A 531,904-nucleotide genomic window follows, 5' to 3' on the forward strand; every position below is an offset into this window, starting at 1 on the left:
TAATTAGCGTAGGGAACGAGTCCAGACACACTGATCAAACAGTGTGGAAACATCCTTCTGTCAAAGGAAGGAACATTGAATTTATAGACTGAACTCATGCAAGATATTGAAACTCATAATGTTTAATCTGTGGAGAAGTCCAGCAATTCTCCCTTACCTTCCAGGCTTTGTGATGATCATTTCTGTACCCAGTTCATGGAAAGATTTCCAGAGGTCTGAATTTTCCAGGGCCATCCTGATATTGCCCTGGTGATAAGAATCAGCTGGTCCTGCCATAGTGGACGTGATTCCTTCTGTCTGAAATGAAACCAACAATAGCGATTGATCCACTACCCAGAATGAGTGTAACAACACACTTGTAGCATATCTACTGATGCTCATGTAAAACACTGACCAGTAATATGCTTCCCCCCTCTCAGGCTAGGCTGTCCGGTAACTCCACTCTGGACTCTTGATGTTGATCAGGAAATTTCAATCCATTGAACAACCACAGCTGTTGGAGGTATTGTGGTTGGATAGAGAAGACCCACCACCAGTACTAGAGACAGTGAGAGTAAAAAAGTACTGGACCGAAGCTGCTACCTAGAGTTTTAAGCAACTTTTACATGGGTGGAGTCAACACAAAGGCGGTGCCTATTAAACTAAAAGTGAGAGCAGCTGAGGGCCCAATTAGCAGCCTTTGAAGTGGCCCATTGATATGATGGGACTCACTGTCTGCTGTTGAGAAGGATGGGGGGTTGGGGAGGGACAAAGGACCTCAGCTCCATCTCTAACAGGAAGGCAGGAAGAAAAACACAATTGTGCATCAGAACGCATGCAAAAACATGAAGAGATAAACCAGAGGATACTGGTTAGTCCCCCATCTCCAAAATCCCAAGATACCTCAATCTGGCACTATATACACTATATGGCACTTCATGGAACTAAATAATAAAAACAAAACTTCATCATTGCAGAGAAATTGATCATTTTTACATTTCGGACACACTTGGACATTTAAGAATATTCACATGAATGTGATATGGGCCTCATTTTACTGATCACTGTTATGTGTAAAAGTGTAATCATTTTTAAAAACCTTTCCAAATAGACATAGTTTGTGAGCCATTTTTCACTCACTTCATTCTTTCCCATTTTTATTTGTTTGACCATTCCTATCATTCTTTAGAATCTCTAAAATGGTCCTCAAATCATAATTCTTTAATAATTCAGTTACATTCACTGATTTATTGTGTGTGTGGAAGCCTGACGTCCTCTATTGTGTGCAAAGTGTGCAGACAGTCTGATGCTGCTGTTATGCTGTATGCAGGCTTGTATGTGTTTTGTTGACAGGCACTGTATGCATCCTGGTTGCCACACAGGCTTTCACTGTGGACAGGTGAGTATTGCTGCTGTGACGAAAAACGATAAAAACCATGGCAACTAAAGCTGAGAATAAGAAGGTGTCTGATACCGCTGTGGGTTTCAGTGCATTTGAATTTTCCAATCAAACAAGACTTTTTCCACAACCAAATCCTCGCCATTCTTTGCATATTTTATTTTGCACTAAACAGAAAGGTATGATCTCTTTGTTTCTGTAATTGTGTGTTTTGCCTGAGGTTAGGGTCATGGGTTGTTGTGTATTGGGGACTGTCTGCAGGCGTCTGCCCTTGACAATGGGGGGAGATGGGCCACTTTAATCCCATCAGGCCTGACTCCCCTTGTTGGAGAAAGCCTCTTCTCTGGGGCCGCCACTTAGCAGCCAGTTAGGCCAGGTGGCTTGCAAGGGGGGTGGCCTGTGATCTGTGATATGCCCTCCACAGGTGATCCGTTTGGGGCTGCTCTGATCCCCAAAACGGGGCAGTCTGGGTCTGGAGCACCCTGTCTGGATGGCTATAGAGATGCTAAACATGTAGATAGAGGAGCAGTGAAGACACGTTCACGCAGATCTAGCATATCCTCTCCCCTGCCTATTGCCGGGCCCACTGCAATTGCTTATGCTTTATGCTTTCCAAGATGCCTCAATGCATAATTAGTCTGAAACATCCCTGTATTATTTATTTTTATTTATTTTTATTTTTTGTATCTTACAGTTAGAGTAAGGAAGTTTTAAATAAAAATTAAACTGTTCAGAATTATCGTTCCCAAACTGACATTCTATTTCAAACTAATTGGCAGGTTGAGCTCCTCTTCTTCATTTTGGTGCCAAATTGAGTGAAATGGCCTCCTCCCATCCCCGTGCTTGTAAGAATTTCTATATGTTGTTACTATATGAAGTGAAGTGATTGTCGTTGTGATACACAGCAGCACAGCACACGGTGCACACAGTGAAACTTGTCCTCTGCATTTAACCATCACCCTTGGTGACCAGTGGGCAGCCATGACAGGCGCCCGGGGAGCAGTGCGTGTGGGGACGGTGCTTTGCACCGCTGTGGCACCTTGGTGGATTGGGATTTGAACCAGCAACCTTGATTACAGGGCTGCTTCCTTAACCGCTAGGCTGCCCACTGCCCCAATATTGCTACTCTCACATTTTACCTCAGAGAAAGAAATTCCCCATGAATTCCCGCATTCAGTTTAATCCATAAGCAAACAACCTCAGACCCGATGCCTTGGTTGCCTTCATTTCAGTGTTAACATGTATCATTGGTATTTATTTTGAATTGCAACAGTCGTAAATGGAATTCACGTCCGCTATGCAGCAAGAGCTGAGGGCAAAGAGAGGGGTGATACAACAACAGAAGAGCTTAGCATGAGGGAGTTGAAAACAGCGGATGCCAGAGACGTGCATATAGTACTTCAAGAGCATGGCTTGGGGGAAGTGTGAAAAAAAGCTTTGTTTGAAGCTGCAATGACAGAAAAAATACAAACTACATATAGAAAATTTGATTAAACTAAAAGTACAAAAGACAAGGATGACAGCACACCAGTTTTTACACTTTAAACTTTATTTAAGCAAACAATCTTTCAAAATAATTTTGAAAACAAGCACGAGAGTGCAGTTTCCGTGTCTAGCTTCTTCATCAATTGTCAGATTTAACTCATTTTTTAGACTAAAAAAGACTCTTCCCTTGAGGCTCAGTGGGCCGTGGAGCTCCTTGTCAGCAAAGCCCAAGCCCGGCAAGTGGAGACGCACCCTGCTGCTGTCCAAACACACCCCAGCTTGAATACAGGAATCTGGTTAGTGCCTCAGGCACAAATTCTCACTCCATCCCCAGCATGCAGCCCATCCTGTGGATTTCCAGTCAGTTACACACACCCAGCACACGTCTGAAGCTTTCACTGGAGCTTCTGTGGAAATCTAGATGACCTTATCTCACAATGATTACGTCTTACTTACATTTATGGCCTTTGGCAGACGCCCTTATCCAGAGCGACTTGCAACCTGCTTTCAGGTTAAATTCAGTGAAATAATCTGTTCTGGTTCACTAGAACCACAACTATGAATACAATCATTTTGTGCACTCCGTTTTATTTTTTCTTGCACACGTCAGACTATAAAGAAGTCACAAGTTAGTTTAAGTACATGTACTTAAATGTTAGCATTTTTTTCTTTTTGGAAAGCTCTGAATTTGCTTCTGTCCTCCATGCAATGCTGGGAATAAAATACTGTTATTTTACATACAAATTTTAACTTAAAGATATTAAGATGATTTTATGTTGGCATATATTATCAATATTATTAATTTAACAGCCACTGATAATGCACGTCACTGTGTACTTCTTGGTGCCGGTCCTAAGCCCATGTAAAAGGGAGGCTTGCATCAGGAAGGGCATAAAACTTTTGCCAGGTCATTTGTGCAGACAACAGGAGCAGCCGAAGAAAGGAGGAGATCAATATATCTTGAAGGACGGTTGGCACACATAGCACATTTTACTGCTGACATCTTTTGCAAAACAAATGATGGGTTAATACTAAATTAAAGGAATATGGACAGAATTGTGAATTCCACTGAGCAAAGCACCGTCCCCAGACACTGCTCCCCGGGCGCCTGTCATGGCTGCACACTGCTCACCAGGGTGATGGGTTAAATGCAGAGGACAAATTTCACTGTGTGCCCCGTGTGCTGTGCTGCTGTGTATCACATGTGACAATCAATTCACCTTAACTTTATATTTTAATGTTAAAGGAGCCACCTGTGCTTTGTGAAATTGCATGAATGTTTGCTTTGTATTTTAGGAATGTAAAATACAATTTATGGAGTGGTAGTAACCTAGTGGTATTAACCCACCTAAGAACTAGATGAAAGTCACGGGTTGAAACCCCACTTACTTCCATTGGGTGCCTGAGCAGGACACTTAACCCCGAGTGTCTCCAGAGTGACTGTCTGAACTCTATTTAAGATATTCCATGAATCGTAGAGATTCCATGATCGTAACGTAAACTGGTGCAGGGTTCAAACTTTTACGTGTCACGACAAAGCTTTTGTGCCATGTCATGTGCGAACAAGTGACAACTTTGAGACAATATAATATAATGAGTTACTTAGTCTCGTGTACGTGAATATTTGGGGACTGTGGGCTATGTCAACCGAATGGGCCATTTATGAAGAAACAGCGCCCCCTTGTGTATTTGCGGAAACATGACGCTGTGCGGGGAAGTGGAATGGAGACTGATGGAAGAGTTTAATGCAGGAACGTGCAGGAATTTACAAACTATTCTAAAATTGAAAAGTGCTTGTGTTTAACAAATGATTTTCAAACTTCAGATTTTCTTTAATTCTGGCTGGTCAGCTTCCTGTTGACTCCCGCATGATGATTATAGAATACTGACAAATCAGCACGCAGCAAGAACTCTGTCCTGAAATTAAATAGTTCATAGTTTAAATTCATAGTTTAAGAATAAAAAAAAAGATATATTTGGACAGTAATTATAGGGGGTTGTGATTTGCGTGTAGCCCTTAAAACGCCTTTCCTGCATATGTACATATTTTAATTGTTTCTTCATCTAGACGACAGGTGGCACTGTTGATTCACAAGTAGCCTGAAATGGACCCAAACCTTTGGTATTCGTAGATAACCAAACCGCAAATGGATTTCTACTGCAGAACCCAAATTTCTTGCACCGGAGAGTGATTAAATGAAGGATTATTCAGATGTAATGAACCATATTTGGACCACTCCTGACATGGCACAAACACACAAATGTGACTATGGGAAAGGTGCTAACTTGACCAAAAGCTAAAAAGACTGTTTGCTAATGCCCAGAAAGTGATGTTGTGAAAGAACATTTTGAGACCAACATTAACACTCATCAGTTTGCCAGCGTGGTGAGTTAATGCGGTGCAGAAAGTGTGTGTGAATGGGCCCTGTGGTGAGAGTGGTCGATGAAACTCCAATTTGTCTTGTAATGCAGCCATTTTTAGAGTGTCATTGATCCAGAGGTGGAGTGTACCTGACAGCCCTCTATTTATGCATCCGCTTCTGACTTTTTGTGTCTCTCTCTGCCCTTGTCCCTCAACACACACACACACACAGCCACACACACACACACACCTGTCCTTTACTCGCCAGTGAAACATAGCTTCTTCTAAATGGGGCTCTGGCTGACTGCCACCACCCACTCTGTCCTGCCGGAAAAAAAGTGGCCTCATGGGCGTGCGAGAGAGGGAATAAGAGAGAAAAGAGAGAGAGAAACAGAAAGCTGGGGGACGTGGGAGGGAGGGGGAGACTCCCTGCTGCAGAGGACATCAGCCAAGGCAAACTTGCTGACCCCCCACCCCCCCCCCCCCTGCTGCTGTGCCCTCTGACTGCGCTTACACAGCGCTCACGTATCCTGCTGAAGCCACCGAATTAATGCAGCGCGGGCGGGGAGGAGGTGGAGAGGAAGGAACAGGTGAGAGAAGCTGAGACAACGAAAGAATAAAAGAAAAAGGGCCAACAAAAGAATTAGGATCGGATAGAGTTGTACACACAAAGAAAAAAAAAACGATGGTCACTTTTATTTGTATTGACAGTATTGTGCCCCAAAATCAGGAGTGGGCTGTGCTTAGCTGTGCTAAGGCCACTGTCGCCTGCAGATGTTTTCATTTCCAGGCCATGAGTAATTTTTTATTTTCCATCCAACTTTGATGACTGTGATGCTAATCAAGGTTTATGCCTTACTGGTCGTCCAAGGCTTGGAGGGGTATTGAAACAAAATGGTGTCTGTCCATGGCAATAGAGTGTCTCTTCATCTTAAGTCGGTTTTCTTCTTCTGCTCACTTCTTCACCTTACCCTGGGCGGCCACGGCCTCCATGGCCTTGCGGACCGTCTCCTCATCACCCAGGAACTGCATGGGCTTGATGGGCTTCAGGTCCTTGTCCAGCTCATATACAATGGGGATGCCAGTGGGCAGGTTCAGCTCCATGATGGCAGCGTCAGACATGCCTGAGTAGAGAGAAGGAATGATTAGAGTTCCATATTGGTCCAATCAAATGAAAATAAATCCTGCAGATCAATGACTATAGTGTGAGCAGATAATCAGCCATTCTCAGGGACCCCCTTGCAACCATTGCCGACATGTACAAGCCAATATCATGAATTGCTGCATTGCTCCACAAAATGAAGCTTTAATGATGGTGTTCATTGGCCCCGTTTTAGAACCAATACACACTATTCTGAACAGTTTTAGGTCTTCACTCCCACAACACGCATATCATCATCGAGTCATTCATTCGCTGGATCTGGTTTGTTGGGTTAAACCTTAAACCGGATTTGGAGCAAGAGCCTTTCTCATAGTATGTAGCCTGTACCAGACAGGCCACCTCTCGAGAATGCAGAACCTTTCAGCGGAAAGGTCAAGGCAGTAAGAGGAAGCCACCCCTGGCCTTTTCTTCACTGGGGGACCAGAGTGTGAACCCTGTGTCTATATTTGTCCCGGCTTGTAATCTGCGAATGCCGGTATCGTGTACACGTTCACGTCCAGTGGAGCAGATGTACAGTGCGCCGCCTCTATTCTGTGCTCTACTGTCCCTCGCAGCCAGAAGATACTTTGATGCCTTTGGTGGTGATACTTACTCTCCAAGTGCTTCACAATGCCACGGAGACTGTTGCCGTGAGCAGCGATGATGACATTCTTGCCAGCCTTGATCTCGGGGACAATGACCTCGTTCCAGAAGGGCAGGGCTCGAGCGATAGTGTCCTTCAGACTCTCACATGTGGGCAGCTCACCCTCCTTCAGGCCTTTGTAGCGCCTTGACTGTTGGGGTGGAGGAAGGACATGCATCATCAGTGACAGGAATAGTATGACAGGCCTTTGAGGAAACCAAGGATCAAACATTTTCCCTTTTTTTCCCCGTTCTCACCTCACTGATGATCTTGTGGTAGGGATGGTCCTTGTCCATGGGAGGAGGAGGGATGTCAAAGGAACGCCTCCAGATCTTCACCTGCTCCTCTCCGTGCTTGGCGGCTGTCTCTGCCTTGTTGAGGCCGGTGAGGCCACCGTAGTGCCGCTCGTTCAGGCGCCAGGAGCGCACCACGGGCAGCCACATCTGGTCAGTGCCCTCCATGATGGTCCAGAGGGTCTTGATGGCACGCTTGAGCACCGAGGTGTAACACACATCAAACTTCATTCCAGCATCTTTGATAGCCTGGGCTCCACGTTTGGCTTCCTCTAATCCCTTCTCACTCAGGTCGGCGTCGAACCAGCCACAGAAGCGGTTCTCCTGGTTCCAGGAACTTTCCCCATGGCGCACGATGACCAAACGATGAGCAGCAGCCATTATGATGATATTTTATGTGGTTATGCCTGTTCCAGATGCACACAAAGCACAGTCCCCCTTCCAAAATTGTGTTCACACACACACACACATACACACTCTGACAAGCGGTGAGCCCCATGGAGCATAAGCCACTCTCTTTTTATAGCACCATGGAATGTGAGCGTGCATAGGTGATCACTACGGCTTGTCCTCCACCAGGCTGATTGGCTCTGTCCTTGATAGACAGCAGCTCCCGTCCAATGAGGGACAACGTGTGGACAGCCAGCTGAACTCGTCCCGGTTCGGAAGAGCAGAGGTCAAGAATACCGTTAAAATAGCAACTTGACTTTTAGGCTGAGGCCAACAGAAATAAAGTGTAAAGATCAAAATCTATGGAGGTTGCAAGAGGGAATTATTACTGCCATACTGCATGCAGATTCATTCATTTATGAGAACAAACTGCTCTGTGAGAGATACATGATATTCAGCAATTTTTGGCCCCTTTTCATTATAAAATCTTTCAGTTCTGTGTGTCGATGAATCAGCAATTCCACAAAAGTTCACATAGTGTCACATTCCTCATTTTCACAGAAAGAGCTTGCACTGCACATAGTGACCATGAAGTCGCTCCCATACTTGATTCAAGCAATGATGATCCAAAATGTTTACTTTACTTAAATATATATACACACACATATATATATAAATTATAATTATAAAAAGAACTAGAAACTTGTTTTAAAAAGTGCACACTGGACATGTCAGTTCCCTATTTAATTCTGGCAATGCTAATTCTAGGGCTGAGCAGACAATGGTATCATGTTTAGTGAAAATTGTAGAAATATTATATGTCATATTAAACCAATCTTATTCACTGTTAAGACACATGTCCTTCTCAGCCCCAGCTCTTACATTTAATGTCCTGAATACATTGTGTTTTGGGGTGGAGGAAGGGGGGGGTGATTGCGCAAAAAGAGGGAGAGATAAAAAAAATCTTAAGAGAACATTGGGATGCATTTTAATGCCGGGCAAGTGATGAAATACTGCAGCAGTGCAGCCATTCATGTATGCTTACAAAACATTTAGCTGAAGAAATTGGCTTTGGTTTTCCGCCCGCTGGTTTTGGAATTGCAAATATGCAGAGTCATTGTGCCTCCTGCCTTGTACTGGGCTTTCAGAGGCAGCATCAGCACTGAACCCGCCCCTGCACACACACACACACACACACACACACACACACCTTCTGCAAATGAGAAAGCATTGGTCAGCAGCAGGATACAGCGGATCAGCCAGCGCTCTAGTAAAAACGAGAAAAAGATCATAGGGTAGCATTTTCTGAACAAAAATAGCCACGCCTGCTATTACACACATTTTACCTCTGGGACATGCGCTGCACACATTAAGGAAAACAGACAAGGTCTCTGAAAGATCTAATTTTACAAAAAATATATCTGACATTCAATGTTACACATAGAATAGACACCAGTACAGAGGTGTCCCAAGAATGTAGGTTGGTTGGTCCTAGATGTATTATTTAACAAAATTATCCAGTTCAATCCTGTGACAGCAAAGTTTTTGTAGTGCACAAGTTAGCCCTCAGACCTGTGACAAATTTAGGAATCAAACATAATGTTCACTGCACCATATTTGCTTTAAAGTGTGTCAGTGTAAAGGTGGGTGGATGGAGCGGATGCAGATAAAGTCTCCTTTCAACCAGCAGAGGGAGGGCTTCACCACTCTTCGAAATCTGCAGGGAAACAAAAACTTCCTCTTTTCCTCTAGACCAATAAGGATTCTTTTTTTATACGTTTTAAAGGATGATGCTTGCTCCAAATAAGCTGCGTTTCATTTTTATGGACAACCTTGGAGCTTTGTCTTGTATATTTCTATTAGTAATTGTAAGGAGTCAGAAACATTTCTCTGTAGATGCTCTTTGGGTCTCTCCAGTCTCACTTACTCCTCCCACTATTGATCCTGCATAATCGGAGGAGGCAGGCACTTGCGTCAGAGCTCCTCTCGCACTATAAGAGCCAGGTGATGAGCAGCAGCAGCTCAGAGCTGAGCAGGACCGCAGCAGAGGGAGAGAGGGACTCAGTTTCTGAGCAGCTCATCCAATCCTGCAGCCATGAGCATCGGGTTCGACCCCTATTACTCGTCCTCCTACAAGCGCTGGCATGTGGAGAGCACGCCTAGGGCGATGCCGCGGCCCCGCACCTCCCGCACGGTCTACTCCAGCCATGCTGCTCCTCTCTCCTCCTTCCGCCTCCACTACTCGCCTCCGGCCCACGTCTCCTCCTCCTCTAGCACCTCCTACTTGCTGTCCAACCCTGGGCCCTCGGAAGGAATGATCCGAGAATGTAAGCAGTCTGGAACTAAAACTTAAACCGGGCCGTGCCGTAGTGGTTAATTAGGAATATCATGTGGCACATGAATGACTGAGCCAGAAGAAGCAGTTCTCTATCAACCAACGTTCTCATTTTAGGACTTTTCATCATTTGTCTTGAGCTCACTTTCTACCTCACTAATGTTCTTGAGGTTGTAAGTTGAAGTGATTTCCTTTTAGTTTTAGATCTTAGTAGGTGGCCCCATAATTTGTGCATAAGATGCTGAAGCTCATTACAGATGTAGCATCATTATTGTCACTTAAATCACCCTCGGTCTGTGGTGTGGTGTTAATGCAACATGCCTGGTTTCAAAAGTGAATGAAGACGAGGCATGTTTGTACCATGGAAAAGTGACGTCAACTTGCAATTAGAAAACTAATGACCTAAAATGATCTGGGATGTCCCCTAACATCTTGCCTCTTATCTATGGCCCTTTCCCTGGTGCACCAGAAGCTGGTGCGTGATTTACTGCATCAGAAGAAATCTTCGAGAGCAAGCTCAGATGTTCAAAAGCTGCTGGACCGGGTTAGTCCAGCAAACAGACTAAAGTTGATATAGAAGAAGCACCTAGTCAAAAATAGGCACAAAAGAACAGAAGGTAAGCCCATTACATAAAACCAAATCTATTCTGAGTGAGTGAGTCGTGCTTCTTCTCATTTGTTAGGAGCAGTGTTCTTTCGTTCTTTGAGGATTGTCATCATGGGATGGGTCTGCAGAGGGAGAAGTTGAAAAAAAAAAAAAACGACAAATCTGAGCTTCTTGAGGCTTTGTCCAAATGCCACCCTCCAGGTAATTCATGTAGACATGTCCATTCTCTAAAGGAACAGAGAAGGGTTGTTGATCACATGGAACTTCTGAGAGAAAGCGTGTGGAGACACACCATGGTGCTGTTCCATAGAGGATCACACTGAAAGCGAAGGGGAGGCCTTGCAGGGAATCACAGAGAACTGTGGGAACAGATTTCAAAGGTAACTTTATTGTCATCTCACCATATACAAACACACTGAGAGATGAGGGTGGGAAGCTTCAGGGGTTCACAGTGCAAAAAGATATATTGTAATATATCACATCCATAACCCATAATATAGTGCAGGTCCAGACAAACCAGGTGGACATTTATGATAATATATCACTTTAGGGGTGTATTAGTGTATATAGTGGTGAGAGATGTGTGGGTGCAGGGTGCTCACCGTGAGTTATGTGGATGATCTTGGGGGAAGTGGGGTGTTGAGACTCTGGCTCAGAGGCTGCAGTATCTTTTTCTGGGGGGCAGGAGTGTGAAAAGTCTGATATGGCCTTGCATCCATACGGAAGCAGCGTTTTGGGGGACCTGGAACAATTATTTTCTAAAACCAGTTCCAGAGTGAATTTCTCTTTTCCGCTTATTCATGTGGATGGAAAAGCGTCTTTTCTTTGGTGAAAACGCTGACATATCAGCCCAACCTCCATCCGGCCTATAACCCCAAGTGTTCATGGTTGTGCTGCAGCAGCTACAAAAAAACCTCTCTACGATGCACATTTCTAAAGAAAAGACAAGACTGGAGGAGAACTAGAGGAGAGGAACCTCTCTGTGTCTCCCTGTGGACATCATATCCAATAACGCTCGTCCCGTGTGGACGCAGGTTTTCAGAAACTGCAAATCCCAATTTAAATACAAGTGTTCTCATGTGGATGCGGCAAGAACTCACCCCAAGGGGTCAAATATGTTCAGATATTAATACAGCAGACTGAGGCCATGGTCAGATATCTGGACAAAAATGGAAGTGTCAGAGGGCGAAGGTGATCGTCGTGGCAGAAAGTTTGGACACACCTCATTCAATATGTTTTCTTTATTTTCATGACCATGTACATGGGTAGGTTCTCACTGAAGGCATCAAAACTATGAATGAACACATGTGGAGTTATGTACTTAACAAAAAGTGGAGACCTGACCTCCACAGTCACCGGACCTGAACCCGATCGAGATGGTTTGGGGTGAGCTGGACCAACAAGTGCTAAACACCTCTGGGAACTCCTTCAATACTGTTGGAAAAGCATTTCAGGTGACAACCTCTTGAAGCTCATCGAGAGAATGCCAAGAGTGTGCAAAGCAGTAATCAGAGCAAAGGGCGGCTATTTTGAAGAAACTAGAATATAAAACATGTTTTCAGTTATTTCACCTTTTTTTGTTAAGTACATAACTCCACATGTGTTCATTCATAGTTTTGATGCCTTCAGTGAGAATCTACCAGCGTAAATGGTCATGAAAATGAAGAAAACACATTGAATGAGAAGATGTGTCCAAACTTTTGGCCTATACTGTACATCAATACTGTCAGACAAACATACACAGACCCGGCGAGGAGTAGACACGATAGGATTACTGAAATACAATCAACAACACACGTTTTTGGGGTAAGGACAGACAACCTTGACACCAAAAAACTCCGGACCAGCACAGGGATCTGGAGGACCCCAAAGCCACAAGTGTGACAGGAAGAAAAAGGACATGGAGGAAGCTGCTAACAGAGCATTGACATTGACTCACTTCCTAGGTCTACATTTTCAATCGGTGCAGTTGATGTATTGACTTCAGGATTTTGTTGACGTCTTCTGCTTCTGATCTAATTATAGACTTTAATAAAACTATACCATGTGATGCATAGGTATATTGTATTTTATAGTTAATTCTTGTCATTCATTCATTCATGTATCCATTAATAGCTAAAAGCTAAGTTACAAGGGATTCTCACTTTTTCTTTCCTTCGACATAAAATGATCCTTACCAACAAGTATGGTTTTTCATGTTTAGTGCTCAAATTATTTCACAGTGATATGGTGCCACCTGGTGGGCCACCAGGTTTGCAGGAGTGCAATACTTTGTGATGATCTGAGAAGTTACCCTTCAGATGTTCAAAGCTTTGGCTAACCTTTTATAACCCAACCCTTCTTTAATCTTCTCCACAACTGCCTGGTGTGTTTCTTCATGATGCTGTTTGTTCACTGATGTTCTCTTCACAGAACAGATGTATTTAAACTGACATCAAATTATACAGCGGTTGACTGTTTAGTGGTTTAATTTTTTTGTATTTAGGGGGATCAGGGTAAAGGGACCACTTTTTTGTTTAACTTTTTCAACAGAACTTACAGTTTCCTTCACAGTTTTCAATACACATAAGATAAAACTTTAATAGAATACATTTGTAAGATGACAAAATGTGAAAAAATCAAGGGGTATGAATGGCACTGTACAATACACCATAAACATTAATGTTCGAAGTATGCCGTTTTGACTTTCAGCAGATCATAGATTAATTAATGTATTAAATCCTCAGGATGTAGCAGTTATTCCAAATCCAGTATTTGTACCATGTGCAGAAACCATTGAGGCCTACTAATAAACAAAAAAATGCAAATATAACATTATAAAATATATTTACTAGTTATTTACATATCTCTGAATAATTGATGATTTAATGTTTTACTCTTGTTAACAATACAGACATAAGGAAAAAGTCACTACATCACTCATTTCGCTTATAACAAGCAGATTTGGCAACACTGCTCTATGGGCTGAACTGCACGTTTGGGTTTCGTTCAGAAGCAGCCCGATCCAGCAAGCTAGTGGAGACTTTGTAAGTCGTTTTTAAATCATTCTGTGACGCGTCAGTGGCACCTCAGTGAAATATGATAAATATGATCCTTTATTAGTCCAACAAGTGGGAAATGTACTTTTTTTTAAGATAAGAAGCACCTCGGTGGCACCTTGGCAGTTCTGGATTCAAACCAGCAACCTTCTGATTCCACCACTGCATGTGTGCTGTGAGCATTAAATGGTTTGCATTCACCTGTGTTACCTGCATGACTTGTATATGCTGAGAATGTGTTTTAATCACAATAAATTTTACGCACAATTTAACTGCACTTTATATAAAGTGGTAGTAGCCTAGTGGGTAACACACTCGCCTATAAACCATAAGACCCAGGTTCAAACCCCACTTACTACCATTGTGTCCCTGAGCAAGACACTTAACCCTGAGTGTCTCCAGGGGGGGACTGTCCCTGTAACTACTGATTGTAAGTCGCTCTGGATAAGGCCATCTGATAAACGCCATAAATGTAAAACATCGTGCTTGTGCAGTAGTCAGACCGTTGTATTGTTGGTAATCTGTTATTGGTGTTTGTTACGTTACACTTGTGTTAGAATAAAAAAAAAAGTCATTATAACGGAAATTAAATTTGATGAAAAGCCACCATGAAAGTGACACGGATCGGGACTCAAACCAGCAACCTTCTGATGCCAGGGCCGCTTCCTTAAGCGCTGAAATTATATATTTATATAAATTATATGAATGATATAAAGCTGAAATTAAATGTAACTGGTGGCTGCAATCGGTTTAGTATTGTTGCTGGTTGTTCAAGAGCAAGTATTCTACCATTGTTGACACCTGAAGCATTTTATAATAATAATAAATAAATATTAACACATTTATATCGGACAGTCTCCTGAACTCGTGTCCGGATCTTCATGTGGTGGTGTTGGGATGGAATGGGGAAGACCACATTTATAAACGCTGTTCTGAGGACAGGATGTTCAGTCGAGACAGGGCACTGCAAGTGGCACGAAGGTAACGTTAGTTGACACGTGTGGATGGTGGAAGGATTTCTTTAAACGGGAGCTGGTGCCGAGTCTGCTGCGGTGCCCGTCGGGGCCGCAGTCCTCCCTCCTGGTTTTACCGACGGATAATCTGCTCTCAGAGTGTTACAAAGAGGCAGTGAAGTGTCACTTGGAGCCCTTTGGCGAAGATATCTGGAGACACACCCTGGTGGTTGTCACCATTGGGGAATGTCCGCAGTCTGTTGCTATCGAGGAAGGTGTTGAGGAGCAAGGGGAGGCTGGTGGAAAGGTGTACGAAGAAGGGGATGCGTCATCACTGTTAGGATGGTAGGAGAAAACTTTTGCTGGCAGTAACAAATGCAAAAATGTTTCCATGTTTTTTTGCCATGCAATAAATAAGCGGTAGCCAGTTGGTGGTTGTGGATACCCCAAGTTTTTGGAAGTGTATATCTGCCCCACATGCTCGCTCCTTGGATCCAAAAGACAGAGGTGGAAAGAGTACTGTAAAAATTTAATAAAGTAAAAGTATATTCCACTCAAGTAAAAGTACCCATCTAAAAATCTACTAAAAAATCTAAATTAATTTACAATTTACTTTGAGTAAAAGTTATTAGTTACTTTCAATTACTTGATGTAAAAAAAAGGAGTAGTCATAAATCCAATACAGCACTAGTCGTTTTTATTCAACTTTTAGGCGGTATAATGTACAAACTATGTTCAAACCACCCCATAAAATGTTATAAAGCACAGTTGGCCACAAAAGTACCAAATTCTGAATTGTTTGGTCCAACTCAAACATTACAATACAGAAGAGAAAAAAAAGACTAAGTATCCAAAACTGTGAAAATGTTCAACAATTCCTCATTAGCAAACTGTGCGTTTTGTTCTTTCTATAGCAAACGTAAATATATCAGTTGTCTTTACTGACAGATGAGCCCACTGACTGCGCCCTGCCCCACAGAATACTACAGCATTACGCTGTAAAGCTCTTGTTCAGTTTGAGCATTTTAATGTATGGAATGCACAGGGAAAAAGCATATACAGTGCATCCGGAAAGTGTTCACAGCACATCACTTCCCAAATTCTCCCACACCACCCCTCTGCTATGCTCCCTCCACTGGCTCCCAGCAGCAGCTCGCATCAGATTCTAAATACTAATTCTGGCCGACAAAGCCAAACATGGAGTCGCCCCATCCTACCTCACAGCCCTTATTACACCTCGCACTGCACCTCGTATACTCCGAGCCTCCAGTACTGCTCGCCTGGTCCCTCCATATCTGAAGGTAAAAGGAAAACACTCATCTAGACTCTTCTCCGTCTTGGCCCCTCGGTGGTGGAATGAACTTCAAACGGCAGCTCAAGACCTTCCTCTTTAGAGAATATTTAGAGGAACTTTAACCTTCTTATTGTCTGACTTATGTATAGAAACTACAACATAGTGAATAAAAAGATTGTATTCATGGTTGGGGGGTCCTAGTGAACCAGAATTGATCTCTTCATCGATGGTAACTTGAAAGCATGTTGTAAGTCGCTCTGGATAAGTGCGTCTGCAAAATACCTTAAATATAAATGAGTTTTTCCACATTTTGTTATGTTACAGCCTTATTCCAAAATGAATTATTTTTTTCCTCAGATTTCTATACACACAACACCCCATAATTACAAAGTGAAAAAAGTTTAATTGAGGTTTTGACAAATTTATTAAAAATAAAAAACTGAGAAAGCATAGGTAACTAATGTAACTAATCTCTTTCATTTTGAATGGCATTTGGTATGATATGGTAACATTTTTGTATAATTACACCCTCTAAGTGAGCAACTGTCCTTCCATGCAAAAACAGATGTCTCTACCCTACATATGTGTGGAGCTGGAAATTTGCATAAACAATCTGATCGATCAAACTTATCAGTACTTAAACAATCTGATCGATCAAACTTATCATGAATATGAGAAAAACAGCCATTTTCTTTTGTAATCAGTGGTATGATAAGAATGTAAATCTGGAGTCCAGTTCCAAGGTTCTCAGTTCTGTGTAGACAGAGATGTGAGATGAAAACAGACACAGGAATAAGACAAGAGAAAGGCAACTTTATTCAAATAATGAACAGGATATCCTTTGTAAGAGTAGTGAGTGGTCATAAGACTAAAATTAGTCATGCTGAAATATAATGCGTGTGATGGCATGCATTAAAGTGATACATCTTTGTAAACAGCTCTTACTATGGTGACTAAATACATTTGGCTAAGTGATATGAACAATGTTCTCATAGCCCTTCAGGTAAAACTGGGCAGAAACCAACAAAAAAAAAATCCTGTGTCAAAATGACAGATACTATACAGCATTGTATTTGTTGTGTTAATCAAACCATGCAATTTCAGAACTAAACCAACTGTCTGTTCACTAAATTTGACTAATAACCCTCTGGGAGGTTAAGATTCCTTTATTTCTCTAACAGGATGTAGTCAGAGATTCATCTTTTTTTTTTTTGTAAACTCAGTAGTACTCCTAAATGATCTGAGGTAGTTTTTAAGATGGAAATGTTATCTTAAAGTTACTGTTAAGAAACTGGTGAAATTTGATTTAATTGATCTTCAAATTGTAATATTATCATTGCTGAAGCAGATTTAAATGAATATAATCATAGTTAGCCATAATACATAGTTTTAGTCCCATCACATTACTGTCATGTGAAAAAAGGTCCACCAAGTAAAACTAATTATGCATAGTAAAAGTAAAAAAAAAAAATCACAATATGATTCATATAAATGTTCCCAACACAGCAGAGTGGCATGCAACAAATGTTTGAGGGTTTGACTTTGGGGCTGAACAATTCCCACTGGATTCTGCCTGTAAACTCTAGAGATCTCAAAACTATTCTTGCTTAGATTCTGCTTAAAACATGTGGAAGCATGAAATGAGATATATTACATTTCCTTAAAAAAAAAGTAAAAGATTGAACCTATTTATACATTAATAAAATGTAATTTACATCATTTACACCACAAAAATGCGGTGCATTACACTAGGTAAGGAGTTTTGGGCAGATCAGAATATTCAACACTAACAGGCGATACCTACTTTTCTTAAACCATGGGACTAGTCTTCTACACCTCACAGGAGCTATAATAGTGAAAATATTCAAACATAAGGCATATTTTTTTTTCTGTCTTAAATTGTGACACCATGCATAGATTCCAAATATTATTGTAGTCTTCAAGACGTGTAAACTAACGACACTGAAATGTTGTCCTGTTTTTGGAACTTCTATATGATCTACGTTCTATCTACTCACTGCTAGATTTCACCGTGACATCTGAAATGTACAAAAGTAGTCGGATTAACACACCGGCCTTTAAGCATGTAGGTGACAATGTGTAAGAATTTTTTTTTGGTATACCGCAAAAAAACAAACAAAAACAAAAAAACAAAAGGGCCGCGCTAATCTAAAGAATGTGCATTTGGTTTATTCGTTTTTTTTTTTAGTTGGTCATGCCAAATACATCTGCGAAATGGACGGTGTGAGTGGCTTTTAGTGGTGGAGATAATGTTACTGGCAGCTTCAGATCAGTTTGGCCGAAGTTCCACACTACATTTCTATTGTGTAAAGGGTGTGAACTTCCTGGGCATGAAAGGAAATCGTTTTCTAAGTCTACGTGTCAAGTATGTACAAGGTGCTCTCTGTTCGGAGCAGAGGTTTCCCTTTTTTTTTTTTTTTTTTTGCTTTTTCATTTTTTGCGCATGGCAGAGATGGGGAAGACCACCACGGGCGTGAGCGCTTTGCCTTTTTTTTTTTTTTTTTTTAGATCCTCCACAACATCCCAGGCTTGAGAGGAGGGGAGAAAAAAAAGTCCTGCTTTCGTGAGGGCTGTACACACGCATGCCATGCAAGGCTGTGATGTCATGAACCAAGAATGAACATGCGTGAGGGTGCGGCCTGTCCCGTAGCATCCAAGTTCCCTGCGCGCAGCCCACGCCATCCACGCGAGCCTGCCAATCAGGACAGCACTTCATCCTCGCCCACGAAGGGCAGATCCATGCTTTTCATGCCTTCCCCACTGTCCTGTTTCCTAGGAAACAAGACAAGAACGGCATTTCAAATGAAAAGCACACTGCCCATCCGCCTTTGCCAGGTCAGAAGTGGTTACACAGTAACACATCGGGTACAAGTAACGGGTTGGGGTGAAGGTGGGAGTTACAGAGCCAGGTCTGCAGGGAAGAGTGTGTGTGCATGCAGACGTGTTAGTGCGCCACAAAAACTTCCTCCTCTACTTGACTGCCATTCTGTGAGATACGCAGGAGTTGTGCACGTAACGGATATTAGCATTCCAGCATCATGCACTAGAGAACTTCAGAAGGTACATGGGAGCTTGACCGAGTTTATGGACATTTCATGGCCAATTGAATATAGTGATGTTTTTAGTCAAACATGATGTGTCCTCAAGGTTAAAACAGCTTCTTCAAGCAGGGAATTACACCCCGAGGGAGCAATTTCAATTGGTAAGCGCTTCATGACACAAGAGGAGTTCTGTGGCCAATTTTTCTGCATGGTTCTTCCACGCAAATTGACAGAACCACCTAGCAGGCAGGAGGAAAACGGAGCTCTGCCTGGCCTCAAGCACAGCATCCTTGAGGCGTCCGTTTTCTGAAGCGCTATTCAGAATTATTACCCTGGTTTCGTTGGAGTTACCTGGATTTATCATGAATGTAGCAGTATTTCAGACCGCTAACTCTGCCTTTTCTAGACAGCATGAAAAAGGAGAGGACAAACACACACAGTCTGATCCCGAGCCTCCACACAGGAACACATTCTCATCCATTTATCCACCACTAATGGTAGAATGTAAAGAAGTTGTATGTTTCCGGCAATATATAAGTCTAAGACAGGGTGTGGTCACTAATGCCACATAGGTCTTCTGGACTTAAAGTAATCTCGTCTTGAAGAGGAGGAACACTATTCCAACTTATCCCTTTCTCCTCTTTTTCCCTCTCATCTCTGATACAGGCATCTCAGGACCTCGTGCACCAACCATCCAAAAATCAGTATTATTGGTTCTTTTATAACCAACAAAAGTGGTCACGCCCCAAATGATAAGGCTTATTAAAGTACAATTTTAATATTTCCAATATACTCTACATATACTCATTTATCTTCATGTATGGTGTGTGACTGGTTTGAGCAGTGAGACTCACGTCAGCATTGCGCCAGGAGTAGACAGGCCCCGGTCCTCCCTCCGACCCCAGTCAAAGGGGTTCCCAAAGGAGCGCTTGCGCAGCATAGTACGGACCAGGATCTACACGTACAAAAGGTTCGATAAGAAGAAGAGAAACAGAAATCATAATAATCTCTCAAGTGTAGTTGTGAATTTGTGTGTGTGTGTGTGTGTGTGTGTGTGTGTGTGTGTGAGAATGAGAACCCCAGTGTCCCGTGATGGGCTCCAGCAACCACGACCCTGAGCAACAGGACCAAGCGGTCATGGAGAGTGAACGAGAGAGACTTGGACGTAAACCCCTCACTCACCACCGTGGCTAAGCTGGGGATGTGCTTAACCGAGTTCTCCACCTCTTCCTCCGTCACCTCAATGAGGGTGCAGCAGTTGTCGTCCTCGGGGGGCAGGGGCTCTGCTCCGTGTCTTGTGACCCACGGGTGAACCTGACGGACAAGGGCAAATTTCACAAGTCACAATCAGCAGGGAACAAACAACCGACAGAGAATTTCTACATTTCTTAAAGCTCTCAATGATCTGAATAAAAAAAGCATTTAAAATAAAGGCCAACATGTCCACACACCCAACCAGAAACAACTCTCACCTTGATTTGGGGCACGGTAATCCTTGTTTCGGGGTTCTTGTCCAGCATTTTCAGGAGCAGGTCCTTCAGGTCGTCAGACACGTCTGCACTGAAAACCGCCACACATTCTGTAAGGCTCATCTCTATAGCAACAATCTGTGAGAGCCATGCGACTTCCCCAAATGCACCCACGAGCACGTTTCACAAACAAATCGTCAAAAGCAACTCACTGCTCAGGCAGCTCCACTGGCTGGGTTCTGATCTTCTGATGGAGACTCAGAATTCGCTCGTCCATAAACGGACACTGTGAGAGAGAGAGAGAGAGAGAGAGAGAGAGGCAGAGGGAAAAACACAATCATTTTCTTACATTCCACAGATCACCAGACATATATTGCATATAGACGGTTTCTTACCACTCCAAAGTCGAAGCAGTATAACGTGACTCCCATGGCCCACACATCTAGAGCCTGAATAAGGACAGAAAAAAAGGTTACAAATTTAATACATGTACACATTTAGTTTCTCTTTATCTATACACGGAACAGTAATGCTGCCTGGAGACATGTGAGATACCCTTTTTATCATTTTTTTCTAGGGTCTGTGTGCATGTGGGTCATTCTGACAGCTGGGACAACAAATGGTCCACGCTCAGAATTGTCCCATTTTGTTTGCCGCGTGTCCAGCTGCACTGGCTTAGAGTTCAATTTGAATTTTCTGCCATTAGCAAAAACCACTTGATTTCGAGATCTTTCATGTGCATGAATTTAGTTGCCAGAATAGCACATTGTCAAACACAAACGGAGTTACCGAGTGATTCGATCCCCCCCCCGGACTTTCAAATGAAGAAGACGATATTTGTGCTTTTTTCAGATTGACCGAGAGGCAAATAAAATTCCACAAATGGTTCAGACGATATAGCGTGGGCGATACCAGAATAACTCATCCTGGGAAACCGCCTGCCAACCTTTTCATTCCAACCATTATCATTAACAAACGTGATTAAAACCACCAAAATTTGAAATGAAAACGTTCTGTCTGGAACATTCCTTCCTTCAGAGGAACAGGACCAGGAACCCCTGGTCAATGCTGCATGTTCAGATGCCCCGTGAAGCCTGGCTGTCTTCAGACAGATAAATCCCTGACCTTCCCAGAGAAGTTCTTGCGGGTCTCAGAAAGAGTCTCGGGAGCAAGGAAAGCTGGGGTTCCCACGGTGCTGGTCAGCAGGGCGTCCGCCCCTTCAAACTGGTTACTGACCCCAAAGTCAGCAATCTTGATGTGACCGTCCTCGCCGACCAGCAGATTGGAAGGCTTAATGTCGCGATGGATGATCTTTTGATAATGCACTGGAAAGCCAAGGAGGAAAGGTATGGATGGATTAGATCCTGAGCCCTACAGAAGGATGCATTTCACATGCACTAAACCCTCGTGTTAACATGCCAGATTACAAGACATGTATTACATTTCCAGCAATAATAACAAGGACCCATATGTAGGTCAAGGGTGGGGACAAGGACAACAGCGGTAATTAATTATGTTACAAAAGTCACTGCAAGTAATTCTGAACATTGATGGGATGGACCCAAGGCTAAAGAAGTCAGTGTTACTCACAGTACTCTATTCCTCTAAGAAGGTCCTGGAAGTAAAAACGAGCCTGCTCCTCACTAAAGGGTTTATCAGTAGGCACCTCCATCACCGCACTACACACACAAACACACAACAACGTGCAAAAAAAGGTCACCTATGCAATCCAGCAACACTCAGGTGTGGCACGAATAAGAAGTAAAACACATTCTACTCACCCCTGTTTGACCAGCTCAAATACTGTAAAAGATATAAATATATCTTCTTATGCACTAGTCACATAAATCATACACAGCAACATGCAACATTGTGGACCTGCTTAAATTGTCTATTTCTCTTTAATAAGCCTCTAACTGATCAGGCACTTTAAAATGCTGTCTGAAGCAGTAGAAAATTTGGCTGCTATTACCCATATACAGATGGTCTTCACCGGGGTCGTCCAGCACCTGCAAGAGAACTCACACATTCACATTCAAATTTGCCTTCCACAGTGCTAAATTATGTATGTGTATGGTTGAGTGAGTGAGTGAGATGGTGAGAGAGAAAGAGAGAGACATCCACCTCTACCAGTTTGACTACGTTAGGGTGGTCCAGTTTCTTTAGGATGGCAATCTCCTGATAGACCCTCTCCAGAGGCCCTTTGTGTTGGTGTGGACCCTCAGGAGCGCCTTTGGCACCTCGAGGAGGAGGACGTCCTAGAGATGAGGAAGAACACTGGGTAAGCGTAGACGCCAGGAGAAAATATTCACAGATACACCGAAAGAAAAAGGTAAACCGCGTATTTCAAGCATGGAGCACACATACACACACACACACACACACAAAACCCCTCTCCTGCTGGGCCCTCCATCTGCTTTCAGAGACACTTACGTGGGAAACCAGCCTGTCTCATCAGTCGCTTTTTGGAGAGGACTTTCATCGCCTGCAGGAAACAGAGGGAGAGAGGGAGGGGCGAGAGGAAGACAAGAGGAGACCCAAAGTCACTGCGAGCGAAACGCCATGTGCACTGTCGCCATCTCACCAATCCTGTGGAGTTAAGTCAATGTTTAGCAAACACTGCCTGTTCTGCGAGTCGCATCCGGACACTCTCCACGTTCTGCTGCATCAGGAACCCAGCGGAGAGCAAAGACCTCTTTTCATCATGGAAAGTGAAAAATTGCAACGCAGACGTCGAGCAGAAACGCTGCTCAAGAATGGCTCATTATACTGATTTATGGCCGTATGAAAAGATAAATGCTTGGCAGGAGAACAGAAGTGCTGTGCTTTGCAGGACTCACGTAGTAGGTGTTGTCGTCTTCATTATACGCCAGCTTGACAACTCCGTAGGAGCCCTTGCTCAGAGAGAGAGAGTAAAATGTGAAACCATGGCGCAGATGTTTTTCTTTTTGCAATGCACATCACATCATCAACACATCTGGATATGAGACGAGTGCCAAAGAGCCAAAAGAGGGGAGATTTAAAGCATGGAAATGTCACTTTGTGAGATGATTTAACATTAATATGAGTTCCCCTAGCCTGTCTATGGTCCTGCAGTGGCTAGAAATGGCGATGGGTGTGAAGAGTGCTTTGGCCATTCTGCTTCGCCGTTCAGAGAGCGGCAGCTCAGGCGGTCGGTTCTGGAATTTGTCACCTTATGGGAAAATCTCAGGCCAGGGGACCTTGGGGCAGTGGTGGCCTAGCGGTTAAGGAAGCGGCCCCGTAGTCAGAAGGTTGTCGGTTCGAATCCCGATCTGCCAAGGTGCCACTGCGCCTGTCATGGCTGCCCACTGCTCACTCAGGGTGATGGTTAAATGCAGAGGACAAATTTGACTGTGTGCACCATGTGCTGTGCTGCTGTGTATCACAAGTGACAATCACTTCACTTTTTTTTTTTTTTTTTTTTAAAGCTGCAGAATCAATGTCAGTGCTCAGGTTACGCCTGTTACACTCGAATTCAGACAGATTCAGTACAGATTAGCAATACACATCCCAACAGGGAGAACAGATTGGCAGCCAGGCAGGGACTCCCGCGGGCCCCTCTCCGAGCTGTTCTCCGCCAACCCCACCACACCCTCCCGCGTGCATGCTACAGCTCACCAGCCCTTATTCTGCCTGCTGAGGGAAATGGACCTGGGGGACACTGGCAAGCGGCAAGAAAAACATTACTGTCGTTCACCGTTTCAGATGGTGTGCCAAGTGAGGGGGGACAGTACCTTGCCGATCTCATCCTTCAGCTTGTACTGGTTCAGCTGGACACAATCCTGTCCAGAAGCACAGAAAAATATTGGGGGGGGGAAAAGGCAAAAGATTATTTAAAAAAAAGAATTGAGTGTTTAAAAAAATGATCAATACATTAACATAAAAAGAGAGGTCCTCTACACTTTACCTCCATGTGCAAGACTCTTGCATCACTAGCTGATCTACAGGGTGCAGGGACTCTACTGGTCTAATGAGACCTACAGTCTTACCTTCAGCTCAAACACTGTCAGATATTGCAGCATTGGTGAGGAGTGGGGGGACAAGGCAAAAACACTCGGCACTTAATTAGATTCAAAGCCATCCGCAGACACATTTCAACATCTTTTTACTCTTTAATTTACCGTTTTCTTTCCCCCCATAGTCAACAGCTGTTATTCCAGAATATGGAATACATTTTAAAGATTTTTTTTAAGTGTTTTTTAAGAATGTATTTGAATTTGAAAGCATGCATAGCAGCAAGACTCCGTGGGTTTCAGTCCCACGCAAATCACTGTTGGGTGAGGGGCGCTTCTATTATACTAGCAAATTAATGATGCAGTTTGGGACCCAAGTGCCTCCTGGGTGATCACCTGAAACATTCAGTCTATACAGGTTCTCCAGTGATTGTCAGTCTATGGTAAAATGCTGCATATGCTTCTAATAACGTTTATTAGTATGGATGAAATATTGGACATAATATTTGTAAATATTTTTATTGATTATCATCTGCATTTGAGTAACAATCTATTTTTATTAAGTATTCTATTTCTGTTTTATTACCTGGTTTCGGGGACTGAATACGCATCACCATTACGTGACGTTTGTCACTCACCTGCAGGTCGGTGATGGAGACGCGGTGGGACTCCACGGTGGGCCGCCGTGGCAGGCGGGGGGACGAGTGAGGGGAGGTGATGGGCGAGTAGGGCAGCGAGGGGTAAATGTAGCGGCCGTTGAGCCCCGGTGAGCCGCAGGGCGAGGTCAGCGTCTGTGAGCGCTCCTGCAGGGACAGTTTCCTGTCCGACAGGCTGAGGCGGCCGCGGCCCTCGTGTGGCCCGGGGAACAGCGCCTCGGGGCGGCCCACCGTGTGCGAGAGGAGGTCGCAGGACGCCATCCTGAATGGGGGTCCTGCCATTCCTGCTGTTGACTGCTCCGGGGTCTCAGAACTGTCCATGTCCTCTACCTCATCTTCATGGATGCCGTCCCCCTGTCCTGGGGGTGCACTGGGCTCGTACTCTGTCACTACAATGAGGGACTCCATGTTTTGCTGGGACTGGGGGACTGAGGGGGCTACAGTGCAGCTGCACAGCAGGTCAGGGAGCGGCTGCACAGACGCAGGCAGAGGCGAGGAGGGGGAGGCAGCTGGGGAAGGCGGGGCATGGTTGCCAGGCGTTGGCGAATCAGAAGGCCAGGAGGAAACGCAGGGAAACATGGCGACCATCCCAGAAGCCCACTGGCTGCCCCTCCATCAGACTCTTCCAATAAAACTGAGAGGAAGAAAGAAAAAATAATCAGTTGGATTTCATTAAATATTCATATAAATTTGTGTCGATGCATTAATCATTTTACAGTAATAACCTGACATGTTGTTTGTAAGTTCTCAACCAAGCAGGTGAATATGATTTCGGTGATGTGATAAACGTGGGCGGAATTCCGGAATCCAACAAATAAAATTTCGATTCTGGCCGCTGCAGGACACTACACGTGTTTTCTGTTGAGGCGGGACGTTCGTGCACAATGTAAACGCATGGTCAGCTATGGCGATCGCCAAGTTTTGTTGCCAGTTTATTTGAAAAATTTGATATTATGTTGATTTCAAAGTTGAAGCACTTTTTTTTTTTACTAATGGAAGAATGTGTAATAGTAGTTTTTAGAAATAGTTCTTCACATGAAATGCACCTATTGTTTACATGAAAATGGTTTACAAAAGCAATTGGTAAATGCCCAAGTGCTTTGCTGAACAGTGATTAAATGAGATATGTCACACTGCAGTTGTTCTTTTTTCAACTCCATAATCACAGTTTTTAGGTAAATAAATATGTTTATAACAGAATTAAAATTGGAAAATACAAAATTTTGGAAAAAATAAAGCTGGTTTCATAGGACTTTACTTATACCACAGTGAATAGCCATAATCCTAAGAACTAGGAGTTTGTCTTAAAGGGTTGAAAATGATCAATCATTATGACATTTTAATTATCCTTCCACAATCCAAAAAAAGCAGAAACCAGAAAAATATATATATTTTAGTTATTCCTTGTATTGGGATACACAATTCATTGTATAGAGTTACAATATTTCATTTATTAATTAAAATCCACATTTGGGTGCCAGAGGTAATTCTGGCTCATCAAACACAAAATAGTAGGGGTTCAGCAGGGGGGCCTGGCGGAGCATTCACGTCAATTAGGGCTGCAACTAATGACTGTTCTGATAGAAGACTAGTCACATTGTAGAACAGCAGAATTATAAATGGCTCTTATTTAGCTGCCAGCTTTAACATTTAATGCAAGGTTTCAATTTCATGGCAAATAATTAAGACTTGAAAACATATTTTATTACTTTTTTTCTGAGGACAGGTACATTAGCAGCATAAAACTGGGCAAAAAAGCATTTCAATTTAATCTCGGGTCAGGACAGCACTCTTCTGAGAGCAGCTATCTCCCCCTACAGAGAATATTTGCTCTGATGGGGTAGATGTTGCAGGAATGCACAGAAAAGATCTTTCCAGGCCCTTTATTTTCCACCATCTGAGAGGATTTTCCTTTTTGGATATTGCTGGTTTGGCGAAGAACATCTTAACTTTTTCTCGCCATTTTGATGTTGCATATGAGCTTCTCTTTGCCTTATCTAAGGTGAAATGGTCCCAGATTTTACAGCATACGCTCATTACTCGAGAGAGTAGTGTGTGCATCGTACACAACAGAATGCGAGAGCGAGAAACAGAGAGTGAGAGAGAAAGCCTGTGTACCACTGCGTGTTGTGCCTGGTCATGTAGTCTAGATAAAGAGCAATCCGATTGGTTTACTCAGCAAAATAAGCCAATCAGATTTCAGTTCTCGACGACCGAATTTATGATAACTGCACAGGTAGAATGGATGGAAAATGTTGTCTCTGCAGACACCTCGACCAAAGCTGAATGTTGATGATTTTGACCTCTGCGCAATGTGATGTGCGACCATCGAGGCGGGCTCTCAAACCAAGATGGAGATGGTTGGTTATAGCAATTTAATTCAACCGCATCATCTTAAGACACGGTGAGGAATAATACAAAAAAACGCATGAGAACATGAGGGTGGTGCATAGTAACAACATTAACATGAGAACCTACGCCATGCATTTAACCCATCACCCTGAGTGAGCAGTGGGCAGCCATGACAGGGAGCAGTGTGTGGGGACGGTGCTTTGCTCAGTGGCACCTTGGTGGATTGGGATTCGAACCGGCAACCTTCTGATGACGGGGCCGCTTCCTTAACCGCTAGACCACCACTCCCCCTCCACCTCCAGGAACTCAGCTGTAAAACTCCTGAAGTTTGCAGATGACACCACCATCATTGGACTCATTCAGGATGGTGACGAGTCTGCATACCAACAGGAAGTTGAGAATCTGGTAATCTGGTGCAGTCAACACAACCTGGAGCTGAACACGCTCAAGACTGTGGAGATGACAGTGGACTTCAGGAGACATCCCTCAACATTGCTCCCCTCACCATATCAGACATCCCGGTGTCTATCGTGGAGACCTTCAAGTTCCTGGGCACCACCATTTCCCAGGACCTGAAGTGGGAGACCAAAGTGAGGATGAAGTGAGACTCCATCCTCAAAAAGACCCAGCAGAGGATGTAATTCCTGAGGCAACTGGGGAAGTCCAGACTTCACTGCGGTCACTGATCACCGGTGCCCCCCTGCCTTCCATCCAGGACCTGTACCTCTCCAGATCCAGGAACAGGGCATGGAAAATCATCTCAGATCCATTCACACCCTGGTCACAGACTTTTTGACCTGCTGCCCTCTGGCAGACGTTATAGAAGCCTGCAGACCAGGACCAGCTTCTTCCCCCTCGCCATCTCCCTCCTAAACATCTGAAACTGTCTCACTGCAAATCACCTTCAACATTGCACACTGCACTTTATGTACACTCTGTATATAGGATTTAGTTTTTTGCCTATTTATTCATAGACCTATGTACATTCTTCCATATATTTATTTATACTCGGTAGATTTAGTATTTATAAACAGTATAAGCAAATTCCACAACTTGTACAATAACACTTACACACATCCTTGCACATTGTTGTTGTTGTTTGTTGTTGTTGTTGTTGTTGTTTTCTACACTTTATTTGAGAGACACCATCTACCGGAATCAAATTCCTTGCACTTACTTGGCCAATAAACACGATTCTGATTCTGACTCTGAAACAACGAAAGAAGTCTAAAGCTGACTGCACAATGTCTAGCGGCAATTATAAACAATCAAGTTCACAATTTTTATTATCGATTTTGTTTCACCCCGCACGTCTATATGGCAATAGCATGCAAATTCTTCACAGATGCAGCGATTTGATACATGAATTAGAGATCAGTCAAATAACTGTGTGACAATGGATCTGGTTAAATTGTACGTTTCACTATGTTTTTATACATGTAAGGACAACCTCTCCATTATGCATAGGCAATGCGCAGGTGTAATTACATGATTTCAAATAATTGTAATAACTGCTATTACATGAAGTAATAGCTAACATAACACTAACATAACACAGCAATAAATATAATGTCATCAGTATGGCTCTTTTTTATACTTTTTTTTAGGTGACAGTAGCATTACAAGGTATAAGACGACCAACTTAATAAAAAACCACACACATCAAAAATGTATACATTATCTTACAAGTCTGACATTTCCTTGAGACTATTATAACATCAGTACTCTAAACCGGCCAATATCCCAACACTGGACAACGGTATGAAAACTGAAAAGGCTGGACGCATCCCTAGTACACTGGAGCCAGCGTGCTGCCTCACTGAAAATTATTAGAAGGCACAATCCAAAATGCAACGATTTCTTCTCCAAATCTTTTTTCCATGCTGCTTTGTACATCGCTTTTGATACAGATACCATGATTATGCCACATCACGCAATCCACTGAGCATCGTGATGCCTCAGTGCGACAGTGAGGCGTGAGAGTGACCAAGATGAGTATTCTAGCCAACATCGGGCTTGATGTCTTTGTGCGGGGAACAGCGTCACTCATCTGCCAAATCTGGATCGGTTGTTACTGCTGTAAACTGGGTCTAAATTAACTCGTCTATATCACCGTCAAATCCCGTGTCCCCGCCTTTAATCCTGGAGCCAGCAGCTCGGCCGGTTCTGCAGACAGTCTGTGTGTGGGAGCTGTGTGGGTCTGACAGACAGAGGAATAAAGATTCTGCCGGAATCTGCGGCGCATTAATCACTCCACCGGCGCACAGGAAGCGGGACTCGAGTGGGCAACAACAAAGCGTCCTCGTTCCAGCGCTCCCTCGCTGGCCTTCTCGCTCTTCTTTTCATCCTTCATCTCTCAATCCCCGTCCCTTCTCCGTGGGCTTCTCCTTTCACAACCTCCCACCTTCTCACCTCGCCCTGTTCTTCCGGGCGCGGCAGGGCGAAGGTGCCTGAGCTCAGAGCATCTATATCCTCACAGCTTGCGTCCCTGACCCGTTTGAGCTCTGACTCTGTAGTCTCGTAACCTTTCCGAGGTTACAAACACACACACAACCATTATACGCCCCCCCCGGACTCATCTGACTGTGAAAAATATCCTAATATGTCACGGTGATCGCTGCTCGGCTTGCCAGAGCCAGTAATGAGATGAAGGGGCAAGGCTTTCAGTTCCTCTAATATTGACCCACAGCTCAGTTGACTCCATGGGGTGGATTGTGGGGTGTTCATCTTGGAAAATATCACAGACGAGGGAAGAAAAAACAGACATCGATCTCGACCATCGCGGCCAGATATCAAATAAACCATGTGAGCCGCGCTGCAAGGGCTTGCAAACGGCCCAGGATCTCCAGGAGACCCGCAAGACGCGCAGATCTGGTGTCCCCGTCCCCCCCAGGACTTCTGAGGCGGGGTGAAGTGAAACGCCGAAGCCCTGCAGGAGATACAACAAACATCTCCAGCAGCAGGAGCAGAGGGCCTGCAACGAACGCTCTCCACCCCATTCTCACATTCCCCCCGATTCCCCCCGTCCCTCTCGAACCGCGACCGGCAAGCTGCGAGCGGACAGGAAGCAGAGGGAGGCAAAGACGAGGCAGAGACGCAAAGCGGGAGACGTGGCTGCTCCGTCAAGCTATTTTAATCTGACGGCAGTCGCTTGCTTTTCCCGGGGTGACCTAGTTTGATCTTTGATGGATGCTCCGGCACAGACTGAGACCATTCTGGCTCGGGTTCACAAAACGCCACGCTCAAGATCAGCCTCGCCGAGGACCTGGTCCCAGAACCGGGAACCAGAGGTCACGGCGCAGGGCCGCTGGACACACGCTGGACACACGCTGGTGACAGTAAGGCACAAAGGTTGGAATCTTGCGAGCCAGAGGACAGATGTTGCTGAGCTCCAGATGCCAGCAGTTCGGCATATACTCGCCTGGCCACGTGACCCGCCTTCTCCCGCTACTGCCAGGCCATGGAGGGGAGGAGGAGGAGGAGGGCGGAGACCTGCGTGGACCATCTGGAGCGGAGGAATCTCCGGGCTGGGGAATCAGTATTAATATATATATATATATATATACACACACGGCCGCTAATCTGATCGTGGTGGATCGTGGGTGCTTGTTGGGTTTTCCCGGCAGTCTCGCGTAACGCGACGATGGGTGACCCGCTTCTGTCAGCACCACAAGAGAAACACTCGGGAGTCTAGGACCCCACGGACACGAGCAGGCGGTCACGCTACAGGACATCAAAACAGTCCGTGGGTGCGAAGCGTTTCAACACTTTACACATATATTATATACATACTGATATTTTATATTTATACATATATCTTATACGACTTTTATTTGGAGCCCAACGCAAAAAAAAATACATCCACGCAGAGCGGGAATAAACACGCGAAGGCACGGAGCCTTGCGCAGCCGCGAAATATCCCCTCGCCACAGAGACATTCCATTCCCTGAACGCGCGGTTCCCGCCTGCGACCCGACGCCCTCCCTCGGCCCCGGGAAACGGGGTGAAACGCGGGTTAATTCGCGGGCGACGCCGTTACCTTGTCGCCGTGTTCTCGGCTCCGCGTCCACCTCCACGACCAGGCGCGCTCGTGCGGAGGCAGCAGCGTCGCGCTGATAGGCGGGGAGCGTCTTCCCGCGGACCAATCAGAGCGCGTCTTCTGACGGAGGGCGGGGGGGATGTGCATGTTGTGATAATAATATATTCGATATATCGATCACTAAATAACAACCTCACATGTATCTGTGTATTTATATATGTACAATATAGTGCGCACGTGAACTTTAATTGTGTCCCATTCTTCATCCATGGGCTTTAATCAAATTCAAATTTTATTTGTCACACAGTGAAATGCTTTAGCGACTGCTACAGACCACAGTATTGCAACTATTGCAAGTATACGATGAACCAACACGCAAATATTGCAAACATAACCAAATATTACACTTTTATGTCTTTAACATAAAACATAAAATATGAGTAACAGGTAGGGTGGAGGTGTGCAAAAGAGTGAAGTCGAAGTATAAAGTGAAGAACTAAAAAAAATTGTGCAAGATAAAAAACCAGAAGACCCAGGTTCAAATCCCACTTACTACCATTCTCTCCCTGAGCAAGACACTTAACCCTAAATTGCTCCGAGGGGGACTGTCCCAACAAGCATCCCGGACGAGCCCTGTTAAAAGTTCTAACAGTGTTGAATACCTTTGGGGCAGTGGTGGCCTAGCGGTTAAGGAAGCGGCCCTGTAATCAGAAGGTTGCCGGTTCGAATCCCGATCCACCAAGGTGCCACTGAGGTGCCACTGAGCAAAGCACCGTCCCCAAACACTGCTCCCCGGGCACCGGTCATGGCTGCCCACTGCTCACTCAGGGTGATGGGTTAAATGCAGAGGACAAATTTCACTGTGTGCACTGTGTGCTGTGCTGCTGTGTATCACATGTGACAATCACTTCACTTTTTTTTTAACTTTTTTTTTTTGTAACTACTGATTGTAAGCTCTGGATAAGGGAGTCTGATAAATGCTGTAAATAACACCAAGTGAGGAGAGGCTCCAGGCGTCTCAGAACCTGTGCCAGCATCTTATTACAGGAAGTGATATGGTCAGGGTTACAGTCACTACCCTGCCACCGGCAGAATTTTACCACCAGGAGTCCCCCAGTGCCAGAATCATTTCTGACAAGAGATGATGTAGAAAGGATGGTAAAGCAAATTGTGGAGAAGCAGCAGGCACTACAACTGCAACGACAAAAAATGACCACAAGGAATTTTCTTGCATGTTGCAGGCAAAATCCCGCTTCCTTGGTGATGGATCCAACATTCCTTTTTTTTTTTTCATCAGTCATCGGAAGTTAAATACATGCAAGGATCTCACTGATCCCAGGATGAGCTTACAGGACTTTGATGCTACTCCTTTCTTCCAAAAGCAACTAGAATGGTCAAAAGTATCCCCCGTTAGGACTCTGAAGCAGAGTCTTAACGGCCAGTATATACATTCTGGTTTTGCTGGTGTTGCAGGAAAAGTGCATTAACTGTCCTGCAAAAGTCTACTCTTTATACCATGTAGAGGATTTGCAGGCAGAGATGACCTGGGAGCAGTTTCAAAAGTCTCCTTTTTATGAGACAGAAGAGAGAAAAAAAGTAGCACATTACCTGCTACTTTTTTCAGCTAGAGTGTTATTCGTGTAATTCCATGTAAATTCAGCATACTTTCAGACCTCATCATGACATATTTTAAAAAAACCTTTCATGCTGATTTTGTCATTTGAGTAACCCATGGAAATTAATATATGTATACATATACACTTGAATTGGTGTCTATTGTTTTAAATGTTTATATGTTAGACTTCTAGACTTCTGTAGTCCAGTCCATTTACAGCATTTATCAGATCCAGAGCGACTTACAATCAGTAGTTACAGGGGACAGTCTCCCTGGAGCAACTTAGGGTTAAGTGTCTTGCTCAGGGACACAATGGTAGTAAGTGGGATTCGAACCTGGGTCTTCTGGTTCACAGGCGAGTGTGTTACCCACTAGGCTACTACCACCCTACTTAAAGCAATAATTTACAGTTTGTTTAAAGTGTCCTCCACTTTCCTTACTACCATTGTGTCCCTGAGCAAGACACTTAACCCTGAGTGTCTCCAGGGGGGACTGTCCCTGTAACTACTACGTTGCTCTGCATAAGGGTGCCTGATTGAGTTTAAACAGCTGTGTCATAAGACTGTAATATGCCGGTTCTGTGAATTTGGAAATGTAACAATTGTTCTGGGAAATAAGAATTAAACACACTTTGACAAACAATTGATAATATAAAAACTAATATAAAAACGAATTATAGTAACCAAATAATTAATTGATTATTAAGTTGGAGTAGGTTTTTACATTAGATTTGTATCAGTTGTATTTAATGTTAAATTTACAAAATTTGCAAATAAAACTCTATAAGTTATTACTGTTATAGGACACATTTGATAAAGTCTCATTGGGAATGAGATCCTTGCCCTCTGAGAAACTACTAAAGTAAAAAGCACAAATCCTATTGGCTGGTTGTGTTATGACTACGGCTGTCAACATGCCAAGCAAAAGTTCTAGTTGAAGTATTTTAGAGTTGCTTGACCACATTTTACCAGCAACAGTTGCTGTCGTTCTCAATTGCTTTGTTATAACACCACTAACAGTTGATGTGGAATATTTAGTTTAGAAATTTCACAAAAGGACTTGTTTCCCTAGTGGCATCCCTTCACCGTACCATGTTGGAACTCACTGAGCCCCTGAGCGATTGTGAAAACAGTCTGCATGATTTTATACTCTTACGGCAATGGTACTGATTGGAAAACCTCAATTTTGGTCATCTAGAAGGGCATCTCAGGAATTCAGGTGATCTAGAATACATAGCGGAAAAGAAAACCCGTAAGATTGATGTGTGAAAAGCGCTGGGATGTTCTACACACAGCCTGGTCAAACTTGATGTTCTGCAGGATGGTCAGCAGTGGAAAATCTTCAGTGTGAGCAGTGTCCAAGTCTCGTGTGATCATTCATTTACTGACATGGTTAAAGTTCAACACAGCCAGAACAAGACACAAGAGAACCGCCACAAGAAGGAAGTGTTACGACACCTGTCACTTCTCACATGTAGCTGTTGTGCGTTTGACCTTGCGTGCCGTTTGGATGCTCGGGTTTCCTCATGTCACTCAAAGGCACATGCGAAGTGACATGGAGACACAATTGCCCACGTGTGTAGAGTTACAGCAAAGCATTGGGCACAGGTCAGAATTAAGCAACACAGTTTCTGTACATTTGGTCGATAACTAATGTTTAATGCAAACAACTTCAATAAAGAGTTACGTTTGCTTGTTTGTATATTTATGGCATTTGTGAGCCAAAACTATAAGTGATCGCTTCTCAATTCTGTTAACTTTCCAATCAGTGTCGATTTTCTGATACAAATTCAGGTGTGCATACACAGAAGCACTTCAAACTAAATGCTTACATACAGTAAATGACATATTACAACAGTGATTACAGTTAGGGTCCATTTGAACCTGTTGACTGTCTAAACGACAAGTGATTGTAAAAACAGACCAGGACAAAATGTTGAGCTGTATAAAAAAAATTTAAGTAACTGGTAAAGGGCTTGTGTTACTTTTATTTAAACGTTCCATACCAGAAACTACAGAGAGCTTGGAGAAAAAATAAAAAACTTGTAGGAATAGCACTGGGATGTCCTCTCCAATGTTGAATAAACAGTCAATTTCACACTACTAAACATTAGAAAATATACATACTTGCTCGGGGGAAAAAACATAGCAAACGAATAATACAAATGAAACTGGAAAATCTGTACAATTCCTTTGCTGACACTATCGCCTCTTCTGGAAAATGTTTCCTCTGCCCACACCTCCTCGGCCACGGCCTCGTGCAGCCACTGCAAGGGAACAAGAAGGGAAACATCCAGGAATATGAAACATACTGGAGATGCCGGAAATACACAACAAAGATGCAGCTTAACCATCTTGTCTATGCGATTTAGCACGAAACCGAACGTGCCACTAAATTTTAGTTTAACTTAACTTCAACTAAAGGATATATATGGTGGTATTTGCAGCCTAGTGGGTAACACACTCGCCTATGAACCAGAAGACCCAGGTTCAAATCCCACTTACTACCATTGTGTCCTTGAGCAAGACACTTAAACCTGAGTGCCTCCAGGGGGACTGTCCCTGTAACTACTGATCGTAAGTCACTCTGGATAAGGGTGTCTGGTGAATACCAATCCATAACATGATCATGTACAACTTCTTTCAACAGGCATCACTGGGACACCCAATGGAGTCAGGCTCCAGTTACACCGGAGGACGAGGCCTGGTATCGATGGAGACGGGCGTACTACTTTCCACCCACCTTGCGCCTTGAGAATGGCAGCTTTTCCCCGGCCTGCTCCCGCGGCCTGGTTCTTGTTCTTCATGCTCTTCAGCATAGGCGCGTTCTTTAACATGTCCGGCAGTATGAGGAAGCGGATCTTGCTGCCTCGGATGTAGACCTGCTCCAGCTGCGACACCCTACCATCTCGGTGAGTGACTGTGATATTTGACATCTGACAAAAAAAAAAAAAAAACATCAGACAAGAGACTGATATTTCAAATTTTGCACAACAGTCGAGCTTCAGCTCACCTGGCAGTTCATGTTGTCCTCGGCCTCGATCAGCTTTCCCCTGTAAACCTCGCCAGTGTTGGTCTCGCAGGTCACGATGTGCCCTTCAGCCTCATGGAGGACTTTGATGGGGACACCGATGGACATTTTAACAGGACGAATAGGAAATCTGTACAGGAGAGAGGGGAACGGGCAACATCATCCGATTAATGCCTGTTGAGACGCGGCGTATCCATTAGAGGAAACCACAAGGTACATTTTATCGATAACGTCCTGTTATTCGGTAATCTCAACTGCACAAACTTTCCCAAAACGTTTAAAGTACCGCCGTCGGGCAGCAAACACGGCTGGAGAACCGTGAATAAGGTTCTAATGCCAACAGAACGAGGCTAGGCGAGGCTGAGGCTAACGGCGTGGCTTTTATTCGCCGAAGACGGGAACAAAAACGCGTCTCTGCTCCGACCTAAAACGAGAAGAAGAACGAGCCCCGCTCACCGGCAGCCAAACCGAAGATTTCTTTCTTTCCTCTTTCTTTCTTTCTTTGTTTCGCGTCAGTATCTACGGCCAACGCGTGTGTTCCCTTTCCTCTTCCCGCGGCCCACAATGCACCGCGCTTCGCCGCTCCTATTGGCTCGTCTCAGGTGTAGTGGGTGACGGCGCGAGGTGGAGCGCCCCCTTCTGTCCGGGAGTAAGACAGCACCACTGACGTCACACACAATACGCTGAATGTGAAATATAAGCATGTACATTTCTGATTCTAGTGTTGAATTAGATTCATACACTCACCGGCCACTTTATTAGGCACACCTTGCTACTACCGGGTTGGAACCCCGTTTTGCCTTCAGAGCTGCCTTAATCCTTCACGGCATAGATTCAACAAGGTCCTGGAAACATTCCTCAGAGATATTGGTCCATATTGACATGATGGCATCACGCAGTTGCTGCAGATTTGTCTTCCATTCCACCACATCCCAAAGGTGCTCTGTTGGATTGCGATCTGGCAACTGTGGAGGCCATTTGAGTACAGTGAACTCATTGTCATGTTCAAGAAACCAGTCTGGGATGAGTCGAGCTTTATGACACTGTGGGTGCATGGGGTCATAAAGGGATGGACATGGTCAGCAGCAATACTCAGGTAGGCTGTGGCGTTGCAACGGGGACCTAAAGTGTGCCAAGAAAATGTCCCACGCACCATTACACCACCACCACCAGCCTGAACCGTTGATACAAGGCAGGATGGAACCATGCTTTCCACGCCAAATTCTGCCCCTATCAGCTGAATGTCACAGCAGAAATCGAGAACCATTTTCCAAATCTTCTGTTGTCCAGTTTCGATGAGCCTGCACGACCTGTAGCCTCGGCTTCCTGTTCTTAGCTGACGGGAGTGGCGCCCGGTGTGGTCTTCTGCTGCTGTAGCCCATCTGCCTCCAGGTTCGAGGTGTTGTGCGTTCAGAGATGCTCTTCTGCATACCTTGGATGTAACAAGTGGTTATTTGAGTTACTGTTGCCTTTCTATCAGCTCAAACCACTCTGGCCATTCTCCTCTGACCTCTGGCATCAACAAGGCATTTTTGCCCACAGAACTGCCGCTCACTGGATGTTTTCCCTTTTTCGTACCATTCTCTGTAAACCCTAGAGATGGTCGTGCGTGACAATCTCAGAAGATCAGCAGTTTCTGAAATACTGAGACCAGCCTGTCTGGCACCAACAATCACGCCACAGTCAAAGTCACTTAAATCACCTTAAGGGGGCAGTGGTGGCCTAGCGGTGCCACTGAGGTGCCACTGAGCAAAGCACCGTCCCCACACACTGCTCCCCGGGCGCCTGTCATGGCTGCCCACTGCTCACTCAGGGTGATGGGTTAAATGCAGAGGACAAATTTCACTGTGTGCACCATGTGCTGTGCTGCTGTGTATCACATGTGACAATCACTTCACTTCACTAAGCTTGGTTTGAACTGCAGCGGTTCGTCTTGACCATGTCACCATGCCTTAATGCATTGAGTTGCCACCATGTGATTTCATTTATTTGCATCAACGAGCAGTTGGACAAGTGTGCCTAATTAAGTCTATATAGGGGTAATAAAATACAATACATGCAAAAGTTCAAGTAAATCTTTATTTTCAATATTCAAGATTCTTTATTTGTCACTTAAACTGTTACAAAGTAAACTGATCACACTATTAGTATAAATTAAAGGGAAAAAGATAAAGATTAAATATCGTATAAAACTATGATAATACTTTTTAAATAGTTCTGAGATAAATACATTGTTGTACCTTTTTTGTGTGGAGTGTCATATTACTGATCGTGAGGACACAGCAGCAGATGGATCTGAACTGCTGTGGCATTCTGACCCCTTTTCATGTACCTGTACACTTATATGCAAAAGCACGTTCAAGTAACTGCAGATCATCACAGCCGATCTGCAAAATTTGTATGCCGGATGCCATTCCAGATATAACCCTCCCCATTCACCCCAGCTTGGGACTGGCACTGCCACGTGCATCCCCCAAGTAACCTCCTATGTTCATACTCTCACGGCTGCCCACTGCTCACCAAGGGTGATGGTTAAAAGCAGAGGACACATTTTGTTGTGTCACTTTCACATTCACATTCATTTGCTTGAACTACGTTCATTAATGTTCCCCCAGTCTTTTTAATGTCATACTAAAAACTTCTAGATTTCTAGATGAATTAAAATTAATAATTTAATAAGTATTGAAAGGAGACATTGGTTCCAATTAATTAACCGTAATGTTTGGAGACTGCACAGCGCGGTATTACGTTGGAACATAATATTGTGTGATGTGTGCTGAAACTGAAAAGATACTAATTTTCCTACAAAAGGGGGAAACTTTCCTCAAGGAAAGCAAAACAACAGACGGGCCAAGAATACATTCTGATTTGCCAGAAAAAAGCCTCAAAAGTGCACAGTGTTGTATTTCTGTCCCTGTACAGGAAGTGGGCTGTTATGCTTGTTTTTGTGTGTGGAAGCGTATGTGACAGTAATATATTGTGTACGTGTGGAAATGCTCATTGTTCCCAGATTCAATGTGATTTTCTGCCATGGTGCCTTTGACCGCTGTTCATCTCCAGGTCCATCTTTGAATGCGGTTCACTGCGGTTCTTGGGTAGTCTGCCTGCCATTTATACTAGTTACTGGTTGCCAGTTCAGATTTTACAACTTTGTACGTGACCTGGTTTTTAAATACATTTTTAATAGACTCTCTTTCATCCATTGAATGCTGTAATGCTTTGTTATTACAACTGAAAGTGATTTTTTTGGTCATTGTGATACAGAACAAGCACAGCACATGGTGCACAAAGCAAAATGTGTCCTCTGCATCTTTGTAAGCAACGGGCCGCCATGAAAGGTGCCTGGGGAGCAGTGTGTAAGGACCTCAGTGGCACCATGGCAGTTTGGGAGTTGAACCTGCACCCCTTCGGTTACGAGTCTGCTTTCTTACCTGCTACGCCACCATTAACAAGTATACTGCACATTAAACCCAAGACATATTATAAAGTTTTAATTCTTTGCATGTATTCCTATACGAATTAGACAAGGAATAGCCACACCGGTCTTCTTCCCAGGCAAGGGTGAGGTCAGAGGATCGCACCCCTGGAGCAGTGCGGTGTTAAAGTTGAGCTTTAAGTCATTTCAGCTATGTAGATGTTAGACAGTACATAGTGAAACGAAATAACATTTCTCTGGAACCTGGTGCTACATGTAACATTTTGAACAATTAGACAAAGTTACATACTTACATAAAGTGCACATGTGTGTCACAGACAAACTGCATAAGGTTCAAACAGGGGACACAGGCAGTGCAAGAGTAACATTTAACAAAGTAACATGAGACAGACAGCGCTAAACAGGTGAAATGAACGATAAATGTGCAAATATTGCCTTGCAAAATGGAACAGTGCATTAATTAAGTGCTGATAATATTAAAGATAGATAATCATACAATATAACAGAGGCCGTGCGAGTGTGTATGTGTGACTGTGTCAGTCCAGAGGGATGAGTTCTGAGTGTTCAGGTGTCTGATGGTCGGTGAAAAGAAGCTACAAGAAGCTGTTGGCGATTATTATTATGAACTATTGGGTTGAAAACGGTTCATGTGTAAAGGCACAAAAGGAGTGTGACTAGGATCGGTTTGAGAAAGGGATAGTGAGACACGAAGGATAACAAACTGTACAAAAGTACATATAAATATGTTTATATATAAATATTTATGTACATATAAATATATTACCATTGTGTCCCTGAACAAGACACTTAACCCTGAGTGTCTCCAGGGGGACTGTCCCTGTAACTACTGATTGTAATAGTGTACAATATCAATAGTGTGTTATGCAACATGAAAAACCTCTTAAAATGAGCAAGCAAAACCAAAAAAGGTTTTTATTCAAACTCAACACTTTCATTAGATCAAATATTAAAACCTGTGGCTTATTGGCTTCTGAACTAAGCCCATTTAATCAACCGTTCAGTAAAACATTTATGATGTACATGAAAAAACTATGAAATATATAACCTACTTGTCCTTAGTTTTATTTGAATAAAAAAGAAAAAGAGGAATAGCCCCTTATATAGCCCCATCTGAGTAAAAAGATAGAGAAAAGTAAAAAGAACATGTAAATAAACATTTCAAGCATTACTAATAATCCAACTTAAACTGTTCAGTTTCCAAATGTATCCAGATTCCATCATATTTAAAAATTTGATCAGGCTTTGATTTTCAGAAACAACATTTCTGAAAAAAATTCAGTGTATAATTTACAATGCCAAGAAGCAGCAAATTCAAAAATATGAATTTGACGCTCAGTTCCTGTGTACACGGCCGATTAACAGGGCCTAATCGTTCCCATCTGAAGCTCGCTGAGTGGGAACGATTAGGCCCTGTTAAATACAAAGGGCGGCCGCGAAAAGATGCGGCTACATTGACGATCTGTCCCTACCGTATGTGTAGTTTTCAGTTTCCTGCCAATCACCATATGCCATATGTTATTTTCACGTTTCCTTTCTTGTTTTAAGTTGAATAAATCCCTCTTTTTGCACTACAATGTCCTTTGCCTGTGCTTTCTTCCCTGTTCAGCCCATGATTTCTAAATGTGTGCTCAAGTACTGTACATAAGCACCATGCACACATCTTTTTGGTATTTCTCCCTTACTATGTATTATTTTTCCCGGCTTTAAGTGCGGTGATACTGTGCAGTTTGTGACTGAAGAAGACTTCAGATGAGCTTGGTGAGGACTGCGGTGCTCCACACAAACTTCATTACCACGCATCTTCGATTCAGGTATTTTCTCTGTTGGTTTACCTGGTTTATATCTTGGTTACAGAGTGTTTATTACCGCGCCTGAGAAATAATAATAAAGGAGTGCGGCGGTATCAGCGCTCTGGTTGCGCTCAGGTATGTTTCCCTTTTGTTTTTTCACAAGCTCCCACCAACATAAAAAAAAAACATAAAACCGTCAAAAACTTAGAACAGAAATAAGAGCGGCTTTCTCCTATTGTGGAGCGTCTTTTAGTCTTCCTTCTTAAATCTAACCCCATGGTGGAGGCACTGACAAATTCGGGGGACCCACCATTAGCACAAGTCCTCAATTTCACCCGAACGACCTGCTCAGGAGTTGAAAGTGAAGTGATTGTCATTGTGAAACACTGCAGCACAACACACGGAGACACAACAAAATCTGTCCTCTGCTTTTAATCATCACCCTTGGTGAGCAGTCGGCAGCCATGACAGGCACCCGGGGAGCAGTGTGTACCTCAGTGGCATTTGGGATTTGAACCGGCAACCTTCTGATTACGGGGCCGCTTCCTTAACCGATACGCCACCACTGCATCATCCAATGATGGAGTTGGAGGTGTTGTTAGTGGTTGCGTCTGACAGCTTCTTTGTTGGTGAATCATCTCTTGCTCCTGTGCTGAGCGAAGCTCAGTCTGATGCTGTGTGAAGTGATGTGCTTTCGGCTCTGTCCACCAGGTTCAGTGGTGGGGTCTGTGACGAACACGATGCTTGCATGTTTGCAGCTGGATGCACCAGCACCAATGTCATCAGGCAATGTGTTCCTCTATCGTTCACGGCACACTTCTGTCTTAATTCCACAATGCCATGATTTCACCTCTGTGGGGTCCGGTGCGGCAAAGGCAGTCTCTCCGGACCAAATGTTCAGGGCACTGGCAACAATGCAAGAGACAGGGACAGTTGGCCATGCCATTTGTCAGATTCCTTTGCAGAGTCTCCAATTCCCTACCATTGGCACCAGGGAGAATCTTTGGACCATCTGCACAGGATGCTTTGATCGTGCCGTGTCAGCTACAGAATCTCGCTCTCGTCATGTGGGCGCTGCATCTTCTTTCAGGTCACCCAACATCCCTGCTCCCCATTGTAGTCATGCCCCCTATAGGCCAACTTCTGGGGCTTCCAATGTAGCTCACTGTCAGTGTCCTCAACCCCAGCCAGACACATACCAAGTGTGTCCTTTCCTTCCATGTGTGTCCTTTGTTTATGGGGATGGTCTACCAGATCAAAGTTCTTCACATTTTTTCCAGAGGAAAGGAGCAGCATTCTTCCATATCTGGACGACTGGCCTGTCAGTGCGGTGTAGCCCGAAGAACCTGTGACTGACACCCACCAGTTACTACACCACATAACTGCATTAGGGTTCCAGGTTAAGTGGAACAGATGCAAGTTAGTCCTGAAACAGACAACACATTTCACAGGTCTGGCACTGGACTCACACACAATGTTGGCCTCACCAACTCCAGGCAGAATATCCTCCATTGTTGCAGGGCTTGGCCCCCTCCGTGTGTACTGACAGCAGCATCAGCAGTCATCCCGCTGGGCTTCCTGTTGCTAAGAACATTCCAGAGGTAGATTCTGCAGCTCCAGCTGTGTCTGGTATGCAACAGACACACAATAGTGAAAATCAGACAACGTTGTGTACGCACCCTGGCAAGGTGGTCTCAGGAACAGTTTCTCACTCGCGGTGTCCCTCTCGGCCATCACCAGGACAGTGGGAAGTTGTGTGGTGTGGACCGATGCCTTTCTTTTCGTTAGGGGGCCTGTGGATGGTTGCATTACGGACTGCCCACATAAACACCTTGGAGCTGGTCCGTACATGACGAGTACCATGGTGGTACGAGGTCAAGTGCAGCACTATAGGTGGCTCAGAACCTGCTGGAATGGGCGCAGGACAATCTTCTTTCCATTTGTGTGTTGTACCTTCTGTGATGCTCTGTCACAGGGAAAACTGCAGGGGGATTGGAGGCTGAACCCAGAGATGGTGGACCTGGTGTGGAGGACATATGGTTGGGCAATGGTGGATCTATTTGCCAACAAACAAACAACCCATTGCTCCAAATGGTTTTCCTTGACAGACGAGTCAGGGGTCACTTGGTCAGGATGCTCAGGGCCACGACTGGCCATGGACAATTTTATATGCTTTTCCTCCCCTTCCTCTTTTGTGGAGGACACTGTGAAGGGCGCGGCACTGCGGCCACTGCCTGTTGCTGATAGCTCCCCTCTGGCCAGCAAGGCCCTGGGTCCCAAGTTGATCCCGAATATCAGAATCTTTGGGTGTGCAGTGCCCTGTGTTCATTGTCACATCTTGGACAGCCCTAAAGGGTGTTCCCCTTTCTGATATCTGTGATGCAGCTACATGGATTTCGCCTTGTACTTTTGCTGAATGTTCATCGCTTCCACGGGTAAGGTCAATGTAAGGTCTTTGTCGGGTACACATGTAACCAGTATTATCATAGCCTCCCAAAGAAATTAAATAAAACCCCACCCACAATCTGATTAGCTTATTTTCTGACCAATCAGGATGCTGTTTGTCCAAAGGACAGCATACACATACTCTCTCTCATTCTGTCGTGTGAAGCGTAATGCAAACGTTAATGTCTTGCTTGCTTGCACTTGTTTGCTTGCTGTAGTTATCGGGATATTTTATGGAATTTGCAGGCATCAATATGTAGTAGATTCTGGAAACTTTTGTGAGACTTTGGATATCTGGCAGTCGCATATCTCTGTTTAAAAGAAACGCAAAGACACACACAAAAGATGCTGAATTCTGCAACTTTATGGATTGTGAAAAATGCCCAAGAATCTTTCACGATCATCAATCAAGATCGTATAAATGCCCAGCCCCATAACACAGGCTACAAATCAGTTAGAAATCATAAATATGATACCTTGTAGAAGCTCCTTGTAGAAGCTCCGACTACGCTTGTTATCGTAATTTATATCGTAATTTTCCGCCATTGCCATAGCGCATAAAATATATCACATCGCCATAAAACGTTCTTCAGTTAAAACAGTCCATCTGAAACAATGATACCAGTGCTGTGCAGTAGTCTACAAAGCGGGACTGATACGATAATAGATGCGACTACTTTTAAACGAAGCCTCGAGGCAAAGTATTTACCTCAAATATTTTTTGTAATCGAGTCTTTCAAGTTATTCTAATACCCGTTTCAGCCCTAAATGGGTCGTAATATCCCTCATACATGTTTGAATTAGCCAGCCTCTCTCTTTTCCCTGGTACTGACCGGAATCTGATGTTCGCTCTGTGGGAGCAATAAAACAAGTCTGACAAGGAAGATGGTCTCAATATAATTAGATTATTGATCAAGAACGAAGACTGTCCTGATCTTCTCTTGCACAGAGCTTACAAGAGATTTTATCTGGAGCGTTGGATGACTTAAAAGGATTGATCTGCTGCACCTTTCCAGATCAATTACTGGTGTTCTTCACAGCATGATGGTGATCATCACATTACTAATTGAAGCGTCGGTATACTCCAGTCAGACAGGACATTAAACCCACATGTGGGCAAAGCGAGTGGCGTTGATTATGCTGTTATACACACACACACACACACACACACACACATAGATAGACAAATGGACGGAAAGACAGATAGGTAAAGCGTTCAAGGGTGGCCTGGCATCCCACTCTGGTCCATACACCCAGTGTTCCAGGGTGGGTTTTTAGTCCCAAAATCTGGATCTGTATTAAGCGGCTATGGCTACTGAACAAGTGATAGACTGATATATAAAGCATTTGGATAAAAGCATAGGGGTGGCCATAAGACCAACAGAGATTTTAATGACCTGACTAGACTTTAATATGAAGTTGGCCTTCTCCCTTTACAGCTCCCAGTCTTCTTTGAAGGCTTGTTGACAATGACATTACAGATAATCCTCCCATGTAGTCATAGGTTTTAGATGTGGGAGCTGTAAAACCACAAGATGTTGGAGTATTTCTGATGGATCGAGATGTTGGATGAGAAGGTCTGGCCTGCAATCTCTGATGGAATTGACAAAGTTCTGTGGATGTAGAATGAAACGTCTTAAAGAAAGAAAGTCCAGTTGCCATGACTCAACTTTCAGACAAATTCACCTGGATGACTGAGAATATTTACAGACGATCTCTGGTGTAGTTTATCCCAAAGGTGTTCATTGGGGTTGAGGTCAGTGTGGGTACAGTGTGATCCAGTCAAGTTCTATCACACCAAACGCACCCAACCTCAGTGGTGGATAGTAATGAAGTTAATGTAATTTTTTGTGTATCACTATTTTACTGAAGTATTTACATTTTTTTTACTTTTTTTACTTTTTACTTTAACTCCGGTACACACAAATAACTACTTTTTTTTCCTTTTGTACTTTTACATGTTAGAGCAAAACTAAGATGTGTGTGGCATTGGAAAAGACAAGGCTGGAGGTGTGTTCTGGCAGTTTAACACACAGTAGAAGACAACTTGACTTGAGTAAAAGTACAAACCTTGTTTTGAGTACCTTGTTTTTTACACTGGGGCACCATCATTTGGTGGGGCGGTGGTGGCCGGACTGGTAACCAAAGGGTTGCAGGTTCAAATTGCCAAGCTGCCAAGGTGCCATGAAGGTCCCCACATCACCACACAGTGCTCCCCGGGAGCCTTTCATGGGTTCCCACTGCTCACTAAGGGTGACGGGTTAAATAGAGATTTAACAAACACATTTTGGTTGTGTTTGTCATGTGTGTTGTTCATGCTGAACCAGAAAAGGGTTCAGGTGGGAGCATGAAATTGTGCAAAATGCCTTGGTATGCTGAAGCATTACGATTGACCTTTATGCAGTCAGGCAGGTAATGTTCCAAACCCAGACCCGCCCAGCTTCATCACTATGCAGACCACGTTTCCACTGCTCTACAGTCCAGAGGTGGCGTGCCTCTCCATCCAGAAGAGCTCCATGGATATCAGCAGTCACTGACCACATTTTGTGACCTTGTGGCTTAGGGCCATACCAGCCGAAGAACGCCCGATCTCCTCTGATCTCGGAAGCTAAGAAGGCTTGGGCCTGGTTAGTACTTGGATGGGAGACTGCCTGGGAATACCAGGTGCTGTAAGCTTTAACTATTGGGGCAGTGGTGGCCTAGCGGTTAAGGAAGTGGCCCCGTAATCAGAAGGTTGCCGGTTAGAATCCCGATCCGCCAAGGTGCCACTGAGCAAAGCACCGTCCCCACACACTGCTCCCCGGGCCTTTCATGGCTGCCCACTGCTCACTCAGGGTGATGGGTTAAATGAAGAGGACATATTTCACTGTGTGCACTGTGTGCTGTGTATCACACGTGACAATCACTTCACTTCTTCTTACTTCTCTTCTTACATGACCCATGATGGGTGCGTTGCTCTTGTTCCTAAATGCTTGCGCTTGACAATGAAACCCCTAACAGAGGTGGATTCCTATCACAGTACCACTCTAGAAGTCTGGAGTGCTTCAGAACGTCTCATTTTGTTTCACCAATGTCTGTAAATGGAATTCAATAATTCAGAGTGACCAATATAGTGAAGACAAGTAATTTTTTTCTCAACATGAAACAATAACATTGAAAGAGATTGAAAACAAATACAATCAACACGCAACTTCATTCATGAAATGTATTCAGATTTGCTCCTTTGTTGGAAGTTTACCAGAAAATTCCTGAATTGAGGTCAGCGCTGCATCTGTAAGGCACTTTCTGAGCACAGGCACTGAAGTCAGGCCAAAGCGAAATGACCTCAGTCTGTGTGTGGAGGGAAAAAGCGAGACAGATAATCAGATGCTCCCCGCGGTGTCATTGTTTTTCTCCTCGCTCGCTCTGTCTCCTTGTAAAAGATTCATTTGTGCACAGAACGCAGCTCATTAGAACATTTCTCAAAGACGTGATTTCCACAGGGACGCGAACCATGCATCTCTGCCCCTGATGGATGTGACGGAACGTACAAGAAACGTTTCACTGAGCATGGGAAACATAAAAAAAGTCTAAATATGGCACTTATTTAACTAGAACAATAAACAAGGCCTTAATTAAGTAGTCTAGCATATTATGTACAGTGCTTTGCAAAGGTTTTAGGCAGTAGTGAAACTAATCACAGTAAACAGCTCAATAAGGGATGATCTAAAATTGTAAAACACACAAATAATATTTTTTAAAGAGTGAAAATGACTATAATGTTCATGTTGATTATCTAGCGATGTGCTAGAAGAACTAATGAACGATCTCCTACAAGCAGAAGTCTTCAGATGGAGAACATAATTGCACTGAGAGACTGTTTCTCAAACACATTATCTCACTGTTCAATGAAAAGAAATTCAGAAAATTAGGTAAATCAATATTTCATCAATGTTCGACTGGGTTCTTTTGTTACATAAAAAAAGTTGCTTGCTGCTTAGATGAACTGCATTGTACTGGTGCCTGGGACGTTCATGTTGGTGAGCATGGTGAGCATGGGTCCTACACAACAAAACTACTCAAATTAAACGAAACAGAATGAAATTTGTCATTTAAAAAACAGAATCGAGGTTTTCCAGTGACCTCTGTGTGACCCCCTGTGTGACGCTCCAAACCTCTCCATGGATCTTCACGCGTTCCCCGGGGGTCAGGAGGGCACACGAGGCCAAAGCGCCGACAGACCCTGCAGACAGATCTGGATACAGATTGAACAGTCAGCCGACTTGCCACCGGCTCCACAAATTGACTCCGAACCTAATTTCGGCAGCAGAATGAACCTGCCAGAGCGGCCAGATCTATGTCACGCTCCGGCCTTCTGTTAGGCCGACAGGCGTACGAGTGACGGGAAGACGTGAAGGCCTCAACTCCCTGTTCTTATTTTGGAGGAACCATTTGTTTTGTGAGAAAATAAGAGTGGCGAGGAGTCCCACATTTCACTGGCCCTGGATTTGTTGGCTTTATGGCCAAGGATAACACAGCCAGGGCTCGCACAATGACTGGCCAGTGGGAAATGGCTGACATGTCAGAAGACGTACAACATATACAAGTCGCCGCTTCGGTGGATAGAATTCCTGAGGAAAAAACAAACAGCACATTGCTGGGAAGCGCCGCTACGTGTGAGAGGGACCGTGCAGAAACACGACACCGATCCGAACAAGGTCTGTTTGTCTTCACGATTAATCGATAGTTCAATTATCAAGCGAATCGCTTCCTCTGTGAACTTTTCCTCCCTCACATTCATTCATGAACATCTCACACACTCACTCACTCACTTCAACATACCCAAACAGTCACTTCTCAGCACCGTGGAGTCTCAGCTGCCAGTTCAAACAAAGATAAAACCCTGTCGAGCTGATGAGATGAGTGGTGTGAGGCGCACTGCCTGCTGGGAGAGACACGCACACACGTCGCGCATTTTCTTTTTTTTTGTAGACCACAATAATTTAAACAATGCACAATATCTCAGAGCATGTGCATAATCGAGAAGAAAAAAAAATGAGGAAAGTGTTGGTGGGCCGTCCTGCCACGTCCAGTTATAACTGTAACTGGCAACCTGCCGTGTTTACATCATTTCAATACGGCACATTTAACAGGAACCAAACCCACGATGAACAAAAATGTCTTTGTTGGACTAACTGATGGATTTGGCCAAAAAGAAGGGTGAGTGGGTAGCCGGGTTAATTAAACTATTTTATAATGTCTTGAAATATCATGCACATTGGCTGCTATTTTCTACCTGGATGGGTGAGTTTATTAGCCTCTAATCTACTGCCATTATTAAAGAAAAAACATTGAATTGTGTTATTTATAAGTATTTAGCAACTTTTTACTGCTGAAATTTCTGCAGTAAAACTGTGCTATGAAATTTCATGAGAATAAATAGATTTGATCCATATACAACAGTAACCCAACGGAAAAAATATTTTTCATTGGATTTATTGAGGACATTATTTTCTGCGTACAATTACACATTGTAATTAAACCTTTTTTGGCAAATTTCATGAACAAACCACAAGAATGAACAATAAAGCAGCAATATCAGTCGTCGACCAATTGGCAGAATCACTTTCTTCACAATATATTGATAGATATGCTTTTTTTTTTTGTGAAACACTGCAGCATAGCACATGGTGACACAACCCGTAGAGAGCTAGGCCACCACTGCCCCTTGGATTTATTGGCTCAGAACTTCATGTTTTAGTTTCTTTAGATTGTGCCCTTTTAAGATTCTCACTGGTTGGTTAGAGATGTGCACCACATAATTAGCTGAGAGCATCAGTAGGGCATTACATGACCAGGTGACCTCCTCTCGCCCACAATTTCTCTTCATTTCACATCATTTTCTGGCCTGCTCCTGTGATTGATTTGCAGATCTTCTCCTCTGTGCATCTGTGATTGAGCAGTGACCACGATATCAGTGTAATTTCAAAGTGTTTACAGTTCATGAATGACAGTTTCTACTCAAATAGCGGTTCTCTTTATCAAATCTTTTCAAATTCATGAATGTGTTGAGTGTACTGGGCCAGCGGGGCTGATTTCTGAGTGAGAACCCAAGAACCTTCAAAGTCTTCCAAGATGAAGCGGATGTTTTATTCTACAGGATGTGGTGGGTACCGGTCCCTCCTGCACGAATCACACGTCCTGTCGGTCGGGCGAAGATGAGAAGATAAACGCGCGGAGCGCAGGTACGACTCGACGGTGGTTTCCCTGCAGCGTCTTCCTGGTAACTGTACCCAGGCCTGAAAGCACAACACCTTCTGCCGCCTCTGCCCACTGCTTCCTCCTTCCTCGGGCGGCGGAGAGGGCGCTAATGATGAGCATGGGCGTGTAATGGCCCAATAAAAGACACCATCGCACGGACCTTCATTTGATGTCCATTGCATTAAGCTCGTTCGCTGGCGTCAGTAGCTTCTCTGTAAATACAATAATAGTGTGGAGCGATGTGTGTGTCTGCGTGTGTGATTTTGGCAGCAATTTACTTCCTTTCTTTCTTCACCACTAATACAATATGATGGTTTTCATGGGGACCGTTTCAGACATCCATTTACTTTAGGTTTTGAGGGAATCTTATCGTTTTATGGGCTTGTTTTAGAGGATTGTAACAACAGCCTGTTTTATGTCTCATTTTAAGCCTGTTAAACATTTCTGACAGCTGACCTGTCTCTGCTGAGTTTGACAGTAGAAATTCTGGAAACTAAAAGTGGAAATACAGCAGAAATAGTAAGCACTGTTTATTTATATATAAATGTTTCTATATAAATATATATATAAATAGGTATATATATATAAATATTTATGTTTATCTAAATATACTACCATTGTGTCCCTGAGCAGGACACTTAACCCTAAGTTGCTCCAGGGGGGGACTGTCCCTGTAACTGATTGTAAGGTGCTCTGGATAAGGGCGTCTGATAAATGCTGTTAAACGTAAATGTATATTTAACGTAAAATACACGGCAAATGTGGCTGGATGCATCATTCTCTACAGTAGCAGGTGCCCTTATAATAGGACCTTTTATAATGAGACCTTTTAAGGGGATAAGCGTTACCAGGACATGAGCCAGACCAGTCGGAAGAAGTGTTATTAAGAAGTGTTATTCTGAACTGTTTGGGCAACGTCTGGTGACGTGTCTGGTAAAACAAAGTGGAGGACAGCAGTGCAGTATCCCAACAACGCAATATAACAGGAAGTGTTTACGCCCCACACCAAGAGGAATAACGTTCTAGTCGGAGAACCTGCAGGAGCGTGTTGAGCGTGGTGTTCTGGTACATATTGTGACAATTAAAATTTATTTAAAATAAATTTTAAATGAATACATTAAAAGAGCATTGTCATTTTACTGCCCTGACATGAATGATAATTTGGTGCTGATAAGATTATTGCCGTTTCTTTTTTTTGTGAAACCAAAACTAAATCAAGAAAGTCTGTCAGGCTGATGTGTGAATATATCAAGATGACTGGATTTGTCCCTAATAAGACCTTTTAAATAATGTTGGATGTGCCCATAATTTATATTGCAATATTAAGCATAAGCATCATTGTAAGTGTAGATTAGCACGAAGAAAGTAAAGAAAGGGAAACAAGAGCAGAGGCGGGGTGGACATGTGGAGGAATCATTTATGAAGTCAAACGTTGTACGAGCATCCCTGAATTATAAATATGCACAACTTTGTCAGTTTATTTCATTGGTCACTGTCCTTGGGACTCAAAAGGCAACACTAATTGGTCGATCTTTTTCTGTTTTTTAGATGGGATTACACTCTCATTTGTTCATGAAACTTGTGTGAGTTCAGACTGGTTCGTCTTTGCTGCGGAGCAAAAGGAACTCAAGGCGAGGTTGCTCATTGGCCCGCAGTCCCTGACCTCCATGACCGTTCGTGAGCTCACCTCGTGTCCACTCTGTTGTGCCAGTGACGAGGTCAAGCTCTCCGTGGTCTGGCGTCCGCAGGACATGTATTCCACGCGAGGAACGTTCATCATGGTGTCCAGCAAAGCTTCGGAGTTCAAGCTCCTAGTGCTGTCCCCACTGACGGCATGACCGTTGACAACAGTTCCTGCGATACACGAGGACTCCGTCATGCTGATTCGGGGAGACATGCTCGTCACCGACCTGCCATTGCCATAGCAACCGGCAGCTAATCCGTCCCGCCGACCAAACAGGTGCTGCCTGATGATGCGTCTGAAGGTTTGGCGGAACTCCCGGATGCGGTAGGCGTAGATGAACGGGTTGACTACAGAGTTTCCGTGGGACAGGATGATTGCCAGGTACATGATCCAGTCTGGGCCGTGCTGGTAGAAGAGCGTGAAGCAGTTGAGAATGTGGACGGGCAGCCAGCAGACGGCGAAAAGCCCTACGATAATGGCCAGGCTCTTGGCGGCGTGGATCTCCTTCTGGAGGACGGAGCGAGAGGAGGTGGACCCCTCGGCGTGGTGCCCGTTCCCGAGTCCTGGCACCTGCGTCAGCTTGAGCTCCATCAGCCGCAGCTGGTGCCGGGCGGCCATGAAGATGCTGGCGTAGATGGCCAGCATGACCAGCAGCGGCAGGAGGACGCAGCCAAAGAAGTTGAAGTAGACCATGTAGTCCATGGTGACCACCAGCTCGAACAGGCACCTGGTCATCCCCTCCGGGCAGTCGCTGCTGGTGACGTTGGTCCCTCGCTGGTTCCAGCCCATCATGGGCGTCAGGCCGATGATCGCCGACAGCACCCAGCACACCGCGATGATGGCTTTGGCCCGACTGCCCGTCACCAGACTGTTGTACCTGAGACAAGAAGGAAGACGTTCAGAGATTAGATTCGTAAAGGAGTTGACCTCGACCTGCTGCGCTACGTTCTTTCCGGACCGTTTAAAATACGGAATTGAGTTGCACTCCCCTCTCTCTCTCCGCGGCACAGGGGATACGTGCATTTTGTCACAGCGCACGAAGAATGCATTGTGGGGACGAACGAGGTCAGGACGCATTTTTTGAGAATACGTACCCCTGTCCCTCCTTTAGCGCCTGAGAAATGGCCCCATTGTTTTAAAAGGTCTGCCCTGGAGGTGTATCGGAAGGAGGAAACGGCACGGGGGGACATCCGTATGCGGTAAGAACTGGGAAAAGAAGAGCGCTGTGCTGTAGTCAATGCTTCCCGGGGCGCCGCTTTCGCGCCCACGCGGCCCCGGCAAATCAACGCCTGTTACCCCCCACTTCCTGGGACGCCGCGGATCCAAATCGAGGTCACATCGACAGCTTCCCAGCCCGGGCATGCAACGTATCACGTACGCTCGTCAGCACGGACTACCTTTTGTGGGCCTTGATAGGCCCTGGCGCCGCTCTGAGATACTGAGGGTCCCCACGGCGGCGAAAGTAAATAGTCTACGTGAGTGGTTACCGAGGTTCTCTGTTTATTGGGAGGGCCTCGTCTTGGGGAGCGTTCCAGAGCAACGCCAGAAGAGAACGATAGACCCTGGCGGAGCCACAGAGTGGCACCGCGCTTATCTATGCAAACCTTTTATTGTTTCCGTTGTGTTGATTCGACAGAGAGGCATGAATGTTACATCCTGTGAGCATACGGAGGAGGAAGATGTTCTAGAAACGCCCGCCAGATAGGATTTGAATGTCCTCATCCGGTGTGGGCCGCCTGCTATCAAGACAGATTATTTTGCATATTTTGTTGCTGGCTAAAGCAACCGAGGGTCAAACATAACCGAGCCATTCATGGAGGGTTGGGCCGTGTAGTTTCACGCAGTTTTCTGGATAAACAAGTACTTAAACGGCGAGAACCTACTGACTGTGGTAATAAACCATCGGAACCAGCTCTTTACATCATTTTTGACGCTATGTTTAGAATCGGCAGTTTTTGACTCCATTGTCCCCAACAAGGTTATATATATAACAAGGTTATATTTTATTATGAAAAATTGAGAAACACATAAGCGTACTATATATGAACTATTTCTCTATTTTCTGTCTGCTGTGCCGAATCGATATTGTGCCAGTATGAAATGTCCAACTGGACCATAAGCCAAGTTCAACTGGTTGTAACTTCAGAACGAACTGTCTAGATCATCACAGGACGGCATCCGGGTGCTCAGCGTCCGTACTACAGAGGCCAAGCGCGTTATTTACGGGACTAGACACTTTTATGGCGTGCCGTTTTCGGGTTGGTCACCCATCCGTCCTGTTCTGGTGAACGATATACGACTCGAGAACAGCTTGAGGGAAATTCTCCATTGACTTGGACTGGCAAGGTCGTTCGAAGGTCAAGGCCACAGGATGGGATGACGTTCACTCAAGCTGATTGGTTTGGCTGATTTTGGCTTGTGACAGTGCACCTAATTGCGCACATTCCCCAAAAACACCCCCCATAAATTTTTCTAAAATTCCTTAACGCTCCATGATGCACGTCCGTCTGATCCTGGGAGACGCAGGAAACCTGCTTCTCTCCGTCTCATGGGTCCGTCCGCTTAGAAGAGGAAATGTGGGGAAGTCCAGATTTATAACTAGCAGCACATTCAGCCTGATCGTGGCGCTGACTCACAACCCGCAACTTTATTTTAAGACTCCTCACTCCGCGCCGTTTGTGGACACATCAAACACCGATGAATCCTTCAGCGGGTCACGGCGACACGGGGACGAGTGGCTCTATTTTGCCCGTGGCTGGCATGGGACGCCAGTATAACATTGCCTTGGGCGCGCGCCACTGCCCGCTGCCTGACAATGTTACCAAAACACAATAAGTCTCTGTGTGCGGCGCTCAGCACCAGATAAGCAGGTGAGATGAACACCGTACACGAAACCCCACCACCCGTACTACGCTGCCACATACGCAGAGAAAACATCGCATTGCGATGTAAACAAGCCATAACCTATATGACTCATAGCTGTGTACGTTTTATGAAATCTGATGCACGGGGCAGTGGTTTGCCTAGCGGTTAAGGAAGCGGCCCCGTAATCAGAAGGTTGCTGGTTCGAATCCCGATCCCCACTGAGGTGCCACTGAGCAAAGCACCGTCCCCACACACTGCTCCCCGGGCGCCTGTCATGGCTGCCCACTGCTCACTCAGGGTGAAGGGTTAAATGCAAAGGACAAATTTCACTGTGTGCACCGTGTGCTGTGACAATCACTTCACTTAAAATGCCTGAAATAACAGAATCAGAAGGGCCACACAGTGTAATGCAGAATATGGACCGTATCTGGATTATTGTTGTTTTTATGATTACTTGTCTGGTGTTAAGGTTTAAGATCTAGTCCATTAGATAAAGCGATGCCCACGTGAGACCAGGTTGATGGGACGGTAACGGGGGATCTGCTCACCTGAGTGGGATCTTGATGGCGATGTAGCGGTCCACGGCGATGGCCAGCAGGCTGAAGATGGAACTCTGCGTGAGCACCAGCACGAAGCAGGCGATGAAGAGGCACCCGTGGAAGTTGGCGCAGAAGCCCGTGCTGATGGCGATGGCGAAGGGGATGGCCAGCAGGCCCACGGCAATGTCCGCCACGGCCAGGGACACCACGAAGAAGTTGGTGATGCTCTGCAGGTTGCTGTTGACGCACACGGCCCAGCACACCAGCACGTTGCCCCCCACCGCGAGGGCGGCGATGACCAGCTCCAGGGCGATGTAGACATTGTTCAGCACGGCGCCGTACGGCTTGGACGCGTCACTAGAAGGCTCCATAGGTGCGAAGCGGAGAGGAAGCCGACATCAGAGCACATCACTGCTCCTCCAAACTCCAGAGAGAGGGGAGAGGCGAAATCGATCACGGGAGACGACTATCTATTGTCTCCTCCTCCTCCTCCACTGAGCCCCCCGACGGACGTGATCAGAGGTGTCGGCGGCGCCGGTGATTGCGCTTTCGCCTCCTGCGCTCTGCCCTCCCTGCCCCCTGCGGCTCGTGCAGCTCTTCAGAAGCTCACAGGGCAGGAACCTGGGCGGGACGTAGGGACGTTGGCCCTGCGGGGACAGGAGAGAACAACCACATCAACGCAATTATCCGGCGCTAATTATCCGCGCTCACGCTGGACCGCAATTTATCTCGCGAAGCAGGAGGTTCACTTCCCGAGCGGGCAGATAGCGCAACAATGGCCCTTTTCTTTTCGAAAGTCCTTCCCTTCTGCAATTTATTACCGGCCTCTTGCGCCACTTCCTATTCCGTGATAACTGTCCAGCGCTGCCCTGTCCCCCTAGAGAAAAAACGTCCAGGGAATAGACAAACTTCCATTATAACACTGGGAATTATACAAAAACCCATTGTAATGGAATACAGTCATTATAGACGGAATATTAGATTTTTAATTTTTTTTTTTGTCTCTGGCATTGATGATCATTTGCAGTCACGGCGAATAAGACAGAACTAGTGGAATAGGTGATCCAACGTTAAAAAATGCACCATCCATCCATCAGCCGCGGCTGCTGCGTGTCTGGACACTTCTGAAATTTGACCCCAACGCTTCAGGCTGGAGGAATGTCGGAATGTGGTGGGTAACAAGTTCACCTCTGACCCTGACGTTCCGCGTAAAACCATGAGTGAGAAGTGACGTAGCCTCGGATAAACGTGGGTCGCCATCGCGACCCCGATTAGAGCCAAACGAGCTCTAGAGCTGTGATTAAAGACCCGAGACGGTGTGCTGAAACCCCCCGGGGGGGCTGGGCCCGTTCATCACCGCTGTCCTCTCACAGTGCTCCTCACCAGGCTGGCACTCAGGCCGGATGATTTCATTAGCAGAGGATGATGATGATGATGATGATGATGACGCAAATCACACTTAACTACAGACATCTCACATATTTAACTTCACCAGGGTTTTTTGCTGCAGTGTGGGACTGGCCCTTCATACAAGGATAATAATATTGCAATATTAAATAATAATAAAGCTGTATAAAAATATGTTGGGTTTTTCTCATCTCTATAATCAGTAACAAACATTTTTACCAAAATAAATACAATAATCTGAGTATAGAAATCCTCAGAATTGATGGACTGGGGGAAAAATCCTGATCGTTCATATGCTGACTTCTCCAAGTTAAATAAGTTGTTATGTGTGTAGTTTTTTTTTAAACGTTTCTGCCTGTGAAGGAAGTCAGATATGAAGACGCTGGGCTGGTGGTGATGATGGTGGCCTGGTTGTCCGCGATATTGAACGGAGCTGTTATCAGAGAACCGGGACTTCTGGAACCCTCGCGGAACACGATAAGGGAACTGGAGAACGTGGGGAGAACCGTATCGCATAAAAATATATATGTGTGTGTGTGTGTGTGTGTGTATATATATATATACACACACACACACACACACACACACACATATATCGCAATCAACACGTGGCTTTCAGAGGATGTCCAAATGAAGTGATGTCTGCAATTTCTTATATTTTCCAAAGTAAACGAAATACACATAAAACATTAATTTGATTCAAAGTAAAAATAATAATAATATATATATATATATATATATATATATATATACACACATACACACACACACACTTTTTTAAAAGAAAGAAGTTAAAAAGGACACGGAAAAAATGCAAACTATTTCCTGGTTTCTACCGCAGTATTTGATGAATAAGATCGGTGCTCCTTTCAGCTGCGGGTTCATAAGATTTAAAAAGAAAAAAACTCGCAAACTCACCGTTTCCAGCCGTCCTGCGTTCAGGTGGACACCCAGGTGGCCTTCATCCTCCGGACACCTCGGTTCGGGCCCCACGGAGCACTAACAGCAGCGGCGACCGCGGCAGCAGCATCCTCTTGTGCCGAGTGACGTGGTGGGGACCGGGGCTGTCGCTCCAACTTCACCGTACGTGCGGTTTTACACCACCGACGCGAGGTGCGAGGTGCGCGCCCCCGGACGCGCGCTCACGTGCAGCCACAACCGTCCCGTGACGTCACGTCGCGTCGCTCGCGCCGCGCGTCTCGTGTACCGTTTTCATGCAATTCCTCTGCTTCATGGCGCTCTTCCTCCTCGGGCTGAAATCACACTTTTTTAGAGGACGTTCGCACTGTTTCACACCATTCTCACACCATTCATTCTCCACGTCCTGTCACCCAATTTTATCACACCGATTAATACGACACCGACAAATATCACACCGATTAATACTACACCGAGAAACATCACACCGATTAATACTACACCGACAAATATCACACCGATTAATACTACACCGACAAACATCACACCGATTAATACTACACCGACAAACATCACACCGATTAATACTAGACCGACAAACATCACACGGGGAAATATCACACCGATTAATACTACACCAACAAACATCACACCGACAAACATCACACCGATTAATACTACACCGACAAACATCACACCGACAAACATCACACCGATTAATACTACACCGACAAACATCACACCGATTAATACTACACCGACAAACATCAGACCGATTAATACTACACCGACAAACATCACACCGATTAATACTACACCGAGAAATATCACACCGATTAATACTACACCGACAAACATCACACCGATTAATACTAGACCGACAAACATCACACGGGGAAATATCACACCGATTAATACTACACCAACAAACATCAGACCGATTAATACTACACCGACAAACATCACACCGATTAATACTAGACCGACAAACATCACACGGGGAAATATCACACCGATTAATACTACACCGAGAAATATCACACGGGGAAATATCCCACCGATTAATACTACACCGACAAACATCACACCGACAAACATCACACCGATTAATACTACACCGACAAACATCACACCGATTAATACTACACCGACAAACATCAGACCGATTAATACTACACCGACAAACATCACACCGATTAATACTACACCGACAAACATCACACCGATTAATACTACACCGACAAACATCACACCGATTAATACTACACCGAGAAATATCACACCGATTAATACTACACCGACAAACATCAGACCGATTAATACTACACCGACAAACATCACACCGATTAATACTAAACCGACAAACATCACACCGATTAATACTACACCAACAAACATCAGACCGATTAATACTACACCGACAAATATCACACCGATTAATACTACACCGAGAAATATCACACGGGGAAATATCACACCGATTAATACTACACCGACAAACATCACACCGACAAACATCACACCGATTAATACTACACCGACAAACATCAGACCGATTAATACTACACCGACAAACATCACACCGATTAATACTACACCGATTAATACTACACCGACAAACATCACATCACAGATTAATACTACACCGAGAAACATCACACCGATTAATACTACACCGACAAACATCAGACCGATTAATACGACACCGACAAACATCACACCGATTAATACTACACCGACAAATATCACACAGATTAATACTACACCGAGAAACATCACACCGATTAATACTACACCGACAAATATCACACCGATTAATATTACACCGACAAACATCAGACCGATTAATACTACACCGACAAACATCACACCGATTAATACTACACCGAGAAATATCACACAGGGAAATATCACACCGATTAATACTACACCGAGAAATATCACACGGGGAAATATCACACCGATTAATACTACACCGACAAACATCACACCGATTAATACTACACCGACAAACATCACACCGATTAATACTCCACCGAGAAATATCACACCGATTAATACGACACCGACAAAATCACACCGATTAATACTACACCGACATCACACCGATTAATACTACACCGAGAAACATCACACCGATTAATACTACACCGACAAATATCACACCGATTAATACTACACCGATTAATACTACACCGACAAACATCACATCACAGATTAATACTACACCGAGAAACATCACACCGATTAATACTACACCGACAAACATCAGACCGATTAATATGACACCGACAAACATCACACCGATTAATACTACACCGACAAACATCACACCGATTAATACTACACCGAGAAACATCACACCGATTAATACTACACCGAGAAACATCACACCGATTAATACTACACCGACAAATATCACACCGATTAATATTACACCGACAAACATCAGACCGATTAATACTACACCGACAAACATCACACCGATTAATACTACACCGACAAACATCACACCGATTAATACTACACCGAGAAATATCACACGGGGAAATATCACACCGATTAATACTACACCGAGAAATATCACACGGGGAAATATCACACCGATTAATACTACACCGAGAAACATCACACCGATTAATACGACACCGACAAATATACACCGACAAACATCACATCACAGATTAATACTACACCGAGAAACATCACACCGATTAATACTACACCGACAAACATCAGACCGATTAATACGACACCGACAAACATCACACCGATTAATACTACACCGACAAATATCACACAGATTAATACTACACCGAGAAACATCACACCGATTAGTACTACACCAACAAACATCAGACCGATTAATACTACACCGACAAATATCACACCGATTAATACTACACCGAGAAATATCACACGGGGAAATATCACACCGATTAATACTACACCGACAAACATCACACCGACAAACATCAGACCGATTAATACTACACCGACAAACATCACACCGATTAATACTACACCGACAAACATCACACCGATTAATACTACACCGACAAACATCAGACCGATTAATACTACACCGACAAACATCAGACCGATTAATACGACACCGACAAATATCACACCGATTAATACTACACCGAGAAACATCACACCGATTAATACTACACCGAGAAATATCACACGGGGAAATATCACACCGATTAATACTACACCGACAAACATCACACCGATTAATACTACACCGACAAACATCAGACCGATTAATACTACACCGACAAACATCACACCGATTAATACTACACCGATTAATACTACACCGACAAACATCACATCACAGATTAATACTACACCGAGAAACATCACACCGATTAATACTACACCGACAAACATCAGACCGATTAATACGACACCGACAAACATCACACCGATTAATACTACACCGACAAATATCACACAGATTAATACTACACCGAGAAACATCACACCGATTAATACTACACCGACAAATATCACACCGATTAATATTACACCGACAAACATCAGACCGATTAATACTACACCGACAAACATCACACCGATTAATACTACACCGAGAAATATCACACAGGGAAATATCACACCGATTAATACTACACCGAGAAATATCACACGGGGAAATATCACACCGATTAATACTACACCAACAAACATCACACCGATTAATACTACACCGACAAACATAAGACCGATTAATACTACACCGACAAACATCACACCGATTAATACTCCACCGAGAAATATCACACCGATTAATACGACACCGATAAAAATCACACCGATTAATACTACACCAACACACATCACACGATTAATACTACACAGACCAAAATCACACCGACTAATACTACATATACAAACATTACACAGATACACATGACACTGACTAATACTACACAAACATCACACTGGCAAACATCACACCAATTAATTCTCCGCAGACATTACACTGATTAATATTACACCAACAAACATCACACCGATTAATACTACTCAGACAAACATCACACAAATACACATCACACTGACTAACACCACAATGAAAATCACACCAATTAACATCACACTGACAAACATCACACTAACTAATACTACGCAGACAAACATCACACTGATTAATAGTACACCGACAAACATCACACCGATTAATATTACACCGACAAACATTACACCCACTAATATTACACAAACATCACACCGATTAATACTACACCAACAAACATTACACCCACTAATATTACACAAACATCACGCCAATTAATACTACACTGATAAACATCACACGGATACACAACACACCAATACTACAATGACACACATCACATCGACTAATACTATGCCAACTAATACTACACTGACTAATACTACATGGCAAACATCACACTGAACACAACAGTTTTATTTCAGGTTTATAACAGAATCTTGGATAACAGTACCTTTATGTAGGCTTGTATTGCATTGTGTAACACTGCACTGTACTGCACTATTGCATTATATTAATATATATTGTGATGTGGGTGGTAGTAGCCTAGTGGGTAACACACCTGACCAAAGTCACAGGTTGAAACCCCACTTACTACCATTGTCACTGAGCAAGAGTGTCTCCAGTGGGACTGTAACTACTGATTGTAAGTCACTCTGGATATTCTTGTGTGTTACATCATGTCATGGTAAAACATGTACCTGGATTATTTACTCTGATTTTGTTTCTTCATTGAAGCACCTACAGAAAAGCAGTGTTTGTCTGAGATTAAACTTTCACCACTTTGCATTCCGTTGACAACCCAGTAAATTCAGAACAGGTCAATAGGGTAATGCCTAATTAAACAAGTAGTCGACCTTTACCCCTCCCTTCCTCCCTCTCTCCCTCCATCCTGAGGCCAAGCTTTCAGGGCGCCTTTAATCCTCGTCCCTCTGTGGCTGGCCTTCGATCCGTCGGTGACTTTGAATGTGCATGGCAGCAAGGTGGCCGGTGCTCCGGGGGTCTCTGTAATTCATGCATAAACGGCAGCTGCTGTGACGGAGGTAAGGCAACAGCCAGCCCAGGGACAGCCACTCTGCAGAGGACACTAATTAACCACGAGCTCTTACCGATTCCACTCAGCCGAGAAAAAAAAAATTAAACAAAATAAAAGGGCTTCAGAAGCCTTTTGCTCTAAATGTGGCTTTAAAGCCATTATTGACCTTCGGAGCAGCCAGCATCATCTCCCCTTCATCGTAAGCCACCCGAAGCCCCGTGGACAAATGAGCATGTCTACAGTGAGGGCTTTAGTACCATTCATAAACATTTTACATTTACGCCATTTATCCAGAGCAAATTATAATCAGTAGTTACAAGGACAGTTCCCCTTGGAGACACTCAGGGTTCAGTTCATAAGCGAGTGTCTCACCCACTAGGCTACTACAACCCCATTCCTAGAACACAGGAATAGATTCAGGTATTTCCTGTAGACAGGCCCTCATAACAAAAGCATTGCACAAAGTTTATTTCCCCCCTCAAACACCAGACACCTGCACTAACAGCGTGCAGAGAACCCGCGACCTCACGCTGCACAGAGAGCGTCCGGCAGGCCTGCAGGAAAGGGGCGTGGCCTGTGGGTACGTGTGGCCAGGCAGGAACGAGTGGGGTGTGCCCCCCCACGGCGGGGCTTCTTCTTGGTGTGAAAATCTCATTAAGAACTGGATGGGTGGGTGTGTTCCACATTCCAGGAAGTGCGTGAGTACATAAAAGCATGGAGAGATACAGGATGGATTTCAAAATATTTTATTTCGAAAAAATAAAAAATAAAAATAAAAAGAATGGCACAACAGTGTAAACCCTTTTCTTCACAAAAGGCAAGACAATTTCGCAATCTTCACATGAACACACACACAAACTCACTTTAAGTGTCCTTGATGCCCTTATGTAAACCACACACAGTACATTTACACCAGACCATCTCCTGTAGTGTAATATAAAAAATAAATAAATTCTTTACTCCTGACACAGCAGGCCTTGTTTTTGCCTAAAGGGTTGTATGGTTGTATGATCAGTGGAAGGATACCAGGCTGCTGGTTCATGGCACAGTTCTGTGATTGTTTCGCTTGTTCTTGATATTAGAACACATGAACTCTAGCAAAAAATCAGTACAATTAAAAGCATTCTAGCTTTGTGCCCCATTTGGCCATTCCATGATGCACTCTGTGTTATTATTACCCCACAAAGGATCATTTATTGCAGCAGATATTATTTGACCAGTCTGAGAAACTCTACACCCTAAACCAAATCCTCCGAAATAAAATTTGGCATGACAACATTTGTGCTTTAGAACGTTCTGAATGAAAGATTGGCACAATATCACAAATACAGGAAATAATAAAATAGGCACTCACTTCAACCAGGCACTCCGGCAGGATGACATCACTGCCCGACAAATAAGGAAATGAGTCTCAGTCCCCCCCCACTGATACAATAGCTCTGTCACGTGTTCGTTTTCGGTGGAGGAAAAAGACGAGCCTCGCAGCAGGGCTGAAGTTCCAATTCAATATCTTTTATCATTTGAAGCTGCAAAATGACGTGTGCGCGTGCCGCCAGCTTCGGCGAGAAGAACTGCAGGAGTGAGGGAGACCTACAGCTGAAGGTTCAAAAAGGCTTTCAGGAGCCTCAGAGGTTTTATGATGAGGACGAATGTTCTGAAAGCCCAAGTGGTGACGCTTACAACTAATTAATCATTTAGAAGGCGAGTCATGCTGCTCCACATGGAGAATTGGAGGACGTCCCTGTAGGGACGTTTTCTTTCACTTTTCCTCTGAGACACACACACACACACACACACACACACACACACACACACACACTCCCCTAAAACTTTAACAGAATGCCTGCTTCAGTGAAGGGAAACACCTCCAAGCTCTGCAGAACACATGGTCCATGGACGAAGGCGCGTTGGCCCAGAAGCAGCAAAGTCCAGTGCTGTGTGTCTATTCACGGCCCCAGTGGGCAAGGCGTGCGACTGGGTCGCAAAGGCACCACGGAACGCTTGTGCCATGGAGGTCAGGTCTCAAAGTACTTATAGATGGCCGTGACGTAGGTCATCACGCTCTGCCAGTCTGGCCGCTCGGTGTGCACCATCTCACTGATGTCCTGAAATCAAATACACCACCATTAAATCCCACAGACCACTTCACACCAGCGTGTCTGCTTTATAAAAGACAACCGTGGGGACCAACCAGGGTGGACTTGATCCCAACACTTTCCGCAGCCTGGAAGGCTAGGGTAAAGTTTCTCCTCTGCAGAAGACACAAAAACCCACACGGATATATAGGATTAAAAGTTGGCCTTAAAATGGAGCTCCACTGGAGGAGTGTGAAGCGAAGTGACGGGACATAGTGTGTGAACCTTGTCTTGGCTGCTGAGCTCTTGGTAGGGGATGTGAGCCGGCAGGTAGGTGTGGAGGACCGCGCAGAAGGCCAGGCCATCGTTCCAGCTGCTGCTGAAGTTGGTGATGTCGATGTTCTGGTGCCAAGAGAAGGTGTGTGAGTAAGAGAGAGAGAAAGAGCAGTAAAAGTAATTATTATCTGATCATTTTATTTAAATAATCCACTTGATTCCCCCAATTATCTGATTTGCAGTAAGTGATTGCACGCTTAAAAGCAATAAAAGCTGTTGTGCGTCTCTGAGGTGAGAGGATTTAGTCTCCCAGCAGTGCGGCCATAAAATCAAACAGCTCCCTCACAGCTCCTCGCCGGCTCTGTACACAGCAGCAGGTGAAACACACACACACCCCACATGTCTCTCGGACCATGGGCAAATATGTGCAGAGGGCTGCAGCGTACGGCTGCGTGTAGCAATATGTAGACGTCCTGCTTCACCGGGGATTGTTTGCACGATGCTTATCTCCGTCAGCTCAGAGCTGTAGGCTTGTAGCCTCACAAAGAGATGCAAATATTAACAATAAAAATAAACTTTACACATGTTTACTGGAATACACGCAACATTTATTTATTTATTTATTTTGCATTTTCCACACCCAGACCATCCAACGTAAAGGCTTCAGAAAAAGAAAAAAAAAAGCTGAATCAAAAGGTCACAGAGCCCATGCATTTATATGTGTAAATAAGAGGCTGACTTGTATTAATAGCCACTACATATTCAACTCCGCTGCAGCAATTCTGCCTGTGAATCAATAACATATAGATAGAATGTACAATTTGTGCCAGACGTCGGCCCTTCTTCTCAGAACGGGAGTGCTGAGTGCCGACAGGAAATGTAAACCACTTGTGTGGACTGACGGGTAAATTACAGTAATGAAAAGATCTGGTGTGAGTGTGTGTGTGTGTGTAGAGAGAGAGAAGAGAAAAGGTTGAATGATGTGTGTACAGAGTCCGCCCCCGGCCCGATGGGCCTTCTAACGACCACATTACAGCTCTGGATGAAAAACAATCCCTCCCTCACCGGCCATTAACATTCATGTTGGAGAGAGAGAGTGAGAGCTGACATCATTCACAGAACGATCAAATGTACTTAAAACGGATCAAACTATGATTTGACAAATGACAGAAATGAACAAATGGAACAATAACAGTGGAAGTGCACTAAACTACAGGCCAGCATTCACAGCAAATTCATTCAGTAGTCATTTCCTCTCATGTTCACCGCCTATCGATTTTGTGCCTCCGTGACAAAACACAGGAAGTCACCTAAAAAAAAAAAACTGATACAGGACGTTCAGGGCAAAACTAAAAAAAATAAATCCCACACTGTGACTGCATCTGACAGACAGACATCTGCTCAAGAATCTATGACTGGAAGAACAGAGTAATGGATGGTGTGTCTTTTTCTGGGGAAGGTTGCTGTGAAACTGCAGAAAAAAAAAAAAAAAAAAAAAGTGTGACTCCATCAGGGTGATTTGCCTCGGCTGGTCGCTCATGTCTGAAACTCTCCGTGAGTGCTTTGTGGTAGAGAAATGTTTTTTTTTTTTTCCAATTGACAATGTGCTACGGAATAGTGTAGCAGGAAGTGAGAGAGTGATGTTGCCGTCATTCAACGGTCTCGCGCATTTTATCTTAACGTGCCTGGTGACCTGCTTCAGTATGTTAAAATGCAAAGATAAAAGCGATTGGCTGAATTTGCGTTAATAGTTGTGAATTTAACATTGTGAATTCCTGGAGGCACTGGTTATTATTCTTTGGTATTTCAGGCTCTTCAATCTTTCAGCTCACTTACAAATTACTGTGAAAATGAGCAGATGCCCGACAATAAACAGCCTGCACATACTTGAGCAAAATGTCATCAAAGTACAGACAATATATTTCTGCATCCCTAACAGGTACGCCCAATGTCACGGTCATCAAGAAGGGCAATACTGGTGTAATACCACACCTTACCTGCGCAGTCCAAGCTGATAAACCAATACCAAAATAGATTATTTATAACCCCCACTGATTATATGTAAATGTGTGTCATAAGGCACATTAGAAAACATCAGGGCACATTCTAACCCCTCAAAATAAAATTAAATAAGAGAAAAAGATTGAAATTGTGTGAATTGTGTTGCATGCTCTAAGCAGTCCTTCAAATTCACAACAAAACCAACAACAAGGACCATGTATTATGTGTATGTATGTATTATAAGCAAAACTGGGTGACCCAAAAAGCCCCTCCGAGTATTTCAGGCATCCGGAAATATATTCACAATCATCCCTCTGGGATACTGACAGCCTCAATGTCTGGAAAAGGAGTGGAACATGACATACTTCCTAGCGGGCGCCAGCCTCAAAAGGAAACCATGGAAACGGTACAGATCTGCCCTAAAGGCTGCCTGACTGGTAAACAAATGAAGACACAATCTGCACATCTGGCGGGCGACTCTCACCTGATAGCCTTCGGTCTTCTTCTGACACCACTTCAGGAGGGCGTTCCTCTTTGAGCCCCCATACTCCCGTGCCAGGGCAGAGAGAGGGTCCATCCGTTCCTCCCTGAATGCAAAAAACATGAAAAAAAAGGTGAACTGGTGCTTTAAACATCACCAGCACACATGCTGCCAAGTGATTTTGTTAACATGGTTAACTAAATAGTTAACCCAGTTGATTAAGCCAGACACAGACACACACACACACACACACACACACACTCACACACGCACAGCCCACACTCGGAGCAGAGACCAGGAGATGATAACCATAGACTGGCCTGGGGCTCTATGTGGTGTGTTGGGCCACCTGGCAGGCAGTGAGGGCGGTGAAATGAAAAGAGAAGGATGCTTAAGAGCTTTAAAAATGCACAGGGGTGGGAGGAGTTCCTGGTTCTTATTCACACACCGTGGTGGTTGGACAAATGTACGCAAGTCACACATTTCCTTAAAGTCACACACTGCATTGCATCAGTTGTGTGTTAGTGTGTGTGTAACTCTGCTCAACTAACTGAATCTTACTCGATGCCCACAGAGCTGTGGGCCAGAAGCCACCCAGAAGTTCATGACAGATAAACAGGAAGTTAGGTGTGCATGCAAATGAAGTCAGGAAGACAGTAGCAGATGAAAGACCATGTTGATTCAGAAAAGCACCGGGAAGAAAGGGTACCGTAGACGTCCACGGGCAGTGGGAGTGACCGATGCTGTGGGGGAGGAGCTAGAAGACAGGGACAGTGGAGAGGAGGAGGAACCCAGCGTTATCAGAGGAGTGGGACCACTAGGCTCTGAAACAGCGAGGTCTCTCTTCAACTCCTCACTGCTCCGCCGCGATACTGAGAAACACACATAAAACATAATTTTCCACCAATCACACACAAGCACAAAAAGAGAAAGGAATGAGATACACACAGACACACACCTGAGAGGGACTTGGAAGAGTCGATATTGGGGACCCTCTGGAGGGACTGGCAGGTGCGACTGGCTGGTGAGGTAAGGAGAAGATACTCTGCTGCTGTATAAAGAACACACACACACACACACACTGAAAACTACATGGAGGATGCAGTGGACAGAATCACAGGGAACTGATTTCTGGAGAAGGTGGCACACCTGGCATGCTGAGGTTTGTATAACTGGAGCACTTGTCAGCCAAGGAGCACAGAGGTTTGGGCGTGTTCAAGGAGTGCCTCTAAAAACACACACACACACACACACACACACACCATAAATGCAGAGCATCATGATGCAACCTTTAAAGCAGTGGAAGCAACACATCAAGCACAAAATGCTCTTTAGAAATGAATGGAATGAGAGTTTATATATATATATATATATAAAAAAAACTGTTTAAAGGCAGCACGGCCACATTCATTATCAACACTGAACTTCAGACACGTCTTGTGATTAAACCTCAGTGGCTGATTAGCCCTTTTATTCATAAACTAAATGATTAAGCAAAATTTCCACACCCTCTCGAATAGACACAGTATCTCCATTATCCTTGGTTTATATAAAATATAAAGAAAAATATTCCAGACTACATGTGGAATATTTTATCTGACCTCTTCATTCAACATTTTCAAGTCTCTCAGAGAGGGCTGAGGTATTAATGAATATTTGATCTTTAATCTAGTGTGACTGACCTAGCCAGGGAAGACCATCTTTTTTTTTTTTTTATTCATATTTTAAAATGAGCCAGCCAGGAATAGATGCTCATGGTTACATCATTCGTACTGACTCAATAAGCCCTGAAGAAAAGAAAAATTATTCTTTTTTAAATGAAATATTCCTTTCTTTGCTGAAGATTTAGCAATCAGTTTGCTGCCACAGGCTTATGAGAAGTAGGCTTTGTACTCGTTTTGTGCGCATGTTGTGGAAATTTCCAGTCATTGTTCATTGATTTATAAAGAGGGGAAAATTATTGGTTTGCCTCATAATATTTCACTGTGTATACAGATGCAAAACATCCTGTTTTGCCACATTGAGGAGGACCTTAATCACCTGCTCAAACAGGACATCAAAAAGAACAACTGCCCCCCTGGCAACGCTCAGGAAGAACAGGGAGCCCAACACCTCAAGTCAAAGAACAGATTTCAGAATTCTTCCACCCCACAGAAATGGCTGTTAATGAATGGAATACCTGCATAAATGTACAGAGGCTCATTATCAGCGACAATTAGTCTCGAGTCAGATTAACAGACTGATCAAAGACTCTTTTGAAACGGTTAAACAGATTAGAGCAGCAATAAAACTGGCTAGACATAAACTAGTTGAGAATCTGGTGCATCGGGAAATACGGGATTGACTACTTGGTCATTTTGGAATGACCTAAAGTTTTTAAACGGCAGTATATTTTGTTACTTTTCGTGCCATTCAGAAAACAAGCACGCTGTCTGTGATTCTAATCTCACTTCCCACCGGCAGCAGCAGAGGTTGGGGACCTGGATGTGCACGCATGAATAAATGTGCAAATGATTGTGTGTGGAAACAACTACAGCGCTTGTGTGTGTGTGTGTGTGTGTGTGTGTGTGTATGCTCGTCTGTTAAACTCATATTTCACAGATGGGTTATTCATTTCAGTGCAACACACGTCACTATAAAAAAAAAAAAACAAAAAAAAAAACATCCAACCCTAATGCACACATCAGGTGGGCAGAGCTGGCAACCCAGACCCTGAAGGCCATCGTTTGTCGTATTCCGTGACACAACACTTCTGCCAACGAAGCTTCTAACTAACAAATCAGGTAATGGCTTTGTTTTTCCATGCACAATAAATGCACATTTAAACCTAAAAGAGAGCAGCCACAAGGACAAAAAGAGAAGTTATCAGAGTGAACAGAAAATCAGCCAGTTGTCAATTACGTCCATAATAAAGGAATGTAACCAAGGCAACCTACTATTCGTTATTCTTGTTCATTAACCACGCTGACTATATAGAAATGGTGTGGTATGGTTAAGGGATGATCAAAAACTTATTTTTCTTTAACCTTTATTGTATTATGGGTCAATTTGACCAATTTTGAAATCCTTGGAACTGAACCTATATATAAAGTTGCACACACTGATTACTGACAAATCTGTACACAAAGTTGACAATTCACTCAGAAACAGTTGTAAGTATGTTAGTAAAATATTGTGTGTCTGTTGTAATGTTTTTATTGTCCAGTTTGGGCTGTATTTACAACGTGCAGGTCCATGTAACCACAGCACATGTGCAGCCATATTTTAAAACATACTACTACTTTATTGCTATATATAAACTTATATAAATAGATATTTGTGACATGCTCTGGTACCGCAATACTATCAGTGTGTTAACAATGGAGGGGGGAAGGATAGGTATGAACAGTATGCTCAGCTGAGGCACGTAGTTCCATCATGACAATGCATTCAGTGGGAAGGATGCTGGCCGTGGAATTCTGCCGTGGCCTTCTGCCAGTTTTTACGCGAGACCCGCCCCCCCCCCAAAGCTGGCAGAATAAAACCCCCCATACTACCTGTATTGGGGATACGGCAGCGGCAGGAGGGGTCTTCAGAGGGCTGGGGCTCAGCGGGGTCCGGGAAATGACCGCGGTGGTGACAGCAGGGACAGCAGACGCCGGGCTGCCCGGGACTGGACAACATATACGAAACGAAGCGATAACAATCTATAACGATTCCATATGATTGTGGAGTGCACTCATTGCACTACTGTGTGTATTTCTTGATATCATAAGAATGAGTAAACTGTTTAGAATACACTTTGGTTTATAAATGCATTGCATGGATATTAAGACCCATTGAACTTTTGATTGGTTGTGTCTGGCTGTATTTTATATACAATAATAGAAAAAAAAAAAAACGAGAGTAAATAATGACCCCCTTCGTATGTGTTCGTATGTGTGGCTACCTTGTGAGGCATTGTCGAAGCTCTTGATGAGCGTTTTGACCGTGGGGGAGGGCTCGGAGGAGGTGGACGAGCGGCGACTCAGACCCATGCCTTGCCTCAAGGCCGCCAGGTCTCGCTCCACGGCGTTCATGTAGTTGTACACACGCCCGCGCTCCTCTTCCTGCCTGATACACACACATTGCCAGAGCGGTCACAACTTTCAGACATGAGCTCATCCTGACTGAGAGGGAAATGTCGGTCAACTATGCAGTGACATTCGTTTTCCATCCCAAAAACCTACTCATAGTGCCCGCCTCATTCTTACTTGCGATTCTTGACCTCGTCCAGCTCTTTGCTCATCTTCTCGTTCTTCTCCTGAGCTTCCAGCAGGCGGTGGCGCAGCTCGCCAATCTCCTCCTGAGCCTCTGACTTGATGTCGTTAGCGATGACCACCGCAGTTTGGAGATCTGCTTGGAACTGCCGCCATTCTGCCGACTCCTCCTGTAGGTACGCAGAACGTGCACACACACGCATCAGAAGAGGAGTCATTGCTACTTCACTGATTTCGCCAGAGTAAAGAACCGTGTTTTACCCGCAGTTTACGGTGCAGAATTTTTATCTCCTTTTCCATGTCGTATTTTTGGTCTGTAAGTTTTTTGACAGAATCTGTGAGGGACAAAGCGGAATAAAACTGAGAACAGCAGACTGATAAACACTCACCACAGCGCAACACTTCCCCCTTGCGGAGAGATTGAGAACTGGTAGTCAAAAGGAAAACTCACTCTCCAGGTCCGATATGATGAGGTTGTCATGGAGCTTGACGGCTCGATGCTGCTCCACCTCGTCCTCCAGCTCAAAGATGGTCTCCTTCATGTCCGCTATCTCAGTGTCCTTCTCTTCCAGCTCCGAACACTGCTGTTCCAGCAGACGCTTCTGCTCTGCCAGCTGTTTCTGCACCTCATCTCGGAATCCACGGAAGTCAGTCTCCAGCTGTGTGCGCGCACACACACACACACACACACACACACACACACACGAGCAAAATAACTTTATATGCAATTAATCCCTTGAAATACGGCTAATCTAAGCTTGTTGAGGCCTGGTCCAAAAAAGGTAGAGTCTTTGCCAACTGTGGACGTTTTGAGTCTCCCCGGTGACAATAGAGATTTTATTTACTCTGGTTCTGATATTACTTTCAAGTTTTGGAACATTAGTGTTACAGAAGGCTGCCCATATCTGATGCACCATCTCAACTTCACCACCCCAGTATGTTTGACTTGATGAAATCAAACAAACGCTTCAGGAGCATCATAGAGAATCAAGAGAGCATCAAGAGAGATATCCTTAGGCCAGGACATGCCACCCTCAAGCCGTGGCCCCAACTGTGCACCAAATGCCCATATCATGAGAGGACAGCCTGTTGTCTAAACGCTTTTAGGATTAGGATCGGGAATCAGAGTGACCCTGCAATGGTGTCCATTCCAGGACATGCAGGACGGAGGGTGGGACTCACCCAGAGCACCATGCCAGCACCTCACAGGGTGCGCGCGCGCACACACACACACACACACACCTTCAGTCGCCTACTGTGATGACTAGAGGAAACCGGAGAGCCAAGAACAAACCCGCACCAACACAGGAAGAGCACATAAACTCTGCATGCACAGAGCCAGAGCTCACAACCTTGGAGGCGAGAGACCACAACGCTAAAACAATCAAGTACACATTTCAACCTTAAAAATCTTCACATTTTACGGACCAAAATGACCCATTTTGTATTCCCTCTCCCCAAGGGTCTATATAGGCCTATTAAGGCACGAAATGAGGGCGAGAATGACAAACGATTGTGTTGCAGTTGCAGTGTTTGGTTAACGTCAGGGTTTCTGCAGGAAGACGCGTGGGCAGACATGCTGGGCTGGATGGAGACCCCTTGCATTGGGAAGGCAGGCAGAAGAGAAGCAGCTACAGAGACAGCACGTTGGGGAGACAACACCAACCAACCAGAAGACCCATGGTCAAACCCACTGAGCAAGACACTTAATCCTAAATTTCTCCAGGGGGACCGTCCCTGTAACTACTGAAGGTAAGGGGGGGGGGGTGAACAAAGTTCTCTCCTTTTGTGCCTCCTCTCAAAAAAAAAAAAAAAAAAACTGAAGACAATAACTACATAATGTAGTAGTCTCTGGACACTCAGAGACTGATAAGATCAGCTTCCTTCATTCCCACTCTGAAGGGGAAAACCAAACACTAGCCCGATTCCATATTTAAATGCTATTGGTCGCGCGAAAACATCTCACGGCGCACAGTGGTCAGAAAGATTGTCACTTGTGATACACTGCAGCACACGGTGCACACAGTGAAATTTGTCCTCTGCTTTTAAACGTTACCCTTGGTGAGCAGTGGGCAGCCATGACAGGCGCCCGGGGAGCAGTGTGTGGGGACGGTGCTTTGCTCAGTGGCACCTTGGCAGATCGGGATTCGAACCGGCAACCTTCTGATTACGGGGCCGCTTCCTTAACCGCTAGGCCACCACTGCCCCATATGCAGCCGTATGAATGTGAACCGTTCAAGATTTCCTCACCTTGCTGATGGCGTCCTGTAGCTGTGCCGCCTCGTTGCGCGTGTGCGCCAGCTCCTCCTGCAGCGCGGCCGCCTGGCTCTCCGCCCTCTCCTTATCCATCCTCTCGCTGTCCAGCAGGTGGCGTATGTCGCTCTTCTCGCCGGCGCTGTGCAGCAGCACCAGCTGCGCCACCCTCTGCTTCTCCTGCTCCAGCTGCGCCCTGCACCTGCCCAACTCGGCGAGGTCCTCCCCGGCCTCCGCCCGCAGGGAGTCCAGCTCCGCCGCGGCCACGGCACGCTCGCGCCGTTCCGCGTCCACGGCCCGCTCCGCACGCTGCACCCGCTCCTTCAGGGCGCTCATCAGCTCCTGGGCCTCCACGTTCTCCTGCTCAGCCATCTTCAGCGCGCTGCTGAGATGCTGCTGCACGCCCAGGAGCTGCTCGCGCTCGAAGCGCGCCCCTTCCGTAAGTTCTGCGTAGCGCCGCTCCAGCTCCAAGTAGCGGCTGCTCTTGTTAGCGTCCTGGTTGCTGTCGGTGGAGTACGGCACGCGGTGCTCATCCAGCAGGCCGCGGAAGTAGTCCAGCTGCCGACCATAGAGCTCCAGCCGCTCCCCCTGCTGGCAGAGGGAGTCCACCAGCAGGGCCCGCTCCTCGCCCAGCCGCTCGTTCTCGGTGCTGAGCTCCTGCGTGATCTGCTGGAGGTCCGCCAGCTCCTGCAAGGTGGCCTGGAGCTCCTCGGCAGTGCTGTGCTGGTTCTCCTCCATCTGGTGGATGCGCTCCGTCAGGCACGCCACCGACACCTCGCTGGTGTTGGCGCTGCTTCCTCGCCGTGGACGAGGAGGAGCCCCGCCTTCGGACTCGGACGAAGAGCCGCAGCCAGATGGGGCGTCCAGGGCATCGTCGCTGGAGGTGACTGGCTGGTAGGCCTCGCTGCACTCGCTGTCCACCGCGTCCGGGGAGCCGGCGCGGTGCGCCTCAGAAAGGAGGTCTTCGGTGGACCCTCGAGTGGAGCCTTCGGCTGAAGACCCTCGATTGAACCCACCTCGCCCCCCGCTGCTGCTGCTGCTGAAGACCGGCTCTGGGCTGAGGGAGGCGCCGCGGAGGCTTTTGTCTGGACTGTCGAGTCTCTGCTCTAGGGAGTAGCCCAAAGCATTGAGCCGATCCTTCAGCATGCGGTTCTCGCTCTTCAGGTGGTTGAGCTCACCTCGGATGCCCTGGTTCTGGTCAGCAAGCAGGAGGAGAGTAGACTCCACATCCACGGCACTAATCGAGGATGAAGGCGGAGGAGCTGGCTGGGCTGGGCCTTCATCACCAGTATTTGTATCTTCATCTAGGCTGTTGGCTTCACCAACACCAGGCTCCTGGAGTCCCAACTGGGCACGCATGCCTTGGAGCTCGGCCTTCAGGTGCAGGATTTCCATGTCTTTGCTCTTGGCCAGGCCCAGCAGGTCCTTCACGCGAGACTCCAGCAACGCCTTCTGGCTGATCTGGCCATCGGAATGAGACTTGCTCATGCGGGATTCCGACTCGGCCAGGGCTCGGCAGCGGGTACGCTTGTTGAGCGCTGAAGAGTCAGTTGGACCAGAGAGCTTCTTGGAGGCATTGGTTCTTGAACGTTCTCTCAAACTTGTTGAGCCAGGTTCTTTGGACTGAGAGAACGCCGTTCGTCTGCTGGTCGAGCCTTAAGTGACAGACATAAAAAAAAAAAATGTTATGCATACCTCAGGGTATCTAGACACTGGAATAATAATACAATAATAAAACAAATATACCTGAGCTGGTCTTAGTCTTGGCCTCAGTGTTGCCCAGAACGGTTGGGCCACTTTTCTTGGTTTTGGTGCTTCCAGCAGTGCATCCTGTGGTCAGGGCTGGCAAATCATCACTGCTCTTTGCCTGTGCATGGAAAGATCAACGTTCTCAAATAGCAGAGATCTTTTTAAGATCTTAAAGTCATGGACACAGAACATTTTAACACGTCTTCAGGAAGAAAAAGGTTCCAACCTTGGACAGAGACCCAGAAGATGAACCCTTAGTTGTGGTCTTGCCACCGATGCCCATGCTGTAGGAAGAGCCCTCGTGTCTCCCTCTGTCAGTCAGTTGTGCTTTATTGGCCCCTGGTGCCCTGGCAGTGGCCGACGTGGGTCTGCTCACCTTTTTCATGCTGGGCTCCAGGTTCCTGATGCATTTACAACGTAATCTGAGGGCAGAATTATTTTAAAGATTAAAGGTGTACAGAACTTAAACCATAAAGTATAGCAATACACACAAACCACTAGATGGTACCACAGATGCCAGAGTCTTACGAAATCATAAGAAACATCACATCTGGTGAACATTTTTCACCCCCAGCCCCACCCCACCTGTACAATTTCCCACTTCAGCATTCTCATGCAATTAAATAGGTTCAGTGAATTAGCATAATGAAAATATATATAAAAAGAGAGGTAATGTGAGGGTAAAAAAAATAGTTATCACAGGACTGAAACAAAAACAATACACCTGTAAACCATGCATTACTAGTAGATCAAGCCATACCTCATCCCAGAATGCCCTGTTTTCCTGGGAGAACACATAGTGTGCAGAGTAGCTCGGCTGTACTGTGGTATAACGGTGTGGTATGGGCAGTATTTATACTCGCCACACGTTCAAACGGTCACCAGAGGCCAATTTGAAAACAGACACAAGGTCCGATTGGAGGAGCTGGTGAGCAAAAGCTGCTGGTTTTATCACATTATCATGGGTGGAGCAGGCAAGAGGAAGGGGGGGGGGGGGGGGGGGGGGGGGTGGAGAAGTCCGTTTGGGCTCATGCCTTAAAAGGCTTTCTGTGGCCGGACTAACCGCCCCTCCGTCTGAGGCACAGATAACCAAAACAGAAAGGCAGGATCAGAACACAAATATGTTCTCCGGGTCTAATTTTAGACATGGGCAAACAAGAGCACTGCTTTTGGTACCATGCAGCCCCTCTCAGAAGACCCCCCCCTCGGAAGCAGCTCAGTTTTGCTCCTCGCCTCCCTTTGAAGTCAACCCGCCAAAGACGAAACAAGAGACAAGCGGAGACATCTGACGGGAGACGCGGCTGCCGAAAACCCCTGCCGCGTGACCTCACGCAGCGCCCCCGCCCGCCCTGACGCAGCAGGCCAAGCTGTGCACACTGTCAACAAGCATCCAGATGCGGGTTTGTGTTTGAACAGAAAGACGAGAACGCGCTCGGAGGCCAATCAGGGCAGGGAAGGGGGGATTTTGGACTCCGCCCACCCGCAGGGGCCCATTGAGACCAGGCCAGTCAGGATAATTATGACAAGGCTGAGCTCCTGAGAGGGAAGCACAGAGGACTGTGGGTAAACTCTCACCGCCAGCCGAGCGGACGCCACCACGCGCATTCTGAAACTTTCCCTCAGACACACGGTCCAGACCGCAAAGTTACCACACACACACACACACATAAAAAAAAAAAAAAACACAATAAAGATAGATTTACTGTAACACAAACATCCGGTCTCCAAAAAAAAAATGCCACACTACAAACTGCAACTTATCGGCCAGAAACGTCCAACTTGGTCAAAGACACAGAGAGAATCCCCACACACAGTAAGCTGGCCTTGAGTCAACACCCGTCCATTAAAAGAAGAGCAAGGCTGGATGAATTAGTTAGGAACACACTGGGGGGAAAAGCGTTTTAGCATCCATCGTCTGAACTGGGGAAACGAGCCGTGCCCGTGTAGAGTAATGGATCTGCTCCAACCCCAATAGCACGGAGAGAAGCTGGCGACCCCCCGAATGCCGACCCTCATCGTGACCAGCTGAGGTATAAGGGTGGGCCACGTCTGCAAAAGCAGTCACTGGTGATGAAGTTATCTATAAATGGTTTATTTATTAACAATTTTATCACTGAATAATGTTACATAACATTACAAAACTTTGGTTAATCATGTGATTGTGTATTTAGGCTTATAATGTCTGTGTACTGAATCTTAAGTTCATGTGCATATTTGACGATGATAAGCACAATATGTTTGTGCTATAATTAAACCAGGGTTAACAAAACTTAATTGAATATCACAAATCTAGAAGAAATTTTAACACATCTATGCCCCAAACACAAAAAACATGTTGAGGGAACTGGTGAAAACTGTTGATGGGAAACATACAGTACACAATTAATTATAGACAATTAATCCTAAAAGAATCAAGATCTTACAGACGATTTATTCCTTCAGAACCTGCTGAGAGTTTTAAACGCAGCAGTGTTGATGCTCTAAAGTGACGTTCGGACGCACTTTCTTTACAATGAAGTGGAAAAGAACACAGAATGTGTGGTTAAACATGGGGAGAAACGTGGTTCCTGAAATGGATGTAGAGAATTCTTGAGTCTATAAATAATATAGAATAATTCAATAGTGAAATGGGTTTGACTAAAAGAAAATGTTGTCTTCGTCTAGTCTTCTAAGTACTTAAATAGAATTGCAACTAAAATACAAATTTCATTGACTAAAATAATCATGGATAATTCTGACTAAAAGGCTCAGCGTTTTAGTCGACTGAAAATTGACTAGACTAAAATGTGTCTGGACGTGACAAAGACTGATAAAAAAATGTCAATGTCAACCTTTGGCCACCAAAAACTACTATTCTCCACCTGTGAACAGCTGGTCTGGATGAGGAAAAATCCTCCTCACCAACCAGCCATTTATGCAGCGAGGGAGAAGAGCGCAGGCTGGTAACGTGGGTTCCTGGCCATGTTCAGGGGTACAGCAGGGGGGGGGTGCCTGGGTCGCCGAGGTGGATGGGAGTTTGTTTGCCGTATCCAGCGTACTTCGTGGCTTGTTTTTACATGTTTACATGTCGAACGGGCTGCCGTAATGACAATCGCTGGTCGGCGACGTTTTGCGATTTCGCACGGCATGAAATGCCACATGTTAATTCAAGTACCAGGCCGTACAGTGCCACCTACAGGAGTGGAGGTTGTAGTCGCACGCCGACTCTCACCAAATAGAACTGAACAGCACCGCCCGGTGGGCTGAAGCTGCATACAAAAATATCGGCATTCGGCGTCCCTGTAGCGATACGTGACATATTTACATTTACAGCATTTATCAGACGCCCTTATCCAGAGCGACTTACAATCAGTAGTTACAGGGGACAGTCCCCCTGGAGCAACTTAGGGTTAAGTGTCTTGCTCAGAGACACAATGGTAGTAAGTGGGATCTGGTTCTGGTTCACAGGCGAGTATGTTACCCACTAGGCTACTACCATATTGCGATATATTGCTGTAACGATTCCCCCCACCTATAAACGTGTTGCCATTTGTGTGCTCTATGCTATAAGCTGTGCTGCGTCTGAGCCTTAATGTGTGCTTTTACAGTGCAAAATATAATTTCATTTTCCAATGTATACATACAATTTTTTTTATTGTTATTGACACACATCGTTCCAGCAATAAAAATAAAATCCCAGTTTATCTTGCTCAGCCTACATATAATCTCTCCAGATCCTTCCGATAGCGTTGAGAATTCCAGCCAAGCATCCTCGTGTACGTATGAAGAGCAGGGCCAAGCCACGGACTGGACAAACCCTGTCATTACGTGCTTCCTCAGACTCCCGCCTGAATGATGCATGTCTCGTCATGGGAAAGAGGAACCGAGGAAGGATTAGTAAATCCCCGCTCAAGAAAAAGAAAAAAAAGAAAAAAAATGAAGTGATTGTCATTGTGATACACAGCAGCTAAGCACACGGTGCACACAGTGAAATTTGTCCTCTGCATTTAACAATCACCCTTGGTGAGTAGTGGGAAGCCATGACAGGTGCCCGGGGACCAGTGTGTGGGGACAGTGCTTTGCTCAGTGGCACCTCATTGGCACCTTGGCGGATCGTGATTCTTATGATTACGGGGCCGCTTCCTTAACCGCTAGGCCACCACTGCCCCAATTTTTTCTTAGAAATCCACTGTGCTGCCACCAACGTGCCAGGCAGAGCAGGATGTGACATCATAGCATGGTCCGCACCACTGGAAAATGTTACAGCATGCTGCAGAAAAATTGGACCAGCCAACACGCCGGTGCCACGTAAAACAGGCGTGATTGCCTGTTGCACGCGTATGCACTAACACATGAGCTCACAGAAGGCCGGACACACACGGCCCACCTTCTGCCCGCAAACACAACCTCACTCGCCCCTGTCCGGGACGTCTGGAGGAGAATCCCGGCCGGAGCGAATCCAGGATGAGCCACGGGCCGGGGACGCCTGATCTGCCTCCTCAACACCCCGACGGCAAGAACGTGCTAAACGGGACCCCAACCAGGAGAGAGGATAAAACAACAGAACCATCTTCCCAGTTTAAAACTAAAGCCCATAAAGCTGCACGAGGTGTTCGATACAGTACAGCTCATCAGAAGCAGCTGTAAACACGCCACGCCTCCGAATGATCAGAGCGGAGGTCAAAGGTCGCACCCAACCGAGGGTTAAACAGGCTGCATGTGACAGTATGGCGAACATGGCGACAGCGACGCGGATCCCGGACGGACGAATGAGAGCGAGAACAAAAGGCGGCCACGGTGCTCGGAGCGGCGGGATGGGGGCTCGGGAGCGAACACCCACAGAATGTGGCCGTGGAAGCGGAACGGGCCGGCGTCTCTTACCCGGACGGCGCTCCGCGGTCCTCGGGGCGGCGGGGCTACGAGCTCCGGGAGCCGCACCGCCGGGACGCGTTCCGCTGACAGGAGACCGGGCGCGGAGCCGCCGGCGCAGGGAATTGTGGGATAGAGCGGCGCTGACGAGCCCTTTTTTTCCCTCTGAGCTGATTCACCAAACCACCTCAAAAAAAAAAAAAAAAAAAACTCCACTATTTCTACATGTCAGGAAAACGATTAAAAGCGGTAGTTTTTTTTTTTTTTTTTTTTTTTACAACCAAAGGGACATAAATATTTTAAGAGATCGTCAACGAACTGAATCAGGACCTGTACACTAGAGATTATTAGTTACACCGGATTATGGAATATTAATATGATCATAACTTCGTCAGTTTGTTGTACATCAGTGGCCTTTTTTGTAATTATGACTGCTTTTTTATTCAAATGATCGTTACACACTAAATTGGAAATATGTGAAGCATACCAAGGGGAGATATTTGTTAAAAATGACAGAATCGAGGTCAGCTCTTGCTATTTGCTAAAGGATACGAATAAAATCATACTAAATGTATTAAACAGAAGTCAAATGAAGCAGTTTTAATCTGAATTCTTAGTTAGACAAGTGCATTGTGTTTCCTATTCACATTGCGACTCTTGTTTTGCACAGAACACAGTGAGCAGAAGACGTTCGAGATGCGTTGGAATTATCTGGTGGTGATATGACACAAGATGGAGTAAATGGTACGTACATTTAGGAGATTTTTATTTGACTTTCTTTTTGTGTGTGTGTGTGTGTGTGTGTGTGTGTGTACAAACAAGAGGCTTCCAGACGCCTTCCAGACACTAATTCCTGGGAATATAGTGTCCCTTTTTTACACAGGTCCAGAATCTCGGGGGAATGTAGGAAAAGGAAACTGGCCACAGATCCTCTTAATTTTGCCTCTAGGTAGGTAGACCTCTGAACACGTATAAAAGCAACGTCCAGTTACAGAAACACATTGTAACGATATTTCAACTGCGCTGATTAGAACAATCCTTTATTACCCTAAATGAAAAGTTGCCTTATAGTACAGTGAATGCAAAATTCAGAATAACACACATTTAAATTAGAATTTTACGTAAAAACTTTCACTTCAAATCAACATCCGTTCCGATACACATAATAGTAAACATTATGAATCCCATCTCTGTATATTGGCATGACACATAACTCTATTGGCCAAAAAGTTTTTTCTTTTCATTTAGTCTTTATTTTACAGTCATTTCAAACACTATGAAAGATGTTTCATGTATTCATTCAGCAGTCTTAATTTACCATATATAAATACACTTTTGTCCGGATTTTTTAAATACACAAGACATGAGAGAGTGAAGGGCAGGACCATACACCTTAATTTTGGAACAAATACATAAAGAGCAATCAAATTACAGTAACCTATGCAGTTTACTATATCTTTTTAGTTTTGACTCTTAAACACTTCCGTGGCCATCATATTGAGTGAAGTGTCAACCCATTTTCCACACAGCGTGCAAGATGAGACCCAAAACTACCCAAAAGGCAAAAGGAAGGGACGACGCACACCCAACTTTCTTTCTTTTTTCCCCAGGGTGTTAACTGCAGGAGCCCATTTGAGGGCGGCAGTTCGTTCTGAACAAAGGCAATGAGCTGAGGCACGGGGACGTAGCTTTATGCTCAGTGAACTCCAATTACGGAGAGCAATTATGAAGATCAAAGGGCCTGAAATGGACATCATTCGTTCTTGCTGACCCTCTGTGACTCTGGGAGTATATGTACAGCTTGTTGGTTCATATCTACAGCGCACCGGCGGGGCTGCGCAAGGTGGCGTGAACAGCCATGTTTATGACCGAGACATGCAGACAGAAGGAAAAAATGTCCACCTTGCTTCTAATGGGTCCAGGCATGAAGACAGACTACAGGCAGTGAAATGTGACATGATTAACATGGACCAATATTTTAAACAACGGAACTCACAGATAAATGAGAGAATTGTCCTGATGGAATGCACAGTATACAGTATAGACCTACTGCTTAATAGAAAAGTTTTATGATATGAAACTTGTAGGTTTTCAAGTGTTTCCTTATAGAAATAGTTAAAAGTACCATATATGTTTCCTACTTGTTTTTTTTTGTTTTTTTTTTCCAGATATCACTCAACGTTTGAAAAATCCTATCCCATAGTAGCCAAAATTACAAGAGTAACCAGAACATCAGACAAAAGGACAACATTTTTAAGAAAACACAGATCAGGAAAAAAAAATATTTTAATAAAACATGCCTGCATGTTAAACCAAACCGCTGACACTTTTCTTGTTTCTCTGTTTTTTTTTTTGTTGTTTTTTTTTAAAAGAACATTTCCTTCATATGTAACCGGTCACAGCAGTCCTCTGCACGTCTGTCCAAAGCACAGTGACAGTATGTTCAGACATCTGTTCAATCAAAAGTCCTGACACAGCCAGTAATGACAGATTTCTTATTCTACTGACACCAAAGGAACAGAACGCAGCCTGGTGCTGGGCTTGATGCAACTGCTTGAAATTTTGGGACTTTGGATCAAGTGAGAAGCAACTCTACTTTTCTTCTCCTCCCCCCGCTCTCTCTCATTAGAAAGGAGGTTTCCTTTTAAAAAAAAGGAAAATTATATACAGCATAACTGGTACACTTAAAACGTCTTCCATTATGACAGAGGCACTGTTGTATGGTTGGTGTTTGCTCCACCTGCGGCCTGAAAACCAGAGGGGTGCTGCAAAGCAGCGCGGCTTATTCCACCGACGCCTCAGCACACCAGACTTCCTCCTTAAACTGTTTACACGCTGCAGGGGAATGCTGCCAAATAAATATTCATTATAGCTATGCAGTCTACACCAATTATTAAACAAAAGACGTATGTATAAATGTACACAAAGGATGACTATCTTACTTAAATTAAATTCCAAAATCAACAAAAAAAGAATGGCCAGATCATTGGAGGAATAAACCGCAATCTGCTGATAAAGACAGTTCCGTACGAGTGACGGGACACAAACTCCTATGATCAAATATTGCTCTCTGATAATGACACAGGAAAAAAAAAACTGATCAAAGGACAACAGCGGGGAACCTAAAGAACAACTTCACTGAAGAAATGTAACAGCCCCTCCAGCGAAAGGGGTTCAGAACGCTTCCGTCATACCTCTTTGGGCCTGATGTATGCCCCCTCTCCCCGTTTTTTGCTCGTTGGTGTGTAATTCCAGATGCCTACTCCACCAAACAAACGGCAATTACGATCAAAGCAGAGCAGCCTCAGAGCTCCGCACCGCTCCCGCACCCACCGAATCGTATCACGTTGATGACATATTGGCAGTGCTGAGTGCTAGGCTATAAACAGACACCACATTAGGCGGAACTTTGGAGCCATGCCTGCCGTTTCCCCTATAAACTTAGGTGGACACGATAAAAACGACACACAATCAAACTGTAATTTCTCCTGCGTGTGTAACAACCCTCAAAAAAATCTCGAATGCTCCACTTTGGCAAAATACTTAGTACTTGTGACATTTCACGGCACAACATGCTTGTTTTTGCCATTTTACAGCGATGTCTCAAATATCACACGGGTGGACAGAAAAGCCAGAGGGACACAGGACGATTAAAAAAAAAAAAAACATCAAACTAGCCACCCTTGAGGGAGTGCTGGTTGTACTGGGAGAAGAGCCACTCCTGATTGGAGCTTGCAGGGGCAGAACGGAGACCAGAGTTGAGTTTGAGAAGGGTCACGGAGAGATGAAAGCACATTAGTTGAGTGCCACTCAATCAGGAGATAAAGTGTGCCATTTATTTTTCTGTCTCTTTTCTCTCGCACACACAATATCTAAGAGAAGCTCTGGCGCCATCTAGTGGCCAAGGCCAGGGACAAGCTAGAGCGCTTCATGTTGTCCTCTCCTCCAGGAGAAGATTGTGCCTTGGCAGCCACCCCAATGGCCACACATGTCACAGTCAGTCTGCCTTCCTCTTGTCCTGTTTGGAAACGGCAGCTGGGATACTTTACACCTCCGTCGAGAAAAGGATGCTCTGCCGCTTGCTGTCAGGAGTAGGTATGGTTTCCAGCTGGAGGAAGTACAGAAGAACCTGGACCTGGGGAGATAGGTCGAAAAACAAGCAACAGAATGTCCTGAATTAACTAAAATGAATAAGATTCCAAATAAAATGTTCTGTTGCTGCTATATGAAGTCCACAAAACAATAATGAAACATTCACAAAAGTGTCTCCTACCCACCATGCTGTGATGGACAAGAGTGTCTGCTAAATGCCATAAATGGAAATGGTACCTGTGACATGACCTCCAGAGACCAGCTGTCCCCCATGGTGATGGGCTGTGTGGGGTTGGTGGGAATCTTGCTGTCCTTCTCTGCTGGCCTGAGCAGCGTTGGGCCAAAGACGGTGGCGAGGTTATGCAGGGACATCTTATTAACACTCTCTTTCTCTGCAATCCTGGCGGAGGGAGGAAAGGAGCAAGTTCACCCCCATGTGATAATACGACCACATATTTGGAAGTTGAATTACATTTCAAACAGATGGTCTGAAATTATCTAAAACTGTAGTTCCAACATTTTTACATCCTCACTGAATCATCGGATAAAAGGGGCGTGTCATGAGGGGCGTCACTGCCCTTCCCCCAAAGAAAAAATGTAGGGCATTATTTGAATTATAAATTATGTAGGGCATTACTTAAATTATTAATTGAACTTTCTACTTGATTTCCACCCCAAATCCATTTAGGTCTATAATCATTTATCACATTTGTGTAATGTTTTCTAGTGGAAGAAGTTACAATAATAATTGTATTGAGAAAATATGCATAAATAATCGTGACAACATCATTATGAATACATGAATGATATGTACAAATGGATAAAGGCTGCAACCCTTTACTGAGTGTGTTGTGGCGTACCTCTTCAGGTGATCCAGCAGGAAAAGGAACGTGACGAGGTTGGGCTCTGGCAGGGACAGCAGCAGGTTCAACATGCAGCTCTCCTTCGCAACACTGTCGGACAGAGCTGTGGGGACAGGAGGGAAGCGTCTTTTGTTGGGCTCTTTCTTTCTTTTAGCACTTTAAGGGGATAATGGGGATATCTGCTTCCTATCTGAAGGCACCACTGACCGATGCCTCCTGTGAAGTTGGGGTACAGTTCGTCGGTGAAGAGCGGCTCTGGAAGCTCCCGGAAATACAACTTCAGCGTCCCAGCAATGGCGTTCACGTCCATCTCACTCATCATCACGGACACGTCTTTATTATCTGGAGAAGGGACACACACGGGTGAGCGAGTAAGACGGTGCAGAACACCAGAGGACTCCGGAATGGGAGGGACATTCATCTGAAACACCCGCTGTCATGTTGTGCTTGTGTGCGAGTTAGTGAGTGTTTCTACACATTAACATTCACTTTTAGCATGATGTTTAAACTAGAGTTAACAGTACAATAAATGTCCACATACTGCTCCCAGGGCTCTGCTCATCAAAGGTGACACGAGGTGCACTGTGTGCTGTGCATCACAATGACAATCATTTCACTTCAAATGGACTCAAAGCCTTCAAAAGCACCATTTCTATATTTAATACAGTGACCAAACATCTATTTATCTATCTAGACGTACATACGAGTTTGTTTCGTTCAGAGGATGTTACTCACTTGTGTCGAAGGCTGTTTTCAGAGCTTGGATGTCGGTTGCCACTCCTGACACCCGATAGATGCCCACCTCCTCCATGCCACGCCTCTCGATCTCCTCCAGGCACTGCCTGACGATGTAGGGCACCTTCGAACGCTCACGCCTGCAGACGCAATGTGGTTTCAAATAATACATACAAACTGATGTTTGGAGCTAAACGAATATGAAGCACTCACACTTCTTCTTTTAGAGCCCCCTTGTACTAAACCAACTGCTGCACAAAACCAACCCTGAGCAACCCATATTTTTTTGTGATGACATTTCTCTTACTGGTCCAATTTGGTAAAGTAAAGACAGACTCTTATACTGGCAAATAAAATGTATTATTGATTTAAAAAATAAATGCTCCATTTGAAGATGGATAAGACCAGTAGTCTGAATGGAACTCTATGCTGGTTGGGATATGTTTTGTCTGGAGACATTATCTACTTATTTCAGTTTACCCTGCACAAAACCTCCGGTGTTCTGCTGTTACCCGACTTAATAACTAACACTCCTCAATGGCTCTGCTCTTAAACCTATTACGCAGTTCATTACCAATAATCCTCGTCAGCAATTTCCTTGGGGATTAATAAAGTTTTCTGATCCTGATTCGGATTAGCATGGCCGCAGCACTCATAATTATTTCAGCGTTTGTACATTTGGAGACTGGCTGAACACCTATCATGAAAGATCAGCTTCAGATGCCACGCCCACGGCATAACCCACAGCCATGCTTGGTGTTTTTGGTTTTATCTTTGTAATAATCATCTACAGATGATGTACGGCTGCAGCAGATCCCTGCTGTGTCCGCTCAGACTTTCCCGAACCCGGCTCCCACCGGCCACTGGGTCAGGAGGAGCTGCTGACCGAGAAGACCCGGCTGCGCGCAGGTGGGGTGAAGCTGGAGAGGGATTATCTGCACTGAGAGGCTCAGGGTGCTGCGGGGGGTTAGGGGCTGTAAAGTGGGGGCAGGCTGAGGTCTCTGGGCTTTGCTAACGCTCAGATTAGTGATGTCACTGTGCACTGTGTCACCAGCTGGCCACCCGAATGCCATGTTACTTCCATTACTCACCCACACTGACGCAATTATTCTACAGGTTGCAGGTTGTACTTATAAATTGTTTTTGCATTCGTGAGCAGTACCAGGAATACACTCACTTGGTCACGGTGGAGATGTTGATCCCAAACACGCCCATTGGTTTGCGTGAAGGCATCCTCTTCAGACTGAACTCGCGGCTGGTGAACTTCATGGACAACTTCACCTCAATCTGCAATGCATTGAGTAACGATGAAGTCTAATTCACACAGAGAACCCCGTAAAAAAATCAGGTATTTTATTCGAATCAGAGGTGTATAATGTGTCTGTAGGGACACTCCATGTTTGAGGGTCAGCACTGAAGATAGTGCTGGTTTATAAAGTGATCTTATGCCAAATTGACACATAACTACCCTAAACAGATCATTTAAAACCACCCATGAAGTGACAAAAAGTTGACCTCAGATTACTGTCTCTTTAATAGGGATTTGTTATCACTTTATCCTTAAAACTGTAGTTCCGTGTGACATTTTATTGTGTATGTGTGTTTGGGGGGGTACTCACCCCGTTCATAGGGATTACAGTTCTCTGCCAGTCTTTCCCCTGAAGAGTCTGAGGGTCCAACTGAGAAAGGCAGGAAAAGCAAGAGCTGGTGTCACCTCAGTTGTCCATCACACACTCCTTAATGTCTCCACCCGGTCCGTGAATTTAAATACTTTTCTCGATTGGAGTTCAAATGTAGCGCCACTGGTCAAACTCAGCGGGAGTCTTTAATCTGGGCAGTGAGCTAATAGTCCAGCGCTCCATCCAAGCACGAGCAGGGGTGCAGCCAGATGGACAGAGTTTACCATGTCCCTCTCCCTCATCCGGCCCTAAGTGCCATATGCTCTTGTGCTGCATTGGAACATGTGATCTCAGTCACTCAGACCAAATCTCACACACACACACACACACACACACACACACACGCACACACACACACAGCTGAGGTTTACAGAAGCTTCCCAACTGCAAACTTCCCAACTTATCACTGCAGCTCATCTATTCCAGGCAACGGCATGGAAAAGAAACAGCAAGATCCACAACAATCAGTCAGAAGAGAACGTTCAGATCACCCTAATCAATAAAACATCTCCACGTCTCAGCATGTGTGACCACTACGGCGGGTTGGATGTGAAACCGGGTTTGAACCGTAAAGCTGTAGGATGGTTACCTTCCGTCTCTGCAGGGCATTCAGAACACGACCCCACAGCCTTGAACCTTTGCCCCCCTCGGGCATACTGGGGCCAACGCCCCTGTCGTCATCGTCCACTTCGATGGCAACGTCCTCCAACGGGGGACAGCTGTCACCAACGACGCCCCCGCCCCACGAAACGCCTTCCGTCATCGTCATCATCATCATCGTTCTAACTAAGCAAATTAGTCTCCCGCTGGGCATCAAGATCGCAGTTGTGACCTGCTGCTTTCCTTGAACGTGGAATACGGAACAAGTGAATTCCTAGCAAGCTACAACATTCCTCGTCTTCTGCCCAGAGCAGTCAGCTTCAGACAATCTTCACATACGAATTCTTTAACATAATAAAATCTCCATTAACCCAATCCCATCTCGGAGCTCCTGAATCCCACTGATTGCCGATCCCGAAGCGCGAGTCTTCGGCCGCGGCGAATGGCAAAGGTCAGAAGAAGGCTGCTCGTGTATCCCGATCTTTATCCTCTCCTCTCCAGAAGCTGTCTGGACGTTCGGAGGCGACAGCTGAATTATCCACCACTCTCGGCCTCCGCCTTTCTCCTCCCTCTCGCCTCTGATCCTGCCTCTTACCGCCGGCACCACCTGTGTAAGCCGACACGTGTCCCGTCTCCCAAGCGGATATGTGACTCAGGACCATGTAGCATTTTTAAAGGCCTGTAATGCAGTATCCAGCAGCAGTGAGGTGTACTCAGATGTTTACTGGTGTAAACTGTACAGCGTTGGGTAGATTATGGAGCTTTTGGAAAAATGAAATTGTGGCATTTCCTTGGCATATCCTTGTCCAAGGCATAAATTGTAAGATCATGTTTAATCCTGATTAACTCATAGTATAATTTTTTTCTTCTCGAATATTTACTGTCAAAATTCTCCTGTGAAAAGTTCATTTAGAAAGTGGAGGAAGGAAGTTCTCTTGTCATACCATAAACATCTGTACTTTGGTTTAATTATATGCATCAAATGTAAAATAATTATGATCCCATAGTAGAGGTGTGAACCTTCACTGCTCTTACAATTCGATTCGATTACAATTATCAATGCACTCAATTAAAAGCTTTTGTACATTACTTATAAATCAGTGAGATGAGAGTTAAGGCCTTGTTTCCCACGAACGTCTGAAGCAGATGTCAGGTGATAACGAACTGAATGCGACCGTTTTTCTGCTCATTGGAGCAAATCAAAGCGTCCACATGGCCATTCAGCACCATGCATACAACATGTTCTTTACGTCGATTTCTGCCGAAATCCCAATGAATGATAGACAACGACGAGCAAATGTTAGTGGAATGCCAATCAGATGCAGCTAGAAAGCGCATTCGTTTCCCACAGCGGAGCTGTACTGTCACCACCGGCACTACGTTTTAACTGGAATTTTTATGCCACTGCCAGAAAAGGAAGCAACGTCATTATGATATAATCGATTATGCTCCACTCTGCATCGATGCTGAATCGTCCACGTTTCCACCACGATTATGAGATTAATTTCAACACCCCTATCCCACAGATTCCCATAATCATATAATGACTATCCATTGGACAGAAGAGTCACGATACGCTCCTCATTTACCAGATGCCACTTTTAGACGGCATCTCCAGCAATGTCACCAAAACCCCACATGCAGGGGGTGCATCCCTCCGGTAGAAGAATGGAGAACATGAGCACTGCAGCTGCATTACGGGTTAATACTTTACACCATGTAACAAGATAGGAAGCCTCTTCATCACAAAGGCTTCACTTCCCTCAGCGGTAGGTGACAATGGCGGGTCTGTTACAAAGATGCTATCACTGCCACAAAGTCCCACACCATACCATCGAATCACATTACACCCACAGCGTAATTAAAAACCCCGGCCTTCCTGCCATAATAAGCCTGGTGGGCCACCGGCGAGGCCTGCGGGGGGACAGGCGGCCATTGTGCGCGAGAAGCTCAAACAGCCGCAGTCTAGACGGTCATGGGGAGGGGGAGGATGTGGTCAGCTGCGCTGCCTGGAAACAGGGGTCTCCGGGGGCAATGGAGACAACCTGGACAATGGTTGTTTATCAAGGTTACCATGGCGATTAAACACCTTTATCATTTATTCACCAAAATACCGTACCTCCAGGTCAGGGATGGTGACAGGGCACCTGAATACTGGCGGCGCCCCTATTGTATCAGCTGGTCAGAATGAGGTGCTCATGGGATACCAAATCCCCATAAACCAGCCGCACCGTGGGGCTTAGCGTCCAGCCCCGTCTGGATGCCGCAGGAACCGGAATTTTTTTCCGGTGTTGCCTGGATGTTGGTGCTGCTGAGGTCAGGTCTATCGCACTGACATTTTCAGGCAGGGGAGATGAATTATGGATTCTCTGATTGAATAACCCCTTTGGACACTCTGACCTTTGAGAATGAAGCGAAGAAGAGCACGGAGGTGACAGGACAGCTCTGGTAATATGAATGAAGAGCATGAGCTTGAGCTTTCTTCAGGGTCTCTATGGGAACCAGCCCATCGCTGAGGCCAGAGCATCAGAAATGTAGAGCGAAAAGAAAGTAAGCAGGTGGACTGATGTTCCTTCTTCAAGGATCAGTGTGCATGGGCCATAAGATGAAGCACACCTCGTCTTATTGAAATGTATTTTATTCCCATTACCTGTTTTAATTGCACTCCCTACAGCACTTTGGTCAGTGTCAACTGTGTATAGACATGCTTCACACAGAATTTTTTTTTGATAAACATGTTCAAAACCACGTCACCAAACAGAAATTTGGCAAAAAATACATCCATGACATTATCGGGTGACCTTTACGTAATGCATCATACAAACTCTATACCACAATATCATTAGTACTTTTAATGCCTTTTTTGTATTAACTTGTGCTATTAATATACTCATAGCTTTGCATACAATAAGCCATTTTTTAGAAATAAAGATAATAAGCAATACGCTAGAAATAAATGTAGCAATACATTTGAAGTTGTGTTGCCATAAACTATAAATGGATGGGCAATATCCAGACCATACTACTGAAAGTGCTCCAAATGAGCATGGCCTAAACGGGATGATATTTATAAGACCAGAACTAAAATTAGAATACAAATGGACAGTAATTGTAACAAGTCTCAATGTATTTATCATGACATCTTGAATCTTGAATATGATAAATAATAAGACCTCTTGCATAATTTTCTTTGAAATGAGGCCTGCTACATCCTATGTTGCCTAATTGTTTCACATTATTGCCTTGAAGGGGAAAGTGTTCTGGCCTCACAGCAAGCTATGATGTCACATGCTCAACCCAGTATGCTGTAATGTGATGATATCACAGTCATTTTGTGGTATTGTGCTTACATTTGAAGTGGAACTGGAGCGTTGCAGCAGATTTTCGGTGGTTTACCTACCGGAATCTGGCCTTTGCCAATGATGCGGTCAGTGCTCTCGCAATCTTCTTTATTCAGTTTGGTTTTGTTGTAGCTCTTCTCGTAGCACAGCAGTCTTAGGGTCTGCGAGCCCTCAAGCTCAATCTCAAACTCCTGTATACAAACATCAAATGTCCAAAAAAAAAAAAAACATTAGCTACTAATCCCCAGCACTTTTACTCTTTTAAAACATCGCCTCACTGTCATTTCATGGCCAGTTTCGTCCTCATTACCAGCCCTATTTTCATGTAAGGTTACAGGCTATAACCTGAAAAGAACAGTCCGTCCAGGCAAAACAACTGTCATCGCTGCAGAACGGCAGGCTTAAGGTGCCTCACTATGGCACAACGCCACAACAGCAGATGGCAAAGTGTCCCCGCACACCCGGGAACGCTGTTAGAGACACCGGGCTCGGTTGTAGGCTGGTTCACCCCGGGCTGCTGTCTCTGTGACCCACCTCATTCCATTTGGGCTCCGTGGTGTATCTATACACGCGCGTCTTGGCTTTATTCATGAAGTAGCCGAAAGAGTCAACCTCTAGAGTGCAGTAGAGATCTGCGGGCAGGAATAAAAAGTGGGAGCATTCAGAGTGCCGTTCAAATAGCTGAGCTGCGGCTTCAAACCACTGCGAAGGATGTATTTTCCCAGCGCTATGTAAGATGTAGTGCAAGGGGCATGTTCCATACCAACCGTGTGTAATTACTGGTGTGTAATTACTTTTTACATCTAGAAGACAAACTTCAATGATAAAAGTGTAAAAAAGGGAGTCCATATCTTTTATCAAAATAATTTAAACCTCCTCCTGTCAATACGTCACACACCCAGGGTTCCAGGAATTCTGATTGGTGAACCAGTGAATGTGACATGCCCCATGTGCGTCATCTTACAAAATCCCAGGGAAATACAGCCCACAAAGTTTTTAGCATGTGCCGCAAACATATTCTAAGAGTCTGCTGGAGATGTGATGTAGCATAAGGAGTATAAAGTGAGGAACTCACTCAAACTCTGCTTGAGTCCAGAAGCGGAGTGTACAATTATATTCAGGAAGCCGTACAGGCCGGGCAACTCGTCTTCTGTTGGACAGAAACACAGGAAGAGAGCATGAGGGGCCACAGCAGTCGTGCATCACCTCTCTGAAAAAGCAGGAGCTGGAAGCAACTGGAACCATTACGAGAGGCCTGTTAAAAGCTGAGGGCGGTTAGCGACATGGCCTCGAATCCCGACCTGGACCTTGTGTGTACGGAGCTTGCATGCTCTTCCTCCAGGTTTTCTGGTTTCCTCCTGCCATCCAAGGGTATGTAGTCCAGGTGAATTGGCGGCTCTGAACTGACCGTAGGTGTGAATGTGTAAGTGAAACATGTGTTTTTGGGGCCTGTAGTTTGCTGATGCTACGCCCTGGATTAGTGCTCACCCTGTGCCCGGCTCTGGCAGGCACAACCTGAGTAACAGGACAGCGTGGTCATTGGTGGCCTAGTGGGTAAGGAAGCGGACACATAACCTAAAAGTTGTGGGTTCAAAGCCTCCCCACACACTGCTCCCCAGGTGCCTTTCATGGCAGCCCACTGCTCACTACATTTACATTTACATTTACAGCATTTATCAGACGCCCTTAACCAGAGCGACTTACAATCAGTAGTTACAGGGACAGTCCCCCCCTGGAGCAATTTAGGGTTAAGTGTCTTGCTCAGGGACACAATGGTAGTAAGTGGGATTTGAACCCGGGTCTTCTGGTTCATAGGCGAGTGTTTTACCCACTAGGCTACTACCACCCCCTGACTAAGGGTTATGGGTTAAATGCAGAGGACACATTTCGTTTGTGTCACCGTGTACTGTACTGTGCTGTGCTGTGCTGTGCTGTGCTGTGCTGTGTGGTGCGGTGCATCACAAAGACAATCACAGGGTAGTAAGTGTTAAAATTCACCACTGATCCTGATTCTCAGTATAGAGGTTTCACGCCTGGAGGATTCCTGGCTCCTCTTTTAAACATCTCACCTCTTGTTATTTTGTGGAAATACGTGTTCTGCAAACTGTGATTCGTGCCAAATCCATGCCAAGTAGCTTTGCCTAACTAGAACCTTACGTAGCTTTGAGAAAAAGTTCCTCTTTTGTTCCACACCAGAGTTATTTACTCCAAGTGTTATTTACAGAATGAAAGAAAGGCTGACCCTCTTTGTTGATGGTGAGGGGGATGTGGTGAACGGTCTGCAGCTTCAAGCAGGAGTTGGTCAGCATCTGCAGCTCCATGGACGTCAGGGAGAAGCTCTTAAAGCCTGCCAACAAAGACCACGAGGTCACAAGGTCAAATTCAAATAGGACTATGTGCCCAGATTACTGTGTGGCCATCTACTGGGAGTTAGATCCAGTTAGGGAGGGTGTGCACCACTGCTGCCATCCCTACCCTGTGGACCACTACTGTCCTCTTAACAACGAACACTGCAACTAGAACTGAATGCTCAAAGCATCTAACAACATTTCATTTTAGTAAATACAAGTATTAAGACACCATTAGTGGTAAACTAATATATATGTAACGTGATAAGTAACAGGGCATGGTTGGAAATGTATTTTTATTGACTGAAAAAAAATCAGTATACGAGTATGTCTTATGTGGCAACTGGAGTATTCGGGAGAACCTACATTTTTTCTGTTGTTCTCGGATCACCTCCTTCCACTCGGCGCGCTCGTAGTCTGAGGAGATCAGGAACACGTAGCTCTGCAAGGCGCAGGAAGAATATTTTTAGTGATATTTCTTGGGATGAGTGAAAAACCACTAAGACTACAGGGATAAGAAAGGCACCAGGAGGGAGGAAGGAAACGGAACGCTACCTTGCCGTTCCTGCTGTGCACTCTGAGAGCCATGTTGGGAGAGTTTAGCAGCAGCATGGACTCCTGCTCGGACAGCTTCTTCCTCAGTCTCTCCATCACCTTAGAGCCTTTATTGGCCCTCTGTGGGCATCCGGAGACAGAACGTTTAGAGAACATTCCAGAAAAAAATAGACTGGTGCTTGATATAATATTTCTGTCTTATGGCTGGAGAAAATATAATAGCAAAATGTGCTATTTTGTGTGCTTCTTTTGAGCATGTTTTTCCGGTTAATGAATAGTCTGCTTTGTTCGTGCGAACATATGGGGTACCTTCTCTCTCTGGACCTCGCTCTTCAGCTGGGAGATCTTTATCTTCATGGCCTCCAGCTCCTCGTCCGGCACCTGTGGGATGGCCAGTGGTTCCGCCTCCTCCGCCGTCTGGAAGGTGAGGTCAGACAGAGGGATGTACCACTTCGAGTCGTACTGCTGATTCTTCCTGTGGGAAGAGACAGAAGGGTTTTTAAAGAAACTAGAAGAAGAGAAAAGGCCCCCGTGGCAATAAGATAAAGACACTTAGATAAAAAAAAAAAAAAGCCAGACAAACAGACACAAGAAAGCCTTGTTAAGTCTGAGAGCTCCACTCCGCGATCAATACAACCGTTCAGAGCCTCGTCTCATATCACCAAAATAGAGTTCACGTTCGAGTCGAACACTTGACACCAAAAGAATTCAGGTGTCTAAATGAAAATCCATACCGCCGAGCTTTCACAAACAAATAGTGCAGTGCGGCGGTGTGAAGGGGGGGTGGGGAGAGGTGAGGAAGGTGAGCAGAAGGGGTGGAGGAGAGCCCATACCCTCCGATCTGTTTCTTCAGCTTGGCGCAGAGCAGCAGGTCGGTGAAGAGGAAGACGTGGCGCAGTTTGCGCGCCCCTTCCACCAGCTCCACCATGAAGCTGTCCTTCAGCAGCTGTCGGTTCTGGAAAAAAAGAAACCTTATTACGACTACACTGCAAACGCAAGGGCAACGTCAAATAAAACCCCATCTCTGGAAGGACTAGGGCTGTCTTGAAAATGGCCTGAAAATAATAGCACAAGAATTTCAGGAAATTTTCTGGAAATCATTAATAGCGAACAGAAACAAAATGTCAGCATATCTGTTAATTATTTAGGATAACCAATCATGCTCGAGATGACAACGACATAGAGTAGACCCAGAAATGACAGGACCCTGTACCGCTGGCAGTGTTGGAACTGGTCTCCAGGTGGCAGCATTGCTGCAAACATTCCTACTAAAACAAGCAGAATGGTTTTTTTTCCTCCTTTAAATAGACCATAAAGACCACTTGGACGTGCAATGTGTGTGTGTGTGTGTACACGCGCGTGTTGAATAAAGCCCAGAGGAGACCATTTTAAAACAGATAAAACATGTCCTGGTTAGTCACCACTGCAAGAGACATCGGCGTGAAAAAAAAAAAAAAATTGCGCTGAAAATCCCTTCGGCAAAACACACACATCAGCGTACCACCAGCACCTGCAGCTCCATCACTCCCCCTAGCTTATGTCACCACAGCGCCAAGGCAACAAAAGATGACATCACCCAGCCACCACAGATACCTCGTCCGGCCCCTTCTTCCCTGCGCTGGCTGCCGGCGGACGGAGCCCGGCCATAAGAACCAATCCGAGCACCATGTTGGTAAGACTGACTCACAGTCTGAGAGAGAGACAGTCACTCACATATACATCTGAGAGAGAGACAGTCACTCACATATACATCTGAGAGAGAGACAGTCACTCACATATACATCTGAGAGAGAGACAGTCACTCGCATATACATCTGAGAGAGAGACAGTCACTCGCATATACATCTGAGAGAGAGACAGTCACTCGCATATATATCTGACAGAGAGACAGTCACTCGCATATACATGTGAGAGAGAGACAGTCACTCGCATATACATCTGAGAGAGAGACAGTCACTCACATATACATCTGAGAGAGAGACAGTCACTCGCATATACATCTGAGAGAGAGACAGTCACTCACATATACATCTGAGAGAGAGACAGTCACTCGCATATACATCTGAGAGAGAGACAGTCACTCGCATATACATCTGAGAGAGAGACAGTCACTCGCATATACATCTGAGAGAGAGACAGTCACTCGCATATATATCTGACAGAGAGACAGTCACTCGCATATACATGTGAGAGAGAGACAGTCACTCGCATATACATCTGAGAGAGAGACAGTCACTCGCATATACATCTGAGAGAGAGACAGTCACTCGCATATACATCTGAGAGAGAGAGAGACAGTCACTCGCATATACATCTGAGAGAGAGACAGTCACTCGCATATACATCTGAGAGAGAGACAGTCACTCGCATATACATCTGAGAGAGAGAGAGACAGTCACTCGCATATACATCTGAGAGAGAGACAGTCACTCGCATATACATCTGAGAGAGAGACAGTCACTCGCATATACATCTGAGAGAGAGAGACAGTCACTCGCATATACATCAGAGAGAAAGAGAGAGAGAGAGAGAGAGAGAGAGAGAGAGACCTTCTCTGGTCATGGACCAGAGGCCCCCGGCAGGCGGGCTGCTCTCTCCAAATAGTGAAGGGGAAAAGCTAAAAGGCATCCCCCGGCATCCCTAACGCCGTCTCATTTAGACAGGCCACAAACAACAGCGGGCGGCACCGTGCAGCGTGCTCCAGTCGAGCCTTGCAGGCGGAGCGCTCGTGTGACAGTAATTGGGCCGGAGCGGTTCATTTAAAGCGACCCTGCAGCGGCGACGGCAGGACGGCGAGGATCGGCAGACACTTGCTCAGTTTTTCCCGCTCTGCCCGGACGTAACGAGGACGTCCGCGTCCTTTTTCACGCGGGCACACCTCGCCGAGCCTCTCGAAGGACGAAGGAAAGAATGGCTGCGACCTCCGGCGCCACCCACTGACGACTCTTTATTACAAAAGAGCCTCCCACTGACATACTAACAAGTTGCTCTTGGAGAACTGTTCTGGTGAACTACTTTACATGCCTTTGGAAGGAGAGCGGAGAACCTGGAGGAAGGTTCGAGCTGCGATTCCAACTCTGATACTGTGGGATTCTCAGTAAAATGGTTCGATAAAAACTTTTCGCTGCCATGATGTCTCTACTGAGTCCCATTATGTTCTGTCACATTCCAACGCCTCAAAAAAAACAGATGTCGGGGCCGACAATTCACCATGACAATGTTTCTGAAATCGATCGTTCAGAAACGTTGTCATGTTGAATTGTCGTGAATAGTCGTTTAAGATACTTCCGCGATACATGTAAGTATCTTAAAGGGCTGTTTCTGAAAAGGCCGCCCTGGACTGGAGCTTTGCGGTATTAATTAGCGTAGCACACAGCTAATCAGATATGATCAGCCGCTCGATCCTGCTGGCCCCGTCTCAGTGATCTTATCAGCCGGGGTGATCCGCCGTGACTGACAGGTGATCCAGGATTAGCCCGGATTGCTGCTTCACCCACCAACCCTGTCCTGACCCCACAAAAAAATAGAAAGGAAAGGAAGGTAAAAATGTGTCGAAGGTAAACCGCGTTTAATCAGAAAATTCAGGACAAACAAGTGGTGTGGAGGACCTTCAGCAGGAGTCTTCAGAGGGATTCTCTGTCTGATAATCCTTGACCACAAACACACAGCCCCGCTGAAACCCCAACCACCGAAGCGCGAGGAACACAGGCTACATGCAACACAAAGCAGCAAACCGGGAAGATCAAACTAAACTCCGGAGGGATGTCAGCCGGGTTTGCAGAAGGTCGCTCTTCGCAGAAATAATTTAATGTCTCAGATGTAAAAAAAAAAAAAAAAATTAAAGATTTACGGCTTCTGCTTCAAGTTTTCAAAGCATAAATTCTGCTCATCTTAATCCCTAATATTTCAGCAATAAAATCTTGACCAATTTATGGAAGCCCAGGGCCAGACTGCGGAACACACGCACATGTGGCTACATCTCACTTATAGTGCATCCAGCTGTTGTGTGTATTTCTGTGTGTGTCCGGCATATGTCCTCATAATGCCTCTAATGACACACGGTCCGATTACTATTCAATTACATTTCAGCAAAGGAGTAGAAACGAACGCTCTTCTCACCACTGGGACTGGAAGCAAACGAGAAGATGAGGATTGTAGGTATGTTAGTATAGCATGTAGTTAATCAAATATAAAGTTTACTAAAAAACAATTAGTGCATGAGGAGCCTACAGATTTCCATAAGAGGCTTTCATCTGGTTCCATCAAATTTTCATGGTTGGTTCAGGACGTCCAGACAGGACTCCAGGGGGTATAGGGGGGTAAGGTGGTGCATCTTTGGGATAACACCGCTCATGAATTATTAATGAGGGCATCACAGGCAGAGTGAAGGGCCTCATTAGGGCAACATCGCACGCTAGCAACACACACCGTCAATCAAACTACCAACAATGAACCGAGCACCCCACCCCGGCTCGACTCCCATGGGACTGTAGGAACGAGAAACACACACACACACACACACACCAGAAGGCCAGATATTGCAATGCTGTTTATTTAATTTGCTTTTATCAGTCTGTGACCCCCCCCCCATGACACCCCCTGATGTCACCATGATTTTCTGTGAGGTCGTTGCCTACCTGGCTGACATTGCCAAGGTCACATCATAATGACCAATGTGGGTGGCAACTGCTTCCAACATTTAACATTTCAACTCCCCCCCTGAAATCTTCTCACTGAAATCAATGCAGTGTCCTCTCACCTCTCCCTTCTTGACAGTCATAGACTGCCGGCGCAGGGGCGTCTCCTCATTGATGCTGGACAGGAAGTTCTGGGAGATGCGCAGCGCGTCCTGCAGCAGGGGGTAGTCAGGGTGGCTGGACGGCGTGTGTTTCAACAAATCCTGAAATGGCAGGTGAGACAACGAGTGTCCTTCCGTGTCCTTCAATAAAACCAAAACTTAACCTGCCATTGAAACTTACGTGTAACACAAGGGTGCTTCTGGTCACCCGGTCCACCGGTTTGTAGAGGAGAGCTGAGGGCAGACAGACGCATTTACATTTATAGCATTAAGCAGATGCCCTTATCCAGAAAGACTTACAATCAGTAGTTACAGGGACAGTCCCCCCCGGAGACACTCTGGGTTAAGTGTCTTGCTATGGTAGTGAGTGGGGTTTGAACCTGCGACTTTGTGTCTCACTTACTAGGCTACTACCACCCTACCACACTGTTTAGATGAAGAGTACTGTGCATGGACGAGACGGTAGACGACTTACTTTCCAGAGAGTACTTTGTGGTTTGGTCCTTACAGTCCTTGGTGCTCCTGACTTTCAGGTTCTAAGCAGAGATGAGAGAAAGATGGAGAAAGATGAGAAATAAAACATGAAATGCACCATACTGAAGTGCTACCGTAACAGTAAACAGTAAACAAGGGCTTGACAAACTGTTGATAATGTAAATTATTTAACACATTAAAATAAATTCTTTCTGTTTTGTTCACTGTGTCAACACTCGAGTGTGCACGGAGCACAGGAGCGGGAAAAATCATTGATTCTCGCTTGTAATTAAAAAGCCACTAAACAAGCAATAAACCTGACTGGCCAACATGTATGTATGACTAGTTAAATTAGTTTTGAAACTGACTGACAGCCCTAATTTAGACAAATCTACAGATTCTTTTTTTGATTTTATATTTTATTTCTTTTATGCTGCCGACAGAAGGTTTTTACTCATCTTCATCATATTTATTTGTTGATGGCAGTGGTGGTCTAGCAGTTATGGAAGCGGACCCGTAATTGGAAGGTTGCCGGTTCGTAACCAGAGCTGACAAGGTGCCACTGAGCAAAGCACCGTCCCCACACACTGCTCCCCGGGCGCCTGTCATGGCTGCCCACTGCTCACCAAGGGTGATGGTTAAAAGCAGTCATTTCATGGTGTCATTGTGTGCTGTGTTTCACAATGACAACCATTTCACTTTCAGATTCGGTAGTAATTTGGTTCCCTAATGTCGGCAAACATATTCAGAACTTCCTCACTTCATCTGCATTGATCTAGTCTATAATGTACCTGCCTCAGGCTGATGTGTGTCTGAAGGCCTCCTACCATCAGGCAACCTGAGTCTCGCTCCTCTGTCAGCCCCACAGCTCGCGGCGGCTTTCACAGGCCATTAATGCGATCGATGGCAGCGGCCGATGCCTCAGTGCCAATCAGACTCATTGATCGCGGCCTGCCATTATATTATGAGCGTAGTCGGAATATGACCACGCCTAACTTAGCCTTAACACAAGGCCCCACGTGTGATCGAAAATCCGATACGCACAGAGGCCTATTCATTTGCTGATAAGAGTCTTGCGTGTCTGTTTAAGTTCTGTCTATTGAGGTGAGTCCTCAGAGGCCTTTATTCCCCCAGACATTCAACGCACACACTGCCTCGGTGGCCCCGCATCTCCCTTTCACCGATCTAGTCCAAATTAATCCAGCACTGCTGGTTACACGGCCTGTGGACATTGAGACCAAGGCGCTCTGACAAGAACATTCTCTTGCATCACACATCCTCCACGACACCAAGCAGCCACAAGGAAGTGCCAGCATGGCCAGGCAAAATGTCGCATCCTCCACATGGGAATCAGACACTGGTGATCAGGCTGTAGCGGCCACCAAATCGATGGAGGTAAAACATGTACAATAACCACAACTCTCTTCATGCTCTGCCAAAGGGGGAATTTATTTTGTGTTTCCTGCCCAGGGCATTTTTTATAGCTTCTAATTGAGTCGTTTGTGATGTTCTCCAGAGCTACGTTGGCAGCAGCGTTTCCAACACTACCAGCCATGGGACGCCTCACTCTGAAGGCTTCCTGGACCCCGCAGGTGGTAAATCACACCTCAGTCTCTCATCCCCCACCCTGCTGACATGGCAAAATGACCAGAGGCTACGCCATATCGCTGTCCAGGGGAATCCGGAAACCCCAAATGCCCCGGGCTTAATAATCCTGCAAAGAAGCGGTATTTTAAGAAACCCTCCAACCTCGAGCACCCCCTCCCCCGGCAACCGTTACCTCAGAGATCTCGGCAAACTGCGCGTTGGCCTGACAACACTTCTCGGCGGTCTCCACAGCAACCTCGTAGTTATCTACAAAGGCCCTGTACACACCAAGCTGGCTGGCCTGTATTAGAGAATAGAATAGAGTAGAGTAGATTAAACCACGGCATTAAAACAATGTACAACAGAAATAAGAAAGGCACAATTACAGATCTTTACAGAATAGAGTACTGTGCAAAACTATAAAAAACACAGTTTATGAGACAAAAAAAGTCAAATTCTGTTCTCCTATTGTTCTCTGCGCAGCAATACAATATTGTTCTCCATCTGTAGACTTCTTCTTGTAGGAGATTGTTCATTAGTATACAGAGTTGGGAGAGCCAAACGGCCAGTTCTTCCAGCATATCTCTACATATCAACACAAACATTATTACCACTTTCACTTTGTAATCGCTATTATTTCCAGGTTTTACACTTTTAGATTGTCCCTTCCTGAACTAGATCGGTTGGAAACATGAAAAACCTTTAATTAACCTTAAATTCACTTCTGCCTAAAACCTTTGCACACTACTGTTTATGATACTGTAAAATATAATTAAAATGCCTTTGAACAAAGAGGGGTGAGAACAATATGGGTGTAAGTGACATTACATGTCAAATTAAAGTTCTTCATAATTCAAGAAGCCAAATGAGCCAAATTAATACTGAACACACAGAAAACATATTTTTGTAAAATAAAATTTTAAATATAAAATGTTGTTCACATTGTATACTGTCCTCCATGTGTTTTTTATTGCTGTTGTTGCTCTCATTTAAAGCTGGCAAGCTGTCACTCATGACCCCTAAATATGTACGTGGGCACAGGAAATTCACACATGAACCACTGGAGGATGGATGGTCTGATCCTTATACATGACAGCATCAGAATGACTCACACAACTGAACCAATTCGGCAGCAGCATCGTCTCATCTCTCGTTTAGAGCTTGAATGAACCCACCACACCGCAGAGAAAGGGTTACAGGGTCAGAAACACACAAAACGAGGCGAAGTTGCGTTCCCCACCTGCCCACCCGCATGCTGCAGCATCTGCTACACACTCAAAAAGCATGAAATACTTAAGATTATTAGTTGGTCATTGAGAGCTGCCTTGCTAATGCACATTCTATTGATGTATGCATCAATATGATGCTCAATATGATACTATTGATTATATCATACTAATTATGCCATGCATTTCAACATATGATCTGCTCACGTGATGTATTTTCTGTCAACAGGAAATGATTGACTTCCAGATATGAACACACCGTGACACCTTGTAGTTAAAAAAAAAGAAAAAATAATAAAAAGATTAAGATTAAACTAGTTTGACCAATTTATACCTGAAAGGTGTTTATCTGATAATCCCAGCAAGCAGCATTACCATCTTAAACTGCTTAAGACGGCTGACCAGATGCTTAAACCAGCTCTGAGTAGAAGGTTTTAAATTATATTTCAGACACCCCAAAAAAATGCTACTGTCCATATTTTTTCATGGCACTAATGTTGATTTGGAGTGAAATGTGTAGTTGCTAGTTTCCTAAAAAAAAGTATGTACTTTGTACAGATTGCTGTTTTTCTCTTTTAACTTGACTCATTGGTCATTATTGGTCATAGCTTGAATCCTGGCTATTTAGCTGTGGAATGTCTGTTTATCCAAACTACACGTGAAATTACGTAATGCCCTTAAGCATTAGTATTCAGTATAGAATTCTAAAGTGTCCTGTTTTGTGTAGTGCTGAATTAAAAAACAATGTGCTACTGTAATGACATTTGGGATTAATAAAGCGGCCATCTATCGATTGGGCTTCCAGTGCACACAATACGAGAGGAGGCGCCACAAGGATCATTCATCACCAGCGTTCTGTGATCTAGACAGCGTATCGGAACCTCTGATGTGATTTTAGAGCTCGTCACAAAACCTGTCAATCTGTTCTGCATGCTTTGATTCATGCTTCCTGTCAGACATTTATACAGGAGAATATACAGAATTAATCTTTCACTATTCATTAAGAACATTTGGCGAGAACTGGGGTCGATTTGAACAAGAAAATCATTTCTGAGCATCTCCTTCTCCCAGTTTTCTCTCTCTCCCTCTCTCTCCCTCGCCCCATAGTTCAGCTGTAAACAGCTGTCATGTAAGGAGTTACGGTGCCGACTCTCGCTCGCTCGCTCTCTCCATCTCATCTCCTTCCACTGACTCATTAATGCCTGTCTGCTGCTGGGGCGGGGGGATGGGGAGGCAGAGGAAAGAGCAAAAAGTGCCGGGTGAAGAGAAGTGAACTGGGCTGAGAAAGAGAGAGAAGGAAAAGAGAGAAAGAGGGAACGAGGGAGAGCCTGCGGTCACGCAGGCCGCTTGACTGACTGGAAAAACAATGCGTATTCCGGGGCGAGCGCGGCTCCGTTTTATTCTTTCTTGTTTTTTTTTTTTTTTCCTGATGCCACGGTTTATTACAGAGGAGACAAAGGAAAGGAAATGACGAGGGGGGGGGGGGGGGGGGGGGGGGGGGGGGCATGTGAACACCGCATGTGAACACCGCAGACACAAGGTCCGAGCTGGGATTCAAACTCACAACCTCGGAGGTGTTGAGGCATTGAAGTAGGCTGTAAGCCCAAAAAGTCGAGAAGAAACAGCCAGTGTTGTCCAGAACCCACCTGCTTCTGGAAGAGGTCCCCCACACGCTGGTGGTGGCTCCACTGCTGCACTCGGGGCAACAGGCCGTCATAGAACTCTTTGTGGATCTCGTAGAGCTCAGGCACTTTGAAGAAGATGGTTTCGATCTGGGGGACTGTGAGGACGGGCTGAGAGGTGGTGGCTGCGGCCTTCAGAGGCTTCATGGGCTGGGAGAGGCAGACAAGAATACCACATGTACCACTGTGTTCATGAAAAGGACATATGAAGATGTCAGCAGATGACATTCTGTATAAGAAGTGTCTTTAAGCCCCTGGTTGAAATGCAAGCCTTAAGGAAGCCCGAGGAGAAAAAAAAAAAACAGCGCTGCTTTTTATCCCCTGCGTATTGTGTGTAACAGAACACATATAACAGTGATGTGTATCTGTATTAATACAGAAAAAAGAACACAGTTACCTTTTAAAGGAAAAAAATAAATCTCCTTTGCAGAAAGTAAATATGAATGACAGTAAAACGTGCTGATGCTGTATTATCCAGGAAAGTTCCGTGCTGGACCTTTGACTATTTTCTTGAATTAGTCATAAACCACAAATTTGTGAATATTTTATTCATGTTAATGATGAATTATTTTATACCAAGAATATTGCAAAAGAAAAATAAAGAAATAATGACGCACATGCATGTAAAAACAAAAAACTTAACAAAAAAAAAATAAAAAAAAACAATAGATGGGGGGGGGGTACATTTTGTAAACACAGGACGTGGAATGGACACTCTGGCATGGACCTACGGAAGAGCTGAGCATCCAAATCTCAAAATAAATCATTTCATCCAATTAATAATTTACATAAATTTACATACATATAGTAACTCCCCTATAAAAACTCTTGTAAAGGGTTGTGGTCACATTTCCCTTAGCTGCCAATACATTTCCCAGGTGACAATAGACACACAGGGCTGAACACATTTCTCATACAGAAACCCACCAGCAACAGCGCCTCCAGGTGGCTGAGGTACGTCTCCTCACTGGCCAGGATTCCAGACAGCACCCACTTCCGCATCTCCAGCCCCTTTTCCAGGTCCATCTCGGCCTGTGGGAGAAAGCAGGGGTTAAGGAGGTCACACGGCCACATTAACCATCAGGCCAGATCTAAGTTCTCCAGCTGTCTTTTTGCTGCTCGTACTGCAGATGCGAGGCCATCCTCTGAAGTAAAACCTGAGCTGGGATCCATCAGACTCCAGAGCCTGACATGCTGACCCAGTACACCGCTGCAGATGCCCACTGATGCCAAAACACCCTCATATTTTCCAGTTGGGGCGAAACAGTGCAATAACACGTGTGTGTGTGTGTGTGTGTGTGTGTGTGTGTGTGTATTCGCTACACATTTGAAGAGAGAAACAGACAGACAGGCAGTGAGAGAGACAGAGCCGATGGGGGTAAATGATGGGGATAAGTTCCCGTTTCCATGGCCACAGTAAAGATAGTGAGAACAACAGATGTGTGTAAAACTCTCTGGAGATTGGTCAGGCCAGAAAACAGACTCTCTCTCTCTCTTTCTCTCTCTCTCTCTCTCTCTCTCTCTCTCTCTCACACACACACACACACACACACACACACACACAAATTTAAATACATCAGTATGTTTAGCACACACTCTAGCTCAGTAGAAGACTAGCAAGTAAACTACATTGTCATCACTGAGGGCCTACTTCTTATTTTATTTATGAGGGTAAATGAAGCATTTATTTCTCAGGCGGATTTGGTCTCTTCTGTTATCTATGGCCCTATTGAGTGCGGAAGTGTAAACAAGTGTTCGCGATCACAGTGTCCTGACCAATTTGTAAAACTCTGACAGACTGTTGGCTGTTTTTTTTATACGTGCAATGTGTATACAACAGAATCATAATGAAAATTGTGTGCATGGTCCTGCCATTATGTGCTCATTTGTGTTAATATGTGTCGTGTGTGTACATATTCAGGTAACTGCTCACACGAACATGTTTATATGTGTGTGATTTTTACGTGCATGTACGTAAGAGCATGCAATTATGCTTGTGTGTTTGTGTCTGTGTTTGCACATGCACGTGTTCCTGTGCAAGTGTTTGCAGACAAGCCTGTGTGTGTGTGTGTGTGTGTGTGCGCATGCGTGCATGTGCGGATTTTTCTGGATGGAAGCACATCTCTTCTGTACGCAATCATCTTTTATTCAGCGCTGTTTTATTAATGAAAGAACCTCAGGCTAAACAAACCATCCACACACACACACACACACACATATAAGCATACGTACAAGCATACACTGTCATCAGCAAAAACCATAACGACCCAATATTATTAATAAAACCCTGAAGACGCTGAAAGTTTGTGCCCCTCTGACCCCACGCTTTATACACAGTAACACGTCAATTTATGTTTCAATACAAACACACCGTGTGGGAGGTGTTCCATCTGGCTATATGGTCTCTAAATCTCATTCATTTTATATATGACCAAGTTGAAGCCGAAAAAGAATGTTCAAATCAGCCCTGGGCAGTGAAGGGATGGGGCGGCTTTTTCCTTTTTCATGCACACTATTATTTAGTACTTTTTTTAGTAAAATCCCATCCCTGGGAACATCTCTGTGGGAGTTTGCGTCCTCTTTCCAACACACACATATACACACATGATACATGTCACAGAGAGAGAGGTAGTGGGAACAAGATTAAATTCACACCGACAGGCGTTATCCTAAAGGGATCCAGAAGCTTCCAACCAGTTTAATGTGTTCAGAAAACAAATCATGCACAGCATTTATTCCCATCAAGGATGAAAGGAAAAAGGGAAAGTCAAAGACAGTGAAGGCGATCTTTTTAATATGTAACCTTTAGGACACATTGTCTAGTCTCATTAATTGCTGTTGAAAGATTAATTTGAAAATGCCCTCTTTTTCCGGCACGCTGAGCCCGTTTGATTGAGTGAGAGGCGCAGGGAGGCAAATTACAGGCCTGGGGGAGATTTATGCCTCTGCTATGACATCACAAGGCTGTGTCTGCTAAACCAATCAAATGCGCTGAACAGTGAGTCATCAGACCCTCATCAGAGGAGCGCTGTGGAGCTCTGCTCCCACTCTGGAAGGACAAAGCAAGGAGAGTCAAGAGGCGAAATAAAAAAAAAACATTTAAAAAAGACAAAGGCCAAGTGGACTGCTGATCAGCCAACAATTAGAGCGATTTTATCATGGCCTCCCTGCGGTTTCCACCTTTAATGCTCCCCACCAGCTAACCGAGGAGAAAGAAACGTCTATCTGGCAAATACTACATGTGGCGAAATCTGCATGTGTGTTTATGTGTGTGTTTTAATGTAATTTATTAAAACAGACTGTGTATTCATAATACAAGTGATACAAACTGCAACAGCTGCCAGACCCATTAAAAATGAAACATGCAGGCTTTGACATAAAATCAAAATGGAAACAAATGTGGAAAAAGATTTTGCGTCCGTGTCATAGGTCACACCCACACAGATGCAGCTATTTTAAATAAAATAAAACCCGTACATAAAAGCCCTGATATCCCCGAGCGGGATCAATTCTTAAGGTCAAAGGTGACGCGTAAACTGCCCCCGAGCCTGGCGACTTGGCAGAAAAAAAAACATCAGTCAGCTCTACAGGCACTGTCTGCGTCAATAAAGGAGGAGGGGGAGGAGCCAGGCCTCCATCTCCTAATTAAAAACACTTCCTGCTGCACCACATGGTAATGCACCCAAATGGCCTCACCATCTCGCAGCCTGCACCACCCCACCCCCCCACTGAAAGCACAGTTTCATTAAAACTCATTTGAGTATCAAATTAGTGACGTGAGAAAACAATTAGCCACCGACCGGCTCTCGGAGCCTGTCCCCGGCGGAGCGTCTAGCTGGCGGGTCGGGGGGAATTGAACATCCAGTGTAAGAATTCTACATCTGGAGGGGTCTTTCACCATGGCAACCTGCGAGGGTCCCCAGTGGAAAGGAAAACTGGACGAGGGAAGGGTTAAAATGTCCAGGGGCTCGGTGGAGGACATTAAAGACCTGTTGAGGGTGGGTGTGGGTTTGAACCGCTTTGACGTTTAGAATAATCAGGACGGCGTAACTCACAGACTTGGCGGACTCCAGCGAGCCAGAGGACAGTGTGTCTCGGCTGCTGCGGCTCTTGGAGCTGAGGTGGGGCGAGGACGACGGCGAGTCGTCGATATACGGCATCATGTCGTGGTGCCGCCGCTGCTCCTCTGCGCGGTCGGCGTCGTAGCCGTAGGTGGGTGGGGTGCCTGTGAACGGGCCATCTGAAATCGAGAGAGGTTCTAATAAATATCAGCCACACAAACACACAAACTCAGTTTATATTTCCAGAATCGTTATATTATATATTATTGTTTTTATTTCATTGATGGATTTAGCAATAGCGGTAGCTCTAGTTCAAAATAATCTGCTTCAGAAAAAAGCAGAAATTGGAAACACCTGTTGTGGAAAGAAACAGCAGCAACACACACACACACACACACACACAAACACACCCCTACAACAAGAGCTATATCACTAGTTTCTGTGCCAGCTGAAACGTTCAGCGTGAGATTGTCCCAGGAGGGCTCCCAGTGGATCTTAGATGCTAACTGGGTCAGAACACTTAGTCTCTCTATTACACACACACACACACACACACACACACACACACACACTTAGAGTCACATATACATGTTTCCTTTCCTGCACTGAAATACACTCATCGCGCAGCGTCACTGAAGGCTCACTCTCACCTGTCCGTCCGAATCCCATCGACCCATCACCGTTCCCACGGCTACCAAAGCCAATCCGGGCCGCGTTCCAGCACAACGTCCTCGTGTCTGTCTGTCTGTCTGTCTGTCTCCGCTGTGCCTGAGGCAAAACCCCGGCACACGCACCGACCCGTCAATCACGCCGCACCGTTCCAGCCGTGCAGGTTGTTCATTACACACAGCAGGCCAGGCCGATCGGTTTATTCTACATCTGGAGCACAGATCTTGCGGTATTCCCGGCACGTGTTATTACCTTAATAATACAGAATGTTCATAATGCAATTCAATAGGAATGTGCTTCTATTGCATCTTAATTGCTGTGTATTTCACTGTGCTTGTGTGTGAACCTGAGGGGTTGCTGCCCCTCGTTAGCCTTTATTTTTAATTTCCTGTCAAGTGACCCACTTTTCCCCGGGTTTTGCATTGTGTGGATGTGAAGTGTTGCGTCTCCTCCCCCAGCCTTGCATTTCTCACAGGGAGCTGGGCGGTGCTGGGCGTGTCTTAAGGACGTGCTTTGAAAGGCAGGTGTCAGGATTTCTGCTCCCGTCCCCAGGGGTCGACCCCCCTCCTCATTTCTTACTCTCACTCTTTGACCCCCTCCACCTCTTTCCACTCATTTTATCCTCCCCCACATGAGGAAGGGTGTTTGATTGGAGGGCAGGGTGTGATTCAGTTCAGCATTAAACAGTTAAAGATGTTGGCATGGAAACACTGCTTTGGTTCAGAAAAAAAATACTTTCTAAGCAGTTAGATTAACCACAAGTGCGTGCACACACACACACACACACACACACACACACAATCAACATAACTGCAAGCCGAGATCTTTTCCAACACAGCGGCTGATGATGGAGAGGTCAGGTGACACCATTATACCTGATGACCCGCTCGGATCCAGCGAGGCGCCAACAGATGCAAACACCCCGACAGGTGAAACTGGCTCCCACCCTGCAACGTGTGCATCTGAAGTCTGTGACCAGGTCTGAATGCTTGTTTGTGTTCATGTGAACTACGTTGGGGTTGTGCGTTTACCACATATTTCCACTGCTTCGAGCCGCGCTCAGAGCCTCTCAGCATTTTTTTCCCACTGCAGACTGTACGTCTTACGGGATTAAAAATAAATAAATAAAAGGTGTGTGTGTATATATAAAAAACTGTGAACATGGCGCTATGCACATGATGGCCTGTTCACGCTTTCCTCACTCACAAGCACAGCAATGACGGGTGGACAAGATCTAATTCAAACACTGACGCTAGGAAGGTCATGATGTCATTTTATTTACAGTTCGGGAAAAGAACTACAACACTCTAGACCTATTATCAGGTACTAAAGGTACGACACTGTAATATACCGCACCACACTGGATCTGGCTGTGTGTGCGTGTATCTATGACACAGCATTTGCTTACTGCCTCACTGACTAACTGAAGTCTTGTCATCCACACAACAAGACTACATTAAAATTCCTCTCTCTCTCTCTCTCTCTCCAGGAGGCTGCCGTTTCCTCAGCTCACATCCAGGAATATCACCATCACTTTAATTCTTTCTGAGAAATGAGCACTGTGCACCATTCTACGACAAACGCACAGACGCTTCTTTTCCAGATTTAATGCATGCATGTACATAACTGTAGGACCAAAACCACAAGATTGATATCATAAAGACACACACTTGTATTCCTTGTGAGAAGTAATAACTATGTATTAACTATGTACTACATACTTTGTAAATTTGCTCTTCAGATGCTCAGTACAACAACAGAAACAGTCACTGTAAACTGTGAATTAAAACAGATTTTGTGCTTTTGAATATAAAGTAAGTGTGGTTCATCCCTCCTTTCTGGGTCAGTTGGTAGGCCAGACTGTCATGTGACTGAAGTCCCCTGCAGGGTGGTAGACGGAACTAGGTTCCAAGGTGGACGTTCGGCCTGAATGTTCTGTATGCTGATTACACAACAACAACAACATTTATTTCTTATATAGCCCAAAATTACATACAGTATGTCTCAATGGGCTTTGACAGGCCCTACAGTTGACACCCCCCACACTTGACCCTTCTGCACACAAGGAAAAACTCCACACAAAAAAAACTCTAGGAGAGAGAAAAAAAGAAAGGAAGAAACCTTGGGAAGGAGTGATACAGAGAGGGACCCCCTTCCAGGGTAGAGTGAGCCTGCAAATGGTTTCAGTGCAGGGTTGGGGATAATAATTAGTCCTACAGTTGTAGGGTTGGAGAAGTCCAGGATGTAGTCAGTGTCATGGTCTAGATTACATGTCCATAATGATGTTACTGTTCCATTTGAAGATCCCTGAAGCTGTAGTTGTAACGGTGGTGGTGGCTGTGGTGACCCTCTGGTTTGTTTCATGGTATGTCCTTGCACATGCACTTACAGACATAAAGAGAAGAATTCTCTACTTTTTAGTTTGGACATAGCTTGAGGACAGGACAGTGTGTGTGTGAGTGTGTGCGTGTGTGTGCTTAACCACGTACAACCTGATAAAACTGGCCCCCACTGGCACCTTTATGCCCACAGCCAGGGGTCTCCATGACAACAACTCACTTTGCCCCTGTACCCCACTGACCCCAACAGGAACACAGGAACCCTGCCTCCTCCCCCACAGCACTCACTGTGGCGATGTTCTTCATAAACAGCGGTGACCACCTCCATACTTCTGCTCTTATACATATTTTATTAAAAAAACTATATAGAGTTTAAATTATAGTTTACTGACTTAATTTTTGGTACTGAGCTTGTCGACCTAAAGCAAACTTTTTTGCCTTAATCTGTATACACATGACGTTTGTATGCTCTTAGATGTAAAAATGCAATACATCACCTTACATACAGTATTGCAATAAATCATACTGTACTGAATGGTCACCCGTTTCATGCTGTTGCTGTCACCTTTCGGATTCCCCCATTAGGGGTCGTCACAGCGGAACAACCGGTCTGGCTGTCTGCAGGATGTTTTATGCCAGAGGCCCACACAGACACACACATCCTCTGTGGCTGGGTTTAATGGTGACCCATATCATGTTAAACACGAAAATATATCAGCCTGAATAAAATATAACGTAGGAGAATCCATCTGGAGGGAATCTAGGTGGAGTGGCGATACGGGTGATCATATAATGCAAATGTGAGGGGTGTGAATGAAGTCTGCATGAAGCAAGCATTTAGGACACAATCTGCAGATGCAGAAGGTGTTTGAAGGACAGTGTGACCACACAGGACAGTGGCACTCCCTAAATATCAAATTCAGAGGAAATGTGATCCCACCCAGGCCAGGCGAGCTGCGCCCCCTGTAAAAACAGGATCAAATAAAGGGCGTTCAGCGGAGACTCATTCTGTAAGTAGTGCCACTGTCCGGGGAAGGGCTGTAAAATCGGATATGGATCGAGTTGCGTGGAACGTGCTGTCTGACAGTAATTCAATCCAGGTGTAATAAAATAAATGTAAAAAAAAAAAAAATCCTACCAGCCCGCATATCTTCATTCCACTAAGAGAGTATTTGATACACCAAAACGAATGAATAATAATGATATTATAAAATCTGAGTACACTAATTTCCTTCTGTGCATTAATCCCCCGTCAGGGGCAGTTTGATTAGCTGAAAAAAAAAAAAACATAATCCACATTGAACACAAATGCAGTTTGCTTCAGTCCGGGACATCAGCCAAACCGGCGGGCTGGGCTGGGCACGGAAAAGCCCCCCACGGTGCGTAAATCACCCCTTTGTCTCCGACATGGAGGGAGTGAGTCACAACACACAGAGAAATCCTTATCGGCGCGTCTCTCTGCGAGTTTCATTTCGAGTTTCATCGTCCCTCCTGTCCTTCCTCCTGTCCTTCCTCCTGCACACTGAAAAAAATGAACACTGGCTAAACTTTTAAAAATTGAAAATTGAAGTAATCTTTCACACCTAATATTTTACCGTTGCCGTAATGTGAATAAACCAAACCAACCTACTGTCAGTAGAACATTGTTTGGTTGTAAGTAAAAAATATATATTTACTCATGAACATAAATTAGATAGCCTCGTCCTCGTTTAAAATAGCTAACTAATATTTTTTGATTGCTGTATTGAGAGAAAAAAAAATTATTTACATTACGTCAATGATAAAATATTAGGTGTGACAGATTACTTAGTGTTCACTTTTTTCCAGTGCATTGAAGGACCGAGTAGAAATGGCAGACAGTGGGATGCTTGCCACCCGTACAACTCACATCTGGGACCACACGGGGCAGTGGTGGCCTAGCGGGTAAGGAAACGGACCCGTAATCAGGTAGCTGGTTCGAATCCTGTTCCGGTCAGGTTCCACTGGGGTGCCACTGAGCAAAGCACCATCCCCACACACTGCCCCCCGGGCGCCTGTCATGGTTGCCCACTGCTCACCAAGGGTGATGGTTAAAAGCAGAGGACACATTTCGTTGTGTCACAATGAGAATCACTTCACTTCCACTTCAAATACGCAGGGGTATAATCAAAAATTTCCAATCATCACTATATCATAATATAGAGGAAACGGTTCCTCTATATTATTCAGTAAAACATGTTATCAACCCCGGACTACAGAGTGGTGAATAGGGGTGTTCGAAAATATCGATGCAGCAATATATCGCGATATTTTAGGTGGTATTACTGTATCGATGCAGGGACTCCAAATATCGATATTCTTGTATACAAATTAAGTCCACCAGGTGGTGGTGTCAAGCATTTACTTTAGTGAGAAGCGAGTCAGCATGCGACCATGACCTCCACTCCTGTAGATGGCGCTGTACCGCTGGGGGCAGAGTGAAATCGCAAAATATGACAGACCGCCTGTCATCAAACGCAATTTGCAGATGAAGATGTCACGCTTCTGTGAAATATTCAGGTATTTTATGAGTTCATTTAAGAAGGAACCCTCCAGATACGGTACAACAAGCTTATCGACACAAAACATCACAGTACACTGGATACTGCAAACAAACTCCTTTATTAAAATCATAGTGACGTTTTTGTGTTAAAAGTGAAAATTCAGTTTAAAGATATGTTGTTTTGTCTGAAGTATTATTTTAATGTGATTCACCCAAATCATACACAGCATCTTGCATTTCAGCTCTGTTTTATGAGTCGTGACCCATGTACACGTATCATATCATAAGATCCTTGCCAATTCACACCCCTAATTTACAGTTTTGTGACCCATTTATCATGATACATATCATATTGTGATATGCTTGTTAATACACACCCCTAATTTACAGTATCGTGACCCATTTATCATGATACATATCGGGTTTTTTTTTTTCTCCTTGCACATCTACGCCTAAACCGCACCTTTGTTGTTGAGGCATTGTTTCTCTGCAGATCATGACATTAAATCATCACTGAAATTAAGTGAAAGGAAATAAATGTACAAATGTGTGTTGTACCCTAATATAAAATAAAATGAACAAAAGGGTGCTGAAGGCAGGGACAAACACATAGAGACAATTTAGAGTCACCAATTCTTGCCAATGGCGATTGAGATTAAAGTAAGTGTACATAACAGAAAAGGTATCAGCCAATCTTCGTATAAAATTAGACACACTTTTGCCTTTGTGTCATTACTTACTCTGGACAGTTTAGTAGATGAGGGGGGGAAAGGTGGAATTCACTAATTTATTTTATTTTCTCACTCTTTCCTCTTCAAACTCTTACTGACTGGGATGTTTGTCATGAAATAAATGTACGCCGAGGCACAATCTGTTCCTTTGTTATTGTATAAAAAAATTGAAATGTAAATGCAGCCTATATTAACTATAGCTGGAAGTATAGTTAAACAACGAATATATATATTTGAGAGCATCAGATCTAAATCTAAAAATCAGTTACACATATTCTGCAATACTGGAAATAAACAGCCCATCAAAGCCTGTCTGTACAAATCTCTCTTGACAGCGAATTCTGTTCATGCCTAAATCATCGATCTGGGACTGAAACAGTCACGCCATAAATGGCTTGTGCCGTAAGAGTACTGGTTAGCCTCAAACCAAACCCACATCAGGCCCGGCATGCAGGCCTCCAGTCCAAGCCTGACATGACTGAGGCGTTCAGAAATATTTTGCAGTGATTAAATCATGAGTAATGAGGTTAAGGCTGAGGAAATTCCCAGACGAGGCACCAGAATAATGGGGACTTTTCTTGGGTGCCCGTCCTGCCGGACAGACGCATCTCCTCTGAACTTCTGCCTGAGTGGGCTGGAGAATCACTTTCACACATTGGAACAGCAGATGGATTTTCATGTGATTTTTAAAAACGTATTATTTATGATATTTCCTTCCTTTTGGCTAAAATACACATTTCTCAGAACATTCCTTCCCTTGGCCACTTTAGTCCAAATCCCAACCAGGGAAACTTGGATCCACATGGCTCGCATGTGTGTTTGGATGTTCTGAGAGAGTACAGTGGCTCTGTGATGCTGCCAGGTCCACAGCCAGAAAAACTCCTTTGTTGCGGCAGGAAAGAAATTTCATATAAATGCTGGTATTTCAACAAAAACATGGTTTATATATACCGCTTATATTATACAATTTACACTGCTGCTAATTTATTATTCAGTGTCACCTTACAATCCTATATTTTCCCAAAAATATTGTATATTGTAAGTCTTTTTTCCCCAAGATTTATTCTAGTTTTTTTTCTCTCGCTTTTGCATGTCACGTGTGTCACTGGATGTTATAAATGTGTGTGTGTATATGTATGAATCTAACCCCACTTTAGCAGCACAAACTCACCTAACCTGCAGTTTCTGGACTGCAGTGGGACTAAATAAGGAAAGGTCAGGGACCCACAATGCATTGCTGTAGCCCAGCTACAAAACAGCCCAATGCTATTTTGACACTGTGGTTTTCCTTACGCAGATGATGCCAATGAAACAAAATGAGCTGCACTGCACTTAAAAAAGTAATCTTTTACACCTAATATTTTAGCGTAGTTGTTCCCTCTCATCCTCTCTGTGATGCTGCTGGTGGGAGAGATCGGAACTCGTGTAAGAACATGACGCCTGGCCCGGGGGCACGTGTTGGCCATCGTGGAACTGCCGCTGATGTGAGAAGCGAGATGTGTCATGTCAGACAGCCAAACTCAGACAGCAAGCCCTAGACATTTTGGTGGCGTTGAGGAGAGGGAACGCAGAGCGTCTCCGTTCAGGCTTAATCCTGACGAGGGGCCTAATAAACATAGAGCATCATCTGCATAACTTTGATAACCAGGAATACACCGGCGGCTCCACCAGCCATTAAAATGATTAGGGCAAGCAGTTATTATGCAATCAGTGCAGAAAATCAGAGCACATCACAGAACATTTAGTCCCCTACCTGCTCTAATGGGACCTGCTCTAATGGGAACCTCATGCAATATTTAGGATAAAAGCATTTTTTACGGCTGGATTTGGCTAACAAGACAAATGCCGCACCTGATCCTCTCTCCACTCGGGTTTGGGTCATTCAGGGAAATGGATGTGATGCGGACCTTATCTCTCTCTCTCTCTGCTCTCTTCTGCAATCAGGACCTCAGGAGTACAATAGAGGAGTCGCTATATCAGATGGCGGCTCGGTCTGCAGCCCCCGCTGGGGCTTTGTGGAGGAGCCAAGCAGAAAGAGCAGCGGCGATGTAAATCTTCATTCCCATTGCTTACACACACACACACACACACACACACACACACACACACACACACCACAAGTCCTCTTGCAATATCTATGCATTAGGTGCACCCATTCATTTTCATGGGTGAGAATTTTCTGTCTTTCTCATCACCAAACACAAAGATAGAGAAAAAGAGACCAGGGAACAGGGAAATAAAAGAAATAAATGGTTTGTGTAAAAAATAAATACTACCAAACATACAGCGTATTCTGAAATACAGCGATGCTAGCGGCCAACACTACGGTCAATTACCCGGTACTCACATGTACACCAGCTAATGCTCAACGGAACCTCAACAATATTAAACCAAACAAAGGGTTGCGTGATTAGCTGGCATCAGAATGAAGCAGTTTGATTGGCTGATTCTCATGTTTGCACTTGAAAAGTTGAACTCTCCGCCACAAGCAATACAGACTTGATTCAGCTGACTCACAATTCAATTTGTTGATGCAATTGTCCCCTTGTCAGGTCGGTTGGCCTAGTGGGTAAGGAAACGGACCTGAAACCGGGAGGCCGTGGGTTCAAATCCTGAACCGTCAAGGTGCCACTGAGGTCCCCTTGAGCAAGGGCTTCTTTCGTGACATGATGGGTTAAATGCAGAGGACATATTTTGTTGTGTCACCGTGTGCTGTACTTGCTTTGTGTCACGAAGACAGCAATATTTAATTCTTCATGTAGTATGTCTCAATGGACTTTATGACAAAAACAATCACTTTCACTTTTGCTCATGAGACCGTATGTAAATGGTGGTAAGATGTAAGAAGAATAAGATGAAATCACTTGAACATAAAAGGAGCAGATGATCTAACTGCTGGAATGAAGGCGCTGAGCTCCTACTCGGGTTGATCTGGGTCTTCCCTGCAGAGCTGGACTACCCCTTATTTCCACTCAGCATCTGGGGTCGGATTGTTTTCCACACAAACCTTGCGCACAGGTTGCTATGGCGACCAGGCACCTTTGTTTACATTTCTATACTGTACGGTGGCAGGTAACAAAGCTGATGGCTGGAATGGAGCTCCGTCATTGCAGCGGCTCCATATCTATAACCTGACTCAGTTTCCAGATCATCTGATAGGCTGGGGTGCAGGCGACCCCTCCCCCCATCCAATTAAATCTCAATGTGAACCGAATGGACTGCCTGGGTCACTGGTTTCCAACAGACGCTGGTACTGCAGCGCACTGGTCGGGGTGGATTCTGATGACAAACCAGTGCCATTTGAAACCCACCGACACACACACAAACAAACACACACACCATCACACTGCAGAGGACGGCGGTTCCCTGGCCATCTAAAATGCATGCTACATTACCTCCATTACACATGCAGTCGACTGAAGCCGGTCAGGGAGTCACAGAGGGAGGCGGAGCCCGAATCCGTCTCCCTTATCATCTGCAAGCAGGAGAGCCTGACAAAGCGGGGAAATCTCTCTTAATCTGCTGCTAAACAGACGTCTAGTGTTACGCGCTCAGCGCCGTCGTCAGGCCTTTTCAAGCCCTCGTCCCGTGGCACCGTTTCCTCCAGCCTCAAACACAGAGATTATGGCTTCGTTACCACCCCAATGCCGTGGTAACCTCAGGGAAAATCATGGCTGATCACCTGTCACCTGTAAGATTTTTATCATTGGGACATGTTAAGGGACCAATCAAAATCTGCGGAAATAGGACCACTATTTACCAAGGTTTCCGAGGTGATGATCACCATCTCAATTCAAGCGGGTAAAGTGAGTACACAGATGTGATACACAGCAGCACAGCACACGGTGCACACAGTGAAATTTGTCCTCTGCATTTAACCCATCACCCTGAGTGAGAAGTGGGCAGCCATGACAGGTGCCCGGGGAGCAGTGTGTGGGGACGGTGCTTTGCTCAGTGGCACCTCAGTGGCACCTTGGCGGATCGGGATTCGAACTGGCAACCTTCTGATTACAGGCCACCACTGCCCCGCAACTGGGTCCAAAACCCACCGATGGTGTTGAACAAATGTTCATTTCGTGTCTGCTTCCTAGGAGAGACTCATACATGACTGTATGGAAGGAAACAGACCCATAATCGGAAGGTTGCCGGTTCAAATCCCGAAGGTGCAACGTCCCCACACACTGCTCCCCAGGCGCCTGTCATGGCTTCCCACTTCTCACCAAGGGGGATGGTTAAAAGCAGAGGACACATTTCGTGTGCTGTGCTGCAGTGTTTCACTCAAATGAGCCAAGTCTTAATGTGCCAGAGATTATACACGTTATCACAACTCAAACACTGCAACCTGCGGACTGGAGGGGTTACTGATGGTGACAAGCAAGCTGCAGTCATGTATGAGTCTCTCCTAGGAAGCAGACAAAAAATGAACATTTGTTCAACACCACATCGGAGGGTTTTGGACCCAGTTGCTGTCAGAATGTCATCCTCTGTAACTTGTTATTTAAATGGCTCCCAGGCGCCTCGCAATATTAAATTTGATATGTAAAACACCACTCTCCTGGAATCAGGTGTGAGTGACGTGAATAAACCTTATCGGGATAGGAAAGGACATGAAGTGACGAGGCAGTCGGACTGAATAAATGTATTTGCACCATGCTTGAGACGGAATGCTTTACTGCTGGCGTAAGGGAATATGAGCCGGGCCGCAGCACGTTCCGTGGAAGCCCTGGTCTCCTTGACAACAGGACCCTGCTCTTTATCAGCCTCCCACCGGAAAACGGCGACTCCCGCGCTCATTGCCAAGGTCACCTTGTCAGAGTCTTACAGGAATCATTATGCAACGTTTGAATTATGTTCCTGAACACTATGGTTTGGTTTGTTGGGCCCTTCTGCCTTTTTGTCATGCAGGTTGTAAGCGAAGAACTGTGAAGTCACACACCATGTCACACACATGCGGACTAAACGAATCCCGCTGTCTGCTGTCACAGTGAACCGCAGAAATGTTGGAAACATCAGGGACCGAAATGCAAATCGTTACGTCTGCCAGCGGCCGCTGGGAAAGGAACAGCAGTGGCAGTTTGACTTTTTTTTTAAACGGCAGAACAGCTAATATATTCAATTTGGGCTAAAGGAGCGCTTTTAAAGCGCAACGTCTCCGGCGGCAGCGTGGACAAGGCAGGGATTTAAGGATTAGCACGGCCGCTGTGTTTCCCACCCGGCTGTAATTGAGAGCTCCAGGAGAGGAGCTTTCGCTGAGGCGGCGACTGGCTTCAAACCGCCGATAATTAAAACACACACACACACACACACACACACACAAAATAGGCCAATTCAAAACAGGCCTGGTGCTGTGGCGCAACAAGGCGAGACCCTCGATTAACCTTCGCTGCTGCTTCGCATGCCGTTCCAGTTTATTATTATTCCTCTTGATATAAAGGTCGGAAGAGGACGGCTGTTGGGAGTTTTTAAGATGCGGATGTCATTTTTCACGGAGAAATAAATATGTAGAGATCTCAGTATTCAGGATCACAGGAGCACTACATTCAAACAAGTTCATTAAAGCCTATCGATCTGATTGTGCCCTCTTGTAATCTCCAAAAAGCTATTATTTGCCATTATATTAAATATCAAGCCAGCTGGACAAATATGAATGTGTGTACGTCTGATTTCTAACCTTTCAATGATTCAGAGAAAAATCAATAATTTGTCAATATCCAATGGAAACTGCACAGTTTACAGCTCCGCCTGGAACATGGGCGCTTGTCTAGTGTAAAACCAGAGCACAAATTACAGCAGGTTTCAAGGATGTTTAAGGTGATTTGACAGCAAATTGGAAAAAAAAAAAGTCCACCCTGCTGACTTTCATGCGTTAGACGTTAAATCACGATCACAGACACGCGCTGCGGTCAAAATGGCTCCTTCATTTGATGTGCTCAGAACGAGGGGAATGCAGCAGTCAGCAGAGATGTGTGTTGTGTCGCACAAGAGAGATTTCCCCGAGGAACAGACCCCCCTAAACGAGGTGGAAAGGCCTCGGCATGGGGAGGGGACATCGGTGGAGAGCTGGTGCAGCACCATCTGTGGAAATGCACCTCCTCTTAAAACAGCAAACAGATGTGAGGTTCATGGATGCAATATAAACAGCACACACACGCTCTCTGTCTCTCGCAGGATAGGGTGCCTAGAACACAATGCAGTTCACCTGCTCTGTGTGTGTGTGGCCCCGCCCACTCCGGTTGATGATGCGCCTGCGAGCTGAGAGGAAACGGCGATGCAGGGCTACAGGACAGATGTCCATCCATCATTTATATCTAGAGTTTAGGCTCTAGACAGAAGCCTGAATATCAGGGTCCATGCTCAACCCTCCCAGATCAAACACCTCTGCAATTTCATCCAAGACTCATGGACCGGTGTGCACAGTCTCAAGTCGTAGTCCCCACCACAACTATTATATTTACCAGGCGCCCTTTTCCAGAGCGACTTACAATCAGTAGATACAGTGACAGTCCCACCCTGGAGCAACTTAGGGTTAAGTGTCTTGCTCAGGGACACAATGGTAGTAAGTGGGATTTGAACCTGGGTCTTCTCGTTCATAGGCGAATGTGTTACCCACTAGGCTACTACCATCCAACTATTAATAAGACATTCACAATACTGAAGTTTGTCCCAATGTTCTATCATTTATAAAATTCTAAAATGTAGAAAGCTCTTACGATGATAACGGAACGTGACCAGTTTAACAACAAATGAACTGGAAAATTATTGCATTATAACTGAACAAGTGTCAGGTTACATTAACTGAGTATGGAAACTGAGGTATGGTAGCATTGAAGAGTATGTTAACTGAATAACTGATGCATTTTGTCTTCGTCTGTGCACTGGCTATTGTGCAAAACACTTACACACAGTTCCAGCCAATCAAAGAGAGAGATTTAGTGGTTGGAACTGCATGTAAGTTTTATATAAAAATATGCATTTGGCTTTAAAACTCAAAGAAGCTGTTTGGTAAGTTGGCTCGACTTGGATTTTTTGCCAGGGTTATCATGTAAGTGATGAGACACAGATATATTTAGCTATATCTATTGCAGAAGCATATTAAGCCTCCCTGTTTGTCCACAGCAAATGACGGAGAGGAAAAGCGGGCTGGAGGCATAAAGCTGGAAATGTGGAATGAGGAAGAGCGAGGGGGAAAGACGTCCAATCATGCCACTTTCTTTCCTCAGCTCAGCTCATCTCAGCCTCCGATTGGACGTAAGGATCCGTGTGTTTACAGTCGCTGGTTGTGCATTATGAAACCCAATTACCCACAATGCCACTGAGCGGCAGGCAGGATGAGACGGCGCTAATGTAATTACCGTTAGAGCATAATCTCTGCTCCGTGCCTCCATCTCTGTCAGCGCCATCCTCCCTTCTTCCGTTTTTGCTCTTCCAGCGTCTGGCAGCTGCCTCCTCTCTGCAGCTACAGTACATCAGTGCTGATTACAAGAATCATAATTACTGATGTTTGACCTTTTTTATTTTTATTGTTAGCTACGTATACCATCTGTAGCATTTGTTCTATTGCATTTCACTGTCTAATCCAGGACACCAAGGGCCTTCTACACACGAAAATCTGGAGATCTGGACTTTCATGATCAGAACGTCACTTCTTCTGCAAAAGTACACCGGCACTACTTCATCCACCCCCTCGGACACGTTGAAGACTTATAGTAGGGGGGCGGGGCGCTCCTTACACCTACTGAACGCAGATTGGCATGCTGGGGTATTTTTTTTAGCCTACTGCAGCACGCACACAAACAGTCCCCCGAGGCGCAGACAGTGGCCGTGCTACGCTCCAGCTATCCCTCCACAGATCTGTGTGTGTGTGTGTGTGTGTGTGTGTGCGTGCACGTGATTGGGGGAAGGGGTGTGTAGCCGTGAGAGCAGGGGAGCGAGAGGAGAGCCACACCACGTACGTCCAACATGGAACAGGTATGAGATTAAGTAGGATTACGTAAAATATTTCATCTGTCTGTAAAAAGGGTCCAATTAATCCTAATCAATAGTTTTTATTAGACAATTACTAAAAAAAATGATGACCACATCTAGATTAAAGTCCATATATACAGTGTGTGTGTGTAATGGCGTTTGTATTGTTTTCTCAATCTCATTGATGCTTTGTCATGCTGATGTTTCTGTAAGTCATGGTTAATTTGTGGAAATGACATGTCCCATAATCCAAAAATAGAGAAAAACAGAAAAAATATGTATCTGAGGAGGAGTGAGGAGGTATGTGAGGAGGTGTGAGTGTGCTTGCATCTTGGAATAACAGCACACGGAGAGAGAAAAAAACATTTCTAAAAATTTTCCTAAACAAAGCATTTGAAGTCCTGGTTCTTTGGCCACTTTGATGCTTTTTTACTCTGGCTACTCCATCCAAATGGCTGAATCCTGCCAGGATCTACTTTACCTTGGGACGTAACCTGTCATCCAGTCCTGTGACGTCCTGCCCAACCAGCAGAATCTCTCTGGATCAGGTCACCGAGGAGATTTAGTCAGATCCCCCCCAAATTCCTCTCCACACTCACACTCCACATCACCGGCTTTAACAGCCAATGGACCATCGCCACACAGCTCCAAGAGAAGCACAGTAAAGGACAGCGGCTGAGGGAAGAGTGGGGCGGGGGTCTCCAAAAATAACAAGGTCCTCCAGAAGTCTGTCGACTGAATCAGGTCAGGCACACACACACAATACATTTCCAGCCACACAAAAAGAGTCCACAGATAAACAACTATTGCAACTTTGGAGAGGTGACAAGCTTCTTTTTTAAAGGTTGTGACTCCAGCATAAATCCTCTTTTATCCCAACCTGACTTTTTTCTAAAGCCAGGTGTGATGAGCACAGCACTGAGTGGACTTGCCTGCCCTTCTGGCTGTATTTATATGCCTATATTTATACTGTATGTGTACCAATAATGACATATTCCTATATGTTTTTCATTAAACCCTCGCTTTCCTGTGCATTCAACTGGTCTTCCATTTAATGAAATGATTGTCACATGTGATACACAGCACAGCACATGGTGCACACAGTGAAATTTGTCCTCTGCATTTAACCCATCACCCTGAGTGAACAGTGGGCAGCAGTGTGTGGGGACGGTGCTTTTGCTCAGTGGCACCTTGGCGGATCGGGATTCGAACCAGCAACCTTCTGATTATGGGGCCGCTTCCTTAACCGCTAGGCCACACCTGAAGAAAAACCTACAGGACTTTCAGTGAAGCGCAAAGTATGTTAAAACAGCCCCATTGCCTTGTGGGCAAAATATTAATTAACCAAATATTAGGATATTGTTTTTCAGTAAAATCTACCACCAAAATGACATAGAATGCAGGCGTGGCTCTCGAGTAATAATGCGGCGCATATTGTGACACATCAAACACTCGACTCCCATAATTAGGTCTGGAATTGCTGAATCCGCATTACTTTTTCATGACTGGTTTTACTCCTCTCCTCTCTCTGGCTGTCTGGATCTGGGGTCCTGGAGCAGCTGCAGTTGTGCGGTAACTTGCCCCCTGTATGCATATGTGTGTGTGTTACGGAGGGGGGTCTTCTGATGTGGGGAGAGGCAGACAGCCTGATCTCATCATCATTAATGATTAATAAACAGGCACTTCAGCAGACACCCAAACCCAGCCCTGATACGCTCGCCCCGAGCCACACAGTCATGCTGCAGCAACCACAATGTTTATACTATCTATACCTCATTCACTCAGACAATGACTACTCTCACACACACACACACACACACACACACACACACACACACACACACACACACACAGATTACTTCAGATTGTTGCCTAAGCTTTACCATGCTGAGACGAAGCAGTCTGCTGCATCAGTCAGCTGAGAGGGAATCTAATTTAAGGAGAAATGTCATACAACCCCTCACTATGTTAAGTGGCAGATAATGTGTGTGTGTGTGTGTGTGTGTGTGTGTGTGTTATTTCCTAAGGCTGAAACTGAAGCCACCAGAAACCTGCCGGAGGCATTTTTTATCATACGTATGTCTGTGTCTGTGTGTGTGTGTGTGTGTGTGTGTGTGTGTGTGTGTGTGTGCATGACATCAGCATCTGGCCATCAGGTCACAGCAACAGTGCTGACGACGTTTCCATGGAGACAGAACGGAAGGAAGCGTGTGAATAATGGAGCACTGTGCGTGACCGTAGTGCAGTTTCTGTACACATTAACCGCTGGTCTTTAGGAGATGGAACAGGTGTGTGTGTGTGTGTGTGTGTGTGTGTGAAAGAGAGGGGGGCACTGGTCCCTAAGGTACCAAAAACAAACAAAAAACAGGCGTAGCATGAACCAATCACAGGACAGTGGGTGGGTCCACAATCATACATCTGTTTTATTTTTGGTCACAGCACTTTGGAGTTGGAACCCAGAATGAAGATTTCTGGGTAATTTAACTGTAATTTAACTGTGGTTTTCTATGTTAATCTCAGAAAAAAATTGGGGATAGAGGTGGTAGTAGTCTAGATGGTAACACGCCCATCTATGGACCAAAGATCACAAAGTCAAAGGTTCAAACCCCACTTTACTACCATTGTCTCCCTGAGCAAGACCCTTAACCCTGAGTGTCTCCCGGGGGACTGTCCCTGTAACTACTGATTGTAAGCTGCACTAGATAAATGCTGTAAAAAATTTGTTTTTGCGGCCTGATTTAGTGTAGCTGAAAGTCGGTTTCCCAGACGTGGATTACTCCACTGGAGCTGACTGCAGCGCCTGAAGATCCTCCAACTGAAAAGAAAACACCAGTCCAGGATTAACATTAATCCGAGTCTGAGAAATCTGCACAGAAGACAGTGATTTATGGCCAAAACCACCAATTACATGTCAGACTCTCTGCAGAGGTCAACCGGGGTCACACAAATGCCTAATGACAACAATCAATGCATTATTTAACACTACATGTAATAATATTGCATTGTTGGTGGTAATCCTTTATTGACCTTACAGACAGAGAGAACATGCCACAAAAAAAAAAAAAAGCTCAGAGGACCATGTGTCGCCATTTGACCCAATTTTTTGGTAGACCAATCAGGTGAGACCTGATGCAGACAAGACACCTTGCCAATGCAGCCAGCCAACCAGTCATGTTTGCAGTCTGTGTGTGTGTGTGTGTGTCACATGATTTAGAGAGTGGGTGAGTGGGTGAGAAGGAAAAGAGGAGGAGGAGGAGGAATGCAGAAAGTTGTGTGGGAAACCAGCATGTGGTGACGATCATCCCTCGCCTCTTCTCTCCTTTCATGCTGTTATTTCCTCGTTCTTTTCTTTCCGTGTTTCACGTTCCATGTCGGGTTCCCCCTACACACACACACACACACCAACCCACCCACACATTAAGTCTCATTAGTCTCTCTTTAGACAGAGAACACACACACACACACACACACACCAGAGCGCAGCTGTGTGTTATCCTCCAGACACTGAGATGCTCCATGACAGCAGATAACCTGCTGACCCAGCTACACCACACCAGACAACCACACACACTCACACACACAGATTTGGTGAGAATCATAGAGACGGAAGCTCCACAGGTTGCAGCGGACACCTCCGGGTGATACACACACAGACACACATTTTCAAATGCTGCACAGTGTCAGCAACAGCTGGCTGACCCAGGGCCTCAGACAGAAACTCTGACAGTCGCTGAGGTCTGAGAGAGAGAGAGCGTGTGTGTGTGTGTGTGTGTGTGTCCGCACAGTTATTCCCTTAAGCAATGAGTACTCTTGCCATTTATTAGTTGGCTGTTTGAAAGGCCTTTGATGTCTTTTTCTCACACACACACACACACACACACACACACACACACCAAGGCCAGTTTAATGTTATAGTCACACAAACTTTTGGGGACTTTTGTAGGATTAAGATTGACAGAGCGCACCACCAAACCGTCCGTCCCTGTGTTCTGACTCATTCCGTTATTTTCCGGAACGCTGTGCTAATGACGTCATGTTCCAAAACAGAGAGACCTTTCCATCTCCTCTCTCCACTCAAACATGTCTTTAAAACGGTAAAAAGACTTCAGGACCTTTGGGGAACAAGCTTCTGTGACTGGACCGGTATGAGGGAAGAAATTTAGGGTGCAGCGAGGGAGAGGCAAATAGAAAAAAAAAAATCAGCTAATGGATTTTTACCAGAACGCCGGTTTCCAGGCTGAAAGTGGCCACGGTCAATACAACTCAGTCTGATGTGCCGCAAACAAGCGCTTAGCTCCGACATCAGTCCGCTTCTCGCGTCCTTTCAATGGCTCAACGCCACTTACCCGTCAGAGGACCTGAAAAAAGGCTAAATTCTACTGTCCAGTTTCTGGACCAAGCAATTAAGCAGAGACCCCGCAGTGCCACGTCCCCTCGGCTGCTCACACTGCCGCTAATCGCTCGAATGGCACAATTAGCAGATGAAAAAAGGGGCAACCAGGCAACCCCACTCGGCGTACCCCACCGAGCCTGAAGCCCTTTCAACTGGAATCGCAGTTTCATAATCGGACCTCACTCACATCAACTCTGCTATAATGTGCAGATAATAATATAAAAGTTATAATAATATAAAAGTAATATAAAAACTAACAACGGTAGACTATTTATTTGTATACTGAACTAATATATATATATATATATATATATATATATATATATTTTTTTTATTACTATTATTAAATTAGACGTTGTGCACAGTGTGAGTGAAACCAAATTTGTGGATTAACTACTGACCAACAGACAGACAAAACACAGATGAGGTACTGATATGTGTGACGTAGAGATGACTGTACAATCTTCACAGAAAAATATACTAACATTATCAACATTTAATCTGTTGCACAATATTAAGATCACACACAAAAAAAAGCACATTAATACAGTTTCATTCCTTTCATCTGGTAAAGTCCACAGCGAGAGTGAGTGAGCGAGAGAAAAGACAACGTTAGATGGGTGGTGGAGTGCCACCCTTGTGTCATTTGATGCCTTCCACAGTGCACACTTCACAGCCATCAGTGATTTTCCCCACAATATAACACAGCAATCAGATCCACCAACCAGCAGCAAGGGGAGTGTTCGGTAAAATAATGAATCCCTCACTTGAAGTGAAAGTGAAGTGATTGTCATTGTGAAACACTGCAGCACAGCACATGGTGACACAACGAAATGTGTCCTCTGCTTTTAACCATCACCCTTGGTGAGCAGTGGGCAGACATGACAGGCGCCTGGGGAGCAGTGTGTGTGGACGGTGCTTTGCTCAGTGGGACCTCAATCGGGATTCGAACCGGCAACCTTCTGATTACGGGTCCGTTTTGTTACTGTGACGGGTGTGAAGGAGAGGATGGCTGAGGGCGACGCAACAACAAGCGGCGCACTGTGCTTAGCACCAATGCATTAGTCTAATTACAACTCCCTTCTGATGTAACGATCCCGCAACAATCCTGATACGAGAACCTCTCTGTGACTCGAGTCAATAATGAAATACGAAACAATGTGAAATATGAAACTATTCTCGTCTGCTAAAGAGAAAATGCTGAGAACAGTTTGCCTATTTTCTACATCACTATTAAGAATCATTGGTGTCTCACACTGAGCTATGAAAAAGTTAATCATTAGAAAACATTGGATTTATAGTAATTTCTTGCTGTTTGAGTTGAGAAATTTGCAACCTCACTCATTTGTGTCTGCAAAGACTGATGTATGTAAATATCGCTCTTGTAAGTATGTGGCCCTAGTCACCCTGGACAAGCAGTCGGATGCCACTTTAATGTGCATGTGACCAAAGGCCATGTAGACAGTGTCATTTGTGCCGGCAAAATACGCTGAAGAGGGAAGTGTAAACACACGGCCGCACGCGTGTGCTTTGAGCTTCCATTCTCACCTCCAAATGGTGCCTGATGACCCAAAATTAGCAGCCATAATTAGTGCCTGCCCAGGTCAGTAATCTGCTTGAGTAATTAGACGGTTTAAATAGCTCGGAGTGGCCGCAGTGGCGCAGAGTTCGGAAGGAGGGGTGGGGGTCAGGGCTCGGTAATTGCTCCAATATGGAGCCTGTGTGCACAGACACTCTCACACTCAGAAACACGCACAGAATGGAAGTGGTGAATGAAAAGCACACACCGCACACAGCTGCGCAGCCAGGCGGCCTGTGCTCGCGACTGGGCCGTGTTCCGTCAGCTCTTTATTCACACAGCTGCAGCCAAACACGCTAACAGGGGCAGCATAGCATTTTACATTACACAGTACAGGCCAAAGGTTCGGACACACCATCTCATTCAATGTGTTTTCTTTGTTTTCGCGGCATCAAAGCTATGAATGAACACATGTGGAGTTATGTACTTAACAAAAAGTGGAGACCTGGCCTCCACAGTCACCGGACCTGAACCCAGTTGAGATGGTTTGGGGTGAGCTGGACCAACAAGTGCTAAACACCTCTGGGAACTCCTTCAAGACTGTTGGAAAACCATTTCAGGTGACGACCTCTTGAAGCTCATCGAGAGAATGCCGAGAGTGTGCAAAGCAGTAATCAGAGCAAAGAAACTAGAATATAAAACATGTTTTCAGTTATTTCAACTTTTTGTTAAGTACATAACTCCACATGTGTTCATTCATAGTTTTGATGCCTTCAGTGAGAATCTACCAACGTAAATGGTCATGAAAATGAAGAAAACACATTGAATGAGAAGGTGTGTCCAAACATTTGGCCTGTACTGTAGGGGATGCAGGAACAAAAATCATTCAAAAAAAAAAAAAAAAAAAAAAACAGCTTTTGATCCTTTGCCACAGTGTGGCAAGACATAACTCACAAAAAAACAGGGGTGCTAGCATCATTCCATAAGCAAACTCGAGGCATAAGGCCACCGGATTGGAAGTAGCTGGGAAGGGGAAATGCTAATGAGAGTCAACAGGGAGGAAAACCCGCAGACAGGCAGCCGACAGCTGGCCATATTCACAGAGGCCCAGCTGACCAATCCGGCCCACCATGCAGAACAAATCCATTTTAATCTCAGCTCTGCCGCTGTCCTACGGTGACGGATCTGTTTCCGATAAACCTGGAGCAACTAAGGACAAAAAAACGCCCCGCGCAAAGGACAAAAGGCAGAAGACGACCGCTGCTGAAGGTCATCTTATTTAAATGGGATCGTTGCGGTAAATAAAAAAAACGAACCTGCCATGACCTTGGACGATCGGTCGGAGCAGACAGGCACATTTATTTCCTGGGTTTCCTGAGCCGACCGGCAGGCAAGGTGGCTCATCTGTATCAGGCCCATGGAGAATCGCATTCGAGTCGCCCTGTTGTGCTCCTGTCTGATGCTATTTTCCTTTGAAGTGAGTAATTCGATTAATCATGTGAAATTTGGTAATTCTAATCACCGGAACGCTCACCTGACTTTTTTGCTTTTCTTGTTCATTTATGGCCAGCACATGCTGTATTGACAGGGGACACATTTTCCAACAATTCATCACTAATAAAAACTGGGATGGGTGGAGCTAAGGTCCAAGGGGGCGGAGCAAAAAGTTCTGCTGCAGCCAGCCGGCAGAGAGAGAGAGAGAGAGAGAGAGAGAGATCGGGGAAAGTATCCCACCTTGCCTTTCGCTGGCCACCAGTGGTTTGCCAAATTTCTGGAGGCATGAAACTCTGCGTCTTCAAAAGTAGCAAATGATTTTGCCATAGATGTGGTGTAGGTGAAGGTAAAAAAAAAAATCACACTGTTGTTTTTGCCCAAAAAGAATTACGTCTTAAGTTGGTGGTGCTTTGCTAAATGATATTTAAAAGAGGTGATGAAGTCCGTTTGCCTGGGCCAACGAACCTCGTCATGTAGACACCATCTGCCATGGATCTTACACCCCTACATTTTAAATGTGAGTTGACGCAAGATTCTGATTCTGAAGCATTTCCAAACGCACCGTCCCCACACACTGCTCCCTGGGCACCTGTCATGGCTGCCCACTGCTCACCAAGGGTGATGGTTACAAGCAGAGGACACATTTCGTTGTGTGACCGTGTGCTGTGCTGCAGTGTTTCACAATGACAATCACCTTCTCCACTTCACCTTCACTCCACAAATGCCTTGCCTGGCCACCCCCACCATAGCTCTTTGTATAATTAGAGCGTCATTTTAAAATCTGATGCCTCTTGGGTAAATAAGCCGTTGGGTAACAATAATTAGTGTTTAATGATTTGCACATGTTGAATTTTAGTTCGTAAGTAAGTTGTTTAGCATTAGCATAGCGCCACTAAGCTAGGGTGACCGGATCTCCTCTTTTCCCCCATACATGTCCTGCCGGGTTATTAGACTTTTCTTCGCGTCAGCGGCTTCTACATGCATACTCGTGCAAAACGTGACTCCCTCCCCACACTGTTGTCATTGCATGAATCAAATTGCACAAGCAACACACTAGCCTACTTTTATTATACATAGCATAAAAGTAAAAATAATATTAGGAGTCCAAATGGCTCTTTGAGTGTTAAAGGCTGCCGACTCCTGCCGGACTCAACCCATGGCCAGAAATGATTCTCTTCATTCATTTATTCATTTACTTTGTCGCCTGATTGTATATTCCTGGTTTTATTGGGAAAGAATCCACCATCAGCTCAGTTCTGAAGCAGCTGCTTTAGGTCACTGCGGGCAGCTGGGACATCAAATCTTTTTTTTTCATTTTCTGTGTGCTTTAAGTGCGCAATGTCACCTTGAATAGCGTGTGGGCGCGTGGGCATGACAGCGAGAGCATTTTTCACAGCACCATGGGAAATCCGAGCCATCAGATAACTGCGCATTTGAGGTCACAGAGAAAAATGCAGCGGTTCCCCTAGCTGAGCGCGCACATGCATTTATAAGGTAAGAAAGGCCTGTTCAGCTGACCTTGGCCATCGGCTGTGACTGCGGCGATGAAACAGAGGGACACATAAACAGAAGCAAAACAGACCGTTTGACGTGCCGGTTACACCCCAGAGACCTAATTATCACCAGCTCAAAGTGTCAGGTACACAGCGTGGTCTGTGGATGGATATTTACAGAGATCTGACATCCGTTTGTGTGTGGGTGTGTGTGTGTGTATATATATATATATATATATATATATATACACACACACACACACACACATACTTGTGTAGCCGCAATTTGGGGACTACATGCACGATGCCACATCGTGGGGACGTGCATTTCTAAAGGCTTTATGAAAAATCTAAAGATAGATTTATGTTTCATTTGAGGCTTTAAAAATGACTGTCACTTTAAAATATAGAAAATACATTAATAAAGCAATGTGACATTTTCCTACAAACTGGGGACCTTGTCTGGTAGACATCACTTGTGAGGACCAGCAGACACACATAGTGAACTGTCTGGTTAACTGTAAGATGTAGGTACTTGTGAACAACATGGGGACGAAACAGCTGGGATGCAGCTATAATGAATGAAAAGATCAAAATTTAATAACATGAATAAAATATTTATTTTTTTTTGCTATTTTTATGTAGCATTCTGAACAGTATTCTGTACATATTTACATTCGATTCAAAGACACTTTACTGAATTGCACCCATTTCCAAAAAAAAAAAAGAGATTCTAAGATCCTTTTAAAACAAATGTAATAACCAGAAATCTAAAATACCAGAAAATAAGATACCAAACAAAATAAAATAACTGACTTTACATTCTTCTTTTAAGGGTAGTGATTTTGTTCTTCACAAAGAACTTTACAGACAACCAATCCCTGTCTTTCAAGGCAACAGGTTCAGCATTTATACAGGCCTCACATTGTTGTTTTCCTGGCACTGTACAAGTTTTGATGAACCTGTTTAGATGCTTTTCAACTGCATTCATTTCATCACTGTCCCATTTCTTTTTCTTTACCACCTTTCGACCTGAATGAACAAAGCACATCAGAAAAAACAGAGATTTTTAAGTTCATAAAGGCTTTCTATGAAGTTTAACAAACAGTACCTTTCATGGTAGTTGTGGTACTTGTTATTTCTGTTGCTTGTTCAATTGAAGATTTCTGGACTTCTTTTGCAGAAGGATCTATGGGTGGTTCTACATCAAGAGCCACTTAAACACAAAACAAATGCATTCAAAATTGTTAAGGATTTGATTCTTTCTTGGAGAAAATACACTGCTCACAAATTAAGGGAACACAGAAATAAGACATCCTACATCTGAATGAATGAAATATTCTTATTAAATACTTCTTTACATAGTTGAATGTGCTAACTACAAAATCACACAAAAATTATCGATGAAAATCAAATTTATCAACCCATGAAGCTCTGGATTTGGAGTCACACTCAAAATTAAAGTGGCAAAACAAACTATGGGCTGATGTAATGTCCTTAAAATAAGTAAAAATGAGGCCCAGTAATGAGGCCTTCACGTGCCTCTATGACCTCCCTACAATGACTGGACATGCTCCTGTTTAGGTGACGGATGGTCTCCTGAGGGATCTCCTCCCAGACCTGGTCTAAAGAATCCGCCAACTCCTGAACAGTCTGTGATGCAACGTGGTGTTGGTAGATGAAGCGAGATATGATGTCCCAGATGTGCACATGGGGTCTGAAGATCTCATCTCGGTAGTTAATGGCAGTCAAGCTACATCTGGCGAGCACATGGAGGGTTGTGCGCCCCCCTAAAGAAATGCCACCCCACACCACTACTGACCCACTGCCACACTGGTCATGCTGGAGGATGTTGCAGGCATCAGAATGTTCTCCATGGCGTCTCCAGACTGTCACATGTCACATATGCTCTGTGTGAACCTGGTTTCATCTGTGAAGAGCACAGGGCGCCAGTGGCGAATTTGCCAATCTTGTTGTTCTTTGGCAAATGCCAAACATGCTGCACAGTGTTGGGCTGTAAGCAAAACCCCAATCTATGGACATCGGGCCCTCATACCACCCTTGTGGAGTCTGTTTCTGACCATTTGAGCAGAGCAGAGAGGCCTGCTGGAGGTCATTTTGCAGGGCTCTGGCAGAGGTCCTCCTGTTCCTCCTTGCACAAAGGTGGAGGTAGCGGTCCTGCTGCTGGGTTGCCCTTCTACTGCCTCCTCCATGTCTTCTGATGTACTGGCCTGTTTCCTGGTAGTGCCTTCATGTTCTGGACTCTACACAAACCTTCTTGCCATAGCTTGCATTGATATACCTAACACTTGAACACTTCCTAACATATCCTAACACTTAAACACTTTTGTTAAAACTGCATATCATATCATGTATGACTGTGTATGTGACAAATAAAATTTGAATTTGATCCTGAACAAGCTGCACTACCTGAGCCACTTATGTCAGTTGTAGACTCCATTTCATGCTACCATGGAGTCTCTTAGCTATTTCACTAAAGCCTTCATTTTAGAAGACAACGTGGGTACCTGCTGAGGCACGTACACAAAACTTGTTGAGTCTTATTAACCTTTCAACAATAGTGGTGAAGCACATTCTACTTTGTAGGGATGTCACATATATTTACATTGAAGGGACTTAATGTTTATTAAGTAAAAGAGAAGTGATTGTCATTGTGATACACTGCAACACAGCACATGTGCACACAACTAAATGTGTCCTTTGCTTTTAACCCATCACCCTTGGTGAGCAGTAGGCAGCCATGAAAGGCGCCTGGGGAGAAGTGTGTGGGGACAGTGCTTTGCTCAGTTGCACCTTGGCGGATCGGAATTCGAGATTTGATATTATGATAAAAATACATTGAAAAGAACAGTTTCATACCTGAATGTGGAAGATACTCTCAACCTGTGAACTGGCAGTGCAATTCTGACTGTCTGATTGCAATTTGACCAAATGTAAAAGTAATGTTTGCATTCTGCAAGCACACTACATAATTTCAAAATTTAAATGTACTAACAGTTATACATGTCATTATCAAAATAGGTGTAGTGTGTGGACTTAGTGTAGAGATTTTTTTAGAAGACAATGTGGGGACATAGTGGGGGAGGTGCAGCACTCTCATCCTGAGTCTTGTGAATCTTTCATAAACATTTGTGATACACAATACTTTATGGGGACTTCACATATATCATGCACATTGCACATTGTGGGGACTTAACGTATATTGTAATTAAAATACATAAAAAAGAGCAGTTTCATACCTGAATGTGGAAGATACTGTCATGCTGTGGACGGTCTGTGCAATGCTGATTGTCTTCAGAGGCACCATCTGATTTGGGGCAGTTACTGGCTTGGTTCATACCCTTTATTGTCTCCTATAATGAACAAAACAGTCAGCCATTAGACCAAACATAAAAGATATGTTGCCATTCTACAACCACACTACATATTTTCAATGTTTAAATGTACTAACAGTTATACATGTCATTAAAATAATTAATTTTGTTACAAAATCCTAATAGATCAAAATAGGTGTAGTGTGTGGACTTAGTGTAGAAATGTTTTTTTAGAAGACAATGTGGGGACATAGTGGGGGAGGTGCAGCACTTCTCATCCTGAGTCTTGTGAATCTTTCATAAACATTTGTGATACACAATACGTCATGGGGACTTCACATATATCATGCACAGTGCACATTGTGGGGACTTAACGTATATGGTAATTAAAATACATAAAAAAAGAGCAGTTTCATACCTGAATGTGGAAGATACTGTCATGCTGTGAACTGTCTGTGCAATGCTGATTGTCTTCAGAGGCACCATCTGATTTGGGGCAGTTACTGGCTTGGTTCGTACCCTTTATTGTCTCCTATAATGAACAAAACAGTCAGCCATTAGACCAAACATAAAAGATATGTTGCCATTCTACAACCACACTACATATTTTCAATGTTTTAAATGTACTAACAGTTATACATGTCATTAAAATAATTTATTTTGTTACAAAATCCTAATAGATCAAAATAGGTGTAGTGTGTGGACTTAGTGTAGAGATTTTTTTTTAGAAGACAATGTGGGGACATTGTGGGGGAGGTGCAGCACTTCTCATCCTGAGTCTTGTGAATCTTTCATAAACATTTGTGATACACAATACTTTATGGGGACTTCACATATATCTTGCACATTGCACATTGTGGGGACTTAACGTATATTGTAATTAAAATACATAAAAAAAGAGCAGTTTCATACCTGAATGTGGAAGATACTGTCATGCTGTGAACTGTCTGTGCAATGCTGATTGTCTTCAGAGGCACCATCTGATTTAGGGCAGTTACTGGCTTGGTTCGTACCACTTATTGTCTCCTAAAATGAACAAAACAGTCAGCCATTAAACCAAACATAAAAGATACGTTGCCATTCTACAATCACACTACATATTTTCAATGTTTAAATGTACTAAGAGTTGTACATGTGTTACAAAATCCTAATAGATCAAAATAGGTGTAGTGTGTGGACTTAGTATAGAGATTTAATTTTAGAAGACAATGTGGGGACATAGTGGGGGAGGTGCAGCACTTCTCATCCTGAGTCTTGTGAATCTTTCAAAAAGATTTGTGATACACAATAGTTCATGGGGACTTCACATATATCATGCACATTGCACAGTGTGGGGACTTAACGTATATTATATTAAAATTACATTTTAAAAAGAAGTATCATACCTGAATGTGGAAAGTCTCAACCTGTGAACAGTCTGTGGAATGCTGAATGTCTTCAGAGGTACCATCTGATTTGGGGAAGATATTAGCTCTGTCTACACCACTTATTGTCTCCTGGAATGAACAAAACAGCCAACAATTAGACCAAATATGAAAGTTATGTTTGCATAACTTTAAAATGCACACTCTCATTCTAAAAGTATGGATAATATCGGGTAATTAAACAGCAGTTTTATACCTGATTGTTGAGGGTGCAGTTATCCAATGAACTTTGGGTGTAATGTAGATCCTTTTCAGAGGCGTTTTCTGACCTGGGACAGTTACTGGCTCCTTCCATTCCACTTCTTTCTTCCTGAAATTATCAAAGGAATCCCCAATAAGTCCCCAAATACTGGTAAAAGATAAAAAAGCTGAACAGTGTCAGGTTGCAAAAGCATTTTTAAATAAATACAGATGCAGAGAATATGCTTAAGTAGGTATAGTGATGATGCATCTTCAGTGAAATAAACAAAACAACCACAATTCTCTAGATTCAATATTTGTTACAGAATTCGAATGCAGGACCAGGGCTGCAAACATATGAAAAGCCCAGTAAACCAATAACAGTAAAATGGATGCGAGCATGTGTGAATTATTCTGATTGTTAAAACTTTATGAACAAACATAATATTACAATTAATTAATACTAAAATCTTAATTTATATAAATATCAGATTTCAAAATATCTTTTACAATTCTTACCTGATTCCTCCAAGGACAATCAGCATCGCCATAATTATATCTAATCTCGTCTCCAGGTGTTATGTCTTTTAAGGCAAAAAGGCACAAATGAGGCTTTCCTTCCACCATGATTCTTTTCATTTTGCAGTTGGGGTTAATGTGATCATCATTAACCAGTCTTCCAAGGGTGCCATCATCCCTTGCAGCATCAATACTGAATTTGAATAAAGAGAATAGTTATTAAATGCAAAATTATACTATTGTTAGTTTGTATTACTTAATTTTATATTAACAATATAATATATAAATTGTTAAACAATTTTTTGTGATCTTGTGATGACACAACTGATATATGCAGACATTATAAATCTACTTCAAATAGCTGAACAAATAAACATTTTTTTTTTGTATTTCTGGAAAATATTCAGACCTGAGCAGGAACCATGCATGAGCTGCTATCTTAACTATTAGAAGCCAACTGTAAATAAGTCAATATAGTATGGCATGTTTACAATAAGTACCTTAAATGCTGACAGACAAATGATGAAATCATTCTGTTCCATCAGAAGAAAACAACCATATTACCCACAATCCCTGTGTGTCTGAGCGACGTTATGTAACCCATTTTGACTCCACATCTGACTTGAAAAAATTAATAATACACATTTAAAGCTGTTATGGGCGGTTTAGCGATGATAAATGATCTAAATGCTCCCCATGCTGTGCAACTCCACACAAGACACGAGTTCCCACATGTGGCAACAAAACTAGAATACTAATAAAAAACTAATACTAGTTTTAGCAGCGAGTTTTCAAATATATTTTTTAAATATTTAATACAGTTATACATCAAAACAAAGGAAAATATATAAATCCATTTGTACTCACGTCCAGAATTTTCCATGCCAGATGAAATCGAACATAAATCCTTTTAGGGAGTTGTGGTAAATTCGCCGTCTTCGTTTACTTTCTTCTGGATCGATAAGGTCTCCTCTGTACTCCAGTATGAAATCTCCTTTGAAAATATCTGACTCGGCAAACACTCCCCTGCCTAATTTGTGAATCACAACCCACATTCATACCTACTTTCCCTCATAGTAATTAGTTTAAGATAATATATCTGCTTTGCTCACCTTTATAGGAATTGATGTATTTAACATCAAGCCCTGCTTTATCACGGCAGGTGGTGATGTGAAAAATGGCATTGTTTATTGGGCTTTGTCGCCTCCGAGCCATTTTTCTTAGCACATTATTTCTCTTACTGCTTAGTGAAAACGTCTATGGAAGATATAGTAATAATTGTAATTTTAAATATCCATAAATAACAGAAACTAGCATGTGCTAACTAAGCTAGTACCATTTAACTAGCTAGCATTGTCATAGCTTTTCTTACTAAAACACTTTACTATTGAAAGAAATATTATTTACCCCTAACACAATGTGTATCATAAAAGTATGAATCTTTAAATGATTTTTTTCTTGCAGTTAAAGTTAGCTTACATAGATCTGGATGGTGCTATAGCTCAGCAAACTCAGTCTTGCTAACTGAGGCACTTATTAACAATTAGCTCTCTCATTGGTTTCTGATGGTCCGTGACGTCATCAAGACGAGCCAATAAGAGTTCAGCATTGCTGTACCACGTGTTACTGTGTGTATCTGCAATTGCAATTACCCTCTTCAACCCTAGTTGGCGTGTACACACTGTGAGCAATTCCAGGCACACACATACACAATGTTTTTCAAGAAAATGTCCATCTTGGGGACTTTGGAGATATTAAAGGGGTAGGCTTATTTTGATGAAATATACATGCTAGCGTAGTTAACTTTGTGGGGACTTGGTTTTTGGTCCCCACGATGACACACGTCCCCACCTTATTGGTGTGCAGTCAGGTCAATGTCCACATATTGGTAGGTTTACAAACACACACACACACACACACACACACACACACACACACATTTTTTATATAATAAAACAAAAGTACACATGACTATGAAATAACACTCGTGAGGTCATGTAATAAACAAAAAACTAAATCGCAAACAAGGCAAAAAGTTGAACATGCGAGTCTGTCCGAAGCAGGCAGCTTTTGCCGTGATGGCAGCATTTCACACTCTTGGCTTCTTTCCACCACCTTAAACAACAGGGACGGTTTCCAACAGTCCTGAAGGTTTACTACAGTGAACACTTTCTTATCAAATTCAAATTTTATTCGTCGCATGCACAGTCACACACGGCATGCAGCGAAATGCTTTACTCATCATTTACTCATGTTAATGAGCATCTCATCTAACGGCTTTTGATGATGACAATAGTGAACAAAATAGCCACGAAGGTAAAAAGAGGCGACTCCATCTCCATAACCGCCGCGGTGTGTTCAAATTTATACTGCCAGTGTGTGTATATCTGTGTATATATATTTACATTTACAGCATTTATCAGACACCCTTATCCAGAGCAACTTACAACCAGTAGTTACGGGGACAGTCCCCCCTGGAGACACTCAGGGTTAAGTGTCTTGCTCAGGGACACAATGGTAGTAAGTGGGATTTGAGTGGGATTTTGTGGTCTTCTGCTTCATAGGTGAGTGTGTTACCATCTACATTACTACCGCTCTATAAAAGAGAAAGATGATCAGACCGTAACGGCTTTGAACATGAATTCCCATTCTGAAAGTTTACAATTTTTTTTTTTAAAAGAGCAAGTGTCACAGCTAACTTTGCATTTCTGTTGGGTGTGGGAGGAGCTTATTTTACTGCAGGGATAATGGTAGTGACCACACTTTGTCCACAACCAGCTCCCAGCACCGTTAAAAATGCACCAGAGTCTGCAGAACGCATTCAGGCTGATGTGACGTTAAAGACAAGCCATCCACATGGACCGCGGTGCCAGGATAGCGAGACACTGAAAGAGGATCCCATGGATCCCAACATGAATGGAGAGGGGCTCCGGATCCACCTCGACCCCCTTCCACTGGAACAATGGCTTTCAAACCTCACCTGAAGTAACTTGGCTGCCAGTCCGGAGAGGGCGGTAGGAAACGTAGGGCCTGAACAGAACAGGCCGGGTGCAGAAATACGAGAAGAATAACTCCCACGCGTCAAAAAGGGCTCTCACGCCCAACACCAGAGCGGCACGGTACATCGCAGACTCATCGAAATAGAGCCTTTCCCTCGCCTGCAGTGGCACAAGTCTTAAAACATTCACAAGCTTTTATAAAAGCGCAAGATTGATAGATCTTCAATCAGTCCATAATAAAATATCAATACCAGTGCTAATAAAATCACTTATCATATCACTTATTTAAGTTAAATGTCATTTTTTAAAATTGTTTATTTATCGTGTTTTCTTCTGTTTTTAACAATGTGCTGACGTGTGGAGAATGGAGTCCCGGAGTGTGAGAAACTGGGTCGTACGTGGGCTGGAAGCGAACAGTGAGCCAGGAGAGATGCGCAAACCATATGGCCACAGCTTCACCCTAACCCCCCCATATATCATGCAGAAGGAGCACGTGCCAGATGCATTACTGCATTATTTCACTCATTCCTACTGTAAGAAAGATAAATAAATAAATAATTTCCTCGTTCTCTAAACTTCATGCCCATGCAGTTGTGTTGAAGTTTCCCCAGATTTTTATTTATACAGTGCACCTTCACCAGTGCAGCCACGGACTCTTCTGTGAGGCTCAGGGATGCTTCTGTGGGGCTCACTCTGGCCTCCTAGACGTGTGAATAATCCATCGTAAAGATCAGCAGAACAACGCTTGAATAAGATGACAAAATGTTGAATTTGTTCATTAATGACGCACTACAGATACAGGCTCCACATGAAGCTCCGCAAATCCTGACAAATGAACAGAAATCTCCAGAAGTCGGCCATCTGGGCGCCAACGGATAAAACGCAACACAGACCCCCCCAATCGCTGAGCCCAGATCGGAGCTGGGCCAGGCCTGAAGAGGGGTTCAGATGCGGGTAAGAAGAGAAGAAGACACCCCGTCAAACGCAAACATGTTGGCCACCACAGTGTGAAGAAAGGGGGTCACCCCCTTTTTCGTTCAATCTCTTCTTTAACCCATAATTATTCACATTTATCTAGAGCGACTTACAATCAGTAGTTACAGGGACAGTCCCCCTGGAGACAGGTTTGATCCTGTGACTATGTGGCCTGGTTCATAGGCGAATGTCACTAAGCTACTAACACCCAATCAGCTGCCTTTTTGGGCAGTGGTGGCCTAGCAGGTAAGGAAACAGACCCGTAATCGACCCCCAGGTTGCTGGTTCGAAACCCCGAACCCCGGCCACTGAGGTGAGCAAAGCACCGTCCCCACACACTGCTCCCCGGGCACCCACCATGGCTGCCCACTGCTCACCAAGGGTGACGGTTAAAAGCAGAGACCATATTTCATTGTGTCACCGCGTGCTGTGCTGCAGTGTTTCACAATCACTTCACTTTCACTTAATTCAGTTGTATGAAAATGAGGAATTTCATCTAGAGATCACACACACAAACAGATGTCAAACAACAACGTCATGCAGATGGACAGACACAGAAGAGAGAAAAGACGGCGACAGGACAGGAACGTTTACTTGGAATAATTACGCGGTTACTTGGACTGTACATGTCGAAAACGACGAACATGACAGTAGTGTTCCGCTCCCATGTCTCCATGTCTCGACTTATCCCCGCGCCTTGATGTCTGTAGGAAGTAACATTACGTTTCATTACATTCCCTCGCATGGCTGATGGTCTAATCCTGAGAGACTCCCATTCACTGAAAACCGGGTCAGTACGTAGAACCGAATAACCCACTAACTTCTGCTCGGTTAAATACATCAACGCCTGCCATCTTAACCGAGATAAGACTTCTTGGGAGGCTCGTCTGTTGGCCTCAGTTCATTCTAGACACATGAGCATAAAATGAATGACATTTTAAAAGTGAGACAATTCAACACATAAAACAAGGCCTACGTTTGCCAAACATGTCCACGTTTAATCTGCCTTGGTCCTTGATGTTGAAGGGAGTTGTGTAGCCATTACATAGTTACAACACTCCCCACTATAATATTCTAAACACAGGAGACCAGCGCTGCATGAGGGTCGATGCAAACCAGTGAGAACAAGGGAAGTGATTGTTGTTGTGAAACACTGCAGCACAGCACACGGTGACACAACAAAATGTGTCCTCTGCTTTTAACCATCACCCTTGGTGAGCAGTGGGCAGCCAGGATAGGCACCCAGGGAGCAGTGTGTGTGTGAGGATGGTACGGTTCAGCAGCACCTTGGTGGTTCGGGATTCGGGATAGTCATGTCATCAATACAAATGTTTACTGAATAAATAGATAAAAAATCTCTTAAATAGTACTTAGGCATTATTACAAAGCTACATATCTAGTTAATTAGATGATTATGTAGGCTAAAGTAAGGTATCAGTAATCAGTGTGTGTGTGAGTGTGTGTGTGTGTGTTTTGACTCAGCTGTTGGGAATATTGCATTGTCTGTTTGTCTGTGTGTAACTAAGGGGGTGGTGGTAGTAGCCTAGTGGGTAACACACTCGCCTGTGAACCAGAAGACCCAGGTTCTGGGGGGGGGGGGGTTATTCTGACAGAGGAACTAGGCAACTCTCTTTCCCACACAACCACACTCTGGCATCCCATATCCACGGCAGTCACAATGCATTTGTTCAGACACACACACACACACACACACACACTGTCATAACAGTGAATAGTAACGTTGGAAAGATAATCAATGTTACTATCAATCTGATCATATCAAGTGGCTTTTTGGTAGTCAAAAGGTTAAGATTCCAGCTTTCCCCTGCTATAAACCCAGCAATAACCTTTGACCTTTAAAACCCCCAATCCCAACTCCATTAATGAACCAAATTTAACCCATTTGTTAAAGCAACCATAAACCCTAATCCCAGCCCCAAGTGTGACACAGAACATGCTTCCATCTAAAGTGCAGGCAGTATGAGATCTAAGCTTCATGTCCTGATCTCTCTCGGAGTTTGTGTGTGTGTGTCCATTGAAATCATCGTCACTCCTCTGACTGACAGATGAATCGACAGCAGTGTGTGAAAATCCCACAACAGAGAGACAGTCAGCACACACATCTTGACTCAGTCTAAACCAATCACAGAACCAGCATCAAAAAGATGGGCAGAGTCAGGTGGTGTGGAGTGTGTGACTCCTCTGTTCCTGCTCATGTTGTGCGTGTGTGTGTGTGTGTGTGTGTGTGTGTGTGAGAGAGAGAGAGAGTGAGGCAAAAGAATGTCACATCAAACATGACAAGCGCCACTGTGAAAATTCAGCTTTGGAAATACCCCCAGACCCGTTCTGGCCTTGAACGGAGGACTTTGATGTCCCCTTGTTCTTGTTCAGTGGAAAATGTACAAACACACACTCTAAATGGCATACAGGTGCCAGCACAGGGATTTTCTACAGGTGACTGCGGAGCAGTTTAGGGACTGGGACAGAATTAGTGGGTGACTTTTTGTCATGTAAAGGAAAATTACATTTTATTTACCTGGCACCACTAGAAAAGTGAGAACAAATGACAGCTGGGCAAAGTGTCCAGTTGTGACAATTCCTGAGACGCTGATGACCATGTGGGAGTCCCGTGCTAAAGCATGTGGGAGGACACTGGGCGTCCTGTGTGCGTGATCTTATGGGGACAGCGAGACATTAAGGCCAGGCAACAAGATGCCACAATGATAATCTGGTTGTTCGCATCGGGGCTCCGCTGGGATTTAGGATTATGGATGATGGCTATGCGTCCAGACAGTTCAGAACATTAAGTGTAATCCAGAAAGTGGCACTCTGAAGGGAGCTGCTGTCCCTCAGCCCCCCCTCTGAACCCTGTAGACCATGATGACCACCACAGTCACAGACTAAACCACAGACTAATTACGAGACAATTAATACATTTATAGATAATTGGTTCCATACAGTAATGACAAAAATACATCACAAATGAATTTTACCTTTCAGAATTTCAATTAATTAAATTAAATTAAATATTAAACGCATTATTATAAAATCAGGTCCATGAAGGTTTCTTGCAATAAAATGGGCCTTACATTAGAAAGTAGTAAGTTATTTATTTACACAGAATTGAAAGAGAGAGGGGAAAATATATAAATATATTAATTAAATCAGTTCATAAAATAAGTAGTGGTGGGCCGTTATCGGCGTTAATGTGCTGCGTTAACGTGAGACTTATCGGGCGATAAACAAAATATCGCCGTTAATCTATTCACAAAGTTGGTTTGGGAGCTGGGTCTATACTACACAAGCTATTGTGCTGGAGTTAAATAGTTATACTAGATTTATAAGTATATTTCTTCTTTCTTGTCTTTTATTTTCTTATTTTCTAAAGACTTTTATTTTGTTTTTGAGACCCGGTTCAGGTCTCTTGGACACATGGCGTGAGTTGTGAGAGGTGCATGGGGTTTCTGTGCAAAAAGTTATTTCTTTCATTTGAATTTATGTACATATTAGGAATATTTTGCATGTGTGTTATATTGTGAATATTTTTTTATGTTCTTTTAATACTGTATATTGTAGAGAGAGGTGCAGAAAGACGCGATGTGTGACGCGATGTTCTGACGCGATGTTCTGACGCGATGTTCTAATGCGACCTTGCTTTTAGTACAGAATACACTTTGCACAGAAAATCTCTTGGGTGTCAGCTCATCATTTGTGGTTCAAGAAACTAAATCAAAAAGTTACACAACGCAGAAGAAGAACCGCTACACTATGATGACTTTCACCTTGATATTTTAGCGCGGATGTATACCTAGCCGAATTGCACTGTAGGGGGCGAGAACGAGTCTTTGAACTGTGAAATGACCACATCAAACGTGACGTGGTAACATGGATGCAGCTATTTAACTGAGTAAACAGTTGGTAAACACAAGTACATCTTATTGAACATAATTTATTTTCATCACCAATTATCGTAGTAGACCAGCTTTCTCAGGCAGTTTGTGATGCATTTTGGAAACAGGAGATGAGCCCCTGGTCTAATTCGCCACCTGGCTTGAGAAACCAGTTCTCAAAGATTTACTTTTAGTCATTATTTGGGTAGCACACATATTCTGAATGCCTTCGGCAGAATTCAAATAAGACATTTTAATCTAGATTAATCTAGATTAATGTAGATTAATCTAAAATATAGATCGAAAAAAATAATCTATAAAAATAATCTATACATACATATATATATGTGTGTGTGTGTGTGTGTGTGTGTGTGTGTATATATATATATTAAGTCACACTTGCACAGATGCAATGGACTATTTATGCAACGTCCATTTGCTATTCCTCTTCCATAAAAAAGGAAGGAAAAATGGTTACTGATGGAGAAGTATTTCTGATCAGTTCTGAGGGTGGACTGTGCAGCCCAGCTAATATTTTCCCTGTTCTGTGTGTCACTCCAGCTGCAACTGGGGAGTCACAATACACTCAGTGTGTTTGTGTGTGTGTGTCTGTGTGTGTGTGTCTGTGTGTGTGCTTGGCCTCTGCACACACACCCTCTGGACACACGTGTGAGGTCTGGCCTGGGTAAAGTGCTCCATTGTGCCCGTGTGGCTGCCAGGGCCCATATGTCTAGGGTGGGTCTCTGTCCGACAGGGTCACACCCTGCACCCTGATCCCAGCCACATGCTGCCGATCCCGCAGAACGTCACTGCCAGACACACCTCTTTACATCGCAGTTCCTCAAAAAGCCGATCTTAAACCAGGCATGTGGTTCCCAAATAAAGAAAGAAATCTGGAGCCTATCCCAGAAATCTGTGGGGGATATACATTATCGAAGCGAGAAGATGAAGCTTGTGTAGCGGGGCAGTGGTGGCCTAGCGGTTAAGGAAGCGGCCCTGTAATCAGAAGGTTGCTGGTTCGAATCCCGATCCGCCAAGGTGCCACTGAGGTGCCACTGAGCAAAGCACCGTCCCCACACACTGCTCCCCGGGCACCTGTCATGGCTGCCCACTGCTCACTCAGGGTGATGGGTTAAATGCAGAGGGCAAATTTCACTGTGTGCATCGTGTGCTGTGCTGCTTTGTATCACATGTGACATTCACTTCACTTCATGTCAGAGGCTGACACATACTCTATACAAACTAAAAAAAATAAAAAAATCTGACTCCTATTCGTTTTAAACACATATATTCAGCCTGGAAAATCATCAATATTCCACAATACTATTCAATAAAAGCCATTAACGTATCCACTCCAACCTCCTCTATTTGCCTTTTACATCCCTCCATCCTCCAACTTTACTCCCATTCATTTTGTATCTATAATTAGTCTTGAAAACCCCACCCCAAAAGTAAATATCTGATCTCTTTTAGCTCAGTTGGATATTTGCATATTTTTATTATAAAAGTATATGCTCCAAGAAAAAGAACTGGTAAATTCACTCCAAAAAAATAAATAAAAACAGGCACCTCTGGGCTCATTTTGTCACTTTTGTTCATGTTCTCCTCCTCTTTCATCCTTCCACTCTTTAATTACTTTTCCATTCCGTGTACTCCCTCCGTTTCCGGGACTCGGGACACTGGCACCTTCCTCACTAACAAAGCCAAGAGAGCGGAGCCGGGTGCTGGAGAGGTGCTGGAGAGGTGCTGGGAACAGAGCGCTTTTTATCCCCAGTCTCCTCCTCCCTGTCCAGGAGACCGGGGCCCACTCACATTTTGGGCATAAGAGACCTAGTGTTTGGGTTTTGGCCATCCCCGTGGTACGGCTGGTATGGGTCTTCGGCTACAACAAAACCAAAAATCCCCAGAGGGAGCGCGCATCTAACGGCTCAAACCATACACGACACACACATCTTGCGCCAAGTTCGAATTTAGGCCGAGTTGTGTCGCTGTGTGTACATTCCAGCCAGCAAAAATGCTGCAAGCAAACCTCAAAAAGGCCACAGAGCAGACAAACAAGCAGCTTACGGGAACAAAAATGGAGGCACGAAGGTGCTGCTCAGCGCAATGTTCATGGCTTTTAAAAGAAGAGTGTAAATAGCAGGTCCAACGCATAAAATAAGAAGGTAAGAGTCGGGGTTAGGACACAAAGATGAGTCTTCAAGAGGGACGGTGCTGCTTTGATCGTGGTCTGTAGCTCATTCCACCATCTGGGACATTAAGGCTAGACTGGAGTCACCTTCTTGTGACCTTTAATAAAGGAATGCAGTGGTTTGGATAGAGTAAAGTCTCGTGATGGAGTAGGCGACCGGAGACCCAGAAGTATGTATGTATTAGTTGACATTAATCCGATTCAGGTTGCGATTAATGTGTGAATAAATTGCAGATAAATCGATTGACAGCCCTATTGCTTTAACATGTTCAGCCACGTCTGAGGAAACGAATATGCCCTGGGAGGCTTTATTGAAAAAGAATGGAAAAGATTTTTTTAAAGAACAGCAGCAGTGTAGCACTATTACCTGGACTTACTTTACTTTTAAAATAAATGGCTTTTTTTTTTTTATATAAAATAAACGTACTGAAACAGATTTACTGCAATGTGGACCCAGGGCTGGCATGGGCAGCGCGGCTCCTAAAATATTAGGGTGAGAGGAAAGCCACAGACATGGAGGTGTGCGATTCCCTCGCTCAGACCTAAAAATAAAGGCCTCCATGCCGCACCTCGGTGTGGCGGCCACGGACAATGAGGGCATTCAGCGCTGTCATGTCGCCTCCCTCCATCCATCTCCCTTTCCACCTCTCCACCCATCCCTCTCTCTTCTCTCTAGCTAGGCTCGTCCTGTCCTCGACCCTTCCAGAGGACCCGCATCTGTCCCCTGTCCCACCTACATCAGCGGCCACACAAGTCCAGAGAGAGCAGCGCCTGGCCGGTGCCGCCCGGGTTATTTCTGCAAGTCGAGTGGGAGTGTGAATGGGCTGTGACCTGCCAAGCATCTCTCGTAGGCCTGCAGCGCGAACGCAGTAACGCAGATCCCGGTCCCCGCCGCCGCCCACCCACACTGCACCGACACCGGTGGTACGCCACAGGCAGGCAACGTACTCACGCAGATTTCAATCTCAGAAATGAGTAGAGAAGCTTGTTGGTGGGACAGTTTGCTCCATTTGTCACGGCAGGTCAATCCAAAGTGATTGTTGTTTAATCGTGGGACGAAGACGTGACTGTCACAGACTGATGAATGGTGCGTACATATGATGCAAATGACATGATCACATGAGCTGAATTCTAACTTGGGGTAGTCTGACCACAGATCATCAGTAGGGTTAACGGTAACGTCATCTGGTGAGTCCCTGACGCGGACATCAGTGCAGGACGAGGGCCAGTGGTAGCCCTATGGGGTGAGGAAGCGGATCGATAATCGGAAGGTCGCCACCATCCCCACACACTGCTCCACGGGCGCCTTTCATGGCAGTACAACACACTGCAACCGTCCTATAGCCTCCGTCCAGACGCTCGTTACTGCCATTATCTTGCGCTGCTCACATGGGGTGGGACGATACAGGTCACTCACGATTAATTCTGTGGACCACGGTAATGACAATATCACGCGATATCTGCGATATTCAATATATTGGAAGACATTTCATCAACGATATATCACGATATGTGTGACTGAAAACGAAAAATAAGGAATAATAAGGAAATCTTATGCATTTATTAAATGCCAATATTTCCAACATTGTGCAAGGAAATATGCATTTGCATAATAACTCACTGCCTCCTGGTCTTAAATGTAAACACTGTACAGCTAGACCGATAAAAGTGCACAAACGTTAAAAACCAACATGAACATTAATTAACATGCGTAAACCATGATACTGAAACGTCAGTAGTAAGTTGCTGTAACGTACTCGGTTTGCCCTCATTATCACCTGAGAGTTGTTCACCGTGATGGTGAACGAGGTGCACTTGCACGTTCGTTGTGTTGCTGTTATATTTTATCTTTGCAATGCAGTTCGTGCAGATTGCGTAGTCTTTATCCAGTGCCTTTCCGTCGACTGTCTCGTAAAACCCGAAGAGTGTCCACACTTTCGAGTGGAAACTGGCGGGTGGGTCTTTGATTTTTTTTTTTCCGCCATTCTCTGCGCTTCTTCGCTGTTGTTGTTAGTTAACTTGTGTTCTTCGCCGGCCGCCGTTTGCGCCACTTTACCCCGATTTACTCAAACAGCGCCCCCCGTAAACAGAATGGTAGATATTGGGTAGTGACAGTGACAATTGGTTCGATTATGTGTATCTATTATTTACTGCGACAGAGAGCACAACAATATATTGCAATATCGAGTTCTTTTCCCACCCTTACTGCTCACCAGGGTCATGGGTCAAATGGGGTGGGGGGTGGGGGACATTAGCAGTGTTTTACAATCACTTTCACATGGCGGTCATTTCGGTAAAAAGCAACACAGAATACGCCGTACATGTCTGTTATGAGACATTTTTCGAATTCTGGCCCAAAAATTAACAAAAACGAGGGCTCGTGTGAAAAGAGAGGTTTCGGGCTGGAATTATTGTTTACAGCCTGGTATTGTTTTCATGGTGAAATAACTACTAACTCACATCCGATGGAAAAAACCAACCCCGGTGACGCGCCAGGCTGAAGAACGGAAGACCATCAAGATGTTCTGACGCGGCAACACTCGGCATTGAAGGATCTCATCAGATCTACTTACACGCCAGCGTAACGTACACACAGCGAGAGGCGGGGCCTGAGGTGTTCTTCTTCTCCCTTTAAAACGCGGGCCCCAGATCACACTCTATTACACCCGGAGCGCAGTTATTACGCTTCTGCTACTCCGCTCTCCGCTATTTCTGCTCCCGTTCGGGTACCACGGTGCTAATTTGGTGCTCCAACAATGGAGCGGAAAGCGTGCGAATTTCCACAGCGGCGCACGAGGCAGCTTCAGACTCACTCAGCATGGAAAATACCGCCTGTAATAGATGATGATCATTTCTTGGAGGGTTCTTGCAGGGACGTCTCTTGCTGAAACCCCCGCCATTTCGGAGCATTGCGAGGCGATCGCGAAACGTCTTTACGCTTTACGCAACAGGACATCCACCATGGGAACCAAAGTGGGGGGTCACACACACACACACAAAGAGCAGGCCCTGTAGTGCACCACCCAGACAGGGAGAGGGGAGGGATGGAGATGGAATTTTCATCCTTCAAGAGCTGCTTTGACGATTTAAAAAGAAAAGACAATAAAACGTCAAGCATGAAGGTCCAACAACAGCTGCTGTTCACCCAAACACACACACACACACACACACACACACACACACCGTGCAGCCGGGAGCTGAGAGCGTTCGCACTGTTACGCAACGGGCGCGTTCCGCCCATCTGCGCCCGGCTCGCCCCCGCGTCCACGTACACTCCTCCGCCCGTTGGCTCGCGTCTCTCCGCATTACACCGGTCCGGTCGGGACAACACCGGCAAATCAACGCCTTCGCACGTTGGCGTGAAAAACGCTCGTGATTGCCGCCATCTCCCCTGCGGAAGTACGACTGGTAACAACCGCCAGCGACCCGCACACGACCCTCTACAAAAGTGACGAGGGCTTCCCAAGAGCTCTTCAAAGCCGGAATTCCAGTTATTTATTCCTCCACTCCGGCTAACACAACGCGCGCGCAGCGAGATAAACTGCGGCCTGCCGCAGCCGGCTCAGTTGACCATGAGAAGCGGGATTATCCGCGTTTATTAGGCAGGCTGGTCAGGAGACCCAACTTGTCTGGTTTTCCTATTTCCTGTCATGCAGACGCCCTTAACCAGAGCGACTCAATCAGCAGTTACAGGGACAGTCCCCCCCAGGAGACACTCAGGGTTAGGTGTCTCGAAAAGGGACACAGTGGAAAGTAAGGGGGGTGTGAACCTCTGACTTTGCGAGTGTTTTTTTTTTTTTTAAAAGTGAAACACTGCATCACAGCGCACGGTGACACAACGAAACGTGTCCTCTGCTTTTAACCCGTCACCCTTGGTGAGCAGTGGGCAGCCGTGACAGGCGCCCGAGGAGCAGCGCGTGGGGACGGTGCTTTGCTCAGCGGCACCTCGGGATTCGAACCGGCAACCTAGAGGACTACTACCACTTTTAAGTGAGGGGACCCACACACACATTAAACATGCCCCGTTACACTGGCTTCTTGGCGGCCCCACAGGAACAGATATCTGCTATCTCCCTCCCTGCACAAAAGAGGACTTGGACTTGGCAGGAGAACAGGGCGCGGTGTGCCAGCATCCCGCGGACACTGTCTGCTCCACACCACTCGCCCCGCGCCGGGCGGCCAGCGCCACACATCTCCGCCACCTGCTGTCACCGCGCCCGGTCTACGGACCGGCGAGAGACGCGAGGACCAGTCCAGGACAATTGTTCAAAATGTCTGGAGGAGAGCTGAAATCCCGCTGCTGCTTTCCGTTAAGCGAATGGAGGCGTGGCCAAAGTGCCAGCTCCCTCCCGCTTTCCCTTTTACGCGGCAGATGCCGATCCCAGATTCCTGGGAGCGGCTGGAGGCGGCAGATTCGGATTTACTGTTGCGGGAGCCGACGTTCCAGGAAAGGCTCCCACACAGGAAACACACACACTCCCTGTTGCGCTGTTATACACGTGTGTGTAACTCACTGTCACCAATTGTGGTGTCCCTGGGTTTAACAAGATTCACCCGTTTCAAACTATACATACACTTCATCACACACACACACACACACACACACACACACACACACTCTCATGCTTCCTTCACTACAGTTCATCTGGGGACCTCATCTGGGCGCCTGGTAGCAGAACTGGGCTAGAACCCTGACTCATAAATGGTGACAGAAGCCAACCTGGGGAGGGGGGGGTTAACTGCTGCGGGCCGAACTGATGGGCCGATAATGGCCGCCCGCAGCCACCGCTTACCCCAGACAAAGAGGCCGGTCCCTGGCAGAACACCGTCCATCACCTACAGGGGTACGTTCGCTAATCGGCTGCCTATTCAAACACACTCGCCCGGAATGGCGGGTCACGACGGGCCTGCCGGTGACCGGCTGAAATATCCAGAACCAACAGACAAGGTCCCGCTTGGTGACAACGTCAGAGCCGCATGCCTACTACAGGGTGGTCGTAGCCTAGTCGGTAAAACACTCGCCCATGAACCAGAAGACCCAGGTTCAAACCCCACTTACTACCATCGTGTCCCTGAGCAACACGCTTAACCCTGAGTGTCTCCAGGGGGGGACTGTCCCTGTCACTACTGATTGTAAGTCGCTCTGGATAAGGGCGTCTGGTAGATGCCGTAAATGTAAATGTAGCATGAGACCAGACCTCGGCCCCAGCTGCCCGTGTCGTGCGCTCATAAAGAGAGAAAGAAAGAGGAGGGGCCAGCAGCAGTCACTTACCCAGGTCTCCATGGAAACTGTTGTCATGGGAGGCCCTGCTGGACTGAGTGGAGTCTCCGTCGTGGGGCGGCCAAATCTGACCGGTTTTCCGGACGCCAACGATGGTGGCCTCAGACACGACCACGTGGCCCTGCTGGCGGTGGCGCTTCTGCGACTGCGGGGTGGGCGGACTGCTGCTGTCGAAGGACTGCTGGGAATTCTGGGAGTTCTGGGATGGCGAGCGACTCTTCTCACGGAAGGGCCGGCAGTACGCGGCAGTGGGGCTGGGCGACACGTGGCTGGACTGGCCCGAGGAGAAGTCATCCTCGCTGGACGTCAGGTTCTCGTTGGAGCTACAGTCGGGCGTGTAGCCGCCGCCGCCACCGCCTACATCTTCGAAACTCCCTGGCGAGTAGGACCGGCGAGGCCAGGTGAGGTGATGCTCATCCCCACCGACGTTCCCGCCGTGGTCCCGCATTACCACGCCTTCACCAGACGTAACCCCGCCCACGTAGACGCTGCTGTATGGCTGGAAGTCCGAGGGCTGCCACGGAGGTGGGGGTGGAGCTTGCTGCTTGGCGCCATTGGCTCGGTAACGGGGGCTTGGCTCCCCATCCTCATATTCGGCGTCATAACCACACGTGCTCTCAGTAGAGCGCCCTCTGTAGACGGGGCGGGCGCGCAGCTCCCCCGCCACGGTGGCGAGGTTCCCTGGGAGCGAGTGCAGGGACCGCTTGCGCTCCATCTGCATGGCCTGACTGCCCAGGGTGGCGATCTTGTCCGGAACGTCGACCCTCACCGGGCCCCTGTCGTGGTGGAACTCCACGTTGCCGTAGAACGGCTTTTCGTGGCCCTGCCCGACCTTCCCGTCCGCAGACGAGTGCGAGTTGGCTCGCTTTATGCGCTCGAAATTGGACCGCAGGGCCGCCACCCCCAAACCCATCCCGGGCTTGTCTTTGAGCGACGGGTCACTCGGCAGGTCCTTGTCCGGTGCAGGACAAGGGTGGGGTCTTCTGGGGGAAACGCCCCCGCGCTGTTTGGAGGGGGAAAGGCCATCCGCCTCGCCCGCCGCCCCGGGCTGGTGGACCTCGAAAGCCGGCTGCAGCTCGAGGCCGTCGCCGTGGGAGGCCGACTTCCTGGCCGGCGGGGGCCTGGGCTTGGCCCTGGCCTCGCCGGCCGGCTGGTAGCGGCCGCGGTCGCCCTGTTCCTGCGCGTGGAGCTGCGGGGGGTCGCCGGAGCCCTCGCCCGCCTGGCCGGCCTTGCGGAAGCCCCACCTCTGCCGGTCGTAGCTCTTGCGCTCCTTGGCCAGCAGCGTCTGCAGGTAGATCATCCGGAAGCGCTCCTTGTTCACCTCCAGCTCCAGGCGCCGGATGGAGGCCTTGCACTTCTCCAGCTCCTGCTCGATGCCCCCCACGGACCGCAGCTCCATCTTCGGGGGGTCCGACTCGGGGAACTGCGCCTTCCACGCTTCTATGAAACCCACCGGCTCCACCATGGCGGACATCGAACGCGACACGCACGCGAACACGCACACGCAGTGGCCCCGCTGTCCTCTCGCCCTATTGTCACGACTAGCGGAGGGCGCTGAAAGTGCCCATCGGCGTCCCTCGACGTCCGAGAACGGTTTTCGGTCGAACGGTTTCTGCAATCGCTGCGCCGTCGGTCCGTGCACATCCGCGGGAGACCAGTGTTCGCATCGTCCCCGCAGGACCGCTGGCAGCCTTCACGGAGGACACAATGACAGCATCTGTCCGCCGCTTCCACGTCGGCGCGACTCAGTCTGGAAACGCGACAGCAACAACAGAAAGAAGGAAGAAAGGATGGAAGGAAGGAAGGAAAAGTGCCTGTTTATTCGCCTCACGGAGGGTCCCGGCTCACACTCCGCCGTTGTCCCGCGTCCCCTCGCCGCGCGTCATCCTCTCCCGACCCCGCCAGTCATGGCTCATCCACGCGGAGTGGAGGTGGGCGACGATCCGGGAGAAAGAGGACCGGAGGTGGGCGACGAACCGGGAGAAAGAGGACCGGAGGTGGGCGACGAACCGGGAGAAAGAGGTCCGGAGGTGGGCGACGATCCGGGAGAAAGAGGACCGGCTCGGCGCTCCGGCGCGTCTCTCGCCGCGAACTGGCTGCGGCGGGGAGGGGCGGGGCTACGCGGGCGTGATTGACAGGCGTGAGTCGCCTTTATGTGTAAAAAAAAAAAAAAAAAAAAAAAAAAAAAGAACAGCCCGTGTTGCGTTGTGAACGTGGTTGTAAGGCAGGCTAATGATGCGCGTTTTCCCCGCTGTTGGCGTCCGCCGCTGCGACCCGTGCGTGGACGCGACCTTTAACCTGCCCCGCAGGTGATGTACTTGTGGGCGGCGGGAACGGGACGCAGCAGCGTCTCCTGTCGGCCTGCGGTCTCCTCCGGAGAACAAAGGAAGGGTCGCCGTGGAAAAAAAAGACCACCCCCGCCGTCCCCCGCCGTATAATTAACGCCAGTTCACGGTCATCGTTGTTGTCGTTGTAGCCGGACGGTGACGCGCCCGTCGCTGTCGCCGGGCCTCGGACCCGCGCTCCGGGAGGATGAGGTAATGCTTTTTAACACCTCTAGGAAGGTAAAGAGTCAAGTGAAGTTCACGGCGCGAATGTTGTCTGTGGCGCCCCCCTCCGGTGACCGTGTGGCATCACTCCACGCCGGCGTTCGTCACACAACTAGAATTTACTGCGCGAATGCGACACGTCTGTCGTTTCTGGCCGCTAGATTGCGTAACAGTGGCACTTTTTGGTCTGTGATAAAAAGAAAATGATACAAATTAATTGACGTGGCTTATTTCTGCGTTCTAGCCAGAAACCCGGATTAACTGTAAATGACAGCGGTCTCATGATATGCTTGTAGCAGTTTTGAAGCATAAAATGCTGACAAAATATACTGTAGAAGAAAAATCAATCGTTCCAGTCGTCCTTACAAAATACGATTTATCACCGTGAAATGACACCCAATAAACCCACTTTCAAATTTAGTATTTACCTTTTCGTTCTTTCACATTATATATCTATATATTACATATATTACATTATATGATTATGAAATAACACATGTGAGGTTATGTAATTAACAAAAAAAACCCAATCATTCTCCATTTGTGTCTCTCCAATCAGAAGGTTGCCAGTTCGAGTCCCGATCCATCAAGGTGCCACTGAGCAAAGGTGCACCGTCCCCACACTCATGGCTGCCCATCAGGGGCAGATCAGGGAGCTTTTGCTCTGATGTTAACAGGTTTCCTTCATCGAGCATCTCATAAGGCGCCTTTTGATGACAGCCATGAGGGTAAAAAGAGGGGACATACTTCACTTTCTCTCACCTTGCATTTGACTCTTCACAATGTCCTTCATCTTTTGGGGCAGTGGTGGCCCTAGCGGATAAGGAAGTGGCCCCGTAATCAGAAGGTTGCCACTTCGAATCCCGATGTGCCACTGAGCAAAGCACCGTCCCCACACACTGCTCCCCGGGCGCCTGTCATGTCTGCCCACTGCTCACCAAGGGTGATGGGTTAAATGCAGAGGACAAATTTCACAGTGTGCACCATGTGCTGTGCTGCTGTGTATCACATGTGACAATCACTTCACTTCACCTTAGTCTGCATAGCTGTATACGTTCACCGTACGCACATTATTCTTCGTCGCTGGTAGCATCATTAGACAGAAGGTGAAGGACAATCGCACACAGTTGTGTAACTGGTTTATTAACCTGAAACCACAGTCCTAGTGATGCACGGTACAGTGAGGGGCGCAGTGAATGAGCTTGGTCATATGTACACCACACACACCCGCCGAGGTAACAGGAGGGAAAAACTGGAGGAGGCCTGTACTAAAATTTCCGTAGGAAAAATATTTGATTAAATAAATTCTGACTCTGACCTGTATACTATGTACCAGTTTACATAAGCTTCTTACTGTATAAATATAGACAAAATATGCCTACTGAGAACTCAACACATGCATTATTGACTGTTTCATGTATTTATATCAAACATAAAAAAAAAAAAAAAAAACACTCTTTGCCTATGATAAACAAGTACAATGTAAAGGAATAATTACAGTAATGTCCCAGCCTTCTTCAAATATCCTCTTCCATAAGCAGGTAAGCGTTGAATGCAGCTGAAGTGTTGCTCAATTTTGACAACCTCCTTCTTCACCGTGGGCCGGTCAACATCATTCTTGCACATTTTTGGTCTTTTATTTGTCCTTATTTATTTTTAAATATTTACATTTGTGGTATGCGTGCTATGAATGCATTAACCCTAAACCCTACCACACAGCTCGCATGCAGCTCTTCTGGACATAACATGCACTAAACTAAACCTTTAGGCTTCTTCCTGCAATGAAGTTCAAGGAGGTTTTAAGAGATATATATATATTTTTCCCCCTTACAGGGTCCAAGCTGTGGGGAGAAACAGGGAGGAAGAAGAGTGTTAAACTCACAGTTACTGAATTTAAAAAAAAAAAAAAAAAACGAACTGGAAAGACTAAAATGGAAGCAGGAGACATTTCATTTTAACCTCCACCTTGTGGTCTTTTAATAAAAAGTAGGTGATTTGCACATGAACGTGCTCTCTGGATATGATCAGTAGTTGAAAGTAAACTCCATTTCTGCACTTCCACATATAATCAGGTTACACGATATTACACACGCTCATCCGGCTGTGGGTGCGGTGGTCTGGTGTTTGATGGGAAGGATCCAGTGGAGGAGGTGGTGATGGTATGTAGCTGGCATGGGCCAAGCGGGTGGTGGAAGACTGTTGATACTTACTTTGAGGGCAGGCCAGTGGAAGGCATTGAAGAGAAAAAGCACAAAAAAGGTAAGAGAAGAACACTTCAAATGGTGATGTAAGGAGGTTACCAGCAAAGCCATGCTATGTGCTCGCTCACACACACACTTAGTTCCCAAATATCTATAACACAGTGGTTTCATGTACAGGATAAAGCTCCGGAGTTGGTAGGATCACGGGTAACTACACCCAATTAGCAACTGATTGGGTTAATTCACTGGAACCCTACACCAGGTTTTCAGTCCTTTTCTGTACTACTATGTTGTATCTAAAAAGGTAAATGCAAAATTTTGGGGGAAAACAGGGCTGGGTATGATTGCCCTTGTTTGGGGTTTAAACAACCCTGGACCCGTGGGTGCAACTCAAGTTTCTTGTTACCTGATGTCAAAAAAAAAAAAAACGAAAATATTCACTTCCTGCACATGGACAGCCTACGTTCAAGTATATTGGCAAATACAACAAATGACCTTGAGTTTGATTTCATAGGTCTTCAAGTAAAAACCTTTAAATGAACTTTCAAATGAAGACAAAGAAGGCCGCATGCACATGGTTCATGTGAGTGTACTGTTCCTTTATGTGTAAAAAAAAAAAAAAAAAAAAAAAAAAAAGTGACATAAAAAAAAAAAAAAATCCACTGTAAATTCATTTTAATAACCACAAAAGCTTCTGTACTCTTCAGATTAACCCCATTTTAACCCCTTAGTACACGGTAACATTTACATCTCGATCCAAAACCCACCCCAGCAAAAAAAGGACAATTCTAAATTAAGTTAATGTAAATTCAATTATAAAAACACAAATAATGACAAATGTCTTTTAAAAACAAAAGTGTGGGAGGACAGAGGTCGATTTGGTCTCTGGTGGAATGACTGGGTGACTTCAGCTTGGCCGCTGGGTAAGACTGACGAAACTGGGTTAAAAAAAGAAAAAAAAAAAAAAGCAGAGCGCGGGCAGTATTGAGGTAGCTGCGCTGTGCTGTGCTAGTACAGATTATAAAAAAAAAAAAAATTATTGTATTTTAATGCACGTCAACAATGGCCGCGCAGACAGAAATGAATTCATAGGAGAAAAACAGCATGCAAGATCCAGAGGAAAAAAAATTAATGTTTTAGTTGACATTCAATCCACCCTCAGAATGTTCTGATGCACAGACTGTGCTAAAAGTTCTAAGTGTGTTTTAGACAAAAGGACACAAATGGTAAACTTTAGTAAACAATCGCAATGACCAATCGACACCCTGCACACTCTCCATGCAAAAGAAAAAAACCTGCATAAAATAGTGTTAAATCTCTGTACACATCTCTAAACCACTTTTCTCATTCATTTTTAAAGGAAAAGGATGGGGTACCAGAAAACAAATTAAGATCTGTATGTTTCAGAAATAAGATGGTAGACTAATGCAAATTATGCAAAATAATACAAAAAAGGGCAAAAGAAAGGAAACCAAAATGTAGGAATCATGTCATGTAATACTCAAAACAGCGTGGTCCCAGTCCTCCCCATACCACATAAAAAAAAACATTGTTACATTTGTTTTATATTATTGTTATGGTGATGTTACACTTATTGTCCTTCTCGTGCACACTCACAGGTGCACAGGCACACATCACACACATGCACAGAGCTACACACACACACACACACACACACGCTCTTATCTCAGAGGGACTTGTGCTTGTGTCAGTCACGAGGACCAGAACATCTCAGCCAGGTTAGTGTCGGTGCTGTAGATCCAGAGAACCAGGGGCACACAGACCAGGACGAAGGGCCAGGAGATTCCCTCCAGGCAGGCAGACACCGCGCAGCCCTTGCCCTTCGGCTTCTCCAGCTCTTTACCGTAATCCAGGTAGTTTCTGGCCGCAAACTTCAGCACCTCGTCCAGTAGGATAACGGGCAGGGAGATCTTCAGCACCATCAGCCACTGAGTCACGTTCAGAGGAGTGATCTGGAAAATCATCTGTGGAGAGAGTGAGAATTAGAGAGCTGGTCCTTTATTTCAATATCTAATTGTGCACCAGTGTTTGCAAGAGTAGCTTGGCCATTTTGTTGGCATTGGGTCAGCTTCCAATTCATGTCTTAATTCTAGTCCGAGACCAAAAGAGAACTTCAATGAAGAACTTCAAAAGCAAAAGCATACCTGAATCAAATGTCTGAAGTAGACACTATGACACTTGCATGTAAAAACGAGTAAATGGAATGTTTATTAGAGGAAGATTGGTGCAGGACTGAATTGATATGAGATTGATCCAAAGAGATTGTGATGGTGGTAGCCTCTCCCTATTTTTAAACCCCCTCTCTTTCCCCTGTTGTCTGTATGTTACATTTACATGAATGGAATTCAGTTTTAATAATGTGCCCCTGAAGCCCCTTTCTCTGTACCGGTAGTGGCTCCACATAGAGGATGAGGAAATGAAGGGACATTGACAGACAGATGGCCCCCAGCAGCCAGACATTCTCCCAGGGGGGCATCCTCAGCAGGGACTGGTTCTCCGAAACACTGAAGAGTAAAAAAGGGGGCATATCAGCCAAACAAACAAATAAAGAAATAAATAGCTGCCACAAACACAAAATGTTAAGATTAGCGAGGGTTTACTGGGCCCAACCTGTTGAGGGCGTTGCACATCTCAATGGTGACCAGCACAGACAGGGCCATGGTCATTGGGTATGGCGACTCGAATATCTCACAGGACACGCCCTTAAACTCAGGGTTGTCAGCAGAACACTGCAGAAAGTGACTCTAGAAGAAACAACAGAAATGGTTACCTGACAGGCTCATTTTCATTTATTGGACTTAAGTCCAATTCAATCTTTGTTTTAAATGGCTTGAATGTCACCAGTATGTTCTGGAAACTGTTCTCACCAGCTGGTAGAGGGTGATCCTGGGGCCATCGTCAGCAGCAATGAACCACCAAGCTGCAGCGCCGACAGTAGCAGCACCAACATAGCCTAGAGAGACGAGAGAGGAATATTAATAAATAGTTAAAAAAAATGTATTATAATTACTCTTTGAAATACAAGATGAAGATGCACTGAAATAAAAATGGCAACTCACAGCCAATGGCGAGGTATCTGAAGAACAGCCAGCCAGAGATGAGTGGCTCCCTCGCGTTACGGGGAGGCTTGTTCATGATGTCTAGGTCTGGGGGGTTGAAACCCAGGGCGGTGGCGGGCAGGCCATCGGTCACCAGGTTCACCCACAGCAGCTGGACCGGAATCAGAGCTTCTGGGAAGCCCAGCGCCGCAGTCAGGAAGATGCTGTTGCCATGAAGAACGTGCAATGGTTAGAAAAGCGTGAACCAACAAACAAAAGTGAAACCAATACATTGCTGCAAAACACCAATCGCAAATAGCGTATTGCAGCATGACACTAAGCAATAAATCAGAAGCGTTTGTCAATTTCTGAGATTGCTGGAACCCACATGAACGGCTTTGTGTGTCAGGTGGGCAACAATAAGCTGATGTGTTGAGAGGAAGGAAGAAAGAAATATTGCAGAAGAGCAAAATTGAGCCACAGGTTACTGTCCAACATCCATCCCAAGAATTTGGCCGCTCTGCAGTAAACAACTGTGTGTCCTACACATCTTAGAACAGGTGGTGGAGATGGTATTTTGTAGACGTTACTATGGCAAAAAAGCATGTATGACCTCAACATTTGCAAAAGGTTATTTTTGATAAAAGTCTGCCTTGACAATTAAGTAACTGGCCTATTGCAGTACGGTGCATATTGTGATATCATTGTATAACCATCAGCATACTGCAATAACCCTGCAGTAGTAACTTTTTAATAGCATCTTTTCATATTTTAAAACTGACCGATCGAACAAGCTGACTGGTCATTTGACTTTAAAACATTTATTCTAGTTCGATATAACTATTTTAGTTGCAGCCCTAGTAAATAGTGAATGAAGCAACACCGACCAGACGACCTCGCCCACGTTGGAGGAGATGAGGTAGCGGATGAACTGCTTCATGTTGTTGTAGATGGCCCTGCCTTCCTCCACAGCTGCCACGATGGTGGAGAAGTTGTCGTCAGCCAGCACCATTTCAGAGGCGGTTTTGGCCACGGCAGTGCCAGAGCCCATGGCGATGCCGATCTCTGCCTTCTTCAGAGCAGGGGCATCGTTCACGCCATCACCGGTCTGAAACGGGGCCAGGTATAAATAAACTGGCACAGTGCATTTAGCAGGTGCGCCACGATCTCACCGAACTCACCATGGCGGTGATCTCGTCGTAGGACTGCAGGTACTCCACGATCTTGGACTTGTGTGACGGCTCGACGCGGGCGAAGCAGCGCGCGGTCTGCACCGCCTCGCGCTGGGCGGCCGCGGACAGGTCGTCAAACTCTCGGCCGGTGAAGGCCATGCCGGACACGTCTTCGTCCTCGCCGAAGATGCCGATGCGCCGGCAGATGGCCACGGCTGTGCCCTTGTTGTCGCCCGTGATCATGATGACGCGGATGCCAGCCAGGCGGCACAGCTTGATGGAGGCGGCCACCTCCGCCCGTGGGGGGTCCAGCATGCCAACGCAGCCCACAAACGTCAGGTCCGTCTAGGGTGGAAGAAAATGTTCGACATGAAAAGAAGGCCATCCGTGTCACCTAGTGAAGGCGTGAACCTTCACTGGTCAAACAATTCGATCACAATTGTTAACGCCTCGATATCAATAGATTGTAATGCATCCCATACAGACCGGACCTGAAGCCACAAACGGCAGAAAAATGCCTGGTTCTGACTCCATGGAGGTGAGGGTGGACTGAACACACAGAAAATCTAAAGTCGCTTTCAGGTCGAGCACGTTTGTCGGGGGGCTCAGCGCTAAAAACAAATTGCGTGGTTTTCTAAACTCCCGGTAAGCCGATAATGTCGTGTTGTGGATCTCGGGACACCTACAGACTGTTAAGATCAGCTTTTCCTCCATTTCCGTTCCGCAGAGCCTGAAACTCCTACCCAGTGCTGCGTTGTTCTCAGATCAGGCCACCACAGTCACTACTAGCACGAATTTTTAATCACCAAGCAACGTCATTATGATATAATTGAATATGTTCTGCTCTGCTCAATGTTCGATGCAGAATCATCCACGTCTGCATCACGATGCATTGATTGTTTTACACCGATATGCATGTCCTTGGTTCCGTCTTCACAGTCATATGACACCGCTCACCTCGTACTCCACAAATCGTGAGGAGTCCTCCAGCACCATGTCCTCTCGGTTCATGGCTTTGTCCCGCGTGGCCAGTGCCAGGCAGCGCAGCGTGTCCTTGCCAGTCCCGTACTCGCGGATCACAGACAGGAGCTTCTCTTTAATGCCGGGTGTCAGCGGCACCTTGCTCTGTCCCACGCGGATGTGGGTGCACCTGTCAATCACACCCTCTGGGGCTCCCTAGAGGCACAAATGGGAAAAGATTACATTTCTACATTTATGGCATTTATCAGCCGCCCGTATCCAGAGCAACTTACAATCAGTAATTACAGGGACAGTCCTCCTGGAGACAGTAAGTGGGGTTTGAACCTGGGACTTTATAGTCTTCTGGTTCATAGGTAAGTTTTTTTTTACAACACTGCACAAATTAGTGTCATATGAGGAATACAGGGGGTTTTAAGTGCGCGTTTCTACCTTGACAAACATCTTGCCGGTTGAGGGCCGGGCTTTGTTGGGGGTGCAGTACACAGACATGGACTTCCTGTCTCTTGAGAACTCCAGAGTGAACTCCTTCTTCATCAGCTGCTTCACCACCTGAGATACACCAACATTAATCCATTATAGGACGCCTTTGGTCAAAGAGCTGTGATTTTAGCCAACATCTTTACAATAGCCATGCACACGAAAAGGAGCGGCGCCACCAGTAGCCAGTTCACTTTGTTTTCTAGGGTACTTGCCCTTAAGCCTCTAAAAAGACTTTCATCTTCATAAGCGGACAGCTATTACTCGTACAATTATAACACTCATTTATATTTCATGCGGTGATTCTGACTGAACAGCTATGGAACAGATTGCTTTTGGGTTTCATGCATTTTTAAACATTTCAGACAAATGCCAATTAAAAGCCTTTTAATTGCAAATGTTACATCAATTACTGAATAACTGCAAACGAGTGCAGTCTGGACACTCACGGAGTTGCAGACGTTGGCCCTCTCGATCTTGGAGAGGTGTTTGAGGTCATTGTCGAACACGTTCATCTTCTCCACCAGGCAGGTGAGGGCCGTCTCGGTAGCCTCCCCCACCTTCTCGTACACACCTTTAGCCTGCAGGAGACAAATTCCCTGAACTTCAACAAGAAAAACCGAGGGCCATTTAACATGCATCGCATTTCCAGTCACGTGTGGGTGTGGCCTGTAGGTTTGTTCAGAAGTACACACCTCGTTGTAATCCAGTGAAGAGTCATTGCACAGGGCGCAGATGGTGGCCACCTCCACCAGAGCATCAAACTGAGAGCACTTCACTGGCTTGCCTTCATGGAAACTGGAACGTGGAGACAAGGAGCAGGACATTTAGGGACAAAATTACATTTTTGCCCTTTGAATAAGGCAGTAAAGGCATATGTAAGTAAATAAATAAAATAACTTACACTTGACCTTCTGGGGAGTATGTGGATCCTGTGATTGAGAATTCCTTCAGAGAACAGCTGTCACCATGAACTTTATCAATGATGAACATCTGAAACACACAAGAGTTAAAATCTGAAATCTGCACTACAGAGCTGCCCAGCAGGGGGCAGCAGAGTTACAGCGGTACTGGAGGATCATGGATCTGCAACTACAGCAGGAATGCGTTTGTGTCAGTGTGTGTGTGTGTGAGAGAGAGAGAGAGAGAGTTCAACTACAGGGCAGAAGCTCCAGGCCGCTGCTTTAACAGGGATCATTAGTGGTTCTGAACCCAGAGGAGATGGACTAGCGCATGAGTTGAAATGAAGAGGAGGAAGTACCATCGAATTAGCCAGAAAGACACCAGGTACCATCTCTTACCCACAAGCACAGACATATATTTCTGTCTGTGTCATATTAATCTTGTTTTCATCCTCTGCAGTGCTGCACAACGGCCAGATTACACACAATCTCGCCTCCTCACACTCAACACCCATCCCACCCCACCCCAGAGGTGAGTCCGCCTTCAAAGAGCAGTGACGTCAGTCGCGCTTCAATCCTGCTTGACACAAAGCAGCTAATTTTAGCTTCAACCTTTTCATATATCCAGAAGTGGAGCTGGACCAGCCTGAGTGGGCAGTTTAATGGCAAAGGACAGCAGTAAAGGGACTCAGGGTCTACATACAGACCTTAATTAAAACAATACCAAAAGCAGCACGTGACTACACACAGGAGGCTGAAGCGAGGGAATCACGCATCCCGGCACATCAAAAAGTACCAAGCGAAGACTGATTCTACAGACCGTATGTCACATTAACCAGACAATGCAACATTGAACAAGGGATGATGTAAATTTTACAAGGTCTGGTCTCAGTTCCTAAATTCTATTGCAACTGACTAATGGCCTGTATCATAGAGGGTAATTCAGTACCGCCCAACCACCACATTAGAGGGATTGTAAGAAAGTATACAATATGGTACTGGAATCCCACGGTACAAGCTTTACCTCCGTTTATCGGCCACCATTTCTGGCTGTATTTTCGATGGACAGTTGTCATTTTGCTGCGGTTCGTAACAGATGTACCTTTAATACAAGCGGTGTTGTGCGGTGGGCGGAGCTACCAGCCTGCATGATTTATTTTAGTTGAGGCTCCGCTTGTATTTTACTTTTGAAACTGTTTGGTTCTGTTGCACCCCGGCATAATATAAACATGGGAAAGAAATTTTACACATGCGGATGGACGTGGGCGGAGCCTTACCCTGCACACAGACATCTGATTGGTGGTAAGGGTGCCAGTCTTGTCAGAGCAAATGACAGAGGTGCAGCCAAGAGTCTCTACAGAGGGCAGCGAGCGCACTATGGCGTTCTTCTTGGCCATGCGGCGTGTGCCCAGCGCCAGGCAGGTGGTGATGACAGCGGGCAGACCTGAGAGATGAGCAGACCACCAATCACCACTGAGCTCATCAAATCGGTCTTCTAATATAAAAATGCCTCTGTACGGCGCTCACCCTCAGGGATGGCGGCCACAGCCAACGCCACGGCGATCTTGAAGTAGTACACGGCGCCGCGGATCCAGGAGCCGCCGTGGACGGGGTCGTTGAAGTGACCAATATTGATGATCCACACGGCGATGCAGATGAGCGAGATGACCTTGGAGAGCTGCTGGCCGAACTCGTCCAGCTTCTGCTGCAGCGGAGTGCGTTCCTGCTCCGTCGATGCCATCTCGTCACGGATCTTCCCGATCTCCGTGTTCACGCCAGTTGCCACCACCACGCCAACGGCTTTGCCCGCGGCAATGTTGGTGCCCTGAGAAATAATTAATAAAATAGCTCTTTGCAATGTAAAAATAAAATAATAATTTTCCCCCCACAGTCCTGGGCATTTTTACACCTTAACCACCGATTCAATCTACTGTGGGAGCTCTGAGAGGGTCTGACATTCATTAGATTTTGTACAGGTCACCAGAGCACATAAAAAAACCCAAAATTTAAAAACACCATACATTGAGAAAGAAAAACTCACAGAGAAGAGCATGTTCTTCTTGTCCTGGTTGACGGCACGTGGGTCAGGTACCGGGTCAGTGTGCTTTATAACGGACACAGACTCTCCTGAAGGAAAAAATAAAAGGTGAGAAACACAGAGCCAGGAAATTTCTATAGGGGGGAGAAAAAAAATAAATAAAAGGTGCGAGTCTTTTCTGGAGGAGACATCTCACCACATCACTTGAGAAAACTGATCCAGAATGATTCGCGGAAAACCCTGACTTGGCTTTGAAAAGGTTCTCAGGATAATACAAACTTTACAATGAAGATTGGTGGTCACTGTTCACTTCTCAGGAAAGGCTACCGGTTCAAGGCCCAACCACTTCATTTCAAACAAACCTTAATCAGATTCTGGGAATCAAAGAATCACCCTTAAATCCACAAATGTTATAATTCAGTAAACATTCAATTCACAGCATTTTTAGTGGATAATGTGTAATTAGGCAAGAGCTCATGTCATTGTGATCCAAATCATTGTCTGAAATGTACTACATTAAATCTTAATTCACATGGTCCCTGCACATGTCAGCGTAAGGAAGTGGTAGATTTTGCTAGGCATTGTGCAACTTCTGAAAACAGGGTGGTTCTGAGGACGACTCTGGTTCAGACATGCATGCAGCACATGGAAAAGTCCAACAGCGCAGGCGTGTGACAACTTGTTCCCACGGCCTGATAATCAAGCAGCCAACAAGAGGGCCGCAAAGTGAACACACAATGATGTCATTTACAGCAGAGGAGAAGATCTCTCACCAGTCAGAATGGACTGGTCAACCCGGAGCGTTGTGGACTTGATGGAAGTCAGGCGGATGTCAGCAGGAACTTTGTCACCAACTGCAGGAAGAAATAAAGAAGCTTAGAGCTAAGAAAAGGTTCCATATTTCATATCAGCTTCCCTATTTGATGTATATAACTGAGAAATAAGACATTTAACCATTTAAGACATTTATACGTAACCGTAACAATCATCACCTGTACAAAACATTCACTGATTTTTTAAGTAATCCTGAAAAGGGGAGGATATCTTGTGTATTTAGGCCAATATTGTAATTGTCATTTGAGCCCGTTCATGACCTTGCATCTGGACACTGAAAGCAGAAGGATCCTTCGAACAGGATGTGATTGTTGATCATATTCACTGTATTTTTGGTCCCAGTGAACCAAACACCGCACAAAAAAAGCATGAACAAACAGATGAACATTAAGTCCTCAGAAATCAGTCCATGTGTCTCGGTGTGTCAAGGAAGGAGCCTTACAAGGACAAAAATCCAGGATCTCATCAGATGCATCTGTAAAAAAGCCCTCAATCCTATGAACACATTCATACCTGCACACTCCTCTCCACAGTCAGTTATTCTGGTTGCTAGGGTCCAACATGAGATCTAGACCGGCTGGACCACTGAAAGCAAGGAAGGAGACTTAACCAAAGTTTGAAAGACCCGACTGACAACTACCCCTTGGTGGGAACTAATAACGGTGACCAGGGTAACTTTTACAAGCTGTGTTGATCGTACACGGTCCCCTCGTGGCCTCGGGAAGATGTAATTCCTGCATGAAACCGAAGGACAGCACCAGTGACCACACACACTTCCTGTCAAAAGGTTGATGGGATTTGTGAAAATGCCCCCCACAAGACCGGAAGGCAATGAGTGTTCCTACGAACGTTCCAGTTCAACCGAACCAGGGTACAAAAATAGAGCGCAGTTCATACTTTCCACAAACAGAGCGGCCAGTAAAAGGAACTGGAGTGTAAACACGTCCTCCTCGAGCCTCTAAACAGAACCGCAGAATCAGCGAACGAGACATCCACACACAGACTTTTTTTTTTTTTTTTTTTTTTTTTTTTAAAGCGACCTTTACCGACCTGGCCTTATACACACACATCTAAAAAATGTGCAGAAACGAATAAAAATTCAATATTTGCACATATTGGCATAAACGCAGGAGAATGATACGGACACCCAGTGCCAACGGACGGCTGAGACCTCACTTCCCGTCTCTATCCAACGACGTGACGTGAATTCTTTTAAAAATCAGGCTAGAAGCGCCCCCTGGCACAGAGGGCAACGGAAGGCAAAGGACCACAAACACGACTCCAAAAAAGGGAAAAGTATTTTCACGTCTACCTTGTAGGGATACAAGTGTTTAAAACTGCAGAAAACGTCGGCCTTGCCGGCACCTTACTGACTGATAACAGATGGACGAATGTGCCAGAGCAATTTCTGACATGGAAGTGTAGTCAAAAATAGCATGTACAATATCTACAAAGGTATTTTGTCTAAGCCATGGCATCCAAAAGTTCTACCACTGTAAGAATCATTGATTTATTGTTAATTATGTGCACATTATGTGCTTTTGTGTCTCATAAGATCAAACTGTATTGGCTTGAATTTCACCATTAATCATCTCAAAACTTTTTTTTTTTTCCTCCTCGCTTCGATGAGGCCAAGTTCTTCACCACTGGTCTATTCTGTAGACCCCCATTTCACATCCAGGACGCCTTCAGCGTAGAACATGTAAATGAATAGAATAATATGATTTTTTTGGTACTTAGTGAACCAATTAATACAAATGTGACGTCCAAAGCCCCTAAACCATAACGGGGGAATGTGGAGCAGACATTTAATATAAAGCGCAACTTACACCAAGGTCAGATATAGACGTGTAGCCTACTTTCCTTGGCCAAGGACAGCGGAGCTGCTGCAAGGTGACAAGAAAGCGACGGAAGACTAAGAACCAACTCCAGACATTTATTTCAACGTCTCCGTGAGGATCAAAGTGGCCTAGTGGGTGACCCAGGTTCAAACCCCACTTACTACCATTGTGTCCCTGAGCAATACACTTAACACTGAGTGTCTCCGGGTGGGGGGACCCTGTCACTACTGATATCGCTCTGGATATGGGCGGCTGATAAATGCCGTAGATGTAATTCAAAATAAAGAAACAGCTGACACTTCCTGTTTAGTTTTTTCTTTTTACTGTAATGTGCAAAGTGGTGCCCCCATGGCCATAGTTCCCAGAAGCGTCCAGCGCTTCCCGCTGTCTCTGGCCTCGACTCGCTAGGGGGGGGACGTTCAAAGCACCAAGCAGAGCAAAAACACAGAGAGCTTTACTCAACAAATACACAGATCCGTTATTAGATGAGGGGAAATAAATGGAAGATAAAACCTTTTCCATCCGCATGTCCAAATCAGCAAATATCCCACAATGCCCCAGACAGGACGTCCGGACTACGGCAAAACGATCACGAGAGACATCAGACGGAGGTCAGCGGGGATACAAACACAATGCAAGTGTGACAAGCATCGGTCCCGACTGGAGTTTAAAAGCTGCGTCCTGCGGGTTTCGCTTATACCACAGATTCTCTTGTTCGCACAAAATAAACGAAGTGCTTCTGGTTCGGGCCAAACTGCAGCCGTAGGCGACGTGACAAATCACCACTCCTGACTGCAAATCGGTGGAGGGGTGTCGGTCTTTTTGTGTGTGTGTGATGCACTGCCCCACCTCCCTCTGGGGTTTGACAGGAAATACGCCAGAGCGAGAGGGAGCGTGATGGGCAAAGACAGACAGAAAGAAGCCAAAGTTTGGCCAGGAGGTCCTCATTTTTCATCCTGCTGAGTATAATGTCGTCCTCCCCCGCCGCCGGATCACGTCTCAGGTTACAGGAGCCCTGAAGGGAGGTGAGGGGAGCTGCTCCCATGGGTTCAACCTCCCAACAACAAACAGGGACGGTGCTTTGCTCAGTGGCACCTCGGCGGTTCAGGATTCGAACCGGCAACCTTCTGATTATGGGTCCATTTCCAAACCTACTAGGCCACCACTTGCCAAGCTGTGTTTTTCTTTCCAATTTCAGTAGACTGCGTTGGGCTGATCAGCAGGGTTTTTTGTTTATATTCTCTTCAAAAGATCAGATTTTTCATTTTTCACACTACAAAAAAAAAAAAAAAAAAAAATCACACAAACTTTCACACACAAATGAAATAAATGACCAACATTTTTGCATAAGTGAAAGACGGCGGCGTCGTGAGCGCATCCCCTGCTATGAGTCATCATCCTACATTCATACAGCGGGAGCGAGACAGAACAAGAGGCAGCTTCCCATCAAGGACATGGACGCCGCAGCTCTGATGACGTCGCCAGCGGCAACCAAGCATTTGCAGCAGGTCAGAGGGCAGAACAGGCTGTTCCCCAGTGATGGTGGGAGGAAGAAAGCAAAAGAGAATCTGCTGAAGAAGAGAAGAGATCTTATCCTCCCTCTGGTGAGCCTTGCTGCGCCCGCCCCGGCCCCCACCACTACCGCCCCCGTCTCCGTCTCCCCGCATCACACAGACCGGGGTCTAGGGGGTTAATCAGCATCATTCTGCTGCAGCAGCTGCCCTCTTCGTCCTTCACAAGAGAAAGAAGCGACATCCTCCTCCTCCTCCCACTTTCTCTGATGAATAATGCCCGAAGCAGCAACTACGTCACACAAGGGAGGGGGGAGGAATTACGTCAAAGGCCAGCAGCCAATCAGCAGACAGTCTGAGGGGCAGAGCAGGCGGACTACTCAGAAAGGGCCAAGAAACGGCAGCCCGAGGGGACAAATGAGATTCTTCTTCTGCAGTTGAAGATCCGGCGTTTATTCCTTTCATCGTTCTGCAATCTTGACACACACACACACACACACACACACACACACACACACACACACACACACACACACACAGGCTCATCCGGAGGGCCAGCTCTGTTGTAGGATGCACTCGGGACCCAGTGGTGGCAGTGAGTGAGAGGAGAGTGGTGGCTAAGCAATCACCCCGTTGGATGACGTGGGCCACCCCATGCAGGAGACTGAACAGCACTGACCAGCTCCGTTCGTGTCCATGATGTGGGAATAAGAAAATCAGAAAGCCCTTCCTTCCAACTGCTGGAAGCTGACCACACGTACTGCCAATACAACAAATTATAAATCTAAATATCCACTCTATACACATACATATAGTCTATGTATACATGCAGGCCGATTTACACATACAATCTTACAAGGGGTGTGTATTGGCAAGAATATTGCGATATTTTACAGTTCACTGAAAATGTAAAAAAAATAAATAAATAAAAAGATATACAGGCTGCAGTGTACAATCAGTGTGGATCACATTACATTAATAATTTCACCATAACGCTGAACTGAATTTTGAACTAAATTTATCGATACAATTTCACCACACAAAATATCACAATATATTGCTATATCTGTATTTTCTAACACCCCTAATTCTTAAATTTATATTTTCCGATTTAAAGAAGCCGTAAGAATGCAAATTTACCATTTGTGGGACTAATAAAGGATTATAACATATATGTACACAAACGTGCACACAGCCCACCCACCTTCACGCTAAAAAACACTCAGTGACCCCCAAACTGCGTGATGCATAAGACTCAACACTCGCCCAACACAGATAAAATGCTGGGATTTGTTCTGATGAAAAGCCACGCTGTACCACGCTACCAGTGTGACTAAACCCTCTATCTGGTGCTTCTCACCCTGAGAGGTCCAGTCACCTCACTAACAACTCACACGTGTGGGAGGGATGAATATTAAAACTGACAGAGCGCTGGGCAGGGGAACTGGAGTCTCCTCGCACCAAATGTGATTTACTAAGAATAGCTCCTAGTAAAACAAGGCAAAACGTCCCACCCATAACGCGGTTATTACAGATAAAAGTCATTACACAAGTCAGACCTCCAAACACAAACTGAACAAGCAGTGTTGAAAAAGCTTGTCTTTATATGAGCTTGACATACTGTGTAATTAAATGTAATTACTCAACTTTTTAAAGACTATCTAAAATTATATTTTATCAATAATAATCACCCTAAAGATTGGCGTATCAAAAGAAATGCAACATTTCCCACATTGAAATGCATTGATCAGCGGCTACTCTGTTTTCATGTTCACGTCATCTGCGACTTCTGCACAACAACATTTTACCTGCCACCTCCACAATGTCCCCAGGCACGATGTCTTTGGCCTTGATCCGCTGGACGCTCTTGCGGTCCTGCCGGTACACCTTGCCCATCTCCGGCTCGTACTCTTTAAGTGCCTCGATGGCGTTCTCCGCATTCCGTTCCTGCAGGACACGGAAAACGAGCAGAGACAGACGTATCAAGCATGGAGTTGGAATAGAGCTGTGAATCTTGGCCCAATCTTGGATCATTTTGGTCCGTGGGGTAAATGATCGGTCTACTTTATGAAACCCGATCCTTCCTGTATGATTCGCTGCTTGTTCATTTGTTTTGGTGATTGCTAGATGGGTCTCGCATTTTATTAAATGTTCATTTTGCTGTGTGCACAAAGAAAGACGGCTTTTCTAACTTGGAGAGGAAGGCTAAGGGCGAAGCAGTGATGAAAACTCCCACAACTGAGTTGTCATGGAAACCCCAGTCAATGGATCACCGACATCCACCCTGACTGGGGTTCAAAGAGACCCGAGGCTTGAAGGTGACCTTCACGTGACCTCTGTCAGATACGGCGGCCAGACAGGGCCCATTGCGGGGCAACCGGCTCCGGCATGGTGGCACTTTTCGAGAAACAAAGGCACCCGCCGCCGTAAGCTGTTCTCTCTCTTTCCACTTCCTTCTCTTTCTTCTTTCAGGCCGTAAGTCCGTCCGGCCCTCCTTTGCTATTCACTCTTTAAGGCAGCACTCTCCCAAACCCGAGGGGACAAGAACATGACTATTTGGGATGCTTCTAGCTTTCTGAGATTAGGGTGATTAAAAGTGATTGTTTTTGTCATTGTGATACACTGACATGGTGACACATTAAATGTGCCCCCTGAATCAATCACCCTTAGTGAGCAGCGGGCAGCCACGAAAGGCGCCCGGGGAGCAGTGTGTGGGGACGGTACCTTAATCAAGGGGACCTCAGTGGCACCTTGGCAGCTCAAGATTTAAACCTGCAACCTTTTACGGGACCGCTTCCTTACTAATCTGGTCAGGGTCTTTATTTTCTTTTATAGTACGAGGAGTCACGGTCCACAGCAACAGCAACCCCCCCAACCCACCCTAAAAGCACCTCAACCAGACCAGTTGCCGCGAGACGGGCACGCCGCTTTATTTACTTCTGGTGGATTTTATGAGGCTGTAAAGCTGCCACTCCAGACTGCGGCCCAACCTGGACCCCGAAGGAGGTGACAAGCACAGGGAACCGGAACGTTTCCAATCTCGGATATTTTTGAAGGTTTTGATACCTGCCACGGATGCCGCTGAGAGGAACGGGCCGAGGTTCCTCAGGGCAGCCTGCTTAATGAATGGAGACCAAAATAAGACGGCGGAAGACAGAAAGTGGGCCACTAGTCCGAGGGTCCACAGAGACCTGCGGAGGCCCTGGTTTCCAGTTATAGGGGACATTAAGAGGAGGAGTGGTCCGCTCACTGGAGTATGTGTGCTATTTTTATATAACGAAGGCACACTTACGCTTGCTGCGAGGGTCATAACAAAAGCTGAAATGGAGGCAGACGGGTTTTAGTTGGAGATGGGAGGTGTGAGTTTAAGCTCCATGCTTGTTTTTTGGTTCTGTAAACAGTAAATCTCTTATTGATATGAAACCAGCGTGCCCATGACAAGATGCCATATCTTGATTCGCCACCTTATATCCTCTGAGCATGGCCACGTCGTACGAACATAGCTCAGTGGCGCTTTAATTCGATCATTTGGATCATAAACAAAAAGCTTCAAGTCAATATTGTGAATATTTCGTCTTGCTGATTTTGTATTCGGCATGTATGAAAAGCACATACGGCTGTGATTATGCTGGCTAATACTACATAATCATTTTCAAAATAAACTATATTTAAAAAAAAAAAAAAAAAAAAAAAAAAACCCTGACCCTAATTGGCTAGAGGAGCACATGGTTATATTTAGCTCGTCAGGGGCATTGTAGCAGAGAACTGGTTCATCCAGAGATCACTGCTTCTCACGCCTTTCATCGGTTCATCGTGTTTACATAGCCCTTCCTTTTTTTTTTTGTACCACAAATCCCAGCGGGACCATCTCAGCTGAGTCAGAGTATATGTGGGCACCGAGACCTCATGCCATCTTTCCACATGCGAACAGAAGCGCCCAGCTGCACCCAGACGCGCTACGCTGCGGTTTGTTCCTGCTTAGGGAGTGTGATGGCCAAGTTGATGTTACACAACACAGGCACAAAGTGCCAGCGCAGCCGCCACCCCAATCACATTACACACCCACCTGCTTCTGCTTCACGGGTGTGTCACTGTTGCGGTCACATATATAAAATAAAAAGAACAAAATAAAATTCCTAATACACGCAGACCTTCAGTGCATCTGCACGTGAGAACAACAGGAACTTGGAAGACATTTCACTAGAGAAACAACCCTGCATCCTTGCATCGCAAGACCCCCCAAAGTGGCTTCAAACATGGAGGTACGTACAGTTCACAAAAGGAAAGAAAGGAGAGGGGGAGAAGGAGGGGAAAAAAAAAAAAAAAAAAAAAAAACTCACCTGCCACACCCCCACAATGGCATTAGCGATGAGGATCAGCAAAATGACGAAGGGCTCCACAAAGGCTGTGATGGTTTCCTCGCCCTCTTCAAACCACGCCAGCACCTACAGTTAAAACAGTGGAAAAGAGCTCAGTTTGGGGCAACATCGCGTAACTTACAATTAGTTATTATATTCCAAGCGGCAATTAATGCTGGTAATAACATTTTCTAAATTGACCCCGTCCATTAGGCTGCATTTGGCGTAACCAAATAACCAAAGGCTTTATAAATTGATTAGTGGGCCGCACCATGCCACAGTGTTAAAAGACATGGCCTCACACCTCCAAGGCTGCTCAGTGTTCGCCAGTTCCCTCCTGCCACCCAGTCATGCACACTAGGTGGTCTGTGTGACTGAATGGTGTGGGCGCGGCCCGTGTTAATCTGGTTCGCACATTAAGAGGACATTAACTTGCAGGGATTGGTTACAGCATGAAGTCCGCTACACCAGGACTGTTAAACTGAACATCAATAGGGAAAGCTGAAAGACATCCTGAAAGATCTCTGACCTTCTAGTGAGAATAAGCTGCACTTTATCAGGTGGATTTTAATATATAAACATACCTGTTGAGAGTATGGGGGCAGGTTCATTTCTTTATATTAATTGAAACACGGGAACCACATCTATCATCTCGATGTTTATTCAAGTGATCCATAAGCTTGATGAATCAGATGGACAAGCTGCTCCTCCTCTCAGGCCGGCGTCGTTATGTAATAAGCATGCTCACCTCGCTCTGATGCAACGGAGCACTCGAGTTTCGCGTTACCGGAGCGACGGCGGAGGGGCAGATTGTTCTCCCGGGGTTTTAGGAGCGGCGTGGGGATTACAGGTGGGACCAGCTCCATCGAGGAGCTTATTCTGCTCTCTCACGAGGTCTAAACGACAGAAGTTGATGCAACTCGACCCTAATTAGTAATCATTAGTAGACCCCTACCTGGTAACCACATGCCCTTTGCCTGCTTTACTAGGTACACCTCGGCATATAAAAGGTGGTTTAAGAGGTGGACCGCTGCATGGTGTGGAGACCAGATTTTATCAGACGCCTTTTTCCAACGAGGGTATTGAATCTCGATTTCTACCGGGCAGAAAATACGATACAAAATTTCAAAAGAGGGTTTTTGGAAAAGGCTGCTTTGTTGTTTAGTCTTTATTGTTCCTCGTCTTTCATGTGCTGCACCGCTGAGAACATACATAACTGATCCCACGAGGAAACTGTAATTACATCCTCACTAACTAACCTGTACGTTTAATTGGTCAAGGTTGATTTTGTATATGAATATAAAACCACTCAAAAACACAAAAGTGGCAGCCAAAGGTCAGATGCCATTTTCAAAACCAATCGTACCCTTCACTGTACGAGCATACTCATAAGTGGAATTGCACTAATATGGGTTTGTTACAATTTGTACACAAGTGTGTGAAAAGAGAAATTACAGGAGCAGTTTCCACGTCGATGGCTTTAATTGGCTATGAATTTTGATATCCCCACTCCTACTGGCCACAGACAAAGGGCAACAGTAACCCTACACGAAGTGGCCACAGCTTGTGACAGCGCAGAGAGCACAGGGCTTGGAGAATTTTGCACATTAACCACCCAACAACATGCTAAAAGGAGCTGTTCCAGGCTTTTTAAAGGAGAGCGCGAGGAGTACGATGACTACACCAGCCTTGCACTATGAACTGTCAGGACGAGCAAGTTCTCTGATCGCAGATAAGCAGGGCGGAGCCACGCGACACTAACTGATGCACAGCAATGAGCTGTCGCAACAGACCAATAAGTTCAGACATGAAGCCGCTGATAACACACAAACTACAGATCCCATAATGCAGTGCTTCAGTTGCCTCGCCAAACATGATCGTTACCCTGCAGCTCAATCAGCTCCACCTGACGGCAAAAAATGTTTTCCTGCTTCAACGTCTCCAAAGCGCCATGCAAACTGTCAAAGTGTGCACTGCATTCGGCAAGGCAACTGAAATGATCTCGCAAGACATGGCCCGAGAGTTTGACACCTGTGGTGTAGGGAACAAAGCACTGGTGTTCAGACGTTTTAGGAAAAGTGTGCTGTAAAGAGTAAGAACACAAACACATTGAGGACAGGCACAGTAGCTATAGATGGTGTGTGTGTGTGTGTGTATATAAAGTCCAACAGCAGCCCGGATTCCAAGATTCCAGGCATTAGTCACCATGCCGCTGACAGCAGTGACGTTTGCTGGTGTGTGGCCAACTTGGGTGAGAATCCAAGGGGATCGGTACAAGCAGCCAATTGTCAACATTCAAGGGAAAAAAGTTAAAGAGATTCCGGTTTATTCACACAGATACAGAGACTTGCATAATATGACTTCCAAGGAATTAAATTGGCTTCGTAGACAGGAATGATTAACAATCAATTTGGCAATATGATTTAATGGTAGTAGTCTAGTCTAAACCCCACTTACTACCATTGTGTCCCTGAGCAAGACACTTAACCCAAAATTGCTCCAGGGGGGGACTGTCCCTGTAACTACTGATTGTAAGTCACTCTGGAGAAGGGCGCCTGATAAATGCCAAAAATGTAAATGTGATTAACCAATTAAAAAAATAATAATAAATCCATAACCAAACATTTAGCACCACTCTGTACAAGCTACATTTCAAAGAACAAGTCTTACTGCTTCAAGCAGCTCACAACTCTTCACTACATAAACATACACGTAACCGAGTCACCGCATGATGCAACACCAAACATTGCGGGACGTCGTGTTTACCATGGGGACGTCAGGTGGACAGCAGAGGGACCCAACACACCACAGCTGTCATGCTGAAACCTGACCTTCATCAAAAGCAGAGAACGCTCAACACGTTGCCATGCTTCCCATACGGTGCGAGTAACTCTACACCCTTTAATTCTAATGCCGGACCTGACATAACATCACGTCTGCACCTTCAGCTCTGCCAGGGCTCTTCTGCCGGGACTGTCGCTCTGCCAAATTCTGTGAATCTAATGTTCGACACCATAGCCAATTTACAGCTGTAAACCAAATTGGCATGTAAACGCAGCGACAACCTTCATTTACGGTTTTTGCCATGTACAAATTAAGGATCAGTTGTGCTGTCTGCCCAAACCCCAATTTTCATAGGAGGACCACGGGGCAAGCACAGAGATACTCACAAAAGAAATGCAGGCTGCTAAAAGCAAGATCCTCACTAGGAGGTCCTCAAACTGCTCGACCACCAGTTCCCAGAGTGATTTTCCTGTGGAAGCACAATTACAGATTATAATTTAAACCACGATGAGACATGAATTTCATTAAAAAAAAAGCACTCATTTAAGATCTTACCTTCTTCTGCTGGCAACTCTGTAAAACAGCAGAAAGGGAAAAAAACGCTGATTAATAATAATTATCACATTAAAAAGAACACCAAATGAAATGTTTTATGATCACACAGAGGAATAAAATAATGCACTGAAATTGAGTGTTTAGTTTAACAGGAGGGAGACGTTGCGACAGAGCCGGGCCGGCTCCCGGGTAGGGATTTTTCACGGCGCCCTAATCGGACGGAGCACGGGGCCCGGCCTCAGGCGACGAGCGCGGGTCGCGCTAAATCCCGCCCCACGAGGTCGTGCGCGGTGACGTCGGCAGATTTTCACTTCGCTCTTTTTTTTTTTTCTCCGCCGCCCGGCTTAAACCCCGCGGCGCCGGTCACGCTAGTTCCGACAACGCGTGTGTAATAAACGCTCACCGTTGGGGCCGTAGCGCTCCCGCTGCCTCTTCACCTGGTCCAGGCCCAGGCCGGTGCTCTCGTTCACGCTGAAGAAGCTGTAAACTTCCTCCACCGTCTTCGTGTGCGCGTTCTCCATGTTGGCCGCCCTTCCCTCGCTGTTCTCCCCCTCCTGCCTCAAGCGTGGCTGCTCCTTATTCTCGCCGGCAAACAAAAAAACGAAAAAAAGCTCCTCGGCTCAAAGGTGTTAGAAGAAGAGCCGGTTAAAAAAGCAAAAAGTTAAAGATGACCCCCCTCCCGGGAAAAAATAACCCACGCGGACTTCCGATCACGCCGGTTCACACAAAGAAGACCGCGGGACGCGGAGCCGCTTTGATTAACCCGAGAAACGCCCCGCGGAAGGGGAGGAAAGCCGGCCAGGTGAGCAGGTGCGCGCCCCTCCGAGGTTCTTCTGTCGGCTCGTTGGACCGCTGTGACCCCGCCACCGCCTCTGCGCGCCTCGCTCGCCGCCTCAGCTCTTCATTCCCCGAGTCGCGGGCAGCCGGGACGCACGACCTCCATCGGCACCAATCGCGTCTCTCCGCTGGCCCTCTCCGGCGGGCCGCATGTGGAATCTGCTGATTGGCTGGAGCGCCTCCGGAAGTCCCGGCCGCTCCGCCGCTCTCGGCGAATCAGCTGACGCCGAAAATCACGAGCTCGTCGCGCTGCGTCACTCGTATGGCAAGCCATTAGGTCCAAAAATCCTCCCAATAAAACCCTCATTACGACGCGGTTTTAAAGATAACGACGTCCTGAACACGGTCGTAAACGAGATGGCGTGTATTACGCCATTTTTATAAATCATTTTGTGTATTTCACATTAAAAAGGAATGAAAAACGCATACAGCTTTACTTGGCAGACGCTTTTATCCAAAGCGACTTAAAAGGAGTAATTCTCATTCGGTTTCCATAGATTGTGAGTTACAGCTTCTTTCCATCAGATATTAATTGTGTGCCACCTTATGGTTTAAACAGCTAAAATGAACTGGAAGGAAATTGCTTCTCTGCTTTAACAACCACCCTTGGTGAGCAGTGGAGGGGCCCCGGGGAGCAGTGTGTGGGGACGGTGGTGGCACCTCAGTGGCACCTTGGCGGATCGGGATTCGGACCTGCAACCTTCTGATTATGGGGGGCGATTCCTTACCCGCTAGGCCGCCCATATCCAGAGCGAGATCAGTAGAGACAGCCCGGCCCCCGAGACACTTAAGTGTCTTGCTCAATGGACACAATGGTAGTAAGTGGGGTTTGAACCTGGGTCTTGTGCTTCATAGGCGGGTGTCTCACCCACTAGGCCACTTTGATCTTCATGAAAACATAAGCCATCATTCAAGATTCTAGATTGGTTTATAGTCAGTACAACAGTGTACACAGTATACTGTGTATTGAAATAATCTTTCATGCAGACCCCCCCCCCCCCCCCCCCCCCCCCATAGCACAATCGTAAAAGAAAGAAAAATATATGTATATATACACACTAAACAAAACTATACTAACGAAAACTTAAATACTGTACAATATCTTTATATAGTAAAACTTTTCTGTACAATGAACAGGTCGAACAGGACATAACCTGACAACATTGTGTAGGATGATTGTAAGTGGATATGTTGGACACACAACACAAACATGTGCAAAAAGAGCAGATATGTGCAAAATGGTTAGTGTGTTATCGGGTGCATAAGTCTGGAGGTGGTGTTTTTTGTTGAGTTTATCAGCTTTTTGGTGGTGGCAGTGCATTGAGAGCTCTGGCAAGCAGTGTCTGGCAGTTACATTTACATTTATGGCATTTACCAGACGCTCTTATCCAGAGCGACTTACGACCAGTAGCTACAGGGACAGTCCCCCCTGGAGACACTTAGGGTTAAGTGTCTTGCTCAGGGACACAACGGTAGTATGTGGGGTTTGAACCTGGGTCTTCTGGTTCATAGGCGAGTGTTTTACCGACTAGGCTACTACCACCCTGTACATGAAACAAAAAAGTTTTTTTACAGCGTTAAACCATTCAGCGACGTTAAAAAAACGCCGTTTTCTCGCTACGTACGTTTAACTTTAACTTTGGTGATTATTGGCCCTGATGGCTTGCCGTACGCTCATTACACGTGCCGCAGCAATAAAATCGTCGAGTTTGAAGCCGCGGCCGAGTTCGACCGGGGTGGGAGTCTGCTCACGGAGTCGCCGGTTCGAATCCCCGAGTTGGCCAACGCAACAAGCGCTGGTTCCCGAATTTACTAACTCCTCCCAGTTCTGCGCGGTCGACGCATACATGCCTTTATTTTTTACCCCGCGCCATAAAATTACTTCTTATTAACAGAGGAGGCAGTTATTTAGTTACGTATTGCTGGTAATTTTACTGTCTAAAGCAATAAGGAACCAAGTGAGACACCGGTACAGAAAATACATTTTTACCTGTTGATTGTCACTGATCTGTCTTACCAAATGTAAAATTGTGCATTGACCCTTGGGGCATTAATAGGGTTCATTGTTGGATGTGGAATTATTAACCTTTGAAAATGTAGTCCTTGCGTCTAATGAACGTACACCGGACGTTCAGTCAGTCGTTTACAGCAGGTTTATTTTGGACATGGGAAACCAATCAGTCCACCAAACGGATATTCCCTACACTTATTATTGAGCAATCTTGATGTCTGCACCATATTCCTTGTCATATGGCATTTTCTGTATTAATAATGTATGTACAGGTTGGCACTGGCATGTACTTTAAAAAATGGTGGTAAGAGCTTCAGATCAGAGCACGAAAAACCATGGAATGCTGTCATACATCTAGAGCGACAACACTGACACACTCCTCCACTCAAGGACATTCAAGTTGCTTCCCAAAATAGGTCTCATCAGCAGCATCCCCAGGGCGGGATTTATTATGACAGAGATGCGTAAGAGCCTCTTATAGGCCCCGTGTTCCCTGATGGTGATCACATGATCACTTCTCCTCTGCTGAGAGGCCGCACCACAATATACCACAAAATAAAAAATATAGGCTTTTCAAAATATAGGCTTTCCAACGTACATAAAATAAATCATATTTTTGAAAAAGTGAGGCTTTGGTCTAAAAATGTTTAAAAACTAAATGTTTGCAGAAAAATGTGCAATATCCTGAACTGCACTATTCCACTCCTCATCTATCCATATACATATCTGGCTATGAAATAGTTCTCATTAATGCACATATGTTCCCCTGACACGCCAGAACGAGTATTTCCAGTGGGAAAATACTCACTTCCCCTTCTTTGACCCTACCTGATGAAGTCATGTGGAGGTCTAGTTCAGGCCCGTCCATCTCAGGCTGCATTCTACGCATGAAAATACCACCTTAACCCTGCCAGTGTATCCCTGTGAAACACATCCGATACATAAAAGTTTGTATTTCACCGTGTGTCTATAGCACAATAGGCTTAGCATGAGCGCAGAGGTTCAGAAGCGCACAAACACAAAAATATATTGTCACCCAAAGGAAAAGACTGCAGGTAGACTGCTATATATCTAAAATTTGTTCAACAGATGCTCTGACAAAAATACAAGCAAAAAACAAAAAGGGGTGAAAAAGAATTGTCTTTAAATAACAATGGCAGGGTAACACTGAATGAAGAATATATATGAACATTCGTTCTCACTCTGGAACCTTATCTAACAGACACCATTTCTTAAAACATGACAAAAGAAACATGTCGCCTCTTGTCGTGGGGCAGTGGAACCATAGCGGTTAAGGAAGTGGCCACTGAGGTGCCACAAAGTAAAGCACCGTCCACACACTGCTCCCCGGTAACCTGTCATGGCTGCCCACTGCTCACCAATGGTTTAAAATGCAGAGGACACATTTCATTCTGTCACCGTGTGCTGTGCTGCTGTGCATCACGATAATCACTTCATTTTCTTCTTTCTAATATGTAAATAATATCATTTGCTGATTTTCAATAACATAGTTTCACTTTTTTCACTTTTCACTTTTTTTTTACTTTGAACTGTGCAATCAAACCTCTGCCTCCCGAATTTCAGGTTTCTCTTACTGAACCACTGGTTTGCTGGCATTGAAATTTTAGATTTTAAATTTACTAAAGTACACTACATAGGACAGAACACTAATACACTTCAGCACTTTCAACAACTTCTGGACTCTATCCCCATAGTCATTGGGGATAGAGTCCCCAATGCAAATAACATAACTATGTTATTTGCACAGCTTCACTTTTCACTTTACACACTTTACACATTTGCACACCTTTGCCCTACTCTTTACATATAATTTATGTTTAAAAACATAAATTTGTAATATTTGTTTATATTTGCATATTTGTAACACTTTTGTAATTACTTGCATTATTGAGGTCAATAGCAGTTGCACAAGCATTTCACTGCATATCATACCGTGTATGACTGTGTATGTGACAAATAAAAATTGAATTTGAATTTATGATATTTACCAGATGCCCTTATCCAGAGCAACTTTCAATCAGTAGTTAGAGGGACAGTCCCCGTGGGGATACTCAGGGTTAAGTGTCTTGCTCAGGGACATAGTGGCAGTAAGGCGAGTGTAACCAACTAGGCTACCACCACCCCAGCATGCAAGCAGCATTGGCAACTGAGCAGACGATTGTTAATGGTGCTGTCTGACAAATATACCAAGTTGGGACCACAAAGGCCAGAGCTCACGTTTTTGGAGGTTACATGCTTGTGCAATGCAGGTTGGAAATTCATTGCACGTTTTTAAAATACCTCAGTAGTTACGGGGACAATTTGCAGTTAACTTGCCCAGTCAGACCGCTTCACATAATTTGAAGTTTATGGCAGAAATAACATTAACACCTCTCTGTCTCATTATCAGAAAAAGCAACAAGCCCTTTGCCATATCTGGCCCACATTTGGGATTTGCTATATATGGTGAGGTACAAATTAAGAATCTGTCTTTTCAGTGAGATAATAAAGCTCTTGGCGTTAATGGGAACGGAGACCCCTGTCTGTTCATTAATCTCCTCTGTCCTTCGCTTGTTTACACTGCACATGCCTCACAGGTCTGATTCTGGAACATGACGAACCACACGTCATGTAAACTACAGTCCATTAGACTTCAAAGGAGGTGGGGAGGGGAAGAGGGGTGTTCCCATGAAACAAGATTTCTCAGATAGCTGGGCTATTCAGGGTTATTATTTATTCATGACTGTCCAATGAGAATTTAAATAAGGAGCCTTTCTATTGGATGATCACGATTTAACTTAATCCAGCTAATTGAGAAAGCCTGTTAGATATAACGTGCCATGTGTGATCACAATGTTCAATTTTCATCCTGGGGAGAGGCAAGCCTTTGAAAATCCATTACTGCGCCCTGCGCGCCATCTAGTGGACGTTGGCTGAACACAGATCAGCAATAACAGTCTGGGGGTGACATAAGGGTGACAACAGAACAATATTATATTTTCAATTATGTTGAATTTAACCAAGATAAAAGTGATGTCACTTTATATTGTAGGCGATTCAAAACTAAAATTTTTACAAGAGTGGTATGCAATATATGTCATTAGGAAAGGTAGTTAAAGTACATGATCTTCAGAAATAAAAAAGTATACTATAATAATGCATAACACTTGGGGTCCTATTTAAAACCAGCCTGAAATTCAAAGCTTTACATGTTCTGCTGATATCTATTGCCTACATTTGACACCTGCTTGCTGAAGTTGTATAAGAAATATTCGCGCTTCGTGCAATGCGATTTTATAGAATAGCGTGTCGACTCCAATCAGGCGCTGCAAAGGACAGCCTACCGGTCCTGAAGCTTGCGCGCATGCGCCGTGACGCCCTCGCTAGCTTGTAGCAGGGCGGCCAGCAGGCTAAAAGGCTGAAGGCGCTGGAGTGGCGGCTGCTTTTCTTTACCCGCTGGCAGCGGCGACTTGGCGGACAGTTGGTGTTAAAACGCCACCGAGATGACGGAGCAGTCGGCGTTGCTGCTTCGGAAACAGCTGGCAGGTGAGGCGCTCGGCTAACTTTAGTCAAGTTCGCCCGCTGGTAATCCCGCTCGGTCAGTGTCGGGAGTGACGGTGAAATATGGCCCGATGCTGATAAAAACGTCAAGCATGTCGGCTGTTTTATATCTCGTTTTATTTTCTCCCTCCACTAGCCCCCACCCGCTGAACCGAGCCCACCTGCCTGCGTACTTAACTAACAGTATTATTGCCGTAATCGCGTCTCGGCTGCTTGTTCCGACGTGGGGAACACCCGAGTCGGTTCCGTACCCCAGGCTGACGTGGGTCTCCGTAATTTTGTCTGACGTGAAGCTATTCTTAGGAGGCGGCAGCGACCACGACACGCATTGCTCAACTTGGATCGTGGGTGTCGCAAGCCGCCACGCAGTTCTCGTGTTTAGCGTCTCACGGAACTGTATGGAATAGGACTGCACTAAAAAAAATCAATTAGAACAGAACGTCAGAGTCTGTATGTATATGAAAGCTTATGTCAACAGTTTTTCTTAATAAAATGAAATAGCCACTTTACCTTTTTAATAATTCTAGTTTTAGACAACTATGACATTAACGTACATGGCGATATTTACCACGTGGATCTTAATCCAGATGTCACACCGTCAAGACCGCGAGCTAAAGACGTCATGACGTGTTTCAGATGTTACGTTTTGAACATCTGTTCTGTCCAATGGAGAGATTACTAATCTAATAAAGGAATAAATGGACGTGGTTCTTGGTGTGGTTTTTAAGATGTGTGTTTTGTAATGATTGTAGACCGGTTGGGAATTAAATCTGTCGTTTTTCTGTGTTCACTCAGAGCTGAACAAGAACCCCGTGGAAGGCTTTTCTGCGGGTCTGATTGATGACGATGACATCTACAAGTGGGAAGTAGTCGTAATTGGCCCTCAAGACACATTGTTGTAAGTTGCTTTCAGGTTAAAATCATTTTATTACTATTAATATTTATTTGACCACTTAATTTATATTTTAATTTTTTTACAGTGAAGGAGGGTTTTTTAAAGCCTACCTGGATTTCCCACACGATTATCCCCTCCGTCCGCCCAAAATGAAGTTTATTACAGAAATCTGGCACCCCAATGGTAAGCTTTTAAGCATTTACCAGGAAACCTTAAGAACAATCTCTTTTTATCTGAACAAAGATGAATCTTTTCTTCTCCCTCCCCTTAGTCGCAAAGAATGGTGATGTGTGCATTTCAATCTTGCATGAGCCTGGGGAGGACAAGTTTGGCTATGAGAAACCTGAAGAACGCTGGCTTCCCATCCATACTGTGGAGACCATCATGATTAGTGTCATCTCAATGCTCGCAGATCCCAACGGTGACTCTCCTGCCAACGTAGATGCTGCTGTGAGTCACAGATGCTTGTGAACAATTGGTCAGAAATATCGGACGGAACATAGTAGACCTGAGGGTGGTTGTGTGTGTGTGTGTGTGTGTGTGTGTGTGTGTGTGTGTGTGTGTGTGTCCATCCACAGAAAGAATGGAGGGAGGACCCAAACGGTGAGTTCAAGAAGAAGGTAGCACGCTGCGTACGAAAAAGCCAGGAGATGGCATTCGACTAGACCTCCCACTACTGCTGTAGTACTTATGTGTGAGTACAAGTTTCAATGCTGGCATTCCTGCGAGTTACCCAACATAACAATTACGGCAAAATGCTTTTAGGCTTTTCAAACTCGACTAGAGGTGTGAACCTTTACTGGTCTCGTGATTAGATTCAATTACGATAATCAATGCCTTGATATTGATGCATTACATAAATATTCTATTGATGCATAAGGTATTGCACCCATATACATTCTGTAAATTTTTCAGTACGTGCACAAAAACTGACTCAAAGGACACAAGATACAGACCGTGGCTGTTTATACGTATGAAGTTAAAAGCAGAGGAGCCGAGAAGATTGATATGGCTCATCTTTTGTATTGAATATGTACAAAAAAAATCACAAGTTATAAGCCTGACTGAAATATTTTGAGAACAATAGTAATATCCACTAAATGTTATTTGAGTTTTCTTTACTGTTAGCATTACCCTGACTCCCAATTACTCCTAGTTTGACTCTGTTTCTTACACCGATCTCTGTAATACTTGTAAATGAGCATTATTCCAAGCGTGTTCCCATTGGCTGGCTTTGAATTCATTTTGATTAAAAATTATTGACTGCTTAATGTTTTTAGTACATCAAAGTAGAACTTTGTCTACTTTGGAAGTCCTGAATCCTGCATTAATAGTTCTGGTGTTGCCATTTCCTGTCCACGTTCAACAAGTACATCATGGCTGCAATTCATGAGCTCTGAACACCAGAACAGATCTTCAAGGTTGTTATTTCAGCTACATACATGTTAGGCAGCACATAATGAAATGAAACAACGTTTCTCTGGAATCAGGAGCCAAGTGTAACGTTTAAACAAAATCTGCATGTCCATCAGTGACTAACCGTGCTACATAAAGTGCAAACAGGCAGTGCACGAATATTAAAGGCAAACAAAATATGTAGGCAAAAGGGAAGACAGATAGTGCTAAACCAGGGAGATTAGTATGCTTGGTACTAAATCAATTTTTTGTCTTTCAGCTTAGAAACTCTGAGCATTTGCTGAACAGTTGGTGACGGATGCCCAGTCACCCATTAACAGACTTTTGCATTTAATTGGAAGATGGAATTAAAGCCAACAATATTTTGACAAGGTAATCAATTTCCTCTGTATGACATGGGTGACCTGTCAGTATTGTTTCTTTCTTTTTCTTTTTCTTTTTTTTTTTTTTTTTTTCTTTTTTAATAATTTTTTTGCGCACCTGATTTTATTTATTGTCAAGGTAAATGAAATGTATCGCATGTTTCTTGTGTGTAGACTTGCTTTTATTTTATGTAGTGTTAACCTGCCACTGAGCCATCTTTGAACAATATGCAACCTGTGGCATTTGGAGTTGTTATGCCAGCAGTAATGAACCCTTATGGCCCTTCTAAACATTATGCACTAAACGTGCCCCACTCCTCAACAAAATTACGCAGCAAAAGTCTACCATCGTAAGGGTTTCACTCGCTCAACTGCCTTAATTTCTTTTCCTGCAAGCAAGGAAATCTTCAGTGATGTCAAGTCTGTGTCAGGATGTTTCTTTTTACTTTACATTTTCTTTCTTTTTTTTTTTTCTTTTTTTTTTTTTTTTTTTTTTTTTTTTTTTTTTTTGACAAAACCAAAAAAAAACAATAGTATGAGGAATATTTTTTGTATGAGGACCTCTTTAGCGCAAGAGTGAGTGTGTTTGTGTGTAAATAATTTTTTTTTTTCCTCTTCCAATACAACTAAGCAAAATTTAATCATGCACATCTTTACATTTACATCCATTTTGAAGCTGATCCAGATTATTGATCACAGGCTCCAATAATTGCACTTGTTTGTCATTTGTCACTTTCTTTTTTTTGTGAACTTTTTTTTTTTTTTGGTGTAACCTTTTCAAAGGGCATTGTCTTGCCCAATCATGTGAACACAAGCTCTTATTTGTCGACAGAGTAAACGCTTCTGTTTACTTGGGTGTGGTCAACCAACTAGTGGTGGTGCCACCTACCCCCAACCCCACCCTACAGGGTGGAAGTATTGGTCAGTATCTGTGCTCCCTTTAAACCTTTTCTCATGGTCTGAAATTCTCACACAGCACTGTTAGATGGTTTGTTTTTTTATAAAAAGGGTCTAAAGAAACTCGAATCCATAAAAGGACTAAATCAACCAACGAAGCAATAAGTAAAACTGACTGACTTGGTAAATCTGTAGAAATGGTTGAATTTTAGAGTTTATTGTATTTTAGGATTAAGTACTTTGTTCCCCTTTCGATAGCATTGTTTTAAGTTATCTTCAGAGAATTAAGAGCGTTCTAATGATCATAGTGTGTTATGTTGCCTATTTGGCACTCCTTATGTTGTAGTCCAATAAACAAATATCTGAATGTGCGTTTGTGTTTTTATTTATTTAATTATTTTTTTATGTTCTTTGTTGCTAAGATTTGCTAACAGCAAATCTGCAAGAAATCTGCATGATCCCCTGTATGGTATTGCGGTTCAATTGAAGAAATATTAGCAGTTTCTCATCTCAGAATTTAAATATTTATTAAATATATATTTTACTCTGACCTAGCTCCAACAGTAAGACACTGGCTTGAAACATCAAGAAGCACGTACCAGAATTAAAATGGGAAAACACATCTCAACACAATTGTCTTAATTTTCCTATTTATCATGCTGTGTGCGAGACATGTCACATCCATCACAACATTCATTACTTGTGGTCCCAGAATCTCAATGCACCATTTTAAAGTCTAATAAACATATTGGCAGAGGGGTTTCAAATCATGTTTTTAGTGCATATACAGGTCCTTATCCAAAAATTAGCATATTGTGATAAAGTTCATTATTTCCTGTAATGTACTGATATACATTAGACTTTAATATATGTTAGATTCATTAAACACAACTGAAGGTAGATCAAGCCTCTTATTGTTTTAATCTTGATGATTTTGGCATACAGCTCATGAAAACCCAAAGTTCCTATCTCAAAAAATTAGCCTAATAAGACTGCCGACCTGACGGCCATCATTGACACCCTCAAGCAAGAAAGACTTTACTTTACTTTATTTAGCAGACGCTTTTATCCAAAGCGACTTACAAGAGGAAGACACCAGCAATTCTCGTTCGATTGCTATAGAATATTGAGTTTACAAACTAAGAGCCCTGATGAGGCTCAGACTTGTCAGTGAAGAGCATGCTCAGAGATTGTTAGGTGCTAGACGAAGAAAAATTATAATGTATTTATACATTTTTGTATTGTTTGTGCAATGTGTACGCATGTGTGTGTGTGTTAGATTTGTCTGTAATATTTTTTGAACAAGAGGGTTTTCACCTGCTTCTTAAAAGTGGTGATAGTCTCGGCTAATCGTGTGGAGGAGGGCAGGTTGTTCCACCAGCCAGGGACAACAACGGAGAACAGAGATGATTGGAATCGGAGACCCCGTGAAGAAGGAATTTTTAGTCTCCTTTCGTTTGCCGATCTGAGAGAGCATGCAGGAGTGTATCTAGGTAGTATCGTGTTGATGTAGGAGGGCGCAGTTCCATTTACAGCCCTGTAGGCAGCATCAAGGATTTGAACTCAATGCGAGCAGCTACCGGGAGCCAGTGGAGGGAGGTAAGAAGAGGTGTAACATGGGTGTATTTTGGCTGATTGAAAATGAGACGGGCTGCCATATTTTGGATCATCTGGAGTGGCATTTCTGAACGAACAGGCTGTTCCCAGAGTGCTGTATCAAGGCACCTCAGTGGGAAGTCTGTGGGAAGGAAAAAGTGTGGCAGAAAACGCTGCACAATGACTGGACCCTGAGGAAGATTCCAGACCTTGGGGGACCTGCGGAAGCAGTGGACTGAGTCAGGAGTAGAAGCATCCAGAGCCACCGTGCACAGGAAATGGGCTACAGGTGCCGCATTCCCCAGGTCAAGCCACTTTTGAACCAGAAACAGCGGCAGAAGCGCCTAACCTGGGCTACAGAGAAATGAAAGCAAATTTTGCATGTCATTTAGAAATCAAGGTGCCAGAGTCTGGAGGAAGACTGGGCAGAGGGAAATGCCCAAATGCCTGAAGTCCAGTGTCAAGTACCCACAGTCAGTGATGGTCTGGGGTGCCATTGTCAGCTGCTGGTGTTGGTCCATTGTGTTTTATTGGCAGGGCCAATGCAGCTAGCTGTCAGGAGATTTTGGAGCACTTCCATCTGCTGAAAAGCTTTATGGAGATGAAGATTTCATTTTTCAGCACGACCTGGCACCTGCTCACGGTGCCAAATGGTTTACTGACCATGGTATTACTGTGCTCAATTGGCCTGCCAACTCTCCTGACCTGAACCCCATAGAGAATGTGTGGGATATTGTGAAGAGAAAGTTGAGATGCAAGACCCAACACTCTGGATGAGCATCCTGGGCCTCCATAACACCTCAGCAGTGCCACAGGCTGATTGCTTCCATGCCACGCCGCATTTCTGCAAAAGGATTCCCGACCAAGTATTGAGTGCATAACTGAACATGATTATTTGAAGGTTGACTTTTTTTTTTTTTGTATTAAAAACTTTTTTTTATGGGTCAGTTGAAATATGATAATTTTATGAGATAGGAATGTTGGGTTTTCATGAGCTGTATGCCAAAATCATCAATATTAAAACTATAAAAGGCTTGAACTACCTTACGTTGTGTGTAATGAATCTAAAATATATGAGTCTAATGTTTATCAGTACATTACAGGAAATAATGAACTTCATCACAATATGCACATTTTTTTAGAAGGACCTGTATACCCAAAACAAATGAATGTGCGTTGATCATTTATTCCTTGGAACAAAAACGATAGCCTCTATGCTTCTGTATCCAAAGTGAGCAAGAAGTTACCAGGCCATGTTACATGCCTGATGGGTTTTTCAATCTGCGTTTAGACTTCCATTTAGAATGAAACGAGACTGCTCATTTCAAAGATCATTTATTGGATTAAGCATAAGCTTAAAATGACATGATGAAATGAACAAATGTTCTTAAGTAAAAAACTGGACATGGGTGCATAGGCGCACAAAAAAAAAAAAAAAAAAATTCATCCAAATTGCACAAAAATGTACCAACAGCCATTTCAGGTTGAGCCTTACTGTCCAGGGGCAGACAGGCTTTTGTTCATGAACTGTTTCTTCACAAAGCACACCCACCACTGCAGGACAAAAAGGTTTGTGTTAGGCAGGATCTGACAACAATGCAATCTAACATCATGGGTTTTGACTTCCTCTGACCTTGCTTGGTTTGTCTGTCTGGGGGTCGAATACTCGGTCGCACAGTCTGAGGCCAGTCTCCTGACGAATCTGCTGCAGGTAGGCCCTCATGGTCTCTAAACATGAACAAACATAAAGAGGCATCTAAAATCCAATGAATAAGAGGCAAAAAGGTGATGTGTTTTTGGAATTTTATTAAAAATCTTTAAGCCTTGAACCCTACAGACTACATAAATTAAATAGACTGACAGTGTCTGGACATTTCTGTATCCTTTTAATGATTGTAGGAAATAATGTTATACAATTTTTTTGATGTTGAGGAGCTAAAGCTATAAAAAAAACAAAATTTCATTTTACATGTGACAACTGCATAATTTATTAAGGGCTTCTTTTTCAAATAAATCATGACAATAAATTTATTTAAATGCATAATATTCAGGCATAAGGGGCATATAGGACTGCACAGAGTGCAAATGTCCATAAACTACAAGATTTAAAAAAATATTGCAGGACCCTGTACAATAAAGGGGTCCAAGTACCATATAGTGTGCGAACAGCTAAATAGAGAAAATACAAAAATAGAAACAGCATGTAAAAAGATGAGGAAGTGCGAAACCTTTACAAATTGGACAGAAACATAACCAAGGATTTCGTACCGTCTTCCTGTTTGTTGCCAGGCTTAGCGTACATGGCGTTCAGGGGGAATCCAGGCTCGCCTGGGATGGGGAAATTGGTGATGCCCAGGGTGTACATCTCTTTCTCTCCCTGACCTCGTGAGCTGCACTACACCACAGAGATCAAAAACCCGCAGACGAGTGTTCAAACAACATTCACTTGCGCTGAACAAATTGAAGTACATGTTTTCCCTATACGACAATACGAAATAAGTCTTGGTGCATGCGTCTGCTAACATCTTCTGGATTTGCGAGAATTCATGCAAAACATGGCAGGCCTACTGCCTGGTTCTCTGTATCTAGTAAGGGAGGAACTAACAACCCACACAGCCATTTCTATTTGTGTGTAGTTACCACTAAACCCCAGAAGAACACTGTACTTCAATGTAAATGTCACTTTGTGAGATTATTTAACATTAATACGAGTTCCCCTAGCCTGTCTACGGTCCTGCAGTGGCTAGAAATGGCGATGGGTGTAAAGAACGCAGCAGCTCAGACGGTCGAATCTGGAATTTGTTTAAGGTTACCACCCTTTTTTTGTCATACTTTATTTCATGCTGAAATTCGGAAAGAGACTCCAGATACAAGATTACATACTGTAAAATTTCTGATGTACTGTTGCCATGTTTTATTTATCTGAGGAAATATTGTGCTGAATGTTTCAAATGACCTTTTGCAGCTTCTTGAGGCATTCAGAGATGTACAGGGTGATGTAGATGAGCGTCCGATCAGCTTCATTCTGTCGAGAGTCATATGAAAAATTATGAGAGGTTTATTCTAGAACGCTTCACATAGTGAATTAATATATGTGCTGCTAAGTAGGGCTGCACTGGAGAGATTTTGATTATCCTGGCCTACCACAGAAATGTGACAAAGTCGCATCACCTGCATGAAACCATGCCTACTTGCAGCACAAACCATTCATTTCGGGCAACAGCACAGAGCACAAAAAAAGTCTTAAAATTCAAGTTTCCAAAAAAATATATAAAAAAAGGCCTTACATATAACTAGAAATGACTAGTAATCCTTAAATCCAAATACTGCAATCCTTAAATTTAAATACTGCAGACCCAATAAATAAGAAAAGAATCATTCAGAAATCCACCAGTCACTGCGACTGGGTACTGAGAGTGCACATGGAAATAACCAGGGTGCTCCTAGCCTTTTTGGTGCCCTGTGCAAGTCATTATGATTTAAAAAAATCCCAATCCTGGAGGGACTGCATAATAAAATGTGAACAAGCATAGTGTTTTAATGTAAACTCTGCAGCTGAATACAGACAATGCAAAAAATTATTATAATCACTTTCATCATACGAATACCTGGTATTTTACTGGCCTTATGGGTGTGACAGAAAGTCTGATTTCAGATACTGTTTTATCTGGTATACACTTCTGCTATATGGTGTAGTATGTGTAAAAAGTTTAGTGTACAACTCCCTGCTGCAGCGCCTTTGCTATGGACACTCGGTACCCTTTAAAAAAAAATTCATTTAAAATGACTAATTATCAAATTAGAAACCGCAATATACACCATCTACAGTTCGGTTTATATCGCAATATGAATTTTATGGCATTTCGCACAGCCCTACAGCTGATCATTTTAATCAAACCTTCCGTTCCTATAACAGTATGTCCTGCGGTGAGAATGAAGGGAGAGGAGCAGGAGAAGCAGACTTCAGAGCGAAGTCTGGGCAGGTTGAGACATGTGGAGGGCCAGGTTATGCACCAGGATCAAATCACCTTGATTTCGTAATTCTTGAAGAAAACGTTGGCTTTGAAGTAGTATATGGCCTCGTCAATGATGTCGGACTCTTTGGCTGGAAAGGTGAACAGAGGCAGGACGATAGTGAACACGGTGCAGGAATTTCGCCAAATAAGGAAGCAAGTCGATCACACTTATCACATGATCTACCAGAAGCAACCCACTTTCTCTGGGAGCAGGTCCTTTAAACTGGGTTTTGAGAGGGAGCATGGCCATATTCCCTATCAATTTGGTGTCAGAATCCATCAGGCTGGAATGATAAGCCTGAGGAAAGGAAAAAAAATAAAAAATCAGGAAGTGTGAAAAAAACGCGTCAAACATTGAACGGGAAAAATGAACTTAACTCCCACTGCATCTTATAACATCGTGATTGGAGGCATCTTGATTACATAATAACACCAAACACTATTTTTTTTATTATAGGTGGCACTGTCTATAGCAAAACTAGCTGGCTAAGCTAACTAACTAAAGCTGAAGGTTTAACACCACGATAACAAAAACATAATCGCCGAATACTTGCAGTCGTTTAAACTTGTATTAAATTCTTCACAACAATTGACATGATATCTCGTTTTAGTTTCTACATCCGCATGTAGCTCGGTTTTACGGGCTATCTACCTCGGTATGCTAGCAAACTACAGCCCAACAAGAACCTTTTAATATGCATCTTAATTAGCGTTCACTGGTAAAGACCGGCACCGTTCATAAAGCCACCTCCAAACGCAGCCAACTTACGGGCATTTTGGCGAATTAATCCTAAATCTTCGGCGGTGCAGAAATAAACTGTAAACGCAGCCAGACGCCGCTTCCGCTGTCGCACCCAACGCAGCGGGCCGGAAGCGGCGGAGGGAAAATACTGCGGCAGTTCCGGCGGCGGCCGGTGGGGGGCGACAGAGCTACGCCGAAAAGAGGTAAGAATAAAAGAGGACTTCAGATTCTGCCACACCATCAGAGAAGGTCCTGCATGGTTTAGATGAATTTCCAATTTGTTATTACGGTGAAATCCAGACTAACACAGCATTACATGACATTTAGCTGTAGCTATTGTCCAGTGTCTGAGGAACAATGATCAAGAATGGCTGACAATCATCCATACATCATCCAGCAATTTTCTTAAGGATTTAAGTTTTATGATTCTGATATATTACTCTGGGAAAGCACCCTAAACTATTAGTGTTATTCTGTGACATTTAGTTGTATACTTTTTATATTATACTAATGGCAATAGTCTTTATGGTATTTTTTATGCTCTTATCGTAGTGCCATGAAAGTAAATTTACCACTTGTGGGACTAAAAAAAGAATCTTATATTATCTTTTATCAAATTACTTGTCCAAAATCCTCATGTATTCAATTTGAAGCACAAACGGATATATACAGTATTTTTAGAAAGGAATTACATGGGATAAAATATGGTCTTTTACTTTGGTCCAAACCAATTTCTTCTACTAGATGTTGCTGGGACAGACTTCCTATTTATTGCCTTTAGAGAAATTAACATAACGGACTGATTTTGTGAAAAACATGATTCAATAAAATGATTTTTTTAGAAAAGAAACAAAGATTTTCCAAATTTTTAATGAAAAATAGTCAAAGCAGTAAGGTCTTGAATATAAAACTTGTTATAACACAAAAACAGGGTTGGTGACTAGAGCATGCATCCCTTTTAATGTACAACATGCATTTGCTCTTATTCTGAAAACAAGATCAAAATCCCAAGATTCAAACATAAAAGCAAACAGGCCAGTGCTAGCAGAGTCTTTTCTTTGCCATTATTTCAGCTGACTAATGTTTTACTGAATTCCCTCAGGAATCTGCTTGAGTCTCGAAGAACTCCTCATAGCTGCAGGGATCTTCATCGTTCTCCTATCAAAACAAGCAGGGGAAAATCAGACCACTTAGAGCACTGACATTAGCTTTATTATAATTTAGTAATCCTTAGGTGTAAAAAGGGAAAAAGCATGAAGTCAGCTTTGACTCACCCTGGGCTCCTTGACCTCAAGATCTTCACCGTACTGTATGGAGAAGTCGATGTGCTGAAGGACAATGCTGATGCCCTCTTCATCAGTTCGGTCAAAGGGGAGGAAACGTACCATGCTGTAGTCATCAATCTGCCAGTTTAATCAGATATGAACGGTATGAGAATGTGTTGTAGTTAGAATAGTCATTGCCATACATACAGTGGGTATGGACAGTATTCAGACCCCCTTAAATTTTTCACTCTTTATTATCATTGAAATTAGATTTTTGTTTTCCCTCATTAATGTACACACAGCACACCTTATTGACAGAAAAACACAGAATTGTTGACATTTTTGCAGATTTATTAACAAAGAAAATGTGAGTATTCAGACCCTTTGCTGTGAGACTCATATATTTAACTCAGGTTCTGTCTATTTCTTCTGATCATCCTTGAGATGGTTCTAAAACTACATTTGAGCCCAGCAGTGTTTGATTATACTGATTGGACTTGATTAGGAAAGCCACACCCCTGTCTATATAAGACCTTACAGCTTTACTTTATTTAGCAGATACAGCTCAGATCTGTACAGATACAGATACAGCTCACAATGCATCTCAGAGCAAATGAGTCATGAGGTCAATGGAACTGCCTGAAGAGCTCAGAGACAGAATTGTAGTGTTTGGTTTTTAAAAACACCTGAAGGACTCCAGGATTGTGAGAAATAAGATTCTCTGGTCTGATCAGAGCAAGATAGATCTTTTTGGCCTTAATTCTAAAAGGTATCTGCTGATCACCTGTCCAACACAGTCTCAACAGTGAAGCATGGTGGTGGCAGCATCATGCTGTGGGGTGTTTTGCAGCTGCAAGGAGAGAACTACTGGTTGCAATCAAGGGAAAGATGAATGTGGCGAAGAGTGCTCAGGACCTAAGACTGGACAAAGGTTTACCTTCCAACCAGACAATGACCCGAAGCACACAGCTAAAATGCCGTATGAACGGCCCAATACTTATTGGAGAAGTACAGCCCGTTTCAAATATATGATTAAGCATTACTTCCCGCTTACCACACCACAGATGGCTTTCGTGAGCTTCTTGAACCTCTTGCTTCGTATGGTTACAGAATTATCCTCCATCATTGAGTACATGTCTGGGTCCAGGTACCTACAGGAAAACATGATCAGTGATCTGGTCCACAGGCAGTGGGACAGCATTGTGTTTCTGAGACTTACTTTTCAATTTCCTTCTTAGCTTTTGGACTCAGCAGGTCCATTTTAGTCATGATGTTCACCTGCGGAATCTCAAGGGACACCATGGCACTCAATGCAGCCATGACCCCGGAAATGAACTGGAAGTGAAGGAGATGTGCATTTACACCTTAGATGGAACAATTAATACACTGTTTATAGGTCTTCATAATGCCATAGACAACATATTTTGAATTTGGCCTCCTGTATGCCACCAGCTTTCTAGTGTTATCTTCGACCGGTGGCATGTACAGCAAAAAAAAAAAAAAAAAAAAAAAAAAAAAAAGATCTCTGTACCTTAAAGGTTTCCACCATGAACTGAGAGTCCACAAGAAAGACTGCACATACACGAAACTCCCACTGCTGGAGCTGCTCTACTAGCTGCCTCATGACGGGGAGATGAGTGTACAGCTCAATCTGGCCTGCACAGAAGAGACACAGAAACCTTGTTTATTCGCCAGCAGGGAAATGGAAAATTCCAGCCATGAAGAAACATCTAAAACACGACTGTCTCACCCGGGCAGTCAAATAGTATGTAGTCATCCTCTACATGGCCTAGGTTCTCCTCCAGCCAGTCAAAGTTGTTTGCAAAGTACTCCATGCAGAAGACGAGACCGCCGTTGGGCCCAAACCGCAGCGAGTCGTCTTCCATCACGTCGTCTACCTGGATCAGCTCCCTGATATCTGAGAACGTTCCTCATGTCACTTTTGGCAAAAAGCATGAATTCCTAAACCGCTGGCTAAGACACACAGTAGGGCTAGACGGTACGTTAAACCATATCCTATTGCCCCTCGGAACACTCCATATTCTCTCTATTACACTCCCATGAGTTATTAACAGTTATTATTTCAATATGTGAATACTGTTAAGAGATAAGACATTCAATTTGAGCATAATTATCACAACACAAACATGTATGAAGTTTCCAGAAAGATGCAAAAAAGTAGAAATTAAGAAGAGGAGGTGAATGTGAAGATGGGCAGGTGGTAGCTCATTAAGCAGACGAATTGTACTTATAATTCCATTGTACAGTGGACATTGTGATAAATATTAAGTTATGATTTCTACACCACAAAGTACAGTGCAAAAAGTGAAAAGCACACAATAATAACAAATAATTATTTATTTGTTTATTTATTTATTATGAAATAATAATAAAACTGGCTAAAATGCTCATGTTGATTATCTAGAGATGCGCTAGAAGAACTGGGGGTCGGTCTCTCCCAACTCTAAACTAATGAATGATCTTTGACAAGCAAAAGTCTAAAGATGGAGAACAACAGACACAGACACTCTTTCTCAGGACACATCATGTAATAGTTTAATGAAATTATAGAATTCTATAAAAAATGCTTTAGGCAAATCATGTAATATAATATATTTCATAAAATTTAGAACCTGGTTTTGGTTTGTTATTTTGTATGTAGTGTCCAGGTGACCAGGTGTTCTGTCGGATTGTCCTACTTTGTCAGAATTATTTTTATAGCGACTGTTCCTGCTAGCTGTACAAATGCGATGTGCAACTATTATACGGTCCATAAACCACAAGAAGTATGTTGTGATAGCTCAGAAACACCCATCAGATTGTCCTACCACCAGTGTTTTACCTGAATATTAATTAGTTGGACACTTTATTGTCCAAAAACCACAGATATGTTCTGATTGCTCAGAAACACAAGTATTTGGTGCTGCACTTACCGTGTTTTCCTTTAACTACTCCAACTAAACTTTGAAAACTGTGCGACGGCAGCGTGCATATTTGGGCGTGCGCAGGCGCATTTGCCTTTGGTAGGACCTTTCGATAAGTAGGATGAAATGATGGAACACCGGCCACCCGGCGACCTTACCTGCCATAACAGAATAGTCGAAGTGCTCCGCCGCGGGGTCCAGGTTGACCACCTGCACAGACCGGTTCATGGCCTCGGCGTGCTTCACCATGGTGGCGCAGTAGGTGCTCTGGCGGGACAAACGTGATTACGCGACGCCGAGTCACGAAGCGTTTCTGGGTTACCTTCACGGACGGCGCCGCTCACCTTCCCGCTGCCGGCGGGCCCGATGACAAGCTGCGCGAACCGCGGCATTCTGCGGACTTCAGCTGGAAGCGTCAGATGAGATGTTTATCGTCGCCATGTTTCAAGAACAGCAGCAGGTCCGCCTCGACTACGGAAGCCGGTCGGGGTCATATCCTTCCGCAGCCGGAGACGAAAAAGGCGAATTGGGAAATTCTACAATTTCAACGAACATGAGATCCACCGACGAGTGACATTGGTAATCTGGTTACTGTGGCTTATGTCAAGTGGCGTATAGTAAGCTCTGTCTTTTTTTGGTTTTTGAATGTCGAAAAGCAGGAACGGGTGGAAGCCTAAGGTTTCGACTTTTGCCAAACTCTGAAATGACAAGTGAAGCTGGGTTTTTTATGGGCAATGGTGGCCTGTAGAAGAGGTGGGCAATGACAAAGTTAGATGTTAATTGACCGCTACAATTCTCCAGATCTTAATGCCATCTGTGGCAAGAGGAGGCCACATCTTTAAAGTGAAAGTGATTGTCATTGTGATGCACAGCACACGGTGACACAACGAAATGTGTCCTCTGCTTTTAACCTATCACCCTTAGTGATCAGTGGGCAGCCATGACAGGCGCTCGGGGAGCAGTGTGTGGGTACTGAGCTGGTTGCTCAGTGGAACCTCAGTGGCACCTTGGCACACCCGATTATGGGTGTTCTTCCTTACCCGCTAGGCCACCACTGCCACTTACAGGACTTACAGACAGAGGTGACTGTTTTTTATCATTGTGTCACACAGCAAGCACAGCACATGGTGCACACAACAAAAGGCGCCCGGGGAGCAGTGTGTGGGGACGGTGGCATCTCTGACCCTTTCAGTTATGAGTCCGCTTCCTCACACGCTAGGCCACCACTGCCCAGAGAGGTGTATGGAGTAGCGTCCAGGCCTCGGTAGGTCAGACCCTAGCTGTTAAGGGAGCGGCCCACATAACCAGAAGGTTGCTGGTTCGAATCCTGGTCCGCCAAGGTGGCACTGAGCACCATCCCCACACACTGCTCCCCGGGCGCCTGTCATGGCTGCCCACTGCTCACCAAGGGTGATGGTTAAAAGCAGGGGACACATTTCACTGTGTGCACTGTGTGCTGTGCTGCAGTGTTTCACAATGACAATCACTGTCATTTCACTTCTTTCTAAGACAAGATTCTGAAATATCTAATTTAATATACCAGTTTGGGACAATTAATTTAACAAAATGTAAAAAAACACGTATTCCACTATGGTTCCATAACATTCCTTTTACTCATATTCGGTCTCGCGCCTTTTTTAAGGGAAATCCCTGGATGCACAAGGGAGGGGTAAAAACAACGTGAAACGCGTCACCAGTGTCACCAGTGTCGCCAGTGTCGCCGCGGCGGGGTCACGCTCAGTCCAGGGCTGGAGCGCAGACATGAAGCACGTGTTCTCCATTCCCGAGATTCCCGGAGTCGTCTCGTTTTTACCAGGGTACGAGTTCTGTTTCCTGCGCTGATTAAAACAACACGATTCTTTTTTTTTTTATTTATGTACTACGTTTTTTTTTTTTTGCAGGGTTTCCTCTGGCAGAGACGCACAGTGTGGTGAGTGTTGACTGTCCATTTTTGGTTCCGTACTGGACCATGTTTTGCGAGCTTTTGGTGGTTTTGTGGCGTGTACTCGTCCGCAACCCGATCGGCCGCGTCCCCGGGCTCGACCTCGCGGAAACTCGGGGAAACTTTATAGCTTTTCCTACGCGGACCGATCACGACGTACTAACACACGACCCTCCATTCGCCGTCTCGCAGGGTCCTTCGGGAGGCCACAGCCACCACCTCCCGCCTGGCAGCACATCCACATTCCCAAATGCATCCCGGCTCCCCCCTTCCTGCAGGTAGGAACAACGTTCCTGAGCATCTGTCGAGGTTCTCGGCCATCAAGGTCGTGGTTATTCCAATGGCAACTGGACATGTTTTGGTTCGCCCTTCCATTCCCGAGGGCCTTCTCAAAGAGAAGCAGGTTAATGGACCCTGTGGATTCCTGAAGGTGGTGACTGGTGGTCCACCTGTGGGTTGTCCTTCTCCCTGGCTTTCATGTATGTTCATGAGCGTGAACGACAGTTGGAAGAACTGCTTTGTAAGTGGCCGATCGATTAAGAAAAGAAAGTGAAGTGATCGTCATTGTTACACTGCAGCACAGCGGGCAGCCATGACAGGTGCCCGGGGAGCAGCGTGTGGGGACGGTGCTTTGCTCAGTGGCAACTTGGCAGCTCGGGATTCGAACCTGCAACCTTCTGATTATGCTGCCACTTCCTTAACCACTAGGCCACCACTGCCCCATCTAGGCCACGACTAGATTACATCTAAGGCCGCCTCCTCTGTTTAACCAGGGTGGTTCGATCTCGAAGTAACCACACCAGAGGACGTGTCTGACCACTCCCGTCTCTTCCAGCACCCCAGCCTGACTCCAGGACAGAAGCGTTACCTGCGCGGCGTGGCGGCCGCGCACAGCGAGGGGCACGTGGCGAGGCTGATCCAGCAGCACTACTTCAACATAGTGCACAGATGCATCAGGACGGGTCCGGCCCCTCACCTGTCCGGAGACCCGCTCCGGCTGCTCGCTGCTCGACACACCTCTGAACCCTTCGCGGACTGGAAGCCCGGTACCGTGCAGTCGGAATCCTTCATTTCCGAGAAGGAATCCCAGTCCAGAACTCGGAGAAAGGGAAGACTGGGACCTGAGAGGAGGACCGTTCTTCCCAGCATCGATGGCTCCAAGAGGAGGTGAAGTAAAACTCATGGAGGGCTTTGTGTGCCTTCGTCACCACGTCTTACCGTGTTTGTCCCACAGAGCCGCAGCCACCATGCCAAGGGCACATAAAAAGAGGGCCAACAAGGCTGGGAAAAAGGCGCCTGTCAGGGGTGCGTTGCATTTAAATTGATTAATATTTCAGATGGGTGTAGTTTAATTTGTCTTATTATATATTTTTTTGTGTCTATTTGACATTCCTGCTGTTTTCAGGAACATCTAAACATTATAAAGACGACAGCGCTGAAGATTCTCTGGATGAACTGCTTAAAGACCGCTTTACTGACGATGAAGACGTTTTGTAGGAAACGTGTTTATGTCTGATGTGCAGATTTCTCATAAATATTTAAATGATCTTGTTCCTGGTCAATGTTTTATTGATAACCTCTGGACAGATAGTATAGATAGATATCTGTTTTGGAAAACACACACACAAATGTATGTTTAACAGAAAATGTATTTCTTTTATTAAGTTTAATTTTGTTTCCTTCGGTACAGGGCACGGAAACAAAGTCTACTTACTGACAGGACGTGTTAATAACTAGAAATAATAAAAAAAACAAGTTATTGGTGACAATATGCAAATAACAGTATTGCGTTATTCTCTACAGCCGCCAGGTGGTCCGTCAAAACAGAAGAAAATGCTGCTCTCTCTCTCTCTCTCACACACACACACACACACACACACACACACACACGTTCGTATCAACAGTAATTCACTCTTCTACTCTGTTTAAAATGGACAACATTTTTTAGTTCAGCACTGACGGTGTTGGAGCTGCGGCTGCACCATGAATGACAACGCAGGTCCTCTCGCGTGTTAGGACTTCTTGTACTCGATCCTCTCCACTTTGACGTCATCGCCGATGAGCTGGTAAACGTATGTGACAACCGTGGATGCCTGTATGTCCATCAGCACAAACGATGGTATAATGTTGCTGTAAGGAGACGAGAGACAAACTAAAATGAATGTCCTGTCAAGAGAGGAAACACTGAGACTTGTAATCTAAAGAGGGCCGCTGATCATTAGTGTACTTTTCCATCCTATTACGCCTGTTCAGACCTCCGTGGTAATATACAGCATGGGAGGAAATTCAATCAGACCATTTGCTATAGTACACCTACACAACACCTGCCAGACATAATTCCACATAATAACACCTACCGAGACCTCGGTTGCTGGTAGCGGTCATGTGAACAAGAACAAATGGCCATTTTACCCAAGCATCTACTTTGCTTTTAAAAGTGGGCATTCTGCACCCTGGCTGCACATTTTGCAGGTTTGCATTTGTTTGCGATAATTATGGCATTTGCCAGACGCCCTTATCCAGAGCGACTTAAATTCTTAATACCTTTTTGTATGTGAATAAACAATAATAAGCATTTATACCTTTCCAGTGCAGTGTAGGCCCCAGTCGCAGAACCCGGGTTGATGTAGAATTTGTTCTCATTCTCAAAGGCCTCAAACTTGTGCGTGTGTCCTGAGATGAGGATGTCCACGTCCAGCTGCCGCTGCAGCAGAGCCAGGCTGGCCATGTCCCCCCAAGGGATCACCTGGTGTCCGTGAATGAGGCCGATTTTAAACTGACCCACTGTTACAACCTTCTGTTCTGGGTAATTCAGGTTCTGCAAAAAAAAAAAAAAACGCAGGGGGACGGGAGCAGCAGGTCAGAGGGCATCAGAGGCAAGGGAAACCACCACCAATTAAGTAGGTGAGATGTTGGCTTTGTGGCTGAAAACTAGGGGTAAAATGTGTTGTAATATATACAGCGCATCACTTCCCACATTTTGTTATGTTACAGCCGTATTCCAAAATACTACACACAATGTCCCTTAATTACAAAGCTTCATTGAGGTTTTGGCAAATGTATTAAAAATAAAAAACTGAGAAAGCACATGTACAAAAGTCTTCACAGCCTTTGCCATGAAGCTCAACATTGAGTTCAGGTGCATCTTGTGCATCCTGATCATCCTTCTGCAGCTTGTTAGAGTCCACACACCTTTCTATATAAAGTCCCACAGGTGATAGTTCATCTCAGAGCACAAACCAAGCATGAAGTCAAAGGAACTGTCTGTAGACCCCCAAGACAGGATTGTCCTCAGGCACAAATCTGGGAAGGTTACAGAAAAACCTCTGCTGCTATGAAGGCCCTAATGAGCACAGTGGCCTCCATCATCTGTATGTGGATTCTCCCTAGAGCTGGCCGACCACCTAAACTGAACACTCAGGGAGAACAGTCTAGAAGGACAACCATCTCTGCAGCAATCCACCAATCAGGCATGTATGGTAGAGTGGCCAGACGGAATAAGGTGGCCACTTATTGAAAGGCACCTGAAGGACTCTCAGACCACGAGAAACAAAATTTTCTATTCTAATGAGACAATTAGGTCAGGTGTCACGTTTGGAGGAAACCAGGCACCGCTCATCACCAGGCCAATACCATCCCTACAGTGAAGCATGCTGGTGGATGTTTCCCAGCTGCAGGAACAGGGAGACTAGTCAGGATAGAGGGAAAGATGATGTACAGAGACATCCTGGATGAAAACGTGCTCCAGAGCACTCCTGGAAAGACTGGGGCGTCAGTTATTAAAGTTATTAAGTCAAGATATTAAAGTAGTGGGACTTCAGGACTTGATGGAGCTTGAGAGGTGCTGCAAAGAGCAATGGGTGAAACTCATTCATTATCGGGTGTTGTGTGTAATACTGAGTAGAAAAGGCATTTAATGCATCTTGGAATAAGGCTGTAACATAACAAAATGTGGAAAAAGTGATGTGCTGTGAATACTTTCTGGATGCACTGTACTAAGCCACAAATTCCTCAAATAAAACCAAACCGCTTCATTCATTAGTATTAGCTGCTTCATTTTAGTTGGCAGATAAATGAGCCTGAATGCACTGCAGCGGTTTAATTATTTCTTCTGTTCAGTTCACCTCATCGAAGTCCCCTCGGACGATGTGCACGTCCCCGGCCAGGGTCTTCAGGTAGTCATAGCTCTCTTTGGTGCAGAGGTTCCCGGTGCAGAGGATGTGCTGGATCTTGCCCGGCACCAGCAGCTTTTTGAACTTGGCCGGCAAGCTGTTGCATCGGTGGGGAATGTGCAGGTCACCTAGTACCAGGACCAACTGGCGCCAGGGCGAGTGGTGGATGGGTAGGTAGGTAGGGGGAAAGGAGTTAGAAGTGGTGAGTCCGTGGCCACGTTCCTGTTCACCTGAACCGGCTGCAGAACCGTTAACTCAAATTAAAGCCCTCAGCGCAGCGAATCTGAGCCAGGAGTCTCTTGCAGGATGCCTTGCAAACATCTACATTTTCATCACCTAGGCATCCTGCAATTATTATTTAGACAATCTGATTTTAAAAAAAATAATAAATAAATGTGCAAAAGCATATCAAGGAGATACCAAGGTACATTATGGACTGAGTTCAACCGCCCTGACTGCAGCCCCTTAATCAGAAGAAGCTTGGTTCCCAGAAAGCAAAGCGCCCGGCCGGAGGAGGACACTTACTCTGTGTCCAGACTGAGCACGGCGGACAGGGTGATCGGAGGCGGCAGGAGGTAGAGCGGGGGTGAAGTGGAGGGTGTGTGAAGAGACGAGGACGAAGCATGATCAAAATGGAGAATAAGGAACCAACAAAAAGAGAAAATTAAAAACAAAAACAAAAAAATTGGAATTTTGGAAAGCAAGCAAATGTAGAGGAAAAAAAAAATCTGCATAACTCAGCAGAAAATGTTAGGTGACCATTTCAGTGGTTAGCAGTAGGTGGTTAAAAGTTCATTACAAGCGTGAGTGAGGATTAATTCTCATTATAAAGAAGACCATATTTAAAATAAATTTCAGTTTGGAATAGATCTGCTATAATATATACTTTTTATTTACCTGGGTTTTTTTTCTGTTCTAAACCAAATGGTTCACAAACTGTGGTACTCAAGTTCCCTATAGCGGTATGACAGGATGACCTAGTCATGAAACTAGAAATCAAATCTTCAACGACAGGATCACTGAAACTGAATTCAGAATCCCGTAGTCCTCTCATTACCAAAACATCAACAGCAGCTATTCAACTCAAGTGTTCACCTATTTAACGTGCATTCTATAAGGAAGTATTCTGAATACATTCATTTATGGTCATGTATTCGTGTATTTAATGTGTATTCTATAAGGAAGTATTCTGAATACATTCATTTATGGTCATGTATTCGTGTATTTAATGTGTATTCTATATGGAGGTATTCTGAACACATTCATTTATGATCATTCAGTCATGACTGCAGATGTCAGAGCTGGAGCAGAGCTCTCACTTTGTGCGTATTCTGATTCCTCCTGGTTCTGCGGACGTGAACAGGACCCCTGCTACCGTGTTTTTAACTCTGTTGCAGCTAACGGTGCTCGCAGGCTAAAATCCGCGTGGAAACTCCAGTGCGGCGTTAAAATCACCACGACCTACATCCGGGAGGAGGATAAAACGCCAGCGCAGTAAAACCTCACAGCAAAACCGCTTGAATCAGCGTCAAACTCAGCCAAACAACATCTTTCCCTACTTTTCCCCTCCGCTGTCAGTGTCATGTGACCCTCCACCCATCTCCAGCGCACGGAACACGACCGACAGGCGAAGTCACAGTCCGAAACCCGCCCAGACGCCTCGATCGCGGGCAGCGAGCGCCAGCGACGGCGCGACGCGTTTTAACGACGAATAAAATTGAATGCTCGGGTCTCACCATCTTTCCTCCAGCTGCTGTTTCTGTATCCGCAAGACCTCAGGAAAGAGCTACGTCTGTCGGCTGCGCAGACGTTACGTAAACTGCGCAACGGCTACGCGAACATCGTCAGCCAATCAGAGACCAAGTCGTTCTACGGAAGCCGGTTAAGGACAAATTGATCTCGTTCACAGTCATATATATCAACACTAGATGTCGCGTCGATTACGGGCGTCTACGGGAGCGAATGCGTCAACAGAGCCGCCATCGTGGGAGGGTCTAGCGCTCATTTGAAATGAATGAGCGTCTATCGGGCCAAGCTGGAATACAGAATTAAAATACCATTAACCGGCAATTGTGAGAAGCGATTTTTATTGTCTTGGCTCGTTTCAAATGTCAGATATATTTACAACCATAAAAGTGATACACACCACGAAATGTGTCCTCTGCATTTAACCAATCCCCCTGTTATGAGCAGTGTGCAGCCAGGAATGGCGGCCGGGGAGCAGTGTGTGTGGACGGAGCTTTGCATCAAGGGGTCCTCAGTCAAACCTGGACCTTCTTTCAGAATTTGAACCCACAACCTTTCAGTTACGAGTCCAATTCCTTAACCACTAGGCCGTCACTACCTCAGTCTAACAGACTTTGGTTGGTTGTGCAATCATTACAAACAAAAAACCAATACATTTACACTTTAACAAAAAGAACTTTATTTCAGTACACAACAGAAAATTGAAATTGAAAACAAAACAATAAAACAAAACAGAAATTGCCAGTGAAGCAAAAATATTTAATCCAGGGAGAAGTGTGCACCCAGCACTTCCCTGGCGCTTCTCAGAAGATGTGTGGCTGAATCAAATTCCAGAGGCACAGTGTCACTGGGGGTCTCCTTCAGTTCCCGCTCCATCAGCTATGCAGACCAAAACATAATATAATCACATTCCAACTATTTCCATCAGAAGGTTTTGCATCACGCACCCCACTGATCTTCCAATCAAAGTGTCTAAAAATAGTAATATTCGTTTAGCAGACACCCTTATCCATGTGAAGAGTATTCATGTGTAAACACATTTTTGAAAGTTACTGCAGTCACCTCAAACGGGGAAAGTTCCAGAAGCTCACTGACGTCCACTTCAGTGCTTGAAAGGGGCTGGTTTATGGCCATGGCTGCTTTAGCTACATCTGGGTAATAATGTTTCTGGAGAGTCTGAGGTCATAAAAATTCATTAATAGAAAAAAAAAAACAATAAAGTGTTTCTTTATGCAAGCAGTCAGATGCACAGTCTGGAAGCCCACCTTCAGCTCCCACAGGCTGCTATCCAAAGCATGGCACTGGGCAGGGTCCTCCTCCTCCATTATGTATGGATCATCACAGGGATCTAGGGACACACACACACACACACACACACACACACATACATCTTCATCTTCATCTAATTCATACTTGTTGATAACACAAATGTCAGGAGCAGAGCGGCGACAACACCCACCCCCTGCAGTGGTAGGCCGGTGAATGAGGACTCTGCAGGAAGGGTGGCGGCAGATCAGGTTACAGATGAAGGGCAGTAGCATGAGAAGGACTGCGGGGGGTGCCGTCAGGGCAAGTCGAGAGAGGCGCTTGGCAAACGCAGCTACCAGATATGCAGGAAGGTGGCTGGAGAGAACATAAGACAATTACTAACCCATCAGTGACAGGAGTAGAATCTTCCGCTGCATGTAAAAACACTGACGTTGAGGAGAGGAAGAGGTTTGCCAGGTGAAAGAAGCGAGCTCTGTATTTTGCATGGAAAACTGAAGGCTCCATGAGGCTGTACAGCTTCTTATAGAAGTCTGGGTATTCCCTAAAGACACAGAGGAAAAACAAGTCAAAAGTGTTTTTGGCATTGTGTTACACAGCAAGCACAGCACCCATTAGCCTTGGTGAGCAGTGGGCAGCCATGAAAGGCACCCGGCGAGGAGTGTGTGGTGGTAGTAGCCTAGTGGGTAACACACTCCCCTATGAACCAGAAGACCCAGGTTCAAATCCCACTTATTGTGTCCCTGAGCGGGGGGGGGGGGGGGGGGGGGGGGGGGGGGTCTGTCCCTGTAACTACTGATTGTAAGTCACTCTGGATAAGGGCATCTGATAAATGCTGTAGATGTAAATTTTGTGTGTGGGGATGGTTGCTCACCACTGGCCCAAATCAGTTGAATCTGCTGGGCATTAAAAGGTCAACAGATAATGCTTTATTAGCTCAATAAGTGGAAAATTAGTTTTTTTTTGTAGACAAGATGTACTTACAAGTTATGTTTGTGTATGAGGACAAACAGGCCATTAAGAGCGAGCAGACTAATGGCTCCACCTTAAAGTGAAAATGAAAGAGAATGTTCAGTCTACAAGAGCAATGTTTCGTCAATATTAAATGTTAATGTTTCCAGTATTTATGCATTCTGATTGTCTCATGAGGAATATTGCACCCAAATGAGCTTTCAGACTCCCTTTTTGAAATATTTTGCTTACAACAGATGATTTTTGAATTTTAAACGTTGTGATAACACCCGATACTTAATACAGATACAGATGCGTGCACCTCACTCCACCCTGCTACTCAAGAATGGAAACATTAGCCTTTAACACATTAAATATGATAATAGATTCAAATTTCTTTAATGCTCTAAACGTGCATGAAACACACACACACACATATATATTTTTTTAATTGTTATCCCAGACTCACCAACATCATAAGCCGCCGTGAGGAAGTCGATCATCAGCGTGGGTTCGCTCATGTAGGGCAGGATGGACTCGTGGAAAATCACTAGAACCTTTTTGTACATGTTTCCTGGCAACTGGACGTAAATCACAACCAGTTCATAACTCAGCTCAGTCACACGCCCTGACATCACAAATCATTTTGAGCGTTTCGTGGTTTACCTTACTCTTCAGAAACATCAGCCACATTCGATCAAATACACGCTTGTGTTCCTACACAGATTAATTGTGTGTTATTCCATTTGCTCACTGTGAATCTCCAAAGCAGAGATGTCAGAGATGACAATAAAGTGGACTTAAAAAAAAAAAAAAAGACAAGGAAGAAACATTTACATGTATATGAAAAATATTAAATATGGGCCCACCTTTAATTTAGCTGCTTTCCAATCATCATGTTTAGCTGTGAAGGGAAGTGGGAAGAAGTGTTCTGGTCTGTACTGGGTTACACATTGTTATACCCCCAATATATATTTCACTTATATAGTATCTTTTGTTTTTTGGTTTAAAGTAGATCAAGTCATTTTATTATTAAAACAACCATTAGTTAACCAAAGAGCTTCATGCATTAAAAGTATAGATAAAAAGAAAAGATAAAACAGATAGCAATCCTTTCTTAGTTTAGCAAAGACTCCTAAAAGGAGGTTTCTGGCTGTGTTGATTTGGCTAAGATTTGACTCCTTCACAGCTCTTGATTAACATAAGAAATATCTGAAGGGTAAATAAATTCGCACCTTCTGGTTTGACCATGAAGCTGGACATCTCAGACTGCTGGCTGGGCATGTTGATGTTGGAGAGCAGAGCAAATACGTTGTTCTGGAAAACTGGCATCACAGACTGGCACAAGCACAATAAATGGCAGAAATTACAATCCAACCCTGCCATGTATTAAACTGACAGGCCCCTGCCTCCTACAGAATAAATCCTTACCCCTTTGTGTTTGTCCACGAGTCTGGCCACGTAGTCCCGAACGGAGTTAATGACATAGAATCGGACATCATCCATCTCCAAGAACTCCTGGAACCTGGAGATCAGCATGGCCATGTCTTCGGAATCAGAGAGCAGCCGCTGCACCACACGCTACAGCCAGAGAGATATTAAAGACCACAGTTAACATTAATTCAGAGCTGAATTCAAATAAATGCAAAAAAGAGAGACTACAGTTATAGCCAATTGACACAAATACTGGTTTTCAGAAAGTTTGCTGCATCTGTGTTTTTAGAGCTTTTTGACTGTTGTTTCTGTGGTGTATTGAAGTATAATTAGATGCATTTTATACATTTCAGGCTTTTATTGGCAATCACGTTTATACAAAAATTTTATATTTCAGGTGTCAATGATGTATATTTGAGGTGACATGATGTCAATCAACTTCTGGCCAAATCCTGACTGATGGGGACCAATTCCTTCATAATCAGTGCTTGGAGTTTGTCAGAATTTGGGTTTTTTTTGTTTGTCCACCCACCTCTTGAAGATTGACCACAAGTTCTCAGTTGGATTAAGATCTGGAGAGTATCCCATGGACCCCAAATTTCAATGTTTTTTTCTCCAAGCCACTTAGTTCTCACTTTGGTCTTATGGCACAGTGCTCCATCATGCTGGAAAAGGCATCGTTCTTCACCAAACTGGTCTTGGATGGTTGGGAGAAGTGACTGTCGGAGGATGTTTTGGTACCATTTTATTCATGGCTGTGTTCTGAAGCTAAATTGTGAGTGATCCCACTCGCTTGGATGAGAAGCAGCACCACACATGAATGGTCTCAGGTTGCGTTACTGTTGGTACGAGACAGGACTGATGGTAGCTTTTCTTCTCAGGACAATCATGTTTCCAGATGCGCCAAACAATGGGAAAGGAGCTTCATCAGAGAAAATGACATTACCCCAGTCCTCAGCAGGTCACCCCAGTCTTCAGCGGTGCAATCCCTGTGTTTTGCAGAATATCAGTCTGTCCTTGATGTTTTTCTTGGAGAGAAGTGGCTTCTTTGCTGCCTTTCTTGATACCAGGCAGTCCTCCAAAAGTCTTCTCCTCAATGTGTGTACAGATGGCTTCACACCTGCCTGCTGCCATTCCTGAGCAAGCTCTGCACTGGTGGAACCCCGATGCCATAGCGGAATCATCTTTAGGAGACGTTCCTGGAGCTTGCTGGACTTTCTTGTGCACCCTTTCTTGTGCACTTCATCACTACACAAACTTCTCTCCTTGAAGTTTTTGATGACCCGATAGATGGTTAATTTAGGTGCAATTGTAGTAGCAGCAATATCCTTGCCTGTGAAGCCCTTTTTATTCAGCACAATGAGGACCGCACGTGTTTCCTTGCAGGTAACCATGGCAACAGAGGAAGAACAACGATTTCAAGCATCACCCAGGGCAGTGGTGGCCCAGCGGTTAAGGGAGTGGCCCCGTAATCAGAAGGCTGCCGGTTCAAATCCTGGTCCACCAAGGTGCCACTGAGCACCATCCCCACACACTGCTCCCCCGGCGCCTGTCATGTCTGCCCACTGCTCACCAAGGGTGATGGTTACAAGCAGAAAACACATTTTGTTGTGTCACTGTGATGCAGTGTATCACAATGACAATCACTTCAATTTCACTTTTTCTCCCTCCAGTCTGCTATTCTTACTCAATCAGCATGACAGAATGATCTCCAGCCTTGTGCTCTTCAACCCTCTCACTTGTGTTAACAACGGGATCACTGAAATGATCTCAGGTCCTTTTGTGGCAGGGCTGAAATGCATTGGAAGTGTTTTTTTTCAGGGGATTAAGTTCGTTTTCATGGTAAAGAGGGACTACGCAATTCATCTGATCGCTCTTCATGACATTCTGCAGTATATGCAAATTTCCATAAAAACTGAAGCAGCAAACTTGAAAACAGGATTTTTGTCATTCCCAAACTTTTGGCCATATATGTAGAGGACAAGAGAGTGCGGTCAGCTGGTGAATACTGACCTGTACGAGCTCTCGGGGGAAGTTGTAATGCTCGCTCCAGCTCTGGTCCTGCAGAGGATGCTTGGCCTCAGCTGCAGCCAGTTTCATCAGAACACAGAGACACGTCTCCTGCAACAGAGCAGACGACCGGGACATCAGAACAGGCCTGGACCAAGGAATTCACTGGTTGTGATAATAACTACGAAGTTAATCGTACGGAGAGAAACATGCAGCCCGCACCTTTACTTGGTAAACGCTGTGTCCCATGTTCTCCAGCAGCAGCTCTATACAGCTGTTGTAGCGGTGCCTGACGAACATTCGGTACTTATCATCCGGATTGTGGGACCCTGGAACATGGAATCTTTTAAGGAAACTGTATATTGGCAAGGATCTTGCAGCATGACTATTTCATGATATATTGTGATACTGTACAATATTGCGATATTCTACATCACGACAAGATCCAGCTGTACAGCGCCATCTACAGGAGTGGAGGTTGATTCTCATCTCTGCTGACCTCACTAAAGAAAACGCTTGACGGCACCACCCGGTAGAGTGAATTTGAATACGAAAATATGGCGAAGTATTGCTGTCGAACCACACATATAATCCTAGATGTTTTTGAAAAGCCAAGTGCTCTGGCGGCAACAGGTTCTAGGCGCGTTATATATAAACGGACGTACCTTCCAGCAGCCGCTCCTCCCCGGGAAGCTGCCCCACGAACAGGTCTCCTCTCTCCAGCAGCGCAGCGAACAGCCTACAGCAGGCGTGCGCCGCGCACACGACCCGCTTCTCTTCATCCGACTGGAACAAAACCACAAACAGTCACCGTGGCGCCGGACAGGAGCTTTTACAAAGACGCCGCGGGACCCACGCACCTGCAAATACGCCAGGACATCGAAGATGTCGTTCGCGTGTTTCCTGCTCCCGATCACGAGCTCTACTTTGGCGCTGATGTCGCGTTTGTAGTTCGTCTTGTTCCCGGCGCTCACGTTGGCGTCCCTGGACGGCGCCATGACGCCCGTGTGGATCGGCGCGACGCCGCGCTGTTAGGTTGGACGTGCTGCCACCGTGCGGCCGGCGGCGGAACAACAGACGGCGTCGCGCCTCGTTTTACTACTAAACTACAGCGACATTTTACAAAATACCAAATGTTCTGACAATACAGTGCCAAATTACACATGGAAAAGAACGTTGGTGTGTAACAAACCCATCTACGATAAAGTTTCACTGCTCTGCTCATTGCAAGATAATTAATGGAACAATAATAATCAAGCAAGTGACAGACTCGCAGGAACTAGAGACTAATTGTTCCCCTCTAAATGTATTCAGATATTCCATAAATTAAATCGCTGCCATGTCAAGACACACATTTATTGTATACGAGTGAAATTGTTGTGCAAATTTATTGCACAACAAATGTATTGCATACGAGTGAAATTGTGTGCAAAGCTTCTAACGCAGTAGACGTGTGACAAAAAGACAATAATAATATATGCAAAGAAACAAATCTGCATTGTAGAAATAATGAACAGAATAGCAATATGCATAATTATACATACAAATTTTAACTAACTGTATTTAAAATGAAGTGATTGTCATTGTGATGCATAGCACACGGTGTCCTCTGCTTTTAACCGTCACCTTTGGTGAGCAGTGGGACACCATGACAGGCGCCCGGGGAGCAGTGTGTGGGGACGGCACCTTGGTGGTTTGGTACTTGAACCCGCGACTTTTTGATTACGGGGCCGCTTCCTTAACCACTAGGCCACCACTGCCCACATCAGGCGTAGACTGACTTCTGGACTGGAGTTCTGATCAAGTTATGGTAATAGATGGGATAGCGTAAGTTTTACGGCCCAGTCACAGGTTTCCACAGAAAAAGATTCACAAAACAGACACTTTCTAAAAAGAAAATATTTATTTCAAAATGTGTGACGAGTAAAACTAAAGGTAACTACAATATATAAAAAAAAACAAAAAAAAAAAACAACATTTCCAGCAGTTCCACTGTTCTTCAGTCCGATTCATTCCCACGGTCATCATCACCATCTCCAGCCTGATGGAAAAAAACAGACGTGAGACTGGCGTCTTAATTGCGCGAACATGTTCTGCACGTTCCTCCCACCTCACGTTACCTGCTCTCCGTCTCCGGATCGCCGCAGCTCGGTTGACGTGGTGTCGAAGCTGTGATTGGACAACGTGGCCAGCCAGCTAATCATGGACTTCTCCTGCCGCTCAGTTTCTATTATACTGGTGTAGATGTGCTCCTCCTTGAAGGCGGCGATCGCCTCCTCCTCAGCCGTCCACTCCAGGGCCTCGTGGACTCCATCCCCACCAAAGCGCTTGTTGTACCGGTCAAAGTGAACCTGTGGCACAAAATCATCATACCTGATGTTTAATCAAAATTCGACTTTTATTCGCCACGTACAATCATACAGGGTACGGTATGAAGTGTAATGCTTGCGCGATTGCTGTTGACATCACTATTACAAATATAAACAACTATTATAAATTGAGTTTTTTAAACAAATTATATGTAACGGGTAGGAAAATATTTATTGTATAGTGAAGATGTGCAAATGACTTCAATTTGTTCCATATGTGAGTCCAGAAGTTGTTTGAAAGTGCTGGAGTGTATTGGAGTTCTATGTACTGTTGTTGAGAGCTTTTACTCACCCTCTCCAGTACGAGGCCCAGTCCCGGGGCCTTGGGGACGTCCACTTTCTCCTCCCCCCAGCTGCGCTCCAGAACCTCCTCCCCGGCGTAGCCCTTCACCACCGCGATCACCAGGCCAATCATCTTCCGGATCTGGTGCATCATGAAGCTCTGTCCTCGCACAGTGATGACCGCGAACTCCGCCCCCTGCCGCAGGAAGGGCTCGCTGCACGACATCTGCGTGATGTAGCGCTTGGCGCTGGGGTCTCGGGGACCCTTCTGTGAGGTGAAGTTGTGGAAGTTGTGGGTGCCCTTGTAGCAGGCGAACAGTCGATTCACCTTCTGGAGCGTCGCCGGGTCCAGGGAGAACGAGGCGTCGTCCTGGGCATGGTCTTTTGGTTTGAAGGCCACGGTGGGAAGCAGGTAGGAGTACGTTCTGGCATCACAGTTGTTTTTGGAGTTGAAGCCACCCGTTACTCGCTTGAAACCTACAGATTATTGCAAAATTGTCTGTGACATGACAAATCAATATCTATATCACGAAAACAGATATTTGATTATTGGCAGCTTATTATGGCTAGTAGCACAGACCACCTTTAACACAACCAGGTAAATTGGAATGTCATTGACGAATTCCAAAATGTCTTATTCCCATGATCCCATGTGCCTGTCCCTGGCTGAGATTGCAATGACTGGCGAACAGTCCGGTGGGTGTTTATGGCTTCGTACGGTTCATAACGGCAGAGCCTCACCCAACACTCGTATCTGTGGGGGAAGTTCAGAGTTGATTTTAGCCAGGATGTCGTCGATCAGCCACACCTTGAGGGACACGACCTGACCCGCCGCAGAAACGCCCTGTGAAGACCGACATCAGCAGAGCACGTCATCAGTCTGAGACACGGTCAAAATACGCGCCTACGTTAAATATCAACATTTTTGTATACAGATTTAGACCACCGGGTGGTGCTGTCTTTACTGACGTCAGCAGACATAAGAATCGGCGCGTAACTACAACCTCCTCTCCTGTAGATGGCGCTGTACAGCTGGCTACTTCGAGTAACTGCGTGATGTTTCGCGTGAAATCGCAAAACATGACCAACCAATCACAGCATCTTGTATTTCAGCTCAGTGAACGGTAGAATATCGCAATACGTACAGTATCACGATATATCGCGATATAATCGCGACACCGTTGCCGATACAGACCCCCCTTTTTACTAGAGCATTTTGGAGCCTCGTGGTGCCGCCTCACCTTGTCAGTCCTGGCGCACCTCTGGAAGGACATCTTCTTCATGTCGTCGCCGTGGTTCTCCGGGATGCAGGCGGCCCTGACCAGCGCGGCCACCAAATCGTCTTCTATGGTTTTGAAGTGGGAGCAGCCCGGATTTCTCTGCGGCGGCGGGAAAGAAAAGCGGGCCGTCAGAACCGCCTTGGACAACGCAACAGGTGTTCCATCATTTCATCCTACTTATCGAAAGGTCCTACCAAAGGCAACTGCGCTTGCGCACGCCCATAAACGCATGCTGCCATCGGACGGTTTTCAAAGTTTAGTTGGAGTAGTTACAGGAAAACACGGTACGTGCAGCGCCAAATACTTGTGTTTCTGAGCTATCAGAACATATCTGTTGCTTTTGGACAATAAAGTGTCAACATTCAGGTAAAACACTGGTGGTAGGACAAAAACATTACTTGTGATTTATAGACTATATAATAATTATGCTATTATACTAACAAGTTGCACATCGCATTTATAAAGCTAAGAACAGTCGCTAAAAATATGCTGCGGTAGGCAATTCTGACAAGGTAGGACAATCCGACAGAACACCTGTTAAAGAGCGCTCACCTGCATGCCGTAGTAGCCTTTCCCCGAATACGCCATCAGCAGCACCACCTTCCTCTTGGGAAACCTCCTCCCGTCTTCGCCTCCGTCCTCGGCCCCGGTCTTCAGCCTCTTCTCCGCGCTCTGGGCGCCGCCGGGCTCCGCGCTTCTCTTCCCAGCCTCCCCGTCTCCAGCCATCTCACCCGGCGACCCAACCAGACCTAACGCGGCAGGGAGGACCTTGCGAATGAACAAGAAAAAAAAAAGTCCTGGCGCATGTCCGGATAACGGTACTCACCTCGACACACAACCCTCGGATTCGGCACAGCGCAGAACAGCTGCCGAAGCTTCAGCATCCCCGCCTCAACAGACGCATCGTTTTTTTTATAATCGCCCCAAAAGCACACATCAGATTAAACTTCTACCCTATAATTGTAGAGGGGAAACTAAACGACGGGACAGAGCCCGTTCGCATCCCACACAAACCTAAACATACTTCACTTCAACACGCTGTCGTGGAAGCGCTGAACTCTGAACTCTCACCCTCCGCCCAGTCTCGCGAGAAGTAGTTAGCAGCGAGCGTAGCCACACATGCTATTTTTAATATATAAAATTAACCACACGTAATCACAAATCACACGTTTTGCTCCTAATGTTCACAGGTGTCACATTTAATTCAGTGACCGTCCTCTGCTAGCATAAAGCAAATTTCTCTGACGTCAGCGCATAGCTCAATTGTTTCACATAGTTAGCAAAACTTTTGTCATTTGAGACGCCTTTGTCATCTTTAATGATTAACCAATGGGGCTTGTTCTTTGTGACCACGTGATGCAACGCGGAAGCAAGTCGAAATCGTTGCGCTCATGGTGCAAGAAATGATTTGAGAAGAAGGCAGACTTCTACTTTGTTGTAGAGTAAAAATATTTCTGCAGATTAAACTGGCAGACGACGAAGCCAAATATTAATAACTAAAGATATTAAATCATTTCTGGGAAAAAAACAAAGATTCAGTTGACAAAAAAAAAAAGACACAAATTCATTCACTCCATGTTCAATTTTATTGGCATTGAAACTTTACAGCCAAAGCCAAAACATTACATTACACAGACACCAAAGAGAGTGTGTAGTTCATTTTGCCTTTCAAGAGAACAAACAATTATAAATGATGGGGTAGGTCTGCATTTGAATATCTGTCTTTGGCAGGGGAAAGGGGAGTTGGGACGATTCTCTCCATGCATTTGTTTTATTTTAATATACATTTATAGTAATAACTTAATTTACTATCCTTATTTACAAATCGATACTGAGAGATCAAGGTAAAATATATGCTCATCAGCACTGCGGAAAAAAAGAGACTAGTTAACTAATCATTATCATATATGCTCAGCATCTTTCTCAGAACGTATGAAAAAATACATCTGTTGGGTGAGATGACTGCAGTACGTGTGGTAGTGTTTTTAAAGTTGCATCTCAGGGTGTGAAAGGTAAGTAACCACTGTGAGGAATCTCGATTGACGTGTAATGAGAGCGGCTTACACTTGGCGAATGAGAGTGGGTGGAATGTATCTGAGCTGCACACTTTCCTTGGGGCAACGAGTGAACACTCGCGGCTGCTCAAGAGGAAGAGCGACACATGGCTTGGCCCTGCACCTCGTCAGGCCAGTCCACTGTACGTTTCGGGGGGGACAACAGAAGGTCCTATACTGTAACTGGCCTTTCAGAACCACTGGATCACCAGGTAGGATTTCACAGCTTTCTACTAGTCTCTAACAAAAGACTTTCCCCACTGCTACTCTAACCTCACACAGGCAAAAAAAAAAAAAAAAAAAAACACGTAATAATGTGATGCATCTCAGCAAGCAGGTTTCACATACACACACAAACCACACGTAGTCTTCAGCAAGGACAAAACCTGAATCGCAGCTCAACAGCATTTTCATCAAACAACTCAACATTCAGAAATCCAGTACAGGTTATCGGCCCTGTTTTGGCTACGACAATATAAGAATGCGAACATACACAACATTAACACAAATATATATATTTTTTCTTCAGTGTACAAAATTTTGCATTTTTTTTTTTACTCTTTTTAAATATTTGAAGGCACCTTTACCCATCCTCCTCAATAGCTTAATTTCCCTGTCCCATGCACACAACCATCACTTCACAACAGCATAACTTAAAACAGGCGAAGATCTACACAAAATAATAAAGATATATATAAAAATCACTCTTTATATGGCTACACTACTTAAAACAAAACAAAACAAAACGCAACGACCCTCAGCACATCACACTTCTTGCACTAAATTCTGTCTGGGAACCAAGCCCCACTCCACTGCCATGGGCTCATGGCATACAGTACAGATCGACAGCGACGCAGTGCAATAAAATCAGTATTGGGGGGGGGTGTGGCGTCAGCGCCGCGTCCGTAATGAACAGTGCGCACGAAGGCGGGGTGGGCGTGGCAATACAATCAAGGGCCTGTGAAGCAAGCCAGAGCTACTACAGCGAGGAATACACAAAGAGGAGAGCGAGAGAGAGCAAAAAAACAAAACAAAAAGAAAAGCAAGATGCTCCCCGTTTTCAGCAGGGCATCAAGATACTATTGCAACCGGTCATGTTCTATATATGATTATGTTCTGAGCATGCCATGTGAATAGTGACAACACAAGTTGATTAAAAAATATCATATATATAATCCACTTACACCGCAGAAGTTATTTATATGTCTACTTAAAAAGTCCAATATCATTGGTTTTTCTTCATCTCTGCAAACGCGTGCAGCTTTGTTCCATCGGCTGCACTTTTTCGTACATTCAGCGCGATGATTCAGATGTCGACAGTCTCGATAACGGAGCCTGATAAAAGACGAGTTTGAATGTGCACATACGTCCTTGTCTGATTGGTCACGAGTCACTAAAGTGCTACAGGTGGCTTCTCGGCTGCTTTTTCAATTTGGGGGAAAAAACTGGGATGGAGTAGAAAGGGTGCTGCTTTAGTTAACTTTGGCTTTGGGAACACACCCGAGCCTCACTCATCCCAGGCTGGTATCCTGATCGCAAACATTCATCAGGTTTTTTCTTTTTATCTCAAATTAAGAGTCACTAATTTGGATTTGTAAAGCCGTAACAAAATTTCCATCATCAATAAAATCCTCATATTGGGATCTACAGTTGGGATGCTTGGTAGAAGATACTTTATATATATTCCATGGGCATGACCAGGTCTTGAACTCAGCATCTAGCCACAGACTCCTTCAAAACACAAACAAGATGGACCATGAAGATGGTCAAACTAAAAGTGGGTTTTGTGTGGCAGTGGTGAATTAAAAAGCTCAGTGACAGAGGTGGCGCATGTTCTGATCGTTCAGATTCAGAGTCCAGCCTCTCCCCTCTCGGGATGCTGCAGTGAACCCACGGAGCCTCTGCTGACCTCGGATCAGCTGGAAGCAATGTAGCTGCAGCAGGGCCTGTGAAGGAGTGCAGGGGAACAAGATGGAAGGCCATGTGTCCTGGAGGGAAGCGTCAAGGCTGCTTGGTGCTGGTTGTGGGACAGAGAGGAACCGCACGCAACGTTTACACGCACACACCGGACTTCAGGGCGGTGAGGCGGCGCTCTATACACTGCTTACCTGCACAAACACACAAACAAGGTTACAAGTAAGTTACTCTGTTTACTTAACTGATGTATAATTTGCAAAAAGTATTAAGACACCCCTCCACATCATAGTGGCCAGTGTAAAGTTTGGTTGAGGAGGCTATTATGGTGGAGATGTTTTTCCAGGAGTTGGGAATTCTTTAGCATGCCAAGACAATTTAGTCAATGTCATGCTCCCAAGTTTGTGGGAACAGTTTGAAGACGTTTCCTTTCCTATTCAAACACGACTCAAGGTCCATAAATACTGAGCAAATGTGTGTTGTGGAGGAACTTGACTGGCCTGCATAGAGCCTGGAGACTAATTCATCCGAAAGGTTCTCTAACTGAGAGTGGAGACTGTGAGCCAGGCCTTCAACATCAGTATCTGACCTCTCAAATCTCCTCTACCTTGTGGACAGCCTTCCCGGAAGAGTTATACCGGCAAAGGGTGGGACCACCTCCATACTAAAACCTATGGATTAAGAATGGCACTTGGTTAAAGTTAATGTAATGTATGGCGTCCCAATTCTTTTGGCAATCCTTCCTACTGTATATTTTTAAAGTCTCCAGAAATGATCAAGACAGACTGTAAAAACACATTACTGCATCTGATGAATTTCCGTTCCGCAGCAATCAATCAATTTCGTGACATAATTGCCCAGAGCCACAGAACACCAGTGACATGAGAGAGGAAATGAGAAAAGCAACAGACAGACATGAGGAGAGAGGGGGGGAAAAAAAAAAAAAACACCATCTGGCTGGTGCAGCTCAAGATGAGAGGGAGGAGGAAGACAACGCGAAAGCGTGTTTGTGTGCACGTACACTTGCTAACACTGAGTATGTCCGCCTGCTCAGTGAGCAGAAGAGACAGCCCCTCCATCAGCAGCAGGGCCTTGTGGTAGCGCTGCACTGATGCTGCCCCCTGGTGGAACATCTCATCCAACGCAGCAGTCTGCACCTGTACAGCCAGAGGACGGGAACGCTTCATCAGACAACGTTCGTTATTACGAGAGACAACTGATACGGCGACAGACTGGAGGCGCACAGCGGAAGAAGAGAAGCGAGAGGAGACAGACAGGGCGCAGACGCACCATCTGGACCGCGTGGCTGAAGATGAGTCTCTCTGCGGTGATGGTGCTGATGTGATCCATGAGTCGGTGCTTCCGCGAGAAGAAGCGCTCCAGGCGAGCGCTCAGCGAACGACAGGACACCACGCTGGACTTGTACAGCTCATTCAGCCTCCTCACCACTACACACACAGACACGATGGAGATAAACACACATCAGTACTAATGTAGTCACAGTCTCCCAACTAAAATATGAAAAGAAAAGAAAAAAGGTTGAATTACGGTTGGGTGATCAATGGGATGTTCGCAATAAAATTCTGCTCGATCTTGTGATCAGCCTTGAACATTTTACTCAGTCACGGAAAAACAGCATAAATTTTACAGTATTTACAGTACTTTTATGGAGACACACAGCTGATACACATCCAGAGTCTCCCGCATATTGATAAGCTATCCTGGAAACTATTTTATTTTTACCTAATATTTAAAAAAAATGTTCAAATTTGGCTCAATAGACAGAGCATGCTGGTTGGCTTATTTTGCCAAGTAAACCAATCAGATTTCAGTGTGGACGGACATTTATTTACAGCATTTACATTTATAGCATTTACCAGACGGCCTTATCCAAAGTGACTTACAAATCAGTAGTTACAGGGACAGTCCCCCCCTGGAGCAACTTAAGGTTAAGGGTCTTGCTCAGGGACACAATGGTAGTAAGTGGGATTTGAACCTGGGCCTTCTGGTTCATAGCGAGTGAGTTACCCACTAGGCTACTACCACCCAAATTTAAATGTCTTGAAGACTGAAATTATGCTAACTGTTATCAGTTTAGTGGTGCATCATGGCAGTATAAAGGAAGCTTACCCTGTTTAACTGTGGTGGAGGGGTAGAGTTTGCCTTGTTTTACTCCCTCCATGGCTGTGTGAAGTGCTGAGGACAGAAGCTCAGTGGTCTTCATGTACAGCACCAGCTGCTCTGCATAACTATCAGACAGAAACACACAGGATTAGGGGGTGCTAGACAACTGTGAGCCGAGCAGACAGTCAAGTTTCTATACGGCAGCACTCCTCACCTCCACTCTCGGCTGAGGGAGCTGATCTGATCAGCCACCAGGCTTTGCTGCTGGAGAAGGGCGGAGCCGAAAGGGTCTGAAGGCTCCACCCCACCTCCTCTGCTTGCTGCTACCTCCACCATGCAGTGTGCAAAGTCCAGTGTGAAGCGTAGCCTGTGGAGAGTGTCCGTGTGTTCCTGCTGCTCAGACAAACAGACAAACAGACAGACAGACGTTATCGCTAATGACTAACAAAAGATCTCATCCCAACTGGCACTTCATGCTCCGCCTGTCCGCGTGCGTCTCAACCAAATGATGGACATTATTACCTCCATCAGGGTCTCCTCCGGCAGCTCAGGTGCCTCAAACATCACCACTCCATCCATTTTGGCAGAGATGGGGTCTGTGAAGGCATATCGGGGGCTGGAAGGGACTTCAAGGCCATCCAGGCAGATGCCTGTCTGCGCGTAGCGGCTGTTAAAAGAGCCCACTGGACTGATGGAACTGGAGGACCCTGCTGCAGACGGGAGCGAAAATAAGCGAAAATGCTTACAACACAGCAAATTAACACTTGCCGGCCCCTTTATTAGGCCCAACTTTAAAACTTCAACTTAAAGCTGTAGGCCACCATTGGCCTTTTTGGAAAGATCTAACAATCATAAACTACATTTGGTACCAGCTGACCTATAGTCTCTAAACTGCTAATAACTGCTAATATGAATAACTGAGAGTTTTTTGGATTTACTTGAGAACTTCCTGGCGCGGCAGGTCTGTGGGGGCGTGTTTCCACTGGGCGGGGAACCCACAGTGAAGACCACGCGTGCCGGACTGCCTGAACCCACTACAGCATGCCCACCACCAGGGGGAGCTGTAGAAAGACAGTAAACACAATGACTCAGTTATTTGCAACTAAATATAACTGTATTTATTTTTTATTTTAGATTTCATTAGGGCTGTAAATCAAACAATAAAACATCACTAGAGAAAGGACTGTATAAATATACTGGTATTCAGTGTCCATGTATTGAAGTGTGTGTGAAACTAAAGTTAAACAAAGGGGGCAACCAAACTCAACAGTAATGTTAAAATGTTTGTAGATGACACTTAACTTTACACTTAAATGTTTTACAATGCAGTGGATTTGATAAATGATCTTTGAAAGTCACAAATCTTCAGTTACACAGATATCAAGTGCTTCCATTAGACAGCTGTCTTGCAGTATATTGGGTATCTCTGAACTGACTGTATCGTGATATCCTCATTATCATGGGTAACATATGGGCAGCTGATTGCGTTTCATCATGAGTATCTCGGTACAAAAGGAAACCTGTTCATGAAAAATCTGGTTTAATTCGGAGCTGCACTGTACTGTACTGTTAGAGAGTAGTATTATTATTACATGCACCATCCAGGCTCCCACTCCCTCGCCTCCTGTCCCACTTTCTGAAGGAACCAGCAGGACATCCTGCCCAAACACAACCCACCTGTAAGACTCTGCACGCTGACCCATTTAGATATCCAACCTGCTTCCTCAATCATAAACCAGCAACTGTTCCAAGGCAAACACGCTGCATTGGACTCAAACAGGCCAGGGGAGCTGATTGCGGGATCGTACGACCTCTGTGAACCCTTTACACAAACCTCCAACTCCTGCTGACCTCAGCCACAGCCCATCATAAAATGTTTAGCAGGAAAACAGCACCCTTTTGGACTAAAACCTCAGGCTGCTCCCCGGCCCTCTTTACAGCTCGGTGGTTAAAGTAACTTTCACATATTTTTTTCACTACATTAACAAACATGCTTTACGTCACCTGAAGGCGCAGAGTAAAAGTAAACTTCACTAGGACGTTCTTACACATCAGCTGATGTTCGCCCTGTTGACTGCCACTGGCTTATTGGGAAATAAAATGACTGAAACTAATGGCAAAAATAGGGTCGACTTTTACACGCTCATGGGAAGCGGTCTTATCTGCCGCACTCCACAAGTGAGCTGCACCGTGCACAGACAGACACATGCCTTCATGTCATGCAATGTTGGCTACACTGCCATACTTTGAGTGGGTCCACAGTAACTATTCATAGCCGTTTTATGTTGCCTGTGGTGGAGAATGAGGGCTCCCACCCGTAATGTCCATGGCTCTGTTCTCGGCACTCAGGTTTTCTGAGCTTCCTCTTTCCCCCAGCGGCCCCCCGAACGCCGCCATCAACAGCATGTCCGACAGGCGACCAGCGCTCTGGGACCTGTCAGACAGAGACACATGTGGTCCAGAAAGAAAAGAGCAGGCGAGAAACACCACATACTCTCATTGTTGATGTGGTGGGTTCTTACCTCCCAAACCCTTTTCCCTCTTCTGCTCCTCTTTCTGGCTGAAGAGCCAGGCCCGTGTCCCCCAGGCCCTGCTGCCTGCTGGGAGACGTGAGAACCAGGCCTTGCTGGGCCAGGAAGGTGACCATGTTGGGAGAGCTGGGGGGCTTGGGGAACTCGAACGGGGGCATGGCCTGGAGATGAGAAACCGCCGGCATGAGCAAGCGAGCATAATGCAGGTTCGACACGACGGGGCCGATAAACATGGAATTTCGAATTAAACACGGCTGTCAGGACTACAGAGCGAGCAATGTAAGAAAAAAAAAAAAACCCCAAAAAAACACGGGATACAGCAGGAGCCGGCGTAAAAAGGGCCGTTCAAACAGAGGTTGGTGCACCCTATCTCAACTACACAGACACGTTCTCACATAACTTCACATGCAAACATACCTTGCAATGTTTTCATTATCTCTGTAAAATCACGTCTGGCAAACAACAAAAGAGCAATTTTAAACTAGCACTATGTGTGAAGCAAGGGCCTTGATTGGTGGTATCTGCTATTCACAAGGAGTGAAAAGGAGATTCAAAAGGAGATTTAGAAACCAGTAAACAGATATGGTAGAACGGAGCGGGAAACACACACATGGGAAATGGGGTGTGGACTTACCCTGGATGGGGAACCAAGAATGGTGGGCAGGGGGCTTCTCTGCATGAGCTCACTCAGTCGAGGGGAGGAGTGCAGTGGCCGCAGGGTCATCGGAGGTCCCTGGGGCACCACGACCGGGTCCGAGTGCTGCTTCTGGATCTTCTGCCTGCTGCCGCTACCCACTTCGAGCAGACAGGGGGCGCTGTGGAGCCGGGTGCCCAGCCCCTGCTGCTGGGACCGGGGCCTCCCATCACCAGAGAACAGTACTATGGAAAAGAAAAATGTTTCAGGACACACACACACACACACACAGGACACAGATATCCTTTTCTTTTCTTTCTGACACTTTTCTTTCCTGAACATCCCAGTCTGTTGCCTACAATACAAACTCAAATGCAAAAGAAAGGATATTTTTCCACCTACAGAATAAATCATCTTTGAGTGTTGAACAGTAAGCACATCGTAGGATGACTAAACAAAGTACTCAGCTGTTCCACACACTCAGGGCATATGGCCGGGGGTCCCAGCGGCGTTCGGGTATGTCAGCAAACAGCCTGACTTGCACCCCACCCCAACTGGCAGCTGTACACGCTATACAGACATTTACAGGCATTATAATCTCGCATCAAACCGGACGCACGCCAAAGAGAGACATGGACGCCACGAACCTGCAGCTCCTCATGAGAACGAAAAGAATTACAAATCCAGAGCGGTTCGCATTAAACTGACTGTTGAACAGCAGCGTGGTACAATCCAGCTGAGTTAACTTTTCTGTTTGTGACAAAGAAAGAAAAAAAAAACTGAACACAATGAGGACGATTTGCTGACTGCATTGTTGGCAGTAAAAAAAAAAAAAAAAAAAAAAAAAACTAAAACAAAACAAAAACCCACCGCCACCCCAGGACAAAAGGAGATTGAATACACACAGGAAGCAGAGAAGCTTTTTTAAGATTAAGAAAGAACCTTATAGATCTCACTATAAACTTGTCTGCATTGTTCATCCTCACCTCCACCCTGTGCCGACCCCCGGTCCAATCCCGTGCTCTGTGGACCAGCCTGGACTGGCATTTCAGGGATGGTTCCCACTTCAGACACGAAAGGGAGAGAATGAACACAGACACCATTAATCCTGCCACCGCTGCAGAGCAGAATACTAAATTAAAGTTCACAACAAGGAACACTTAAAAGTACCAAGCTGATTCAATTGTTTGGAAGATCAGTAGATTCAAACGGGCTCCACTTACACAAAAAACAACTCCCCAGAAGGAGAACTTCTAAATACACAAGACGACAGATCTTTAAATACATAAGGAATTTTTTACACATTGCAACAGGGCAAATTCTACATCTGCATTTATCAGATGCCCTTTTAAAAAGCGCCTTACGATCGGTAGTTACAGGGACAGTCCCCCCTGGAGACACTCAGGGTTAAGGGATATGATGGTATTAAGTGGTGTTTGAACTTGGGACATTGTGGACTTCTGGTTCATAGTTGGAAGTCTTACCCACTAGGCTACTACCACCCTACAGATGGAATTCTGAATTCCAAACAGACAGAACACAGATGAAGCCATGCTGAACGCAGCAGAAAGCAGTACAGAATCCTACCCTGTGGGGAGAGCTGGAAGGCTTTGGACGTCCCCACAGAGAGCCGTCGGGAGCTCGGGCCGGAACCGTGCGCCCCTGAGTGGGGAGGAGAAGGGCCGGCCCTTCCAAAAGCCAGAGAACTACCACTACTGCACCGTCGCACAGGCGGCACCACCCTGAGAAGAACGCGAGAATGTTACACAACAGAGCTAAAGGCGGGTATATGCACAAGAGAGTGGATTTCAGACTGTGTGTGTGTGTGTGTGTGTGTGTGTGTGTACCTGGGAGAGCTGTTCTGGCCAGGGCTCGGGAAGTTCTGCTCCATGCGCTGGTAGTTGTGAATCTGCGTGGGGACTGGGATGGGGACAGACTGCCCATAGTTACTGCAGTTACTCGCCAAACATTCAGTGAGCCTGCTGAGAGACAGAACAAGAGAGAGAGAGACAGAGACCGCTTTCAGCGCCGATCGACCGGTGAGGATACGGATATCTTCATTGTCTCACACTCTTTAATCCACTTATCAAGTTTTTACAAACACCATGTCCAGTGGGCAAATTTAAAGAAGGGATTCTGGATAAGGCTGTCATCCTCAAAACACTAGGTAATGCTAGAAGATGATTTGCATTAGATCTTGAACTGAACCATCATAAACTCTTCAGAAAAGAAATAAGCCTAGTCTACAGCTTTTCCTATACAGTACGGTACTCCATGCATGTTGGGTAATCAGCGTCCAGGTGTAATTTATCTCATAATCAATGCACTCCGATACAGACATGGATGATTCTGCAGCGATGCAGTGCAGAACATAATCGATTATATCATAATGACGTTGCTTGGTGTTCCTTGGTTTTTTTTTTATTCAAAAAGATGTACTTGTAGTGACTTTTTGCTGCTGGTTGTAACTGCATTCGATTGGACGTTCTCTGGTGTTCGCTCATCACGGTTTAACACTTGTCTGGAATTGACACAAAGAAACATTTTGATTTGCTCCAATTAACAGAAAAACAGTCGGTGTTCAGTCCACACTCCCCTGACGCCACAAACGGCAGAAAAACACCTGGTTCAGAAGCCCGTGTGAAAGAGGCCTTAACTCTCATCTCACTTTTGCATTTGAAAACATAATGCGAAAGTAATGTAGAAAAATTGATGGGATGCATCGTGATACTTGATGCGCTTAATCATGACCATGAAACCGATGAAGGTTGAGTCCTCTACTAATCACCATGATAGATCATGTTAAACCCTCACAGGTCACAAAGAGGTTGCACCTACCCAGGTTGTCCAGGTGAGGTGCTGTAGGTTGGAGAGCGGGGCGGGGTCTTTCCCTGACTTCCCAGTCCTCCCGAGGCCAGCAGAGAGCTCCTGACGGACAGTTACCCAGGGTTACCATAGAACAACCGCAACCAGGGCTAAAATATTACTGGTAATATAATGCCAGGAGGACAGGGGAGGTCTGTATCGGGTCCTGAAATTGTCCTGTTCTACTCACCCACTGCACATGAGGCTGTCCTGAAGCACCTTACCAGCCAGCATCTCACAGGTCAGCTCACCTGGGGACAGACAGACAGAGTGAGGGACAGAGGGAAGTGCATTACTGCTTTGTGTTTTTTTTTTTTTTTAATACTGTGCCCTTTCTGTGTGTTTTGACAAAACAAATGTAATTTTTATGAACAGGAACAGGCTATTGGACAGATAGGGGAAGACAAAAAAGGCATGAAAGGGAAACAAGACCCCCTCCCACCTTTTGGTTTAATCCGAGCCATGTGTGTGTGTGTGTGTGTGTGTTCAGGTGTGTGTTTGTGTGCTTGGAAGACTCACTGGGAAAATGTGCCGGCACCATGACAAAGTCGTCCGTGTCACATGAGGAGTTCTTACTGCTTCCCCCGCCTCCCCCGGAGTCCTTCAGCTGAAATCCAGGGGAGTCCTGGGTAGGAGAGGCTATGGCCTTAGCACGCAGGTGCTGGATCTCGGCCAGAGATTGCTGTAAAATGCCAGATCATCACCGTATTTTAGTACACACACACACACACACACACACACACACACACACACACAAAGTAGATGACCACATAATTCAAATATAATTTTGCTGCTTACAAAAATGGCTTAAATTACACTAAACATAAAGCAATTAGGCTCAACTTTACAGAATGTACAAGTCTAAAATCATGCCCTTTAATGGTAAAATACAGCAGTATTGCTAATGTGCAATAATAATCCATAGCAATCCTCAACAGAACCCCCTTCGCCTCCCTTACCGGTGGCGAGGCGAGGTGTGAGGTGGAGGAGCTGCTACAGGAGCTGGCCGAGGCTGAACTTGGGAAGCACGTCAGGGTCACTGAAGCTGCTGTTATATACACACACACACACACACACACACACACACACACACACATATATATATATGTGTTTATCTACATCCAGAACCTCAATGCCGTGGTATTTCCATGTCTTTTGTGGTTTGAGTGTGATCTTCATATGGACTACACAACGTGTTATACTCACACTTCTTCACTGAAGAGCTCGCTTCAAGGAAAGGGTGTCGAAAGAAGTCGTCTAAAGAGAAAGAGAAGGAAAAACAAGCAAAATCGTAAAAAGTGAGCTAAAGGGAAACCGCAGCGGTGAACCTGAGCACTACGTGCACTAGGCTGCGTGTGTACGGAACGTGTCGGAATTCAGTGTCTGTAAAAGGCGTGTGAGCAGCATGAAATGTTTGTTGCGGTCAGTGTGGTTGGTGCTGACCGAAGTCCATGCGGTCTTTATGGCTGCGCTGTAGGAGGCCGAGCAGCAGGTGCCGGAGGTGGCTGGACGTCTCTCTGGGGATGCTGGAGAGAGAGAAAGAAAGAAAGAAAGAAAGGAGCCGTAAGACCAAAGTAAAGTAAAGTAAAGTGTAGTGATTGTCACATGTGATACACAGCACAGCACACGGTGCACACAGTGAAATTTGTCCTCTGCATTTAACCCATCACCCTGAGTGAGCAGTGGGCAGCCATGACAGGCGCCCGGGGAGCAGTGTGTGGGGACGGTGCTTTGCTCAGTGGCACCTCAGTGGCACCTTGGCAGATCGTGATTCAAACCGGCAACCTTCTGATTACGGGGCCACTTCCTTAACTGCTAGCTGACCAGCTAAGGGCACACATCTGAGAACCGGGTCTAACAGAGAACCAACTAAGCTGGACTAATCACTGCAGTCTCCCCCATGTGCTTCTGAAAAGTGAAAACTGTCTGAAAAACATGACTTACTTGGGGATGAGATTCTTATTCTTCTCATAAAATAATCTGAGATCCTGGGGGCTGCTTGCCTGGTAGAAACACACACACAAACACACACACACAGACACACACGAAGCAGAATGAAATGGATACATTAGTCACAATGATTAGGTCGGAACTCCTGAGCAAATCCCAGTGCAGTGTTTAGCTCTGACAGCGAAACTGCATCATGATCACAGTCTGCTGTGACACAGAGGAAGCCAAACGCACACAAGAACGTAGCAATGCCCTAGGAATGAGGAAAACTAACTGTTCTACAATATTATCAATTTAAATGCCAAAAAAATATATATACTGCGTTCACTAAACTGAGTGTAAATTATATATACATTTTAATCTACGTCCTAAATAGATTAGACACAAACATGCAAAGGATCGGACACTCACCTGAAACGGGGCCTTCCCAGTCAGGCACTGGAAAACTATGGTTCCTATGCTCCACAGGTCCGCCTTGGCATCGTAGTTCTGGGACATGATGACCTCGGGCGCCTGTCAAAATGGGACAAACACTGAGCGAGAGAGACCCACCATGCATTGGGGCAGAAGATACCACTTTGTCACAACTCACCATGTACATAGGAGAGCCACAGAGTGTGGCGGCCATCATGTTGTTCTGGAGGTACCGGGCAAACCCAAAATCAGCTGGGGGAAGGAGCAGATAAAGGGCCTGTTGAATGAATCTTTACATTTATTCATTAGTTACTTTTGTTAACCACAATTTGCTTTTCCATTGAAGAACTAGAACTGCACTGATGACGTGTCATTTGGCAATTCTGGAGCTGATGACACAGGCGTACCGTGAAGCTGGTCATGTCTAACAAAGATCCCATTAATAAAAGTGATGATAGGTGGCACTTCTCTGGAAGGTTTCCCCTGAAATCTGTGATCACATCTATAACTGAATTAGATGTGACCAGTGGTGGCCTGGCGGCCCCGAAACCAGAAGGTTGCTGTGCTGCAGTGTTTCACAGTGACAATCACTTCACTTTCACTGATTTTTCCTTTCAAACACTGTTGTGGACAGTAGCTGGGGCAGGGGGCAGTGGGGGCCTAGCGGTTAAGTAAGCGGCCCCGTAATCAGAAGGTTGCCGGTTCAAATCCCGAACAGTCAAGGTGCCACTGAGCAGAGCACCGTCCCAACACACTGCTCCCCGGGCGCCTGTCATGGCTGCCCACTGCTCACAAAGGGTGATGGGTTAAAAGCACAGGACACATTTCGTTGTGTGCTGTGCTGCTGTGCTTCACAATCATTTCACTTTTTTCATGACCAACTGAGCTCACAGTTAAAATCCAGACACACCTATCTTGATACAGGTGTTGTTAGAGTGGGACTTGCGCCCCGCTGGGTGGGACAGAAGGATGTTCTGGGGTTTCAGGTCTCGATGGATGATGCCTTTGGCCTGCAGAACCCTCATGGCGCCAGCGATCTGCTGCAGAAACACTCGAATGGTGTCCTCACTCAGCGTGCCTTTGGCTGCGAGGGGGAGAGCAGAGAACACGGAGCGCCTCTTACGATGCTGACGATAGATCGCATTGCAAATCAGGGCAACACCCCTCAACAGTCAACTATATATCCGAACAGCATAGTGAAATGTTCACAGCTCATTGGTCACTTTATTAGAAATGATCTATAGTCCTTTGTGGTCAAAAAGGTCAAAGGTCAAAAAGCCCTCTGACGTGTGTGAAACACCATAAAAGACACCATAAAGGTCCTTTGATCAGAATTCAGTATGTACAGCTTTCAAGAAAGGTCTGTGACACAGGTCTACCTAATAAAGTGGCCAAGTACTGTAGGAACAAGGTAGATGTTTTTCATTAACGTTTATCTAACTCATGAGCTCCCAATCTTCTCGAGCTTAACTTCCTGTGTGTGTGCTGCGATGGTCAAAACCCAGCGGGAGGTGAGGGTTCCATCCTCATAAACACCCGAACTCTGCTGTTTCTGAACATAACTAACTCCACTCGTCTGTGTTATTTATGGACCATTTCATAAATAAAAGAACATCTTGGACTTTTTCCAACTAAAAACAAATATGAAGCCGCGTCCCACTTACAGTGCAGGTAGTCAGCAAGATCTCCACCGTTACAATACTGCAGAACGGAACAAGGAAGAAAATTATTATTTTTCTTTTTACACAAGAGGTCTCCACATGCATCAAAGGACACGATCATTTCATAACACGTATAAGAGAAGCCTACAAAGGCCCCCTCAACCCTGCCCACTGAACAAAGCATGACAATGGGCCATCATGCCGAGGGGAGTCCGGAGAGCAGGAGAGGCATTCGAATGCTTATTCCTCAGATAATTGGAATAGGAGTCCCAACAAAAGGAGCTTTAACTCCTTTTGTGGAGTCGCTGGAAAGAGTCCCCTTTGTCACATCCCCCCTGCCCTAACGATGACATTGCTTAACAATCGCCCCGCCGCCTGGCAGCATGCTTGCACCTGTATGGTAAAGGCTTCCTGAAGAAGCGCTGGGTAAGATAACACACCTCTGCAACCAGACACCCGCGACTTCAGTGAAGGGACAGGCACTTTCTCAAAAATCCATCAGCAAAAAGGGGCTTGTAGACCAGACCTTCACCGTTTCCTTTTTCACTTTGGCTGTCTATGTAAGATGAAACCACAACAGCTGGCAACACCTGAAGTGTTAAGTGATATGAAAGCAGAGTGTCTTGAAGCGCTGGAAAAGCTAGGACAGGCCCGAAACGGATCTGAACTGTAGATCCACCCTTCTCTCATGTTCCTTTACAACATGCATGAGGTCCCCAAGATGCGTGACGCAAGCTCGTCAACAAGCGCGTTTCTGACCAGACGAGCAAAATCATGGCAAGAGAATAAAATGGGGCTTCATGTTCCAAATTCCCCTCTGAGAGACATATGGATGGGGGGGAGATGGTTCATCTGCTCTACCCTGGTCTTTTTTATTTATATTAAACTCTTAACTCGGCATTTGTATATGGACAAAAATATCCTCTGTACATACATCACAATAAACATTTTGAATCCTTGGTGGCGAGTTAGGAGACGGACAAACTTCATAAAAGAACACACATAGTAACTTACACTTTACACTTCACTTTCTTTCACTTTAATTAGAGTAAACTAAATTTAAGGTTTAAATTAAAACATTAAAAAGTTGGTCTGACAGACCTGAACACCATTCAAGGGTTAAAGCAAACAGCGTAGCATACAGAATATTTATTTTCACTCCGGTTGGGACTGTAAAGTCTCCCTTCACCCTATCAAAAAAATAATAATAAAATAAATAAATAAATAATAAAAAAGATTTGTTCAGTTCTCTTTTGCAAAGCTGCAGCTCGGCTTCGACACAAACACGGCAACCCTGAATAGCACCGCTGAGCTCTCTCTGCATATGGATGAGACTCCCCTGCGGCTCGAGGGCTTCGGTTTTAGTGGCAGTAAAGAAGAAAGGCGACGGGGTCGAGACCCAGACACCAACATGACACCCAACACTTACCTCCATCACCAGGTACACCGAGCTGGCCGTTTCCTAGAAACAAACACAGACGAATGTTAGCTCTGCACAGACATGAACCCGGGCCGGGTCTGCCCCCCAGACATTACAAAAAGAAAAGGGCCAGACTAGAACAACATAACACAACACAAATATTAATTAATTTATACACTGAGATTGGTTCTTACTCATAATTTAACCATGAAAAAATATATCTTTATTTAATTAGTGATTTGTAAATCACCTTTGTCACTGAAACGGCATGCTGTAATAAAATTACACGCTGGAAGAGAATTTCATGAACACTTCCATTCCTGGCTTCGATTAGGTCACATATGATTCAGTTCTTCATGTCACATGGTTTATTTAGTCACTGTCCCCGGTGTGACGGAGGTGACCGGCCACGAAGAATAAGGGGCTCTGCTTGTTTTTAAGAGCAGACGTTCTGAGCATTCTTTCACGCGCCTGTAGTTGTACAGTCGTCTACAGTGTGAGTGCGAGTATAACAGGGCAGGGGTGTTTACCTCTTTAAACACCGTGTCACACACACGTGACCCACATACAGCCCGAGTAAATACAGAGGCACTTAACCGTGCCACCAAGGAGTAGGGACGAGCGCTTTATGTTTTCACCGCCACGGTCACTTATTTATAATATCTGCTCAGTCAAGAACAGTATAAAAATAGACCTGCTTTTAGTTCATTTCATCACATGCCACCTGACAAGTGATTCCGCTGCATTTAAGACCATAAAGCCACAAGGTTAATAAATGATGACGACATCTCACTGCTTTAAAACAGTATACAATGAACAGAGGGGTAAAATAAAGCAGTAAAATTGGCACGGTGCCAACAGCCTGTAAAATTTGATGTAACTTCCAGACAGCAAACATTTTACACAAAGCAGACTGGGACGTGGAGTACAGGGGCCATAAAGTTTAAAGCGAAAAAAAAAACGTGGGACGGCTGCCCACATCCAGCAGCGGATTCACACGGCTGAGCTCCCAAAACCAACAACGGCGGAGACGCGCTGTTCTCCCAGGGCCGGCTCAGACCTTCTGTCAAGTTTTGTTTTCTTTCCAAGTAAACCCCCACGCGCCCCCATCCCCCGAACGTCACACTTCCGCTTATCACGTAGCAACAGCTGACCTTCCACAGCCTCTCGCCATCCCAGCAGCCAATGGCTGCGGCCGAGTTAGCAGTTGGTGGATTGAGGAAACGTGGCGACTCAGCAGAAAGCGACGAGGTATTTTTCGCTCGTCGTTTCATTCGTTCAAAAGGCTGGCTAGATTTTTGCATATTGGTTCATTTTATACTTGCAACATTTGCAATACTGTGGTCTGTAGTAGACGCAAAAAGCATTTCACTGCATATCATACCGTGTATGACTATGTATGTGACAAATAAAATTAGAATTTTAATTGAATTTGAGCCAGCAAAATCGCCGGGCCGTCCGGTTTCACCAGCAGAACCCAGAACGGCAGCACAACTGGGGGCAACGTCTCGCTAATAACAATGTGAAGAGGCATCAGGCCTGTAAAACCTGAGAGTGGCTCAGAGCTGCGGTCAGCGTGGTGATAAGGCCATCGTCACAGAGGGGCGGTGCAATTCAAAATAGCGAATGGTTCGCTCTAGTTCAGGTCTCTCTGCTCTCAAAAAAAAAAAAAAAAAAAAAATGCAAATAAATTCTTAATAGAAACCAAATGAACACATAGAAACTGTCTGTGCCAAAAAGGTGTGACTATTTTTGAAAAATGTTGTTCGTTGTGTTGCATGGTTCTCATCCATCAAAATCGAATATTAAATCTATAAAAGTTAAAAAAAAATGAGAGGCCCCAAACTTCTGCACAGAAAGGTAGATTTCATACTTTTAAAATGAGAATCCCCCAATGATTTATGGTCAGGAATCAAAGATACACGAGTCACAGCTGCTGTTCTTTTGGTAAGAACCGCCATCTCATCAGGGGATGAGATCCAGAGCTGGACGTGTAAAAGTTCATCCCAGAGCAGCACACATCTCTCCAGCATGTGAACGTCTGGCTTAGCCACTCTTGGCCCTGTTGACATACAGCTGCTGCATGGCCAGGCGTGTAATGGGTCTAATTGTCCGGATTCATCCGTCCCTAAACGAGCCCTGACAGATTAATGTGCCTGTGCGAAAAGGCCACTAATCTGGAGTACACTGGGCCAATATTTGCACAATTTAAAGAACGCTTTCTGACATTTGCGTGGGCAGGGAAACGGACCCCATGTCCAGAGTGGATGTGCAAGTTTTCCTTGAGACAGTCAAAGTAAATCCCTCAACGTGGAGCGAAGGCTTTCAATTCTTTGAACACATCAAAACACTAACAGTAGCTTGTCTAATTATGAGAATTTTAAATATGCTAAACATAATTCGGGAATCCACCCAACAGTCTTTAATGTGAAACTAATCCTTGCACCACTGATGCTGCGGGCGTAGTGTTCTCATCAAGTTCCTTCCTGCAGCCATGGCCTTGAATGAGCATTAGTTATCATCAACGGACAACCAACTGTGCTCTGCAAGGCAGACAGACGATATTCTGCACCTCGTTGATAATTCATGAAAAGGTAAAACTACCCAGGGCAAAGATTATTCTCTTGCCATCAACCCCCGTATTTCATTCTCAGCCAGGTACTAAAGAAAATGGAACAAATGTCTTTTAATAAGAGTCACCAAACATGCGCTGTGGGCCCTGGAATGAGTAGGTGCTCCCCCGCCATGCCTGTTCTGGATACTGGTTTTACTGGTGGCAGGTTTTTAATGAACTTGCCTGACAAACTTGGTCTAACTTGAAAAGCATAGTTATTCTGACGAGATCATGAGCAATAAAAGGGTAGTATTTTATGTTGATGTATGGTTATGTGACCAGCAAAACCCGCATTGCTGGTCTCATGTTTGTTTTTGTTCTGCAAGGCTAATGTTTTGAATTATATGACAAGCACCGACATAAGAGATCTTTATGAAACACCCATGAGGTGTTGAGAGTGCAGCAGAACTTGTTTCCCTGCAAACTCTGCAGCTACTATGCATGGAGGAAAACATGCTCAATCCACACTTAACCACCATCTGCAGCTCTGCTTAATACTGGACTAGCTGGCAAATGACTAAACACACACGGAATCGTACCCTCTCACAACTGCTGCAGGAAACAATTCCACCTACACCCTGACCTAGCCTGTTCATGACCCCCACCCCCTCGACAAACAGCCGCACCACCTGGGGATGGTTTACTGAACGTGTCTGGGTCGGGAGGGACTTATCGAGACACACACACACACACACACACACACACACACACACACACACACACACACACACACACACACACACACACACACACACACACACACACACACACACACACACACACACGGTATCCCGGGACGCAGCAGCGTTAGCTGCTAGCTCCGATAGAACTACAACTCCCGTCAGGCCTCGCGGCTCGTCTACACAGTCCAATCAGAAAAGGCGCACATGGTACAACAACAACAACACAGAAAGCCGTGACTGCGACCACCGGCGACCAAGCAGTTTTCGCAGTCATCTTACAATAATTCATATTTAATGTTCACCGCGCGCGGAAATAATTGTTGTTATTTCCCCGGGCTTTTAAATAACGCCGTTCCAAGTGTTGGTGTCCGTGTGCGACATACCTGGAAGTCGTGCAATGCCACGATGTTTTCATGCTTCAACTCCTTGGAAAGAAAACAGTTTTAGGTCACTTTTTTTAGATAAAAAAAATCAAATCGCTAGAAAACAAGGCTTTCCCAGGAGGTTTACTAGTTACCTTTAGTATTTTTATTTCTTTTCCCAGAAGCGTCTGGGATTTGGCAAGGTTTTTTTTATTAATGCATTTCACGGCCACTTCCCAGTCGTGTTTCTGTAAAACGCCAAAAAGCAGACAGGAACGTTTATTCAGCGCAGGGAAAACAATATTTTAACTATTTGGAAACGTTAGCCTTTATGAACAATAAATACAGGCCTACTGTGCATGACATGTCACGACATGTCGCCGGATATTAGGGATCAGTGCTAGAGTGGCTTATGCCAGAGCCACAAACTGTTACATCACCATTTCTAGCATCAAGTGAGCTTCTGTTAACCTCCTACCCCCCGCAAAAAACACACTGGCATGATTATTAAAGGTAGCAAACAGGCTTTGTGTGGATTGTTTAAGTGGGCCAGCAGGAAATTACAACCAGTGTGTTTTTTGCTGATGGATAGTGATCTATAATTATATATATATATATATATATTAGATAAGTATTGTCCACTGCTTAATTTATGCTCCGCGATGGTTACCAGTCCCAGGCCTGGTCTCTTAAGGTGGTATGCATTAATTATGACAGGCCCCGTAGAACACATCAACAAAACGGGATAGAAACGCGTTCATAAAGCTCATAATTACATAACGTCTCGAAATTATAGGTGCAAAGAAAAAAAAATGAACATATGGGGAAATAAAGAAAAGGTCTGCACCTCTCGATGCCTCCCCCGAAACACCACAGCGAAGGCTCCGTGTCCGATCAGGTCCTTCCTGCTGAACTCGAATTTCCCCACCGTCTCCATGCTCATTTGCACACTATTTGCTGGGAACGGCGACGGAGGCAGAGCCGAGCCGCAGGATTCCCCCCTCCGGTACCCCGAGATCCACCGCAGCGTCGCGGCGGAAGGAAAGTTGTCCCCCTCTCTCGCGTGCCACGGGCTGCCTTTCCCAGAAGACGAGTCCTTCTCCTTTCATGGTAGCTGCTGGGGCTGCGAGATTCCCGTCGCCCTAAAGCCGAAACTCCCCCATGGCTCCAAGCTGCGGAGCTGGCGCAGTAATTACGAAAACGGGGCCACCGTTACGGTTCCCAAAATATCTCCCCGGCGCCACCTTAAGAGCGAGCGACGCGTTTTTTTGTTGTTGTTTGTATACAGACGGTCCTGTCAGCTGGACAACAGCGCCGTCGCGGCGGCGTAAACGACGTCTGCCGCGGGCTCCCCGGCTCGGTGGCTGTCGCTGGGGCTCTCGGTGGGTCGCCGCACCCGACCCTGCGACATTAATCAGGCCGGACGAGAGCCGTCTGCGCCGCGGAGCTCAACAAAGGGCTGGTGACGGGCTGCGCGCATCTGCGCATGCGTGGCGAGAGACGTGCGACGTCCGGCGGAATGGTTTCGTCACGACGCCACAAGGGACGACAGTTTCTTTTATGTCTCACGTAATTCAGCCCGGGTGCAAATCCCACTGAACATTGGTGCGTGTGCTGATAAAAACAACACGTTTCTGCAGATAAGGCATTACAGTATGACAATGACAATAAACCACAGCTAAAAGTATGCAAAGATCCAAATAAAACCATAAACATCACATGCCATGCATGTAACCGCCAAATATGTATGCTATTAAGTCATTATTCGTTATTCCTCATGAGCAGGAACTTTGACTGGTTTTGCTGGCCTACATGTCTTTGTGGATCAATAGACGCTTGTGTGTGGACAGGACAAGAAAAGTTTCAAATGCAAAACAGTAAAAAGTTATTTGCACAAAAGGACAAAATGCATGTCCACAGATATTGGCCTACAAAGCTTCCCTCTGGTGTGGAGGCCACAATGTGAACCTCTGAATGTGGCCTGTGGGGTCTGAAATCCTGATGTTAGCAGTAGATCTTGTAAGATGATTTTAATTGAACTTGCTTTTTTTCAGATTTAGAGGAAGTGGAGACCAAGTCAATTCATTAGTTGCTCTTCATATGTTAAAGTGAGTTGGCACTGGGTCCATGAATTTCATTGCAGCTAATAATGTTGCATCTGACCTGTCTTCCTGGCTCATGTGCACACAGTCTACATGTTTTAAGCAAAAGTGATCCCTTCTTCCATTGTTCTGATGCAGTAGTTTTCTCCTCCCAGGGATCAGGTTGTGACTAGCCACCACACGTGCACTGCTGACCCTTGGCCATCAATGACCTGTTGTCCTTATAGGTTCTAATCACTTTGTGCTGAGAAGACTCCACAGGACCTGCCATTGTCAAGATGTTATGTGACAAGTCCAGTATGACAATCATCAAGTACTCACTGTTCCCTGTCGGCCTAATACATCTGCTGCTGGACTGGCATCAGTGTAATAATCAGCACCGGTCAGCACTTTTAACGTTGAGACTGATAGGTGTAGAGATACTCCTCTCCTGTACTCCTGTGGTAATTTTTACTGTCCACACTCTGAACTCATCTGTAATTGTTTCAAAAAAATTATTGCTTTTCAGCACAATTAGTTTTAATGGTACATCTCACTTTTTGCAAACAGAATTACAGTCATGCGATTAGCTCCAGACACAGCAATGGGAATTAGGGAGATATAATAATTACTATTATTAATAATCTATTTATTAATTTCACTGCCAGATGTCATGGCGAAGGTTTATTCTGCTGTGCAGACACTATTTTCTGCAGTAATAAACACGTTCGCAGCTTCCTGAAAAATGAGCGGAGCAGCTTAAATCCGTAAATTACAGATTGACATAAATGCTTCAGGGTTCCAAAACTGTTTCTTGGGAACCACATAATCAAAAGCACTTGGTCACATTGTGGGAACAAGTCACTTATTTGTCTTGTTCATTCATACCTGGAAGAACAGAAGCCTTTCTCATTACGGCAGCCGTAACGATTGGCCTATGGTCTTTGTTATCTTTGTTAAGCTCCACAGTGGCATCCAATGAGAATTTCAGTAAAACTGCACAGTAGCTGCAACAGCAACATTAATTCAGAACAAAAAACATGGTGAGAGGAGCCCCGTGGTCTGGTGTATAGAAATTGCAATCTGTGGAGATTTACGATTTATGCATTAATGACGCAAAACTGAACCTTACCTCTGCAGGTAACAGTGAAACTGAAAGTGACTGTCATTGTGAAACACAGCACAGCTCTGGATTACTCTCAGCCACTCTCATTACACCCCACAATGTGGAGCGATATCTGTGATCTCGACCTTTGACTTCAAGATTTTTTATTGTCATTGTACAGTTTCCTGGACGAAACGAAATTTGCCAGCAAGGCCTCAAAGATACGAGAGAAGTGACAAGTGTCAGTAAAACACATATATACACATATATTGAATACACTTTTACACTATGTTGGTATAAGAGACATTTGGGGAGGGTATATACAAGGGCGTTCTATACAAGGGCACATACAAGGGCATCGTGAATATAATAGGTAAGGTGGGAATGACCTCTGAATACCTGAAGCTGCAGTCCAGTGGTTCTCAACCTGCCAGCCAGACCTTAATTAGCCTCGAGTGTTTCTAAAGGACCTAATCATGAAGGTGGTGGGTTGTAAGCATTGTGAGTTGGACTGAAAACCTCCTGGCAGGTGGTGCTACAGGAGACGCTGGTCTAATCAGTTCATCCTTAAAGAAAGTGAATGTTTCAGCAAACTTTCCATTAAATTCCATTTTTGAAAAAAAGGCTCCAGGCATATAAATATCTTGTTTGTCGCCATCAGCCGAAATGTCAGTTAAAAAGACAGGGACCGGGACTGACTGGCCTTTGCTGTCACCAGGGGCCGCTGTTGCGCTTTGAGAGAGACGCCACGAGAAAAGCGTGTCTGCAGCGTCCCTTGTGCACGCTGAGGGTTGGCAGGTGGCTGGAGAAGTGGGGACTGGCCACGGTAGAGGATCCAGCTGAGAGCAGTTAGCCTCCCGCATGTGTGACCCAGTTACCGCGTCGTCAGGCCTGCTTAAAATTCGCCAGCCACCACTGAGCGAGGGACATGGGAGGACGTGCGGCGCTCTGAGAAATTTGCTTGGTGTGTTAACAGAAAAGCCTTGGTAATTACACAAATAAGTCTGAAGCGAGGGAGGAAAGTGCCAAATGATGGGAATCCATTCAACGCCCCGCCCTCTGACATGCGTGGACATACTGTATCTGCCGTGACTGGTAACTTCCACTCTATCGGAACAGAGAGTCAAATGAGTGGCGATGGGCAGTAAGTGGAAGTCCGTAAGTCCCTTATTGTGATGGACGTTGAGGGTCCAGGGGTTCAGATTCCTTTATTGTCCCTGGTAGGGATACGTCCGTGTGTGTAGGTGGGAGGATGCGTTGGACCGGTGATCGTGGGAAATTGAGATCAAAGTCTTCGAGGGCATCAGCCGCGCAGAAGGAGCACAGTCCTCAGGGGCAGGTCCCCCGTGCCGGGGCCAGCAACGACTCGCCTCCTGTCATACTCACGCGCCGCGGCCCCCCCAGCCAGGGCAGATCCCATCTACTGCTGTCCACGCTGATGTTCATCAGCAGCGTTCCACGATAAAGGGCCAGATGTTATCAACAGTGCAGTCAGAGAATGATGCAGCGGCGTGGTAATCGCAGAATCGCAGAAACTCAGAAACTCAGAGCTTCAACCCTGGACTTCACTTCCTCGCCAGTGTTGGTCTGGCCCTCATGTAAACCTTGAACAAGTGCAGTAGACACAAAAGTCTTCTTCTTTTCTTCTTGTTCACCAGAATAACGCAACGTGGTGTACCTGTATGGATTGCTACCCCACCTATTGTCTTTTATCTGCTGAATTCAGCAGTTTCACAGCCTTCATTTAATTTTACACAGTTGAACAAATATGCAACACCTTTAATCGAAGAACAGACTGTCTAACCTTAAATTTCTATTTAATGCTTCATTTTATGCTCAGACGCTGTCTAAAAAGCAGCATTGCGTTCTGGTCAGGACTCTTTTAAAGCGTTTGAGCTTTTTTTGCTATACTGTTTATGGTACCTGTGGTAGGCTGGTGCCACACTCTGGGCCCAATGGGATCCAGGGGCTCCGGCAGCCATGACCCTGATTAGCAAGAAGTGGTGATGGAACGTGTGTGTGTGTGTGTATATATATATATATATATATAGTACAATAACATCACACTAAATTTAGATAAGATTTTCCTTTATGAGTCTAATAAGTTGGAAATTTGCAAAAAAAATGGTTGGTTTGGCAAAACATGAAGAGATGATGCCAGCCCGATGAAATGGAAATGAAGCTTTGTTCTGCCTTTTGGACCAGGGTAAAGTTCCAAAGAAAGTTTTTTTCAGTCCCTATAAAAGGAAAATTCAGTCTCAGATTAAGTTTAATGGTTTTGATCTGCTTTTGTGAAGTTTGTGAAGAAAAAACAACAACTGTAGAGCAATAAAGCGTTCTGAAGGACGTACTTTTAAATGATGGCCTGGCTCAGCTCTAGGCACACATCTCTCATGGTGGGTGTGTAAAGCCTTTCCCACAGTAGTGGGGTGTCAAACGTGAGCCAACATCCCTGGTTCAGGTTCCAGCTGTGCTCCTGTAGCACCATCTGGCGCAGCCGACTAAGCACTGCAGAATAATGATAGAATTATCTTTTATGAAACCCGTAGATTTTTATGATTTCCCCTTTTCCTCTCCTGGAAAGACGAAATTGTTTCCAGCCACCATGTGCCACAGATCCAATATGCTCCGACTGTGAAAGCTGTGAATAAGATCCAGTAAAATGTAATCTGCTACATGAGTTTTGACCAGGTTCCAGAACAGTGAGGCTGAGAGTGGATGGATTCTCTCTGAACTGTCTGGCAGAGGCTCTCTGAGCCCTACAGAAATGCTTGCACACCTGCCTTACCCACAATTCCCTGGGCTAAAACATCTGGCTGTAAGTTCACACGGCAGACAACGTTATTTGGAGCAGTTCTTTTGAAGGCGGGTCCCTCTTTTATGACATATGCTACACGATACAGCCGTCCATCCATTTTCTTGTCCTGCTCCAGGTTCATGGGGAGGCTAAGAGGCACCTGGACAAGCAGGCAGGGTACGAGCGTATGCACCAGAACTTCTTTGTGATGAAAAAAAAAGAATTCAGCAATACACTGACATTTGAGCCATTCACCTTCAAGACATAGGAGTCTTCATACATTTATAAATAAATTCAGACTCAAATCTCTTCTTCAAACTGATGGTATACTAGAAGTCCTGTTCCTTTCGGTTGTCTGTCGGACGGCTGCCCACACATCGTCCACATGGCTGCCGAGTGAGGCGAACCGTCCTCTGGCTCGTTTCCACGGTGACCATGTGCATGTGTAAATTGCTTTTTTTATCAACTGTGAAAAACAAAATGTTTTCTCTATTCCTGGAATGTCGTGCGAGACAGAAAATTGACTGCGTTCCTCTCGTCCTCCTCTCCACCCCACTTGGCTGAACACGAGAAACAAGGGGCTAACAGCAGGATGAACACGATTCCTGACCTTGTCATGCCAGAAAATGGCCCAGCACCATTGGGAAGCAAGAGGGGTCTCAGTCCTCTCAGCCGGATCTTCAGCCCCTTCACTTAACACCTTATAGATAAGATAGTGCTCTAGATACCGAATCCCCCCCCCAACACACAAAAATGGCGCCGTTATGTGAGAATCAAGGCCACCATTCAGGTATACACTGCTGCAAAAGTCTGCGTTTACACCGTCAGGCCAATTCAGAGTTTTCACCTTTAAGGCAGCACAATTCCAAGCTGCCTCATGACGGTATAACCAGGAAGAACAGACCACGATTCACAATTTTCAAGTCAAATTCATATGTGGGAATAAATCTGTGCACCATACCATGGCATTAAAGTGCCACAAATTGATGACATAGGCCTCAAACATGTTTATGCAGGGACCTCACCTGATCCCAAATGTCTCTTTCACAAGATTGACATGTGTTAACCTGGCATTTATCCACAGACGCCCTTATCCACAGCATCTTACAATCAGTAGTGACCAGGACAGTCCCCCTGGAGACACTCAGGGTTAAGTGTCTTGCTCAGGGACGCGATGGTAGTAAGCGAGGTTTAAACCTGTGACTTTAGCCACTAGGCTGCTGCCACCCTACACACCACAACTGCTGTGTAAATGCAGTTCGGCATTTGAAAAATATAGCAGGTTCTGATGATAATAACAGAAATAATTACTAATAATAGACACTCATCAAGCATAACCACCGACAGGTGACGTGAATAACACTGATTATCCCGTAACAATGGCACCAGGCTGTATTACTCAGAACATTCTGTCCTTGCTCTTGAGTTAGAAATGGAGAATAACAGGCAAGTGTAAGAATTTGAGCAACAGGGTGATGGCTTGTGATGGACATCTGCAAACCTGGTTGAAGGAAGTCTGGAATGATGAATGACACGTGCCACTTATCTGGCCACTAGGAGGCAATGTGGGAAGAAGTCAAGTCAAGTGATGGAGGCAGTGTATTGCTTCTCAGTTTTGCTGAGAAACCTCGGACCCTGCATCCATTCCACTTCAACATTGTAGCTGACCAAGTACAACCCTTAATGGAAACAGTGATCCATGTAGGCACTGGAGGACTAAAAAAAGGTTAATGCGTGATTTGAGGAACACAGCTATTAAATATATTTGAATTGTAATTGCACAAAATGAATTTGAATGGTTCAAACTGAAATTATTCATTTGAATTCCAATGAAATTGAAGCTGCATTTTTTACATCCCTAAAAATTCACTTCTCCCAATTCAGTTTCGGTTCTCAATATTCAATTTCAGTTTATTGGGCCTCACAGACCGGATCCTTGAGATTCCCAACAAAGCCCATTTCCATGTTTTATGACAGCTCTGTAGGTTCAGTTTGTGCAAATCAGATTAAAATAAATTTCACTTATATTCAGTTTCTACTTGCAGAAACCTCAGCTCATCCACAACAGCGAGCTTGAAATGTTAACTTGGATCTCAGTGGGATAAGCTGTAATAAACAAGTAGGACCATGTTACTCCATATAGGGTGGTAGTAGCCTAGTGGGTAACACACTCGCCTATGAACCAGAAGACCCGGGTTCGAATCCCACTTACTGCCATTGTGTCCCTGAGCAAGACACTTAACCCTAAGTTGCTCCAGGGGGGGACTGTCCCTGTAACTACTGATTGTAAGTCGCTCTGGATAAGGGCGTCTGATAAATGCTGTAAATCTAAATGTTACTTACAGGACGTAAAGGATCTGCTGCTGATGGCTTGGTACCACGGTATACCTACATTTACATTTACATTTACAGCATTTATCAGACGCCCTTATCCAGAGCGACTTACAATCAGTAGTTACAGGGACAGTCCCCCCGGAGCAATTTAGGGTTAAGTGTCTTGCTCAGGGACACAATGGTAGTAAGTGGGATTCGAACCCGGGTCTTCTGGTTCATAGGCGAGTGTGTTACCCACTAGGCTACTACCTTCAGAGGATACCTTCACATACCTTCTAGTCAGGCCCGGTCAGTACAACTTCCACAACTCACGGTCCAGGTAAAAAAAACTCCAGACATGGTTTATTTTTTATTGACTTTTTTTTAAACAAAAATATCTCACCATAGAAAAGACAGTTCTGAATTTACAATTTGCAACTGCCATAAAACCTATAAGCTTAAATATATCTGTGTGTGTATATATATATATTTCTGTATATATGTAAATATTTCTTAGCAGTTATAACAAATGTGTAGTGATGTACGTGAACAAATTCCGTACCAAACTCAGAAGATATGTACTTTGCCCTTGATAAGAGCACTGTGAGCGAGGGAAAAGGCTTAAAAAGGCAGGAGAAGATGCCAATAAAATGGTGACCGAGGCTTTTAAAAACCCCAGACCATGCATATTCTCAGGAACATGGCATAGCAAAAAGTGTGCCATTACATGGGGGGGGGGGAGAGGAGAAATGTAAATGTTACACACAGCTGCGGCAGAAAGGAATGGAGGAACGGAAAGGTGTGTTGAAGGATTCTTAAAGCACTTAAAGTGATCAGAACGACAAGAGGTCACTTGACCCAGGAAGCAACATCATGCCTCTCGTCTCCGTACTGCAAAAATACATAGAGCCCCTACAATTTTTTTGCTGCCATCATTATTATTATTATTATTATTATCGACATTTTCAAGATAAAACAATATTGTACAGTTATGATGAACTTATGAACATACAACTTTTGAATAATAATAATAATAATAATAATAATATAATGTTAAACAGAAATTCCAGTTTAGCCTCACAAAAACAAAGAAAGGAAAAAAAACGAGCAGAGCAGATCCACTGCGTGTGTCGGGGGTCTCCACAGAGGGAATCGCGTTAGTCCTGTCCTCACAACTCCCCCCACATTGGTAAACAGGGCCACTTCCAGGCCCAAGCCCAGACCCACCCAGCCGGCCCACATACGGGCCCAGCCTCAGGTCCAAAAGCCCCCAGCCGGGCCCTGGCCAGAGAGAATCGCCTCACCAGCGCCCCTCCATCAGAGCGGGCCAGGGGTCCTCTCGAGCGTCGCCCACAGCGTCCAGAGGGGGGCCAGGGGCCAGAGCGGGGACAGCGAGAGTCTGGAGCCGCCCGGGGGGGCGGAGTCGGACGTGCAGGAGCAGACCTCGAAGCCGTTCTCGGCGTGGTCGGTGTGGTGCTGCCCGTGCAGCGTGTTCTCGGTGCGGTTGGGCTCGGTGGCCGGGGAGTCCGACTGCATCTCGGTGCACACCAGCCAGTCCTTGCTGATGGGCCGCGGGTAACCGGCCTCCACCTCCATGTCGCTGCCCGCCACCCGCCAGTACTCCTTCCCCTTGAAGAAGTAGGAGGCGCCTGGCAGAGTGAGAGAAGGAGGCGGTTAGTGTGAAACACGGTAAAACGCGGTGGCCCTGCTCTCTGTAGTGAATCCTCGCTGTCTCTGCATTAAGCACGTTCGTATCGACCTCTCGATCCGCGGCGCCTTCTCTCCCTGTTCCCGCTCAGACCTGATTGGTTTCATCCTGCCCATCCCCACCCCCAGCAGAGATGGATGCTGGTATCTGTGTGTTTTACGCTCCTCATCTCTCGCTGCCGTTTCCCTCCACGCGTCTGCGTGCCTGTCTGCACCCCGTGGGGCTCGGTCTGTGGGTACTATCACTCCAGCACCTGTCCTGCTCACACACACACACACACACACCAGACTTCAAACAGCTGCGAGCAGGACCTCGGATCTGGATGGGCCTCAAAGGACCACACCTGACAGAGGGCTAAACCGCTTACACACACACACACACACACTAGAGTAATGGAATCTGTGACAAGCAGGAATGAGACTCTGCAAACAGTTGAGTGTGTGTGTGTGTGTGTGTGTGTGTGTCAAAAAGGAAAGATGGAGTGAGTGACAGAAGAAAATTTGGACAGACATTTGCAATGCCTGGGGAGGTGCTGTCAGCATGAAAAAAACAGTATCGTTTAGAAACAGGAACATGACTGTGTGTTTGTGTGTGTGTGTAGGAAGAAGAGAACAGGATAAGCGAGTGTATACTGCAACAAAATAGGAACACTTACAAGGTCCCAGGAAGATGCGTGTGTGTAAAAGTGTGTGTGGCAGAGTGTGCTTCGTCTCGCCGGTGGTGCTTCTTAAGAGCCCAACACTCACACTCCACATGCCGCTAAGACAGCTCCCGCTTAACGGCTGCCTCCAAACACGCCGCCCCTCCCCGACGGAACACTCTGCACGTGTGTGTGTCCTCGTGGTGTGTTATCTCTGTCAGTGTGCGCTGTGAATTCTGTCTGTCCCTTGTGGGTTCGAAGGAGCTCATCCAACGCGGTCGACTTATAAAGCATAAGTCTCACACCCTACATCCAGTCTGACGCCTCGCAAGCCACCTATACGGGGATCCTTCGACGCAAGCGCCTCAGCGTGTGCCAAGCCGACACTACAACCTGTCATTCATTCATGACAAAGCGCCGCGACCAATCAGGAATCTTATTAGCAGATTTGTGGCGGTCCCGGTGAGCCTGCTGCAAAGCTCCACACACACAGGCAGTGTCTGCAGTGTGCGCGTATCGCTTCTCTTCTGTAAAAACCGCTTTTATCGCCAGCCGGGAGTCAAAATGTAATACGACTGTGTTCCAAAGTAAAGTAAACCAGTAATGAAATAAGAACAGTAATATGGTAAGTAGCTGTAATGCCACGGGGTGAGGAAGACACGCAAACACATTTTAAATGGTGGTGATATTCTAATAAACAAAGAGGGACAACGGAGGCCAGAAAACGGTGGCCGGAAAATAGCATAGGAGGAGTACTATGGAGTACAACCACAAACACACCCTATGCTGCACACATTCTGACATATGAAGGGTTCTAATCACCCATACCAAACGAGTGGCAGCCGTGGGCGATTAGAACCCATGCGCACCGAGGGGAACCTGGGCGTCACGCTGGCTCTGTTAGCCTTGGGTTTATATGTTGTTCTGTCATATGTTAACATCTGTTTTTCTGCAGTAAATACACATATTCCTCACGGATCTAACACCCATGTATGCATACCCACATTTGCAGATAATTAAAAATGAATGCAATGGGATAAAGTGTATGTCAAGGGCCTAATGGTCACATGCTGACATCAAAAGAAAATCCACAGACGTGTAGCTCAGACAGACAGTCCAAGGTTATTCCTGCATGGTACCTACATGAGTTGAAGGCAGGTGTTTTAAATCTTAATATCATGTTTGAATAATACTTGCTGGACTTATTTTCATTTGTGATGTTCATATTGTGGTGATAATATGTATTGAATATATCGTATGGTACAGGAAAATACAGGGTACATAAATTTTGTATTAATAACTGTGTGTGTGTGTGTGTAGATGGGCTTCCATCTTGTCTTAGATGGCAGCCCATCACCTCCAACTCAATCCCACCAAAACTGAACTAATATTCATTCCAGCAGATTCTTCACCACATCAGGATCTTGCTATTTACCTGGACAATTCACAACTCTCTCCTTCTACAACAGTCCGCAACCTTGGAGTAACAATAGACAACCAACTCTCCTTCTCGACTCACATCAGCAATCTTTCCCACTCATGTAGATTCCTTCTCTACAATATCAGATGAATCCGTCCTTATCTGTCAACACAGGCCACCCAGATACTGGATCAGTCCTTAGTAATCTCACGACTGGACTACTGTAACTCTCTTCTAGCTGGTCTACGTCTATGAACCATCCGACCTTCACAACTCATACAAAACGCAGCAGCACGACTGATCTTCAACCTTCCCAAATTCTCCCACACCACCCCTCTGCTACGCTCCCTCCACTGGCTCCCAGTAGCTGCACGCATCAGATTCAAAATACTGATGCTGGCCTACAAAGCCAAACATGGAGCAGCACCATCCTACCTCACAGCCCTTATTACACCTCACACTGCACCTCATATACTCCGAGCCTCCAGTACTGCTCGCCTGGTCCCTCAATCTCCATTCATCTAGACTCTTCTCCATCTTGGCCCCTCGGTGGTGGAATGAACTTCCCCTCGAGGTCAGAACAGCTCACTCACTTAGTATTTTCAAACGGCAGCTCAAGACCTTCCTCTTTAAAGAATATTTAGATAAACTTGTAACTTTCTTATTGTCAAACTTGTGTACAGAATCTACAACAGAGTGAATAAAAAGATTGTATTCATAGTTGGGGTCCTAGTGAACCGAAATTGATCACTTCATCGATGGTAACTTGAAAGCATGTTGTAAGTTGCTCTGGATAATGGCGTCTGCCAAATGCCATAAATGTAAATGTAAATGTAGAGAATATAGAAGCACTCACTGTCGGACCACCGCATGGCATCGTCCAGGTGCACCGGAACCCCCTTCCACAGTGTGCTGTCCTTGGGGTAGCCCAGGTCCATGCGCCGCAGGTGGTCGTCGTAGCGCCAGTAGCGGCTGTCTTTAAAGAAGTAGGTCTTCTCGTTGTGTAGCCACACGAACACGGCGTCCACACCCTCCAAGGGCAGGCCGAAATCGCTGATGGGCCGCGGGTAGCCCTCCTCCACATTGTTGTCCTTAAAAACCCAGTACTTTACTCCTGCAGAACGTGCAACGTACAAAAAAAATGGGCCGAGCTGATAAATGAAGTGATACGTGGAACTTCAGTGCTTTAGAAATGAGAGTTGATATCGGTCGAGAAAAAAACAGGTTTCTAGGGCAAGAGAAGTGAATATTTAAACCAGAATCTGCATTCATGTCCTTGCAGTGATACCTAACATATTTAAATGGATTTTTTGAGTTATACAGAGTTCGACTTGAAGGACTCTCAACTGCTTTTAATGCATGGCCTCAATCTACTCTCAAAAAAGAAAAAAAAAGCTTTAAAAATTCAAAAATTGCACCTCACAAAAATACTTCCTAAATAACTTCATTTCAATTTAACTGTCAATCATGCCAAAATAGTTTATTACTAGTTCTGACATAAAATAAAATCATATACAGATACATTTATATTTTGTTTTACATTTTACACATGTCCAGAAATTCCTATTATTTACAGCATATTTTATCACTGTGAACAGGATGTTTTTAGTCATCAGGGGCGGTACCTTTGAAGAAGACGATCTTGTGGTCGCTGGGTCTCTCGTAGACAGCGTCCACACTGTCCAGGTTGGCAGGCAGCCCTCGCCAGAAGCGATGGATCTGCGCTGGACGCAGCGACACCAGGTGCTTCTCACGGGTCAAACGCCAGAAGTACTTCCCTAAGAGAGGGCGGGTGGTGACTGTGTGCACACTCCATTCCCCTTAACACTTCAGGAAAATGCATGCAAAGTACAAGGTGGCTTTTCACAACCATTACTACCACTGCGAAATACAGAATAAAATATTGATAAAAGTCATTTAAATCTCACACGCACTCATTAATGAGCAGTTCCGTTAATGAGCAGACGTTTCAAGTGCAGAGCAAGACCGAAAACCCCAACATGGAATAGTAGCAGACAGTTGTGGGTGCTGGTGCCAGTACCTCCCATCTAATAACGAGTTTTACTAGCTTTTCCACAAACCTTTAAGCTGTTGATAATCTTCATTGGCATTCGGCTCAATAGAGTTTGACACATGGCTTCATGGAGTCATTATACTACTGCATGCATCTGCAATAATGGTGTCAATCATTCTTGCTTGAAATGGAAGCATTTGCTTGTATTCCAGGGGAAATAAAAAAAATACAGATGCCAGGTCATGTCAGGCCTATTTTAATGAAAATTCTCTCATGTTCCTTGTGAATTTTTTGATAAGATCCTTGTCTGTTCATCAAAACCCCTGTTTGTGTTTCTGTGCTTGTTCTTTATTTCTGGTTCTTAACAGTATGCTAAATTTGCATTTTTACCAGTTTTCCAAGTCAACATACACAATTAACACAATTATCGGGTAAGCTAGATTTAAGAATTTATTAGCTGATTTATTGTTCAGTTTGTTATCCATAATGCTTCCATTAATACTACTGAGCCTCATTTTGACTTGTTTTAAGAACATTAGTTGGATCAGCCTCCTGGCCAGTCTGATTGAGGTCTACCAATGATCCAGAATCTAGATGTTTTTTCAACATTGCCAATTACTTTGCACACCAGCTCATTCCTGCAGGTGCTCAAATTCTTTTCAAAATAATAATTCATGCCTACTAAAAGCACTTTTCACACTTCCAGAACCAGGAAGACATGCACCTAGACTTTTATTGACTGTCTTCACATGATGACTCAAAATCTGCACCTTTCTGATGGGCTATGTCATGCTTATATTAAACTTTGCAGAATGACTAATGGTATATATAACTGTCGCGAACCAGCATTCCAACATATTGCAGTGCAAACTGACCCACTCACTTTCAGGAACCTTTCAGGTCTTTGGGTGCAAGGCACACACCATTCATGCACATCTACAGACAATTTCGAGTTGCCAGTTCACCTAGCGTGAATGCGTCTGGATGATATGAGGAAACTGGAGAACCTGGCAGAAGCCCGCAACAAAAAAAACGGGGAGAATAAATTTTGAAATGATCTGAAATCAAGCCAAAATCCTCAAAAAAGTGATTCAAAGGTCCTTTACACAATTATGCCTCCCTCCTTGTAAAACCCTACCCAACATCCTGTGGTGGACGCATTAATATTCACTTCCAGTTGAATTAATTGCCCAAATAAATCATATAATGTGATCACATCTCCAATATCAGTCTTGTTTTAAGTGCAATAAAGACCAGAGCAAAATGTATTTGTTTTGGTATAGCTGTATCTCCTTTGTGATATAATTCTTTACACATTTATTTTATTCAAATGCAATGAATAGACGAGTCAACCCAGCCACTGGGGACGCATGAGACAGTGTGTTTCTTGGTAACAGTCCCAAGCCAGGATAAATGTTGAAGTTTGCGTCAGGAAGGGCATTCAGAATTAAACTTTGTGCGAACATCAGCCTAGCTGATCCACTGTAGCAACGCCTAATAGGAGCAGCCGAAGGAAGAAAAATAATAATCCATGAATTCAATCCCTCTGAGGTGGTCTGGCAGGAGGCTGGAAAGTCTGGACAGAAGGGAGAAGCACTGCCTGTCATGATTGTTAACACCTTCATCCAAGGGGACAAGGTGGGTACAGCAGGGAAAACTTTCAGCCCATCAACACCCACAGCCGAAGCTCCAGCACACAATCGGCTCTCCGAGCAAGTCTTTCAGTAACAGTGTGACTTCCCGTGGATTTCTGGCCAGAGGCGTTGTAGATCATGAGCTTCATGCCATGTCAGTTACCAAAGTGAAATAATAGCACTGTAAATGCTGTTCACTGGCCTATGCATAAAACAAATGCAATTTGCAAATGTGTACACAGTGAATGTATATGAATTTATATTGCATGGATATGTTTCAATTGAGGTGTAAATACATATTTTAAATGTGTGTGTGTGTGGGAATGGTAGTATATGAGTGTGTAGTCTAAATGTGTTTGATCCTCTCGTCCTTTCCACATTTCCACCCTGCCCCTGCTCCCATATGAATATGTAAAACCACACTTCATCTCCCGTGAATAAATGACACTTCGCTCATCAAGACTCATTTGCTTCACGAAAGAAGGAGAACTCAGGGTCCTGCAGCACCTAAAACTCAAGGCTGACTGTCCTCGGGCCGTCAGACCTTCAGCTGTCTGCTGGGAACAGTTGGTGGGGGACAGAAAGACTAATTCAACACCCCCCAGGCACCCCTTACCACCCCCTCCCTTCCGACTCGCTCTCCTCTCCCCTATCGTTCTAGTCGGGTACCTTTGAAAAAGAAGGCCTCTCCACGGATCTGGGCCACAGCATCAAAGTGACTGGTGCATCTGTCAGGGGCATCACGGGCAGGCCTGAGAGGGAAAGAGATCATGGTGAGGAAGGGCGACAATGGGAACGAAAGAGAAAAACAGAGATGGGAGGGATAGTGAGGGGAATAATAAACAGATGAATAAGGGGAAGGAGAAAAGAATGAAAGAAAGAGGAGAGAACGAGGCGGACATCAGAAGAGCAAGGGGTGGTTAATTCTTCCTTGTTTATTGTGTTAATGAAGTTCTGGATCCCGAGTGTGAAGGTGATAATCTGTTTCCAAGAACTGTGCTATAATTGTCATTTCACATGGCCGTCGAGAAAGGATACAGCCCAATATCACATCTTCTCACATATATAACACATGTGAGCATTAGGCATGTCATGTTCATATAATGATCATCAGCACACTGTGTTTATATGGCTTTCTGGCAGGATATTAAAATTGGGCACCATTTTAAATTTGATGGCTAATAAATTCAGTCAATTGGTCTCATATAGTCACATGACTCTGCTCACATGACCGGGAGCAACGCGGACTACTATGAAATGGCAAGAGGGCCGCCAGTGTTTGCTCAGTCGTTGTTTGTGGCTCGGCTCTTCCCGACTGAGTAAGACTGTTCCTTTTGCCTCATATCCTCTACCCTGCTTACCTGCTTTCCTGTCCCTTGTCTTGTTTTTCTCGGGAACGGCAACATCTGTGGACGTTGCGGCTGACGCTGTCTCACGTTCGCAGATTAAGTCAATGGAGATTCACCTGCCTCCTGTGCTGCTGCACAACTGGGTTTTCTTTTCTGCCTACATAAGCTCTCTCCTGTCTCGCCTCATTCCCGTGACACATATAAAGGGGTGACAACCAACATTAACATTTGGTTTTTGTATATTTCATCCAAAATGTCACAAATGCCAATATGGTTCCCACACCTCAATATTTATTTTAGTCTGTTTAAAGGTCCCATGAAATGAAAATGTCACTTTGTGAGATTATTTAACATTAATATGAGTTCCCCTAGCCTGTCTATGGTCCTGCAGTAGCTAGAAATGGCGATAGGTGACATCAAATATGGAATTTTAATGTCATCATAAGGAGAAAGGTTACCTCCCCTTTCTCATGCTTTGCCCACCCCTCCCCTAAAAAAACTCCACTGACTGTCATGATTTCGGTGTTTGGATGTAAAAATTTGCACAAATGTATTTTTTTAGTTGTGTCCAGATAGGGGACCACAAAGACCTAAATAAAAGCAAAAATAAATTGATGTCATGGGACCTTTAAAATGTTTTTGGAGACCAAAGACATTCCAGAATTTGGCCCGAGCCCAACCTGAGCCCGACAGAATCCGCCTCAACCCAACAAGTTCAGCTTTTTAAAAGTTCGGCTTTCTTTGCACGTGCTACGAGCGCTAGACTAACAGCAGGGGCATCAAAACTGAGATCATCACATACAGATCCAAGTGCCTTGCCGAATGTGATCTTTAAACCCCAGCTGAATCTGTAAAGTAGCAGTTCTTACGTCAATGGCAAATTATTGGGAAAAAATGTATATTTTTGTGCATCAAAGTCACCAAAGCGCCATGCGAACTCAGTGCATAGGGCACTCAGTTTGTCAGCAAAGTGCTCGCTGCATTATGGGATCCACAGCCGGTGTGTCACCAGCGTGTCACATCACTGGGCCCGAACAACAGACCTATTTACATTTAAACTTCATCACATAAATATATTAAAACATCAATTACTACCATAGAACTTGCATAACTTACAGTTTCGTTGCACCACCACATTTAAAAATGAGTGGTAATATTAAAAACTTCTTGTGCAGTGAAATTCTCCTAGAGTCAGTAAGAGCCAAAAATAGCCCCGTAGGCGAATCTGAATCGCTCAGAGAGCGCGTTACCGCTCCTAACCAGAGTCAGTGAATCCGCCAGGTTAGCCACATCTGAAAAGTAGTTCATTCTCATCACAAGGCATTTTACTTTCTTTTAAAAGAGGATCCAAACACTTCAGTTGACTCACAGCTGTCGGTTTGGCGATACTGACTCAAGTGACTCACACACCCGGATCAGTTTATTGAGTGAGTCTTAAAAAAGATCCGAGTATTAAAACTCTACTTCTCAGTAATCATACTGTCCAGCCAGTTCCTGGGGAGTTTCATTACTTGACATAAAGAACTCACTATCAACCATTCCTGACAACAGAGGAGTATGGGCTCCCTTCTGAAGACTTGTCCTTGCCACTGTCACCTTCAGTTTCCTTGCTTGGGGCTTTAAGGACTGTATTGCATACATATTGGGTGCTTTGTGCCAATGGGCATCGTAGAAAGTGTTTCCAAATAAAGACCGATGGTTTGGATACGTACTCTGTACGTATCAGCCTGGAGGACACCACACCCATCAGGACAGTCCGCGTGTCTCAGAAGAAGAGCCGGTGCTGAACTATGTAGACGAACTGTATTTCATGTGCTGTTTAGATGTATTTGTCTAAATTAAAACTGGCCAAACGTCAGGGGAGACGTTATCATCTGCTTGCAGGGGCGAGCTCTCTCTCTCTCTGCATGCATCGCCCGCCCCTGGCTGCTTTAGCAGCCTGACGCCACCGGCCTGCTAATGGCTGAGCAAATTACTGCCACAGAACTGCTTCTGTGTGCCGGAGGATGGGCCTCACGCCTTATTAACAAAGCTCTTCATTCACTGCTTATTACGTCCACTCTCTCTGCGGACAGTATTACTGACCCTTGGTCGCTCCACTGTTGCTGCATGTGTATGAGAATGAGTGTGTGTGTGTCGGTGCGGCGCGATGAGACGCAAAGGCTGTACACTGCATACGAGATAAAATGTACTAATGAGCTGAAATCCACTCTTGCCACGTGCCAGACCCTCACCGGCCACTTTATTAGAGACAACGGATCTGTATAAATGTGGACTGTGGTCCACCTGAATCCATGTAAATTAGGTGTCTGGCACATGAGTGGTCATTCTTGGAACATTCAACGGGTGGTGGACAATCGATCACATTGTGTGCAAAAATCTTATCCCGCTACCCTGTCAGTTTCCTTGTCACTTCTGTGTTGAGAGAGGAGCCAAACCTATAATCTGATCTGATCAGGAGAGGTCAGATCTGGCCAGAAAATGACTGATGACAAAGTCGGGCTGATCTCTTACGTGTTTGGAAACTGTATTAGAGTGTGTGTTTGTGTGCGTGTGTGCACTGATACTCACGGAACGGTGGATCGGTTCTCTGGAAGGTCGAGGAGGACAGGTGGATCGGCGGTGCGGTCCGGGCCATCGGGGCGGGCGGTGTGCGACACAGAATCTCTAACCCCTGTAAAACAAAGATGTTCTGCTGCATGAGCTAAGTGCCACACAGACACATCACACAAAACAATTACACTGAGCATCAAAAGTTAGTGCGCATGTCAGGCCATAATGGAAAATACTGAAAATACACAGGCCTGGAGAGGAGCGTCCTCAGAATAACTACGTACAAACAGACACACACATATACGCACACAACACACACAGATTTAAAGCATTTATCAGACACCCTTATCCAGAGCCACTTACAATCAGTAGTTACAGGGACAGTCCCCCTGGAAACAATCAGGGTCCCTGTCTTGCTCAGGGACACAGTTGTAGTAAGTGGGGTTTGAACCTGTGTCTTCTGGTTCATAGGCGAGTGTATTACGTACTACCTCTTGAAGCTCATCGAGAGAATGCCAAGAGTGTGCAAAGTAGTAATCAGAGCAAAGGGCGGCTATTTTGAAGAAACTAGAATATAAAACATGGTTTCAGATATTTCACCTTCTTTTGTTAAGTACATAACTCCACATGTTGATGCCTTCAGTGAGAATTTACCAATGTAAATGGTCATGAAAATAAAGAAAACACATTGAATGAGAAGGTGTGTCCAAACTTTTGGCCTGTACTGTAGGCTACTACCACCCCCACACACACTGAGTTACGAACCCCAGAAAAACAGTATTTAATAAGCACAGATCCAACAATGCGCACATCTGTGCATATTTTACACAGTGCAGTCCAGATCAGAACGGTAACACAATGAAATGTGTCCTCTGCTTTCAACACTTAGTGAGCAGTGGGCAGCCATGACAGGCGCCCGGGGAGCGGTGTGTGGGGACGGTGCTTTACTCAGTGGCACCTTGGTAGTTCGGGGTTCGGGAACCTTCCGAGTTATGGGTCTCCTTCTCTACCTGCTAGGCAACCACTGCATTTTTTTCTTCCTATATGCTCAACATCCCAGAACAACATCCCAAACTGCACAACATTCCAGAACTTTAGTATATCTGTGCCACTGTATGCACTAAGAACCAGTGACCTTAAATTAACGAGGGAAAATCCCCTGTGTGTGTTTGAGTGTGAACAGGTCTGGTGTGGTTTTTCTGTCACCCTGATCATTCACTGCCTTCACCTCCATTCTCCTCTATCTCCTGTCCTTCGCCCTTTATGAGTGTGTGTGTGTGTGGCATGATCCTGCATGATAACAAATGCCGAGCTCATTGGCACAGACAAATTAACCCCCCCATCCCGGTCCCTGCAGCAGAATTAAATCAATAATCCCCCCAACATAAACAAGTCAATTCCACTGCTGCGCTGCGACCTGAAGAGCCGTGGCTCCGCCTGCGCCGCCTGTCCTGTCTGGACTCATGGGTAATTATAGGAAACACACTCTGCTGAGAGAGAGAGAACGATGGAGAGTTTCTCCTGTGTGCCAGGTTTATTATTCTCTCTTTTATTCTATCTGTTCCTCTCTGTTCGATCGCTCGCTTGCCTAAACTCTCCATGGAACGTGGTGACCCCATCTGACCTCCTGTCAATCACCCCATCCACGCAGGGACGAAATAAGATGGAGGGGGGTGGGCCAGAAAAAAAATAAATATAATGACAGGAGAGAGAAATGGAGAAAATGAATGGATGTATAAAAAGAACATTCGCCGCACGGCCAACGCAAAAGAAAACAGACGACGCCTGGAAACACTTTTCTCCTCTCATTTAATTTACCGCGGACCAGTGGCGGTGAAGCAGGCGAAGATTTCGCTGCAGCAGTTGCTGCTGGAAATAATTCTTTGACATCGAAAACGTTCGGCTCTTGACCCCCGTGGCCAGCTGCGGCTGCAGAAAAAATGATTCCAGGTGACATGAAGTGTTACGGAGTGTTGCTGTAACCCGCGCCCTGGCGATGGCGCGAAGATAGAGGGGTCAACAGTGCACTCACCGTACAGCTGCCAGACGCGGACCTTATCCTCGTAGGGCAAGTCGTATTTGAGTGGGTCGCCCACCGGGCCGTGGTAGTACGGCCGCATCACCGACTCCATGGCTGAGGTGTGGGCCAGGCCGATGGCGTGGCCAAACTCGTGCACCGCCACTGCAAACAGGTCCATCCCGTGAGAGTCTGAGGGGGACAGGTGACAGGGACACAGAGTGAAATTAAAGAATTCAGGAAGAAGCTCACTCATTAAAACCAAAAACAAAAGTAAAAAAATACAAAATATTTGTTTTTGGTCATTGGCTAGTTTGTTGTACAGCGGTAATTACATATTTATAACATAATTATTGAATAGTTATAACACAATATCTATGTACACACATCTGTATGCACATCTGGTTGAGTGAATGCTTTGCTGGCATTTTTGAACACTATAATTTATTGCCATTGGAGACCAGCTTACTAGTCCCGGCCAGAGCGACCAGGCCCCGCCCTCTTTAACCGCACAGTGAACACATGGCGGCAGCGGGGTTCGCTGAAGAGTGCTGGCTCCATGTTTTCTTCCAGCCTGAGATGATTTCACACCTGATGGCATCTTGGGGCTGGATAAGGCAGGCTTAGACGCAGCTGTCAGTCAGGGAGCACGACTGGAGCACGAGGGTAAGAGACCAGAACAACAACGACAGCAGACAGGCAGGTGGCGGGGATTTTGAGACTCAGCACGTGACGGAGAGAGTGTGACAAATATTACACAACTCACGCATATTCACAAAATACGGTACACACACACTCACAATAAAGTATTAACAACACACATACACACACACACACACACACACAATCTGTGACTGGCACTGAACATAAATATATTTGCTTGTGTTTTAGCTTGCTTACTTTTTACTTTTAATAGCCTTATTCTTTTTATTTTATTTTTACACTTTATCCTATTATTTCTATAACTATTACTTTAACTTTGCACAGTCAAAACAGAGCGGTTCAGGAAGCATTTCACTTTGTGTTGAACTGGTATAACTATGTATGTAAAAAAAATAAATACAGTACACCACACGACACTTACAAAAACAGCATGCACAAAAACACACAGACAGTACAGTATGCAGAACACACACCCACCCTCAATCTGTTTTCAAACACTTGCACCCACAAACATCAGACTATTTTGTACAGCTCTGCAGGGTTCAACAACGCTTGTTAATGGTGTGCTATTGTGTGTCTGTGCATGTGTGATACGGCAGTAAGATGGAACTCCCAGATTTATCAGCCTCCAACCTGCCAGAAACGACTCAGACGGATGTAGCTTAAGGTCACAGATCTTACGGGAGACACTGCCATCCTCACCACCGTCAGACAGGCAGTCTGCTGCATTATCTGTCTGGAGTCACCAGCAGACACGTGTTGAGGAAGGTGTTGAGATTTCATTCTCGGCCAATCAAATGACCCCACACATTCATTTCCCAGTAATCTGTGACCCATCTCTGTATTGAGCCATCACTGGGCCGCATATAGACAGATTTCTCACAGAAGGTGCTAATGTGTTTCTAGATGTGTCTCACACGTCTATTAAAAGTGTGTGTTTGTGTTGAGAAACAAACTATGTAGGCATACGGATTATAAGCATTTATTTTGATCCCAGTCCTTTTTCACTACACAAACACACACACACACACAAACTCACAATCCTTCTTACTGCCAGGCCCTTATGTGTGGACACACTTATTCTAAAGTAGATGTCTATTTGTGTCTGACCGTACATATTCACTCAGACACAAACGTGCGTGCACACACACTCCCATTTGCCAAATTGCCAAAGTCATCAAAAGCACACCTGCCTAATGAGCCTTTTGTTTTGGCCACAATAATCGGTCTGCATTAGCCGCCCAGCGCCCCAGAGATAATTAATAAAAACAATTACCCCACTGTCAAAACAACACGGCAAACCCGCCCACCCCGGCATGCACGAGTGCTCCCATTGGACGCCACAGCCGCCTGTTAAGCAGCCCTGGGCAGCTCTGCAGCTCTAGGAAATCTGTTACCCTCACCGTCCCAGGGTTGCGTTTAGATGTAATTATGAACATTAGCAGATGGTCCTCAAAGGAGGTGAAAGTTTTCGGGTTTGGCAAAAAAAGGGAGGTAAATGGAGGAAGAGGGGAAATGCAATTACTCAGGCTCCCCTCGGTCCGATAACGGTCGCCCTTCTCATGGAGATTAGGCCCCAGAGTCGCCTCTTCCTCTGGGTGACCTTACAAACAATTCAGTTCGAGAAACAATTCAGGTGCTGAGAAGTCATATAGAACTGAATTTAATACGGGAAGAGACGCCTTTATCTACCAGAGCCGGGGCCCGCAATGCTTTCTTACTTCTGAAGCACAATTTCAAATCCAGCCTGGGAAGAGCCAGCGTGTTCCTTTCCCATTAACATTCCGGCGGAAGCTGAGACGCATCAGTCCACTCTGATTATTAAGCATTCTACAAACAACATCCTAGCACAGAACAAAATGAAAATAACTACAGAAACCCTGTGATATTTTTATTGGCACTCACTGCACGACCTGAATAGCAAAGCGGGAGCGGTGATGACTTCATCCAGGAAAAAGAGTTAATTGGCTTGGCTGCAGAATGGCTGGACGGAGGAGAGCGGGCGAGTCGGGAGAAGGAGAAGGAGTCCCGACTCGCCACACACTCCTGGAAACGAGTGGATAGAATAAACTCAGTGATTTATGCCGTGGCAGGAGATTGTGGTGGGCAGCTGTCTGTGGATGAAGGTTGGCTGAGGTCAGCTGAGAGACCTCATGCTCCGACCACATCAGCACCATGGCTCCCGAACAGTGGAACAGGGGGGAACACTACAATTTATATAGGGTCACTTCCTCAGACCATGATTGGTCTGGTTTTAGACTAAATATTTATATATTTTTGCTTTTATATAGATCTTAGTGTTCCGCTAATACTGTATCTGAAGTCTATTTCTGAAATTCAGGATGTGTCATTTCGGGGTCTGTAGCTAACTAGGAGGAGAGGGGCAGGATGGGGGCAGGATGAGGAGGAGAGCAGCCTATAGAAATGAGTGGGTATTTGTGGAAATGACATCATCAACACTTCCTGTTTGGCGCAAACTGTGCAAAAAAGTCGTGTCGGCATTTTTCCAGAAAAAAAATTAATGGTGACGGAACTAAAAAGTGACAGAAGTAAAAAAACTAATTTGTTACATCCAATCATTGAGCAACTGCAATGCTTCACATGTTTTAAAGCCATGAGGATCGGTAAGCATGAGAAAGAGGAGGTAACCTTTCCCCCTAAGACGTCATTAGGGGACAAATTCCAGATCCGACCGTCTGAGCTGCCGCTCTCTGAACGGTGAAGTCGAATGACGAAAGCACTCTTTACACCTATCACCATTTCTAGCCACAGCAGGACCATAGACAGGCTTGGGCAACTTGTATTAATGTTAAATAATCTCACAAAGTGAACATTCCACATTACCAGGAAAACTGTGATTTTCACCCCTATTGAAAGAAAAGGGGGAAATGCACAGATCCCACCTAGTATACATCTTACTCTGGTTAAAAAAAGGTTTATCAACATAATAAAGAGACAACATGCTATACTGCCTTTGAGTGCTTGCTCTGAGAATTGTAATAATGTTGGCTAGCTGGTTAGCATGCTAGCTTCAGTAAAAAACAGGACAGTACAGGTGGCGGTTTTTGGTTTGTGTCCTTGTCGAAGAGTCGCTCTTGATTGGGCAGCTCTTGATATTCCGCACGCACACTTGGCCTAAAATGTGGGGTACCTGATGACAGGCACACTGGCAGATACCGAGAGCGTGAACGACCCGGGCACATTCATAAACAAGCCCGCGGCCTCCATCAGGAGGACAGCATCTCCTGACTTTCAAAGAGAGCTCATTCCATCACACACACACACACACACACACACACACACACACACACACACACCTGCCAAAGCACAGTGTAAACATCTGGTAACCCGCCAGGCCTGAAGGGAGCTTTAATTGGAGCTCAGTGAGCTGCTGTCCAGAAGCATATGGCCCAGAGGTTTAAAGGAGGGAAGAAGAGGGAAGTAAAAGAACGAAAGATTGGAAGGTAGTGGGATAGCACTTCAAACCTGTTTCGCCCAAAAATAATGTAATGATGACCCCACCAAGACCTTTGTCTCACTCACTCTATACTTTAGACCCAGACCATCATGTCAAGGTCACCGACCTCCACTGAACAAAGCAATTCATTCTCTGGTCAAACGGGCAAGACCCCACTAATAATGGGCTCTAGACAGAGTGTGTGTGTGTGGTTGTGAGAGACCTTTGTTGTTCACAGTTGGGTCGAGTGTGAGTCACGCAGACCCCACGTCTAGCATCTGCCAGAGATGGGTTACAGGCCCACTCACAGCTAAATCCAGCATCTGCTCATCTGATTCTGAGTGTCTCACAGGACAAACACATAACTAGCAACTCTGTCTCCCACACACACAAGCAAAGACAACACATTACAAACACTCAAAGCCAAGCCACAGCACCATCAATTTCACAAACACACCACTAATCAGCCAGTAACAGTGGCTAATACACAAACACACCGCAAAAACTCACATACAAACCATCGACTACCACTACAAAAAGATACTCACACTCTGTACACACTAAACATACAACTTACAGGTACTGACTAAACACACCATTGTGATCAACACACACACACACAAAACACACCAACTGCCAGCCCCAAATGCAATAAACACACCAACAAGTCTCCAAGAGCCACTCACACACCCACTAAGTAAACCAAAGTCACTCACACACTTGTAAACAAACTCGTGTTCTCCGAGGAGCACGGAAAACAACTCTGCTACGGAAGTATTCTAAAAATGTAGCTACTGCGAAACAACACGACTTTCCTGAGCACGGAACCTGCTTCACCTGCTTTAAATACATGCTGACACAGTTAAAGGCCCAACTGAGGTGATAACACACGCGCACTCATAAAGCATGGCAGCTGGGTAGTGGGGCTCCAGCGCGCCTCGCTGCAGGTCTGTGGAAAAACGAGGAGGAGGACGATAACGCCGATTCCGCAACAGGGACATTACGGCGGCACATCCGAGGCGGGAGTTTAAATGAACATCTCCTACGTCCTCGCGGTGCTTTTACACTCATCCAGAGTCTCTTTGGGCAATACCCGGGCATTCATATCAAGCTGTATACTGGCACCTCTGTAATACATCCCACAGGCTTTTTTTTTAATGTTGCTGCTTTATCATTAATGACAATTAAAAGTAGATATGCATTAATAGATAATGCATATCAATTGTTAGTATTATGTTGCATTACCTATTCTATCTGTGCATTTCTGTATATATGATAGGGCCGGGCGAACAGTTTGATTTGTTGATTGATTTTTAGCACTATTTTTTCTGATATTTCCAGACTGAAACCGAAGACATCAGAGATAACAAACAGTTTAACCACGGCTTTTCAGCCATTTCTTTAGCTTTCGCTTACGTGCTTTACACAGCAAACATCGATGCGTGGTGCTGCATGTGCGCTTCCATATCCCAGTGCCTCAAAAACAGACAAATTTGTGCTGTTTCTTTTGTGATCATGAAAAATGCTGATTTCCGAGACTGAGGCGAGTTTTATCGCGATGATCAATCAAGATCGTGTAATAGCTCAGCCCTAATATATGAGTACTGCTCCTATTCAATTAATACATTACAACATGTGCTTGCTATGGCTCACAATGAGAATCACTTCACTTTCTCTTATAAGCAGTTGCCAATTCAAATGTTTGCCTACTGCTCAGAGCATGTAAGTGGAGTGGAGTGGAGTGAATTTCTCCTTCTCGCTCATGAGGCTGTTGGCTCCACCCAGTCCTCCAATCAAATCTATACTAGGCTGTTCGTCTCAGTCCTGCTCCCCACTCTGCTTAAATATCACCGCAATCCTGTCAAATCACTTCACGTTTGCTTCACAATTCATCTGTATGTCACCTTAAAGCAAATCCTCATATCCTTAAGAAAAGCACCTTTTTATTATTACTAAGTGAATCTTTATTTGCTGAAACCGTTTCCCCACATTGTTGCTCTTGGTATCCACTTGCAGCTACTCATATCAGTCAGTTTACATTGGCAAATTGTGCACATCTGGCCATACCCCCATGTGAAAACCCTGATAAGTAAATCATTTTAAAAAATGCTCCACGTTACGACCAAATCCTGCCCGCTCTGCTGCAGTCAACGTCTCTGGTACTGTGGATATTCTTTTGTCACACTTTTTCCGTCCAGCCTGTTCACATGGCTCAAATGGTATACTTTTTATGGAGAATAGTCATGTATCAGCATGTATGTAGTTGTGAGTTGTTACTCGTTACACCATGGTTGTGGAGGAACATTGTCTCCTTTCACTGTGCTCAGTTTAGATGGTGTAAATTATTAGCAATTTCCATGCATCTGTTAAGCAGGTAAAATTGAAACAACGCTGCCTTCTTTTTTTGACTCTTTTGCGTTGCAGCATGTTTATGTGCCACGGTCAGGTTTCTGAATCATGATCAAAAGACCTGCAATGTTGAAACGAGGAAATAAGAACAAGGGCGTAGCCTCATCCGCTTATGACCCTCCCACACTCTCACCTGGCGACCGGAATGTCCATGCCTCGTCATCGTCAAAATGTGTGTCCCCGGCGGTGAACCGCTCCCCAGGGAAGAAGGCGTGAGCAACCGTGCCGCCCGGCCCGTCGAATGGGTAGCCGTCGTTGTGGTCGGCCTTGGTGAAGTCGATCTGGATGTCGGCCTCGCTGCCCGCCACCTCGTGGAAGTTGAGCGGCGCGATGTCGCTCCAGACCTTCAGGGCGTAGTACATGAGCGCTCGCACCGTGTCCCTCCCAAGCAGCGCCGAGTCTTTGGGGAACGTCCGCACCCTGAGCGGTAAAAGACCAACACAGAGTTCATTACAGCTCATTCATTTCATAGTGGACTGTGGACAAAGTGGACATAGTGGACTGCTTGCATATTTACAACATAACACAACATGCCACAACGCATAAAGTGATTGTCACTTGTGATACACAGCAGGACAGCACATGGTGCGCACAGTGAAATGTGTCCTCTGCATTTAACCCATCACCCTGAGTGAGCAGTGGGCAGCCATGACAGGCGCCCGGGGAGCAGTGTGTGGGGACGGTGCTTTGCTCAGTGGCACCTCAGTGGCACCTTGGCAGATTTGGATTCGAACCGGCAACCTTCTGATTACGGCGCCGCTTCCTTAACTGCTAGGCCACCACAAGGCCACCACTGCCCCACTTGCATGAAGCAAGGTATGTGTAACATCTCAGGTGTGTACAGTAACAGTCAATACGGCAACAGTTTCAGGCCACTACATGTGACGTCAATACGTCCATAATGGAGTTAAAGCGCTTCAATGCTAAGATGCCATCGATATCAACGTGCCCCAGCTCCGCGTCTGAAGAAGGGGCTAAATCTGTTGCGCACAGACAGACAGGTCAACCACGGCCATGAAAAGTGAGATTGGACCCTGGTTTATTCTCAGCCTTCATTTTCAGTGGATTCTCCTGCTCATGGAGAAGCAGATTAAGCATCCTTGGAAAAAAAATAATTAAGGCCTTAAGAGAAGTGTTAACAGCTTTTCCCTCCACTCGTCCCCTTCCTCTTTACCTTGAAATTGCCAGTCGCGGTAATGGGATTTGAATAAGCATGGGGCTCGCCGCGTCCTCCCCCTCTACATATTTTTTCCAAGTACGAGTCACCTTTACCGGTTTCCCGCGATGGAGTCCCTCGCCAGCGGCGTAATCCGCGGAGAGGCCGACGTGCAATTCCTTTCAGGCGCCACGTGTGCCCTCTTGCCTGTCAGGGAGCTCTGCAGCTCAGTGATGCCACACTTCATCATCTGGCCCGAGGAACCCAGCAAATAGATCCCACCACCGCCACGATGGCAGACTTATTGCCACCACCCGTGGGCCGTAACTTAGCAACCGGACACATAACGGCCATTAGACAGGGTCGTCTATGGAAATGTGTGCCTCATTGCTCAAACGGCATCATGCCATCGCCGGGATGTTGGAAGGTGGGCGACGCGCGGGGCTCAGGCGGCATCATGCATAATAACAATGGCAGCAAGGTCAAGACCGCCTTTCCCCGCGTTAAAAACAATCTCATTACCGACACCTTTCACCGCATTGCTTCAGCGCTTACGACTAGAAAGCTTCAAATGCAACGTACATAATCTTCTTCTGCGCCGCTGGTTAAGATAAATGCAGGGATCCAAAGCGCTGCATTCCTAATTCGGAGGACTGGCATGAGCTCAAGGTCGGAGCCTTGCCGGTGCGGATAGAGCAGCGGCAGGGACATAATCTGGCGGGAGAGAGACGCGTCTGTGGGAAGGCTTTTTATATTGGACCACCAGCGAAACTCGAGGTGTGAAACTCCAGGCTGACACGTTCTCGAGAACCGTGACTCTGCCGGCATCAAGACTAGACATCAGCATTTGCTTTGCTTGGTTTGATTCACAACTTACGTAACCTGAGAATGTAAACACCTTATGCAGGCGGAATAAATAAAAAAAAAGAGCGATTTCACCAAGAGACAACACTCATTTGATGATGCAAGGGCAGAATGGAAACCGTACGCAGTCCAGAGTTGCCGGGAGAAGTGACAGCTGAAAAAAAATCGGTTGATTTCTGTTCATTGTCTGACATTTCGTGTTTCATGCCATTCACCTATGGCTAAATTTCCCAGAAATGTCTGATAAAACTGTGCTGCACTCATTTGTTCAACCTGGAACCAGCAAACCCCCCCCCAAAAAATGTCTGCCTGAACTTTCCCCTCTTAAAAGAGACCATTCCTGCTAAATCTATGTGATATCCTCTATAAATACTGCACCGATCTACACAATTTTTTGATGGCATCAATAGCTGTCCATATAGGTAATATTGACTTGTAAATGATTAGATACATTTTTAACTTGAATTTCTTTATTTGAAGCACAATTCTAAAAGAAAGGTAACTTACTGATGTTGTGTTGGTGTTTAAAGTTTTTCACTGAGCTCATAAATGAAATAAAAAGAAAATCGAAATTAAACATGCAAGCGTTTTAAGGTCTTGAACTTGATTATTATCTTGCATTTTAGTCGCATCCATGAGAAATTAGGTCGCATGTGCAACCAAATTGGTCACATTCTAGAGCCCTGGATTAAGATTATTTTCTTAATTAGTGTCCGTTTTGTCGATGACAAAGTCTGTTACATAATTTTCTTATTCTATTCGTCAGTGGGTCTATAACCAGAAGTCTACACTTCAGTTTTTACTGAGCACGTTACATAAAACAGCACATTGCTCCAGGACAGAGATTAAGAGCAGGACTCCAGGTCGCAGTAGGACATTCTCCTTTTTTGTTCTAGAGCACTTTGAGCACACTCTTGTGTCTGGGATCTCTCAGGCTTCCATTGTTCAACTGAATAAAACAGGCCCTTTCCTCCGTGTTCCGAATGTCAATCCAAGGTGTTGACATTGAGGTGTCATTAAACTGAATAAGTCTTTAAAAAATAGCATAAGTTATTGCACACAAATGTACCTCATCCTTGTCTTTCAGAATTTTAATTGAACTATTTGTCTTAATTTCTGGTTTGTGCTTTGTGTTTAAAATAATAGAGTCTCTTCTGAGGTCCACTTCTAAACCAGAAAGGACCAGTTGGGACTGATCAGGTCACCCATCATCTTTGCTGGCTGCAGGCTAGTATAGATGTTCTTTCCTGTGCGTCCTACACTGATCCTCTGAGCGCAGCATGACCCACTGCTGGGACTCTAATATCTGTCAAATCAGAGTGGGTTTGAAGTCAGAGGGGGTGATCTGTGGAAAAAACAGAGAGAAGGACGGGGTGTGTGTTTAAGAGTTATGTTAGGTCGGTTAAGGGCATATATTTCAAGCTCAATTTTCACTGCCATTTCCCTTATAATGGGCCCACCGCAGGCCTTGCGTTGATGGGCACCTTAATTTGACGGATGACTAAGTGCTGCATTTTAGGGTGGGGAGACGGGGTGGAGATTGGGTGTGTGTGTGTAAGTGTGTGTGTGGAGTGTGACACATTCTTCCAGTGACTTCTTTCATCTGGTTGTCCAGTGGCGGCTTTTAATTTGTTTTGGGCTCTACCTCTTAGATAAAAAGTCCGATTAAGCAGAAAAATGAGGATCGACTCTAGGTCGCAGGAACTCATTTACTTCCCTTTTCATCTGATTCTCGCAGCAGGGACAACCTCCCACAATTCACTAGACCAGATAGCAAATTAACAGAGACCACAGTACACACACACAATCACACACATTTGTGGGAAAAGGATGTGTGCCCCGTTGAGCTAAACATACTGGGCCCAAAGATATGGCCCATCCTATTTAACATTAAACTTTTTTTAAACACTAAACCCTTTGCACTTTTCAATCACACAAATTGAGCCTGTGACCGTGGTTATCTATTGGTAAACACACTTGGACTGGGACGACTGGGACTTAGTCCTTCTTTCTTAGCCTGTGAGCATCAGGATGTTCCAGAGAGGAAGAGGCCAAACCCCAGCCAGACGGATCAAAGAACAGCTTTCTGATGACAAGCAATCCGTATTTTAATGACTGACCCCCTGAGGAGGGCTAAGTGTCCAGCTGTCAGGTGACTCCATTAAGGGCTACTAGAGAGAGAGAAATGAATTATATTAAAAACATGAATGAAATTGTATTGCATGTGCCTGGTTCTATTTAAACCAAAGAAAATGCTGGACTGAGCACTTGGGTCTGAACCAGTAGCAGGACTGTATGCTTTACTTGGTTCACTTCCCCCGTAATGATGGGCATTTTGTCCTGCAGACTACTGTTTGCCTCCGTTTACTGTGACAAAATGATTTGAGTGATACAGCAACATCACAGCTTGAATCATGGGGATTCAAGTGGAGAATAAAAGGACAGGAGAGCTGTTGAAAACTCTTGTGTGCCTGAAATAAAAGTATTTCAGTGTTGTTTGGTGACCTGCATGGTTTTGTTTGTTACATCTTCTGTGCATCAGATATTTGCATGTGAACAGAAGACAAAATGTTGTTACTTCATTCTGATGAAATCATGAAAAGTTCCTGGTTTCGTTAGAGTGACATTAGATCTGTCACAATTATGTTGCAATTTCTACAGTCTTTGCCAGCTTAATTTGTTAAAATGAGATGATATCAAATACATCACTAATCTGAAGAGAACTACTATTTCAAGAATTATATGTCAGAGCAAAGTTGAGAAACATAATTATGAGTCACAATTATGAAATTATGTAACAATATTGTCAAAGAAAATACAAAAGAACGGGTTAAATTGAGTCAATGTTGTTCTTTTTAGGGCAGTGGTGGCCTAGTAGGTAAGCGGACTCGTAATCAGAAGGTTGCCGGTTTGAATCCCGAACCGCCAGGCGTCCACTGAGGTGCCACTAAGCGAAGCACCGCCCACACACACTGCCCCCGGGTGCCTGTCACGGCTGCCCACTGCTCACTAAGGGTGATGGTTAAAAGCAGAGGACACATTTTGTTGTGTCACCGTGTGCTGTGCCGTGTTTCGCAATCACTTTCACTATTTCACTTTTGGGATTGTAGATCTGTCAGTTTAGGAGAAAAAAGTTCTATATTTCTGTCCAGGCACCTCTCATTAGAGTCAAAAGCATAGATTAAGCATTCCAGGTGGCGCCATGTAAAAGTGACATTTTTCTTTTTGTCATTGTGATTCACAGCAAGCACAGCACAGTGGGCAGCCCGGGGAGCAGTGTGTGGGGACGGTACCTTGCTCAAGGAGACCTCAGTGGCATTTGATTTTGGTGACGAGTGCACTTCCTTACCTGCTATGCCATCTCTGTCCCCAAATGTGCTTGTCTTGTCTGCCTAATGACCTTCCTTGAGTATGTATCTATTTGGATATACTTCCCTATTTAAGCTCCCATGCTTTCTCATGTCCCATTCACTAATCTTAAGTCAATGTCCTTACACGTTAATTTACTTAACAGTTTTCAGACACGCCTGAAGCTTTTCCCGAAGTTTGTTTTTGGACCCTGTGCTGTTCTATGGTTCCTTTGTATTTTTTATTTCTTTACTAAACTCTTCATGAACAGGCACAAGAGCAACTCTTCAGTCATGACAGAACCTGGCTGATTGGTCAAGGCTTTCAGGAGAACTGCATTAAAGGTGTTCAGGAAAGTTGCATAAATTTGAGCACTCTTGTTAAATTCATCGCTAAACGTGTGATCTGTAAAAGATTGACAGGCCTAGTCTTTAATTACAGTGTTTCACACCTTGAGATTGAAGGTGTGTCAAAAAAAAAAAAAAAATCCCAAAACACAGTGCTATATTTACTCATTATTTACTAAATGAGCGTCTATAACATTTCATGGTGCGCAGCAGAAAATTACAGCTACACAACGAAGAAGGTCTGGCCCGATTTACACCTGTGCAATCACTTAATGACTCGATCTTAATCACTCAATTAATGGCAGTGTTACTGAGCTCAACCCCAATCCCTGCTCTCTGCTGGCCCAATGATCGATCATTGCCTCTGTCGCATGCAATATTACTGCCACCAGTCAGTGCCACGCACATTATTAAGGCGAGCTCTGACCCATTACGCCGAGTCAATACTCTGAGTGCGCTGATACGTTATCTGAAACGACCCGAGCAGAACTGCTTCCGCTGCACATTAAGCAAAATAAACACAGTTATGAAACTTATTAAGGCATGTGAACTAATCAACTAAATGTTTAACGTATTTGTACTCAAAAGCATGCATGCAGTGTAACCCACTATCCCCCCAAAAATGCAGCGCAGTCTGCTGCGCAAGCTATTTCTCGAGGAAATCCGCCTTTTAATTAGCTCTATTAAGCCTAATTAGCAAGATTAATAGTTTATTGCGTGCACACACACACAAACTGCCTTTTAATACATTTATTTTTACAGCATTTATCTAGAGCGACTAGATATAATAGTTACAGGGGACAGTCCCCCTGGAGACACTCAGGGTCAAGTGTCCTGCTCAGGGACACAATGGTAGTAAGTGGGATTTGAGCTGGGGTCTTCTGGTTCACAGGTGTGTTACCCACTAGGCTACCACCAACCCTAATACCAGGGCAAATTTGGCCACCATTACAGGCCTTGTTTTAAAGTTCGGCTTCTCCGGAACCCACGGAGATTCTCCTTTCTCTCCCCTGCTACTCCTCGCGACCTGGCTTGAGTGATCCAAGCCTCGCTGAGGGGTCCGCTGGGACGTCTGCGTCATGGACCCTTGAGGTGAAATGGAGTCGTTACTGAAGGACGACTCGGCGGGGTTTCCATCAAATGAGTCCCGAAGCCACAGATCCTGCTGGTGAAGCAGTGCGGGCGGCGCGGCCGGCGGATCGGTTTAAAATTTCCGAACTAAGCAGCCCGAGGGGGGGACAGTCATGCTCGGCCTGCCCACAGAAATGATTTCACAGAACTGTTTATAAGTGGCGTAACGCTCCTGCCAGCGCTTCCTTGTGGTTGCCGCCATGTTTTGCTAATGCTATCATCTGAACCACAGGCCACCTCGGCAGGAGATGGATTGTTTTCCAACCGGCAAGAAAAAGGCACACGGCAGAGCTGGCAGAAACCAAATCAGTTCCGGCAGGCGCCGCTCCTGTCCCGACCGCCGCTGGACAAAAGGTGAGGGGAGCGGTGAAAATGATGTGACGGAGGGAGAGCGGCGAAAGGAAGGAAGACAACAGCACTTTCAAAATGTAAGTCGGAGGAACGTGAAAGGAACGCGTCAAACACGCTGACAAATGCGCATCTGGAACAAGTGTGTATACGAAATCTGAAAACACAGGCAACACAGCCAGCGCGCGTTTCTTTCGGAAGGAGGCCTTCGCGCTTGATGGTGCGGCTCCACTAGATGGACGCAAGACGCCATATGCTACGTGTTTTCATCTAACTGGGACGCAGGTGAACAGCTGTACAGCTACGTCTCCCCCTATAGAACCAGCACACGTACACAAACACACAAACACACACATGCACGCGTGTGTAGCTAAGCATGCGCATAAAATAGATAAATATCGCACAGAAAAAAACGTGCATGACTAACAACACGCACAAAATAAGTATGTAAATAAATACATAATGATCGCATCACATTGTACATATACAAACACACACATAAATTAAATGATGTGCACACACACACACACACACACACACACACAGAAGGAGACAGTTAAATGGACAGTTTATATATTCAGTACAGCTGTCAATCTTAAAAGACAAAGTTATTACAGTTGTAGGTTTTAGGAGTAGGTAAGATGCATATTATACCTCCAGGACAGGTGTCTCTTGTTCCACTTGTTCTGGGGGGCCAGGGCCCGCCTCGTCCGGCCCACGGCAACGTCCGATTCAGACATGTCAGGCAGAGAACATCGCGGGGTCTTCATAAGCCCCAATGTGGCCTGGTCTACGAATAGAAAAATAGACACAGATATGAGACTTAAATTAAATTTAAAATACCTTCTGCAGGGGAGAACTTCCAGTCAGGAGGTGGACCTCGCTCAGCGTTGGTTCCACATAAATACCGTGTGTTTTTGTGCTGTGTGTGTTGTGCTACAGCATGCCCTGGTGATGATCCCTCCTGTTCCTCTAATTAAGGACATGCCAGTTTTGGTGCCGGGCCTTGCTGCCAGTCATTTAAAAAAAACGTTTTTGTTAATACGATATTTGTTAAATTGCTTTGCGTTAACGGGTTCATTCTTCCTTTTCCTTTGTCAATGTTCTGTACCCCTAGACTGTGGTTTTATGTTCCTTTTGGGCAGTATGTCCCGTTGCAAGAATTAAGTTACACAATCTGTTTTGGTCATGTTTGCTAACACAGTGTGACCTGAAGTTCTTTGCATGGATTTTATGTGCATGACATTATGGCTCAAAACATTTGTCGGTACCACTTTGTATCAATTTCGCTCCGTCCAAACCTAAAGGGATGCTTTTTCTGGTCAATGTGAATATAAAGGACAATTCCATTTCACTTACCTAATACCCCTGTCTCCTCCAGGCCACCAAATCGCTGCATGGCTTTGATGGCTTTGGTCAGAGCCTCCTTGGTCTGCAGCTGGCCTGTCACAGGGTCAGGGGGTGGGAGGTACCCAAACTTACTCAGCCAATCCTGTTAGGGCAAGGAAAGTGGGAATAATTAAACCTGAAACTATCACTCACCCAGTCAGTTTCCATAACCCCCTAGTCCTACTCAGGGTCGCGGCTACTGGAGCCCAACCCAGGTGGGGAGCCATGCAAACTGCGCCCACACAAGGTCTGAGCCGGCAATAAACACACATTGCACACATTAATAAAATGTGTTGGAAATTTGACCAGTATTAAAGGATGGCAATTGCTATTCATCAAGGACAAAATGTACAACTATTGTCCCAAGATTGAGGTGCTCTAGGTCAATGAAACCCTTTCCACAGGGCTTAATAATTTCCACTTTCACTCCTGTGCTGAACTCGGGATCATCTGAGTTAGGAAAATGAAGCCTATCCTTCAAGTTCTGGGAGAGAAACACACACACAAAGCATCAGCTTGCTAGTTAGCCTTTAGCTGAACATGTTTACTGAGAACCTACAGGAAAAAAATAATAATTAGACGTACATATTGACTTTTTGCATCCGCATATTGACACAATTTCATCTGGGAAAACAATGCGTGCATAAAAATGGGGAGTGTATTGATCCCCCCCCCCAGACTGTTACAAATAAGCCTTCAAAGTGAACAGCGGGCCCATGCGTTCATGCTTTATCTGCCGCTGCCTGTTGTTTATCCACGCCTGTCAGGGATGCCGGTAATCTGAGCTAATGGGGATAAATGCTTTCAGGCAGTTCATTTCGGTGATAATTTCCCAGGATGGTATTGCAGACTCAAACATATTTCCCTGGCATTGATGTCAGGGCCCTTTAATTTCAAACGCCCGCCTGCCTGACGCAGCTTTTGTATATCCATCCCTCTACGTGTGGGCCACCATGAATAAACTGGCGCCGACGTCACAGCCCATTTCCGTCCACGGCTGCAAAACACACTCCATTAGTGATGAATGCGTTTCCCTCGAGCTGACAGCTACACACAACAAGCGTGCATGAAAAAAAGTGACCTCGTACGTACAAAAACGTGGTTTCAGGTTTTATTCAAATTCACGAATTCCTTAAATCATTCCCTGCTCAGGCTTGAGCCGAGGTCCCGGGCCCATAAGAACAGGATCCCGCTCCGTCCTGTAATAAGAGGAGCCCGGACCCACCTGACTACTCGTATCTGCCGGTTGCTCCACCTCTCGGCATCTACAGCTGGCAGGTTTTTTTTTTTTTTATATATATCCTGGAACAATTCCCTGTGGAAGCGCGTTCGGACGAATAAATGAACAATTGCGACATGGAACCTTTCTCCAGTGCCCTGTTTGATTTGTATCACCAGATTTAACCAGCAAAATTAGATTTGTTTGAAAATTGGACTGTTTCTGTGACAGCTGCGCCTGGCCCATGAGGAACAGGCAGGTGTCTATTATTGGACGGCCTAATTCGGTAAAAAACTATGGGCACCGCTCCCATCTGCCTTATCTGTGCTCACGCTAGTGCAAACAGGGCTTGGCAAATACAGCACGTTTGCTAACTTCACATTAAGTACGTTTTCAGCCATAAAAAAAGGGCTGCATGCCAGCACTCGGGCGATCACACCGTTCAATTTCACGGGGGAAGGCGGAAAGGGAATACGTGCTCCATGCACGCTTTCAAAATACCACATTTCAGCAAGCCGTCACGCTCACACGAGAAACCCTACGTCAGCTCATGCCGCTTATAATTTTTGTCTCTGTTATCATATGTTATAATCTTGTGTTTTGTCATGTGGAGATTCTGAACAGTGTTGCCAGATTGGGCTGGTTTGAGGAACAAGTCGTTGGTATGTAGGCCTGCACCTGTATATAGGCCACATGTACTATTTTTTTTAATTAATTGTACATAAATGAGCTTGTAGGATTGGTGTACCCTACACTGGTAAAGACATGGATGTGAAGGTGGTACAACCGGCCTTCTCCGGCCTTGCCTTCTTTATTCTCTTCGCATTCTGACTGGGAACACAGCCTGTCCAGTGTTCGAGGTAAATGGGGAGTGCCTTAAAGTCACATACATGTGACGACCTCTACAGCGAGTTTGCCAAAATTGTTTCATTGGTCCACTGTGACCTTCGGAGATTTCATTGTTCTGATTTGACAAGGTTAAATGTGTTGCTGGCAGGAAATAAAATGGATAATAATCCATAAGTCCATAAATTGGCATGTGAAAAAATATACAGCGAATTATATGATTTTGTAAGTTTGCACTCTTTAATTTCAATGGTTAGTATATTTTATTCATATAGATAGTAAACTGATCAATTGTTAGCATATCACTGATATAGCGCATCCAAACCATTTACTATTTAGTTTATATAAAATAGTTACTTTATGTCTTTACAACTTTTTCTACATTTCTGAGTATGTAAAAACTGATGCTGAATGCTAGCTGCTGCTTGCTGTTGGCTGTTGAGACGCAAGTCCTAATGAATTCTTAATGATGGCAGTTTATTGAGTAAAGACGCACAGTTGGGTTTCAGCCCCCACTGGCCAGCAGTTCACCAACCAATTGCTTGGCACTACATGTGTGTGTGTGTGTCTCCTCTAAACGTTTGCTGCCCAAATAAATGGTCCGTTAACCAGAGGCAGGGTCAGCGGCCAAGGCTCCTGACTCCAATCTACCACTGCTGATTGTTTCAAAAGGTCACAGCAGGGGGAAAAGCGGAGAGTGAGAGTAAGGAGTCAAATGGGGAAAAAAAAAAAAAAAAAAAGAAATTAAATAAAATCCACCCGCCAGCAGCAGCCGCCAGAGTTAAAAGCGACATCATCAGCTTTTCAATCCCCACAGCGGCTTCAGGACCCCACTGGGAAGAGCGAGAGCGAGGTGAGGTCTCTGGCTGAGGGGCGGGAGGTGGTCCGTTCTGCTGAGCTGGCAGCCCCGGCGTGCCCAGATCCGGAATGCAAGTCTTTAGCCCGTTCGCACCCGTTATCCATCACCGAGACGGCCAGTGAGTGGCCAGAGTCCCTGATTAACCTGCGGACGAACTCCTCAGAGCTCCACAGTGGACAAAAACGACAGAACCTTGTACATCTCTGCATTACGAGGCACTCTTCACTTCAGACATTACCCAAAAGCATATGCTGGGTCCAACTTCGACCGTACGACCTCCTGGAGGTCAGGGTTCCCGACCAACCACCTATCAGAACCTGCAGCACTGTTATAATGCAAAAAGTTACATACACACATACACACAGTACAAAAAAAACAAACACTTAACATTTTATGTTATTTAAAGAGAGCTTTTAAACTAAAAAAAGACAAAAAGCAAAGCTTAGAGCCAGTGTGAAAGAGTTTAATGTCTTTATAAATGACGCCAATAAATCCGACGCCATCTGCTTTCAGCATTCGCCTGCATTAATTAAGCAAAACCCCGGTCTGCAAAGAGTGTCTCGGTCGACTTTGAAGACTCTGTAACGTCTTCATCTCGTTCCCACGTCGACTCGGCGCGCAGCTCGGTGCACTTTGCGTGACAGGACCTGGGCACACAGAGCACAGCGAGCTGCAGACATCCACCCAGCCGCCAGGGTGCCTGTATGTCACCAGAACAAGGGAAGAGACAATGTCTCTCCTCTCCTCCCGTCCCTCTGTCTCTGTCTTCCCGTGCTTGGAGACTCCTGTAATGACCAGGCTCAACAGCAAAGCTGTTAAATAGCGGGTAAGGAAGCAGACTCGTAAGCGAAGGGTCTGAGCCTCCAAAGTGCCACTGAGGTCCCCTTACATTGCCCCCCCCCCCCCGTCTTTCATGGCTGCCCACTGCTCACCAAGTGGACACATTTAATTCTGTCACGAATCAAACCTGTTAACACCTGAAGCCACAAACGTCAAAAAAAACAAAAAACGGCTGGTTCAGATGTCCGTGGCGTCAGGTGAGTGCGGACTGAACACAGACTGTAATATGCATGCTTTTCTAAACGCCCGGTGACACGGTAATGTCGTGATGTAGATCCCTGGATACCCAGAGACAGTTAGGATCGGCTTTTCCTCCATTCCCACACTCTCCCGCTTTGATTCTATTGGTCGCACAAAAACACGCAAAGTTCAACACATTTCAACACCCTTTGCTGCTGTTGCCATGGACGATCCCGTTCCCCATTCGCCTCCTGGCCGGCAGAATTTGAAAAGAGTCACAGGTAGGTAGGGATGGTGTACTCTTCCTCCATGAACCTCTTCTCTGCCTGGCATGGAAAAGAGGGAGGTAGTATCCTTGTGGGTAAGACACTCGCCTGTGAACCAGAAGACCCTGAAGACCCAGGTTCAAATCCCACTTACTACCATTGTGTCCCTGAGTGAGACACTTAACCTTAAGTTGCTCCAGGGAGACTGTCCCTGTAACTACTGATTGTAAGTCGCTCTGGACAAGGGCGTCTGATAAATGCCGTAAATGTAAATGTAATGGAAATTGTTGCATGACAAGGACTCAACCCAATGTCCGCCAATCTCGACCACAGACCCCTTCACTGAAAACAGAATCTCCAGCACCAACGTTCCACAAAGTCCATGGGGTTGTAAAACAGATTTAGCTAAAAAAAAAAAAAAAAAAAAAACAGACCAGGGCACCATCACACGTGTTAGGCAGAGAAAACACCGGAAGGACGTGGAGTGTTACAGCCAGCTATAAAACAGCTGTCCATTTCCTCTCTTCCCACCTACATTTAACTGGCAAGCGGTGTGTTTTTGACAAACATGACCTCCTAAGATGTTTTGTATTTGTGCATACATTTAAGTAATGATTTCATTACATTCTCTTTCATTATTCACTCTTCTGAACACAGCACATGCCTACACAGGGTCAGAGATGAACTCGGTGGGCTGTTGTTTTAGTGTGCAGTCTGTGGGCTCAGTGATTGCGGGAGATAGTTGAGCAGAAAACTAACACAAGAGTAACTTAATGTCAATTCTTCAGACAATTTTATTGGTTAAAAAGTGTCTTGATGATTTAGTGATCTTCTGGCTATACAGTGCTGGCCTTCAACAGTTCAGAGGATCAAACTCTCAGAGTTTGATATAACTTATAATGCCAAGAAGAGCAATCTTTTAATTGTAAGACGTAAGGGGATTTGTCATTAAAAACTATCTGATGATCTGAATGATGATGTGGACATAGCACAAACAGTGCTGTTTATTGTATGCACAATCTAACATACTGATAAGTCCATTTATTTTTGCTATGAACCTATTTTTGTGTCTTTAATAAAGGAACTACTACCAATACAGTGTCAATGCTGACCTATCCCTGATCATTGGTTACATTCTTATGCCAAAATGTCTTTCAAATGAGAGAAGGATAGTGGTGTATCCTTAACTAAAGACTCAAAATAGTGGCACAAGTGGCAGGGCGTCACACTTAGTCTCCAAACCTTGTCCCGTTTGTATCTTATTTGGTTTTTAAGAGACTTCACTTTGAATTAATCACAGACAGCCCTTTATGACATTACCTTGTCTTTAAGCACTCAAATGTACTACATAATTCGACCTGATGGAAAGAAATTGAGAGAGGCCTTTCAGATTGGATTTGCAACTTGCTGAGAACCTAATGATTAAAAAATATATATATCTCATGGTGCCTGTCTGGCCTTAAGCAAAAGTGCACATGACTGGAACTGGGTTGTGAATATTTGACATTTATGCATGAACTATGGGATTTGTGACTAGAATAAAAGCTAAAGGCGGTCGCATGGCTACCTAACGAACAAGTCCTTCATGCTTAACAGATGGAAAATATGGGAGCGTTAAGGGGTTGTGTCAGGTTGTTCTTCTAGCTCTTCACACACACACACACACACACACACACACACTACAGAATACACACACAAAATTAATTAGAGTAGTCTGACGTTTGCTGCCTTACTTTTGATGGGAACAGAATGACATCCCTGAAACCCTCTCTCCTGTCTGTGTGTGTGAGCGACACAGAGCAGATGATGTGTCAATAGCATTTGACAGCCTCAGAAGCACTCACCCGCCGCCACCTTCCGCCTCTCCCCATCACGGAGTTCAGCCTCTCACAGGTACAGTACTTTATACAATGTGTGTCACGTAGTTCACACTTAAATATGAATAGTCTGGCGAGCAAAGAAGCTGCCACTTTTCATCTAGAAACGAAGGTGAGTAATGAGCGAGGAACAAAGATCTTCCCAGTGTGGATGCAGTCGAGTTCTTGCGTGAGCTCTGAGCTGACGTGATGGGTGCTGAGATGTACAGGGGTGGGCTTCGTAAGCGTGAGTCATGTGTAACCGCAGCATCATTACAGCGTCCTGCTGGCCGCGTGTGCCTGCCTAAAGGCTACAGACGTGTTTCCAGTTCATTTCGTTGCTCTACTTATTCCAGTTATAGAAGAGCTCTTCAACAATCTTACAGTTCATTCTAGGGTTGCAGATGTCTATCTAATTGGCAAACAGAGGATGGAACCTCACAGTGAATCATGATTCAGACTTTACATTTACATTTACAGCATTTATCAGACGCCCTTATCCAGAGCGACTTACAATCAGTAGTTACAGGGGACAGTCCCCCTGGAGCAACTTAGGGTTAAATGTCTTGCTCGGGGACACAATGGTAGTAAGTGGGATTTGAACCTGGATCTTCTGGTTCATAGGGAAGTGTGTTACCCACTAGGCTACTACCATCCCTTATGACAATACAGTAAATGCTGCAACCCGAGTGAAACTTGATATACTGCAGTAAAGATGTCTGCAATAGTCAAATTTTTAAATACATATATCTGCAAAATCAAAAGAAACCTCAATATAGGATGTTACATCCCAGTCCCTGCCACTAGAGGTCGCAACCTACACAGGACTCTCAGACTTATCGTCTCTGATGACGGTTTGTGTGTTGCGTGTTATGAGTTCCACCTATGAAACATTTCTGTGTGCACAACATATGTTGAATTCCATTTCATTGATCCTAAATTACACAATTTGTTGTTCAGTGCCCACTGCCTGGCATTCTGCCTTTTTTGTGCAAACAGACTCTTCCAGTTTAGTTTATTGACTAAATCTCGACTAGAATCCATCCAATTATTTTCCCACTTATATTGACTGGATCAACATTGTGAAATCTGTCAGACATACAATCTGTGTATAGAAGAACTTGCTGACTTGCTGCTGTAGTCAGAGTCAGTGAACACCTCTGTTGAGTGGGAGCCTAGACAGGGACCCTAAACACCCCAGTAACCATCTGGTTTGCTATGTACCATCTGGTAGGAGATACAAGACCAAATTCCTGTAATGCTGCTTATTCTAAATATCGTCCATGCTGTTTATGGGTTGAGGACAGGGTTTTTTTCCAAGATGTTTATTAACATGGGGATATCAAAAACTTGCAGTGAAGGGTTAATCTCATTGACAAAGAAAAATATGGATCTTGCATTGTGATTAAAATCTAAAAAGGTCTAGCACCTCAGTATAAAGTTAAGCCCCAGCCTTACCCATATGTTCCTTATGAATTTCCAGATTTTTGGGGTTATTTGTGTGATTAAAAAAAATTGCATATTTTCTGTGTGGATCCTTCATAAACCCCACCCAAGGTCTACATATGTCTAGTAAGACACTGTGCAATTTTCCGCAAATATGTGATAAATGGCACCTGTTTGGGGATTGAACCGGCAACCTTCCAATAACGGTCCTCTTCCCCACTAGGCCACCACTGCCCCAGAGACGGGAGTGTTGGTGACCCCCAGAACAGAGTCAGCGGCAGCGATGGCACAGTGGGGAGAATGGGACTGGGCAAATGTAGCTGAATTGGCAGAGCATGGGCGCTCTGTCCATCCGAACTTCTATCAGTTCTGTCCTCTAAGTTGTTTTCAGATTGAACGCGGAATGTGGCACAATCATGGTTGGGCCTTGTGGGGTACTCCGGAACCGCATTATTGTAATCTATCCCTCTTTTTGAAAAGTCGTGCGAATGTATCCTTCACATCTTCGCCAGCGCCGGAACTGTGACAGAATAACCTGACCACTACATGGATGCAGCCGAATCCCTAGCACCGTCCCCTCACACTGTTCCCCGGGCGCATGTCATGGCTGCCCACTGCTCACTAAGGGTGATGGTTACAAGCAGAGGACACATTTTATTGTGTCACCATGTGCTGTGCTGTGTATCACAATGACAATCACTTCACTCACTTTACATCGCACAGGTCCTCGTCCTCATTGGGACATTATAAAGCGGCAGACCCGTGACCGCTGCCTCAAGGTTTGAGTTTCCTCTCAAAGAACAGTGAACGCAACACACTTGCCTCAGGACACAGCGCAAAAAATACATGCGGTTTTCCAAACTGCTGGTAAGATGATAATGTTGTGTTGTATATCTCAGGACACTCAGAGACTGATAAGATTATATTTTCCTCCATTCCCACTTTGTGCACGTGTCTTGATGGGACAGACTAAACCAATGGGAAAGCTTCATCGCTTGAGAATGCATGAAAATGCGTCACGGTGCACGGCAGTCAAAACTAAACAAATACCAACTTTCACCACGGTGTGCACACTAGGCTACCAAGTGGTGTGCAAAACCCTAAACCTAACTGTTGTGCATGCATGGAACCACCAGTCACGCTCGTTCTCAACTCATGGTGTGCTAGCTACAGTGCACTCATATTTCATTGTACGGTTATGCTACAGTTTTATCACACTTAGTATAGTGAAAATTTTCTAATGAAATCACAATTGCAATATTTGTAAAATAAATTTGTCATAAAATAATTATAGGCAACACACAAGTTGTTTAGTATTGTCATGGCCAACGCGCCTTGAACCTACCTGACCCCTCGGTTAAGACGGGATTCCATGCTCCCCTACCTTCCTGCCGCCCAAGACCTACTCCCGTCCTCCCAAAGATCCCGAACCATCCTGAAACCCGCCGTCTTCCGGTTCTCCTCTGCCCCGGTTCTTCCCAAAGATCCCGAACTGACTCCCCGCTGCGTTGCAGCGCGTCCATTGCTTCCTCATTCCTCGCCGGCCAGGCGCCCCCGGTCCTCCTGCCCCGCTCGCCCAGCGTCCTCTACCGGTACGACGGCTTATCCCCACGCCGAAAGTATGTCTGCAAGTACGTCATCGAATTCCCCCTGTGACAGTAAGAGCGGGCCATTTCCTGACGTAGCGGACATAGGGTCCATGCAGGAGACACTGGACCAGCTGATCACGTCCCTGCAGCTGCAGCAAGCCACGATCCAGGACCAACGCGACATGCAACTGCAGCAGCAGCGCGCGCTTATTCAGGTTAGCTCCACACTCGCTGATCTGTCGGCGCAGATCCAAGCGCTGCAGTCTCAACCTGGTGGACCCGGTCATTCAGTATCCGCGGCCGCGGCTCCCCCGCCACTCCCACTTACGTCTGCACTGGCGGGCCTCGCACCGCCACCACTTTACGACGGTAACCCCAAGAAATGTCGCGGTTTTATAACCCAGTGCCGTCTGATACTTCGGCTCCAAGCCGCACACCTTCCCGATGACGAGACGGCGGTCGCGTATATAATTACCCGGTTGACGGGACGCGCGCTGGAATGGGTAACGCCGCTGGTAGAACGACGTGACCCGGTCTGCCTCTCTGTCCCCGCCTTCCTGGACCGCCTCCAGACTGTGTTCCAGGGCGAAACCGGGCGGCGCGCTGCGTCGCTGCGGCTCATGTCGCTGCGCCAGGGAAATCGGAGCGTAAGTGACTACGCGATTGAATTCCGAACCCTGGCGAGCGACAGTGAGTGGACGGACGCCGCGCTCCCCGTCGCGTTCTACCAAGGCCTCCGCGAGGCGGTGAAAGACGAGATGGTGAATCGCGATTGGGGAACCACGCTTGACAGCATAATCACGCTGGCCACGTCCATCGATCGACGTCTCGCCGAGCGCGGCCGAGAACGGCGTAACCACGCCCCTTTCCCTAGTGCCCCCAGAGCACGCTGGCCGGACGCTCCGACGACTCCGCCCCCCCTGGACGTCGACGAACCCATGCAGCTTGGCCGAGCTCGTCTCCCCTGCTCACCCGAGGCGCAGAGCCCCCTGGCGAGCACCAAAGCCTCCCCCTGCTCTACCCCCCGCTGCTTGTTTCCCATCACCATCTGCTGGAGGACACCAAAACCGGGCCGTTATGAGGGACAAGCTCTGGTGGATTCTGGGGCAGCCATGAATCTAATTGATATCGACCTGGCCACCCAACTCCAGCTCCCGGTCACCCGGTGTAACCCACCACGTGCAGTCAGGGGGCTGGATGGAAGCCCGTTGGGCTCGGGTCGTGTCCTGTTCCAAACCAAACCCCTACTAATCTGCCTTGAACCCAACCATATCGAAACCCTGACCTTTTATCTGACCACGACTCCCCATGACCCCATCGTGCTGGGTTACCCCTGGCTGACCGCCCACGAACCCCACATTGACTGGACCACAGGCACCATTAAACAGTGGGGACGCCAATGCGTCCGCCACAACCCTCGACATGCCACAGCAGCGAATCATTCTTGTCCCCAGAATGTCGCTATGGGATGACTCGGCCACACCCCTCAACCCAAGCCATGTCCCCAAAAACGTGGACCCTTCCGAGTGCCTCGCCGCATCGGCCCAGTCCTCCGTGTCTCCCACCTCCGCCAGGCTCACCCATCCCCTCTGCAACCTCCCCAGTCTCCGCCTCCATCTCCGCAGCGTCGCAACGGCTCTCCGACCCACACCCTGATCTACCGGGCCCGTCAGGCGCCGGGCCTAAGAGGGGGGGCTCTGTCATGGCCAACGCGCCTCCAGCCCGCTAGAGGGCACCTCACCAGCCTGGGAGATGGCAACCCGGAAGAGGAAATGGAAGCGGGCGGTGGCAAGTATAAAAGGGAGGTAACACCAAGGAGACACACCCGCTCTTTGTATGAGTTAAATGAGTTGTATGAGTTAAATGAGTTGTATGAGTTTACTCGCCAGAGACGCTAGCTCTCTCACCCACGACCTACGATAATTGAGATTCCCGTAATACGACCTTCGCCTGCCCACGACTTCGAGAATTGCCTGATCCCCTGGAAACCACGAAAGGAACCCCGACCGGAACTTCCTGACTACAACCTCTTCCTGCCCCTGACCTTGAACCTACCTGACCCCTCGGTTAAGACGGGATTCCATGCTCCCCTACCTTCCCGCCGCCCAAGACCTACTCCCGTCCTCCCAAAGATCCCGAACCATCCTGAAACCCGCCGTCTTCCGGTTCTCCTCTGCCCCGGTCCTTCCCAAAGATCCCGAACTGACTCCCCGCTGCGTTGCAGCGTGTCCATTACTTCCTCATTCCTCGCCGGCCAGGCGCCCCCGGTCCTCCTGCCCCGCTCGCCCAGCGTCCTCTACCGGTACGACGGCTTATCCCTACGCCGAAAGTATGTCTGCAAGTACGTCATCGAATTCCCCCTGTGACAAGTATGTATGTTAGTAAGTATGTTTATGGGAGAGTATGAAAGGAGTTTGTCACCGCTTGCCACTCCACTCGTCCCATATCCACTGGAAGTGCAGATCCTCGAAAAATGGCCACCGCCACCCTCACAAATCCGCTCAACATCCCCCCAACATGGAATTCAGGTCACAGGTCATTGGGGGAGTCGCAAGCCGGATTACTAGCCGCTTAGCTCCCAAAAAACTTTGTTTTGTTTAGTCGAGCTCTTTGGCCCAGAGCCCTGTGAAAGTGCTTGGGCTGGTGAGACCGTGTGACTGAGAGCCGGGAGCATGGGCTGACAGAAATACCCATAATCCCCTGTTTATTCCCGCGTTCTGTCTTTCTTTCTTACTTTCCATATATCTCTATCACATACGGTCGCTTTGTTTACAGCCTCGTACCGTTCCATGGGGGTTACTACCTCTGCTTTTACACAATCGGTTATTGATTGTGTGCACATAATAAAGAAATGTGATAAGTGCTTTGCCACTGCGGAGCGAGATAAAGTGACTGATCACAGGATGTGCGCATGGCTGAAAAATAATGGCAAATAATACGATTGGACCTTCAGCCAGAACTCAACTCAACCAAACATCTTCTGGGTGGATGAAGGAATATAATGCAACGCCTGCGCGCTGCAGTTTACAGTTAAAAATGCGTAACACTGTTTTGGCTCAACAGAAAGATAAATCCGAACTTTCTTTCCCACTTAATCCCAATCCCAGCATGTGTAATCCCAGCCATAACAAAAACGATGCGTCCTGCTTTCATCCAAGCCTCCCCCTTTCTTGCCCTCTCAGCAGCTAGAGACTTCCAGAGGACACGGCCCAGCAGGAGCAGAAGAAGCATGCTCTGATAATTATGTGTTACATCACTTAGTGCAGCCGCTCCCGCGCTTCCGAAAGAAAGATGATGGAAAAAGGCTGATATTTCCTGCTAACTGTGTAATGTAAAGTGTTTATTATGTTCAAGTATAGATGCTTTATAATTATGGAACAATGGAGTACAGCAACATGTTACATTATGGGACTGTGTGCCATGGGACATTACTACGGCTGCAACACAGTTTACTTTAGATTTAGCAATTTTTTATTCCCAGGAAGCCAATTAATGTAACAGTGCAAGCATAAACAACCTAACATGGTGCGGTGATATTTATAGAGATGTGTCCCAGGATCCCTCTGGGCCAATCAGAATGTCAGGAAATTAATAACTGAGTATAGTCGTTTTTGGAAGCCTGTTTTAGTCTATGAAAATTTGATCTCTTTCTTTAAGAAATGCAATTCAGTTTAACCCAGTCAGTATAGTACAAGCACCTATTAGAACAGACAAAAACGACATTTTCTTTTAGTAATTAAAACAAGGTCATCTTATTATTATATTATTTTTACCTTATAGACTCAGGAATACTCAACATCCATTCCAGACAAGGAAGACGCTCTGATTTGTTCCACATTTTCAACCACACATTCGGTTTTCTTTTCCACTTCATTGTAAAGTCCAAATATCCAATTAACGCCACATTTGCATATTGTGGAAGTTACATCATGTGCGTGACCGGATGGGAGATAGATACAGGAAACAGAAACCGTGATATAATAATAGCATTAAATAACAGGAGGAAATAACATTTTATCTAGTATAGTTCTAGTATAGTGTTTATCTTGTAAACCATATTTAGTAATGTATTTATTCATCAAGAAATTTATATGATATATTTCTTTATAGTTACCATCACTTTACATCTCATCTTGTCTTCATCACGTCAAAAAGGTTTGTTGCTGAAGATATTTCGGAATAATATTGTTGACGAAGACAACACTACAACTGAGGACTCATAATAATTAGAAGCACAATTAATAAAAAATAAATGTAAGACATCCCAGCGGCCTTCCTGAGATGCAGAGTCAGACGTCTTCTCCCTCACAGAATAAAATTTTGCGACAATTTGGCCTATAATAACGCCATGAGGCCTCAGGGAGCTCAGCAACAAGGTGAAAATTAGGACAAATCACCAGCTAGTATTTTTGTCTCGTTTGGCTGTAAATTGGGATTTAGTGATTTTGAAAATCATCGCTGTCTCTCTAAAGACATTGGAAATCTGAGTAAAACCCGTCTGCTGACCACAGGTTCACCTTTCAGGCAGCAGAGGAGCTGGAGGGAAGTCCTGTAATCTCTCTTCCTCGCACGTCTTTAATGATGAAGTCTGGCTGGAGCGCTCCTGGGCTCCATTTTGTTGTTTTTTTTCTGTTGGCTGAGGTTCACAGTTTGAAGATCTTATTTGGATTAAAATATTAAACGTATTGAAACCTGCATTTGCCCCTCCCAGAGTTCATTGGATTTTTTTAATGTACGGTGCTCCGTTGAACAGGTCTGTAGGGTCGATGGCTCTGTTAAAGCCCACTAAGAAGAAGCTGGGGACAGAGACGGACTTTCACCAGGTCTAAGAGGTCAGACCTCTGGAATCGGGGGGGGGGGTCAGTCCGCAGCAGGCCTGTTCTTCGCCTCCTCTCCCATGGAGGGCCTGCCTGCCTGCATCTCCTCAGCTGCCATGAACAGTGGGATTGTTCCTGAACCGCGGCAGTCGGGATTCTGAGAGGTAGTGACTCATCTGGTCATTTGGGCAGCAGGTCTCCGGGTCAATCTTCAGAATGGAGTCTCTGTCCGTGGGGCCCTTGCAGCCCCATGGCTGCAGCGAATTAAAATTGTGTTTACGCGTCTAAATGTCACCCCGTAGAGAGATCATAGAACTTGATGAGAATGCAACACACTCCAGAGTTCCTCACACACACAACTGTTAACATCTTTGTTTGGACCTATGCTAATAAACATATTATAAATGTGTAACTACTTCGAACTATGTTTAATTAGTCAGCTTTCTTTATAGGAGTTCGAAACATTTTAGAGAACTGAAGCTAGAATTGCAGCTCTAGTAAAATAACCTTAACGTACCCCAAAAGTTCACCACTTTATTTATGAGTCAGAATTGTTTTATTCATCTATTTTTTTCCCCATGTCCCCCATGTCATAGGGAAATAGTTTAACCCCACTATGGTTAAAGTTTGTTCAGAGACATAAAAATTACATTAAAGCTAATTCAACCAAAATGAAAATGTGAAGAAATCTAACAAATATGCTACCTTGGTAGCCTACAGTAAATGTTACGCAATTACTCACCGAGAACAACAGATCTCTGTCTCTCTGAGGACAGAACGACAGGATGTGCATAATTTCCGAGCGGATTCTATATTTAAAGAACAGAGGGACGGAGTTGGAGAACAGGGTAACAGATCGCAGAGAACGCAGGGTGACGTCTCCTCTCTGCCCGGGGGCAGCGGCATCGTCATTAACAACACAGCAGCGCCACAAAACCCTGTCACCGCTGCGTCCGCCCGCTCCGCTCTCGTGACGAATGTCCGGACTTCAGTCTCACAACGCCACATTGCCGCCTTTCTGAAAGCCAGACGTTCGATTTTTCCGCGTCAGTCATTCCAGACGCGTTATTTTACAAAAGTGCTCGCAGAGACATATTTCAGCGAGGAGAAATGAGAGAAAATAATAATCCTGCGCACACTCGGCTGTTTCCATTGCCCAAGACATTTTATCCCACATAAGATTTGCCAGGGGATTATTCATGGGGAAAGTGCGACTTAATCCCTGACTTGATGGTATCCGCGTCCTTGAGACGCACTTCCGTATGAAAAAGGCCATGAGTAAGTAAAGAGAAAAGGTATTTCTTTATTCTCGCAACCTCCGCTGCACCCCGTGACTTCTCCCGCCATTAATCAGGAGTTTCCATGTCAAGCGCTGCGAAACATCGCGGTGGCACCGCCTGATAATGTGACGTGGGGACAGCAGCGCCTACCGACCTGGAGGAGGATCTGAGTGGGCAGAATCTTCACAGGCAACTTCAGCTTCGGCTTCACTCCGAGGTTTAACGGCCCACCAAAGGTGCGTCCCGCCTAAAATTCAGTTGATGGTGCAAAAGAGCTAATAAACGTTAAAGAAAATAAAAATAAAAACGAGAACTCTGTCCCGACCGCAGCGTAGACGTTCCTCCCCAGCAGCTGTCATGCGGAAATACTGAGAAGGTGGTGACAGGGGACAAGTGCTGAGGGCTCGGAATGGTAAATGGTGACGTTTGTTTCGCCAGTTATTAGTAGAAGGCGAGTAAACAGGCTTTCAGTTCCAGCACGATGAAAATAAAGGTCTCATGAAAATTTCATTTTAAGTCTTTCATAAAAAGGCAAGTTTTACCACAGTTGGCGTTACAAGTAGACGTGGAGAAAAATAATTAATGCTCTAATCGGCATTTTCAGACGCAGCTCGCTCATTTTGAAGCGATGCCAGAAATCGCTATTTGGCATCGCACTTCACTGACAAAGACTCCATAATTAAACAATAATACACAAGTGCTACGCCACGAGCCGTTTGTCGTAGGCACAAGGCCAAACGCACACACAAACGCTGACGTCTCACAGTACAGCGGCACTCTGGACAAGGGCGCCTGACAAATTCCGTAATTGTGAATGTAAATGTGGCCGTTCCTAAGCAACACCGTTCAGCAGAACGTCAGCGATGAAATGTGTATCTATAAGCACCATAAAATGGGGTAATTGTGACAATTAATGAAACGAGTTGTGTCTCATAATAATAATTCACCACAGATCATTTTCACTGCAAGGCTGAAGCTGGTCACTGTGTGCTCATCACCTTGAGTGGCACTGAGCTGCTGTGTTTTGCTGTCAATCTGCCCCAGTCTTCCAATCTGAGAGACCCTCTGATCACTGAGCTGGTGCGCCGGGGAGATAAAGAGAGCCAAAAAATGGGGGGAACGATGAGTGAAGAAAAGAAGTTGACATCTTCATGACATTCATATTCAAAACACCAGAGGCAGGGCAAACGCAAACAAGGCCGAGCCGATCGATTTACGTCTTCAACACATGAGTTCTTAAAACCCAACACGAGAGCAGAGATCAATCATCGTCCCTATACGAGAGCACTGCGAATGCACCCACTCACCCACACAGGAGTGTTCATCACTGTTACACACACACACACACACACACACACACACACACACACACACACACACACACACACAAATGCTGCACTTCTGAAACCATTAAATGAACATTAAATACATTTACAGATATGGACAGGACCTTCTGTTCTCCATTTTTGCACACAAGGATGCTGAAGTCAGTACCACCGGGGGGCGGTGAAGCCAACTCAAGCCAGATATGAAGAAGAGGCTTTAAAGATGGCAGAATGGTTAGAGGAGAAGCTGAGTAAAGGGAGGCTGACTGTCACCACACAGCCATTTATTTATTATATGTCTATTCATTTAACCCAAAGTCTCAGGCATGAAGGGGGATCACACATCTCCATTGGAAGGTGTAGCCTGCACTGAACAATAAACAATAATTTTGGTTACCTTTTTGGTTTTTAAAAAATGTAATCTGTTTAGCATTGAAGTAATGTAAAAAAACAGGATACAGCAGATCAATGCTAAAATGTTAGCATATTACATTTTTAAAAAGTTTTTACAGTGTGGGCAAGCATGGCAAACGACCAGCAATGCTGGATGCAGAACAACTGGATGTAACCAAAAAAAATTTTTTTGTATGTATTTAAGAAGTATGTGTGGAATTCAAAGGAGGTTGTTTAGCATTAATTTCATATTGTCCAGCTTGTTAACGTCATTGTGGATTATTTCTATAACCAAATCGGAGCATTACACAGCTCCTTATACCACAGTGGAATAATTTTCCTTTTTTAGCATTTTGGACAATGACATTGGTCAGGAAGTATTGTGTCTGTCAGTGTTTACGGAGCTGTGGGTAACCAGGCCTTTTCCCGTCAGTGCTACCAGATCTGCTCTCGTCTCCATGAACGGCCCTGTTTTGCTGCGTGGTTCTGAGTCAGGCAAGCGGGCATGACATGGAATTCTCTTTATACCACAGGTTAAAGAGCAATGAGGGTCAAGGGTCAGACACCACAGTGCTTTTGGTAGCTGGGGCTCTTGAGCTTTGCTGAATGGATCCAATCCCACTACTACCCAGACCACGGCAAAGCAGGAGAAGATGCGGAACCCATATGGGTGACAGGAAAAGTCACATATGTCATATCCCCAGAGCGATTTAAAAAAAGAGGATTTTAATAAGACCCGCTGTGAAACATGCAAATTTATTATGTTCCTCCACATGGCATCTTCAACAACACAATAAATTAATTCAAATGTTTAAAAAAAGAGATAATTTGTCACAACGTCTCATGAGAACAGTAAAACGACATAACACATCCCATGTTGTGCCTAATTAGACATTAATGTGCTTAATTTAAGGTCCTTCATGCAAAATGAGATTACGATAAAGCAGCCACAGGAAACAAAAGCTGACGGCTGCACTCTTCAACATCCTTGGAATATCGTTATAATCAATTATGCAAATGAGAATGGAGAGCTCCCATCAGCCTGCTTGGGCACTGTCGAGCCTTGAGCCAATATGCTGCTGCAGGATACACATGCAGAAATCACACAGTTACCACATGCATTTAATTCAGGGGATAGTCAGGCGAGTGTAAAAACGTGCGTACAGTGGCAGGGAGTTAACCAAATGAGTAAAATGTGGTAATCACGATTCAGCCGGACTTTTTTGTGTGGCCCAAAATGATGTCACGCCATTGCAAAGCAGTTTCGGCTGTAAAGATGGTAACACCAGCAATATGTTAAAGTATTTAAGGTATAAACACCTTAAAGGCATTACCTTTAAAGATTTCCATGTGCTTGCCACTCCTCCAAGCTCTGTTTTCTCCAAACTATGTTTTCTGTTTTCTGAGACATAAATATCTGTATTATAATAAATACAGCTAATAAAACATGTGTATTATAATAAATACAGCTAATAAAACATGTGTATTATAATAAATGCAGCTAATAAAACATCTGATTCCCATCCCTTGTTAGGCACATTACTCTCAAAAAGTAATTAGTTACAGTTACGACCTACTTCTAATTAGTAACTAATTACCACGGAAGTATGTAATAAATAATTTTATTTTAATTTATGACTCAAATCACATTACAGCTAATAAAACATCTGTATTAAAATAAATACAGCTAATAAAACATCTGTATTCAAATAAAGCTAATAAAACATCTGTATTACAATAAATACAGCTAATAAAACATCTGTATTAAAATAAATACAGCTAATAAAACATCTGTATTAAAATAAATACAGCTAATAAAACATCTTATTCCAATCCCTTGTTGGGCACATTACTCTCAAATAGTAATTAGTTATAGTAATAACCTACTTCTAATTAGTAACTAATTACCATGGAAGTATGTTCAAATACATGAACTATGTGGAGGGTGTGGCTCCGTCTCCTCCTTCGTTGGCTGCACGTGGGTTTGTGTGGCTGTCGACGTGGATAAAGACTTAGTTCCGGGCATAATGTACATTTAACGTTCAACAAGGGCAAAGTCGTGTCTGAAGTCGCCATTGCAGTGTCTCTCCTGTACGCGTGTGTTTGTGTAAAGACCCGCCCACCACTGCCTCCGGTTGACCTTAACCGCGAAGTTTAACTCAGCCTTCAATCATCATCACTTATGCGGTTGTCTCGCAAGTCCGCTTGCAGCAGACCACAGTAAAGAAAACAGCTTAATTACAGTAAGGCACCACATGTTAATGTCAGTAATGTCGGGCATTGTAACGATGGAAACTAATTGGTTAGACTAGCCGTTTTCCCATCAATGTTCATGAGGCCAAAATATAGCATACTCTATATTTGATTGGTTGTATTTGTCCATTGTAAAACGTGCGTGAACTACATTTTATTAAAACCTTAAAGGTCTCCTGGCATGAAAATGTCCCTATGTGTGATTATTTAACATGAATACTGTCTATGGTTCTGCAGTGGATAGAAATGGCGATGTGTATAAAGAGTGTTTTGGCCGTTCTGCTTCGCTGTGCAGACAGCGGCATCTCAGACGGCCGGATCTGTAATTTGTCATAAGGATATACATTTTTTTTCTGGAAAAACGCAGACACGACTTCCGAGCTGTGTCAAACATTGTGGTTGGTGAATGGTGTTGATGACGTCATTTCTGCGAATGCTTCGAATGCCTCATCTTCTATAGGCCATCCTCCTCCTCGTCCCGCCTCTCTCCTCCTCAATAGCAATTAAAGTTACAGACACCGAAACGGCGCGTCCTGGGAAATCTCATTGTGTGACTGGCTAAACTCTGCACCAAGGCTTCAGATACAGTATTAGGGGACCACTAAGGCCGATATAAAAGCAAAAAAGAAGTTTTCATGTCAGGGGACCTTTAATTAACTACAGGGACCAAATATGTGTAAAGGGTGTCTGGACAGGGGTGCTCAGAACGACCCTGTTTAATTTGAATGAAACAAAGTGAAACAAGCACAGCAATAATCCTCTCTGGTGCAGTACTGCGTGGTAGCACCTCATCACCTAGTGAACGGGTGGGTGAGTCACAAAGCACCTCCACTTTGCTGTTACACCTTCAGCTGGAGACATTTTTCGTGTCTTCTCCAAGTTTACACGGGGACAATGGTCTTGTCAGACCAATGCAAATTAAAAGAAGAAAGCGTTTCACGGACTGACAACTCAGCCTGGATATCCTTCCATACGTTACTCTAATTAAAACGAGCATCTGATGAAGCAGCAATAGCAGTCATGAAGTTAAAAAAAAAAACTTCACCTTCTCCTGCTCCAAAAGTACTAAACATGTTTCTTGCATGGGATTCTTCAAAATGAAATGTGAGCGTACCACTATGGCCTGAGGCTCTTGTCTCTGTTACAGTTTTAAATAGTATAACAAGCTTTAGAATTAATCACGATTAATCCCCACGAAAAACCCCACGCATTGTGCGAATAATATGTTGCATTAGTTATGGTTTAATGATGATAAAATCTAAAACACTCAGAAAAATGATTTAACATCACTTCTTGCAACATACAACTTGATCCATCAATGCTGGGAGCGATTTGCTTGAAAGTCATGCGATACGCTTCCAATTTTATACATGGCTGAAAAAGTTAAAAAACACACATGATGGTGCAACGTGACAGCCGCATAAACACACACTCCCTCACAGGCTCAGTTGAAACCAGCCGAAAAGCAGCGGCAGGGTGAAGAGTAGGGGGGGAGAGACGGCAGGTTTCAGACACACAGGCCCTTCCTGACGAGCTCGTCAGGACACCAGAGACGAGCACTTCCGACGTCGGTGGGGTCCGGTGGATCGATGCCACGCCATCCAGCAGGTGTGTGATCGGTGGGGCGTGGGCGTTTGTGTGGCTGCCATGCACATTAAAGCACACATAAACGTATCCCTGGGATATGATCTGCTGAAGCTGAAGAGGTGTGTGCATTGATGTTTATGAACTGGGTCAATGACGCGCCGCTTTTTACTGGTTGCCCGCGTTTGCTTTGCCGGCATTGCACATGGTTAAAAAAATGTGCCAAATCGGCCCACAAACCCTCTGGATGATGTGACGGCATAGTCTCCAACGGCGAGATTCGGAGAGGGACTACTTTCTCCGAATCCGTGTCGCCAGGTACACCAGCGCGTAGAGGTTAATGGGAGTCTTACTCCATTAAGTGCCTGTGGTCGCCCCTCGCTGACGACGGACAGTTGATTCATTAAAAACACTGAGAGGAATCAATATGGCCGATCCTTCAAATGGGCCTTTCTTCTGCGCCGCCACTAACTGGCTTGGTTAAGTTCTGCACCGATTGATTGATGTGGGTCGATGTGCGGTTTTGCGCCGCAAGCTGCAGCCTCTCAGGGAGGCGCACAGAAGAACGGCCTGAGCTGTCAGCGCAGAGGAAGAGCCTAAAAAGCTTTGATTTAGACTCAGGAACCTAAAGGATCATTGATCCAGGTCAGGGTCATTTGGCAACCTCTGTTTCAACAACCTCTGGGGACATTTCCGGTACAAGTCACTGTTTTTTTCTTGATAGAAACTGAACCCAGATCATCCATGTGGTGGTGCCACCATACAAACCTTCTTCCCATCAATCCCTCATCATTTCTTCACACCTTTCTGACGGGCTTTTATTTATTGCAGTGGGAACAAAAGAAACTGCCACTGAATGTCTACATGCCATCCAGCACAGATCTAAAACACACAACACAACTCAGCTGAGGTTAAACCACAAAACAGCCCCTGTAGACAACCGAAACCGACCTTGACCCTTTAGCACCAAATCGTAACCAGAACCTATTCTGAGTCCCAGTGACTGTTCATACCAAATTGTTTGTGTCCTATGACATTCCCTGAACTTTTACCTTTGACCACAAAAATGTAATGTTCGAGTCCAAGCAATAATCAGTGCCAAATTTTACTTCATTCCCTCAAATAATTCATCGAGGCACATTCCCTCAATGAATTCGACTGAATTGATGGCCAACTAAAAGCTTCCAACCATCCACACATGGTACTGTGATAATGGTCCAAAAATGTTTCATGTAGACAAGAAAACATGCAGATTTTAATTTTAATGGCCAAATTATGGCCAAATATTTAAACCAAACTGTAGAGCATCCACGTGTTTTCATGTATGGAAAACACATTGAGGGAAAGTTGCTTCTCTGTTGTCTTTACTTCTAATTTACATTGTTCATGATGCTGATTTAATTCAAAAGTTTTGATTGGCAAACTAGTGTATCTGACATTTCTGAACTGAAAAGAGTAACCGTATCCCCACCAACCGATATATTTCTTGGGGAGCATCCAAGGTTCTATAATCGTCTCTCTTTCTTCAAACTTTTTGACACGAATTTTTCTTAAACCCAGCAAAAAAACGCAGACTGTTCTTTAGGACACAGAACCAAAAATGGACTTGGTTTTCTCACAATGCCGCCCGATCAAATATTTACCCAGACAGACCTCTCAGATCCCACATCAGAGCTCCTCTGAGTGTTTCATTTTGTGCGTGCATGTGCATGTTTACGTCCTGCGCCCGCCAGGCGAGCGCTCGCGGTAAACAGAGTCGGCTCACGTTAGAGAACATACGAGAGCGGATGTCAGAACCAATTACGAGACGCTGGTTTTTAATCCAACTACCAACGTTGCGTCAGAAACCCCACAAAGCGTTTGATGTTTGGTCGCCTTTTGGGCACCAATCTGGTATGGCAACGGTCCAAGCCACATGAACGGTGAGCGAGAATAAAGCCGGGCGGAGCAGCCCACTGAGCTATTTATTACAGATGCCACTGAGGGTGGGAGGAGCTAAATAGCCTCGCAGACCCTTCACTGTCGGTCAGAGGGAACGATAGAACATTCCAGGCAGGAAGAGAAAAAGTAACCAAGTTCTCCGCTCGAATGCATGTGCATAGGACAGTTCTGGTAAACCAATGTGTGTGTGAGAATGTGGTTTAATCTGTGATCTGAAACAAGAACCGCAACAATTCTTTTGACATTAATGCTGAATCTATTTGTGTTATGTTACATTCAATTTATAAACCAAAAGACCAGAAAGTCACATGTTCAAACCCCTAGTGCTGTCTGATTCATGACCCGGATCCATTCAATAACTGAGGAGTGGTGAATCTTCATTGAGTCCTAACTACACCATGTGTAAATTGCAAACTTTAAATTGCAAAATTGTGTAACGTACATTTTCTTTGCACTGAATCAAATGAGCCAGGTAAGTGCTCCTAACACAAGTCAGTGCATCCAGAGGTTCCTTTAGATGGGGACATAACCGAATCGGAATCGCTCAGAGAGCCGGGTTAGCGCACCTAACCCGAGTCAGTGGATATAGAGGTTAACTTCCTCCACAGCCGAAAACTTGCAGCTAAATCTGAATCACTCGAACAAGCAGGTTTCATTTGAAAGTGCTGTATTCTCATCACAAGGCAAAGCATCGTCCCCACACACTGCTCCCCGGGAGCCTGTCATGGTTGCCCGCTGCTCACCGAGGGTGATGGGATAAATGCAGAGGACACATTTCACTGTGTGTGCCACCGTGTGCTTTCACTACACTTTCACTACAACCAAATAATCATGATTTACAAAAATTGCAGTTCATGAGAATACTAATGCAAGGGTGCAGCAGGAGTGTGGAAGACTGTTTCTGCAGTCTTTCATGTGTAAAATACGTGTGTGTGTGAGGGTGTATATAACATAAATTTCTGTGCAGTGTTGCATGCCCTTGAGAGTGTGCGTGAGTGTGGATGAATGTGACTGTATGCATTTGTCTCTTCTATTTGTTTCATGTGACTTTGAGTGTGTTCATGCCTATATATATATATATATATATATATATATATATGTGTGTGTGTTCGTTCTCTATACACCATAAATCTCTCTGCAGCCCCTCGGCCCGAGCGAGTCCGGGTCGCCTCATGCCCTTGTGCCCGAGTTATTCCTGTACAGTGTTATTACGAATTCCATCTCCGCTTTCCCGGTCTGTGGCCTTATTGTCATGGCGACAGCTGTACCCCCCCCGGCTGCTGAGTTGAGCTGCCGTGACCAGGAGTGGCAACAGCTGGCTCAAAGAAGCTCTACTCTCGACATTTCTCGACTCTCAAGATTGAACTCTCATCACTACTTTTCCTACTTTTTTCCCGCGGCCGACATATTTTAGCGGTTGCTTGTGCAATCAGCCTTCTTCAGATATAATATTCTCCACGAACAGACTGCTTTTCATAATAAGTCCCCCTGTGGCACCTGAACCGAAGCAGTGGCGGACCGTAGGAATCTCTGTTCCCAGGATGAGTTCATTCCTGCATCACAGGAACATGCCCTCGGTCTGAAATTGCATTCAGAGGTGCGAGATTTAGGGTGGTAGTAGCCTAGTGGGTAACACACTCGCCTATGAACCAGAAGACCCGGGTTCGAATCCCACTTACTACCATTGTGTCCCTGAGCAAGACACTTAACCCTAAATTGCTCCAGGGAGACTGTCCCTGTAATACTGATTGTAAGTCGCTCTGGATAAGGGCGTCTGATAAATGCTGTAAATGTAAATGTAAATGAGACGTCAGCATGCCCAAGGAAGCTGAGACAGACATCCAAGTACAATAACGTGGCCATTGTACGTTAATGGCAAACTTTAGGAAAGAGTGAAGATTAAAGACTGGATTCAAACAGTTTCACAGCTGGAGCTGGAGCACGAAAGTGGCTAAAAGGCAACAGTTCAACACAACACAGCAATCTATAAAGGATGTTGTGTGCTGGCTCAAGCCTGACCTGATACGGATTCACGACTGGGTTGTTATTTGGTACTAAATCAAAGTTTCAAATAAATGTCGACAGAGAGAGATAGAGAGAGCGAAACAATGTCCTACTGCTCCTGCGAGGGGAAAACGAATCAATTCGCCCTGCTGTCTGACCACGTCTCCTCACCCAATCACACCTCGGTTCTCCCTGTCGGGGGCAATCCGTTGATGGGGACGCGCCCGTGTCGCGGCATCACGGAAATATCCTGACACGGGGCACAGGGGTCGCGAACTTCTGTCCAGCTCCATTTTCCCAGCCATCGCAAGGCTGGGCTGCTAATCGCTGCCAATTAGCCAAGTTCTCATGTGTCCGGAGCCCTGCTGCTGAGACCCTGACGCCACGGGCCGCCACGGCAAAGCTGTACACCGCGAGGCTGTCGAGTCGGCATCTACGGTGTATCGTCTGTCATTTCAGCCGTCCCTCATCCGGAGCATCACAGACCAGGTTGTTTTGAATGTTTTTTTTTTTTACCCGCTTGGTATGACCTCGGTTTCATGTCGGTACTATGTAATTAGGACTCCTACGTACATGGGTGCAGGTCTAGCAGAAACAATTGTCCAATTTATTTCCTGTGTCCAAAAGATTGGCACAGGTTGAATCAGAACTTATTTAATGTTCATACAAAGCTGCTAATCATTGTTGAGGAGAAAAAAATACTTATGCACCCCCCGATGAATTCTATTTCAAAATATTATTTTTCTCTAAAAAGAGACATCTTTACAGTACAAATTAAGCCATGAACAGCAAATAAAGTGGAATTTGAGTATGTTTGAGTGTGTTTATAAGAATTTTTGACCAGACTTGAAGTGTACGCTCAATTTCCTCACAAAGGTGCTTTATTGGGTGAGGCCATATGTATTTACCAGGGACAGTGGTAGCCTAGCGGTTAGAAGGTTGCTGGTTCGAATCCCGATCCTCCAAGGTGCCACTGAGGTGCCACTGAGTAAAGCACCGTCCCCACACACTGCTCATGGCTGCCCACTGCTCACTAAGGGTGATGGTTACAAGCAGAGGACACATTTCATGTGTGCACTGTGTGCTGTGCTGTGTATCACAATCACTTTCACTTTTCACTTTCATTAACTTCACTTTCATTACAACACAACTTTATTTTTCTCTTTGAACTGAGCCAACAGGAAGGGCCAGTCCCCAAACTGTTCCCACAAAGTTGGGAGCATGAAATTGTCCAAAATGTCTTCCTATGCTGAAGCAGGCAGAATTCTTTTCACTGGAACTAATGGCCAAGCCCAAACCCTGAAAAACAACCCAATGCCATAATTTTGTCCCCAAAAAAAGAGACAACTTCCCTTCTCTGGATGAATGGCACTGAGCATCACTTATTGGTCATCAGGAATTAGTAAGGCACAGATACACAGAAACAAAACCCAGGGCCACCATCTTCCAAAGAATGTATTTCCAGAGGACAGCACCATTGCAAATGTGCAGCAGACATGATCCAGCGTGAACCTGGAAGGAAAATATTGGGGTTTGAACATGGAAGGGCTGCACTACAACTTTTAAAAGGCTTTTAAAGATGTTTTTTTAATGCTTCCAGTTCCAGTCTTCTTATAAGACAAGTGAAAAAAACAATGTCAGCAGAAGCACTGATGACATTTAGACTAATGGTAGATTAACTCATTTTAAAAAGCATCTTTTCAACTTTGCTGCACTCATAGCATGCAAAATACGAGATGCCAGATACACGGTTGAGAACATCTCCCCATTTGCATAAACCAATTTTCTCTGACCCATGCAGGTACCTGGGCAGCTAAAGGCTGCTCTGTTGCCAGAGCCTGGCAGCACTGATAGATTTCCTGACGGCCCAGGGCACTAATAATCAACCGTGACATCAAGAGGGAGTGGCATATGGGAAATGTCAACAGAAGAGGAACTCCAGGCGGCAGGATCTGCACAAACCAATAAAATTATCCAGCAAATGGTACACTTATTTAACATTAAACAGTCACTGTGTGTTGGTAAAATTATATATATATATATATATATATATATATATATATATATATATATATAGCATTCCTTTGATGATGCCACGACCGGTGTCTCTCCGCGTAATTTATTCATAGTGTTGTGCATTGGTACTTGGTGATACAGAAGCGTTTAATTCCGGGGAGAATTGGGGGAAGGTTTATTAATAACCACGGCAAGGGTAAATGAGGAGGGAGGTGAAGATAGCAGGACGTGAAATCCCACGTAATGGCGCAGTGCCCCGCTTCCCATTACTGAGGCAATGTTCAGAAGATTGAGGCAAAGCCCCAAATGGCGTTTTACTCTCAACAATCATGGGGGTGCAAAACATATATATGAGGAAGTTAAAGCAGAAGGTGTGTTGCATGGTGAGTGTGTATCCACACCATTTTTTTTTTTATAAGGACATTGAGCTCTTCAGAGGTGCCTTGTGAAAGTCCACTGAGGCTTCATTGTCACTCAGGCAAGGAATTGAAAATAAGTGTCATGATATATTCTAGATGGAATTATGCAGAACCCCTTTAAAAGCCTTTCTCTTGGCATTCAAAGGCAAAAACCCATAGTTCTCCTGGGTTCAATTTGAACACTTCGCCGATAGCAGGGGCCTAAAGGGTTCTGAAGTCCTGTTCAAGGGTTTCCATCATCCTTTACTGCATGGAGCCAGTTTCACAGACCAGTTGGGTGGGGTTCACGTTTGTGGGTTTTTTCCATTGAGAATAGAGCCTCATTCAAAGTCAATCGGTCACAAAAAAAAAAAAAGCACTTGTTGCCCGAGTCTCCTGTTTTGCGAACCTCGGTAACCACCAAATTCAATTCTGCAAAAGCTGTCAGCCCCGACTCGTCCCCATTTATGCCCCCCTCTGCTGTGCTCCTGCACTGCGAGGAAACAATAATGGATGGCCTGGCAGATGTAAATTCAGCCGTGGCTGATGTCTGCATTGCTACCAGCGCCGGTGTTGTTTTGAAGTACAATGGCGGTAGACTCTGTTTATCAAGGGGCTAGATCCATTACAAGCAAGGCCAGTTCTCCCCTGGGGGCTTGCCAAAAGCGAGACCCCGTCGAACAACGCTATAAACAAAAATCTATTCATCATAACAGCCTTGTGCTGACCATTCACAAGTGACCCACATTTAATGATGTTGCGCTGGGTTCATCGTCTGGCTGGGATTGTGTATTTTATACGGCTGTGAACACTACAGCTATGAAAAATAGATTGATCAGCTTCTGCATTACAGCCACCTACCAAATATTGTGTTGGTCACCCTATGCATGGGGTTTGTTCGCTAGTAACATAATTCGCTATTAACTAATACTGTAAGTACTCTAAATTGTGAAAAAGAATGAAACAATTCATCGGACCAGGCCTCCCATCTACCATTGCTGAACGGCCCAGCTCTGGATCTGGACTGACCATTATAGGCACAATGTCATTCACTTCATCCACTAGTGGGTTTCAATATTGTGGCTGATTGTGCGTAGCACGTAATGGCTGTTCGGGGTCCTCGTTGCAATATCCTGAACATGCACAGATGCTATTTTTATTCTTTCATTTGTTCTCCGAATGACCAGGAGAAGAAAGATAAGAGGCGTATAAAGACTTGGTAAAGTAATTGCAGTTGTCCCCACCTTTGACAAACAGCCTTTTCCACGGGACATAAAATACAGTATATATTATGCAGCAATCTGCAATCGTGCACAAACAAAAACGGCAAGAGTAATGCAGGACGCTTTCCACTTATTTTACAACCTTCATTTTAGCAATTCAAGGGTACGATAAGGTGACTTCTAGTTCTCAAACACACACTAATCCAATACTTTCTTAAAAAATACCATTTTGGCATCGCAAGGTCATGCAAAATTTAGTGATCGAGGACATTAAAGGATGGATAGCATTACAGTTATTAGACGGACCCATAAGCTTTGTGTCTGTGTTTCTTGTGTTCTTCTACACAGAAAAAATTAGAATCCTAAAAAAGCTTTGGCTTCATGTCTTAACTTAACGAATTTTTATTTCGAATCTTGCTGGTATGCACCCGATTAATAATAATTCTGTCAAAGACATGATTGCACGGTGAGCCTGAGGAAACTGATGGCAGTGGCGAATCCAGCACACACATCTTACCTGCCGGGTAACCCTGATAACGTCGGCGTCGGCTCAGATGTCAGGTCTCCCCAAACTCCCCAGACAAAGTCTAATTGTAAGATGGACCTGAGATTTTTTTTTTTTTTTTTGCTGCACGCCAGTGTCTGTTCCGTAAACCAAGTAAATGAACAAATCGCTTTAAACATATTAGTAACCCATTAGGTATCACATAGTAACATGTTCCTTATCACAACAGCTGTATGTGAGGAACATGAAAGAGCGCGATTCTCCTCCCCTGTACATGCGGCGTCTTCACAACGCGCTGCTCAAGTGCCAGAAGTGAACGAGATGCTTTTGCAGCATTAAAGATTTAATTAAAGCTTGTGTGAATGCAATCCGTTTCCTACTGGCATTCCACCCACTCTGGCCCGAAGAGGAGAGTTGTAAGGAAAAGTTCCTCTTCCACCCCAGAGAACATGTTCAAGATCTCATGCCAGTCCCATCTTAATAATCTGTGCTTCAGATCATGCTTATTGTACGTTTCCAGACGTTATTAACCGTATCCATGGTAAATAACATCAGCGATCTGCAACCACGGGTTCATTATTCATTACGTGCGCACGAACAGAAGAGCGCGTGCTGGTGGAGACGAAAAACCCAAACGCGGAGCAGGGTGGAGTGGGCGAGTCAGCCAAAAAAAAAACGTGACACTCACAGATGTCATCGTTCGCAAGAGAACAGTCAGGACACAGGGCAGAGTTGGACAGACGAGGGGACAGAGAGGTAAGGATAAGACGTGCCGAAGTCAGGCGAACGGCGATTTAAATTCCGTGTCACATGAGAATTTTTTTTTTTCATTTAAGTGAAGGTGACTGTCACTGTTAGACACAGCACACGGTAACACAATGGAATGTGTCCTCTGCATTTAGTCATCACCTTCGGTGATTCCAAAAAAATAATTTTCTTCTGAAAAATGATAACAAGTTGCATTCAATTAAGATAAAGTGTTAACGAGACACCAGAGATTAGATTCCTATTGGAGATGCATAACATGGAGGCAATATGGCGGGTCAGACCCCAATATTTAATGAACTAAGCTGAAAAACAATCAGACGACTCCACCTTCGTCCTTCGGAGCGGCAGCAGCCACGTCACTGGAGTCTTTCCTCCACATCAAACAGCCTCCATTCCCAAAAATCATTCCTCCAAGTCGTTGCATCTGTGCAAACCTTTACCCCCCCCCTCTTTCCCTCGATCGTCCTCTCACTCACTCTCTCCGCTTTGCTTCATCTCGTTAGGAGCAGACAAAATGCAAATGAGCGGCAAGCAATGCGAGCACCTGCTGCGCGGGACTGCGAACGACCTGGAACGCCAATAAACTTATTAAAAAAAGGGGGGGGGGGGGCTGTCGCCACCATCAGCAACAGGGTGCCATTTTAAAATAATTTGGCCTGCACCCCACGTTCTCAGAACAAAAGGTGGCGGAGGCCGGGGGTGGGAGATTTTTCTTCTCATTTCCCTCCCAGACATTTGTTTCTGCCAGAGTTGAAACAAACTCTGCCAGCAATTTACGAGGAGCCCCGTTGTTGCTCCAGGGCCGTTCTGCGTGGCGCTTCGCGCTCGTCTATCTGTAGACGTACACGCCCCGCTCCGAGAAAACCGCGGTAATTACAGGCGCCGCTTGGCCTTTCTGACAGCGACAGCACGGACGTCCTTGATCTGTGTCCATGTGGAAAGGAAGGGGGGGGGTGGGGGGGTGGGGTGGGAACCCCGCGGCTAAAATAAGCCCGGGAGCCACATGGAGCTGATTTGGGGTTTCACTTCTTGGGGACGCGGAGTCAGAAGCAGCCAATGGGGTGGGAGAGCATATTCTGCTGCTTTTCGCTCTCCCGACCGCACAGTTTGGTCTTCCGCTTCTACGTTCTGCATTCCGTGACATTTGAAACCTCGCGGCAAGCAGCGCGGTGGTCTCTCGTTTTTTCCCCTTTTTCCGAATTATGAGCCAGTTCCTTCAGATAAATGTTCTCCTAAAACCAGAAATAAATGACACAACTCCTGCCTGAGACACTCAATCATCCGAAGTGTTTTAAAGAGACGCGAGGAACCGGCGGAGACCACCACGTCATTACTGCTACAAATTGCCTCTCGGCTCTGGGGCGTGACACCTTAATCGCGGCTTTAGTCAGTCGGCGTTGTCAGGTGGTGGTGGTGGGGGGGGTCTGCATCCAAAACCGAGAGATGCGGCTGTCAGTCAGCGGCGTGATGGGGTCAACCGGCGCCCACAGGTGGCCTACAGGTGACAGGACTGCCAATGAGTCTCCTGAAGCCAAATGGCTCCTCCTCACCGAGCACATTTTTACATTTACAGCATTTACCAGACGCCCTTTTCCAGAGTGACTTCCAATCAGTAGTTACAGGGACAGTCCCCCCTGGAGACACTCAGAGTCAGGGACACAATTGTAGTAAGTGGGATTTGAACCTGGGTCTTCTGGTTCATAGGCGAGTGTGTTACCCACTAGGCTACTACCACCGTTGGGACAGTGGTGGCCTAGCGGATAAGGAAGCGGCCCCGTAATCAGAAGGTTGCCGGTTCGAATCCCGACCCGCCAAGGCACCACTGAGGTGCCACTGAGCAAAGCACCGTCCCCACACACTGCTGCCCGGGCGCCGGTCATGGCTGCCCACTGATCACTCATGGTGATGGGATAAATGCAGAGGACAAATTTCACTGTGTGCACCGTGTGCTGTGCTGCTGTGTACCACATGTGACAATCACTTCACTTTCTTCACTTTCTTCACCCTACTAATCACACGATCTCTTCTGTAGTGGCTACTGGATTATGGACAGACGTAGATATTCGGTCCCCGTCTCTCCGGCTGTCATATCGATCTCCGCGTTCCTGTTCCCTCTCTCCCTCTGTAATTTATTTGCCGGTTTTACACGGCACCCTCCCGCAGACGTGGCTCCCGAAATAATCCTCACGCCCTCAATATGAAGCCCCAAGTGACAGGCACGAGGTCACAGCGGTCCAAAAAGCACACGAGCGAAACTGGGACAGGCATCAGACAAACGGCGGCGCGTGGCATCCGGGAGCGAAGATGCTGAGGGAGACGAAGGACGGGGGGGAGGTGAAGGGAAGAGACGCGTACCCCGCAATCACAAGACGGTGGCGAACTCGATTAGGCGCGAAGCTCCCCGTCCCCCCGATCCGTCTCCCGAGCATTAGCGTGGTTAGACAGGCCGACGCGATTGATTTTTCGGGCTCGCCGCGGTCCTCCTCACTTCCCTCCCCCCTTTCCTTCTCGTTTCGTTTCACCTTTCCCTGGAGCCCCACGTCAGCCAGTCACTCTGGCCCCTCCCACCCCGTGTTATTAGCAGTAACGCGGTGGAGTGGGCCTTATCAGCAGCGTGACAAAGGAAGGAGGGGGACCGTTTTTGAGACTTCAGCCGTCGGTGGGTCCAGATGGTGCTCTCATTAGACGAAATGGCCGTAAAACCCGGAGAGAGACCGGCTGGTGACGTGTGATTGCAATGGCCCGTCAAGCCGGGCCAGAAGACGTCCCGCAGAGATCGCATGTCCCTTTCCCCCTGAAACGACGCCTTCGTAATAACAACCGTCCGTAGATGACAGGCTTAGGTTGTCAGTTAACATCCTGCGCACGTCACTCCATAAAGTGGCGCCACAATATAAAGAAATGAAAGACGCCGCGCTGGACAGCCACGACTGCCATGAAAGGCCTCACATTCTTTTCCTATAACACCTTCTTCTGTAACCGCGTCTATAAGACCGGTGCCTACAACACGGCCCCTATAAGCCCCTTCCCTTTATGGCCTCTCCTGTAACTTCCTTTTTTAAGGGGGTCCTTGAAACGTGTCCTTGTGGGAAAGGTCTATTTACGTGGTTCCATATAAAGAATCCATAAATAGGTTTGAAATTCCGGCGTAGACCCTTGTTGGTTTCATTGTTTTGAGACTTGAACGATACCAGGGTTTCAGTTATGAATCAGAGCAATACACATTTTTACATTAATAACCCGTATCAAACCTATTCCTTCATTTCGAAAAGGTTGAATGTTTCTTTTGCGCATCAAACACAGCAAATTCATTGGAATTCTCACCACGTCCTCCATCGTGTGGGGTCACATGGTGCGATGTCCGACATCTCAGGGCACTCGTTCTTGTGCAGCGATTGGAGGACGTGAATCGGGACGTTATTTTTTTTTTTTTTTACTACCACGTGCGCAAGACGAGCTCGTAACGTTCTCTTTTTTTTTTTATTAGCCCGTCAAGGCTCCTCGTCTGCTCTCAGATCTCGACTCCTCCTCATTAACTCCGCCCGCACTCCAGAGCCTGATGGTCTCTAGGGCCACTCTGAGCAGCTGGGAGCTCGGAGTTGTGGACGAGTGAAGGTGGACCAACGCTGCAGAGTGTCGCAGGTGCGGACAGACCAGGCGCAGGGAGGGGAGCAGCCTAACCTAACCCCCCCCCCCCCCCCCCCCAAAAAAAAAAAAAACCACACCTCCACGCAGTCCATTGCTCTTTCTCCTCCTGCCACCACAGCCTGCCAAGATCAGAGTTTGTAAAGCTCAAGCCCATCAATTCTATCCAAGTAACACACACACACACACCACCCCTCCAATCATGCATATGCGACCCACTCTGCTGAGCACCCCCAGTTCTTTGGTCAGATAGCCATGATGAGACCAGACTGGGGTGCCGACACCAACAGAACTCTCCGGGGAACCCATGGGACCGGATGGGCCAGTCACGGTTACTCCAGCAGGACTTGGTTATTGGAGAGCTACGTATCGTAAGTGGCAGGCATCGGGACTGACTAAATCAAATTAGCCCGATAAAACTCGTTAGACCGATGAAGCACGTATATAAAGAACGTATTCGTTTTCAGAGATGTGTGAAGTCCATGTGTTCTGATCCTGCATGATTCTATCTGCTCACATTAATGCAAAGTTATTAAGTTCACCTCGTTTATCTCAGACTCATCTTCATACCCAGAGACCTCGAATCATTTCAAGACATAAACAAATGTCCCGCTCTCGAAAAGAAAAAGAGACGTAACTCCAAGATGCCATTGTTCCACGTGAGAGCGATTTTCTCTCCCGCTTCACACATCGCACCCCCCCAGGGCAGCTTAGATGCAGCCATGCCAAGGCACCCCGCATTTAATTCAAGTTCAGCGGGGGGATTTAACCCTCCACGCCGTTCCACGTCTCCATGCACGTGGTTGGTGCCGGATCAGGGCTCGGTGAGGCGGGGAAAGGGTGCAAAGGGTGACGGAGCGCATCCAGACGGTGATCATATATTTCATATTTATACAGGTCTCCATCAGGAGGACGCATCAACTGATCAGTTAAATGCAAAGTGCTGCAATTTAGGGTAAATCCCATGATGTTTGGGTCTTCCCGGTATACAGAAGTACCCGAATTCGCTGACTTGGACACGATTACGCACAAACGTACAAACGTTTGATGCTCCAGCATTGTACACCTTCGTTTGTGGGACAGAGACCCCAGTGCATGTATGTATGTATAAATATAGGTATGTATGTATGTATGAATGAATGTACATATGTATGAATGTATATATGTATGCATGAATTTATGAATGTATGTATATATATGTATGTATGTATGAATATACGTATGTAAATATGTATATATGTTCCTCCGCCGCCACTGCAGCAGCTGCACCAGCACTTCAGAAGACAGGAGCGATGGAGGAAAAGAGCTTAGAAGCACTCACCACCCCCATGTCCATCTGTTCGGCCGTGAGAGAGGGCGCCGCGCGGGCGTGGGATAAAAACCAGAGCACCGGGAGCAGAAGCATCTCTCTGTGCAAATAATCCACTTTAAAATAATAATAAGAAAAAAACGAATAAAAAAAAGGACGTGGCGCCGAGCCTTCCCGCTCCCCAGCTGGAGCCGGGCGCGGGAACTACCTCACTGTTGCGCGCAGGCAAGTGAAGCACATATCACGGGCGTAAAGTTCCGCAAGCCGCGAGGAAGGGTCCCGGAGGTCCGGAGGCGCGTCCACGCACCGCGACTGGAGGGGGACTTGGCAGGAGGGGCGATTCGCGTCCGCCTTCCCAGAGAGAGAGAGAGAGAGAGAGAGAGAGGGAGAGGGAGAGAGGGGGAGCCACTCAGCCACCCCCAAATAATGTCTCGGTCTACGAGGGAATTATTATTAATGAACAGGGCGCGCGCGCGGTTAATTATAAGCAGGCGTGCTATCTCGCATCTTATATATAACTGCTCATTACCAGCCGACGGAGCGGTAACGGGTACGAGGCGCCGAGTTGAAGTTCGACACGTCGGCAGCGCTCGCACGACATCGCCGAAATGTATTCCGCGTTATCGAAGGCTCCGGTCGCGCGCGCGCGCGAGCGCACGCACGCACGCGCGCGCGCGGAACGCGACTCCTCCCGGGCGCAGGGGGACTCGGACCCCCAGGTGACGAAGGACGGCGGCGGGGTGACGGGGAGCGAGTGGCAAAATTATATATAAATATAAGTACTTATAAGAAAAAAAAATAATAAGAACGCGCATGCGCAGAGAGCCTCTGTTGCTCGGTCGGTCGATCGCTTTAATCGTCTTTTTTTTTTTTTTTAACTGCCTACATCATCTGACCTCCGGTTTTTATTGACCGAGAACTTAATTCATGACACAAGCTCATACGAAGTGTGACCCACTTATCACTTTTACGGCCAGTTTAAGACTCAGCAAAGCGCCGCGCTGAACCAGCCTGCAAATATTGGTTAGATAAGCAGACCTCGCGAAGCCCAGCATTAAAGATGCTGCAAGTCAATCGCCATTTGATCTTCTTTTTGCCCCAGGTTGCATCTTGATATCCAGGGCCACTGAGAAAAAAAAACCGCATAAAATATGAATGTCTATGCTATAATTTTTTTTTTCAATTTCAGGAGCCTTTATGCATGGGAAATTTTCGGCAGAACTCCTCTAGAACCTGATGATGGACAGTTCTGATCATTTATTCCTTCCCTCCTCCTTCACTATGCACACTGCTGCATTTTGGGAAATGTATTCGACATTCAAATCCTCACCCTCACAGGAAAAAAATCTTGAATTAGTTTAAACATATTTTAGCGACTTAAAAGACGCAGAAAAAGACAAAAATGGACACACAAACAGATCTGAGATCGATAGTTCTCCTAACTTATCTCACTTCCTGTAATGAAAGTCTGGGCCTGCTGCGCAAGTGCCATTTTAATGAAGGCGCACCGACCGCAACGTTAGAAATTCAGAGATCCATATCTAAACACACGCCTCCAAACCCACAACTGCAGGCTCCCTTAGTTGGCAGATCACAGTCAAACGCATTATCGCTCCCGTTTCCACGCCAAACGCCCAGAATGAACAAGTGAGCAATCATGGGAGTGAACTGACACCCAATTAAATATACATATATCGCCAGAAGCAAGCCCCTGAACAGCAAGGCCAGAAAGGCCCCGAAACACCGTGCGGCTTTTTTACTTTCCCTCCACTCCTCATTACCGTGGCATTTCAAACGGCACCGCAGAGAGCGGGAGACAACACCGTTTCAAAGGGCCGATCAGCGCGCCGCTCTAATCTGGAGAGAGTCGAATGTACACCAACTGCAGCTTTTTTATTAGTTGAAAAGGAACGGGGGGGGGGGGGGGGGGGGGGGGGGGGGGGGGGTAGAGTAGAAATTAATTATTCCTCTATAAGCAGAGGAGAGGCTTTTGGGGACTGATGCGCAGAGGCAGGTCCACAGTAACGTCTTCGGAGGAGGCGGTGGTCTGATCTCCAGCCTTGGCTCAGTGCAGAAGAGCTGGTGGACGGGGGCTGTGGCGGTGATCTACAACCGGCCGGGCCCGGTCTGCCACGCTTTTGCATCTGTGTCATTTGACGTTCGAATTACGGTGCTGCTGAGCAACAAATTGCTCTGAGAGACGAGATTAAAACCATACGCACGGCATCTTTTTTATTAGTAATGTAGGTCATGTTTCAAATGGATTCACGTCGTCGTTGTGTGAATCAGTCAGGATTGAGGCATTTTATTGACACATTACAAAAGACACCTATTGGCGTATTGGGTTGAGCACGTCAACATGCCCATATTCATAATAGTAATAATAACAATAACTGGCTTGAAAACCACATAAATTACTAAATTTTCAAAGAAATTGTGCATTTAAGGGTCTTCAGGACATTTTTCTGATGATCCGTGTTAAAATAAGTATGTATGTATGAATATATTATCAGTGTTGGGCCGAAATGTGTGAGTTAGTATATCATTTGTATTAATATTGTATAATACAACTAGTGTGAGGGATTACAATCTCCAAACCACTAATAACATTACAGTAACTAATGCAGGTAAAACTGCAGTCCCAGAACGTGCATATATATGTAGTTTTATTTGAAATATTGTGATTACTTTAAGCATTTTTATTTGTTGCAAACTTTACTTTTCCTTTGTAGATGAATTTATGTTTCATGTTCAGCTGCAGCTGTACACAGTTTACATTTTGGCGCAGTCAATTTTATTTGAACAGCACTGTTTACAACGTACATTGGCAAAAAAGCACATCACATTGGAACAGGGCTCAAGGCCCCTAGTGAGCAGCCAAAGGCATCAGAGACAGGGAAAAACTCCCTGAATGAAGAAGAAACCTTGAGAGGAAGCAAGGACCACCGAGGGGAACCCATCCTCCTCTGGTCAGCACTGGATTAGCCTGGGCGGGTCAGTGAGATGCATCCAGGAAATGCTGGCATAGTGAGATTATTGCATATGCCGGGATATCAAAGTTCCAGGCAGGCACAAGCAGATGACTTGGGAAGAGCAAGCTGATAGTTAGTTGCATGGCAGTGTTATGGGGTGGTTGGTTACACAGAAATAATTTTTAAAAATGCTGTTATAATAAATAAAAAAAAAAAACGTATATTATTGTGCACTGGATAAGTTCCGGTCATGCCTGCTGTTTGGACTTTTTTTTTTTTTTAGTTTGCTGAAAAGATATACGTTTCACTTGCTCTCATTAGACATGGCTTGAGACAGAGAAGCAGTCGTCCATGTCCTGAAGCAGACCAGCAGGAAGAAGCGGATCAACCCTCCACTGCGGACTTCTAATGCTAGATCTCGTGGGCCTTATGTAACACACATATACTGCTTCATTTATTTATTTGTTTATACTCTTTATTTACTTCAGTTTCAGTTTTTTTTTGGTTGATGCAGTGGGTCTATAATTAATGAATGCTGAGGAGGGCCTGTTTGTTTATTGTGGGCCTTGCCGGGCTGTTTACCATGCAGATGCTGTAGTGCGCTACATTCGCAGTACGGCTAAGGTCTAATAGGCATTCCCTTTAGACAGGTTGAGATTAAAGTGTTAAAAAAACGGACATGGCCATCGATAAGGCTTTTTTTTTTTTTTTATTGTGTGGTCTGTGTGTGATACAGGTGTGAAACTGACTCTTAAACGAATAAACTATAATTCGGTGTAAATTAGAATAATTAAAAAGAGAAGCGACTGGGCAGTAATTGAAAGTTGTGAGTTGCGGATGTCACTGAGGTCCCCTTCAGCACTGTGGGTGGCCTAGCAGGTGAGGAAACAAACTTTTTTAATCGGAAGGTTGCCGGTTCGAATAGTGAACTGCCAAGGTGCCACTGCCCTGCCTCAGTGGCCCCTCTGCAGTTCGGGATTAGAACCGGCAACCTTCCAATCACGGGTCTGTTTCCTTACTTGCTAGGCCAACCACTGCTACAAGGACAAGTTCCTGAACGCATTAAGAAGGCAAGATGGCTCCTGGCGCAATCTGAACTCCGCCCCTTCTTTAAACAGTCTGTACCGTGCGGCTATAAAACCCAGAGGCCTTATCTTTCCGGGATTTTCTGTGTCCACCTGTCAGGCTATCTGGATTGTCACCAGGCCACCGGGACAAAACCGGGCAGAATGGTGTGTCAATGAGCGACGTGAGAATTGGCTCTGATGAACGGCACGCTTTCACTCACCGCCTTCAGCTGGCGTCCCTCGACGTTCTGCCTGTCACATCCTCTCATTGCGTTGGGGATATTTCCATTTTTTAAGGTTCGCCAACGCGTGGGCGGTTCTCATCCCTGCCGGGCAACCTTTTGAGGAAAAGGGAATTTGGCTGCTTCGCCTAGATGCTTAGAGGTGATTAGAAACCCTGTCAGGGGTTATCTGTCACCTAATGAAGACGTCTGATAAGACATGATGGTTCCGGACCACAGCAGCCTTCTGATATTTGCTGAGCCCTCTAAGTACAGTACAACCCTTTACGTTAATTGGCTTCATTTAGAGACCCTCGGCTCAGGGCCAGATGAGATTGTTTCAATCAAAGGGAGGAAATGAAAGGCGTTAAACGTGTCAGCGTATATCAGATTTAATCAAACATGCCAGTCCCGGCGTCACAGGGGTCGCGGGGCGGCTGTATCGCCTCAGACAGAAGACTGATTTATAGCTGCGGCACGGCCACACTCCCTTTCTCCTCAATGTCACCCAGCAGCCCGCTGTTGATAACAAGCACACCGGACAGCACAATGGCCGGAACAAGGAGGCGGAAGGGCTCTCCGGCAGCAACACGGAGCTTCGTTCCATCACCTATCTCCAGTGGCGGGCCAATCAGACTGGGTCCTGCAGTCTAATAATTAGTTCCACTGATTTGGGCGTCATCTTTACGGCACTTGCTGGCCCGTGTCAGGGATCCGGTTAAGGAACCATGCCACCCTGGACAACGTGTTCCTGACGTGTTCTTGTTAATATCAAATATCATCTATGTTATTAACAAGCTGACTTATGTCTCCATCTATTTGTGAAGCTGTACGTTACACTGTACTGTCAGTGTATCTCCATTCCTTACGCCGTCTTCCCTCACTGACTCACTCATTTCCCATAACAGCCTATTCCTAATCAGGGTCAAGGTTGCCAGAGCCCATCCCGGGACACTGGGTGCACACACACACACACACACACACACGTCGGTAATTCAGAGTCGACAGTCCACCGAAGGAAACCAAAGGCCGCACAAACAAAGCCGGTGGTGGGATTCAAGCTCAAGAGTTCGCTAAACACCCGCCGTGCTTCTTGGGTGATCTAAATTGATAGCGGTGCGCGAAGACAGGAGCCCAATAACACGGCAGTTGATTCATTTGGTAATTAGTGAAATTAAGCTCTGTGTCGAGTTGCTGTAATGTCTCAGATTAATTAAAAAAAATGGATGAACGCAGCAGCCTGAATCTTACCCAAGGCCATATTCTAATCTATACATCTTCCGGTTTCGCCGATATCTTATTCCGGATTCCCCGTGTTTTGTATTAGTGCTTTGGTGTGGTGTGACGCGTAAAAAAAATGATTGCCACGATTAGTCACAAGTAGAAAAGCGCCGATCGGTCTTTCGATTAGATTGCTGCGCCTGGCTCGGCGTCCGCGTCGCTTAATGAAATCTGATAGTCTCGTGTAAACGGCCGTTACTGATGGCACCGGCGGACAAGGAACAAGGGAAGGTTTCGCACACATTAGGGAACTCGCCGATCGTATCGGACCTAATTGAACGGCTGCTTGATCGGTGTCGTAGCCGTGGGGGCCAGGATTGAAGACCTTGACAATTTTTGGCCTGATGCAGCACCTTACCCCTCTGACAGAAGACATTTGAAAGGTCTGGTGCTCTGGATGCAAGCTTGAGATGTACTTTTGAGCCTTGTTAGTTACACTCCCACACCTCCAGGTTCATGAGTTTGAATCCTGGCTGTGACTTATTCCAGTGGGAAGTTTACATGCTCTGCAGATATTTGCTTCGGGTTGTCAGGTTTCCTCCCATCATCCAATGGCAGGCATGCTAAGTGAACTGGTGACTCTAAATTGTCCATAGATGTCAGTGTGTGTGTGTGTGTGTGTGTGTGTGTGTGTGTGTGTGTGTTTGTACCCCACCCTGAGTGAGTCCCCACGCTGTGTCCAATGATCCATGATGGGCTCTGTCAGCCAGAGGCAGTGCCATGTAAGGGACATGTTTGTACCATAAGGCAACAGGTATGTACCTTGTGACCCTCAAAAGAGGACTTATACCCATTTTAGTGGGTACAGTGTAAACCAGTTTCTCTCGACGGATAGGCCAACAAACCCATTTAGCACCTGTTGGTGGGAATCCAGCTGCCACCATACTGTGTTTGAACCTCTGCTTAGTGAATTGGAGTCACACTGGGTGTCTGATAAATGACTAAATCTACGTTTACACAAGTTTTCTCTCTTGTACTTGAGGTTTGGGAGGCTTTAGGGGGTTGCATGTCGGAGTGAGTGGATGTTTTTTTTTTTGATAGTACGATGGCACCACTACCACTGACAGATAACAGAGTGCCTTGCCGAGGGGGCCTGTGAGAAAGTAATGCATCTCAGGAATTGATGCTCAGGTCCACGCCATCCCCCTGCAGTGCTCCCCCTATTCCTCATGCAGCTGTTATCACAGCCGGAATTGATGTATAGTTTGGCATGGAGGAAGACACTTTGAATAAGGAGAGCAGCATCTCGACAAGATAAAGACAGAATGGTGAACACCGCCACTGCAAGGGCAACTTGTGTAGAAATTTTGGAGATCAAGCATCAAACTCACATTCTGTCTGTCACAGTTGAAGTGAAAATTACAGACCTCTCTCATCGTTTTAAGCGGGACAACTTGCACAATTGTTTTTTTGCCCCAGTGTATGTAACAGAGAATTGCAGTATGGTGTATTGGCTCCAAGCATTTTTACCTGGATTCTCTGGCTAATACGAAGCGAGGCACCTTTCCAAAATAAACCAAATTAGCACCACTGTTGTAAACACGATTGCGCATAATGCAATTCAGGCCACCCTGATGACCACAGAGGCCAATTACTGTCTTAATATTATAACCACGGCGGGGAAAAAAACATGTCAGGTTAATAGGCTTTTAAGTTACCTAGCTAATTACCAGTGTATAACTTCCCAAAAAGGTCTGCCAAGCTGAGTGCCGAGGTACGGTTAAAAAAAAATTAAAGACCTAATTATGTCAACTGCACGAATGTCGGACGGGCCCAGCTAATTCTAAATGCAGGCTTTTTATTCCACCGCCATCAACCACGATCACTAAATAAAAAAAGGTGGGCACCAAAAAAGCCTTGCACCAAAAAAAAATATTTGAAATTCCATCCTGCTGCTTGTGATGCTGCAAGGTCTGACAGTTTTCTTCTGGCCGGAGGGGTCGTCTCCTGCCTCAACATGGATTCCTGGCAGCGGGGCAAGTAATGCCCCAAGGGTCCCATTTATGGATCCTGGTCCTGCCCGGCTGTGCCCAGGCTCCGCCATGTTGCTGTTTGGTCTCTTAGCTGGCTTTGGAAGGCCATTCTATCAGACCTGCTTGTCTCTGAAATGAACCATTGACATGGGGACCCACGTGTCATCATGGCCCATTCTGGCCATCTAATGGCAGAAAGTCATTACTGGATGCTGTTCATCTGAAGTCTCCGCTCAATATCTTTGCATTTGGCGAATAAAACAATGCTACAGACTTTCTTTAATTAAGTTATGTGATTCATTTTTTTAAAGACTCTTGAGTCTCTGGAGTATTAATTAGGAGTCGGATGGTTCGGAATAAAGCCTGGGCCTTGCGGATCTGGATGCTGCCCTGAATATGATCGCCACCCCCCCCCTTCGCTTCCAGATCCGCTCAGCGGCTCTCTCCATTGCCAAGGGCCAGACGACTGTTTAAAGGGAGGCGCATGCCTGGCTGTGAATCCGGAGAGGCCGTATTGGAATGGGCCGATGTGGACTATGGCATTAATGGAAGTTGTTTTTTTTTTTTTTTTTTTAACTAGTCGCCGTCTATCGTTAATGCTTTGCTGAGTGTCCCGAAAACGCTTTTGGCAGAGGTGATCTCAGCCCGAGGGCCATGAGTAAAATTGTGTTTGGATTCCACAGTGCATTTTGAACGCGAGGTGGGCCTGTTCAGCTCAGCCGTTTCTGTGTAAACAGTGTCAGACCCATCTTTCCCGCCTATTTCCCAAACACTGCAGAGGCTTCCCAGTGCACAACCATTGCTTCCCTTTACCGGGTTCGGGTTTCATCTGCAGCCTGTAATTTGGACTTGGAGTGACTTTCCTGTGTAACAACATACCATCTAAATTTTGGAAAATTATTAACTTGGCATAGCAATGAATAGAGACATTTTGCCGAGGAAAATCCCGAGTATTTTGGGATGACTGTGAATGTTTCCAATAGAGACAGACATGGGGTTCTGTGGGCAGATTATGCAAGTTTTGATTACAATAAACTGTCCAAAAATTCCTGAGCAATTTCTACTGTGAACTCATATACATGTTCTAGAATAAACCAGACTAGAACATTTACATGTATAGCATTCATCAGACACCCTTATCCAAACTCATCCGACTTACAATCAGTAGTTACAGGGACAGTGCCCCTGGAGACACTCGGGGTCCGCTGATTCAAAGGGGAGTGTGTATGGTGTTCTATGGTGTGAAGGCTACTACCACCACACCATACATAAGAGGCAGAGCTATTAAAATGCTATTAAATATGATTACACACACTAAAATTGCATATTTATTAATAATAACTCGCATTTAAAAATAGTTAGGGACGTAACAATGCAACCCAGCCACTGGGGATGCACGTGACAGTGTATTTCAGCTGTGTGGAAAAGGTAGAGTGGTTGGTCCAGTGTGGTCACAGTTGCTGAAGGGAGAAGAAAGGATGTCTCATGTATCTGTTAAACATTTATATAAATGTGTGAGGATTACACCCGGCTGAGATTTTTGAATAAGGAAAATTTTTAACTGAAAAGGAAAACCATAATCACCCTTCAGAGTCACCTCGACACAATGTGAAGGTGAAGTGCTTGGAATGGAACGTGGACAATCTCACACAGTGTCTCCATGATATTACAATATTCAAAAAAAGGGGTGTTGCGGTGAGGGCAGCCCAACTGGCATCATATAAGTTGGGGCAGTGGTGGCCTAAACGGTTAAGGAAGCAGCCCAGTAATCATAAGGTTCAAAAACCTTATAAGGTTCAAAACCACTAAGATGCCACTGAGGTGCCACTGATCAAGGTATCGTCGCCACACACTGCTCCCCAGACGCCTTTCGTTGCTGCCCACTGATCACCAAGGGTTATGGTTAAAAGCAGAGATCACATTTCGTTGTGCGGAAGTGTTTCACAATGGCAAAGCATAGTGGTATATTTGAAGTTGGCAACATTTTGGAAGGAGAAGTCAACAGTTTTAATGTATATTAAAAAGATATCCAGAGCAGTAAAGCAAAAAAAAAAAAACACTGTCAGAGTGTAGCATTGATTTAGAAGCAGTACCTCAACAAAACAAATGGAGATTTAGGCTAAGGGGTATAAATTCAAGTACTTCTGTTCTGTTGCTTTAACGTAGTGCAGAACATCTAGAAAAGCCGGAACACTGGTAGTAGCCTAGTGGTTAACACACTCGCCTATGAACCAGAAGACCCAGGTTCAAATCCCACTTACTACCATTGTGTCCCTGAGGAAGACACTCAACCCTAAGTTGCTCCAGGGGGGGACTGTCCCTGTCACTACTGATCTGATAATTGCTGTAAATGTAATACAATTGTTACTATATTGTAATTAGGTTGTGATCCTTTCAAAGGGACACCCTAGCTTTAAAAAAAAAAAAATTGATAGTTCCAGTCAGACTGGAGAGCCAGAAGTTGCTGCGTTCAAGTAAAACAAAAAGTGCTTGTTAAAAGTTTTCCTCCTCTAACGACCGTGACAGCAAATGAAGAACAACGGGGCCATTACAACCAAAGCGGACCACAACATTTCATTATCTGCAATTACAAGCGTTTCTTCCGGCCCTCTTCTCAGCTCTGGCCCGGCTGTGAAATGAGATCATGTAGAGGTGCATTGAAATAGCGTGCTCTAATTTGTTCGGGATCTGGCATGGCAAATGCTGTCAGGAATCACACAGGCCTGTCTGCTGCAGAGAAGATCTTCATCACTGATGAAGAGACCTGGCGGCTTGCAGGCGGCTCATCAACTCCACTACTGCAATTTAACCGAACAATTAAAATGTCGCCCAACAGCAACTGTTTCCTGGTTCAAATTTAGGACGGGGGGGAATAAAATCAGGTACGAGAATCCCGGTTTGTTAAATGAGGCTAAGAGCGTCTGCGCCAGCCGAATTAATAACAACCTCGTCTGAGATAATAAGTGATCATTATTCAGGTCAGATAAGTCTCGGCTTGGCAGCCTTACTGCTCATTCTGAGGTCTAAATTGGCCGGAGCTTCCCAAGGCTGTTTTCTTTTCTGAATAAATAAAGATGTGGACACAAGTGCTTCGTAGGGGCGAAACCAACCTATAATCTTCCATGCCATGATTTTCAGAGTTTGATAACTCTGACAAAACAAACCCCCACGTGCAGCTGCTCCAAGACAAATCGTTTTTTTTCCCAACCATTTTCCAGATGTGTGGACTGTCACGTCTCTCTACACCTTCGTAAACCTCTGAAATGGCACTTTGTGCGGAAACCAGGGTTCATTCCTTGTGGTGGACAGTGCCAGCTACCGAGATGGATTTTGACACAGCAGTTCTTTTAATAAACTCAAACCGGCACAGACCACCACGTTCCTCCCTGGACGGCCTCGGAAGGAAGCGAGGGGAGGGACCAGGAGAAAAGCGAAATTGATTCGGTGGACTCTGCTCAGTCAGTCCGAAAAAATGTTTGCGTTGGTGGCAAATGAGAGGAGCTTAACCACTCCGAAGACTTAACAGTAGGATCAGAGCCTGGATGTTTTGCAAAAGTCAAGGAAGGATCCAAAGCAGGATGACAGGATGTCTTCAAATCCTAATCCATTTTCAGAGAGTTTGAAGGATGCATCTGTAGATCGTCTGAGTTCTCCCACGATTTTATGAAATTATTTACACTGCCTACTCTGACAACTATAATAGAAATGATTTTGGACTTTCTGCACAGCCACTTGTATAGCCCAAAATCACAAGAAGTATCTCTCAATGGCCAGATGACACCCTTCCAACTTGGACCCTATCTCGACACAGGAAGAAACTCCCTGGGAAACTCAAATGGAGACAAAAATGGAAGAAACCTTGGAAGGAGTAATTCAGAGAGGGATTCATTAAGGGTAGCAATAGCGTACACTGGGCTTCAGTGTAGTGTTACTTGTAATACGTCCATTATTTCAAAGATTGTCCATGCTGATTTACACCTACATTTAGAGCATTTATCAGACGCCCTTATCCAGAGCTACTTACAATCAGTAGTTACAGGGACGGTCCCCCCCTGGAGCAACTTAGGGTTAAGTGTCTTGTTCAGGGACACAATGGTAGTAAGTGGGGTTTGAACCTGGGTCTTCTGGTTCATAGGCGAGTGTTTTACCCACTAGGCTACTACCACCCATCTGATGATGTGCAGAGTCATGAATCCAGCATCTGGGCGATTCATTCACTGCTTTGGAGAGTACAAATGGAAGCAGCGTCAGATGTGACATTGTACAACTGGTACAGAAATTCACTGTGGTAAACCAGTGTAATAATGGCCCAGTACCCGGAACACTGTTTATGCTTGACTAAATGCTTGTGTTTTTAAGTGGACTTGGTAACTGAGACTGTGTCTGGGATTTTAACTTCAGGAGTCATGTTAACATTAGTAATAGCCGAGAGCTTCACCACGGTCATGAACCATGAGATTCCTCTCTCAATCCTAAAAGTTTTCTATGTAGGTCACAGCGAACAGGCTTGAGAAAATCTACATACTGAAGTATTGAGCATAGGTTTTATTTTTATACCTCTGGCTCGGGGCCGGCTGGTGCATGTCCTGAAGAGATATTCCTGCTAGATTTTTAAGGTAATTAGAGCTGAAAAGGTACAGTATGACCTTCTGGTGCACAGATATTTCTTGCGACAAAGAAAGCTGAGGAATAGGGGAGCTGTTACGAAGTCTCTGATATGAAGCAATGATGTTTGTCTGTTTCATCATGTGTCCAATGAGAATTAAAAATAATAATAAAAAAAAGCCTAATTCTTACAGTATATGACAGGAAGATGTCAGAGGGCACCACCTATCATGTATAAACTGGGTGGCTACTGTTCACTGTAGATGTAAAAATGATTAAACAATAACGATTAAAAAATCTGTCCCCATTCTTACAATAAGCCCTAGTGCACACACACACACACACACACACACACACACACACACACACACACACATTTACATCACCACATTTTCAATAAATATCAGTTGCATGGATATCCCATAGTTTACTTGTTCACACAAATCACAATGAATCTGTGTAACATTTTACTAAAGCATGAATTATTGGAAAATTTGGTGCATTAGGTAAAATGGGACAGAATGCATCTTACTGCTAATTTGTAAAATGTTTAGGGAAGGCTACATGCCAGCCTTGCACAAATGGGGACCTGTTTACTTTGTCAACTTTAGTCCAGCTTGGTCCAAGGTAGGTGCCCTGGATGACTCTCTGCCCAATGTCCCAGGATTAGGAATAAGCAGTGATGGAAGTGAGTGAATATTGCTCTTTTTTTTGGATAATAATTTTAGCAGAAAGCTTGCACACAAGAGCGGAAAGAAACAGTTTTTCAACTCTGTTGAATGTCAATTCACATTAAGTGCACAGCCAGCGAAAAGAAGCGGCAAACAAAAGCCATCCATGTGAAGCCATCCGGTGCCAGTCGTAAAAAGTGTCTTCTCTCCCATTGAGGAATGTCAAAGGGAGCGACTGAGGAGGAAGGGGAACAAGAGGTTGGCGGCTGGTGAGGTCCCTCCCCGCCCCAATCTAGAGCCATCTTTAACGAGTGGCCTCGCTTCTCTGCCGCAGTTTGTTCGATGTGCCACTGCCTCCGTGTTCGGCAATATGATGATCGTGCAAATCTCTGCAATTTTTATAATGGGATTAATGACCCTTGGTTTTACTGCAGCCCACACTGCCACCAACAAATCCCCCCACCTTCCCCAGCTAGCAACTCTGGAGGTGGAAGCAGGACAGCAGCTCACTACATGATTATGACTGGGGTGCAGAGATGATGGAAGAGGCCTATAACTGGCCTCTCCTTTTCGTCCAATCACATGGCGCCAGTGGGCCAAACTGCGTGCACCAACTCAGCGACTCAGGCTAGTCGAGATGGATGCGCTTCTCCCAGCAGGTGCTTCTCCCTCAACAGACCTGCTGCGAGGGGCATGTGGTGGACGGGTAGGGTTTCCAAAAGCCTGACGGCTCTGTGACACGACCATTAACTACACCTTTTAGCACCCTGGGGGTCCGAAATACACGGCTATTCATAGCCAAAGCTCCAGGCCTTCATCTATATTTAAAGCGGCTGTTTCACTCTAATGCCACCATGGTGTCCTGTCAATATGTCAAGGGCGCTTGGATGGCCACTCGCTCGGCAGCCGCACATAAATCTCCAAACGGAGTCCGTTCTCGTGGACCGAGCCCATATCGGCATTCGCATTTTTCAAATGGAACCGCATTGGCCGCCTTTCCCCATCTGCACATTTCCCGGCATCAATTGCCCAAGCTGTCCGTCCGTCATCGGTTAAATCGGAGTGCGTTGGGTCCCATCCCCACTAACAGAAGGGGCCATTAGCGTCCTTGCTGCTTTTTGTCCCCCTGCCCCGCCCACCACTTGAAAAATCCATTTTGTTAATTAGCCTGGGCTCAGATGGGAAAGGAGCAGATCCCAGTATGTATGTGCGTGTATTTGTGTGTCTGTGCGTTTTGAAGTGCAGTCGATTTACAGGGCCGAGAAGGAAAAAAGGCAGCTGATCTTGATTGATGATATAGACGGAGGAGGAGGAGGAATGCCGTTTCCCAGCATTCCCCTTAATTAGCTCGTGGATAAGTGAAGGGGAGAGGGCTGAACGGGGCTTTTGCCCTGATTAGTGCACTTCAATCATACAAAAAGTCGTACCGCTTGCAGCCGAAAGGCAGCGGGGAGGAAAGCGATCCGCCGCGCCCTGGCTTCCCGCTATCTCCCACACTTCCCTCGTTTTGTCTTCAGCTCCCCGGTCCGCTTTCTCTTTCCCGTCTTAATTATTCTCTTTTCATTTTTCATGCGGTGTGCGGCGCTTCTTTGTATCCATTTTATTCCGAAATAACGACCCCTTCAGCAGCCTGCACCTCATGGCTGCCTAAAAAAATGCCGAAGTGCTGGTGGATCTCGCCTTGGACCTGGGAAGCTTTTGATCAAGGTGGAAGTAAGGAGTTCCCAGCTTTGAGGCCTTTGTCGACTCAGCCTTGAGTTTCAGTGCGAGAGCATCAGGAAGCCGGCGTTCGTGGGGTTGACCTGCGGGCATTCGCCAGCCACAGATGAGGCAAATCCCAGAGTTGGACATGATAATCTGCAGCGGGTAGGGACATCTGAGGGGTGATGGGTGGTTAACTTGCGTTGGCTGAGACCTTCTGACCCTCTTTGGCAGATTACAGAGGGAAGGCGGGGGAAGTGGGCGGGGCATGCTTCACACATTCAGGAAGCGCCATCGCTCTGCTGTAATAAGAGGGAATCAGCCCCCTGGGGTCAGTTTAGGGCATTTGGGGACATTGGGGGCAAGGTATGGGCTCAAGTTGTTTTATTCTTATTTAAACCAAAATTGACATTATAATTTAAACTAAAAAGTAAAATGCACGTATCTCAACCAAGAGTGGTAATTCCCAGACTGTTACCATGGTTACACACAGCCTTATGGCTACCATGTTATTTGAGGACAGTGATTAAAATTTATAGAAGTCATAGAATCAAGTATTCACTCAGACATTTAAAAACACAACAAAAATTTATTTAATGGATAAATAACGGGAAATTGTTTTGAATGTTCAACCTTGACGATACGTTTTCCAGCTCTCATTTTTTAGAATAACAGGTTCATTAGCTGATTGAGAGAGTTAAGAGCTTCCTCAGCTCAAGCCCTAAAGTCTTCTAAGACTACGTTTGAAGCCCGAATTTTCTATCTAAGATTCAATGCATGCTGGTGACAGCTGCTGATGAATAGGAATTTTTCGAGGATAACAGATCCGCCTCGTAAAGTGGGTAGGTGAAGTCCTTTTTCAATTTTCACAGAACATCCCTCCTGGTTTAGAACCTCAACAGGTTCAATCAACAGTACCCTTCGGTTTACTTTTCTAACAGTGAATCTAACCGGGGCAGTGGTGGCCTAGCGGTTAAGGAAGCGGTCCCGTAATCACTAAGGGTGATGGTTAAAAGCAGAGGACACATTTCGTTGAGTCACCATGTGCTGTGTTGTGTATCACAATGACAATCACTTCACTTCCACTTCACTTTAACCAAGCAATTGCACTGGTGCTTATTCAGACGTTATGCGTGTGTGTGCAATGTGGCAATGCCTAATTAATAAAATGTGAATAACACGTCAGTATAGAGAGCATATTATGCCCCGCCCCGAGTGAGAGGGCCGCCCTTTTTTTTTTGTGTGGCTTGAGGTTGACCCCGTCAGCTTGCCGCTCTCACTTTGCTCTCATCAGCACTTTCCTGTCATTATTTATGCAGCTGACATCACTGCACGCTGTGTGCGTGTCAAGGGAAAGGTTTGCCACCCCGGCGTCCTGGAACAGCCATCGGAGCAAAACGCTCAAAGCACTGAGCCGCTCGTCGGCGATCTCTAATTATCCCGTTTTTTTTTTTTTTTTCGTGCGATTGCCAGCAGATGGAAACCAGATGGTTTAAATGACAACTCTAATGTGGCTTCAATCGAAAGAAAAAAAAAAAGCCCCAAAGAAATAAACTAGGACAGCGTCATTTTCCAAACCCCGTTCAATTTGAGCAAAAATAGACAGCGCTGCGACTTAAACCGCTGCAGATTTTCAGCGGCTGCCCGCAGTGAGGAGAGGACCGGGAGGACCGAAAATAAAGAAAACCCAGAAATACCACGGCATCCGGATCTTTGTTCGGAGCCTGGTGGAGCGAGTCTGAGGGCCCGGGAGAGGGGGGGGGTGACCTTTTCAGCGAAGACGGGCATCATCTCCCTAACCACCGAGACGACAAAATAATACCTTCCCCAAGCGACATGGACAATCTGTGCTCTTAGCTGGTTACATTTTAATTTTTTTTATAATTTTAAGTAGTTTGGAGAAATATAGATCCTTTCAAGATTATCATACATGTTTGAGGTTTTGAGTTTCAAGACATTTCCGGCATAATGGTACCAGGCCTGAATATTAATTAATAATAAAAAAAGCACACATTTTAATCAGGAAAGTGCTGAAAAATTGTTCGCATGTGTTTAAGAATCTGTTAACTGAATGAAAAGAAGGTTTTGTTCTAGCGAGTGGAATCCGGGTCAGCCTGGCAGGAAGGGCGGACGTTCGCCGGAGGAACCACATTTCTGCAGTTAGGGATTCAGCGCAGCCTAATAGCATGGAGGAGTTGGGTAAATGGGAAGTAAACGAAGTAAAGTGGAAGTAAGTGAAGAGATCCTCTTTGGACCCAGATGTGACCCATAAAGTCCACCTGCCAAGAGAATTCCAGAGAAATCCGACGGACTACAATAGCCACAGGCAGCAGATCGCGGCGACGTACGCAACGCACTTTACTCATCGGACCCCTGCTGCTTCTTTCACCGTCCTCAGTCATTTTTATCCCAAATTACAATGGATAAAATTAAAAAAAAAAAAAAAAAAATCTGCATCCTCCCTCCACACAAAAGCATGCTGCACGGCTGCCTGCCAGTGCTGAAGGGCATGATGAAATCGGAGAGGTGCAGAGAAACGACCTCTTCAATTAAGGCAGTGGTGGAGTTTGGCCTCAGGCCATTTTACAGAGAAGCTGCGGCAGGGGCGGCCAGCACATCTCACTTCATTCCAGAATGTCTAATTTACTGTTTTACTTCAGGGATTCTAAAATTCTGCATGTGACAGATTAAAACTTAATAATGGACCCTTTTTTTTTTTTAATGTTTGATCACATTTTTGGATCTTGGTATATGGCACCTTGATAGTGGCACTCAGGAGTCTTCTCCAGCACATTCCTCAGCCTCTGGGCTGAAGTTGAGGGATCATGAGAAGATGGTTTCGTCTGTCTGTCAACTGCGTGATGGAGTCCCATTCTCCTCAGTTGCATGCCATTCCCTATCATTGCGTGCAGAGGGCTTCGCTGCTGTCAGCTCTGTGAGGAACTCCGTCTTCATCTGTGGCAGGACTCGACATCCCGACGTCTGCCTACCTGCGTCATCTCCCCACTCTAGCCACCAGGCAGGGGCCTTAATTCAGTTTTTCTCCATTTCATATGGTAATGCAATCACAAAGTAATGAACAGACCAAGGGAGTTGGGGTGAGTTTACTGTTGTTTTCATTTTTGTTTTCTTACTCCACCACGCACCGAGCTGATTAAATAGAGGCCTGTGGGGGGAAAAGAGGGGATTGAAATGCAATGGACGTTCGCATCAACAAAATTCGGCCAGTTTAGAAGAAGCCATTTTTGTAAAACGGGAGTGGGAGCAGCGGTGGTGTACGTTTGCATGCAGGATGAGTCTAAAAGTACTGATGACTGGACATTTCCATAGGAATCTGGAACAAAGATATGGAAGACCAGCGAAGAAGGGTTCGGAGAGGTATTTTTTTTTTGTCACACAGGTGCACACCATCAACATAAGTAGTTTGAAAGACTGAACAGGAGCAGATGGTGGTTCCTTCAGCGGCTTGATGGGTGTTCTAGCCCACAGCCTTGATAAACAGAATCCACTTTTGTAAGTATGTACCACTTTTCTGTAACTGCATTGAGTTATTATACAACAATGGCACTTATTTTGTCAAAAATGTCTGACTTGGTATGCCAGAAACGTTTGACTAGGCTGTTGAGGAAACGAGGAACCAGTGAGGAGCACATCAGAGACAGTCACGTCAACAAGGGCGACTTTTCAGTCTGGTTGATATAAATGGACTTTACACCTTCATCTGTTCTTTACGTTCTGGAAGTGTATTTCTATAGCCAGCATGACTCCACTGAGATTGAGAGCCGTGCCCAAGCAGGCTGTAATAATTGGAACATTTTGTCCCATTATAGACCTCCCAGGTGACTTGGAAATGGAATAGGCTCGCTCTCTTGCTGTGAACCAATCACGACTCATTGTGGAATTCAGCTGACAACCGGTGTCAGTGTTTTAACCCAATCCAAGGAGACAGGCAAAGGATACGGAAAAGAAAACAGCAAGATGCTACGGCAGCATGAGGAACAAAATAACATGGGTGACTTTTCTGAATCAAGACTGGGCCTAACTTTAAAAGAAAAATCTAGCTTTAACTTTAAAATAAAAATCACATAGATCAAAAAAACCTAGATGTTTCTTCTTGAAGAGTAGAACTTATAACCCCAAGACAAGAAAAATGTTAGGTCTGCTGCAAAATGTCATAAATGTGAGCACATCACACCATTTAAGGGAAAAAATGCTTTCAGCAAAAGATTATTTTTTGGAGCAGCAGCATGCAGGTGATCAAGGTAGGATATTAAAACACATCGGATGTGATCACAGGCCCTAAATCATGCATCATCAGTCCTCATGTGTCACAGTAGGCGGTTCCACATCAACGCTTGGGGAAACAAGCTGGCTGATGGTGTTGTTGACACATTTCACAGTATGAATTCTGGGGACAGTTCCATTAAATTCAGTTTTATTTGTGTCTGGCTTCTCAAAAAGCAGCTTGCTGAGAAGCAGTGGTGTAAAATAAAGGGTTCCCATAGAGGAAGGAACATTGTGAAAACCATAGGAACCTTTAATAAATGATTAAACATGGTCATTACATTCAATATTAAAACTAAACAGGCCTGTTTAAACAGACTATGAGATATACAGTACAGGCCAAAAGTTTGGACACACCTTCCCATTCAATGTGTTTTCTTTATTTCCATGACCATGTACATTGGAGATTCTCACTGAAGGCATCAAAACTATGAATGAACACATGTGGAGTTATGTACTTAACAAAAAGTGGAGACATGGCCTCCACAGTCACCGGACCTGAACCCAATCGAGATGGTTTGGGGTGAGCTGGACCGCAGAGTGAAGACAAAGGGGCCAACAAGTGCTAAACACCTCTGGGAACTCCTTCAAGTCTGTTGGTGATGACCTCTTGAAGCTCATCGAGAGAATGCCAAGAGTGTGCAAAGCAAGTACATAACTCCACATGTGTTCATTCATAGTTTTGATGCCTTCAATGAGAATCTACCAATGTACATGGAAATAAAGAAAACACATCAAATGAGAAGGTGTGTCCAAACTTTTGGCCTGTACTGTAGTTGCCAATAGTTGAATGTTGGACCACACCTTTAGAAAGCTGCACGCCAGAAGCATTGTTCAATAAGATGGTCTTGAATATCCATTATGCACCATATAGATTTACAGCATTTGGCAGAGTGACTTACGTAAGTGCTTTAAGAGCTCCATCATTTGAAATCCCTCATTTGGTTGAGCAGGACCTGATCTGCAAATCATCTGCTGTCATCAGGCAATTGAATCTTGGCATACGTTGGTCTGTGAAGGATTCGGTGTGTGCATCCTTCAAGGATCCAGAAATAAAGGTGCCTCCAAATGGGAAAAGCCTTGTTGTGCCAAATGCATCCTTGAAATGGTGCATCCCCCCTAATTGCATACTTTATAGAGCTGCCCTCAGATTCCCGCTTTCTTATCGACTCACCACCTACTCAACTGCTTGCTAAGAATTGTTCAGAACCCGCTGTGTATGCTAATTGCCGGTTTCGTGCCATACACAGCACCAGTGTTCATTGACTTCAATTGAATTCAATGAGTAGTTCAATGAATGTTGTGCCGAGGTCTGAACAAGTTTAACAAGGAGCCCTGCATGGTTCCCCTATTTGCTAATTAGCCACTCCCGCTAATAGGTAGCCACTGTACAGTGGGGCTGCGCTCTAATCAGCAGGACTGGCCTTTGTTGTCGAAGAAATCCGCGAAGTAAAGTGGGCCAAATTGCACTTCAGATGCAAAACCAAATATGTAAAGTTGGCAGAGTTCTCCCGAAACCGGAGCGCTCGACTTTTTAAATCATCTGGCTTTCTATCTGGCAACTTCTCACAGCGTTTATGAAACAAAAAAAAGAAGAAACGAGTTCAGCCTGGAATTATGCACCCGAGCTGAAACCCCTAAACATTTGAGGTTCAACTCCGGGTTGCACACAGCATCCTGTCGATGCTATTCAGTCCTCGTCTATTGACCCGCCTGATCCATCTTAGTCCTCAGCGCCGTCTCGACTGGCTACCCCTGCCTCCGCCAGCAGATTGCGTCTCCCCAGTGAAGGGCATGGGCAGGTTTGGAAAATAGGAAACAATGGGGTGGGCTTAGGGGATCGGTGGGGCGCAGTGTTTTTGGTGCCGGTCTGGGGGATGTAAGCGCTTTTCCCTTCCACCACGCCTGGGCAGCAGACCCAAAAAGCCTTTGTCATGCCACTTCCTCGCTATGAAGCCACTAGACAAAAGCCAGATGAACCCCACCGCGGGCGGGTCTCCCGGCCCTTCTTTATGAGCATCAGAGAACCAGATCCATCCTTCTGGCTAATGGTCACCCGGCGGGCGGGGCGAGGCAGGCGTATTAAACATCGACAAAGGGAGGCTGAAACGGCCGAGCTGTAAAAGCACACGCCTTACCTCAGGACTGTAAAACGCACAGCAGTGGGGGCAAAATACACACACAGAAGAACACGGCTCACTCGAGGTGGACTGATATTAGTGGGATGCGGGACCTCTAGGCTTTCACAGTGTGGATCTGGTGCGAGGGCTGGTGTGATGTGCACGGTGGAGAGGCCCTCCCACTCCACATTCGGGCCCTGCCTGCCGTGCGGAGCGTGGATCCAGGCCGCTTACCTCCCAGTTAAGAGACTCTGGATTTAAAACTAAGCCCCTGCTGATGAGGCCATCAAGACGACACATGAAAAAGGGAATAAAAGGGGGGTGCGAATAGGCTGCAGCAGGGGAGAGGTGATCATGTGACACTTTGTACACGTAATATGACACTCGCAAGCACAGAACTGAACATGTGTTTTTATTGTAATTTGGATTATATATTGTTATATGTTATATTGTTGATTTTTGTCCTTTTTTTGACAGTCTGGAATGGAGTCATGGCTTCTGGTTTCTTTTGGCTTATGTTATTGTCTGGCGATTCCTGGTCACGGGATTTGCTGGCGCCTCCAGGATTTTATTACCTCTCCACTGTTTCAGGAAGATAGTCAGATGAAAGTCAGATAAAATTATCTAAAGCAGACTACTGGTGTGTAGATGATTATGATGATTCTGTGTTCTCGGTTTTTACATTAACATTTACACTCGGCAGGTTATATATTTACATGCAAAAAACACCAACTTTACGGGTCTTTGCGATTCTCCGGCTGCAAGGTAAATATTACCATTAGCAAAGGGAAAGGGGGTGGGGGTGTAGGTGATATAAGGTTGTACCATACATGCAATCGACCAATCACAAGAGGCGGGACAGGTGCAGCAAGAGTGTGTGTATGTCTTGCATACGCACAACTTTCCCTAGAGGAAACCCTAACCCAAGTCCTTGACACCACCTTCCCCCCATCCCCCAAACACAGACTCCTGCCCCCCCACCTCTGTATTTTAGTAGGAACATGAGTCCCTTCACCCGCGGACCAGCTTCCTTAATGAGGCCAGACATGGGTGACGCACAGCCCAAAATTCATCTCCAGCGTCCGGCCCCTCATCCTCCACTCGACGCCCACTTCAATTTGGGCTTCTTCACGGTCAGTGCCGGAACCAGCAGGACACAATGCCCCGCTGAATCCAGTAGAAGAAAATAAAAAGAGGAGAACAGAACACGGGCGCATTATGCATGCTGTCCATTCAGGCCATGTAAAAACGGGCCGAGAAACTCAGGAAATGTGGGACATAAATAAGCATGAGTGAGTTCCGGCTGCCGGGAAATACATGGAAAATTATACAGCGCGCACAGGTGAGACACGGGGGCCTTCACTTTCACAGTTCCAGTCATTGTCCACCGACTGTTGGCACTACTGTTCAATTCGAAAAACGTAGAACACCAACAGGGCCAACTCGACACCGGCAAATATGAGCCTCAGCCGAAACTTTTTACATAGATAGTGTTCCATACAAAACGCAGCAGTAATAAAACATGCTTTGGAACATAATTTTTAAATGAATATCTAGATGTAATAGTTTGTAAATACATTATTTAGTACAGACAAGCACGCGGTTTAAAGTGCCACTTTATCGCGGGGTTCGGGGTTTGGAGGTGCGTGTGGGTGACACCGCTCCAGCCTGTCATCTGTTTCTGGTTACAGTCGCGGTGGCCCCGGCACGGGCCAGACACGCTGCAGCGGCGTGGCTAACGCCAGCTGCCAATCAGAAAAGAGCAGAGACGGGTCACGACCCCAGTGTTTGTGTGTTTTAAGCGGGGGACTTGTGTTAGCACGGGCCGCGGCTAAAAGGGGTTGCGGGGAGATTGGTGGGATCTCCCAGACGGAGCAGAATTGTATTAGGGGGCCCAGGGGATGTTTGGACACCGAGCAGAGTTCAAAGGTCAAGGAGAAAACCGAACCCCGTAATAGATCAGCCGGCCTGCTTTTTCAATTTGCCAAATCCCTGGACGGCCATAACAGAGGAGCGAAGAGACGCTGCTGGATCGAATGTTTTGGGCTGCGGCTGGCAGCGCCGTCCTCCCTGAACTTCTGTTCAAATTAGATCCACCCGCTCCAGGCTGCCTAATCCACTTTGCCGCTGCTGGATCCGGCCCGGGCCTCGTTTAAAAGACTCAAAGGTGCGCTTCCCTCCGAACTGTCTCATGAAACATTGCTGGACACGTCTGTCCTGCAGACCTGCAGGTGAGCCCAGATGCTATTATCAGATCCGCTCTGCATTTTTTATCAAGGACCACGGCCATCGGAATCCTAATTACGGTGATGGGCAGCCTCAGACAGAGGAGAGCTGTTCGTTTTCTCTCTCTCGGGTGATGTGCAGGGGAGAACAGATGATGTGCCTTAAGCACGTCCCGGATGGTGCATGTTAATAATTTAAGTGAAGTGAAAGGTACTGGGCTTTCATGGTGCAGTTTAATTTCTCCGTACCCGTGACAACCATGAAGAAAATTGTAAGGCATTTCTTCAAATTAGCTTGAACCCACGGATGAACTGACTTGATGTTGGTGGTCAAGGCCTTGAGTCTTGGTTAACCACAAGACTCTTGTCAATCCTGAAGAGGCTTGGAATTCAGGGCTCAGCATGGTAGGGGTTTGCTTCCTACCTTGATGAGTGATCTTACCAAGTGACTTGGAAAGGATCCACCTCTGCCTCACGTAGACTCTCCACTGGTGTCCCTCAAGGCTCAGTGCTAGGTCCTCTCCTTTTCTCCCTCTACACAACATCACTTGGTGAGGTCATTTCCTCACATGGATTATCCTACCCCTGCTATGCTGATGACACACAACTCATCTTCTCTTTCCTCCCTCAGATTTACATGCTGCTTCCAAAATCTCTGCATGTCTAACCGGCATCTCATCTTGATGGCAGAGCCCTCACCTAAAAACTCAATCCAACCAAAACGGAACTAATATTCATTCCAGCAGATTCTTCACCACATCAGGATCTTGTTATTTACCTGGACAACTCACAGCTCTCGCCTTCTACAACAGCCCGCAACCTTGGAGTAACAGTAGACAACCAACTCTCCTTCTCGACTCACATCAGCAACCTTTCCTGCTCATGTAGATTCCTTCTCTACAATATCAGACAAATCCGCCCTTATCTGTCAACACAGGCCACCCAGATACTGGTTCAGTCCTTAGTAATCTCAAGACTGGACTACTGTAAGTCCCTTCTAGCTGGTCTACGTCTATGTACCATCCGACCTCTACAACTCATACAAAATGCTGCAGCACGACTGATCTTCAACCTTCCCAAATGCTCCCACACCACCCCTCTTCTATGTTCCCTCAATTGGCTCCCAGTAGCTGCTTGCATCAGATTCAAAATACTGATGCTGGCCTACAAAGCCAAACATGGAGTAGCACCATCCTACCTCACAGCCCTTATTATACCTCACACTGCACCTTGTATACTCCGAGCCTCCAGTACTGCTCGCCTGGTCCCTCCATCTCTGAAAGGAAGACACTCATCTAGACTCTTCTCCGTCTTGGCCCCTCAGTGGTGGAATGAACTTCCCCTCGAGGTCAGAACAGCTCAGTCACTGAGTATTTTCAAACGGCAGCTCAAGACCTTCCTCTTTAGAGAATATTTAGATTAACTTGTAACCTTCTTATTGTCTAACTTGTGTACAGAATGTGAATAGAGTGAATAAAAAGATTCATAGCTGGGGGTCCTAATAAACCAGAACTGATCACTTCATCGATGGTAACTTGAAAGCACATTGTAAGTCGCTCTGGAAAAGGGGTCTGCCAAATGCCGTAAATGTAAATGTCAAAGGTCAAACATTAGCATCACATGCGTCTGTCTACAGTAATTGGGGTTGGTTATCCGAAGCTAATTTCATGGCAGAAATGGTAATTCCATCATCTCTGAACCTTGAGGGAAAGCATTAAACAGGACGAAACACCACTTTCCAATTTTAGTCAATAGTCAACCATACTACTTCACCACCGCAGAATTGTGGGAACCCCATGTGTACTGAGATCAAGCACAATTTTGGTGTCGTCTATTAACATGCTGTGCAGTGTATTTTACTCAGATCACATGATCTGCAAGCATAAATGTGCATAAATGGGCCACATTTGAAAGCAGATGCACATGCACAGTCCAAAAATTGAATTTGATCTGGGCATCAAGACCTGTGGTGTAAAATGCAGCCTAAGTTGTTGCCGTTGTCGCCTCTTTTCAGCTTCTCCAGGGTCGCCACAGCGGATCAGTCCAGTCATGCAACCCTCCCCATTTACTTGGGACCGTCACCAAGAAATGCACTGTCACATGCGTCCCCTGTGGCTGACAGTGATCGCAGCCTAAGTGAATCAGCTAAAAGACTGACACTGAACAGGGACGTTGAATACTAAGGTGAACAGCTTATTTCTTGTATTTTCACCCCACCAACATGCTATTCAACCTTCAAACGTTATTAGCGCCACACGTAAACTACAGCATGACATGATTTGCCGTGATTTCAGCAATCTCATAAATAAAACAGGACTTCAGAGACAGACCATGTGCACCGCAGCAGATTTCCACTCCCTCAATCCCAGACATGCTGGAGTAGATGATCCGTGGAGTGTTTCCAAAGCACATCTTCGACAGAATTTGCACAATGGATTCAACATGCATGCACCCTTTCTCTCTCTCTCTCTCTCTCTCTCTCTCTCTCACACACACACACACACGCTTCATTGTCTGTGACATGTAGACATGGCAAATGACTGAAGAATGGAGGCTAATGCTCGGCTCTGGCAGGATGCAGATTCATAGGATGTAACAAGAAGTCCCATTTAGAGCTGCTGAGTGTGTGCATGCATACACACACACACACACACACACACACACCACCAGATGCACCCAGACAGTAATTGTTAAACAACATCAATATTAACCAAGAACAAAGTCAGCCGACAATGAAAAATGCATTACATCAGAGAGAAGTGTAACGAGCACCATTGACACCCGAGATTCATCAGGACCTTTGCGGAGCAACGTTGAAAATTGTATTGCATCTGAGAGACTTTTAACAAACAACTGTTGATGACAACAAAATTAATCAAGGGCAGCAGGCAACAGTGAAAAAGCGCCACACCTCTGAGACTTTTAACAGAGAAATGCTAATGACAACAAAATTAATCAAGACCAGCCATAAGCAGCAGTGACAAATGGGCTCCATCAGAGAGACAGTATATAAATGTCAGCGCTGCTGTGCTATTCTGAAGCAACGAGCATTTTCCTGTTTCGGAAAGCATTGGTGTCCATGCAGAGAGTCACCACTCGTTCGCGACCCAACCCAGCCAAAACTTTACCAAAGACCACATGTATGGCAATGATTCACAATACAACATTTCATAGAGTGGAATCGAGAGAAAGCTCTGACATTTGGCCACCAACCAGTTTGGCTGGTTGGTTTTATGCATCAGTAATCTGAAAATATTCTTGGTGATTAGCATTTTTCTGATAGGGATAATTCAGCATAAATAACTGGACAAACCCTACCTTTCAGTTGTTTGGGCTTACGTAATGTAAGGAAGCGCCACTAGAAGGAGCTACCTGATTGTGAACATGTAAATGAGCTGTCAGAAGATAAGCATAACTTTTTATACGAGGATTTGGATTTAGTATAAATAATAATGCTGACCTGCGGGAGAATAACTTTTCATACACACACAACACGGACCTGGAAATCTCATGTATTTGGAAATCTGCAGTTCTCGGAAGGAAGCACATTTCCTTTGTATAGCAGATCTGTGGATATTATAGACACTGGAACAGTCCTTCCATGGGATTTGAAGACTTGAAATGCATCCTTTTATGGATCCATCCTTACCTTTAACATAAGGTTGACCGTTAAAACTACACTGTAAGAGTAGTCACTAATACTAATGAGCTTATGAGAGTAGATATGTTAAATAGTTGAGTGGATCCCATTTACATTTATGGCATTTATCAGATGCCCTTAACCTTACAGTCAGTAGTTACAGGAACAGTCCCCCTGGAGAAACTCAGGGTTAGTAAGTGGGGTTTGAACCTGGGTCTTCTGGTTCATAGGCGAGTGTGTTACCCCCTAGGCTACTACCACACCATAATTTCATTTAATAAGTGAAAGTGAAGTGATTGTCATTGTGAAACACTGCAGCACAGCACACGGTGACACAACAAAATGTGTCCTCTGCTTTTAACCATCACCCTTGGTGAGCAGTGTGCAGCCATGACAGGCGCTCGGGGAGCAGTGTGTGGGGACGGTGCTTTGCTCAGCGGCACCTTGGAAGGACGTTATTCGAACCGGTAACCTTCTGATTACGGGGGCCGCTTCCTTAACCACTAGACCAGATGAGTGGATTGCTTTATGCAGTGGATTGCTTTTATCCGGTAAAAGTCCCACCTAGATAATACATGTTGCTTAAATGGCTATATGGCAATTGATTCTTAAATATGGGACAACAATCAATTAAACACAATAAATTCATCATCTGGGCACTACATGCTAAGCATGAGCCTTAATGTTGTCATAAACATACTGGATGACTTAAACCCCTGCCCATCACATGCATAAATGCATTATTATTATTATTATTTACCTACACTTGTATGTAACAGTGTGCTCAATGCCGGTACAAAAATAGTGCCCATAACTGCATTGCGCTGAATATAGTAGCATTCTGAATTTTAGAAGTTCAACACTGAGCCCCTCCGGCTAAACACCAGACCCCACTGATTTGAAATGGTCTAGAACGGCCACTGAGAAGCTGCTGACGGCAACTGACATCATCTTCAGTCACCCTCTCCTTTTTCTGGCAGAGGGACACAGATCTAGGCTGAGAGGACGGGGGGGAAATGGAGGAGCCGCCATGGCAGAGCCATGAACGCGAGAGGAAGAAATGAACACGTTCATGGAGACACATTGGACTGCAGCAGACAGCTGAAACACCAGCCTGCAGTTTAATCACACACAACAAAAGGGAAGAAGTGAAGAAGTGAAGAAAAGAGGCGCAGGTAAGACCCTGAGGGAATTTCACTCTCGTATAAACAGAGCCGCTCCACAAAAGCCACACGTTGGCCAATTAGGCAGAGAGGATTATGCTGACCGGAGCGCCCTCCCCTCCGCTCCCTTCCTTGGTACCGCTCATCTCTCCACGGCCATGTGGACCATCTGACCCTGCAGGGAGAACCCATCATGTCCAAGTCCTGCTCAGATCAAAGTGTGTGTGTGTGTGTGTGTGTGTGTGATAATCACGAATCTAGCAGCACACATTGTGTTATTCCATGTGCGTTGAAAGAAGCTGGTTAATAAAATATTAGCACACTGTGTGTGTGTGTGTGTTGACTTCTGTTCATTTACATGCGGCCCCAATTCCTCTACAGCCTACAGAAACCTCACGAACAGAGCAGCACAATAATCAATATCATTGGCCACTTTTTCTTTCTTTTCTATTATCTGTTACGATACAGAATGCAATTGAAAAAAGCGATTTCTTTTTAAATTAGTTTTTAACAATCAAAACAGCTCATTTTCGTTTCACTGCGCCACACAGGGCTGTTTTTTCTGGCACTGACACCAGCACATGGGCCACGTTCAGAGCATCTTCCTCATTATCAGAAACAATAAGGTACCGCTGGGTAATTAGTTAAATCTGTCCTGGCTGCAGCTAAGTAAGAGTTGAGCCTTTTCCGGTTTGTATCAAGTCATAGAAAGATGGATAGAGAGCTAAAAATATCTTAACAGAAAATGGATATGTAAATGGATATGACGAGAAAAATGTTAGGGAAACAGAAGCTGGAATCTGGATTACATCATAAACTATATTTAAAACATCAGACTATATTTTTGAAATCACAGACCATGAGGCCTATGTGGCCAATCCGAGTACCAAAAGAAGAAAATTAAAATGTACTAGTGTACATAATACTATTTGTGCCCATTGTTGAGGAAGAAAAATGATCTGTTTTTGTAAAGCTGAATAGGCATGATGATGGTGTTTTGGTGCTTTTCCAGAGGCTTTGAACCAGTAACCAGGATTCACCAAGAGCTTCATTCAGAAGGTGCTATGTACAAATGATAATACAAATATTCATAAGAAATAAATATTCTAAGTACAGTATTTGGATTCGGCTTCACCTCCAGAAAGTAACAACACAGGAGCATGAACATCAGCCCAGAGGCCACCTTCTCCTTCACAATAATCCAAAAGTCCCACAATATTCTGCAATGTTCTCCTCAACAGACCCCTCTCCTGTTGTTTTGGGCGGCTGATGAGGCCGCTATTCAGCGTGCCGGTGGGCGGGGGCGGCGGGACAAGCGCAACACACCGGCTCTCCTCAGGTAAATTACAGGCCTCGGCGCTCAGCAATCACTGCGCAATCATGGTCTGCGTCAGCAGATTGCGGAACGTGAGCTCTCGACGTCGCTCCGACCCCCGCTGTTTACTCCTTAACCTCCCGTGAGGGCTTCCTGGAGAGCGGTTCTGAACACGATGATCCATGATTTGACCCAGTTCTGAGGCTCTTTTCCCAGTGGCCTCTGCTGCCCTGACATCATCAAAGTGGGCCAGGCCACATGTGAGAGCCTAATGAAAAGCAGCCTCTGCGATGGTGACGAGGACGCTGGAGCTTCACCAGTGGTGACCTGTGAGGAAACAGGAACGCGATTCTTGACCTCGTTCGTTATTAAACGTACAAATCACCAAGGAAACGAGAGAGAGAATTAAACTCCGGCGCTGACTGCGGAGGTTGAAAAGTGACCTCACATGTTAAAACCGCGGCAGCCCAGTTCAGATGTTCGCCGTTCCACGGAAAGGCTGGAACCTCGAGTGTCCTCAGCTGCTGAATGACCTTACAGAACCCGACCCCCCCACCCCACCCGGGAGGACCCTTATTAGCATGTGGAAGCGCAGCGACGGGCTTGAGGAGTTGCAGTGGCTCCGAGGCTCAGGCAGCCAATCACAGAGCACCTCTGCCAAGTCTATCGACTTCTGCCTGAAGGGCTTCACGAGGAGGCGCAGCATGGCCTGGGGGGTCCCGGGGTGGGGGACCAAGCAGTCGATGATGAAGGGCAGGTGCAGAAAATGCCTTGCATGACCGCGTCACGTTCACAGCATTTATTAGCATGACTACAGTATCCCACAATCCTTTGTGGTCATTATCCAGCACAACCAACACAAAAAACCTGACCCATATGCACTGTTTACACCCCGGTGTAAAAAGCCATCAATGTAATTTACACCCTGGTGTAAGTAGCACAGCGTTCTGTTTGAACCCGGGCAAAGAGAGATGTGTGTTGATCACACTAGCGGTTAAGGTGTAGGGCAATGCAATATTATTTACACCCAGGTGAAGAGGTAAATACACTTTACTCCTTGGTACAATTTTTTTTACAGCCTACATGAAAGGCACAGTGTTGGCAGTAAGATGTGAATGAAGTAGAAAGCAGTTGCTGGGAGACACGGCGGCGGCTGAAGCCCCGAGCTCAAGGGCAGAGGTCAAACACACGTTTAGTGTCTCCAGACACAATGTGACAGCCTGACAGAAACAAATGAAGAGTACCCTGCAAAAACATAAACCGTGCCACATATTGTTGTACTCATAAATATTAGGGCCATTGTAGATTAAAAAATATATTTCATGGCTGTCGAAGAAATTCTGAGAAAAAGGCCTAATCACTTTTCAGAGATTAATGTAATGATTCATAATTTAAGCATCACTATCTGACTCCGGGTTAGTGGGGGTTAAAGAAAGTCCATCCTGCGTTTTTCTACCATATCTCTACACGCCAGCTACATATCTGTTTTTTGAAATGATAATCGTAAGACCTCTAATTTTGCACTATAATTCAGAAACGATGTGGTGATTGATTAAAATCCTTTATAAGAACATGAGTAATCTTTACAGTTCCATTGGAAACACACTGCCTTACAGTGAGATATTGTCACGGGTGGGCTGGACATGGCATGAAGGAGGACGAATTCGCGCGATCACAGGACAGGGGTTTAATATAAAATACACGAGACAGGGGAACATCTATACGCACAATGACCCGACCATGTGGACGCAGCCGGTCTGCGCCCCGCTGGGATCCAGGGAACCGTGGATGGTCGGGAGGACGTCTGCCCCACAGATCCAGGTTCCATGTATGGACGTCCCCCGGCGCCGCCGTCTCGTCCGGATTCCAGCGACGCAGCTCCGGTAATCGCCAGTTCCCCGCCATGATCCATGTCATGTTTTTAATCAGTTCCCCAAGCGTGGCAGACTCTGGGCGGCCTACGAAAGCTACCGTGGGGTCGAGAGGATCTGTCACGTGGTCCATGTTCCCCCTGGCGATTCCGGAGGCGGGGGAGTACCGACGAATCCGTGCGAGCGGACCTCGATGGCCTACGAAAGCTACCGTGGGGTCGAGGAGACCGGTCGCGCAGTTCAGGTGCTCCCGGCGTTAACCGAGACGAGGGAGGCGGCAAACTTCCCAGCGGGGCGTGCCAGAGACTGACCGGAGTGACTGGTACCTGTGGACGGCGGACAGGACGCCGGTCCCCCACGGACGAGCCGTGCTTTGGCCCGGGCCTGATGTCGCCGGTGCAGGACAACCGCTACTCGTCCTTATGGACTTCTCCCCCCTTTCATGGACCGTTTTGTGGGCACTCCCAGGTGGTAGTGCCTTTGAGGGGGGAGTACTGTCATGATCCGGACCGGCAGGGGTTGACTCCGGATCCGGAATTCGGACCGGAGTTTCATGTTCGTCTGGTGTAATGTTCCCTGATCGTGTTCACCTGCTGTCTATTTATATAATTGTATAAAACTATCCTGTTCGTGTCTGTTCGCCGTCGGGTCATTGTGCGTGTTAATGTTCCCTTGTCTCACGTATTTTATATTAAACCCCTGTCCTGTGATCGTGCGAATGCGTCCTCCTTCACCGCCATGTCCAGCCCACCCGTGACAGATATGTATGTGTGTTTGATGCTGACATGCTGGACCTGTCTGCTTAATGTAATGTTCCAATGTTGATCAGCGAAGGCCTGCATGTTTAGATGGAAAGGGGGTTTGAGGATTGACGTCTCTCCCAATATAGGGCAGATCATATGACCAGCAGAACCCTCCCATCACAAGGCAAAGTAAAATTTCTGTTGGTTACTTTGCTTTATTCATGGTTCTCAAGTTTATATATAAACTATTTTCCTCTTTTTAATTCCTGGATTTTAGACTGACAACCGAACGCCAAGGGCCAGGCTGATTACAAATCACCACCATGAAGTTCCGGGTTTGAAAATAGTGCCCTACGTACCACTAAACTTAACCTATGGAACCCAACATATGAAATCTCAGTTTCATTGAAGTTCCTGTCTTTCTCAGGACACCCAATTCATAGTCACAACTATCACACTTTATATAGAAGAGCTGTGACACCAACACACACACACACACACACACACACACACACAAATACCAGAAAGGCCCAGCAGCAATTATGTCTGCCAGACGGACAGGATTAGCTGCAGAGCGATGTGTCTCTTTTGTACCAAGAGCCGCAGTCAGTCTGCTGATGCAGTCTCAGCCCACGGTTTTAAAAACCACCCCATCAGCCCACAACTGACACGGGGACATCAAACCCGCGCCGCTCCGACACGTCTGCCTTTCAAAAAGCCGCGTTTGATTTGTGCTAAGCTGCTCCTTTAGAAAGGGCCTCTGATTCCACCAGAGAAGAAAAAGGCTTGACAGCGGATGAGGGGAAAATGTCAGAGTTGCATTTAACAACCGGACACTTTCACCGGGGGAGCGGGTCAGACGAGCCAAAAACCCGGCCGGTTATTGAAAGCTAATAATAAAATGAATATCAGAAGCGGTAATAAGAGGCCCGCAGCTGGAGGCATGTGGCTTTCCAACCCATAAAAAATGGAACAAATCACCTTTATGCTCAGGCTGCACCTTGCTGATTACTTCCTGGCACATGGAGCACACGAGCCCCATGCGCGGGCTGCATTTCTATACACAAGGCGCGTCTATGCATGCGCTACATTCGAGACGTCCCCTGACATGAACACGTTTTTGCTTTTATATAGATCTTAGCCATCCCATAATACTGTATCTAATGTATCATCCTGGAATTCATGTTCTGTGTTTATGTGAAATAATCTCACAAAGTGAAATTTTCATGTCAGGGGACCTTTAATACAGAAGGTCCACATGCTCATGTTACATTTTATGTGCAAGTTCCATGTGTTATTACACTTTTACACACAAGTCCCATGTGCACGTGTTACACTTTTACACACCCAAGGCCCATGTGCTCGTGTGTTACACTTTTACACACACAAGGCCAACATGCACATGTGTTACACTTTAACACACACAAGGCCCACATGCATGTGTTAAACTTTTACACACACAAGGCCAACGTGCACGTGTGTTACACTTTTACATACAAGGCCCACGGGCATGTGTGTTACACTTTTATATAGACAAGGTCCACATGCATGTGTGTTACACTTTTACACACACAAGGCCCACGTGCATCTGTTACACTTTTAGACACTTTATGAACACGTGTATATGTTGTGATTTGATTGGCTGGTGCTCATGCAGGCCCTTCCAAATGAGGCTTTATTCATTTTTCTATTTTGTTATTTTGTAAAACAACACATGCAGTCACCTCACTCCCACTGCCTGAGAATCGTATCTGTCGGTTTCCACAGTGTGTACTTGTGTGTCCTGCATTAATATTTTATGTATGAACCCACTGCTCACACTTTCAGGCTGCCAGCCTCTGCAGCTTCTGACAGGGTCGGTGCTTTTGGTGGATGGTGAACGGGATCATTCGTTTCAGACATGCAACATAAATGAAGGAGCTTGCATTTGTTTTTATTCATTTATGAAAAATGTAATCATTTCTTAAAATGTCCATTTCAGGAAGCGGTCACCCTGCACCATTAAAACAGTTTGTCGTTGGAAAGCTCCCAGGGGACAGCAAACTCCTTTTTTCTCCCCCATTCAATTTGCCAAATGAGCTGGTTTCTGGCAGAGCAGCTCCACAACTCACAGGTGGCTGTTCCTCCTCCCCTCTTTTCCCAGTCCATATATAAAACTCCCCCCCCACTGACTGAAGTGACACAATTAATTAATTTTATGGACATTGCCCTCTGCCTCCCTTCGCCCGGCTCTGTACAGTAAAACGGCCGGCTTTATGGGCATGTGCGGCGCTGATAAATGTTCCTGCTTGGAGGGAACCTGTGGGTAAAATCTCCCAGAACAAGAACAGGCAGCTCTCGACATCTGTGAACAGAAGGCTTTCTCTGTATGTCCACAGTAGAGACTAAAGGGGGGATTTAACATGTACAAAACCAAAGCGATGTGAATAATTATAACATTACATTTACTGTACGTCCACATACACCCAACTGATTGGCCAATGCCGTTGCATTTGTGAAAATTACAGAAATGGATTTGAATGGCAGGGGCTTGATCCTCACTTTTTAACAATAGCCAATAACAATAGTCACAGTGTGACAAGCATCTAATACCAACGCAGTGGAGTTGCTTAGGAACGTCGCCAACCGCTGGATCGTAGACAGAACTGTCCCAAACTTCAAATTCCGCTGCCATCGGAAGCAGGACACGGACTCACAGACTGTTAATACAAATATAAAACATAATTTATATATACACTGTATGTGTGTGTGTGTGTGTGTGTATATATATATATATATATATGTGTGTGTGTGTGTGTGTGTGTGTGTGTTTATGCTGTTTGTATTCTGCAAAATGTTACAGTGCTCTCTGTTTAAAATGGAAAACTTACGAATGGAATTGGCAAACACCAATCTGCATGGGATCTGTTCTCAGAAACACCTTAAAACCCAGGGAGAGAGAGCAGAGATTAACAGTGGGAGATTCATTTAAGTGCCCAACATCATTAAAGCCCCAACTCAATGGTACTCAGGGGCACAGCGGTGGTGGCGTGAGTGAAAGGGTCTTAAAATCCCATGCGTCTGGTTTGAAAAACTCCCGAACAACCTGTGGCCAGATTCAGCGAGGTGCTTGTCGTCTGGTGACTGAAAGGTTCCAGAAGTAAAATGTTTGATGTTAAGTGCCTTGGGAAGCGTATGGACAGAAATTGAAAGGCAACTTTTTTTTTGTGGGTGGACTTGTGCAGTAAATCAGATTATTTGCAAGAATTTATATCCCCACTCGCACCGACTAAAAGTTTTCAATTATTCTCTCTCTTTCGATTTGACCCTATCCCCTGAAGAAGTCCAGAGTAAGTCCTGCCTCTGTGAAAATGAATTAACGTTGAGAGTGAGACTCACTAGTGGCCGAATTGTATAATATTTTCCCTTCACATTCACGTAGTATTAACATGCAGACCATGGTTCTTCAAACAAAGTCCCACAAGGCCAAGATTCTCTTGCCTTCCTCTACCAGTGGGTCAGAATCAGTTACTACCATGATGAATAGATGAATAGTATTCTTTACTGATAAGGCACACAATTAGAAATAACATATAGTGTAGAATGGATTATATATTACAGAGATGAAGCTCTGATCGATCTGCAGTGGTGGCCCCTAATGGCAACAGCCGAAGGGAGACATATACAAATATAACAATAGAACATAATAATACATATAATATGACAAGATCAGGATGGAACCGTTAATTACAGTGAAAGTCATTTTAAGACATTTTATTACAATTTAAAGACTAACATAAGTAAAATGCAAAAGGGACAGTGGTGGCCTAGTGGTTAATCCCCTAGTGTAGGTTCAAATCCTGATCTGCCAAGGAGCCACCAAGCAAAGCACTGTTCCCACACACTGCTCCCCGGGTGTCATGGCTGCCCACTGCTCACTCAGGGTGATGGTGCATTGTGTCACCGTGTGCTGTGCTGCAGTGTTTCACAATGACAATCACTTCACTTTCATTTTCAAACGCTCAGGATGACCCATCCAGTAAATGGATCATCCTTTTCAGATTCAGCATGGACCGCGCCAGCACTACCAAGTTTTTTTTTTTGAGGACCAGAATTCAGGAAACATGGTCAGACTGGGGCACAACCAACACTGATGCAACTCAGAAGCTTGAATAAAACACCTCAGTTCCCTACAGTGCTGCTAGACATCTGATAATTATCGGATTTGTACCATAACTTTACTCTCTGTACAATCAATATTTCCTTCATGTTATTTCATTAGCCCGACAGGGTACAGATCTCATTTTTTTCGACACCCCTGATGTAACATGTGGTGATGCACAAAGTAAACAGCGATGAGCGGATTTGCATGGCGAAGTTGCAGTTATGGAAGACGCAAAGAGTATGCACACGCAACATCGCCAGCAGACTTAAAGCAATGAATGGGAGGAAGAGCCCAGGTTTACTGGGTGGTTAAAGCACTAATCGCTGAATGATTGTGTTCAGTGCTCATTTACAATTTACAGCATTTATCAGATATCCTTATCCAGAGTGACTTACAACCAGTAGTTACAGGGACAGTCCCCCTGGAGACACTCAGGCTTAAGTGTTTTGCTCAGGGACACAATGGTAGTAAGTGGGATTTGGGGCAGTGGTGGCCTAGCGGTTAAGGAAGAGGCCCCGTAATCAGAAGGTTGCCGGTTCGAATCCCGATCTGCCAAGGTGCCACTGAGCAAAGCACCGTCCCCACACACTGCTCCCCGGGCGCCTGTCATGGCTGCCCTCTGCTCACTCAGGGTGATGGGTAAAATGCAGAGGACAAATTTCACTGTGTGCACCATGTGCTGTGCATCACATGTGACAATCACTTCACTTTCACTTTTGAACCTGGGTCTTCTGGTTCATAGGCGAGTGTGTTACACACTAGGCTACTACCACCCAGTGTAGGGACTCCAGGGAAGTGACTGTCATTGTGAAACACCGATTGCCGCTACTGTTCCGCCCAGTGTTGTTTTTACAAACGTTCTGTAGGTAAAATTAGCGTGTTTTGCGATAATTCTTCTCAAAATATAATATTATTAAGTTGTTGGTATGATACTTCAACATTTAGGATCTTGCAACACTGCTGCATTACATCACGTGTACAATGAAGAGCCGATTTTTACGTCCTGTGTGTGTGGCTGATTGCTTTCCACGCTGCACAGTAGCTGAGGGAGTTTGGTGCCTTGCTAGGACAACATCTTCATTCGATACAGGGCTGTTGGGAGGAGTCCTGCTGGCGCCACCCAGCTGCCACTCTTCCATTTTCCTCCGAGGATGCGGTGACAGCGGTAGCTAGATATGTACAACAGACGCCGGGCCAGAGAGGGAACAGCAGGCCAGCTGCTTTCTGCACCCCTGGTGGACCGAGTCAGGGAGAACGGTGGCCCTCAGGTGGCTGCCCGTCCACGGCGGTACCGCGGGGAACCCCGTTGATCCCGGCTCACGCCAGTCTGGAAGGTACAGCTGCTCCTGAAGATCCCCCTTCCACCCGGCCGCAGTCACGTCACCGCCGGAATATCAATGATCCCCAGAGGTTCATTACAGCACTGCTGGAGGTCACTGAGCACATTCCACAAAATAACACTTTAATAACAGAACAATAATGCATTCTATTTACGACGACACCTTTCATGCAGCTGGTCAAAGAGCAAATATTAAAACCAGCAATAAAATCCGCATGAAATGAAGGGCAGAATAAAACCAGTACACAAAGAAAATCACACTAAAACATCAAGTTTAATGCAGGGAACAATTAGACTAGGAAAATAAAATAATCACATTTCAATTAAATGAAAACCTGTTACTTCCCAGTTAAGAGTAAAAACCCCGCACTGTGAAAGCTGTATTGTGTAAATTCTAATGATATTTACACAGTATAAGCCACTTTTACCGAGCCACAGGGGACGCATGTCACTGCATTTTTTGGTGTTGGTCCCAAGCCTCGTGGACAACCAGAGGAAGAAATCACAGAATAAACTTTATTAAGTTTATTATTCTTTATTAAGGCTGATGTGTTTAACCCTGTGTTACGTCCTTTGGGCCATTGAATGGTTTGGGGTGCTCTGTGTTTGTGCGTCTTTCCCTTTTAGGCTGTCTGCGTGGTGGATATTGGGATTATGGTTCCGCCCACCGATTCCCTCATCGACTGCCAGCCAATCAAGTTCAGCACAGTACTGAACTACTTAAGGACCATTCCAACCACCAGCCGAGGCTCATTGTTGTGGAGCCGGAGGAGGCGACAGGAGCGTTCGGGGTGTTGCAGAGTTAGAGATAAGCCTTTGTGTGCTAGAGTGGTTAGTTGTGTATTTGTATAGTCTCTCCTTTCATAGTGTGTTGTCCTCCTGTGGATTGTAGTGTTGTTGTTGTTGTATATAGCACATTGGGTTTGGTTGGTTGATCACCGCTGTAAATAAAAGCACAATATTTCACTTGGGCCTGGTATCTGTGTATTCATACCACACACATTCCCCTCGTATGTTGTCATGTTTCCCAACCACTAGACGGGGACGTGACACTCTGTATAACATGGATTTCAAAGTATCCTATTAAAAAAATACTAACTTGCCTCATTTTATCATTCGTATTTTAAGTCTCGGTTTGTCTGTGAAGATTCTGTCATCCAGGTGAATTTGTCTGAAATCTGACAATCACATTGACAAAGTTCTGTGGTCGCAGAATGAAACGTCTCTACATTAAAGAAAGAAGTCCAGTTGCCATGACTCAACTCTCGGTTTGACTGCTCACTCCCACAGTGTGGAAGTTGTGATGTGACGTCGAACTCGCGCACATCCTGTGCATTCATGCCACTGTGTCCCTGCGGTTTTAAGGAAGCCAAATTTAAGACTTTATAATGCTTTATTATGCTTATAAAGACTTTTTCCTTCACAATTTGTTATTTTTTCGTCTTTGTCATTGTGAACACATATTACCTGTACTGATGGAAGCGACTGAGATATTTTCGTTTTTTTACTTTTTGTGAGTCATTTCCTGCAGAAATGATATAGCTTTAAAATGGGCGACATGGGCCGTTGCCCAGGACGGCATCGTGGATTGTGCGCCGTATTCAGCACCCGATCTGTACCAGTTCCACTCATGCACGTGCATGCGCACCCTGAAAGCCTCCATGTTGCTATACAATAGGTCCTCAAGAACTTTCACCAACTGAAACGCTTTACGGCGGACAATGCATCTCCGCATCCACACGTGATAATATCTGCTAAATTTGGTGTAAAATCCATTGTTTATCATCACTCAAGGTCAAAAATTGTCCACAGCTTGTAGGAAGGCAGCATGATAAATGTTTTGATCTGTATTTGTTGCACCTTATATTTTTTCTGTTGCTATTGTTCTGTTTTTTTGGTGACTTTGTAGTTTATTCTTTTAATTTTGATGAAATAAACAATACATTTTTTCCCCAATGATTTAATTAAACTTTTTATTGTTCATGTTTCAGAAAGCATGGGCATAATAAGCCTGTACAAATGGAGGTGGGAGTGAAGGCCATGCGTTGGAACCCGGTCTGCTGAACGCAAGGTGAAGAAAAAAACGTACCCACCCTTCACAGAAGGATAGAGCGATGGCAACGCTGCCATTACACACACACAAAAAAAAAAAAATTTTTTTTATTTAATTCTTTCCTTTCAATCTTTTTATAACAGGAAGCAAAAACTGCAAGCTCAGCTCCTGTCTGTCCTGTGACTGGCTGGCAAAATTTTTAAAAGTGAAACCAGTGAGAACAGAGGTCTCTCTCTCTTTTTTTTTTTCTTCTTCTTCATATTCAAACTGTTCATTGATTTGCTTTGCTGATTTTGCACACTTCCTGCTCTCATGCTTGGGGTTCTTCCTCTTAATGAAGTAAAAATGCGGGCAGAAGACCAGACGCTCCTCTGCCTGACCGGGTTGGGTCGTAGGCGGGATCTCGCCTCCAGCATCAGGAGGGGTGGGGCTGGATGCCTTTAGACGCGGCCAACATGGCGCGGACTTTGGCCATCAGGTCCTGACAGGAGGACAGAGGGGAGAAGAGGGTCAGACCAGCAAGGATTCTAAATTTTTACTCCAAGAGATGCCATGCACATGCTACCAATAAACAATGTTGAAATCTATTATTTTAAAACAAATTCGTATCTTTGGTTAATTATTTTGACTGTGACGACCCCATTACGAAATAGTGTCTGAACTCTTACACACAAACATATACACACACATTTGTCAGTGCGGGGGGCCAGACCAACACTGCGTTGCGTGGGCGGACTTATCACATAGTGGATACAGCTGACTCCGTGGTCACAGACGACAAAGGTATTACACGCACAGTCAAGCATGACAACACTACATGAAACCTTCATGGATGCACGCATGCTCGCACACACACTTCATGTGAGGACTTTAAAGTTCTTCTCCATCTACAGGCAAACGCTCTGACAGTCACCACCTTCTATTAAGCAGCAGAACAGGGGCTTCTGGGAAGTTGGAGATGATGGAAAGGAGTTTGTGGTGCTTTGGTGTCGAGTCTGGTTCGGCACTCATGTTGAACAAACACCTCTTTCATTTTGCAACAAAGCGCCACAGAGATAACTCACCAGAGACAGGAAACAGTCTGAACCACGGAACACCGACACCGAGCAAACAGACGTGTGTGTGTGTGTGTGTGAGAGAGTCATTGTAAAACCATGAAAGGTGCCCGGGGAGCAGCGTGTTGGGACGGTACTTTGATCAGTAGCAACCGGCAACCTTCCGATTGCTGGTCAGTTTCCTTACCTGCTAGGTCACCACTGGCCCACTGTGTGTGTGTGTGTGTGTGTGTGTGTGTGTGTGTGTGTGTGTGTGTGTGTAAGCAAGAAAGAGAAAGGTGTGCGTCACATTAAGTCACAAATCCAAGGTCAGCGAACGTAAACCTCATTAAACATCTGGGACACAGGAGGAGCTTCTGTAGCTGAGTGGCCATTGGTCACCCGTCCCCAACCTGCAACCTGGTCAGTGACTGGAAAAAGAGGAGGAGAGAGGGTAGGTAAGAGTGAAGGAAAAACAGAGCGAGCGAGAGAGATGGAAGTAATGAGGGAAAATCAGAGGGAATGAGGGATTAGGAGTAAGGAGGTCAGAGGGTAGGAGGGAGAGGAGGAAAGAGAGAGCAAGAGAGATAGAAGTAATGAGGGAAGAACAGAGGGAACAAGCGATAAGGAAGAGGAGAGAGAAAGAGGAGAAAATGGTAGGAAGGAGTGGAGGAAAAAGAGATAGCAAGAGAGATAGAAGTAATGAGGAAAAACAGAAGGAACGAGGGATGAGAATGAGTAGAGACGAAGGAGTGAGTGGAGGAAAATGAGAGGGTGTTTGAAGTAATGATGAAAGAACAGAGGGAACAAGCGATGAGGAGAGAGAAAGAGGAGAAAATGGTAGAAGGGAGTGGAGGAAAGAGATAGCAAGAGAGATAGAAGTAATGAGGAAAAAAAAGAAGAAACAAGGGATGAGTAAGTAGAGAGGAAGGGGGGGGAGAGAAGGTAGGAGAGATTGGAGGAAAAACAGATCGAGAGAGAGAGAGTGAAGTAATGAGGAAAGAACAGAGGGATGAGGAGAGAATAAGGAAGAGGAGGAGAGAGGGAAGTAGGCAGGAAAAAAAAGGAGGATTCTTGTAATGCACATGTGTCAAACTCAGTAGTCTCTCAAGATCACTTTGTGTAGATCTGTATGGGCCCGGCAATGTGATGCGCTGGTGGTGCGTGGGCTGCAGATCCCATAATGCAGTGCGCACTTTGCTGAGTTTGCACGGTGCTTTGGTGATCTTGAACAAAGAAATTTCGAGCTTCGCGACTCATTTGCCGTCGACGTGGGAACCTATGCAGATCTAGCTGCGGTTTAAAGATCGCGTTTGGCAAGGCAACTGAAGCAGTGCATTATGGGATATGCAGTTTGTGTGTTGTCGGCAATTTGTGTCGCCAGGCCATGGATCTGTATACGGTGATGCCGCGGGATGTGGTCTGTAGACACCCCTGTTGTAATGCATGAGCTGCATCAGGTTATGTGGATCACACACACACACACACACACACACACACACAGTGATGAGTTCCACCAAATAAAGCACAGAAAAGTACAGTTACACCACTTCAGGCTCTACCTCATCTCTGCAGTGACCTTTCCATCTGTGTATCTTTCTCTTGGCCCAACCACACACACAAACCTTATCTCTTACAAGGCAAGGGATTTCATTCGTAGGACTTTGCACCCCACCCCCTGTGAACTCCTACCACCACCGTTGAAGAACAAGTCACAGTAGCTGTGTTTCCATTACGGATTTATGCTAAACTAAAGCGATAGTTAAAATATCGCAAAATTGACCAGTTCCATTCAGTGATTGGATAAATAATCATCCACAAACTGCCTGAAAAACCTTTTTGTGCAATTTTAATAGGCAGATTTTTTATTTGCATAATTTGCAATAATATTCTCAGGATATTCAGTGTTGTTTAAGGATGCACCACTAGATGGAGTTGCTTGATAATGACACTAACATGAGATCCTGTTCCAGAACTATGGGTGGTAGTAGCCTAGTGGGTAACACACTCGCCTATGAACCAGAAGACCCGGGTTCGAATCCCACTTACTACCATTGTGTACCTGAGGAAGACACTTAACCCTAAGTTGCTCCAGGGGGGGACTGTCCCTGTAACTACTGATTGTAAGTCGCTCTGAATAAGGGCGTCTGATAAATGCTGTAAATGTAAAATGTCGGCTAAGTTCAACACATCACTTACCGCACAGCCGACTTCTCTACCGCATCTGAAAATTTCTACAGCCCATGTAATTTTTTCGTACTACTGTACCTTTAATTCATGAAAAAAAAAGCGCAGATGGGGCGGAGGTTTAATTATGTACACAAATAAAGAATTTACATCAGCGGTGGCTTTATTGTGCATAAAAACCCATCTAAACACACGGGATGCCCTTTAAATCAGCATGAATTAAGTATGAAGAGAAGGAGCTTCGCGTCCTTGAAGCACACGTGTGCATTTTTCACTGGAGGTGTGTGGAGGTGGAAATGTGGAGTAGGTGTGGGTGTCTACACTGAAGGAGTCAAACAGGGTCGAGGTTCATTCATCTCTTTTAAAAAGTGACTGTCATGCGGCTGGACAAAAAAACAAAAAAAAACATTTATAGGAAAGAGGGGACAGAAGAGACAATTACAATATTACAACAAAACTAAAACCTGCAGTCCCCCCCAACTGAGAGTAAATTAATGAGCTGTCACTATTTGCGGCCCCTCGTACACCGAGAGTTATAAGCCATCAGTCAGCTGACACAGACCCTCAATCACACGCAATTAGTAAAGCAGCTCGTCACACGTGTCACATCCCAAGGAGGACTTTTAAAGGTGACGCAGCAGGAGCAGGAGAACAACACAGGTTACCTCCAAGACCCCTCCCACTCGCTAATAACAGGGTTTGTTCTCCTGGAGGCGGAGCCAGACTGAGCTACTAATGACAGACAGTGAACAAGCAACACACACATACACCAAAAAAATAACACACATAACGTGTACCTGAGTGATTTTGGACTGGACTGAGGAGACAATTGCCGAGGACACTTGTCTGTCCTTGTCCTGTGAGCGGTCCCTGCAAAACAAACATAATTCACATGACACACTCTCTCTGGTGAACAAAGGTAATGAGGGAGTAAATGAGCACGTCTGTGACTGGGCAAATGGACAGCAGTGAAAGACTGGGACGGAGGTGACTTGTTCCTCAGACAGACAGACAGACAGACAGCGACAAGGAGCTGCCAACGGGAGCGGCGGCTCTAAGAAAAGCCTTATACACTATTCATACTGGGGGGAGCAGACATTAAATATTCACCCCGCGACTCCACAACAAACACTGGGGTACGGCCGGAGAGCTTATCAGGAACTTGGCAGAGAACTTCACAAGACTGCCGCGTGTTCCACTTCGACACTTCCTGAGCTAAAATAATTCCCTTTTCCATTGGGTTGTTTTTTTTTTTTTTTACCCCCCTTATAAAAAAAAAAAAAAAAACATAACCTGAGAATTCAGGAGAACAATGAGGACTTTCAGATTTCATTCAACAGGTCATTTTTCAGCCTGACATATATATAATAAGCTAGTTTTACACACACACACACACACACACACACACAGGTTATCATTACATACAGAAGGAAAAATAAAAGTTGAAAAAAAAAAAAAAAAAAAAAAAGCAGCAGCATGATTTCCGGCGTTAGCCATCTGAGGATGATCTGTTGATGCAACTGCCGTAGATGCCCTGTAAAGTGAGGCTGTGTGTGTGTTTGTGTGCGATCTTATCGTATTGAGGACCAGGTCATCTGAGATATCAGAAAAGTGGTGGTCCTCCAGAGCAAGATTAAACGTGTGCTTTGATCAAAGACAGAAAGGTCTAATGCATCTCTACAGATTTACACAGATATCATCACGCCCTCACAGCTGGAGAATATCAAATGTCCCCATAATGAGGGGAAAGTCATTCCTAGGTCAGGATATCCAAATAATTTCAGTAAAACTTGTGGTGTGTGTAGATGGTAACTGGGTGAGGAGAACCTGAGGAACATGCATACCTGGGTCTCCTCAGGCTGGACGTGGGGCTGTCGGATGGGGAGGGGCTGGAGGAGGGGCCAGTCCTGTGCTTCTTGCCCTCTGTTCGGTCAGGAGAGATGGAAGGAGAACAGGAGGAGCCCTTCATCAGTGCCGACCTCGAGCTCTTCAGCCTCCTCTTCTCACTGGGAGACCTTGCAGAAAAGGAAGACATTTAACACACATCTCCTGCATATGATCAATACCTCTATCACAGACACATTAACATATAGTCCATGCATTCAAGTGATATTGTCTTTTTTTCCCCCCATCCTTTGATTTATTTAAAACAGATTTTAAACTAGTGTGAGATGGTTGGTCCCAAGTTGCCCACCCACCCTACCTGGACTTGGACTTGCCCAGTCCGGCGCTGGTGCCCATGTGACGGGAGACGCTGCCGCTGTGCCGCTCCCTCTCTCTCTCCTCCCGCCGCCTGTTGGGTGATCGAGCCCTGTGGTCCCTGCGACCCGGAGATCTGGACTGAGACCTGAGCCGAAAAATAAATCAATCAAATTGCAGAACATGCAATATTGGTATGAAGGTAAACCCCATTATATCACCAAATGTCTGCTTTTCACTGGTGTGCAGCAATATTTAGTTAGACTGAGATATTACCCATGACGCACTGCATTGTATTTTAACAAAGGCGTGATTTTCTCCTGAAATGACTCAGAACAGAGAGTGATTAACCGTAGGGCTCTCTATCGCATGCAGATACTCATGCACAAAGCTAGTCCCTTCCACTGCTCTTCACCCTGATCCCCTGTGGTCTTAATGAGGGGTGCGGGGATCTTTTTTTAACAGATGCAGCCAGGACTCCGGGCGGAGTCTGGTGGAGCATGTCAGGTGACCAGGGCTTTTCTCAGTACGCTGGCAATGAGAAGAGAACATGGAGCTCCCTGCTAACCTCAATTTGCATCTGCACCAAATTTGTCCTGTTTTCCTGACGCAAATGGCCAACTGGGATGACCAACACTCATTCAGGTGTCCTGCTCTGACACATACACACACACACTCTTTTAAAAGGCTTTCAACTTGTCCATGAGCACAGAGAGAATGAACAATTGTTCTTACGTCAAAGACTTTCAGAGTAGGGCAGATGTGCGTGCACACACATACACACACACAGATAAATTTCATGGCCTTGTGACTCATGCCTCTATTCCTATCTTGACAACCACACACTCCTCCTCTCTGCAAGTTATCTAAAGGTATTTTAGGGTGCGTGTGTGTTTGTGGAGTTTGTCGAATGGCTTGAGGGTTGATTATGTGTGTTATCATTTGTCAAATTTAACGAAGTGTCAGCGGTGCAGCTGGGGCTTCCTGGGGCACACAGTGACCCGACTGACCCATGTCATTTAATGGGGCCAGTCACAGTCCTGGACTGTGTGTACGTGTGTGTGAACCCATAACCACTACATTTAATGAGTCTAACTTAAAAGATAAAAAGGCCTTAAGGAAAGGTGTGAGTGTTAATGAGTTCAACACTAACAGGAGTCGAGGGAAAACTGTTTATGAGTGTGTGTGTGTGTGTGTGTGTGTGTCTGTATATACATGGATGGATGGATGCAGCTGACAGCTGACTGTGTGTGTGATCACATGCCAAAAAAAGCTAATAAATAATATCTCCACATTGTAATTAAAAACAGCCCAAGATGAGTTGTATTAATTAATTGTTTTGAATTGTTCTTTTCACAATTTTGATAAACCGACACCAATGGTTATGGTTAACTGGATTTTCATTGATGCAGAAAGTAATTGCTGATGCAAGAAACAAAATTAAAAGCCTGAATTCTGCAATATATACAGTACTGCAAACAATAAGAGTAGTCATCATCATCATTGCATTTTGCAGAGAAATTGTAGATATCCAATATCTCATAAGAGCTTGTTCCACTCACTGATTACAAGTTCAGTATTTTGGTGCATTGCGTGAAGAGATTTGTGCCTAAATCTGTAGCTCTGTGCAGTGCAGACAGATTTTTAAGTTTTAGAACTCTATCCAAAATATATATAGGATAAAATATAAGTTAAAGCAAGATGGCACAGGAGAAATGGAATCTACAGCTACGAGAGAGAGGGGTTGGGGGAGGGAAGGGTCTCCATTTCCATCTAAGCCTTTAATTCAAAGTGATTTAAAACTCTGCAAAAAAATTATTCAATCTGCAGAACCGATATTAGGAGCTCGTCAGGACAACACAATTAGACGAGACTAATTTCTCTGGCTTCGGTGGCTTACAGTGATAAATTGGCCGTGATTTCAGAAAGACAGAAGAAAGCGACGTTAGGGATTGGCCGTGTGTGTGAAAAGTAGTGTACAACTAACAGATGACTATTGGTAATGGAAGCACTTTAAAAAGCATAAAGACATTAGCGCTGCTTTAGAAACTAATAGTCTTATTGAGATAATGTTCTATAACAACATGGTACAGGACTGAAAACAGACAACCACACACACACACGCACGCACGCACACACCTGGACCTTTTGTAGGAGCGGTAGGCGCTGGGCAGGGAGGGTTTTTGTTTGGAACGGGACCTGGAACGTGATCGCGACCTCCTCTTGTGCTTCTTCTTCTTCTTCTCCCTGTCTCGCTCCCGTTCTCTCGGTTCTCTGTCCCTCTCAAACCCACGCGAGGATGAGGATGAAAAAGGTGGAGGGTTGCTGCTTCTGGACCCTGCAGTTTCAGAGGTTTTGTGGTGGTCTGCAGTGGCCACCATTGGCACATTGGGCAGGGTGGCAATGGTGGGCAGAAGTAGCAGCTCATTCTGAGAGAAACAAAGAGAATATTATTGAATAAAAGAAGTAAATTACTACAGCTATGACAAGAGCAATCACAAGTGCCACAAGTTCAACTAGAGAAGCTGCCAACACACATTCAGTAATCTATAATACAATTTCTATAAAACAATGTCTTTGTTTTGACAGTGGTGGCATAGTAGTTAAGGAAGCTGCCCCGTAATCAGAAAGTTGCCGGTTCGAATACTGATCCACCAAGGTGCCACTGAGCAAAGCACCGTCCCCACACTGGCTTACTACCTTATTGTATGTTCAGTTGATATATGCTATAGTCTGTAATTATTCCTTCTGATTATTTGAGGAATGGATGAGTTCTCAGACAAGAAAATAAAGCAGTGGTCTTAGTACTGAGCCTTGGGGCAGCCCAGTGCAAAGCTGACTGAATCAGGATGGTTGTCTATTATTTAACCATGAATTAGATGCTACTACATGACAGCAGGTAGTAAAGTCAGGTGAGCGGTTTAGTGTGATGAGAAGATGACAGCTGCAGAATGACCGACAATGTAGTTTTTTTTTTTTCTACAGATGGGAGTCTCCACTTTTAAAGCCTGACTGATTTGTTCAGAGCATTTTTAGTAGACTTATCTATGCTAGTGTATCCCTTGTTTAAGTTAATCATCCTCACTGAATGCAAATTTACATCACATAGCAATTACTTAATACCAAAAAACAGACTAAATCAGTGTCCTCCACAGCGGTCAGCCAATTAGTAGCATTTTGCAGATAGTGTACACTGAAATGAAGAAACGTTTTAAACGTATGCAGTCTTGACGGCATACATTAATTAACATGGTGAAATGAGGCAGAAATGCAGGAAACTGGGTGGGGTCATGAGCCCTTTAAGCTGCTCAGTGGAGCACCAGCTGTCAGTGGGTCCCATCACACGATATCTGGCAAATTAGCCAGCAGATCCAGCATGGGTGCATGCATGTGTGCATTTCCAGTGTGTCGTGTTCAAGATCCTGGTCTATCTGTGTGTGTGTGTGTGTGTGTGTGTGTGTGTGAGATGAACAAGTCCCCTGCAAAGTGTCCCCTTGAGACACCAAACAAGCTACATCTAAAATTACTGGCCAGTTGCTATCCTCCGCCCACTGATGCAAAAAAACTGTAACTTTGCTGTTTAATTGCTTAGAAGTGTGTATGCCACACCAGCAGTGTGACTCTCCACACCACCTCAAAGGGACCGAATGTGGTGCTCTGTTCATTTTCTCAGTTTTGTTCAGTCAAAGGCCAGGGCACTGTGGATGGTCTCCACTTGTACAGTGAGGTCATAGGTTATCCCACAATCTTTGGCTCGGCCACCGCCATGTGTATTTATTTATTAAAAATGACCCGATTCCACAAAAAGCCCATGAGAAGAGTGAATGAGTGAACTTCGTTAATTTTGCACTGCTTCTTGTGAACGGTTGAGATGGGCCCATTGTCTCAGGCCAGTCGGGATTATATATAGCATGACATTCTAATTCAGCCAGAAGTTCCGTAGAGACCGGGTCCAGCCTGACACCTAAACTATGCCACCTAAGAAAGTTCCAGTCATTTCTAAACCTGAGCCATGAGCCTATCTACGTAATGCTGATCAGAAGCCAGACGTCTCAACATTCGAACGAGCTCCACTACACCACTGCTGCCTGAAAGGCTTGAGGTTGCAGACTTATTTTGTGAAAGTCTGTTTGGGTATAAAATATTAGATGACGCAATACAAGGCACATAGCTGCTAAATATCCAAAACACAGAAAAGTGTGTATCAATGCATGTGTGTGACTGACACTAAACAGTGAGAAATTCATCTTAGGAACCGCTCAGTCACACTCACATTTTGTCCATGATGGAACATTTCAAGCCTTTTCTTCAAGCCATAAATGCTTAAAATAATAAAAAGTGCGGGTAGGTAGGGTAGCCCGCTCACCCTGCTGAAGTCTCCAAAATCAAGAGTCATGAGTGTAAATTTAGAAACGTTAGAAATGAATGATGCAAAAACAGTTCATGACTTCAGTGCTATTTTCCTCATTAACACTTTCCCTCGGCACAAAGCAATGGAATACTAATTATCTCTGATAATCTAGTGCAATCATGAGGGAAAAGAACGTTTTCCAGAAATAGACCCATAGAGTAAATTCAGACTCGAAGGGCTTTGATGAATGAATAAAAAAAAATAAAATAAAACAGTCAATTGTTCCCAGCATCTGCTGAAACTGCTCACCAGTAATGCATGAGTAAATGGAACATCAACTTTAATAATAAAAATTTTAAAAGCCTATATGGTAGCTGGGTAGAAACACACACACACACACACACACACACACACACACACACACACACACACACACACACACACACACACACACACACACACACACACACACAGAGTGACAAAACTGAAAGACTGACAAAGTTCCAGACTTACAAACAAGAGATCCTTCAGAGCCCCAAAAGACCTACGCTATTTTCATAAATCAAGGAATCAAATCAATACTCAGTGCGTGCTCGTACACACACATACACACTTGTTTTTTGCGATGAGTTGACCTGGCTGCGGCTTCATTAATGTGAAAGAAGGCGGGTGGGGGGGGTCGTATATCAGTCAGGGAAAAAGGAGGGTAGAACGAAGGGTGAAAGAGTGAGAGACGAGTGCTAATGCAGGTGATAAACGGCACCCAGGGGACACTAGACTCCCCTTGGGTGGTCGCGGAGTGAGCGCTGATCGGCTGTTGACTGCACACGCTCACACTTTCCAGTGCCAGACGAAGAGTTCAACACGATCAGAAAACGGAGACTCCCAGAAGACACATGCATGGAGTGTGTGCACGAGTTTCTGGAACAAAGTGAGAATTAAGCCCACACTGGTCCTTGGCCAATCAGGAAGCGATGGCCAAAAGCTGAACCTGAGAGTGCTTATCCGAGTTAAGGTCACAGAGTCTTCCAGCCAAGACCAACATTCCTAATGGGAAAACTCCTTCCCTGGCACCCAATCCAGACATGTAACACAAAAAATCTCTCAAAATTATACTCAGAGGAAAAAATTAAATAAAAAAAAATTGAGAAAAACAAAATGTGATTTTCTGCTAATATAAAAATCGGTTCCATTATATTGAATCACCTCTCAGCATGGCTAGCAGAAATTTACCCAGGATTCTGCACAGGCAGCATGGGCTTCCTGCAGGCAGGGCTCAACATGGCCGGTGTCCCCAGATTCAGTGTGTGATCTTGGTTGCTTTATGCAGAGGGACACATTTCGTTGTGACGCCGTGTGGGCCTTTAAAAGCTCCTGAAACACACTTCTAAAGTGTGTGTGTGTGTGTGTGTGTGTGTGTACATTTACACCGAGCAACAAAACCTGTGTGTATGTTATGTTTGGAGCTCCCTTTCACTGGTGAAAGCTTTTCAGACAGCGGTGCCACCTAAAATAAGATCCACCTGCAAGTAGGCGTATCCTCAAAACACAAACGTAAATTATTTATATAGACCATGAAATAAAAGGTACTTAAGAGCCTCCACCAAAAATGTTATGACCTGATCATTGTGTGATGTTCATCACAGACTGAGGTAACATCATCTCCATATAGGTGGCCAATGGTGGCAGTGGAAGCAAACCTGTAAGGGGAAGGTTGCTGGTTCGAATCCTGAACCACAAAAGGTGCCAAAGTACCGTCCCTCCCCACACTTCACACATATGATGAAGGCAAATCAGACTACTAAACAGTGTATACACACCCACAGCTTCCAGTACAAACACATCATACACACACACCTGGCACCTAAATCAGTGTCCCAGAGTCAGTTCCTGGAAAACACTGACTAAAATGAACGGGGTTACATGATCCCGAATGTCAGGGCAGAATGCTGTATGCACCTACCTCAACTGGCGAAACAGGTCACCTCAACCACATCGGTCACTCAGACTTGCACAAGGTTAAAAATTACTGCATCATAAATCGACAATGGTCTCACAACAGTCCATTATTCAGGAATGTACCATTTGTGTTGTAGGAGCTTGTTGAGACCAAAGCCTTTATGGGGTCTGACCTGAATATGTGCAGATAAAGATTTTTTTTGTGGATTTTTACCCACATAACACATATAATACATATACCCATGTTACACAGTTATAATACATATGGTACATCATTAAAAGCACAGTCCTCATAAAGCTGTAAAGTGTGTGTGCTGGCTGGTTTTAATCTTGCTCGGCCTGTATCTGAATGCCGGGTGCTGATTGGGGTCAGTCCAGGAAGGGATTTGTTTTCTGCTGCATATGGTCCAGCTAACAACTGAACTGACCGTAATGGGCCTCAGAGAAAGAGCAGTGCACGATGAGAGTGGGAGGAAGGATGATGAAAGGCAAAGACTGACAGACAAAATAAGAGAAAATGAACTTCACGAGATTGTGATGCTGCCCAATTGGTGCATTTTACACAAATAAAGAAAATAATAAAAAGCTTGTTCCATTGTTACAGGAATCAAAGTGTATTTGTTTACCTCCATGGTGATACAACCGCGAAAGAGGGAGATGAAGAAACCCCCCGTCCCTGGACCCACCCGCATTGGGAGACGGAACTGGACCTCCATTGGCTTAGCATTGATTATTTAAATGGCGGAACAAATCACGGACGGCATAATCGGAATTTCGTGGGGAAGCCAATTTTAATTCACAGACTTTTCAAGCACAATTACATGGAATTATACAGGGTGACAGTCGAATCATTAGAGCTTTTATTCGGCTGTACAAAGAGAGGCTGATTGGGTCCTTTAGAGGTTACTTATTTATTGGGAATGCTACTCAGGCAGCCACCTTCAGTCCACTGATCATGACCACATCCCCCTATTTTTTTTATTGTAGATGCATGACAGCATTAATAATTTAACATGGCAACAGCCAATAAAGCGCAAGGAAACCGCAGCAACATTCATCTTCAGCTGTTAACCAGTTGAGCAGTTAGGTCCAAGTAACTGCCAAATCGCAGCAGTTCATTATTTATTGCTTTACTCTCAGAGAGTAGATTAGCATGCAGACTTTAACAAATCCTTGGAACCGCCGCACACCAAACAGGAGCGTTTCCGCGGGATCGACAGGTGATAACGTGTGGGGAAAAGTGCACGGCACAGAACTACTGACTGATGTAAGGGTCATCCACTCCTTCAAAAACTGAAAATGCACCATGATGCACCATCAAATATGCATCTATGTCTCCGTAGACCTCACACACATCCAGACACTAGTAGAAATGCAGTAGATGTAGATCCCTCAGGACAGCGACGGTCCGAATGTTGTGTAGGACAGGAGCTGCTGCGGCAGTGGGACTGACGGGGAAAATGTAGTCAGAAATGTGGTCAGGTCATCGAAACGGTGGGGCTGATGAGAAACGCATAACGACCAATACAGTTTTTGCTCCATTTCTGTTAGTCGGGGAGAGAGAATGCCGACGAGTCTGTGGTCAGAGATTTACGAGTCAATTAATCAGGAGGAGTTTTACCAACCACAAACACACACACACACACACACACACATTCTGATTTCACTGAGTGCACTTAATGGAAAAATAAAAAAGTCTATCCATGATTACGTGCTTTTTGTTTATTCTGAAGCTAGATTTGATTTGAGTAAAAACACACCAGCTCAGCAGCTTGTATATTATGGTGCAGTTTGTGATTCAGGGACCTGATCAGCACTGCTCTAGAAAATTATATATTTCACACCATGCAAACACACGGCTACAATATGAACATGCCACAGAATATTTTAGGGGTACATCAGAGTTGCGCTAGATGCCGAATTTTAAAACATACGCGCGACTCACTTGCATCAACAGGTTATAGACGACACCACAATGTGACACAAACAGGATTAACAGGGTACCAACTGACCTAGCACGCCATAATAAAAGCCAATGTTCAAGTCCTGTGCTTTTATGGCATATTATAAGGTGAGCAATTTGGCAGTTTATAAATAAATAAAAATAACTACATATTTGTATGAAATACCCTTTCGTATGGCACCTGTTCAAAGGAGAAAAAAAAAACCCACCAACCCCAGAAAATCCCTTATGTCATGTCTCGATTTTCTTTACAGTACTCCTCCCTGTCACCATATGGGAAACCTTGTCCTGCTCAAAATGGAGTTCTGACTCAGGACTAATTCGCCTGCAATTTATTTTCCATTTAGGTCAGGCAATCAGGACAACCGTTAAAAAGAGTGCTGCTCGAGAGCGAGTGTTTAAACTCATTACGCCACGCACCGCCATCACTGTCTGTGGCAGAATGAGATCTGTTAGCCTCATTTCCTCCGGGCCTGTCCACACCAACATTATTAGCAACTCTCCCATAAAGTTTTTGCACCATTTCTGTTAGTCAGAATTCTGAAAGAAATTGAGGGTGCAAAAAACCCTGCGCTCATAAAAATACATATTACCGCAGTGAAAGTTAACAGAAAACAGACACCAGACTGCTTTTCCCATTCCCCAAAAGTTCAGACTTAATCCTAAAGTCCTATAAAAATCAATTCTTCAGGGCAGGATCTAATATAATGATATAAAAGACACTATAATACTCCGCACAATGCACCTCTTATTCTAAACCCAGACCTCTCACTGCACATCCAAGCAGACCAAGGAAATGGCTGTGCAGCCATTAGTGCGTTAACATGGGTGTGTGTATTGTAATCGGTCCAAGCCCTTCAATCTCTGCTAAGCCAACAGCGGGATCTGGGGTTTTTAGCAGCGATTAAGTCATGAAGTGGACCCCCGTCTCACAGAGCCAAATTACGTGAAGCGACGCCCGGCAACGTTTCAAGTTTTAATGTCAATCTGCAAATAAGTTCCTTTACTTCTCTCTGCTATTCTTTCCAGACTCTTTCTTCCACCCACAATGGCTTGGGGCACAGAAATTCATAAATCCATGCTGTAAAAAAAAAAAAAAAAAAAAAAAAACTCTTTACAAATAAAACAGAATTATGCTGTAAAACGGAATTTACACAGGCTGGGCCTTCATAGCTCCAGGCCCATTTTCAGAAGCAGTTCAGCATTTATGTGTGTTTTATAGCCAGAATTAAACACAGTGGCTCCTTACACCCTCCTCACCATGGATGTACAATGGTGTTCTAATGCAGACATGTTTTATGTGACCAGAGATTCACATTATTTCAGCACACACAAACACACACACACACACACACACACATAATAAATATGAAGGGGAGCAGCTTTTAAGTTGTTATTCAGAGAAACACACTTGCTTGGGAATCCCGGGTCATATCAGGAAACGATTGTATGAGGGGGAAAAACAGGAAAGAACATTTTTATATGTGACAGAACACTGAGGGACAGAGGAAGTTGAGAGCAGAAATGATTAAGAGCGGATGAGTGTGACGTTTGGCAGTAATCCACAGCACTCAGTGCGTCCGAGCCGGAGGGGTGAATAAAGGTCAACTCGGACCAGCACAAGAGCAGTTACAGGCACTTCACCACTCAAAGTGCCTCTGTGACGTCTTGGCCTCGAACAATCGTCTGGAGTGTCTCTTACTATGGCAGAGGGAGTGGTTCACTCTCTCCCTCCCACACACAATCTTGACAAACAAATGAGCACAAATGATGGCAAAGGAATTGCAGACCACCACCTGGGCTGAGTTTATGACTATCCAGAGTCAGACTTGACAACAATGGTTCCATTGTTGGAGGGAACTGAGCCTGCTGGGTCTGAACACCTCCCTCTGCAACTGGATCTTGGACTTCCTGACTGAGAGACCTCAGTCTGTCTGGATCGGGAAGAGCATCTCCAGCACCACCACACTGAGCACTGGAGCTGCTGTTCACCCTGCTGACCCACGACTGTGCAGCGATGCACAGCGACAAGTCCAACCACATCAAGTTCCCCAATGACACAACCGTGGTGGGTCTCATCAGCAAGAACAATGAGTCAGTGTACAGAGAGGAGATGCAAGGACTGACAGGACTGGTCTAAGGTCAACAATCTGTTTCTGAATGTGGACAAAAGAGATAAGTGTTGACTTCAGAAGACAACGGAGGGACCACGCTTCACTGAACATCAACGGTTCTTGTGTAGAGATTGTCAAGAACACAAAGTTCCTCTGTGTTAATCTAGAAAAGTACCTCTAGAGGACAACCTCTCCTGGATTCTCACACCTGCTCAACAGCCAAGAAAACCCAGCAGCGTCTCTGCTTCCTGCGGAGGCTGAAGAAAGCCCATCTCCCACCACCTATCCTCACCACCTTCTATAGAAGGACCAAAGAGCATTCAAACCAACTGCATCACTGTCTGGTTTAGAAACTGCACCATATTCGACTGCAAGTCCCTACCGGCGGATAGTGAGGACAGCTGAGATCAGAGTCTCTCTTCCCTCCATAATGGACATTTACCACACACGCTGCATCAGGAAAGCCACCAGCATTGTAAAAGGACTCCACACACCCTTCACTCTTTACCCTCCTACCATCCGGAAAACCGTACCGGAGCATTCGGGCCCTCACTGCCAGACTCTGCAACAGCTTCATCCCACAGGACATCAGACCCCCTGAACACTCAGGGACTTTCCACTCTGGACTGACACACTCACACTCGCTCTGTTATATTGTAACATCTTTCTGTAATATTATCTATTAACCATATGATTCCCCCAGGCACACTTTTATGCATTTGGAATTTACTTTATTCATTTATTTGATCATTTGTCATACAAATTGTTGAGGGTGAAGGTCCAGGTGCTCCTTTTGGGCTCAGATTTGTTCTATTTTGCACAGCAGTATTTGCACTATTTTGCTTTGCATATTTATTATTCATTACACCTGTTTAGCGCTGTCTCATGTTACTTTGTTAAATGTTACTCTTGGGACTGCCTGTGTCCCATTTGCACCTTATGCAGCCCAGTTTGTGTCACACATGTGCACTTTATGTAAGTATGTAACTTTGTCTAATTGTTACATGTAGCACCAGGTTCCAGAGAAACGTTATTCCGTTTCAGTATGTACGGTCTAACACATATATAGCTAAAATGACAATAAAGCTCAACTTCAACTAGGCAGAGCAAGCAGACCACACACTGAAACCAGACAGAGTGATGTACCTGAGAGAAAAATAAAATGTTCACAATAAGAGAAGCAAAATGAGCAAATACACTGCTTTAACAAATAGTAATAAAGGGCACACTTAATGTAATTGCAAGTCACACTTCTGTGAAATCAAACGGCCAGGTTTGCTTCCTCAAAAAAAATATAGACAATTGGCACAACAAAAAAATAGACAATTGGCACAACATCCCCAATAAAGGAGGGCTTCTAAAGGTGGTGATATATTCACAATTAAAATAACCCAAATCATACAACAAGACCTTCACCTGTGGCAGATTCTAAGGTGACCCAAAACCATGACTTTACAGAGACAAGGAGCACTGCAGGTCACAACGCAGTCAGCCATCTGTGTGCGTGCCTGGTATTCTAAGATGACAAAGTACAAAAGCGACTCAAAATCAATTCTCTCGTTTGTAAAACAGACTGTGTATTTTGTACAGAGAAAAGAGGGGAAAAATAAAAAAAAAAAGTCCCTGGGTGCTTTGCACCAAGGAGTAGTAATGGGGGATCTCTGCATGCCATTCTGTGTGTGTTTCCTTTTTAGGAATGTGATTGCTGGCTTCGCCCTCCGCCCATTAGCCTGGTGGCTAATCTGCCACTGACAGCATAAGAAGAGGGCTTTGGAGTTCTTGTATATAGTGTTAGCTCTCCCTTCTATGTGTACCCTCCTCTGCCCGTGTGTGTGTGTGTGTGTGTGTGTGTGTGTTTGTGCATGGATTCCCCCATTGTTAGTGTGTATATAGCTGTAATATAGTTTTGGTTGAGGGGTTTGTGGTGGTGTACATAGCACTTCTTGGTACTGTTGTATATATATCACGTCTTGCACTTGTGCACTTTGGTTCGGCCAGTGTTTTCCTCCTTGTCCCCATCCACCACATTCACATTGTCCACGTTCCTTACTCCCTAGATGAGAATGTTACAAAAGAAAAGAAGAAAAAAAAAAAAAAGACCTAGTCACGCTCCTTCGGTGACACGTGCATGTGATAGTAGTAAAAAGGGTGACACCGACATGTGAAGCTCAAGGTCAGTGGCTGCTTCCTGCTATGAACTAAAGCAGCTTTTGCGTTGTCCCTTTTGGGGATATTTCTGGAGGGAGATGGATTTCGTGGCAGTGTTGTGTCTTTACGAGGACCCAGACCATCTGCTTGGATACCTCCCACGTTCCAGGAAGCTCTCTGCTAACGTCAATTGCTGTTGAGGATAACCCAAAGAAAGCATTTTTCCATGAAAAATGACACACGCTATTTACCTCAGCGCCGCCCCCAATTCCGCACATCTTAAACTTCTTAATTTTTCATGATCGGTACACCCAGTCAGCAGTTCCTTTTTCCAGTCTGGATCCCACCTCCAGCAGGTTTAAATCCCATGTGCAGACGAAAAACTATCGCTTAAAACGATTTCCTTGAACACATTAATATTGCACTTGTAACCATGGCGACGGCAGACCTCCCAGAAAGAAACTTATTTACATAACGTTTCACACACACAAAAATCGCATCTTAAAGCAAAGCAAATGACCAAAAAAGCTCCATTCAATGTCCAACCAATGGGGACTTTCACTAGAACGCTTCAACTCAGAAACCCTACATCCATTGTGAGGATACGCGATGAACCTAGCCTTTATAAAAGCATCTTTGGAAGCTAATTAATCAAGACAAACCCCTCGGGATACTACCTGGTTCATGTCATCCAATGCAAGGGTCTTACGGCTTCTGGATAACCAAACGTTCCTTGAAAGGCTGGACTATCTCAGCGGCACACTGGTCCTTTTGCCATGGAGAGAGAGAAAACAGTTATGGCCGGACTGTGTTTTAATGCCACCTGCCTGTCCAGATGCCAGCCCCCTCTCCGGTCTGAGCAGGAGGGGGATCTGCCAAACATCATTTAACCTGTGAACCGGGAGCTGGCGGCGAGCTCAAAACACTGTGAGGATTCTTATTTCCACTTAAAAGGCTCATACTGTCTGTCCCGAGGCCTTTAGCACACTGAAAGATAGGGTGCAACTGGGCCTTTTATTTCACAAGGAGCCTTCCTTTCACACAGACCTTGCAAGTTTCCCTCTGATCCAGCAGGGGAGGGTCTTAAACACCCGTCACCCATGAATATATATATGCAATGAATCCCACAGTGAGCAGATAAAGGATGGGAGAGAGAGCATGACTCAGACATCTGGTTTTCAGAGATTGAATAGAAAAAAAAAATAAAAATGAAATGGTGACTGTCCAATGGCTGAAAATCACAATAATCCAGGTGAAGGATGGATCACAAGCTTGCTGTTGTATTACCAGAATGTTAAAGAGTTCGTCTTAAACTACAGAGCACTTTGAGCATGAGGGTTGGCCGGGAAATAATCCAAGATGCTCTCTAATGAGCACCGGACAGAGGGCAAAAATGCCCACAAAGACTCAACGCTTGAAAACACATTATGCTAAACAATGGAGAAAACCCTTAAAAAAAATCATTAGTGAGTGGCTGCAAAGCAGTGCTGATTCAGAGTTAAAAATAAAAGTGGAAAAGACAAAAAGAGAAAATGTGAACTACGCTCAGATCCAGAGAACAAGACGGGTAAGTGCACTAGATGGGAGAGACACCCCTGAAGGGAGACCAATTGCTCTAAAGATGGATGCAAAAAATCACCGATGCCACACTAAGTCTCTGAATGACCAAACAACTAAAGCGTGGATAATGGTGGAGGCGGTAGAGCGGCGTAGTTCTGTTTGGAGGCTTACAAAAATTCACACACATCACCTGGAGTGATGAACTGATGTACCCTCTGGAATCATCAGGAACCTGTAATGTTTCACCAGTCATTAGTTCATTAGGTCAGTGAGTGAAATTTTAAGTCTTGGGTTAGAGTGGATCAAATGACAAGCTGATCATAAACCTACGCAACAGATTGTAGTGCTAATCAAAGGCCAAATTATAACTATTTAAGAATACGCCATAACTATTATTAGCATTAGCTTGGGTAAATGGGACTTAAAAGGTCATTGTTCTGTAAAGATTGTGCTAGTGACCACTCAGACCACATAAAGTGGTCTTTACATTAGGTTTGAATAGGTTACCACTGATGGCAAATTACTAGAAACTGAAATCTGAAACTATGGCAAGTCAAAATGTCAGCTAAACAGGTAGAAATATGGTTTAAAAAGCATAACCCAGGGCACAAGTGGTGAAATCATTACCGTTAACGCTAGCTGCGGAATGTGCTAATTAAAGTTAAATGCCGCTTCTCTGACTGTCACGGCTACTGCAAATTTAGTCTAATGAGAGCATTCCATACTACAGAAGAAAAGGAGTTTAAAAGTTGGCTACTCGAGGTGTCCCATATTCAAAGATGAAATGCTACAACGCTGTATGGGAGTCGTGCTATCTTAGCTTAATATTGACATTAGCCTAGGTTCTGTAGAGGAAGGAGTTACAGTTGACTAGAGCAATCAGTTGATGGACATGAGGGATAACTAAACCAAGAAGAAACGGGGTTAACCTCGAGTAGTGGTGGTGAAAGGGTTAGTACCAGCACAGGTACCGGCGGTGCGGTGGGAGGTCTGGAGGCCTGCTGCTGCTCCTGATTTCACACTCCATTGACCTCATTAATGTGGAGCAGAGCTATGTGCCGGTGAGAGCTGTGGCACGTGGCCCACCAGAGACCCGAATGGAGAAAGCAAAGAAACGTGTGATGAGGAATAGGGAAGTGGGAATCCAGGAGATGTGGGAATAATGCATGCAGAGAAAGAATAAGCTTGATTAGAGCTTGTTATGCTCTTCCTCGCTCACACCTTCATTCCTCTGTGGCACAGCTAGCCACAGCCTGGCAGTGAATTCAGACAGATGCCCTCTGAGGAGATGTCTACAGTGAATGTGTGTGCGCGTGTGGTGATTAAACTGCGAGCTACAGCAGAAGTTCAGGGCCGACAATGGAAGCATATGCACAGTACCCACTAAAGGCTGTTAAACCAGATGCCCATTCTCAGAAACCCCTTTCCGCCGAAGGCAGATTATAACTGTGTGCACAGAGAGATCTCACCGCGGCAAAGCTGCTCCTGAGAGATCGATAAGTCTGGAGGAGGGATCCCTGAGGCTATGAAGGCAGGCATTTCTCATTCTCACACACATATGCTGTGAGCATTCACAGTCAGTCAGTTCCACCAATTAAGCATCTCCTCCCTCAGGTTTATGAAGCAAACAGGATGCATGCACCTCAGTTTGTATCCCCTTTAAATTGCATATGTCTGTTAAAGCCATGAAAGAGGATATTTAAAAAAAAAAAAAAAAAAAAAAAAAAAAAAAAGATTGAATGACATGTAATGAAATGTAACGTTACACTGGTATACAAACTGGCTCCAACATACACTTTAGCGACAGGCATTGTGTGACGCCTTAGTGACAAATCATTGCACACATAATGAACTGCTGGCTGAACCAGTACACAGGAGAACCATGAGGACAATTCAAATGATAAATGAGCTAAAAGTAGAACCTCTGCATGCATATATTTGCGAGAAAGCAGTGACTTCTAGGCCAATGGCAAATGCACACTGGAACACTTAGTTGAACATTTACATTTATGGCATTTGGCAGGCATCATTTCCAAAGCGACTTACAATGTGCTTTCATGTTGCCATCAATGAATTAATCAGTTCAAGTTCGATACGACTCAAGCCATGAATACAATAATTTTATTCTCTCTGTTGTAGTTTTTCTTGCATAAGTCAGACTATAAGAAAGTTACAAGTTAGTCTAAGTATTCTCTAAAGACAAAGGTCTTAAACTGCCATTTGAAAATGTTCTGACCTCGAGGGGAAGTTCATTCCACCACCTAGGGGCCAAGACAGAGAACAGTCTAGACGTGTGTCTTCCGTGTACCTGCAGTGGTGTAGGGACCAGGCGAGCAGTACTGGAGGGTCTGAGAGTGTGAGGTGTAGGGCTGTGAGGTAGGATGGTGCTACTCCATGTTTGGCTTTGTAGGCCGGCATCAGTATTTTGAATCTGATTCGGGCAGTGAAAGTGATAGTCATTGTGAAACACTGCAGCACAGCACATGGTGCTCACAATGAAATGGGTCCTCTGCTTTTAACCTTCTGATTACAGGGCCGCTTCCTTAACCACTAGGCCACCACTGCCCCAGCTACTGGGAGCCAGTGGAGGGAGTGCAGCAGTGGGGTGGAGTGGGGGAATGTCAGGGTCGGATGGCATTCAGAGGTAGACCTGCTAGAAGGGAGTTACAGTAATCCAGTTGTCAGATTACTACGGATTGAACAAGTATCTGTACGCCCTGTGTTGATAGATAAGGGCGGATCTGTCTGATATTGTAGAGGAGGAATCTACATGGGTGGGAAAGACTGCTGATGTGAGTCAATAAGGAGAGTTGGTTGTCTATAGCTACTCCAAGGATAGTATGCAGTTGTAGAAGGATAGATCTGTGAGTTTTACAGGTAGGTAGCGAGATCCTGATGTGGTGAAAAATGTGATGGAATGAATATTAGTTCTGCTTTGGTGGGATTGAGTATAGTCGTAAGAACCATATTGCCAGAAAAAAACATTAGATTTTAAATGGCACCAACTGCTTTTGTGTTTTCAGTGAAAGTCTTAAAATGTTATTTATTTTTATATATATATATTAAAAAAAAAAAAAAAAAAAAAGTCCTTTGGCCATTAGAAAGAGCCGATAAAGAGCTTTCATTTGATTTGATATCACCCCTCAATATTTAAGCAAAAAGTAAATCCTAAGCACTCCTAATACTCACACTGATTTCAGAGATAATGAGACATGATGCATACTTCACTCAATACTCATTGACCACGCCATCGATGAGTCCATTAATACTGTAAGTCCACCAGCGGAACAAAACAAAAAATTCAATATAGACTGTATGAGTGATTTTCAATGCATCAGACAGTTCATTATTCTGCAATCACTGTGGCCAGCAACAGAAATTTTCAGCAGGAAAATGCTGATATGTTACTCAGTAGGGGGTGTGGGCGACTATCTAGGAATTCCATTCACACACCTGAGGTGGAGCAGGTAGCTCTTCAGGCCGTCTGGGGTCTCCCTCCGGGCCACGGAGCGTTTGCAGGAACAGTGCGGCCTTCCTCTTGCGCTCCGCCTGCAGCTGCTTCTCCTTGGACTCTTTGGAGGCCTGGGCCAGCTTCTCCCGGGCAGCTGCTGCAAGACGAGCCTCCAGCTTCTGCTTAGCTGCAAGACATACAACACATGCAGAGTAAGAACTATAAATATGGCCTTATATTTTACAGATGTGGCCAAAAGTTTTGAGAATGACACAAATACTGGTTTTCACAGTTTGCTGCTTCATAGTTTTTAGATCTTTTTGTTAGTTGTTTCTGTGGTGTATTGAAGTACAATTTCAAGGTTTCAAGACCTCTTCAATTCGCCCTGCCATGCTGTCAATCAACTTCTGGCCAAATTCGCCCTGAGCAAAGAACCGTCCCCACACACTGCTCTCCGGGTGCCTGTCATGGCTGCCCACTGCTCCCTCAGTGTGATGGGTTAAATGCAGAGGACAAATTTCACTGTGTGCTGTGTATCACGTGTGACAATCACTTCACTTTCACTTCAAATCCTGACTGATGGCCACCCATTCCTTCATAAGTGCTTGGAGTTTGTCAGAATCTGGGGGTTTGTTTATTCACCCGCCTCTTGAGGATTGAGAACCAATTGAGAAGTTGTGGATAATTTCAATTTTTTGGTTCCCTGAGCCGCTTATTTATCACTTTGGCCTTATTGCACAGTGCTCCATCATGCTGGAAAAGGAATCGTTCTTCACCAAACTGTTCTTAGATGGTTGGGAGAAGTTGCTGTGACAATGTTTTGGTACCATTCTTTATTCATGGCTGTGTTCTGAAGCTAAATCATCCCTTAGATGAGAAGCAGCCCCACACATGAATGGTCGCAGGATGCTTTACTGTTGGCACGAAACAGGACTGATGGTAGCACTCACCTTTTCTTTTCCAGACAATCATTTTTCCAGATGCACCAAACAATTGGAACAGGGCTTTTTTGCAGAATATCAGTCTGTTCAGGCACCCTGAAGCCTTCTTCACTACACTTGAACCTCACTCCTTGAAGTTTTTGAAGATCTGATAAATGGTTGATTTAGGTGCAGTCTTAGTAGCAGCAATATCCTTGCCTGTAAAGTCATGTTTATGCAACGCAATGATGACTGCACACGTTTCCTTGCAGGTAACCATGGTTAACAGAGGAAGAACAACGATTTCAAGCATCAACTTCCTGTCAAAGCATCCAGTCTGCTATTCATGACAGAATGTCATTTTCACGGCAAAGAGGGACTAACCCAATTCATCTGATCACTCTTCATAACATTCTGGAGTTTATGCAAATTGACATAAGGGAGGCAGGAAACTTTGTGAAAATCAGCATTTTTGTCACTCTTAAAACATATGGCCACGACTATACCCACACCACTGACTCGGAGGTGAGAAGCTAGCCTACTCACAAGATTGCATTACCATTTAAGGCCATTAACCCGAGCTGGCGAAAGACAATGCACGCTTGGAGCACACCCTGGAGCGTTATAAGCCTGAAGTAGAGAGCAATCAACTGGCCATAGTTTAATAGAGAGGGAGTGGACTGAGCAGCTTGATAGGAAAGCCACACCTCTGGGGCCTGCAGCAAGTGATTTCTCCTGCATGCCCGAAGTACCTACAGACAGAGAAGCACTGGGAGTGCCAAGTAAGAGAGTAGGCAATATGACACCACAGCGGTGTCATCTTTAGGACTAAAAATGGCAGAAGAGCGAACAAAAGATGGGGAAAATGAACAGCACCTTTTACACAGGAAAATATTTATAGCTAGCAAAAGATTCCCCATATATGACAAATGAAAATCTGGAGTGACGAACCAAGGCAAATACAAATCCAATTGACTACTGAGTGTTTTATAGAAATGAAAAATGCAGAAGGGAATACAGATTCCATGACACACTCTTAATATCAATATCAATAATAATCATCATCAGCGTGGGCTGGCGCCTCGCCCTGTGCGACTCCCTCTGGCAACCACAACCTTGCTTAGGAATAAGTACTTCTGGATAGCGAGTGAGTGAGTAATAAAACACCATAAAATGTTACTGCTTCAGCCTTGTGGCAACAGATTCATACTCATTTATGGCAACAAATAAAAAAAAAAAAAAAAAAAAAAGATTTGGTTTTCTTGATATAATTTTGAGTCAAAGATCAACCAGCCTGCTGTACACAACCGTACATGCACAACAATGGATAATGCTATTCTTCATTCAAGAAGTCAGATTTTGTGCTGCTGTCAAAATACGAATAACTGGTCTGAGGAAAAGCTACTGAATCGGCCTTCAAACAAGAAAGGTGGACATCAGTCACAGCTGTCCCTCAGTCTGAGTGACACAAAAAAAAACAAAAAAACAAGCAGACTGAGGAAATGGGAGTCAATCTAAAGGCCTCATGGGAAGCTTTTCCAGCCTACTGGAGTCTACGCCTGATCAGAGAGGCGCTGTAATCTTTTTACAGAGCATCAATACAGATTAGGTTCCTCCAGGCCAGATCAATACCACGCCAATCAATCCAGCGCTCTACCCGGCTGACAACTGCACTCATTCATTACGCTCGCTTTCTCCTCTCTACTCATTACGCTAATTGTCCCAGTGCTCCGCTGCTCTGCAGCGCCAGGAGCAGACGATGGTCGGGGTCCAGGTGGTGGTTTTCAGATGCTTAACAGTGCACTGTATCACAACACATACAGAGAGAAGCGGAGCTGGACAGTTGACAGCTTAAATCAGGCTGTCAATTAGCATCAAACAGAATCTGAAAGCTGCAGCGACAGTCTGCTTCCAGTGGGTTTCCAGGTAAGAAGCAGAGCTGTGAATAAGGAGGTTATGCTTTTAAGAACCATGAATATTCCTGAGGAGAAAAAAAAAAAAAAAAAAATAAAACGGGACAAAGAAAACAGACAGCGATGCAGCAGAAGGAGATGAGCGTCAGCTCTGTTTACTGCACTCAGAGATCGGCCATGCTTATCTGGCAGTGTGAACTACGCGCTGCCTGAAGCACACTGCTGTTTTTCAAAAGCCAGATAAAAAGGTAGGACATGCAGGGAGCTGCATGCTTCTCGGCCACTCCTGCTGTCCCTCTTCAAACCCCCCCCCAAAGGCATTCATCTACTTTGAATACCGCAATATTTAATGGAAGCAGATAAAACGAAATGCCGTATTATTATTAAATCAAAACAGGTGGGGAAAAATGCAGCTTCCACTCATCGCAAGACAATATGTGAGCGTCACTGGTGCTGCGCTGAAGCGGTACGAGAGATCTGAGTGTGTGCTTGTATAGTGTTGGGAAAATGTTGGAAATCTAGGTACTGAAAGATGGCCTCCGATGGCGTTCTGAATGAAGAGTGGTTTCTGTTAAACACACACCTTGTTTGGCCTCCAGCTCTTCGAGTGTGAGCACTGGTTTCTTTTCCTCGGGCGGCGGGGGAGGGGGGGTCTCTCGGACCACCACAGGCACCCCGGCGCTGGTCAATGTGGCAGCAGCCGGCGCCGTCGCCACCGCCGCTCCGGCACCACCACCCTCCGCCTCTTCCTCCATGGCCTGCTCGTCGTCAGAGTCGTCCAGCCGCACGCGGTTCTTCTCCAGCGGCAGCAGGTCATTGTCCTTCGATTTGATCGCGAAAGAGATGGGTGCAAAGGATGCTGGGAGAGAGACGAAACAAGCAATTAGAAATATGCAGCACATAAAAAAAAAATTCAGTAAAATCAATGTGGTTCTCGCATCACAAATTAGGTTTGTGTCGTATTCTAAACCAACGAGAGACCGTGAAGGGCGTGACCTGCTTCTGATTGGTCGTGGTCCAGATATTCCTGTACTGACCCGAGCCAGACAAGTACAGCTTTTTTTTTTTTTTTTTTAAAGCCCCAACCTGATTGTGGCGGTGGATGCCGGTCGACATGACTGTACCAACATGCTTCAGGTGCGTTACGAGTTTTTTCTCCACACCTCACTTATCCATTTTATTGCCTCAGCTTCCCTGAATCACCTGACCGCTTAGCCAGAATAAGATGATAGCGGTTAAAAATGAACAGCGCATCAATAAATCACACTACACACATGTACAGTCCAGAGTCTCTTCTCCCAGCTGCCTTTCAGCAACAAGAAACCGCAAACAGATTATCAGGCCCTTAAAACACTTGCAATTTTAATTTAGATTTTCTTTTTATTTCATATATTGTTTTAGTTTCAGCTTAGTGAATATTCTTCTAAAATTGTGTTTCAAAAGAAGAACTACGTTGAACTAATTGATATTTGATCATTTATAAGTCAACATTGTCTATATGCAGAACAATGTAAACAGGAGAAAAAGCGAAACGGTAAACCGGCGAAACCTTTCGAAAATTTGGTGCATCTAACTTTTGTGGCGCACCAGTGTAAAAAGTTCGTCTAGAGCGTTGAAAGGTCAGGGTGAGGTATGTCCCATCCAGGAATGAGCTTCATAAGGCCTTACCTTTAATTAATTTGCCCTCGTTAGTAGGCGGGTCAGAGGAGCAGTTAGTGGAGCCGTCCGTCTCGGAGTCGCCGGGCCCTTCGGAGCCCTGATAGAGATATAGATAGAAATAGATTGAGAGAGAAAGACATAGGCAGAGAGAGAGAGCGAGAGAGAGCGAGAGGTTAAGAATGCATGAAGGCAACAGAACACTTGTCAGTGGCGTGGTGGGGAGACAGACAAGTGTCAGTGAGTGAGAAGTGTTCCACTTGCACCAAGCTGACAGCAGGTGATGTCACGCCTGACAGGCAGTCACTGACAGCACAGAGAAACACGAAAAAACAAACAAAACCCGGAGCAGAGACGACAGGAGCGAAAATGAACTGCTGGAGCAGTGACGTAAAGATGACTGGTGGACATTTCTCTGCGGGTCATATGGAGCAATCTTACCCCGCCTTGTACAGGCCCGCTGACCTCTGAACTCTTAAAACACACACTAATGCTACTGGAAAAGCCTCTGCAGGTTGGCCCAAGAGAGAAAAACATTTTTTGAACGCCTTTACTGACACCTTATAGTGCAGAGAAATGCAAATGTCTTGATTCTGTAACAAATTGAAAGCTTTTCTGTGAAAAGTAATGCATCATGGAAGAATCCCAGCCAAGTTTCTCTAACCAAATTCAAGGTCAACTAAACACGGTAACCTGAAGTGAGAAAAACAAATGACACCCGAAAGTGACCTTTTACCAGCTTCTTTTTCATTTGTGTGGAAAAGCCTTTTAAGCCATGCAACGGAGCAGCTTAATACTTATTTAATGTCAAATCATTTGATTTCCTTATGTAATTGTAATCTGTAAGCCAGGGTGATCTTCATGCTTATCAGACACATAGAAAACACTCTGACTCCTCAGTTAATCCTGACCAGCTTTAATCAATGTGAAACTTGTCTGATTACGTTTCCATATATGGTAATGGTAAAAAAAAAAAAGCTGATCACTGAGATTGAGCTGAAATTTTGATCGTATAAATGTCTAGCCTTACTAGTGACACACTTTGATGTTTTCCCTACCATTCTCTATGTGTGACTATGTGTGATACGAATCACAATACGATTATATCACAATATATTGAGATGTGATTATTGCGATATTCAACAGTATTCTAGTTTCTTCTTACATGTTGAAAGAGCTGTTATAATGTCATGTCGCCTGAAAGCCTGAAATGTCAGGCAGCGCCATCTACAGGAGTGGAGGTTGTAGTAACCCACTGACTCACTTCTGCTGACCTCGCTATAGAAAATGCCTGACAGCACCACCCAATTTGTAAACAAAAATATCAATATTTGGTGTCCCTGTATAGATACAATATCACCATTGTGAAAACCAAAAATACCAAAAAGAAAAAAGAATGAATTGAGCTGATGAGGAGAAACCAAAACTTATTTCCCTCCTCCACTCATCTTTGAAATTGCTCACTTCATCTGTGTGCAGGTTCTGCGAAACACCACGCCGCTCATTACTTCACCAACGAACAGACAAGGACAAACCCCCGGAATGCTCAGAGCTGGCAGTGGCCGCCACTATTGATTTGCCTGGCAACAGAGTCCCCTGAGCCTCCTTCAGCATGGCTGAAATCGGCCCACAGGACCCCCACACCACCACCCATCCCGCACCACTCTTCTTCTGCTGGAGGAAGACATACATAGAATTCTGATCAACAGAATAAACTCCAGAAAAAATGGCAAACAAGGAGGAGAATACGACCGAACATTAAACTAAGGATGAGGAAGGAAAAAAGTAGGGGGGGTGCATATCAGGTGTATAATGGGAGAGTTTCAGTACAGGTCAGGCCTATTAAGGCTGTGACAGTGGGTTCTCCAGGGAGACGAGAGGGGCGCGGAGGGGTCAGGACACCATTAGCCTGTCAGAGCAGAACGTTCCAAGAACAGATCACACACACCTGACAGAGGAAATATAGAGATGGTGCAAAAACGTGGTCAGCAGCAAAATGAAGATGAATAAAGAAAAAAAAAAAAAAAAAAAGCCTATTATAGGACACCATGCTAAACTTCAACATTGCCTAAAGATTCTTCATCTCGCTCTCTGTATTTTAATGCTTTTACTTTTTGGAGAGTCAGGAGGCATCCAAGCTTGTCCCTGGATGCCAGCAATGCAGCAGGTAGGGACATTGTGTTCTTGTTAATGATTAATGCGACCATCTCAATTTTTGTGGCTACATTTCACTTTCACGAAGTCATCTCTAATTTGCTGTAATTGTCAAGAGATTAGTAGGTATACTGCACGCACATGCACTGTTACGTCCCTGGACGTATGCTCCCACATGTTCTGTGTTTCTGGCTGTGTTTTTGCATCCTGTCCCTTTTAGGTTGACTTCGTGGGAGGAGTTGAGGTCTATCAGCTCCATCTGCCATTGGTCACCTCCACCTATTTAAAGAGACTTCAGATGGTGTTCGGGAGGTCCCCAGGGTCCACGGAGTTTTCCCATCCCTTCCTTTATGCTGTTTTGATGTTGGTTAGCTGTCCTGAGTCTTCTGTCTTATTGAACCTGTTAGCACACTGTAAATAAAAGCACTGTTTGTATCGTTTGTTTGGTTGCATGTGTAACAGGGACCTCCTCCTCTCCACACCCTTGTTGCGTTTCTTAGACCCCTAGACTTAGGAACGTGACAAATGGGGGCTCGTCCGGGATGTTTTTTCCTTGGTTTGGTGTTTGTGAGCAGAATCATATATCCGGTAAGTTAGGGTGTCTCTTGGGGTCTTTGCTGTGGCAATTCCCTCCCTGCAGAGCACCACTTTTGTTATTTTGCTTTTTTATTTTTCCTTTCTTTCTTTTGGAGCTAATCCGGGTGGGGGTACGCCGTCACACGGACAGCCTCAGCTTGAGTCTGACCGGGGTGACGTTCGGCGTTCAAAGTTACCTCCAATCGGTACCCTCCGAAGAGCAGATAGGTTAAGGTAACAAGTTTGTGCGGGGCAGTTGATCTGTTTGTGTACACAGGTGTGGGTCTAAAGTAGCACAAGATTAGTTTTATGTGTGGTGGCTGTATTATGTATCATTTGTGGACATTCGTTAGTGTTCCTTCTGCATTCGTTTGGCACAGTGTTTGAAAGAGACGCTGTTTGATTTGCCGTGTGGTCTTCGCTCACTCTCAGTAGTGAGGTTCTTCGGCGGAAGGATACACTTTCAGTTGTGGAGCGTGTTGGTCAATAGGAACGTTTTTCCCAGCCCTGCCTGTTGATGTGCTCTCGTCAAGCATTTCTGCCGATCTGGCGAGTGACTCTGATGCGGATGTAAAAATCCGTGAGTGCTCATTGGAGAAGCCCGAGTGGCTTGATTTCAGCGAGAGTTTGTCCAGAATGCGAATGCCGTAACTACGGGCTCGCAAGATGGTGCAGGAGCTTCAGCTTTTGCCAACTGGAGTGTCAGCATGAGCTTGAGCTCAGAAAGTTGGAGTAGGAGGTTTGAATGGAACGTGAAGTCTAGGACGACTGTTGTATGGCGGTGCGTCTGTTTGTGGGCCTACTGTCTCTCAGGGTATTAGTCCCCAGAGCAGTGTGGAGTGCCCAGTTCACCCTATTATTTTTCCCCATCACTGACATTTTGTATTTCTGTGGATGTGGGGGAAATATTTTATTGGACCTTAGGTTGCTTAAGTTTGCCCTATTGTACAACCACCAGCCTTGTTGCTTTTGAGTATACAAATTTGTTGTCCACTGCTTGTTTTTGGACCTTCGAAAAAATTGTGAGATTCGTTGAATAGTGCAGATATCGTATTTGAGGGGCAATGCTTTATCTTGTGCTCTCTTGGATCAACCGAAGGGTTGATATTTGGTGGTGGGGGTGTTACGTCCCTGGACGTATGCTCCCACATGTTCGATGTTTCTGGCTGTGTTTTTGTGTCCTGTCCCTTTTAGGTTGACTTCGTGGGAGGAGTTGAGGCCTACCAGCTCCATCTGCCATTGGTCACCTCCACCTATTTAAAGAGACTTCAGATGGTGTTTGGGAGGTCCCCAGGGTCTGCTAGACCCTTACTCTTTCGGGAGGTCCCCAGGGTCCACGGAGATCTGCCAGGAGCTCCGTTGGGGATCTCATTCGTGTTTCTTGTTGCTTTGTGTGATAGACCCTTTGTTGTTATCTGTTAGCCTGTCATGTGCCGTTTTTGGTAACTTGTACGTGTTTTAGTTATCCCTGCTGTTTTCCCATCCCTTCCTTTAGGCTGTTTTGATGTTGGTTAGCTGTCCTGAGTCCTCTGTCTTATTGAACCTGTTAGCACACTGTAAATAAAAGCACTGTTTGTATCGTTTGTTTGGTTGCATGTGTAACAGGGACCTCCTCCTCTCCACACCCTTGTTGCGTTTCTTAGACCCCTAGACTTTGGAACGTGACAGCGCGCGCGCACACACACACACACACACACACACACACACACACACAATGCTGGTTTGAGACACTCCGGGAGAGAACCTGGAAATAGTCTAAATCATTTATTTTCCGAGCGACTACAAGGGTGTGAGTTACAAATGAGAAAAAAAGAACTCAAATGTAACCCTTTAAAAAAATGATAAAAACAAAACCATATTTTATAGTTTTGTGGATTCAAATGCATTGCTACATTAAGCCACTGTCAAAATGAAAGTGGAGGAAAGCTTGGTGAGTGATTGACAGGAGGTGAATGACTGAGGACACACACACACGGCAATCAGAGGGTGTATGAGTTCTGTACAGAAGATTAAGCACAGAGCTGCTCCCTCACATCATTAGCTACTTCATTACATCCCAACATATGGTGCAGAATGCATGAGAATACACACACACACACACACACACACAGAGGCCTGGAATAGGATGTTCGACTCAGCCACAGTGAGTAAAATTAGCACGACCATTTCCATCCACCTCTGTCTCAGCACTGCGGTCCGAATAGCTGCAGGGTCAGGGTCCGTACACGAGACCAGAGAATCAACAAGGGGTGGGACTAAAACGGACCAATCAGGGGGCAGGCGTGGAGCCAGCTGCTGACAAAGTGGGGGGAAGAGAGGAAGAGAAACCAAGAGAGCGCCAGGAAGAAAGAGTGTCTAATATAAATCTAATGAGTGAAGAGGTGGAACAGGGAAAGGGACATGAAAAGAAAAGGGGAGTGAGAGAATGAGAGGAAAGAAGTGAGAACAGTGCAAAAAGACTGGCAATGAGAGAAGTCAGATTAAATCAATGAGGTGAGTAAAGAGAAGGCTGTAGAGGATAGAGGTGGCCTGTGAGAATGAAAGTTTATGCTTAGATTTATTGCTACAATTTCCTTATATAAAGTAATGCAACACAATTCTTTCCCTACACAAGACCCCTAATCATAAAATCACCACCATAAAAAGAATATACATGACAGCTGAACATGACCAGATTCCTGAAAGCATCATAATACAACTTTCCCATGATGTATGGAAGGCATTAACTAGAGGTGCTGAAATTAATCGTATAATCGATGAATCACGATGCAGACGTGCATCGGTGCAGTGCAGAACATAATTACATCATAATGACTTTGCTTTGTGATTTTTTTTAGTCAGAATAAAAATTATTGTTAATTAGTGCCGGTACTGACTGGGCCAGAATGATCTTCAGGGTACAGCGCCGCTCCGGGTGCTCCGGCGGCTGTGATGTACTTTTGCGCGTCCAATAGAATCGAAGCGGGTGAATTTTCTGCCGCTTTGAAATACACACACAAAGCAAGAAGGGCAGAAAAGCTGTTCTTTCTCTGAGTGTCCAGGGATCTACAACACGACATTAATCGCCTTACCGGGAGTTCAGAAAAACGCGCATATTCTTTAGCGCTGAGCCCTGCGGCACATTCGGTCTGAAAGAGACTTTAGATTTTTCAGGCAACCATCTTGGAAGAGAACAATACAAACATTTTTCTGCTCATTGTAGTAAATTAAAAAGTGTGCACACGGGTGCACGAGACCTTAACTCTTGTATTTGAAAAAAAATCATGTGACTATTTATAAAATGTATGGCACTGATAATCGGAATCACATGAAATTGTGAGACCAGTGAAGGTTTACACCTCCCACAGTGACTGTGGATGACTGAGTACAGTGCCGCTCTGAGTGAAAGTTTCAGCTGCCACCGTGCTCTAATTTGAAATATGTTTTTTCACACGACCAATAGAATCGAAGTGGGCTAGTGTTCAAAACACACACATACAAAGTGGGAATGGAGGATCAGCTGATCTTATCAGTCTCTGAGTGCCCAGAGTTATAGTCTTACTGGGTGTTTAGAAAACCACATGTATTTTATTAAACCCAGTCAGTATAGCAGTATAGTCAGTATAGCAGCCATCTGCTAAACCATGTAAGTACCTAATGAAATCTAATTAATGCCGCAATTGCATATTGGGGAAGTGACATCATCTGTGTGACCAGATGGGAGATACAGGACACAGAAATCGTGAAATAATAATGTGATCAAACGAGCTGAAATAATGTCTCGTCTCAATTTTAACAAAAAGAGACATTTTCTCGTTTTCATGACATATCTGGTTTTTAGTCAGATATATTTAGTTAGTCACATCACCAGCATTTATGGCTTGTCATCACAAACTTGTTGAGTCACAAACTATGTTGACAAACACTAATTTGTACATCCTTCAAAAAGAAACATTTTATAAAGGTTTCTGGTTTTTATTTACTTTAATTTAGTCCACTTTAGTGTGGCCAGGTCCCTGTGGCAGACCAAGGGAACGTAGCTTCCTCACTGCGGTGAATAACAATCCTCCTGGCGGACCGGCATGCGAGGTTCTGTTCCGCACAGGCCATGGTTCAGTCCCTAGAAGGGGTCACTCACACCGCAACATCCACACACAACTTGCAGACATCTCTCAGGGGGCGTCGACTTCAAAATCCCCACAACACATCTCTAAATTTTTTCAGTTTTAAGTTGTGATTTTTGTGCACAAAAATCTCTCAATTCACTGTTTCATAAACCAGAAGAATTAAAACCAGCATGACAGAGAATGTAGAGACAAAAGAAAAATGATGTTTTAATGCGGTCACATGCCACAAAACTCCCCTCAGCACCTGCTGTAGCCAGTGGCCATGGTGTCATGAAAAATGTGACATTACTTTTTATGTATTTAAAGATGCTTGGCAGAAATCTGAAAAAAAGAATGAATGCTAAATAGCACAATTAATTAAAAAAAATATTAGCCGCAGGACCCAACCAAAATAAAGTTATCCCCCCCCCACACACACACACTCACACCTGGCTCCACTCTGCGGCCTTTAACTAAAAAAAAAAAAAAAAAAAAAAAAAAAAAAAAAAAAAAAAAAAAAAAAAAAAAAAAAAAAAAGGTCGACAGCAAGGAGTGTAAAAAGGTAGTAAAAGCTGCAGTGAGGGCTGTACGGAGCTGTAAAAGGGTCTAAAGGGGAACCGCTTGGCAGTGGCAAGACCCTCAGGCCAGTACTGTAGGATGAGGGGGGGAGAGGAGAGAAGAAAAAAAAAATGTACCCAGGAGCCAAGCAGCAGTACAAAAAGAAAGAAAGGATAAGAGAGGAAGACAGGAAATATAAGCAAGAGGGTCTACCCTGATTGAGAAGGTGTGTGTGTGGGTTTGTACTATACCTTCTAGTGACATGCTGGAAAATTGATTCTTGCTATTAAACATGAAGGTGAGTGGATAAAGCAGCTTAAGACCCAGGAGAGAAAAAATGGGTGGGGCCTTAAGGAGAAAAAAAAAAAAAAAAGGAGGTGCTTACATTTGGTCTTAACAATAGATTGTTACTCATATTATTGTCACTCAAAAAGAAACCCAGAGCTGCCAGTCTGTTCACATTCCACAAACACAATGTATTTATGGACATTAATACATCAGTTATGACAGTTACTATATGTGATGGCTGTAATTACCCACCCCAAAAAAAACGCCAAACCACATTTCCGAATGGAAAAAGTCCTAAAACCTGGTGCTTTAATTTTTGCCACAAAGAAAGATAGAAAGACTGAATACCAAATGCCAAACTTGCCCAGAATGAGGGGGTGGGTGTAGAGTGCAGCCCCCTCCCAAAAAAAAAAAAAATCTTGAAAAAGAAAGGGCTGCATACCCAGCACTCTATTCAGAAAGATACTGAAATAAGGAGTTTGCGCAATATAAAAATATAAAAACAGCCTGCACCTCAAAAGAAACGCAAACTATTTTTCCGGTATGGGACTCTAGCAACAGTCTCAGAAGTAGGCAAAACAAATAAATAAAAGAATGTCCCAGTTTTCCCACAATGCAACAGGGAAAAAAGGCCGATTCTTATAAACCTCTGAGCACGAATAACAACCCACAAAAATATCAAAAGCAGTCGGAGGAAAGTGCTTTCCTAAAACACTGGCAGGGATTAAACATTTCCAGTCTTCATTAAGAACAGAACATTACAAGAAACAGTTGGAGCATTCTCTCAAATGCTCCAACGGAGAACCGCAGAAGAACCCGCATCTTTCCCGCCCTGAACAATGCATAAATATGCCATGACTTGTGCACACAAAGACAAAATCCCCAGCAAACCAATAATAAAAACACTAAGAAAGCATTTGGGGCAGAGACTGTTGCCTGAGCAACCAGCTACGGTACGGGCGTGGCGCCGGACTGCTGCTGCAGCTGATGGACTGACAGTGGCCTTGTGTCGCCAATGATGAAATGCTGTGTAACAGTGAAATAAAGACCCAATGAACAGAGAAAGGGGGTGGGGCAAAGTGTAAACAGAAGAGCTCAGAGAATGATCTTCCACCATGTGAAATATTACAAAGAAATAGGACAAAATGCAGTTTATTTACAGCATTTACCAGACGCCCTTATCCAGAGCGACTCACAATCAGTAGTTACAGGGACAGTCCCCCCCTGGAGATACTCAGGGTTAAGTGTCTTGCTCAGGGACACAATGGTAGTAAGTGGGATTTGAACCTGGGACTTCTGGTTCATAGCCACTAGGCTACTACCACGCACCCACAGTTGTGTTCTTTTCAACATAAGCACAAAAATAATGGCGTGGGGCCAATCACCCACCCTGCACCCACCACAGGGTGTACGATTAATATATTGCACATGAATTTGGATGGTGGGAGGAAACACATTGCACAACCAAGCAAGGTCTGAGCCGGGATTTAAAAAAAAAAAAAAAAAAAAAACCTTGGAGGGGTGACAAAAATTCCTTCCGAAATTCAGCCGTGGTGCAGAATTATAGCCCTTTATAGATTTGACAATGAGATTTCCCTAGGTAGCTTTAAACGCTAATCAGGAGGACAGAGGCGGGATGAGAAGGATCGTGGAGGAGTAGTAGTGTAACCTTTCCCCTTATGTCTTAAAAAATTCCAATAATTCCGCTCTCTGAAGGGCAGAGCAGAATGGCCAAAGCACTCTTTACACCTGTCACCATTTCTTAGTGACCTTTAAATTTTTATGTCAGGGGACCTTCAAATTTCTCTCATTCAGGCCACATATTTTCCAACGCTAACGCCTGAATTACACTGGTAACTGAATATATTACCAATTACACACATTTACAAATTTCAGTTAGACTGAAGAACATAAAAGTTTGCTGCACAGAAGAACGGAATCGATTAAATTCAGCTCTGGGCATCGATTGCTGTTCCCCATCTTAGACCCAATACAGGAAGAAAATACGAAGCAAAAGCCAAATGCAGCGTAGCTGTGATTCCGACTTGCCCCGGCTGCTGGTGCCGGCTTTTTGAGTCGACCTACCCCCCAAACCCCCAACCACCAGCTGCAGATAGAGAAATCTCTGCCTCTGACCGTTCCAACGCTCATCCACTCCTACACCAGATCACTGCATATGATGCACAGAGCTGTGTAACTGAATGATATTAAATAAAAAATAAATGAAAAAAGATGATAGAGAATCTGGATGTCATGGGTCAGTTGCCGATAGCAACTGAAGATCTCTGATAAAAAGAAAAGGTAAAGACTTCTTCCCTAGAGGCATGAGACAGGAGTGTGTAAAGAAAACCAGACAAGACTACATGGGCTTAAGGTGTAAGCGGGTCACGCCCTCAGCACACCCAGAGATCATGACACCAAACCTCACCCTGCCATCAAAAGGCAGCACCACACACACACTCACCAAGTACACACAACCCAAACTCTAAAGCTCCGAGAACACACACCCACGAAATCAATAGGACTTAACGTGAACTTCCACCCTTGCACCCCCAACTGCGTGCCAAGGTCAACCATGGTTGCTTGGAGCTCCCTCCTGAACAAACTAAGATTCATGTTAGAAGTCATTTCAGGTCCAACAGTCTCTTTTTAGCACATCTGTCTATGAATGAATGAAGGTGCATATAGCCACTAAAGTCTTTTACTGGGGATGAAATGAGCATTAAATGGCTGCCTTTCAACGCCGTTCTTTTGTTTACTGTAATGTTATTAGCTTCTGGCTGCGTGTGTGTGACAGGCATTTAAATACACCAACTTAAAAGCACAGATTTAACACTTAACTTGCATTTTGCAAAATGACAAAAAGGCATCAAAATCCCATTGAGGAAGACCTGTGACCTGATTTCACTAATGAGCAAAATGAGGGCCCGTGTTCCCCTCATAATTACTCCCTAATGCCAAACTGACCATTAACGCAACCCAGTAATCAGGAAAAATAAACACACACAAGTAAGGCTGACTGGAAGCTGTGGTGTGCAAATGTCTGGGAGCCTCTCCAGTCTCGCGGGGTAAATATTGGCCGAGCCGCAGCAATCAAACAATAGGAAAAGGAACATGCAACATTCCTTTCCATACCCCAACTTTCGTGCAGCATCCTTCTGCATGTTCGGTAACAGGAAAATAAAACTGATTTTACTGACAAAAAAAATTTAGGAAGTGCAGCAATACATCAAAATTGCAAAAATGTTGTGGTGATTACTTGCGCTGTTTGGCTGAATTCACTTGAACTTAATCTCTGCTTGCACTTGTACATCTCACATGTTTTAGTATAGCAGCATACATAGCAGCAAACTTACTCACACTAGTTTGACATTTTTAATGTTTCGTTACACTTGGTTAGGGAAAAGTTAAAAACTGAAACCTTCCCCAACATCTTTGAATTCAAATTAGGAACAAATTAGGTTGTCAGAACATTGAGAACAAGATGCTGCTACTGTAGCAAAAGAAACGTCATCCAGTCATCTGTTAAATCAGGTATCAGGTATACAGGCTCTGTTGTGGACTTCCAGAAGCCATCTTTCAGCCTCGCACACATACATTCATATGAAACAAGGACCACTGACATGATCGACTCCGAACAGGGCTAACATGGTTGGGAAGAAATGAGGCCTTAAAAATGACGATGGTACAGCATGACGTCCAGAACGACAATGAGCTGCTCCACAAAGAGACCGTTTCGAGGGGGCACAGAAACCCTCCGCAAAGAATGATCTCTAAAGCCACATCCTGTGATCGGCCTTGCTCATGTGCAAGAATGAAATAAATAGAGAGAGAGAGAGCGAGAGAGAGAGAGCGCAGAGTAAATAGACCATGTAAGTGGTCGTACCTCTGGCAAGCAAATCCCTGCCTTCTGCATGAAGTAGTGCTTTTTGAACTCGTAATAAGTGTTGTACTGGTGCCAGGACTGCAGGAAGTCAAACCTGCGGGCGAAAGGAGAGCGAGAAGCACACAGACCCAGAGGAATTAATTGACATTGACGAGCAATGGGAGGCAGTGTTTTAAGAACATTACAAACGGGCAGACTTGAATCCACAAGCAAAGACCCGCACGTCTCAGTGACCCGGCACGGTGCTCACCGGGGGTCATTCTTTGCTCGGACGCTGGCCTCAAACTTCACTCCGTTCCGTGCCACGTACTCGGCCAGCTTGTCAATCACAGGCTGGATGTCGGGAGGCGGGGGGATTATTGTCGGGTTGGGAGCCGCAGTTGTGGTCACGGGAACCTGAGGGTGTGAGCTGGTACACACACAAAAAAAATTTCAATTAACAAAAGATTTCATACGATCCTGAACAAAAGAAACAGAACAAGTTTCATTAAGACACCTTGGTGCCTGGGTGGTGACCACAGGGTTGGGGTGAGAGGTCTGGGTTGGTGCCATGGCTGGTGCTGAGATCACCGGGTCAGGAGGGGGCGTGGTCCCAGGAGGAGGGGGCATTGCTGAGGCGGAAGGTGTAGGCATCACGCCCGAGGGCACGGAGCTGTAATAAACACCGGCATCGATCCCAGGAGGTGGTGGCGCCAGGCAGTAGGTACCATCAGGGAGCAGGCAGTACCCATAATACATTGCAGCTACATTAGCTGTGGAGGGAGGAAAAAAAACAGCATTTTATTTAGCCGTTATTTACTTAGTTTTATTTACTTTATTTACAGTCCTTATTCTGGATCTCATGGCATCATCTGCATTTCAATACACTCAAAATCTGCCCAATAAAGCATTTTTTCTTCTTTCTTAGAAAGTCAGTGAGTGTCGGTGAGAGAGAGAAAGCGAGGAGATGGAGGAAGCTGGGACGGAGCCTCCATTTTAAAATGGGACCACTGTTGGGAAATGAGTTCATATGTATTCTGCCGAGTGCCTGCTGCGGTGTATCCTCCCAGCGAAAGTGACAGCCGGCTGTCTGAGACGCACCCGGCACCAACTGCTCAGCGCTAATCCAATTTCTGCCTCTGCTAGAAATGCGTGGCACAACGGGCGGGTGCACACCACACCCGTCAGGCGTGTACACATGCGCATACAACCCCATTCACCCCCCATGGTCAACGGAAATTAGTCTGCAAAATAAATCCACGTGCCAATCAAATTCTAGTAACATTGCCATGGTCACTAAAAAAGTGGAACTAAAACAGACCCCATTCTGAAAGTCATTATTTTTAGGGTGACATGACTCAGTATTAGACACATGGATGAAATGACAGATCTGTCAAGTCTCCAGGTCAAGTTGAACATTCCTTAGTGAGAGGTCTGTGCTCATTACACCATGCTGCCTTCAAAGATTATGGGATGTGTGCACCACCACATGGAGTCTCATGTGATATGTACTCTAACATTCCTAATGTTCCCGTTTATATCCTGATACAATATGATGCATTAAGAAAGTCAATTTCTAAATATATTTTGGAGACATTTTAGATATTTCCAACTCTCTGACTCCATTCTATGTCACTATTTCTTCATTTCAGGCTGAATTGTGATAAGCCTTCACAACTTCATTTATTACTGTACATTTTAGAAAAAAACATTAATCTGACAGTTATATTCTTTATTTTCAATGATCAAATAACAGTTAACATTAAAACGTGGAGTCTCTGAATATCTAAATGAGACAGGAGTTTAATTGTACATGTATTGTGATGTGCATTGTATTGGGATATCATCTACACATCATTCATGTTATCCATTCCTTTTTGCAATCCTAATTCAAGAAGAGAGGGAGGATCTAGCATACATGATGAGAAAAGATGGTGAAGAAAAGGTGTGGAAAAATAGCTCAAATGTGACTAGGTGGAAAGAATGAGAAAAGTGTTTCTGATAAAAAGGGGTTTGAGCTGATTAATATTTGCTGCAGAGAACTGAAATTTTATTTTCATAATTAAAAGAAAACTCAGTGTTGTCATATTTGTTCAAATTTAAGGTGAAGCAGGTTTTTGTCATATGGAAGCAGGTTAACTGATTAACCTTGAACCTCAGTGTGATTCAGAGAAATGACACTTGGGTGCACACCAAAACCACACAGAGACTCCCCAAAAAGAAGGTCTCTCAATCCAAAATCAAATAGTGAACTCAGGTGAGCTCAGAACAGGACCAAATGCTGTTAAGAAAAAAAGAAAAAAAAAAAAAAAAAAGAATTGAGAATTTACCTGTGAATTTACAGATAAATTTCAATGTAGTTTGTACACTAAGAATATCGTGAGATGAATTACAGAGAAATGTGGAGTTGTGAGATGGTGCTCAGCCTCAGTATCTATATCTATTAATCTATCTATCTATGGCCTCTGCATCCAAGCACAGCTCAAATGAATTGTTATTCTCTCCCACGCCTCCCTGTTTCTCTACCCAAAATAGGCTGACGATTAATGAACAGAGCAACAAGACATGACTCAACAAACCCTCTGAAGCTAAACGCAGGGAGAAGGTGAACACAACCAAAACCAGAAAATATAGCAAACAAATACACAAAATGAACATAGACTGGGCATTGGAAATTATTTTTGCTTTCGAATAGGTCTTATTGGTTTCCTAATACTGTATCTGAAGTCTCTTTACGAAATTCAGCCATTGTGCAGAATTACAGCCCTTCTGAGCCAGTTCCACAATTTTATTTCCAAAGGACGGGCGAGAAGGGCGGACCGAAGAGGAGAGTGGCCTATAGGATTTGAGAGGGCATTCGTGGAAATTACGTAAATGAACACCAATCACCGACCACAATCGCCGCAGACAGGGAGTAGGGTCAGCATTTTTCCAGAAAAATTGTAATTAACCCAATGGTTGTTCAGAGTCTCGCATGAAATCCATTTTTTTTTTTATCCAGTCACTGAACTGCAACGCATTAGAAAGGGGAGGTAACCTTTCCCCTTACGACTACAATAGGGGACAAATTCCAGATCAGATCGTCTGAGCTACTGCGCTCTAAACAGTGAAGCAAAATGGCCAAAGTACTCTTTACACCTATCGCCATTTCTAGCCACTGCAGGACCATAGACAGGCCAGGGGAACTCATACTAAATGTTAAATAGTCTCACAAAGGGGAAGTCATGATTGGGGACCTTTAAACAAATGTTGTCTTTTCATTCCTTCACTCTTTTCACTCAATGCCTGTTTTGCTTGCTGCCGCACTCTTGCTCATCATGGTGGCAAATATACTTGAGTACTTGTGTGGGCAGCAATCTTCGAGAAACATTGCTTCTGTGAGCACCTTTTTGAAAAGTGTGCAGAGGTGGTGAACAAAAAGAATAAGAAAACCACAAGAGAAGTCCAGACAAGTACTGTCTATGCCTGTCTGGGACCCAGAATGCTCCATGACCAGCGTCGCTCGGGTCAGTGCGCTGAAAGACACACGCCTCATTGATTCAGCGGATCGGTGCTGGCTGCCAAGTGCCAATACGATGAATGAACTCTGAATACAGAGCAAGCCCTTCAAACGGAGGAGCCTCCTCTGATTACATACAACACAGACACCTTAAAAGTAGACATGGCGGTATCACGAAACAGGGTGCTCGACCCGACTGTCTTTGATCCTCTCAAACCTATATTTACCCAAGGATATAAGGCAGAGAAGTAAAGCTGAAAGAAGTGGAAGAAAAGGACTGTTTTCACTCCTTTTTTTATAAGAACTTCATGCACAATGTTGCTTCAGAACAGTGTATCTTGTGTTTGGCAAAGCCTTTTTGGGCAAAACTGAAAGAGAGTGATGTCGGAAATTGAGACACTATACATCCTGCCTTTGTAGCCAATCACATTCCAAATTTCTCCATGTCTTAAATAGGACCTGCAATTTCACTCTGCGCTCAGAATGCTTCATTAGAGAAGAGCCAGTGCCACAGTGGACTAGACACAAAGGTAAGTGTGCAACAAGGACCTCAAGAGGCTAAGTGCTGTGCACTTAAAGCAACTAATGTCCCCAGTGGGACAAGGTCGCTTTTCAGAGGAACACTTCAGGATTTTGCTCAACTGTTGGCCCACTTCAGTGCTTATGCACAAAATCAAGACATTTGGACATTCCGCCAGTGACCAACCGGATGCAAAATAATTATGGAAATGATATCACAGCACTATAATCACAATACGATGTATTAGTATAATTCTGAAACTAATTCAAATATATGTTTATAATCCTTTCCTGACTGACATGGGTAAAACTACAGCAAATAAATACAACATTTAGCTACTTTCATCTTTGTTCCAGTTAACTTGTTTTATTTATTATTGCATTTATATATTAATGGCATACATTTATTAACCATTTGGTTTTCATATGGTTGTGCAATGACTTCAGTATTCTATTAAAACTGCATAATGTATTAATATTGCACAACTGCTGCCATTGAGCTCTTAAAATGGCAATGAGCAGCAGTCATGGGTGGACCGATCCAGCTCGCCTTGCTCATTTAGCCACTTAGTGTTTTCATTCACTGTTAATCCACTCAGTCAGCAAATTCTCTAGCAAGGGCTCTCACGCAACATAAAGGGAACATGTGGGCTTAGCTTATGATCCATTTTCCCCTTTTTCGGTCATGTCCAGACTTCACACAGCTTCTCAGCGCTGTCATTACAGACCTGCACAGCGCCAGCGTCCACTGAAGCCTTTGGTGGAACAAAAGGACATTTCCATTCTCAATAGGGCTCCCAGCTTGGTGAATACACTTCCACTGTCAGTATAAAGAATGACACACTAAGAGGTGGAGACCATTCAACCTTCACCACTGGTGAAAGGAAGGGGTCTTGATCTTCAAGAATAAAAGCAGCCTTCAGTCGCTGGTTTTAGAAATGAAGAGTTTATTGGCTCCACCCTTCGCTGCAGACACCAGAGTGCTGCCTCTCCAAGAATTCTAGCAAACGGAGGAAAGAGCCTCTCTTGCTCAGTCTCTGATGATTAACTCATAGCTGAATGCCAGTTCCTCTCACCTAATCCATTTCAATTAGAATGCCATGACATGTCTATTTAACCTGGTGCTGATGGATGAAGCAGTGAAGGTCTTTGCCTATTTGCTAGTATTTTTTATTTCCCCCCACTCCCGAAATGAAACAGCACTCAGACAACATGAAATGGCTTTTTCGCCATTCCAAGGTTTCCTGGTCTTAATGCCTGAACCTGGTAGTCATTAATTTCACAGACACAGGACTCAATCCCACTGACAAAGATGTGAACACAAAAAGAGGGCTGAAGGACATGCTTTGTTGGAGAAAGGCAACCAACATTTACATCGGAACCAATAGGATCAAGAGGTCTGACAGAAAAATGAATAAAACGTGAATGTGGTAAATAGTAGTAAACAGTGCACTAGCCTGAATCCAGCCTGTGTGTTGGAAAGAGAGTGTGGTGTATTGAATGCATGCAAATATTGAATTCATTGTACAGATCCTCTGTCTCACAATTGCCTCTTCTCAATTCACTCAAGCTTACTTGGTAGCTTGTTTTGTCAAAGCTAAGCAGCACCACTTTAGGATACATTTGGTGAAATTTGCCATCCCTTGGGCTATGTTAGCATATTTGAACGCTAATGCTAAGTAGACATTGGAGAGATGGGTGCATTAAAAAATGAACGGCAGCCGATGGGAGTATGAAGGGAGAGTTAAAAGTATGAAGCTTAAAGTTTCAACGTTTTTGAAGGGAGTTTTATGTTTTAAGTTCTTACGTTTTAAGGTTTTGATGGCAGGTTAACAAGGAAGCTAAAATGGAGGCAGTGCAGCAAATGAGCTAGTTTTTGACCAGTGGCAGCTATACCTTTGTTCTCCTACTTACGGTCAGTGTAATCCGGTTGGACGGCGGGCAGAGGCTGTGTCCGTTCTTCCTCAGGCTGGGTTGCCATGGCGCCAGCGCCGTTCCTCTCCTGCTGCGCTTTCCGGACCAGAGCCGCTAATGGGTGGTCTGGGTCAATGACCTGCAGAGGCTGGGGCGCAAACACAGACATTAAGGTCCAGCACACTGCAGTCCTTCTGAGCAATAAATTACAATATTGACAATTAAGTCATGGCAAGGCCACCTCTGCCATCAACTGAAGCTGAAATGAACATTCTAATAATGTTCATGACAGTGAAAATCCACAAAAAATAGCACTGTTCTTCCCAGTCAGATAGACAGACAGACAGCTAGATAAAATTTCACTCTGTGCATCCAGTAGTAGATGTTTTGGTTAAGTAAATATAAAACTTGTGCCTCATACTCAAAAATATTTTCATGTACTTTTCCATTTTAAATAATGTAAATCTGACAGATTTTGACATCAGTGAGCACAAGAATACTTCCGCTCAGAACTATCTGCTCCATCTAAAAGGAGAGCTTTTCAAGTCGAAATGAGAAACACTGCCCTTTTTTACACACTCTGATAAATATTGGTCTATTTCAGAGTCTTTAATCTCCCTGGTGCATCTCATCACCCCACTGACAGCACATGGCATGGAGAGAATACACAGAATAATTATTTAAAAAATATATATATATAAAAAATAAATTCTCATGGCAGCTCATCTTCATCTACAATAAACAGGAAGAAATATCTTAAGCGCTTTCAAGTCAGACGCTTTGATATTGGGCCCAATTATGCCAGCGAATGGAACAAGTTGATGCCATTAATTTGAAAGTCTGTGGCTTTTTCAACAGTAGTATAGATGTGCATCTGTAATTAGCCCCACAGTTAAAGCTTATGATTGAGAGCACAACATGGCAGAAAAGCAAAGGCAGACTGCATGGGAAACATGAAGCTCTCTCAAGATAACAGTGACTTAACTTTTGCTGCAGGACGTTTCTCACAAACCACAAGATTTTATGTCTGAGTTGTGGAAGAAAACCACATAGAAGATTTCTTTGGTACTATTGTGCTCTTAAAAAAAAAATCAAAGTTCCACCAGACAAAGACAAATTTAGCATCTGTTTTCTCACGTTTTTTTTTTCCAAAGAGCAGCCAAGTACCTTTATGATCTCTTCCAGACGAGAGCTCTTTTTGGAGGCAAAGAGACTAGGGTGGAGGTAGGCCCCATCTCCATCGTCATCATCGATGTCAGACTCTTCCGATTGGGAGTCTGTGGCAGGATTTAAACAATTATACATCACATGATACACATCTAAATTAATATAAAAAAATGGCATATATATCAGACAAGCCTGATTAAACAGTTCAAATCTGTAGCACAGTAGGTGCTGCTGGTGTGCTTGTCCTCACCTTGTTGCTTTGCCTGCTGGCCCTCATTCGCAGGAGTGTAGCGGCCCTCCTTCATGGCCCTCAGGATGAGCTTGTAGTAAGGGTTCAGATAGTGGTCAAAGCGCAGGAAGTCAAACTGGGAGTTGCTGGACTGCTTCGCCTTTAGCACGATCTCAAACTGCGCACCTTGCTTGCACACAAAGTTGGCCGTGCGCTCAATGATGGCGTGGGTCTTGGTTGTAGCCGGCTGGATGGGCAAAAACCACAATGCAAAACAAAAATGTTTAGCAACCTGGTGCTGGTGATCCAGTTTCTAAAAAAAATTCTAAAAACCACAGATTTTCTTGAAAATTTAATATTTGAACATTGTGGAATATTTATACACAGTACTTTACATGACATGCAGTCACATAAAAAAAAAAAAGTTCAATTCAGTGAGAGCTGCTCATCTGAAATTTATCAGAAGTAAAAAAAAAAAAAAAAAAAACTAAGTAAAAACTTAGTAAAACTAAGACCTTTAAACTCTAAATTTAAGAATTACTAGTCACTTTTAATGACATTTAAAGAATTTTTTACTTGAATTTATGGAAATTTTAAAGATCCATCCGCTTCAAGTAGGCATAATAATGCGCATATGATGCGACTGTCATTTTCGCGAGGAGCAGTATAATCACAATTCCTCCCGTTGGCCAAATTTATATACCGTATATACCATGCAGTACTACTTAAACCATTAAAACAAACTAACTTTGCGTGTAGAGAAAAATAGGGGTGTTGAAATAAAAAGATTAAAATCAGTGCAGACATGGACGATATTGCATCGATGCAGTGCAGAACATAATCGATCATTTTATGACGTTGCTTCAAGATTTTCTGGCGACGGTATAAAAATTCTCGGTAAAAAGTAGTGCTGGTAGTGACTGTGACTGCCTGATCTACAAAGTCGCTCCGGGTTGGAGCTTCATGCGGATGTCTTTTCACAGGACCAATAGAATCAAACCGGGTTAGTCTTATTTCTACCACTTTGAAATACACACACAAAGCGCAAACGGAGGAAAAGCTGATCTTTGTGTCCAGATATCTACAGCTTTGTGGCTGGTTGGAAGCAAACAGGCATGTTCAAGACCTTTTGAGGAAATCAGACGATTTTACTCTCTCCGGCTGATGCAGAGGGTCACTTTCACAGTGATGTTACCAGGGATTCATGACCAGAGAGAAACAGACTGCGTCCACACGACTGCCACACTCATTGGAGGTTTGGCCTGATTGCAGCAATTTTCGGTTTTCAGAGTAAGCAGCGCTATCGCTGGAGTTCCTAATCATGGTCTTCGATCACGTCCATTAGCTGAACAGTTCGTCTTTAATCTCATTTCACATAAATGAGCCACTCAAGCTCTTAAAAACGCCAGCGCAAAACGGTCCTCAATCCTGCTAAACGACGGCGAGTGCAACGCAAATGCACCGGAAGCAAAAGTTCCCATTTTCTCGTCAAGTATGAAAGAGATGTTGGTGCTTGAAGAGCAGCGTTACAGAAGCACAACACAACTCTCCATATTCTCATCTGAAAGATTCATGGCCTGTCCGGCTGCTGGAGAGACCAGCTTCTAAGAGAAGTGTGAAGAGCAGAGTACTTAAAACCACCCTGATCCTCTGCTGCATGCAACATTAAAAGGACTTGATTCGTCATTCTGCGCTTACTTTGTACTTGTTCTTTTATTAATCATCTATATGGCAAATCTTGGCGAGGGGAGAGGCGGCGTGGCCGCCCCCTCCCGAAACAAATAAAATGAAAAATCGAAGAATGAATATTACAATGGGGTGACTCCTCCAGAACCGGGGTGGGAAGCAGACTCCAGCCAATGAAAAATGCGGCGCCGTTATTGCACGGCATGCCTCAGAGGCAAAAGGGTGAAGAGAGAGAAGCAGAGAGCGAGAGAAAGTGGGAGGAAAATAAAAAGTAAGGGGGGGGGGGGTGGTTGTGTATTCAGCTCACTACAGAGATAAACAACATAAACAGCAGAAAAGATAAAGAGCAGCCAAAGCCTCTACAGGCAGGATTATTCACACCAAGCTACACAGTGCTGGAGGAGTCAGCCTCACTATGACAGTGATAATCGCAAAAATAATGTGTTACAGTGACTGTAGTAAGAAAAACTAAAATGTAATACTAAAAGTAAAACGTAATCTTAATACTAAGATTAGGTTTAGATTTAGTTGGAGGGAATCGATGCTTCCTTATTTAGTATTTTATCTTCACAAAAGCATTTAAAAACTTTTGTGTAAGTCTGTGTAAGAATGAAGAGTAACACTCATGCAGATTGCACAGATATTGAAACTAATCGACCAATTCAAAACCCACAACGGCTGTAGGTCACATCGGTACCATAATTCCATAACACCCTGGTCTGTATGTCACAGACTACAGAAGATTACCTGGGCAGGATTCAGAAAAAGCAGATCTGTCATTTTACACACACACACACACACACACACACACACACACACACACACACACACACACACACACACACACACACACACACGATTATGACTGTTCATGAGCAGAGCTGCATGGTGGTTGGGTGAAAAGTGAAAGTGAAGTGATTGATAGTGATTGTTGTGATTGACCAATCACCCTGAGTGGGCAGTCATGACAGGCGCCACTGTGCTTTGCTCAGTGGCACATTGGGGGCCCGTGATTCAAACCGGCAACCTTCTGATTATGGGGCCGCTTCCTTAACTGCTAGGCCACCACTGCCCCAATTTTGCATGTTGAGTTTACATGCTCTGCTTGTGTTGGCGTGGATTTCCTAGGTGGATTGGTGACTAAATTGAATGTGGGTGTGAGTGCGTGTGTGAATAGTGGGTGAGAATAGCTTGATTACGTTATTGCTGAAACTGGGCAGATGTGTCGGAAGTGATGCAACAGATGCCACTTTGGCTTAAAAGAGCCAATTCCACGGCTTCAGGAGACACACATCTGTAACGCGAGTATATATGTGTGTGTGTGTGTGTGTGTGTGTGTGTGTGTGTGTGTGTGTGTGTGTGTGTGTGTGTGAGAAGGCTGTGTACGAGGCGGTGAGAAAAAGAGTGCCAAATTGACTACTTCTGATATTGTGAAGATGCAGAGATGAAAGGCTACAAGCCCAGTGTACGATGCCTACAGATGAAAGCGTAGATGGTCAGAGGACGGGGGCGGTGGCAGGGTGCGGGCAATCGAGCCTGGAGCCTGCATTTAGCTCCTCAGCAGAGCATGCGGCTGCCCAATGGGATGCTGGTCAGAGGGTTTCAAAAAAAAAAAAAAAAAAAAAAAAAAAAAAAAAAAGGTGCAAAGACTCCTCAGTCAGTCACAGTAACTGTACGCCAGTCCCCCTCTGCTGCCACACGACGCACAGCACTTCAATCCGGCGAGTCGCAGCTACTGATGTACAGATGTGTCTGAGCGTTCTTATCTGCCCTGACAGAAAAAATCTCAGGAGTGCCTTCTCAACATCCAATGCATTTCAAGTCAGGAATATGCTAAACAGTCCAATAAACTTAATTACTTTTAGATTTCTTTTTTTTAACAATTAAAAATTTTGCACAGATAAAAAACTGTGCAGATTATATTACTGCTGTAATTACGTCTAGTCGGTAACGCCTGTATCGCCATGAAATGCCTGTCTAAACGCAACTTAAATGTAAATGTGTTTTAAAACTGCTTTAACCACAGATGTTACTGCAAACATTAATGTAACAATAAAGTTTTGTTAAAATAACGCACTGTTCATGCAGGCCTCAAGCCTGTCTTTATCTAATTCACCAAAGCTGTAGAAACATTAAATATAGCCAGGGGATGCACTCACCAGTTCCACATCTGGGGGGATGACGAGGCCGGGTGGCGCCACAAATGGCTCCTCACTCTCCTGGGGCTCAGCATCTGCAAAAAGGCCAGGAATCCAGTCAAACCCAGACAAAGCGGAAAACTAACCGAATAAATAAATCAACAAACATCACAGAGACGCGACCGTCTCTTTCACCGCCCTCGCGTGCAACCGTTACCTGAAACGGCCCTGAGGTACTTAAAGTTTCACAAAGTTCCTCCACGAGGCTGCCAGGGACAGTCAGCTTTATTTTTGCAGCCGACCACCGTGCAGGTCCTGGCGCGCGGTCGGAGACGGCGCTGAGACAGGTCAGCAAAAAGCTCAACATAAAAATTTCATGCCACGCTCGCAGTGGCGGCAGCTGGCGAAGGCTTTTGTTTATTGCAGGAGGCTGCCAACTCCAGCAGCGGGCATCCCCTGGCCTGCATCTACAAGTTTCCCCCAACGTACCAGTGCAGCCCCAACCACTTCTGCCATTTACTGATAACGCGCACACACACACACACACAAAAAAAAAAAAAACGCGACTCCATCGCAGCAGAAGGAATCCGCAAAGAAGTGGCGGAAAAAAATAAAATAAAAAAAAATAGGCCCCACGTTGTTCCACTTTGATCAATTATTTAAGGACGCAGGAGGAACACAGTCAACTCCCTCCTGTCCGGTAAAGAGCAGCAGTCACCCCAGATGCCCACGCTGCAGGTCAGGCACCGCGCGGCGTTGCCAATACCGGTGGCCGTGCTGATGAATAAGTTCTGGTTTTACTTTATTAGTCCCGAAGGAAATAGCTTCTCTGCATTTAACCCATCACCCTTGGTGAGCAGTGGACGGCCATGACAGGCGCCAGGGGAGCAGTGTTTGGGGACGGTGCTTTGCTCTGTGGCACCTTGGCGCCTCCTTAACCACTAGGCCACCACTGCCCCAAAGTTCCACCGGCGTCCTCAAGGTCTGAAATTTCCTGTCGGACATCGCGACGCTCCGAAGCGTTTAAATGGTGCGGGCAAGATGTGCCTACAGAACAGGGGAGTGGCCTCGCCTCATTAGTCCAACATACCAGTGGGCAAAGTAAAGCTAATGAATAAATCACATCCCTCAAGGTCGTTAGCATTTGCAACAGAACCTAATTATCAGCCGTATGCGCGTTGGGTTCCACGGGGGTGGGGGCTGCGGCGATGAATCCGGACAAACGTGGCGCGCCTGTTTTTCCTTCCGCTCTTTTAACCTGCCTTAAGGCCCGGGGGTTGATGAGTTAACTTTTACTTGAGTCGTGGAAGCCACTGCAAAAAGCTATTAGTCAAAGGCTAAGCGTGTGTGTGTGTTTGTACTCTCCTTTCTGAAGGTGGGGATTTAAGGTGAGTTTTAATGCTTTGCGCTGCTCCAAATTTATATTTACAGCATTTCTCAGACACCCTTATCCAGAGCGAATTACAATAAGTAGTGACAGGGACAGTCCCCCTGGAGACATTTAGGGTTATGGGTCTTGGGTTTGAACGTGGTTCATAGGCGAGTGTGTTACCCACCAGGCTATTGCATGTTTTATTCATGCAAATGCAGAATTCAAATGTGTATTTATGACATGATGGGATTCGGGGTATTATTAAATTGTGTGATTAATAAACCTTTTTTTTTTCTTTCTTGCTTTAATAAAATCTAGAGCCGTGATCTTGGTAAGCGAAAAAAGAAAGAACAGTATCTGTACTCACCCGCCTCTTTGCTGGCCTCCTCCTCCTCGGTGGGCTGTGACGGATCATAGTAGTCGGCGCTGTAGCGGAAGCCCACGGCATTGTAAGTGCCCTCGTCTGCCAGCGCCTCGCTCAGACGCTTGTACTCCTCCTCTGAGGAAAGCAGAAACACAGGAGCCTGGTTTGACTTCCAATCCCGCGCTCACACAGAAACAAATCACCCCAGAGAACACCGGATGATTTCAGTGTATGAAGTCCACCCTTCTATTTTCAGTAGATGAAACCTCAAGATAAGTGACCACTGACCAAAATAGACCTATAGGGGCCTGAAATGAAACAGCAGAGCCGCACAACTCACAAAAACAGATATTTCCTGAATATTAAACACTTTAACCAGTAGTGTTGTTTTTGTGGTCACTGCAAGGAGACATGTTTTCCAAAGTGATTCCATTCCCAGCAGGAAGGGTTCTCGATAGCCAGCAAGGGCAAAAAGCGTAGGTCTCGTTAATGCAGTTGGCATGCCAGTAACCTTGAAGTCACGGAAAGCCCTGCAATCCCATTACCTGTGAAAGTTCCTTTTACCTTAAAGCTTTCTTGCCTCCAAAGACCCACAATAAACAAATTGGAAAATTAGGGGAATCAACCTAAAGCCAAATGTTCAGTATTTAACAAAAGACCATTCTAAACAAGAATGCTTATAAAACCACCACAGAGGGAGACATTTCGAAGGAACATGCTACACCCAATGCTTGCAAAGAAAGAACCTCCAAATATCCTAATTTCCAAAGTCTGGCAAATTTGTCCTCTTTGTTTCCTGTTTTGCTGTTAACTGGAGCCTCATCATCTCGTATTTCTGAATAATGGACTGCATATCACTAAGATGACAAAGTTTACTTTGACTTCTAGCCACTTCACATAAATGAATCACCACACATGCCCCACGCCAACTGGAAATCCTTCCAGACCACCATGGGCAAAATTCTTAATACGATCAATTTATTTTTATTACAATTTCCTTCATCTCATTGTATGCAGAAGGGTAACTGCTGGCAGCCCAGTGAAGGTCGTTGTGCTGGAAAGGCCTGACAGTCCATAATGAGTCGCGTTACCCTGTTGCTCTCTGCTAACTATGCCATTTTTCAAAAATTACCCCCGCCCCATCACCTCAATCTTTGAAAAGCTACAGCAGGATGTCCCAACCATGTCCTTACCAGCCAGGTGACAGACAGGTCCGTACATCACAAGTACACCTCTATCAACAGGTGCACGTCATTAATATGTGTGCCAATGTGTTTGATCCAAACCCAGTGAGTAGCAGCAACACGTTTTGCATTGATAATAAAGTGATAATAAAGTGAAGGGATTGTCATTAGGGCTGCACGATATTGGGAAAATATGCGATATTGTTGAATATTGCGATAACGATATTTCTTGAGATATAACATTTCCCTAGAGAAATGCTTTTTAAATTATTATTTTTATTATTATTATCAGTTAAAAAAAATCATTTATATATGTAACGATCATACTAAAACAAACAGATAATATATATTCATCTGATCTAATTAAATCTAATATACATATATCGCGTATACTATTATCGCAATAACGATCATTTTTCAATATATCGTGCAGCCCTAATTGTCATTGTGAAACAAAGGATTGCACATGGTGCACACAATTAAATGTGTCCTCTGCATTTAACCTATCACCCTTGGGCAGCCATGACAGGGGCCCGGGGAGCAGTGTGTGGGGATGGTGCTTTGCTCAGTGGAATCTTGGCGGATTGGGATTCAAACCAGCAACCTTCTGATTACAGGGCCGCTTCCTTAACTGCTAGGCCACCCCCCAATTGATTGAAGTCATCGATTGCCCCAAACATTCTTTTCCCATAGGAGTGATTAATTTAATCTTTGAATCGATGCAGTGCAGGACATAATCGATTACATCATAATGATGTTGCTCGGTGATTATCTGGCAACAGCATAAAAATTCTTGTTTAAAAGTAGTGCTGGAGACTGTGGCTGCCCACTCATAGGCATTGTGCATGCACCACAAAGTTGAAATTTGATGATCTTTGACCACTATGCGACATAACTCATTTTGATGCAATCAGTAGAATAGGATAAGTGTTCGATCTGGACTCTGAGTGTACAGAGAGCTACAACATATTATCGTCTTACCAGGAGTTTAGAAAACAAGGCATATTCTTTGTATTGAGCACTGTAGCATGAAGCTTGCGGCGAGTGCAGCACATGTCGCAAATATGTTCCAATAATCAGAAAAACTGTCAGTGTTCAGTTCGCACTCACCTGAGGCCACAGACGTCTGAATTAGGTGTGGGGGTTTTTGACGTTTGTGACGTCAGGTGAGCGCGGACTGAACACTGAATTGCTACAATTCGCAGAAAAAAATGGTCCAAGTGTCAACACGGGTGAACGAATCCTTAGCTGTTGTATTTGAAAACATCATGTGGAGTAGTGCTGCACGATTAATCTAATCGCAATCGTAATCGCGATGTCAGTCTGTGCGATTACATGAACGCAAAAAGCTGCGATTTAAATGATTAGTACATGGATTGGATCGGCAACATATCCGATCCATTCTCTCAAAGTTTGCGAGCTGACTGAAGTCTGACTTCAGTCGGATGTGACGTGTTTGGTCACATGACTTTTGATTCGGAGACATATGGTTAGACGCCGCATGACTCGCTGCATCGTACGTCAACGTCGCCGCCATATTGCGATAGGCTCTGCTGTGGCGTGAAGCATATACACGTCTATGGAAAGAAGTGCAAAAAATGCTGCTTGGGGCTGTACAAACCGCTGTACGCTACAAACCAGATCCCGGGGGATTACATTTCATAGGTAAGGCTGGACAATTGTTTTGAATATATTTGGCCATTATAAAATCCCGTTTTATAAGTCTTAACCTTAGCTAAACTAGGCTAAGCTATGCATTCCTGTGTTCAAGTCAGCCTCCAAACAACGTTTTGGCTAAACGTAGGCATTAACTATTTAGACTGTTCTTAGCTCTTTAGTTAACTTTTCTCAAACTTTGAAGGTTTCCTAAAGAAATTCACCTCAGTTTACAAATCTTAACCTTAGCTAAGCTAGCAAAGCTATGCATCCCTGTGTTCAAGTCAGCCTCCAAACAACGTTTTGGTTAAATGTAAGAACTATAATACGGGATTTTATAATGGCCAAATATAATCAAAACAGTTGTTTAACCTTACCAGTGTTTGTCGTTCGACAGTAAAGAGTTTTTTGTGATTTATTTTTATTTTGTAGAATATTGTATTTTGAAAGCACTGATTGATATTCATTGATATACAAGCAAGTGTCCTTTATCATATCGCAATCGCAATATTGATCTCAATAATTGCAATATGTCTTTTTCCCCAAATCGTGCAGTCCTAATGTGGAGTAATACAGAAAAATGTATGGGATGAATCGTGATGCTTCAATAATTGTGAGGCCGGTAAAGGTTCACACCTCACCCCACATGCAAGTCACCAAGAAGCAGTGTGATGTACTGAATGGCAAAATAATTATCAGATGAGTACACAACTGAACATCTGTGGGAAGATCTCAGTTTTTTTTTTTTTTACCACATCACAGTGTGTCTGTGCCTAACGGGAAGGCATTGTCACTAATATGCAAGATGGCGACAGTCTTGCAAGGTAGTTTATACTTTCTGAGAGGTGTAAACACCGTTTCAACACTGTCGCTTTTCCAAACCACAATGAACATCTCTGGAATCAAGAACAAGGAGCATCTCATCTGATTGTCTTTTTAGGAAAAATGTGACAAATACATAAATATTCCTACCAAAATTACAAATGTGTTTGTCAAGCTGTGGAATAAATATAAAAAAAACCTTTAAACAAACACTTCAATTAATAATTAAACAATTAGCGTTTATAGAGCTCAGCTACATGAGCAGCATATGAGCCAGAAAACACCTCAGTCTACTCCTAAGACAAACCACCACTCACTAGAACTATAAAACATGGTATTGAGAGGTTTTTAAAAGACCGCAAAACCTAGTAAAAGGCACATTTCATAACACTACAGCTTCTCAGCTCCAGAATGTCTATATAAGACAAAACGTAGAGTTATTTTCTGTAGTAGAGTTATTTTCTGTAGCCGCAAGAAGTGATAATTTACTTAATTAGGCAGTAGACAAGAAATTAAGTTGCTCAGGAGGGCTCAGACCGGGAAGGCCTATCACGGCTGAGTCCAATTTACTCATCTACAGCAAATACCCTCATATTCATTAATGCCCTTGGTGCGGTCATGAACAGGCGAGACACCACACAGAAATCATTTCACCACAGACACTCCCAAATCAATCAGGTAATCAGCTGATCACACACATAAGAAAAAAAAAAAATGAAGAAAATTTCACCACTGCTTGGCAACACAGCCACAGTTATGTCGAGGTGATGAAAGGCATTCTGGGAGTTCTGTAATCGGACCAGAGGCACTCAAAATACAGACCTGACAGAGACTACAGACAGATCACCACACTTTAACACACGTCTGACTGGTTTGATTCTCTAATTCTAAAGCTTATGGGGAAATGAATACAAAGCTGGGCATAAAATGACAAAAAAAAACATTCCGAATGGCCCTTATGGTCTAGAGCAAAATTCTTCTTGGGCCAAGATCTGCTGTTCTAATCAAAACACTAATAACATGAGACTAGAGCTAGGGGGTAACACGCTCGCCTATAAACCAGATGACCACAAAGTGATACTTACCTGAGCAAGACACTTAACCCAGAGTCTCTCCAGAGGGACTATCACTGTAACTACTGATTACTGCTAATTAGGGCTGCAACAACGAATCAATTAAATCAATAAAAATCGATTACTAAAAGAGTTGGCAACAAATTTCCTAATCGATTCGTTATGTCACGCGACACGGAGACATTTGATTATTAAAAAAATTTTTTTTTAAAAATAATTTGAGCGCGGAGTGAACACACTCGGTCTCTCTCGCGCACAGATGATAGCAGAGTTTGGCACCTCAAACAGCGCGGAGCAAAAAAAAAAAAAAAAACGAGCGGAGGTAGAGGACAGATACATGGCGGAGGCAGAGAAATCTGCGTGAAAATATGCAAAAGCGACATGGCACGGCACAGGAGCACCACGGCAATGATCCAGCACCTGAAACGCGTGTTTGATGAGGAGGAAGGGAGTTCAGCAGCAGGGTAAGTCACTACAGAATCCTACTTTTGTTCCATTTTGAAGTGAGGAACGTAATATCCCTGGTAATGGTGTTTACCTCGCCGCGGAGGAGAACTAGACGGGGACTTACAGCGCCACCTACAGGTGTGGAGGGGGGATGAAACAGCATTCGGACTGTTCTCTGCATATCCGAGTGGACGACTCGCCTATTGTGTCCCTGAGCAAGACACTTAACCCTAAGTTGCTCCAGGGGGACTGTCCCTGTAACTACTGATTGTCGCTCTGGATAAGGGTGTCTGATAAATGCTGTAAATGTAAATGTTTACCCGTCATCCAGCTTGATAGGCATGACAAGTTAACGTTAGCGCGTTAATAACAGTAGTAAAGCAGGGGTGCTATAGTTACTTTGCATTAAAAGACTAAAGACATGTTTTTATTCACTTTTTTGGACCATTCATTTTTCAATCTGTTGTCATGTATAGCTACACTGCAAAAAAAGCTTTTCTTACCTAGTAATTGTCTCGTTTCCAGTCCAAATACCTAAAAGTCTTAAATCAAGATTACTAGACAAGAAAAATGGCATGAGAAAATTAAGTGATGCTTAAAACTTCTGTTTGAGGTTATATCTCATTAAGATTAGTTTTCTTACCCCATTGGCAATTTTGCTTGTTTTAAACAATCACTTAATTTTGACATCATTTCTTATGCTATTTCACGTGTCTAGTAAATGTATCTGACATTCAAACAAATCCTGTTAAATTTTCTGATTTGTATTGTTCTTTATATTTTTATAAATTATTTATCGTTCTGGCAGCTCAGGTGGCACTAAAAAAGTAGATATTTGGCAGATGTAAAGCATACATGTGTATGTTTTTTGTGTGTCCATTTTATTTTATTATTATTATTATTATAACAGCTCAAGGAGCAACATGTTTGTGCACTTTCTAAAGATTTTGGTTCTGTTTTTGAATAAAGGGTTGGAAATGCAGATTTTCTTAGCATACTAAATCCTTATTAAGATGCAGACAGGAAAATGCTCATAAGGTCATGAAACCAAATCTGTATAGGTCCTCTGAATGACAGTACACGAAATGAAAAACAGAAATGTAGGGCCCTATGGTTTCCGTGCTGCGGAATACGTGGACTGATCGCAACAAATAAAATGGAATCTGCTATAAATCATGGAATTGCGTATAATTGCAGCCGACTACATGGGTTTCCTGTTGATGTGGAAGGTTTGCACCTACCAAAGCAATGTAAATGCATGGTCAGGGATTTCAAAAAGGTTGTCAGTGCCAAATCCGGACCACTTGTTCTGCGCAAGCTCTGCATAATACGTCATTTTAGCAAACTTTGGTCATAGAAACAAATCAGCTGATTCAAAAAGTGATTTTATAATATATATAAATAATACAAGACTGCGTAACTCGTGTTATATGTTTTTTATGTTGACTTGTGAAGCACTTATATTACTAGTTCTTTGCATGAAATACACATTATTTTAATGTAAATGGATTACAAAAGCAAACAGTAAATGCCAAAGCACTTTGTTGAACAGTGATTAAATCTTCTAATCTGCAGTTAATGCCTCTTTTCACCAGCATCTTTCTGACAGTTGGCTAAAAAAAAAAATTCTTGATCTCTACTGCAGAACCACCGTTGGGGAAAATTCACTGTTGCTTTGTAACCAGTAGCATAATTTAACCTCATGAGACACCTTCCAAGCGTGAGACTTTAATTTGCAGGCTTGGGTCCACAATTACAGCTCAGAGAAGAGTCAACATAAGCTTGAGCAGAAAAGCAGAAATCAGTAAAGTAACCCAACAGCCACCCTGATGTTTTCATTTAATTGGTTTAAGTGCATAAGAGTGGGCAATACATCTCAAATGACAAACATGCACTTCTTTGCCCATCATGAAAGTGCGTAGCCACTTTACAAACCTCAACAGTAGATTTATGAGGCTAAAACGTGTTGACCTGACATTTTATATAATATTACAGCAGTGTCAGTATGACAGAATAATTATGACCTAATACAGTATATAACATGCTTTAATGGTAATGCTTAATATTCATATTAGGGATATTATGTTATATTTGGGAGAAGTGGAGGGTCTGGCCCACTGTACAGGCATTTTTATTGTATTATGTAATGTAATAAAGGGATAGAGATTTAATGATAGTCCAAAAAAAATCTTGTTACTTCCAGTATAACTAGTATGTGGGAATGGGATATAAAAAAAAAACAGCTATTAAATACATATTCAGAACAATAAAAAGATTCTTGATAAACTCAAAATCTGATATTTTGAGATTTCTTCACTAAGAGATCATTTAATGAGGCAATGTTAAGCAAGCCCTGTAATCAGAAAGTTGCTCAGTTGCCAGTCCCCACACACTGCTCCCTGGGTGCCTGTCATGGCTGCCCCCTGCTCATCAAGTGTGATGGTTAAAAGCAGAGGACACATTTCATTGTGTCCCAGTGTGCTGTGCTGCAGTGTTTCACAATCACTTAACTTTCATCATGACTGTTTTATAGATGGCCTGTCCAGATGTCATGAAAATGACAGCAATTACCATCTCAAATGCATACATACAATCAGTCTTCTCCCAAAAAGCTGTGTTTTTCAGTGTCATATTGGACAAATCAATTTGTTACACTGATTGAATCACACAGCAATTCATGCATAGTGGAAGGACAGGCCACCAAAACGATGAAGAGGTTTACATCAGACTGGTGACTCTGAAGATTTTTGTGCGCTGCATCCATACAAAGAACATTCATTTAGAGGGGAGCCTGGGTCTGATTAGTCCAAAATAATCGCCTGGCACGACCTGCTTGTAAAGCTGGTGGCATTGCTCAGAGCATGACAAAACCCACACAAGTGGCTCAGGTAGCGCAGCTAATGCAGGATGGCACATCAAAGCACGCTGTGGCAAGACGGTTTGCTGTGTCTGTCAGCGTAGGGTCCAGAGCACGGAAGCACTACCAGGACACAGGCCAGGAGACATGGGGGAGGTCGTAGGATGGAAACAACCGAGCGGCAGAACCTCTAAACCCACATTTGTTCAAGGAGGAACAGGAGGAGCACTGCCAGCACTACCAGGACGCCCTGTTCTCTTCACAAATGAAAGTAGGTTCACAATGAGATGAGATCCTCAGACCCCTTGTGAGACCACATTCTGATGTGGTTGGCCCTGGGTTCCTCCTAATGCAAGACAATGCTAGACCTCATGTGACTGGAGTGTGTCAGCAGTTCCTGTAAGACGAAGGCATTGATGCTATGGACTAGACCGCCCGTTCCCCAGACCTAAATGTAATTGATCACATCTGGGACATGTCTCACTCAATCATACCACGCCACGTTGCACCACAGACTGCCCAGGAGTTGCCGTATGCTTTAGTCCAGGTCTGGGTGGAGATCCATCAGGAGACCATCCGCCACCTCGTCAGGAGCATGCCCAGGTGTTGTAGGGAGGTCATACAGGCCCGTGGAGGCCACATACACTACATCAAAGTTGGATCAGCCCGTATTGTGTTTTTCCAATTTAATTTTGAGTGTGACTAAATCTAGACCTCCATGGGTGGATACATTTGATTTGCATCAATAATTTGTGCAATTTTGTTGTCAGCACATTCAGCTATATAAAGATCAAAGTATTTAATAAGAACATTTCATTCATTCAGATCTAGGTCTTATTTTTGTGTTCCCTTTATTTTTTGAGCAGTGAATTTGCTTTAGCTAGTAATGTTGTAAAAAAATGATTCTCACATACTAATTGATACTAAAATTTGGTATCTTTTTGATATTAATTAGCACTAGTATTGATAATAAATTGCAGTTTTGCATCTGCCAGATCACAGAAAACATCTGGTAGACTACATCAATTTTCAACAGGCATTACAGTGGGCAGCTCTTCCCCTGAATGCCTGGAGGATCCAATGTTTAGATGAGAAACACACGTTAAACATGGCAGCGGGCCAACGCAGCTCCAGTGTTAGTTCTGCAGCACCAATACTGTTGAAGTAAGTTCAGTGTCTCTCTGAGTTTTACATTTATGTTATTGTGCATGTATTTTTCACTTTTGCGACATTAGAAGTAAGAAGAGCTTTTTTTCTTGTTTGGTTGAAAAGCATTAAAATAAATGTATTTGTTCATTCATTTCTTTAAATAATATATGGTGTTAACTAAAAAAAATAGTTTATTTAAAATGTTCCGTGTTTGTTATTTCTCCCCCTGTAGTATCAAAAATAGTATCAAGTACCATCCTTAAGTACAGTGACAAGCCCATTAGTTCCTGAGAGGCTGGGTGCAGCAACCTTTCACTCACCTTGTCTGGCCTCCTCTTCAAGCAGGTCTGAGTGAAGGGCCATGTACCGCTCCTCATCGCACAGCGCTTCAATCCTGGCCTCCTCCTCTGACAGCTGGTAGTCCCGGTTCCAGGAGTCGGCATCATACTCAGAAAGGTCATGCAAATGACCCCGTCCGTCATATCTGCAAGGTGAGGGGCGGGGTTAGAGAAAGGGGGGAAGCCGACTGGTAGCCAATCACAGAGAAAAGCACATACTCACCATACCGGGGAGCCCTATAAAACAAAGGCTAGGAGCTTTTTATTGTCTCCTCATTTTCTTACAGGCTCTCTCGCGAGGGAGTATAAGGGAGACGAAAGTCTATACGGCCTAGTCAAACTAGCTAAAACCTCAGTCATCCTGTCTGAAGTACCTAAGATTAGCCGTGATCACAGAGGGGAAAACGAAAAACAAAACGGAAAAAAGAAGAAAAAAAAAAAAAAAAAAAAACTTGCCTCTTACCTTACATGGTTCAAACTAAATTTATTCAGACTCGCAAACCTGTTTACTTACTCTTGAGAAACTACCAGCTTTCCTCTTGTTTGGGAATTTTTTTTTATTACTGTAAAAATAAAAAATAGGTAACATCCACACAAGCCCGAGCACATAAATACCTATCCGCAAGAACCCAAATGGACGAAATTTTCTTGCGCTCGCTCCTCTACTCCGCCCCTCCGTTCCAGTTTTCTTCGAGAGGAGGGGGCCATGGGGTTGGCAAGGGGGGGTCTGGCACGACCCCTTAAGCCTTAAGTTGCTGAGGAAGTAAGGTCTGGATTACGTAATAAGAGAGACACACAAATACACATTGGAACAGGAAACAGCAGCATGCAGATTAAGGTGGCTCAGCAAGGAAACCCTGACTTTCAGCTCCATCACGGGTTTCAAAAGGGGTCACACACCCACACACAACACAAACCGAATAAATAATAACAATTACATACATATAAAAAAAAAAATGTTGCAATAATAAGTGCTGGGTTTCTGGGGACTGGTCGTGTGACAATGACCTGCAAGAAGGCTGGGTTAGAATTAAGAACCACCTTAATTCACATAGTTGCTTTACAAATTAAAGAGTGTGCTGGAATGTGCTGTGGAATTTGTGGCATCTCCCAAAAGCAAACCCCTTCCACGAGTCAAGAGCCACAGGTTTCCCTTGCAGCGAACAATCTCACAATCCGACGCACGCAGTTGGAAACCAATGTTTAGGCCAAGAGGGGAAAACTGCGGCTTGACAATGTGCTCACAGTGATAAAGCCTATTTCTTTTTTTAAGGAGAAATGATTAACATTAGATCCCCTGCATTAAGACCACAGTCATTTTTTGGCTGTTTTTTTTTTTTTTTTTTCGCTTCTGTTTAGATTTCACACATTCGCCTGCATGCGCCGTATCCACGCGATCCCTTATGAAGACAAAGTTGGTTAGGCATCATTCCACTCGAGTTTGTTCAACCGACCTATCAATCATGATGCTCTTGTCCCCCATCCACGGGATGAGGTGTTTGCCCTGCTCGTGGAAGTGGGCCCTCTCATCGTCCCGGAACACCTTGCAGGCGTAGCCGAACACCAGCAGCTCCGCGAACTTGCTGCTGTCGCTCTGCTCCTTCGCCGGCTTGTTATGGTGCTCTTTCCTGCCGCCGCCGCCGCCGCCCCCGCCGCCGCGTCGGTACATCCTCGGCTTCCTAAGTGCACGACGTGTCGGTCTAACCACTCGTGGCTACCTATTTCCGAGCATTTCACAGAAGCTTAAACAAGAGCTACTCAGTGTTTTTAACACACGGTCGTTAACCAATATGGCGAACAACGTAAACGCATTTTTTTTTAAAAAAAAGCAGATTCCATAGTCAGCAATTGGCAAAAAAAAATCTTTGTTTAGCTTTGATTAATTAAATATTGTATTTTATGACGAAATAATTAAGAAATATTTATGTATAGTACACATACATTATCCTGTTACATAATTTCTTATTTAAGCCTGTGAACAGATATTTTTATTTTTGGTGAATGTGCTGTACTCAGCGAACCCTGGCAGATACAGAGGAGGACATTGGATCTCACAGACCTGATCCTCCCCTGCGCATCAGTGACCTGATTCACATTATGACGTGAATGGGTGATTATTTTTAGTTCGGTGTATTTTATGTCCAGAAAACTTTATGTCCAGAAAAATGTAAAAACGGTAAATGTATAATGACTTCAAATACAAACCAAATACAATCAAGGTGATCAAGCTAAAAGTCCCTTCAATTTGATTGAAATTCCCAAACATTTAAAATTAAATATTCTGTAAAAACACCAATAATCATATATAAACGTCCCATTCCTCAGTACGCAAAAGTACAGAACTTGGAAGAAGGGGAGGGGAGGTTGATCTGTCGATCCCCACCACTACCATCCTTGCCCAGTGAACATACACACGGAAACTGGTCTGTCGGTCCCCATCATTACGTCCCCTCCCCTGTTCCTCACTACGCAAAAGAACAGAACTTGGTAGAGGCTGTTTAGTTAGTCTGTCGGTCCAGTGAACAGAAGCTGGTTGACCAGTCCACATCATCACCCCCCTCCCCTATTCGTGGTCTCTGCAACACAAGTTCAGCCACTGGTACCTTTCAGTCTTCCCTTCCTCCAACCATGTATTTCTTCAATCACATGTCCCTGATGGAGCATGTGGGAAATAATTTATCAATTAGTATGTGTTTGTATTTCATAAACAGAAATTCCTGTTATCCATGAGCTCTAGAATCAATTTAACAATTAATTTAAAATCAGGGGTTTCATTTACATGTCTGACCTTCTACATGGTCCACACAACATGTGTGTCAAATTCTCTCCTACAGAGCTGTAAACCACAGTTTTTTCTGGCCTGCTTCCCCCATTCATTTCAATTGGAGAACTTAAATATTTTTTAAAAATTATATAAAATCAGAGGTTATATGTACATGTCTGAGCTTCTGGTCACACCTTCTACATGGTCCACACAATATCTGTATCAAATTTGGTTTGCCTAGGTCAAAGCATCAAGGCATTTGTCATTCATTATTTTAACCTCTTAGGGTTAGGGTTAGAGCAGCTGTGGCTCCTGGCATCACCAAATTCAAGCCACACCACCTAGGCTGTACTACTGATGCACCACTAGGGTTTGGTGGTTTTACCATGAACCGTCAGCCGACTGTATTGTGAAGAGAACAATGCAATATGCCTGAGCTGAGAGCCACTATCTGAGCAACCTGGGCTCTCATAACACCTGGGGTACTGCATAGCTGCAGTGCCATACCATACCATACCATATCATATTTATTTATAAGGCACTTTAACACAACAAAGGAGCTGACCAAAGTTCTGTACATAAAAATGTAAATACATTTAAATTTCCAGAAACAGGACAGACATGGACAAAAATTTCATTCAAAATAAAGAATAAAAAGAAAACATTCAGTGATTAAAAAATAAATAAAATGGTTTTAAAACGGACTCTAAAACAGACAGTGTAGCCAGTGTAGTGAGGCTAAGATCAGGGTTATGTGATCTCGCCTGTCTGTACCAGTTAGAAAACATTCATTTGCATTTTGTACTAATTGAAGGCGAACTAGAGATGTCTGGCTGATCCCAAAAAGCAATGAATTACTTAAATCAAGTCGGGATGTAATGAAAGCGCAAATCACTATTTCCAGATTTAGTTTGGAAAGGATTTTTTTAATCCAGGCAAAAAAAGGAAATTTTGCCTGAATTAAGTATTGAGTGATGTTCATACTTTTCTAAAAGTATAGATTTCTAAAAATTGTTTCTTTGTATTGGTCTTAAGTAATATTACATCCTTCAGTATTAAAATAACACCTAATGTATGGAATATTAATGCTTTATTAATTTGATAAAGATTATGTTGCCTATGTAAATTATTCTCCTGCTGTCAGTTAGCTTTTTCTTTACCCTTAAAATGTATTTACAAAATGTGGGTGTAATAATAAAGGCCCTCAAATATATTTATTTGCCAAATAACCATGGAGACCTTAAACTGCTGAACTACCATCCAGCAGAAGTGGGACAAAGACATTGCTTTTCAAGTCACAAGTAAGTCTCAAGTCTTTGCCCTCAAGTCCTAAGTCAAGACAGGCAAGTGTTGAGTCAAGTCCAAAGTCAAGACTGATAAGTCTCAAGTCAAGTCCTAAGTCCTGCAGTTTGAGTTTCGAGTCCTTTCAAGTCTTTTCAACCGCACAATAATAATATATTTTCACCGATCGTGTATGCTTTTAAAATCTATTGTTTTATTAAAACAAGTGCAATTGAAACTGCAGAAATAAATAGTGCTGACATTGCACTATTAACTTCATTTTTAACATTTAACTCATATTTTTTAAGAATATTCTTCATTTTAAACCACTGCTTTACAGAATAAACGCATCTGAAAAAACAAGTGCAACTGTAGTAGCCTAGTGGTAGTAGCCTAGTGGGTAACACACTTGCCTATGAACCAGAAGACCCGGGTTCGAATCCCGCTTACTACCATTGTGTCCCTGAGCAAGACACTTAACCCTGAGTTGCTCCAAGGAGACTGTCCCTGTAACTACTGATTGTAAGTCGCTCTGGATAAGGGCGTCTGATAAATGCTGTAAATGTAATTATTTGAACAAAAAGTGCTAACGTTGTATTTCCATGACATATTGCATTTCAATTAGTTCCACAGCAGTTTGTCCTGTACTGTAACAAATACATGAACATAACAGACTTAACCGCGGGAAGTGGAAAATAAGATGTACTTGTGTTTACCAACTGTTTATTCAGTTAAATAGCTGCATCCATGTTCCCACGTCACGTTTGATGTGGTCATTTCACAGTTCGAAGACTCGTTCTCGCCCCCTACAGTGCAATTCGGCTAGGTATACATCCGCGCTAAAATATCAAGGTGAAAGTCATCATAGTGTAGCGGTGCTTCTTCTGCGTTGTGGAACTTTTTGATTTCGTTTCTTGAACCACAAATGATGAGCTGACACCCAAGAGATTTTCTGTGCAAAGTGTATTCTGTACAAAAAGCAAGGTCGCGTCAGAACATTGCGTCACATCGCGTCTTTCTGCACCTCTCTCTCTCACAACTCACCCCATGTGTCCAAGAGAACTGAACATTAACATAAAGCATTCACAATTTACAATACTGCATTCCTGTACAAAAAGCAAGGTCGCGTCAGAACATAGTGTCTTGCTGCACCTCTCTCTACACTATACAGTATTAAAAGAACATAAAAAAAAAATTAACAAAATAACACACATGCAAAATATTCCTAATATGTACATAAATTAAAATGAAAGAAATAACTTTTTGCACACAAACCCCACGCACCTCTCACAGCTCACGCCATGTGTCCAAGAGACCTGAACCGGGTCTCAAAAACAAAATAAACATAAGAACATAAAAGACACAAGAAAGAAGAAATATACTTATAAATCTAGTGTAACCATTTAACTCCGGCACAATAGCTTGCATAGTATAGACTGAGCTCCCAACCCAACTTTGTGAATAGATTAACAGCGATATTTTTTTTATTGGCCGATAAGAGTCTCACGTTAACACAGCACGTTTTTATCGCCCGATAAAGAGTCTCACGTTAACGCAGCACATTTTTATCGCCCGATTAGAGTCTCACACAGCACGTTAACACCGATAATGGCCCACCACTAATATGTTTGTATTGTATGTCTTTGTTGGTGGCTGAAATACACGTTGCTGCTGACCGCCGTCTACTGTGTGCGATACTGTACATTGACTGATGTTATGTATAAGTACCTCATCCTACCAGGTTTTAAAAAATCACTTTAATACGTGTACAAATTAAGGGAGTGAACTCGCAGTGGACAGATGACCAGTTTGCGACATTAACAGCGAGTTTACAGCCTCACTGATTTAACTACACAGCAAAGAAAAGTTAGGAAATAAGCGTTAGCATTCACTCAGAACTTACCGTATTTGTGCAACTTCAAATGTCGAACGAAGTTGGAAGTTGTTGCATCTCCGTCTGTAATCTTCGACCTGCATGTTTTGCATACTGCTATTCATTTTTTGTTGACCACCTCGTAGTTTTTATATCCAAACAAAACTATCTTTGGTATTATTTTGTCTAACTGGCGCGTTATTTGAGAGTTCCACTGCATTGGTTGTCCTGTAATTTGATTGGATGGATGCTGTTGGCTCAAAACAACGTGGATCTAATTTGATTGGATGTCTTGCCGACAGCAAATACGCGCACAGATGCACATATACACAGACATTGAAAGATACAGAGCGTTCGGTAATAACATACATTTTAATATTTGGGTTTTCTGGGAAACAGCAAGTCTTGTCAAGTCAAAAGGCTCAAGTCCAAGTAAAGTCACGAGTCAATGATGTTAAAGTCCAAGTCGAGTTGCAAGTCTCTTTACATTTTGTCAAATCGAGTCTAAAGTCATCAAATTAATGACTCGAGTCTGACTCGAGTCCAAGTCATGTGACTCGAGTCCACACCTCTGCCATCCAGTATGCATTGATATACAGTACAGGCCAAACGTTTGGACACACCTTGTCAATCAATGTGTTTTCTTTATTTTCATGACCATTTACATTGGTAGATTCTCACTGAAGGTATCAAAACTATGAATGAACACATGTGGAGTTATGTACTTAACAAAAAAAAATGAACTGAAAACATGTTTTATATTCTAGTTTCTTCAAAATAGCCGCCCTTTGCTCTGATTACTGTTTTGCACACTCTTGGCATTCTCTCGAAGAGCTTCGAGAGGTCGTCACCTGAAATGGTTTTCCAACAGTCTTGAAGCAGTTCCCAGAGGTGTTTAGCACTTGTTGACCCCTTTGCCTTCACTCTGCGGTCCAGCTCACCCCAAACCATCTGGATTGGGTTCAGGTCCGGTGACTGTGGAGGTCAGGTCTCCACCTTTTGTTAAGTAAATAGCTCCACATGTGTTCATTCATAGTTTTGATGCCTTCAGTGAAAATCTACCAACGTAAATGGTCATGAAAATAAAGAAACACATTGAATGAGAAGGTGGGTCCAAACTTTTGGCCTGTACTGTAGAAAAAAAGTGAAATAGAACTTCATATTTTTATTCATCACATTATTAATACTTAACATGTTTAGATATTTATTTCTTCATTAATGTTTATACATTTTTTTTTCATTCTGATGGGTGATTTGTTGTATCTAAATAGTAATTGCTTTCATTCAAAACTGAATCCAGAAAAGAATAAATAAATCGTATTTGATCTGATAAAATGGAAAAAACACGTTTGCTAGCCTGGTCTGAAAGAAATTGTAATTTCTGTGTGTTTGACCGGATTTATCTGCATGTAAGAATAAGCACACTAGTTTATAGACTCTGGTCTGTTGGTCCCCACCGCGTCCGACTGATTTTTAAAATGTGTTCTAAACATAATTATGTGGAATGCTGTGAATTGATTAGCTTGATAGCTGCATAATAATAGGGAATTCAGTGCTGTAATTCAATGTTGAGTGTAATCTTCTCACTTCTCCTGACCAAACAATGAATATGCAATACTGTCACAGCCAATACACCTCCAGCCCACCAGAGAGCACCAGACCAGACAGAGAGACGGCGACCCGGAAGCGGAAACGAGAGCGGGCAGCGTAGAGTATAAAAGTCAGGTAACCCCGAGGAGACACTGCCCGCTCTTTGAGTTGAATCTAGTCCCCAGAGACGCTAGCCTTGTTTTCCCACGCCCAGCTGACTAGAATCCACGACCACGACCCTTTCCTGTCCCTGACCACGAGCCTTGCCTGCCCCCTTTATTACGAAGATCTACTGACGGATTCCACCTCGACACCACGACCTTCGCCTGCCACTGACACTGAGTTTGCCTGACCCTTGTAAGAAGACGATCTCCCCGCTACCCCCCACGAAGCCCTAGTTCCCTCCACGCCGCGCTGCGGCGCGCCCACGATTCCACTCCCGTCCCAACTTACCTCCGGCCTCCCTCTCCCCGACCAAACGCTTCCGGTCCTTCTCCCCAGCGCGTCCTATGTCTGCTCCCCGTGCGACGACTTGTCCCCTGCTCCCAGCATGCCTGCAAATGCGTCCCCGAACTCCAGCAGTGACAAATACATAATGTGAACTGAAATTATGTGTTTCTTTATCTTAAATTGTAACAGACCAAATGAATGAAAAATGAAAAAAAATGATTAAAAAGACTAAAAAAGACTTAAAAGAAGAGTTAAAAATTTAGCAACCTCATGAAAGTTGCAAGAAGAGATTTGAAAGAAGACAGGTGAAAGCACAAAAAGTATGTCATGCCTTGTAATTACACACTTTTAATTCAAGATTGATTTGCAGTTTTACATTTTAATCGTTTAAAAATAAATGTAATTCTTCATCATCTTGTTATCATGAGTTACTGTTCATACATTTGTTTCAATTATTGTACATTTTAAAATAGTGTCAAATGAATATAATCCTAGGATTTTGAATATATACATTCTTTCTTTTCTGTAAAGCCTTTGATGGATATCATAAACAAAGGTACTTCTGAGCTCAGTGAAGACATTGAAGCATTGCAGACAATGTGCCAAAAATGACAACAAGTATGTGTTTGAATTTCTTATACAGAAATTCCTGTAAGCTATATGGTCTTAAAATTATTGAATTGAATTGGCAATCATTGTCCATCTTATAATATGAACAATTTATTCTTTTACCAGGACACACAGTATGCTGAAAGTGATGATACAACCATCTTAGAACCTACCTCAACTTCAGATCCCTCTGTTCCTGAACTAGAGAACGGAGAGCGTATTTGTAAGTCTCTGCATATAACCTGTCTGTAGTACCTTTGTATTCTATAAGGTCACCATTTTGTTACAAATGCAAATAGGAATCAGAGTACAGTTTAATACCTTAGTTATAAACTAGGTCTGTTTTAAATGTTTTTCTTGTTTAGTGAAGCCAAACATCACCAGGCCACATTTCTGATGAAATCAGTGATAAATCAGTATGTTCCAGAATCAGAAATGTTCAGAAGAAGATAATGAGCTAAAATTATCCAAAAATCCTGCCCTACACTCAGTGCCGGACAACGTAGATGAGGCAAACCTGTGCCCAACAAGATTTCCAGCTGAGGGTGACATAAAAGATGCATCAAACTGTGACAACAGCTCTGAGTTGTCTGTCATGAAGCTCAAGAAGGCAAGACATGGTGGTAGGCTGTACAATAAAAAGCAATATTGTTTTTATTGTTCAAAATGGCAAGGCACCTTGAAAGAAGCCATATAGATGAATTGGATGTGAGAAAAGCTCTGAGCTTTTCTAAAGGGTCAGAGGAAAGAAGGATTCATTTTGACCTTTTAAGAAATAAGGGGAATTATGCACACACCTGTCATGTTTTAAAACTGGAAAATGTGAACTGGTCCCACGTCTACAATCAACATCCAAAAAATTTGATGTGAAGGACTACATGCACTGTATGAACTGTCAAGGCCTTGGCAGTTCATGACAAGGTGTAATATGGCCAAGAAATGTACAGTAACAAAACCAGGTAAATCAAGAATTCAAGCTCTCTGTGCTTTTGCACAACCAGTTCCTGAGGGTGTGAGTGAGAAGTTGGGGCAGCTTATCAGTGACAATAATGCAAGTGTCACTTGCTTCATAAGCTTGGAGAACACCTTTACAACAAAATGGGAGGTGACAAGACAAAACACAAATACATCAGACAAAAAATGCATGAGGTGAGGAAGATGCTGTTTAATGGAAGGAAATTAGGTAAGCTCAAGAATATTGAAGATTGTTTCATTCCTGCAAACTTCAGTCATGTCATTGCTGCTGTCAAAGATACCTGTGGATTTATAGTTTCAGAGTTACTTCATTACACCCTGAAGTTTGGCCACAGCCTAAAAAAAATGGCTGACATTGTGGAATGTGAAGGAATGATTGCAGGTCAAGACGAAGTAGTACAGAATGTCTAAGTTCAAGCACCTTTATTCAACAAAATGGAATGAATGTGTGTCAGCAAGTGCTTTGAAGACTCTTCATGAATCTAAATTGAACAATCCACAGCTTCTCCCATTCACAGAGGATGTGAAAAAAATGCATTTGCATCTTGAATCAAAATTAAACAAGTACCAAAGTAAACTGGTGATGGAGGAGAACCCAAAGCACTTGGGTCAAATCTTGCTCAAGTCACCCTGTGTGAGGTAATGCTTTTTAATCACCGTAGATCAGGGGAAGTGTCAAAAATGAGATTGAGTTCATACATTCACCGAGACACATCAGTTTTGCATTCTGATGTTTCAGATGCTTTGTCAGAAGTGGAAAAAACGTTGTGCCAGCATTTCCAACGCATTGAAATAAAAAAGCGAGATAGGAAAGTTCAGATTCTTCTTTCCCCTGAAATGATTGTGTCCATGGAGCTTTTGGTAAAACATCGTAAAGCAGAGACTCATCTCTGCAGCTCAGATGTAATTTGAGTCTGCGCCAATGATTGTGGAGCACAGTACCCCAACAACATGTCATCCACCAAACTTCGAAAGCATGTGTCCACCTTGTCTAAAGTCCTCAATCTCAAAGACCCTGAAATGGATCAACTAGCTGACTTCTGTTTTACCGTTTACCAGAGGGAACATTACAGCTGGCAAAGATCAGTAAAGCGCTGATGGCACTTGCACAAGTGTAGCACCCTCTCAGGTGCACTGATATTATTTGTATTATTTTTGTTATTATTTGTACAGCAAGTGTATTTTCGTTTCATTATATGTTCAGTATAATGTGTTATTTCTTGTTTAAACTGTACAATAATATGCAGAGTTTATTTTGTGCTGTCCTATAATAGAGTGGGATAGAGAGCATGTGACAGGAAGAGTCGGGAGAGGAGAGTTTTCTTAGTTTTACCCCGTGATTAATTAGCGAAGTTACACGCTTTGAGTTAAGAGAGCAAGTGCATGCACATGTATATATGTTTTACTCAACACATATATTGTCCACCAGTTTGAGCTCCACCAAGCGTGCCAACGTAAAAGGTACCTAGACTGTGTGAACATTTAAAACCCGGGTATTTTATTTTATTTGTGTTATTGTTTTAATGTTTATGTGGTGTGGGTTTTTTCCCCGGTATAATTGTTGGGGATGGAAATAAATGTTCAGTTGTGATTTAAAAAAAAGATATATAGTTCCCTGATATATAGTTCCATTGTACCTGTGATTTCATGTGTTGTGTTTTCTGTGAGTTTCACTTCTAAATTATGGTATAGGAGCTGGGACCTAAGATATAATGTTACATGGGAAGTGAATTATAAATTAGTACAAGGGAGGTGAATTGCATATAGCTATAGTGCATTCCAACATGCTAGCCTGAGCCTCTTCGACACACTGTGCGAGATCATAACCCTAGACAAAATTAAATGTGCTTTGTAACTTCCACTTAAACTCCTCCCTTGTATGATACATAGGTGAATCTGGTGGTGGGTTCTCTAAATTCTTGTCATTGTAAAAACAAGTTTAGTGGGAGTGTTATACAAGGAAGAGTTTCTGAGTTCAAGGGTAAAAACCTTGAGGAGATTCAAATCGACCCAGACGGTAAGAACAAATTATGCAAATGTATGATTTTTTTCTGGTTCTGTTGTACTATGAGAATTGAAATATGAGATTTGCCTTATTGTTCAGAGCATGTACATGTGTCCACTGACTCTTCTGAAAGTGATGAGGAAGCTGAGACAAGATCACAAGGACTACAAGATCAGTCACCTTCCACATCAAGTACGTATTTATGATTATCACCACTCGTCTTAATCTTGTTTCCATCACTTCTCATATCCCCCTGTAGTTACTGCATCTCTTTACATTACCCTGATTCTTGAAAACCAGTGCAGTTCACTTCTCCACTTATGTGACATCCACTCACTTTCCTACATTATATTAAACAGTCTGGTTAAAAACTCCTCTCCTGTCTCTCTTAAACATCTCCATGCTTCCACATCTACACCAACAGCCTTTCTATTTTCCTTTTTTCTTACATATGTCCTGACCTTGCTAATGCTCTGCACCCCCTGGTTCACAATTTCCTTGTACTCCTGTCTTTTGTCTTCATCTCTCTGACTAGCCCACTTCTTTTTCACCAACCTCTTCTGCATACACTTCTGTATTTCCTCATCCCAGGTCCGGTCTTACCTACTCCCTGAACTCTACCTTACATTCGTCCTTTTTCGATCTCCAGCACTTGATCTTTTTGCTCTGCCTTCACTGTCCTCATCTCCTTTTCATTTCCAGACTGATTCTTACAAAATGCCATCCTGTTCTGTCTAGCTCCTCTCTCACTTTGTACTACCATTTATTATTGTCCTCCACTCTTACATGTAACACTGTTCTTCTCCCTCTTCTTAAAATGTGTTCATCACGGCCATTTCCATCCATTTTCACTTTCTCACCTTCAGTAATCATCTCCTTGACACCATACCTACCATCATCTCCTCATTATCTTTGTTCCCTTGACCAACATGCCCAATGAGGACTGCTGCAGTAAACACTGCACTACTATTATCATCCATCTCACACCAGAACTCATATTTCTCATTTCTCACACCCAACATGAATTAACAACGTTCATAATAATAGTTTTACAATTTTACACTCATCACTGTCAGACACTCCTTTCACCTCCAACACACTTTTTACTCTTCATTCTTGATAACATTTCTCATGCCCTTCACCCCATGGAAAAGCAAATTGAAAACTTCTCCAATAGACATGGCCTTAATTCCCCTCCATCAGGTCTCCAGCACACACAATATGTTTCTTCAAATTCTAAATGTATTTGTCAGATACAGTCACACACGGTAGGATCAGCAGTGAAATGCTTGTACAACTGCTGTTGACCTATTACAAAATATTATTCTTGGATTAATATGACTTTTTCCATCAAAAGCACTGTCCCCACACACTGCTCCCCGGGTGCCTGTCATGGCTGCCCACTGCTCACTCAGGGTGATGGGTTAAATGCAGAGGACAAATTTCACTGTGTGCACCTTGTGCTGTGCTGCTGTGTATCACAAGTGACAATCACTTCACTTTAATCACTTCATTTTAAGTATACAAACTCATACTGCGTTCATGCAGCAAGTTTCTCCCACAACCTTCTGCTGGACATGTAATAGGTTCTCTCTGAGGTGGGCTCTGCCACAAGTTCTCAAATGTTACTGGCTGAAGATACATGTAATTAGTACATTTTCACTAAAAAGTTTTTTTCCTTAGGATACAAAAACACACAAAAAAGGAAGTGGACAGATGAGGAGATTGCAGCTGTGGAAAACAAACTCATGGACTGTATTACATCTGGTAGGGTACCAGGTAAACGACTGTGTGAAGAATGCATAAAATCAGCTCCAGAAGCACTGAAACACAGGACCTGGGATGCAATCAAATTCTATGTAAAGAACCGGATTGCGGCCCATCAGCAGGAATCTAAGTAGAGACAGTAAGAGAAGAGCACTTACATAGCAATATGATTACTGATTTTTTTTTTGTTATAATAGTACCATTTTGCATTTTATTTACATTATAAAAAGTAAAAGAAAAAACTCTGTTTCAATCATAAATATAAATGGGAAGGTTTTTGTTCATAAATAGAGGTGAGCTCACAATTGTCTATAGCTTTAAATGTTTGCACTGTTCCTTTTTCATTAATTATTATTTACCATTTTAATTTGTGGCTATCAATAAACTTATTCTGAAGTGTGGTCCCCACTGGTATCCTTCTGCACATACACAGTGACGTCATTTCTTATATGCACGGAGTCTGACCTGACAGGGTCCCCACCAGAATGTGAAAAGTCAGGTCAGGCTTCCTTTGTGAAATCTCAGTTTTTGAAGTGGTAGGCGGGCCCAGGGAGCTGAATGAAGATTGGCTGTATCTTTGCTTTGTCTGTAGCACCTTTAGAAAGCATGGTCCCCACCGGACACCAGCAGGTCGTGTGTCCCCTACGTGTAACAAAAGCATGTGTGCGTGTATGTGTGTGCGTGCCACCTGTGGAGGGCTGGCACCTGGCCCTGGGAAGTACCCGCCCTGTGCCAGGATAGGCTTCAGCAGCCACGACCCTGAGAACGGAAAGTGAGTGAGGGAGTCAGTGTTTGGTCTGAAGCTAAAGCCAAACTGACTGGATAGGCATCAATATGTCACTTCCACATGAAATGTGAAAGAATTACCTGAACACTATAAACACAATCAAAACTCAAAAGCTGGAGATAGCTCTACTTTATATATGTAAATAATTAAGAAGCCATGCCTGGAAATTAAATATCTATGCTGTTCCAATCCTCCCTTCTGACACGTTATGAAAGTGAAAGTCATTGTGAAACACTGCAGCACAGCATACGGTGACACAGTGAAATGTGTCCTCTGCTTTTAACCATCACCCTTAGTGAGCAGTGGGCAGCCATGACAGGCGCCCAGGGAGCAGTGTGTGGGGACGGTGCTTTGCTCAGTCGATAGCTCAGCCCAGTTCATTTTCATATCCGCGCATCACGATTGGGGCTTAAAAGTCAATATGACAGACTGTGGAGGGCACTGCAGGACCAGGAGGACAATTGAATTTGGTTGTCCATTCTCACATAGCAAATCACATTCGATAATTTCACCGTTCGCCGATGTCAGGGTTCCTGTCACTTTTATCCACAAAACCGCTGACAGGATCCTCCAACAGGCGCTGCTGCAGTTATTAAGCAGTTCTCCCCTCCTTTAAACTGGACCCAAGACTCGAACGAGGAAGACTTTGAGTGTCTCTTCATCAAAGTGTAGCTGGTGGACAACTTTGGTAGGCTGGAAAAGTTGTTTTAGAGCTCGGCCAGAAGGTGTGCACTTGTGGCACCGTACCCCTGTGAGTTTGCTCTCAAAAGTAACGGTGGAGTGAAGGACTGTGGGCTGAATTTCCAAGGTTTTGCCTCTCTCTCTCTCTCCACCCTCTCAGCGTCCCCAAGGCCAAAAACCGAATCGCAGAGGCAGGCGCTTGGACGATTATCTTGTCGACACGTCTGTCTGTCGTTTAGCACTCGCCCTCGCCACCGCATCCCCCCCCGGGGCTCCTCACTCTGTCAGCACCGCTGCTTTCATGGCAGATGCTCAAACCTTCCAGTTGCACTGCCTCCGATTTCCAAAAGGCTCCCCGCACTTGGGGTTTTATCTCTCCGCAGACGATTAGAGCGCCACTGATGCGAGAAATGCAGGCAGGTTCAGACCAAGCATCTGCCCCTCCATCCGTGGAGGGCGGAGTTTGTGTTTATGTGTGTGTGCTGTTGGGTGATTTAACACAGATGATACCTCAGACGCTTGTCTTTTCAGGCGCCTCGGTGATAAAAGCGGCAACTTTAGGATCTGGTGGCGCTGTCCTCGTTCAGATAATTAATCATTTAGATAATTGTGTGCTGGCACCGAATTGCGTCGTTCGATGTACTCTTTATTTATGGCTTGGTAACCGTGTCGCCGAAGAGAAACAGTGTCAAGGACAGTGGCGAACGCTTCAGGCCCCATTTCCTTGATGGAGATTGAGTGGTCAGAGTGGTGCAGCGATGCCAAAGAAAGTTTTTCTCACAGTAATCAGTTTTGTTGGCAAGATGCTGTTGTGCAATGTTGTGCGATTGACTCCATCGATTTTGGAACATACGAATCTATTATGACCATCGTCAATCATTCAAATCTGACGACAAAAACAATTTTCTGCTCAATTCTTCCCTAATATGAATGTGCTGAGGTGATAAAATACAGTAGAGTTAATTTCTGAGAAATAGTGTTTGATGAATAATATATTGTATTGTTTGCTAAAAGATGTTAATGTTTATTGCACTTTATGTATCCGGTGTTGTCTTGGCTATAATCTGTAATAGTATATTAGCTATTAGGGCTCTGAAAATGAACGAACATTTAGTTACGTTTAAATAACAGTCAATACATCTGAATTTGGTTTCCATTAAGCTCAGACATAACGTGCTGTGTTAGGGTGGTCGTGCAAAGGAGCGGCAACCAATTGTTGCTTATCATTCATGACAACATAGCCACTTAACGCACAATAAACGGATTGATTGGCCGACATTGCATTCAGAATAAACGGATTTGATTGATTGTAATTAATCAGGGTTAATCTGATTTAATAAATCATGTGATTAATTAGTGTCAATCCAGGTGAAGCAGGTGGACAGGTGTGTGGGTCCTGATCCCCCCAGGTGCTCTTCAGGACAGGATCAGCACTCTTTATATTTCCTGTCCCTCACGTCGTGTGCTGGTACCTGCGACCTCTTGTACTTTGACAATTAGTTACCTTTTTCATTGATGGACTACCCAATTATACATACATTTTATATTGTTTTATATTTTTTTCCACAAAATGTGTAAAATCCTTGTGTGTGTATTAACATGAAAAAAAAAATGTCAATAAACATATTTCTGATTGCACATTGAATGACAGTTTGTGTATTCAATGTGGGATTACACCAGTTCTACCTTTTCCGAATCAGGACGTTCTGGACTCTCAATCATGTCCTGACAGCCTCATTGTAAATCACATAAATCAAGTGTCTTTGCGGGCGGTCACATTGTTTTCTCAACAGTATATGTCAAACATCCTGAGGTTATAAAGGTTTCAGCTTCAGATTTCCACAGCATAAAAGTGTAGATGTTGTTTTTTTTCCCAGAATGAAAAGCAACACTTCAAGATATATGCGACTTGACAGTTTGCCAATCGTTTTCCTTCATTTCTTTCTCACGTCTCGTTTCTCAGCGCGACTGTCTGCCCAAGACTTTTTACGTCAGCCTTTTTGCCTCTGTCCTGCTCTCTCACCTTTGATCGCCCCTGTATCCAGTCTCCTTTCTTCCCTTTGACAGGACAATGAGTCCTGACAGTGCAACAGCATTCCAGAATCCCAAGGGCATTAACGGCAGAGCCTGAGGCACAGATGAACTAGTCTGCGACTGCATCTCATTTGGGCCGTTGAGGAGATAAGGCCCCGGATGATAAATGGCCCTCCTGAAGAAACCTGCAATAAGACCTTCTTTTGCCTTCTTCAGAGAGTCTGTCATCCTCTGTGTGCAAATGAAATCTACCAAAATAAGGGTTCCTGCTTTTTACTGGAGCAGCATGTGCCCACTCTCTGCCAGAAGGGCTGGGAAATGAAAAGAGATGAGAAAAATCTAGCATGGGCTTCTTCTTTTTTAATTGAGCGTCTACAGGAACATAGCCTGTAATGCGGCTCTTTTGACCTCATTAAGTTTAAGGCTGCATGGCTCATGAAGGCTCAGACAAATTCAAGATGATGATTCTGGTTTTAATCTCCTCTTCTCTTTTCATCCCTGTAAATAACAATAATGTGAAGACTGAGGGTTTAGGCTGTCTCCGTAGTTTTTTCCTTCTGTGCAACACGGCCTACGGTGGAGTCAGGAAGTGTGAGATGCCTGATTAAAGCCGCAGGGGCCTGGGAGCCTTGCCTGAACCACTCAACACCCACACGTCCCCTACAACACACACACACACACACACACACACACACACACACACACACACACACACACACACACACACACACACACACACACACACACACACACACACCATCTGAGCTGCTCTTCAGGACATCAAGGTCTTCTGTCTTCCTAGTCTCCAGGTCGCATGCAGACTGTCATCCATTCATTGCTCCTGCTGTTCAAACATTTGTTAAAGAAGGGGAAAGGGGGGTAAGTAGACCACAAAGTCCCAGGTTCAAGCCCCACTCCGCTTTGGATAAGGGCGTCTGTGAAATGCCATAAATGTAAATAAAAAAAAGGGCTCTATATCTTGGCCTTGATTTCGCAGATATGAGAAATAAAAAAAAGGAAAGTAAGAAACAGAAACAGAGAGTGTAATTTGATATAAAGGAAACTAAATAAAAATTCCTTTCTCGGTTCCTACTCGGCAATCAGTGTAGCTGGAAGCAGTGAGAAGTACAGTGCAATTACTTAGGAGGAAAATGCAAGGATGATTGTTGAACAAATGAACAAACAAGCAGAGTGGAAAATAAAAGAACAAGTGGGGGGAAATGAAACCCAAAAGAGCACAACATCGACATCTAACAAGTTTCTATAGAGAAAGAATTTAAGTGGTGAAGCAACTTGTTTTTTGTTACATACACTGCCATTCATAGAAGTTACATTTCTGTTCCCCAATGAAATTTGATCAAGAACACATTACCTAGGGCTAATTATTGGTCCCCAAGGGTCATCTGTGAATTTTATTTGAGGTACCAATAACTTTCTCTCTACCTAGATGAATTGGTGGCTTGGCCACACCCATTGTTGTTTACCTGACTGTGTGTTTTCTACAAAAGGTGAGTTACGTCATATGCATGAAGTACGCATCTTGGGTCAGAAAGGTTGCATGACGGTTAGATTCAAGGTTTTTATTTGTCACGGTTTTAGCAGTACAACATGAAATGAAATGAATCCTGAACTGCTCTGTTTATGCAGTGCATAGTCAAAGAATAACGGTGGAAAAATAAATAAAATGGGACAAGACGGGAAAATAAAAAAAGAATAAAAGAAGACTAACACAAAAAAGTAAGCTAGCTAAAATGCAAGAAAATATTTATGTTCTAGGAGAACATAAGACCCAGACACTATGGATACTGCACTGACACAGTGAGAATCAGGATGTATCATTAAGTAAAACCAAATAAAGTACAATAGTGAGTTAAGCTGCACATATTCCAACTTAACTGTCCTCTATTGTGATATTTTTTGCTTTTATTTATATATATTTTTGCTTACTGGTCCCCTAATACTGTATCTGCAGTCTCATTTAGAGTGTCGCATGATGGAACAAAAAAAAAAAAACATTTATGCTCATTGTTACATCCAATTACCAAGCAATCGCAATGCTTTGCATGAACCAGAAAATACAACCGTATCATACCATGGTAACCACATATTTCTGTATCAGTTGTTCAATGCCACAGTCTGCCACTGTTTCTGCTTGTTCTTTAACAGGCACTGAATCAAGCACCCAATGATAAGACCACCAGAGGAATTCTGGTTTCTGGCAGTGAACTTCTGACAAGACGACCTAGCATAAAATGTACTGAACAACCCTACACCGGCAAATCCACCACCATGAAACACATTAAATACAGTAGAGACACTCTTGTTTCTATTAGTATACAATGCACTTACAATTCGAAGACTCTAACTGCTTTTCCAGATTCCAGCTGGCCGAGTGAAATCCTGAGGAAGAACAAAGGACGCGTTGGGAAGCAGCGGCCCCGGAGGAAACGAGCCGGCGTCAGGAACAGGCTGAGGGCCCGTGCACACAGCACACCTCTGCATAGCATTATGCTCACCAACGTCCAGTCACTGGAGAACAAGCTCGATGATCTCAGGGCCAGGCTAAAGTTCCAGAGAGACATCCGGGACTGCAACCTCCTCTGCTTCACCGAGACATGGCTGAACCCAGCGGTGCCAGACCACGCCATCCAGCCGGCCGAGTTCTTCTCGGTCCACCGCATGGACAGGACACGCGACTCGGGAAAGACAAGAGGAGGCGGCTTGTGTTTGATGGTAAATAACAACTGGTGCAACACCGTTGTCCCTCTCACACACTCCTGCTCACCGAATCTGGAACTATTGTCCATCAAGTGTCGTCCCTTTTACCTTCGTCGGGAGTTCACATCGGTCATCGTTCAGAACGTTTCCCAATCAGAAGCCGTGAGTGGAAAAAAACATCCGCGACGCTCTGAAATCTCGCACCGCGACCCATAACGCGGGGCTGGCTTCCGGGAACATGGATCCATACAAGGCTGCATCGTACAGCGTCAGGAAAGTGGTGAAGGAGGTGAAGCAGTGCTATGGGAAGAAACTGGAGTCACAACTCGAACAGAGTGACTCTAGGAGCCTGTGGCGGGGACTAAGGACAATAACGGATTCTAAAGCACCAACATCTAGTACAACGAACGCGGACGTGTCTCTGGCAGACGAGCTAAATACGTTCTATGCTCGCTTCGAGGCTGCAGCTAAAGGCGCTAGCGATGCTACGGCTAGGGGCTCCAACAGCTGCTGACAGGAGGACACTGCCAGCACCGAGAACGCGTTCGTCATCACCGAGCATGACGTGAGGAGAGCCTTCAAGAGAGTGAACACCAGGAAGGCAGCAGGACCAGACGGCATCTTGGGGAGAATCCTCAGAGCCTGCGCGGACCAGCTAGCATCTGTGTTCACAGAGATATTCAACCTCTCTCTATTTCAGTCAGTGATCCCCACATGCTTCAAGGAGTCCATCATTGTTCCGGTCCCCAAGAAAACCCATCCTGCCATCCTACAACTACCGTCATGTAGCCCTCACCTCAGTAGTGATGAAGATCTTTGAACGGCTGGTCAGAGACTTCATCATTTCTTCACTACCAGATACACTCGACCGCCTCAGACGCCTGTGAGACTTCAGACTGCCCTCCAAGGTGCTCAGGAACTGAGCACCTAGAGAGCATCCTGATGGGAAATATCTCAACCTGGTTCAGGAACAGCACCATGATGGACAGGCGAGCCCTACAGAGGGTGGTTCGATCAGCCGAACGAATCATCCGTACCAAGCTCCCTGAACTTCAATCTATCTACAGCAAACGGTGCTGTACCAGGGCCAAGAAGATAGTGAAGGACCTCAGCCACCCCAACCATGGACTCTTCTCTCTGCTGCGATCAGTGAAGCGCTTTCGTTCCCTGAAGTCCAACACAGAGAGAATGAGGAGGAGCTTCTTCCCGTAGCCCTCAACAACAACAGTACATAGAACTCCAGCACTTTCACCTACAATCACTCTGGACTCTTTGCACAAAATCACTTTGCACAAAATCTTTGCGCTTTTTACTTTACTTTTTTTTTTTTTTTAAACATTGTCTTTCACTCATTTGCACACCTTCACCCTACCAGTTACACATATTTTATGTTAAATACATAAAAGTGTAATATTTGGTTATGTTTGCAATATTTGCATATTGGTTTTCATTGTATACATTGTATACATTTGCAAAACTGTGGTCTGTAGCAGTCGCAAAAAGCATTTCACTGCATATTATACCGCGTATGACTATGTATGTGACAAATAAAATTTTAATTTGAATTTGAATTACCTCCAAACCTTGACAGCATACTGGACTTTCCTATCCCTACCTGTTGCACTATTTTTCATTATCATTACCTATCCTGCACTGAAACCAATTTCAGGGCCCTGGAAGGGGGTCCCTCTCTCTATCGCTCCTACTTCCTATCTTTTTCCTACATCCTAGGGTCAGGAAGGGTGTCAACTGTAGGGCCCGCCAAAGCCCATTGAGACATACTGTATGTGATTTACAGCTGGCACAACAAGGCCATGGAACATTTCCACATAAACTGTTTTCAGGCCCGAGACAATCAGCAAGACAGTCTGTTTGAGTATTAAGGCAAACATTATCCAACATCTCCTGCGATGCACTGGAGGAAGAAAGGACACCCAGGAGACAACAGAGAAGGCTGAGGAGGGGAAACGCATCTGTGGTTGCCAGTCACGCCACCACCACTTTCACATGTGGTGGTGGCGTGACTGGATATCAGAGCCAGGTCCAGGATATCTGAGCCAGCCATCAGAGAATTCACTCCTGAAGGATAGAAGTGGATATCATCACCTGACTCGATCTGATCCCGCCTCCCAGTGTCCCAGGATGGGCTCCGGCAGTCGCCACCCTGAGTAGTGGTGATGGTAAGTGAGTGAGAATTATGTCCCTTATGACCATGACACCATCATAAAGCAAATGCTGTAACCTCTAAAGACACAATAACAAATGCAAATGCCATAGCAACCGAGTTATGCAAAGCAGCGTCTCAGCATAACGCCAATCTCCAGACCTTCACAATGGGAGAGGTTGGATATATTGTTACAGCTCCATGGTTTGCGTGCTGGAAATGTCGCTGATGTCCGAACGTTTGTGGAGGCTTGTTTGTGTGGCATGTGGGCGTTAGATTAAGACTCACCATTACCTGTTGCGGGTGGCTGCTGTTAATTAACCTTGGGCTCTTATTCCACATGCGGCTAATTAACTTCACATAGGCAAGAATCAAATCTAAATCAGAGTTGAATAAACCTGCCAGAAACAATTGCCAGCAAACAAGCTAAATTTTTTTTTTGTTCCTAGGCACACTTCTAGGAATACTATGCCTGCCAAATAATCTGCATTTTCCCTTTTCCTGGTCTCAGACTGTGGAATTGCTTTGCAGTAAAAACAGGTATACTTTATATACACTAAACTGCACAAACAACAACACATTAAACACGCAACCTATCTGTCTATCTGTCTGAGATGCAACATAAAGCTCCTCTTGCCCTGCTGCTATATATCACAATGGGAGTTACGGGACATAAATGAGAGAACCTTACAATTCAACTCCTTGTTGAGGAGCTCCTCAATTAACAGCCAATTAACAGTGAGTGGGGACGCTTCCTTGATCAAGTGGACCTCGGTAGTGTACAAGTCCACTTCCTCTTCCACTAGGCCACCACTGCCCCATGCCCAGCTGAGATGGCACTTGGGTGTATTTCTGGGCTGGGTTACTCCTGCAAGTACAACTGAGGTCTGAAGAAAGTATTCTGAAGTGCCAAGATGGACAGACACAGTTTCAGAAGACAAACTTTTAGTCCTGGAACAGCTACCTGTTATGTATTTTTAATGAGAGGAGAAATGTAAGAGTCAGTCTCGGACTTCTGAAAGCCAAATGTCTTTTTGACTCACTGCACTTTCTCTAAGCCCACAGAATGTCTGAATTCTGGTACTTTTAGAGCTCGCCAGCTTTTTGGTTAAGTGAAAGGAAATCAATGACTGTACTTTAAATATACAAATGATTGGGCACTTGTTCATAGTGAGTTGTCATCTATGTGACACTTAGAAAACTGTGCTTTAACGTGATGCTGCAACTTAAATGAATGGAAACCTAGGCGGGTCTCAAATGGACCTGAGTAATTGAACTAAACGACTTTGCTATGAAACATACCTCTAAAATTGATTGAGCTTGCCTGGCCTGGCTAAGTAATAGATGAGCTCCCAAATTCAAACTCAATTAAGGCGTTTCAGTTGCTTGAAAACAAATAAATACTGTCTGACATCGGCCCACAGCCAAGCAGCAAAATGGCTTATAAATGAATCAACTGGGTAGGACCAGTAATGGATTGGTGAAGCTTAATGGCTTCTGTGGGAAGTCTCAGATATTTTCAGTGTTTGCAATGCAACAATATTATTATTATTATTATTACATTATGTGTGTTAGTTATCTATAATAAAAAGTGCTATATGCAGACATAGTGCTTGGGGAGTGTTCACATCAAGAATGGACTGCTTGCTAGTTATCTGTAGTTTGGAGACCCAACCGAAATATTTCTGTCGTCCGGGAGACTTTCATGAGGTTTTTATAAAGATTATTGGTCTCCTGAGGACCCTACTTCCTCATTTAGGGTAAATGAAACCTGTTCCATCAATATAGCACACATGGAGAACAGCACAAACTTTTTTTTCAGACCACAATTGTCCAAAACTGTTGCAAAACACACACAAAACTGTGCTAATTTTCTGATAAGTGATTCAACAGCATTACTAGTTAACAAGCTTAATAAATAATCATTGTTTCCTTCATGCGAAACTTAACAATCCCAAATCTTTCCGACTGGGCCCTTTCTCTGCCCATGCCTGGGCTACAGAACCTCTGGGGGATAACACGCAAAGTCTTGGTTTAACACCTGCTTATGAGAAGATGCTCTCGGTAAAGCAAACGCAGGAGGCTTGAAGAACAACCGTGTGCTCAGCGTACGGAAACAGGAACAGAAACAGGCAGGTGAACGCACCTACATGAAGGGCCATTTCAAAATACGCACACACAGGTTGTGTGCCACAGCTGTGCTTGTTTCAGCCGAGTGGTCTCAAGTTGAGCAAAATGTATTCAGTTGACTGATCAAAAATGAGAAAAATATATTGGAACCACAACAGTTGAATTATTTTGTCATTTGTAGTTTTTTTATGTGTAATAAAAAAATAGCCAGCATGGCTGTTTTTCATGTCGTGCTCTGCACCCACTTCCACTGACTTGAAAATATATGGCCATATGAACACAGGGTATTCAGTGTAATGCATTGTATTTAATTTTAGTTTTTCATTGTGCTTGACGCTTCGTCTGGACTGAATGATCTTTGCCTCCAAAACCTCAGGCAAGTAAGACTTCAAAAGCACCAGAGTGTGAAGAAAGCGAACACTCCGAGTTCAGTTTAAAGCTTTACCCATGTGGGAAATTCTCTGACACGATCTTGCATTCTCTTTAAAGATTCTGCGGGTGGAATGTGGCACGGAGCTCCATTCAGACACGGTTATACGCCAGTGTACGTCCTCGCAGCTGCGCTGCCATGTCTGTGTGACTGCTGCGGGAGAATATTAAAAAGTTCTTGTTTGCTGTGCATGTTGTAGGAGATGGAACATAACACAAGAGAACGCCTCCTTCGTGCCAAGAATTGGCTTCGGTGTTCCTGTGCCGTCAGGCTGGCTTCCTTCCTGCTTCCCCTAACCGCTTTTAAAACGCTCCAGGCTTGCGTAATGGCTTTGCCTTTAAAGGTAGCTAAGTGCTACATCATTACCTTGATTCGCCACGTTCCGCACACATCTGAAGCGCTTTGCACTTCAAATGCAGCAAGTTAATTACGCGGCATTGCAAGCTTTGATAAAAGTCTCGCTTCGTTTGTCCATCAGCACCCCGATTTAAAGGAGACAGGAACGGCAGTGCTTGTTCACTCCATACATTTAAAGGATGCTCCCATGTTCGCCGATTCGTCACGTATGTATGCAGCTTGCTGTTAACCTGTTTGACTTTGCTTTTTACCAAGTAAATCAGTAAATTCTTTAGAATTGGTCAGCCTAGGCTAAACCTGCAAGGTGCACATTTGTTTTACGCATATGATCTGTAACAATAAAGTTCAAAGTGTGACTGTTTCACCAAAACTTTGAAGCAGTTAACTTATGTTTTTTTTCTGCATGAAACTCAATGTAGTTCTCCAAACCAAGGTGATTGTATATTTCGTTGGAGAAAGAAAAGCTGAAGAACAAAATGTTGGAAAACCCTGAACAATGCATTCCTTCTATTTATTGCCCTGCAGGCTGACTTCTGTTGTACCATAATAGTTCCATTTCTAATTAAAAGAATACAATGCATCTTATTGCCATTTACTTTTCTTAAGTGTTGGACACATTTTCTTCTTTGTGGGGTAGAAAACTTCACGAAACTGCTTCTAGTTTCCAACACTTCAACAAAATTCATTAGGGCCATCCAAGTTAACCATCCAAATCATCATATGTTAGCACTCTCCTATTTTGTCACAAAAATTAGTACAATTATAGGGCTGTCAATTAAAAATAAACTAATTACATTAAACTATGACAGACAAGTGTGTCTGGGAGGCTCAGATTGGGAGTGACAGGGACAAGGTAATAAAAAAATATTAAACATTAAATGGAAATTAAATTAAATGCAAATTACTTTGGTTTTCTCAATAGCTCAGTTCGGCAAGATTCAGGGGGTCAAACCATGAATTACATAAACTATATTAAAAGGCATTGTAAATATTCCACTTGTGGGACTAATAAACAATCATTTTATAATATCTTATTAAGTTTATTAATGAATGTTTGCGTGAATGTGACTTAAATAGGAAATAACAAACCTCCCTTGTGACATGCCAACATTTTTTAGAATGTCAGGAGAGTTGGTTGAACGTCATGATTTGCAAACAATATTTTTGTGATATTTTTGTTGATGTGTTTCCATGTGTTATATGTATGTTCTACACAGTATTGAAAAAGTGCAAAATGGTACTGTTGTCTTGCTTTCTGTTGGGTTGCACAGTTGAATGTTGATTTACATTCTGCATTTATGGCATTTATCAGATACAATTATCCAGAGAGACTTACAATCAGTAGTTACAGGGACAGTGTCCCCGTGGAGACACTCAGGGTTAAGTGTCTTGCTCAGGGACACAATGGTAATAAGTGGGGTTTGAACTTATGACTCTTCTTCTACACTTCTATAGGCCGCTCTATATATAGGCTACACTACTACCACATGCTTTTTAAAAAGGCGCATTTTGTATTGCATGATGATGATTGCCATGTTTGTGTTTGAACACAAAGAGCTGTCTAAAATGAAGTGAAGTGATATCATTGTGATACACTGCAGCACGGCACACGGTGCCCACCGTCTGCAGGGCTCTCAGGTTTTGAAGACAGGACATTGCACTGCGTGACATTGCACTGAACCCAGCAAACTGTCAGGGGGTAAAAGGTGGTGGTGGTGGGGTTCAATGGGGTTCAAAACCTGAGCGAAATGGGGGTGATTCATTAATAATTTTACTATTAGTGTTGTTGTTGTTATTAATAGCTCAAACCTGTGAAAGAAAAGATTTGATACATGGCACAGACAATTCAATAAAATTGTTTATTGTTCTTGATGACATGATGACGATGAAGAAGGGTTTTTTCCTGTTTGCTTGCACGACTGAGTTGACACTAAGTGCTTTTCCTACCAGTCAGTCACAGGGGAGAATCGAGGCATCCCTCTCTGATGTGAACAGCGTGGCAGAGAGAGGTGTTGAAAAACTCGGCAACATGAAAGCAGCGTTAATATTTGATCTGCCTGGGCATCTGGAGAGACTTTCCCCAAAATGAGGAAGGGCAAATGTTCCTCATAAATTCTGTTTAAAAGCCTCATAGCTGTTTCTCACCTGTAGAAAGCATGAAAAGGCTACGTTCCTCAAAAGCAGAAGCCTAATTCCCAAAACGGGAATTAGAACTTAGAAGCTGTTTGAAGTAAGGCGTTCATGTTTATCTTCTTATATTCATTTATAAATGAGGGCTGGTTGGTTTATGTGACATCGCGAAGCTTTATCATTCTGGCACATCCTTTCCCAAGTTATTAAATGATCTGTTTGTTAGCAGAACAGGAGTGACACGTGTCTCATGTGAGGCAGTGCTGGTGCAATTGTACTGAGTAAAAAAAAAAAAAAAAAGACAAAACAAAAACATGAAATATGTTGTTTTGCTTTCCTCATCCCGATATTATGTTCACACTTTAAATGCATAAGCCGTACGTTCCATTCATCACAAATGTTGAGTAAACAGAAGTCTGCAGCATGAGCCGAATACCAACAATGTCAGCTTACATGAAATCCATATATGACACATCATTAGTTTCGGTGCATTCCAGACATGCTGTCTAATTTGATACATGATGGTAGAATTCCCCCCCCCCCCCCCCCTTACTATTTGTATCAGAACATGTCTGTGCGCCCTGCTTTTTATGAGTGGAAGCTCCACCATCTTTGCATATTTCTAAGCAAACCCAGTTTAATTTGCCCATCCTGCATGTACAAAACTATGAATGAACAAGTGTGAAAAAAAGGTGAACTAACTGATCTTGTTTTATATTCTAGTTTCTTCAAAATAACCTTTTGCTCTGATTACTGCTTTGCACACTCTTGGCATTCTCTCGATGAGCTTCAAGAGGTCGTCACCTGAAATGGTTTTCCAACAGTCTTGAAAGAGTTCCCAGAGGTGTTTAGCACTTGTTGGCCCCTTTGCCTTCACTCTGCGGTCCAGCTCTCCCCAAACCATCTCGATTGGGTTCAGGTCCGGTGAAGTAGATTTTTTGTTAAGTACAGAATTTCATAGTTTTTGTGCCTTTTATGGTATGTTTTTTTACACAGTCGCACCAGCTAATACAATACATACTCTCTACAACATTCGCAAGATTAGACCTTTTCTTTCACAACAGGCTACGCAGCTCCTCGTCCAGGCAATGGTCATCTCTAAACTCGACTATTGTAACTCTCTCCTGGCTGGAGCCTCTGCAGTCACCATAAAAACACTCCAGATGGTCCAAAATGTGGCAGCCCGTCTCATCTTCAATCAGCCAAAATACACCCATGTCACGCCTCTTCTCACCTCTCTCCACTGGCTCCCGGTAGCTGCTCGCATTGAGTTTAAATCCTTGATGCTCACCTACAGGGCTGTAAATGGAACTGCACCCTCTTATATCAATACACTGCTAGCCAGCAACACTCCCGCACGCCCTCTCAGATCTGCAAACGAAATGAGACTGAAAATTCCCTCTTCACAGGGTCTCCGATCCCAATCAAGTCTAATCTCCTTTATTGTCCCAGGCTGGTGGAACAACTTGCCCTGCTCCATTCGACTAGCCGAGACTACTACCACCTTTGAAAGTTGAAAACCCACTTGTTCAAAAAGTATTTCAGACGAATCTAACACTTACACACGCACACACACTGCACAAAATAAAAATAAAAAACTAATTTCTTTGTCTAGCACTTAACAATTTCCGAGCATGTTCTTTTTTTCCCTGACAAGATAGGCCTTATCAGGGCTCCTAGTTTTTAAACTCAAAATCTATAGAATTCGAATGAGAATTGCTGGTGTCTTCCTCTTGTAAGTCGCTTTGGATAAAAGCGTCTGCTAAGTAAAGTAAAGTAAGTAAAGTAAAGCTAATGCCAACTAGCAGCATAATGCTGTTTTTCCCCAACAGGAGCTACACTGTGATTTTACTGTCCGTGTTTAAATTGCTCCCCATATCCTGTCATTTCCTGCCAGTCTTGTAAAATGATGTCACTGTGACTGTGCCCTGGTGTCTTTATTTGTTGTTGTTGGATATTCTCATAAAGCAGCAAATATTTAAAGAACAGTTGTTGAGTGAAGTAACATGTTTTTTATTACTGACTTAATGGTGCAGGTCATTTGTCAGGCTGCAGGATGCAAGTGCAAAGTTGAACAAAGTTTGATCAATAAAATGATCCGGAAGAGAAGACATGATCCAGAATAGTAGCAGTGTGTTGTAATCCAAATGAGACAAACAAACAACATTTATTCCTTATCAACATAAGGAATAAATTCCTTATATATGTGTCAGAGTCAGAGAGGGACCCCTTTCCAGGGTAGGGTGAGTGTGCATTAGGTGTCAGTGCAGGGTTGGTAATGATTTGTTCTACAGGTATAATGGTAAAATTGGAGAAAAAGTCAAGAGTTGTGCATTAAAAAGGATCTGTCCTTCACACAGGTGAAGCCACCATATAAGGCCAATGGTATGTGTGACATCAGTGAATTCAATCCATGGAATTTCATTTATTTTATACTTATAGCAGGCCATAGGTATGGACAGGGCCACTTCACTGCTGGAAATGCCAGTTCAGTGGGACCAATTAAATATTACTAGTTTTCCATAACTGTATTCCAAACCTCCTCCAGTGTTTTAACTGGCTGTTTTAACTGGCTGTTTGTCAGTGACATGCTGAAATGTATAATCATGGGTAAACATGTACTAATCCTATAGGGTCATTGTATTAATAAGATTAGTCTCAACTGTCCCTATCCTATCTTAAGCAGGACCAGTAAAATGAAAAGAAGAAACACGATGAATGCATGAAAAATGTACTTCGTTATTTATCCACCATAACTGCAAACTCTTCCTTTCAAAGCTGCTAAATGGCATCATCGGACTGACATCTTATTTCGAAAGAAGCATTTGGGCATTTGAAGGTGGCATCACACGTGTAGGGTGAATCACACGTGTAGGGTGGCCCTGCAGCAATGGTGACATTCTGAAGCAGGTTTCAGGACAGTGCAATGTCCTTTTATGAAGTACTTATAAAATGCCAGGGTCACTTGTGCAGCTATCTGCTTTCTGCCAATTAACATCTAGCTGTTATTTTTTAATATGTTACTGCTATTTAAAAGAATCCCAGGGTTTGTGCAGCTTTCTTATTTAAAAGCTACTGGAAATTGTACTTACGCATTAACTAGGAACTGGTGTTTTTTTTTGTATTAAGTATTCTCAGTGAACCACACTATTTAAAGAACTTGGGTTAAATTATTTGTGTGACCTCAAATTATCCATGATAGTATTTCTTTATATTGCTTTATATACAGATTATTCTCAATCATTACCGACGGATCCCCTGAAGTATGTTGTGTAATAACCTTCAATGTTGTTTTATTCTTTTATTTAGCAAATGTTGACAGGTCGAACCCCCACACAAGGAGGGCTGAGTGTACAGTCAATGCCGAAAGTTGAAATAACGATGATGTTTTTTGATGAAAATATTCATGCCAGACACTGATTGGAAAAAATCTTTTATTTTTCAGTGTCATTAATTTTAGGTATATATGCATGTTGATAATGTTAAAAATTCATATAACACTGTATTGCCAATGTTTAATTGGCAATGGCAGTATTGAAATTCAGTGAAACCTCTGACCCGTGCTGTTGCCATAGAAACGGCATTAGTGGGGTGCTGCACCGAAACAACAAAAGAAGCGGCCCGATTCAAATGCACACACATGTAGGCACGCTCAAGTAATAAAGCTCTATTTCAAAGGGCCTGAATGCTGTCAATCGCTTTTGCTCATTAGCCATACCACAATGAACAGAACTGTTCGAGGCTAAAAAACTCGGGGGAAATCACGCATCTCACGTTCCTCCAAGGTTGACAAAACGGTCTTTAGAGATCGCGCAATGTGCTACTGTGTCGCTGTGAAGTAAGTCGCTCTCATGGGCTTAAACAGGTCAAGTGCCGATATTTACATCCTTTACACTCTACCTCCGGCTGAATCTATTATTGTATTTTATTTGTGGTTCTTTTTCATATTAATCTGACTCTTAACCCTCACATTGCTGCTGCTGGACAGTTATTATTCGGATCTTTATCTGTGTTACTTCAGCCTGAATTCCCCCAGGTTCTGCTCGCATTCACAACCCTGCATTACTGCTTGATTTCCTGGCTTTGTGCAGCTCCATGGCTCGTAGTGAGGGCAACCCTGAACACAGAAACACACACACACACACACACACACACACACACACACACACACACACACACACACATACTTTCAAAGATTAGAACACCCCAATTCTAGGGCAACATAACAGCTTTATAATTTTTTACTTCAGCTTTTTTTATTTAAAAGTCATGCTCTGCTTAGTTTTTCTTCATTTAACCCAGTTTGAATAAAACTGACTCTTTCCCCAGGAAGCTCACTTCCGACTGCAGATTGGTGAAGCGAAATGCATTTTACAGGGACTGGCTGATGAAATGCAGTGTGATGCTTGGAGCAGCAAAAAAACGTCACGACTTTTTCACGCTGGTCCTCCGTGTGCCTGAGAGAGGATGTGCCCAATGCCATCTCCTCCACTGCAAGCTCTCAGGCGGCTGCTGCTCCAGGCCACAATCCCAGCATGCACTGGCTGGACTGTCTACAGCCATGCAAACCACGTTATATCTTCATGGCGCCATGTAGGGACATTTGTGTTTTGTGTGATCAAAGAGAGAAAGAAGTCTGTGCATTTTGGAAGTTTTGTGATAAATCAAATGGCTACTCCATATAAATGAGGCTGAGCAGGGTTAGGTGCAGGTATTGTATTTGTGAACAGACATTGCAGTTGGAACCCCGAGGACTAATGATGTGATATTTGGTGATTGCACCATCAGGTACATATAAAATGTCCTGGAGAGTCACAGGAACTGCACTCGGTGGCAAAATGTCCCTTATGATTGCACTTATTAAGCTCCATGACAGTAAAAGCGTGTCATTGTTCACCAGCAGGGGTGCTGTCATCTTTCTTGCTTTGAGCAAAAAGCGGTTAGACCCACAGTGTGTTTGAGGTGTATGTACACCATCTTGTCACCATCTTGAGAAAGTCTTCAGATTGTTAACTCAAAGATAATAGAATTTGAAGGTTAAACCCATAGAAAATTTGTTATGTGTTCTTCACAGAAAAGTGCCAAAGTGAAGTGATTGTCATTGTGATGCACAGCACACGGTGCACACAACAAAATGCTAGGCCAACCACTGCCCCACAGTCAAGGAGCTTCATGATTAAATTATAATATTTTGCATCATTCATTGCAAAGAGCACACAAGGGTTTAGGTGGTAATTCCCTGAGATGGTGATTAATCTGATATCTCACCAGAATAGAATTTCACAGAGGTCGCATATTTTATATGCATTATGCATATAATATATGCATTATGTCCTTCTGCCATGCTAACTTAAAATGGGCTTAAAATGTTTGTTTCTCCTCAATACAAGTTTCAGTGTTTTAATCCTATATACAACCCCAGAATGCAATCTGTAATAAAAATCTAACCTGAATTGTCTTCCAAGGTCAAGACAAATAACATAGGAATAGTAAAAAAGTACATTGGAACAGTGTCACAATAAATACATCCCATAATAATATTGCACATCCCATAATAATTGACTGACAGCCCTAAAAAAAAAAACAATTAATGTACAATCCAAATTGGAATACAATTTATAATATTGTATGACAGACAGGTTATTTAAGCGCTGGTTTGATGAAGGTTGTTATTTCAGTTCTCTCTGTCTGGAAAAAGATTATCTGAACTGCAGAAGGATCAATGAACATTGCTGCTGGCCTTTATTCTGACCACATTGTCCTGAAAAACCGAGCGGAGGCAAGGAAGAGTGCAAGAACATGGCCAAAGGGGAGACATTTAACATCTGTACACCCAAGATCATTTGCATCACAAAACCCCCACAGCTTCTGCAATAACTTGTAATGAGAAAGCTGTAGACTCGGGGCAAGGAGGTGAACAGCAGGTGTGCCAATGTGTCTCCATCCTGGCTTGTCCAGTTCACACTGACACAGCAGAGGTCCCCATCAGGCCCAGGGAATGAAGGGAGACCACATTACTGTCCAGAGCTCCAGAATGGCTTTATATATCATTTTATATTTTATGCCAGTGTACCTCTGCTCGAAAATGAATTTCCCAGAGGAACCTTCTTGAGAGAGAAGTTCTACCTACCTACCTGCCTAGCAAATCTGGGCGAGTGTTCCTATCAGCTGACAATTTTTACTCTCGAGTCACCATGGGAGGCGAAATCTCAAGAAGATCCCACAACCTCAGGCCACAGAGGGAGCAGCACTCTGTCTTATTGAGTTCTGTAGTTTGCTTATGGCGGCTGCTTCCATCAGTCCCAGAGCTCCACACGTGGTGAGTGTGGCAAATAGGGAGGGTTACGTAAATAATGAAAGACTTACCCCTGTACACCAGTGTTACACTTCAATCACGCTGAATCACCCATTTTCCCAGAGTGCTGTCAAAAGGCGTGAACAAGAGAAAATGTGGAAAAAAGGGAGCTCGGGCCTGAGTAAATAATGAAATGCCTTTCAAACAAGCCAAAGAAAGCTCATCTCTGCAGCAAGAGATGGTCTACAATGCAGTTCTCACCTTCTCACTTACTGGCTTTCTCATACGATTCTCTGTGGCTCGTCTACGCATCAATCAGGAGTAACATATATGACCCGGTAAAATGATTAACATCGACTCACATGTTCCAATGGCACTGGCAGTGGATGGGATGTATTAGAAGTGAACATTTTGTCCTTGAGGGAGATGTGTTGTAAGGATTCTTTATAAAATAAAACATGTAAAATAGAATATAACTCACTTTCAATAACGGCTTAATGCTACTCATCCAAGGACAAAAGGCAGGAACTGACCCAAGGTGGGATGGCAGCAGGGCACACACCCACACACCATTCACTTACCCACTCACACCTACACTCTAAAAACTGGTGGGCTAAAAACAACCCAATTTGGGTTATTTTGGTAACCCAGCGCTGGGTCAAAAAGGGACCAACCCAACGCTGGGTTATTTTGACCCAACAAGTTGGGTTACACGTTTAACCCAGCATTCTGGGTTGCGATTTTTAACCCAACTATTGGTTAAAAATGACTACGCCGCTGGGTTGAATGCAACCCAAAATGGGTCAGAAATGTAATCTAGAAACTTGTGATTAAAATTACTACAATAAAAACAATTCTACAGCAATACATACTTCAATAATGGAATTTTATTCATGACAAAACATGAAAAAAATGTGTCCATATGAATTTAAGACTTTTTTTTCCATCTCCACCTCAGCATTAAGACAATTTTTTAATGAAAATGTATCAAACTGTAGTCACAGTGTTTCTGGAATAAAGTCAGTAACAATGAATCAATGAATCAGACTGAAGTTAAATTAACTTTAGAAAAAGACATATTAACTTTAGAAAAAACCAATTTGACATGTAAATGTAATGAAAAAAGTTTTCTTATCATGCATAAACTAAGATATAAGACTCATCTGTAAGAAACACACAACAAAGCAGGCATTAAGAACATCTATGCAGTAAGGATCAGATTTGGTCAAAATAAACTTTCCTAAAATGTGTCCTCTGTAAAAAAAAATAATAATACAATACTAGACTCATCTAGCACAAGAAGAATCAGATACAAAATGAACAACTGCAAGCCTATTTGCTCTAATCACTGCAAAGTAATTGTGCAACAATCAGGCATGAAGAGCTGTGCTATAAGCAAAATTGTGTCTTACCCTGCTAGCTCATTCTTCAGCTTCTGAACCTTTGGAGGTAGCTCACTTCTACCTTAATTTCACATTGCCTGCTGAATGAAGGTAAAAGTGTTTTCAAGCACTTTTGGTGCTGCAGGTGAAGTGCGTAGGTTAAGCCAAACAAGAGGCATATTGCTTGAGGTAGGTTGGTGAGTGCTTCCCTTGCCAGGTTGCCCTCTCGGTTGATGCCCAGTCTTGAGGGGTTGAGTTATGGCAATGCTGGGCTTGCTGAACTGTTGTCCTCATAATAGAGGATTCCCACTGGGATGTCCATGGAGTCTCCATAGACTCTACATAGTGCAAGAAACAAGACAAAAAGAGAATATTCAGGTTAACAGCAATTTGTGTACAATCAACTGTATAGAATTATCTTATATTATAATTTTTGTAATTCAATGTGATTTTATTTTAGGCACTGTAAACAAGCTATTTTGTGTGTTTATATATAGGCGTCTTTCATGTTGTGACAGTAGGTGGTATATTACACAATTTGATATTTGAATGGTACAAATGGAGAAAGTGTTTACTCACTGAACTGCTCTTGAAGAACATAGATGCGTCATCTCCAAGAATTATTGGAAGTCCTCTCAGGACAAGGCATCTAATGGCTGTTGGCTCTGTGCTCTGCAAAGTGGTATAAAACACACTTGAATGTAGAACAAAGGAAATAAATCTTATATCAGTTTATTTGTCCATATAGAGAAATACCACAAGAGAACAAGTTTATGTATTGAACTAACCATCGATACCATTAAGAGAAGAAAAGAGAAATATCAACCCACCGTTGTGTTGTAGCAGGTCAGCTAATTGCTTTTCTATCCGACCGGTCTTCCTCTTGAAATTTCCATCAAAATTGGACACAACCCATCAAGAACACCAAAGAACTCTTCTTTAAAATTTCTACCAACAATCCTGTTAAACTCCAGGTAAACCTGAAAAATATTAAATATGCTCAGTTTTGATATTCAGGCAGAGTTATTTATAACACAAATAAACCTCTCTGAACATCATGTATGTAAAACAAATAATAAAAAAAAAACATTAAAGGACACATTCACAAACCTGGTTTTCAGTGAAATGCGCTGTCCAGCGTTGGATCATCTGGTTGATGTCAAGCTCATCCTTTACAACCTCCTCTCGTCTAAGAACAAACATGATTCCTGATGCAAGCAAGGAAAGGGCTTAGTTCCCTCTTGCATAAGTTCCATGTTTTAGCCTGTAATGTTTAAAAAACTGCTCTTCTCGCAGATAGTACTTGCATTTCCAAAGCATTTTAAAGTGGCTTTAAACAAAACTAGTAGTGCAAAAAAAAACTGGCATATGTTGAAAGTGGGTGTTTACTTTTTCAAACCTACATTGAAATAATTTGAATTCTACAAAACTGTATGTAGAGAAGTAGAGAGCTACTCTAAAAACACATTGCGGCAAGTATCAAATGCTCACTGTTCCCTTAAGATGACCTCATAATTTAAATACAATCAAATGCATGTTTCAAACTACAAATGTTCCAGCAGTTTCTAATATGAATAGAGAAAACAACTCACCTTGTTCATCCACAAAATGGTTTTCTCATTGCAGCAAGCAAAACTCTTTTAAAACTTGAGAGAAACAGACACATGTAGACAGAAATGTATACTTCTAAAATACAACATTAAACCCCAAAACCCCCCTTCACAGTGTATATGCAAAATAAAGCTTACCGATCTCCGTGTGAGTGAGTACACACAAATTGGTGGCTCCAATGCAGTCGCACGATATTAAGCATTGTTAGCATAGCAAGTGTTAGTTAGCAAGATATTAAGCAGTGAAGCTTGCAGAAAACTTCCAAATTTCTCCTCTGTCCTTCTACCCACAGCTACCCACAGTCTCCTAACCCCGCGGCTTTCTCTCATAAAATAATTTTTCCGCCCTTCAGAAATGTATTTTTACACCCCTCAGAAACTAAGACGCTGCCTTAGTCCTACTCCCTGACAGTAGAACTAAGCGGTTATGGCAAGTAAGTGAGTAAATCCAGTAACTTTTATTGTGCCCATGCCCCTCTATGTCTGGTGTCATCAGAATAGTTAAAATGTCAAGTATTAATAGGGTCAGCGTAATCCCTGATGTCCACCCTTCGCCACAGAATTGATTTGCAATGTATGGGCAGACGGGCGATTCACCAAAATTCCAGTTCTTGTGTGACGTCCCTGTCCTGCAGTGGTCAGGACCTTGCATTCTACAACTAGATTCCATTTACCAAAGTAATACCAAATAAAATGAGTTAAAATTGTATACATAGTACACACAACAAATGTCACACGCACACAAGGCAAGGAAACAGAGAGGAAGTTCACATGTTGGAGGAGACCCAATTGCGGAAAATAATGCAAAGAGGCAAGTGAATCTCCACCGGTTTGTTTTGCGAAGGCAAGCCAGTTGGATCTGCAGCAACCAACGATGTTGGTGTTCACAGGAACAAGACCAGTAAAAGACACAGAGCAGGACAGGGAAAGAAGACAAGGTAAGGATCGGTGATACTTGGTTCTGGATGACAAAAAAAAACATGTCGAAGCAGGTTGCGAGGTGGTAAGCCAGACAATGACAGAGCACCGACGACAGGTGCGAGGCAAAAGTGTACAGGCATATTTCTTTTATCTAGGCTGGATGTGCATGTGTGTGTGCATGCTTGTATTTTTGTAGATACGTTCCTCAGATATAAAAATATATCTGGATGCAAAGTCTTCTTTTTTATAGTTAGTTACAAGTTTATAATACATTTGTTACACAGTTATTATCCCATTGTAAAGCTATAAATATAAGATGTGTCTAGTTTGATTAATAATAAAGAATGTTGAGGCCTGCGGCGCCGGGAGACAAACAGCAATGGACTCTAATTGGCTGCGGTGTGCCGGCAGATTGCTTCCCCTCCTTTTGGATATTAAATTTGCTGCAATTTGCCGCCACTGTCTGCGACTTAATTATGCCATCCACTATCAAAAGTAATTAAAACCTAGCCTTGGAGTAGCACACACACAGACAAACACATATTAAACGATAAGCCATTGAGGAATACTAGGATGGAACAAAATTTTATATCTGCTGTGCAAATGTGCAAACAGCAAGAATATTACAGTTACAGTACGTCTGTGTTTACTTCCACCGTTCAATCGGCCTGAATGCTGCTCGTGTCTCCCTTTGATCTGGTTTTATCCATTCTCATACAGTCGCTGCTGGTTTTCCCATTGCTGGGAGAGTTGATTGGATTGGAAAGGGTCAGCAGGACGTGATTATTATGACACAGAAGAGAGCATGTGTGTGTGTGCAGTTCTACCATCGATTACCAAGACTTATTAACTGTCTAGTCAGATAGTGGGCTTTAGTACTATTATTTTTTCTCCCACCTGTTGCCGTTTTGAGCGACAGAAGCTGAAGTTTCTAGCAGATCCTATTGTTTGATTGGCTTATTTTGGCAGGGTACCGGCGTCTGGCGGTATAGCTCCTCCACTTTTCTTTTTCCCTTTGGTGAAATATACAGTCCAGCTCAATATTATCAGTCAATGCAGGTTGTAATGAAGTGCGAAGGAGGGTGAGACGGCTTTTCCCTCCCGCTTCAGCGACTTGCCTTCAAGTGTTTGTGGTTCATTATCAGGAACCTCATATTTTTACCCAAAATAAAGAAAATTGATTCTCTCCTCCTTGTCCTCACTCTTCTTCTTTGCCACCCACTTACTCGCTTTTTCTCCTCTTGTCCCACCTCATTCTGTATTCCTACTTTTCTTCCCCCGCCCGCCCTCGTCTGTAATCTGCTCTCTCTGCCAGAATCGGCCTCCATCCCTCACATTTCCACTCATGCCATATCAATCTCTCACCTTCTGCCCGCCCACGCCCCCTACTCCATATCTCCCCTTACGCTTCCTTACTTTCCTTCTTCCATTGCACCTATATCTCCCCCCACCTCCTCCTCCAGGCTCCCCACCATCTCACCGCCTCGCTTTCCACCACCATCGCTCTATGTCTCCATCCTCATCATCCATCTTCCTCTTTTCCCCCCTCTCAGCTGTTTCACCTTCTGCTGTTGGGATTCCAGTGGTGGTGAGAGGGGCTCCATTATCCTGCCCCTCCTGACTGGCCCATGAGTGCGGAGCTGAGCTGCCGGTCCTTCTAGAAATGAGAATAATTTGCACGAGCCATTGCGGGGAGGAATAAGAAGAGCGATCACCTATCCACACACGCACCCACATTTGCCGCACACACTTGCGCAGATGTTGAATTTATGCATCTCTGTACATCTGATCCTGACAAGTGTGCAAGACTCCGGGGCGTAAAGCTCATTACACCACCCTGCCTCCCACTCCCCCCGAAAAAGACGGGCAAACAAAACAAACTACAGGAAGCAGTTGGTGACATTATTTAGCACAACAAAGCGTACTTGCTCGACAGATTTTAGTGACCCAGAGCAACAGCGACAAACAGCCCGCGTCGAGTGACAAATTACGGGGAGACGGTGGCGTGCAATATGCTGCGCCAAAAGTTTAGGGCTGAAACAGGCTGACACAATTCCTGTCCATGAGACAGATGGAGGGAAAAAAGTGCTCACAAATATGGGTGCCACCTCCAAGGTACAACATGGGTACATGACATCTGTACAGGTAACAGGACTCCAAGTCAGTTTTCAGTCTCTGACCTTTTAGAGGGTCATAACCGCACAACAGAACATAAATGCAAGAATGATCTGCTATAATGACAACAACTTATGGTGCTGTAATGAAAATTAAAAAAACATTTAAGTCATGAAATGTATGGCTTAACACATTTCTGGTTCTTCAGTTACAGTCGGTTTCAATGATTTCTATCCAGGACTGTTTAATTCGGTTGCCTGACTGTATAGTGGAGATGCCCTGTATGAACTGGGTTGAGTTTGGTGTTTTGGAAGAACCTATGCCACAGCCTGACTCAAACTCATTCAGATGGTACCAGGAGTTTGAGCATGGACCCAGGCATTCCAACATCGGTAGTGGCGCTAATGAGAGGCACAGATATAACAGATTCAACGTCAATACTGATGTCATCACAATTTGTTTCAATCAAACTGTCCGCTTTTCAACTTTGAAACAGCATGGTGCTTCATGGTCTTTGTTGTCATGCCCATGCCCGGTGGGGGCTCCAGCCATATGACTGTCAAGGATCATCTCTGTGCCACACCCAATTTGGCTGGCTGGTCCCATAGACCTTTGTGTCTTGCTTGATTCCCTGATTGTGTTTACCTGTGCCTTGTCTAATTGTGAAAGATTATCCCATATTTGCATAATTAAATTCCAGCCCATCAATCTCATCCCACTAAAGGTTTGTGAAGGAGAGATTTGACCACAATGTTCCAGACCAGATCCTAAACATTAATAAATCAAGTTGATGTTACAGATGAAAATCTCATTCTCTGGGAGTGATAAAATTGTGTTGACGTTACAGAATGAATTGGCATTAAGGAACTGAATATTATGTTGACTCAAGATTATAATTTTTTTTAACAATCCTGGATGAATCAAACTAGCTTTGATGAGTAACAATGAATTGAAAAACGTTTGTCAGTTGGACTGGGAGGGAAGGACACAGATGCTGAGTGAGGGCTGGAGGCTTACAGGGGCAGATGCAAACACAATCGCTGCTGGCTTTATGCACTGGTTAGGGCTGTGCCTGTCAGGTCTGTCAGTGGAAGAGAGCGTTACATGTCGGGGGCAGAAACAGGGTTTATCAACATCCGTTCATGGTTTCAGAAAAGGGAATACAAAAATCGGCATTCAGAAAAGGAGATAGTGAAACAATGTAGGGAAAAAGGGCGTCGATGGAGGGAAAAACCAACAAACAGCAGGCGATGTTCAGAAGGCAGCCCGACTTTTGACCCCCTCTCCTTCTGCCTCAAACATTTTTTCACTGCATAATTTATGTAAAAAAAAAAACTGCTGCATGCAGTATATTTCTGTATAGACACTAAGAACATTGTGAAACTAGTCCAAATTGTCAGAATCTGATCTTTGCCAGACCATCCATCTGAACTTAAAACCGACAGGTTTTAGTCAGTCATCGATTAACATGAACCCTGCTAAGAAGGTAGTGGACACCAAACCTCCAAACCAAAAACTTTGAACAAGGAAAAAGTGGAGTTGGCGAGCATGAGATCAGCAGCAGCATTTGTCATGAAGAAGGCTGAGCACTTTCCACAGGTTGCTAATTTAAAAGCTCTGCTCAGCCGTTTTTATTTTCTCTGGAGCCTTTAAAGTCTCTGCTCAGCTTCTGAAGTAACTCTTGTTCGCAGACTTTCGGCAGATAAAAAAAAACACACACAAACTATCCCCCTCTTTTCATTCCACCTTACAGAGTACAATTGCACACAATAACACTAAAATAAAACAAACTCTTCCTAAAAGTGGCAAAACCGAGACCTGAATGTGATAATAAAAGAGATGCATGGTGCTCTTCAGAGGGGGCCCTTGGTTTACTACGCTGGCCCCTTGTATACACCCCACAATCATAGCCTAATAGGGTGAGCTCGATATGGCAGGGGGCAAAAGCAGGTGGACAAAATAAGGTCAAATCTAGATCCCTATGTATCATATTCACAATATACATATTCACAATATACCATTTCATAAAACAAAGGACATGACTCGAGCCACACAAAGGACACTTATACAGGGAGTGCAGAATTATTAGGCAAGTTGTATTTTTGAGGAATAATTTTATTATTGAACAACAACCATGTTCTCAATGAACCCAAAAAACTCATTAATCGCTTATAAAGGACACCGTTCTCCCAGGGCGCATGATTGCATGGGGAAACTTCATATAATTAAATGAAACTGGTAACCTACAGTGTGTTGTGTTTATTTGAGAACGCTAAGCTAATGAAGGCAATGAGGGATTTGTAATCAGTATAAGTGATGTGTTGGCAGCACCCATGCTGAAATCAAATCTAACATAAGCCCATAATATATTTACAACATGCACAATACAGTTAAAAAGTGCTCACACTTTTTACAGCACGTGGGGCTAATTGGCAACTTTGCCATGCAATGCGGTTGAAGGAGGGACGAAGTGCAAAAGCTCAACATGGACGTTAATAATAATCACATCTCAATAGACAACATGCAGCATACATTTACATTTATGGCATTTGGCAGACGCCCTTATCCAGAGTGACTTACAACGTGCTTAAGTTACCATCGATGAAGAGATCAATTCCGGTTCACTAGGACCCCAACTATGAATACATCTATTTTATTCACTCTGTTGTAGATTCGGTACACAAAGTTCGACAACAAGAAAATTACAATTTAATCTAAATATTCTTTTAAGAGGAAGGTCTTGAGCTGTCGTTTGAAGGTGCTCAGTGACTGAGCTGTTCTGACCTCGAGGGGAAGTTCATTCCACCACCGAGGGGCCAAGACGGAGAAGAGTCTAGATGAATGTTTAGAGATGGAGGGACCAGGCGAGCAGTACTGGAGGCTCGGAGTAAACAAGGTGCAGTGCGAGGTGTAATAAGGACTGTGAGGTAGGATGGTGCTACTCCATGTTTGGCTTTGTAGGCCAGCATCAGTATTTTGAACCTGATGCGTGCAGCTACTGGGAGCCAGTGGAGGGAGCATAGCAGAGGGGTGATGTGGGAGAATTTGGGAAGGTTGAAGATTAGTCGTGCTGCTGCATTTTGTAGTAGTTGTAGAGGTCGGATGGTACATAGTGGTAGACCAGCAGGAAGGGAGTTACAGTAGTCCAGTCGTGAGATTACTAAGGACTGAACCAGTAGTTGGGTGGCCTGGGTTGACAGATAAGGGCGGATTCGTCTGATATTGTAGAGAAGGAATCTACATGAGCGGGAAAGATTGCTGATGTGAGTTGAGAAGGAGAGTTGGTTGTCTGTTGTTACGCCAAGGTTGCGGGCTGTTGCAGAAGGAGAGAGCTGCGAGTTGTCTAGGTAAATAGCAAGATCCTGATGTGGTGAAGAATCCGCTGGAATGAATATTAGTTCAGTTTTGGTGGGATTGAGTTGGAGGTGATGGGCTGCGATCCAAGACGAGATGTCGGTTAGACAAGCAGAGATTTTGGAAGCAGCATGTAGATCAGAGGGAGGAAAGGAGAAGAGGAGTTGTGTGTCGTCAGCATAGCAGTGGTAGGATAATCCATGTGAGGAAATGACCTCACCAAGTGATCTCGTGTAGAGGGAGAAAAGGAGAGGACCTAGCACCGAGCCTTGAGGGACACCAGTGGAGACGTGAGGTAGAGGTGGATCCGTTCCAAGTTACTTGGTAAGATCGCTCATCAAGGTAGGAAGCAAACCACTGCCATGCTGAGCCCCAAATTCCAAGCCTCTTCAGGATTGACAAGAGAGTCTTGTGGTTAATGGTGTCAAATGCAGCAGATAGGTCGAGGCGAATAAGAACTGATGACAGTTTTGCCAATCTGGCTGCATGTAGCTGCTCGGTAACCGCCAAAAGGGCAGTCTCGGTGGAATGAGCTGTTCTGAAGCCAGACTGGTTAGGATCCAGGAGGTTGTTCTGTGATAGATGGAGTGATAGCTGGTTGTAGACACAGCGCTCAAGGATTTTGGATAGAAATGAGAGGAGGGAAACTGGTCTGTAATTGTTAATGGGGAATAACATCCCAAAACAACATACACTCCCAAAACTCCTAACTATATTCTTGTACAAAGAGACAAGTCAGCCCAGCGGTGCAAGATTGTCTGTAGAGGAACAGTCCGGCTGTTCCTTGTTAAACAGTAAATATTAGAAGGCAGTATTAGTACAGTGAGAAAGAGAGAGTGGAACTTCTTCAATATGTTAGTGCTTGTCCACAAGTTCAGTTGTATCTACAAGAGACCTTCAGCGTCACCTGTCTGCAATGATACAGTCCTCAAATCTGACCCAGATGCAAGTAATGTAACACTCATATTTGAAAGATGTTTAAATATGATTATATGGTGGTTAAAGAATTAGAGTTGAATACACTGGAATAAAATGAGTAAAGGACAGCAGGAAATTAAAAACTGGTTAAATGGACATGAACGAATCAGAGATAACATAAAATGAAATTCCGGCAGTAAAGGAATTATTATCATTAAAAGGGTTACATTAATTCCACTTAGGTCTAGGGGCAGTGGTGGCTTATCGGATAAGGAAGCGGAACCGTAATCGGAAGGTTGTCGTATCGAATCCCGACCTGCCAAGGTGCCACTGAGGTAAGTACCTCACGTCATGGCTGCCCACTGCTCACCAAGAATGAGGGTTAAAAGCATAGGACACATTTTGTTGAGTGCACTGTGTGCTGTGTTTCACAATCACTTCACTTTCACTAGTTTGGTTTAAATTACTAAATGTTTTGCAGAAAGATGACTTCTTATGCTTATTTTAAGGTTGCTTCATCACTCACCATTTAACCTTTTCCTTATTCAGCCTTGTTTTTTAACACAGCATCAAGACAATTATCGATTCATGAGCACTGCATGAATTAGGCTAAATACAGATAAATACAGGTGTCATGGGTGGGCTGGACATGGCGATGAAGGAGGATGCATTTGCACGATTTCACACGACAGGGGTTTAATACACACTACACTAGACAAGGGAACATGAACACGCACAATGACCCGACGCCGAGCAGACACAAACAGGATAGTTTTATACAATTATATAAATATACACCAGGTGAACACGATCAGGGAACATTACACAGGACTAACATGAAACTCCGGTCCGGAGTAACCCCTGCAGGTCCGGATCATGACAACAGGTCAAGCTGCAGGATGCATCACTATTGTCTGTAATTAATGTTTATTTGAAAATTCTGGAGATGAGTTTATGATAGATAAACCCTAAAAACAGATTGTGGATTTTATTTACAATTTTTCTTAATTCTTAATCCAAAATAATATGATCAAGTGGTGTGTACAATCTGTGTAGTTCTTTACCTGTGTGCAGAGGAACCGCTGAGCAAGGGTCCCGTAAATGCATCACCCTAACACTGATAATGGCGCCGAGATATGAGCCTGGGCTTATCAGCTGCCTTTTTTCATATGCTGGCCGACCATGGGTTCATCTCAGCCTGATTCGAGAATCGCCTGCCCTGTGGTCGGCTAGGTCTCTGGAGACCCCGGTGCCAGAGGGGCCTTCAACTCTCATATGGCGGCTTATTGAATTTGACTTTGAAATATAAGTACATATTTTTTCTAATGGAAACAAATGACCTTGGCAAATGCAGTATGAATAATGAAATTCATTTTCATGGCTTCTCTGTCTCTGGCCGCCGGTCACTGAAAGAGTTCATCTGGCATGTGGGTGATGAAACGTCTGCACCAGCGTGAGCTGGAGAGCAATGGACATGCAGATGGATGTGTGCAATGGATGTGTGCATGTGTGCAGGTAAGTGTTACTTGATGTGCTTAATATTTCTAATAATAAATTTGATAAATGCAGCAGAAATCTTTTGGCGACCTCTGTTATGTCCCTATGTAGCAGTGCCAGTTCCAGACAGGCATACAGTGCAACTGGAAAGTATTCACATTGCATCACTTTTTCCACATTTTGTTTTGTTACTGCCTTATTCAAAATGCACTAAATGCTTTTTTTCCACAGAATTCTATGCCCAACACCCCATAATGACAGCATTAAAAATGGTTTTCTTAAGGCAAATTTATTATAAATAATAAATTACATCCAATCACCAAGCAACTGCAATGCTTCACATAAGCCATGACTTATGGTAGAGTTACTTTTTTAGAAAAATGGTTGGAAATTCTCAGGGTGGACAATGCATGAGAAAGGGGAGGTATAAGGGGACAATTTCTGGATAGGACCATCTGAGCAGAATGGCCAAACACTCTTTACACCTATCACCATTTCTAGCCACTTCTAGGAACTTGCATTAATGTTAAATAATCTCACAAAGGGACATTTTCATAACAGGGGACCTTCAACAAAACTAAAAATGGTAGGCCAAATGATATAAAAATATATCAATAAGCTTTACTAAAATTGCTGTTATCACATCAGTACATGAAAGGAAAAACCTGTTGATTGCAGAGTTGAAAGCGGGGACAGGGCTTTGTGTCGGGATCTGACAGACACAAGTCCTCCAGTTGGGTCTATGCAGCAGACAGGCTTACAGTGGTGCTTGTGGGATCGAGATATTAGTTATTAGTTGTTAATTTTCTCAGATTTGCTGCTTCCTAAAAGCCTCCTTTTGTTGATCACAGTGATTGGATTCTTTAGTTGGGGTGAGTGGGGATCTGTGCACAGATGGAAGAAGAGGTGAAAACCATCATCTCATTTTTGCCTTTTTCAGTGGATTTTTCATCTACTGTTGTAAATCTTGTTCATAACCAGTTTGTGGGTACCATATTATTTTGTTTCTCAACTTCTTAAAGTTTTAAATTCAAGGGGGCAGGATGGGGCAGTGGTGGCCCAGCGGGTAAGGAAGTGTCCCCGTAATCAGAAGGTTGATTTGTGCATTTGCAATTTAGCCCTGTTTTTGTGTCGTGTTGCAGGATGCCTTGGTGATGACTGTAAATAAACACACTAGATTTGTACCCTCAGTTGTGGTTGCTTGTTTGTTTTGTTGCCAGGTCCCCACTAGGTGCCAGTGCCCTAAAACAGTGGTTCCCCGAAGCCCTCCCTGCCTGGCTGGGTTCCTGGGCAGGGTGGGGCATACACTTCACATACAATTTTTATTTAGATTTTAGAAACACATTTAGTTTCACTATCAGTATCACTGATACCAACCTGAAATTTAACTAGATTTTACTTGGATTGAAAAGGAAATCTTCACCCTTACATTTTATCTGACCTCTCAGCATAGTACTGGAGTGTTTTTTTGATGGATCAATAAAATAAAAATATATATATAAACCGGAAATTTATGTTTGCTGACTGACCTGACCCAAGCCTGAGGATTTACAGGATTGACAAGATTTACAGCTCTAGTCGATATACCATTCAGTATTATACAGTTTTGTTTATCCTATTGGGTTTCCAGGTTGGGAACCACTGCCCTATAACAAGCATCAAACTGGCCGCTAAACTATGCTATACTGACGTCACAAGCAGTGGGTGGAGTGATCAATATCTTTAGAAAAAGAAATGGCAGAGAGCCAAAGGCTGGTAACATGGAGTGCTGAAGAAATTAAAGCTCTAGCTATATTTTCCTTCTATGCTAAGCTTAAATTTTAACGGTCCAAAAAAAAAAAAAAAATTGTGCTTATGTTATAGTGATGTAGAAGCAATCATTCTATTCAGGAAAGATAGGATTCCTTTCTACCAGGATAAAACAGGATGCCTTAAACCACTTTTTGTGAGGTGGTTGAATTGGTTATATTGGTTGAATAGGTGCATGTCACGGCTGCTTCTACTTTGACAGAGACTGGAATAAAAGGACGAGATGTAAACAATGACAATGCAAACTCTGATGATTCATGTCACGTAGTTGTAAGCTGTTCATGGACTGGATACTTGTGTTGTTGACATGTTTTGACCCTGACTGTAAAATGCATGGGAGGGAATGGGAGGATGGAGTGATTAAAAGAAGAGTGGGAGTAAAAGAATCAATGGAAAAAATAAGTTGACATCAGATGAAGGTATGTACCAAGTTTCATGTCAATATGTTGAAATATGTGGAACCGGGGATGGTTTAAATATCCCATTATAGATGGATGGGAAAAAAGGGGATAAGAAAGAGGAATGTGAGAGAGGCCAATTGGCAAAAAAATAATAAATGCAAAGAGGAGGTCTTGGAGATGCAGTGCAGTGAGTTCTGGGTGCCTATGATAAAAAATTTGATCATGAGAGCTCGTCAAAATGTAGTGCCATGTGGAGAAAATCTTATAAAAAATAGGTGTGGCATGCGAACAGTCATGGATCTCTTAAAAAAGTAATAATTTCCAAATAATACAAGAACACAATAAAGAAATAGAGTAATACAATAAAGAAAACAATAACTTCCAAGCCAAAATAATTACATGTGATCAATTATGTACCGGGAAGAAGACGTCAACCTAGACTTTAAAAACCGCCCGCCATCTTGAATCCACACTGGGGTTTGAACCCCACTGGGGTTTTGACTTTATGGTCTTCTGGTTCACAGTAGTAGTGTTACACACTAGGCTACTACCACCCACTCATTGCAGTGTGTTCAGCTCTGCAACAATGTACGATTCATAACCACAGGGAACATTAATGCTCAGAATAAAGGCAACAAAAACGGCAAATGTAAAGATTCAATAGTGGCATCAGCAGGTGTCTGATGTGTTCCCACAATACAAAACTGAAAACTTTTACCTCTACTAGTCCCATGGAAGAAGTGCTGCCTGCTGTAGAAAAGCATCAACTAGATTTATTAATATGAATCCCTTTGCTGATAATTTTGGATTCCTCTAACACGAAAGGAGGTTTCAAGGATTTTTCAAGTTTCAAGGATTTTCCAAAGCAAAGAACAGATGACCAGTTTATCACCGGTTGAACACATTTTGCAAGGAAACCAATGCCAATCATGGGCTAAGTTTGACATATGATGTTTGAGCTGGTTGACCCATTTTACTGATATGTTGTTTTGCCCAATGCCTTCTGGTCTGCCTTCTGACTGGCCTAGTAATAAAGCTCCTCAATGACGTTAGCCTTTGATATTGAAAGTAGGAGATGAAACGTAGCCATAATTTCATCTCACAGTTCATCTGTTTACTTCATGCAAAAGATCAGCTACAAAGATATGTTTAGACACCAAAATAAACTATTTATTATCTTTTGGTTGTGAAGTTGCTAAAAGTTTGCTGAAAAGTTTCAGCCCAGTCAAGCCCTTGAACAGTCTTAGCCAGCGTGCATTTGGACGGGTTCTGATTTCCCAGCGGGATGAACGCTCTAGTGAAGGACCTTGCAATTACAGAGCTCAAATATCAGGATTCTGCAGATAATAATCTTCAACACTGCCTAAATGAAGTAAAAAGTTGCGTAGATTGAGGCCAATGACAAGCACTTGACAAAAAAGAGTGGAGATACTAATGGTACTGGGTTGCTGTGGTGATGCCCTTTAGGCATGTTCCCTGTCGGCCTGGGTTTCCTCACTCCTCAATCAGACCGATGCAGGAAGTAAGCAGTCTTGCAGAGAGCCAAGTGAGCCCAATGCACTCCTGCTGATTATCCCATATATCACGTCAACATGGTCTAACCTTGAGTGATTGCTGCAATATTTACCTACACCATCTACACATGACTAAATTAGAGTCACAACATTCAGACCACCTGCCTATTGCTGTATAGGACTCTGAAGGTGCACTGATGTTAGTAGTAAGTTTCTTTAAATTGTGAGGTGGGGCCTAAATGGATCAGACACTTAATTGAAATCTGGGAAACTTGCAGACCAAGTCGACACTTTTAACCATTTATCAAGTTTAAAACATTTTGAAACTCTTATCTACTGCTTTTAATGAATATCGTTGCTGAAAAGGGGAGGCAGTATTTGGCCTAGCAAGTAAGGAATTCCAAACTGCCAAGGTGCTGTGCCGTGATGTGTCACACGACAACTTTTCAGTTTCACTACATCAAACTTTACCTTGGTGCCATCAACCAGAACCCTTGGCCTCTGGCATTCATGCAAATTCATTGTGCCAGAGCATCACACCTTTGAATTTGGACACTGTTGCTTGTTCTCTGGAAATAAAAAAACATCTACATGAGAGGTGCATTCTGGTTTCAGTTCCTTCAATTTAATGTAGTCTTGAATAAGCTTTAGGAGACCACAAGGGGACCATTACCCTTGTACATATCCCTACTAATTATATATGCCTATTGACGTCCAAATAAAATCATCAACTCCTGTATGTATCATTTAGCTTCACAAAGTGAGTCTTAGTAACTCAGAACCATCCATCCAGCAATCTTCATTCATCAACTTCAAGAAATGCCCGCTCAATTATGTCCCAAAATATCCATCTTTTGAGCTGCATAATTTTTTTTGCCTCTAATACTGTTTACACCTTGGTTATGGATCATCTCATTATTGGACTCTTTCAGTGTAAGTATTTTTTCCTTCTGCCAGGCTGTATAAAGCTTGCATTCGTGAAAGTGTAGTGATTGTGATACACTGCAGCACAGCACACTCTGCTTTTAACCATCACCCTTAGTGAACAGTGGGCAGCCATGACAGGCACCTGGGGAGCAGTGTGTAGGGATGGTACTTTGCTCAGTGGCACCTCAGGGACACCTTGGCGTCTCGGGATTTGAAACGGCAACCTTCTGATTACGGGGACACTTCCTTAACTGCAAGGCCACCACTGCCCCTACTGCCCCTATTCGCATCCATGTTGCGTCAAGATTCCTTGACGCATTCCTTCAAGATTCCTTCCTTCCAGTTTCTGCTTTCAATTCTCAGGAGCAGCTGACTCACAAAGCTAATGTGCCTGTGATCACCTAGTTCAAGTTCACCTTATTCACAAAGAAACAATCATCAATGTTTAGAATCCAAACACACAGGTACAGGAATTCAAGGTTGCTTTGGTGAATTGTTAACTGGAGTGTCAAACTGAGCCAATGCACATATGCAAAAAGTCGGATCAAAAGGTCAGATTACTCATAAATTGTGATGTGAATTCACCAGAGAATTGAGCTGTACCAAAAAGTAATGTGTGGCCATTTATCAGTGATATTACAGTTTTTCTTGATTGCCTTGACCTGCTTTTTCTTCATCACTCTCTCAGCAGAGCAGAGGACAACTCTTGCAAATACCTTAACCCTTTTCTCATTGGATTGACACGCTTTCCCAACCCCTTTGCAAAACAGTTAACACGGATGTCCTTCAAGCAGTCCAAACTCCATAGTTTTAGCTATAATAACCTAAAAGAATCCATGCACACAACCTATCAGAAACTACCTAGATCGTTATACAATTACTGAAGCACTTGTTTGACACTCCTTTACACAAATAATCAATTAGCAATCAGTCTGCAAGCCTTAAAAGGTGCCACGCCTCTGTTGTCCTTAGCAAGCATGGATGGAAGAGGTCTGAGGCAGATGAGAGTGAAAGTAAGAGGTAGAGGGGTCCGAGGAAGAGGAGTCCATGTGAGATGTGTAGGTGTATTCATGAGGCTTCAGTTTCAGATGAAATTCGGGCAACTCAATCATGGCCTTTCACTTAGAGAGGAAAGAGTTTAACTTGTTCTAAACAGAAACACTGTTGCATCCGTAGTCAGAACGTTTCAGGAGGAGATCAAGTAATGTTGCTGTGCAGTAGATACAGAAATATCTATGAAATTGGTCACCATTCTCTGGAGGTAGTACTCTGGAGTACAGTACTTAGTACTGAGCAGGAGGCAGGCATTGTGAACATAGTTGTGGTAAAAAAATACCATAATTTGCATCAAAGAATTTCTGATTCTGAATCCAATTCTTTGCTAGAAAGCTAATTTGACAAATTCTGTGCATAAAATCAACAAATGGCACTGGCATGAAAGCTAATAGACTACAGTGACAAGCAATTTAGAGTTTTGAACCTTCACTGGTTTCACGATTCAAGTCGATTACGATTATCAATGCCTAATACAAGCTAACTGTGCTTTAACAGCTAAAGACACAGTTATTTAGAGGTCAATAGCAGTCGCACAAGCATTTCACTGCATACCATACTGTGTATGACTGTGTACATGAAAAATAACATTTGAAACTTGATATCAATGTATCCCATAAATTTTCAACATTGTCACGTCACGTGATACAAGAGTTAAGTGAAAAGTAAAGCGATTATGATACATTGCAGCACAGCATGCCGTGGTTTTATTAAACTTCCAGTAAGATGATAATGTAGTGTTGTAGATCCCTGGACCCTCAGAGATGGGTAGGATCAGCTTTTCTTTTCTTCCCACTTCGTGTGTGTGTGATTCGACGTGGCAGAAAGAATACTTGCCCGCTTTCATTCTATTGGTCGCGTGAAAATACGCCATGGCGTGCAGCAGTCAAAGTTCTAGAAATTTCATCGCAATGCAATTCAACGCACAGTCATTACCAGCACTAGTTTTTAACAAGAATTTTTATACAGCCAACAAAAAATCTCCAAGCAACGTCATTATGATGTAATTTATTATGTTCTGCATTATGTAATTTTATGTAGTGGCTGAGAGCTGTGTTGCCATCTCTGTAGAAATTTCAATTGTACATATATCATTTATATATCTCCAAAGTTGTGAGTTTACATGCTCTCCCCATGTTGGTGCAGGTTTCCTGGTTTCCTCTGCCATCCAAAGACATGCAAACTAGGTGAATTGCCAACTCTGAATTGCCCGTAGGTGTGAGTGTGTGAGTGAATGATGTGTGTGTGTGTGTGTGTGTGTGTGAGGCCTGGAGTGGGCTGGCTCCCCAGGTTGGCCTCCAACTGCCCCAGCCCTGAACTGGATTAAGTGGTAATGGAAAGTGAGTGAGCCTTGAGCCCAGTTTTAATGTGAGGCACTTTGTGCCAATGTACATTGTAAAAAGTGCTGTACAAATAAAAACTGATTGGTTGATTGATTTTCACAAATTAATAGTTGCCTGTTAACCGAGAAGCTGGACGTGATTAAGTGGACTAAGCAAAGACTCACCATAATAGTTTCCATAAGGAAACCCAGTTTCTCTGCATGATGCATGTATGCGAGTAATAGAGTAAAACCATTGACTGCCGCTCATTTTTTTACAATTTCCTCTGACAGGGCAAAGTGCATTGTGCTGATTACAAAACACTGCAGCGCTGGAGTAGTGCTGCCACTACAGTCACTAATGACATTATTGAACTGGATGCAACAGCAGTCTGTCATGCACGGTCAGTGGGCACAATAATATTGTTTTGCTAACAGCGAGCAGTGAAAAATGCAGGCATTTTTGGGGGGGCACCTTATCAATATACATTGTTTGAGTGGATTTTAGAAGGTCCCATGACATTAAAATTTCACTTTGTGTGACATTACATTAACATTAATACAAGTGTTACAGGTGGGCTGGACATGGCATGAAGGAGGACGCACGATTTCACGCGACAGGGGTTTAATACAAAATACGTGAGACAAGGGAACATTAACACGCACAATGACCCGACGGCGAACAGACACGAACAGGATAGTTTTACACAATTATTTAAATATACACCAGGTGAACATGATCAGGGAACATTACACAGGACGAACATGAAACTCCGGTCCGGACTCCTAATCCGGAGTCAGCCCCTGCCGGTCCGGATCATGACAACAAGTAACCCTAGCCTGTCTACGGTCCTACAGTGGTAAGGAGTGCTTTGGCCATTTTGCTCTGCCATTCAAAGAGCAACAGGTCAGATGGCCGGATCTGGAATTTGGCCCCTTATGACGTCATAAGCAGAAAGGTTACCTCCCCTTTCTCATGCTTTGCCTGCCCAGAGAAATAAGCTAACGTTAGCTACATGATAATAACTGGAACAGCATGAAGAGATTATTTCCGTCCTGGGGAAATTGTGGGACTGGCTCAAAGTGGCTGTAATTCTGCAGCAAGGCTGAATTTTGGAAAGAGACTTCAGATACAGTATTAGGGGACCACCAAGACCTATGTAAAAGCTTACAAAATCAGTATGTCATGTGTCGTTTAAATAAAACTTCATATTGGTGTAGAGGTACAGGTAGACTGTGGTTTACATTTACATTTACATTTATGGCATTTGGCAGACGCCCTTATCCAGAGCGACTTACAACGTGCTTTCAAGTTACCATCGATGAAGAGATCAATTCCGGTTCACTAGGACCCCAACTATGAATACATCTATTTTATTCACTCTGTTGTAGATTCTGTACACAAAGTTCAACAACAAGAAAATTACAATTTAATCTAAATATTCTTTAAAGAGGAAGGTCTTGAGCTGTCGTTTGAAGGTGCTCAGTGACTGAGCTGTTCTGACCTCGAGGGGAAGTTCATTCCACCACCGAGGGGCCAAGATGGAGAAAAGTCTGGATGAATGTTTTCCTTTTACCTTCAGAGATGGATGGTTGTGCATAAGTTGTGACAATCAGTATAATTGTGTCATGATCTGAACGTTATGTGGCACTCCAGGCGAGGTTTCCCTGGGTCCCTGTGACTTTTGTGTGCCTAATAAATGTTCCTGTATTTTCTAGTCCACGTGCACACATTGACTTTGTCACCTGATTCTGTTTAAGCCATGTTTCTTGTTTCGCCAGTGCATAAATCATTAAGTGCTTGAAATGTATCATAGGAACCTTTACGCAAGATCACCCGCTGAATAACCTCAGCAGATCCTTAGCAGACCCTGATCATATAATGATATGAAGACCCAAGAAGACCCAGTGTCACAGCCAATACACCTCCAGCCCACCAGAGAGCACCAGGCCAGACAGACCCGGAAGCAGAAACGAGAGCGGAAAATTCAGCTCTTTGAGTTGAATTTACTTCCATTGACGCCAGCCTTATTTTCCCACGATTGATATCCATGACCACGACCTTTGCCTGTCCCCGACCTAGAACTTTGCCTGCCCCTCTTGTGACGACGATCTCTAATGGGATTCTCCAGTGTGACCACGACCTTCGCCCGCCATTGACCTTGAGTTTGCCTGCCCCCTTTTGCTAATACGATCTTCCCTCCCCGGAGGCTGCGGCGCTTCCACGGCCACACTCCCGTCCCAGCTCACCTCCGGCCGCCTTATCACCGGCCAAGCGCCTCCGGTCCTCCTCTCCCAGTACGACGACTACTCCGCCCGCTCCAAGCATGCCTGCGAATGCGTCCCCAAACTCGGCCAGTGACACCCAGGTTCAAATCCCACTTAGTACCATTGTGTCCCTGAGCAAGACACTTAAACCTAAGTTGTCCCTGTAACTATTGATTGTAAGTTGCCCTGGATAAGGGCGTCTGTACATGTAAATGTAAATCATGAAGCCAATTTGACTGCCAACAGCTCACCACCTCCCACCTTATAATGCTGCTGGATTGGAGGGAACTTACATGAGAAGTGACAACACGGATACAGCTTCTGGTTTGGACTGTGTTGTGACAGAACAGTACCAGCGCCCAGATGTCAACCTTGATAGTTGATAGACGCGGGTGCATTGCAGAGGCCAAAGTGGATAACAAGGCTCTCATAATGACCTGAGGTTGTGTTTGGTCTAACCCTTGGCACCCAAGAGGGTGTAGTGGGTGGTATTGGTGAGTGTCAGCCGGGTCCAGTTCTTGACTGTGATTTTATTGAGGCTATGGTAGTCAATACAGTGCTTCAACCCACCATCCTTCTTGGCAGCAAAAAAGAACAAGGTGGCCGCATCGATGGGACAATGGTGCCATTCTCTATGGCGAGGTGATGGGTTCTGTGGCTTGGGACCCTGTCGACCGTGCCACACCTATCAGCTGGCGGGTGTGTTTTCAGTTGAGACCGATGACTCGGTGGTGTGAGGGAGGTGCAGTAGGCGCAGCGGCCCTCTCAATGACGTTGTTCCCATCCGGTGGCGGTCAGGTCCAAGCAGCATGTCAGGTGGCGGTCCATCCAAGCTGCATGTGGTGTGGCATGATGAAAGAGCGAATGTCGGACCTCCTCCCAACCTCCCACAGAGGTTGAAGCATAACAAACATAACAAACAGGAAAGCTGGAGAATGCATCGCCCTTACTGGAAAGGAGGTGAGTTGAGGTGAGCAGTGTAGTTGTCATGTTTACGAACAATGACTGAGCGCCAGCCAGCTCTCAGCCCGATGATTCAATAGGAAACGCGTCACCCGGTTCCACAATCATACCACCTAATCTTTTCATCAATCATGAGCCTGACTATCCAATATAGTCTTGAATATACCTATTTGCCCTTTATATTTTAAAAATTCATTTTTATTCATGAAACAATTCTGTGATTTGTTTAACCCAAGTTAAACCTAGGGGGATCCATTGAGCTAACAGCCCATCTCTGAAATTCAAAAGCTTCACCAACACCAAGAAGAGTAGACAAGGGAATCAATAAAAAAAGGTAGTGAAATGTATAGTTTTACAAGCTAACTGTGCTTTAACAGCTAAAGACACAGTTATTTAGAAGACAGCTGACAGAAATGGTTTTTGTCATGGATGGATTACTCTTTTGACATATATCAGTTGTACAGTCATGACTCCTAAGCCTACACTCTTATTAGTCAAATGTAAATAAATTAAGACTGCATTGTAAAATTGCATCTTAAAAATGGCTTCATGACTCTCTGGGTGAAATGCAGATTGTTACTAACACAAAAATGTCTAAGGTTTTGCTACTTTAAAAAGCACCACATTGCACAGCTTGCAATTATCCGTGATTTTACTCCAGCTCTTGGGCTTGCGATTGCAACCTTGTGTGGCCATGCATGTGCAAATAGCTCTTAATTGCAATATCTCCAATAATACTTTGAGGCTGTAATGAGGTTTTGCATATAACAACAGCAGAAGGGAGCTCTCTAGACAGATAAATATTTTCTATTAAATGAACTGTACTCTCTTTGTTTAATGCATCTTGCTTTTATCCCATAAACTGTAGAGAAAAACTGTTGAGTGGGTTTAGAAGCATTTTCCTGCAAGCCAATAAAATCTCATCCCATAGTTTAATTCCAGCATTTCCTTGGTGATTCTCTTTAGGGACAAAATGATTTGGTAGATTGTACCATAGCATGGGTCTATAATTTTTTGTCCAATTATGTTTTTTTGCTTAAGAGATAACACTGTTGCCTTAAATTTCCTGTCAAATTTCATCATAGGAACTTATGCCTGATTCCACATGCTAATGGTTTGTGAGTAAAAAAAGGCTTTTCTTGTCTATTCTGTGCTGTTGACCAATAGCTGAGGAAAGTGGAAATAATGAGAAAGAAAAAGAGGTTAGTGGTTGTGCCTCTGGGACTCACTATATATTATTCCCTGATAGCCAAATCCATCTAATTTAATCTCTTCACAGGACTAACATTCAGAGCTGGAACACGCTCCCACAATGCCCTGGCGTACAAATTTCATACTGCCGACTAAAAAGCCATGACATCCCATACATTGGGTATGCAACATTTGCATTAATCCAGACATTTCTTACAAAGGCTGGAAAATAACTGTTCTTAGCAGCGGCTTTGACATCTAACAGCCCTATAACAACACCGCCATCTTTTAATGGCAGTTTCCAGGTGGCTTCATTTTACCCGGAGCTCATTCTGCATTCTGTGGCCTGGGAATAATTTACATTTAAACTCCTGATGAAGATGTGGGGTCAGAGCGGTGTTAATGTAAAGCTGCTGGAACCTTCAGCACTGCCCCTGATAATGATCACTGATGCTTGGGGATCACGGTGAAATCTCTTTGTTAATTGCTCGTATCTGAATCACGCTTTCGACTAATTTGATTCGTGAGAGCAAATCAGCCTTAAGAAGAACCCTGAATGCCGTTCTGCTGAAGAACCTAGTTTTGGCTCCTGCATATAGCTAGTTGAGGGAAAAACCCGATTAAGTCAGATAATTTTAGGGATTAGGAGAGTGAAACTAATTCAATTTAGTTGCACTATATTAAAAAGCTGAATTTAAAAACCAAAGTCCATACAATGACTTTGCTATAGAGCTCGCTGGGCTTCATGCCTTCTATTGATCTGCTGCGTTTGATTAAGAAATGCAGTTAAAAGTCGGTACTTAGTCAGGTAACCTTAAAACCCTTGTGATCTGCAATTAGTGCTGTGTTTAGCTGGGAAGCTCTTGTCTTTAGGTTTCTTTGCCCTGTGATTTAACTGAAATGATCCTTTGTTCAACCGTAAGCAAGCATAACGTTTATCAATTCAAGATTCGAGGATGTTCCAGCATGTTTAAGTCTAAAAAAAAGATTAAAGTGTCTAGCAAGTTTCTAGATTATACACAGTAAGCAGAATAAATTATTAAATAATATAGAATGAAACCCTTAAAGTGTCACTGCCAGACTGTGCAATAACTTCCTACCACATGCTATCTGACACCTGAACACTCAAGGACACTCTACCTCATATGTTCAGATCATATTTATATTATATTTACAGCAGTATTTGAATATTTTGCTTTCCTTGGCACCTCCATTATTAATTTAATTGGTTTTTAGCTCTGTCTGTTATGTTACTCTAGCATTGCTCTTTATGTAGCTTGGTTTGTTAATGTCACGTATGTGCACTTTGTGTCAGTATGTAATTTTGTTTAAATGTTACATGTGGCCACGGTGAAGGCCTAGCGGTTAAGGAAGCGGCCCCATAATCGGAAGGTTGCCGGTTCGAATATCGAGCCGCCAAGGTGCCACTGAGGTGCCACTGAGCAAAGCACCGTCCCCACACACTGCTCCCCGGGCGCCTGTCATGGCTGCCCACTGCTCACCAAGGGTGATGGTTAAAAGCAGAGGACACATTTTGTTGTGGCACCGTGTGCTATGCTGCAGTGTTTCACAATGACAATCACTTCACTTTCACATGTGACACCTGATTCCACAAAACGTTGTTTCGTCTCACTATGTACCGTCAAACATGCATGTAGCTGCAATGAGAATAAAGCACACTTGAACCTGAAGAGGTGGGAGCACAGGTGCAGAGCATAAAACGGTATAAAATTGAAGTAGCGATTGAGACCTTAAGCATGGGAGTCATGGGAGATGACAAAGTGTGAAAGTTTCTAATAGGTTAGATGTATTATGAAGAAAAAGGGGTCATGTAACTACACAACTTTGACACAGGAATGTAAAAATAAACATATGTTCATGGACGCAAACTAATGCCCAAGTGGAGAAAGTAGAAAAGCTTGAAGTTGTTATTTTCAGGCATGGGTAAGTTGGACCATTTTTCATGTGCATCTTCCACCCCGACTGCAGACCGTAATTCCACAAGGATGCTTTTTTCCCGTTGATGGTTCCCGTTGCTGATTAAAAGGAGCAAATATCATGAATCTCTTGAGTGACAGAATGTCTCTCCCCTACTGTTTCTCTCCTCTCCCTGTCTTGTCTTGATTATATCAGCACTTATGGATGATCTCTCTGGCTGTGCAGTGAAAAGAAATCGAACTCTCTTTCCGCCTTGGTGGATTAAAGAATTCAAAAGCTTCCCTGTCATGTGGACAGAGAACTTGTTATCCGTGCATTGACATTAATAAAGCAGCAGTAGCAGTCTTTTCATCAGAGCTGTAGACCTATGATGTACAGAAAAAAACACTTTAATGGAATCTTCAGTGAGAATGTTCATCCTAAGCCCTGTTCCCTCATATATTTCATTTTTGTAGTTTTAATGCTACCTGTAGATGAGCCTTTTAGTAGTTGGCAGCACCAGCTCTGACCCTGGACCAGCCCTTGTGAATTTTTTATGTTCGTATTCCCCTCTTCATGTAAATAGCCTTCCTGGATAACTGGGGTAAATACCAAGAGAGGTTTCATCTTGTTTCATCTTAATTTTATGAGGCTTGGGGTTCATGGGGTGTGTTTTCTGTCAGTAACTCTTCTTTTATGCAACTCCATGAAATAAAAAAAAATATTTTTTCACAATGTCATTGCACCGTCATTGCCGTTGGTAAGATACAAAATACCAACAGTGCATCAGAAAGATGTTATTTTGATAATTGTGCATCGGAATGCCAAGGTCCAAAATTCTAGTTTCTTATTTACATTACTTTTCTCATTATTGAGGACTGTTACTGACATTCGATGTGACATGATTTGTTTGTTTCCCAGCTTGCATGTAAATCAGCTGTCTTACCAGCTACACAATTAGTAAAATTAGTACTTCTGTGCCAAGAAACATTGGTAGAGGTTCACTCTCTATCCATTGCGGCTTAATCCATATCACCATAGAAGCAAAACTGATTGTGTTTGAGTAAAAACACAATCAAAATGTGTTCACAACACAACACCAACACATGCCAATAGATACAGCAATGGTTAAAGCCAGAAAAAGACAAAAATGCATTAGACTGCAGTAATTCTGGTTTCCCTCGAGGCTTAGAAAACACAAAACAGTGATGACCTGTATAAACATTGGATGAAAGCGGACATTACAGGACAAATCAATAACTATTTTCAACATGCATAAAATGTTTCTGTCAACATGAACAGGGAGCTCTCAGAAAATCCCCATATCTTCGAAAAGTTTTTTACTGCTAAGCACCTCTTGAATGCACAAAAATGTATGTGTTTTGAGAAACATCCTTCGCATTTTTTTCCTTTTCTGGCACCCGGGTTCATACTACCCACTAACCTTTAGTGGAGATCAAAATTATTTGAAGGTTAAACAGTCCTATGCTGCAGTCATTGGTTCACAAATTCAGAAATAAGTTTCCACTTAAACTTTTTGATTATGTGGAAGACCAAGTTCTTCATAAATTTCCTAGTGAAATGCAAAAAACATTCAGCACAAAAAACTACTTTTACTTACATTCTTATTTTTCTCATTATTGAGAACTATTTACTGACATTCGATGTGACATTATTTGTTTCCTAGCTTGCATGCAGATCAGCTGTTTTATCAGCTACTCATTGGTGATTTTGAAACTGCACAAATTTGTAAAAATTTCACTCATTATAAATTACAGCTTAATCCATATCACCTCACCTATCCACACATATATATAGTGTGGATAGGTGTGTGTGTGTGTGTCTGCGTGTGTGTGTGTGTGTGTCTGTGTGTGTATATATATATATACACACACACAATTGTTGATTTTGATACGTTTTTAATTTGGTTGTATAGTTAACAAAACCACGAGTGTCCCTAGGCTAACTTTGTAAATCAGCATTTCCAGCATTGAAGTAGCTGATGCCTATTGATTAAAGGCATCTTACATTTACATTTACAGCATTTATCAGACGCCCTTATCCAGAGCGACTTACAATCAGTATTACAGGGACAGTCTCCCGGGAGCAATTTTTTTTAGGGTTAAGTGTCTTGCTCAGAGACACAATGGTAGTAAGTGGGATTCGAACCCGGGTCTTCTGGTTCATAGGCGAGTGTGTTACCCACTAGGCTACTACCACCCTTATCCAATACTGCTAATCAGTATGCCGTCTAAAATGCCTGAATTTGCAGAAACTTTAGTAAAATGTTGCAACAGAATTTACGAGTGGATGCGAGAGTGAGAGTCATGTTCTGCACCATGCAATTTGCCAGCAAAGGCTGAGTTCAACAGTTGAACAACTTTCGTGCCCAAAACTTTGAATCTGTTGTGTGAAAAGGATCCTTGGTGTAAATGTGCAGCATTCCTGTCACACATGTCTTCATGTTTGGTAACATAGAAGTAAAACTGATTATGTTTGAGTGATTATGTTCACAACACAACACCAACACAACACAACACCAACACATCTTCAACTAATCTTCAACCTTCCCAAATTCTCCCACACCACCCCTCTGCTACGTTCCCTCCACTGGCTCCCAGTAGCTGCACGCATCAGGTTCAAAATACTGATGCTGGCCTACAAAGCCAAACATGGAGTAGCACCATCCTACCTCACAGCCCTTATTACACCTCGCACTGCACCTCGTATACTCCGAGCCTCCAGTACTGCTCGCCTGGTCCCTCCATCTCTGAAGGTAAAAGGAAAACATTCATCTAGACTCTTCTCTGTCTTGGCCCCTAGGTGGTAGAATGAACTTCCCCTCGAGATCAGAACAGCTCAGTCACTGAGCACCTTCAAACGGCAACTCAAGACCTTCCTCTTTAAAGAATATTTAGATTAAATTGTAATTTTCTTGTTGTCGAACTTTGTGTACAGAATCTACAACAGAGTGAATAAAATAGATGTATTCATAGTTGGGGTCCTAGTGAACCGGAATTGATCTCTTCATCGATGGTAACTTGAAAGCACGTTGTAAGTCGCTCTGGATAAGGGCGTCTGCCAAATGCCGTAAATGTAAATGTAAATGTAACACATGTCAATAGATATAGCAATGGTTAAAGGCAGACAAAAAAGACAAAAAGGCATTAGACTGAAGAGTTCCTGTAACACAGATGTGCTTCAACCCACATGTGGCGTCTGCAGCTGCAGTGTCATGATATTTATTGTAAAGATAAGCTATTTCCATTACAGACAATGGGATTCCATATCTCTACAAAAAGATAAAAAACAAAATGCATTAGTAATGTTCAGATTAATGTCTTTTTATGTCTTTGTTTGCATGCTTTAAAAATAAAAAAAGTCTTTCAGCAGTGTGTAGATGCTGCAGTAATCAGGATGCCTGATATGGGGGGTCAGATCTAATGTTGAGAGTGATAAATTGTGGTTTTTGGTTCTGCAGAATGAGGAAGCCATAAAATGCAACAAATGTGTATAAAGAGTGATATGAAGGGAAGCTTTAAGTTAGGCACAGTAAGATTTAATAATTTCACAAGATTCTAAGGATCCATCCAGCAACCCACACACACTCAGGTCAGAAAGACTTCTAAATTGTTAAATTGAACCTGGTGGGGGTTTGTATGAGTGCTCACCCTTGCCCAGGACCTCACATGGATGTAACTTCCCTGCAGGCTTTATGGTGTGTTTGCTGAGGGATAATAACAGGAGTGGTGCAAGTGACAGCACTATCATTACCGCTGGACATTGATCTGACCCTTTGTACTGATTCTAATCTCTAAATGACACTAAATTGATTTTGTATGTGTCTTTTGGCAGTGGAACGAGCCCATCATGCATTTTCATTTGATGGCGGTAACTCCATTAGAGACTGAAATGTTGACTGGAATCCTGTGGTTCATGCTATTCTTGCAGAATGGGACTCAAATTCTTCATTCATTTTGGATGTGGGAGTGGACAGAAAACCAAGTGAATGAAAAAGGATGGGAGTGGGAATCTTTTCAACATTCTACAAACTTTACAATGCATTTATAAAATGGGTATGGAATCTTTGAGGATCAAAGGCTGCAGGAACTTGGATACACTTTGAATTCATCACAATAAAAGCAGAGGACACATTTTTTTGTGTGCAGTGTGCTGTGCTGCAGTGTTCACTTTCATATAATACAGATATTTGAGGTAACCGTAATGTTACTTGGGAATTGGAGTCCACACATAAAATAACTATAAACTACCACCAACAGTTCCTGTCGTAACACCAGTCTTACAAATACAGAGAATGTATTTTTTGCGGCAACGCGGGGGTAAAAAAATTCTGAAGCCAAATGTTCATTACTAAATGTAACAGTGGGCGGAGCTCTCCCAGCTTCCATCAGCAGTCCAGTGCAGTGACCCTTCCTTGCACGTGCTGTTCATGCACACATTGCTTTTATTGTGAAAATATCCAAGTTTTAAGGTCCAGGAGGCTCTACTTGTGAAATCTGAGCGGATGTGACTTTCAGAGTTTGGGTTTTCAGACACACACCGAATTTCTTTCCATAAACTTTGATCCTCATAAGAGGATGTGGCTGCATAAACAAATAAACAAACAATTGAGTAAACAGCATGAGATTCGCGCAAAGAGAAGGTAATTCCACAATCATCTCCCGATTATATGTTTGGTGCTCACTGAAAGGGTGTCTGAGGAAAAGAAAGGAAAAGGCAAAAGAACTCTAATTTCTGGGTTAGCTTTATTATCCTAATTACATTCCCTTGGCGGAGACCTAAATGTGATGTGTGAGAGTGTGTGTTTGTTATTAAGAATTGGGAATAGACGGAGAAAATTTTATTTCCGCTCACGTGCTTAAGCAATTATTTCATTTTGGTAGGGGACTGAGTAAAAGCCCCTCCCAGAAAAAAGCTTATTAATACAAATAGAGCAAATCCCATTATGCGCCGGAGGGTGAGGCATTTTAACTAACGGCTGATCCACGCCCAGCACATGCGCGGTCATTTCAGTAAGAGATTTATGCCCCGGGCAAAATGAATGCTTCTTTTGCATGAGGAATCAAATCTAACCTTTCCCTCTCGAATCACAGGTTGGAGTTGGGACTTTCTCTCGCTTTCCTTCTGCAGATTGGATTGTGGCGTGTCTGCGGTGGGCACCGCTGTGAGGTGCTCTGCTTTTTCAGCAGACAAATGGCTAGACAACTGTTTCTAACTCCTGAAATCGGCTTTTCATTTCAATGGTTTTCCTTGTGGAACCCATAAATCATTTCAGAGAGCTGACAGCATCGATGGGGTCATCAAAAAGTAATCTGCTGCATATTGCTTATTACATATCTTATTACTTTTGGAAAGTAATGAGTTGCTATATATGTTTTACTCTAGAGAAAACATAGAGCACAATCTCATTTTACATAGCACCTCAACATAAGATTCTGGTTTCCAAATCCACCAAAACGATGCCCATCCGAAAATGATCACGTGACCTCGTTTCACATCGCATTTCCATCACTGTCATTTGAACAACGGTGTTTATGTGACTTATTTTATTAACAACACCCGGATTCCACCACACATACACACACACAAGTCCTTTATGCAGTTTTAGCCAATTTCAGTTTCATACCATCCAGTTTCAAACATGCTCACCCTCCCCCTCTAATGAAAAAGCCCTTCCCACACTCTCCAACTATAGCTATGTTTCTAAGATCCTACAAAAGGTGATGTGCTTACAGAACCTAGAATATCTGGAACTCATTGATCTGTGTGACTGTGAAGATTCTCAGTCATCCAGGTGAATTTGTCTGAAAGTTGAGTCATGGCAACTGGACTTTCTTTCTTTAAGGTAGAGACTCTGCATCCACAGAACTTTGTCAATCTGAGGGAAGTTGGCTTTTGCCCGCAAATTTATCCTCCAGGTTGGGTTCACCTCAATCCCGCCTTGAATAGGATCGTTACGTGGAACAATCTGTGTGACAAATTCCAGTCAGTCAGTCAGGCTTAATGGTAACAATGTAAGATGGCAAGTGGCCTAGCGTGTAAGGAAGCCGACTCGTAATCAGAAGGTTGCAGGTTTGAATCCCGAGCTGCCAAGGTGCCACTGAGGTGCCACTGAGCAAAGCACCGTCCCCACAGAAAACACTCCTTGTTTCTCCTGGGCCAGGCAGGTGAAGCCTGGTTCTTGCCTTTTCTCTCTCTCTTCCTCTATCCCTTTCTCCTTTCTTCTATTTTGGGTTTTTCTGTAACATGGTACCATTTTTTACATGCAATATTTACATGTAACTGCAATAGTAATCTACTGGTGTCATTCTTTAACCTCTTTTGTGCCATGCCTCTTTCATGCCAGGTAACATCAGATTGTGTTTTAATACAGTGCATTCTTGCATCTGTATTTACACAGAAATAAAAAATGACTTGACATTAGAACAGGATGTGTGCCTCTCAGCAGCTGTTGATAGCTGACCATGGCACTTAAACAGGCGAGAACATGAGGTTGCCATTCGAGGCATGGCACTGCAACAGTTCGTCTGAAGTCGTATTGGAGAAACAGAGCATCCAACAAGGATCCATCGTTCAAAAGCTGAACGAGACTCAGCTTTTGACCACCAGTCTCTGTACTGGTTTTGGAGACCTAGATAGAGGTTATTTGGAAGAATGCAATGCAAGAAACAAATATTTTTCATTTAAAATTTAGTCTTTCTACTGGCAGATTGCATGAATAACTTCTTTTATCATTTGAGAGTATTAAACAAAAATCTAATTATTTAACACTGAAATGGTTCGTGCAAAAAAAAAAAAAATGCAATAGTGATTGTATTGTATGTAAGTGTTTAAAGATTTGAGTTTTTATTTCATTTTTTTAATCAAAATATATATTTTTGTCAGGATCCGGTCCGAAAGGGGGTTACTCCGGTCCAGGATCTGGACCGGAGTTTAATTGTTGTCCTGTGTAATGTTCCCTAATCGTTTTCACCTGTGTTAATTGTATAAAGCTGCCCTGTTCGTTTCTGTCCGCTGTCAGGTCTTTGAAGTTATGTTCCGTGTTCACCAGTGTCTACGTCTCGGATGTCTCCCCTGTCCTGTGATTAATCATTAAAACCCCTGTTCCGTGATGTCAGGTGAAAGCGTCCTTCATTCCTCGTCACTCCACGTCCTCCTCTCCGTTCACCTGCCGCGTCATGCCCGCATGGACGTGACAATTTTCTTATTTTTGCGGTCCTATAAAGTTGTAAAAATATCACTTACAAGGTGTTCTCACCCTTCAAAATTTTTTTGCGGTATGTGATGTCACTGTTGCACTAAAACAATTGTAAACAATTCAGGTTTCTGGTCACATCAGCCCACTACACGTGGCCAGACATTCACAAAGGCAAACGCAATGTGAATGCACAGTCAATGGACCCAGTTCATTATGCAAGAGGAAACTACTTTTTTTGTAATACAGGTCTTCCCAATGTTTATTTATTTGAAATGTTTTTATGTTGATTTAAAATGTGAAGCACTTTAATTTTTATAAATGGAAGAAGATTTGTCATATTGCGTTTGTTCTTTTTTTCACATCCACTCCATAATCACACAGTGATTAGGTGAATAAACATGTTTATAATCGAAATACGAAGAATAAAATTGGAAAAAAATTGAATTTAGGAAAATATTTTATGTATTTCAAAAGGCAAATGCTACAGGCGCCATCCATCCAGGCGATGCCACAAACAAAGGAAGAAAAGGAAGAGTTTCTTAAAACTAGTTTATATTAATGTGTCTTGAAATGAAAAGAACAAAACCACATAAATTTACCTTCGTATCAAACCTATTGTAGTAGTAGTGATAATGATATGTAAATATCCTATGAAGCCCCTGTGGCGCACCCTCCTCTTCCCCCTCCACTACGGCAAGCCAACAGAGCCAAAAATCAGCAAGTTTACGATGCTTTTTAAATGTTTAGGAGGTTACAATAAGAGTGCAGCACGAACACCGTTATTTGAGAGAAAGTTAGAATACAGTAGATCAATGGATGGGATATCCTGGAACAGAGATTTATTCATAATAACAAAGAAAAAAACGTGTGGAGATTAGCCAGGAGTGTGTGGAGACTTGCCAGAAAATTAAAACATACAGAATGTAAGTAACAGAGTCCACTTTAATGTCGCAGCACTGGACTGCCTGCTGTGTTCCAGTTTTATGGGAGTCCCAATACATTGGGTATGGCAGCGGCGGCATACCGCTTATCTGTGCACATGCAGCCCCTGGCTCTGCATGTCTTTCCTGGTATTTCCAGATCCTCTCCCTGCACCGTGCAGGGTGGCAGTCCTGGAACCTCCGGCGGCCGCTTATCCACCTGCAGGGCTGTGCCTTCTGGCGACATGCAGCCCCTTCTGCAGCCCCTGCCACTGCATGTCCCTTCTGTCAGTGTTGGGACGAGCGGGCCCTCTCTCTGCCCGTCCCGGCTGGATCCTCATGCTCCGCACCTCTGGATGAGGACCCAGGCTCATGCCTGGCCTGCCCTGCTCACCGGTTACCGGAGGATTTTGCCCTGTTGCTTCCTTGCTCGCCCCCCTTCAGGAGGAGCTCCCAACCCACATAGCGCCCCCCCAAAAACTTTGAAAGAGTCTCTTTTGGCTACCTGAGGGATGACATACGGACACCACACACACAGACACAGTCAGACGCAAGAGTGTGGTGGTGATTATCTCTGCATCTGTGAGTGAGGGAAGAGCAGCAAAGTACACACCACAGGATGTTAGAAAGGGTTTGCATGTACCTGCTGCTCCTGATAATTGTCTGTGCAGCCTGGGCACTTCCAACAGGGGGCTGGGCACTTTGCTGGAGCTGGTGGTGGGCATGTTGCATGGAGGGTAGTGGGTGTTCTCAAGACTCCCTAATCAGGCTCTGCTGTGACAGCCCCATGGCCCTGGGGTGTCACAAATATAGTATATTTTGCTGTGTGCACATAAAAAATCTTGAATCTAATCTTGAATTTTGAAGCTCTAAAATGTTCAGAATTTCCTGTGTATGATAAATAAACTCAGCTAATCATTATTTTCATCACTGATAACATTTCAGAAAAATTGATCTTAAAAACCACTTCAGGAACTGTTGCATTTGACATTTCAGGTTTAAAAGAATATGTAGATAAGTTTTAGTTTAAAAAGCACATAATTACTTGTTAGGAGATTACATAAAACAACACCATATTTTCATCCATTTTTTCTAAGACTGCTTGGACCTTAATATTCTTGCCTCAGAGTGACTTTTGGCTTTCAGTTTTTGAACAGGCTGAAAGAAGCTGCCCTGATGAAGAGCATGCAGCCCATACTTCATGGCAGGGATTCCTTCCCTTGAGCTATTCCTATTCCATTGAGCTGCCTGGGTCATATTTGTTTGACCTGGTGGTCAAATGTAAATGCTTAGAGGCAGACACTTAATCCAGAGGTGCTATGTACTCGAACTGTGAGCTCAGCTTCATTGTAGCATTGGACAGAAGCTTCAACTGCGTATTCTGCCATATCCTGCCTCATAGCGAGGAAGTTTGGTCTGGGGAGAAAATGGGGAGAAATCCTGATAGCCTCTAAAAAGTGTTTTGTTGTTTCAAACCCCACTTACTCTGGTAAGGGCACTGACTAAATGCCATAATTGTTCATGTTATTTAATAATTATTAAAGGTAATAATATAATCTGTCATAAAGAGTCATTTTACTGACATGGATAGTGGAGAATCGTAATCTCAATTAAAAAAATGTAGCTGGAACGTTTGGTGAAATCATAGTCAATGGACAGTTTTGGACAGACGTATAAGTTTTTTCCACAAGCACTTTGCAACTAGAACATAGAGCAGCTGTATGTCCATGAGACAGTGGGTTCATCAACATTAAGTGGCAATAAAATGAAGTCAGCCTAACGAACAGTATTCCATGAAGTGTTTTTTTCCCTGATGCCCTGAGACATCATTTTCAAACATGGATTGAGCACCGGAAAGTGTCAACCTCAATCTCATTGAGAATCTTTTGGGATTTAAACCTCCAATTTTCACCTTCTCTGACATCGCACTAGTGAAGAAGGTCCACACTTAGTGCACATTGGCAGTTTTAAAACAGCGCCCTCTGGCTTTCATTATGGAGGATCCCAGTCGTTAGTTATGGAATAATATGCCACTATCATAGTGCCCTTAACTGACTCATGGCAATTCAAATATCCAATTAAATATGCTTGATATGATTTGACTTTTTGTGAAGCACGTTCCCCCTTCACCTCTGTTCTTATACACACTCCCATTACATTTTCCATCAAGCTAATGCTTTCATCCAGGGTGGCTTTCAATAATTACAGGGACTGTCCCCCCGGAGCGACTCAGGGCTAAATGTCAGGCTCATGAAGTGGAATCAGTGATATTGACTTTACTGGTCATCTGGCTGACTGGCAAGTTTATTATGGTAATAGATACTGGGTTGCATTGCTATAAAGATAATTTTATCGTTTGTCTCTGAAGGTGTATGGCCCTGACTGATTAATTTCATTCCAGTCTGGGGACTCCCTTCTCCTCAAAGAAATGTCTTGTTCAGTTGATTAATAGATGTACATAGATGCTCATCAATAACAATGTGAGCTGTGCTATGGGCATTGGAAGTATGAGAAAAATGTAATGCGGTCATGTCCAAGGAAACCGTTCTTAGAGAGATTTTTGAGAATTCCACACACGAGGTTTAATGCATAAACCACAGACAACAAAACAAAGATAAAATCTGTCTCCTTAACACTTAAAAACAACACAGCAAAACTTTCACTTTCTTGCCTTTTACTTTTTCGAAGTTGAACTTGCCAAGGACACCAACTGTGACTTCCCCTTGCAGAAAAGCCCATCCATCAGGCAAACATATACAAAAGAATGAAGAAAAAGACAGATGAAGACAAACATGTAAAAACAACAACTACAACAAGTATCTGCTTCTGCTCAAACACATGGATCATGTTGCTCTGCAAGAGGCGCTCATAATTAATCACTTAAATGGCCAACACGAATACATCATTAGCCAATCAGCATGGGCTTCATGACTTATTGAAGAAGCAGTTCCTCAGCTTCTATCCAGATTCGTTTTTAACCGAATTCTCTGTCAAGTATGAACCCAATATTTCAAGAGTGTGTAGTGCGCTGTGCATAGTGGCTCCATCTATGTCCTGATCAGACCATTGGAGTCACTAATTGGAAATAATCCCTTCGCTAATGGCCCTTAGCCAGCTTCGGATCGCTCCGCTGCCGTGGAATTCATCAAACGAACTCGTTGGGATGATTTCACCCCTGCTGGTGATTTATTTGGGTATGAGTTGGGTGCTGAGCGGTGTCAGGATGATTAAAAGTCGGTTGGAGAGGAGCGGCCTGATGAAAAATTGTTTAATTAGATTTATCCCCCAACGTTTGACTGCGCTAAGGAAGCTCGGCGGTGATTAACGGAAAACGCCGAGCACGCTCTTTGCCCCTTGACAGCAACGGACATGCTGAGTGGCCAACACTAATACCGCCTCGGAGCGAAGCACCATCACCTCATTCCTTTCATATTTCTTCTTATCCTTTCATCTCTCATAAACAGGTCTTCAGATTAATGAGCTTCAGGTTTGCTTCTGTTTTTGTCCTTCGTTCTCCATCTTTTCCAAAACCCCCTATCCTGCAATTTGCAATTTTTCTTCAGTCGATCATAACAAACCTGTGGAATCTCCTGCATAATTCAAGTATAGTGAGCAATTGGTTTTTGGTCAAGGTCTAGTGTCAAGAAATGGTCAATAATTCAATTTAATCAGTCAAACAAAACTGAACACAGGGAACCGGTTGAAATGTTTGAGGTCTTCTAAAGGAGCAGTAGAACATGAAGAATGAAATATAGTTTTTATTGGTGTTTGGTTGAAGCAGTTTGGAAGTGTGTGGAGAAGGAGCATTGGGTGGTCAAAGCGCATATTCATGCAAGCTCTAAGGCTTCCACAATACTCACTTATTTATTTACTTCCCGCGTTCCAACCTCTCATCATTTATGACCAGAATAGAGGTCTCACGTTTCCTTATGTTACTGAAGAGGATGAGTTGCTGAACGAAAAATGGCTCATATTGAGAGCATGGTGTGTAAAAACCAGGCCAGGACACACCTACTCATTTATTACATTTTTGACATTATAGAACAATTCTGAAGACACAGGACTAAGGAATAACACACAAGGGGTTATGTTATAAACAAACAAAAAAAGCAACAAAGTCATTTGCGTCTCCAAATCCAGGAGTGATGGTAACATTTTACACTCTTGGCTTCTCTCCACCACCTTAAGACTAATGTGGACGGTAGGGTGGTAGTAGCCTAGTGGATAACACACTTGCCTATGAACCAGAAGTCCCAGATTCAAAGTCCCCACCATTGCGTCCCTGAGCAAGACACTTAACCCCTAATAAAGTGAAGGTTTATTATGCTGAACACTTTCTTACAATTCACTCATGTTAATGAGAATCTCATCAAGCTGCTTTTGATGATGAGAATAGTGAACAAAGCAGCCATGATGGTAAAGAAAGGTGTCCTGTTCAAAAACAGCTTCATCAAACTCACTTCACTTTCTTCTAAAAATACTACTGAATTGGATTTTTCAATCCAATGGCCTCCAGTATGTCTCAGTGTGTTCCAATTTTTTTGACTGGCAGTGTATTAAACTAGTACTTTTTATTATATTTTTAACCTTGTTAATGCTTTTTTAGTTTTATGGGTAGTGACGTTTGCCTGAATCAGTCTGAATCCTAACTTGTTTTACCCAGATGATGCTTGGCTGCTTTCATGTTTCTCATTTTTAGTGACTCGACTGAACATACTGAGTTGAATACCAGGATTCCTGCACCCATGAGAAGATGTGTATTGATGTACAGAGTGTATGCTGTCAGTTCCCTCCTCTGATAAAACTTTTGTTCTGATCATCTCTTGCCAATTTTTTAAACCTCACTTTTCTGACAATCCCAGCTCACTTTAACAAATACGCTGCACAGAACTGATCCCCCCTGATAATAAGCACTTAGATTTGGTCCTTTTTTACTGCATGTAAAATGAGCATGAGAGATTATTCAAAAAGACTAAAATGAATGGAAATTGAATGGAAATTACATGGGGAGGTGATGAGGAAGGAAGAGTCCTAGTCCTGGAGGGACTTTGTTGCCTGAATCTGAACTCAGCAGACAGGAAGTTCCCTACCTCTTTGTATTGGAATAGAATGCCTTCGCGCTCTAGTTTTCTCTTACTCTCTTTTCTAATTCATGCTAGTCAACGGGCTTTCAGCATCTGTCTGTTGTGAGGAAAAGATCAATTAGAGGCCTTTTGAAATGACGCTGTCTAAAATAAGGGGAGCTAGCATGTTGTCCGCCTTCTAGCTTTCTCCTCCTTTTCCCTACATTCTCTACACTCAATATACCCCCTCGTACACGTGGTATGTCAGGAATCCACAGCTGTACATTAAAAAAAAAAAAGGACGGTGCTTTGCTCAGTGGCACCTCAGTGGCACCTTGGCAGATTACCGGGCCACTTCGTCAACCTCTAGGCCACCACTGCCCCCACTGTAAGATGGGACGTCGCAGGGCCATGATGTTTCTGCACCTTTGTTTTGCATAGATGTTCATCACCTCCGTTTTACATATCTTTTGTCAAATGGCCTTCGTCTGCCACAGACGGGAGACACCGGGGGCGTGACGACCGAAACAACAACTTCTGATTGGTCTGTGACAACTTCCTGGCAGTCAAATGTATAGAAGAATGTTCACTTGTGGTCTCTGGGTTTCCCATCTTCTTTTCCATCGGGAACTGGGCCTTCCAGCTCCTGAGCCTTTTCTACTTTCTCCGTTTCTCTCTCTTTTTCTCTTTCTCTATCTTTTTGTCCTTTCTCTTAATTTTTTTTTCTCTGTAACATTGGTACCTTTTTACATACAATATTCACATGGAACTGCAATAATAATTTACTGGTGTTAATAAATTTGAAACTGTTCACCCTTTTAACATCTATTGTGCCACGCCTCTTTCTGCCAGATAACATCAAGTTGATGTGGTTTGAATACAGTGCTTTTGGGTGTAGAGAGAGAGTTTTTATTCCATTCTCCACAGTTTTACAACATCTTGGTCCTTGTTTTGGGCTCAAATCGAATCATTTTAGTCTGGGTCGGATCGGGTCAGGTCGAACTCGCGCAGTAAAAGAGCGGTCAATATATACAAATATCTGGTATATAGTACCTTTCCATATGTTTCGCTACTTGTAAATTTGTTTAAGTGATTGGTAAAAGTGTTTTGCATGTTTTGCATGTTGTACTTTTTTTTTAATGATTTTTTAAAGTATAAGGAACTAATGAACTAGAACTGATCACTTCATTGATGGTAACTTGATAGCACATTGTAAGTTGTTCTGGATAAGTGCGTCTGCCAAATGCTGTAAATGTAAATGTAAATGTAATGAAATTTTAATTTGATTTGCAACTCTCGGCCACTGTCGTCAGGTGATTCATTTTAATTATCGTGACAAAAATGTGAAAATGGAGGAGGTGAAATGGAGGCTAGCCTCTGGTGTTTATTGTGATGCCCCAGGGCCATGGGGCCCATGCACCTGATTAGCGAGTCCCGATCCATTGCACCCGGCATCAATTGGGCTTATTGGGTCCAATGCGCCGCCATTGATGTGGACTCTGGTACTGACTTTATGTTTTCAGTTCCTGGCAATCAGGCATTAATAAATGCCTTTATCCAGTACGTCCCATTTCGGACATGACAGTTATAGTGTAAACCCGCACGTTTCACCACTGTGTCCAGCGCTCGTGGCATGCACAAAAAGAGGCGACTTGGGACATGTCATGTCCAATTCTGTTGAGCTTGGGTCGGGTCTATTTTTTTAGGCTCAATTACATGTAAGGGACATGCCCACTACTTACGTCTCATAATTAAAGATAAATGCAGTCATACAATGTGTGCGGTGTGCGTACCCCTAAGGTCAGTAATGAAGACGACACGTTTCCTGACGCTGGTCACGATTATAGGCTCGCAATTCCCTGTCAGTGCTCTGGCATCCAGCCATGCTGTTACTCATGGCCGCCGATGATGCAGCCATTCCCTAATGATCTCCGCCATGATAAGTGATTCCTCCAAGGATCACCTGTGTGTGGGTGTTCTTCCACTGGGACTAAACTGTAAGGGAGGACCAACGATGGCTTTTCACACCGGCACTTACTGCTGGGTCATCATTTGTCCACTCTGACGTTTAGGTTACACATACAAGACAATGATGCATAAGTCACTGCTGAATGTCTGAGCACCATTAGTGAAATGAAGGAAAGCACAGAGAGAATCAGGCAAAAAATTGAAATATATAAACTTTATTAATAAAAGTCTCTGGTCATGCAATTACTTTTTAAAGAAAAAAAAAAAAAACTCTGAATGGCATCCAATTATTTGTCCTAATTGAATGTGATTCCATTACAACGGCTTTTCAATTTGTGCTGAGGCCTGGCGCCATGTCTGAAATCGTAATCAGGTCCTGTCATTGTCAGAGCTGGCGGGAAAAAAAGAGAGGGACGCCGTCCCCGGTGACACACGTCGGAGAGTAACGACGTCCCGTTCAGGATTAGGCTCAGGAATATCCGGATTGGAGGAAAAGGAGGCGCGACAGGCGCGGGTCAGATGCCTCTGTCAGCAGGAGTTCTTTTCACGTAGGGCGCTCCGCCGCAATTTGTTTTTCGATAAGAGCACAATTTCTCATCCGTGCAGGACACGCTGCGACGGGAACGATTGGCGGAATAATAAGCCGCCGCCTCTGTCTTATTTACATGCAGACTGCCACCCCATTCCAGAGCCGTTACCGGCAACATAACCGTCCGTTATATTAACTTATTCAACTTGGCAGTGGGCGTCACAGAACCAAACAAATGGACTCCGGATGGCATGGATGCCATCAGGGACGTTTCCTCAAGATAACGCACGCGCCACTGACCCTAACCCCACCCGACAGTCTGGAACTCTTTACGACTCAAAGGCGGAATAGCACTGCCACAAATGCGAGGTGTTGCTGTGTTGTAAATATAAAACCAGTGACGTACACGTGCAAAATAGCGGTCTTTTGCATTTACAAAACCAATTGCATATGCGTAAAAGCTACGTTTTGTTTTTGTACAGCATGGTCTGCATATTTCTGAATCAAGTTTCATTTGAGGAGGCCGACCATGGGGTATGTGTGGAAAGCGCTCGGTGTTTTTGTGGAAGTTTTGGCAGGGTTCTTACTCCATGTCGACAGCACACGTGTTGTTGTATGGGAAACTGAACTGGCGTACGAAGGGCTCTCTGGTGAAGCGCCTTCTACTTTAACAAACATAAATATTGAAACATTTGACTGCTCGATAATGCAGATCAGATGAGGGTGCAGTTCATGTGGGAATCACTGCGTGCTTCAGATCCGCGACGTTTCTGTGATTATGGTGGTTTCCTGTCGAACACTGGCAGCAACACAACAACTCAGCAGCCTACAAACCAACATGATCATGCCTAGAAATATCCATACGGCACAAGCGCACTTTAATAAAATTCAGCGTAGCGGCACACGAGGAGTTATAAAATCTTTTATGTCTCATCACATGCGGTAATCCTGTTGATCCGTACACACTCAGGACTTTATTGTGAGAACAATGCAACTCCGGAGAAATTAGGTTATTAAAATCTGTGGGAGAGTTGTCTCTGGGGGCTTGCGAATAATCAACGAACAAACATGTTAATGTGAGAATACATCCATTTTGTCTCTCTTCAATATTTGACGTTGGAACGGTGCTCAAACAGTCAAATTCATTTTCATGGGCCAGGAGAACCTAGATGGCGCCGATTGCCATGGCCTTCACGAAAAAAAAAAAAAAAAAACATGATTCAATTTCCTCTTGGGGGAAATCGTTTAGGATGACAAGACAATTTAACTGATGTTAATGAGACGCCGGGAGACACTGGCAGATGCAGACCAGCGACACGGAGGCATCAGCGATGCCGAGCTTTATTACCTGCCTTGCATTCTTTGCCTTCTCTCAGAGAAAGTGGCATCTGGAATTGGACAATTTGAGTGCATTATGTGGCGCTATCGACGGCGTGACAGGCTTCCTGTGACCCGGCGCAGCTTCATAAAGAGGAAGGCTGTAATAGGCTATTACTCTCCAGCCCTACTGGAGCTCAGCTCTGTGTCTGAGGGAATACAAAGAGTGATGGAGGTAGAGGTGGCAGGGAGGGAAAGAGAAGCGTGGAGGAGAGATGGACAGAAAGACAGATCTTGCACATGCATGAAATCTTTAGAAAAGTCTGAGTAACAACAAGAGATTGAGTGGCTGGGTCCATGGTGCCATCAGAACATGCTGAAGTAATAATGGATAATAATGGACTTTAGGAAACTTCCTTCATCACTTCTTCACTCCCCTTAGCGCTACACCTGGTAGCGCTGTCAACCTGTGGAAACCTTCGAGTTATTGGGCACCAATCAGTCACATGGTACGAACCTCTAAGACCCAATCACAAGTTGTGATAAAGTGAAGTGACTGTCACATGTGATACACAGGAGCACAGCACACGGTGCACACAGTGAAATTTGTCCTCTGCATTTAACCCATCACCCTGAGTGAGCAGTGGGCAGCCATGACAGGCGCCCGGGGAGCAGTGTGTGGGGACGGTGCTTTGGTCAGTGGCACCTTGGCAGATCGGGATTCGAAATGGCAACCTCCTGATTACGGGGCCACTTCCTTAACCGCTAGGCCACCACTGCCCCACTGCACCACTGTGTGGTGTCAACTGTAAAGTGATCTCATGACACTAAATGTCAAGCTCCTGTGACAGTCTCTCTGGCGCAACTCTGTTTTGAGTGACCAGCTCAGGGATACAATGGTTCCTGTTGTGTTTGTAAAATGTCTTATAAAAGATCAAGCAACCTTTGGGAAATGGATGCAAATGCTCTGACACCATTTGTCCACTGTTAAAATACATTTGCATGTCAGGCTGTCCCATATATACTGTTGTCAACAATTAGTTTTTCAGCTATTCAGGAGACTGCATCGGCAAAATGTGCAAAGTGACCACAGTCACTGGCTGTTATACATATTTGTCGGCCCACTGATTGTGACTCAATTACATCCACATTCAGTTCTGATGTGATCTCTGTTTAAAAAAAAATGGTTAGATTTAAAGTCTGCAACAAAGTGGAACAGATTTCAGAAAAAAACAGTCTGTGCTTTCAACTGCCTTTAAAATGCTTTTTTGGTGTGTGAGATAAATCTGACATTGTTTTGTACAGGAGAAACTGATTTTGAATATCATCAAGCGATGTGAGGAGCAGGATGCAGTCAAAGTTACACAACAAAGCTTTTTGCGGAACACGAGTCAATAGCTCGACACGAGGCTGTGCAAAATGTCGAAATGTGGGGATTAAACAAAACACAAAGCAGGAGCAAGTAAAGAAACATGCACTTGATCTCAAGTCAATCTGTGGGTGAGCCAGGCTCCCAAATGGCTAGGTTGTGACTTATAAAGAATCATTAACTTTAATAACAAAAGAAATGCAAACAAAATGTTTTTTTTTTTGCTTGTTTGCAAAAGCCACTTAATGCAAAAGAGTTGCATATGGCCTCACACCATCATTCTATTTGTATTTTAAATAGATGAATTACATCAGTTCCAGTTGGTGCTTAGGTGGGCTATTTAGTTATTTACCACCATAATTACCACCTGTTCATTCATCCACATTTCCTCCACAATTAAAGTTTTCTGATTAAAACTAAAAATATATATATTATTAGGCATTATTTTCTCAAAATATTTCATGATTTTATCTAAATTATGGAAGTGGTATGAAAATAGGTCGGTTTAGTAGTTGGTAAGAAGATAAATAAATAAATAAACAAATAAAATTCAAAACTAAACCGCAAAAGAAAATTAATACTTTAAATGCCACGCAGGGGGTAAGGGAGGCACAAAAGATCAACATTTTTTAAAATAAAATGGGGTTTTAATGAACAAAAAGACACAGTCAGGGTCCTTTTAGGCAGGACCTGTGGGTGATCAGGACCCAGCACATATGTGACCCAGCGGCATTAACAAAAGCCTTCATTTAGATGAGCGTAATCGCAAGCTGATATGAATATGAATGAACTGTTTGAGGTTGAGTGAACATTACAGTCATCAGCAGTTCTTGTTGCACAGCATGTTCAAGGCCGGAACATCTTTGTTCTCCCTGACTGTTCCGTACAAGGGAATGGGAATGCGAACTGAAGGGTCATAGTAGTCAGGTGTGACTATGCGATCCCATCACTGGAGGACCGCATTTGATGCACAGTGACACTGCTTGTTTTTGACAAGTGAAATAAATGTGCATGCCTGTTCATCTGCAACGCCAGTATACTCACGTTATTCATATTTCTGACAAGTGTCTCGTTCATCATGCTCTGGTTCATTACAGATCCCACTTCTGGTTCTGCAAAGCTGGCAGCACCGCACACTATTGTGGCTTTATGCAGGCTGGTTCAGTGTAAGTAACCAAGGCCAACATATTGAGCTGCAATATAGCAAGATTTGTGTCTGAAAGGGCCTGGTGTCTATTAACTATACTGTTCTCATACATATTTTACACAGACGCGGCACCTTTTTGCTTCCAATGCAAAGACAAAATGTGCTGACGCAGCATATGGTGACAAATGTCCCAGTCAGGATTGTCGTCGCTGCCAGCTCCCCTCAGCCTGCAATATGTTTACCTGGCCAGATCAAGCACATTTGCTTTACTCATTGCCACTAAAGCCGCTCTGAATTCTCGCTGCATTCCGAGATGAATAACCCAGGCAGCTGGGCTAATAGGAAGTCGGCACTGCAGATGAGAAGTAATAAATTGCAAATGCAAGTGCATTAAAAAGCTCTGAAGCACGGGCTCCTCTGGTGGATGGAGAACTGGAGGAGCGCTGCGAGACCAGCCTACGGTCCTCCACTCCACTGTGTCCAGTCATCAAAGAGGTGAGGTATGCATATCGTAGACAATAGTGGAGTAGTGCAGCAGCTCAAGGCTGTCGGGAGGTGAGAACACGTCCACGCCGTGCTAGGAGGGGTTGTGTATGCTGCTGATATGGTAAAGACAGATGTTGGGCATGGGACGGAAAGGTGGCATTTCTTGTTATTTTAATACACTTTGGGATCACATTGAATTTGTCTTAAGGCTGCCTCTCACTGTGCTTCTCTTTGTTGCTAGGCAATAGTTGCTAGGCAAAAGTAGCATCGTAACTGTCAGTTAGCTGAGTGCTCAGTGTCTCTCCTTGACCACTGAAGGCTCAGCTTCCCCTTCATTTAATGCAGGACTTTCCAGTTCCTGGAGGACGAGGTCCTGAATGCATTGCATGTTGAGCAAATCCTGATGTAATTGGGAAAAAAAAATGCATTGTGCCTATAAATGTGCACAGCACATAATATCAAATTATGTAAAAATGTACCCCCTACGCATAGTACAAGCCATGAATAATCTTATAGATAACTAGATTGAGGTCCTCAGGTAGTTCATTTTTATATTTAATGTTTTGTGCTATTCTATTCTATTAAATTCTACTGTAGTAATGCCTTATTATTTTAATAAAATGTTTATAGACCAATGTAGAAAAATTGTCACATAATTGGCTAATTAAATAATTAATTAATTATAATTACCAACATAAAGGCTCTTCTTGACAAATCAATGTGAAATCGAAACATTTTGCAGGTATGGGCGTGAAATTAACATGGTTGTTACCAGGCCTTAAGTGCTGCAAGCATGTTGTGCTAAATGCTCAAATACACCCAATTGAAATGACCCGCCTACCTACAGGCTCATTGGCATGGACAAAGTGACTCTGGGCACTTTTTATTGGATCTACTTCCTCATTCTAGATGATTTAAACCCATGAAAATCAATAAATTGTTAAAGATTGTGACATCAATGACAAAGACCGTTTGTTTTTCTTATTCAGCATTTACCAGACGCCCTTATCCAGAGCAACTTACAATCAGTAGTTACAGGGACAGTCCCCCCCAGGAGCAACTCGGGGTTAAGTGTCTTGCTCAGGGGTATGGTAGTAGTAGTACACAATGGTAGTAGATGGGATTTGAACCTTGGTCTTCTGGTTCATAGGCGAGTGTGTTACCACTAGGCTACTACCACCCTAGGTACAGATTATTCAAGGTACAGATAACCACCAAGTCATCTATGTAAATCCTGAGGACTCTGTTGACCTTTGACCACTAATGCCAGATTGAAAATTAGAGCCTGTGAAATGTTCCTCACATGGCACCACTGTACTTGCATACAGGCCCAGAAAATCTTATGAGGTATTGATTTTACCTGTAAGTGTATATGAAGTATAGCATCAACCCACCATGCTGCTCTCTACTGACATCGTGGCTCTGCTGACCTTAATGTTGTAAGCTGCATTCGGTTTTGTGCATATTGATTGTTACCCTCCTGATATCGGCTGTTATTTCTCCTGTCAGCCGCTGTGGTGCTCTGTCTCTCGCGCCACAGCTTGTATTGGACTGAAACAGAGACCCCACTGGCCTTGGTGTAGGCGTCATTATTCATCTTCTGTGCGATCCGTCTTCAGCCGCATGGCTCGAGGAATGTCTGCTTCCCCTGCAGACGAGGACCAGAGGTGAGGGGCCGCAGAGCAGTACTCGTAATGTTTATTCAGCTCGGATGGCGAAGGGCCTGCCAACACAGCAGCAAGTTAAATGGCCGACCTTGGAGCAGCTCTGCGGCGCAGAGCTGAGGTTGTTCTTCTCAGGCACCAAGCCAAAGGTGATCAGCTTATTTTACAGAGAGGAAGAGATGGGCCTGGTCATCATCACCAAGACTTCCAACATCCGTGGGACCCACACGTAACCTTGCAAGAAACATAATTTATCATGCTGACAGTAAATGCCCTAAATAACTTTAAAGTCAGAGGCAATTGAGAATAGAAAATAAAAGTCTTCTTAAAAATCAATCACCATTTATCACCTTAAGAGGTTTGCAATCGTTAATAGTCAAGAAAAAATAAGAAGGGATAAGATGTTTTAAATGGAGGACATTTTCAAATTACACAGATTTATGGGATTGTCATGGCCAACATACCACCTCCAGCCCCCCAGAGGGAGCACGATCAACTAGGGAGCGGGGACAGCGTACCGAATAAAAGCCATGTGGGCCAGGTTGGATGCTGCCTGCTCTTTGGCCAATTTCACCCCAGCTTCCTCTCCTCATCTCCTTTCCTGCCGCTCCCTGCAGAGCCAGAGTCCCCCTCCCACTGACAAGGGGTGGGAAAAAAACAGTAATTATGCAAGCCTCACAAGAGTCAGTAATGTATCAGATTAACATTCCCACTTGGCCGTCCATACCCACAAAGCACCATGAGGTTCAGAGGCCTGTAGGCAAGGCAGACTTGATTCATCCTGTTGGTAACAATGCAAAGACATTTAAATTTCTTTAGACAGATAGATACAGGACAGTTTGGTAAAATGACTACATTGGTATAAAAATGAGTTTTCAAAAGTGATCCCAGATGGAACTGCCAAAATGGAATTGTTCAAGAAAAGTGTAAAATGCACATAACAGGCACGCATTTACGGCATTTATCAGACGCCCCTTTTCCAGGGTGGCTTACAATCAATAGTTATACGAGCAGTCCCACACTGTCTTGCTCAGGGACACAATGGTCTACATCAACTGATATGGCTTTTTGTAAACATCATTTCTATTATATCAGAAGTACATTACATGTCCTAATATACAACTACATCAATACTCAGTGTTTAGGGATAGGTGGAAACATGTGACATCTCACGTGGGAGATTCAGGCCCCTGGTGACATCACCAACTGTAAATTGGTGGGAAGAGAGACATGCTACTCGTCCCTCTTCCATTCAGAGGGAATGCATGACTGACTGGCTGGGAGATAAAAAAGTTGAGCAACATAACACAGTAAACCTCCTTTTCTCCGCTTGTTCCGCGCTGGAGACTCTAGAGTGAGGTGTTTATTCTACACCCACTGTCTCTATGCACAGGGGTAGATTGTCTCTGGCTGGAAGGACAAGCCAGTCGTTCCCTGAGACAACCAACAGACAGTTTTTCTGTTTTTGTTTCTGTCGTCTCTCCAGTTCTAAAAAAGTGCACAGATGACACAAGTGGCTGGTATAACACAACCAAGGCAGCCTGGGCACCAACTGTTACTTCACCAACACGTTTCAGTAAATTAAGACTTATCTACATGCACACTCAATCCATATTTATTATTCACAACTCTCTTTCATCTCAAGCATTGTGAGGAGGTATCTGTCGTTACCATGAGGGCTGCAATAAAGCAGCCAAACGGATTAGCAATGTGCCCATTATGTACCACAGAGGAACATTGCAAAACACACTTATTAGGAAAAATTAGAACACTCAGCAATACATTTTATTCCTTCCCCTCTGGCTAAAACTATCCAAAATCCAGAAGTGGAGTTATTGGTCAGTAAAGGAATCCTATAAATAAAGCTGAAATGTCCTTCATCAGGGAAAGAAAGTGGACCACGAGGCAGAAGGGGGTTCATTAAGCCATATAGTCACTTCAATGCAATATAAAAATGGGGGGTTGCTTGAGCCAGAGATCTTATTTTTTTCCATTGTTTGTAGGTTTGGGAATCTCTCTCGTCATTTTCTCTCTTCCACAACACACAGGAAGAAGGAAGCAGCCAGTCTCTCTCTCCTCAGAAAGCACAGGAGAGAATTTAATCATCTCGCCTGATGGCTAATGCACAAACACACACACTCACAGGCACGTGTAGAAAAAATAATGGGATCCATAAGCATGGAATTGTTATTAAAATACTGCACCCATTGTGCTTTCCTAACAAGCTGCCTGGCAAAAAATCTCCGCCCAGCACCAGGGTTTATGATTTAATTACAGACCAGCAGCCCCAGATCTGCGCACAGTTTACTCACCACAAAAACCTCCACACCCCCGCAGAGCATCTGAGAGAACAAGGCAATGGATGTGTGGCGACGGCGATAGCCGGGGTGAAAAGTTCAGAGCTGGAGACTGAACGCGTCAGGAAAAGAGACTCTGGTGACTCTTTTAACAATCAGACCAAAGCCTATCTTTGGTCCTAAATAAGGGCGGGGCTTAAGTAGAACTAGCAAACCCCCTTTAACATGACTCTCTAGGACAAAAATAATTTCTCCATTGCTGGTGTTTGAAAGTGCAATAAAAAATAAAGAATTCCAGCCTGACATTTTTATTCAGCAATTACAATTTTTTCATTTACTTTATACATTTACATTTTACATATGAGGTATCTGGCAGACGCCCCTTATCCAGACTTACACTGTGCTTTCATGTTACATCACTGAAATAATTAGTTCTGGTTCACTAGGACCCCAACTATGAATACAATAATTTTATTTACATTTACAGCATTTACCAGAGCGACTTACAATCAGTAGTTACAAGGACAGTCCCCCTGGATACTCTCAGGGTTAAGTGTCTTGCTCACAATGGACACAATGGTAGTAAGTGGGGTTTGAAACGGGGTCTTCTGGTTCATAGGCAAGTGTGTTACCCACTACCACCCATTTTATTTGCTCGGTTGAAGTTTTTCAAAGTTTCAAGTCAGTGATAGGATGTCAGCCATGACCCAAAACAACCCTAACCTGAATGTATGTGACAGATGGGGTAGTCAGCATGTATGAAATCTAGGTGAATAATGGAACAAATGGACACCACTTACCTCTGGTGTCCCAATGCACATGGGGTAAGTGTTCGGTATATATGCTGGTGTCTTCCTCTTGTAAGTCGCTTTGGATAAAAGCGTCTGCTAAATAAAGTAAAGTAAAGTAAAGTAAAGTATATACCCCACATCCTAACTGTCAGACTATAAGAAAGTTACAAGTTCTTCTAGGTATTCTCTAAAGAGGATGGTCTTGAGCTTGGGTAGGGTGGTAGTAGCCTAGTGGGCAACACACTCGCCTATGAACCAGAAGACCCAGGTTCAAATCCTGCTTACTACCATTGTGTCCCTGAGCAAGACACCTAAGCCTAAGTTGCTCCAGGGGGGACTGTCCCTGTAACTACTGATTATAAGTCGCTCTGGATAAGGGCGTCTGATAAATGCTGTAAATGAGCTGTCGTTAGATTTTACTCAGTGGCTGAGCTGTTCTGACCTCGTGGTGAAGTTCATTTCACCACTGAGGCACCAAGACAGAGAAGTTGTTGAGGTCAGATGTCATTTAAAGATAGACCTGCTAGAAGAGAGTTACAGTAATCCAGACATGAGATTACTAGGGACTGAACAAGTATTTGGGTGGCCTGTGTTGATAGATACCGTTGTTGGTAAGAAATCTACATGAGCAGGAAAGATTGTGAAATGTGAGTTGAGATGGTGAGTTGGTTTTCTATAGCAGTGTTTTCCAATCCTGGCCTGACATGAAGTTTTGGTTCCATTCCACAAATATTCCCAAATTGAGTTTTAGATGATGGGCTGCCATCCAAGATGAAATGTCAGTTAGACATGCAGAGATCTTGTAGGAAGCATTTTCATCTGAGGGAGGAAAAGATATTAAGAAATGTGTGTTTCTGTAAAGTGGAACTGATCTGATTTTAAATCATTAATCATCTTGAGAAAAATCTGTATTTTTGATTTCATAATAGAGGGTCAGTATGAAATATTTAGTTCTAGAGTTCAACCCAATGGCCTTCGATCTGCTGTTACAAAGATCTTCCCCTCAAACCCACTATAAAAGCACAAGAGCAAGACAACTTATGGAAGAACTGCAGAAGAAAAGTTCTCCTATTTTTATGAGTATCCAAAGCTGCTCATGTTTTATTATTATCAGAGATTAAAAACAGTTTATTGTCAATAAATGTTGCCATCATGATAAAACACATGCATTCAATTGTTGAGGGGTCCAAAAGGGTCTTCTGGGCACAATAGAGACCACTATAAGCAAATCATGTTATTTTATGAATTAAACAAGTACAAATTTAAGTGTATGAATCATAAATGTTTCATTTACAATTAACATACATGATAAAGCATTAGCAAAGCACATTTAAAGTGTTATAACTGTGTTCATATTTTTTAATAAAGTAATTTATTAGCCTCTCTCCCCTCCATTAGTAACATGAGTTGTTACTTACATTTTTTTTTCTATGATGTTGGATTGTTTGGAGCAAATGTTTATATCAAAGCGTTGCAACAAGCAGAACCACACGACGTTCTGCAATCTTTGGTTTAATCGCCCGCTACCTGGTTTGGACTGTGCAGCACTAAACGCGCTCAGCGGAGTAGCGCTGGTCTTTTCCTATATCACCTTTAATGGGACAGCTAAAACTACGGCTTCCCACAGAACTCATGTTTATTGGAGCGACTCTGGCTGAGATCTGCTGGATACGAAAAATCACCTTCACGTTTCCCATCGCTGCTACATCCCCATTCAGGCCCTTTGAGCAAAAACAGTGTTGATTTCACGCTCCATACATGAATTTTTTTGTGTCTTATTTTATTCTTTTTTTAAATAAATATCTGTGCCTTCAAGCGGATAATGACTATTTCATCCAAGGCAATTCAACAAGTGGCAAACAAAAATCATTAGGCTCCGCCACTTGCAGTTATTTGATCCTGGTGCTTTGAAGAGGTCTTTTTTGGCCAATCTCGCCGCTAACATCACAAGAAATCTGCACGAGACGATGAGAATGTGACACAAGGAAAACAGATCAAGGATCAAACGGAGGTGGGGAGAAAAGAGACAGAAAAAAACGCTGAGGAGGCGGTCTGCCACTGAAGCTGAAGGTAGAATTGTCTGCAGCGAGTTCCACTCAGATTGGAAGGAAAGTGTCGCTTTCAGCCACTCAGAGTGGGGATGGCGTTTCGGTGAGTAAAAGTCAGCACCCCAGTCAAGTCAACGCTCCAGTGGCGGCTGAATCTAAAACATTGTTGGACTGGGGGGGCAGTATTTGCATTTTTTTTATTTTGATTTTTGTCTAATAAAAGGGATGTTTCTCTAAGAAATAGCTGGACATCCATGTGCCAACATGTGACAAGCATGGTGCAAGCCCTCCCATGCAGATTGCACTGAATTGTCTGTTTTATGTATTTTATTCATTTAGTTCATTCGAAAAATGTTCCATGCAAATTCATGCAACCTCTCCACATTAATCAACTTATTACATGCAATAACAATGAAATTGAGACAGAAGCTTCCATGTGACAGATGCGTTGTCAGATTTGGCGGCTACCGGGTGTGTTCAGCTCACTCAGGCTCATCTGGCCTGAAATGATCTGTAAATAATTCATTTTGACTCTTTTGCCTGACAACGTTTCAGGCATAAACAAGTTGTTTAGCCCGCCAGTAAACGCCCACATTTTAAACGCTCATGCCGACTAGGTGCAATCAATCATTCAGTCGGCGATATTTGAACAACTTAATCCACTAATAAGCATTTGGCATTAAAACGGCACGGTAATCACTGCACTGTTACACCCACACTTCACACTTCAGCACAAGATTAAACAGGCGTGCCAGCGAACAACTAATCGTCCATCTTTTGGACGGGGGCTGTCACTCTGAGACACCTGAGACGCTGTCCCGGCTCTGTCTCCGCTGTCGGGATCATAGATGGAGCGATGCCACATGGACCCAGCAAGCGAATCAGGCGAGCTGTGGGACGGATGAATTATGAGCCCGGGGCCTTTAAACTGATCAGATGGAAAGCTGTCCCACGCGTGGCTGATGGCAGACCAAATGCCGGGCTTTTGGTGGTTAACGCACTCGTTTCTCTCCATCTCTCGCTTCCCCCGATTCTCTCTGTGTGTAACGAGAGTGCAAGTTTGTGAGTTTATTATGTGTTTCTGTGCCAGAAAACGGAGTTATATTTTTGATTATTTACAGCATGCAAATCATATTACAACAATATTCTGTTAATATTGTTATAGCATGACCCTGTGTGGTCCCTGACTATCCAATTACATAAAAGTAAAGACCAATAACTTGATCAGATGGGCCATCAGCCATCAGACAAAGACATGCAGAACTCACAAGCTAGAGAAATACAAACTCATGTTAGTGGCAGCATAATAAAATTTGCATGTACTGTTATAAACGTGTGCAAAAAACGATGACATCGGAATATGACTCATTTATGTAATTTGATCAAGTTGTACTTTATGTACTTATGTACTACATATCAGCACACACAACCAGCCCTCTGGTGGCTCTTACTTTCAGTAGGTTACACTGAGAAATGCAGTGTCCTTCTAATAGTAGATGCATCTATACGCAAATAAGTAATCATAGGCTGGAAGTGAAGTAATTGTCATGGTGAAACAGTGCAGCACAGCACACGATGCACACAACCACTTGTGTCCTCTGCTTTTAACCATTACCTTTAACCAGTGAACAGTGGGATGTCATGAAAGGAGCCTGGGGAGCAGTGTGTAGGGACGGTACTTAGCTCAGTGGCACCTAAGTTTCAATGAAGGGTCAGTTTCCTTGGCATGGTCCTGAGTGCCTGCATGAACTAATACTTCAACTCTCCAAATGCAGCGAGCAACAGTCTGAATTAACCCTCAAACATCTAAATTGCAAAGGCTAATTATGAAATAAAAAGGCCAGAATGGGTCATGGTTGAAAAGTAAAACTAAATCTCATTGATTTACTACTAAGTAATGGGAAAAAAGTTCCCACTTTTTAATCTAAATCCTGCACACAAGACATATGTAACGCCTGTCATGTGCAATGAAAAAATTCTAAGGCGTACCTTAGAATTCTCTTCTGTTCCAGTATACATACAATCATTCCTTGATTAACTAAACCTAATACTGTCATTGTATTTTAAACCCAAATAAAATAAAATCAAATCAAATAAAAAGAAAATTTTATTAAACCATCTCTGTCCATTGCATTTAAAAGAAAATAACGTAAAACATAAATCCTGCACATGAATAAAATGTGAGAATGAATGGGCTATTTTGTGTGCGTGAAACATAACTTGTTTCCTCAAGTTTTATTTCTCAACCACGGCCCTTCTTGGTCTCCATTATTCCGGAGTGCTGAAATAAACACCTGGGGAAAAAAGCAAAACCCACAAAGCCACCCCTGTGCCCCAGAGTCAGAACCGAGAGATGCATTTAAATAATCAGTGCAAAAATGGCCTTCCCCACAGTAATCAATAATTTGATTGCACTGATCACTGTGCGCAGCTCACCAAATGCAGATTACATTTACAGCATTTAGCAGATTAATCAGTAGTTACATGGACATTCCCTCTGGAGTCTTGCGCAACACACAGAGAAATAAAGGTACACACGGGGTACAGTATTAAACCTCCAGGTACAAAACTGCTCCTTTCAATTCAGTACAGGACAGGTCCTTTGTGATGCCATGTTGTACCTTTAAAGGTACATTATTTGGGAAAGTACATAGTTGCACCCATCAACGTGCACCACACGGAAATGATCCCAATTAAAAATTTCCTGATGCTCATATTTGTAAAAGTTTTTTTTTTTCACTGCAGCATAACACAACAAAGGACAAAAGGAATATACACGAAAACACATCAGTGACAGTGGACTAAGACTGTGAGTTGAAGGTTGCCGGTTCAAGCCCAGCCTCCCCACGTCTGTGGCTCCTTATGCAAATTCTTTAACCCCAGCTCCCTGCCCATGGCAGACCACTACATCATACTTATATGTAAATATAATATTCAACTCCAGTCATGACAGGTACACAATTGCGCCATAAATGGTACAAATGACTAAGGTACAAAAAAGTACATGTGAGGACATTATTGTTCTTCAGGAGGGTTCTACCCCAGCGACAAGCATTTGTAACCATATAGGTACACAGTGCTACTTCCATTTCTCTGTGTGAATGGTAGTAAATGGGTTTTGAACCTGTGACTTAGTGGTCTTACCCGCTATGCTACTATCAGCTTGCAGTAGCCTTGTAATTCAACAGTTTGTAATTCATTATTAAATTGCACTTTTGTTTTCATTAATGAATTTTCTGAAAATTTCACAAAGTTAGTACTGTCAAGGTTCGAAGGCTGGATACATAAAGTCTGTTTGCTGAAAGCGCTGCTTTTATCAGAGGCCTGTTAATTAAGGTCTCTGTTACCGTAAAACCAGTGCCTGGGGGAGAACGCTGGATAACAGAAGAGCTAAATGGAAACTGAACAGATGAAGTTTGATCCTAAATTCACTTGCCACAAAGCATCACTTGGCCTGCATGCTGGACTGACATTTGTTCAATTAAGGATCAGTGGTGTCTCTGTGCAGGCCCCAGAGGAGGTGGGCTTCCAAAGGCAGGTGGGTATTGACGCATATTCCACTGATCCTGTTCAAAGGTGTTTCTCTGCAGTTTATCCGCCTTTATTTACTTAAACACACTTCAGATCCCTCTTTCACTTTGTTCTCCTGGTAAGTGGAGTGATGCTGAGGGATGATGCTGAGCCTTTCAACCGTTCGTCATATGTGCCTTCCTCCAGAGAGCACCTCAATTTTCACTCGGTTAAAGCATCATGTTCCTCTTCCTTGTACACGTGGGGCTGATCTTCAAAGCCACAGATCCCACCTTCTCCTCTCGCTCACTTTCATTTTCTGGCGGCATCGACAAACTCGACATCCGGCCGATTTAAATTCTCTTTCTCCGTCCTACAGCGGACATTTCTGGAATATGCCCAGTTTAATTCAAAAAGAGGAGGGCCTACAAAAGGCAAATTGCAGCTACAGTGTTTCAGAAATTGCACAATTATCCCTCAGTTTTGCTTTGAAGGCATTCAAAAGGACCCGAGAATTCAGTGTTTATTACTTTCTGCTTGGGTACGGCAGAGAAATATGGAGGTAAAACAGTGGAAGAAAGAGAAAGAACGGAAAAAAACAAGCAACTGGAGATTTGATACACTGAAGCGTCCCCAATCAAAACTTCCCCAAAGACTGTAGCTTTAGATAATGTCCCCATTCACACAATTGATGCAACGGCATGAATCGCTATGAATTATAGATAAACGACTGCACACAACTAGCAAAAAAATTCTGCTGTGAATATGCACCGTGTATGTAACTGTGAGAGATTTCTCATTTAAAGAGGCAGTACAGGGCGGGTGACTGATACATCATTATTACGAGATCTGTACGCTTTCTGTTGCTTATATTTGGTCAACACAAGCTTTTATATTAATCATTTTTCATCTCGTACAGGAGATTTGCATTCGAGTTACTGGATGCTGGAACAGTTTCGAGTGTAATAAAATGGCCCATTAAATACAAATTTGTACTTGTTCCCAATCTTGCGGGGCAGTGGTTGTCTAGCAGGTAATGAAATGGTCCCTTAACCGGAAAGTTGCTGGTTCGAATCCACACACACTGCTCCCTGGGTGCCTTTCATATCAAAGGACACATTTTATTGTGTGATCATATGGTTTGTTTTACAATGACAATCACTTCGCTTTCACTTCAAACACTGGCATATTTTTAATACCATAAGCTCCTCCACAGGATCCAGAATTTAGGGCAATGTACTGGCCCATCCTTGCAGCACAAAATGGCACTAGTTGTGCACACACTGGTTCAGGGAAAAGATGGTCCGTGGCTCATAAAGACCTTTATTGAATCTCTCAGGGCTGAACAGATTGTGCTTTATGTAAGTCAGGGCTCTGCTGAGCCACAGCTTGTTCAACACAAAGCCAAAAAAATGTACCTCTTTGCAGTATCTTATTCCTCTCCAGAAGAAGGCCAGAAACATCTGTTTAACATTTTACACTGAATTTAGTGCGAAATCTTGAGCACCATTGATGTGTTGAGGTGAGGGCCAGAAAGGAATTATGACAGCGGTGCAATGAAATATAAAAATGCAAATCTGTGGGGTTGTGTTTGTTGTACTATGCATGTAGCTGTTTGATATTACCTCCATTTTTCATCACTTACCAGCCAATATAATAACGCTTCTTTACATATTTGTCATAGCCCTTGGTCTACTGAGGACAACCGCCAGGATGCAGGCAAGGAAGAAGGCAGCTTCTACTATAAACATCAGGCTACCTTGGGACCTTGTCCACCAGAGGCATGGCCACAGGGTGCTGGGGTGACCCTCAAGAGACATGCCATGCTTACCGTCCAGAATGCTCTCCCTTTTCAATGGAAAAAATCAAAAACATGAAAAAGCAGAGTTGCTTTCCAAATGGCCCATTTGAACTGGGGGCATATCCGTCGGTGCCTCCTCCATTAGACAGCACCGCGCTGCTAACAGTTCACTTTACCACGTATTTTGCAGCATGTTTGGAACCTGTTGATAAAACCTATCTGTACAATGAACAGGTCGAACAGGACAGAAATGGACAACATCATGTTGGATGCTAGTAGGTGGATATGTTCAAACAGGACTGAAATGTGCAATTTGAGCAGAAACGTGCGAAATGAATTGAGATGTGCAAAATGGTCAGTGTGTTATCATGTGCACAAGGCTGGAGGTGTATTGTTGAGTTCATTCAGTTTTTTGGTGATGGGTTTGATTCGGTCGGGAAGTAGCTATGTTTACACAATTCTCCAACTTTGTGCCCGTATTGGACACTCCTAACCTCTGCCTTCAACAATATCACTGCCTGACTTAAACATGGATAGCCCACCCCAGCCCATTTTAATTAATTATCCCCAAACGTGCATTTGGAAAGATACTTTGATGTTTTAGTGCGATCTGGTATCAGTTATATCAGGAATATTCCGTTGTCGCTGATGCCAGCTTAAGATTTGCCCGCTGCAAATTCGGAATGCAAAGATATGTTCTGTCACATGATTCCATCCATGTGACCGGGAGCAACATGGAGATGAGGTGAAATGATAAATTGGCAAGATGACCACACCCAGCCTCTGTCATTGATTGGCATTTGTCCATTCGACTCGGCTTCTTCGCCACTTCAAACCCGTAAGAATTATCCTGCTCATCTTATCACCTCTCTACTCTTCCCTCTCATCTTGTCCCTTCTCCAATTCAACCTAGAACCCTAACATTTATATTTACATTTACATTTGGCAGACACCCTTATCCAGAGCGACTTACTACATGCTTTCAAGTTACCATCGATGAAGTGATCAGTTCTGGTTCATTAGGACCACTCTTTTTATTCACTCTGTTGTAGATTCTGTACACAAGTTAGACAATAAGAAGGTTACAAGTTAATCTAAATATTCTTTAAAGAGGAAGGTCTTGAGATGCCATTTGAAAGTGCTCAGGGACTGAGCTGTTCTGACCTCGAGGGGAAGTTCATTCCACCACCGAGTGGCCAAGACGGAGAAGAGTCTAGATGAGCGTCTTCCTTTTACCTTCAGAGATGGAGGGACCAGGCGAGCAGTACTGGAGGCTCGGAGTATATGAGGTGCAGTGCGAGGTGTAATAAGGGCTGTGAGGTAGGATGGTGCTACTCTGGATTTGCCCTTGTCTTTCTATTGGCTGCCCTTGATGGTCCCGATCGTTTGCTTGACTACTGACGCAGCCTCTGCTTAAGCCCTACCTGATTCAGACTCCACCGTTGCCAATCCAGGCTTGTTGACTATTTTTCCGCCAGCCTGTTTCCTCTACCCCCAAGCCATGGTAGAAACTGAGCCTTACCTCCGTCTCCTGGACTGCTGCATCCCCCTGCTAACCTGCCTTTCAGCTCTCCCCTTCTCTTTGCCACATGTGGGTGGTAGTAGCCTAGTGGGTAAATGAACCTGCCTATGAACCAGAAGACCCAGGTTGAAATCCCGCTTCCTACCATTGTGTCCCTGAGCAAGACACTTAACCCTAATTTGCTCCAGGGGGACTGTCCCTGTAACTACTGATTGTAAGTCGCTCTGGATCAGGGCATCTGATAAATGCCATAAATGTAAAATGTAAATGACACTCCTCGCCTGTCCAAGCGCTTACCCACCCCAGTCCCCCTCTCTCCATTTTCCAAAGACATGTCTGCTAATGCACCCTCTGGCCCATCCTGTATTTACCCACAAAAGCGTTCAGTTCTATTGTCCAATATGCAGAATAATTAAACAGTAATTAGAAAATAAGCTGAATATGAAGGCTGGGGAACAGACATTACAAAAGCACAAGTTCAAAACTGTACGTCCATTTGTCATTATAAATTCCATTGTAAATGACATTGAATGAGTCATTCTGAATGACATAATGAAATATAAACACTCAGGTCTAATACTGCAGTAATTAAACATCAAGTAAAATATAAATGCCAAACTCCCATCCTGCCACTGTGGCACCTGTGGACAGGGAGCTGCATCTTGAGGCATTTCTGGTGTTATTTCTGCTTGGAGCCCAGTGTTGAGGTGACATGAATATACTGAAATGTTATGTAACATAATACTTCTGTTTGAAGCAGCACAAAGACATTTTTTTTCAAGGGGAAGAGCCATATGTAGGGTCTATATTGCACGACTATTCTATGAGTATGATGCATGCAAAGCAGGCTACCTAATAATGTGTCAAAATAGCGCCATTGAGTACTACACTGCCTTTTCATGTGAATAATTGAAGCTTTTGTTTCGCCATATTGCACATTTTATGTTATCTAATGCTTAGAATTCTGTTAAATGTTCATAAATGGAACGACTTTTGTTAAATTGTTTCAAGAGTGCTGGACCATCAGCTTGGAAGGCTCCTTTCAAAATGCGGGCCATTGTACTGACTTTAACACTCCTCCTGCTCAAGCGCACTCTCTTTAGCAGTCGTGACTGGCAGGCCACGGTAGACTAATAGCGCAGTCCAGACACAATGCCTTATAAACCGTGAAGGCATGTCAATTTTCACCCCTTTGTGGAGGCGATCATCCAGAGGTGCTTATTTCCCCGGAGCGACCGATCAATTACAAGTTTGTACCGGTGGAGGGGGCGTGCGGCGATGTGCATAGAGAAGTTTGTATGGAGCATTTGAGTTAATCCCGGGGCAGTGGTGGCCTAGCGGTTAAAGAATCGGCCCCGTAATCAGAAGATTGCCGGTTCGAATCCCGATCCTCCAAGGTGCCACTGAGGTGCCACTGAGCAAAGCACCATTCCCACACACTGCTCCCCGGGCGCCGGTCATGGCTGCCCACTGCTCACTCAGGGTGATGGGTTAAATACAGAAGACAAATTTCACTGTGTGCACCGTGTGCTGTGCTGCTGTGTATCACATGTGACAATCACTTCACTTTCGAACTCTGCCCATGCGCCTGAATACAGGTTATGATGGGTAGTTTTGATAGGACAGGAGAAATTGATTGTCTCAGGAGGAGCCAACATTTTACTGTAACGTCTGATAATATTAGTCACTTTTTCTTTTTTTGGTCTTTTTTCAACCCAAAAAAAAAAAAATCAATTGTTCATGACTAACTAACCATAAGCCAATAACTCAGGTGATTTCCAAACTAGCATCTTCTGAATTTTCGTTTTATGCTTAGAACACATTTTCATGCAGACGCACAAAACAGTTATTGGAGCTCATTTAAAGCGTAACGTACTGCCGTCCAGCATCAGTACAATTCCCTGTCCCGGTGCACTGAGCGTAGGCCCCGCCCCTTCCTGATTCCCTGAACCTGGAAATACTCCCTCCTTTATAGTACCAGTGTTCCGGTATTGCAATCTGTCCATCAATGTGTGTCTGCCTGGTGTGAGCATGTGGTGCGCGTGTGGTTGGTCAGCTGGCGGTATTTTTACTGAGTCAGTGGGCTGGCAGGGCCGTCAGGCAGACCCTGAGTGGCCCTCGCCCACAAGTCTTGAGGGAGTCAGTGTGACTCCGGAAGTGTCTGTGAAGGTGAAGTGTGTGTGCTTGACTTTGCACAGTGTGAGTGTGATCCCAGAGTGAGCGTAACCTTTCATTTTTTCCATCTCCACTTCCATTTGCCCCAAGACCCCGAAATGGTTGTTTGTCCTTTGTTAAAATAAAATGGTTTTAAGCATCTGCGCCTAGGTCCTCCCCTTCTTTGTGTGACGTGACAAAAGGCCGGTTTCCTTTTTACCCAGCCACTGGGAACGCACAAGGCGGTGTATTAGTTGGTGCTGGTCACAAGCTTGGGTAAGTTTGAAAGAAAGAGGAGGAAATTGCATCTTTCACTTTGTCTTTTCTAATTAGTGCACAAGATAAGATCCTTTGGCAGAAGATGGCAGACGAACCATGATTTCCAGAACCAAGCTGTAATAATTAGACTCAAATGAATTTTTTGCCGGAAATTTGTGAAGGTAGCACAACAGGCCTCAACCTTTCAGCATGAATGAAACTGGGATCTGGGAAAGATTGGAAAAGCTAAAACCTGCATTGTGTTAAGAAAACACATGCAGGCCAAGTGACTGACAATAAAGCATTACTAATTAGAGAAGTTCACTTTCATGCATGTCTGAAAGATGGTGGCTAAACATTGACTTACATCTCATAGACGCTTTCTGGTTTAAAATGAACTAGAAAAGATCTGAAAGCATCAGCATAAACCTTTTGCTGACTGGTTCATTTTTGACCGAGTCTTCTGACGCTCCCTGCTGTCTTCCCAGAATGGATCTGAAAACCCCCTAATCACCATCCAACTCAGAAAAGCATTTTTTGGTACATAAAATATGTAAGAAAATGTATATATGTTGTAGTTGTTGTTACCTTTAGGCTTCTCCAGTTAGGGGTCGCCATTACAGACCAACTGTGGAATATACAGGGGTCAGCAGACATTTCAAGCAGTGTTCAACTATGTGCATAAGATGTGCATAAATTAGACAGCAGAAGCCAAATGGAAAACGATTCTACATTTTTCCATTCAGTGCTCATTTCACCAGTTCAAGGATGGTATTTGGGGAGGTAAAACTGGCTCACATAGTATCCAGACAGTTTTCAAAACACAGCAGCACCTTTGGTTATTGCGCCTGCACGTCATGACGTCTTGGTGCTGTTTCACGCCTGCAGGCCAGGTCAGTATGGTGAAATCTAATACTGGCCACATGTATCTAACCCCCTTTGTCCTTTTTACATTGTGTTCAGTTTCAGATTTTCTGTGATTGGCTTCCTTTAAACCACCCAACATTAATTATGCACACATTATCACAGCATCTGAAACCAGCAATGGCGTTTTGACGTCACCTCATTATGCCATTCGTTAAGAACAAGCATTCATGAACAATGGATGACTGTACTGAGGCAGTTACACAGCTATAGTTAGTAATAAGTATATGTTAGCCTCAGTCACATGACCATCAGCCTACGGCTGTAGCTCTAAATGATGCCTTTGAAAGTCTGCCTTTTTGACCTCAGTCCTTCATTAGTTCTCTATTTGAATGACCGGATCAGAATTTAAACTCTAATTTTAACAATATATCCATTCTGTTCCATAGAATAAAGCCTTTATCTTTGCTCCTTTCCATCATTTATCATGCCAAACATTGTTCGAAGCATCAGGCTGGGCACTTTGGAAATCAAACTTTCAGCTTTTTTGCTCACAGACAGCAAATGATTTGTGGTCGTATCTGCGGAAGAAAGGTGGAGGTCAGATTCCGTTGTTGTTCCATTAATGCTCGTTTAACTGCCTCCGCCATTCACAAGCTGCTCCATCAAAGTCGTCTTGAAGACGCTTAACAATGCGCAGTGAGAAAATGGGTCAGGATTTGTATAAATCAGCAGGCTTCAGGAATTCATTTGCATTCAATGCAGCCGCCTGAGTGGGCCGATATGAACCGGCCTCACCAGAATACTGGCCCTGCTCAGCACCTGGATCTCAATGACATGCAAAATAATGCACAAGCAAACCTTCTGCCTTACTTTGAGCAGAGACGTTATTTATGAGGATGCTTTCAGAAGTAGTTTGCCTTGAAAAGAGTCAGATGAATAAAGTAAAAAAGCCCTAATAAATGCACACATGTAATGACATTTGACAACAACATTGTTAAAGCTAATATGCTTGCCTTAATGTACAGTTCCCTGTGAAGCATATCAGTGTGTTGAAAAGCCATTTTTTTTGAAGGCCCTTTTTTTAATTAGACACATGCAGACGAGTGCAGCGCGACGCTGTCCCAACTTCAAACACCCATCCCGTTTGGCTCCGTTCTGGCTGGAAATTTGCCACAAAATGTCTTGATATCTTCTCTGTGGCATTTGAGAAAAATACGATTTTTATTTAATCCCAGCGACTTTGTCTTCAGAGATGGGAGCTGAAGAAAAAGACATTAAAAGGAGACAGAAAAAGTTTAAGAATAAAGGGAAAGGAAAAAAAGAAGTCAAGCAAGATGATGGACACATGAGATACTGTTTCCTCCTCTGCTTCCTCTAAGATAAGATAGCTTATGATAGCATACTGTCTTTTCTGGTTTCAGACACTTAAAAAGTGAACTAGATAGAAAAATCTAATGACCAACATGTAAACACCCTGATCTGCGAGTTTTCAGGCTAAAACTAAACTCAACCTGGCAACCATTAATCAGCAAAGGGAGCATCAATAGAATTATTATTATTGATAATTTGATTCTTTGTGCCTTTGAATTGGCTCTGTTTTCACCAGCCTTGAAGACAGATCAAAATCCCTGAGTCACATTTGATCAAGAGAGGGCGTGAACGGGTCATAATAAAGAGGAGAGGCCTTGCTGAAGGGCCTGCATAATTCTTACCTATGTCTGAGCAAAGACAAACACTTCTGTGGGGACCACAAGGAGGGCAGCCCACTACAGCTATAACTGAGATGCGGAAGAGGGATTCCGATTTTTCATCGAATAATGTTCCCTGACAGCGTGAGGACGGCTGAATATGCATGCTGGTAAACCAAGAGGGTGCACCTGGGTCTGTGACAATGCCCGGGTCTGTTCACAGTACTGAGACGCATTTAAGCGGACTTGGCCAAGCACGATTAATTCATAAAAATAATAGATAGAATTGTAACAATGGTAATCCAAAGCATCCAGGTTCACCAATCTCTGGACATGGAGTGGAGGTAGCGCCCCCTCCTGATTCCCCATACCTGTTTCCCTTCCTTTGAAAGAGGGTCTTCCTCAGTGTTCCGGGTCCAGTCTTGTTGCGTCCATTCCTTCATCCTTCATAATCAGTGCTCTTCAGGATTGACCATAAGTTCTCAATTGTTTGTCAATTTGAATGTTTTGTTCCCCGAGACAATTATTAATCACTTTGGCCTTATGGCACGGTGCTCCATCATGCTGGAAAATGTTCATTGTTCTTTACAAAACTGGTTTAGGTGGTTGGGAGAAGTTGTTGTTGAGGATATTTTGGTGCCATTCTTTATTCATGGCTTTTGAGGCTAAATTGTAAGTGAGCCCACTCGCTTGGATGGTCTCAGGAGGTTTCTCCAGACAACCATTTTTCAGATGCCCCAAACAATGGGAAAGGGACTTCATCCGAGAAAATGACTTGACCCCAGCCCTCAGCAGTGTAATCTCTGTACTTTTTGTGGAATGTCAGTCTGTCCATGATGTTTTTTCTTGGAGAGAAGTGGCTTCTTTCCTGCCCTTCTTGACACCAGGTCATCCTCCAAAAAGCTCTACACCAGTGGCACCCGCAGATGCTGCAGCTGAATCATCTTTAGGAGACATACCTGGAGCTTGCTAGACTTTCTTTCACCCTGAAGCCTTCTGCACAACACTCGAACTTCTCTCCTTGAAGTTTTTGATGATCTGATAAATGGTTGATTTAGCTGCAATATCCTTGCCTTGGTAACCAGATGAACAATGATTTCAAGCATCAACTTCCTTTTAAAGCATCCAGTCTGCTATTCTAACACAATTAGCGTGACAGAATGATCTCCAGCCTTGTGCTCCCGAAAGTGATGAAAAAAGTGAAAGTGAAGTGATTGTCATTGTGAAGTAGAGCTGTGCGATTCATGACTCACCCGGGTTAATTTAAATCCTTTAAATGACTCATGAGTCACGAATCTGAGGTCTCTTTTGAACCGAATCCTTTGAGTCCTAACTACACCATGTCTAAATTGTAAACTCCAATATATTGGCGCTAACCCGCTCTCTGAGCGGTTCCGATTCGGTTACATGAGTCCAGTTGTAGAGGAAGTTAACCGCCAGGAGCACTAACCTGCTGTCTGATCCGGGTGCGTACTGACTCAAGTGACTCACGCACCCGGATCATAGAGCGGGTTAGCGCTCCTCAGTAATACTGACTCAAGTGACTCAAGTGACTCACGCATCCGGATCAGAGAGCGGGTTAGCGCTCCTCAGTAATACTGACTCAAGTGACTCAAGTGACTCACGCACCCGGATCAGAGAGCGGGTTAGCGCTCCTCAGTATTACTGACTCAAGTGACTCACGCACCCGGATCAGAGAGCGGGTTAGCGCTCCTCAGTATTACTGACTCAAGTGACTCACGCACCCGGATCAGAGAGCGGGTTAGCGCTCCTCAGTATTACTGACTCAAGTGACTCACGCACCCGGATCAGAGTTAGCGCTCCTGGCGGTTAGCTTCCTCTACAACCGGACTCATGTAACCGAATCGGAACCGTTTAGAGAGCGGGTTAGCGCCAATACTGAGTCACGTCTGGACGCTAACCCGCTCTCTGAGTGGTTCCGATTCGGTTACATGAGTCCGGTTGTAGAGAAAGTTAGCCGAATCTGAACCGCTCAGAGAGCAGGTTAGCACCAATACTGACTCAAGTGACTCACACACCCGGATCATTTTAGTGAGTGACTCAGAGTTAGCCGAATCCTAAAAAGGATCCAAGTATTACAGCTCTATTGTGAAGCACTGTAGCACAAACACATGGTGACACAACAAAATGTGTCCTCTGCTTTTAACCAATCACTTTAGTGAGCAATGCAGCCATGAAAGGTGCCCGGGGAGCAGTGTGTGGGGACGGTGCTTTTGCTTAGCAGTGTGAACGAGAGCATCACTGAAATGATCTCCACAGGTCCTTTTGTGGCAGGACTGATATAGAGTGGAAATGTATTTTTGGGGGGATTAAGTTTATTTTCATTTCAAAGAGAGCCTTTGCAATTCATCTGATCACTCTTCATTACATTCTGGAGTATATGCAAATTTCCATAATAAAAATAGGAAGCAGCAACATTTATGTCATTTGGTCAGAGTTGTAGCCTGAGTCATTGTGCGTAAAGGTCCAATGGGTGTATGACTATCTTTGATATTTTGTGTTTTCAGATGTAGTCGTGTGTGGAGTGTCCCCAGTGAGTGTGACGCTTCCGGTTTCCCCTTTCCCAAAGCAGATTCATTTATGTTTGTTTGTCAAGTAATAAATTCTATATGTTTTTGTATAACACCAGTCTTGGGTCCTCCCCTTTCCTTGTGTCATGACAACATAATTAATGTTTACATTTAAAAATTATGTTTAAATATTATAAAAAATTGAGTTTTAATGATTTTTGGAAAAGTAAATTATGTGTAATTTGAGTTTTTGTGTTTTCTGTATAGTGTTTTTTACACCCTTTTCCCTTTTTTGTGTGAATGCATGTGAGGGGTGCTGATTCTCACCTCTGTTCATGGCAGAGATAACACGTAATATTAGTAATCATACAGGACCCATAGAATATATTTTATTGGCAAGTAGTCGTAAGCACACACATTTATAAAAAAGCTCCGCCATGCCGGAATAATGAGAAACTTTGTTAATGTGCTGACTTAGTATCTCAAAATAATGAATTATTTCTCACTCGTTATTTTGAGACAGTAAGCCATTACTCTGAAAAAAAAACCTTGTATCCCTGTTAGGTATTATAATGATAATTATTTTTACTGTTAGGCTGCCCCAAGACCAACAAAATAATTGCACAGCATATTTTAAAGTGAAATATCATGCTTCTATTACCATTTTGAATTTTAATACATAATGTGACCTAATTAGCACTCCGGAGGACATGGAAATTGGCCAGCAGTTACTATGCCTTCAAGAAACATGATGCATAAGAAGAATTGGTTCTTGGTTCTTTTCTAACTTTTATTTTAAATGTGTTATACCAGTGTAGTTAGAGATTGTTGTCCATTCCCAGTAAGTTAGCTAGAACCAGACTTAACCCATATTTAAATATGTTAGTCTGACTTTGAGAACTTAAATGTATGGATTCAGTCGGACTAACACGTTTACATGTAGTAAGATGTATAGCATGAGAACTGGAAGACCCTCCAGCGCATCATTGGCTCCCAGCTCATAACTCTGGAGGAGATCCATAACACATGGGGACTGAAGAAAATCATCAGAGACAAGACACGTTTTGCACACACACACTCTTCACCCTGCTGCCATCTGACTCTGTCTGCACACACATCCAGGCTCAGGAACAGTTTCTTCTCCAATGCCATCAAACTTATGCTCCCCAGGACTCACTGGATTTTTGCACGGGCACAAGCACACACCACACACACATGCTGCTACCCTGGACTTCTACATGCAAACACAACCCCTCTGTACATATTATTATAGAATAATTGCTGTCCACTAATCATGTCCTACCTCATTCTATGTGTCTTGAAGTGCATTAACTGTTGTGCAATATTACAATCTTACCTGCACTTTAACCCACTGCCTTGTCTAAATTGTAAATACTCTAGACCTGTATCTTTGATTTAAATTTATTTACCCTTTTTGGAAAAAGTGCATTTGCTGGTTTGCTCCAATTGTTATCTTGCTGTACTTGTATAGACAATAAAGGTATCTATCTATCTATGCAAATTAAAGTCAAGCTACTCTTTTATGTTAATGTTCATCCTATGGGCTTTGACCTAAAAACTTCAACATGAAGTTTGCACAAGTAATACTGTGCAAAATATTAAAAGCGAACAAAACATATACACATATAACATATAACACATATAGCAGGTCAACGAATGTGTACAGGCACAAGGAGGTCGACCCTACTTTTTTACTCATTTTTATTATTTCTTTATTTCCCAGGCAGAGGAGCCGCAATCGGCTCTTATCTGCGCCTACAGTCGGCTTGGGACTTGGCTCGTAACGTGAAAGAGTCGCAGCGGATGTTTGATAGCATTCTGAGAGACGGCAATCGATGCGGGCCAATGAGAGTACACACACACACACACACACACACAGAAAGATAAGCGCGCATGCACACACCTCACAAAACGAACAGGCAAGAGAGGATTAAACGTCTGCAAAGGATTATGTGTTTAAATGTTTTTTGCACAAAATTGAATAAATTACACACACACAGTCACAAATGCAAATAAATAAGAAAATAAAGGAAAACAACATTTAAAATATAAGAATAATTCATCTTAGGAGCTGAGGGGGGCAACATGGGGAAATAAGGGTTACCATGGACACAACACCACTATGGGACACCTTAAAAACGACCTGGTGACCTCAAGATCTACAGGACACCTACAGCTGCCCAGAAATATGTAATCTGTGTGGTAAAACTATACACACCATATCACGTGAGTGTGTGAAAATGTGGTTGTTTGATGGGTGTGTGTGGACACACCCTGCCGTTTTACATTCCTGCAGGCCTCAGAGGGACCCTGTCTGCTGGGTCGGGCTGTCCAAATTCTCTTGTACAATTTGTGTGTCAGTGGTGAAACAACATTTCCCTCCCCTGAATCTTGCATGAACCAACCAGAAGACAGACTGATGCCAGAGCAGCAAACAATGCAATGCAGACGCCCCAAGCTTCTATTCTCCTTAGACTAATGAGAATCTATTGATTATGGATCAGGCCTCTTATCAGACACGACCTCTGGGGCTGGAGCAGGTTGGCCAGCATACGGTCCAATCAATCATCTTTAAGCTGTGTGCAAAAAAACAAACTGCACAATGGAGAATGCTTGTATTCCACCCGGTGGCAGGATTCACTTCCCCACCATCGGGCCGCTGCTCCGTTCTGCAGTCGCACCAAAGCCAGTCATCTACATCAGAAGCTCTTCACAGGTCATGATTTACCAAAGCTGATAATGGGACACAGAACCTTCAGTACCTACAAAACCCTTGTGGAAACTTATGATACGTTCAGGAGGATCATCCAATGAGATTGCAGATTACTTCACTGAACTAGGTGACACCATGTGGACCAGCCTGAAGAAAAAAGAATGATGAAATTGTATAGATATGTGTTTTCTGGAGGTAGAGATTGAAAGATGCAAAAAAGAACAAATTGTCTTAGTAATAAGACATTCTGTCATAGCTTCTAGCTTTAAGACACTCTTTAAGACACTCAACAAAAGCCCAATAGGTAGGGCTAGCTTTACTTTTTACATTGGTAGGTCTATCTCTCTCTCACACACACACACAAACACCAGCATAGCAGATGGGTGACACAACTCAGCCCATCAGGGTCCCTCCATGCAGTGAGATGGCACAAGCAACCGGGCAGCAACCAGGTCAACCCAACACCAGCACCGTGCGGACCAAGGTGAGGCTCTAGTGCTGCATTGTTCCACTGAAAGCTTGGATTACGGCACGCTTGCACGCCATTCGGCCGGACACACTTGAATACTTATGAAAACATAAGTACACACAACGCTTACTCTGATGTCTTTAAACAATGTCCCAGATCGTATGAACAGAGAGTACCGTGTTGCACAAAGTGGACTGTTGCCAGGATGGACCTGTCAGCAGAACAGTGTTTGGTTACATACACACACAGTTGTACAGTTGTACAGAAACACAAACTCTGTTTTTTGTGATAGCCATACAACCACCAATATTAATCCAACGTTAATCCCAGTTAAACACAAATCATATTATGATTTGATTTTATATCCTGGTTCCAATCATTAGATTAGCCATAATACTGTAAAAATAAAATGCAGATTTTCTTTACAGATTCTCAGCTGCAGATTCTCTTCACATATAAAACCTTTTTAACTCAAAAACATCAAACTATGTCACTTCTGAGGCAAATCACATCTACTGAGGGAAAAATTAATTGAGCATCAGTAAATTGGAGTGCATGTATTTCAGGTCAAATTTGGCCTTGTGTTGAAGTGGAAATGGAGGCGTGGACTAAATGATGTGTTTGTTGAAGTAAAAACTGATCTACAGCAGCACTTAAACTCAACTGCAGATTTGACTCTTTCTGCTGGTTTGAGGAAAGAAAGAAATAAAGAAAAAACTTGAGAACTCAACACACTTTGTCATTGAGTTTCATTACGTTTCACTCTGTTTGGCTTAGATAACAAATCTCAGACTGACCCTCCGGGCTAAGCGAGCATTACAAATTAATCCCGGTTTTAATAAGTCCGAGCTAAACCCATTTTTTCTCTCCACAGAAAAGGGCAGAGAGAGCGGGGGCACCAGCAGAAGAAAGGGAAGGAGGGAAAAGGAAAAGAAATATATTAAACCCTGTGATCACAGGCAGCTTTTCTTGTTTGTCATCCGTTCGTTTTGGGGTTTAATCCATTGCTCCCTAATCCAATTTGTCTATCAGAGTTTTGAAGGGGGGTGCAGGGATACCTTGACCGCGTCCGAGACACAATCACATTAACGCAACCTTCATTACAGAACATGCTGCCATGTTTTTTTTTTTTTATGTGTGTGCTTTTCCCTTTCTGAATGTGGTGAAATGTACAGAATGAATCCTGATCCCACACAGGACAAACGTGTGGAGTGCTATCAGATCTAAGGCCACCCGTCATATAGCCACGAAAAGGGATTTAATTACTTGTGTTTTCTCGAGCACTCCAGGCTTAAGAGAATGAATAGCAAGGGGAACGGGGAAGAGGCCGACAGAGAGGGGGATCACGGTAAAAGACCAAAACTAATCTGGAGGATAAAGTACTTTGGGAGTAAATGACTCCAGCGTTTGACTGGCTGAGTCGACAACACACCAGACATGGCATGTCTGTGCATTTTGGAAGTGATTACAATTAAAAAAATTTCTTTAAAATTTCACTTTTATATCAGCAGCAATGTCCAAGCTTCTACAAAAAAGACTCAACATCATACTGTGCATTCAACAGAGCAAAATTTAAACTTCTACAGAAAGGAAGTGAGAGGCAGGTCAATCATCTGCATAAATGTATATAAACCATGATTCCATCAAGTAATGCATATTAATGTATCTAAACAACCCCCAATTTGTGCATTAATATGTACATTTTAGAGTGTGGCTCAGCCAATCCGATATTAAAACCAGAAGTGAGAGTTTTGTAAAAGAAACAGAGGAAAAGGAGTGTAGAACTGCAGCGACGCTCCCAGCTCCTCCTACTTTAGTGACTGCAGCAGGCATTCCCAGTGAAACAGACACAACCCAGCAGCGCTTAGTCAAAAGCAGGCCTTCTTAAGAGGCCCGCAGGAACCCAATCAAGAGACTTCACCTGTTAAGAAAAAAAAGCATCAAAGGTTTTTTTCCCCCCTTTTCTTTTCTCGCTCTTTCCTCCTCACTATCAAAGGGTCTTTCTTAACACACACAGGCACGGGACAAAGCCCAGAGAAAAAACTCGACTCTGTCTCCCTCGCACTCAACAGGCCGCATGGACAACGCAATCGAGGTTTAATAATCTCATAACAAAAGCCAAAAGGCATCATCCTATTAACCAGCGAGACTCGGCTCTAATATGGGACTCTGCCTGGGGGTCTTTCACCACAGCCTGCGCCTTTAAAGAGTGGCTGAGGCAGGCAGCGGGACCCCTACGTCCCCTTGCCTTTCATCTGCGGCGCCTGTTGTTGGAGCGGCTGAAGGGGCAGGCGGCTGTGTCAGTGATATGATGGTGCCACCTCGCTATTTAAAGGGAGCCGCGGTGCGTGGCCCCTCGTACTGGTCCACATCTGCGACCAGTGGTCTTCGTACTCCTTGTACTTTCGTGGTTTTGGAGTCAGGGGCATCGTGTTGCCAATACGTGCAGCATTTATTTGAAGCAGGAGGAGAGAAGAGCCTGGTGAGCCTACCCCCTGTTGCACTACTTATCTTTGTCTGAGGAGAGGGTGCAAAGGGGTTCTCAAAATGCCCTCTGGCAGCGCAAAAACTTCAGAATTTTCTCATTTAGTCGTCTTTATTTGGCCATCGCCATGTGGTCCTCAAAAGCCCTGAAAAACACAGAAAACTGTGAAAAGATCAGAGAAAACTAATTACGATTCTCCGATGGACGGACAGAGCCCAAAGAACACACAAAATAAAAGAAAGGTGCCGTTCGGAGTCTTTGGAACAGACTATTTTGTGAAAAATCAGTCGTTGCTCATCATCTCTCTGCTGTCTGCCTGCTCTGTTACAGTTAAATCCAAAAATATTTAACCATTTGACAATAGGGATGAACAAATCCCACATCTTGACACTGTTGCGTGTTCACACAGAGAGCATACTGTCAGGAAAACCCACAGAAAAACTTGGGCATGGTCATGGAACGACAGGATAATTAAATGTCCTTAATTGGCCATTAAAAAATGGCCCCACTAAGTCTCCAATCAGTACTTGTGCACACACGCAGCCGGCTAAAAGTGCAACTTTTCGGAACGGCTACTTAAAGACGCGTTCTGAGCGTACTTTTAAGCTCTTTTTCAAAGCAGATAAAGAGAATTAGAATAAATGCAGAATTTTAAAAAGGCGTGATTGTCTCCTTTTCCTGCTCGGCAGACGTCGGGCGAGGCAAATGGGGTTTGCTCATCCGCTATGCTGACATCCATGGACCAGATGTTACCCAACTGCCCCACAATCGGGCCTAGAATGGAGGAAGCAAGGGATGGGAGGACGGAGAAAGGGGGGGTCAGAATAAATTAATCAGTTATTTCGGTGCCCTTTGATGGAATTAAGCTCTGTCCCTTTCCAGCAATGCCCTGTGTGAATGTCCATGCGTTAAACTTTTTTCCTTCTCTCTTTGTCTCTTCTCTTCTCTCTCGCTCCCTCTTTCTTTCTTTATCCCCCCCTCCCTCCACACCGTTCCTTTTCTAGATGGACGCAGAGGCCACCCAGAGGAGGGAGACCAATGCAAAGCAGAGAGGCTAATCCCTCAGTTGATAGGGGCTGTTTGGCAGGGCCTCCATTATTGGGCTGGGGCCAGTGCTCCGTGGGCAGCTCTCTGGACTCCTTCACAGCCTCCTGACCAGGAGCTGAGACCGGGCCACCCCGCCCTCCATCCCTCCTGCACCCTGGCACCCGATACAATTTGCATGGAGTAACAAAGAGTGCAGCCACAGCACTGCCTGCCTCACGATTGCATGTGTGTGAGTGTCCAGACACCTGCCAGCCCATCCAGTCCCATTCTCTACAGACACAAAATGTCACATAAAAATTCACAAAATTCTGTTTCCACAATTTCCATTGTGGAATCAAACACTTTCATAAAATGAGTTGTGTGTGTGTGTGTGTGTGTGTGTGTGTGTAACACTTCCAGGTTTGGTTTTAGACTGCATTCCTTCCGCTGACTCTGCACATTGACGGATCATTGAGAAGAGACCGCTCACCTGATGGGAAAGAGGACCACCCACCAACTCTTTACTGTATATACACACACACACACACACACAAACATACACATTTCCTAGTGTGTGCTGAACCACCAGAAACTTCATGCCTTAAATGTCTACCATAAGTACCATAAGAAAAAAAACAGACCTAGAACATATGAGAACACACGTATCAACAGCAAGAAAAGAATTGTCCATACGTAGAGTATACTGAGCAGATGTAGAAGAGACAGGGGGTGGGGGAGGAGGCCAAGCAGACGGGTGCTGCTGTTTGCCATTGCTCGTGTAAGAATGGAGGACTCTGCCGTCTGTTGACGCTAGCAGGGCTCCTTAGCATAATTGGCCCCTCCTCCTCCATTAGGCCAGAGCAGGGACTCCCTGGGGCCACTTCTGGGACAAATGTGAGCCGTGTCAGAGCACACTCACCCCCGCACCACCGACACGGCCTCCCTCACATTTACCTAATGAATGAATCTGATTGGGCTAATGGCTGCGTGTCAGCACCATTAACCGTCGGCTAGCATCCGGAACGAGTCGAGGAATTCTGAAGGAATAGTTTTTTTTATTAACGTTTAATCTCCCTCTTGCTCTCTCTCTCTAGGGGGTGGGCCCAAGAAAACAGGAGGATGTTTCTCCTTATCTAATCTTCTGTCTATCACCAAATGAACTTCCCTGTAGATGACTGATGGTGTAAATTAGCCAAAGAACTCATCCCGGAAACAATAATCAATAAATGAAAGCAATTATTGAAACATGTTCAAAATAGGTCGACATGCTGATTTAGACCCTTTTATTTCTGGTTTGACCACTTGGCTGAGATATTGCTCCATTTCAGTGATTGCCGCTTTCCCCAAAACAGAGTCACAATGGGAAACAACAACTACTTGAGAGGAGGAATTGCGTCTTTTGCAACTGAATGGGCCTTTCTCATTAGCCGTGCCCCTGGCCATTGAAAATCAACAGATATGAGCGTCTCCATCAGTTAACATCTCAATAGGGCCCATAATTGACTGCGCAGAAGAAATGACATTGCTCCACCGAGACATGGTGTGTAAACTAAATGATTTCCCTCAGGTAAGGCCCGTCAGACATCCTGCGTAGTTTCTTTATCTGATCTGATCTGGAGGAATGAGGAAAGACAGCAAGATGCATGGAAAACAGTTGAGTAGGTGTGAAATGATATCATTATAGCAAACGTGTCTTGAAAAAACCCTAAATGCAATTACAATCAACAAATAAGCATTAATGGTGCAATCAATACACATTTTAGCAAATAAACATTTGGATATATTTTACCTCATCAACACAAGACAGACTTTGAAATTATTTCATAGCTGAATTATCAATTAGCCATCATTGCTTACTGTTTAAACCTAAATAAATTTTTAATCTACAAGTAAGTGTTACCAAAGTGTTACCAAAGTAATCATCAATCAAGTAATCAGCATCATGAGACCAAATTTTTACACCTTTACCAATGGTCAGTGACTTAGCCATCATTTCTAACTCCGACAATCAACAGCTAATAAGTGTTAACAGAGATGAAACCTCAGCAACTCACAACATTTAACTAATTAGCAATTAAATCATTGCTTTCACTCAACAGGTAAGTGTAAAATAGACATTTTTATCTAAAGAAGACATTCCAAAAGACAAATCTTTTCCCACAACAACACTATACAGACTTTAAATACTTTAACAGCGGTCAGTTATTTAGCAATGAGCCACTTGCGAGCTAGCTGGGAGGCTAATGCACTGTTAATGAATATACAGCAGACGTTAGAAGTTAATTCCGAAGTAACATTTAAATATTAATTAATTTCAAGGAATTTTCAACGTTTATTTTTTTATAAAATGTACAACTGGTAATCCAGTTGTTGGTAAGAAAGCAAAATGTCTAAAGCAGCAACCACGAGTGCCTCTCATAGCCCCATATATCAGTTACATTAACCCCTGTCTTCCAAAACCCCTATTTTCACCAACAGCTGCCTCCTTTCTGCCAAAAAAACTCTCCACCTTTATCTACCCAACCCCCATAACCAACACCAATACAACCACCTGCCTCTTTACACCCCCCACCCCCCCCCCCCCCCATACACCGAGCCCCCACCTTGCTGAGATGCCCCCCACTCCTCTGGAGCAGCAGCAGCAGCAGTCTTTATCTGTCCCCTTTCAGACAATGCCCCAGGGATCCCAATGCCTAATCTCCCCAATCCCCCTCTTTCTCCCTCCATCCTTTCAATCGCCTTCTCTCTTTTTCCCTCTCTGTTCCTTCACCCCACTGTTAAAGAATGTTTGAAAGGGTGACACCAAAACTTTTTTTCCTCCAAAAAGGCACCGATGAGAAAAATAATCAGACCTTGTGAGAGATGGGGTTGAATAGTTTTTGGCAAGAGTGGGAGTGAAGGAGCGGTGAGTGGTGGAGTAGTTAGTAGTTATGTCGCTATGATTCATTTTGTAAATAAGTCAATGAGTAAATACATGTTTTTTGTCTCCCCATAACTCGTCTGAACAAAAAATGTAATCATAAGGGGAGGACATTTTGAAACAATTGTTTTTAAAAAATAGTTTTAAAAAACGAATGAAGCAGATCTAAAGATCAACAAAATTGTGCTGAATTTTGTACCCCCCAAAATCACTTAAAGCACACATCCAAATAAATATGGAGTGACAACATAACATCCACCCAGCCCAAACGTGAGTTAAACGACTTCTCACATCCCTAAATCTCACATCCCCAACAATCCGCATTACACCCCCAAAAACACACATTGCCTGCTTCCGAACTCCTGAAGGCTTATACTGGTTATCCCATTAAAGTTGCTATTTTGAAAAAAGCACCATTCTTGTGTGTATAAGCCCAGGCATCAGGGAGGTCAATAAGAGTATTTCTCCGCTTACAACAAGGCCAGGCAGGCTGTAATCTCACCCCTGAGTTATATTAATTAATGGTAAGCTTCTTTAGCCATACGTCGCTAAAAGAGAGCTGGCCCGATAATAAACTTAAGTCTGGCCAGACGCAAGGCCCGTTTGTTTCAAAGCCAGGAGATCTCTGACATGCGGCTCACGTCCGAAGGCTTAAAAAGCCTTGACTCACAACCAGAGGGGTGCTGACAATGAGGAGTCAGCCTGGCACCAGAGACTCAGCTGAGAATATTTAGAAAAGAGGAAAAGAGGGGGGAGTACACACATATTTCTGACATTCACACAAATCAGATTACACTGATTGTTGGGAAAGTATGAGCTTCCAAAGAAAAATGTAAAGCTGCAATAATGGTAAAATTCCAGGGCACCAAGGATTTATGAAATGGGATACTGTAGAGTCTAGGAAGTCAAAGCAACATAGGATGTTCATAAAACATAGCAGCTCCTTCAGAAAAATATAGAACCGTTCCTTCATGAAGGACATTTGGATGTACCTTTTGAACCAATTTAGTTTTTACAATATTACATCAAAAAAGGGGTCAGAAATTATTTTGTTAGACCAGTGCAACATACTAACATAGTATTTGGAGAACATGAAGCATCAGCAAAGAAAAAATATCCCAAAATCAACCTATTGAGCACAGTTAATCTATTTTCAAGGCTTATTCTCAGTAGCTAGGTGTGTGAGTAATTGATTTAATACATCAATGGAAATGTGCAAATGTGATATTTTTAGTTATTTTATTATTGTGTGTTGATTCATTGTAAATGGCAACCAAATATTACTATTGCAACATTACTCTCAGTTGATCACACATCAACAGAGGCTGCATGTTTATGACACATCTTGTCCCTACAAATTGATAGAGGAAAGTGTGTGCATTTGCGTGTGTGTATGTCACATCACCCTCAGCACACACTCCCCCTGCACTGGATCAAATATCAATTCTAAAAATCTATTTTGCCCACAATCACTCCCCTCCCAGTCACAAAATCACACACACACACACACACACACACACACAAAAGGCCATTCCCCATTAATTATGAGCGCTGTTTAGCATTTACATGATATCATGCCACACAGCTTGCAGTCAAATGCTCAGAGAAGGGGAGGGCTGGGCAGCACAGAGGCCTACTGAGAATAGTTTTCTGTGATCATTAACCAGGACCTCTCTAATTTAGTCACTGTACTCATGCACAAGAACTTAAGAACTTAAGAACCAATGTGATTACTGGTTCTTCAGAATAAGAAAAATGTGCGTATTTATGAGGAGGTCAGAAGTTGCACATGTGGATCCAGGTGTGATCTGTGTGGCTGCCACTCCTGACCTCAGCTTTAAGTGTTGCCAAAAGCATGAGCAGCGTCCTGGTGTTAACGGCCGTTAATTGACACAGTGACAAAAGGAGGCATGGCGGCAGCAGAGTGCCTTCTTCACACAACGGGACTTTAATGAAGATTGATGGCCGATTGGCAGCCGTCGTCTATAGAGCTCCACTCAGGGTCAGAGTGGACCAGGGCTAATGAGGTCATTAGGGTGGCCGTTCTGCTCAAAAACGCAAACACTAACGGCTAATTAACGAGGCCTAACGGTGCGCCGGTGCCCAATGCGGCTCGCTCACGTGTGAACAGGGAAAGTGGCAGCAGTTTGGGGACAAAGACAAACACAGGCACTTCAAAGAAAAATGGACAGTACAATAGTATCCCCAGACCCTGGTCTTAATTGCATTATCAGTTAGCAATTATACACCCGGTTGATCAAAGCAGCACTGACAGTAATGATAACACTAATAAAAATATTTTAAAAATCAAATGGATAATGGGGGAAGATCTGTGGAGAGGACATTGATCGAGAGCAAATAAAATTCTCGTCTGGAGCCTCCCTGGAGCACTGAGACCTTAAATGAGGAATGAACACAAAAACAGGCTGCAAAATTGCTGCAAGAGCTTTGTCAGATGAGGTTTCTTGGCATTATGATGACTAAAGTTCTTAAATGCGATAATCATGCCTCTCGGTGAAGTCCGATTGCAGTATTGAGTTTCTCTTAATTGTTTTTATGTTCTATGTAGTTATCTTCTATTTCATTTCCTTTTTTCAATTTCATTTAATTGCAATTAAATGCTTTATGCATTAGAACATTTTATAGATCCCTAATCTGTACTGGTTGTAGTTCCAAAACCGTCAATTAAAAAAAACACCCCCTGCCATCTCCACCCGGCCAGGGTCTAAAGCAATTTAGCTCTATCTTTTTACACTTAACAGTTCAGGCAGAGATAACTAATTAGGTACATCTCGCCCATTTCCATGTTAATGCTTTGTTTGCTGCTATTGTTTGAGAACACAATGGGCCAAAATGCAAATGGATGAATCCCAATAACTCTCCCCTAATGGGCTCTGCTCCTAGTCAACAGCAGCCCACAGGCAGCAGAGCAACCCTGGCCTCAGGGACAAAGCCCTCTTCTTTACAACAAGCTCAGAGAGGGAGAGAGAGAGAAATCTGATTCGTAAACAAAGCCTTCTGGTTTACAGGAGATGTGAATAGTTCCTGACAGGTTGCACCGATCTGATAGGCTGCAGGGAGAGTGCGGCCCAGTAAAGGTCTGGAAATCGCAACTTCCTCAAAGCACTTAACATCATAACTGGTGTGGGGCAGATTACTTATCCATGATAATAAAATGATAAAACTGAAAAATTATTCTCTAGTTGTAGAGCAGGTGAGCAAATAGAAAATCAAGAATAAACCCAAACCACATGTCCAGTTGCTGTTTGATGAATGAGAAGAAACTAAATGATCCTACAGCTCATCGTCTACAGCTCATTGTCTTAATCACCTCTCTTTTTCCTTCTTAGTCTGTCTAAATAACAATTGATGAACTTGAGAGATTTGTATAATGCATCACTAGAGGGATATGACTTTGAGGATATTGGGACCTTTTAAGAAAAATATTTCATGGGAGATGCGCAGCTTAGGCACACAGACTGATTGCCTGACTGCTTGTGTGGCCATGGAACGGTAATAGGGCCCTTGGTGTGTTCTGGTCTTCACCTCCCGGCACGTCTGCATGTTGACGGGAAACCTGGTGGTCCTAATTGGACGGATTGAGTCTGAATATCCATCTAATGGGTCACACATCACTGGCAATGAGATGCTGTCTCACCGTGCAAGTTTCTGTCTCTCACCCTAAAAAATAATTTTTTTATTGAGTAAAGACTTTCTGTGCACAATGACAAATTGTTGATGATGGAAACATTTACATAAACATTACAACATCTAAAGGTCTGGAAAGTGTATGCTTTTAAAGTCAGTGTATAATGTAATCTTGGTTTTACATCTGATTCGCTACATGCTGGTTAATTTTAAAAATCAACCAGAATTTCTATTTTTTTTTATCAGTGGTCACGTACACTAGATGTACAAAAAAGACTTGCATGTTAACTAATATAACAGTAACTAGTTCACCTATTGGAGTGCATGAATAAAAACCCTGATAAAAGGGTTGTATATAGCAGCTGAAAGCAGAGATCATGTTTAGGGTGATTAAGGAATATTAAGAGGATAGATAGCAGAGAGGAAAATTAAGGAAAGAAGGGGTAGAAGCATCCTTTTGATGTAATACAGCCATGACTCTTTTTGGGAAAGTTTTTCACACCTGGATTTTGGGATCCTCTGCCAGTTCTGGCAGGTTGAATGTTGGTGGACAGCCATGTTTAGGTCTCTACAGAGATGCTCAATTGGGTTTAAGTCAAGTCTCTGGCTGGGACATTGTTGTTGTGAAGCCACTCCTTCGTTATTTTAGCTGTATGCTTAGGGTCATTGTCTTGTTGGAAGGTAAACCTTCGGCCCAGTCTGAGGTCCTGAGCACTCTGGAGAAGGTTTTTGTCCAAGATATCCTTGAACTTGGCCCTTGATTACAAGCAGTCGTCCTATTCCTGCAGCTGCAAAACACCCCCACAGCATGATGCTGCCACCACCATGCTTCACTGTATTGGACAGGTGATGAGCAGAGCCTGGTTTTCTATACATACCGCTTAGAAATGTGTCCAAAAAGTTCTATGTTGTTCTCATCAGACCAGAGAACCTTATTTCCCCGACTGGTGGAGGGCTTTACCTCTTTACCTCTCTCACCAAGGCTCTTCTCCCCCGATAGCTCAGTTTGGATGGACGGCCAGCTCTAGGAAGGGTTCTGGTTGTCCCAAATGGATATTTTTGTAACCTTGGCCAGATCTGTGCCTTGCTACATCTCTGTCTCTGAGCTCTTCAGGCAATTCCTTTGACCTCATGAGTCTCATTTTCTCTGCCATACATTGTGAGCTGTGAGGTCTTATATAGATAGGGGTGTGGCATTCAAGTCCAATCTGTATAATCAAACACTGAATACTTCCATACCCACTGTTTATTTCGCAGAATGAAGTGCAGGAATGTACTGTGGGCTGCCGACGGTGGTGAGAAATCTGTGTTAATCTTCATGGGTCTGCGAGCCAGGCACTAATCTGCATTAATCGGTGTGATTCAGAAGACGCTCACCGCCGGAACCCCACACCATCAGACTGAGCAGGTAAAAAGAGGTCTCAGAACCCAGCACGGCAGGCTGTAAGCAGGCAGGGTTCAGGGTGTGAACTTCATATGCAGCCTAATTAAAGTGATGATCCTAGGCCAGCACACAACAAACAGGGCCAGTTGGAGAAGCAAGCACAAGCTGCAGAAGACATTACACACATCTGGGCATGTCTTAAAGCAGAAGTTATTCCTGGAATCCACTTGCATCTTTCCATCCCAGAACCCCCTCTCATCCATATGTCACACACTGTTCCTTACCCAACAGTGAACATACGGAATGTCTTCACCCTCTTCCATGCCACATACAGGTAGACAGCTATTCCAAGTACTTTAAGAGTCAACGAAGAGTTTGTTGAGGTTTGGTCAAAAAAAATTAGAACTCATGACAAGTGACACATATGGAGGACAAAGGGAGAAAATGACAGATTTATAATAATATTTTTTAAATGCAAAAATGTATTATGCCTATATTATTGCTTTATAAGACAGAATTGCTAATTTGCAGAAAACGCACAAACCCTGAACCAAAACACACACACATATGCATACACTCTAATGAGAGGTTAAAGGTCAAGCCTATGGATTATGTTAGACATATCATTAATTACGGCACCTTTGAAGTTGTATCAAGCGTGGGATTAGAGCAGCTCAGATCCACACACGGTTTAGGGTGAAGAGACGGTGAAGGGAGGAAGCGAGAGAGACAGAGAGGAAGAGAGGATCCCTGGAAGCTAGGATTCGGAGGTGTAATCTCCTTTTGCTACGCTAACATACGAGCATGGGCTTTCAAATAAATATACATGAACACACACACACAAACACAAGCAGATATACTAGCCTGTAGATCAGTGCACATATGCAGGCACACAAACACATAGAAAAGAAACATAAAATTTTAGTTTTGAAAAAAACAATATTCAATGTATATGGTTTGCATCAAAATGAGACAGAAATTAACATTTACATACAAAGGAGACTTGTTTTGCTGATTATTATCTCCCCCTGTTGGCTTTTTTTGAAACTACACCCAGTGTGACAGATGCAGGGCATGCCAAAGAGTAGCCTCCTGAGACTCTAAAATCCACAGACAAAAAAAGACAAAGCGAGCGAGAGAGAGAAAGAAGCACAATCTGTGGCCAGTCTGTCTTATGTCAGCACATGAACTGATACTGATATCAAATGAATAAGTTGCTAATGCAAAGTGTAGTATTAACCTTCAGAGGTATTTCACATTTCAAATACAGAGAGAGGGAAAAAAGAGAAACGGCTCTAATTGAATTGCAGCGCTGAACTACTTTAAGGCCCTCTGCTGAAGTGCAGGTTGACCTCATCATAGTAGTGTTTATGGATCACTGGCCAGGCCGGGGTGAGTGGCGCTATCAAATTTAAGTGCTAAATCCATTCTGTTTTATTGGAGGAGAGGCCTTCAAATCCAATAAAGCGGAGAGGAGAGGCAGAGCACGGCTACAGAGTATAATTGTTCTCGTGCCTCCACGTGTCTTTAATCAGAAGTAGTGTATGCTTCCCCTATACTGAATACAGTGCTAGCTTGTTAATATTGCTTTCATAATAAGATCATTACATCATTTCCAGTAGTTTCACTTCTTCTGAAGAAGGGGCTAAAAAGCAATTCCAGATCGCTTGACCCTTCTCGTATCATTTACTGAGCTGATTTACTAGGTTGACAAAATTTAAAATGAGCCTTTTGATACGATTCTCATACAGTAATTAACTCACCAGAAATGGATTCATTCAAGGCCATGGTCATGGTGGAGAAGAGGTTTGGTTTGACTAAAGCTTGTGAAGGTTTTTATGTCTTTTTTTTTTTTTTCACCTCTGCAATGGATAATGCATTTACCAAAACTAAACAGAACTGTGCATAATATGCAATTAATATCTTAAAATACTGAACAAATCACATACTACTAATTCAACTTGAGACTAAGTAAAGTGGATTTATGGACCACAGCAGGGTACAGTAGAAACAAAGGCATCTTCTTTCCTGTCCAAATTCACAGAGAGACCCAGATTCACTCACAAGGCCAAGGTCTGCCCGGTGGTGGGCAACACTTAATATGTTTTAATTAAAACGTGATAACGGGCTCTGATCATGATGAAAGATGACCCCCTCATTTGTGGGGAGAAGGGATTGTGTGTGTGTGTGTGTGCGCGCACCACTGATCCCAGGCCTGAGGGAGGGGATTGATCTTTGAGAGGGTGGAGGGAGCTTACAGCAGGAGTTGGGTTTGACCATTGCTGTCGGCTGGAGGGCCACACACCTGTGAGTGTGTTAGTGTGTGAGTGCGTTCGTCTGTGTGTTTGCAGGGGAGAGCTAAACCCAGATTAAGCTAAAGTTACCCGTCTCTCTCTCCGTCCTTCCATCTCATTCTCTCTCTCCCTCCTTCCACCATGTCATTCAAAACCACTGCAGATGAGGACCACACTGTGGACAATGCACCTTTTGGGCAACCCTAATCAACACCATTAACTCTGAGACATCAAACATGGAGGATTATGGGATTTTCAGGAGGCTGAAACGGAGGGGAGAGCACGAGGGACTCCCTCAGCCAGGCGTCCCTTTTCTCTTGGGAGATTACGCTTCAATTTGTTTCTCTTTTTTTCCGCCATTTTGTACGTACCTCCTTTTTCAGCCAGTCGGATACACAGAAGTGATACAGTAATCCCTGAGGTGTTCACCCACAGAAAGATTACACACAAACACACGGCTTTAGGAGCATTTCCTAACCTTCCCCGAGTAGAGACTGAGAAGTTCCTAAAGGACTTAACATGTTAAATACACCAACACTGGCAAAAGGCATGTGCCAACATACGGTCACTGTATTTGAATCACCCTCACCACCCATGTTCAAATTATAGGAATGAAAAAGTGTCATAAAATTTTTTTTTTTTTTTAGAAGAATACATCCTGTTGGTATGACTGATTATTAAATACATTACATCATATTCCATTAACACTTGCTTTGTAGATATTTGAAGATATTATATCATGGAACTATTATTATATCACTTTTATGGTAAATTTCCCAGGTCTGCATCACATCCAACCATCATCCTGCTGTCCTTCATACCAATTTTAAGCATTAATGGAAGAAAATGAAGGACAAGGAATTTTTTTTTCTAAATTGCCTCCTATGATGCACTGCGGGATGGATGGAGGTGCTCCTGAGAAATTCCCAGGCAGGCCCAGAGCAGAAAACAAAGCCAGGAGGCGAGCGGGAGGGGCCGAGTGTTGAGCTGTCACTCAGGGATTATTCTTCTAGGGTTTCACAGGTGAGTCAGCGGACAGGCCTGGACTGGGTTAGTGGGGCCAAAGATGAGGCCCCGGCTCACTGGTGAGGAGGGAAATGTCACAGACTGTACACACAAATACTCGAAATTATTTACCCTTATGTCTGAGTTTTTCAGAAAAGATAAATATCAATACAGAATATGAAAAATAATGAAATCATACTGATGCAATATTTACATTTAACATTAAAACCATTGATTACTGCACAAAAATCGAGAATTAAGACTAAATGTTATCACATCAGATCAAGCAGTGAGATTTAATGCTTACATTCATGACTGGTTAAAAAATCTTGAGTTTGAAAAATCTTGGGTCCAGTCAGATATAAAATAAAAAATAAAAAATCTAATATTCACAATAGCATATTTAAGCATATAATTAAGCACAGACTTCTCCATGACCCTGGAGGCAGAAAGCGCCTCCAAAACCCAAGACCCACAAAGAGCGCATCTGTCCACTTTGTCGTAGTGGAGGCCTAACCCCTAATCCTGCCCAACTTCATTCTCAGGTCATCCTGCATTCTTCTCTCAGACAGAGAGAGAAAGACAGAACTTTTAAACATGAAAGTTCATAAATGTTTATTGGAAAAAAAAGTTTGACATAACTTTTTGGAATTTGTCATCAATTAAACTTAGCAAACATTTCTGAAATTATGCCTCTTAAAATCATTATTATAATGTACTTTTCTGGAAGGGATTTGTGCAACATTAGAAAATTCCTACATTTCATGAAATGTGGTATTCCTGAAGAAATTATTTATTGTAAATCTAGCCAAAAAATCTGTACAGAACTCCTACAGCTCTGGATACCTGTTGACAAGTGAATCTTTTTGATCATATGATAAAGAATTGTTGACAGAAACACAAGGGAGAAGCTAGCATTTACAGAGCTGCTTGTAAAATAAGATACGGAACTGAGTGTGGAATTCCTTGGACACAAATGCAGCATCCCCAGACAAATGAAACAAGAGGAAGACACTGATATAATGTAATCTATATCTTCAGTCTTCATCAGTTTTTATCACTCAGAAATTTTCTAAGCTATTATAATGAAACTCAGTGTTTTGTGAAATCTATGTTTGTCATATCTAGTTGTTTCAGAGTGGTTGTTGGTTGGGCACCCAAAACTAGGGTCATCGATTGTGTTGATGCAAAAAATATGTTGACGTAAAATATGCGCACTGATACATTCAAATCAAACCAGTGAGTAGCAGCCAAGCGAGTTGCTCCGAGTTTCAACAGTGCAAGAAATGCAATCGTTCATCAATGAGCAATGAGCAGTTCATCAATGAGCAGTATTTCTGTGACTGGGTGGGAAATTCATCCACTAGCCCGAACAGGCATGTAGGATGCCAATGATGTGATGAATGCTTAAGCAGCTCCAAAACCGGGGCAACTGTAAAAAAAAAAAAGGCTGATGTTTAAGGCTACTTTTCTGATATAGTCTGTTTAAGACTATATCATCACCTTCCTAAAATATTCCAAAATCTTTTTGTCTAAATTACCTTTAATGACACTGGCCACTTGTGGTAAAAAATGCCTACAGCCTCAGTTAATCAGATCAGTTCATAAATGAAATCAGTCTTTGCGACTTGAGTAATATATGGCTGTTAAATTCTGTTGGTTGAGGAAGGACACCATGATGGGCTCCTGTCTTCTATTGCTGCTGTTTATTTTAATGATAGCAATAAAACACTTTCTATATTCAAGCCCCCAATTTTATGTTGGTTATTATATTCTATCAATTGCTCTGAGAAGGTATTGAATGCTATCTCTGACAGTTTTTGCAATTATTTATTTCTTACTTGAATTTTATTTTGTAATTTTTAGTTTAAAAGTAATAAGCATGTAATGGAATGTGAAAAAAAATTTAGAATGTACAAATTGCAATATTAGTCCACTAATTTGGAAATAGTGGAGAATCAAATTTAATTAAACCACTTTGGAAAAAAGAAGAAGAATCATTAGATTCATCAATGCATCATAAAATAATCATTATATAATTTGTTTTATAATTGTTTCCCCCAACCCTATGTGGAATGTAATCCTAAATGTTTACTTCTTACATTTCCGTTGGCTCGCATGTCAACCTGCTAAGTGAATTTATTCATATTCATTTGCAGGGTCAAAACAGCAACAAATTCAACATGGCAATTCTGGAGTTAATGCATCTGCTAGAAAAGTCACATGGAGGCAGCATGATGTTTATCATTTCTCACAGTCATCAACTCACAGTACATTCAGCATGCTTGTCAATAGGTCAGACATCAGTTCATAATCGTATTCTTCTTTTCCCAAGATCCCACCTATCCCAAGATTAATCCCAGACTGTCCCATTTCATTAAGGCTGCAGCCTTTAATGGGACTGGGTATCTGGGTCTCTACAACAAAAGATATTGATATATTTTGTGTGTGTGTGTGTGTGTGTGTGTGTGTGTGTGTGTGTATATATATATATAGTTTTATTAATAATGTCTGTTTCTAAACCTTTCTAAACAGTTGCTTTGTCAATCATTGTTCACACATTAATGTTAAGCAAAAATCAGGGAATACTCTATATCAGTTCCTATGAGCTCACTGCAAGAACATTTCTCAGATAAGCAATAGTGTAAGCCCCATTAAAGATACCTTTTAAGTTGGCCGGCAAATTCAAATAGTGGCGGTGCTGAGAAGATTAGAGATAACATTAAAAATGCATCCAATTTGGCTGACATTTCTATTGGCATTTTTGGCTGCTTTAAGCCCCTAAGGAAGTCATAACAGAGGCTATCACAGATTAATGAAGACAGATGTGCAAACCCCATTCATAGAGCAGAATTAGGCACCCATTACTAGACTCTAATAGCCTATATGTATTCGAGCAGCTTTGCTCACATTCAGTGGTGCAGGAAGTATTGAAGCTTAGTACTTAAGTAAAAGTACAAGTAACCTGCAAAATATGTACAAAAGTAAAAGTAGAAGTGCTACATCAACAATTTTACTTAAGTAAAAGTCCTAAGTACTTACTTTTAAATTTACTTTAAAGTATTTTTTAAAGTAAAAGTACTCACACAATGGTTTGTCTCAACAGCTGGGGTGTGCCATTTTGTAAAAGCATAGTGCCTATACTGACTTATGCCTGTACTGATGTCATTGCTCGTAATAATTACAAGCAAATATACAGTATATGTGTATTGGAAAGTTTGGTGTGCTTATTGTGCGTGCATTCTGCCTTACTCTCTGTACCTTACAATTATGTGGATGACAAGTTATCTACTAGGTATTACCCACTAATATGCCATTAAGATAAACCAATCAGCACATGATATATCTTTAAATCATTTATGTACTTGCAAAACTATTCAACATTTCTGTTAAGAGCAGTAAAAGGGAAACACAACAGTAACCAAACACCAGTGGTAACAAAATAACTAGCACAATCAAGTATATTATTAGGTCTATTTACTGTGTTAAACTATGTATATAAACCTTATAATTAAGAGAGATTGCATTTAAGTGATTACAAAACCAAATTGGAGGGGGTCCTGAAATATGTGACAAACCCAGGAAATACAGGAGTGTTGGTCTATTGTGATCACATCTCTAGTCAGAGATGACTACTGATTGTGAAACAGGTGGAAAGCACCACTTCCAGCCAAGCTGGACCAGTGTTGTGCATGAACGCATTCAATGAACAGCATTCATTGAACGCGTTCCTATTTTTCGTGAATGCTGAACTGAACGAATTAGTTTACAAATTATGAATGTGAACATGAGTGACGTTCACTCTGGCGATTACAGGCTAGCATGGCTGGTGCTTAGAGTCCGGACGCCTCTGCAGAAGCAGTTTGTCTACATTTTCACGGACTGAAAAAACGGACTGAAAGAAAAAATTAAAAAATAAAGAACAAACGTGAACTAGTTCATTTTTTGAGCAAAATTTTAAAAAATGAACTATGAACGTGAACTAGTTCTTTTTCAGTGTGAACTGGCACAACACTGAGCTGGACATTATGCTAGCAAAGACATTAAGCTATCTTCTCTGAGCTAATAAACCAGTTTTATCCTACCACCGTGTTAAAAAAATAATGAAGCTACACTAGTGTGATTTTTATACCATTTCTGTATGTCAACATACATTTCGCTAGATAATAGTATCATAACATGTCATAACATACCCAAAAGCATAGCATAGCATACCTCTATATGTTTATCAAGCCGGTCTACCAGCTCGTGCTGCGAACTGACGCGCGCTCTGCCATCATTGGAGCTAATAAACCTGATTGGTAGGAAATGGCAAACAACGCCAGAACACAATAGGCTAACTATTTTTTCATGCAAGACTTTGAGGAAATTGTGTTCATAAAATGTAACGAGTAATGGCATAAATTGTAGAAATGTAGTGGAGTAGAAAGTACAGATAATTGCCGCAAAATGTAGTGGAGTAAAATAAAAAGTATGCATTATTATTTTTAAGTAAAGTACAGATACGTAAAAATGTACTTAAGTACAGAAACGAAGTACAAATATTTCGTTACATTCCACCACTGCTCACATTCCCTAGATGGATAACCAGTAGTGATGTAGTTCCCGAGACTGGTCTTGGTTTTTTGGGGTCTCGGTCTTGTCTTGGTCTCCACATTATTTGGTCTCGATACTTTTTGGCCTGGGTCTTGTCTTGGTCTTGACTCTATTTGGCATTGGCCTTGTCTTGGACTCAGACATAGCAGTCTCGATGGGATGTCTTACTTGTTATAAGACAACAAGTATTTTTTTTTTTTTTTTGCATGAACACTGTGTTTTCTATTGCCCATTAGTTCTCACTTAGTTCTCATGCTCCATCATGATGGAAAAGGCATTGGCACCCTGATCCCGCAGGTGAATCATCTTTAGGAGATGGGAGATCTTGGCGCTTGCTGGACTTTCTTGGCCACCCTGAAGCCTTCTTCACATCACTTGAACTTCTCTCCTTAAATTTTATGATGATCTGATAAATGATTTAGGTGCAATTTTAGTAGCAGCAATATCCTTGCCTGATGGTCTCAGCAGGTCCTTTTGTGGCAGGGCTGTAATGCAGTGGAAATCTCATCTGTACAGTGCAATACAATACAGTAGCCATGGGAGTGTTAAACACCAACCGAGCGGTGACAACCATGTGATCTTTAGTGACATTTTGGGACAAAATGAGACATATATGTCAGATCAAAGCTCTTGATCAGCTTAACACTACTTAACACTGAAAACAGAAAGAATTGGTGCCAAAAGGGCATGTGAAATTATTTTTGTAAAAAATTGTTTTGCAATTAAAATATTGCTCACTATAATACTGTAATCCAGAGTTTTAAAGAAATGTGTTTTTAGAAAATGAAACCACACAAAGTTAACTCAATAAATGGTCATTTTTGTTTTTTTGCTCGCTCTAAAGGATTTTTAATTAAACTGATTTATCAAAATGATTATCTACGGCAGTTCAAGATGTAATCTCTTCCATTGCAACAGTATGAAGAGGACTCAACTGTCACACAGATCCTTCATAAGAGAAGAATGGTGAATTAAACTAATTTTCCAAGGCTGGCAGTCTATAGCAGATGTTTCACTATTGATCTGTAACTGGTCTGGT

At 44.2% G+C, this 531,904-nt stretch overlaps 18 protein-coding genes, 6 long non-coding RNA genes and 1 other non-coding gene across 36 annotated transcripts in view; 6 read left to right on the forward strand and 19 right to left on the reverse strand.

Annotated features, from left to right (window-relative positions):
* LOC114785202 (T-box-containing protein TBX6L-like) overlaps nucleotides 1-234 on the reverse strand; it is a 2,113-nt gene extending 1,879 nt beyond the window's left edge. Inside the window, exons 1-2 of the mRNA XM_028971064.1 lie at nucleotides 158-234; nucleotides 1-57 (exon numbers count right to left, since the gene is read on the reverse strand). The exon at nucleotides 1-57 is cut by the window's left edge and continues 46 nt beyond it. Coding sequence (XP_028826897.1) covers nucleotides 1-57; nucleotides 158-234 — 134 coding nt within the window. The remainder of the gene's footprint in view (nucleotides 58-157) is intronic.
* Nucleotides 235-5,898: 5,664 nt separating this feature from the next.
* On the reverse strand, nucleotides 5,899-7,812 carry pgam2 (phosphoglycerate mutase 2 (muscle)). Its single transcript, XM_028973081.1, has 3 exons — nucleotides 7,267-7,812; nucleotides 6,980-7,160; nucleotides 5,899-6,349 (listed from the first exon to the last, which is right to left on the reverse strand). The coding sequence occupies exons 1-3, from the start codon at nucleotides 7,681-7,683 to the stop codon at nucleotides 6,180-6,182; spliced, it is 768 nt and encodes a 255-aa protein (XP_028828914.1). The 5' UTR covers nucleotides 7,684-7,812; the 3' UTR covers nucleotides 5,899-6,179.
* An 8,900-nt stretch (nucleotides 7,813-16,712) lies between these two features.
* Nucleotides 16,713-31,547, reverse strand: camkk2 (calcium/calmodulin-dependent protein kinase kinase 2). 2 transcript variants are annotated; one of them, XM_028973222.1, is made up of 16 exons: nucleotides 31,472-31,547; nucleotides 25,063-25,714; nucleotides 24,206-24,253; nucleotides 23,291-23,344; nucleotides 22,884-22,935; nucleotides 22,575-22,708; nucleotides 22,423-22,459; nucleotides 22,232-22,253; nucleotides 22,041-22,129; nucleotides 21,576-21,775; nucleotides 20,846-20,899; nucleotides 20,663-20,736; nucleotides 20,454-20,541; nucleotides 20,164-20,295; nucleotides 19,836-19,936; nucleotides 16,713-18,712 (listed from the first exon to the last, which is right to left on the reverse strand). In XM_028973222.1, the coding sequence occupies exons 2-16, from the start codon at nucleotides 25,666-25,668 to the stop codon at nucleotides 18,640-18,642; spliced, it is 1,764 nt and encodes a 587-aa protein (XP_028829055.1). In that variant the 5' UTR covers nucleotides 25,669-25,714; nucleotides 31,472-31,547; the 3' UTR covers nucleotides 16,713-18,639. The 2 variants fall into 2 exon arrangements, with proteins under 2 accessions (XP_028829055.1, XP_028829056.1); XM_028973223.1 differs by lacking the exon at nucleotides 16,713-18,712 and adding an exon at nucleotides 18,756-19,383.
* Nucleotides 31,548-35,021: 3,474 nt separating this feature from the next.
* On the reverse strand, nucleotides 35,022-36,710 carry LOC114786634 (small nuclear ribonucleoprotein Sm D3). The gene is made up of 4 exons (XM_028973893.1): nucleotides 36,573-36,710; nucleotides 36,099-36,246; nucleotides 35,829-36,021; nucleotides 35,022-35,352 (listed from the first exon to the last, which is right to left on the reverse strand). Exons 2-4 carry the CDS (start codon nucleotides 36,222-36,224, stop codon nucleotides 35,288-35,290), a joined length of 384 nt encoding a protein of 127 aa, XP_028829726.1. The 5' UTR covers nucleotides 36,225-36,246; nucleotides 36,573-36,710; the 3' UTR covers nucleotides 35,022-35,287.
* Nucleotides 36,711-46,365: 9,655 nt separating this feature from the next.
* LOC114787252 (5S ribosomal RNA) lies at nucleotides 46,366-46,484 on the forward strand. The gene has a single exon (XR_003749382.1). It is a non-coding gene; the product is annotated as a 5S ribosomal RNA (ribosomal RNA).
* Nucleotides 46,485-51,447: 4,963 nt separating this feature from the next.
* Nucleotides 51,448-57,683, reverse strand: adora2ab (adenosine A2a receptor b). Its single transcript, XM_028973114.1, has 3 exons — nucleotides 57,462-57,683; nucleotides 55,146-55,783; nucleotides 51,448-52,609 (listed from the first exon to the last, which is right to left on the reverse strand). The coding sequence occupies exons 2-3, from the start codon at nucleotides 55,505-55,507 to the stop codon at nucleotides 51,619-51,621; spliced, it is 1,353 nt and encodes a 450-aa protein (XP_028828947.1). The 5' UTR covers nucleotides 55,508-55,783; nucleotides 57,462-57,683; the 3' UTR covers nucleotides 51,448-51,618.
* A 5,571-nt stretch (nucleotides 57,684-63,254) lies between these two features.
* On the reverse strand, nucleotides 63,255-80,575 carry specc1lb (sperm antigen with calponin homology and coiled-coil domains 1-like b). 3 transcript variants are annotated; one of them, XM_028974694.1, is made up of 16 exons: nucleotides 80,458-80,575; nucleotides 75,824-76,019; nucleotides 75,595-75,715; nucleotides 73,846-75,503; nucleotides 72,047-72,254; nucleotides 71,857-71,930; nucleotides 71,590-71,765; nucleotides 71,286-71,449; nucleotides 70,894-71,009; nucleotides 68,507-68,585; nucleotides 68,316-68,408; nucleotides 68,067-68,229; nucleotides 67,361-67,463; nucleotides 64,885-65,001; nucleotides 64,716-64,775; nucleotides 63,255-64,629 (listed from the first exon to the last, which is right to left on the reverse strand). In XM_028974694.1, the coding sequence occupies exons 2-16, from the start codon at nucleotides 75,980-75,982 to the stop codon at nucleotides 64,540-64,542; spliced, it is 3,381 nt and encodes a 1,126-aa protein (XP_028830527.1). In that variant the 5' UTR covers nucleotides 75,983-76,019; nucleotides 80,458-80,575; the 3' UTR covers nucleotides 63,255-64,539. The 3 variants fall into 3 exon arrangements, with proteins under 3 accessions (XP_028830527.1, XP_028830526.1, XP_028830525.1); XM_028974693.1 differs by lacking the exon at nucleotides 80,458-80,575 and adding an exon at nucleotides 76,358-76,513 and having other exon boundaries at nucleotides 68,316-68,405; XM_028974692.1 differs by lacking the exon at nucleotides 80,458-80,575 and adding an exon at nucleotides 76,358-76,513.
* Nucleotides 80,576-80,719: 144 nt separating this feature from the next.
* LOC114787009 (uncharacterized) lies at nucleotides 80,720-82,712 on the forward strand. Its single transcript, XR_003749281.1, has 3 exons — nucleotides 80,720-81,189; nucleotides 81,311-81,394; nucleotides 82,056-82,712. It is a non-coding gene; the product is annotated as an uncharacterized LOC114787009 (long non-coding RNA).
* Nucleotides 81,458-153,878, reverse strand: bcr (BCR activator of RhoGEF and GTPase). Its single transcript, XM_028974691.1, has 23 exons — nucleotides 152,396-153,878; nucleotides 108,481-108,665; nucleotides 105,353-105,457; nucleotides 104,390-104,575; nucleotides 101,711-101,818; nucleotides 99,932-99,992; nucleotides 99,638-99,690; nucleotides 99,418-99,558; nucleotides 95,492-95,613; nucleotides 94,968-95,133; nucleotides 94,659-94,778; nucleotides 94,470-94,545; nucleotides 93,998-94,102; nucleotides 92,831-92,905; nucleotides 92,290-92,387; nucleotides 91,815-91,946; nucleotides 87,755-87,814; nucleotides 87,313-87,422; nucleotides 86,136-86,275; nucleotides 85,608-85,742; nucleotides 85,398-85,503; nucleotides 84,775-84,937; nucleotides 81,458-84,580 (listed from the first exon to the last, which is right to left on the reverse strand). The coding sequence occupies exons 1-23, from the start codon at nucleotides 153,876-153,878 to the stop codon at nucleotides 84,491-84,493; spliced, it is 4,020 nt and encodes a 1,339-aa protein (XP_028830524.1). The 3' UTR covers nucleotides 81,458-84,490.
* Nucleotides 132,346-135,919, reverse strand: LOC114787008 (uncharacterized). Its single transcript, XR_003749280.1, has 3 exons — nucleotides 135,858-135,919; nucleotides 132,722-132,826; nucleotides 132,346-132,642 (listed from the first exon to the last, which is right to left on the reverse strand). It is a non-coding gene; the product is annotated as an uncharacterized LOC114787008 (long non-coding RNA).
* Nucleotides 135,925-139,001, reverse strand: LOC114787007 (uncharacterized). The gene is made up of 4 exons (XR_003749279.1): nucleotides 137,069-139,001; nucleotides 136,566-136,679; nucleotides 136,331-136,441; nucleotides 135,925-135,971 (listed from the first exon to the last, which is right to left on the reverse strand). It is a non-coding gene; the product is annotated as an uncharacterized LOC114787007 (long non-coding RNA).
* Nucleotides 153,879-156,075: 2,197 nt separating the features above from the next.
* On the reverse strand, nucleotides 156,076-157,766 carry LOC114785548 (uncharacterized). Its single transcript, XR_003749075.1, has 2 exons — nucleotides 157,164-157,766; nucleotides 156,076-156,794 (listed from the first exon to the last, which is right to left on the reverse strand). It is a non-coding gene; the product is annotated as an uncharacterized LOC114785548 (long non-coding RNA).
* Nucleotides 157,767-157,812: 46 nt separating this feature from the next.
* atp2a2b (ATPase sarcoplasmic/endoplasmic reticulum Ca2+ transporting 2b) lies at nucleotides 157,813-178,187 on the reverse strand. Its single transcript, XM_028971880.1, has 21 exons — nucleotides 178,070-178,187; nucleotides 177,667-177,684; nucleotides 177,498-177,580; nucleotides 174,310-174,414; nucleotides 171,778-171,916; nucleotides 166,557-166,637; nucleotides 165,787-165,872; nucleotides 165,273-165,570; nucleotides 165,023-165,189; nucleotides 163,748-163,836; nucleotides 163,539-163,641; nucleotides 163,293-163,424; nucleotides 162,796-162,915; nucleotides 162,343-162,561; nucleotides 161,395-161,730; nucleotides 161,101-161,321; nucleotides 160,235-160,437; nucleotides 160,043-160,128; nucleotides 159,786-159,919; nucleotides 159,562-159,679; nucleotides 157,813-159,139 (listed from the first exon to the last, which is right to left on the reverse strand). The coding sequence occupies exons 1-21, from the start codon at nucleotides 178,185-178,187 to the stop codon at nucleotides 158,867-158,869; spliced, it is 3,129 nt and encodes a 1,042-aa protein (XP_028827713.1). The 3' UTR covers nucleotides 157,813-158,866.
* LOC114785549 (uncharacterized) lies at nucleotides 163,595-164,698 on the forward strand. The gene is made up of 3 exons (XR_003749076.1): nucleotides 163,595-164,130; nucleotides 164,206-164,277; nucleotides 164,374-164,698. It is a non-coding gene; the product is annotated as an uncharacterized LOC114785549 (long non-coding RNA).
* Nucleotides 178,188-183,896: 5,709 nt separating the features above from the next.
* On the forward strand, nucleotides 183,897-188,016 carry ube2g1b (ubiquitin-conjugating enzyme E2G 1b (UBC7 homolog, yeast)). The gene is made up of 6 exons (XM_028973825.1): nucleotides 183,897-184,060; nucleotides 184,871-184,973; nucleotides 185,056-185,153; nucleotides 185,242-185,420; nucleotides 185,549-185,664; nucleotides 186,646-188,016. Exons 1-5 carry the CDS (start codon nucleotides 184,018-184,020, stop codon nucleotides 185,633-185,635), a joined length of 510 nt encoding a protein of 169 aa, XP_028829658.1. The 5' UTR covers nucleotides 183,897-184,017; the 3' UTR covers nucleotides 185,636-185,664; nucleotides 186,646-188,016.
* A 2,544-nt stretch (nucleotides 188,017-190,560) lies between these two features.
* Nucleotides 190,561-194,181, reverse strand: arpc3 (actin related protein 2/3 complex, subunit 3). Its single transcript, XM_028973824.1, has 7 exons — nucleotides 194,027-194,181; nucleotides 193,456-193,555; nucleotides 193,270-193,346; nucleotides 192,198-192,266; nucleotides 191,510-191,636; nucleotides 190,875-190,969; nucleotides 190,561-190,795 (listed from the first exon to the last, which is right to left on the reverse strand). Exons 1-7 carry the CDS (start codon nucleotides 194,030-194,032, stop codon nucleotides 190,733-190,735), a joined length of 537 nt encoding a protein of 178 aa, XP_028829657.1. The 5' UTR covers nucleotides 194,033-194,181; the 3' UTR covers nucleotides 190,561-190,732.
* Nucleotides 194,182-194,851: 670 nt separating this feature from the next.
* On the reverse strand, nucleotides 194,852-198,660 carry gpn3 (GPN-loop GTPase 3). The gene is made up of 8 exons (XM_028973543.1): nucleotides 198,533-198,660; nucleotides 198,347-198,455; nucleotides 197,015-197,182; nucleotides 196,796-196,920; nucleotides 196,484-196,599; nucleotides 196,319-196,415; nucleotides 195,274-195,402; nucleotides 194,852-195,157 (listed from the first exon to the last, which is right to left on the reverse strand). The coding sequence occupies exons 1-8, from the start codon at nucleotides 198,578-198,580 to the stop codon at nucleotides 195,098-195,100; spliced, it is 852 nt and encodes a 283-aa protein (XP_028829376.1). The 5' UTR covers nucleotides 198,581-198,660; the 3' UTR covers nucleotides 194,852-195,097.
* On the forward strand, nucleotides 198,348-200,399 carry LOC114786426 (uncharacterized). The gene is made up of 4 exons (XR_003749203.1): nucleotides 198,348-198,767; nucleotides 199,831-200,005; nucleotides 200,090-200,118; nucleotides 200,323-200,399. It is a non-coding gene; the product is annotated as an uncharacterized LOC114786426 (long non-coding RNA).
* A 71-nt stretch (nucleotides 200,400-200,470) lies between these two features.
* fam216a (family with sequence similarity 216 member A) lies at nucleotides 200,471-201,698 on the forward strand. Its single transcript, XM_028971065.1, has 4 exons — nucleotides 200,471-200,581; nucleotides 200,966-201,297; nucleotides 201,365-201,435; nucleotides 201,536-201,698. Exons 1-4 carry the CDS (start codon nucleotides 200,471-200,473, stop codon nucleotides 201,625-201,627), a joined length of 606 nt encoding a protein of 201 aa, XP_028826898.1. The 3' UTR covers nucleotides 201,628-201,698.
* A 63-nt stretch (nucleotides 201,699-201,761) lies between these two features.
* Nucleotides 201,762-206,146, reverse strand: vps29 (VPS29 retromer complex component). 2 transcript variants are annotated; one of them, XM_028973192.1, is made up of 5 exons: nucleotides 206,039-206,142; nucleotides 204,828-204,839; nucleotides 204,255-204,446; nucleotides 202,713-202,948; nucleotides 201,762-202,260 (listed from the first exon to the last, which is right to left on the reverse strand). In XM_028973192.1, the coding sequence occupies exons 1-5, from the start codon at nucleotides 206,039-206,041 to the stop codon at nucleotides 202,143-202,145; spliced, it is 561 nt and encodes a 186-aa protein (XP_028829025.1). In that variant the 5' UTR covers nucleotides 206,042-206,142; the 3' UTR covers nucleotides 201,762-202,142. The 2 variants fall into 2 exon arrangements, with proteins under 2 accessions (XP_028829025.1, XP_028829026.1); XM_028973193.1 differs by lacking the exon at nucleotides 204,828-204,839 and having other exon boundaries at nucleotides 206,039-206,146.
* A 557-nt stretch (nucleotides 206,147-206,703) lies between these two features.
* On the reverse strand, nucleotides 206,704-212,715 carry noc4l (nucleolar complex associated 4 homolog). The gene is made up of 15 exons (XM_028973850.1): nucleotides 212,570-212,715; nucleotides 212,375-212,495; nucleotides 211,932-212,038; nucleotides 211,713-211,820; nucleotides 209,697-209,846; nucleotides 209,501-209,603; nucleotides 209,135-209,169; nucleotides 208,932-208,982; nucleotides 208,735-208,846; nucleotides 208,299-208,359; nucleotides 207,748-207,858; nucleotides 207,508-207,671; nucleotides 207,314-207,396; nucleotides 207,111-207,224; nucleotides 206,704-206,927 (listed from the first exon to the last, which is right to left on the reverse strand). The coding sequence occupies exons 1-15, from the start codon at nucleotides 212,705-212,707 to the stop codon at nucleotides 206,808-206,810; spliced, it is 1,578 nt and encodes a 525-aa protein (XP_028829683.1). The 5' UTR covers nucleotides 212,708-212,715; the 3' UTR covers nucleotides 206,704-206,807.
* An 878-nt stretch (nucleotides 212,716-213,593) lies between these two features.
* On the reverse strand, nucleotides 213,594-216,729 carry pus1 (pseudouridine synthase 1). Of its 3 annotated transcripts, none has more exons than XM_028973871.1 (7): nucleotides 216,467-216,729; nucleotides 216,193-216,389; nucleotides 215,602-215,739; nucleotides 215,102-215,114; nucleotides 214,371-214,837; nucleotides 213,830-214,060; nucleotides 213,594-213,750 (listed from the first exon to the last, which is right to left on the reverse strand). In XM_028973871.1, exons 1-7 carry the CDS (start codon nucleotides 216,522-216,524, stop codon nucleotides 213,709-213,711), a joined length of 1,146 nt encoding a protein of 381 aa, XP_028829704.1. In that variant the 5' UTR covers nucleotides 216,525-216,729; the 3' UTR covers nucleotides 213,594-213,708. The 3 variants fall into 3 exon arrangements, with proteins under 3 accessions (XP_028829704.1, XP_028829702.1, XP_028829703.1); XM_028973869.1 differs by having other exon boundaries at nucleotides 215,102-215,204; nucleotides 216,467-216,728; XM_028973870.1 differs by having other exon boundaries at nucleotides 213,711-213,750; nucleotides 213,820-214,060; nucleotides 215,102-215,204; nucleotides 216,467-216,728.
* Nucleotides 216,730-217,207: 478 nt separating this feature from the next.
* Nucleotides 217,208-238,344, reverse strand: ulk1b (unc-51 like autophagy activating kinase 1). Of its 4 annotated transcripts, none has more exons than XM_028973189.1 (28): nucleotides 237,714-238,344; nucleotides 237,022-237,114; nucleotides 236,888-236,929; nucleotides 233,217-233,249; nucleotides 231,791-231,827; nucleotides 231,037-231,210; nucleotides 230,305-230,378; nucleotides 230,124-230,225; nucleotides 229,707-229,765; nucleotides 229,206-229,288; nucleotides 228,969-229,019; nucleotides 228,722-228,807; nucleotides 228,282-228,444; nucleotides 227,953-228,013; nucleotides 227,736-227,825; nucleotides 226,745-226,879; nucleotides 226,485-226,639; nucleotides 225,884-225,961; nucleotides 224,898-225,142; nucleotides 224,255-224,424; nucleotides 224,048-224,166; nucleotides 222,671-222,793; nucleotides 222,255-222,442; nucleotides 221,947-222,125; nucleotides 221,739-221,857; nucleotides 220,899-221,056; nucleotides 220,630-220,765; nucleotides 217,208-219,802 (listed from the first exon to the last, which is right to left on the reverse strand). In XM_028973189.1, the coding sequence occupies exons 1-28, from the start codon at nucleotides 237,807-237,809 to the stop codon at nucleotides 219,747-219,749; spliced, it is 3,105 nt and encodes a 1,034-aa protein (XP_028829022.1). In that variant the 5' UTR covers nucleotides 237,810-238,344; the 3' UTR covers nucleotides 217,208-219,746. The 4 variants fall into 4 exon arrangements, with proteins under 4 accessions (XP_028829022.1, XP_028829020.1, XP_028829021.1 ...); XM_028973187.1 differs by having other exon boundaries at nucleotides 226,745-226,876; nucleotides 228,722-228,810; XM_028973188.1 differs by having other exon boundaries at nucleotides 222,255-222,439; nucleotides 228,722-228,810.
* A 7,153-nt stretch (nucleotides 238,345-245,497) lies between these two features.
* Nucleotides 245,498-308,426, reverse strand: mmp17a (matrix metallopeptidase 17a). Of its 2 annotated transcripts, none has more exons than XM_028974655.1 (11): nucleotides 308,380-308,426; nucleotides 308,184-308,271; nucleotides 273,580-273,712; nucleotides 272,875-273,010; nucleotides 265,160-265,446; nucleotides 258,513-258,689; nucleotides 256,499-256,601; nucleotides 253,248-253,330; nucleotides 250,556-250,708; nucleotides 249,787-250,044; nucleotides 245,498-246,811 (listed from the first exon to the last, which is right to left on the reverse strand). In XM_028974655.1, the coding sequence occupies exons 1-11, from the start codon at nucleotides 308,409-308,411 to the stop codon at nucleotides 246,480-246,482; spliced, it is 1,782 nt and encodes a 593-aa protein (XP_028830488.1). In that variant the 5' UTR covers nucleotides 308,412-308,426; the 3' UTR covers nucleotides 245,498-246,479. The 2 variants fall into 2 exon arrangements, with proteins under 2 accessions (XP_028830488.1, XP_028830489.1); XM_028974656.1 differs by having other exon boundaries at nucleotides 308,385-308,420.
* Nucleotides 308,427-347,750: 39,324 nt separating this feature from the next.
* sfswap (splicing factor SWAP) lies at nucleotides 347,751-410,751 on the reverse strand. Of its 2 annotated transcripts, none has more exons than XM_028973970.1 (18): nucleotides 410,409-410,751; nucleotides 408,937-409,100; nucleotides 399,432-399,563; nucleotides 397,714-397,787; nucleotides 393,890-394,115; nucleotides 393,640-393,749; nucleotides 392,473-392,620; nucleotides 387,058-387,313; nucleotides 386,812-386,970; nucleotides 386,562-386,655; nucleotides 375,027-375,114; nucleotides 373,942-374,217; nucleotides 370,528-370,712; nucleotides 355,119-355,408; nucleotides 352,984-353,127; nucleotides 352,625-352,795; nucleotides 351,578-351,650; nucleotides 347,751-348,040 (listed from the first exon to the last, which is right to left on the reverse strand). In XM_028973970.1, the coding sequence occupies exons 1-18, from the start codon at nucleotides 410,621-410,623 to the stop codon at nucleotides 347,975-347,977; spliced, it is 2,871 nt and encodes a 956-aa protein (XP_028829803.1). In that variant the 5' UTR covers nucleotides 410,624-410,751; the 3' UTR covers nucleotides 347,751-347,974. The 2 variants fall into 2 exon arrangements, with proteins under 2 accessions (XP_028829803.1, XP_028829804.1); XM_028973971.1 differs by having other exon boundaries at nucleotides 409,570-410,549.
* Nucleotides 410,752-531,904: the final 121,153 nt, after the last annotated feature.

Source organism: Denticeps clupeoides, chromosome 3 (genome assembly GCF_900700375.1).
Source record: "Denticeps clupeoides chromosome 3, fDenClu1.1, whole genome shotgun sequence".
Classification (NCBI taxonomy): domain Eukaryota; kingdom Metazoa; phylum Chordata; class Actinopteri; order Clupeiformes; family Denticipitidae; genus Denticeps; species Denticeps clupeoides.

What these genes read in the sequence shown, in the direction of transcription:
- camkk2 (XM_028973222.1), bottom strand. Translation starts at nt 25,668, where the DNA reads ATGGTCGCCATGTTTCCCTGCGTTTCCTCCTGGCCTTCTGATTCGCCA. An exon ending in TCTCCATCACCGACCTGCAG is followed by an intron (nt 24,254 to 25,062) that starts GTGAGTGACAAA and finishes GCTTCTGGACAG; the next exon opens with GATTGTGTCCAGCTGAACCA. An exon ending in GAGACAGGCTGGTTTCCCAC is followed by an intron (nt 22,709 to 22,883) that starts GTAAGTGTCTCT and finishes CCTCATCTCTAG; the next exon opens with GACGTCCTCCTCCTCGAGGT.
- adora2ab (XM_028973114.1), bottom strand. Translation starts at nt 55,507, where the DNA reads ATGGAGCCTTCTAGTGACGCGTCCAAGCCGTACGGCGCCGTGCTGAAC. An exon ending in GCCATCAAGATCCCACTCAG is followed by an intron (nt 52,610 to 55,145) that starts GTGAGCAGATCC and finishes TTCTTGTCTCAG; the next exon opens with GTACAACAGTCTGGTGACGG.
- gpn3 (XM_028973543.1), bottom strand. Translation starts at nt 198,580, where the DNA reads ATGCCGCGGTTCGCGCAGCTTGTCATCGGGCCCGCCGGCAGCGGGAAG. An exon ending in CGACTATTCTGTTATGGCAG is followed by an intron (nt 197,183 to 198,346) that starts GTAAGGTCGCCG and finishes GAACGTTCTCAG; the next exon opens with ATATCAGGGAGCTGATCCAG. An exon ending in GCTAAGAAGGAAATTGAAAA is followed by an intron (nt 196,416 to 196,483) that starts GTAAGTCTCAGA and finishes GTTTTCCTGTAG; the next exon opens with GTACCTGGACCCAGACATGT.
- mmp17a (XM_028974655.1), bottom strand. Translation starts at nt 308,411, where the DNA reads ATGTGCTTCACTTGCCTGCGCGCAACAGTGAG. An exon ending in TGCCTGCGCGCAACAGTGAG is followed by an intron (nt 308,272 to 308,379) that starts GTAGTTCCCGCG and finishes TTATTTGCACAG; the next exon opens with AGAGATGCTTCTGCTCCCGG. An exon ending in GGAGGAGACAGGGGTATTAG is followed by an intron (nt 273,011 to 273,579) that starts GTAAGTGAAATG and finishes TTCTATTCGTAG; the next exon opens with ACCAGGCCACATTGGGGCTT.
- bcr (XM_028974691.1), bottom strand. Translation starts at nt 153,878, where the DNA reads ATGTCCGCCATGGTGGAGCCGGTGGGTTTCATAGAAGCGTGGAAGGCG. An exon ending in GCGAGGTCCAGAGAGAGAAG is followed by an intron (nt 94,779 to 94,967) that starts GTACCCCATATG and finishes GGATGCCCACAG; the next exon opens with AGGGCCAATAAAGGCTCTAA. An exon ending in TTGGCAAAGGCCAGATTCCG is followed by an intron (nt 87,815 to 91,814) that starts GTAGGTAAACCA and finishes TGCCTTTCTCAG; the next exon opens with TTGGACCCTCAGACTCTTCA.
- pgam2 (XM_028973081.1), bottom strand. Translation starts at nt 7,683, where the DNA reads ATGGCTGCTGCTCATCGTTTGGTCATCGTGCGCCATGGGGAAAGTTCC. An exon ending in ACCACAAGATCATCAGTGAG is followed by an intron (nt 7,161 to 7,266) that starts GTGAGAACGGGG and finishes CCACCCCAACAG; the next exon opens with TCAAGGCGCTACAAAGGCCT. An exon ending in CATTGTGAAGCACTTGGAGA is followed by an intron (nt 6,350 to 6,979) that starts GTAAGTATCACC and finishes CTCTCTACTCAG; the next exon opens with GCATGTCTGACGCTGCCATC.
- LOC114786634 (XM_028973893.1), bottom strand. Translation starts at nt 36,224, where the DNA reads ATGTCCATCGGTGTCCCCATCAAAGTCCTCCATGAGGCTGAAGGGCAC. An exon ending in AGGACAACATGAACTGCCAG is followed by an intron (nt 36,022 to 36,098) that starts GTGAGCTGAAGC and finishes TTTTTTTGTCAG; the next exon opens with ATGTCAAATATCACAGTCAC. An exon ending in TGCCATTCTCAAGGCGCAAG is followed by an intron (nt 35,353 to 35,828) that starts GTGGGTGGAAAG and finishes GTTCCCTTGCAG; the next exon opens with TGGCTGCACGAGGCCGTGGC.
- fam216a (XM_028971065.1), top strand. Translation starts at nt 200,471, where the DNA reads ATGGCAACTGGACATGTTTTGGTTCGCCCTTCCATTCCCGAGGGCCTT. An exon ending in ATCGATGGCTCCAAGAGGAG is followed by an intron (nt 201,298 to 201,364) that starts GTGAAGTAAAAC and finishes TTTGTCCCACAG; the next exon opens with AGCCGCAGCCACCATGCCAA. An exon ending in GAAAAAGGCGCCTGTCAGGG is followed by an intron (nt 201,436 to 201,535) that starts GTGCGTTGCATT and finishes TGCTGTTTTCAG; the next exon opens with GAACATCTAAACATTATAAA.
- pus1 (XM_028973869.1), bottom strand. Translation starts at nt 216,524, where the DNA reads ATGCTGAAGCTTCGGCAGCTGTTCTGCGCTGTGCCGAATCCGAGGGTT. An exon ending in TCCGAGGGTTGTGTGTCGAG is followed by an intron (nt 216,390 to 216,466) that starts GTGAGTACCGTT and finishes CTGCCGCGTTAG; the next exon opens with GTCTGGTTGGGTCGCCGGGT. An exon ending in AAGGCTACTACGGCATGCAG is followed by an intron (nt 215,740 to 216,192) that starts GTGAGCGCTCTT and finishes CCGCCGCCGCAG; the next exon opens with AGAAATCCGGGCTGCTCCCA.
- noc4l (XM_028973850.1), bottom strand. Translation starts at nt 212,707, where the DNA reads ATGGCGCCGTCCAGGGACGCCAACGTGAGCGCCGGGAACAAGACGAAC. An exon ending in ACAGCGTTTACCAAGTAAAG is followed by an intron (nt 211,821 to 211,931) that starts GTGCGGGCTGCA and finishes GCTCTGTTGCAG; the next exon opens with GAGACGTGTCTCTGTGTTCT. An exon ending in CTTCATGGTCAAACCAGAAG is followed by an intron (nt 209,170 to 209,500) that starts GTGCGAATTTAT and finishes TTCCCTTCACAG; the next exon opens with CTAAACATGATGATTGGAAA.
- ube2g1b (XM_028973825.1), top strand. Translation starts at nt 184,018, where the DNA reads ATGACGGAGCAGTCGGCGTTGCTGCTTCGGAAACAGCTGGCAG. An exon ending in GCTTCGGAAACAGCTGGCAG is followed by an intron (nt 184,061 to 184,870) that starts GTGAGGCGCTCG and finishes GTGTTCACTCAG; the next exon opens with AGCTGAACAAGAACCCCGTG. An exon ending in GGCCCTCAAGACACATTGTT is followed by an intron (nt 184,974 to 185,055) that starts GTAAGTTGCTTT and finishes ATTTTTTTACAG; the next exon opens with TGAAGGAGGGTTTTTTAAAG.
- atp2a2b (XM_028971880.1), bottom strand. Translation starts at nt 178,187, where the DNA reads ATGGAGAACGCGCACACGAAGACGGTGGAGGAAGTTTACAGCTTCTTC. An exon ending in CCGGCAAGATGTTTGTCAAG is followed by an intron (nt 162,562 to 162,795) that starts GTAGAAACGCGC and finishes TTGTGCCTCTAG; the next exon opens with GGAGCCCCAGAGGGTGTGAT. An exon ending in GGATCACCCTCTACCAGCTG is followed by an intron (nt 159,920 to 160,042) that starts GTGAGAACAGTT and finishes TGTTTCTTCTAG; the next exon opens with AGTCACTTTCTGCAGTGTTC.
- ulk1b (XM_028973185.1), bottom strand. Translation starts at nt 237,809, where the DNA reads ATGAGCATGGAGACGGTGGGGAAATTCGAGTTCAGCAGGAAGGACCTG. An exon ending in TAAAGACCGCATGGACTTCG is followed by an intron (nt 229,020 to 229,205) that starts GTCAGCACCAAC and finishes CTTTCTCTTTAG; the next exon opens with ACGACTTCTTTCGACACCCT. An exon ending in CATACTCAGTGTTAGCAAGT is followed by an intron (nt 219,803 to 220,629) that starts GTACGTGCACAC and finishes GTGTTTGTGCAG; the next exon opens with GTAAGCAGTGTATAGAGCGC.
- vps29 (XM_028973192.1), bottom strand. An exon ending in TCCGAGGGGACTTCGATGAG is followed by an intron (nt 202,949 to 204,254) that starts GTGAACTGAACA and finishes TTTTTTTTGCAG; the next exon opens with AACCTGAATTACCCAGAACA. An exon ending in GCCTACACTGCACTGGAAAG is followed by an intron (nt 202,261 to 202,712) that starts GTATAAATGCTT and finishes GTCTCCTTACAG; the next exon opens with CAACATTATACCATCGTTTG.
- arpc3 (XM_028973824.1), bottom strand. An exon ending in TCAAGAATTACGAAATCAAG is followed by an intron (nt 192,267 to 193,269) that starts GTGATTTGATCC and finishes GACTCTCGACAG; the next exon opens with AATGAAGCTGATCGGACGCT. An exon ending in TGGCAACAAACAGGAAGACG is followed by an intron (nt 190,970 to 191,509) that starts GTACGAAATCCT and finishes GTTCATGTTTAG; the next exon opens with AGACCATGAGGGCCTACCTG.
- specc1lb (XM_028974692.1), bottom strand. Translation starts at nt 76,395, where the DNA reads ATGTGTTCTCCCAGGAAAACAGGGCATTCTGGGATGAG. An exon ending in ACAGGGCATTCTGGGATGAG is followed by an intron (nt 76,020 to 76,357) that starts GTATGGCTTGAT and finishes TTCTGCCCTCAG; the next exon opens with ATTACGTTGTAAATGCATCA. An exon ending in CTGCCGTATCCCCAATACAG is followed by an intron (nt 68,586 to 70,893) that starts GTAGTATGGGGG and finishes GTGTGTTTTTAG; the next exon opens with AGGCACTCCTTGAACACGCC.
- sfswap (XM_028973970.1), bottom strand. Translation starts at nt 410,623, where the DNA reads ATGTACCGACGCGGCGGCGGGGGCGGCGGCGGCGGCGGCAGGAAAGAG. An exon ending in AAGAGCATCATGATTGATAG is followed by an intron (nt 409,101 to 410,408) that starts GTCGGTTGAACA and finishes CTCACCTTGCAG; the next exon opens with ATATGACGGACGGGGTCATT. An exon ending in CGAGCAAAGAATGACCCCCG is followed by an intron (nt 386,656 to 386,811) that starts GTGAGCACCGTG and finishes TTTCGCCCGCAG; the next exon opens with GTTTGACTTCCTGCAGTCCT.